Source organism: Ceratotherium simum, chromosome 8, assembly GCF_057802395.1.
Source record: "Ceratotherium simum simum isolate JZ-2026a chromosome 8, ASM5780239v1, whole genome shotgun sequence".
Lineage (NCBI taxonomy): Eukaryota > Metazoa > Chordata > Mammalia > Perissodactyla > Rhinocerotidae > Ceratotherium > Ceratotherium simum.
In genome coordinates this window covers 39,265,428-39,817,163 of record NC_141907.1, presented here as the reverse complement: position 1 = coordinate 39,817,163, position 551,736 = coordinate 39,265,428, and the positions used below count along the sequence as shown (strand labels likewise).

The 551,736-nt window shown below is 38.4% G+C and overlaps 6 protein-coding genes and 1 pseudogene across 10 annotated transcripts; 4 read left to right on the top strand and 3 right to left on the bottom strand.

The window, feature by feature from the left end:
- Positions 1 to 785: 785 nt before the first annotated feature.
- Positions 786 to 59,675, top strand: TXK (TXK tyrosine kinase). Of its 2 annotated transcripts, XM_087434271.1 has the most exons (17): positions 786 to 1,081; positions 15,362 to 15,471; position 16,323; positions 17,010 to 17,064; positions 18,108 to 18,210; positions 18,912 to 19,117; positions 20,891 to 20,956; positions 26,256 to 26,310; positions 33,864 to 33,943; positions 34,896 to 35,023; positions 39,837 to 39,911; positions 42,672 to 42,843; positions 49,106 to 49,322; positions 51,951 to 52,015; positions 54,042 to 54,160; positions 57,803 to 57,960; positions 58,726 to 59,675. In XM_087434271.1, the coding sequence occupies exons 1-17, from the start codon at positions 994 to 996 to the stop codon at positions 58,792 to 58,794; spliced, it is 1,767 nt and encodes a 588-aa protein (XP_087290397.1). In that variant the 5' UTR covers positions 786 to 993; the 3' UTR covers positions 58,795 to 59,675. The 2 variants fall into 2 exon arrangements, with proteins under 2 accessions (XP_087290397.1, XP_014642621.2); XM_014787135.2 differs by lacking the exons at positions 15,362 to 15,471; position 16,323.
- Positions 59,676 to 73,223: 13,548 nt separating this feature from the next.
- On the bottom strand, positions 73,224 to 96,783 carry NIPAL1 (NIPA like domain containing 1). Its single transcript, XM_087434270.1, has 6 exons — positions 96,665 to 96,783; positions 87,187 to 87,453; positions 84,233 to 84,289; positions 81,326 to 81,416; positions 78,764 to 78,924; positions 73,224 to 78,238 (listed from the first exon to the last, which is right to left on the bottom strand). The coding sequence occupies exons 1-6, from the start codon at positions 96,708 to 96,710 to the stop codon at positions 77,631 to 77,633; spliced, it is 1,230 nt and encodes a 409-aa protein (XP_087290396.1). The 5' UTR covers positions 96,711 to 96,783; the 3' UTR covers positions 73,224 to 77,630.
- Positions 96,784 to 124,820: 28,037 nt separating this feature from the next.
- LOC106801160 (glutathione peroxidase 1 pseudogene) lies at positions 124,821 to 125,767 on the bottom strand (annotated as a pseudogene).
- A 36-nt stretch (positions 125,768 to 125,803) lies between these two features.
- On the top strand, positions 125,804 to 139,958 carry CNGA1 (cyclic nucleotide gated channel subunit alpha 1). The gene is made up of 8 exons (XM_004419040.2): positions 125,804 to 125,916; positions 126,675 to 126,791; positions 127,759 to 127,821; positions 133,303 to 133,344; positions 133,435 to 133,545; positions 135,054 to 135,161; positions 137,136 to 137,242; positions 138,544 to 139,958. The coding sequence occupies exons 1-8, from the start codon at positions 125,810 to 125,812 to the stop codon at positions 139,956 to 139,958; spliced, it is 2,070 nt and encodes a 689-aa protein (XP_004419097.1). The 5' UTR covers positions 125,804 to 125,809.
- Positions 139,959 to 156,299: 16,341 nt separating this feature from the next.
- On the top strand, positions 156,300 to 210,037 carry NFXL1 (nuclear transcription factor, X-box binding like 1). Of its 3 annotated transcripts, none has more exons than XM_004419039.2 (23): positions 156,300 to 156,371; positions 156,712 to 156,957; positions 159,402 to 159,575; positions 163,033 to 163,142; positions 165,464 to 165,597; positions 169,052 to 169,230; positions 169,729 to 169,890; positions 169,991 to 170,091; positions 173,805 to 173,919; positions 175,123 to 175,247; positions 175,978 to 176,100; positions 179,890 to 179,980; positions 185,707 to 185,827; positions 186,058 to 186,217; positions 186,952 to 187,043; positions 189,836 to 189,857; positions 190,261 to 190,401; positions 192,478 to 192,644; positions 195,593 to 195,662; positions 202,127 to 202,231; positions 205,297 to 205,383; positions 206,201 to 206,254; positions 208,310 to 210,037. In XM_004419039.2, exons 2-23 carry the CDS (start codon positions 156,714 to 156,716, stop codon positions 208,481 to 208,483), a joined length of 2,751 nt encoding a protein of 916 aa, XP_004419096.1. In that variant the 5' UTR covers positions 156,300 to 156,371; positions 156,712 to 156,713; the 3' UTR covers positions 208,484 to 210,037. The 3 variants fall into 3 exon arrangements, with proteins under 3 accessions (XP_004419096.1, XP_087290395.1, XP_087290394.1); XM_087434269.1 differs by having other exon boundaries at positions 159,399 to 159,575; XM_087434268.1 differs by having other exon boundaries at positions 156,712 to 157,002.
- Positions 210,038 to 217,283: 7,246 nt separating this feature from the next.
- CORIN (corin, serine peptidase) lies at positions 217,284 to 438,273 on the top strand. Its single transcript, XM_004419037.3, has 22 exons — positions 217,284 to 217,638; positions 246,572 to 246,716; positions 260,665 to 260,865; positions 287,211 to 287,418; positions 301,090 to 301,271; positions 358,547 to 358,660; positions 368,558 to 368,665; positions 371,361 to 371,471; positions 373,444 to 373,560; positions 377,095 to 377,202; positions 385,405 to 385,636; positions 389,646 to 389,791; positions 390,562 to 390,669; positions 398,012 to 398,125; positions 399,958 to 400,068; positions 401,406 to 401,535; positions 417,641 to 417,757; positions 420,136 to 420,185; positions 420,341 to 420,515; positions 431,394 to 431,665; positions 433,793 to 433,926; positions 437,922 to 438,273. Exons 1-22 carry the CDS (start codon positions 217,369 to 217,371, stop codon positions 438,102 to 438,104), a joined length of 3,336 nt encoding a protein of 1,111 aa, XP_004419094.2. The 5' UTR covers positions 217,284 to 217,368; the 3' UTR covers positions 438,105 to 438,273.
- A 2,371-nt stretch (positions 438,274 to 440,644) lies between these two features.
- ATP10D (ATPase phospholipid transporting 10D (putative)) lies at positions 440,645 to 549,383 on the bottom strand. Of its 2 annotated transcripts, none has more exons than XM_087434266.1 (23): positions 547,077 to 547,304; positions 519,289 to 519,610; positions 516,878 to 517,072; positions 507,123 to 507,327; positions 505,084 to 505,169; positions 496,203 to 496,309; positions 495,782 to 495,913; positions 495,257 to 495,384; positions 494,884 to 495,136; positions 482,703 to 482,941; positions 475,806 to 475,994; positions 472,774 to 473,383; positions 472,049 to 472,155; positions 469,644 to 469,770; positions 467,866 to 468,050; positions 462,968 to 463,274; positions 460,354 to 460,430; positions 459,248 to 459,373; positions 456,413 to 456,613; positions 451,778 to 451,858; positions 450,221 to 450,325; positions 446,154 to 446,341; positions 440,645 to 442,660 (listed from the first exon to the last, which is right to left on the bottom strand). In XM_087434266.1, exons 1-23 carry the CDS (start codon positions 547,147 to 547,149, stop codon positions 442,330 to 442,332), a joined length of 4,374 nt encoding a protein of 1,457 aa, XP_087290392.1. In that variant the 5' UTR covers positions 547,150 to 547,304; the 3' UTR covers positions 440,645 to 442,329. The 2 variants fall into 2 exon arrangements, with proteins under 2 accessions (XP_087290392.1, XP_014642592.2); XM_014787106.2 differs by lacking the exon at positions 547,077 to 547,304 and adding an exon at positions 549,162 to 549,383 and having other exon boundaries at positions 440,646 to 442,660; positions 519,289 to 519,615.
- Positions 549,384 to 551,736: the final 2,353 nt, after the last annotated feature.

Here is a 551,736-nt window from a genome sequence, read left to right as displayed (position 1 = left end):
AGGCGTTGGTCATACTCGAGCTATACCTTACTTCTCTCCTTCCTTCCTCCCTCACCTTGACTCCTCCTGCCTCCCCGTCCCACCCGATACTTCCCTTTTCACCTTGCTGAGCTGTGTTCTAACTGCCAGATGGCGATGAAGAGAGTGAGGAGAAAGTGTAATCCTCTCACTAACAGTTAGGTAGACTGTCGATGTGGAAAACAAGACAGATAATACTTGGCAACATTTGGAAACATTTTCTTCAAAAATCTTTGAATATTTTACTGAAACTTAAAAAAAAGTTTTTATATAAAAGCATAGCTAAGGCAAAAGGTGAAGTAAAAAGAGAAGAGTCCACCCAGAATGCTTCAAGAGATCATAATCTATAAGGCAGGAAATAGGAAGGGCAATGCAAGTGTGCTGTCTTCATTAGAGTTGTTCTCTTTAGTTTTAGCTAATTTTTGGTTATATTTTCCCATGGGATAAAGTGAAACTCCTAAGTGCATTTTTTATTGTTGATGATGATGTTTTTATATTTCTCGGCCATGCCTCAGTCACGTTTTAGGTGTATTATTGGATTGGCTTTCCCTCCCCGCCAAAAAATAAATCCCTAGTGTCAGTACTGAGTGGGAGGACAGAACATTCTAGACTTGGTTCTCCAAAACCTAGAATCGAATTCTGTTTCTACCACTAACTGCATCTCTTATCCTATCTGTACCTCCATTTCCGTCTCTGTCCAGACAGAGTAGTTTGAATTCATGACTTTTAAGGTCCCTTTTACCAAAATCTGGTGATTTCTTGAAAATGTTGTTTGCTGGAGTCACCCACACAGTTGGGAATGAGGAACTAATAGCAACCACCCTCAGAGATCTGGATGCAGATTATCGAGCTTTCTTATATAGGGCATTGGGTTGTCATTCGCACACCTCTCTGAGGTTTTCAGAACAGGAAAATAGGTGGGGTTAACTTTGCTTGTGAGAAACGTTTTGGGTGAGCTATGATTTCAGTTGAAAGATGTGTTTTTGTGACTGGAGCTCCGCTGAAGAATTGAAGACTGTTTTGTATACTCTCTGCAGAGGTGTAGCCATGATTCTTTCCACCTGTGAGTAAGATGGCTTTGTCATTTCTCTTCAGGGCTTGTTCGGGACATGTTACTTAGTCTTGAACACCATAGGAAGTTTTCTTTATGGCATAGGGCTTGTGAAATTTTGAGGATAATTTCCCCAGATGTTGTGACAGGGTTTTGTTTGTTATTTAGATAACCATTGTGGTGATGTAATTTTAGTAAATGTTCAGCATTGAGAATGCAAACGAAAACAAAACAGAAATAGTGTCCTCAAATCTATATGTGTGAGTAGAAATGCAGTTTGAAAAGTGTTGTTTTTAGAATGATATTTAGTGTAAAGAACTCAGGGCTGGAGGCTAGGAGACCAGGTTCTAGTCCAGATTTGCTGCAGCCTTAGTGGGTCACCTCTGGCAACTTCTTTATATCAGGGCCCCCTCTGTAAAATGGGACTCTCTTTTTGCCCCCCTTCCAACAAGATATCATAAAGAAACAATAGATAAAAATGACAGGTCCTTCATGAACTTAATTTTAGAGTTGCTTTGGAAGACTATTCAGTCCCATGTGCAATTTTTGGAAATACTTATTAATTTAGCTCTATGACTCAAAGGACCTTACCATGCAAGTGATTAAAAAAATGAGAAAAACACTATCTGATTTTAATTCTAGATGATTATAGAACCAAGCTGTAGCAAACTCAGTCATATCAGATTAAAGCAATCAAAAGCCGGCTCACAAAGCTTTTGCATTTCTGACTTTTAAGTGGCAATAGGAAAAACTGATTGCAGTTTTTAAATGTCATCTGTTTAAGCCGAATCACATTTTAGAACCTAATCCTTGTTGGTAGAATTTGTAAAAAAGAAACCAGGCTATTCCAGTTGTACTGACCTGAATATAACTTACGGTCTTGATCCACTCATAGACAAAAACAGGCCAAGTTAACAGAAATACGGGCCAAGCAGAGCCAAGCAGAAAGAGCAGAGCAGCAGCAACCTGTGTCCCCACCTCCCGCAATGGGAGGACAAAGATGAGCAGTGACTTAATAAGAAGCTTTTTATTAAAAGCTGTGTGAGCATCTGTTCTTCATTTCTCCTGAGGTCAGAACGAGAGAAAAGGCTATGAATTATAACAGAAAAGACTCAGTTATATATAAAATAAATAATGGTGAGAGTTGAGACAAGGATTAGGTTGCCCAAGGGATTAAATAAGAGACTACCTATTGGTGGAAATATTTTGAGAATCATTCTGTCTGGCCTGGAAGGGCATTGCTTTGTGAGTGTTTACTGTTGACAGGAGAAAGCCAAGAGAGGTTTCAAGGTGTATTACTGCTAATCAAAAAATGTTTATATGTATTTGCCAGGCCAGAGTCCTTTGCCAAATATATTTGTTGTTTTAAGAGCTGTCATAGAAGTCTGGCCTCCTAGGCTGCTGTAGGGCAGGAGGAGATCATTGTGGAGGGTGAGATATTGATCATACTGAATGGTGGGGAGAGCCTGAGTGAGGAATCAGGGCGTGGCTCCAGTGAGGTTCGGTTTGTGAAACGGAACTGGTATTGCCAGCATTTCTACCAACTAACAGTTCCCCTGAGAACAGACCCAACCCAAGAGAGGTACTTAGAGGACAGGGCCCAGGAAGAAGAGCTGGGGGCTCGAAAACCTCCCCCCTTACCTCCCCTCCACCTCATTTTCACTTAATTTCTCTGCCTTTTTTTTCTTCCCAATTTATAAAGTAGAAGGAAAAAAATAATTTTTATGAGTGGTTCTTAAGTCTTGGTGTGCCTGAAGCATGCCTGGGACACTGTGAAAATGCAGGTTTCTGGACTCATCTCCAGAATTTGATCTGAGAGTGAGGTAAGGACCCCTTGATCACACTGCCTTTCTAGGGCCTCTGTTTTCAAAGCCCTCTCTTACTCCTTATTGGATTCGATTCCCACACGAACCCTACTACGTTGTGTCTTCCATTATTACTCTGAATGTGAAGATAAGGAGGGTAGCTGCACAGGCAGTCTCTGAGATGGCCCCCAATGATGTCCGCCCCCTGGTATTCACACCCTTTTGCAATCCCTCTCCTTGAGTAGGAATTGGACCCAGTAACTCACTTCTCATGAATAGACTATGGTAAGGGTGATGAAGTGTTACCTCTGAGATTAGGTTGTACAAAGACTGTGGCTTCTGTCTTAGTGCTGTTGGGCTCTGTGTCTCTTGGATAACCAGCTGCCATGCCGTGAGCATTCTCAGGCAGCCTATGGAGAATCCCCGTCACAAGGAACCCAGGCACCAAGGCCAGCCGACAGCCGTGTGAGAGAACTTTCAAGTGGATTTTCCAGCTCAGTCCAACTCAGCTTGACTAAAAGTTCATAAGCTTCATGAACTTCTCAACCTCGAGCCAGAGGCACCCAGCTAAGCTGTGCCTGGACTACTGACCCACAGCAACTGTGAGATAATAAATGTTTTAAGCCTCTAAGTTTGGAGATAATTTGTTCCAATAATGGATAACTAATTCAGTGGCAAAAGCAGGGAGAGCCATGGACCAGAAACGAACTTGGCCACACTCACCACCATTTTGCCTCAGGCTGGAGTTGGTTCCCTTTCTCAAAAATAGCCTTAGTGTTAATATGGACACTAGGATGTGTCTTTTCTTTTGTTTCTAAATTATTACGCTTTTATACCCCTGCAACTGCCCAAAGTCTGTAGCAATAATGATAACCATTTGGAACTACTTCTGTGATGCATCCAGGCCTTCTCATGTACCAACCTGCAGATCCCCCTGTTGCTCCTCGGTGGAGCCCACCTGGCCGGCGTCGTCTGTCCACTTCCTGCCCACTGAGAGTCAGGGAGCACAGCTCCTGACACAGTGCCAGCTGTACCAGTGCCTGTGGCTGAGCACTTTGTCACATCACTAGCTGGCCAGATGTCTTGGGTGTAATATCTGTGAGTTCGTCATGAACTTTGAGCTCACAGAGAACAGTCTTCTAGGAAATACTGCTCTGAGACCTGGGGGCGGAGAGGAATTGTGTGCAAGATGACTGACTGCAAAGTCCATCTCACATCAGCTCGTTACTGGGAAGAAATCAAAATTCATGCAGAGAGCAAAGAAGGACATCATTGGGTGCCATCTTAAAGACTGCCCATGGAATGTTTGGTGCCTGGGGGTTTGCCCTGGCCAAAGCTGTGAATAGGAGAGCAATCTTCAGGGACACTCTGCCTTTCAGCACCCATTACTCCCTGAAACACTGTCTCCCCTGGTGCCCAGTGCTCCATCCAGGCTTCTAGAGTCTCCTGGCTCCTTCCCCCCACACAGCACCCCTTTAGGCCCCAGCCAAGCCAAGCGGCATTCTTATCTTCCCACCCAATTTATCAGTTTACTGTCCCATGAGCTAGGTACCTGTTTTCTGTTAGTAACCAATGAATCTCCTTAATGTAGTTATTCCTCTTACTTTAAGGTTTCACAGACAAGGATAATGTCAAAAAATCAGTTTGGGATCTAACATAGGGTTGTTATATTGTCAATACATTCAAAAAGACATAACATCTCTGGTGACTTGCATTTCTTAGAAGAATGGGCATTTTAATATCAAAAGGAACCACAGCAGTGTTCTTTTAGCATTCCTGTTAAAAAGGAGTGTCCTTTTAATATCAAAAGGAGGCACACACACTAAACAAGGATAATTTAACACTCAAATATATAAACAGCAGAAATTCAGAATAAAAGATAGGTTTCTAAATTGAAAAAACATTTCTATGAAAAACTCAGTGTCTTGCTCTCTCTCTCTCTTTCTGTTTCTTTTCCCTTATTGGTATGGGTTCTTGGTTTGGCATCTGGAAAGCCTTTTCTGATGCCTGATCAGAGCTACAAATCCATGCTAAAGAAAAGCTAGCTGTCACTCCCCCTAGATAACATGGATTAAGTCAATTAAAATGTGTCTGGCTTCAAAAGGCCCTTAAGAGGGCCGGCCCCCCGGGGCTTAGCGGTTAAGTGCGGGCGCTCCGCTACTGGCGGCCCGGGGTTCGGATCCCGGCGGCGCACCCACCGGAGAAGCACCACCTCTCCGGCCATGCTGAGGCCGCGTCCCACATACAGCAACTAGAAGGATATGCAATGCAACTATGGCATACAACTATCTACCGGGGCTTAGGGGGAAAAAAAGGAGAAGGATTGGCAATAGATGTTAGCTCAGAGCCCGTCTTCCTCAGCAAAAAGAGGAGGATTAGCATGGATGTTAGCTTAGGGCTGATCTTCCTCACACACACAAAAAAAGCCCTTAAGAAATAGATCTAATGGTGGGATTTATGACAGTAATGAGGAAGTTTGGCTTTTCTGTAAATTTCTGGAAAAAAATAAGGCGTATCTTGTAGTGAACTTAGAGGCTCAGCTCTAATCACCCAGAGCCATTTTTCCAAAGTCCCGGGTTTTCAAGGGTTTCCCACTTTCCCTGCCCTTCAGCTGCAACTGCAGCCGGCACCAGAATTCCTCGTCTTAACACTGCAACCTGGAACGTGTGGGTCGGCGACTGACCCGGTCTTTGGTTCAAGGCAGCTCTTGAAAGAGAGCCAGTTATTCGTGTTTTCAAATCAAAATCACCAGCCATCTGCCAGTTATTATGACCAAATTCAGTAGGAATGAATTTCACTTGAAGCACTGATTCAAAACGAAACTCTGACATCGGAAATGCCAGGGGATGAACGCGGGGTTACGCTGATATAAACCTCAAAACATTAGAAACGGAAGGAACGCCATCAGCTCGGCTTCCCAGACAGCAGCGCCAACAGCTTTTCATCTGACGTTTATTTGCGCTGAAAGCTGGCCTTGGAAGCTGTTCTGAGAAGTGGTGCTTCTCACGTTCTCTCCCTTCCAGTGCCCCCTGGTGGAAACCCGTTCCCAAACACAGCCCGGTTGTAGCCACCCACACACGTCCGGAGGTGGAAGGAAAGCTAAGAGCAGCCTCGCACGGAGGAGAGGAGGGGGAGCAAGCCTTCCCCCAAAAGGAATATGAATACCAAATAAAATGAGAGATTCGACTGCCTCACCCGTGAGAGACCTGCCGCTTCCTAAAGGTCACAGAGATTACGTCGGGATGCGATGCCCTTTTCCTGATTTGCTGGTACATGATATATAATTAGAGATATTTGCTGGGGAATAAGAAGCAGATGGAAAGAACAGCGCAGATGTAAACCTGGGAAAGGAAGCTCTGGCACCTTCCTGCGATAATCCTTAACTCTGAATATATGCCTCTAGCAGGCAAATAGTCATTGCCCATCTCTGGGGCATTTTAGTCTTTCTGGTAAAGGCCCTTGATATGCGTGCATTTCTGCCTAAATTGGGAATTTTCCAAAGGTGCAGAACAGCTTTCTCTCTGCAGATTAATCAGCAAAACAATTCAAAGAATGTTTTCTGTAATCACAGTATGCAAGTGGAAGTGACTCTCCCTTTATTCATTCACCTGGAAGATCTGCGATGCTGTAAATTGAAAATGACCATGAATCTAATAATCATTGATATCTGCTTTGGAATGAATCCATACTTCAGTCTATAAATAAGGATGCCTAGTATTTTGGAAAGTTGTGCCAAACAAGGGAACACCAGGGAGCTGTTCAGCTTTCACAATTTATTTTTCATTCACTCAACGATTATTTATTAGGCAGCAACTGTGCTGGGCAGAAGGGATGGAACCGTAAACAAGGCAGAAGTTGGCCTTCCTGCCCATAGCTGCTCTTGATCTCGAGGGGAGAGAGAACAAAAACTTACTGTAATTAAAGCAGTGGTGGTGTAGGTCTGTATACCTTTATTTGAAGGCAGTTGTCTTTGCTATTGAATCAGGAAAAGTAAGTATTTTTGAAAAGGTTTCCTCCTAAATTCCAGGCTGTGGAAGAGAGCAAAGGTAATCAAGGAAATGTTGTTGGGTTCATAATCCACTCTGCTAGTGTGTAGTCATGTATTGTGAGTTCCATGAACAGGGGAAGACTGTTTCCTAGTCCCCAGATATCATTGTTGCCTGCTTGACTGATATCAGCAATTTCTCTTAGAAAGTTCTACGTATTTAAATTTAAGGTACTATGATGGTTAATTTTACGGTTCAACTTGGCTGGGCTATGATGCCCAGATATTTGGTTAAACATTATCTGGATGATTCTGTGAAGGTGTTTTTGGCATAAGATTAGCATTTAAATTGGTGGACTTTGAGTAAAACACATTAGTTTCCATAGTGTGGGTGGGCCTTATCTGATCAGTTGAAGGCCTTCATAGAACAAAGACTGACCTCCCCTGAGCAAGAAGGAATTCTGCCAGTAGACTGCCTTTGGACTCCAACTCCAGCTCTTGCCTGAGTCTCCAGCCTGCCAGCCCCGCCCCCCCCCGCCCCAGCAAATCTTCGACTCGCCAGTCCCCACAATCGTGTGAGCCAGTTCCTTAAAAATAAATTTCTCTGTTCACCCTAATACAAGTGTCATGCTTACAAACACGAAAATGCCTTTAAGAGAAGCACTGCAATACACGTTTACTATTATATCTGTTTACTGTATCATTTACACCTTACCAGGCATAAGTTTCAGAGCCTCTTCCAAGAGCTGCTTTGATAGTGGAGAAAGAGCCCATTAGAGTCCTGCACAGAGGGAATATTTGCCTTGAGTCAGGGTAGAGAATGGGCTCAGAGCAGAGGAGTTGAGGGCTGAAGGTCAGCTTTGGCTTACTTGGCCTTCCCCTGTTTTGTTCCTGGAGGGAGAACCACATCTGCTTTTATCTGTTTACCTTAAATATATCCTGTGAGTACCCAAGAAATACTTGCTACATGACTTCTAGGGAACTGGGTGAGGGAAAAGTTTGGAAATTAAATGAATAACTGCTATGTTCTAGGCACTTTGCTTCTGCTATCTTATTTAATTTTCTCATCCAAAAGAATGATCTTGTTATTATGCTCATGGACTCTGAGCCAAACTCTCTGGGCTTGAATTCTGGTTCAGTGACTTTTTAGTTCTGTGCCTTTGGACAAATGACTGAACCTCTCTGTTGTTCAGTTTCTTTATCTGTAAAATGGAGATAGTAACAGGGCCCATTTCAATGTGTAGAGAGTAAGTTAGTAGAGTAAGATCACAGTGTAGTGTCTGAGTATGGTGAGGGCTGTGTTGGTAGGAGTGGAGAGCTACTTCTCCTGGAAGATAGGTTTTATTTCGTAAATTTTCCAGGTGAGGCTCCTGAGTAATTGCCCAGAATCACATTGTTGCTACAAGAAAACAGAGACATGATTTGACTTCTGGTTGGTGTGACCCTAAAACCTGCCCAACCCCGTATGCTGTCCTCATACAGAAAAAAACATGTGAACACCAGAGAGGTTCTAACCACTTCATTTATCATCTTGTGGTTGGATGCTTGATTTTGGACAAGGATTTTTTCTTTTAATATATCTGGAACAAAAGGTTAGACTCATGACCCACTACCAGTGCTAGCTAAAGGTCCGGAAGCTCAGTTGTCTTCAACTCTGCTGTTCCACTTAGTCAAAAGGTCGTGGTCAACTTAGCTTTCTCTGCAGCCAGCATTGAGCTGTGAGATATTGTGGTAGAAGGAGTTACTGAAAAGTAGAGCCCAGATGTCACGTGATGGTGTGATACTGGTGAGGCCTTAACAGCGACTTATTGAGTTCTTTCTGTGTGCCAGGCACCGATGCTGGACACTATGGACAAGACAAAAAGTATGAGACGCAGTCCCTAAAACTGAAGAGTTTACAATCTAGCTCACTGGTTCTCAACTAGGGGGTGATTTTACCCCCAGTGAACTTTTGACAATGCCTGAAAACAGTTTGGTGTCACAACTGGGAGGGGAAGGTGAGCGTTAGAAGGCTGAGAGGGGTGTTGCTGCTGGCATCTAGCGCACAGAGGCCAGGGATGCTTCTAAACATCCTACAATACACCGGACAGCCCCCCCACAACAAAGAATTATTCAATCTAAAATGTCACTAGTGATGTGACTGAGAAACCCTGTGACAGCTGAAGCCTACACAAAGAAATGTAAATGACCATCTAAAGTGGTACCTAATCAAGAGCCACAGGGCAGGGCAGATCACACATGCTTTGGGAGCCCAAAAGAAGGTCAGATGGGAGTGGAGTGCAACGGAAGCCCTTTTCAGGCCAGAGACAGAAATGTGTGAGGTGTCTGAGAGTAGACCAAGCGGAAGAAGCTGGTGCGAAATGAACTGGTGAACACTAAGAGTTGGAGGGGGGTTGGCCAGATTGTGGAAGGCCTTGAGATTAAGGGAAGACATAATCTTGATGTCATATGTGCTTGAGTCTTGTTAGATGCTGCAGATGTAGAGCAGTCGGCTGAGATGGACTTTTAGGGAAATGAGTATGTAGAATGGATTGAAGGAGAGAGAGCTCAGAGGCAGGACTCAGAGGCAGGGCTTTTGGCCAGTTCATTCAGTCACTGAACAAACCCTGGCTGCACAGTGGTTAAGAGCAGAGAGTCTGGAGTCAGGATGCCTGGGTTCCAATCCTGGCTCTCTGTCACTAGCGCTTTGACTCTCGGCAGGGAAGATCCTCTCTATGGCTCAGATTCCTCATCTGTAAAGTGGCACCCACTTCACAGGGTCATTATGAGGATTAAATGAATTAATGCAGAAATACAGGTGTGGGCTGATGACGGCTTGGACTAGGTAGGTAGCAGAGGAGATAAGAAGTAAAAAGCCAAACAATTTGAACAGATTAATGGCAGATTGGATATAAAGGATGGGGCTCGGGAAGAATGCAAGATTTCTATGGTAGACTCATACCGAGACATGGGAAAATTGGAAAGGGGAACTGATACAATAGTTTTCTTATTTGGGCTAGTGAGGAAGATGATAATTCTGGCTGAACAAAAGATAAGACAGTGGCTGAATTAAAGAAATAAAAGCTAGGGGCCAGCCCCATGGCCTGGTGGTTGAGTTCGGTGTGCTCCGCTTTGGCGCCCTGGGTTTGTGGTTTTGGATCCTGGGCGCAGACCTACACCACTCATCAGCCATGCTGTGGCAGTGACCCACATACAAAATAGAGGAAGACTGGCACAGATGTTAGCTCAGGGCGACTCTTCCTCACCAAAAAAACAAAAGAAAAAGAAAGAGAAATAAAATCCTTTTGCATCTATCACTAAAAATCATATACATGTAGAAAGTTATCAGTCCTACATTAGGTACCTAACTATCCAACCACAGGCCTACCTGATTTTCTGGGAGATTTCATTTTTTTCATCTATAAATTTTAGTTTTGAAATATTTCGAGAATACGGAAAACTATAGAGAATAATATAACATGCTAGTGATTATTCAAGGAGTAATGTGACCATTAGACATTTCTTGGCCTTGATGATAATAAATGGTTTTAGTTTATATTAAAATGTGAGGCCATAGATGGTCATTGCTCGTGTTGCTGGACCATCTTGCAAAGGTTTCTAGGCTGAGTACACAGTTTACTCTGCTTTGGTGTGTGGCCAAATTGTTCTCCTTCTTCAGTATCTAATAATAATCTCCCTACTACATAAGCATTCAAGGTCCTATTTTCACTTATTTCAAGGACTTTCATGATCTAATCCTACGTCCCCACTCCTATTGTTCACTGCTTCCTATTGTACCTGCTTATTCTGTCCCCAAACACAGTTTTTATTTCCCATTAGGACTGAATCAAGACAGGTGGGCGCTCTGAAAAGGTTATAATTTGATGCTGCTTCAAATCAATTCATTCATATATTCATTCACTCAACAAACATTTGTTGAATATGTATTATGTGTCAAAAACTGTTCTAGCCTCTTGGGATAGAACTGTGAACAAAATAGAGAAAGATCCCTGTTAACATTCTAGTAGGGGAGACGGACAGTAAAAAAAATGATAAACAAATAAATTGCATCGTACATTAGAAGGTGAGAAATGCCATTAAGAAGAAAAGAAAAGAAAAAGTAGAGCAAAGTAAGGAATCCCAAAGTTAGAGGGTGCAGGTGGCCATGATAATTGATGGGGATGCTCTTCATTGAGACGGTGAGATTTGAGCAGACTTGAAGGAGCGGAGCAAGTTAAGGACGTTGATACCTCAGGGAAGAGTTGTCTAGGCAAAGCAAAAGCAAAGAACCTATGGTGAGAGCAGGCCTGGTGTGCTCCAGGAACAGCAGTGAGGGCAGTGTGGCTGGGGTGAAATGAGCAGAAGTGTTGGAAAGAAGATGAGAGGCAACAGGAGGCCAGATCATGGGGGCTTTGTAGGCTATTGTGAGAAATTTGGCTATAATTCTCAGTTAAATGGGGAACCATTGCAGGATTTTGAGACAAGGACTAACATGATCTGACCTAGATTTTAAATTAATCACTCTGGCCACTATGCTGAGAATAAACCATAGTGGGGTAAGGGTAGAAGCAGGAAGAAGTCAGGAGGCTGTTGGTATAATCCAGATGAGATGATGGTGGCTTAGACCATGGCAAAAACAGAAGGGTGGGGAAAAGCAGTAAGATTCTGTGCACATGCGTGTGTGTGTATTTAAGTTGTGCTGAAATGTACATAACATAAAATTGACCACTTTAACCATTTGTAAATGTACAGTCCAGTGGCATTAAGTACATTCACGTGTTGTACAACCATCATTACAATCCATCTCCAGAACTTTCTCACATCCCAAACTGAAACACTTGGATATATTTCTAAGGCAGAGTCAGCATGCTTTCCTAACAGATTTGACTGGGGTGTGAGAGAGAGGAGTCAAAGATGACTCCCAGATTACTGGCCTGAGCAACTGGAAACATGGAATTGCTATTGACAAGATGGAGAAGGATGGGTAGAGCAAGTCTGGGTAGGAAGGAAGAGAAGGAGTTCAGATTTCTTCATGTTAATTTGAGGTGTCCACTAGACATCTAAGTGGAGAATTCAAGAATGCATTTGAGTATGCAAGTCTGCAATTCATTAGAACTGGCCTAGAGGTGTACATTTGGGTGTCATCAGCAGATAGATATTTTCTAAGACACAGAAATGAATAAGATAATCAAGGGAGCGAATGAGACAGAGAAAAGAAGAGAAGAGATCAAAAGCTTTGGAGCAGTCTTACAGTAGAGCCAGTCAAAAAGGTTAGGGAGGTAGAGAAGAGAGCAGCAAAGGTAACTGAGAAGAAGGAAGACCAAGAGACGTGGTGTCGAATGCTGCTGAGAGGTCAAGTAAGAGGAGGACTTGAAATTGACTGTTGGAGATAGTGGTACCTAAGTCACTGGTGACCCTAACAAGAGCAGTTTTGGGAAAGTGGTGGGGACGAAAGCTTGACTGGAATGGGTTAAGAGAAAATGGGAGGGGAAGAACTGGAGGCAGCAGGTAAAGACTACTCATTTCTAGATTTTACTGTAAATGGGGAGCAAAGCTGATGGAAGAAATAAGATCAAGAGTAGTTTGTTTTGTTTTGTTTTTAATGGGTGAAGTAATAGCACATTTTTGTGCTGATGAAAATGATCCAGTAGAGAGGGAAAAAATGGTGATGTAGGAGAAGGAGGGAGTATTTCAAAAATTTTGAATTTGAAAATCTCTCCATGGGGTTCCGGCACAGCATTTTGCCACAATCTTCACCATATTCTGCCCCGCTTCACTCATTTGTGTAACCTACATTTGACTTTGCATCCCCTGGCCTGGAGAGATACAGATCTATATGTGGCTCTAAAACAACACTGGAATAAACTTGGTAAGAATATAAATTAGACCCACTCCTGCCATAGTAGACATAGCCCTCAATGCTAATGTACCCTCTGTCTGGGGAATGTTTTTGGCAATTTGCTCGTGCAGACCCCACGAAATGAAAATTGACAGTCAGAAGCAGCTGAAATCCAAAAACCTAATATTACACAATGTAGTGCAGATTTTTGGGACTCATGATTTATTTTATGTAAGTCTCCAGAAATCAACCTTGAGATGGTCCTTGGAAAATGTGTGGTTTCTGGGTACAGGCAAAAGAAGAGAGAAAATTATTAAATCAGGGGTGAGTGGTGAACCAGCTGTGGGAGCAAAGATGAGTCCTTGCTGGTGCTAGGACTGGAGCTGTATATCCATGGTAGAAATAAGAAGTTTACCACTGGACCACCAATGTGTCTGTAGCCCAAAGACTGAGCAACGGTAATGTCCAAATCAGAAAAAAGCAAGTAACTAGTGCATGAATCTAGGTTTGGAAGGTCAACTTTTGTGAAAGGAAAGGGAACTTACATATATTGATTACTGTGCTGGATAGCTTTACTCCTATCCATGCTATTCTATTCCAGAAGGATGACCTGTAGGGATTAAATGTGGTAGCCCGTCTCCAAGATGCTTTAGTGAGCCCAGCCTCTTGGTATTCATTCTTATCTACCCTGCACTATGTCCTGGAAAAGTAATCTGTAGGGGTTGGTTCAACATACTTCCAAACCTCTGGCTTTTGGTTGGATTACACCCTGGAAGTTGTGGTGAGGTTGCTTTGAGTGGGCTGTGTCCCTCAACAGGAAATCATATCTCCTATCAAAGTAGTCTCTGCTCCACTCAACTCTCTCCTTTTCCTGGTCCTTGTGGACCTAGGGATGGTGACAGTTCCACAACTGTTGGACTCAGGTACCTGCACATCCTTCGTGGTTCCCTTACCCCATCCACACCTTTGTAATTAGTCCCTTTGTAAATAAAACTTTAAAACATTATTCTAATTTAAGTATGTCATGTTTCCTGTTGGAACCCTGACTGATACAGTAATTGGTATCAGAAGTGGCTCTAGGAAACAGAGTCAAAATTAGATCTGGAATTTATTTGGTCATATATTTAAGAGTTCAGGGATAGCCTCATTGCTGGGAGAAATAACTCAATTATTATTTACTCAAATTATCATTGGTGGGAGTCTGGGATGAAGTGCAAAGGTAGGGCAAGATGCTGGCTGTTTGGAGCTTCTGGAAAATCCCAATATGAGAATCACAGCTTAAACCTCCAGGAGTTTGGAGTATTGCCTTGACTCTATGCTCCACTTGACAAGTAGCTCCTGGCTTGCTATTGGTGAAGACTGAATGCTCACCATGGATCATGAAATATTTATGTGATCCAAACTGCCTATCATGAGCTGAGGTATCTGATGCACTGAACCATAAAATTGGGCATGCATAGCAGGAATCCATCATAATATGGAAGTGATAGATATGAAAGTGGGTCCCAGTAGATCCAGAAGGCTCAAGAAAGTTTCATGAGCAGGTGACTTATATTCACACAGTACCTGTTCTTTCTGCTTCTCCTTTAACTCACACCAGAGGCCTCAAGGGGAAGTTTCTCATCAGCTAATGGAGGAGGAAAAAGCTCAGGCCTGATTTTCAGATAGATCTGAACCCTGAGCCCACACCAATGGGAAATAAACAGCCACTGTGCTACAGTCCCTTTCAGAGGTAGCCAGAAAGATAGTGTTAAAATAAAATCCTTCCAGAACTTCAAGAAGGACACCAGTTATTCACTTCATTAGGGAAAGATAGTCTGAGGCATTGATCTACATTGACTCACGGGTCAATGGAAAAAATGTTGGCCTTCTAGTTGGGAACATTGAAAGAACAAGATTGGGAGATTGATGACAAGGCGATCTGGGGGAGAAAAATGTGGTTGAAACTCTTGCAATGGAGATAGAATGGGAAGATATAACTGAGGTCTACAAGATGATCCATTCTGCAGAGTCGGTTAGACTTTTCTTAGTTTCAGTGGTGTTTGCTCACTGGTTCTCTGAATACTCTTACTGTGTGTCCCATAATTCAGAGGCATCTGGCTTGACAGAACAGATGAATGGCTTGCTTAAGACCCAATTACTATGATATCTGGGAGAAAACATCTTACCAAATTGGAGTGGTGTCCCATAGGATGTAATAAATGTCTTAAACCAGCAGCAAATATGGTGGTGTTTCCCCATAGCCAGGAGGCATGAGTCTGGGGACTAAGGAGTGAAGATTGGAGTGGCCCCTCTCATCGTTTCACCTAATAACCCACTGGAATATTGTTGTTCTCTTTCCTTGTGACCTTGGGTTTGGAGATCCTAGTGCCCAAGGGAAGAATACTTTTCTTAGGGAATATTGCAAGTTGAGATAGCCCTCTATACATTTTGGGATTCCTTGTATCACTGAATTGATAGGCACAGAAGTGAGTAAATGTAGGTGGAGTGATTACCTGGAAGGAATTGGGTTGGTGCTTCAACAATGAGGACGAAGAGGGCTTTGAAACTCAGGGAATTCACTAACTTCATTTCTTAATATTCATAATAATCCTGTTCAATGGAAAACTGTAGCAACCGCATAAAGGCAAGACCAACTAAGGACCCAAAACCTACAGGAAGGAACATTTGGGATATTCCACCAGATAAAGTACCTCCTTCAGCCAAAGTGTTGTCAGAGGCAAGGGCAAACATGGACTGGATGGTGACAGAGAGCATATATGATCATCAATTTAAGACTCAGGACGGCTACAGAGTGGGCATTGTAGCACCTAGGTTTTAGATTACTATTCTTTTCTCCTTGTTTCCTTCTCTACCCTACTTAAAGACTCTTGATTGTGGTTAATGTAGTAGGTTTCAGGGGGAAGTATGACCAAATTGCCATCACCTTGTGATAATATGGTAGCTGATGGAACTCTGTTGCATCCCCTGTTCTGGGGGCATGAAGTGGAAGCTGAGGGGTGGACTATAGGAATGTTTTCTGTTTCCATTCCTCTTCTATGTTCCAAGGACTTTAGAGATGATATCTAATTTAATCTTCTCAAGAACAATATCATAATAATAGGTCTTCTTAATTACTCGCTTACTGTTTATCTGGCGTTGTTCTAAGTGCTTTACATAAATCAACTCAATTAACCCTCACAATAGCCTTACATGCTCAGTATCCTATTATTTCCACTTTACAGATGAAGAAACTGAAGCACAGAATAGTTAAGTAACTTGCCCTAAAGTTACAAAGTTAGAGATTAACCTCTGCCCTATGAGGCTTGTCAAAGGGAGTAGGTAAGATTATCTTGTTTTTATAAATAGGGAAACAACGACTTGGAGAAGTAAGGGGATTTATCCCAGATTTTGTCAACCCCACAGCTAGGATTCAAACTCAGGTCTGTGTAACCTCAAAGCGAATGCTCATCTCTAGTGTACTCTGCTGCCTTAATAATACTTCGTTTTGTCAATACTTCATTTTGTCAATATGAGAAAGAGCTGACTGTGAAATGCAGATTCTATGACATAAAACACCCTTCTGATAAATTCAAAATTTATTTATGGTCTTAAAAAAGGCAAATGATCTAACAAATCAAATAAGATTAAGCTTGATAATAAAAGGGTAAGTATGACCTAGATTTACTAGCTACCTAGTTCTTTCTTTAAATATTCAGCTTATATTTGGACTTAATCCATAGAAAAATTGAGAGCCAAAAAATCATATATACATTTATATATAAAATTAAATAAATATATAAAAATATTTTATAAACAAATATATATTAAATTATGTTGCTATGTAATGTATTATATTAAATATAAAATATGTACTTCTATGATTTTATATAAATATATAAAAATATATATATTAAAAAATATTTTTAAAAGAAATGTGATGGATCTAATTCAAAATCCCTGCTGACAGACTTCCTAAGAGAACATTGTTTTTGGAATCGTATTCTTTTGTACATTTTGTTAGCTGACATCAGCCCCGACCAAGGTAAAGTAGAATACAATGGTCACTTATCATTCACAGACAGAGGAAATGCGTAAACCAGACCTGGGGAGAAGAGCCTGAGAAGGGAAACCACATTGGCCAGGGTGCCAGTAACTTATTTTTGCTTTAGTGACATTTTTCATCTTCCACTAGTGAAAGAGGGCAAGGTCAAGACTTTGCATATCCTTTATGATAATTCATAGCACTCCTGCCCTTGAGGATTTCCTCCTTTGGAATAGCACCACCAGTCTCATCTATCCACTATCATGGTCTCCTGGCTTTCTAACAGTTGAGAATGATCTGCTTTTCAGATAATACCATCCAGTCGATTTTCTGTTGCTGCTGTTGCTGTTCTGTGCAGAAGCGGTAAGTCTATTTCTGAGGGCAACTTCTTGGAAATTGATTCATTCAGTTTCTTTATTGTCTATTGAGTCTCCATGTCTCTTTGTATCTGCTGTTCCCTTTGCCTGGGAAACCCTTCTCCCATGGTCTCCCTATTAAATGCCCATTCATTTAAAGGCCTAGGTCAAATATCAGATCTTCCGTGATTCTTCCTCGGTCCTCTTGGCTTTAATTGCTCCTTCCATTGTGTTCCTACAGCATGTGGCTTGATTCTCTCTTTAATATTTATTTCATGTATGCTGTTTATATGTCTGTATTCCACTGTGTAATTTTTATTCTTTAGGGGCAAGAATCCTGTCTTATTTATTTGAATATCTCCCCAAAACTATGTGTGTCTTACACTTTGATGCCCAGAAAATCATTGTATAAGAATAAAATCCAAGGCACCATGATGATTTAAGAGCTAACATTTAAGGGGAGTGTCTTATATGTCAGACTGTGCTAACAGGTTTGCATTTATTAGCTCAAGTAATACTCAAAGCCACCTCTGGTTTTTTACAATACCCATTTTACAGATGAGGAAATTGAGGCTTAGTGAGGTTACATTGTTTACATAAGGCCACATCATGAAATGGTAGAGCTAGGATTCAAACACATGTTTTTAATCACTACACCATGTCTACTTACAACAATCGATACCATCAAATGAAGTAATACATGTAAAATGATAAACACTGTGCCTGAACAGAGTTAAGTTTTTCATTACCTTGATTATAATTTCATGCCATTAATATGCATCAGACTCTGTACTGGGCATGTGACATATGTTTTCTCAATTTCACTTCATAACAACTCTATATGCTCTTAGCATCTCTAGTTTCCAGATTAAAAAAACGAAGTTCTGAGAGGTAGTGACTTGCCCAAAGAAATGGAGTTAGGAAGTCTTCTAAATAAAAAAGCAGTTGGAGAGACCTGGATTTTTCTACTAGTTTTGTCAAAATCTAGTGGATTTGTAGATAACCTGAATACAAATAATCATTTGTAACATGATTGTTTTTCAATGTCAGACAAGTGAGAACACAAATAAGCCTGAGCAAAGATGAAGAACTTTCAGAAAAATGTACTCAACGTCGCAGGCCATGGTTCAGCGAACTGCCAAGTAAGAAGCAAGTGAGTATCATCTTGATGGGGGAGAAAGGGTGGAGGAAGCTTGCATTTTTAGGGTCTGTGTTCCACGAAGTCCTGTTTGCTGCCATGCCCAGAGCCTTGTATCATGCTTGCACATAATAAGTGCCCAATAAACATTTCGTGAATGAATGTTCTAGAAGAAAGCAAAAGAAAACCAGACCCGTTAAAATAGCCGACTCTGCTATGTTTCAGCAGAACTTGACACCAGACAGTGAATAGGAAAAAAATGTATTCTGGCTACTGCCATTTTGAGGCCAGGATTAATTTTCACTTCTGTGTTGGGAGAAACATTGTTCTTAGGAGGTGTGATGAACCCAAACACAAGCTTACAGCACATGAAAGGGAAGGGCTGGTTTTCTTTTTCCAAGAGAGAAAAATCCTTAAAACTAAGTGAAACTGTTGGAGAGGAAATCAAATTTTAAGAACTGTGACATGAAAAAAATCCAATGCAATGCTGGCAAGAGAATTTGTGTTCTTGAAAATTTACAAAATGATGAGTGTATTGCTGGATCTGAAAGTTGTTTTGTAGTTAGTCATTTCCCACGTTTATCCCACCCTGGCTTCTGCTTTGGTGCAACTGGATAGGAGAAGCGAGGCAATAGGCAGATATGCTATATCCCTATTCTTTGTTAGTAGGGATTACTGAAACGATAGTACAGCAACTCATTCCTTGGTTTTCACAGTCCAACAGGGGCCGTGTGCAACCATCAAAACGCAAACCGCTGCCTCCCCTCCCACTCTCTGAGGTTGGTGAAGAGAAGATCCAAGTGAAGGCTCTATATGATTTTCTGCCCAGAGAGCCCTGTGATTTAGCATTAAAGAGAGCGGAGGAATACCTGATATTGGAGAAGTATAATCCTCACTGGTGGAAGGCAAGAGACCGTTTGGGGTAAGACTGGTGACCTGGTCTTTTTCAAATTCCTCCTCTTTTATCCTCTAAAGACATCTGAAGCATAAAGAAGACTGTTTAGTGGCTCATTTTTTCCAGGTTTATTACTCTTCATTCTGCGTGAAATACCACCTGTCCCCACACCTCCCCAGTGGTATGTCTTGGCTATAGTAAATAGTGCTGCAGTGAACACGGGGCTGCATATATCTTTTTGAGTTAGTGTTTTTGTTTTCTTTGGATAAATACCCAGAAGTAGAATTGCTGGATCATATGATAGTTCTATTTTTAATGAGTTTTTTTTTCTTTATTTGTAAAATGGGAATAATAATTCCTACCATATAGGTTCTTATTCTGATTTATACTTTCTTTGGGAATTCGACTTTTTTTTCCTGTTAAACTCTAAGGTAGGAACAGAAATAGTGTCTTACTCATTTTCATATTTCTACAATGACTAGTTTTGGAAGTGAACATTGCAGTCGTTGCTGAATTAAATTGGAAAGAAAATAAGACCCTGGGATGCAAACAGACTTCATGGTGTCAGTTGCAATAGATTGTTCACGCCTGACTGGCGTCCAGGGTAGAGAAGACTTGAAGTAGTATCTGGGCTCCCTGGGAGAGAATGCCAGCATTGATTCCCGAACTTTGTCAAGATTTGGATATCATAAGTACCTAAGTATTAGAAGTGTCTACATTACATACCTCTTTCTTTATATTTTCCTGATGATTTTACTCTCTTACCATTTCTTAGTTTAGACTCGACACGTAATGGAGACTTTTCAGTGGGAAAAGAGGTGTTAGGTTCAGGACTGTGTACTTAGCCACTCGTGCAGGTGGCTCTTAGCATGACTCAGACCTAAAAAAAAAAATGATTAATTTTTAACTTTAAAGGTAATAAGTGAATATAATTTTTTATAATATGCAAGCATGATAAATAATGCCAAAATTCTTGTTTGCCACATCTCCAAACCCAGTCTCTTTCCCAAAAGTAAGCACCATTATTCATTTAGTGAGTACGATTCCAGATCATTTTCAAGGGATTTTTTTGCACATATTAAAATATATGGTATTGTTTGCAGACTTAGTTTACCTAAATCTTACCATACTTTATGCATTGTTCTGCAACTTGCTTGTATTTCTCAATAATATGTGTTGGAGAGCTTTTTCTACCTTCAAATTTTGTTGGTGAAGGTATAGGAAAAGAGAAACCCCTACACTGAGATGGGTGTGTAAATTGGTATATTTTCTTTCAAGGGCAATTTGCCGTATCTACTGAAAGATGCACATATTCGGTGACCCGGCAATTTCCCTGCTTAGTATCTGTCTTAGAGAAATATTCTTACTTGTGCACAAGAAGGCATGTTCAAGTATTTATTTATAGCCTTGCTGTAATAGGGGCCTGGCTAAACCAGAATATTCTGTGGACTACTCTGCAGCAATTAAAAAGAATTAAGTTGCTATGTTTGTAATTACTGTGTTTTTAATCTAGTCACTATGACATCTCCATGATCATTTAAGCCCCTTTTCCTCTTTGCAAAGATTTTGGTGTCATAAAACATCTTAAACTACTCACATTATAAGTCAGAATCTTAGTATTCATCGTACAGAGATTTTAGTTGAATGTCAAAATGAAAAAGCTTTTTCCTTCTTTTAACAATTTCATCAGTAAAATGAATTTGATTTCTCTTGACATTCTTGAGGTTTTAAAAAGGTTGTTGCCATGATAATGCCACAAACGTGCCAAACATTTTGATTTTGCTTTGTCTTCTGTTGCAGGAATGAAGGCTTAATCCCAAGCAACTACGTGACTGAAAACAAACTAACCAACTTAGAAATATATGAGTAAGTGTCCTCCAAAATATTACCTGTAGTTAATCTATGAAAATCAGGTACAGTTTGGCACTTATATGTAGAGATACCAGTTTTGGTCTATAAAAGGAAAAGAAAGTAACACCTTTGGCAGCTCTAGCCTGGGAGATCTTTGATCCTTATAATGATTGATTCAGAAACCTCCTTTTCTTAAACTTATTCTTGTTTTGTTCTGTATGGCCACTTTTTTTGTTTTAACAGTGACAGCATGAAACCAAGCACTCATCTTGTGCTTGTTTTACTGAATGTCCTAAATGGAAAAGTAATTATTTTTAAAATGACAATTTTTCAATGAGTGATAAATTAGACTTAATATATAGACACATTACTATATTTTGGCTCATTTTTTGAAATGTTTTACAAATAGCTGAAGATGAGAAGTAGGCTAATGCCATAATTTGGAAGATCTTTTGGCATAGCTGAAGATGAGAAGTAGGCTAATGCCATAATTTGGAAGATCTTTTGGCATATTCACTAGAGTTCTGCTTAGAAATCTATTTTTGTGACTATTATAGATTTGGAAGATGGAAGAGACCTTAGCAATCACTTTCTTAGCCCCTCGTTCTGCAGATCAGAAACTAAGGTTGAAAGATTGATTTACAGGTAGACAGTGGCAGAGCTGGGAGTAGTCCTAGTCTTTTAGATTTGCAATTTGCGTGCTGGAGTTCCCTCCCGCCTTTAGATACTGGTTTTGCAATTAGCATATGCTTCCAGCAGATGGCGGTAGGTGATGTGAGTTGAGGCGTTAAAACAGGTGCTTCTCTGAGAGCCAGGTTTTAAAAATTCATTTAAAAATTGAATGAAAGCCCTGCCTTGGTCTCAGTACATCTTTCTCCCAAAACAAATCCAATTCTAAAAGCAGTGGTGAATAATGTAGACTCTATTGGAGGGGAGAAGGAGATAGATGACCACAGGACTCATGACATCTACATAACTTGACCAGACTTCTCTGTTTGCTATTTTTGTTCACTCTCCCAAGTCACTCTCCTCAGCTTTCATCACAGGGTCTCTTCTCACTTTTCTCCCCCTTCTCTCAGCTGGTCCTGCCCTCTCTCTTGATCTGAGTCGTTTAGCTCTGCCCCCAAATTCCAGTGTCCGCTCAGTAAAACAAAGCCCCCAGGTGGCTGAACCCACCTTCCTTAGAAAACAGATCCACACCTATCTAAGTGACTCAAGCATGCACCATGGGGGTCCCATCACTATCCCCAGCTGAAGCTGCCCAACACAAACAGATCTCTCTGAAGGCCAAGTCAGGGGAAGTTTTGTTTGGAAATCTCCTGTTAAAAAAATTCGAAAAATAAGACTCTTTTTCCACATTGTATTTTCCGGGAGATTAAAGGAGATCTGTGCAAAGGTACCTAACACAGTGTCTGGTGGCTAGTTTTTTAATTTTATTGCTATTTATTTTTAAAATAGGTTTATTAAAATATAAATATAATAATTATCAATATAAATCACTAAAATTTATCAACCCCTATGTGCCACGTCCTGTTCTAATGACTGTACAGAAATTACTGCCCTAGGTTGAAATACTGTAGTGTGGGCTAAGAAATAGGAGAAATCTGGGTTCAAAGTCTGGCATCACCGCTGACTAGTGCTTTGGCTCTGGGCAAAGTCATCTAATGTCTCTAAACCTCTGAATGATCTGAAAACTGGGGACAGTAATACCTGTCTCATACCGTATGGTGTGAATTCTAGCAATTATTATTATTTCCTTGAACTGTGAAACTAACAGGAAAGACATTTACGCTTTGGTCCACTTTGCTTAGTATTACAGGTATACTACACTCCATACTTACTTCAGCCTCCAGAATCACTTTATTTTTTCAATCTTCATTCATTACACACTTAACGATGTACAGCTATTAGCTGTTCTAGGCTCTGGAGATACAACACGGCACGTACAGAAGTAGTCCCTGTCTTCATGGAGCTTACAGTTTCATGGGGAAATAGATATTACACAGCCCCAAATTCACAAATAAATATATAATTTTAAATTGTGGTGTTATGAAGGAACAGTATGGGACACTAAGAAAAAACAATGGGGAAGAAAACAATGGGGAGGGGGATATAATTTAGATGCGTGCTGGGTTGGGGAAGACCTTTCTGAGGAAGTGACTTGAGGCCTAAAGGTGGTAGGAGGTTGTCAGGGGGCGGATGGGGGAAGGAAGTCTACGTCAGTGTGGGCTTCTGACATCTCATGGGAACCTTTATAAATAGAAATATTTATGGCTACTTTGGTTTTAAATTAATATCCAAATCATCAACACTACAATGTAAAAACCTAGTTTTCAGTAAGCCTTCAACTATAACTTGTAAATCTTCATATACTATTTATAAATCTAAAAAAATAAGAACAATCACCTTAATTCAAGCTCAACGTACTAGGTGTCCTTAAACAATCAGTCCTATTTATAAGCTCAGTTAATTAAATTTCCTGAAACATTTAACTTGCTTTAGCAAACTGAATAAATTCAATTTTCTATTTAAGTATTTCACATCCCTGACAGGGCAAATTTGCAATTTAAAGTAAGTCCTTACAGGACTTTGTAAGTCCTTACAGGATCCTGGAAATCTAATAAATTAAACTTATAAAGGTGGTAAATTAAGTTTTCTTAACCATACAAATATTTAAAAATTAGTCAAGTTTCCTTAAACATCAAATAATAAATTTAAAATTAGTTATAAATTTTAAATCAGGGGCAAAAATCTAATATGCCAGATTCTCATAAAATGATAGATATTTTGAATATCTAACATATTGCTTATCCTGAACTTTACAGAAGTATGAATCTGATTATCTCATTATCTCTACACTGCATGCTTACCATGCAGTGTAGTCACTTACTAAGAAAGTCACTAAGAGAAGCAGATTTATACCTTCTCAGATCTAATAGGCTTTCTAGGTTGAAAACTCAAGACAATATTGTTACTTATTGATCAGAAATCTAACACTGGGTCATGGGACCCAAGGCTTACATATACACAAGATGTTTGTACTAAATCACAGCTGGACATGTTGAACTTTTTTTTAATGTCAGTAGAAGCCCCACCCCAAGTCCTGTGTCCACATCATTCGGTGGTATTATTATTATTATTTTTTAGTGAGGAAGATTAGCCCTGAGCTAACATATATTGCCAATCCTCCTCTTTTTGCTGAGGAAGATTGGCCCTGGGCTAACGTCCATGCCCATCTTCCTCTACTTTTTTATATGTGGGACGCCTGCCACAGCATGGCTTTATAAGCGATGCGTAGGTCTGCGCCCGGAACCTGAACCTGTGAACCCCGGGCCGCCGCAGCAGAGCATGCGAACTTAACCACTACACCACCTGCTGGCCCTCCATTTGGTATTATTTCTATAATCAGTGTTGTCTGGGTATGAGTTACAGCCTTACTTATTTTTTTAAACTCTTCTAACTTTTTATGATCTGATTTAAATAGGTGAAATGCTGAAATACCATGCTCCCAACCTCCCCTAAATTGCATTCATCCAGTCTCTTTCCTGCCTGATGGAATTCTGTATTATTTTAAAGGATCCTAAATTCATCATATCCTTCTATCTGGCTCTTCAGTTACTGCTTTGAAGTCATTCTGATAACACCCACACGTGGAAGGATTTTTAATTTATATTTAAACAAAAATAATATATTTACTTATATTATTTATCACTGTAACAAATAATTACAAAGCAACAAAATTAACACTGATATGATAGCAGATTGAGAAACATTATTCAGAAAAAATACAATTTGTGTTAACTTTTCCTTTTTTGAAATATCATTAATGCAGTCTTGGCTTTTCACAGTTTCGACGTATTTTAGTGAGCTGTTATCATTACTCTCCTTTTAGTACCCACATTTCACAACTTAGCCAGTGGGGGCCCTAAACTGGTTTCCTGTGTCTTTAATTCTACATTTATTTTGAAAGAATTTCTTCTTTCTACAAGAAGTCTCAGACTCATCTTGAAATTCCCTCCCCCAAGATGAATATTCAATAAAAAGTACTGAATAATATTCACAGTTTAGCATCACAGGTACTCTTGTTCCTATTAGTGATAAGTAGTCATTTTACTTTGTCTGGAATCATCTGTACTTTGTCTGGAATCATCTGTAGTCATTCCCTATTCTCTATGTTTCACGTTTTTAACAGTTCATTTTCAATTTGAGGGCATTAGGACTTTTAGTACCTGACCATTCTAATTTAGTGGCAGCTTCCTACTACTGAAGGTTAGGGGAAGTCCACATGATGAGATAGGTTCCATCCTCCAAGTCAGGTATGAGTTTCGTTTAGCCACCATCTGGCCCACCCACTGTGACCCAATACATGGTGGTGTATGCATTCTTCCTTCCACTGTCCACAAAATTAGTGTTTCTTGTAATATTAGATTAACTCCTGTTTAAAATCTTGTTTTGAAATGAAAGCTTTTCCATTTTTCTTTTTCTCTCCTTTGTTCTATCATTTCCTTTCTCTCTCTTGTACAATATTTGCGTACTGACTAGGTACTGTCATACCAAACTGTATGTTTAAATTACAATATTATTTAATTATGTTTACTGTGTGTAGTTCTGATATTCTAAAGTCGTTTAATGCCATGTTTCATGCAGAGGTAACAGCAAGACTGGAGGCAGAAAAGGGCTTGGTGAATTTGAGGAAGGAAAGAATCCCAACGTGGCGGAAGCTCAGTGAGTGAGGAGAGAGTGATGGAGAAAGATGAGGCCGGAGAGGGTGTAGGAGCAGGGTTATATATTGGCTGTTCCATTTACTCTACTAAACTACCAGCTTGACTACAGGTTAATGTACTTTGGAGAATCAAATAAGTTAGAGTGAGTTTTAGTTTTGGAAAGATAACATAGCACATATAAAAGCATGCAAATAGGGGGTTCCCGAGAGGAGAGAAAGAAATGGGTATTTTTTAGTTTGTCTACCAAAGCTCAGGAAAGCGTTTATTGAAGATGATGACTTCTTAACCACACAGTTTTCATGGAAATTTTCAGGAGGTTAAAACATTCAAAATTATATACTAAGTCTGCATCAGAAAGTTGAATTGAGATATGATAGAATAAACTTTATATTGGCTTGCAGCTAATAAAAATCTATAAAACTAAATTAATTGACACGTAATAGTACATTATTGTTTATCAGAATTAAAAAACACTCAATTTTCTAAGATCAGTCTTGGTGTAAGTTCTTAAAAATGAAGTAAATGGAGCAGGATTTTTCTGGAAAAAAATGGAATATAAAATTTAAAAATTATTTTTATTGCTTTCACAGGTGGTACCATAGAAACATTACCAGAAATCAGGCAGAACGTCTTTTGAGACAAGAGGTAATTCAATTTATTCATGAGTACAGCTGTGAATATTTTCAAAATTTCTGAGAGAGGTACATTATAAAGAAAGACTTTACCTAACAAATAAATTTTATTACTTCCTGTTTTTTTTTTTAGTTCTAAAATATTATTACAATTTCACCTCTACTACACATTTTCTGATGTCATAAACTAGATATATTTGTATCAGATCATGTTTTCCATCGACTTTCATCATAATTTCAGAAATGTGTTTCTCCTGAAATGATTTCATCTCCAACATACTAAAACTCCTTCATTCTCTCCAAAGTGCTGCCAGAAGACTCTATATTTGAATTGCCCATCTACCTTTGCATCAGCACCAATCAAATAAACACCGTATCCGCACGAGCTTAGCTTAGGCTCATTAAAAACACAAATATAGAAGATATACAGTGCTGCATTTTCTTTGTTCTTTGGGAACAAAGGGAAGAGTAGGGTAGCCAAAATATCGAGGTCAGATCAAAACTGCTCATTTTGGTGAAAACAAAACAAAACTGCGTATAGTTTAAATTTCCAACTGACGGTAAACATTAACTGTGGGTAAATGTAGAGTCAAAACTAGAAACTAGGTAAGAGGTATATATGTCATTATGTACTGCTGTCGGATGTTGAGGAAATCTAGAAATAAAAGAGTGAGAAAGAATCAGTTCTGTAACTAAAAACTCAATGCCAGTAATGGCTCAGGACACAGGGAAGGTCCAGTTAATAGCTGAGGATAGGCAGGGCATGAGGGATGCAGACCCAGCCTCAGGCGGCGGTGGGGATGGAGGCCGGAGGTCAGGCCTGGCCTCACTGGCTACGAGGAAATGGAGTGTGGTGGCAAATGTGGTATCTGCCCGGTATGGTGACGGCAAATGGCCTCTGTACAGTGGTAGTAGTAGGTCCAGAATGGACACAGATGGTGTCATGACAGGCAGGCAGAACTGGAGAAGAAACGTCCCGGAGAAGGTCCACAGGAAGCAAGTTGGTCACAGGTAACAGCCAGAATCACCGGGCTCTGCAGGCTCAGCACGACAGGTTCTGCATCTGAGAGGAAACCAGAACAGGGCAAGGGTCTGACCTCCCCATGGAGACCAGAGCAGGGAGTTATGTAACAAACCCCACGTACCCACAACCCAGATATCACAAATGGTAACATTTGGCCATAACATTCTGTAGTGAAATAAAACATTACAGATCCAGTTGAAGCCCATCCCCTCATCTTTCTTGTCCTCTCCCACTCCCCAGAGGCAATCACAACAGGAGAAGGGCGTGTTCCTATTTTGTCCCCGTGTTTATATTTTTATTATATACACGTGCATATACAACCTATAGTGTTATTGTATGTATTGTAATGTTTGACATAAGGGAGATCATATGTATATTGATTTTTTAATTAAACATTGTATTTTCGATTTCATTTATATGGGTAGATATAGATTAAACACATTCCTTTAACTGTTGTATAGCATTTATTATATAAGTATACCAAAATGTGTCCATTTCACTGTTGATAAACATTCAAATTGTTTGTACTTTCTTACTATTACAAGCAGTGCTGCGAAGAGCTTCCTTGTACCTGTCATCTCATACACAAGGGCAAGGGTTTCTTTCTGTTAGCCCCAGAAATGGGACGATCTGGTCAGAGGGTATGTGCAGATTTCACATTACTAGATATTTTCAAATCATAATTCAAAGTACTTGTACTAATTTATACTCTTACAGGGAGTGAGAAAACTGGTTCCCCACATTGTTGCCAACAGCCAGTAGTTTCACACTTTTTTTCAATTCATTGAGTGAGAAATTTTATATATATTTTTAAGTGTATTTTTTTGATAAACAGTTCGATTGACTAACTTTTCATATGTCTATTGTCTGGTTGGGCTTCCTCTGCTGTTACATGCCTGTTAATATCCTGTTCTCATTTTTCTGTGGTGTGTTTGCTTTTTTAACTGATTAATATGTGTTTTAAAAATATATTCTGAATACCAGTCTTATGTCAGTTATGTGTTACAACTATATTCTTTTGGTTTCTGGCTTTTAAAAAACTTGATGCTATTTTCTTTTTTATACAGAATTTAAAAAAATGTTAACGTCAAATTTCTCAATATTTTGCTTTATAATCTCTGCTCTTTTTGTTTGTTTACTATAAGAAATTCTTCTCTCTCCTGAAGTAATAAAGGGATTTTATATTTTCCTTTAAATGTTTTATAGATTTGCTTTTCACATTTAGGTCTTTAATCTGGCTGAAGTGTGTGTGATATTTTAAAAATATACATATTTTTCCCATATATCTTAAAATATGTTTTGTAATTTACGTATTTTCAATTTTTATTTTTAAAAGTATGCCTGGGTTAAATCCTACTCAGTCATGAGACTTTAAAATACATATTGCTTGTTTGGGTTTTCTAATATTTTGTTTAGCATTTGTCCTGTTATGTTCAAAGGGAGCCTGGCTTCTAATTTTCTGTTCTCTTTGTCTGATTTTAGCGTAAAGGTTATACTAGCATCATAAAATGAGTTGGGGAGTGGGGCTTTGTCTCTTTTTTTCAATCTCTGGAATAGTTTATATTAGATAGACGTTATTTGCTCTTTGAAGGTTAGATATCTTTCTCTTAAAGTAGTCTGGATATGCAGTTTTTTCAAACAGATAGGTATTTGACTACTGATTTAATTTTCTTTTCTTCTCTGGATGTTTGATAATTTATATTTACCTAGAGAATTGCCTATTTTATATTTATTTTCAAATTTATTGCATAAGTTATTCATAGAAGTACCTTTAATTTTTATTTATTTCATATTTCAATAATCAGTATGGTCACATGGTTCAAAAATCAAAAGGTTTTGAAAAGTTTTCTTTCGGGCCAGCCCCGTGGCTTAGCGGTTAAGTGCGCGCGCTCCGCTGCAGGCGGCCTGGGGTTCAGAACCCTGGGCGCGCACTGATGCACCGCTTTTCCCGCCATGCTGAGGCCGAGTCCCACATACGGCAACTAGAAGGATGTGCAACTATGACATATAACTATCTACTGGGGCTTAGGGGGAAAAAAAAACAGAAGGACTGGCAATAGATGTTAGCTCAGAGCCGGTCTTCCTCAGCAAAAAGAGGAGGATTAGCATGGATGTTAGCTCAGGGCTGATCTTCCTCACAAAAAGAAAAAAATAATAAAAAAATAAAAAATAAATAAATGAAAAGTTTTCTTTCATCCTTGTCCCCAAGCCATCAATTCCCCTCTCCAGAGACAAATTATTATTGTTAGTTCATTTTGCATCTTTTCAGAGATATTTAATACATACACAAGCAGTAAAATATATTTTCTTATGTAATTTTTACACAAATGGTAATATAATATATATATACTCTTCTGTATGTTATTTTTTTCACTTGATATATATTGGGAATCTTTTCACATCAATACACAAAAAGTGTCCTCGTTCATTGTACACCTGCATAGTATTTCTTAGTGAGGATGTATCACAATTTATTTAACTTGCATTATGGACAGTTAAGTGGTATACACTCTTTTGCTATTAAAACAATGCTGCCATAGGTAACCTGCACGCACATCTTTTCCCATTTATGTGAGTATATTTGTAGGATAAATCCCCAAAGGTAGAAATTCTGGGTCAAAGGTAATGTACATTTCTAATTTTGATAGATATTAAAATGCCCTCTATAAGAGTTGTGTCGATTTGTGTACCCACTAGAGATGTAAGAAAGTGCCTAGTTTCCCACAAGTGTTTTAATGAAACATTTGGAAGTTTGCTCTCTGATATTTCAGTGTGGATCTAATTTGCATTTCTCTTGTTCTGGGAATGTTAAGCATCTTTTTATCTATTAAATTTTATATATTTGTATTTCCTTTTCTGTGAGCTGTCTGTTCATATCCTTTGTAAATTTTTCTACTGGGTTTTTGATGCTTTTCTGACAATTTCTAGGACCTATGTAGCTAATTAAGGAAATTAGCCCTTTGTGATATGTGGGAATACTTTTCCCAGTATTTCAATTGTCTTTTTTTTTTTTTTTTTGCTGTGAAAGGTATTTGAATATTATGTAGTTGAATTTTTCTGACAATTTTTTGTGAGGCTTTAGGGTTGTGTCAGGTTAGAATTGCCTTGCTCACTCCAAGGTTATAAAAAATTTTCCTATGTTTCTTGATTGCTTTAGTGGTTTTATTTTTTATGTATACGTGTTTGATCCATTTGTAATTTTTCCTGATGTAAAGAGAGAGGGAATGGATCTGACTTTATCTTTTTCTAGATGGTTACCAAGTGTCCCTCTTTTCTGTATTGATTTGAGATGCCACCTTCATCCTATACACACTTCATATGTTGGACTATATCTGGACTTTCTACTTAGTCTCATTGATCGGCTTGTCTATTCTTGTGCTGCCGTTATACTGTTTTAAATACTGACGCTTTCTCTGGTGTGGCTAGCCCCCCTCATTATTATTCTTTTTCAGAAATATTCTGAATATATAATTTGCCCATATAAACTTCAGAATTACTTGCTGGTTTAAAAAAACTTCCTCTTGGTTGCATTAAATTTACAGATTAATTTAGGGAAAATTGTTCAGGCATTACAAATTAGTGGGGTTTGGGGACCAATTTGTTCTGGAACTCATATATTGATTATTCATATAGAAAAAAATTAAAACTAGATTCCTACATTAAGTGAAAATAAATCTTAGATGGATTAAAGAACTAGTGATAAAAACGGACACTTTTGTATTCTTCAGGAGCATTTTAAAGTTTTTTTCATACAGCTCTCGCACATTTATTTTAAAGTATTTCATCTTTTTGTTGCTATTCTAAATGGGTGTATCTTGTTGTTTTTACTTAGGAAAGCTCTTGATTTCTGTGAATTAATTTTGTAACTGACAACTTTGGTGAATTCAAATATTTTGTAGTAGTTTTTCAGTTGATTCTCTTGGGTTGCAAGTACATAGACTTAGCAGCAGCAAACAGTGATGATTTCAACTCCTCTTTTACGATTTTAATACAGTATTTCTAATTTTTGCCTCTCTATTAACTACATTGGCTATTATCTCAGAACAGTGTAAAATACCTGTGCTGACAGCGGGCATTTCTTATTTTCCGATTTTAGTTGGAATGATTTCCACATAAATCATGATGCTGGACTTGTGACTAAAGTAAATAAGTGCTATTGTGTTAAGGAAGTACACATATATTCCTATTTTATTAAGAATTTCTAAAAGTTGATACTAGAAGTTGAAATTTGTCAAATGCTTTTTCAACATTTATGGAGATGTTCATGGGATTTTTCTCCTCAGATATATTAATGGGATGAATTATATTAATAAAATCCCACATATTGAATTACTCTTGCCTTCCTGTATGCAATCCCTCTTGGTCACGGTGTATTATTCTTTCATGGGGAGACTGGATTCGGTTTGTTAATATTTAGTTAGGGTTTTTGCACTGATATGGGTGAAGACTGGGTAGTAGTTTTTCCTTTTGTGCTCAATCTTTGCTGTATTGTTGGTATTGATGTTAGGGTCACTTTATATAAGATTTAGAAGTTTTTCTTCTTTTCATCTGCTCTGGAATCTTTTGATTAATCTGTCTACCACTTCTTATATTTAAGATTTGATAACAACACAACGTGTACCTGTAGTGCTTTTTAAAGTAGCTAGCTCTTTTAAAATCTTATCCATTTTTCTGTTCAGTAGGTCCAGTAAGATTTCTAGCTCTTCTGGAATCCATTTTGATAAATTTTATGTTTTGCTAGTTAATTACCCATTTCATTGAAGTTTTCAAATTTATTGTATAGAGTCAAGAAGATTCTTTAATTTTTTTTTGGATCCTGTAACTTATTTTTTGATAGATTTTTCTCGTTACTTATTGATTAGGTTAATTAGCAGTTTGTCTATTTTACTGTTTTTCCCTAGACAACCAGATTTTGAATTCAATTACTAGTTGTATTATATTTTGTCTAATCACTAGCTGTATTATATTATATTTTTATTATGTAAATAATAAGTTTTATACAAATATTTATTGTTTTCTGCTTTTGTCTTTATTGATTTCTTTCTTCTGCTTTACCTGGGTTTATTTTATAGTTCTTATCCTAACTTCTTGAGTTGGATACACTTATTTGTATTCCTTTTATTAATTTAAATAATAGACTATGAATTTACTTCTGAGTACTGCTTGAACTATATAGCAAAGGTTCTGATATGTAGTGTTTCCTTATTATTTTCTAGATATTTTTCATTTTTATTTGAATTTCCTTGAGTTTTACAAAAGAGAACTTAAAAGTTTATAAGTGCTAGGGGCTTTTTACTTTGGAGTTTGTTATTAATTTTTAGTTTTATTGCTTTGTGGTCTCAAATGTTTTTTGTACTCTTTCTACTTTGAAGCTTTAGAAGAGATCACTACATATACAACTTTGTTACATGCATATTGTATATACTTATATGCATATGTACTACATACATATATACCATACATACCTCTTTGCTTTTTGCATCTTTGTTTTTTACATCTTGTGTCTCCCATGGTGTGTAATGCAACCCTTGCACACAGTAGGAATTCAATGACAGCCAGATTTTTATCATTTTAAATGGCTATAAGAGATTCTTTGGTTGAAAAACTTGACCAGAAAATGAGGCTTGTCTCTTCGTGAGCATCCAGAAGGAGGAGAAGACTGCTTAATGTGTCATGTTTGCCTTGAGGGTCAGACCATGCTCTTTGGCTTGTGCAGTTCTCAAGCAGCTTATCAGCACTTCCTAAGTGTAAACTTTCATGGGTTTGACAAGATTCTGAGATATTTACACTTGGGCTCTTCACAAGAGTAAGCACACTCAGTAAAGCTGAAACTTTTTACAACATCAAACAAACCAACCAAACAAAACAGTCCAGCGTTCAAGATTATTTGAAAGCAATTCACAGCTTTATTGGAGTTTCTCAAAGAAGGTCAATGGGGATCCAATTCATGACCTAACATCGAACTTATAATACTCTTCCCCTGCCATTTCTCTTTTCCTCTCTCCCATACTCCTACAGCAACTAAAATCGCTCTCCTTGCTTCTCTCTCCAGACTGTCCAAATCTATTTTCTCTCCATCCTTACCACAGACTCTGGTCTCTTTTTCCACTCCCAGCCTTTCCAGATGCATCTCTCCTTGCCTCCCTCACCCGCCATATTGTTTCTTTTACAAAGTACAATTGTGTCAGTCTGTCTCAGAGTTCTTCCTATTCATCGGTTATTTTTATTTATTATCTTGATCAATATAACAAAAAAATAACTAAATGGTGGGGTACAATGTTGTCAAATGCAGAATTTTTCTTAGAAGAATCAGGGGCAAAGTTTTTAAATACTCATACATTACAAATTCTTGTCCCAATTATATTTTGTTTTATAGGTATGACTTCTAAACCTATAAGGGAGATGAGATTGTGTGTACTCGTAAAACCAATCCCATTCTTTTATAGTAAGTCAGTATAGCTTTGGTGTTCGTTACTGAGATGTAGGTTTGTCTTATTTCCTAATAAGGAATGAACTTATACAATGAATCAATTGTTTTGCAGTCTAAAGAAGGTGCATTCATTGTCAGAGATTCAAGACATTTGGGATCCTACACAATTTCTGTGTTTATAAGAGCTAGAAGGTAAGCAATTGTAATTTTGATCACTTTAGAAATAACAATATCTGGGATAGTCTTTTTAATGGAGACACCATCACATAGAAAATGTAAGCAAGAACCTGATGTAAGCGAGGCCAGGTTGCTGGCCTGGAAATTAGGACAACTAATCGATTCAAGTTGTATCCCTAACAAGTTCTGTGTGTGATATTGGATAAATTACTTAAAATGTCTCTCATCTCCTTTCCTCAACCATCAAGTGAGGAGTTAGTTTAGTTGTAGCAGACACTGGTGGTGCTTTCCTCATATCCCTTGGTTTACTCTGGGGTTTAACTGCTGCGGGTTCTCCCGTACTCAGAAAGCTTCCCGTGTCTTTCTGCCTGACGATGTTCTCTGGCTGTGGGAACTCATGGTCCCCATGGGTAGATTGGAAGTGCCTGAGTGTTAGCACCCTAGGAGCAACCCTCTGTCGATGAGGAATGAAGGATAAGACCCCCTCAGCAACTTTGCACTTCAGTGAAACAATTCTGAAGTATGTTCCACAGTCTCTTATAGCTTCCTAGAGGAATTACTCAGTTGCCCATAGCAAATCTGTTCATCAGTACACTTTATATTGGGTTTCCTCCCTTTGTCTCATATCTCCTCATGTCCCTCATGGTGCATTTGTTCATTCATTCAACTGGTATTTGATATTCAACAAATACTTACAAGTGTCCATTATGAGCTCTGCTTTTTTGGACACTAGACTTGTCACCTTAACACCTTTGGCTGAAGTTATGTTTGAATCTAAGGCCCCAGTAAGATAGCTGAGGAATTTTCACCTCTAAACAGGTGAGACACCTGTTTAATCCAATCCACTCTTCAGTGTGTAGTGTTGCTAGGATAGAAGTTTTAGAGGTGGGTCCTGTTGCTTAATGAATTGACTTAGTTCCAAAGTGATCTTTTGCTTGTTTACAAATTCACATTTTATTGGTTGTAGAAGTATGGAGGCTACCATCAAACATTATCAGATTAAAAGGAATGACTCAGGACAGTGGTACGTGGCTGAAAGACACCTCTTTGAATCAATTCCTGATTTGATCTGGTATCACCAGCACAATGCAGCCGGTAAGTCAGGAACTTCAGACAGGCAACGCATCTTTGGTCTCAGACACTGAACAGGAGCAAATATCCCCGTAGAAATGTTTAAGAGCTTGAAATACAACCTGTGCTGGACTACTATGAGCCCCTGGGGGAATCTTCTTACTGCAGCATCATAGAATTTGGAACCCACTATAACATTTCATATTGTTTTGACTTCTTGTCAGGCAGTACTTTTTTAGATTTCTCTGTGTTGTGTTGACAAAAAAATCCCTTTTGGAAAGTGGCCACTTTTCCATTACACTGGTTCTAAATATCAGGAATAAATCCAAGGAAATTTTTATCCTCTTATGGGATGAGTCCACATGGATATTCCAGATGGTCACTGGGAGTTTGGTTAGAGAGCAAGTGGCAATGTGTCTGGGTGGGGCCAGGCAGGACATATTTCTGGCTAGAGATAGAAACATTTCAAATCAGGAGACTAGTTCTGAGTTGTCTCCTTCACACTCCTCTTTCCCCTTCTTTCAAAGAAAAAATTTAAGAAACAGAGTTGTTATGGTGGTGAGGTTACAAAAAAATACTGAGGTAGATCAGGATGTGCTGACGTGAAAAGATGTTAGTGATAAAATTTTCAGTAAAAAAAAAAGTGCAAAACAGTATATTTAGGGTGTAGTCCTACTTTCATAAAAAAATAGACATTCACACATATATGTATGCATAGAAAAACTCTTTTAAGGTTTAGATAATGATTTTTATACTAATAAGATTATAACAGACTACAAACTGCTAATGTTTACCTCTGGGGAATGCAACTGGGGGTAAGGGAAGCTTTTATTTTCTGCTTTATAGATTGCTTTAAGGTTTGATTTTTTTATTGTACATAAATTATTCTTAAAATGTATAAAATACCATACAGACAACTTTTAAAATAAAAAATTGGATCAAACAATAGAAAAATAAATAAAAATAAAAAAAACAATTTAAAAATAAAAAAGTAAAATAAAAAACAAGGGTTGAAAAATGTATAACTATGGCTACTGTTTATTAGAGAGAAAAGAAAGTAGAAAAGATGTACAGCAACAAGTATGAAGGATGATAAGAGGAAAGTCATGGGACCAGAAACAGCTGATATTTATTGCAGACTTAGCACTGGGCCAGACCCTGTTCTGAGTGCTTGTATGCATATTATTTGTTTAATCTTCAGAGCAATCCTATGAGGCAGGTGCTGTTGATATCTCCATCTTACAAATGAGGAAACTGAGGCACGAATTTTGAGGTAACTTGCTCAAGGTCACAAAGTTAATAAATATCTGCACTGAGATTTGAACTCACAGAAATTTTTGAAACCGTTGGAGCCATTGAACTCACTGGATCCAGAGTCTGGATTCAACTACGGCCATCTCCTCCAGAAAGGGGCAAATCATGTCATTGGAGGGTCCAGTTTTAGAAGAGGCTATGAATCGGAACCTTGCCTATCCTGTACATTTTTTGACCTTTGGTCAATTTAGCTCATGACAATCTATCTCCTTAACAGAAGTAAGGATAATGCAAAGAGAGTGACAGACTTCTTTCACTAAATCACTTCAGTCACCAAACCATTGGTAGTAATTCACAGAATAAAAATATTTGACAAATCAAAACTTTGAAGTTAGAGGGAAGTGTTAGGGTCTTAAGGAAATTCTTTTTTATGTTCTTTATTTGGATCATGTATTGTAGAGACCCAACGAGATGGAGGCTCTAACCTCCACTAGGTCTTCAGAGTCGCTGGTAAAATCTTTTCCACTTCTCTGTCCAAACTTTTGCCATTCTCCCCAAGACACTTTTTCCAGTATTATCCACTGCCCTATCAGCAAATTGCCTAGTTGTCTATTCATTAAGAAAACTGAAGCCGCCAGGCATGAACTACCTCGATCTTGTCCTCTTGTTGCCGTGCTCTCATCCTCACCTCATTCCCTCCGGTAATGACAAGGCCAAGCCTGTGCTCCTGTTCCCGCCGCTCCTCTCCCGTTGGGAGCACCCAACATCCACTCTTCCTTTCTCTCCTTTATCTTTTCCATTTCTTCTAACCTCCCTTCAGTCTGTAAACACACTTACGACTTTCTTATTCAAAAAACAAAACAAGAAACCTCCTTTGTCGCTTCTTCCTCTAGATATTGCTCTTTTAAATCACACTTTGGAAAAATGTGTCCACATCCACTGTCTCCATTTGGTCACTTGCCATTTGCTTTTTAAATATCTGCAATCTGGCTTCTGCCTCCATCACCTTGTGATTTACCAATAACCTCTTATTGACCCACGTGGTGGTGCTTTCTAGTTCTCATATTTTCAAGTCCTCTCTGCTACATTTGATAGTGTCACCTTGAAATCCTGCTCCCTAGATGTTTTGACACCACCCTTTCTTGTTCTTCTGTAACTCAGATCATTCCTAATGGGTCTTCCCATTGAGTCCTACTTCTACTCTTCTTTAAACATTAGTGTTCTGCAGGGCTCCATCCCTGATCACTTCTCTTCTCAACCTAGACATTTCCCTTTGCATAATTCTTCTGCCTGATAGACACAGGCACTTACAATCTCACAGGCCCTGAACTTCAGTGATAAAATGAAACGCTTCATCTTATACCACTACTTTCCCTCCAAACTTACTCTTCTTCCTGTTGTCTCTCTCGGATAATGGTATCACCATCTCGCCGATCACAGGGGCTGGAAACATAGGAGTCACAATAGATGCTTCCATTCATCTTAATATCTAACTTCTGATTAATTGTCAAATACAATTAATTTCATATCCTAAGTATGTTTCGTATAGGTCCCTGCCTCTCCCTGTCTACTCATGCTACCCTAATCGTTGCTCACTTGGACAATTGCAGTGGCCTCTTAACTGGTCTTGTTGTCTCTGATGTTGACTTCCCCTCAATCCATCCTTTATGCTAACGCCAAAGTGATCTATCAAAAATGTAAATCTGATCATGCCACTCCTTTGTTTGGGAGCTTTCAATGGCTCCCTTTCACCTGCAGGAAGATGTAATTCTCCCTATCATGGCTTACAAGGCCCATCATAACCAGAATACTACGTACCTCTCAACTGTAATTTCTTGCTCCTCCCTACCTCTTGCTTTTTGCTCAAGTACCACTCCATCCTGCTTCATACGTCTAAGTATCATCTCATGCTGTTACCTCTGCCTAGAATGTCCTTCATAGATTCTCCTCATGGGTTAACTCCATTTGTCAGATTCATCTCAGGTAAATCATTGCCTCCCAGAAGACTTCTTTGAGTCCAACAATGTGTAAGGTGCTCTTCCTCTGTGTCCAGAGCAACTTGCGTATCTTCAGCACAGGACTTATTCTTTTTACATCAGAATTGCCTCTCTCTGCCTGTCTTCCCTCACTGAGATGGAGCCCCTGTGTGCAGAGTCCTCATTTAGTCATCTTTGGATCCTCTGGAGTCTTTGGGATCTACCTGGAAGGGTGTCACGCACACAATAGGCATTTAGTAATGCTTATTTCTGTTCTTATACTGGCCACGCTTGTCTTCTAGCCTTTGCACATGCTGTTCCATCTGCCTGGAATGCTCTTCCTTGTGATCTTTGTAAGATGTCTTCCTGTCAATCATTGTCAGCATAGCTGTCATCTTGTCAGAAAGGCCTTCCCTGAGCACCCACTGTAAAACAGCTATATTTTATCAACTCTGCCTTGCACTCATCATCTTCTGCTTTTCTTGTGTGTGTGTGTGTACTAGTTTATTTTCTCTTCCCCCACTACAATGTAAGCTCCATGAGAGCAGGGGCCATCACTGTCTTTTTCACTGCTGTCTCCCACCATCTAGATAATGCTTGGCACATACCAGGCCCTCAATAAATATTAGTTGAAGAAATAAATAATAAATGTTTGTTGAACTAAACTGAAATTGACTGTGTAGAATAACTACATGTTGACCCAATCAAAAAAAATATCATTTACTGTACCATGCTATTTTTTTTGTTTTAAAAAACCTACTCTCTGGCCGGCCCCGTGGCTTAGCGGTTAAGTGTGTGCTCTCCGCTGCCGGCGGCCCGGGTTCGGATCCCGGGTGCGCACCGAGGCACCACTCCTCCGGCCATGCTGAGGCCGCGTCCCACATACAGCAACTGGAAGGATGTGCAGCTATGGCAGACAACTATGTACTGGGGCTTTGGGGGAAAAATAAATAAATAAAATCTTTAAAAAAAAAAAAAAAAAAAAAAAACCTACTCTCAAAGAAGGGTGAGGAAATGGGTATGCTTAAACACTGTTGGTGGTTGAATGAATTAATGAAAACTTTCTAGACACTCTTTGATCAGGAAATCACATTTTAAGGAATTTATCCTGAGACAATCATTTGAGAGGTGCATACAAATGTATGTTCAAGAACATATAGTATATTTTACAATAGTAAAATCTTGGAAATAACTTTAAGTTCTATTTTTAGTTATTGACATATATCAGTCATGTTGAGTGTAAGAAGCTTATAGCAAAACATTTACATTTCTGTGAAACGTATTGGATGTATATGTGCTTTCAGGTACACATATAGAGATTTTTGCAAAGATGTTCACCAAAATGATAACAATATATCTCTGGATGCTAAGATTTTGTAAGGGACCTTTATTTCATCTTTATATTTTCGTGGATTCTTTAATTTGTGTTCAATGAGCATATATTATTTTATGAAAAATGTTTTCAAGTGGGAAAAATAAGCAAACAGACTATCTGTAGAGTACTTTTTGACTAATTTATTTAAAGAATGGTACTATCTTCTAGTATATTTGGTTTTTTATTTTATATTGTAACTAGGATTGACATGCTGATTTCTCTTTCTCCCTAGGTCTCATGACCCGTCTCCGCTACCCGGTTGGGCTGATGGGCAGTTGTTTGCCGGCCACAGCTGGCTTTAGCTATGGTAAAGTATGCACATGTGCTCAAGTAAAATATATCCAGTCAAGAATCTACCTCAAGTTCCCTCAACGTTCTCTAAATTCTCAGCTCTTTTGTGATGTCTATCTAGATACATTTCTTCTCAAAGTTTAAATCCCTCTTCTGAGATGTTTAAATAAATGCATCTCATAGGGGCAATTTAAACTTCGGGGAAAAATGTTTCACTTTTACTTCAAATTTCATTATCCATTATTAGGAGCCCTGTTGATACATGACAATTCTTTTCATTTCAATGTTTGACTTGTTGCTCTCTTATTACATGGGAGGCTGGGAAATGACTGCTTCCCAAGAGAACCCGCTAAAATGAGCTGCTAAAAGTGTCCTTTTCACTTTTTTCAAATAGAACTTGTACAAAGTTTGATTTGAACTATTTTCTAGCAAATGTAGTATTTGCAAATCTGTGAGAATAAATAAGAGCCAAAGAATCCTGTTTTCTAATTTGCTGACACTTTGTTCCCTTAAATTTCTCTCCTTAGTGAGATTCAGAATATACTTAAAAAAAAAAAGATAACACAATTATATTGTGTAACAGGTAACCAGGACTCAGGGTCTCTATGTTAATTGGGGTGGAAGGGTGATTTCAGGGTGTTATGGGTGCCTGGATTATTCCTCTGCTCCATAAGCACTATATAAATAAAAGTTCTACCATTAGCAATTTATCTAAGTTGAACACAGTCCTCTTTAATTTTTTAAAAATAAACTTTGCAATTTTTTAACATCCAGTGCACAATTCATACATCTATAGCTTGATTAATTTTGCTTAGTTTTGACTCCTTTATATAAATGAAATTGGACACTGTGCATTCTTTTGTGTCTGGCTTCTTTCTCTCTTTATTCCGTGTGTGAATTCACCCATGGTGTTGGGTGCGGTTGGCTCATTTTCATTGTGGTGCATATATTGCATGACTATACCACAATTGATTTACCCATCCTTCTTTAGATGGCCATTTGGCTTGTAAGCAATTTTTGTCTCTTATAAATAATATTGTTACAAACATTCTCGCATGTCTTTTGATGAAGCTCATTACATATTTATGCTCCAATAATGTTGGATATAGACTTAAGAGTAGAATTGCTGGGTCATAGGGTATGCACACACTCAGATTTAGTCAGTTTTCCAAAGAGCTTCTACCAAATTACATTTCAATCAACAGTGTATGGGAGTTCCAACTGCTCCACACCATTGCCCTTGCCAATGTTTGGTTTTGTTTTTGATTTTTTTTTGGTTGTCACTTTAGCCAGTCTGGTGAGTATGTAGTGGTATGTCATTATGGGTTAAATACACATTTCCCAGATGACTAATTATGTTGATCAATTTTTCATAGGTTTAGTGACCATTTGGATATTCCCTTTTGTGAGAGAATACTCTATTCAAATTTTTTTAATCCTTAAAAAATAGGATATCTGTCTTTTTCTTTTATTTATTTTTTATTTTTTGTGAGGAAGACCAGCCCTGAGCTAACATCCGATGCCAATCCTCCTCTTTTTTTGCTAAGGAAGACTGGCCCTGGGCTAACATCTGTGCCCATCTTCCTCCACTCTGTATGGGACACCGCCACAGCATGGCTGGACAAGCAGTACGTCCGTGCGCGCCGGGATCCGAACCGGCAAACCCCGGGCTGCCGCAGCAGAGCACGCGCACTTAGCCGCTTGCGCCACCGAGCCAGGCCCAATAGCTGCCTTTTTCTAATTGACGTATTCATGCTCTGAATAGGAATTCTTTGTTGGTTTTGTGTTTTAGAAATATCTTCTCCCAGTCTGTGGCTTACCTTTTCACTCTCTTAATGGAGTGTACTTGATGAGCAGGATTTTTATGAATTTATGTAATTTATCAATATTTTCCTTTATGGTTATATTCTGTTGAATAAATCTATGCCAATCCCAGGGTCACCAATATATTCTCCATGTTACTTTTAAAACATACCTACTTTTGGGAGAGGGAATACTTGGCAAAGCTGGTACAAGGCGCCATCAGCCCTTACAATTCTTTTAAATGCATTAAATAAAAGTTCCAGCAGAGGGCGGTGTTGCTATATAAAAGGAGATACTAAAAAGTTAGGATCTGATACTTCTCAGAGTTTTCAAGAGAGTTATTTTAAACACAGTTCTTTTTTTCCTGATTTGATTCTATAGAACGAGAAATATACAGTAACACGGATATCACTTCAAACATACAATTAGATATATATGGGTTAGAATCCTGACATTGGATGTATTCATTAGATGAATTGATTAGACATTTCCCTAATAGAAGACCGGGGCAGAAAAGCCCTTTAGGAGTGGGAGTGGGCAGAGGAGCAGTAGAAGGAACTGAAATGGAGGGGGGGAGCCCCAATTTTACTTGCCTCACAAATTTACTCACCAGGACACAAACAGACTGGGAACATAGATATTTTAGGTCCCAGATCTGGTTTTGGTAGGTTTACTTTAGAAAGGCACAGAACTGTGATTCATCCTGAGTCTCTCTAGAAAAAGAAAGCATGTTTTGATATCCATCATTCTTCTCCAAGTAAGTAAATTTGGTATTTTTAAACTTGAATTCTGGAATTACACATAAGCCACAATGAGAGTATTAAAAATGATTACAGGTCCTCTCCACTCATTTATAAAATTTTTAACCTCTGTGTAAAAGAAGAGGATAGGTCTAGATAATTCCTAAATCTTTTCTTGCTCTAAAATTTTAACGATTTTCCCTATTTTTAACGCAGCCGTTTTACTTTTCCAGAAAAGTGGGAGATCGATCCGTCTGAGTTGGATTTTGTAAAGGAGATTGGAAGCGGTCAGTTTGGGGTGGTCCATTTAGGCAAGTGGCGATCACATATCCAGGTAGCTATCAAGGCCATCAATGAAGGCTCCATGTCTGAAGAGGATTTCATCGAAGAGGCTAAAGTGATGATGTAAGTATAAGCGACACCCAGATAAATATTGTACAATATCCTGGTGTCCTGGAAAGATCATGGGTTTTAGAGTTGGTCACACTTGGATTTGTGTCACAACTCTGCCCAAGCTAGTTGTGTGACCTGGGCGAATTATTTGACCTCTGTGTGACCTGTGAGTTATTTCACCTTTCCAAGCCTCAATTTCCTCACCTGAAAAATGGGGATAACAATACCTACCTCACTGGATCAGTGTGTGAATCAAATGAGATAATCTATGAAATTAAAAAGTATTCTTTTCAGCTTAATAATAGGTGCTTAATAAGTGTACTTTTTTTTTCCCGGAAGCAAAAATGTTGATTTTTGTCTAAATAATAATATAAGGATAAAGTATTTGCTTTTGCAGAGTTTAAGAATCCTGAACTTTAACAGGAATGGCTCTTTGCAGACCATTGAATGCTGCTCTTAACTTCTGTGACTTCCCAGATCAGCATTTGACTCAGTTGAACCCATGGCTGGTTTACACCCGGAACCTGGCCTGGACCAGGGCAGGCCAATAATTTGGCACAATTCATATCAACATTCTTTAAGTATTTGTTCAGCATTTACTTAGAGCATCAGCAATGTGGTGAAGAAGGAAGACCCCAGATGGCATTACCTAGATTCTGTTTTATTTTCCAAAGCAATTTAGTTCTGTTCCAAACTTGCAGACCCCAATCAAAAATAAAAAACCCAGGAGTGATTAACTGGACCCATTCTCCTTTGAAGACAGGGCAAAGATGTCTCTTGGGGCTCTTAACCCATACCCCAAGTATCCTATCAAAATGTTCTTTCCATCCATTTACAATAAAATGAATTCTGAGGGAAGTTATGATAAATACAATTTTCCAGTGATATCAGCTTCCCAAAGATATTTTTGTGCCCTTAGGTTGCCCTACTGGCCTTTGCTCCCTGATACTACCTACATCAAACCATGGTTTTCCTATATCTAAAGGACAGATAAAAATTATATTCTTGTGTGTTGGATTAAATAGGCATAATAAGAAAAGAATGAAGAGGAGACATGTGATTCAGGGGAAGTTGAAGTCATATTGGAATCCTTATCAAATAAGGAGGAATTAGAGATGTCTAATGTCATGATGAGGGGATTCCTCAAAGGTTCAAGACTGATTGGGCATTTGGGGTCAGGATCTCTGAGGATATTTTGAGGGCAGTGGAAGATGCATGCAGTGTGGGAAATAGAAATAGTTCCTGATAGTTTACAGAGGCAGGAATGAGGCTAAAGTCTTTATTTTTAAGTAATTTCAGATGTTCTTGGGTTTGAACGTAGTTGATTTTTTCCTGATTTTTTGAAAGTGAGGCAGGAAAAGTTCCATTCTAACCTCCTGTTGCAAATACATTCATCTTTAAACAACTAAGTAGCTGACACACATAGAGCTCTGTTTGCCAAGCCTGTGCAGCTTGGTACACATTACCTCCCTTCCAGTAACTGTGTAGTTTAAATGTTAGCTCCTCCAGGAGATCTTCTGTAACTACCCTGTTTGATTGGCACCTGCATCCCAACTGCTTTCTATGTATCACCTTGTATTAGTTCCATCAGAGCTCTTGTCACTACTTCAAAGCTTCATGTGTGTTTGTTTTCTTTCTCTCCTGCTAGAACATAATAATAGGACATTATTTTCTCTCTTCTACAACCTGGTGAGTACCTAAAACGGTGACTAGCGTGTAGTTGGTGTTCAAAAAATATTTGTGGGTTATTGAATGAGTTAATGAATCCTCACCGCAATTCTATGAGGTAGATTCTATTAAGATCCCAATTTTAGGGCCGGCCCCGTGGCTTAGCGGTTAAGTGCGCACGCTCTGCTGCTGGCAGCCCGGGTTTGGATCCCGGGCGCGCACTGAGGCACCGCTTCTCTGGCCATGCTGAGGCTGCGTCCCACATATAGCAACTAGAAGGATGTGCAGCTATGACATACAACTATCTACTGGGGCTTTGGGGGAAAAATAAATAAAATAAAATTATTAAAAAAAAAGATCCCAATTTTATAGATGAGAAAAAGGAAATTTTGAAAACTTACCTAGTTTGCCTACAGTCCCACAACAAATTGGTAGAGTTTCTAATAGAAATCAGAACTGTGAACTGTCTGGGCAGAAAGCCCATGGTCTTAACTAATCTATTAATTAACACATATTTATTGGGCAACTACTATATGCCAGATCTTATAGTTGTTACCATAACTGTTAACCAAAAATCATTGTCACCCTGTGTAGTTTTTCCAGAGCACTATTAGAGCAACTTCAAATCTCTACTATGCTCTCAATCACTACATTTTGGGATGTAGCCTAAATCGGGGGCTAGTACTCACGGGGTTTCCAGAGCATCTGCTAGAGATTATTTAGAAGAAATGAAAAAAAACAAAACAGCGAGGCCAGCCCCATGGCATAGTGGTTAAAGTGGGTTTGCAGGCCCAGATCCCTGGCACAGACCTACACCACTTGTCAGCGGCCATGCTGTGGCAGCAACCCACATAGAAAATAGAGGAAGATTGGCACAGATGTTAGCTCAGGGCCAATCTTCCTCAGCAAAAAACCCTCCCCCAAAACAAAAGTCTTTTCCCTCTTAGACAACTTCAGCCCATAAAATCCTACTAAACTTTAAAATTTTATCTTTATATTTTAACCTTGGTTTATACTTTTTATAGTATGTTCACATACATGATCTCTTTAATGTTCTTGGAAGGAAGAAGGACAGGTTTTATTATCTCCATTTCACATGTGAAAAACTGAGGCTTAGAAAGCTTAAATGAGTTGCCCTGGGTCATGCAGCTGATAGGAGATAAAACAAAAACTTGCATTCAGCTCTTTTGATTAGAAGTATTACATTTTCTTTAAATTATTACAACACTGCATTGCCTTTAAAGGATCCTTCATTTTTAATTATTGAACTGTGAGTTTGTCCGTGCATGTAGCTTATTAACAGCAGTGCATATATGTAGATATGTAAACTAATTACATTTATAATAATAAAAATATATATGTGTAATTTTCATTTTTCTAAGAACTTTTTCACTTATATCTCATTTCATTTCATTTTATTCATTATTTCTACATCATGTCTTCATGCTAAAATATTTTTGAGTTTGAAAGAAAAGCTTTAACATTATAAATTCATATTACACAAAAATGAATAAAGTAAAAACTGAAAACATGCCTGTCTTGCCTCCACCTCTCTAGGTGTTTTTCTCCAGGGGTAATTAATACGGATAATAAAGGTTTTTAGTTGGAATCCTAGTCCTTATTATTTAAATATGATTTCATTTAAATAATTTTCATTATTTAATATTCTAACAATAAGTGAAATATTATTGAGCCCTCCAAATGTTAAATATGTTTAAAAATCAGAATATTTGGAAAACAGAGAAGGGAAGAAAATTTACCTATTGTCTCTCCTAACACAGCCATTTCCTTTTAGCTTTTATTCGTTCCATCAGATCTTTTACATAATTGTATTGAGCCTTCCTTTCTGCCTGAAATGACAATTTTAAGAAGGTAAATGAATAGAGAGTTACTAAAAGTATAGTAGATCAAGAAAAGGAGAAGGATTCAGAGATAAATTCATGGAATGGGAGGAAAAGAAAAAAGAAAGGAAAATCTACTTTCAGAAGTGCTGAGGGGTAAGTTTTGAGTGGCAGTTCTATTGATTTGAGGATTTAGGAGGAAATGGTCAGAACACCTGAGTACAGTGGGCTGGGAAAGAGAGACTCTGGCTCTAACGCCTGTGTCTTTGTTAAATCAAGCATAAATGCAAATAGCATTGTAAACTCTTGCCAAAATGTCCTTGAGTAATTCTTAAAATAGAAATAATTTATTTCCCAAAGATTTCATTGCATCTCTTATAATTAGCTTTGTTAAGCAAAATATGCTTCCAATGGCATCATTCAGTTTTCTTATATTCATATTCATTTATTCAACACATATCTGTTGCTGTGTGCCAAGCGGTGTTCCAAGTACTGGAAATATGATGATAAATAAGACAGGTAAGCTTCCTACTCTTAAAGAGCTTATATTATGTGTATGTTCTAGTGGAAGGATGGAGAGGGAAACAGACAGCAAACCAACAAATACATAAACAATATAATTTAAAAGAGAGGTGAGGGCTAAGATTACAAAACAGAGTGATGTGATAGACAAGGGTGGGCTGGGGACTCAATTGGATTGGATGATCAAGGAAGACTTGGAGCATTCTAAGCAGATAAATGATCTGCTTTATATTTTAAATAGGTCACGCTGGCTGCTTAGTGGAGAATGATTGCTGGGAATCAAAAGTGGGGGTGGCCAGATAGACGGGAAGCTATTGTGATGGTCCAGGTAGAAGACGATGGTGGGGGGGATGAGGGTGGAGAGAGAAAGAAGAGAATAGTGTCAGGATATGTTTTTGAGACAAAGTCATCAGGACTTGCTGATACGTTAGAAGTGGCAGTTCATGGGAGGAAACTAGGGGAACAGATATGACAAAACAAGGTTTTGGTGTGCACTATTAGGCAGAGGGTGGCACCATTTACTGAGATGCGGGAAGACTGGATGAGGAACAGGTTTGGAGGAAAAATCAAGAATTCTGCTTTGGGCATGTTGAATTTGAGAGGCCTATTAGATAGCCAAGTGTGACCAAGAGATCAGGTAATTATATGAGTCTGGAGTTCAGGAGAGAGGTCAGCATGGTCACTAGAGATGACATTTAAAACCCTAAGACTCAATGGGATCACATAGGGAAAGAGAGTACTTAGAAGAGGAGGAGAGGAGAAGCCTGCAGAGTCTGATAATGTTTAAATAACAAATTTAAATAAATATGACATTTGCCCTATGATGAATCATGTACATTTTCTAGACTGAGAAACAATATGTATTAATAAGTACTAAAGTTACAGCAAACAAAAATATACTTTTTCCGTTTGCATCTTTCTATCCCCTTGAGAAATATTCGTTTTGTTTTTTAGACTGAACCACTCACATAAGGGTTTATTTATTTGTTTTTGTCTTATTTGTAATAAGGGTTTGCTTTGTTTCTGATAAGGGTTGGCCTTATTTCTGATAGATTTTTGCTGGTGATCCTGCTAAGCAAATGCAGTATAATGTTTCAATTCTCAAATGCTTACATGTGGATATCAACTTGGTGGATTTCTCTTGGCAAATTAATATTTTATTTCAAGAATTGCTTTCCTGCCATTATTCTGCACATGTGTAAACTGCATCCTTTAACTGAAGTACACTTTATGAATTAGAAAGGCAAATCAGACTATATATATATATATATATATGTATATATATAAAATATGTATCTACAAATTAAAATCATATGTAGATTCTCTGAATGCCTCTCTTCCTCTATAACTGGAGTGTTTTTGCGTGCTAATTGTATGGTAATGTGTCAATTAATCACTCATACACATTGTTTTAACGTAAATAATTTCCGGGTCGTTGATTTGATTTTATCTTTATGATTGAAGAGGTAACATTTCAAGGTACTTTTGACTAACAAAGAATTGGCTTATTATACATTTTCTAAAATTACAAAGGTTGATTTGAATATTATTTTTCATATTCAAATTGACTAGTTGCCATAAAAGACCTTTAGGGACTGAATGTTATATTCCAGAAGAAACAATAAACTTTTGATAAATTAGAGGACCAAAAAGTTCTGTGTGTATTTTAACAGGCAACATCCAAGGACGTGTGTGTGTGTGTGTGTGTGTGTGTGTGTGATTACTAAATATAGAGCAGAGTTTCATGTTGGTAAATGTTTTTCAGTCTCCAAGTTTATCTAAAAATTTCCTTTTACGTGCCTTTATCCTTTAGAATTTAATTTTCTTTTTTATATGCATCAATCACTCTTTCCTCCCTCCTGTCTGTCTAGAATATTCTGTCTGAGCAGCTGCAGTTAGAAAGGTTGAAACTCAAGGAACAGGACCTCTGCAAGACCTGGGCAAGGAGTAGCAGTAATGAGGAAACAAAAGGCTTACAAAATGGAAAGGAGTAAAAACAGAACACGGGATATGTACTGTTCTGTATCTACAGCTTCTTAGGAAGTACTGCTTAAACTCTTGACCCCATTTTCTCAGCACATAAAGTGGAAAGGGAACTTTTCTACTTTCTCTGTGGTTGGGCTAATTTTTATCATATCTTGATGAGGAAAATTGTATAGAGATGGTAAATGTCACCAGTTGGGTCCAAATACTTTAAAATGCAGAAATGATACTGCTTACTTGTGTATGTTTTTCTTCAACAGGAAATTATCTCATTCAAGGCTAGTTCAGCTTTATGGAGTATGTACACAGCGGAAGCCTCTTTATATTGTGACGGAATTTATGGAAAATGGCTGCCTGCTTAACTATCTCAGAGAGAGAAAAGGACAGCTTAGGAAGGAAATGCTACTGAGTGTGTGCCAGGATATATGTGAAGGAATGGAGTACTTGGAGAGAAACTGCTTTATTCATAGGGATTTAGTAAGTATGGTGCAAATTCACTGATTATTTTATGTGTTCTGCTTATATTCAGAAGAAATGAAAATTTAGAACTTTCCATACTTTGAATAATGCATCCTTTGGCTTAAGTTTTAAACATTTTCCTATTTATGAAATTCGTTGTGAAACGTAACTTCATTTTTAATTGCCCATTGATGCCGTAGCCAAGTAAAGCTGTTACTCTAAATATGCCTTGAACTAATTAACCACCACACTAATCAACCAACTAGAACTAATTTACTTTTCTCCCTCCCTCTCTTCTTTGCTTCCTTCTACCTTTGGTCGTTTCAACCAATAATCAAATATGTATTGAGCGCCTAGTATATGCATTGAGTACCTGGTGTGTGTGTTGAGAGCCTAGTATATGCCGAGCATTCTGCCAGGCATTAGAGGTACAATAGTGAAGAACAAGCGCCAGTGGTTCTTTCCCGGGGGTGAAACTGTCCCATGTGGAGGTGGTTTGGTTGTAAAAGTTTCACAGCAGCATTACTGGCATTATTGAGGAGGACTAGAAATGCTAAATCATTCTGTTCTGTAATGCTCACAACAGTCCGACAAAAAAAAAAAAAAAAGAAGATCGAAGCTTGTCGTGCCCCAAATGCTAACAGCTCTGCTTTCTTGCCTTGCTACCTCCCCTTGAAAAATATTTTCTATTCACTCCATTTTTATTTCTGATATTCACAGTATTCCTTCTATGTCCTTCCACGTCTTATTTCTAAGTCCAAAAATTAACTCCAATGAGATTTGAGAATTCTCTTAGAAGTCCCTGATACTGTCACCTAGAGGTAATCCTGTACTTCCGTCACGCGTGACCAGGGTGACCATATTATTCATCATTCAGTCTCGAACACTTTGGAGAGAGAAAGAAGGAAAATTACATTGACCCCTGGTAATAATTACATCACCACAACATTGCTCGTCCTACACGCGACCTAGAACTCTCACGACATTTGTTATTTATTGCTTCCTATGATAGTTGATTGTTTACATTCTTTACATAAATATTAGATGCTAAACTCCTTGAGATCAAGGCCCAGAGTTCTGAGCTACAGCACAGTGTGATGAGAACACAGGTTACAGAGCAATGGTTCTCAAACTTTGAGTCTGTTCATTAGAATCACCTGGGAGCTTTTAAAACATCGTGATACCCAGACCATACCCCAGACCAATTAAATAAGAATCTCGGGGGGTGGAATCTAGCCATCAGTATTTTTTGAAAATCTTTCTGGTGAGTCCAATGTGCAGCCAACATTGAGAACCACAACTTTAGAGCTAGACTGCCTGGGTTGAAATCTTGCCTCTGTTTCTTACTAATTGTGTGACCTTGGGCAAGATAGTTAACTAGTAAAATAGTATTAATCATAGCACCTCCCATATATAGGCTTGCTGGGAGGATTACATGAATTAATATGTGTAAGCACTTGAAACTGCCTGGCACATACAAGAGCTCAGCAATGCCAACTATTGCTATTACGTAGGCCATTGTTTTGCATCCCTTGTGGCACATTCCCCAGTGTCCAGCACATAGTAGCTACCGAGCAAATTTTCGAATGGATGGATATGGCGTCATTCCCACCTAGCTCACTTTCCTAGGCTTTGTAGGTTTGTCTTTCTTGATAAGGATTAGAATTCAAAACTCAGTTGGGAGACGGTTCTGGTCATTCTGTTTGCTCCAGGTGGCTTCTCACCGTCTCTCCTACCCTTGGTTTCTTTCTTGATCACTTTCACCTGTGTTCTATTTTATCCACCTACATGCCACTTAAAATATATCAGCTAACAATGCGTCTTTTCCTTGGCAAGGGCTTGCCTTGTGGTTTGGCTTCGAGATATTGCTGGCGCTTGTCAACATCTTCCAAACTGGCTCCTCTGGCTTACCACTTCAAGTTTCTTGCTTTTGTTTTTGGACTAACTGAACTACAAATTAGCTGAAAAGAGAAAAATTCTATTGAACCATTGACCTACATGAGGCTAAATAATCAAATCAATGATTTTCTTGACTAAGCTGACTGAAAATGGATTGTTGTGGCATCAAATAGATTGTCCCTGCATTATGTAGTACCATATTTAGTTCACTGTGGAAATTTTAAGAAATGTGAAATTATCATTGTAAATAATTATAGTCAGTGAAATGTATAGTTTTTAAAGTTTTTAAATATAATTTCTTAATTTGTATTAGTAATTATAAATCCCAAAGATATATAATGATTATCCCTTTTTCACACATAGTGGGCTTTTCTCTCTTTTGCTTATGAGGATAAATTTTAAAATACACACTATTTTTTGTGCCAAGAGATATAGTTTATCATCTCTTAGATTGAGTTAATCTTCATATTTATCAAGGATACTCTTTGAGAAAGAATAAAAATTTTAAAAAGGAAAAAGTGTAAAATTTCTTCTCATTTTTTTGTTATTTCTTCGAAGACATTAAAATCCATTATGTAAGGGCAGAGACATTGAATCATATATAGCATCGACAGGCATCACCATAAAATAGCATGGCTGCCCACACACAGAAGTAGTGCAGTGGCCCAAATACACTAAGGAAACAGAGCAGAAACTCTTGAAAGAAAAACTTGTGTTCAAACTTGGGGTCTTTTCTTCTTTCTATAGGCAGCAAGGAACTGTTTGGTCAGTTCTACAAGTGTAGTAAAAATTTCGGACTTTGGAATGACAAGGTACATGATTTTTTTGTTGTTGTTGTCTACTCATAAGAGGGAATCTTACATTTGTCTACTGACAAACTGAAAATGTTAATAGCATTGCTTTTTTTTTTTCCTCTGAGAGAAGTGTTGATGTGGTTATATGGCCCACTTACCCACTTTGAATTTTAGGACATGCGCCCATTTTAGCTGTGAGGTAAACAGATACCGTGGGCTCTTCCTCTGATCTTCTTCCAGGTCATTATTAAGAAAATTGTGGCATATTTTAAAATTAAAAAGAAGTTCTCAGTCTACACATCACATGTGTAAGGTTAAGAAAAAAGCTTTTCTGATACGTTTATTTCTGAAAGAAAAAAGCATCAGTTTATTTGCTCAGCTCTGATTTTTCTATGTCATCATCATGCATTTCTATTATCAAGTGTAGTAGTTGACTGTAAGTCTACAACTCAGGAGCGTGGAAAATCTAACTTTATTTTCTACAACTCAATACAGTTTATATTTGAGGCCCCTTTCCTTCAGGTTGCTAGAAATTTAATCCCAGTGAATCTGGGGTTTCTCTCTGACTCTCTTCAGGGTCAGAATCCAAGTTCTGTGTGTCTCATGGGGCCATGGCCCTGGTAAGGAGATGGCCTATCTGGTCCTTGTTATCCATTGACGCTGGCTTCCTTGCAACCACCATTTTCCTGTTTTGTCCTTGGCTGGCCATCCACACGAGTGGCTGCTGACTCATCCCAAATTTCTGTCTGCAAGATTCCTTTATATCTGACATTCTCTATGATTAGAAAACTACATTGGGCTATATAAGGCCTCACTTACCTAGGCACATCCACAGCTATTTGTTCTCTGGAATCTTTCTGCCTTTCCTGGGGCTTGACCTGGGAAAGAGGGCACAGGTCTGTTTTGCTCTTGTATCCCTCAAACCTATTATGGGAGAGTGGGGTCTGCTTTCCCTGCTCTGTGACCTGGGCAGCCCTTGTGGGGTGCAGGGTACAGGACCCTATCTCAGCCACCCACTAATGTCAAATACTCCTTCCCTTCCCTTCTATTCTCCCCCACCTCCCAGCTCACAGGATCTTCTTCTAGAGGGATGGATGGTGGTGGTGGCAGGGAGATCTCACTCTTATTCATGATCCATTCTCCCAAATATGTTGTTAATAATTCAGTCCTTCTCCTTCTCTGGAAAGCTTTTGGAAACTCAAAAGCTATGAAAAATGGCTCTTTTCCTTTTGTTTTCTATTATTCATTCTTTCCCCTAGTAGGATGACCTCTGGCTCAATAAAGGGCTTAAAGATAGAGTAAGGTAGGGCATGTGAAAAAAAAAAAGCGGTAGTGTGGGGAAGCATTAATCAACAATTCAAAAATACTCTACTGCATCCTCAAGGGGCTACACAGCACAAGTTAGCTATCATCTCTTTTCTGCAGATTCCCATACTTGGATGTTCCTGCATACAATTCTCAAAAAAGAGAGACGGTTTAATTTTTTTTGTTGTTATTTTTTAAAGGAGATGGTAGTTCTTACTGATTTCTTTCCATTTCCATATCCATATCCATATTTCGATTCTAAAGCATTGGAGATTTTTCACTTCAAATATATTATGTTCAAATACTTTCATTTTCCCCTTCTCTGCCTCACAAAAAATATATGCATAAAGAAATAAAATAAGGCATCCAACTTTGAATTTATTTTTTCATTATAATTTATCTTTTATTTCCTTTTTATAACCTTGGTTGTTAGAGCATTCAGCATGCTTCTTTGCAGAATTCAGAATTTATCATAACTAATATAATCAGTAGGGTATGTTTGGGACTGAAGAATTGCTGTGGTTTTCTGAGACCCAAATAAAATAAGCACAATTGAGGGTTGATTTGGGGAGGAAACACTATGAGGGATACTGTCCCACTTTGATAACTAGAAGAGAGGGTATAAGAACCTTTCTGGGGTATAAATACTTTGTTGGGACTCAGAGGTAACTAAAGGGATTTGAAGTAATCAGAACTTGGAGGTAATTAACACAACGTGCTTTGAATCCAATGACTGTAGATATGTTTTGGATGATGAATATATCAGTTCTTCTGGAGCCAAGTTCCCAATCAAGTGGTCCCCTCCTGAAGTTTTTCATTTCAACAAGTACAGCAGCAAATCTGACGTCTGGTCATTTGGTAAGTGAATTTGATGTTCATTTGATGGAACTTGATTTAATGAAACAGGCCATTCTCTTTTAACTTTGAATTCTTAATATGATGTAGCATTGTGTGTGTGTGTGTGTGTGTGTGTGTGTGTGTGAGAGGAAGATTAGCCCTGAGCTAACATCCGATGCCAATCCTCCTCTTTTTTGCTGAGGAAGATTGGCCCTGGGCTAACATCCGTGCCCATCTTCCTCTACTTTATATGGGACGCTGCCACAGCATGGCTTGACAAGCGGTGCATCAGTGCATGACCAGGATCTGAACCTGCAAACCCTGGGCCACTGAAGCGGAGCGCACACACTTAACCACTATGCCACTGGGCCGGCCCCTCTCATGTAGCATTTTTTAAAAGTCTTCTACTGTGCTTCTGTTTTAGGTGTTCTGAACACATCCAGGCTGTCTTTGGCAATGGGTGTCATAAACCTTACCTAACTCTGCCTTTTGGATCTTTTCCTTTCTCATTGAGTACTTGCTATAAAACTGTAACAAAGAGTCTACTGATCTAGAAAACAAACTCAGCCAACTTTTCCATATCACAGAGACTTGCAAGGAAAACTGATCATATGACATCAGTGAATTTTGAGTGTAGTAAGAAAAACTTCATTGTCTAACTACTAAGCAGCACCACCTCATTCACTTCATTACCTTCAAATTTTGTGGAATTTAGGCATAGGCCTCCTTGGCGTCTGCCAATTGATGTTTATATTGGACAATGTTCTTTGAGAAAGGGACACTGTAGACCCATGTCCAATGGAGTTTGTTCTTTGAGTTGATTTTCAAAAAGTGGCAATAAATGTGTGATAATCTATCTATTTTCTTTCACCCAGACCTTTCTGGATGGCTTTTTGGGTGTGGAGAGATAGCTGCAACCTCAGAAGGTTGTGAACTTTGTTGTCCAGATAAGATTAACTTGTATCATTGATCTCATTAGCTCTCCACTGACATGTGGTAGTCTGGGCAGGTGACATTTTAAGCTCTACTGGAGAGCAGTTTAGTTGTGAGACCAATGGATAGCAACACAAGAACCTCATCAAGTCGTTGCAGAAAAATTAGAATTCCTTGAGCTTTACCTGACCACTTGTCTCTCTTCCCCACTAGACAGCGAGCTTCTTGAGCACATGAACTGGTCTCATCTTAAGAATCTTCTGGCTCTAGCATAGGCCCAGCCTCTAATCAATACCTAATACATATTTGTAGAATAAGTGAATAATTAAATAAACTCAAATTGGGAACCTTAAATGAATTTCACTAATCAGTCAACCAATCAATGATTATTGAACACCTACTTGTGTACAGAGCCCCTGCTAGATATTCTGGGGCTCTACTCAGCAGTCTAATCTTTCAGTGGGAGGAGGGGAACACATGCCATCTACTGGCTGGTAAACTCTTGGCCTTAGCAGGCAGCAGAGGCTCACACAATTCTGCCATTTTATTTTTTTAAAATTTTATTGAGGTCATATTGGTTTATAACATTTTATAAATTTCAAGTGTACATCATTATATTTCGATTTCTGTATAGACTGCATCGTGTTCACCACCTAAAGTCTAGTTGCCATCCATCACTGTACACATGTGCCTCTTTGCTCCTTTTGCCCTCTCCTGCCCCCTTTTCCTCTGGTAACCACCAGTTTGTTCTCCATATCTATGTGTTTGTTTGTTTATCTTGCACGTATGAATGAAGTCATATGGTAATAGTCTTTCTTCAGCTAACTTATTTCGCTTAGCATAATACCCTCAAGGTTCATCCATGTTGTTGCAAATGGCAAGATTTCATCTTTTTATGGCTGAGAGGTATTCCATTATATATATATATATATATATGTGTGTGTGTGGTATATTTTATATATATACATATCCACATATATACCACATCTTCTTTATCCATTCATCTGTTGATGGGCATTTAGATTTCTTCCAAGTTTTGGCTATTGTGAATAATGCTGCAATGAGCATGGGGGCACATATATCTTTTTGAATTAGTGTTTTTGTGTTCTTTGGATGAATACCCAGAAGTGGAATAGCTGGATCATATGGTATTTCTATTTTTAATTTTTTGAGGGATCTCTATACTGTTTTCCATAGTGGCTGCACCAATTTACATTCCCACCAGCAGTATAAGAGGGTTCCTTTTTCTCCACATCTTTTCCAATACTTGTTATTTCCTGTCTTTTTGATAATAGCCATTCTAATGGGTGTGAGGTGATATCTCTTTGTAGTTTTGATTTACATTTCCCTAATAATTAGTGATGTTGAACATCTTTTCACGTGCCTGTTGGCTATCTGTATATCTTCTTTGGAAAAATGTCTGTTCATATCTTCTGCCCATTTTTTTTTTCAACTTTTTTTTTTTTTTTTTTTGTGAGGAAGATCAGCCCTGAGCTAACATCCGTGCTAATCCTCCTCTTTTTGCTGAGGAAGACCGGCTCTGAGCTAACATCTATTGCCAATCCTCCTCTCCTTTTTATTTTTCCCCAAAGCCCCAGTAGATAGTTGTATGTCGTAGTTGCACATCCTTCTAGTTGCTGTATGTGGGACGCAGCCTCAGCATGGCCGGAGAAGCGGTGCATGGGTCCGCGCCCAGGATCCGAACCCGGGCCGCCAGCAGCAGAGCACGCGCTCTTAACCGCTGAGCCACGGGGCCGGCCCTTCTGCCCATTTTTTGATCAGGTTGTTTTGTTGTTGTTGAGTTGTATGAGTTCTTTATGTATTTTGGATATTAACACCTCAAATATTTTCTCCCTATTGGTAAGTTGTCTTTTCATTTTGTTGATGGTTTCCTTTGCTGTGCAGAAGCTTTTAAGTCTGATGTAGTCTCATTTGTTTATTTTTTCTTTTGTTTCTCTTGCTTGAGGAGACATGGTGTTCAAAAAGATACTGCAAAGACTGATGTCAAAGAGTGTACTGCCTATGTTTTCTTCTAGGAGTTTTATGGTTTCAGGTCTTACATTCAAGTCTTTAATCCATTTTGAGTTAATTTTTGTGTATGGTGTAAGATAATGGTCTACTTTCATTCTTTTGCATGTGGCTGTCCAGTTTTCCTAACACCGTTTATTGAAGAGACTTTCTCTTCTCCATTGTATATTCTTGGCTTCCTTGTCAAAGATTAGCTGCCCATAGATGTGTGGGTTTACTTCTGGGCTCTCAATTCTGTTCCATTGATCCGTGTGTCTGTTTTTCTGCTGGTACCATGCTGTTTTGATTACTATAGCTTTTTAGTAGAGTTTGAAATCAGGTAGTGTGGTACCTTCAGCTTTGTTCTTTTTTCTCAGTATTGCTTTGGCTCTGTCATTTTCTATGGAATGGCAGAAAGGTTTATTGAGTTCAGGGTGTGGGGACATGAGCATACTTGGAAATGAAAATACTGCCAGCACTTTATTCCAACAGGGAGATAGTCAAGACCAGTGGAAAAGAAAAGGCATTGTTTCACTTGAAATATTTTCAGACTGCAGGCCTGCTCAAAAACTAAGATGCACATGGTCTGAATTGCTCTCATTCTGGATGATTATAACTCAAAGGCTGGAAGAGGAAAATAGTGCCTTGTAGTTTGAAACAGTTCTTTCAGTTCCAAGTAACCATTTCTCTCTAACTTCTTGTTTTTGTGTATTTTATTTGTAGGAGTTTTGATGTGGGAAGTTTTTACAGAAGGAAAAATGCCTTTTGAAAATAAGTCAAATTCGCAAGTTGTGGAAGCCATTTCTAAAGGTTTCAGGCTGTACCGCCCTCACCTGGCGCCAATGTCCATATATGAAGTCATGTACAGCTGCTGGCATGAGGTGAGTGTCCCTTACTTTCCTGCAAAGGTTGGCAGTCCCAGCATCTAAGAACCTACCTGATTATCACAGATCTTACCCCAGGACTCCATCATGGCAGGAAAAGGTGTCTGTTTCTCGGTAATGATCCCTGAGAACCAGAAGAAGTACTATTTCTGTCTGAAACTCTCACTGCAAAGTCATTAATCCATTCTGACAACGGCTTTCATCCGAAGAATTCAGTTCATTTTCCAAGTCTTATCTTTCTGGTTCTTGAAGAAACTCTTAATGTTACAAAAGCCTCAGGTCTAGATACTCTAGATGCCCCCTCTCTCTCAGCTGTTCCTTTACCCCATGCATATCGAGTCATCCAAATAGATCTCTTAGGGCAGTGCTGTCCAATAGAATTTTCTCTGATGATGGAAATGTGCTTTATCTGTGCTGTCCAATTGGGTATCCACACTTAGCCATTGAAGACTTGAAAAATGGCTGGTGTGACAGAGAACTGAATTTAAACATTGCTTTAATTTTAATTAATTTAAATTTAAATAGCTGCATGTGGCTAGCCTCTGCTGCTCTAGCCATTTTAATTTTGCAGTGCTCTCTACTCTTACATTTTCACACTCATGCCTTGCCTAGCTGCCAATCATGTCCTGTGTGTCAGCCAAAATATCTTCCTCTTCTGTTTGTGGAGAACCAGCCTGGATCCAGGTCCCTGCCAGTGAGTCCTGGAGCTGATGTCTGAGTGAGTCTTAAGCTGAGCTGACCACTTCTGTTTCGTTTTTCCAGAAACCCAACGGCCGCCCTACATTTGCTGAGCTGCTGCAGGTTCTCACAGAGATTGCAGAAACCTGGTGACCTGAATGGAATGCCACCCCAGAGGATCATCTTGCAAAACTGTCACAAAAAGAAACCGTGTGACGGGTCCCTGATGGTGACTATCTTCCTTTAGAGTTGCTGACTCTTGGAAACAGTGCAAAGATCACAGGATTTTCAAACTTTTTAAAATTTAAGAATATTTTGACAATTTTTCTACATGTATATTTGAGAAGAACTTCTGAACTCTTAGTTTTCTGTAATATTCTTCATGTCTCATATGTGAAGAAGGAAAAAAGGCTCCATAGCAGTCTTCGTAGTGGCTCTCTTCATGAGAATAGCCCTGAGAGCGCCTGAGGGTACATGACAACCTGATCCTTTACAGGGCTGAGGAAATTTCATTCCTGAAGAGGAGTGGCATTCTTTACTTCAGTGTTCCATGCATAGAAGATGAAAATAAATTCTGCCAACTCATGGAATAAAGGAGCCTCCCCTGCAGAATTTCATGCTTTTGAGCTGTACAGATCTTTACAGAAAATGCACCATAAGAAACCACATGAACGTGAGCATTCTGGAACAGTCTTTTATAGTCTTCCCTATGTTATTTAACAAATTGTTTTTGTACATATCTGATTATTTGGGAGACAGTTTTTTGTATTCCAGTTTTAAACACTGTTTTGGGACATAATCAAGGGTTTTCTTTGAACAGGTCCTGGTGACATTTCTATTTCTAGTGCTATCCATTGTCAGGGACAATTCAGAGCCTGAGTCTCAATTCTGCGATTTCACACTTGGTACACTTGAAATTGGACAATTTAAGAAGCCTCATTTTGTCATAAAAAGTACCTCCTGTAGCTTTCTAGAAGATGACCTGGTCTTTCCAAAAGAACAAGAGGAGGCAAAAACAAGATATCCAAATGTTATTTCAAGCTCCGTTATTTCTGAAGTCCAGGGTTTTGAATTCAAGATGAAATAAGTAGTAATCGTAATTAAATCTTAATTTCTCATGCACCGTTTATAGGCATTATTGGAAATTGATCTTTATCATTCTAAGTGCTTCAGAAGTATCACAGGAAGAAGGGTGCTGCAGAAAGCACCAGCGTCATTACCACGCGGTTTAACAATGAACAGGAGCCTCTTGTCTGCATACTGTCCCATCCTGCATCATGGTTCTGGCGGAACATTTTTTATGATTCTCATTAGATTCTAAGTTGCTGGCTGTCAGTAGTTGTGACTTTTAAGTCATATTTTCCCCACTCTAAGAATGATATCTTTGAATATCAATAGTACTCAATAAATGTGCATTGAAATAAGGAGCATCAGGCACAAGAATTATCAACCTTGATGATTCAAGTGATGGTCTCAGAAATATTTGTATGAGATACTCTGCTGTTTTTGAGACTATGACATCCCTCTTCCTCATGACTCCTGCTACAAGGAGGTGAGACAGAGACTCCTATGACTGAGACCTTAGTTCAAGTAACATGTGTGAAAATCTAGCTCAAGAGGCATGAGACTATTTAACAGCAGAAGCCAAGGGTGGGAAGGTTAACGTTATGACATAGGAAATAAGTAGTACCAACATACACAGTAAGGTGTCTTTCTCGGGGTTTAATAGGCTTGGAAGTCCCCACTCCCCCAAAAAGAAAAAGGACAAAAAAACCAAACACTGAAAAGCTAGGACTGACTGTAGAGCATCTTCCATCACTATTGATGCAATGCAGGGAGACAGAGTACAGAGCAAAGAGTGATACCCAGATATAATTCATTCCTGGGGGTCATATGGCAGCAGCTGGCACTTTTAAGAGCATATATTGGTGGTGGTAGGCAAGCTCTATTCCTTTTGTTTTCACATTTCAGGAAAGTTCGAGATACCAAATTAGGAACAGGAATAACTGGAGCTATCATGTAGGTAACTAAGACTCCAGATAATGTGTGAATTTGAAATGTCTATGGACATTGATTCAGCACTCTCTATCTAGAAAAAGAAAAATTGTTCCAGCCACACAACTTCTCCTGGAAGGGAACTATGTTTTGCAACCAATCTTAGTATTAGTTATTGGTATGAGCTCTCTGTGGTTAGCTTAACTAGTTTGGGGTGCGATAGTACAATAGTTAAACAGCTCTGCCTAAGAAATAAATAGGAAGTTTAGGGGCTGGTTGTGGGTGAGAGCCCTAAAAAGGAGAAGACAGGAGATCAAAGGAGAGAGGGGAAGCTGAGAAAACTGGAAAGAATTTGGAGGCCAAGCAGAAGATATGATCAGTGTAAATAACCTTTTGGCAAGAACAGCCAAAGTAATTTTTTCTTTAGTAAACTTTTTATTGAGGTACAATACATAGTTCCACCATTGAACTGGCAACATGTTTGACTGGCAGTCAGACTCGCAAGACACAACAGCATTTAATTCAGCACTAAGTTTGCTTAGCTTTTCGGAAGAATGTAGGATGGGAAAGAGAGCACGCACAGCAGTGTCAACAGAAGCCCACCAATTCTCCATGTGCATAGATGCTTGGGGCCCTCCTCACCTGCCTGGAGAGCGTGTATGATTGCTGGTGATGAGGCCATGGTGTATGGGGTTCGTGTTGATGCAAAGAAGCGTCTCCCTTGGTTTGCCACCACTCACGTAGACCTACAGTTCACAGGTGTTCCAGCCTACATTCTGTCCCACAGATCGGAGATTTCACAGTGTATGAAACATGTGTCTGGCCCTGATACTCAACATTTCAAATTTATCTTAACTTGGGACATAACCAAGGGACTGGTGCTGGGAGAGAGCAAAGCTAAAATCCTCCCAGGCAGGTCTAGGTCTGAGAGAAAAAGAGTACAGGCCTGCTGTTAACCCTTTACTCACATATTCATAAAGAAAAGTACACAAGTCATGAGTACATAGCCTAATTTTCACGAAGTGAATACATCTGTGTAACTAGCACTCAGATCAAGAAATGGTACATTCCATAATTTCAGAAGCCATTCTCATTCTCTATTCAAGTCATTAACCCGTTAGTAATCAATATCCTGATTTCCAACACCATGGATTAGTATGGGCTATTTTTGAACTTTCTATAAATGGAATCCTATGGTATGTACTTTTTTGTGCCTGGCTTCTTTCACTTGATATGTTTGTTTGATCCATCCATGTTGTATGTAGTTGTATTTCATTCATTCTCATTTCTGTAGTCTTCCACTGTATAATTATACCACAGATTATTTATCTATTCTACTTTCGATGGACATTTGGGTTGTTGCCAATTTTTGGCTATTAGGATCAGTGCTGCTATGAACATTTTTCTACGTGTCTTTTGGTGAAAATATGTATGCATTTCTGTTATGTATATGGGTAGGAGTGGAATTGCAGGGCCAAAAAGTATGTGTACGTTCAGCTTTTGTAAATAGTGCCAGTGTTCCTAAATGGATATAACCAAAGACACAACCAGCAACAGAGTATGAGCATTCCAGTTGCTTCACATCCTCAACAACACTTGGAACTATCTTGGCCTTTACAATGGCCAAAGGTTTTTTATGGGCAAGGATGTCTCATATTCAATTTTAAGTTGTTTGTGGAGCTGTGCTGCAATATAATCTCTGTCCCCCACTCTTTGTTGTCAGCATAGCAGTATACTACATGCACAACCTAAATTAAATAGTATTTGAGAGGATTGAAGTGATTGGGGTGATACAAAAGGAAAATATTAGAGCTGTCATGCAGAGTAGAGAAGGGGAATTTGACAGAAGCAAGAACTTGGAGATATTATGAAAGATGTGGGTTTCCCATCATATGTGGGATGGACACACACACACACACCTCTCCTGTGGGGGGTCTTATTAAATGGAAGGCCATGATTTGAAGAGAAATCTTATAGGTTTGGCTAAACAAGTTTGGGGGTTGGCATTGGAGACAGTGGCACTGCTTGACTTATAGAGAAACCAGAGAAGAGCAGGGGAGGAGAGAAGCAGATAAAAGAGCTGAAAGGAGGACATTGCCTGATGGCAGTAAAAGACTAGAGGGGACAAAAATGTCTATCTTATGTTGTCCAAGATGTGACGACCCCACCCATTACCCCCAGCTATTCAGTAAGGTCAATTGGGCTCATGAATGCTGTGTTTGAGTGGGTTTTATTGTGTGTGGGAAGTGTATGCTGTGTATTTCACATCTGGTTCTACATGGCACAGGGCAGAGACCATGTGAAACACGCAGAAGCCTGGGAGGCAGAAGAAGCCCCAAGCGTATAAGCCCCCTGGGAATTTGTCTAAACCTTGGAGAAAGATTTGGTTATGTATCAGTTGTGTAATTGCTACACTGAGGATGGGGTGAAGGTTGTTCCAGCCAATTTAACTTGATTTTGAGGCTAGAAAGAAGCTCATCCAGCACCTGGATTACAGATACTCAACTTCCCAGCAACCTGGATAACTGGGAGAATCAAGGAGTTCATGTTTGGGTGATAGCTGCATTAGTGGAAAAATCCAAACATAAATGGTATGAGGTGCAGAAGAGAATGTATAACAGAAGGGCATCAGCCAACAATACGACGAAACAAGAAAAGCGTTGATCAGGACCAGGGTGGAGCCATTTGCCTGAGCCACACCTGCACAAGAGTTTCTCCAGTCCTTTTGTGAAGAAGAATTGGACATTAACAAGAGAACTACATAACACAGATACACACTCACACACAGCCAGCGTCAAGTCACTGCCCAACACTCAGTGTAAGAAGTATAACACTATTTTCTGAATCAAATTAAATCTAGTTCTGAGTCTCTCCTTTTCTATCGTTGGTGAGAAATGCCTTTTGTGAGGAGATGCTATGCCTAACTTCCCAAGGAAGTTTAAGAATCCTGGAGACTTATGTGTTACGTGGAAAATAGAGATGAGCGGTGGGTGTGGAGGGAGGGCTGTCCTGGGCCCCATGTGTTCTGTGACTCATTCTCTTTCAGGATGCAGCTGCCCCTGGTCCTCTGCTTCTGTCGGGCATAGAGATTCCCCTCTCAGGAGTCCTTCCTGCTGAAAGCGGGCTCAGCCACAGAAAGCCTGGCCACTGCTCTCCACAAGGCCATTTCCGTTAGTGCTCAGCCTCCCTATGCATCCTGTGGCCGTTTCCCCATCCTCAGCATTGCAGAACTCGGGCCTTGACTTTTAGAGAAAAATTATTTTTACACTTGTTAAAACAGTAAGGAAGACTTTATTCAAGACTATTACAATGGAGGAGAAAGACTGAACTCAACTCCAAAGACAGCTGGGGATACATAGCCATAATAAGGGGGTCAATAGATAGACAGCTACTAAGAGGAGATAGCAGGGGTAGGACTGTGCTTGCTAAAGTGGCCTGACAGGATTCTTGCTGAAGGCAGGCGAAGGATGGGCCCAAGGCTGAGGCCCCATCAAGAACAGGGCTCAGAGGAGCCTGACTCAAGTTTGGTCAAGGAGGGACATATTAGCTGCCAGTCTCAGGGAAGCCAGCTTCTCATCCCCAGATCAGCCCATTTCTATACTTCATCTCTGAGCACCAGCCTACACTCCTCTCTTTTTGTGACATCCAGCATAATTGCCCTCATTGCCATAATTGCCTCAAATGCTATTTATTTTTCCATCTTGGAAATTTGGGTGTCCTAAGGAGCACAGACCTTTAGAATCACAATCCTGCCTCTTTCTCCTGGGATGGGAGTGGGGGAGGAGACACTTTATTATTTCTCAATGAAGTTCCTATAGAAAACCAACAAAAACAAGATCAAAGCACAAAGCCCTTTTCACTGGTTGGTTGCTTTTCTTTTAATAACTCACTGTTTAATAATAATTGTTCCCTTGCCCATCAATCTTGTCCTTCTGCTCTTTCCTTGTGTCTGCCCTGAATTGTGTTTCCTTGGAAGCATCTTCCAAACGCAACAGCACTTAGGGTGAAAGGGTGATATGCTTTTCAGGCTTCCTAACAATTGGTGTGGTTTGGGCAAGGGACAGACTTCCCAACTCCCTTCAGAAAATCTTTTTCATCCTGACTGCAGTTTTTCCAGACCCAAGTGTTCTTCCTCTAGTTTGGGGTTTCCCAGTCTCGGCACTATTGACATTTTGGACCGGATAATTCTTTGTTGTGGAAGGATGTGCTGTGCGTTGTAGAATATTTAACAGCATCCTTGGCTTCTACTCATTAGATGCCAGTAGCACACCCCATCCCCTCTAGTGGTGATAACCAGAAGTGTTTTTAGAACATTGCCAAATGTCCTGTAGGGGGCAAAATTGCCCTTGGTTAAGAACCACTGATCTAGTTACAGAATGTTCTTGACCTGGGATCAAAGAGATCCATTAACTTGAATGGAAAAAAAAAAAATCACAACTTTATTTTTACTAATCTCTAACTAAAATTTAGCATTTCTTGTAATTCTAAATGTAGGCAAAAAAAGTACCTTATATTAGCAGTTCCTTTGACTTTGTCATACGTGAAAAATTGTTATTTTCATATCATGTGGGAGTCGTTTCAGCTTTCTTGAGAATTTGCATTCATCACTACTTCAAAGTCACGAAGCTTTGAGCACTGCCACTAGATGTCATTTAACTCAATAAAAAAGACATATTATTAAGGCACACGTGTTTTTAAAATATTTTGATAACCTTTCTTGCATTATAATTGGTTACCCTATTAATTCTGTGTTTTTTTATTTTATGCATTTAAAAACATTCCAAGAAGGAGTATAAAGGCTTCTCCAGACTTCCAAAGTGATCTGTAGCATAAAAAAATTAAGAACCTCTTTATCAAACAGAGTTTCTGAATCTGGAAGGGTCTCTGCTGGGCCACACATAACCGATCAGTTGCCTTAAAAGAAGCCCCATGAGGATTTAATTTTGGCCAGACCTATGGGCTGATTCCCCACTGTGCATATCTGTCCAGGCCCTTTTCATCTTCAGAGCCATATCCCTCCCTGCCCTCCATATTGTCAGGGATGGTCCTCTGTTCTGGTTTGCATGTCCTCTTTTTCACCTGCCTTGTGCCCCTGTGGTGGGACCCAGGGTGTGATGAGCAGAGCCTCAGTTCCTCCCACGTTTGGCAGCAGAGAGAGGCTGGATACCCATTGGCCCCTCCATCCTCCCTGGAGTCCGACTCCAGATGGGCACTTCAGCCTCTCTTCTCCTCTGGAGCTCCCACACCTGGCTAGTGGGAGGGAGAGAAAGTGGGTGAATCAAACCTCTCTGGAGGCCAGGGTGGCCCATTCTACTTCCAAAACAAGAAGGCAGAAAAAACCCAATTCAGACTGGCATTTTTAACTGTCACCATCGGTAGGAGGGTGCTACTGGCATGTAGTGGGTAGAGACCACTGATGCTGCTAAGCATCCTACAATACACAGTACACCCCCCACAACAAAGAATTATCCAGCCCAAAATGTCAATAGTGCTGAGGCTGAATAGGGACCGTATGACTGTGAAGTCCAGCGGTGCAGAAATTCACCCTGTTATTACAATTCCAGATCCATTTCTTGGTCCTCAGGCTGCCTCCCCTTCCTGCCTTCTTCATCCCCAGATGAAAAGTGGCTGCTGTAGCCACATACCTCACCTTGACTATCCAAAGGGAGAAAACATCTTCATCCCAGCATTTCCATCAGAGTCCTGATATTCTCTCTGACTGGATCAGAGCCACATGCCTCCTTAAATAAATCTCCGCAGCTCGGGGCATGGAAAGCTCTGATTGGCTTCGCCTCGGTCACATATTCCCGCAAGAGTCAGGGATGGAATCCATTTACCTGCAACCACTTGGAAATAGAAAGCTTGAGCTCTGGGGGGTGCCGGGGAGGGGAGAGTACTAGATGCTGGAGTGATAATCAGCAAATGTCCACCGCTCTTCTCTTCCCAATTAGTCTCTTGCTTTCTGGCCATTTAACATGTGGTCCACCATCTTCTCTAGTAACAAATTGGAGCTGATCAGCTATGATCCATATTTTTTAATGCAGATTAGCTCAAAAGTGATTGGTAAATTGGGGGATTTTGTCAATATTAAGTGCCAGTTGTCCAGGTTCAGTTTTCTCCAGCACTTTAGTGTTTTGAAGTGATCTGGGGTAAGCTTTCTCACAATTAGAGAGAGAGCCTTAGCAATATATGAGGATCTTAAGAAAAAACTGAAAAACCTATGTCTTTGTTTTGTGCAGGTCGTGGCAGGTTTGCTGCTGTGTTCAGCTCTCTGGGAAAGCTGCAAGTGCAGGAAAAGAAGCTGCTTGGGTTGGAGCAGCGGGCTCTGTGTCCTTCTGTCGCTTGTACCCATATAGTCACTGACCTCACCTACTACTCTCCCATTTTCCCACACTGCCCCTTGCACATCCCAGGCATCTTTTCATCTCAGGGCCTTTGCACCTGCTGTTCCCTTTACCGGGAGCACTTCTCCTGGATATCTCCATGGCTTGCTTCCTTGTCTCCTCTGGCTTGTTGCTCAAATGTTGCTCCCTCTGTGAGGTTTTCTCTAATCACCCTATTTAAAATTGTAACCTCACCATGGACATTCCTTGTCTCCCTTTTCTGTATAATTTTCCTCTATAGCTCTTAACACTGTATAACAAATCCTATATTTCTACTTATTTATTTGGTCTATTGTCTGTCCCCCTCCCCCCGCAACTGCACCATGTGTGAGGTTAGGTATTTTTGTCTGTTTTGTCCACTGCTGTATCCCCAGGTCCTAGAACAGGGCCTGACAGAGTTAAGGTAAATAAATATTCATGGAATGACCCAGTAAAATAAAAGTAGTGGGATTATCCAGAAGCTTCATCTCCCAGAGATGGGGATCCAGTCTGGAAACAGCTCTCCTCTTGGGATTCTGGGCTAATCCATTGCTTTTCCACATAACAGAGGACCATTTTTCCTTCTGGTTGGAGTTTATAACCTCAGGTAGCCATCAGTCCTTCTTTCTGGTAGAGATCTTATTTTTTCCAGAACAATTTGACTTACACATAATTTTCTGTATCTCCCTTCCCCTATTTACATAGATAGAGAAAAATACATTATGTTAGGGATTAATATTTCAGATTAATAGAAAAATTGAATAAATCTGAATAAATCTACAGAGAAATATAAATCTGTAGAGAGAAACACATTTAATAGAGGAAGTAGATTATCCTTATGTCTACAGCAAGTATGCAGATTTCCTCACACTACTGCCGGATGTGCAGACACCTGTAGCTACTTTATTTTGTCTACAACTATCCTATTTTCCTCATGTGCCCCTACTGGCTGGGTAGTGCTGGGAAAACTATTTAACTTAATCTTCTAACTTTATTCCAGTGCAGTAATGAAAATATTCTCCATAGGTGAAGCGGGTTGTCTCAGATCTTGCCTTTCCCTTCCGTGTTTCTGGCAAGGGAGCATCCGGGTATAGAAGGGAGAGAGGTGGCTTTATTCAGGGGTGATATTCAAAATATTTAACAACTGATTAGGCAGAGGCCCAGACGGATCAGAATGGATGCTGACTGCTGGCAATCCGTCCAGCCCCCCCCATGCAGACTATGACTATCAGCCCTGGCAAGATGACCTCGAGGTGGTGACATGAATGGGAGGGATGTTTGCATTGGAACAGTGTCCCCAGTCACCTTTGGTCTCAACAACATTTCTTATCAGCCTGGTTGCTGCTTGCCCTGCTGGCATTTGCAGATCAGGTGGGTGGCTGTGTGGACTGGTCTCTGCTGACTTAGGGCATATAAGCCCTTCCTGGCTAACTCGGCCTCACCCCAGCTCTTGCTAGCACTGTAAGCCCGTCTTAGGCTCTGCCATGACTTACATTTTCCCCTCGGCCTGGGCTGCTGGTGTAGTAGCAGAGGCTGAGGGTCACCGTGCCCCTGAGTGGCAGCTGCCGTGATAGTGCTTCTGGCTCTCAATTCAGCTGCTTCCTGAGTCCCATCTTGAGCATGCTGGGAAGTTCTGCATTCCGTCCATACCACATGGGAACCGAGAATAGCTCAGAAATTGAGAACTCCGCAACTCAACTCTCCTCTCCCTCCTCCCCCTCCCCGCCCTGCTTAATCACGCAGTGCTGCAGAGTTTATCTTACCATGGCTGCTTTCCAGACGTGGGCAGCGACTGTTTGTGAGGTAACCCCTTCCAGGAGTCTGAAATATGCATCAGAGCAAAAGCCCCCCCTGCCCTTGGCAGTACCCTTTACCCGGCCCTCCTGTCTCAGTGGTACCGTCAACTCTTCTACCACTTTCCCTCTTCCCACAAACCACTAGGTCAGAGGATGTGAGATTTTCACTTCCCCTTCCTGGCATGGTCCTCACACGTTAGAATGACTGGAGAGCTTTTGGGAAATACTGTTGCCCAGGTCCCACCTTTTCACCCCTCTTCCCATTCTGACTTCACTGTTTTGATGGGGACCCAGGCATTGGTGGTTTTAAAACAAAGTACCCCAGGTAATTCTCACCCAGGGTTCAGAGCCACTGTTCCAGGCCAGGGGTTCTCAAACTTCACTGCTTATTAGAATTATCTGGAGAGCTTCTCGAAATCCTGCACCCCAGACCAATTAAATCAGAATCTCTAGGGCAGTATTTTTTAAAGCTCCTTGGGTTATTTCGACGGCAGCCAAATGTGAGAACCACTGTTCTTCGAGCGAGGCCAGTTCTCAAATGTTACTGCACATACAATCTCCTGAGGATTTTGTTAAAATGCAGGTGCTGATTCAGTAGGTCTGAGATGAGACCTCAGATTCTGCATGTCTAACAGCTCCCAGCTGATGTCAAAGATGCAGGTCCTAGGATCATATCCTTCTTCCCAGAGGACATTTGCACCCCTCAGCCCCCGCAGGCTAAGAGGATTCAGAGAAAGGGAAACTGGCTTACGGGTAAGTGAAGGTATTTCAAAGATATTGTACTCATTACGTATGGCCACAGACAACTTCCTTGTTGGTGCTGTGGCTTTGTCTTCCAAAAGTCAGCTACAACCCTTTATTCTTCTTGTTAGGAAAGGTTAAAATACTCAATTTTCTAGGCTCTTTTGAGGTAAGCACACCGCCACGAGAAAGTTACACGTAATGAGATGCATCCAGAAGCACCCAAGGAGAGCTTCCCTTCCCCAGTAAAAAGCCAAGTCTCACCCAAAGGAAAATTTCTTTGCCTCTTTCTGCTTCAAACATGGCTTTGAGACCTTGAGGTATAGTGTCCATCTATAACTCTGAGGACACAGGCATGAAGATGAAGGACCATAGATAGGGTTGCCAGGTAAAATATAGGATGCCCAATTAAATCTGAACTTCAGATAAACAACAAATAAGTTTTTTAGTGTGTCATAGTCACCTCTCTTTTTGTGGTCAGCCCCAGAAATGGGTGGACCCCCATCTCAAATTTGGTTCAGATGTTGAGATTGTTGCTGTCATACGTATACCAAGAGGGTGTGAAAAGTTTATGACTCACGTAATGAGGCTTTCTGGGGACATCAGGGAAGGCTCCCCAGCAGATTCAAAAATAGCTTGAGAGAGCAGGGAGGGGTGACAGCCCTGGGGTTTTGTGGTGATGAGGTGTGGGGCTGAGGTGAAGGGGCTGGGGCTCGTGAGGTTTGAACTTCCTGCTGGTACCGAGGGAGCACCCAGCCTCTCTTATCAGCTGCTCAGGTGTGGGGCAGAAGGGAAAGCAAGGGGTGATGGGGCTTGAAAACTGTCAGCAAACGTCAAAAATGAAGTCAGACTCTTTATTGTAGTAAGTATGTTCCAAAGATTGCATGGGGCATAGTTATATTAAATTAACTTGTTGTTTGTCTGAAATTCAAATTTAACTGGGTGTCTCGTATTTTTGTTGTTTTTATTAAATCTGGCAACCCTATCTATAGAGAAGAAAGAAGCCTGGGTCCCTGCTAGCATGGCTGAGCCACTGTACCAACTCTGAATTGCCCATTTCCAGACTTGCTATATGAGACAAAAGATCCTTTATTTCTTTAAGCCATTTCTTTAAGTCAGATATTCAATTACCTGAAGCCAAGCTCATTCCTAAATGATACATCTCTGCTGACTCTTCTGTTGGCAGCTCTTGTATTATACACTTCTGCTTAGGTGCAGATTATGTACCTTATTTCAAAGATTGTTGAAATCTGTCTGAGAAACTGAGAACAAGCACAACCACAAACTGTGTATATATTTCAGCACTTTTCTTTTAAAACAACTTTGAAACTGGGATGTGACTTTTAATAGGTGGGGTCTTAGAGTAGATCTGTGGTTGTCAACCCTGGCTGCATATTAAGATCATCTGGGGAGCTTTTAACATATATTGTCGCCTGTACCCTGCCCTCAGATATTCTATTTAATTGGTGGGGGTGGGGTGGAGGCATGGTAATTTTTTTTTTTTTTTTTGATGAGGAAGATTATCCCTGAGCTAACATCTGTTGCCGATCCTCCTCTTTTTGCCGAGGAAGATTGGCCCTGGGTTCAAACATTTTAAAAAGGAGCTTGTTGTTTTGTGAAGTCTGATGGTTGATTGGAGAACATGAAAATCAGGTGAGTTTACTTCTGACTTGGACGTAACTCTCATTTTCTTGTCTGCTTGGTAACAAAATTGAACGGGTTTCTGCTTAGCTACATATTTTAGATCTCACGCTTGATGTCTCATTCATGATTATGAAGTCATGCCCTTTCAGGACTGGACCCACAAATGTGTTTGGTGGAAGTGGCTAATCTTCACTCTGTTGGACTGTGAATTATTCTGATGTTATGAAGGTGGATCATGTGCTCACGTTGTGGGGACCTGCTTCATCCAGCCCAGCGACTCCAACTGTGCCGCAAAACAAATAAGGCAACACTGGATCCTGTTGGACCAGTTCCTCCGCACTTTTTATGTTTCCTTTTGCTGCAGGCAATCAGCAGTCACCTCCCCATAAGAAGTGGAATTGCTGTGTGTAACCTGAATTGCACTGAATTCCTTAAGTCTGTCTGATGCTAAACCAGTTTCATTCTCACAGTCAGACGACGTCATGGTGCCACTGACATTGGTCCTTTCTGTCCCATAAACTCAATCCAGCAGCCTCTGTGCTGAGTGTCTCTCTCCGTACTTGCTGAAAAGACTGAATCACCGCATTGCTGAAGTTTACACCTTGTCCTTTTTCCTGTGCATGCAAGATTACTCAGAAGGAATTAAGGTCAAGTAAGGAAATGAGGATAATAAAGCCCAAGTCTACCCATAGGAATTTATTTTGTGTTTCCTCCAAGGCTTGCCCATTATAACCCAATCTTACAGTTGCATGGGTTAAGGAGAAGAGAGATCTCTCTCATTCAAATATATTTTATTTAAAACTCTTCTGGTAATATGAAGAAATTTTGACAGTGCAAATAAAACGGAAGCTAATTGAGAGACAGAGAGGCCCTCTGAGCCGGAGGACTGTTTTGCCTCTTCCTGGTTTATGAAACAACCTGTTTTATTGGGCTTAGACTGTGGAACATCCTTGAGTTTATCTTCTGGACGTTTGTTCAGCACAATTAACTCAAGGAGGAGCCACATATCATTTCCCAGTTTCTGTTCTAGGGGAGATCTAGAGGCTGTCTCCATAGAGACTAAACCATCAGAGCCCTGTATTTGGTTTCTTTGGTCAGTGAGCCCCTATAGAAGCCATTCACAGAGCAGTCCACAAGCTTTTTTGGGGGGCCACGTTGAGTCGCAGGCTGTTTACCGGCTGTCAGGAGTTCCTGGCTGGATCACAGAAGGCAGAAAGCGGCAGGGGGTTCTGGGAACATGGTGCTCAGAGCACGGCTCCTTTATTTCCACTACCAACCCTGTCCATCTGCTTCCCCCCAGTCAAGTAGCGGCTGGGGCCTACACATGGCTGGGCGGGAGGGAGGTTCTCATGGTCTTACGAGTGTCCCAGTGGAGAAAACTGGTGTGATGCCTTGTTGCCTGAGGGCTGGACCAGCTCCTGAGGCTGGGACAACTTGGCCTGCTGAGATTCCCGACCTCCTTCATCCCCAAGTTCTGCATATGAAAACTAAAGTGACTTCTAAGGCAAAGGTTTTCTCCTATACTAATGATGTTTCTAGAGAGTCAGCTTTCCCTCAAGAAGAAAGGTTTTTCATGATTTGTAACTGAAGGGGGAGAGGGTGGCTCAGGTAGTCAACTCTTTCAAAAAGCTTTTTGTTTTGTTTTTTTTGCAACCAATCAAAGCTTTCAGTTGGGAAAAATATGTTGCTTATTGTTATAAATAAAATTTAAGACCCTCTGTGACCTGAGCTTACCTCTTAGAGGCGTCCTGTACACTACAGCCAGGGGTGCTGGAACGTTCGGTCTACACAAACACAGCTTCATGGGGAAAATTGCGGTTTGTTCTAACTCTGCTGGGAGGTGTTGTTTCTGCGCACAGCTGACTCCACCAAGCCCTTCTTAGAAATGCCTACATTCCATGGATTGAGTAGTTTGGGGTGTTGGGGGGCTTGGATTTTGGCCCTCATTCTGGCTGTAAGTAACCCTGTGATTTTGGGAACTGCATAATATTTCTGTTTCTTCATTTGTGTAATGGCGGAAAAGAGGGCGCGTGAGACACAGGTAAGAGAGAGGCCTTTTGTACCCTAGACAATTCATTTCCATAGAAACAACTGAGAGAGTTGTTCTCAAACATGAGCTCAAATCAAAACAGGGAAAACAGATGAAGTCATGGTGATGTGGTCAATACATGAAACGAAGGTCTAGTTCCACAGGGGCTAGAAGGAAATTCACTGAGGGTTTATAAATGCAAATTTTAATGTCATGCAACGCTACCAAATATTTATATAATGCTTTCTCCCTCTCTCTCTGCTTCTTCAATTTGCTGAGAGTTTGTAAATGTAAATTTAATGTAATGCAATGCTACCAAGTATTTTTATAATGCTTTCTTCTCCTTCTGCTTTTAAATATTTGAACAGAGGGGAGATTTCATTATACTGACTTGAACTTCTATCTTGTTCAATAAAATGATTGAAGGATAAGACAGTTTCTCCTACCTTTTGTTCAGGCGCCAAATCAGTTATATAGGAGATGGTTTTGTGGGGAGATTTCTTCTAAAAAATAGATTTCAATTTTAAGAAATATGACAAAGCAAAATGAACCTAAGTGCTGACCTTTTTTAAACCTCAAAACTTTTTTTTTTTTTTTTTTTACTGTGGAAGATTAGCCCTGAGCTAACATCTGTGCCCATCTTCCTCTACTTTATATGTGGGTCACCGCCACAGCGTGGCTGACGAGTGGTATAGGTCTGCACCAGGGATCCGAACCCGAGAACCTAGGCCACCAAAGTGAAATGCACCACTGAACTGAACCACTACACCATGGGGCTGGCCCTCAAAACTTTCTTTTTAATCTCAAAACTAAATGGGGATATTTTTGCCATTACATATACTTAACTTCAATAAACTGAAAATTGAACTCCAACAAGCATAATTAAACCACACTATTTTATTGCAAATGAAAAATATACAGAAACATTAATTTAAAATTTGTAAACTTTCTAAAACAAACAGTATTTATAAACATTTGAAAAATAGAAAATTTCACGACCATAGAGTTTATTCAAAATATTTGAGAACAGTTCACGTATATTCACATAAATTACTTTTCCACAAAGTTTTGTTGGAATGTGAAGATTGCATTTAGTTCAGTTTAACTGGTTTTATTAAGAAAAAGAAAACATTTTTGCCAGAATCATTTTGTGCTGATGCTGAGATAGTATAATGCTGGAATTCATTTTCACTTGGATTATTTAAAATGAGCTAATGGAACACAAATTGAGAAAAGATGAGGAATGTATGAAAAGTGGTGACCAATGGTCCTCACCTATCCAGTAATAACTCCATAGGAATTAACATATTGATTCAAAGAGAACTAAATTTTATTAAATGCCTATTATATATCAGGCATGACACATGGTATTTGATTTAGTACTCTTAAAACATAGGTGTTAATTTAATTTCATGCTGCTAAATCTAAAGGGTTTTACAAGCATTCTGCAATCTGAACTAAAAATAAAAATCATTAACCATTGGCCTAAGAATAAAATTATAAGTCAAAAAAATAAAATGAAGCTATTATGTTTACATAATTAGGAAGAGTTTTCAACTTGGCTGTGTGGGCACAACTTTGTAATCCTTAATGACATATGTGCAGATATTCACATAATAAATCTTAAGAAGATATCTATATGAGACAAGTAAAGTATAAATATTAAAATATATACATATATGAAACTACCAGTTAAGACTAACGTAGTTAATCTGAATATCGGGATCCAGCATTTTATACTTCCTTAAACAGTATCTTCCCATTTGGAAAAATTAATTCTTAGTTTTAGATTTGCAATAACATTTTGGTTTTTCAATGCATATGCCCACCAGGGATTTTCAGAATTTTTCAAATATTTCATTGTTTCTCAACATGTTTCAACTCATTGAATCTTTCTCAGTCCTTCTCTCGGGCATATACGTCAACACTAGTTCATTTTTCAATCCAGGGTACACACTGGTTTTTGGGTTCCAAGAGCCTTCAACCTGGGTGCAATATACCAAGGGCAAAGCTTTGTAACAGGTGACATTTAAGAAATATCTGACACTAAAATTCACCAGTGTGGAGAACAACCACAGCCTCAGGTTGGATGCCATTAATTTCCTCACCAAGATGGTCCAGAGAAACCAACAGAGTTCTCAATAGAAAAAAGAAAAACTTTAAAAGAATTTCTACAATTTTCAAACACTACCTTTTCAGAAAATACTTTTCCTACAAACTTGTGTTCATAGCTTATATATCTGATATACAATTAAAGCGAAATAGCAATCAAAAGAGTAAACACATATTTGACCTGAGGTGTCAACCCATGTATCTTCCATGGATTATCAATTTTCAAAAATTTAGAATGCACTGAATTGCACTTAACACTAAACTATTCTGAAGAAACTATAATGCAGTCACCTCAGGTCGTCACTGTGAACATCAATCATAGTTCAATAGAACTGGAAAGATGCCGAGGTCAGTTTGATAGAATTCTGAATAACAGAATTTACAATTATTATTACCCTGGATAGATTTGAACTAGATTACAAACAAACAAACAAAACTAATAACATTTGATGTTAGAGCAGAAAAATCCACTCACCCTGAAGGGTTTTTGTTGGTTTTTTTTTAAATGACACAACTTTTTGGTTAGGATTTTTGTTTTGTTTTGAGAGACGTAAGATTAGTCTAGAAATAAGGTTAATTTCTTTTCCATTAAATCAATGAGCGATGAGAAATCTGTCCATAAACATTAAAGACCACTAAAAATATTATTCCTGCCATGCCCTTGGAGGGAGACAGAAAAACTTTATGTAAGTTTTAATATGCAAAATGTATTTTCCTGTAGTAGTCCCTGAGGTCTGAATATTTTGTTTTCTAGGAAGTTAACTTCCCTTCCTATTCTCCCAAAACACCTAAAAAAATGTATGGAAAACATGGTCGGGATGAAATTCAACAGAAAAAGACAATCTACCACTTATTGTGGTAGGATGTATACATTTAAAAAAAGGTTAGTAGCTAATTATAATTTCCTTAATAAGGGTGAAAGTGTCAAATTTCAAGAGAACAATTATGATAACTCATTTAGGTTTTTCACAAAGATTTTTCTAGCTGTTTTCAAACAGTCTGTGGAAAACCCACCCTTTGAGGATCAAACATTTCAGAAAAGTTGAAGTGTACAATATAATCCTAAAATAATATAGCAATTACTTTACAAAAGTCTATATGTCAACAACAACAAAAAATGACCTTTGGTATAATAGTGAAAGAAAGGAACAAAAGGAAGATAAATAACTCCAAGAGTGAATTTGCTTGGACTTCTCCAGAAACTCAATTTTGTCTTATGTTGTCCAGGTCTGAGTTAAAAGAACAAGTGAAGACAAGTATTTGTGTTTGTTTTTGTTTTCGTGGAAAGAAAAAAAAAAAAAACGTGTTTCATTTACCTAAAGGATAAAATATTTTTCTCCCTCCTCCATTCTCCCCTTTTTAATTAGTAATAATATTCTATGATATATCAATAAATTAACAATTCATAAGCCTTTCATTGGTATGTGTGTCTTGTGCATTCTAGCTCACCAAGGGACAGATTTCCAAAGCAGGCCTATTTTTCTCTTTAACCCTCTACCCTTTCGCTGTCCGGCTTAGAAAGAAGGAAGTTGTGGGAGGGGAGGAAAAGCAGAAGTGATTCACGTCTCAGTTTTAATAATTTGGAACCACGACTCATCAGAGAATGATGACTGATACGCTGCTTATCAGCACACAGTGAAGTTCATCTAGGAGTTACTGCGAGGCTAAGAACAGCAGCGAAAGAAACTAAGAGCCACCCGGCAGGGCCAAATATATTATGACCAGAAGAAAGAGATGATTCTGAGACTCATCTAACTCTTTGATTTCTTTTATGCATAGGGAATATTTCAAGTTTGCAGAAATGAACAACAGCAGGAGTCTTCTGGGGGAGGATCAAAACCTTGATTTTCAAATTTGACAGCCAAAAATGAAGGCATTTTTATTTGGCCTCACATCTAAATACTAGTTAGAACTTTAAAAATGCCAGCTTTGAGCCAGCCCTGATGGTCTAGTGGTTAAAGTTCGGAGCTCTCACTGCTTCGGCGGCCTGGGTTCGTCTCCTGGTCGTGGAACCACACCACCCGTCTGTCAGTTGCCATGCTGTGGCAGCTGCTCACACAGAAGAACTAGAATGACTTAACAACTAGATATACAACCATGTACTGGGTCTTTGGGGAGGAAAAAAAAAAAGAGGAAGATTGGCAACAGATGTTAGCTCAGGGCGAATCTTTCCCTGAAAAAAAAAAAAACCAAGCAACTGCTTCACACACACAAAAAAGTCAGCTTTCCTAATAGTTCTTCCAAGAATCAGGTATTCCTTCTCCTCTCCAAGTGTTTCAGATTGATTACAGTTCGGGGTTTCTAGATACTTTAATCATTAGTCCTGGTAAACAAGGTAATGTCATCATTGTATTCTGAGGTTGAACATTCTATGTTCTCTAATAAGGCGTATTTGTCTTCACGGCCATTCAGAGAGAAGACTTCTTTCTTAGTGGATGTCAGCTCACTCCAGGTGATGTCAGTGTTTTTAAAAGCATGTAGAAGGAAGATGCCATTGATAATGGTGAAGAACCCACTCAAGGTCCCGATGACATCTCCAGCTTTCATGCCATACCATTCTTGGAATAAGATGGCGGAGCAAGTCACTACCATGGATGTGAAGAACACATAATAAATGGGAGTCACAAGAGACGTATTAAAGGTGTCCAATGCTTTGTTGAGATAGTTAATCTGTGTTGTCACTGAAAGCACAAGTACAGCCAGCAAAACAAAGACCAGGGGATGTTTGTAAACTGGCTTCCATTCCAATAGTTCCTTAATGGCAATTCCCAGGCCCTTGACGGAAGAAACTGAAAATGCTCCAATCAATGAACAGATTGAAATGTAGACCAATATATTGGTCTGTCCTTTCTTGGGAGCCACGATCAAAATCAGCACCAAGGCTATCACAGTTACAATCACAGCAAAGGAAATAAATCCTGTTAGGAGGAGAAAAGAATTAGACTTCAGAAAATGCTTATAGGATCATGCCTTTGTGAAATCCTGTTAGTCATGAGTTTAAGAGCATAGGTGTTTTAGAAAGAGAAGTGAGATTAAATTAAACAACAACAACAATAACATTTTACTGCATGGCTCTTAATATGTTACAACGAACTTTCACAAACATATCATTTGAATCTCACAGATAACACTATAAAGTATGGCAGGTATTGTCTGACTGACTTTTTATTTTCAGAGGGAGAAACTAGCCAAAGTTTGGGTTGCAGTATAAGTCCTTTGCCTCTCCTATCCCCATCTCTTCATTTTATTTTGTAAAGGGGAAGCACAAACCAAAAAACCAAACCACTTTTTCAGAAGACTTATCGTACTCAGTCAAACCTTACTATATCTCACAAACCACGACTAGGCTTGTAGGAAGCCTATTAAATATTATTACAAATATCATTTGATGAGGAGAGAAAGTGGAACAGAATATGAGTGTTTCTTTCCATTGAATCACAGACCTGGGTCTCTCAGTTTCATTTCCATTTCATGCAAAGATGCGACTTCCTCTTCTTTCGGAGCATGGATAACCATCACAGTTGATCCCAATATACTTAATATGCAGCCTATTTTCCCATGAATGTTCAAGTGCTCATTTAAAAAATAGGAAGACAATATTGCACTGTTGGGAGAAGAAAAAAAAAATCACTCTTGTTCAATTACCTTTTGATTCCATAGCAGCTCAGAAGTCACACTGTGGAACGTGCCACTGTATCCCCATTAACTGATTTGAATGTGCTACGTGACACTGAAAAACCTGGTTAATTTTAAAACTCAGAGATGATGGTCAATCAAATTTGCTTCATTGCTTTTATATCTAAAGAGTTATCATAGACATTCTACACCCCTGTAATCTTCCCATGACCTTCCAAGAGGTCCCACTCAATTCTTTTTCGATTTCTCCATCTTTTCCTGTGAAGCCAAACAAAATGGAAGATCTTTTACATCTTACAGGCATGACACGTTAAGAATATGTATGCTCATGAATGCTTCAAGAAAGATACATGCCTAAAGAATTACTCTGCTCAGGGCTGATATTTAGCTAGTACTGTTGGCCCACAGTATCCACGGGTTCCGCAGCTGCGGATTCAACCAAGCGCAGATCACATACTAGGTTTACAATCTGCAGTTGGTTGAATCTGTGGATGCAGAACCCGTGGATACAGAGGGCCTACTAAGGGACTTGAACATCTGCAGATTTTGGTATGCCTGGGTGATTCTGGAAACAATCCGCCATGGATATAGAGGGACGACTATACACACAAGTACAACCATATGGGTTGTCAAAATATTGAAATATTTCCTTACCAGCTGCTACTGCCTTGATACTCTCATCATCTAATGCTCCCATTGCTTTAGTTGCCATGGCCTCAGGAAGTTTCAAATTGGCACCACCATGGACACCAGAATATGTCATCCCGCTGCCCCATCTGTAGGTCTGCTGCAGCTCCTGCACACCAGCCTCCTTCCCCTGAAACCCTGGCACTCCCACCACAGCATTATCAGTACCCATTTGCCCCCACAACTGTGGTCAATTACAAGGTGCTTTCCTAGAGTCCCCCTTGGGTGGCCACTTGTGAGGACTGTAGCCTCAGTGACAAGACCACTACTACTAATAGCTATCATTCATTGCTTTACATATATTTATGTGTATTAACTCATTTAATTCTCACAACAATCCTACAAAGAAGAGGAAAAGAAGGGGGTAGGCCTAGTCATAAGCTTTCCACTAGAGGTTGATGATGAATGAGCTTGATGATGAATGGAGATAAGGGGAAAAGAAAAAGACAACAAACAAAACAGTTGCTTAGCTACAAAATAAAAGACTTCATGGGCTCATTGAACACATTCATCTGGGATCATAAAAAGACCAACTCAGAAAAATTAGATCCACATTCTATGAACAGGAAAATTATTTCTGTTTCCAAGTACTAAAAGAAACTAAGAGGTCTCCAAACACAAGTACCTAGCAGATAGTACAAGACTTTTAGTGAAAGTTGAAATTTAACCCAAACTCTAGGCTTTTTACAGATTATTGACTATAGTCCCTATGCTGTTTATTACATCCCTGTGACTTATTTATTTTACAACTGCAAGTTTGTACCTCTTAATCCCCTTCACCTATTTTACCCAACCCTCCAACCCCCTCCCCTCTGGCAACCACCAGTTTGTTCTCTGTATCTATGAGACTGTTTCTGTTTCGTTTTGTTTGTTTGTTTTGTTTTTTATATTCCACATATAAGTGAAACTCAGATGGTTACTAGACTTATGGTGGTAGCGTATATAAGTGTCAAATCACTATGTTGTACATCTGAAACTAACATAATATTGTATGTCAACTACACTTCAATAAAAAACAAGAAAAACAACAGAAAAAAGCTATGCTTTTTAAAGTCCTCTAATAACTATGGTCATTAACCACGACGACAACAGAAAAGATTAAAAGGGCTTGGCAATTTGTTTATGTGAGAAAAAAAAAATCTGCTAGGCTTTGTTGAATCGTCACAAATATAACATGCCATTACTTTATGTTAGCAGGAAACCAACTCACACTCTCATAGGTTTTCTAAATAAGACAATCTATTGAATTCCTATTTCCACCGATATTTATTGTGTAGTCTTCTCAAATTAGTTTTGAGACTTTTTATTTATTTATTTATTCTTTTGTGAGGAAGATCAGCCCTGAGCTAACATCTGTTGCCAATCCTCCTCTTTTTGCTGAGGAAGACTGGCCCTGGGCTAACATCCATGCCCATCTTCCTCCACTTTATATGGGACACCGCCACAGCATGGCCTGCCAAGTGGTGTGTCGGTGTGCGCCCGGGATCTGAACCGGCGAACCCCGGGCCGCTGCAGCAGAGCACACACACTTAACCGCTTGTGCACTTAACCACTTGCGCCACTGGGCCGGCCCTGAGACTTTTTATTTTGTTTTGAGATATGCTTAGCAATATATTTTTTGACTTAATTTCATCACAGTATTGAAATCCCTAGAGAAGCCAAGCTCCTTACTGCTCACGTACCTTATGAGAACACTCAGAGCGCCCAGTGGGGTGACCAATGTGGCAGGTGCAAAAGCATAAGCTGCAAAATTTGTAGCTTCTCCCACTCCCACTGGAAAGCAACCAGCAGTATTAATATTAAAAAAATGGACTTATTTATCAGACGAGAAAAACAAATGATACATGCAAAGTAGTAGACTTTTATCCCAAAGACACTGATAGATCTAGTGAGAAGGAATGAGTTAACTTTTTTTTTTTTGCAGGGAAGGATTCGCCCTGAGCTAACATCTGTTGCCAATCTTCCTCTTTTTTTTCTTCCTCCCCAAAGCCCCAGTACCCGGTTGTATATCCTAGTTGTAAGTCCTTCTAGCTTTTCTATGTGAGCCGCTGCCACAGCATGGCTACTGACAGACGGGTGGTGTGGTTCTGTGACTGGGAAACGAACCTGGCCACCGAAGTGGCGAGAGCACCTAATTTTAACCACTAGACCATCAGGGCTGGCTACGATTTAACTTATTTTATGGAGGGTGGGAGAGGAGCGGTATTAAGGGATGTAGATAAACTGTAATTACCTGGTGATACAAACTCAACTAATGCAAAAAGTAGTGACAGGTGAATACCCATTTTCAACGACTTTCAATAGAGATTTTAGCTACTTCAGTACCAAAAACATATTTAGTTACTCTGATGAAATCTAGTAGACATAGCTTTGGAGTAAGCAGAGAATTATTCTGTTTAAGAATACCTACTGTTAGGCAAATTAACAAAGAAACAACTTGTGAAGTTAGAATGTTTTGTAGAGATCTAGCATCTAGGCAGCGGATGGCCAGAAATGCCGAGGCCCATGTGGCCAAGCATCGCTGAATTGCCAACGATCTACAAGCATGTAATAGTTATCTTAGTAGCAAGGAGATCCAAGTAGCCGTCTTAAAGTCATAACAATGTGCTGCTGCAATCTTTTTCTTATCTGAGGAACTCTAGACTTCCATGAAATACTGTGATGCAAATAACTTCTAGAGTGAGGGAAAATCCCTCTAAGAGCTGGGCTCTTGTATTGGGGCCAAATTATTCTCACGGGTCACAACGGAATGCTTGCCCACAGAACGTAGTATTTCATGCTGGCAAACTACGCCAAACAAACAGTTATTGTAGAAAGAGCTTCTGGAACAGACAAAAGACACCAGTACACTCTTTCTTTTTCCCTCTGGCTGTTATGTTCTACTTCCCCCCAACCCCAAATCTACAGGAGTACTCAGCTTTAGGAAAACCTCATAAAACAAATTGAAACTTACAGAACAATTAGGAGATTGCTCTCATAAGAAGAGCCATGGCAGTTTTCTTAGAATATTAAGGTTTCCTTAGATAATACTTCATATTATTTATATTTTTATCTTTATTGACATCTTTCCAGGAAAATATTAATTTGATGATTAAAGTACTGTATGTTTGTCAATAGATAAAATCTCTAATGTTGAAGATTTATGCTTTTCTCTCTTCAACACTGGCATAAACTTTGTACATGATGAGAATAACACTGTGTATGTAGCCATATAATATTCTCCCTATATTTTCATTCTATTGTGTAACTGGAGGGTGAGGAGATGCAAGTGAGAGAGAGAGAAAAGGAGAAAGAATCCTCCAAATATCTCTCTGGAATCTTCCCAGAACAGTCCTTGTCAACTTTTATTCAAATGAAGTAAGAAAAGCGATGTGAAAACACGGTAAAAACTGAAAGGGCTATACAAATTTAAATTATTTTTATTTGTCATCCTTTTAGATTCCACCATTTGTTAAAGAAAAGTTATCCAATTCTTTCTTTTCACAGGATCTCACAAATACTGAAATGTACTACTTTATATGGGAAAATAAATGGAAGTTTTAAGGCTTCTGGTTGCAGAAGGAGATGACTAGCTTCATACAGTTTAGGAGGTCCTTTCTTTGGAAGTTTTAGGTTTGGGATTTAATCAAGTTCAGAGAAGTTAGGAGGGAGATAGAAATCTGAAAAAGCGCCTGAGGGAGATAACGCTGCCTTCTATGTGGACATGACATTAGCATTTAAAAAGTGCTTTCCTGTCCTACAGAGTCTCATTTAATCCTCAGGGCAGTCTGCAAGGAAGGAGAGTGCCGACAACCTTCATCTTCTCTCCATTTGTTCAGTGCTAAACAGGCAGAGGGGAGTTTAATTTATCCATGTTTTGGTCCTGGCCAGGAAAGTGAACCCATTCCTTAGAAAACATGCAGCTAAAATAGTCACAAATTCGAATCAGGAGCTGGTAAAATGTGGGAGGAAAGCATTTTCCTCCATTGTTATGGGGAATAAAATATGAGAGGGAAAAGTTTGTGATAAAATATAAGCTTTCAGGAGCCAGCCTGGTGGCGTAGTGGTTAAGTTCACACACTGTGCTTCGGCAGCCTGGGGTTCGCAGGTTCTGATCCCAGGCGTGGACATATGCACGGCTTATCAAGCCATGCTGTGGCAGGCATCCCACGTATAAAGTAGAGGAAGATGGGCATGGATGTTAGCCCAGGGCCAATCTTCCTCAGCAAAAAGAGGAGGATTGCCAACAGATGTTAGCTCAGGGCTAATCTTCCTCACCAAAAAAAAAAAAAATATATATATATATATATACGTGTATATATATATATATATATATATATATACACACGTATATATAAGATTTCAAATGTTAACTTTTTTCCTTGCATTCCAAGACAGAATTCAGAACATAGGGGTGGGGGGAGGGAAGAGTAAAAATCAATTCTAAATACATACGATTTATTTGATATATAAGACAATATATTATACCTGCACAAAAATTTCTAGATTTATATGCCATCCTTACCAGAAAGATAATCAATTTTGAACAATTCCATATAATATATTTATCATTTTATAAGCAAACACTATTCTCAGTATTAAAGACTTACTTGAGAGTAATCCTGCCCACCAGAGCCATTCCTTGAGGTAAGAATGCCCACCTTGTCCTAGGAAAATAATAAAAATAAAAATTGAGTGCTAAAGTAGAGGAGGAAAGTTTGAAGAACTGACTTCTAGGAAAGGTACTGGAATGTGGTTGGAGAGGCAAGAATTAAGGCCAAGTTAGTATATCTAGTCTTTTAGCTTATTTACTTGATCATTTCCAAAGATCTTCTAGCACTTTCTATCATGTCATCTTTGTTTTCTACAGAAAGTAACTTTTTCCATTTGCAGGAAAATTTTATTTAATCATCAGATTTACTATTTTTATGCCATTCAGAGTTGTGAATAGAGTACCATAGGCCCTAAACACTTTTTTTCAGTCACAGTTAATATTCAAGACAGCAAACCAGAAATCATAAATTACATTGGTACCTAACGAGGACCTTAAAGAGAAGAAGATGATTGACATAAGAGCTTTTGAGATTTTGGATAGTCAACCAGAGACTAACGAGCATTCACCAGCTGGACTCTACCTATTCTCTACCTTGGCATCATGAAACCGAATTTGTGTCTGGTCTACTGAAAGGGACAAAAAGCTTTCCTATGGTATTCAAAAACTTATCCTCCCCCTACTGTAATCTGTGACCTTAGTCATTGTTATGTTTGCTATAGAAAATGGAATTTTCTCATCAATTTTAATATACTTAACCTTGGGAATTTGACCTACCTGATTTTGTTATAGTTAAACTAATCAGGATATATTAGCTGTGAAGATTATCTTGCAAGGTAGTTAACTATGTTTATTCAGGATTTTCTCCTTACAAAATTTGCAAATGACTAAATTGGAATCATATTACAATATGATTTCATAATGTCTGTAAAAAACTTAATAATATATCACAAATATTTTCTCATGTCCTTAATTAATGGTTGAATATTCCAAAATCTGGCATATCATTATTTACTTAACCTATATGAGACTATATATATATACTGTTTCTAGTTTTGTTCTCATTATATAAGACCCTTAAATAAATATCCTGGTACATAAATCTAATTGGCATGCTTGTTCACTCCTTAAGAAAAATTCCCAGAAGTAGAATTATTAGGTTTTAACACATTAACATTTTTAAACTTTCCCAAATTGCCCTCAAGAAAGTTTGTACCCATTTATACCACCTCCAGCAATGTTTTGGAGGGCTATTTATTTCCCAAAGTCCCTTACCAACATAAGGCATTATCTTAAAAACAAAAAACACAAAAAGTCTTATTAAAATGGTAGGCAACAACCCAGAAGCACATTGTTATATAGTTGATATCTCTTTGGGTACTAGTGAAATAACATTTACTTATGTATATTTATTTTGTGAGTTTCTTATTTATGTGCTTTGCCTATTTTCCGTTACGGTACTAATCCTTTCCTTATTGACTGTAGTCAATCTTTATATATTGTGAATCTTAACTACCCTTTTTCATATATTTTGAAAAATTTTTCCCCAAATGTCATTTCCTTTTTAGTTTCAGTTAAAGGTCCTTCCCTATAGAATTTTTAATTTTTTTGTCAATCCAGGTAATCTCTTCTTTTATATAGAATAGAGTCTTCCTTTATCTTTATGCTCAAAAAGGCCTTCTTTTAGGTTTTTAAAAAAATTATTTCATTATAAATTTAATTCTGAACTATGTGGAATTAATTTTGCTGAATGGTACAAAGTAGAACTCTTATAGTTTTTCTCCTCTAATTTTTGCCAATTGTCTCAATACTTTTGATTGAATAATTCATCCTTTCTCCAGTGGAATGAAATACCACTTTTAAAAATCATATATTAAATTGTTATATGTACTTAAGTCCTCTTACAAGTTTTCAGTTATCTTTTATTATTTGTCTATTTTTGTTAATGTCAGTACCAAACTGTTTTAATTAATATAGCATTATAGTATGTTTTATTTTCCAACAGTGTAAATCTCTCCTCAATAGTACTCATATTATAAACGTTTGTACAATTCATAGTTGTTTATTTTTCCATATGAGCCTTAGAATACTAGTTAGCTCTTTTATGACATTATTCTTGATGAGAATGAATAGAAAATTCATGGTTAATGAAGGACAGTCAAGCACAACTACCCAGCACATGAAGTGCAACTATAAATAGCAACCTAATTCTACTGCTACCCTTCTATTGATTTGACAAACATTTACTGGGTGTCAAACACTATGCTAGGGAAGGTTCCTGCTCTTATGAACCTACTATCAATAAACAAGCGAACCTGTTGACAATAAGTAAATAAACAATAAATGTAAAATGATGAATTATTCTAGGTACAATGAGGGAAACCATTAGTGCAATGAATAACAGGGGTGGTGGTCAGGGAGACCTCTCCTAAGAGAAACGTCAAGGAAGGTCTTTCTAGGGCGGTGATATTTAAGCTGAAGTCTGAAGGATGAGTCAGCCAAATGAAGTGGAGAGAGAAGAGAGTTCCAGGCAAAGGGAAAAGACCTGGAGGTGGGAAAGAACTTGGTATACTCCAGGTACCAGAGAAAAGTCGATAATTGGGAGGGTAGCAGAAGACGAAGTTGGAGAGGTAGCAGGGGCCATTTTATGCAAGAGGTCAGAGTCTGTGGAAAGATGTTTGGATTTTATTCTGAGTGCAAAGAAAAGCGACTGGTGTGTTTTAAGCAAGGGAGTAGCATGATCTGACTTTGAATACTGAAACTGCAGTCTAAAGCTATGACGGAAGAATCCACACCACTCTAACCCTCTTGAGGCAAGAATTTTAGTCTCACTTTAAAGGAGACATAGCTGGCTCAGTCCTGGAAACTGCTGATAAGAGAATTGCTAAGAAGGAAGATAGAGGCTAAGATAAATAGAGACAGTAAAATATTATTACTATAGCATTATGGTCTTACAATAGGATTAATTCTGCTGTTAAAAACTTGACTTCGTTAGTTGCATCCATTTCTTACCAGCTCTAGTAACGCCCTTGTTGGCCAGTTGCAAGAGGCCCTTCTTTTTCAATATGAAGCTGGAGCCAATAAAAACACTGGAACTGATGGCCAGTACCAGACCTACATAAAGATTGTATTTGTTGTCTACATTTGCAGAAATGCTCAAGTTGGTTATGCTGGAATTCAGGTCCCTGTAGAGGAGAGGAGAAGCCAGCAGCTGTGACACATTTGTGATCTCACACCAAGCCTGGGAGGAGTTCGGACAGACCAGAGACAGCACGTAGCCTGGAAAAAGGAAAGAAAGAAATGTCAACAAACGAAAGGGAGATGCATTAACGTTTACTCCCTTTCTGCAAGAAATAGACAGTTGAGTGGATGGTACTGAAACACTGTTTTTGTGGAAGGAATGGAAGTCCCAGCAGGTGGTCCACAGGCCTGTGGCCAAGTTGAGTTTGGCTCACGCAGGTTCTTAAAAATGTTTTAAAAATTGTTTAGTTGTCATCATTTAAAAGGAGAAATTTCTCATGTAAGTCTGGATTCCTCTTACAAATTGGAAAATCTGGCAATACTTGGTTCTTTGTTCCAGTGAAAGACCATCCTGCTGAAGCAGCGTATAGCTGTTTAGACCTGGCTTCTGCTCAACAACTCAACACAGTTCCCCCACATCCACTTCACTCCTTCATATTATCGGCCTGTCTCCTGGAAAGCAGTGTTTGTGATGTAGGGAAAGGGCACAGCAACTCCACTGGTCTAGAAATTACCACGCTACAGGAAACTGAGCTAACCTATTTGGTGGAGTATGAATTATGCATTTCAGAAAACATATTTAAAAGTGGGTTTAGTTTTCTATACCACTTTCCCTGAAAAGCATGATTTTTCAGGCCTATTAATTCACCTTCTCCTAAATAAAATGCAATCTAATAGAAAAATGAATTAAACATGAGTAGGCATTTTTTAGAATAGGATTCAAATGAGTATGTAAATCCACTGAACCAGACCCATTATTATAAGTACCTTGGAATTCTGAGGCAAAACTAAAGTACAAAATGAAAACATTTTACACTATATAAGAAACTTTGTATAATCTGTTCTCCACTCGAAAAGCTGTCAACAATGTGACGTTGTGACTAGATTTTCTGATCACCTCCTCAATTTTTTTTTTCCTTTTAAAAGGCATATTTTCCCATTATGAATTACCCTAAACAAAAAAGGGCAAAGAAAAATTAATCAAGTACCGTTTCAGAATTCAATGAAAAAAATCAGTTTTACGTCTCAAAAATCTTAAGAAGGTATAACAAAACAAAAACAAAACAAAACAAAACAACAGAAGACAGTTTGACCAAATGATATCTTAGCAACAAAACTTTAATAATTGGATCTATGCCTCCTTGGCAAAACATTATGAGGTCATCTGAATTTTAGCACATACAAACTTAAGAAACAACCATAAAGTTCAGGTCTAGAAAAGGTAAAATATTTGAATTCAAGCTTTTCATGATTATTATTTCATTTATCTCTGCAACTTGAAAATGAACCAGCTTTTCTGAGACAAAACTTCTAAATAGTCCAAGGAGAATTATATTACTTCAGGGAGTTTCTATAACATCAAGGAATTTTCAAACAAGTTAGCCCTTAGCAACCTTGTTCCGGGCACTGTTCATCTCACCTAAACCCCAAGAACGGAAAGTAATTTTTGATAGTAAGAATTTTGGCTACATTAATTCCTGAGAAAACATCTGACTTGACTTTCCAGTGAATTCCATGGCTGCATTAGCATCCCTTACTATGTAGTTAACATAACCATTCCAAAACTTTATCTCTGAAAACAGTGTGGGTAGATCTCATTCCAGTGAAACAATATTCTTTCTAAGCTGTTGATGTAGCAAAATGTTTCCGACATTTTAGGGGGTGTAGAGGCAGAGGGTGATAAGGGAGAGCAAGTAATCTTCGTTGCATTTTGTAAGTTCTCATTGTACGCAGCAGACATTAATGCTGCAAGTTTTAAGGAAGGAAAAATAATAAAATCTTGTCTGGCTACTGACCTTAGAACTTAAATTGTTTTATGGCTTGAGAGCATGCTAAGAAGACAGCCTACAGCAGATGTGACTGACGGAGAGAGTGACGGAGTAAGGAAGTGAATGGTGGGTTGGTGGGTGTGGAGTGGTGCAGAGCAGAAGGGGAGAGATGGGTGAAGCTGGATGTGTGGGCAGGGACTTCGGAGTGTTTCCAAGGAATCAGAGAGATCTCAAAATCAGAGCTGGCTTCTTAAGATTTGAGCAAGCAAAGTAATTATCCAGGGAGTTTAACCCAGACTTTACTCAACATAGAAAGAGAAAATCTATTACATTCAGTATTTTTCATTTTAACAGACACTGGCACAGCCCTCTAAAGTGATTGTACCAATTTATACTCCTGCCAGTAGGAATCATGTACTACTTCTTTTATATTATTTATTTTCCTATATATCGAGTAATTAATACTTAGGAAATATGTGTCAACTTTAAAGAAAAATAATTCAGTACACACCAATGTATCAACCATCCAATTTAAGAAATAAAACATTGCCCCTCAGAGGTAACGACTATCCTGAATTTCTGCTTAACATTCTTTTGCTTTATTATTTCCTCTATATGATTATATCTTCAAATAATAAATTGTTTAGTTTTGCCTCTTTTTGCACATGTCAAAATGTCATCATACAGTACGTATTCTTTGGTGACTTGCTTGTTTTGAGATTTATCAACGTAGATGCATGTGGCTGTAGAGATTTTTTTTGCCCCACTGGTCTATAGAATTCCACTGTATGACTCTCTCACAATTAATTTTTCTATTTTATAGCTGGTGGACATTTGGGTAATTTACAGTGTTTTTGGTCTTACAAATAGCACTGCCAATGTTCTCAGTTATGCTGAACCATATGTAATTGATGATATTTGACAATTTCTGACCCTACAAAATAGCAGTTTCATATGGTTCAACTTAATATGTATCTTTCACAGTTCAGGTGTGAAAGTTTACTTACATACACACCTTAAAAATTTTAAAACAAAGTTAAAATTTCTATTGGATGATATGCCTTTCCCCATCTTAAGCTCTGTTACTAACTATCTATAATCAGGAGCAAGCTGAATAATCACTCTTGGCTTCAGTTTCCTCCTTTCTAAAATGAAGGAGTTTGACTCAATGATTCTGAAGATGCCATCTATAATTTTGTGGTTCCATCATAAGCTATCTTTGTTCCCAGAGTAATTTACTTACAATCCTGGTAGCTCATAAATGTTGCTGAGGGACTGGCTCTAAACTCACAGGCACTTGTAGTTGGAAGACATTTTAAAGAAACTGATGCCAAGATATTAAGTGACTTGCCAAAGTTATGTAACTTCCAAAACCAGAGCCAAGTAGTCCAATTCCCAGGCCATATTCTTTGTATTTCAGAAAAGTTGAAACATAAAGTACAAACAAACCCTGTTGAAAATTATTATTAATGTTTACACAAAGATGAAATGCTTTGAATAATTTTTTCAAGTATGATTTGCCTCCAGAAAATAATAATTTAAATTGTTCAGTTTGTTACATGGAGTAGAATATCTGGTTCCTAAGAAGTCAGTGATTGCATAAAACTACATTTTTAATCACTGCAAGATATTTCCAGTTTGCGGAAATCATTGTCTCACGATCTGCTCTATGTGTTAGTTTGGATTATCATTCAGCAGATATTCTTTCCCTTACCTCTCACGATGTGGACAGAGTATTCTTCCCCTGATGCTGGGCTGGAAGTGAATTGGTGGTCAACGGGACATCAGCAGAGGTGACACGTGGAGAGGCTCCAAATGCACTTATGTGTTTAGGTTTACTCTCTTGCATCTTTGTATTTGTCAGGAATAGAGCTTCCCTGAGGAGCTGCTGCCCTTTCAGTCTGGGCGCCAGAATAAAGACACATGGAGCAGATCTGAGCTCATCCCACAGAAAGGATCCAAACCCAGGTGAACCCATACTACGTCAGTCAATCATCAGCTGAACTACAGACATATAAGCAAGAATATGTGACCGTTGTTTTTAGCCATTGAGTTTTGGATTGTGTGTTATGTGGCAATAGTGGACTGATACACCTGCCTATTCATATTAGCAAAGGAAAGAATGAATGAAGTCTCTTCATGTTCAATTTAATCTCCAAATATCAGCCAGTGTGAACCAGATTATGTCACTCCCCTGATTAATCCACCCCCATGACTTTTCATTGCAATTATGTAAAAAATTATTAAAAAAAAATTTAAACTCCTAATCCTGGACTTTTTTAAAGCTTTACATGTATGAAGCTTGCACACCTCTGACATTAAATTGCATTTCTCTCTCTCTCTCCCTCTCACTCATTCTCTGAAACAACACTAGTCGTCTTTTTACTTATTGAGTCAACAAATATTTTTTGAGTATCTGTTATCTGTCAGGCATTTTCTAGAAGCTGGGGATAGAACGATGAATAAAAGAAAATTCTTGCTCTCTTGTATTCATTGTAATGGGGGGAAATAAACCAGTGAACTAATAACTACATAATATATGGAGTGCTATGGAAAGCAGTAAAACCAGCATAAAGGGATACTTTTTAAAAAAACAGATTAAATGGAAAAACCCTGACGGGGGAATTTGCTTGAGGGGTGCAAGGAACTGCAACCAGTCAGGCTGGCTGGGGTGAGCAAAGGGAGATGGTATGAGATGAGGTCGAAGAGTATCAGGGGGCAAGATCAGGTCAAATGAGCCTTTAGATAAGTAGGTCCAATCTTGCCCTTTCTCCTTTCAAAATTCTACAGCGGCTTCCCTTCTCATTCAGAAAAAATCCGAAATCCCCACTGCAGTCTACAAGGACCTACAGAATCCTGCCTCCAGCTATCTCCCTAACCTCGTTCCCTACTATTGTTTTTTTGTTTGTTTGTTTGTTTCTGTTCCTTTCATAGGCTAAGTTCCTTCTCACCTCAAAGCTTTAAGTAGCCCTTACTTAGTCTGAGTAGTGGCCACCATAGTAGCTCCTTCCAGTCACTGAGCTCTCACTTAAAATGTCACCTCCTTAGAAAGGTCTTATCGGCCTTCCCAATCTAAAGGAACTTCTCAGTCACTTTTCATCATATTGCCCTATTTAATACTGCCAATCAAACAAACTTCCTCTTATAGCTTAATTATGGCTTTATAACAGCATTTATATCCATATAGCTATTTCATTTATTCACTCAATAAAATAGTCGTTGAACACCTACCATGCAAAGCACTATGTTAGGTAGTCATTTGTTCAACACTTAGCAAACTCTTATTGAGCATCACCTGGGTGCCAGGCCCTGTTCTAAAAACTGGCAGGATAGTGACGGACAAGATAGGTAAACAGTTCTCTGTTCTCATGGAGCCAACGATTTTAGTGAGGGAACTAACAAACAAATAGGAATAAGGGGAGCAGAATAGGAATGAAAAATAAAGCAAATTTGGAGCAGAAAAAGAATGAGAAATAATTTTAAACAAATTTTGAAATCAAGTCATAGTAGACATATCTACACATAAACTGTGATAGGGTTGGGTAAGAAGCCCACTATTTCAATTAACCAAAATAAAATTCAAGAGATACTGTCGATTTTTTTTTTTTCGATTTTTGTGTGTGTGTGTGTGTGAGGAAGACTGTCCCAGAGCTAACATCTGTGCCCATCTTTCTCTACTTTGTATATGGGACGCCGCCACAGCATGGCACGATGAGCGATGTGCAGGTTGGCGTCCAGGATCCAATCCCGGGAACCCTAGGCCGCCGAAGTGAAGCACACTGAACTTAATGGCTACGCCGAGGGGCCTGTCCCCTGTTGATTTTTTAAAAAGTTAAAAATCTGTATCTCTAAACACTATCTTCCCACTCTCAATGTGTTTAGAAGCCAAGTACTCTAGGAGGACTGTTAACCATCAGATCTCTCACATAAACCACTGCTGTTTTCACACTTTACAATCTATATATTACTAAGTTACTAAATCATTAAAGATAAAATCCTATTGAAACTAAAAAAACGTTGAAAGAATGAAAATGCAGGAAAGGAACCTAAAGAATAATATGTCAATAAGCATGCATTTATATCAAGGTTTTTAAAAACAATCAAGTACAGTTCATATTAAATATTAGATAAATAATTAATATCATATTGTTTTCTGAACAACCTTTAGTGGAGAATTTTTATTACTTTTAAGTACTTTTGAATTTTGGCACTTAGGAAATCTATAGAAGGTTGGAAAAACAACTTGTGCTTTTAATCTTCTTTTAAAAATCTGGAGGAAATCTTTTTTAGTTCAGCATATAAGCAGCTATATTTTACACAGAACATGCAGCTTGTCCTGATAACAAAAGTTGTTTTCATTTGGTGGAATTTTGAGAAATCTTTATGATATGGATGTTTTTTAAGAGTAAAATCTCAGAATCATTAAAATGTATACCATTGCATCCAAGAAGCCAGAGAATGGGGAATGGGAACCTACAGGAAAAAAAAACAAAGGCCCAAATTGTTTTGTGCTTGGTTTCATCACTAATTATGAAACCTTATTCAATTCTCTGAGCCTTGGTTTCTATATCTGTAAAAAGGAGATAATGACCACCTAATAAAACTCATGGAATTTAATTATGTACTAGGATAAACATACATATTTATGTGAGCCTTTTGAAAATTTTAAGAATATTATATACATGAATATGGGACCTGTCCTAATCATTACAAGAGACAGCCAGCCAGTTCTCAAAGAGTGCAGTTTCTCAATGTCCTCCTCTCAAAACCATGAAGACAGGCTTAAGCAGCTCTAAATACCACCTGTATCATTTTCACTCTGCTAGCTGGCTGCACCCTGGAAAAGTGACCCACACAGTCAAAGAAAACTTTGAAAACCACTGAATCCCTCTCTACCTCCAACTTACTTTCCCTACCGCCAAACCAGGTCAGAACTCTCAAGAAGATGCACCAGAATATACATGTTAGTCCTTACAGCCCAGTCTTTCTGTCGTGTTTCGTTCCTAACCCTCTACAGTCCCCTGGCACATAATTTTCATGCAGTTGGTACTTCAGAGGTGGTGGGTATATTTCTTACATTCTATTTTCATGGTGTCATATTTTCATGTTAAGAAAGCTCTATTGGGTTTTGGACTCAAATTGAGATCTACAGAATATGTGACACAATATTAAAAACTTAAATGAGAAAAAAAAACCCTTCATATGTGTTTAAATTTTTTTGAGATAATTTTGGATTAGAAGCCTTTTGAAGCATCCACGGTTTTAAAAGTAAACCACCAAAGTATGGGGTTAACTTTTTCTTCATGCAAGTCCAATTGGAACGCTCTACCCTCGGGTCTCATGATAGACTCCTTGTCATTTGGGTCCCAGCTCATATGTCACTTTCTCTAAGGGGCCTTCCCTGAGCGCCCAATCTGAACATCCCAGTTCTCTCAATACATTATCCATGCACTCACCACTCTTGTAATGTCCTTGTTTATTCATTTGTTTCTTGCATGTTATCTGCCATCTAGACAGTAAGCTGCATGGGAGCAGGTACCTGGTCCTAGAGTCTAGGACCAGACTGTCTTGCAAATCCCTCTACACCAGCACTAGGCCAGTGCCTGGCACATGGGACTCTTGTTATTTGAATGAATAAATAAATGAAAAATTGAGCCTTTACTCCATGTCAGGCTCTGAACCATGTGCTTCATATGTAATCCCACCTCCATCTATTCCTCACAACTATCAACTGTAGGAATTATTCCCAATTTATAGATGAAGAAAGACTCAAGGAGGCTAAATCATAGCTGAGAAGACTGAATGCCATGAAATCTGATGCCAAAGACTAAGCTATTCCCACCATGACTGATAAAGTGGATTCTGGGGCTGGCCCCTGGCATAGTGGTTAAGTTGGGCATGCTCCACTTCGGCAGTCCACCTGGCTGCCCGGATCCCAGGCACAGACCTACACCGCTCCTCAGCCATGCTGTGGCAGTGACCCACATACAAAAGAGAGGAAGACTGGCACAGAGGTTAGCTCAGGGCGGATCTTCCTCAACAACAACAAAAAGTGGATTCTGATTTCTCTTGTCTTCCCTACCAGTCTCCCACACAATTAATTACCCAATTAGTCACAGGTATTAAGGAGTGAGCTTGAATATTTTTTGTTTGAACTAAATGCAGGAGCAAAGCAGAGAAAATATCCGGAAGTTCAAATAAGCGGTGTAATTCACACATCCCCCTTACTTACAGATCCTTAGGTAAACAAGGGTGGATGGGTTGGTAACAGTCTGACTTCCTGGTTTAGGAATTACTTAGACAAAGGTCTAAGATAGACAACCTGACTAGGAAATAATTCTAGATCCAGCTGCCTTAGTAACCACTTCCAAAATCTCACCTTTTGAATAGTTTGTGAATTATACAAGCTTTTTCTTTCTTCGCGTGTCCTCTTCGCCACCCCCCCCAAAGTTTTGACTAGTTCATTGTCTTTTTTTTTCCTTAACTTTCCACATCAAGGAATAAGCTGGAAGAGCCAGGAGGAGAGAAAACCGGGGAAGTTGCCAGCAATTGGAAAAGTATAGTTCTTGCCACGCCTGTCACCGCTCCCTCCCTCTTTACGTCATTACCAGGTAAATTAGAAATCGACTTTTCCCTTGACACGGTGAAAACCGTCATTTCAATCCTGTCCGCACACCACTCCCGCACCTGCCCCCTGGTCCCTATTTTATCCCGGCTCACAAGCGCCTTTTGTTTTGAGACTGTAGAAACCCTGCCAGTGTTGTAACTTCCTGGCCGCACCCAGCGATTTTACAGGACTTGGGCGGGAACTGAAAATAGCCCAGCAAGTAGTGAGAAACCTACAAATGACTACGCCCAGTTCCCCCTCTCCTCTTCTGGCGCTTGTGACTGCACAGCGCGTCAGACGCGAGGCTAGTGGGGTGGGAGATGTTTTCATCTCCAAGGAAGAGGAGAGACGTGGGCGGCCCAGGGGGGTCCAGCGCGCTACCCCGGGGGCCAGGGCGCCTGACACTCCACGGTGTCTGAGCCTCGCGGAGCCAGAGCACGGCGCACACGAGACTCCCGCCTGGTCCCCGGGCACGCCCTCTGCCCACTGGGTGATGTCGACCGCGGACTCTGGATGTAAGTCTTGAGTCAGAGGAAACGTCTTTCTCAGACGAGACTTGGGACTCTGCCCACAGCACACTGAATTTCCCGGTCACGATACTCAGCACCCTGTAATTTACGTGGGTCTGCCTTCCGGACCCGAGTGGGAGCCATATAGTATGTCTCGTTGGACTCAGGCTTTCCCACAGGGCCTGGCATATTGTAGGCACCAATAAATATTAGTCGACCGGCTGGCTGGCTGACTGAATAAATGCATGAACGAATGCGTTAAGAGTCGGTGTATCACTTACTCTTCTCTACCAGTACCCGGGACCGCCCACCCGGTCTCATCTCCACCCAGATGCCAGGTCCCCCGGCTCCGGGCCGACACTCACCTTCTCGGCAGGGCTCTCCGGGCGGCAGCCTCACCTGGCCCCCCATGGCCCCCAGACGGGGCTTCCCCGGACCAGGCGCTCGCTCCTCACCCGCCTGGGCTTCTCCTCCTCCCCATGGCCCCGCGTTCGGGTGGAGCTGAGGAGTCTCGGACTGGCGCGCGCTGACCCCGCCCCCCAAGGGGGTGGCTGGGTGGGGCCTCCGCGCGAGCCACGCCCCCGAGGTCGGAGATTGGGTGCTGATTCGGAGTGCGCGGCTGGCCGCGGCAGCTGCGGGTCGCTTGTGTGGCTGGCGGGAGCGCCGCCTGCGCCTCCGGAGGGCCGCTGGAGCCGCGCAGCGGAGAAGCGCAGACACAGCCCGCAGGGTGACGGCGTCTCGCGTAGCGTGGAGGCCGCCGAGCCAACTCTCCGGGAATTTAGGGGAGTAAAGACTGTGCTGAGGCCCTGTTATGGCTCCTCCTGGGTCGACATGTTTCTGAATGCCCCTGGATTCAGCCCTGCATCGGGTGTTAGCGGCTTTGTACGGAAGTTGCTGGCTACCGGGATTCTTCTCTGATTACCCTGCTAAAGTTTATTCTGGGGGCTTTAGAACAGGCTTTGCCCGTCTGTGCTATTATCATCTTCTCTCGCGGTGCCCTGGCTTCAAACTCCCGCCCATTCCAACCCCCTTTTTCTAAGTCATGTAGTTATTTGCAATAAACTCTAAAGGAAAGGCAATGCTCAAACCGAAACGACTTATTCCTACAAAATAAAAATAGCTAACATTTATGATATTCTTGCTTTACCGTTATATATGTAGGCACTTTATATTTATTAACTCATTATATAGTTAATACCTGGTTAATAACTATAACTATAGTTATACCTAGTTTACAGATGAGGGATCAGAAGCAGAGTGAGGTTAAGCAACTCAACCAACTAGTCCGTGGAAGGCTTGGTAGCAGGTCATCATGCAACACGAAATGGGTACAATTCCTGCTAAAACCCTCACCACAGGAATGGGGTGCCTTTGTGCTCTGGGATTTCGGCACTGAAGAAAATACACTTGTCTGCTCACCTTACCTTTGCTACGTGGTCATGAACAGTGCTATTAACCTTGTTACATAAGAGTTTCATAGCAGAGACCTCAATCTTGCTTTTCTTGTTCTTGGGCTGGTGAGAGAAGAGTTAAGAGCAATCAGTTAACATCACAATACAAGTCACACACTTCCACATAGGGTTGGCTTAGTGGAGAAGGAATAGCGTGGGGAGGGGAATAGGTGAAAATTGGAAGGGAGGGAGATTTATGCCCAATTTAGATAACAAGCCTTCAAACTTAGATTTCTATTTCAAAGTTTTGTTTGGATGGCAGACTTGAAAATTTTGCCTTTATCGAAGATTGGTGATGATAGTAAATGTTATCTAAAGTATTATTTATTACTTATTTAACTGACACTTATATAGCATTTATGTGGGCAAGCACTATTCTAAGCACTTTATAAATATTTGCTTTTGAAATCCTCATAATAGATAATATAGTTAATCCCCACTTTACAGATGAGGAAATGGAGGCAAGTAGAGATTAAGTAACTTGCCTACGGACACATAGCTAGTAAGTGGTGAAGCTGGGGTGCTAACTAAGGAAGTCTGGCTTCAGAATCTGTGCTCTTAACCCCTTCGCTAATTGGATATTTTAAAAAAACCTAGAGTCAGCCCTGATGGCCTAGCAGTTCAAGTTTCCAGCTCTGCACTTTGGCAGCCTGGGTTTGCTTCCCAGTTGTGGAACCACACCACCCGTCGGTCAGTTGCCATGCCTTGGCAGTGGCTCACATAAAAAAACTAGAAGGACTTACAACAAGGATATACAACTATGCTTGGGGGGCTTTGGGGAGAAATAAAATAAAAAAAACTCTAAAAATGTAACTTTGAGATGATTCTTTATAAAAATCGAGTTCCAGTTTCTTAGTAAGGTCTATTTTAGGTAGGAGGCACTTTGTTGTAATTCGTGTTTTTCAGTTCCAAAAATAAAGAGAAAAACACTCAGAAAAAAATATTTAAACTTAAGATCACTGTTTTCCCAGTTTAAATGTTGCCTAGCAGAACTTCATAGTAATGTATTTTCCTTAACTGCCTATTTCTAGATGACTTTGGATATTATGCAGTGACAGCACCATAGCCTGTCATAAGTGACATTAATTTTGGCGATTTTTATACCAACAAAAAGCATGGTGTTTAACCAAAAGAAGAACACTCAAAAATCTCCAACTAGCCCACTCCACAACTCTGGGAAAATTCCTTCTCTGACTCAAAACTTAGGATGTGATAACAAATAAGATCCTCTAAAATGTCAGCTCCTGTCTTATTGGTCTTTGCGTGAGGTCACCTAGACCCATTAGTGAGGGTCACAATAGGAACAATCAACAGAGCCTTAAGGGCTGGAGACACAAGGCCACAGGTTCTTTGAGCAGCACTGAGTCTGAGAGGGACCCTATTGTGAAGCTTTAATCCCTCAGTTGCTAGATTGTGGTGAGGTCTGAGGTTCCTGGGGCAGAGGATGGGGTGACTAGGCAGGAGGGATGGCAATTGGGGAGGGGGCTTGAGATATTTGCAGAGATGTTATAGTCCTGCCTAGCACTATACAAAGTCTACTGTTGAGAATTCGTGATTCCTTATTTTTTTCTCAATCATTCTAGCTAGGAGGTTATCAATTTTATTAGTTTTTCCAAGAACCAACTCTTACCTTTATTGATTTTCTTTACTGATTTTTAAAATTTCATTGACTTCTGCTACTATTTTTATGATTTCTTTCTTTCTACGTTGAGTTTAATTTGCTTTTTTTCTTCTATTTTCTAAGGTAGAAACATAGATCATTGATTTTAAACCATTATTTCTTCTAATACAAACATTTTTTTTTCAGCTTTTTTTTTTTTTTTTTTTGGTGAGGGAGATCAGCCCTGAGCTAACATCCGTGCTAATCCTCCTCTTTTTGCTGAGGAAGACCGGCTCTGAGCTAAGATCTATTGCCAATCTTCCTCCCTTTTTTTTTTTTTTTTTCCTTCCCCAAAGCCCCAGTAGATAGTTGTATGTCATAGTTGCACATCCTTCTAGTTGCTGTATGTGAGACATGGCCTCAGCATGGCCAGAAAAGTGGTCCGTCGGTGCGTGCCCAGGATCCGAACCTGGGCCGCCAGTAGCGGAACGCGCGCACTTAACCTCTAAGCCATGGGGCTGGCCCTAATACAAACATTTAAAGCTAACATTTGCCTCCAAATACTGCTTTAGCTGCATTCCACAAATTTTGATATGTTGTATTTTTAATTATTATTTAGTTCAAAATATTTTAAAATGTTCCCTGTGATTTCTTCTTTGTCCCATGGGTTATTTAGGAAAGTGTTGCTTGATTTCCAAATATTTGGGGATTTTCCAGATATCTTTCTGTTATTGATTTTAAATTTAATTCTGTTTTGGACACAGAACATATTCTGTATAATAACAGTCCTTTGAATTTTATTGAGATTTGGTTTATGGCCCAGCATATGTACTACCTTGGTGAATGTGATTTGTGCCAGACACTGTGGAAAGAGTTTTATGTAGAGTACCTCTAATTATCATAACCTGATAAAAAGGATTCCTCCCATTATACTGATGGAAAAAACAGAGGCTTAGGGAAGTTAAAACTTAATAAGTTAGATTGATTATTTATTTATTTAGTTAGTTAGTTATTTTGCTGAGGAAGATTTGCCCGGAGCTAACATCTGTTACCAATCTTCCTCTATTTTGTACGTGAACTGCTGTCACAGCATGGCCACTGATAGACCAGTGGTGTAGGTCTGCGCCCGGGAACCAAACTCGGACTGCCAAAGTAGAGCATGCCAAACTTAACCACTAGGCCACTGGGGCTGGCCCAAGTTAGATTTATTTAGATAAAATAAATAAAATATTTTATTTTATTTTATTTTTGATGAAGAGTGGCCCTCAGCTAACATCTGTTGCCAATCTTCTTCTTCTCCTTTTTTTTCTCCCCAAAGCCCCAGTATAGTTGTGTATCATAGTTGTACATCCTTCTAGTTGCTCTATGTGGGACATCCCACAGCATGGCTTGATGAACGGTGCGTAGATCTGCTCCCAGGATCCGAAGCAGGGAACCCTGGACCGCTGAAGTGGAGTGCACGAACTTAACCTCTACACCACTGGGCTGGCCCTATAAATAAAATATTTTAAATTGCATAATCATTTATGAGGGGCCTGGTAATTTCAGTTATCACAGAATGATGGTAACTTGGTAGGTGCACAACTCCCAGGGGTAGGACTGTCACTCTGTAGGATCTAAAATTCTATTTTAGTTGTTCATTCAGTGGTCTGGTTTTACAGATTGGATACTCATGTTCTGTAATTAGTGAATTTTCTCCCTGTAAACAAATCTACCTGAGAAGCTAAATTATAATCAAAGGTGGTTTGATCATTAGCAGAAATCTAGCCGTATATCAAGCACCTCATTTGTGGAAGACAGTTTACCACATTAGATACATCATTTAACTAAGAAATTGAGAAATGATATACCTCACGCTAGGTCACACAGCTAGCAAGTGCAAGAACTGGGATTTGAACCAAAGTGTGTCTAATGTGCAAAGCTGACATTCCTGGCTGTTAAGCTAAACTTCCTGTCATAGTGGGTGATCTTATGGACACTCCCTAGCCCGGGGCCTAGCATGTGATACTATCCAATATTTTTTAACTGAATAAGAATAATAGCATTTTCTCAATCTTACACAATTTACATATTTTGGACTTGGACTTCGACTTCTCAAACAAAGAAGAGCTAATAGGTACTTAATAAGCATATATTAAATGACTATATTGATACATGTTAGCGATTTGGGGGAGGCAAATTGATAGAAATCATAGATCATCTCAGGAAAGAACACACTACATAAAATGACATTTAGTTATTATGGTTATAATAACTAAGGAGGAGACATCATTGACCACTCCGGCTGAAGCTCTTGGTGTGTTGGAAGACAGACTATCAAATATTTAATAATTTAGGACCAAGAGCCAAAATCCCTTGTATCACATAATTTTTGAAGTGAAAATACGAAAGAGTCAATGTCACGCAAATGAGCCTCTATAGTTAGAGGCAGTTTAAATAGGATTATAGAGATTTAAAGGGAGCTGACAAAGCAAGACTGGGAACCAGATTAAAAGTAGCCTACTAAACAGATAATCCGATGTGGCTATGTTCTTTCCACCAGTCAAGGTTACTGCAGGTCCCAGGAAAAGAAATCCATTGATAGATAGACTGGATCAAGCTAATCACACTCTGGAGGGGAAAACAAAACAAGTAAAACCTTTTTAAACTTGGGTAAATCGGAAAAATATCCTAGTATGTATGTTTTGTATATGAAAACACAATTCCTACTTACCTTTAATTTCAGCAGAGATAAATTTCCCCCCAGAAGTCTTCTAGTCTAGTTCCTTCCAAAATCTTAGGGCTTCTTGTACGTGCTTCCTCAGCTCTTGATCACCCTGTGTTGTAAGCATCTCTTCTTTACCTGTCTTCCTCCACTGTACAGTCTCTAAGGAAAGAGCTTGTGTGTGCTCCCAGACCTTAGAGCAGCGCCCAGCACAGTGTAGGTCCTCAGGATTTATATGTTGAATGAATGAACAAACGCTTGAATGAATTCTATGCCTTTATGAAAGATTATTATTTTGCATTTTTAAGTACTCTACACACATAAAACACAGATTTCATTAAAAAAATGGAAATGAATTATTTCATTTGGTCACATTTTGGTAGAATTATATAATAAATTATTTAGAAAGGAGGTATAAATAATGGTTCTGTATATTTACCTAAGTTAGTTATTTAATAAGCACATGTACCTGTCTATCAAAAGTCCTATTGCAACATTTCGAGTACAAGTGAAGCCTAAGCAATATTCTGCAAAGCTCGGTTCGGGTGCCATCCAAGAGCTTAGAGGAAAGGGAGAGGAAGAGAGAGCACATTTATTAAGTGTCCTCTTGTATACCAACAGTGCGTGATATGCTGTAATCTTGCTCCATTTATCCTCACAAAAACCTAATGAGGTAGGTATTATATTTCCATTTTAGAGATAAGGAAATTGAGCCTCAGAAAGGTTAAGCTATTTTCTCAAGACTACACAACTAATACGCATTATCCCAAGAATCGATAATATTCAGTTCATCGTTAATTTTAGTTTTGGAGGGAGAAAGGTGCATGAGGGACGTGTGAGAGCTGGTGAAGGGAGGTGTATTTGAGATTAAACAAATGAGTCATTCCAAAGAGGTAAAGAATTTCTTGTGTGTTTGTGTGTGTGTATGATTCATTGGGGAAGAGCTGTTTTATAACGAGTTCTATGAAATTTCATGATATCATTCAGGAGTTAAACTGGCAGGAGGAAGAAAAGTTTATTAGAATCATTGCTCTGGCTATTTTATTTAATTCATTAAATCAGTTAAGAAAATTTTAAATAACAAGCAAACCACGAGAAAATGAACATTCCATGGCCATTTATGGGAGCAAATTACCAATCTTGTCATCTTGTTTTATTTCTAGGTATACTTTTTTTAGTTACATCTTTTGTGTTGGGGGAAGGACTAGAAAAAGATTGCTCTAACTATACTTAAATATACCCTAATATATCTAAATATACCCTAGCATATTTCCTAACCAGAAGAGGTACTTTCAACTTTTAAAAGAAACCAGGCAAATTTATGACAACAAACTAATTATTGTAAAATAAAGCTTAACTCTTCTATTTGTCTAGAAATTATAATAATCGCCACTTATCAGGAGTTTACTATGCTTTAGGACCTATAATAAATTCTTCATATTACTATATCTCATTTTAATCCTCACAACAAATCTGCAAGATATGATCATGCCCATTCCATGCAAACTGAAGGTTCACGGCAGTGCTCCAAATCCCAGAGCCAGTAAATAGCAGAGCTGAGATTCAAACTCGGTCCTGTGACTCCAAAACCTCTGCATTTAAACCTGGCATGGTGTCACAGCACCACCCCCACCAAAAAGTGGGTGGCAATAGTTGGCATAAGAGAGACAGAGGTAAAATGAACACTGGATTTAAGAACAGAAGGGTCTTCCATATTAGACATCAAGTAGTAATTTTCTGAAAACCCTTAATCCCAACAAGTAGTATCCAGCTGAAAATGTTAAGGAGGTCTGGAGAGGGCCTGAGTATTTTCATGAATGATAGATCCAAATTGGATGATTAAGAAATATTTAAAATATTTCAAGGCGAAAATTTCTTAGATGTGAAAACACAATGACAATAGCATAAAAAGTAGTAAGAGGGGCCAGCCTGGTGGCCTACTGGTTAAGTACGCACGCTCCGCTTCTGGTGGCCCGGGGTTTGCAGGTTCAGATCCCGGGCTCGGACATATGCACCGCACATCAAGCCATGCTGTGGCGGGCGTCCCACATAAAGTAGAGGAAGATGGGCACGGATGTTAGCCCAGGGCCAATCTTCCTCAGCAAAAAAGAGGAGGATTGGCAACAGATGTTAGCTCAGGGCTAATCTTCCTCCCCCCCCCCAAAAAAGTAATAATAGTAACTATCATTTTTGAGCACTTATGTGCAGGTAATGAGCTAAGGGGTTTACAGGTGCATCCAATTTCTAGCTGAGGAAATGGAATTACCTTTGGTGAAAGACAAGTGTTTTCCTACTGTCTTTGTGTCCCTTTGCTGTCGCTGTTAGAGACACATTGCTGACATGGGTGACCTGACCTGATTTTTCCTGCTCCTTTCTTCCAGATAACTAAGGCAGTGTAGAATCAGATAGGCCTGCATAGGGTTGCCAGATAAAAAACAGAACACCCAGTTAAATTTAAATTTCAGATAAACATCAAATAATTTTTTGGTATGCATTTGTCTCGTGCAATATTTGGGGCATACATATACTGTATTTTTATTTGCTAAATCTAGCTAGCCTATCTGGATGTGATTCCCAGCTAACTCTGATACAATAGTAACCATTGTGACGCTGGGCAAATTACCTCATCTCCCAGCCTTCATTTCCTTCTCTCTAAGATGAGGTAGATACAGTACTTACTTCATAGCATTGTTTTAGGATTTAAAACATTTATTTAGTGCTGAGAGCAGTTCAATTCCTTCCCATCTTGAGAATTTCTCTTTGTGTGTCTATTCATTACTTATTTTACTTTATACCTGTGATTTTAGCATTTATTACCATTTCATGCTTTTTGAAACGTTCACAACTAATTTCATAGAGATGGGCTTAAGATATGGCCATGTTATTCAAAGCAAGAGGCTTATTTTCCTAAGTAGATTATGTAACTCTACTTAAAGAGAAGCATGATATAAAGAGACTGACACAATCACATTTGAGCATATATTAAATTATGGTATAAGTGGTTATATTTGTTAGTTTGGGGAAAGTTTGTAACAGGAATGGATTTATAAAAAACATGCATACAAGCATGTTAAAGGGTATGTGTTTAAGTACAAGATCCAACAGAGTAAGTCAAAATAGTATATTTGCAAAATATTGATTGATCAGTGAAAAATGAAAAGAAGTCAATAAATTACAAATGATAGTCATTTATTTATCTTTATAAAGTCCAACAGGTAAACACAGATTTTCTGGAAATTATATTGGCAATACAAATTTAAAGTAATAAAAACGGTAATATGCTTTAATCTAGTAATCTCATTTCTAAGAAAATACTAAATAATCACAGGTGTACAATAACGATTTAAGAATAATAACATTCATCTTGAAATATTTTAGAAGAAAGGAAAAATGTCCAGTGACAGGAAAATCAATAAATGAATTATGGAATAATGGAATATGATAGAATATTATGTAATCTTAAGAAGGATACTTTAGATAGATATACAGTAATATAAAAATAATAATATAATATTAAATAAAATCAGAATGATTTTATTAAAAATACATATACCAAAATGTTAATATTGATTATCCCAGAATGGTAAGAATATGTTTGTTTTGTTTTCTTCCTTTCTGTAATATCCAAATGTTATGAAACATGTTTTATTTTATAATTAAAAATAAAATATTATTTTAAAAATTCTAAATCCCAAAAGCCAGTTTTCCAAAAGTACTCAGTACTCCACTAATTTTCTTTTCCTGTTGTCTTGGGGAGTCTCCTCTTTGAGAGCCTCCTAGCCGAATGGGAGCTGAAGCCATTTAATGGTGGCAATAAATGTTACTGGGTTGTTCAAAGGCTAATTACTTATCAGGACAAATATTGCAAGTAATGAAGAAAGAATGATGCATTTTTGGAGCTGATAGATAGAAAAGAAATACTGTCTCCTAAATGGAGGCAGTATTTCATTCTGATTTTCAGCCATAAGCAAAAGTTTTGTATATTGACGGTCAGTCTTGTGCAGTAGAGTATGTAGACTGCCAAATGATCCATAAAAAATTCTGGGGGAGATTTATTTTTAGGTCATTAGAGTAACATGTAGATACTAACTGGCATATCTTGGTAATTTTTGCACGTCTAGAGTATGAATTATTCTTTCAGGCAAACTCAGCTTCACTCGATTTTATTTCTTGACCAGATATGTTTCAAATATGCAATTCCTCCACAAAACACACAATAAGCAGATCAATGACTAAATAAGTGCACGCTATTTATATTTTAATAGTTTGTAATATGATGGCACTATATTTAAAATTTTCATTATACTTTGTAAAAACCTAGACAATTCTTTCAAGATGTTAACCCTGGGTGAAACTGACAGTCTAATAGTCAAATCATCAGGCAATGTTACCTTTGGTTAACTTGACTCTCAAATTTATTAAGAGGTATAGTTTTGAGAAACTGCATTTTATCCCTAACTCTCATACATATTAATAAGCTTGGGTTCAAGCGAAGGATAATGGTGATTTGGTTGCTGTTATTTTCATCCATATACAAATCCGCAAATCCAATACTGACTCATGAAAATCCTCCTTTGTCAATGCCACGGAACTGTTTCTTTCCCTGGGAATGATTAAGAAAACTAGCCATTTGTGCATGTTTAAAGAAAGGAAAAAGATCAACATATTTATTACTTAAAAAAATTAGGACCTGGATTTGGACAATGTCGAGATTTACACGATATTCCTGTTTGTTTTGGATACACCACTGACTTCCATTTATAGAAGACACAGATATATTAACAGCCAAAGGTAAGAACCCAGTGGTAATTACAATTGTGTTTTCACATCTGCTTACACCTCTGTTTTGATTGATTAAAGCATCAGCATTTGCTCTGTTTTCCATGTTACAATCTTTCTAGTTACAGTTGATGATTGCATATCTATTGACTTCTCTGTATCTTTGACAAATGAATATTCTACTAAAATACAATTTGAGTTAAAAAATAGAAATAAAGTCCTGGAAATATGATTCTGCTGATCTGAATATTACAACATAGTAAATACTACCTGCTTTTTGCCAATTTCAAGTTCATTTTTAGAAGTCAAAAACAATAACTTTGGTAGATGTGTCTTTCCTCAGAGGAAGTATCATATACTAGGCTTTCTTTCTCTTGAAAATATTTAAAGATAGAACACTATCAAATTCATATAAATCTTTTTTTTTAAAGATTTTATTTATTTTATTTTTTCCCCCCCAAAGCTCCAGTGGATAGTTGTTTGTCGTAGCTGCACATCCTTCTAGTTGCTGTATGTGGGACTCGGCCTCAGGATGAACGGAGAAGTGGTGCCTCGATGCGCACCCGGGATCCGAACCCGGGCCGCCAGCATCGCAGCGCGCGCACTTAACCACCAAGCCACAGGGCCGGCCTAAATTCATATAAATCTTAATAAAGAATTAACTCCTGAAAATACCAGCTCTGACTCAATGAGAACTTCTTAAGTGTTAGGTACTTTATAAGCATTATTATAACAACCTGCACACCCCCTCTTAGAGATGAATATGTGGTCTAAAGAGATGAAGTGGCTCACCCAAGGCAACATATTACTATTGTGCGAGGGACCCAGAATTTAAATCACTTTGCCTCTTTTAATTCTCCATAATAGGCATCTGTATTTTAATTTAGATGCTTAAAAGCTGTTATTAATCACTGTCATGTTTTATTTTTATAAATTTAGAAAATACTATTTATTTTTTGTTCTACTAAGATTACAGGACTTTAAATATTTGTGATTTCATTCTATATTAGAAAGTTAGACATTATTAAACAAAGATTTTAAGATGTTTTTATTCATAAGATATGTCTTATAATTAGCTTTTTACATTTTGACCTTTTTGGTTTATATATCACTTAAATCAATTTGTTCTACTATATTCATTCTTTCACTTAGCCAGCATCCATAAACATTGTTCACTCATGTCACTCATGTTAAATCATGTTAGATCAAGCAGGCAAACAAAAGAGTACGGGGGTGGTGAAGCATTAGGATGTAACTGTAGACAAAAGGCCTAGTAGTTATCTATTGCACTTTACATCCCATAGAGAATGCGTCCTCTTTCCTCTACTCTTGGAATATTTATAAATATTGATCACACAAGTAATCTCAATAAGGCAAAAATGTATATAGGCAACATTCTCTGGCCACAGTCAAATAAAGTTAGAAATTAATAAGTAAAATTTAACTTAAGGACCCTATCTCTTAGAAATAAAAAGAAGAGGGAAGGAAAAGAAACGTCAAATAGTTCTTTAATTCAAGATAACAAGAAAATAGTGATTTCAGAGCTTTCTCTTTTTTAGGGCAGCAGTTTTCTAAGCTGTGAAGTTAATATTTGCTAAAAACTAAAAAGTCTGCATAAAGTAGATTATTCTCTACAAAACAAATGTCTAATTTAAATTAAGAAGTAAAAATTAAATTGACTAAAAATTATGGGCAAAATTGGAAAAAGTGTCCAAGAACTATCTCCAAAAAACCCACTATACTCCAAATATTTTTTATTTAGTAATTTATTCATCAGATATTTATTTAATGCCTACTATATGCCAAGCGTTGTTTTAGGCAGAAACTTTGTTTTGTTACCTACCATGTCCCCATCAATAGATCAAAGGAATAAACGCACATAATGCCAGACCTTTTCACGTTGGGCAAGAGTATGTGAGAATTGGGCTGCCATATTTTAACTTTGGCTGTGGCACTAACCAGATTTTCCACTGCTGGCACTTTCCTACATCCCCTAATGGAGAAATAGAAAATACTTTTTCAATTATTAAAATTGTTCTATAGCTTTTATCCAACACAATAAGACAAGAAAAAGAAATAAGATATATATTTTGAAGAGATAAAATTATAATTACCTGTAGATAACATGATTGTCTACCTTGAAAACTTAAATGGATCAATTTAAAAACTATTACAACTAATAAGAAATTCAGCTGGTCAATAAGATGACAGGCTACAAAATAAAGATATAAATTCATAGCTTTCCTATAAACCAGAATAACCAGTTAGACAATATATTAAACAAAGATCTTATTTACAAATGAAAAATTTAAATACATAGAATATATATATATATATATATTTTTTTTTTTGCTGAGGAAGATTCACTCTGAGCTAACATCTGTGCCAGTCTTCCTCTATTTTGTGTGTGCGTCATTGCCACAGCATGGCTGCCAATGAGTGGTGTAGGTCCACACCCAGGAACTGAACCCGGGCTGCCAAAGTGGAGCCAAACTTAACCACTAGGCCACAGGGCCAGCCCCCATAGAATATATTTAATAAGAAATGTGCCTAGCTTATTTAATGAAAATTACAAAGACTTAGTAGTTTTTTAAAAGCCATCAATAAATGAGGAAACGTCTCTTGTCATGTGATTAAAAAATTTTTGATATATTAAGCATGTTGGTTCTCTCAAAATTAATGCATAAATTGAGTAAAATCTCTTTTGAAAGCATATTGCGAGTTTTCTTGGGAACTTGATAAAATTATTCTAAAGGTAATTGGAAATAATAAATACACATATTATCATTTAAATAGTCACTTAAATGCAGTTATTAAAATGAGGATGGAGTGTTGATATTTATTTTTTGATAGTACACACATGTTTGTGTAATAAAATAAATAACAAAATTAAAAAGAAAATTGTTGTGGTTTATTATGAGCCAGGCATTATGTAAGGTGCTGGAGACAAAAATCAGAGCTCATTGGTACTGCCCTCAAGTCTGGTGGGAGAGACACTGACATAAATGAGTCATAATAAAATAATGGGTCCATGCACTGATGACAAGTGCTCCATATTATGTGAGTGCTGAGGGGGAACCCCAGGCACCCACACATCTTAATTCCAGCCATTGGAAATATTTGCTCTTTACCTTTTCCCGTGCTGTTTTCTCTGCCAAGAATGCTCATTTCCTCTACTGTCTAGCAAACTCCTACTCATCCTTCAAAATCCAGTTGCATATCCCCCGCTTTGGAAAGTTTTTTGTGAATCTCCCAACTCTAACAGAAATGGCCTATGAACTCACAAAATTGTCTTATAGGATTTTTTTACTTACATATTTCTCTTCTTAACTTCTCTAGGGGTAGAAGCCTATCTTAACATTCTATCCTCTCTTCTTTCTCCCCTTCACACTTCAGCAAGCTACATATGCTCAGCAAATGTTGAGAATCAAAAATATTAATTAAATACAGATTGGATTATGTAATCTGCAAATTATTTGCAAGTAAAAATATCAATACTCTTAGTGTGATCCTTTGGGGAGAAGGTATAAATTTGTAAGAAAAGCAGGAAAAAAATTGTGCTAAATTTCAAATATTCATCGTGACTGACAAAATCTCTGTAATTAGAGTCCCGGGAACCTAAATGCTGAGTTCTAAGTATTTATTTGCCTTTTTCTGTGTTTATTCACCTTTATTATTACTATGAAAAGTTTGTACTAGCTTTGTCCTAGGGGACATAAAGGGAAAAAGAAAGTTCTATGGCCTTAAGAAGCTTAGAGAATATTTGGAAAGTAGGACATTCATGTGCAAACATAGATGTATGTACCAGAGAGTACATGCTTGGGGACAAAGAGATGATTTAAAATATAGTCAACGCATACAATGGATAGTGGAATCACAATAGGTTTTATGAAAGATGGAAGCCTAAGTTAGACTTTCCCAGAACACCTATCATCAGCATGCATTTCCTGAGAAATTCCATTGTGGAACAGATATGGGGGTGATGTACCCTAACAAAAAAGGCAGGGAAACTGTCAGTTAATCAGAACGTATTAATTTTTATAGTCAATTTTTAGAATTCCGAATACTTTCTAATTCAATAGATAAAGTGAGAAGAATAACACATGAGGGCCTCCAACCATCGTGGAAAGTCTTAATTCTCACCCTTGATTAGTATAACATGTTGATTTTAAAGAAAACTTTCTTTGATGATGTTGGATCTTGTGATGACCCATGGTCTTAATATATATGACTTCATAGTTATAATCAACCCCTTTATATTGATTTAACAAATATTTTCTGACAAATATTCCCAGTTCTAGTCACTGGAATGAAGTAGTGAACAAAACAGAATTCCTGCTCTTCCCATGCTTACATTTTCTGGCATTTAAACCATTGTTATATCCTCTTGTTTTCTTGTAAAATGTTTTGGTTAAAAAAAGTACTGGAAAATATATTTGGTTATTTGGTGATTTTTGTTAATTGGCTTTTGATTAATTAAGATTTTATTTTATGATGGCTGCTTTGTAAATTTTTTGTGGATTGTGAAGGTGATGATAATAGTTATGATAATAATGACCTGCTTGCTGAAGTTGTTTCTTCCCGAGGAAGTATGGTGTTTTCTTCATAAATTGATAACAATTGACTTAACAATCCTGACAGGTCCCTGTGCTTGCTTTGGGCATACATAGCAATGGTGTTTTGTCAGCTCTGTTTTAGTTTTTCATGGGAATTACAGCTTGCTTATGATCCTGTAAAGATAATTATTATTTTTCTTTAATAGTTGCTTTGACAAATTTGACTTCTTGAAGTGGTAGTTCGAGGGGGGAGGGGTTAAAGGGAAATTATTTTAATCATTTTAGCTCTCTTTGTCTCATAAGAAAGTTGATGGTTGTCTGTCTCTCAGAGCTTGGGGATCATATAATAACAGCATCAACTTGCGTTTGTATAACTCTTCACAGCCTTCAATATTGCTTTGTATATTTTTTCATTAGCTCCCCATAGAGAATCATTACAACAGGCAGGGCAGGTATCATCATCTCCATTTTAGAGAAGAGGAAACTGAAGCTCAGAAAGATCTCTGCCGAGGTCTCACTGGCAATTTGGTGAAGAGCGGGGGCTGGAATCCGTCTTGGCCAAGCAGGTGAGGGCTGTTTTCAGGCACTGGCTGCCTCTCTGTTGCAGAGCCGGCAAACCCTGTTCTGGATGGTTATACCACTCCAGGAGCATTATTAAATATTAAGAAACAACCTTAGCTCTGCAACTGAAGCCTGAGACTGGGCAAGGATTGGAAAACATTATTTTAAAGCAAAAGTGCTGTAACAAATTATTTTTGCTACTAAACAAAACCCCATTTAAAAATACTCCATTTTTTCTCATTAAAAAAAATTAGGAGAAAATACAGAAGAACACAAAGAAAAAAGCAAAAATACTGATGATTCCACTACTAAAAACTTAACATGTTTAACATTCAAGTGCTTATCCTTTCTATGCACATATTCATAATTTTTAATAAAATGAGATGATACTATAAATATTGCTTAACTATCTGCTTTTGCCACTTACTACTGTATCAGGAACATTTCTACAAGTTGTTAAATAATGTTCTTTTGAGAAAAAGTATCAAAATTTGTCCTTCTATTACAAACTTAATATGTGCTCAGTGTATAAAATTTAAACAATACAGAGATCTATGCTCCAGAGGTAACTCTTGTTTACAGTTTAGTGCATATGGTTCTGCACTTTTTTTATGAGGCCTTAATTTTACTGGTTTCGTCAGCAGATTTGAGTACCTTCTTTAGAAAACCTTTGCACTAATGGCAAAGAGAGCATCATTTGTTTTAAGAAGGTACATGTTTTACTTATTCATGTCAATATAACAACTAATGTATAAGTAACAAATCCATCATTTATAACAATCTTTTGGGACATTCACACAGAATTTCACTCCAGAAGCGTCAACATATAGGGATCCCTATACATGGTGCATCATCTTTGGCCATCTTCAACTAGTTAAGTGGTGTGGGTACTCTGAGCTGCATGTTATGTAACTGGCCTTGTTCAGAGACGATGCTTTAAAGTCTGTGTACTCTGCCTGCCTTACAAACTGAATTCCTCAACTCAGTTTTCAATTTTACCCAGAAATAGTTCACTGCTTGGGTGACATAATACAGCCTATTATGAATCGCAACATAGTTATGATGATAATTACATAAGATTATAAAAGTTAGATTGCTTTGTAAACCGTATACTGGTAAACAGATATTTGTTGCTATATGATTTAAGGGATTTACAAGTTAGTCAAGTACACAAATGACATTAGTAGACGGCAGAATTTTATGCTTATTTCAGAAAGGTAAAATTAAAGTGCAATGGGTAGTCAGAGGACCAAGGGTGGTAAAATAATGTCTGACACGTAGCAGGCATTTATTAAATGTGTTAAATGTTGAATCGATGAAAGAACACAACTGAAAAAAATGGACCAAGTACGTAAACATCTAATTCACAGGGAAGAAATCCAAATGACTAATAGATACGTGAGAGTTTTTCCAACTTCACTAGTAATTGCAAATAAAAAACCATAGTGCAAATAAATTTCACTCATCAAATTGGGGGAAAACCTTAAGGTTTGAGAATATTATGTGTTGGTTAGGCTGTGGGAAGTGGTATGCTTATATAGGGCTAGCAGAATATAAAATGATATACAATGTAGGGCAGCAGTTTGGCTGGCTCTAATAAACTGAAACTAAAACTAGCAATTCCACTTCTGGATGTATGCATAAGAACCACTCTTGCACATGTGTCTAAGGAGACATGCAAAGGCTTTTATTGCAGCACTGTTTACAATAGCCCAGAACTAGAAAGTACCAATTTTCCATTAATAGAGGAAATGCAAATAGAAAAGAGGAACAAAATATGATATATATATGCCACAATATTAGCAAATAATATTATAAAATTAAATAGCTCTGTGTATATTAGCTTAGACAATCTTCAAAACATAATTGAGTGAAAAAAGCAAGTTGCAGAATTATACATAGAAGAAGATACTGCTTTATATACTTAATAAATATGTCAAAAACTATACATTGGTTATGGATGCTTATGTAGGTATGTAAAAGAATGGAGAACGGCCTGAAAGGATACACACCAAATTTACAGTAGTGCTTGCTTCTGGAGAGGTAGGGAAGGGACAAGACAAGAATGGGACTGGAGGCGGCAGTTTGTTAAAAGGGCTTTAACTTTAGGTACAAAGTTTTGTTTTTTTTCACATGCCCTAAAAGGTGTGGAAGCAAATTTGACAAAAGACAAAAATTAACATTGTCAATTCCTGTTGGTAGAAATATGAATGATATAATTTTTATCTTGTTTTACATTTTTAAATGGGGGTCACTATGCATACCCCCTAAGTAATTAATTTACATGATACAAAATTTAAAAAGTACAAAATATCCCCCCTTCCACTCCTATTGCCCAGTTCCCAACCGTTCCCCTTCTTCAGAGGCAGGTGATCACTGATGCCACTTTCTTGTTGCATCTCTGTCTTTCTCTCTCTCCACACACACACACACACACACACTAATATATGTATCATTTTTTCCCTACACATGGCAGTATACTATATCTTTGAGGACTTCCAATACCCGTTGATTTAACAGTGCCTTGTTATTTTAATGACTACATAGCATTGCATCCTGCAGGACATCTTTTTGGAAGGAACAAAGGGTAGGAAAAAGGGAGAGGGAGGAATGGAAATTGGGCCTCTGTTGCAGAAGAAAGGGTAATAATTCAGTAGACAACACGAAATCTTGAAGGTTCTAGAACTGGAATATGATAGTAGGTGCTCTTTAAGAAGATTAATTTGGGAGTGCTTTACAGGATGAATTGGTGGGAGAGAGAGACTGGGGAGGAGTAAACCAGTTAAAAGACTTAGTCAAAGACGAGAGGTAACAAGCACCGACAAATCCTAGTGATAATTAGAACGGAAAAGTGGAAATGGAGGCAAGAGCAATTGCAAAATAGTATATGTAAAACTTGACAGAGTGACTGGGTGGGAACGAAAGGGTCAAAGATAACTAACTCCAAGTTCTCAGCGAATTTAAATGAATGAAAGAACAGTGATTCTGAGAACAGAAATAAGAAAATCAGAAAGAAGAGCTGGTTTGCTAGGGAAAGAAGTGAAAGTCCATTTTTGGGCACGCTGGACACGGGGCTCTGAACTGAATGCTTCAGAAATTCAATGAAAGTAGCTTGGCTAATAGGAGGCATTCAAAATGCTTGGAATGAATTAATGAATGAAAAGTAGGATAGGAGCTAAAGACGGTGGTCAGGGCTGGATATGTGGAACTGGGAGATCCGTGCATAGAAGTGAAGCTGGAACTTGATGGAAGAAAATGAGTGAAAGCAGGAGCCCCTCTGTTCCTCAGCAGCACAGGATGCTGAAGGCGGGACTATATGACTAATTCTATAAAATATGTGGTACTACTACAGATGGAAGGACACAGTGAACAAAATTGCTGGAGACACAGAGCTCTGACTCTTAAGCACTTCGGCAGTCCAGAATTTATTGTTGATTGAGGAAAAGGTGATAGCCGCATCCATGCCACCTTTCTAGTGGCCACAGGATCATCAAATTCAAATGTCCTTATAGTCCTGACTCGATACACCAGGATTTGATGGATTGGGAGAAAGTCATAAACAGAGGAGGTGGGGAAGGAGACTTGAATAAAGAGTTTGTATTGGTAACAAGGCAAAGATGATTGGGATTTATTCCCTCATCACATTCACCCCCGCTCCCTCTGGCCTTCATTTATTCATTTATGCATTCATTCTTTCCACAAACATCATGGGGTACTTGCTATGTTCTAAGCACAGCTCTAAATGCTAAGGATATACGAGTGAAACACAACACAAACAAAAATGATTCCTTCCCTGAAGGAGCTCCTAGTGAAATTATAGAAACATCCTTTCCGGTATTTTTCCTAAGGACAGTAGTAGATTCAGAATTTCTACATTGTAGGGGCTTAGGAACAGCCATCTAGTGAGAAGTAGGGGCCAGGAACTTAATTTTAAAGCTACATTTATTTACCAAATATACTTTTTTTTAAAAAAAGTGTATTGTTTGGAGGTGGCCAGGGGATCCTAAAGGATATTATTGGAAGCTAAAATCCCCAAGGCCACCACTTTGCTTAGGTCAATGTTTTGAGACATGCTTTGTGAATTTATGTCACTGCATTGTAAATAACTGGCTGAATGCAAAAGGCACGCTGTCCTGGAGAAGGCCACAGTGACAGGAATGAAGCAGGGACAAGTGTCGCTTGGGGCAATTGGTGACTGAGTTCCCATATCATGCCCTTTCTGAGCTGCATGGAAAGGGTTTGAGCTTTGCAGTCTGTTATTGTACACCAGCTCTACAATAAAAGTCATATGACCTTGAGCGAATCATTTAACCTCTCTGAGCTTCCTATCTCCCCGGTAAAATGAAGAGCATAAAGCCATGCCTCAGGTTCTTAGGTGGATTAAATGTGCTAGCCTAACATAAAGCCTGGCCTGTAGCAGACACTCAATAAAGGTTTCTTTCCTTTCTCTCTTTGTCTCTATGCTCTGAGAGTAGAGAGGCTGAAAGAGGTCGACTGATGCAAAGAATGGCAACACAGAGAAGTTCTTTCTCACTTGCCTGTTCTCATACCGCTTAAATCTGTCACACCAAGGTGTGAAGGAGTCATTAACACTTCCTAGAGGCGTTCTCACGGAAGCAATGATAAATGTTTCACTTAAAGTCTGAAGAACTGTTTAGAATTTGGACAGATTCTGTCGATGCACAGACTAGAAGCACCTGGTCTACTTAAAAACAGGCTGACATTTCCCTACCTCCCAATGGCCACTTCTAAACCCTTCACTACACTCTTCTCTTTTTCCACTGAAGCTTGTCTTGGGTGTCTACTGACCTCCTTGTTGCTGTTCCACATTCAACAATAATTTGGCGCCCACAGGGCGCCAAATCTGTACAGGGGTACAGATACCCCTTTCCTACTGAGTCTCACTGTCATTCTGGGCAACCTCCACAGCTGTGAAACACAATGCATCCGAGGCATCTGAGTCCCTAGCTTCGCAGGTTCTTGTCTCCCACAACGCTGGTGACCTCTTCTTCCTCTTCTCCACTGTGGTCACCGGATCCTTGGCTGTCTGAGCTGCTTCACCTCCACGATCGTAACCTTTGGTACGGCGTCTTATTTCCTGACGGCAGCCGCCTCTGCTTCCAGCTCTTAGCTCTTTCCCACTAGACCCGTTCTTCAGCCTTACTGAGACATTTGTCCCCTTGACCCTCAATTTCCTAAGGTAGCCTCCCTTCCCAGCGTCTCCCTCTTCTCCCTTCAGCCTAAGACATGTGATTTGTCGTTTACCTGAGTCTCTCACAACCTCCTTACCTCTGTTGCCCCCTTGTTCCTCCTCCCCAGCTGCTGACCCCAATCTTGGACCATTCCAGATATCTGCTTTTTTGGCTCTTTCCACCTGAACTAACTACTGGGCACGGTGAGAGAAAATCAGAGTACTGTGTGCACTACTGCACCACTTGGGATGCCGGGGATACCCTGTAATGCTTCCACAAATACCTACCCCGCAGCTCCCTCCTGTTGCCTGCAGTGGCTAGTGCATGCCTGTTCCACTCTCCCTAAATTCTCACCCATTTGGAAAACTCGGAGTGTCTCCACTTAGAATCCTCCAGTGACTCCTCATCCTCATCAGGATAACAGAGCATTCAACGCCTCTAGGGAATTAACGCCTCTCTTCCTCTCACGTCTTTTCTTGTCATTTACTCACCTAAACCTATTCTCCATGATTTGATTTGCTACAGTTATCTGAAGGTTCCGGGCTCTCTCACGTGTTTGTCTTTTTGTGCTTGCTACTGCTTCTACCTAGAATCCTGTTTCACATCATAGTATGCTTGGCAGGTGTCTGCTCTTTGTCCAAGATGGCTCTAGCCTTGCCTTTTCAGGAAGTTTTTTTTTTTTTTTTTTTTAAAGATTTTATTTATTCATTTTTTTCCCCCCAAAGCCCCAGCAGATAGTTGTATGTCATAGGTTCACATCCTTCTAGTTGCTGTACGTGGGACTCGGCCTCGCGCTGGACGGAGAAGTGGTGCCTTGGGGCGCGCCCGGGATCCGAACCCGGGCCGCCAGCATCAGAGCGCGCGCACTTAACCGCTAAGCCACAGAGCCGGCCCAGGAAGTTTTATCTCAAGCCCCCTGCAGAGGATTAGGTGCATCTCCTCCTGGATCCCATGGCACCTCTGGCCCTGACCTACCTCTACATGCTGGATATTGGATATTTGACTCTCTGGATCCCTTTCCATCGTGTATTATTTCCTAGGATTGCTATAACAAACTAACCAAAACTTGGTGGCTTAAAACAACAGAAATTTATTGTCTCAGTTCTAGAAGCCGGAAGTACCAAATCAAGGTATAGGTAGGGTCCTGCTCCCTCTGAAGGCACTAGGGAAGAATCTATTTCCCACCTCTTTTCTTGCTTCTGGTAGCCACAGGCATTCCTTGACTTGTAGATGCATCTCTCCAATCTTCCATCTTCACACAGTGTTCTCTCTGTGTATCACCACATAGTCTTCCCTCTGTGTGTGTGTGTCCAAGTTTCCCTTTTTTATAAGGACATCTGTCATACTGGATTAGGGTCCATCCTAAAGACCTCATTTTAAACTGATTACCTCTAGAAAGACCCAGTTTCCAAATAAGGTCACCTTCTATGGTACTGGGGGTTAGGGTTAGGACTTCAAGATATCATTTTTGGAGGGCACAATTCAATCCATAACACACCCCTTGTCCATTCTATATTCTAGAGGAGAGAACTGCCCCTTATGGAAGCATCCACATGCTCTCTGAGGTCATCCAGTGTAGAACTCCAGCAGGAGACTGGGGGGCAGTAGGGAGACATGAGGTCAGTGTAATGAGTGCCCTAGTGGCATCCTTCTGTGGGCTTGTCCTCTGCTGGCTGTGTCCTTCAGTGCTAAGTCACTGCCTCACGGGCAGTTACTCTTCCAGGGCTGGTGACCACTTCCTCTGCTTTTAGTTAGAGCCTAGGGATGGATGGTAACTGACTGGCTGTTACCATCCCCAGGTTACTGAGCTATGCTTTGTGGTTCCCTTACACTAACACTTTTGTAAATAGTCCATGAAAAAACCTCTTATGGAATTACCCCATTTTGAGTGTGCCTTTGTTTTATGTTGTTTAACTCTAAAGATAACCTCCTTCAAAAGTGTTACTTATCTATTAAATATCTTATCTGTTTTATTAACTATAATATGCATTTTTTGAAGGCATATATCATATATTTTTGTTAATCTCTGTATTCATGGCACTTAGCACAGTTCTTGCTGCTAGTAGGTGTTGAATAAATGTTTTTGGTAAGAGGGAAGGGAGAATAAAAGGAAGGACAAAAGGATGGAAGGACTATAGTCACCAAGCAGTTTTCTTGTCTTAATTTAGTTTTCTGACAGCCTCAGACTCTTCCTCCAGACTCTTAAGTCAATTCAGTAGTCGTTTTCTGTGTGCCTGCTTTGTGCAAAACCTTTTCACTATGTGCTGTGGGATGCCGGCTGGTAAGTAAGACTTGGTTCATTCTTCTAGCAATTCTTTTTGTGTGTGTGAGGAAGATTAGCTCTGAGCTCACAACTGTTGCCAATCCTCCTCTTTTTGCTGAGGAAGATTGGCCCTGGGCTAACATCTGTGCCCACCTTCCTCTGTTTTATGTGGGATGGCTTGATAAGTGGTGCGTAGGTCTGCACCTGGGATCCAAATTTGCCAACCCTGGGCTGCCAAATCGGAGCACGTGAACTTAACCACTACACCACCGGGCCAGCCCCGTCTTCTAGCAATTTTTAATCAGTGAATGGACCAGTGTGGCTGGAGTTTAGTAAAGTAGGGGATGTCTCTTGGGGGTGGGGTTGGAAGTAGGGCTTTAGACTAATGGAGGAGGCTTGGAATAGCTTCTGTGGATATAAGAAGAGGGTGAGCAATATTAAGGGCCAAGCTGAGACTCCATAGAAAGAATTTACAATGCATCTAATCCAATTTCTTCTGTACTTGGCTACCAGTTTAATCTTCCTAAAGTATGTTGGGATAATGTTTTTCTCACGCCTTAAAATCTTCAATTCCTATTTCCTGTGGAAGGAAGAGTGAGCACCTATTTTGACAAAATCCTCTTACTTTCCCACACCTATATCCCACAACTTCTCTGTGTCCTCTAGTTAAACCAGATGACTCTCTATTCTCCTGGCAGGCTTCCTCTCTCACCTCCACAACTTTTCTCAGGAATTCCCCTTTACCTAGAAAGAAAGGTCTTTTCCCTAGCCCATTTCCACTTGTTAAACCCTACCCCTGCATTTTCTGTTCGCCGTTAGATCCTTGCCCACTCTTCCCTGCAACCTGTGTTTCCCAGGCTCCAGGGCTTTGCTCTAGGTTCAGCCACTGGGAGGCACTAGTGGAAGATGGAGGGCAGAGGAGTGGTGAAGTCATTTCTCCCACTTATTCTTTGCTTCTGGAGGCATCTCCCACAGTGGTTCCATCTTCCAGCCTGGCAGCCCCGGCTGTAGGCTCTAGTAAGTTTCCTCTGCCCTCTATCTCTCCTCTCTACGGGTGGTGGCAATGCCCTGTTATTGCTCATCCCTGGGTTTTTTCACTTTCGCTGTGTTGGTTTTTCCAGCACCTTTGTTATTAATTCTCTGTATTAAATTGTCTCTATTGAACCATCTGATTTGGCCATTTTTCTGATTGAACCCTGATTATAGACCATGCTTCTATACTGCGCCGTCTTCCTCATGAACCTCTCTTCATTATCTAGCTGAAAAAGAATTTTTTTTCTTTTCTTTTTTAAAACTCCCCTAGAATTGTAAAAATATCTGTTATTCCAGCTATCATATTTTTCTCATAATATAACACCATTACAATGTCCACTAATTTTGAAACAAAGAAAAGATACTCTTGGAAATGGAAGAGGTGATTGACAATTACAAGTCCTTTTTTTAGTTGCCTTTATAAGTCCCAAGCCATTCAGTGTTCAGTGTGGTGCTTTTGTCTTATTCCCCACTACTAGCTGTAAGCTCTTTAGGGCCAGAGTCATATTTGGGCTTCTTTCTCACAGCATCTGGCAGAGAACTTTGTACATGGTATTTTTTTACTGAACTGGACTTAGACATTAATCGCTTGGTATGTATAGCTTTCATTTTCATTTGATTTTCTAATTATTCATTGCAAATATACAGAAATAAAATTAATTTTTTACATTGAATTTTTGTCCTGTGAACTTGCTGAGTTCACTTATTTGTTCTAACATTTTTTTTAATAGATTCTTTAGTGTTGTCTACATATACTATCATGTTATCTGCAAATAAAGATAGTTGTACTTCTTTCCAATATGGATGCCTTTTCTTTCTTTCTTTCTTTTTTTTTTTTGTCTTACTGCAAGGGCTAGGACCTCCAGTATAACATTGAAATGTTGCATGTACTCTAGAATTGCCCTGCCTTGTTCTTATGATGTTAGCTGTAGGTTTTTTGTACATGTTTGTTATCAGGTTGAGGAAGTTCCCTTCTATTCCTCATTCGCTAAGGGTTTTTTTTATTATGAATAGGTGTTGAATTTTGTCAAATGCTTTTTCTACATCTGTTGAAATGATCATATGATTTTTCTCATCTTTTTTTCTATTAATATAGTGAATTTCATTGATTGTTTTTCAATTTAAATCTACATTTCTCGTTATGAAATTGACTATTTTGTTATAATAGCCATTTGTGAGTTTTGTCTTCCAGAATTGATCCTAAAGTTTTCAGATTTGTAGATCTGAAATGTTGGAGAGGTAACAGCAACCTCGAAGCTTTTCCTGAGCATTATTTTATCTCTCCCACTACTGTATTCAGAAAAACAGATATGATTGAGGTAATGCACAAAGGCCAATAGCATAAAGTAATGTTTCTTTAAGTGTGATTCAGGAATCACTTGAAGCAGAATTACTTATAGGGCTTGATAAAATTGTGGATCCATGTGTCCCACATCATACTTCATTCATACTCCGAGTGCAGAGACCTGGAATCTGCATTTTAAACAAGCTTCCCAGGTATCATTCATACTAACTTGAGAGAACCACTGCTACATAGTTAATTATGTTTGTATGTATGGGTTTGTGTGTGTGGGAATGCACAGCATATCCTTTCTGCTATTTGATATGAAAGAGATATTATTATTCTGATTTTACAGATGTGACAACCGAGGTTCAATAAGGTTAAAAAACTCACTTGAGTTCATTCAACTATTAAGTGGTAGAGCCAAGTTTAGAACCCAAGTCAGAGCCTGATGTCAAGCAATAGAATAGGCTGCTTCCTGGGCATTCATAGTTCATGTTCCAAATTAATTTTGCCTGAATTACCCATAAGGTTTTCTCAGTCATTTGCTTTGCTTTATTTTTGTGCAGTTTTTTACATCCTCACTTAAGTGATCGGCTTTGTGATTCAGCTAAAAATGAAAGCTGTAACTTACTTTCTAAAAGCAATTGTTTTTCTTTGATCCATAAATTTCGATTAAAGATTCATGTTTGGAAAAGCCAGCAAAGCAATGAATTCTTTAAAAGAAGAATCTTTTGGTTCTTTTCAGATGTCTTGTTAACAATCCTACGATACCAAAAGAGTTGAAAATTATATGAAAAAAATAAAAAATTACTATTAAAATCTCTCTCTCAAACTACAGACTAATTTCACCTTTTAATACAATGCAAACATTTTTAATGTAAAAATTCAAAATAAAATATTAGCAGATAGGATCCAATAGCATATGAAATGAAAAACTTACCATAATCAAAAAGAGTTTATTCCATAACTATTAATTTACAAATATAGCTCATCATATTAAGAGGAAAAAGTAAAAGGAAAAATGTGATTATTTCTACAAAAGCAAGAAAGCCATTAATCAAAATCAAAATTAATTCCAATTTAAAAAAATTGGTAAAATAGGAATAAATGGAAACTGCCTCAACACGAATCAAGCATCTCCCTCAAACCAACAGTCAACACTATGCTTAAGAGTGAAACTCTAAAAACATTCTCATAAAGCCAAGAACTACACAAGGTATCTGTTAAGACAGTTTTGATATTGGAATAACAACACTGTTACTTATTATGTTCTGGAATTTTTAGTCAAGGTAACTAGACATCAAAGCTAAATACTTCTCAAAAAAGAGGAAAGAAAATAATAATTTTGTGTAAGTAATATTACTGAAAACAAATTATTTAACAGAAAAACTATTAAAAATAATTTTTCTAAAGGCCAGTTAAGGTGGCTGGTCTCAAAATAAAGAAAAGTAATTTTCTGACATAGCAAAAGTAATGAGTTAAAATATATCAGGGGAAAACTACCCTAATGACAATAGAAACAAAAATATAAATCATCTAGGAATTAGTAAAAATGCAAGACCTAAAAGTAAAAACTTTTTCAAAAACATAAAGGAAAATAATTTCCCAACTTATTCTATGATATTAATGCAAACTCTATCAAAATCTCTATGGCTGATAAGGCAAGTTTAGGATGATGACATTTTAAATCAGTAGGGAAAAGATGGACTATTGAGTATTGATTAAGTGCTATTTAGAATATTGGCTAGCCATTCAGAAAATAGAAAGTTAATCCCCACCTCACACCTTACACCAAAATAAATTTGAGGTAGATTAAAATTTAAATGTGAAAAAGAGAACCATAAAAGCAGTGGGGAAAATATGTCCATAAATAATTAGAAAGTCTGGAGTGGAATTTTGAGTATCTTTATTTTTCTATTTATACTTTCTGGTTTTTTCCCTAGAGTGGTTATGTATGAAAAAAGTGAGTGTAATAAAAAAAAGTTTTTTTCCTATGTAGAACACTTAGGCCAATAAGAAATTATAGGTGAAAGGAAGTGACTCTTTTTTTTCTTCAGGTCCAAGCAAAGCCAGGTTTGGCTTGTTCTTAAATATTGGATAATATTTTCTGTACTTATTTAATCTGTTACACAATTTTTTCTATGTTGTGATGGATGAAATAATCATATAGTCTCCCTTTCCTAGTCATAAGGCAAGAAGTCTTTCAGAGAGAGTGTTTATTGATGACAATAGGAAATTGGCATTCTGTAAATATAACCAGAATAGCCACATTCTGATGCTAAAAAGGAGCCAATGAAGCAACTCTCTTCTTAAAAAGCTGTTATTTCTTAGTAGAAATTGCTTTAATTATATTTTAAAATACACGTACACTTTCATTAACAAACATCACAAGAATTCTCTATTTACTATTTGCTAACTACTGGCTGCTAGTTATTTTCCTTAGTTGTTTGAATACTAGAGTGAAATAAAGAGCACTATTTATTGCTATCCTCACTTGGAGATTTAATATTTTACGAAATGTGAGTCATTCATTATTCTACTATAAGGAATGAAATGTATTTTACACGTTTTCCCACACCAAAGGATTTCCTCTTTTTCTTTTTTTGGTTTTTGCTTTTCTATTTTATTAATAACAAAGGCAAGTTTCCCGCAGAAATCCAGAAATGAGTGGTAGAAAAATAACAAAGGAAAAATCCCCAAGCCATGTAATAAAAACCTGGGAGCGCAGGCTAGGTGTGGGTGTTGTGGGGGAGGGGGAGGGATGGATAGATGAGCAGCGATCCGGGGTAAGGTGGAGGTATGGGACGTGTTGAAGTTGTCCAGCATCCTCAGGTCACCCTCTCAGCACGTTGTTCTTCTTTGGGTCGTCACCAGCACGACCATGGCACGGGACCTTCAGTACAAGCGCTGGTAAACCGTGGCACTGCTCTTGGAACCCGTAACCAGATACTGTTTTTGTTTGTTTGTTTGTCTATTTTGCTGACACCCGGCACTTTCTTAGTGAGGAGCCTTGGTCTGGGAGAGGGGAGGTTGGGATGGACACCCAGCGCCCACCTCGGGGGATTTTCCTGGATATCAGGCGTTTCCTCCGTGCAGGTTTAGAGGAAAACACCTCCATGGATGAAATCCCAGAGGGCAGCGCTATGACTGCCAAGCAGCGGGGGTGGAGGGGAGCCCTGGGCACAGCTGGGCCCCTGGGACAGCAGGGCTTTGATGTCGTGCTCGATGTTGAAGGTCAAAAGCGGCGGCTGTACCTGCGCGCAGGCACACGGTCCGGGCCCACTAGGAACTTCTCCAAGTTCCGGGTGACGTCGTTGCGGCACACTGGTGACCAGGTGATGAACCTGGAGTGGGTCATGAGAGCAGCGGCGCCAGCACGGGGCGCTGGCGGAGCCCCCCGCAGGAAGGCGAAGAGCCGGTGCGCCAGCGCGCCATTCGCCTTGAACTTCTCTAAGAGCATGAAGTTGGGCTCGAACCCGCCTCCGGGTCGGACGTCCTTGGGAGAATTTAGGATCTCTCCGTTCTTGGTTCTCCTGATGCCCGAACTGGTTGCACGGGAAGCCGAGCACTATATGGTTCAGAATAATTTAGGGAACTTGCTAAAAATGACTTGCTAAAAATGTGGATCAAGGGCTTCCTTATTCACTCCAAAGCTTGACCCTTTTTTTCTGAATGCCTTAGAAATTCACAGCTGATTACACCCGTTTTAGTATTTTATTTTACCACTTTTTTATTGTTACTTGATTGATTGATGTGTGTGTGAGGTCCCTATAGTTTTGTTCTACACTTACATTACATGAATATTTCAAAGTCAGGGTAAATCCAAAAAAAAAAAAAAAAAAAAAAAGTTCTACACCTCTAGTATATTCTTGAATTTTAAAAAGTATAGAAAAAACTAACTAGTGGTAATTAAGGGCTTAGACCAAGACTGTATTCTATTAAAGAATAATTCCTACATATAACTAGAAATAAAATTGTTAATACAGTCTTAGAAGAATGGTTGAGTGAAACTTTTGATTATATAGGTAAATATATAAAAAATCATCCTACTAATAAGACTTCTTTCTCCCCAGATATTAAACTAACCATGAAGAAAAATATTATCAATACACAGCACTCTTTTGTAAACATTCCCAATGTGATTGTACCAGATATCGAAAAGGAAATAAGAAGGATGGAAAATGGAGCATGCAGGTAAATCCATGCATTTTTTCATCCATTTTTAATACCAGCGACAGTTCTTAAATTTAACTAGGTTTAATTTCTGTTTAACTTTTTATTTATAACCTTGAACTTTGTAATTTATTTAATTTAGTGAATTTGTTTATACTTTGGAACAACATAACTTAATGAAATGAACATAGATATTTATTGTGGTCATTATTTAGAAGCATCTATGCCAAATACTTACTTAGTCACTGGCAAGACCTTTCTTCATGGGACATTTCACATCTTAAAGGGATAACATTGCCATAGATAAATGTGAAAAACATACCGAGTGTGAAATGCTAGCATGTTTTAAAAGTATAATTTAAAGTGGTTACCCTATAAATGAATAGAACATGTATAAATGTGGTTGACTTATTTTTAGTGGAAGGGAATGTTATCACAAGTTAGTTCATACAACTGTATGATATGACCTAAAGCACAAGTAGCATACTTTCTACTTGATAAATATTAACATTAACCAATTCATCAAACAAATGAAATATGAAAGACCTAGAAAGTAGTTTCTTAATTACATGCATTTTACTGAGTTGTGCATATACTCTGTCTAATACTATGTATTTTGTACAGTTCTCATTTCACTCTAATTAAAATTTGTTATATGTGTTAGTTTGAGAGGGAAGGAGAAGAGATGAGGCAATGGTCCCCCTAATGAGAAATGTTCTTCCTCCACAATGGTTTAAAACAATGATCTAATTCATCCCTGCCTCCTGTTGGACCGTAAGCTCCTTTTCTGATGATGATGACAGTGCCTCTATGGTTGAAGAATCAGAGAGTGAAAACCCCCATGCAAGGGATTCCATTAGAAAAAATTCACACAAAAGGGGACAACCATCACAGAGGTGAGCAGTATAATCTATCCCTCCCTATCTGTTTATAAACTATTATTTAGATGAAAGAAAGATATTGTATTCCTCCATTTAGTGGGCTTGGCCAATGCTCCTGCTACCCAGCCACTGTGGAGGATCTCGGGAGTAACTTGCTACTTCTGTTCCTTCTCCTTTTCCTCTCTTGGGAAACTGCCACTGCCTCATGATGATTCATGGCCATGGGGCTCCAACTCATAAACACTCTTGCTGATCATTTTCCTTGAGACCCGCGTCTGTCCCTTAAGAAACCTCATGCCCCAGTCTTCTCTGTTTTCCTCCTTTCTGATCCTTCTTCCAGGGTCCTGAAGCAATTGTATGTGAGAGGGGTTGGCTGTTGTTCTCTAAAATGCTCTGTCCCATCTGACCCTACTTTCAGGGAAGTAGAGCACTGGAGGGTGAGTAGACGAGAAAAGCTCAAAATCCTTAGTAGGAAATAAAGAGTCATGGAAACTTCAAACACACAACCCTGAGGGTGTGGAAGCAGTGTGGTGTTGGTGTGGATCGGGGGTTCCCATCCTATGGGACATGTTTACTTTTTCTCCCTCCTTTTTCTCCTCCTATTTCTCTTCCCACTGACCACCTCCAGCTTTTCCACCATTTTTATTTGTCTTTTATTCTCTTCCTGGCTTCCCTGACAATCTAAGTCTTAGGTCTCTTGCTGAGAGTTAGTGGCATCCAAGTTGGCTCACTCGAGGCCAAGAAGGATGCTAGTTCTTGGTGTGAACATTGATCAGTAGGCATTTTCTAATCACTTTGGTTCATGGCACTGATATTTGTCAACTCATGCTTCATGGAGGCTCTATCTTTTCGAAAGCTGTCTGGGCAATCATTAGTAATGAGTAGAAACTGAAAAGAATTTGTTCTTTAAAACTGTTTGCTTACCACGGACATTATACAGTTGGCGACTATTACGATTTCACTGTACTTTTTCATTTCCCAGGGATCAGTACCTGCCTGGTGCCATTGCGCTTTTCAACATTAACAACAGCAGCAATAAGGACCAGTAAGTACATTTACAATAGAAAATCAAAGCTTTGTTTTTAAAGAAAAGCAGTCAAAAGGTAGGAATATATTTGAATCTGTTAGAGAGCAGATATTTGCTAGATAAATTCTAATACAATGGTACTGATATTCTATTAATTTTTTGTTTGGTTATTTATTTCTGAAAAATGTAGCTACCCATATTAAAAGTAGTATTTATTTATTCACTTATTTGAATACATGTAGAAAAACCATGTCTATGGTGTACATGCAATTGCTCCTCCGTGTGGAAAGGGTGGCTGAGAAACATAAATGAAACATTATTAATCCTTTCCATTCTGAGCCAATGCGTCTTATGTCAAGTTTCCCAGGAGACAGTCTCTGAGATGGAGGTTTGTGTGCAGAGGTTTATTGGGAGTGCTCTCAGGAACAACACCTAGAAGGGAGTTAGGGGAGCAGGACTGGGCAGAGGGGAGAGTTGAACTTCAGAGAATAGAGAGAGTTGATATGTCATGTGATCCCTTGAGGAGCTCTGGAGCAGGGATCGTCCTTCAGAGTTATCCCATAGTTGGGCAATAGGACTGGGCCTGTACCCATGCACGGTCATTGGATAAGGGCTGCACCTAGGGGTGTAACTTTGAACATGGCGGCTTCCTTCAGCCAAGGCCAGCCAAGGGAGAGGGAAACTGTGAGCTGTCAGCAACCAGTGCTCTTGGGAGGTGGGGAATGAGTGCTCAAGTCCTACGCACCACTGCATCGATACAGCACACCTCTTGCACTGCTCAGCTCCACTTTCTTCCTATAGAAAATTCATGCCATTTGGGAATACTCACTCCAAGATTCTTGTTGTTGTTCTTTCCTAGGGAAGCTTATAAGAGGAAGGTTAATTAACAGGATCCTTGATAGCTGCAGCTGGTCTTGAGGCTTCAACTGAAATTCCTTTTCCCGTCCTTTCCTACTCATTCTAGAGTCCTCTCACCCTTGGCCAGCACTTCTGCTGGTCTCGATGACTTACCTGGTGGAATGAATGATACAGAGCCTCATCCCTGAAGGATTTGAGGTTACCATGCCTTTCTCAAGTCATAGCTATGGTACTTATCCATTTATCACTAAAACAGGGCTGGGGGATACCAAAAGACACCACAATGGATCACCTGGGTGCCAGATATATTTTCCTTCCCCTCATTGTGTAACAGCAGCACTATCTACTACTGATGATCAAGGTCAATTACCTTTGCCAATATGGTGACTCCCTTCCCCGCCTATTGGTTTTATGGCATGAGGGGCTCAAAGTGGTTGGGGAGTAGTCATAGCTTAATATTTAATTGGACTCTAACTATGTTCCCTGGCAGAGGCATGACCCTTCTGGAAACCAGGGCTTCTAGATCCACAGAGCCTAAAGTTGCTGGGATGGGAAGCACACATTCCCTATGTGAGTCACTCCTACTTAGACACTCCTTGGCTCCTAACCACTGCATTCTGTATAGGTCTAGAGCACCATATAATGGTCATTGATTTAGCATATATACAGTATCCTGGAGGATAGCACCTCATCTTCCTTGGGTATCAAATCTATCAGCACCTCAGCTGTGCCTTCAAAAGGCCACTCCATAACTCTATCAGATCAGCAGCTTCTGAGTGGTGCAGCATATGATAAGGCCATTGGATCCCACAATCAGTGTCCAATGCCACATCTCCTTTGCTATAAAGTGAGTCCCTTGGTGATGTTGTGGTCCCAAAGTGATGTTATGCAGTTTTCTGTGTTAGTGCATCACACTCTGTAAGCTCCTGGCTAGTGGCACTGGTCAAAGCCCTGTGGCAAAAATAGCAAATTAATACCCACAACATATATTGATTCAAATCAAGATATTTAATGCCCTTTCCATGGTGGAAGGGATCCAATGTAATTAACTTGCCATCAAGTAACTGACTGCTTTCCTCAAGCAATGGTGCTATATTGGAGTTTTAGCATTGGTCTCCATAATTGGCAGGCTGGACATTCAGCAACAGCAGCTAGATCACCCTGATGAATGGGAACTCATGGGTTGGGCCCATACATAGCCTCCATCCCTGCCACCATGGTTGCCCCATTAATATTCACATTGTGCCAGTACTGGGGATGCCAATGACAGAAACTGGCTTCGTCAGCTGGCTGAGTCATTCTGTCTACTTGGTTGTTTTGTGCCTTCTTCATGGTGCATGCTATTTGATGGACATTAACATGGGATACAAAGATTTTCAAATTTTGTGCTCACGCCTGTAAGTCCATTGAGTCTGCCTATACTCCAGAACTATTTTTCCTGATCTTTCAATCTCTTTCCGCAGCCTGGCCAACCAGCCAAGGCATTGGGACTACCCATGAGTCCTTGTATGTTCTTAATTTGGGCTGTTTCTTTTTCCACACAAAGCAGATAACTACGCATTGCTTGAAGCTGTGCCGTTGGGAAAATTAACCTCACCACTGTCTTTGAAGGCGACCCCTAAGTGGGGCTATGGTGTAAACACAGCCCATTTTGGCTTGCATACAGATGCCAAGCAGATCCATCTATAGACCATGCTCCATCAGTTGTTCCTAAAAGACCCACATATGGGCATAGGTGGGAGTTGAGGGATAGGTGCTGATGCAGCAGTGGTAGATGACGTGGAGAGAGAGTGCTGAGCCACCTGCGTGGGCAGCTTACTTATGCCCTCTAGTTCATGCTCAATCCAAGATATAACACTACATCGTATGGTAGATTGCTGTCTAACCTTATGACTTGGTAGTTCTGACAGATTCCAGCTCGTGGTAGGCAGCCATTTTCTGTCCTATGGTTAGATGATCCTCTTTCAGTACCCAATTAACATAATATCATTGATATGGATATGGTGGACCAATGTGAGGAGGAATGTCTAGATGGTCCAGGCCCCTCTAGACTGTGTCATGACGTTGGAGAGTTACTCAGCCCTGGAAAAGACTGTAAATGTGTACTGTTTTCCATGCCATGTGAATACAAATAGTTTCTGATCCTCTTCCCTGACAGTGATGAAAAATGACACATTCAGCATGACTGGCCCAGAACCTTAGGTATATAGTATAGTTCTGGTGAGTGCATCGTTTTCCACATCCGGCACAGCAGCTGCAGTTGGGGCTACTACGTGGTTGATTTTGCAGTGGTCTACTGCCATCCACCAAAATCCTTCTAGTTTTTGTAGGGACCAGACATTGAATTAAATGGGGATATGATGGGGGACCATGACCCTTGTGTGCATTAGGTGTTTAAGGATTGCATTTCCTTTCCTGTCCAGGATGCAATATTATTTTTGGCCAGCAAGTAAGAGGCAGTTTTAGGCATTTCACTTGGTCCTCCCTATTATGATAACTCTTGCTTCACAAGCCAAACAAATAGTGAGGATGAGGGTTCTGCCGATGACTAAATATATACTTTTACTTTGAGGAACTGGAGAAATGACCACAAGGTCTGTAGACCCAGTGGAAGCCCCAAAAGTTGTATATCATACAGGCTATTATTACCAGGCTACCCTTCGCCCCTCACTTTAATAAGGGGGCATGATGATGCTTCAATCCTTGGGTCTCAATATCAACTTGGGTCCTGTACCAAAAAGTCTTTAATGTATCTAGGTATTCTTTTTTCCTCAAGGTACAGTTATCCAAGTAAATGACCATAGGTTTTCTTTGGGGGAAAGACCAGGGAAATTATTACTGAATATACTTATAATGGTGTTGCAGTGTCCTTCTTCACAGGGGCATGGCTTCTCTTCCAGTCAGTGGTCTCATTTCTGAGAACTGGCTCAGGTTTAGAAACTGTTCAAGGGGTTGTGACTTTTTATTGGGTAAGTTGCTCTCAACCTCCTGATCATCCATTCCTGATTTGTTTTGATTGTATGTTAAATAATACCCTAACAAGCCAACTGGATGCCCATCTGTCTAGAAATGCAATATTCTTCTAACCTCTTCCATAGCTCTCTACGGGTTAAGACCCCTACCCTTACTACCATGCTCACCTTACTGCAAATTACAATTACGGGACCCATCTCTCTTCTGATGGGGAAGCATGCCACTGGTCTCTGTTATTTCTAGATCCTGTCATCCCTATTGCTCTCAGGGAATCCAGTTCTGTACCAGCTCTCCCACTATTAGCCCTGGCCTACAGAGGACAGCACCACTTCTCAGTAATGCTGGTGCCCCTGTCACCAGCACATTCCTTATCACTTTTGCATCTTCTGAGCCCTCTTGGGGAACATAATCAGCTGGTGGTCTATCTTCCTTACATAGTATATCCACTTTAGTGTACCACTTCTCTGAGTCTTTTTGATACCTTCCTCCATCATCTGTCATGGCATTTTGTAATTTCTATTTCACTTAGTGTGGGCCATCACCTTTTCTGAGCTTCCATGAACCATCCAAGCAGCGTGTTGGCACCATCTCCCAGGATCTATGCTAGGGTGTTAAATCCTGTATCACAGGAATGTGCTCCCATAGCGATCAATTCTCCCTCATTCAACTTTATGTTCTGTTCCTGTTTGTACATGACAAGTTTAGATGCCAACCCTCACCTCACTGTCAATTTTATCTCCCATTTCTCCTCAGTAACAGCTTTCCACTTCTGCTGGGTCATTCATACCCAGATGAAGTGCATTTGTACATTTGCACCTAAAAATTTCCCTCCCTTTAGCATCCTCCCTCTTCTTCTCAACTTCTCCAATTCTTACCCATACTTTGAGGCCTAGGTTTAGACCTACCTCCCTAACAGCCTTCTCTGACAATCCTAGTGATAGTCAGAGTGATGCCTGTTCTTTCATGTCTGAATAATAAATTTTCCCAAGACATCTGAGCCAACAATGGGAGTCTGCTATGACCTTAGGCCTGTCTGACCCCAGAATCCATTCCTCTGCTGATAGAGAAAGCCAGTCGTAGAAAGAAGCCTCTAATCATATAATCTCCATTCAAGAAGAAATTGTATATCGAAAAAAGGTGATCTCAAATCCAATGAATGATTCTAAGATTGAGGATTTCACTGTGTTACCACAGAGCTTTTTAACTACTCGTAAAATATTGCTTCAGTCAGGATTACTCCTCTAAAGAAAATTGATGGCATTTTCTTGAAATTCTCGAAGCTCTTATTCAAGGATAAATATAAATAATATCAAAGAAGCTTAAATTATAGAAACTAGTTTTTTGTATACATTGAGACTTCAAAGGTGCACTTTTTTGGGGGCTATTGTTTCAAAAATTTACCTCCTTACGTTTACACCTTTATCCACCTCCATTTTCTTCAATTTTCCACATGCATTAATCCAGGAATGTTTGTCTGTTTTATTATCTGGATGCATGTCCATTTTTTGTAGAACTCTCCATTAGGAGATCGGATTTCTGGTTTCTGAGCACGGGGCAAGGTCTTTGAACTCAAGGCTGAGAATTCTTGCTCAACGGAGAGGAAAGTAGATAAGAATGGAAGTCAGAATGTAACTTGGTTATGTGACAGAGATATTGTTTCTTCTTTAGAGAACCAAAAGAAAAAAAGAAAAAGAAAAAAGAAAAGAAGAGGTAAGTTAGACTTTGGCATGAGTGACCCCACATTTTTCTGCTCACAACATTTTTGTATTTTACTACTAACTACATCTCTCACTTTTTCAGCAAGTCAGATGATAAGAATGAAAATAAAAAGGACCCAGAGAAGAAAAAGAAGAAAGAAAAGGACAAAGAGAAGAAAAAGAAAGGGGAGAAAGGCCAAGATAAGAAAGGAGAGTAAGTATTTTTATTGACATTAAAATTAGAAATGAATTTGTGGTAGGTTTTGGATGTAGGGATAATTTCCTGAAACTTTATAGTAAAGAGGCCTCGTGTAAAGACTAAACAAATTGTTATCAAATGTGAATTAAAACTTTTTTCTAATTTTCTTAAAATGAGCAATGGTAGCCTTCTTCTTAGCTTTTTCATGAAGAATTTTCACTTTCACCAAGCACTGGTGAAGATAAACTTACCACTGGGAGATATTTAGGCTCCAAGGAGAATTGGGTTCCTAGGATCTTACTATCAGTTTCTTATTTTTTAATTTTTGTGAGGAAGATTAGCCCTTAGCTAAAATCTGTTGCTAATCCTCCTCTTTTTTGCTGAGGAAGATTGGCCCTGGGCCAACATCCATGCCCATCTTCCTCTACTTTATATGGGACACTGCCACAGCATGGCTTGACAAGCAGTGTGTTGGTCCGTGCCCGGGATCCGAGCCTGCGAACCCTGGGCCGCTGCAGCCAGCGCTCGAACTTAACCACTACGCCAGCTGGCTGGCCCCGTCAGTTTTTTTAATGAAATAAAAATTTAATAACATCATTAACATTTTTGACTAAAAAATACTGTATGACAAATGTTCCAAAGTAAAAAAGTCTCATTCCAAAAAAAAGCCATGCCTAATTTTGAGAACGATGCAAATGCTATCAAAACATCAGTCATTTGATATCCTTTCTAAAACAAACATTTGAGAGTTAGAATTTCACAAGGGTAAGGCTGAATGACATTTGCAAAGCTATCTTTTTACTTTTTATTAAAGGGAAAATTGTTTTCTAAACTTACTTAAAGAAAACTCTTTACCAGACAATGGTTCAATTATTTGTGCCTGTTAGAAAGTTGTTGAAGTTTGTATAAAGGGAGAAGTCTTTAAAAATATAGGCTTGATACCAGAAAAGTTTTAAAAATTTCCATTTGACCATATATTTTCTTCCTCCCTACCTTTGCCCTCTATTGCCTCTCTTAATCCTGCATGCATGCTTAAGAACAAGCACTTTTTATTGGATTGTGCTATATTCTTTCCACACAGATGAGAAAGAAGCCCCAAATTCCCCCTCCCAGTGTAGTTCCTGGTTGCTTTGTTACCTGGTAGGGGAGTGGCAAAGCCACCATTCTCCTACCACCCATAACCTACCTAAGGGGTCTGTGGAATATCTAGAGTTTGGCATAACCTACGCCATGATTCCTTATTTGTAGCTGGAGTGTCCTCAGCATCAGTAAAACAAAGGCTTTAATAAAAGTCTAATGTATGGTTTAGTGTAAGACTAGTAATTTAACTATCTATCCACCCCTCACTAGTTACTTATGACTAGGGCACATGTGCCAAGCTACTCTTCCCACTGTAGAGTGGGCTTCTTCAACTTACTTCTATTTTATTAATTGTGGGTGATGGGCATAACCATATTTGGTATTTAAAATAAAAATATTCTTGATTCTTGATAACCTTCCCCTTTATTTCTCATTGTTGCTAGAGAGAAGAAAGAAGTCATGGTTATTGATCCATCGGGAAACACATATTATAACTGGCTGTTTTGCATCACCTTACCCGTCATGTACAACTGGACTATGGTTATTGCAAGGTGTTTATATATTTTTGTGTATCTTGGCCCACTTCTAGTTTCCAAGTTAACTGATTAACAGTTTGACCTAGACTCTTCAGGACCTCCTTTTTCTACCACAGGTTGTACAGAGAGGCTACATTATTTTCAATGTGTTTTCCTAAGATCAGGAGTAGGTGCTTTGGTTCCCAATATACTTGGAAATCGAGTACTGGGATGAGGAGTGGAGGGATATTTTTAAACTTTTGAGTGCTCCATCATTTAACTAGAACTTTGGGAGAAACTATATTTTCTTTGACCCACAAGAAAAAATGTTGCCAAGAGTAGAAAAAGATCAAGGATCTAGGTTGTTCTAGAGCAAGATGTGTTTCCCAAGTGATTTGTATAGTTCCCTGTCTTTTAGACAGTAGATATCTCAGCCATCCAGGGCCAAGTGCAATTTCCTGAGGCATTTTGGGTACAGATAGTCAATATGAACCTGTTTATCAATGTGTTTCACCCAACGTATTTTGACTTTAGCTTGAGGTCATTTATTCTTAACAAAGCCAACTAGTATAAAGGAAAGAATGTTAGAATTCAGAAGTGTGAGAAAACTAAGTCCAACCACTTAGAAAGATTCAGGAAAGCCAAGGTTGGTTAAATGGACTCTAAGGACCCCTCCTAGCCTTAGCACGTTATACTTCTCATCATGATAACAAAGAGTTTTGTTTTCTTTGGGTAAATACTCAGAAGTGGAATTGCTGGATCGTATGGCAGTTCTCTTTTTAATTTCTTGAGGAAACTTGATACTGTTCTCCATAGTGGCTGTACCAATTTACATTCCCACCAACAGTGTAAAAGAGTTCCCTTTTCTCCACCCTAGCCAACATTTGTTATTTATTGTTTTTCTTGACAATAGCCATTCTGACAGGTATGAGGTGGTATCTCATTGTGGTTTTGATTTGCATTTCCCTGATAATTAGTGATGTTGAGCATCTTTTCATGTGCCTGTTGGCCATCTGTATGTCATTTCTTTGGAAAAATGTCTATTCAAGTCCTCTGCTGTTTTTTAATTGGGTTGTTTGGGGTTTTTTTGGTATTAAGTTGTATAAGTTCTTTTTATTTTGGATATTAACTCCTTATCAGATGTGTGATTTGCAATTATCTTCTCCCATTCAGTAGGTTGCTTTTTCATTTTGTTGATAGTTTCTTTCACTGTGCAAGAGCTTTTTAGTTTGATGTAGTCCCATTTGTTTATTTTTGCTTTTGTTGTCCTTGCCTGAGGAAACTGGTCTAAAAAATATTGCTAAGCCCACTAATTCAAAGAGATATATGCACCCCTATGTTCATTGTAGCATTATTTACAATAGCCAAATTATGGAAGCAACCCAAGTGTCTATCGATAGATGAATGTATAAAGAAGATGTAGTACATGTATACATATATATACAGACACACACACAATGAGATATTACTCAGCCATAAAAAAGAATGAAATCTTGTCATTTGCAACAGCACATATGGACCTAGAGGGTATACTGCTCAGTGAAATAAGTCAGAGAGAGAAAGACAAATACTATACGATTTCACTTACATGAGGAATCTAAAAAACAAAACAAATGAACAAACAAAACTAAACAGAAACAGACTCATAGATATAGAAAACAAACTCATGGATACCAGACAGGAGAGGTATTGGGGGGCCAGTTAAATAGGTGAAGCGGATTAAGGGTACAAACTTCTAGTTATAAAATAAATAAGTCACAGGGATGTAATGTACAGCATAGGCAATATAGTCAATAATATTGTAATAACTTTGTATAGTGACAGATGGTAACTAGACTTATCGTGGTGACCATTTCATAATGTATATAAATGTTGAGTCACTATGATGTATACCTGAAACTAATAGGATATTATATGTCAATCATACCTCAATAAAAAAATTATAGAAAGTGGACTTTTACCTAAATTGGCCCCCACTTTATTTAATTTGTACAAGTTTTTCTTTTACAGAGCATGTTTTGATGAACTTCAGTCTGATTACCTAGAATATTGGCTCATTTTTGATTACTTATCCGATGTTATTTATCTTCTCGATATGTTTGTACGAACAAGGACAGGTAAATATGTTCAGTTTTGGATATTTTGCTGTTTCATGCTTTTATCTCTATAATTTGAAATTTTCTAATTCAAGTATTCTTCAAAATAAACTTGCAAAAATCTGTTTTAGAAGAAAAGGCACGGTTGAAAGCAAGAGTACCATATACTCACCCACAGGCTTAGGCCACTCCAACTGATGCAGAAGGAGGTTACTAGGCAACCTTTTGAATGTGGATTAGTGGCTTTCCTCCATTATCTTGTTCACTGGGTTCATGCCAGGTGAAAAGAATAGAGAGAGCAGAAACAGTCTGCCAGTTCTGTGGGAAAAGGGTAATTGCTACCTAACAGAGATATACCTTGAAGAGGCGTGGGGAAAAATGTCATTGTACTCAGCAGAGCTGTACTAGAAATTTTATAAGAAACAGGAAACATATCGTTAACTCAACTTTGTGGTTCATGGTGAGGCCTTATTGACCAGGGAGCAGGATCTGATAGCATCCTACATGAAGTATTCTTGTCAAGTAGTTATAAGCTCATTGTTTCTACACTGCTCTCCACATGCAAATGTAACCAGTGTACACAGAGTATAGCTTTTAAGAATCATTATGTAAAATAGAAACATTCTCTAAATATCAGTGCGCTGAAGCAATGCTCCAGTTGTTCTGTCCTGTTTGCAGCTCTGGTAGGCAGCATATAGGAGGAGGAACAAATTCTTTCCCTAGTGTAATGTCAGAGTGCTGAAATTCTGGGTTTAATACACAAGGCCTATGGTAGCAGCATAAGAGAAGGGAAGATCCCAGATGTCTAAGGAAGCCTGGGGGGCAAGGAGGAGAGATGAAAATTCAGCCTCAATAGACACTTACGCCTCACACTGAAGGAGCAAGGCAAGAATATGCATAATAGTTAGACAGCAAGGCAGGACCCAAGCTTCAAGGGTGGGGCTGAGATTCTCACAAGAGAGTGGTGTGAGACATTAGGCACAGTGCTAGGGTGTTCAGGAAACTTTCCAAGAACACTGTTCATGAAAGAAATGGTTTTACCTGGATGGCGATGCTGGTTCTAGAGAGATTTGTATATATACATTGTATATATACATTGCATATAATTTCTTACTTATAAAGATTTTTTCTTCCTGCAAAAGAATATCTTCCACAGCCATATGTTGATTGGTGCTCATATCTTTCTACATTGGTAAAAGAATATTTATTGAAAGTGAATTCTTGTTTTGAACTCAACAAAGTTCCTTGAGAGTTACTTTAGAAAAATTCACAATGGCATAAAAAGGAAAAACATTAAATTGACTTTTCTTTTTCTATTTTAGGTTATTTAGAACAAGGACTGCTGGTGAAGGAAGAGCGTAAACTCATAGAGAAATATAAATCAAACTTGCAATTTAAACTTGATGTTCTATCAGTGGTACCAACTGATCTGCTGTATTTTAAGCTGGGGTGGAACTATCCAGAAATTAGATTAAACAGACTGTTAAGGCTGTCTCGTATGTTTGAGTTCTTCCAGAGAACAGAAACAAGGACAAACTACCCAAACATCTTCAGGATTTCTAACCTTGTTATGTACATCATCATCATTATCCACTGGAATGCATGTGTGTACTACTCTATTTCCAAAGCTATTGGATTTGGAAATGACACATGGGTCTATCCTGATGTTAATGATCCTGAATTTGGCCGTTTGGCTAGAAAATATGTGTACAGCCTTTACTGGTCTACACTAACTTTGACCACCATTGGTGAAACACCACCTCCTGTGAGGGATTCTGAGTATGTCTTTGTGGTGGTTGATTTCTTAATCGGAGTATTAATTTTTGCTACCATTGTTGGTAACATAGGTTCTATGATTTCCAACATGAATGCAGCCAGAGCAGAATTTCAAGCAAGAATTGATGCCATCAAGCAATATATGCATTTTCGAAATGTAAGCAAAGATATGGAGAAGAGAGTTATTAAATGGTTTGACTATCTGTGGACCAACAAAAAAACAGTTGATGAGAGAGAAGTCTTGAAGTATCTACCTGATAAACTAAGAGCAGAGATTGCCATCAGTGTTCACTTAGACACATTAAAAAAGGTGCGGATTTTTGCTGACTGTGAAGCTGGTTTGTTGGTGGAGTTGGTCTTGAAATTACAACCCCAAGTCTACAGTCCTGGAGATTACATTTGCAAGAAAGGGGATATTGGACGAGAGATGTACATCATCAAGGAAGGCAAACTCGCTGTGGTGGCAGATGATGGAATCACTCAGTTTGTGGTGTTGAGTGATGGCAGCTACTTTGGTGAGATCAGCATCCTTAACATTAAAGGCAGCAAAGCTGGCAATCGAAGAACGGCCAATATTAAAAGCATTGGCTACTCAGATCTGTTCTGTCTGTCAAAAGATGACCTCATGGAAGCTCTAACTGAGTACCCAGATGCCAAAGGTATGCTAGAAGAGAAAGGGAAGCAAATCTTGATGAAAGATGGTCTACTGGATATAAATATTGCAAACGCTGGAAGTGATCCTAAAGATCTTGAAGAGAAGGTCACTCGAATGGAGGGGTCAGTAGACCTCCTACAAACAAGGTTTGCTCGGATCCTGGCTGAGTATGAGTCAATGCAGCAGAAACTGAAGCAAAGACTAACTAAGGTTGAGACATTTCTGAAACCACTTATTGACACAGAGTTTTCAGCTATTGAAGTATCTGGAGTTGAAAGTGGGCCCACAGACTCTACACAGGACTGAAAAGCTGGATGAGGACCCACCTCATGATCCTTTTGGTGATGTGATTAGGGCAACTGTAAGTTGGAAGAAGAGGCAGATTCTGCGGGGGAATTTTTCCATGAGGAAAATGTGCTTTGGTGCAGGGCAAAAGGCCCACACGCTCACTTCTGAGCTACTATGATTAAAGAATCATTGTATCTTAGGATTTTCCACGATGGATAATGTGCAAAGACATACATTAACTTGTCAGTATGTATATCCTCTGATTTTTTCACATATGCTCCCTTCATGGAATAATGTTTATAAAAGTGAACAAGGATTCCTCACTTTCAGGCCACTTACATTGTTGAGGAGTAACTGGGAATTACAATGTACATCATGTGCAGGATACTATTTTAAAAGAATTAGAGTGCAATAAAGTAAAATAAATTCTAAAACTATAGCGTATACTATTTATTTGATAATTTAGTAGGGATTTAAGATCTTGTAGAGCTTCAGGGTCTTTTTAAGGACTAATCATTGTACTCTAGGACTTAGGAAAAGTGGTTGTAAGAAACGTCTTACTGATAAAAGCATGACAAATCAGACTTCACAACTGTATGCATATATGTTATATATGAAATATATAACATTGAAAAACGTATGTTGTAGGAATTTTTTATGATAAAATTTTTAAATTCTCTGATTATTAAGGCCTGACAGCAGTGGCTACTATCTTCCTTCTCTGACTGGCCAGCAATACAGAAAAGGGATAAAGGTAATAACATTGCTGGGTGATTAACAAAGAAAATTGTTGTAATGTTAAAAAAGACTAGAAGGTTCTATGGACCCGCAGGAGCATCACTTGGGACCTTCTTAGAAATTCAGAATCCCGAGCTCTACCTACGGTTTCTGAATCTCCATTTTAGCAAGACCCCTGGATGATTCATACCCATAGTAAAGCTTGAGAAGCACCTATCTAGAGAATCAGAAAGGAGTTAATGGGAGCATAGTTCTAGAAAAGAGAACTATATGACAGGAACGTGGTTGTGGAAGACATTGCTAATCAATCACACTACTTTCCACTGCTGAACCCAGATGTGGTTCAAAAAATTCTTCTAAACACAGATCACTGGAATTGATATAAGATTTATATCCCTGCCTATAATAACATGACGTAACATAGCTTCTTGTCAATTTGACATTTCAGGTATTTGTACAGACCTCAATCAGTGTATGCCAATTTATTCTACTCTACCAATAGAAGATCTTTTGAACTATACATTATGTCTTTGCAATCCTATGCTTCCCTTCTACGTTTTGCCTATCTTTAATATCAGCTGGTAAGTATTTCTTCACTATAGAGGAAGTGTCTAGTCCTGGAATGGGTGGGTAGTAAGTTACATGTAACGTGGTTTCTGCCTGAGACAAGTGCTCTTTTTCCTCTCTTTTCTTTCTTATTCTTCTTATTCCTTCTCCTTCATCTGCATTTTATTCTTTTTCTTTGTGCTCTTTCTTGCCTGTTATAAAAACGTCTAAGACACTGTGAAGAGGCTTGCTGGCTACTCCTATCAGGCAGATTTGGTAAGATAGGAATGAGTGAGGGTTACACAGTTGGCTCGGGGCTGGCTCTCAAGGAGAAGCAGCCCCAGTCACAGCATCTGGGGGGTGGGTACTTTGATGATCTGGGCTAGACACATATCCAAGCGTTCTGATTTGATGACCTCTGACCCAACACTCTATGAGACTTGCTGATGCTTACATTGGACAGTGGCAGATTCTTGGTTCAAAGACTTGGGGTAAGGAGGGTTTAGCCAATTCCTCTCTCATGACTTGTCCAGGTAGAGACTCTGACAGGTGGCCGTGAGGGCTCCAGTTTAGACACCTGGAGCGCAGTGCAGAGGTTCACAACTGGTTCCAGCTTCATCAGGGGATTTTTTTTAAAAAGACAGGAAACATGTGGCTTTAGGGAGACTCATGGTAAGAGTGCTGACCTGGGTACACGTGGATGCCAAAGCAGGAGCTCACCTTTTAGCAATCCAGACACCAGCCATATTCCAGGCTGATTCCAGACTCCAGGTGGCTGTCTGGAACTAACATCTTAACACATTAAGACTAGGACAGGCTTGGCATAGGACGAGGGAAGGCTGGCTGAAGTTTAAAGATCTTTAATAATTGCGTCTGAAAGAAGACTGGAGAGAGAATTCTGGGACTCATAAATGGCAGATCAGTGAGGAAGCAGAAACCCCATCACTTAGTCTTGCCAGTATGTCTTATAAGTGTATATCCTTCCCCCCAACTCTATTGTAATGTAATGTTCTCATAGGAAGAGATCACTGCAAATTTTTGCATATATATTTTTAAAAACCCAACTTTTCCGATTAGAAATATGATGTGATTAAGCTTCTTACCATTAGGTGGCAATGTGGGTTTACAATTATAGCCTTCAAAGCCTGAAGCTGTAAATTTTTCTCCACAGAAGTTACAGGTAGTAAAATCAGAGCTCTTTGGCAATAACGGATAATTTTTTTTTAACATAGATATTTCCAGAAGATTTTAGTATAGCAAAATATAAACCAATATAAAATGAAAACATGATCAAATAAAATTTCAAATGCAAATTTAATGGATAAAGTAACAAGATAAATTGAAGCAGTTCAATATTTCTTAATTTCACCAAGGCAATAATGATAATTATATTACAAGAAGCTCTTTACCAATTTGTCAGACATATATTAGAGGTAAGCAAAAGAGGGGAAAAAGGAGAAAGCAGCATTTATATTGAAATTCAGTTTATATTTTTATTAAAAAATCCATTGCTTTAAAAGTTTGAAGACTACTGATCTGTTTTAACAGTGTTGGAAGTATGCTTGTCTAGGACACTGTCAATTTAGGTACTATTTTTCCTTGTGGTTACTGAAATTGTATTATCGGGTGTCCTTGTTTATAGACTATTTAGAATATAAAATATCGAACAACAGGCTTATAAGAAGAAGAAATAATTTGATATTCACTGGACTAATTTATCTCTAGGTGAAGGGGGAAAGTGGGAAATTCAAACAAAGAGAATAAGAGAATATAGAAAATGCACAGACACTCTGGAGATCACCTAGCTCACCCCTCCTCATTTTACAAATACAGAAATGATGATTAGATAACCCTAAAGTTGTTGAGGATACAGAGTATTGGAACTTTGAGTGAGAGTGGGAAATTTTACCATATGTTGGAGAATAATATGCTAATATCTGCTAGAGCCCAACGTTAGGCTGACCTAAACTCAGCAATTTCATTCTTAAATATTAGCACTAGAGAAAATCGGCTGCATATGCACAAGGAGACATGTTGCCCAATGTTTATAATAGCAAAAAATTGGAAAATGCTTAAATGTTCATCAAAAAGAGCCTAGATATATAAACTGGGATATATTCATACAATGCAATACTATAAAACCTTTGAATAGTAAGAGACAACACCTAATGCTTAGTTTCTGTGAGGCAGTGTCCTAAGTATTTTCCAGATGTCAATACATTTAATCCTCATGACAATTTATAAGGTAGGTTCCATTATGTTCCCTGTTAACAGATGAGGAAACGGAGGCACAAAGAGTTTAAATAATTTGCCCAAGGCCTACAGGAAGAAAGTGAAACAACCACTATTTGAACCCAGACAGTGTGGCCCCAGGGTGCCTGCTCCTAACCCTTCCATTTGTGCTGACTCTCGTATATACATATAAGATCATCCATACAAAATTTACAAACATACAACCCGATACTAGATTGTGTTGATGGCTCTGTACCTATGATGTAACGGTTTAATAACAGGCATGAGAATGACACACCGCAGAAATCAGAATAGTGGTTACTTCTGTGGGGAGAAGAATGGGAGAGAGTGGGATGGCAGGGAGGGTGAGAGATTCATAAGACTTCAACTAACTGTGCTGTTTTATATCTTTTAAAACAATCTGAAGCAAATAAGTCCAAATGTTAAGATTTGACAAACCTAGGTACAAATATGCATATATGTTCTTTCTATGATTTTTGTTATATTTGAACTAGTTCAAAAGAAGAAAAAAAAAAGAGGAGTGGAGGAATTAAGTCTAAATTCACATAGCTAGTTTAATGGCAAAGCCTACACTTTTGACCCTTGGTTCAGTGTTTACATCACTATGTGGTTGTACTTGACTGCTTTCTACACAGACCAAGTTCAGTGCTTTATTGGGTTCTGCTTGGTGATAACATGCCTGTTATCTGTATGTTTCCACTTTAAGCCAGTCAGAGTGCATATTGAGTAAATTCGAGACAATACCTTCTAGAATTACATCTCACGTCTGGCTCTTGGTTTCCTGACGAATTAGAGATGAAAGAATGCATTTTTCACCAATGCATTCCTTTGGGATTCTGAAAATAGCAACTTACCACAAAATTACTCACTAGGCTGACAATGTTGGCCTTTAAAAAGAGTTGATATTGGATTTCTTGTCAGATTGCCAATTTCTCCTTTTCGGGTAGGTTCATTTTTGTTTTATCTGGGCTGAGATTCAGCCATTTGGATTTGGTCCAAGAAGCTACTTGAATTAGTTCTTCAGAGAGCAGGGAACCTGTTTCCTGGGTTTGTCACAAAGATTTGTGATGCTGAGGGGCATAGGTATCCTGGTAGAACCAAAGTCCATGGTGTTCCATGATACCCTCCAGTGGCCTCATTGCTCTCAGCAGAAAGAGTAACAGATGAGCCATCTGGGCACTTGAGGGATGAACATTTGCCTACCATTATCAGGAGGGCTCTAGGATAGCAATGTAATTTTTTTTCTACTCATTTTTGAATGTAATAAGTCACTCTTCTTAGTTCCTTAATTGCAAAGGTACTGACAATTAATAAATCTACATTACAAGTATTTCCATTGCTCCATTCAGATATAATTTCAAAATGCCCAAAGAGCACAAAATATATAAAATTACCAAAGAAGCGTACCACAATTAGGTAATGTGACATTTGCTTTGATTATATACCTTTTATTTTTATGTCTAAAATAACTGGGCATTTGAAACTCATTGATTAAAGAGAGACAAGACTCTGGTGATAGAAAAACGAGAGTTGTTTTCTTTTGTTGAAGTGAAATAATGGATTTTTTTTTTCCCTTTTTAGAAATTATTTATTTAGATGTTGGTACTAAATTCCTTAATATAGACTTCTTGATTTACCACCACTGACCTAGTCTCATTTCTGTCTTTTACCTTGAGAGGGGGCCTGCTCCCCTGGCCTCCATGCCAAACCAGAAAGCTTTTGCTTAAAGGCAGCTCAGAGAGGGTGGTCAAAGATAAATCACAAAACATATAAAAGTACATAATATAGATTAACCATATTTCAAACACTTATCTACAATCAAATATAGTATGCTACGAATATTGGCAATGTGGATTGAGCATTTGCTCCCTGAGCCCAGTTAAGATAGCTCTCTTCAAATTATATGATTCTCTCAAACAGGAAGCCATTAAGTAAATAATCTATTTGAGCTGTAAATAGATTGGTGGACAAAAGGAAATCAGTAAATATCACTTATTTAAACTTTCAAAAAGTTATAACAATGATCATGATTATTTAAATTGTATATGAGATTTAGAACAGATATTATACAATAAATTATAAGGATAAATAGGTTCTCAATGTATTGATCCTGATGGGACTGGTCATACTTAACATGTTTAAACACGATCATAAAACCAATGGATGAGCTTCAGCATAGATAAGTTCCACTGGAGTACATTGGGGGTAAAATAACTCAAATTATAATTTTAAGATGATTTGATCTAAGCAATCAAATGCAGTGAAGGCCTAGATAAGGAGCTTGTAATGTTTTATAGCTTGTAATGTTCCCAGTGAGGAATTACGAAAAGATCACAAAAATGCCCGATTTCATTAGGAAGTTTTAAGAAGAAACATTTTCTTGCCTTTGTAGAAAATCATGAGGCATCCGAACTTGGAAACTTGTATGCACTTCTGTTTAGTGAACCCTGAATATATTTCATTAGAGGTGGATGAGGTTTCAAGAATGACTACAAGGGTGACATGGGAATAAATGGTGGTGGGAAAAAATGGTGGTGGGGGAGGAAGCATGGGACTCTCTAGTCCAGAGAGACAAAGCTGAGAGAATTTCTTAATGCTTAAAAAAACAAACAAACAACAACAAAGAAAGAAACCTAGATGATTGTTAAGAGAATGGAAAGACTTAACATTGACTAATTCATCACGATGTTTGATACTCCATCTATAAAATTCCCTGGGAAGCTGAAAATTCCCAGACGCATCTTTAATGACTAAGAGAAAAGGAACATCTAATCTCACTGTAGAAAGAGACCTCAAGGCTCATCTAGTCTTAAGGCTGAATGTGAGATAAACAGAGTGATCCAGTAGCCCCTGATTTTGCTTTACTGTTTGGACTTTCCTGAGTGTTTGCTGCACTTCTAAGACACACAACAGACAACATGGTACAGAAACTCCAGGAAGGCTGTTCTCACTGGGAACAAATGATTCTTAAAAGTGAATATTCAGCAAAGTTTTGAAGAAAAGAAAAAATATTATTCTGGGCAGAGAGGACAGGTGCAATGAAGTAACTGTTTCTAGGGCAGTCTGTTCCAACTTCCTTGATTACGACCCATAATAAATGACCCATATAAAATGCATTTTGTGTGACCCAGAAAACATACAGCTGTAACAAACCTTTCAGAAAAGACTACTTTCCCTTGTAACATGTAATGCACTCAGGAGCTTTCTCTTTTATCTATTCTATTTTAGTTCTTTCGAAAAAATACTTGTTGCAAACTACTAAATTGATTTCATTGTTAATTAATGGGTCACTACTGGCAATTTGCAAAAAAAAAAAGCTCTTTTCCAGAGAATGGTAAGTAGAATTGCCTAGAAGAGGAAAGAATTCACTTTAGCCTAGGCAGAGTTAAGGAAAATCATATAACGGGAGAGGGGAGGGGAAAATACACAATAGTGGAGGTTCTGGAAGGTTCTTCATAGAAAACATTAAGACAATAACTCCTCACAGTGCCGTCGTAGGAATGAAACATAGTTTATTTAGAGTGGTTGGTTGCCTGTTATTTCTTGAGACCATAATGTACTAATGAATTATCCTGCTCCCAGCTGGTTCTTTTCTTTTTTTAGTGATATCTGAAGGTCAATCCCACTTGCAGGGGCTTAGAGAATTTTCTTGCACCACATTCAGGGAAATAGCGAGTCTTTTACTAGATTGCAGATGAATGGCAAGCATGTTCTTACAAGGTGCATTGAGTTTACTCAGAACTAGGATTTCTCAGATTTTCTTTCTGAGAAGAGGAAAACTTTTCAATTGTGAAAATGAATGCACCTAATAATTTTAGGAGCATTAGACACTGTTTGTGGGCACTATCAGTCCATATTAGGAACTAACATGTTTCTAGTGTCATGGTTTTGATGCAAACCCTGGAAAAATAAACACAATAGAATATCCAATAATAACCCTGGAAAGGATCTTTAGCTGTCAGGTTAACCACTGGTGAGCTCACCTTATTAATACCTGACAAAATGATATCTAACTGATTTCAAAGACCTCAAAGAATTGAAAATTTATCACCTCTTTTAGCTGGTGATTCTATTCTCTGACAACCATCTCATTTCCTTTGGAATGTTTTTTAAAAATTATTTTAATGACGTTTGATTACAGGTCTATATTATAAAATTTATTGAAATTGAATTATCAACTTTCTTTCCTCCATAAAACTGGATTATTTGTATATTGTATTTGTTTAGCAGTAGGTTCAGCTGCAAACAGAAGATAATAGTGGCTTAGCAGAATTCAGGAACTGTGGTTTAAACATGATAGATCCAGATTTACTTCTCATGCTGACGTCCAGATGTAGGCAGACCAGGACTGCCATGACATTTGGTTCAAAGAAGTCCTCAGGGGTACAAGCTCCTTCTATCTGGATGCTTCAACAAGTCTGGCCTCCATTCCCTAGGCCTCCTCTCCCAAGACCACCTCACGGTCTGAGATGGCTAATCCAGCTTCTGCCAACCCATTTACACCTTAGGCATTGGGAAAGAGGAAGAGAGGAAGAAGGGGATTCTGTCTCCCATCAGAAGTCACACAACCCGCTTCCACTTCCATCTCATTCAGAAAAACTTAGTCATGTGGCTACACTCAGCAGCAAAAGAGGCTGGGACAATATAATGTTTATTGTGGGATATATACTACTGTATATGAGATATACATAATATCCATAATATTATAAGAATATATATATTATATCCCATATATATGTAACATATAATAATATTAATATAAATAATATGTAATTATATATATTATAATATAATATTAAAGTCTAGCAGAAATATCTGCCTTCTTTTTCTAGAAATGGAACCCCTGGATTTATATACATATCCCATATATGGGATACATGCCCAGATAAACCCAGGGGTTCTATTACTAAAGGAAGAAGACAGATACTTCTGCTAGACTTTAACTCTAGGCTGAGAGAAGGAAAAAATCTGTTGGTTCCCTGAGCACTCCGGGGCAGCACCCCAAGGATGTAGCAGTCCCTCAGAGGAAACAGCCAAGTAGAACAATGGGAAGGCTGGATCCCAGACCTGGAGTTCCCAGTCTCCAAAAGAGTCTCATGCCCCAAACAGTGCACTGGCACTATGTTAGACCTTGCCACTACAGCATCAGGGATGAGGGCAAGCCTGAGGAATGTCTGAGATAAGTCTATCACAATGGACCAACACTACAAGTTCCTGTCTAAGAAACCACATCTTCTACTTGTGCACAGGTCCCTAGACCCTCTCTTGTACTCAAGAACTTTGCTTTTCCAATGATCTCCCTCTTCCCTTGCCCCCCACGGTGCATTATCACTTTCCCCCTCTCTATGGAATTGTCCCCAACAGCATGCGATGGCTCAGATCTTAAAAGAACACTTACCTGATGCTTGCCCCTGTATCTGCTTACTGCTAACGCCTCATTCTTCTGCTCTTCCTTACTGTAAAACTCTCTCATAGAATTTGTCCTTACAGAGTCCCTCTCGTCCTGTTCTTTCTTGAATCTGATACAATTAAGTATTGCTACTATCACTTCACTGAAACCTTTTGTCAAGGGCACCAATGACCCCTACATTGCCAAATCTCATGGTCAGTCCTCAGTTCAAGACTTACTAGACCTCTCAGTAGCGTTTGATAGAGAGGATCACTTCTTCTTTCTTGAAACACTTTCTTCACTTGCCTTTCAGGACACTTGGTTTTCAGTCACTTTTCTGACTGAACTTCCATCTCCCTTGGTTCCCCTCCTCATCAAATCTTTAAATGTCTGAAGTGTCCTGTGGCCACAATATTCAATATTCACTCCCTAAGTGAGCTCGTATATCTTGTGGCACTTTATAACATCTATATGCTGAAGACTCTCAAATTTACACTTCAGCCTCTCCTCTGAACTCCAGACTTGCATATCCAACTAGACACTTGATATCTCCTTTGGTGAGTGTGATATAATAAGAAATATATATTTTGGTCTTTGTCTCTGGCTCCTGGCCCTAGCCCCTACAACCCTTGTGATTTCCTAAGTGATAAGAGGTATAGGAGCATCTTTTGCTATATTTGATTTTTGTCCCTCACTCGAGAAACAGCTCCAGAGTGATAAAGTGAAAGGAACATCTTTTGTTATTCATAACAAGCCCCTTTCAGCCACACCTGAGTTTATGTTAATGAGGTGACTTTTGGAAAGCCCCCAAGGATGGGGAGCTGGATGCCAGGGCAATCAACCAGGTGATTAGAAAATTGGAACTTTCAGCCCCACCCCCTGACCTTCAGGGAGGGGAGAGTGGCTGAGATTGAATCAATATCTAGTGTCCAATGATTTAATCAATCTGGCCTAAGTATGCAGCCTCAATAAAAAACCCTAACCCAAGGGGTTCAAAGAGCTTCTGGGTTGATGAAGACATGGAGGTGCTGGGTGGATTGTGCTCCCAGAGGAGGCATGGAAGCTCTGTGGCTTTCCCACATACCTTGTCCTATATATCTCCTCCATTAGGCTGTTCCTGAGTTGTATCATTTTTGATAAATTGGTAATAGCAACTGTGTTAGAAAAACCTATAGTCCAGTCAGTCTTCCTGTTGTGTGTCCCCTTTACAACTCACACAGAATACTTCACTTCTGACACTTCCAGTCACCAAATGTGTGGACACTTTTCCCCCACACTAAGCAATTCTCCATGACACCAGCTAGGTGTCCTACAATTTAACTCAATTCTGACACTATCTACCTGGAAATAGTTTCAGATCCCACAGGCTAAGGGCTGAGTCCCACAAGACTGCTCCCATCCCATTTCACATGCCAATGGCAAGTAGCAGGTCCCCAGGTTACCTACAACTTCTATTCGACTTGGCTACAAATCAGAGGTTCCCATGATCCCCTCCACTGGTTTGATTAATTTGTTAGAGCGGCTTACAGAACTCAGAGAAACACTTACTTATGTTTACCGGTTTATTAAAGGATATGATAAAGGATACAGAAGAATATCCAGATGAAGAAATACATAGGACAAGTTCTGGGAGCGTCCTGAGCACAGGAGCTTCTGTCCCTGTGGAGTTGGGGTGTGTCATCCTCCCAGTTACGTGGATGTACTTACCAACTTGAAAGCTCTCTGAACCTCCTACTTTTGGAATTTTTATGGAGGCTTCATCATTTAGGCATGATCAATTATTAACTCCATTTCCAGGCCCTTCCCCTTTCTAGGAGGGTGGGGCCGAAAATTCCAAGCGTCTAATCATGGCTTGGTCTTTCCAGTGACCAGCCTCCATCCAGGAGCCACACAGGAGCCCACGCAGAGTCGCCTCATTAGAACAAAAGATGCTTCTAGTGCTCTCATCACTTAGGAATTTAAAGGGCCTTCAGGAGCTCTGTGCCAGGAACAGGGGGCAGAAACCAATATATGTATTTTCTGTTATCTCACAGTACCGAAACTGTGTCCCTGGGTTCTGCGAGCCATTCTAGCAAATTATTGAACATAAGGAGGGGGTCATGAGGACCTCTGATTTATAGCTAGTCAGTCAGAAGTACAAGTGACAACATGGGACTCATGACTGGCATCTGAAGTGTGTCGGGGGAGGCAGTCTTGTGGACTGAGCCTTGACCTGTGGGGTTTGCCCTCTCCAGCAGTTGGTGTCAGAATTGAGTTAAATGTAGGACACCCAGTTGGTGTCTGCTGAGAACTGGAGAATAGTTTGGTGTGGAAAACCCACACACCTGGTGTCAGAAGTGTTGCCCGAGGAGAGAAACAAGAGAGTTTACCTTTAGTGAGGACTTGATGTATTCTTAAGCAGAACTCATGATTTTCTTCTCAAACCTGTTTCTTCCCCAGCATTCCCTATCTCAGAAAATGGCACTGCCATTGACTCAGTTTCCCAGTTATCTTTTCTTGACTGAATCTCATACCGCTTATTTAATCTGTCAGTGAGTGTTGCCAGCTCAACCTTCAAAATATATCCTGAATCTGACCGTACTCACCACTTCCACTGCTTGTCTAAACCACCATCTTTCACCTGATTGCTACAGTAGCTGCTTAACCAGTCTCCAATTCCACTCTGGTTACCCCCTCCCCAACAGTCCATTTCCATAGAGATGCCACTGTGATCTTTTAGAGACAAAATCAGATCCTGTCACTTCCTGGCCTCAGCTTGCTTACAGTTAAATCCCAAATCCTCTCCATAGCCCTACATTAAATGGCCTCGACTACCTCTCTGATTTGGTTTCCTGCCACTCTTCTCCCTGTTCATTCTCTCTCAGTTCTATTGACCTCCTTCTGTTCCTTGAACATGTATGCTCCCTTTTCTGGGTCCTTATAGTTTCTGTTTTCTCTTCCTGGGAAATTCTTTCCCTAGTATCCAATGGATGTTGTCCCTGCTCAAGGTCTCTGCTCAAATGTCATTTTATGGCAGTGTCTTTCCACACCACTCAATCTATACTGAAACCCTCTTCACCTTGTCTCCCTGCACAGATCACTACTTGACATTCTATTTTTATTTGTTTACTTATTTGTTATTTGTCTTCTCCACTAAAATGTTTGTTCCATCCTCATGGACTTTAATCACTTTACATGTACATTATTTTAATTATTGCTCTATTTCCAATGCCTAGAAAGTGCCTCGGACATAATAGAGACATAACTATAAATATTTGCTGAATGAATGCAGGAATTTTCCAACCAATCCTGGGAAGATAAAATTCAGAGTTCAAATTAAGTTAATTGAAAGACCATGATTATTGAAATGTGATTATTTGCACATCTGAGTTTGTAAACTGAGAGTCATACGGACTACAGTTTAATTCTAGATAGCTAATCTCCCACAATGCCCTTCCCAGCTCAAATTTTATTATTATTTTTACATTAGTTTTCCTGAAAAATTTTGATTTATGATGTCGCCTCCCTTCTCTTGCACCTCATAGTGACTACTTATTGTCAACATTGAAACCAAAATTTTCTACTTCTATTTTGAATGTACTCTCCAACCTTATTTATCCCGTTTTCCTTGGGACTCAACAGAATTTTCTCCTTTCTCGTTCAAACATGTACCATGTTTATTTTCACATCTAAACCTTGGCTCATGCCGCCCCTACCACTTGGAATGCCTCCTTCCATCCCATTCAAATCTTACCCCACCCTTAAAAATTTTCTCAATTCTCAGCATCTTCATAAGCCTCTTCATCCCTATCCTGGTACTTTACTTACAGTGAACCCTTCCCATCTCTGAGTACGAATGTCTGGTGTCCGACAGTGTTGGATATCTGCTAGACTCAATTACGGATTGATGGATGGATTATTTAACAGAATACTTGAAAACAGTTTACATTAAATATGAATAAATGTTTGGTTGATTTTGTCTCTGTTATGAAGGTTTTCCTGAAAAAAGTAAAATGATAGCCAAGTTAAAAAAATTATTTTTTTCACTTTCATGAAATTTGCATCATACGATACTATTTTTATCATTCAATTCTGAATATCACTAAGTAAAACAAAAAAGGAATCAGTCCCCTAAAGTTATATGCATTTTAACCTGGCTGGGAAAATCAATCTGGTTATTTAATTTTTCTAGTTCTCTTCTGCCCCACATGTGGCAGAACATCTTTTTTTTTTACCTATTTTGGCTGGTATATTTTGCACTTTATGTTGTATCCTTTATTTCCTTCTTAACAATTTTTCCTTTTTTTTTTTTTTTGTTGCAGTCAGTTTGAGTGGGTCATATCCAGTATGTCAAGTAAAACTGATATAAAATGTTTACAGCACCTATTTCAGTCTGTCCCCAATCAGGAATAGAAAGCATGCAATGGGTTTAGCTTAATATGAAGAATTATTAAGCTCTGATAAAAGAATGACTATAAGGAAACGGTATATGCTATTCTAGAGCTGAGGCAGAGTACTCAAGAAAGGACAAACTTGGAAGGGTCCCCCTCCCCAAGGCTCGGGTTCAGATCTTTTTGGAGACGGTGTAGTTCAGCTCACTGGATAGAGAGAAGCTTGCTGGTTTGTGCAGAAAGAATGGGGCAGAGGCACAGGTGCGCTGTGCCTCGGTCTGCAGTGAGAGGGGTGGCAGGCGCAGAGTATGCAGGAGTCAGCTGCAAAGTTGGTGGCGTCTCAGAGCGCCGGTGTGAGCAGGCGGCCTTGGGGTCAGTCTGCATGTTGAGAAGACCGCTGGGAAGGTTAACGCCAGCCAAGGCGGACGCTGCAACATTGCTGACCCCACTGTGTAGCAGCGGCAGCTTCCCCAACACGGTTCCCTCTTGCAATGTCTCTCTAGCGCCCTCTGCTGAGAAACCTTCACATCGTGCTCTCTGTGGATGCTTAAAGTTCTGTCCATTACCACAGAGTGTGTATTGAAGGGTGAATTGGAGCTGAGAGGCAATAAATTGATAACTGGCATAGTGTTGACCTAAGTATAGATGTATTTGTCAAGGATAAATGTATTTGGGGAGTTATGTATGGATACTCTAGCAAAAAGAATCCATATCAGGATGATATGTCAGTAATGAACAAATACCATTAAATCACATTTTTCAAGTGGCTGGACAATAGGGGTATTTAGATATCTTACTTTTTCCTATATTTTATTTTAGAATTCTTTTCAAAATCTAGGTATATCATTCATATAGTAAATTTCACAAATCATAAATGTGTAATTTTTTGAGTTTCTACATATGTACACACAAGGGAAACTACTACCCAGATCAAGATAAGATTTTTCCACCACTCAGGAGGATACCGCATCTCTCTTCCCAGTTAAAATTCTCCCACCCCCACCAGAGGTAAGCACTAATCTGGCTTCTGTTACTTTTTACTTCATGAAATTGGAACCACAAGTAAGTACTCTGTTGTGTCTGGCTTCTTTTGTTTAACATGATATCTTTGAGATTCCCCCATCTTGCTATTTGGATCAGTATATATATATATATATATTTTTTTTTCCCATGGCATTCCATCATATGAATACACCACAATTTACTTTTCTAGTCTTCTCTTGATAGACATTAGGGTTGTTTCTAGTTTTTGGCTATAGTGAACAAAGCTGCTATAAACGTGAGTTTTTGTGGATCTATGCACTCATTTCTTTTAGGTATATATCTACCCAGAAGTGGAATTGCTTGGTCATAATGCTTTAGTGGTAGGTCATGTTTAGCTTTAGTAGATACTGCCAAATATTTTTCGAAAGTGTTTGAACCGATTTCCACTCCCACCAGTGAGTATGGGGCTTCCAATTGCTCCACGTGGTAGCCAACACTTGGCATTGTTGGTCTTTTGTTTTCAGCTATTCTTGTGGGAACTATTTTTAAGAATTAAAATTAATTAGAACTGCACAATTATATTTCTCAATCTTTATAATCTTTAATTATATCTCTATCTTTATATATTTCTCATGTTCCCTTTTGATAAACACAAAGCACTCTTGTATTCCCCAAATGTTATCTGAAATTTCAAAGTAAAAATAACAGAAACGGTAACTTGTGAAAACATGTTCTCAATTTACATACTTCTGCATTATGAGATGTGCTAGTTCTCCATTACAAAACTTGACTATGATACTATAATAAATGTTTGCTCATTCAGAGAGCACATAAGATTCTTTCTGATTCCAAAGTAATTATTATGATTATCAATTTTCATTGTATAATATGACAAGGGAAAATTCTGATTATGTGAGCCTTTTCCCTGATTAGATCCTTTAAAAGTAACTGGGACTTCTAGGTAAACATTAAATACATTTACACAGTAATCATACAGCATGGTGTTTAAGCATAGAGGCCAGGAGTCACACTACTCAGTTGCAATCCTGGCTCTGCTAAGATGTTGAATAAAAAAATTTTCTGTCTCTGTTTCCTTATTTTAAAAATGCAATCAATGATAAAACAATACCCAGCTATATGACCAAGGACAAGTTACTTACTCTCTCGGTGCCTCAGTGTTCTCAGCTGTAAAATGGGAATATGGTTGTTGCAGCAGATTAGTTAATACATACATGTAAAACACTTTGAATACTGCCTAACACTTAATAAATACTACCTAAATATTAGGTATTTATTATTAATGTAGAGGAATAATGAAGTTGAAGGTTGTATAAGCATTGTGTAGTCCCAAACAGCAATTAATATATTTTTCAATCCTTGACAGACCCGTAAATCTTCGAATATTATCTCTCTCTTATTAGAAAACTCAGCGCAGTCAGAAGATTTGGGTCCTGGCTCTCAACTACTTTCCTTAATAAAATCTACTTTACGGAGCTGTCGTGAAGGTAAAAATCGGCCAACTTCAGAAAAAGCATATGGTAAACTTTAAAGGACTATAATAATAGGCGTTAGATTTATCTTCCACATCGCTTTAGCAATTCAGAAAGGGCGCTTTCTCCACTCGACTCACTTTTCCGCAATAGTACCCCAGCTTTCCCTCCCTCTTCCCCGTCCCCGAAGTGTTTTCATTTTCCCATCAGTGAGAACCCTCCTGCCACCTGAAAGCCCGAAGGCGAGGCTAAAGATGGCAGGCAGTCAATTATGGCCATTCAGACGGAAGCCTGATACCCAGCTGGGTTTAGCGTAGTCGCGAGATAGCAGCAACATCCTCTGGCGTCAAGGACACCTCAGGGCCGGCCCACACACCGTCCCCTTGCGCCCTCTTTGGGCGCTGACCTCGCCCGAGCCCCAGAGCACGCCGGGAATTGTAGTTTCCGAAGGCCCGGCCCAGTCAGCGCACGCGCTCAGAGCCCCTCCCGCCCTCGCCCCCAGTGCTCCCGGATAAGGAAGCGGCCAGTGATGCCACGCGTTCTGCGGGCGGTGGGCGGGGGTTTCTGGGAGTTGTAGTCTCTAGGGGCCAGCGCCGTCGATAAGGAGACGTAGCTTTCCTTAGGGTTCGCTACTGCAGTTGGTTCCCGGCGGGAGCCGCCGGTCAGTCTGTAGCTCTTCTCTCACCGCGGTCTCCATGAGGCTGCGTAGGCGCTTTCCTTCTCCCCGGCTCTCCCTCTCCGGCGCTGGATGCTTCTTGCCCCGCAGTCCATTTCTCTGCCCAGTCTTCTCCCTCTCTGGTCCATCTCCAAAGCCCGGACTTACCGGGGACTCGCCCTTCGGGACAGATAGGGCCGCGACCTTCTCAAACCCTGTCCCCGCCCTGCGGAAACCTTCTTCATTCGGTCCCTCACACCGGCTTCACCCACTGCCCCTTCCCCTCCACCCCCGGCAGCGCTGCGCTTACGCTCCATCCACTCTTTTTTTTTTTTTTTCTCTGCAGGGATGGAAGCCTCCTGGCGCCAGGTGGCCGGTGGCCGAGGCCGAGCCCGAGGACGGGCCACTGCGGCCCCCTCCTCAGGAAATGGAGTCCATCTCCGCGGCGCCGGAGGAGGGCGAGAGAAGGGGTTGGGGGGCGCTGCTGGTCCTGGCCCCAGCCCCGGAGGAGCGGCGACCGCCGCGGCTGCAGGTGGCTCAGCCCGGCGCAGCCCCGCGGGACCTGAAGCGCCGCAGACTTCCGTAGCCAGCGGTGAGAATGGCTCCCGTCCTGGATCTCACCTGGATGCCTACCAAGGCACGCACTAATCAGAACTGCCTGCGCCCTTGCTCTCCTTCACTTCTTTTCTTCTCCTTCGAGAGTTTATTATTGGCCCCACTTCTCAAACCTCTCAAGCAGCTACACTTTTTAGCGTTCTAGGCAGAGTCCCATCACACCTCTTTCATCTTAATTTTAATTGATATTAATCTTTGTTACTTCTCTGTCCAGTATTCTTCCCTTCACTCTTTTTGCCTACTGAATCCCTAGACCAAAAGTTGCAGATTGTGGCCCGGGGGTCTGATTTAGCCTATAATTTAGTTTGAGTAACACAGTGCTTTAAATCTGGATTGGTCGCCAGCAGTTTTTTTCTTTCTTTTTTCTTTTTAAAATGTCATAAAAATCTGGTTAACAATTTTTCTTGTAAAATAAGATCTTGTGGCTTTAGTACTTTTGTGCATGGCAACAGTCAGCCCGACTGAGTCGCAGAAATACCGTTTATATTGGCGTTAGGCACTCCATCTCATTCTCTTTCTGCTTCTGGGGCTAGTTGTCATTTTCCATCTTACCTGGTTGCCTTAGTGTAGTAACTTTAATTGTCTATGTAAGTAATTGTAAGTAATTGTCTTTGCACTTGAGTTTGTGGTGTGGTTCCTGTTCACAAATTTCATATCTTTTCCTGGATGTATCTGGTGTCACCTCCTCTGGCATGTCAGTATCCTTCATTCAATATCCTTCATCCAAGGCTGTGTTGTAGTGGAGCCTGAGAACACACAGACAATTCTCAGTTGTCTGTACTAACTGAGGAGTGCATGGGGCCAAGGGAATAAATCATTTTATTTTTGTGTTTGGAATGTACTTTTCAGAATATATTTTTTAGGGGAAGGAGCAAATTGAGCTTCTGAGTGTTTTCCCTCCTAAGCTAATTTTAAAGTTAGGTGGTATTCTCTTAGCTTGCAGTTACTGAGTTTATGTTATGGTGGTGGTAAGGTGTGCAAGTTGGAGACCGGTGAACAGTTTTGGTAAACTTTCTTAGATTTTGTAGATAGTAGAAAAGCAAGCATTCTTCACCTAGATAATTGAGACTTGATTGTAAGAGGTAATATATGGGAAAGTTGCTTTGTCAGCTTTCCTTGAGATGATCTTATGTGGATACATTGACCAGGTTATGAATGTTTTTATTATATCTGTCTAATTCAGCCATTTAAAAATTCTATCCTTGAGTGTTAATTTTCCATAATTAATGACATTTATTGTCTCTCATATTGTACATCAAGTTTTGAGTCACAGATCTTATAGCCATTGCTTTGCTGCTAATACTCAAAGATTTCTATGTAGGCACTGTACATTTTCCTCCAGTTTTACTTGAAATGCTGCATAATCCCCAACCAAACTGACTGCAACAAGAAAAGGAAAACGTATCATGAGGGAAATAAAAAGAAAAACATCATTAAGTACAAATGCACTACGTAAAATAAGAAAGTTTATCTTGGTAATGGGTCATCAGTTTCAAGCATAAAGTGAATTTTAAATTAGTAAATTTAAAATTTTCTCGATATGGGCACTAATGAATTCAGGGAGTTTATTAACACCTACTTAGTGCTTGAAGAAAATCCCCATGGTCCTTGCTCTTGAGGAGTTTGAAGTCTCATTGGGAATGTGCTATGAAGTAATCTAATTCTTTTTCCATTGTTGTTTAACCGAGTCACAAAATGAGAAATACAGACGGTGCTAAAGAGCATAGTGGAAGAACTGTCCAAAGCTTATTTAACATTTCTTTTTAGAATGAATTTGTTGTGAGAAGCACATTTTCCATGTGAGCAACATTTTGTGTGGATTAATGTTAAATTTATGTTTTGTGACCACATTTTAATAAAGGCAAAAAGTCCTTGAGCTTTCTGAGAAGCAGATTATAAACATAGTGGGTATACATGAATATTGTTTATGCAAAATCTTTGGTGGGCCAAGCCAGGCTGGGCTGTAGTGTGGAGGAAGGTGCTTTGAAAAAGCACTGGCCTCCACTGATTCTGATGTGTTCTCACTGGGCATGTTTCTCCCCTCTTAAAAAGCACTGTGTACTATTTATTGCTGAATGTTCCATTGTAATATTTATTAATGTCCTTATTTTGAGGTTGATCACTAGTTTTCTGATACTTTTATCATACCTTCATAATTTTTTTTATTGATTTGTTAGTCACTCTAGAACAATTTGCTGCATTTGGCAAGATATTTAACAAAAGTGAAAGATTTTATTGTATTCTTTTTACTTGTGTGACAAGAAACTTGAAAATATATTTTTTCATGAATGATGGTAAAATAGAATACTCCAAAGGTGACTTTTAAACCTGTATTTTAAAATGATATATTAGTACATCATGCTTTGCTTTTTGAGAGATTGTTCTGCAGAAATGAAGCTCATTTTTTTCTCTTTTAAGCAGAGCTCATGTCTCAAAGGAAATTTGAGGAAATCAAGAAGGCTAATCAAGCTGCAGCCAAAAAACTTGTTGAAGAACACTTTAGCTCTTCCTCTGAAGAAGAAGGAGATGAAGATTTTGAAGGAAAACGGGGGAAAATAGTTGCTAATACATTTATAACTTACACTACTCAGACAGGTACTGTACGGTCTTTTAAATTTTAACTTTTTTGACATCAATGAAAATATATTCCTGACTTTTTAAAAACACTTTCACTCTATATGGAATAGTTTTTGCATCTTAAAAATGAGCTTTTTTGTGTTATAGAGTTGAAGTTTTGTACATTTTACTGCTAGAGTTATATGTTGTATAACGTTAATCTTTCTATAAAGCAAATAGAATAACAATGTCTCTTACAGCCTTAGAAGTTCCCCTGTGCGTTTACTTGGCATTTCATTAGAATGCTGGGAGGGAGATGCCAAAACTCCCTGTGAGATGAGTGGGGTCAAGTTGTTCTGGTTATGATTTGATTGGACTTGAGGACTTGGAATCCTTCTTTAAATCTATTCTTCATTTTTCTCTCTTTTTCATCATGGAAAATGTGTCTTGAAGTCAATTTCATTTTTTGGCTTTATTCCTTTACTTTATATCTTATTCACAGCTTCTGATTTTCATTCGTTCTTTTTAAATGAAGTCTCCTCAGGTTTGACATGTAAAATCGTATTATATGTTGTATTTATCTGGTTTACTCTTAAAGTCACATTTTTTTACGAGAGAGAGGGCCAAAGTGATGCTGCTGTGAAGGATTTGGTACTAAGTGTGAAAATAGATTATTTGAAATGTAGATGCTTTTACAGTTTCCACATTTTATACTTAAAGTCATTATTGGAAACATGCTTGCATGTATTATCAACATTAGTTAGTTGCCTGAGCATATTAATGGCATCATGAGGATAGATACACATCGTCAAGTGAGTTTCCAAGGAATTTACCATATCTGCTAAGGAATAAAGATGAGGAAGCTTGACTAAAAAGTCTGACTCAGCCAGGTAAAAATTGATAAAGAATAACCTTAGGGTTAGGACATTTCTTGCTTCTAGAGGACTTCATAAAAGTAACCTTATGAAATTTCCTGCTTCAAGAGGACCTCACTTAAATCATTCTAGATAGAGACAGGTTTTATTTTTAAATAGGAAATTCAGTGATGTAACTCAGTATTTCTTCCTATTGTTTAGAAAACATTAATCATTTGTAAGTTTTATTAATTTTTAATCTGGCTTTCATCTTAAAGTGTCAAGGCAATTTTTCATATGCTGTTTTTTGTTAAATCCATAAATATTTTGATTCTAGTTCCTTTGCATTCTGCACTTAGCCCATACCAAAGTAAGGAAATCTGGTCACCTGATTTAAGAAAGTAAATGCCAGAGTAACAAGGTGGTTCCCATTTCACATTAGTGAGTTGAACACCAGAACTTTACCAAAGCAGTTCATTTCTTTAATCTGAGCACAGCGTTTGCACTTTTGTGAGCCTTCTTTCAGGTTTCAGACTTGCATAGTCAACTTCCTGATGGATGTCTCTATCTTGCTGGCCCACGGACACTTCAAACATATGTTGAAAGATAACTTATTTCTTCTCTTATTTTCTTTATCTCACTTAGTAGCACCACAATTTTCCCAGTCACCCACCCAAGCCAGAAATCTGGGAGCAGGGATGGCACATAGATGGCATGAATGTGTTTCATTCACCACCTCTCCTCCCTCTGCCCATGGCAGCCATCTCATCAAACGGCACTCTTTCCTTCTGAATCTTGACGTGAGCATGAACTCTTAAAAGCAACACAATATAATTGTCACCATGCCTGCTGAGTTTTACTTCTTAAATTTCTTAAACCTCCCCCCCTTCTCCCCACATACTGTCATTGCCTTAATTCAAGCTCCAATAGCTGTTTAATATGCGGATAACTCCACATAATAACTCTATGAGGTAGGTATTATTATTACTATTTTAAAGATGTGGAAGCTGAGACAGACACTTAGGTAACTTGCTCAAGGTCGCTTTTTGCTTTATCTGCTGTAACTGCCTCTTAGTGCTTCCAGTCTTGGCCTCCTCGTACTCATTTTTCTTCAGTTGCCAGAGTGATCTTTTTAAAATGCATGACTTCAAATGCCATGTTATCTACCATGACATCTTGCATCTTATTGCTGCAGCCAAACTTTAATACAATTTTCAAAGAAGTCTTACATGAATTTTGTAAATATAAAGTTAGACTTTATTTTTTTAAAGCCTAGTCCATCTTGTTCTCAAATTCTGTTTTACGTTAGCTGTTAAATTAGATGAAATTTAAAATGTTATGTATTTGTTAAAGCTAGCTATCCTGAAAAGCGAAGTGAGCATACAGAACATGATTATTGTCTGTCTTTAAGGATACTCTTTAAACTTCGATATTTATTTAAAATAAAGTAATCGTCTTTAATAATTTTATAATATTTTATAGTTTGGGGAGCGATTTTATATATATTTGTATCTTAAATTACATATATGTTTATATTATGGTAGGGCAAGTTTTTTTTAAGTGCTGTTTTTACATAGGTGATTTTAGAAAGTAAAGAATTATCCAAGTGTCCTATTTAATTTTTCTTTTTGGTAACTTGAAGTTTGGTTTGAACCATTTTATTGCCATGGTAAGTTCTGTATGTATGATAGTGTATGCTCTTAATCTACTTTTCTTGGAGACTCAGTCAGCCTTTGTTGAACAATCTTTATTGTACTAAAAGCATGTAGGTTTATTTCTCCTGTGCTAAAGTGTCTCAGATTACTGTCCTTTTGGTGTCATGTGTGCTTTTGGGTAGTTTTTCTGCCTTTCATTTTGCTGTTAGCTGTTATTTCTTGGACCTTCCTTTAGTAACCTCTTGCTGTGCATAGCATAGTGGATAAGAGGGCTCACTTGGGAGTCATACTGAAGTTACTTAATTGTTCTGTGCCTTCGTTTTCTCATCTGTAAAATGCAGATAAAAATAGCTCATTTAATCCTACTGAAATACTAATAGTACAGTGCCTAGCAATAAATGCTCAGTTATTGCTTAGAAAAAATACAGTCTAGTGATTTTTGCTAAGAAGTTCATTCTACCTTTTTAAGAGAAATAGTGAACATAACTTAATGAAACAAGGTTATTATACTGTAATGACCTCAAGATCTTTTCATTCAACAAGCTTTTATTAAGAATGTGCTGTGTGTGAAACGCACACACACAAACATGTGTTTACATTTAGGCTAAAGGTCTCTGCTGAGCTTTGCCTTTCAGTTCCTTTCACTTTGCTTTTTGCCGAGCGTGCTGTGTTTACTTGGCATCTTGCTGCTCTTGCCTATGGCTCTGCCCCCGCCACATTGGTTGAAGACTGTAACAGCAGTAACATTGCTGTAATAGCATTATGCTCTGAGCGAGGGCCGGGGTGCTGTTTTTGAATCAAGTACCTAAGATTAGTGCATTGACTTTGTGACCTCTTAGCAGCTCACTGGTTGCTTTTTTTTTAAACTTCTCATTTTTAAGCTATGTTTTGAGCAATTGATATTGCTAGATAATGTGGGGCTATTAGTGAGTTTGTGTTATTTTCAGATGTTGGTTAACATGAAGTTTTCAATTTTTAAATTTCAAGATGGAGATATAAGTGAATTAGAGCGAACAAAGCAGTATGTAAATGAAGCTTTTCAAGCGGGAGCTATGACATGCTTAATTTGTATTGCTTCGGTGAAGAGAAACCAAGCAGTAAGTTTTTTCCCTTATCTATATTAATGTATCTCCCCAAAATATCTTACATTGCATTTACAATATTTAACCATTTATTATTATTTTGCTTGCTTTTGTTTAGAAATGCTTCATTTGAGAATTTTTTTAATGAATTGATCATTATTTTGTAAATCTTTAATTAAAAAAAAAATTACCTCAAAATGAGCGTTCAATATTTTTAACACTATTAATATAACTGAAGCAAATATCTTCAGTTTTAATGCACATGTCAATTTGATAAAGCATTTTTAGCATCTGTACTTTAGAGATTCCCACAAATGCTGAAATGTTAAAATGCACTATATTTCATTACTTTCGGCAGGTTTAAAAAAGATTGATATGGTCCCTGTCTTCAAGGACATAGAACCTAGCAGTGACACTTAGTGGTTTATTAGTGAGCCTCTCTTGTGTTGAAGACACCGTAGAAAGTGGCTAGGGTCATTGAGGAGAGGTGGATTCAGATATAACTCATGTACTTAGAGGCACTATGGCCTAATGGTGACGTTATCTATGTGTAAGTTTAAAAGTGCATTAATGACGCAATTAAGGAGAAGTGATGGCTGAATATGATAGACTCAACATTTAGACCTCAGATTAATCCACTGCTATTATAGCAGCATTAGAGCAAATTAAGCCTGACCTGTTGCTGGAGGCAAAAATGATAAAACTGAGGCTGTCCTACTTTGGCACATTGTGAGAAGGCAAGATTCTTTGGAAAAGATGATAATGCTGGGAAAAGTAGATGGCAGCAGGAAAAGAGGAAGACCAAATATGAGATGGATTGACTCCATAAAGGAAGCCATAGGCATGAGTCTGCAGAAGCTGCGTAGGGTTGTTGAGGACAGGACACCACTCATTCGCAGGGTCACCAGGAGTTGGAGCCGAGTTGACGGCACATGACAACATTATGGCAGCATTGCTTAGAAAAAGAAAATCAGGCCAGATGAGAGGATTCAGTCACGTAGAGTGAATCAGAAATTTAACGTACTTTGGATAGGACAGTATAGCTGATGCAGGTGCCTTGGGTGCCCAGAGTCACATCTGGTTGGCTTACTCTGATTTCAACTCCACTGGATGAATAGTCTCTCTGTATGTGGTTACAGTGCCACCTTAAACCTGAAACACTTGCTGTGTGTGTGGATTTTTTTTTTTGAATCTCAATGCTTTCTCCTTGGGAACTGACTCACCAGTACACAGGTGTAGTGCAGAAGCTCAGGGGAGTTAATTTTAACGCCCCTTGGGGCAACATTCCATCACATGGAATTGGTGGATGAGTGCCCCAGCCTCCTCTCTGTTAGGGGTTGGGGCTGGAGTAGTCCAAGGCATGAACACACATGGTTCTTCAGAGGGTCTCTAGCAGGATTGAACTTTGGCCCTTAGTGGTAATCAGCTCAACAATATACCATTTATTGGCATTTCCTCTTCCCCATCTTGACCCCTTGTTCCTGCATCCCGTTTCTAATTTCAGATACTACTTTGGGGGGAACTCAAACTAAGAAGTTGGCTTCTTTTTTTTTTAATGCTGTTGCCAGCTTATGCAATGTGCTACATGTCTGATTTTGTTAAACAGTTGCAAAATGTTAGAATGAAAGGAGAACTGATTTTTGTTAAGTTATATCAAAGTGTCAGCAGGTTTCAAAAATTAATTTACTATTATTCCTTAAGTTTTTAAATTATATATATATTCTCAAGTTTTTTGCTCGCCTAATTTTTAGAATTTACCTTTATTAAGTTCTAGACTAATAGATTTTATATAATAAAAGAGGTAAATAGGGATCTATGTATGTATTTATGTTTCAGGATTTCTTTGTAGTGTTATTTATTATTGGAAATAACCTAAATGTCCAAGAAGACATTGGTTAAAAAAATTATGATATATAAGTCTATAGGATATAGTATATAGCTATAAATATCATGTCGTGAACATATTTGATAAGGATAACTGCTTATACTATGTTAAAAGAAAAGACTATAAAGTTACATAGTATGTACAGTATGACCTCATTTTTTAAAAAGTATGAAATATATACAAAAAAAGTTGGAGACCATCCAGAGTGTAGAAGTAGTTATTTCTAGCTAAATGCATCTCGGTGATTAATAATATTTTTCTTCCAAGTGTTCCACACTTAAATAAATTTTTATAAAGAACATTTCTTCTGTTATACTGGAAGGAAAGATTTTTTTTCTTTAATCTTTAGGTAGCTCTTCAAAATAATTTAGTGTGATGCTCGTTTTAAAGTATTGTGGAATTATCAAATAAAATCATTGCATACATATTAATTTCTGATACTTTGTCCTAGGTTTGGAGCTGTTCAGGATGTTTCTGCATATTTCACATGCCCTGTATCCAGAAGTGGGCTAAAGACAGCCAGTTTCTGGTATCTTCTCCTTTGACAGATGATGATTTTGGAAAGAGAGATTATCCCTGGCCTTGGTAACTCTTTCTAATTTAGTTGGAATATTAAGTTGTAAAATAAATGAAAATTATAGCTCATAATTTGCTTTATTGGCAGTTTCAAGATCCATGTTTAGCCTTCAATTAGTCACTTGGTTTGTGAAGATATGGGACTTTGTTAATGGCTTTTTACCTCCTCAATTTGTATAACTACTTGTTCCTTTCAATAACTAATAAATCATTCAGACTTTTTTTCCTCTCCAAAACAACTCCTTAATTAAGCTTTTTAAAAGAACTTTCATTTCTTTAAAATTCTGCAGGACTAGACTCCATAATTCTGGTACTTCTCTTCTTGAGTTCCTATTACTATATATTAATTAGTATCACATTGCACAAGACTGTTATCTACCGTATTTTGATCATAGGCTTGCCAATTTTATCCTTGAAATCTCTCAAAACTGCGGGGGTATATTATCCAGTCTCATCAATTTTTCTATATTTATTTTATTAGTTTGGTGTATTATTGATGAATATTTGATTGTGAACTTCTGTTATATTTGCAGAAAGAGTTGGGGAATAGAAAAGTTATATCTCTGCCAAATAAACATAATAAAAAATTTATCTATACTGACAGCCCAGAAGGTAGATTTACTGTCAGAGTATTAAAGTATAAATTTCAGGGGCTCTTTGTTCACATAAATATCCACTTTTGTAACTAATTTTGTATTTGTAATTTTGTGTTCTTTTTCTTAACAGAGGCCCTCAAATTGTATAAGATTTAGGTCTCAGAAAACCTGGATCCATATCAGACCTCCCCTTATTACCATAAATATTGATATATTTGTAAGATTGTGGTAGTGTAGTTTTTAAAAAATATTTTAAACCTACTAGTTACTTTGTAAAAATAATTCTCAGCCATCTGTGGGAGATTTTATTCCCATGTTACCAACGGGGATAAAGAAGTTAATTGAAGCAAGATGATGTGTTCAGGCTTCTCTTAGCCTTAAGGGGTGAAGCCAGGATTTGAAACCTAGGACTTCTGACTTCTAAATTCAGTGCTTTTTCTATTCTTCTGAGTTCTCTTATAATATTACTTTTAGAGATATTGTTTGTTTTCTCTTCATTGAATATTAGCTTCTCTGAAACAGTTTAAAATTTCAAAGTCTATATTTGTTTTTCTACTGTACATTATTTATTTGTGGGAGGATTTTAGTGTTTAATAGGTACAGAATTAAACTAGATAATCTGGCTTAATTTTAGAGATTTAAACCTATGTGTACTTTTTCTCACCCTTGCTCTTCTCACTTCTAATTTAAGTGGTCATTTTGCCATAGGGGTGGAAAGTACCAGTTAAGAGAGGAATGAGCTACTACTCTTCACTTAAATCTAGAAGGAACAAAAAATTGAATCAGCTGTGTAGGAGCCTTTGCTTTCCATATTTCACATTTTTTTTTTTTTTTGTGAGGAAGATCAGCCCTGAGCTAACATCCATGCTAATCCTCCTCTTTTTGCTGAGGAAGACTGGCTCTGAGCTAACATCTATTGCCAACCCTCCTCCTTTTTTTGCCCCAAAGCCCCAGTAGATAGTTGTATGTCATAGTTGCACATCCTTCTAGTTGCTGTATGTGGGACGCGGCCTCAGCATGGCCGGAGAAGTGGTGCATCGGTGCGCGCCTGGGATCGGAACCCGGGCCGCCCCGTAGTGGAGTGCGCATACTTAACCGCTAAGCCACAGGGCCGGCCCCATATTTCATATTTTTTAAGAAAGAAAATAAATGGCTATTCCAGATTTGGTTTAATCCTTGTCAAAATGGAGCTAGAACTTGATAAAAATGTTAATAGTTTTAGATTAGTTGTTTTGTGGAATTCAAACATTTAAAATATGTTTCTACTAAGATATTACTTGTTTATAAACAAGGTACGATATAATTACATTGCATTGTTGGCATGCCATTATTTTAAATAAAGCTCCTGCATTTGCACATATTGCCTCACCTCCCCCAGTCTCCTGGAACGATTCAGTCTCAGTGTTGATGGGCAGTTTTAAGGTGTGGTGGGTTGCGTTTTAGCCATCCATATCTAAGGTTATTTGAAGTACACATCCCCCTCCACACTAGCTTAGAGGAATGGTATACATTTTTCCTTTAGTAAAGGAAAATTTTAACTCTTCCAACAAAATTCCAATTATTTATTCCAGATGAGACATGGTGTTTCATTTTTCATTTTTAATTACAAGAACAGCTGTCTTTTGGTTATTCTGAATATTTATGTGGCAATTATTTGGAAACAGAACATGTTCTCAGGACGATGAAAATATATATGATACAAAAGAAATTTAAGTGATGATGTAAAACTATACTCATTTGTCTAGGAGATAGTAAGAGTTAGAGCATCTTTTGAGAATGAAGTGATCTGTGATTTACAAGTGAATTTGATAGAGCTGAAGGTTAACACTTCTAGTACCAGAACTACTTTATTTTTATTTTTTTTTGTGAGGAGATCAGCCCTGTGCTAACATCTGCCAATCCTCCTCTTTTTTTGCTGAGGAAGACTGGCCCTGGCCTAACATCCGTGCCCATCTTCCTCCACTTTATATGGGACGCCGCCACAGCGTGGCTTGCCAAGCAGTGCGTCGGTGTGTGCCTGGGATCTGAACTGGCGGACCCCGGGCCTCTGCAGCGGAGTGCACGCGCTTAACTGCTTGCACCGCTGGGCTGGCCACTGGAACTGCTTTATTTTAATCTTGGCTGGGTAAAAATCTTTCTGCTTTAGCAGAGAATATAAAATAGCATTTGAACTTTTCTTTGACTTAGGCCCATTTGAAATGTCTCTGTTTTGTATTAGATGTTGAGAAATATTAAATTCTTTGTTTACTTTCAAGTATTTTTCCCCTTAATTCTAGATTTTAGTTGTTTCTTGCTGCCTGTTATCTACCTATAACCTGATTTGTCTCTTCTATTTGCTGTTGCTAATACATTTTACTTATTTGTAAACCACCCAACCAAACTTTTAAAACATTGAGCGTTATAAAAATTGGAATGAATATCTCAAGAATGAAGTTCAAGGGGTTAGTAAAAAGCTAATATTTCTTTCTTTCTGTAGTTAGATATGTGCTGTTTAATAACATGTGCAACTAGCAGCATGTGGTTATTTAAATTTTTAAAAATTATGAAATAAAAAATTTGATTCTTTCCTCGGTTGTATGTATTAGCCACATTTCAAGTGCTTGCTAGCCATATGTGGCTAGTGGCTACTGTATTGGACATGGCAGGTATAGAACAGTTCCATCATCACAGGAAATTATATTGGACAGAGCTGTCCTAGATAGTTGAAACTGATTTTAGTAATCTTGTTTCTTACTAATATAAAGATGGAGCAGGGAGTGCATTAGCATAAAACTAATTAAGTATACTCTATTACTGAATATATTTATATTCCTGTCTCTCATTTTAAAAATGAAATTAACTCCACTAATTTCATTCTTTTTTTGTAGTCCAAAATGTAGGTTTGAATACAAAAGATCTGACACACCTAGTAGGTACTACTGCTATTGTGGAAAAATAGAAGATCCACCTTTAGATCCGTGGCTTGTGCCTCATTCATGCGGCCAAGTGTGTGAGAGAGAATTTAAACCTCCTTGTGGCCATAAGTGTTTACTCCTCTGTCATCCAGGTGAGTTATATATTACATTTCTAATTGTTTGTGGGTGGTTCTTTCTTCTTATGTTGAGGAAAAAAAGATTGTGAAAGTTGAATTCAGAACTTAATTTAACATAAGAAAACATTGGAAGGGAATGCCTTTTATTTATTTATTTAATTATTTTGTGAGGAAGATCAGCCCTGAGCTAACATCTGCCAATCCTCCTCTTTTTGCTGGGGAGAACTGGCCCTGGGCTAACGTCCGTGCCCATCTTCCTCCACTTTATATGGGACGCCGCCACAGCATGGCTTGACAAGTGGTGCGACGGGTGCACCCGGGATCCAAACCAGCGAACCCTGGGCCGCCGCAGTGGAGTGCTCGCACTTAACTGCTTGCGCCACCGGGCCGGCCCCAAGGGAATGCCTTTTAAACTATCAGTAAGGAAAGCTTTAGAGATTACTGATAGGTGTAGGAATTGAAAGTTTTAACTTTTGACTTCTGTTTTTTTTTTTTCCTTTCATTGGATTCTAGGTCCCTGCCCTCCTTGTCCAAAGATGGTCACAACTACTTGTTACTGTAAGAAAGCAAAACCTATCCCTCGTAGGTGCAGTGCCAAGGAGTGGTCCTGTCAGCTGCCATGTGGGCGGAAGTTGCTTTGTGGACAGCATAAGTGTGAAAATCCTTGTCATGCAGGTAAAAGGTCATACTTGTTAGGCGTCCTGACTTTCAGCAAAAGTCAAAGCAGTCTCTCTTGCTTTTATGTTTCTGTGCTAATTTATCATTGTGATTTTAGGAAGTTGTCCACCCTGTCCAAGAGTTAGTAGACAAAAATGTGTCTGTGGCAAACAAGTAGCTGAAAGAAGCTGTGCAAGTCCACTGTGGCACTGTGATCAGGTAAGTGTGGATGCATTTTGAGGGGTAGGTATTAAAGAATACAGAAAGTCTAAACAATTAGAAATGCTAATTAGATTTAAATAGATAAAGGAGAGGAAAAATAGCTACTCAGATGAATTATGTTCACAATTTAGGAAACTATTTTCCAGTTTAATATTATTTTAATTACTGGGGGGAAATTTCTTCTTCAAATTAACAGCTATTTGTTGAAGTTTGGATTCAGTACATATGTACTCTTTTTCTTGCTAGCTCTCCCTCTCTCTTTTTCCCCTCTCTTCAGCTAACATCTCTCCCCTCTTCTTGAGTTAATCCAATTAAGGAAGTAGGATTGATGCTGTGGTTTGCTTGTCCTAGAATTGGCATGGTTTTAGTACCATTTGGAAGTCTTTAGTGGATGGCCGTATGAAGCTGTATGTACTTTTTTTCCTTTATTTTATATATACACACACGCGCGCACACACACACACACATACATATATATATAATATATATAACTTTTAAATTTTTATGTATATTTATATAATATATATGTGTAATTTTTTGATTAAAATTTTTATATTATTTTTTAACCGTGTAAGTGTCAGATGTACAGCTTTATAATTTGACACCTGTATACACTACAGAGTGATCACCATCACAAGTCTAGTCACCATCCATCACCATAGGGTTGACCCCCTTCACCCATTCGCCCACCCTGCAACCTCTTTCCCCTTTGCTAACCAACAGTCGGTTCTCTGTACAGAGAGTTTATGTTATTTTTTATAAAATAAAACAAGTTTCTTTTTGGTTTATTTTGTTTGTTTTGTTTTCTTAGATTCCACATATGAGTGAAATTATACAGTATTTGATTTTCTCCGTCTGACTTATTTCACTTAGCGTAATACTCTTAAGGTCCATCCATATCGCAAATGGCAAGATTTCATTCTTTTTTATGGCTGAGTAGTAGTCCTGTGTGTGTGTGTGTGTGTGTGTGTGTGTATATGTATGTGTATATCACATCTTCTTTTTATTCATCCATCTTTGGACACTTAGGTCATTTCCATATGTTGGGTATTGTAAATAATGCTGCGGTGAACATAGATGTGCATGTATCTTTTCGAATTAGTGTTTTCTTGTTCTTTGGATAAATACCCAGAAGTGGAATTGCTAAGTCGTATTTTTAATTTCTTGAGGGTTCTCCATACTGTTTTCCATAGTGGCTACACCAATTTACATTCCCACCAGCAGTGCTCAAACGTTCCCTTTTCTCTACACCCTTGCCAACACTTGTTATCTCTTGTCTTTTTGATAATAGCCTTGCTGAGGAGTGTGAGGTGATGTCTCATTGTGGTTTTGATTTGCATTTCTCTGATGATGAGTGATGTTGAGCATCTTCTCATGTGCCTGTTTGCCATCTGTATATCTACTTTGGAAAAATGCCTATTCAGGTCCTCTGCCCATTTTTTAATCAGGTTGTTTTTTTGATATTGAGTTGTATGAGTTCTTTCTATATTTTGGATATTAACCCCTTTTATATGATTTGCAAGTATCTTCTCCCAATTAGTAGGTTGTCTTTTTGTTTTGTTGATAATTTCCTTTGCTGTGCAGAGCTTTTTAGCTGGATGTAGTCCCATTCATTTATTTTTGCTTTTGTTGCCCTTACTTGAGGAGACAGATCCAAAAAAAAATGTTGCTTAGACCAATGTCAAAGAGCTTATTGCCTCTGTTTTCTAATAGGGGTTTTATGGTTTCAGGTCTTACGTTCAAGTCTTTAATCCATTTTGAGTTTATTTTTATATATGGTATAAGATAGTGTTCTAGTTTCATTCTTTGCATGTGGCTATCCACTTTTCCCAACACCATTTATTGAAGAGACTGTCTTTTCCCTATCGTATATTCTTGTCTTCTTTGTTGTAGATTAATTGACCGTATATAAGCATGGGTTTATTTCTGGGCTCTCTATTCTGTTCCATTGATCTATCTGTCTGTTTGTGCCAGTACCATACTGTTTTGATTGTTACAGCTTTGTAGTATAGTTTGAAACCAGGGAGCATTATTCCTCCAGCTTTGTTCTTTTTTGCTAAGATTGTTTTGTCTATTCTGGGTCTTTTGTGGTTCTATACAAATTTTAGGATTGTTTGTTTTAGTTTTGTAAAAAATGCCATTGGTATTTTCCTAGGGATTGCATTGAATCTGTAGTTTGCTTTGGGTAGTATGGACATTTTAACAATATTAATTCTTCCAATTCATGAGCATAGTGTATCTTTCTATTTATTTGTGTTGCCTTCAGTTTCTTTCATGAATGTCACTGTTTTCAGAGTACGGTCTTTCATCTCCTTGGTTAAATTTATTGCTAGATATTTTATTCTTTTTGTGCAATTGTAAATGGGATTGTTTTCTTAATTCCGTAAATTAAGAAATGCAAATTTTAGGATTGCAACAGAAATGCAACAGATTTCTGTATATTAATTTTGTATCCTGCAACTTTACTGAATTCATTTAGTAGTTCTACTAGCTTTTTTGGTGGATTCTTTATATGTAGTATCATGTCATCTGCAAATAGTGACAGTTTTACTTCTTCCTTTCCAGTTTGGTTGCCTTTTCTTTTTCTTGCCTAATTGCTGTGGCTAGGACTTCCAGTACTTATTGAATAAAAGTGTTGAGAGTGTACATCCGTGTCTTGTTCCTGATCTTAGAGGAAAAGCTTTCAGCTTTTCACTGTTGAATATAATGTTAGCTGTGGGTTTGTCATATATGGCCTTCATTATGTTGAGGTGCATTCCTTCTGTGCCCACTTTGTTGAGAGTTTTTATCATAAATGGATGTTGAATTTTGTCAGCTGCTTGTTCTGCATCTTTTGAGATGATCATATGATTTTTCTCCTTCATTTTATTAATATGGTGTATCATGTTGATTGATCTGTGACTATTGAACCATCCCTGCATCCCTGGAGTAAATCCCACTTAATCATGGTATATAATCTTTTTAATGTATTGTTGAATTCAGTTTGCTCATATATTTTTTTTTTTGGTGAGGAAGATGAGCCCTGAGCTAACATCCTGTTGTCAAGCCTCTTCTTTTTTTTGCTGAGGAAGATTGGCCCTGGGCTAACATCCGTGACCATCTTCCTCCACTTTATATGTGGGACGCCTGCCACAGCATGGCTTGATACGCAGTGCGTGGGTCCGTGCCCAGGGTCTGAACCTGTGAACCCTGGTCCCCAGAAGTGGAGCACGTGACGTTAATCACTACGCCACTGGGCCGGCGCCCCGGTTTGCTAATGTTTTGTTGAGGATTTTTGCATCTATGTTCATCAAGGCTATTGGCCTTTAGTTTTCTTTTTTTGTGGTCTCCTGTTCAGATTTTGGTATCGGGGTAATTCTGGCTTCATAAAATGTGTTTGGAAGCTTTTCCTCCTCTTTAGTTTTTTGAAAGAGGTTGCGAAGGAAAGGTATTAAATCTATTGTGAATGTTTTATAGAATTTCCTTTATTGTATTTTTAAAATATACTCTGATGCATAGGAAATGTGTGTTATGTGTGTGCATATGTATATATGTGTGTGTATATATATATACACGTATATATATGATACCTATGTAAGATGTAAAGCATAATAATATGAGGAACATAAAGAAGTTGCTTATTTGTGATTGAAAAATGGATTATGTCATGTACAAAGTCTTCTTTCTTAACTTTTAAGTCCTTCAGTAGTGCTTGTTGCATTTAATTTTAGGTATGTGGAAAAACACTGCCATGTGGTAATCATACGTGTGAGCGAGTTTGCCATGTTGGTGTTTGTGGAGAATGTCCTCGATCTGGGAAAAGGTTCTGTCCGTGTCAGAAGTCAAGTAAGACTTTTTTTTAAACCTTTAATGGGATATGATTATTTATCATGCTAACTAGAGCACTTTGCTAATTAAATTAGATTCTCTGGGAGTTCATAATGTAATTTCAATAATAATACAAATTTGATATTAGATTTCTGTACATTTGGATGAGAGGACAATACAGCACAGTGGATTAAGAACTCAGACTTTGGAGTCAGAGATATCTGGGTTCAAATCCCACCTCCATGAGCTACAGTTTTCTCAAGTTAAATGGGGACACTAATAGTACCTTATTTATAAGAAAGTTGTGAGAAATAAATGATAAAATACATATAAAGTATTTAGTGTAGTGCCTAGCACATAAAGGAAGCCTAAGAAGCATAAGCTATTGTCATTATTATGTATTAGGTTATGGGTGCATTGAATTTTGGCTGCTTTGAGATGAAGGCATAGAGGGGATGTAGTTTGAGTCTACTTCCTTGACTCTGCACCAATACCAGAACACATATTTATAAGATTAGTGCCAACACTTGTCATAACATGTTTATGTTGAAGATCAGTTCATAATGTTTTTAAATCTACATCTTTTTTTTTTTTTATCCTGTGAGGTTAAGAGCAAATTTTTAAAAATAATTTTATATATTGTAGAATTCTTTATGGAGGTTTACGTGGTCTCACTCATTTCTTTAGATAGGTATTTCTGAAGTGGTTAGTGCATAAAAATGTGCTTCTTGAGGATGGTAACTTGTTATGTGTCAACTTCTTTTTTTTTTTTTTGTGAGGAAGATTAGCTCTGAGCTAACATCTGTTGCCAATCCTCCTCTTTTTGCTGAGGAAGATTGGCCCTGAGCTAAAGTCTGTGTCCATCTTCCTCTATTTTATATGTAGGACACCTGCCACAGCATGGCTTGATAAGCGGTGCACAGGTCCATGCCCCAGATTTGAACCCGCGAACCCCAGGCTGCTGAAGCGGAGCACACGAGCTTAACCACCACGCCACTGGGCTGACCCCCTCAAATTCTTTTCAAAAGCATAAACTTTACAAATATTAGGGATTATTTTCATTAAAGTTAATTTTTTCTAATAATTATATAGACAATTATTGCAAAAATTCATAGTGTGAAAGGGCTGTCATTCTTTAGGGAGCCAAAACAACATGGCATATTGTTAGTGCTTTATTATAATGTATCTTATTATTAACATTGACCTTTTGTCTGCTTTTAGAGTTTTCTTTGCCTTGTACAGAAGATGTACCAACTTGTGGAGACAGTTGTGACAAAGTACTTGAATGTGGAATCCATAGATGTTCACAGCGTTGTCACCGAGGTCCTTGCGAAACATGTAGACAAGTTAGTCATCTCCTGTAATAAATACTTTTAAGAGCTACCTATCATAATGTGTCAAATGGGATTGTTCTGTAATTGTTTTCCTTTACTTAGTTTCATAAACATGTATGTCATGATATGTATGTGTTTAGTGACCTGATATTTACGGTGAAGAAGGAGGAGGGTATGCCAGCAATCAAATCTAAAAATTACCTTTTGTTTGTTTTTGCTTAGTAAAAGTTTGGACGTTGTCATTTTTATAGTCTGGTGTGGGATTGTTTGTTCCCAGAAGACATTCAAAGCAGTGACGAATTAGACCTAGTGATGATGGAAAGAAATGAAAGGCTAGAATTAATTGAGGCTTTAAAGTTACATATGTCATTTTGGTTTTGACCATGCTATAGATAATCCAGTTTTCTTGTTTCACTGAGACAGGATGTGCAGATGTTATAGTGTAATTAGATGTAAGTGATTTTATTTCTTTATATTTAAAGATTTAATGTATGGTATTCTTTTACTACTTAATATCAAATTTTTACTCAATTTAATAATAGGAATTCTATGAAGTCTTTTTTGGAACAAAGATACAAAGAAATATCTTAGGAAATTCAGCTTTGTATTTGGTAAAGTCTTTCATTCAAAAGACTTTTAAAACTTTTCTCCTTCATTTTTTAGCATATATTATAGAGATTGCAGTGTGGAAAAAATCATGTCAACAAAGTCAGTTTTAATAGCATTTATTTGATTCTTCCAGGAAGTAGAAAAGCATTGTCGCTGTGGAAAGCATACAAAACGAATGCCATGTCATAAACCTTATCTCTGTGAAACTAAGTGTGTTAAGATGCGGGACTGTCAGAAGCATCAGTGTAGGAGGAAGGTATGTGTAATAAGCTTGGGAAACTGATTTAAAAATTCTCTCGAATTCTTTTGGGGGCCCGTGATAAGTGCCGTCTTGACTTGTTCCTCAAATGTTCAGGCATATTCTTTGCTTTCCATATGAAATATTAATAAATATTCTAGATTAATTAATTCTGCTTGTTGGTATTAGTGGAAAATCTTACCAAGGTTTTTAAATGTCAAGGGTCTCTTTTTGTCCTGCGCATATTCCTTTCAACTTGGTTCTTGGACTATTTCTGTTCCCTGACTTTAAATTTTAGCCCATTTTTTTTTTTTTTTTGGTGAGGAAGATTGTCCCTGAGCTAGCATCTGTGCAAATCTTCCTCTATTTTGTATATGGGATGCCGCCACAGCATGGCTGATGAGTGGTCTGTAGGTCTGCACCCAGGATCCGAACCCATGAACCCTGGGCCACCGAAGCAGAGGGCTCGAACTTAACCACTATGCCACCAGGCTGCTCCTCTGTTCCTTGACTTTAAAGCATCGTAGCAGTGTTAGAGTGATAGTTCATTTGGTGGTAGAGGCTTAACTTCTATTGTTCAAATCTTATTTATAGACACTTGGTTCAGTATTAGGTCAATTGGAGTATTTTATTGTGTCTGTAGATTTGCAGTTTTTTTGAGTGCCTTTTATCTTTATGAATTATCCCTCTATCTCTGGTAAGATTTTTTATTCTTAAATCTAAGGAAATATAGTGATTTTAGCTTTGTTTTCTTGAGTGTTAACATGATTTATCTTTTTCCATTCTTTTGCTTTTAACTTATTTATATCTTTATATTTAAAGTGGATTAAAAAATAAATAAATGAAGTGGATTTTTTGTAGACAGCATTTAGATGTTATTTTATCCAAGTTGACAGTCTTTGTTGTTTAATTTGGGTGTAGATCATTTACATTTAATGTGATCTTTAATATGGTTGGATTTAAATCTGTCATTTTGCTATTTATTTTCTATGTGCCCATCTGTTCTTTGTTCCTTTTCCTAATTTTGTGTCTTCTCTTTGAAGTATGGCTTTTCAGTGATTCCATTTTAACTCCTTTATTTGATTCTCACACATTTTATACCCATGTATTTTATAAACCCCGAATACATTGTTTTTATTTTTGTTTAGTCAGGTACCTTTTAAGGAGTTTGAAAAAATAAGAAAAAGTAGTTTTTTATAATTAGCATCAAGCTCATTATTTTTGGTGCTTTTCATCCTTTTATATATATTCAGGTTTCAATCTGGTTTCATTCTCTTTCTGTTGGAAGGACTTCCTTTAACATTTCTTGTAGTGCTGGTCATGAATTCTTTCAACTTTTGTAAACTCTCTTCAGCCTTTGTTTGTGACAAATATTTTTACTGTAGAATTCTAGTTTGATAGTATATTCCCCATACTTTAAAGATATTGCCCTTTTAAAAGATATTATCTTTTAGCTTGCGTTGTTTCCAACAAAGAGTGTGCTGTGATTGTTATCTTTGTTCCTCTGTATGTAATGTATCTTTTTTCTTTGGCTATTTTTGAAGATTTTTCTCTTTATCACTAGTTTTTATCAATTTAATTGTAGTGTTCCTTGGTAGAGCTTTCTTCATGTTTCTTTAGCTCAGTGTTTGTTGAGCTTCTTGGACCTATTTATAGTTTTCAACAAATTTGTAAAATTTTCCATCTTTACTTCTTCAAATATTTTCCCCTACCCATTGCCTTCTGAGATTCCAGTGATGTGCATGTTGTGCTGCTTGACGTCCTACAGCTCACTGCCGCTCTGTTTACTACTTACTCCTTTTAAGTTCCGCCTTTTATTTTAGCTTATATAGCCTTGTCTTACTAATTTTCTTCTGCATTGTGTAATCTGTTGTTTTCGCATCCTATACTTTCTCGTCTCAGACATTATATTTTTTCATTTCTGAGAGCTGGGTTTGGGTCTTTTTTTTATATCTTCCATGTCTGTCCTTAACACGCTCATGCTTTCCTCTAGCTTCTTGAATATATGAATGGGCTATACTTATAATGCCTATTTTAATGTCCTTGTCTACTAATTCTGTCATCTGTCATTTCTGGGTCTAATTCTGTTGATCATTTTTCTTTTCCTTTTGGGTTATATTTTCCTGCTTTTTTGCTTGCTGGGTAATTTTTGGCTGGTTTCCAGACGTTGTGAACTTTACATTTTTTGGTGCTGGGTTTTTTTGTATTCCTTTAAATATTTTTAAGCTTTGTTTTGGGTCAAAGTTAAGTTACTTTGGTCCTTTTGCGGCTTAATTTTGTTAGGTGTTGCCAGATTGCCCTTTTTTCTAGGGCTAATTTGGCCCCGCTACTGAGGCAATAACTCTTCTAAGTACTCTACTTGATTCCTGTGTATTAGGAGATTCTCCCACTCTGGACCTAGGGAACACAAACTATTTCCAGGCTTGAATAATCTCTGAAAATTGTTCTGCCTTCCCCTTCCAGTGATTCTTTCTCAGGTTTTGGGTAGTTTCCTCTCACACAGGTACAGACCAGTACTCAGCCAAAGACTCAAGGGGTCCTTTCTGGAGTTCTCCGGAGTTTTCTCTGTACTGCTACCACTTCTCCACAAATTCTAGCCACACTGGCCTCTCTGAACTATGAATTTTATCTACTCAACTTGGTGAGACCACTGGACTCTGCTTGTGACTTCCTTGTGCTGCAGCCTGGAAACCTCCAGGTCTAAGCTGATGCTATCATAGGACTCACCTTGTTTGTTTCTCTTCCCTTAGGGGTTGTTGTCTTGTGCTGCCTAATTGTCTAATGTCTGAAAACTGTTGTTTTGTATGTTTTGCCTGATTTCCTAGCTGTGTAAGGCATGAAAGTAAATCTGGTCATTGTTACTCCATCATGGTCATAAATATCTAAAGGCTTATTAAAGTCATAGATCACATAACCTTTTCCCCCACTGGCATTGGCAAAGTGACAGGCACATAATCTCATTTGGTAAATGTTTGTCTAATTGAATGAACTGTTTTGACTTCATATTGTTTTCCAATAATGAGTATTTTATTTTGAGCTATTTTTCTATACTGAAACTTGTTCTTAAGTAGGTTACAACCCTAAGTTTCTTTAAAACAATTGTAGCCTGTATTTCCTTTCCAAAGTTTGGATATATGAGAAGTCACGGAAGGAGTTAGAGTGGCAAGATGGACTTGAAGTAGTTGCCTTGTGTTCATGAATGAAAACTGGGACAGGTCATAGACAGCTATATTTCTCACAGGCGGATTGGAAATTAGGGAAGGGACTAAATAAAGCAAGCTAGAAGCAAATAGCCTATCTTTGCTTCTCTCCTTTAGTTAGTCTCTGATTCCATGGTTTGAAATAACTGCAAAACTAATCTATACATTGAACTAGTTTTATTTTAATTAAATTTTTGAAATAGCCAGGCTAATTGCTATTACTATACTAATTACTAATTGCTATTACTATACTAATTACTATAGGGTTTAACCAGATCCATTCCTTTGGTTAATGTTGTCAATCTCTGCATAGATAAGTAGAAGTGAAATTATCTTATGAGAACGTTTTGAAGCATAGGACAATTAACTGAAGGACAAGAAAATTTAGCTTGATTTCATTAAATTAGGTTATTATCTTTTTAAACTAATAGGTTCTTAATACAGTATATCTACTTACGAGAAGAATGTTGATACTCTTAAATACATTATTCTTATATTGAAAAGAAGTGTCTTTTGCTTTCTGTTAGTTCTGTGAATAACTAGTAATAGCATTCATATTATACATGGTTTCAAATGACCTGTTTTTTATATATTGCTTTCTCTTCAGTGTTGCCCTGGAAACTGTCCACCTTGTGATCAAAACTGTGGACGGACTTTAGGATGTAGAAACCATAAGTGTCCATCTGTCTGCCACAGAGGTAAAATTAAACAATAGCTGTAATTTTATGTTTGTGTTTACATAGTACTTTATAGTTTATGGAGAGCTTTCACGTTATCTTACTTGGTTCTCTTAACAACTGTGAGAAGGTAGGGCAGTCGCCAAGATCCCCATTTTGTGGACAAAGAGATTGAAGCTAAAGAGGGTTCAGTAACATACTCAGGAAATATCTAGTAAAACCATATAGGCAAGATTTGAACCCAGGTCTTCTAAACATAAAAGTTTTGTTCTTTCTATAACACTGTGTTGTTTCCTTACTTCCTCCTAGCATTCTCCACAGTTTTTTAATTGATTAATGTGTTCTTAGATTTTTCAGTTTTATTTTGAATTTTAGATATTTATATGGAATTAAATCTAGTAAGGGATTGGATATATCCTAAGCCACTGGTTCTCAAACTTTTTAGTTTCAAGACCCCTTAACACTCTTTTGGGACCCAAAGAGCTTTTGTTAATGTGGGTTTTATCTATTGATATTTATTGTATTTGAAATTGAAATAAAATGTAATAATATTTATTATTTTGTTTAAAAATAGCCATAATGAACCCGTTACATCTTAATTCAATAACATTTTTTATGAAAAAGAACTATATTTTGCGAAAAACAATTTAGTGGGAAGAATGGTATTGTTTTACATTTTTGCAAATGTCTTTAATGTCTAGCTTAATAGAATATAGCTGGGTTCACATCTGTTGAATGCATTCAATCTGTTGTGATGTCACGTGTCACATACCTTTTGGAAAACTGTACATGTGAGACCTTGCAGACCCTCTGAAAGGGTCTCAGGGGTGCCTAAGTTAGTATACATTGAAAACTGAGTTAACGTTACCCATTTGGAGTGTGTTGATATGAAATGGAATCTACTGAACGATAGTATAGGGTAGTGGGAAGAGCATGGACTTAGTGTAACAGGTCCTGGTGCAAGTCTAGACTCTACATCTTAGTAGCTTTATGACCTGGGGCAAACTACTGTACTGTTTTCCTGTCTTCCTTGGGGATTAGGTGGATGCTAGATATCTCAGTTAATCTCTTAATCCTCTCAGAAATCTTGTAAGGTGTATGACATTACTGTTGGCCCAAGGTCATAGAATTAATTACAGGGTCAGGATTTGAACCCAGACTTTAGTGATATTTCTGTTATACAAAATTGCCTCCCCATTAGGAAAAGTGGCAGATTCTGTTAACCCCATAGACATTTTCCTGTGGATGTTCTCTGATTTGTCAGTGTCAATGTGAAGTTTATAACTACTTTTTCAGTTCTTACCATCATTAAAAGGATTTTATTTCCTTTTATAGTCGTATTACATCATTGACCAATTAAATTTAGATTTCATTAACATTCTAAAGTTAGTCATTAATTTATTCAATAAGTATTTTTGAGTGTCTGCTGAGTGCCAGGCACTGGGATTACATGAGTGAACAATAATTCACAAAGTGCCTGCTCTTATGGAACTTGTTTTTTTACTCCCCCTCAGTTAGAATACAAATAAATAATCAAATTAATATAGAATATCAGATATTGACAAGTATCTGAAAGACAAGTATAGAAAGAAAATTAGAGTAAAATTAAAATTGTGCTAGTGGGGATGATATATACTATTTTATATAGTGTGATCAGAGGAGGACTCTGAAAGGATGACATTTTGAGAGGAGTCCTGAAAGAAGTAAGGGATTAGGCCTTGTGGAAATGGGGGCGGAGTAGTGTTCCAGGCAAGAAAGCAGTGATTGCAAAGGCCCTGAGACAGCATTTGATGGAACTGAAGGAGGACCAAAGTAGGTGCTCAAGGGGACAAATGGTAGGAGATGAGGTCAAAGAGATGTGGGATAAAGGGTTGCTGGGAAACGGAGAATATGTATAAGGCCTTGTAGACCATTGTTAAAACACTGGCCTTTACTTTAAGGAGAAAACCTGGCTGGTTATGTGACCGTTAAAATAATTGAATGAGTAGTTTAGAATTTTCTCACTACAAAAACACCAGGCCCAGTTGATTTTTACGCATGATTTTTAACAAATAAACATTTAAGGTATGTATAAGTTCAATCTATTCATAAACTGTTTTAGAGTATGTGTAAAAAAGGAATGTACTCCAACTTATTATACCATCTGACAAAGAAAGTAAGAGAAAATTACAAGCCAGTCTAACTCATGAACATGTTTGTAAAATATTAAAATTTTAGCTACTCAAATCCAGCTATTCAATACTACAGTTCAGCTATCCAAAACCTTAATCTATCATAACCAAGTTTGGTTTATTCCAGTAGTGTATGGTTGGTTTAATATTAGTATATCTAATAATGTGATTCACCATATTAATAGATTAAAAGACAAACGAGATCATCTTAGTAAATGTTTAAAAGATAGTTGATAAAATTCAGCATCCATATATGATAAAAAATTAATGAGAAATAGAAGGGAGCATCCTTAACCTGATACAGAGTATCTGTAAAAAGGCTAGGGCAAGCATCATACTTAGTGGAGAAGTGTTGAAAGCATATCCCCCTCTTGGATTGTTTTGAAGCAAATCCCATAAATACTTCAGTATTCATCTCTAAAAGATGGATTCTTAACCTAAAAGTAGTTAATATATTTCTTAATATGGGCAAATATCTGGTGTTCGAGTTTCTTTTTGCCTCACAAATATCTGAATTTTTTTTGCTTTGGTTTGTATGACTCAAAAACCTAATAAGATTGACGTTTTGTAATTGATTGATGTCTCTAAAGTCTATTAATCTGTAATTTTCCTCCTCCATCTCCCTTTTTTGTTTCCTTGTCGCTTATTTGTTTATAAACAAAATAGGATGCTTTATTTAGTTTTACAGAGTCTAGATTTTGCAGATTGTATCTCTGTGGTATTATTTGAAATTTTCCTCTATATTTCCTATAAATTGTTGGTGGAATCTAGAGGTTTGATCAGATTCAGGTTCAATTTTTTTTTGGCAGAGTGTTTATGTTTTAAAAAAGAAGCTTATGGGGCCGGCCCCGGGGCGTAGCGGTTAAGTGCCAGTGCACGGCTGCTGGCGGCCTGGGTTTGGATCCCTGGTTTGAACTGATGAACCGCTTGTCAGGCCATGCTGTGGCGGCATCCTACATAACGTGGAGGAAGATCGGCATGGATGTTAGCTCAGGGCCGGTCTTCCTCAGCAAAAAAGAGGAGGATTGGCATGGGTGTTAGCTCAGGGCTGATCTTCTTCACACAAAAAAAAGAAGCTTATTAGCCCCTAACAAAATTTACCTTCATGGAAAATATGTGGAAAATACTGTTGTGCAACTGTCACCATTTGTTTAATCCACAGTTATGTAAGATATATATAATCTTTATTTCATACCATTTTACATCATTCTAGACACCTTCATAATCAAAGTTACACTGTAACCACAGTACAAACATGCCAGACTTAACACTAGGCCACAGGGCCAGCCCGGAGATTTAATTTTTAAGAAAGGAAAAGTGGTGCTGTAGTTTAGAGTGGCAGAAAGATCATGTTTGATAAGTTCCTCTTTGAATTGCTAAAGATGCCTGAAGATTATTGTTAAGTCTGGAAATTAATATAAAATGGTGAATGAGAACAGATTTAAATGTCACTATTCACTTTTTAAAAATGTGACATCTAGGGGCCGGCCCTGTGGCCTAGCGGTTAAGTGCGTGAGCTCCGCTTTGGCAGCCCAGGGTTCCCAGGTCCGGATCCCAGGTGGCGGCCGATGCACTGCTTGTCAAGCCATGCTGTGGCGGCGTCCCATATAAAGTGGAGGAAGATGGGCACAGATGTTAGCCCAGGGCCAATCTTCCTCAGCAATAAGGGGAGGATTGGCAACGGATGTTAGCGCAGGGCTGATCTTCCTCATAAGAAAAAATAAATAAATAAACATGTGACATCTAATCCTTCTTTTGGAGTGATCAAAATAAAATTTGATCATGTGGGTCAGGATAACTTGGCTTGCACTACCATCAAGACAATACTTCACTCGACTATACTTATCAAAACACTGAAGTATAAATTTAGTAATTTGTACAATACATGTATGTTTTTTCCCTATGGTGCTTTTTACTCTCATTTTCTTTTTGTATGTTCATTATTTGAATCGAAGTTCTTAACTTCTGTTTGTTTTAGGGAACTATTTTGAACTTTTAGAGGCTTTAACCAGGCTATTTTTCATCATTAATCTGTTTCTTATCAGGTTAACTGCTATTCATTATCTTGCTTGGTCCTGACACCTAGGTAGCAGTCTCTTAAGGTATTCACTCCTTAGTTGAAGACTCTTATTCCTTTCTTACTATTTCATTTCTAATGGGGTACCTTACTTACTGGGAAAACTCGAGTGGGAAGAAAGCCCTTAAGATGATGTCAGGGGCCGCCTGGTGGTGCAGTGGTTAAGTGTGCGCGCGCTGCTTTGGCGACCCGGGGTTCGCACGTTCAGATCCCAGGCACTCACCAACGAACCGCTTGTCAAGCCATGCTGTGGTGGCGTCCCATATAAAGTAGAGGAACATGGGCACAGATGTTAGTCCAGGGCCAATCTTCCTCAGCAAAAAGAGGAGGATTGGTATCGGATGTTAGCTCAGGGCTGGTCTTCCTCACAAAAAATAAAAATAAAAGAAAAAGATGATGTCAGAGCCTTGAGGAGAACTTTATAGCTCGTTCAAAAAGGTTTCTTTCATTTTTTTGTTTGCTTCTACCAACCCATAACAAAAGAAAGTAAAAGCTGAAACCCAAGTAACTTTTCCTTTTGAAATGTTTAGAAGTATTTTGGAATTATAGGCTAAAGTGAGGGTTTAGAATTTAGTCTTTCACAAAGCGTGAGTATTGGAAAGTTGACTGTACTTGTTCATAACCTGATGAGAGAAGTTACTCTTATTGGGGAATTTATCTAAAAACAATGTACTCGAATAGAAGTATTTATGAAAATAAGCCAAAAAGATTATTGTTAACATTAGGTTTTCCAAAGACTTATATCCATTTTGCTTGTGTAGTTTTGAATGAGTAATGTGGTAAATTCGTTATTTAGAACAAAACTTTTGGCAAATTTTAAACAAAATTATAAAACTTTTTGTTGAAGTACCAGTATAGATGTAGAAAAGTATACAAATCATAATAAGTGTACAGCTTGATAAAGCTTTACAAACTGAATATAACCATGTAACCAGAATTCAGGTTGTTAAACAGAACATTACCAGCATTTCCAAAAACCCTCCTTGTATCCTTCGTAACCATCATCCTGATTTGAACGTTATAGATTAGTTTTTCCTGCTTACTTTATGTAAATGGAATTGTATACTACATACTCGTTGTGTCTGGCTTCTTTTGCTCAATGTTTTGTGTGTGAGGTTCATTCACATATTGTGGTTTCTTCATTCTGGTAGAGTATGCCATTGTGCAGATATACTAAACTTATTATTTATTTTTTTTTGTGAGGAAGATCAGCCCTGAGCTAGCATCCATGCCAGTCCTCCTCTTTTTGCTGAGGAAGACTGGCCCTGAGCTAGCATCCGTGCCGATCTTCCTCCGCTTTATGTGGGACGCCACCACAGCATGGCCCGACAAGCGGTGCCTCGGTGCGTGCCCAGCATCCAAACCCGGGCCGCCAGCAGCAGAGCGCTCGCACTTAACCGCTACACCACGGGGCCAGCCCTAAACTTATTGATTCTGCTCTTGATGGACATTTGGGTAGTTAAGGAAATTTATTTTTAAGTTTCAGACCTTTTTTTCAGGTAGTTGCTATCCTTGCCCAGAAACTGTAGATGTGAAATGCAACTGCGGTAATACAAAGGTGATGGTACCCTGTGGCCGAGAACGCACCACAAGACCACCCAAGTGCAAAGAGCAATGCAGGTTGGTACGAAGCTCTGCACAAACTTACCTCTGGTGTCTTACAAATTTAAGTTCATATTGATTTTCAATATTGTTAGTATTTTCAATTTTGCTTTAATGTTTTAAAATATTAATATTCACAGTAAGCTCATTCTGTATGGAATGAGAAGATATATAAATAGATAATTGCACTTTAGATATAATTGTTCAATGATCAAAAGTAATTTAAAAAATTGTACTTTATGATTTAGTCGACCACCAACTTGCCATCATACAAGTCAAGAAAAACATCGCTGTCACTTTGGCTCTTGTCCTCCATGTCATCAGCCTTGCCAAAAAGTTTTGGAGAAATGTGGTCACTTGTGTCCTGCTCCATGTCATGATCAAGCATTAATAAAGCAAACTGGCAGGGTAAGGGAACAATATTATTAAGAGATAGTGCATTGCTGTGGGTCATATTTTCTTAATTTTACTTAGTCATTCAACAAGCAGTGATTAAGTTTTTTTTGGGTATTAAGCACTATGATCGGAGCTGGGGTACAAGGTAAATAAGACTTGGTCTTTTGTCTTAAGAAGCTCACAATATAGAAGAAGAGAGGAACCAATAAACAAATGTGTGCAAATACAGTGTGATAGTCATGTTATAGTCATGATACAGATGAATTTGGCAGTCTTCCTTCATATATTGTGGTTTAGGTTTGTAGATCTCTCCTGGTTTCCTCAAAGATTCGTTCATGTATTCAGTGAATATTTATTGAGCCCCTACTGTGTATTCAGCCTTCTCCTAGGTGCTGGGGATACAACAGTGAACAAAATAATGGAGATTACATGCTGCTGGTGGAAGCTGGAGTTTACATCTCTGTTTCTCATTCTCCTTTTGGCTTATGAGAAGTGAAAGAGGCTACTCTGCCTTTTTCTGTTTAAAAGCTGGAGTCTGCCTCAATTTTTAATATCAAATGGGTGTGGAGGGGAACAATCTGATAGAATACAGGTGGAATAAAATATTTCAATAAGCACAATTCATTGATAATTTGAAAAAATTTCAACCTGCTTGACCAGAGGATACATGGAACTGTTTTCTTAGGTTCTTATAATTGCCATATGATTTAATCCGTCTGACTTAAAATTCTGTATTTTACTTGTAGCACCAGCCTGCAGGCCCTTGGGAACAGCCTTCTGAGCCAGCGTTTATTCAGGCTGCATTACCTTGTCCTCCATGCCAAGTTCCTATTCCTACGTAAGTATTAGAATTTTAACTTGTAAAAAAAAATCTTTTGACATAGTTCAAAGTGTATCTTAAATCACTTTCTCCCTTTTTCCTTTGTTCAGTTCATCATTATTTCAAGCCTACTTGTATACTAGTTTCTCTGTCTTCAGCCTCCTCCTTTTTCAAATGTATTTTACATACTGTTGATCTGCCATCCCTGTCAAAATCACAGCTGACGTTTTTGCAGAAATTGAAAAGTTGACTGTAAAGTTCATATGGAAATATGAGGGACCCGGAATAGCTAAAATAGTCTTGAAAGGGAAGAACGAAGTTAGAGGACTCACATTTCCCGATTTTAAAATTTACTACAAAACTACAGTAATCAAGAATGTGTGGTATTGGCATAAGGATAGACATATTGATCAATGGAATAGAATTGAGAGTCCAGAAAAAAACCCATACGTTTATGGTCAATTGATTTTTGACAAGAGTGTCAAGACAATTCAATGGAGGAAAGAATGTTTTTGTTTTTCAACAAATGGTGCTGGGACAACTGGATATTAACATGGAAAAAAATGAATTTGGACCCCTACCTCATAATATATATAAATATTAACTCAAAATGGGTTGAAGACCTAAAAGTAAGCTAAAACTGTTAAACTCTTAGAAGAAAACATAGATGTAAATCTTTGTGCCCTGGGATTAGGCAGTGGTTTGTTAGAGATGACACCTAAAGCATAAGTAACAAAAGAAAATAAATTGAACTTTATGAAAATTAAGTCAGAGGACTCTATGAAGAAATTGTGCTTCAAGAACACTATCAAAAATTTGAGAAGGCAACCCACAGAATGGGAGAAAATGTTTGTAATTTGTGTGTCTTATAAGAGTGTATTATCCCAAATATATAAATAATTCTTAAACTCAGAAACAAAAAGGCAAATAATCTAAGTAAAAAATGGACAAAGGCTTTGGATAAACATTTCTCCAAAGATCTACAAACGGCTGGTAAACACATGTGAAAAGATGCTCAATATTGTTAGTTATAAGGGAAATGCAAATCAAAACCACAATGAGATACCATTTTATTCCATTTAGGAAGGCTAAAATTAAAAAGACATATAAGTGTTGGTGAAGATATGGAGAACTTGGAACCATTATACATCGCTGTTGGGACTATAAAATGGTATAGCTACTTTGGAAAACAGTTTGGCAGTCCCGCAAGAAACTAAACAGAGTTACCTTATGACCCAGCAATTTCACTCTTAGCTGTATACCCAAGAGAATTGAAAATACGTGTTCACAGAACACTTGTACATGAGTGTTCATAGCAGCGTTATTAATAGCCAAAAAGTGGAAACAACCCAATTGTTCCTCAACTAAGGTATACATTTAAAAAAATAGTATATTCATACAATGGAATATTAATTAACAATAAAAATGAATGAAGTACTGAAACATGCTACAACATGGACGAACCTTGAAAACATGCTAAATGAAAGAAGTCAGTCACAAAAGGCCCCATGTTGTATAATTTCATTTATATGAAATGTCCAAAATAGTCAAAACTATAGATAGGCAAAGCAGATTAGTGGTTGCCAGGGACTGGAGGAGGGAGAAATGGCAAGTTACTGCTATCTGTCAACTGATGAATGGATAAACAAAATGTGGGTTAGTTGTACTATGGAATATTATTCAGCCGTGTAAGTGTGTGACTTCCTGATACATGCTGTAACGTGGATGAACCTTGAAGACCGTATGCTAAGTGAAAGAAGCCGGTCACAAAAGACCACATAATGTTTGATTCCGTTTATATGAAATGTCCAAAATTGACAAATCCATAGAGACAGAAAGTAGATTAGTGGTTGCCCAAGGGCCGGGAGTCAAGGACCATGCGTGAGTGATTTCTGATAGTTACAGGGTTTCTCTTTGCAGTTATGAAAATATTCTGGAATTAGTAGTGATGGTTGCATAACCTTGTGAATATATTAAAAACCACTGAATTGTACTCTCTAAAAGTATAAATTTTATGATGTATGATCCATTTCAAGTTAACTATTGTGTGAGGTCTGTCTGCATTTTTTTTCTGTGCGGATGTTCCTGTGTTCTAGCACCAACTACTTTTTGAAAAGACTATCCTTTCCCCATTCAATTGCATTTCTCCTTCATGTGGGTCTATTTCTGGGCTCTTTATTTCTGTTCCATTGACCTATTTTCACCAATACCATCACCATCTTGATCACAGTGGCTTTATAGTAAGTCTTGAAGTTGGGTAGTGTCAGTCCTCTGACTTCATTCTTCTTCAGTACTGGGTTGAGAGTTTTTTGTCTTTCCATATAGACCTTAGGATCAATTTGTTGATATCCACAAAATAACTTGCTGAGATTTTGATCAGAACTGTATAGACTCTAGATCAAGTTGGGAAGAAGCGACATCTTAACAATATTGCAATTTCCTATCGGCAAACATGGAATATCTCCATTTATTTAGATCTGCTTTAATGTCTTTTATCAGTGTTTTATTAGTTTTCCTCATATAGATCTTGTATATATTTTCTTAGATTTATACGTATTTCATTTTTTTGTGCTAATATAAGTGGTGGTATGTTTTTAGTTTCAAATTCCAGTTCATTGCTGGTATATAGGAAAGCAGTTGGCTTTTGTATATTATGTGTGTATCCTGCAGCCTTTCTGTAATCACTTATTTTCATATGTATTTATTTTTTATTCTTAATAAAACAAACAACTAGAGTTAGCCTCTTTGCTTTAGGTATTATTTTTGAAGAATTTATAATATTTTCATTTTATTTTATTTTTTTCTTGCAGGGAATGTCTTGGGAAGCATGAGGTGAGTTATAGGCACAAGTTTTAAGTAAAGCTTGTAATCTCTACCTCTTCTCTATTAGGATTGTTAGAAATAAAGTCAAAGTTTTGTTATTTTAGTGTTATAAAGGCAAGAGTTTGTCTACTAATGTTATATATAGTGCTTTAATTTGAGAATTAGTCAGTGTATATTTGCATTCACTACAGAATCATTATATTGAATTCCCTTTTAGGAATAGAATGTTTTGCTTGTTGGCATTCATTTTTTGGGTTTTTTGATAGATTACTTTGGTTTTGATAATAACTATTATTAGTGAAAATGTATTAGACCTTTGTGAAAGTTGTTCTCAAAACGAAGTCATTTTGGAAACATGGGTCCAGAACGTCTTGTGTGTGTGTGTGTTGTACTGATTTTGCTTTTTTTTAAGGTGAGTCCACTACCATGCCATGCTGTAGGACCCTACTCTTGTAAGCGAGTTTGTGGACGAACCCTAGATTGTCAGAATCATACATGTATGAAAGAATGCCACAAAGTAACTGAAATTGATGCCTGCACTGGCAAAAACAAGGTAGTGTCCTTAGGTTGAATGTATATATGCTTATAGTGTGCTTGAAACGTTTTGTTCAACAATTATGCCATAAATATTTTTCCATTTTGTTATAACGTCTTCTTTTTTCTTTCTTGCCTCATCCCTTCTCCTTCCTTGGCTTTCCTAAGAGAACTAACTTTAACAGCTTGGAGTATATGGCTTTATATCTTTGTGCTAGCACATAATAATATGCCTTTTAATGTGTTACTCTTTACATATTGTACCTGTGTTGTTACCAAACCAAAGGTAGGTCTGCCTCCTGGCAGAGTTAAAATCAGACTCTCAACCAGAAGTAGTTGTCACACAAAGTAGAACTTATTTGCAGTAAATAGGAGGCCACGCAGAATCATTTCCAAAGTCGTGGCTGTCGCTGAACAAAGGGAAGCAGGGCCCTTTTATTTCGGATGGGGAATGAATATTCAAAAGGGAGAGGTGAGTATTCGCTTGCGCATGCTCAGTTGGAAAACATGCTTCCACATACACTGCAGGTTATGGTAATAAGGCCTAAGCTCCTCCCAGAGAGGAGATCTTAGCCTTAAAAATGAGGCAAAAGTCATAGGCATCACTCTTGTGGTGGAGCTTGGTCTGGTTCAGGGTGGTTGGTGATTGCATCTCTTAAACAGTTAAGTGCTTCCAAACCCACTCTTGAGTTCCTTGGGGCAATTAGTCGGTGACAGTGTTACTACATAGGATTTGATTTTATGATAAAAATACAGAAATTATGTATCTTTGTTGATAGTAGGTAGCAATATCACCTCCACTTCTGTCCATTCATATCTGTCTAGAACCTAGTCTGGAGCATTTGCTCTCAGCTATTTTTTAAACTTGACACGTATGATAGACGATGTTCACAATTTTAATAAATTCCTAATCTTTTATTGGAAGTAAGGTAAATAGCATCACAGATGTGGGGTGTGTGTGTGTATGTGTGAAATTCCGTAAAAGCATTTTACAAGCATATGAGAAATCAGCCATTCAAAGATCTCTAAAATTGCCATTTTACAAGGTAAAGCAAATGTGGCTAATCAAGTTTTAAATAATATTAAATTCTATTTTTAAAATAATGTTTTTCCTAGGCTTCCATTCTATAGGCAATTATTATAATATTAGCAAGTGTGCTTAATGAAGAATTGTTTATTTTATAAACAATATCCTGCAATAAAAACTTAACCTTCTTTAGTAGATAGATACTAATTTAAATTATTAAAGCAGAGAGGTGCCTTATTAAGTTACATTGAGGTTCATTTATTTGTAAATGTAATTTAATTTTGGTTCATTGAAGTGCATTAAAAAATGAGTTAAACTGCTGGTTATTCTCCTTTTTCCCTCTGTATGTGTTTCTCTTGGGCAAGATGAGATTAATATCTTCAGAACATTTAATACTTGGGGAATTTTTATTTATGTGTTAACTGTGTTGATTTCTTTGGTTTCATGATGGTACTTATTGGATGGAAATGAATTGATAATGTTTACTGTTTTTTTCCTGCCACTGACTATTCTTCAGGAAGTAATTTACATTTTTAGTAGGGATACTTCATATAATCAAGTCCATTTTAAAGGTGAGGCAGTTTGATTTAATGAAGTTTTTAGACAAAATCTTTGTGAATAAGGGTCATATTGGTTATCTTGCTGTTTTTCATTTTGAATTTGTTTTTTCTGAGGATGAGTTGCCCTAAGCTAACATCTGTTGCCAGTCTTCCTCTTTTTTAGCTTTGAGGAAGATTAGCCCTGAGCTAACATCTGGGCCAATCTTCCTCTATTTTGTATGTGGGGCACAGCCACAGCATGGCTGACAAGTGGTGTGGGTCCATGCCCGGGATGTGAACCTGTGAACCCGGGCCGCTAAAGCAGAGCGTGCCAAACTTAACCACTATACCACAGGGCTGGCCCCCTGAATATTTTTAAAGTGAGTGAAAGCATGCACCGTTTTATTAACTGTATTTCTAAGAACTGCAGAATACTTTCTTTTAATGGGATATATAAATTTTATAACTTTAACATAGAGAAATGTTAGACTTCTGTACTTACGTGATTTATTTCCTTGCTATTTATCAGGCTGGCCCAGAATGCCTTCATTGTGAAGAAGGGTGCTCTAAATCACGGCCACCAGGGTGTCCTCATCCATGTGTTTTGCCATGTCACCCTGGAGAATGTCCTCCTTGTGTTCAGATGCTTAGAATAAAATGTCACTGTAAGATCACAAGCCTGTATGTGGAATGTAGGTAAGTGGACTAAGAAATATTCTTATTTTACTAAAATAATTTTAATTGGTATATTTTTATAATTCAGGACCCTTTATAGTTACTTTAAGAAATGATTTTCAATAGTGGTCTTTAGACTCTGGAGGCCCAGATTTTCCGGTAGAGACCTGGAAGGAAGAAATACAGAATACTTCACCTTCTAGATATTTCACCTTGATTTCAACCAGGGCATTTCTGCTTTTTTCCATTTGGGGATTCTGTATAAGATTTTGTTAGGAAAAAAGTCATATCACTGCTTTTAAAAAAATAGGAGAAACACTCCTACAACAGATTGTTCAGATAACAGTGTCAAACTAGAATTTTGTTGGATTGAAAATTGGCTTGCACATAGTTACTTAGGCATAATTTTTAAATTATGGATTTAAAAGGTAGGGTTTTGTTTATTGCAAATGTTGCTGTTACGGCATTTATCATACTAGGGTATGACCTCTATATTTTCCTTACTTAAAAAAATGCAAATTTTTGCTTGTGGATTATGTGGAGGGAAAAAAATTTCCATTTTTTTTTCTATTTAATCATTATCTAACATAATTTACCTAACTTGTTCATCTCCATTTCATGCAAGTCTGTAAAGTGGACTTTTTGTAAGGATATTTTACTCAAGTTAAATTAGGGAATATGACTTTATTTCTGATTTTTTAAGCATAAATACTTCTTGAAAAATGTTTGTTAATATTATCTTAAATTTGTTTTTGCCACTTATACTCTAGACTCATGCTTTGTTTAATTGAAAAAGTCAAATTTCATTCTTTTTAAATATTAAAATTACTTTGTTGAAATTTTAAAAATAAAATGTTAAAATTATAATAGCTTAGAAGTTTTGTACGGAGAGTTAAGAGCGCAATTTTGCTTCATTAATGGGGGATACTGACAAAAAGAGGTTGTTTTGTTTGGTCTTACAGGGTCCTAAATATCCCCCTCTCACTTCTTTGTCCCTTCTTCATGTTGTCTGCAAAGGCTGCCTTTCTCTTTTCACCTTCTTCTTCCCAGAGTGTTGCCTTTCCCAGACTGGCAGTCTCTGCCCTTTAGCTAGTGCTCTGATCTACTAAAACCTTTTCAGGTTTTAGTATTCCCACTTAGGGTGGGCTTTCTTTTTCTGATTTTAGCTCAGTCCAAAAGTTTTTCCAAAACTTCACTAGCTCTCTGAAAATACTTACTGTGGGAGCTTGAGAAATAGCTCTGCTGGGAATTGATATTTATTTTTCTACTTAAGGGTAATTTGAACTTTGTAGAAATTTGTATCTTCTAATTATGCTGAGGTCACAGGATTTGAGTGGTTTTATTTGTTATTAATGAGCTGAAGGGGTTTTTGCGGGGATGTGTGGATACATTTGGATTGAGTGGCTTGCATTACCTCACCTGTCCAGAGTTCCTTTTTCCTTTTCTTGAATACATATTTAAAGTGTATGTTTTTATACAGAATTCTTCAGCCTCAGTATTTGTTCTGATAATTTCATTTGCTTTAATTCAGTAAATTATTTCATAAGTCATCTTTTCCTTTTAGTCCTTTTCTGCTTCATGTAAATTTGTGTTATAGAAATTAGATATAAAAGATACAGGCGTTGAAAAGTAGTATTCCTAATTATAGAGTAACAGGAACAAAATGATAGTAACTTTTAATCTTAAGTTCAACTTGTAGGAATGAAAATACACAACTTTTAGTACAGCCAGCATAAAGAAATTTCTGATTGTTAAGTGAAATTTTGCCGAGAAAATTGTGTGTTATCTTAGAGTACATTTATAGCTAATTTGATACAAATACTTAAGATGATAGTTTTGATGTTAGTGTGGCTAAACTTATGGTATATTTTGGCAATTATGTCTTGTGAAGGGAAATAGAAAAAGCAGGAAAAGAAACTAGAAAGGAAAGAGAAGAAAGGTAACGGGGAAGAGGAGTGGGAGATCCTGTGATAGGGGTTTTTAGATTGTCACTAGTTGCTGACTCATGCACTGTCTGTGGTGGGTCTGATCAACTACCTATTGGAAAGTAGTTTTATTCCTTGGTGTTTGTGACTTTTTCTGAATTACCTACTAGGTCAGAGATAAAAGCGCAGACTGATCTTAAATGATCTAATCTAAAATGAATGAATTTCTAACATTAACAGATAGCTTATCCAAAAACAACTGAAAAAGGCTTTTCTAATAAGCTTACTTCATTTCCCACTGAATACCCTAAATTCTTCAATTTGAAGTAATATCTTAAACCACTAGTTTTTAATCTTTTATGTAGAGGCTTTAAGAAGAATTATGATTATGAATAATGATTAATCTATAGGGAAAGATAGACAGGAACTATTAAAGAGAGGCCAGGCACAGACGAGATTTCGTGTATGTTTCGTACTTCTTGCATGCCCTTTGTACTTCTAAATGCCCTTTGGGCATTTATTTTGTTGGTAATTGATAAAGGGCTGGATGGCTTGATTTATCAGAACAGTTAAGTAATTTGAAGATAATTGTCACAGAGACACAATTAAAATATTTCTCCGGCCGGCCCCATGGCTTAGCGGTTAAGTGTGCATGCTCCGCTACTGGCAGCCTGGGTTCAGATCCCGGGCGCGCACCAACGCACCACTTCTCCGGCCATGCTGAGGCCGCGTCCCACATACAGCAACTAGAAGGATGTGCAACTATGACATACAACTATCTTCTGGGGCTTTGGGGAAAAAAAAGGAGGAGGATTGGCAATAGATGTTAGCTCAGAGCCGGTCTTCCTCAGCAAAAAGAGGAGGATTAGCATGGATGTTAGGTCAGGGCTGATCTTCCTCACCAAAAAAAAAAAAATTTCTCAAGAAAAAGTGAAATATGATAATTTTATGGATATGTTTGAGATTGTGAAATATTTTTGGAAAGTTATGCCATAAAATGCACTTTGGTTTGAATGTCATCAAAACTTCCTCTCCTATTTTTAGAAGAATAACCACAGCTGATGAGAATGAAAAGAACCTTCTCGGTTGTTGCAAAAATCAATGCCCTAAAGAGGTAAGCTTTAATAGAATCTTTTAAGTTGTATTTCTTGGGCATTGTTTCTCTTGGATTTTCTCTTTTCTTGTTTGGTCTTCCTATTTCAGGTCTTTCACTGGAAATGTGGGTCCAGAAAGAAAAATGTGATTGATAGCTGTAAAAATGTAATACATATAATTAGGGTAGATGACATCTCTTTATGAAATTTGGGGATATTAAGGCTAGGAATGACCGTTAGAAGATTTTTTTTGTCGAGTTTTAAAGCTAGCTTGTATACTTTATACAGTAAAGTATTGGCCTAATGCTTACCCACCCAAAATGTGAATCAGATTTAAAATATAGATAGAACAAGAACTCTAGTGGGTCATGGGCAGTTAGACAGTAAATCCGTAGTAGGTTATTAAAAAAACAAATGTGTCTGTGTGTGTGAACTTTAAAGTTCGTTATTTTGAATTAATTAGTATAAAGCATTCATATAATATAAAGTTTTGTTTTTAAAGATTCTAATGTTTGTGTATGCATTGTATTCAAACTAAAATTATCAAAAGTGGTTTCAAAAAATTGTTCAGAGTAGAAAGGTAAAAACTCACTAGTGATTTATCATGACAATATTTTGAGAAACCGAAGTTGTTCATCTGTATTTGGCCAGTCTAAAAGTGGGGGTACTCCTTCTTTTGCTGTTGGTAAGGTGGTAACAATGGTTTGATTTGGGTGGACATTTATAAAGGAATCCTTTTGATTTATAGATGTACTAATAGTACCTCTTTTCTTTTAATTCTTGGCCTTTATTCAGTTATCTAAGTGTTTCTTATCCTATTTAGAGTCGGGAAGAGATGACAACAGTCTTAAATATAGTAGTCAGTCTCTTTGGTTAAATAAAAACAGAAATCAATGCGTGATATGCCTTTTTGTGAATAATACACATTTCCTTTTAGCTAAAACTTTGGACACTTTTGATGGATTTCTTTTTAAGAACTGTTGGAATGAGAACCTGGGAATTTCAAATTTTATGTAAGATTATAAAAAGGAGACCATTTCAATCAATAAATGATTATTTTAGTAATCCTGTCTTTGTTAATATAAGTAAAACTAGGGGCATGGGATATTTCAAATTTAATTTTCTGAGTTCTTCAAATCCTGAGTTTTCCCTTGTTAAAATAAATTTTTTTCTGTCCAAATTCGGATCGGAGTAATAAGTAGTTGAGAATGTTTTATTTTTAATCTGACACAGTAACTTGGTGTGATGTTGTAGTTAGAAATAAGATAATTTAATTCAAGGATTGCTAATTTGCAATTTAGCGTTGCCTTGGCTGTGATTCAGTTGTGATGCTGTTATGACGTTTGGTGGGACTAGATGAGTGGGCTCTGTTTATTTAAAAATTTATCTATGCTAGTGATTTTGGATTCTAGGCCATTCTGGAACCCCTGGTATTGCTAGAGTCTTCTTGCACTTTCTTGAAAAATATGTCTGTAGGCTGGGAACAATCCAAATGGCTGTTATAGTTTGGAACAACCTAGGAATGGACAGGGGAATTTCATTGTATCTAATAGAACTCATCCTAGTTTATGGCCCCTTGACGTTGGTAAGGCTACAGCAGTCTTCTCAAACTCTAGTGCGCGTCAGAATTACTTCAAGGGCTTGTTAAAACATTAATGGGCCCTACCCTAGAGTTTCTGATTTTGTGGGCTTAGAGTGTGGCCCAAGAATTGCATTTCTAATAAGCTCTTCTGTAATGGTGATACTGTTAGTCTGGGACCACACTTTGAGAACCACTAGTCTACAGAATCAAGTCATACTTAGGATCAGCCAAGAAATATGTCACTGTAATCTGCAGTAGATATCTTGTACTCCGAATTAAGGTGTGGGATTCTGATAAATTCTAATGTACTGATAAATTAGTGTTTACCTTCTCGTCCCCTCCCCATACTGTGGATTTCTTGTGGGCAGGGACTGTGTCATGTTTATCTTTATATCCAGTCCCTGGTTCCCTGGTGTACATATTAGGCAATTGGTAGTGTTCATGGAACATGAATGAGAGTGAACTGTGGGAATAGCATAGATATATCATTCCAGCTCCACTAGTCTGATACACAGTCTGTGTGTCTTCTGGACTCTTTAATTAGGTTTGAATTTAACTAAAAGAAAATATCAAGATACCATTAAGAACTCCAACTTTAAAGTGTGCTTCACATATACATTTCTACTTTTAAAATTTTTTCCTGAATTTAGTTTTATCATTCCCATGCAAGCTTTTCTACTTTTTATTGGGCAAATTATTTAACCTCTCTGTAATTCAAATTGTTTGTATATGAAATGGAGGCAATAATAATACCCACTACAGAGTGTTGTCTGAGTCTTAAATGAGTTAATAACATGTAAAGTTCTTAGTATATGCTAAGTGCTATATATGTATAGCTATGGTTTATGATGGTATGGATATTTATCCACACAATATTGTTTTGCAAGCTTTCTTTAATTATTTTTAAAGAGAGCTTTTTAAATTATTGGAATTAAAATAGTTATCGGTAAGCCATTTGATATGACTTACCAAAGTGCTAGCAGAATGATGTTAAGGGCTGAGCAGGGTAGAAGAAAACAATCTCACTTTGAGTAGAAAGGGTAGAGCCACTCTTCTTTAAATGAACATCAGGGTCAGATGTTTTAGAAAAACCTCTGCTTTTGCTATGAAATCTATAATGAAAATACAGTTGTTATATATTATGCATTTTAATCAGTTTTCTTTGTGACTGTTTTTCTGCTCTTTTAGGATATAACCTGGCTTTTGATGTAACACATACTTGTACATCTAATAGGGAAATGGTCGTGTGATTTGATTTTTTTAAACAATGAAATATCACATACTGAAAAGAACATAACACATATGTACAGTTTAACAAATAGTTAAAAAGTGAACACCGTTTAACTCCTCCCAGGTCAAAAAATAAAGCATTGCTGCATTTCTAAAGCCTACTAAAGTCCCTGTCTGACTACATTTCCCTCCCTTTATCCTGTATGTTACCACCGTCTGCCTTTTACAGTAATTATTTCCTTGGTTTTATTATAGTTTTTACTACCTATATGTGTATCTGGAAACAATATTGATTGTTTGCCTAATTTTATATTAAGAGTTCAAAAGTATGAACTTTTGTGACTTGCTTAGTTTTCTGTATATTTGTTTGTCATTTTTATTCCATATGGCTGTAGTCCATTTATTCCATCATATACTGTTGTTTCTTTTACTGTGGGTAGACATTTGTTTGTTTCCAATTTGAGTTGCTATCAAAAATACTGCTGTAAACATTCTTATTTGTGCCTCCTGGTATATGTGTACACAGATTTCTCTAGGCATATAGTAGTGCAATTGCTTGGTCGTAGGTAATGTATAATTTCAACTTTAATAAATAATGTCATATTGATTTCTAAAATGGTTATACCAGTTTATAATCAGTAAATTTTCTAATTTACCATCAATATTTTAAAGTTCCTGTTGTTTCACATCCTTGCCAACATTTGGTATTGTCAAAATTTTTTATTTTTCCCTATCTTATGGCATCTTGTGATTTTAATTTACATTTTCCTGATTACTAGTGAGTTTGAATACTTTTTCAGAACTAATGATGTTACTTTTGCTTTTGGGACATATGTTGGATGCCCGTGCTGTATACTTCTGGATGAATTTCAGTTCTACTTTCAAGCTACAGAAGTCAGTTTTGGCTAACTTATTGCAAAACAAAGACATATTTGGAGGATATTGGAGGACAGTTCACAGATTCTAAAGGAAATGCCATACAGCCAAACTTCTGTCAGGGCAGGATCTGGGCAGCCCCAGGGGGCTTGGCAGCGGGAGCTCAGGGGGCTCTGTAGTGAGATGACTCTGTTCAGACCACCACCTCTCCCTTTCTAGTTTTCGGATTATCAGGAGAGAAAAATCTGATTGGCCCACCTGGGCCCAGGGTCTCCCTTGGCACAGGCAGTAACAGACATGGAACTGGAACAGGTAGCATAGCCGTGGCCATGGCTCCTGAGGGAATTGTGGTGAACCAGGCAGCCATCCCAGTTTGTGTCTTCTACAACTTCTACCAGCACTGTATGTGAAAGGCAAGGAGATTCATGGAATTATAGTTAGATACGGTGACAGGATCAAATGAAGGATTTAGAGAAAAGAGATACATTTTAAAGGCAGAAGACCCAGCCAGAGAAAAGGGAGACTTGTAAGATGTTGGTGAGGGGCCGGCCCCGTGGCTTAGCGGTTAAGTGCCCACGTTCTGCTACTGGCGGCCCGGGTTCGGATCCCGGGCGTGCACTGAGGCACCGCTTCTCCGGCCATGCTGAGGCCGCGTCCCACATGCAGCAACTATAAGGATGTGCAACTGTGACATACAACTATCTACTGGGGCTTTGGGGGAAAAAAATAAGGAGGAGGATTGGCAATAGATGTTAGTTCAGAGCTGGTCTTCCTCAGCAAAAAGAGGAGGATTAGCATGGATGTTAGCTCAGGGCTGATCTTCCTCACAGAAATAAATAAATAAATAAATAAGATGTTGGTGAAATTGTGAAGCATGAGCATGAGGTCTTTTAAGAGGCAGAAAGATATAACATCTAGACCAGTGTTTTTTTTTTTTTATGTCATAATAGTTTATAACATTGTGAAATTTCAGTTGTATGTTATTATTTGTCAGTCATCACAAAAATGCACCCCTTCACCCCTTGTGCCCACACGCCAACCCCCTTCCTCCTGGTAACCATCAGACTGTTCTCTCTGTCCGTGTGTTCGTTTATCTTCCACATGTGAGTGAAATCATATGGTGTTTGTCTTTCTCTGTCTGGCTTATGTCACTTAACATAATACTCTCCAGTAGACCAATGGTTTTTAACATTTTGTCAACCCCCAACACATTGAAGAGATAGTACATTGATTAGTAAGAGGCCACACTATAACCATGATTCTGTGTAATTTCAAAAACATCTGCCTTTATTGATTCTGATGTGCTTCCCTGTTCGCTTTCCCCTTTAGCATCATTAATTCAAAGCTAAAGTAGAGTGGTTAGTTACTTTTAGAGAATATGGCTGATGTAATTGCCTCACAGATTAAGGAAAGAATGAGAGGCTATGGAGACATATTTTGAGGGGAAGAGAGGATGGTGGTGAGCTAATTCCAAATGCTTGTCTCCTTTATGAAGTCAGGCTAGAGGCACTGGCCGGAATGAAGGTGAGAGTGAACTTAAGTAATAACAGAGGCTTGAAACAACCACTGCTAGACAAGTATTTATAATGAATACATATTGAGCTTGTGAAGCATTGTTCAGGGCCTAGTATTAGCTTTAGGGAAGAACAGAACTGAAGTGGTCCAGGAATGCCTAATGTGAAACACGTTCTAGCACCACTCTGCCCTCTGATAGGATTAGTGAAAATGCACAATGTGAGTGATCCAAATTTAGTTTGGTGTGAATGTCTCAGCTAAAAATTAAAGAGCAAGAAACTTAGTTGCACATCAGAGAGAGACTCAAGACAATGGAAAAGGATTCTGAATTTTTTAAATTGAATGGAGTTAATAGTTTGAAGGATCATTCTGGTGAATCATAAAGATCAGAATTTGGAGAATTCGAATGTTTATTGAGGTGTCCACTATTTGTAAGTTATCTTTGTTAGTGATTATGAGAGAGACAAAGAAATGTAAGACCATTGCCCTCAACTAACTTATAATGACTTTTATTATAACAGTTAACTATATCGAGTACATTTAATCCTTACAACAGCTTTGTACAATTAGAGTACAAGTAATTTGTACAAGAGTACAATTACTCTTCCCAGTTTTCTATATGAAGCACAGAAAAATGAGGTAACTTGCCCAAGGTCCCATAGTTAGTAAACAGGGCATCTGTGATTCAGGCAATCTGACTTTGGAACTTAACCACTGACCAGTGATGTCTTATTTACATTCTGGTTGGAGAGACAGAAATATATGAAGTGCCTAAAAAATTTTTTTTAAGTTAAAGACAGTACAAGCAATTCACAGCAGTTTAGAAATAGATTCATAATTACTATTATTTATTCAAATGTAGGCAAACTCATATGCTTTTATGGTGATTTAAGCCATGTCTTGAAGTTTGGATAAGATTTGAATAGAAAGAAGCAAGGAATGTGTCATCTGAAAGCTTGACTGGGATAAGAAGATAGTAAATAATTAAAGACAAGCAGAACATACTCATGGCAATTACTGAGTTGGTTTGGCCACCTATATAATAATGTTTTAATATATAGTGGCAAGGATAAATGTTTTAGAGTTTCCATTATTGCTCTATAATTTCTGTATAATTAAGGTCATTTATATCTAAGAAAAAAGTTGAAAATTAGCCAGTTATCCAGGATTGATTGACCCTATTATGATGGACTTTTTCTTAAAATAGTTGCTGGGGGGGAGGGGAGGTGGAGTATGACTAAAATATAAATATATAATTGCTTTTTTTTGGTTTTATTTTAGCTTCCTTGTGGTCATAGATGCAAAGAGATGTGCCATCCTGGTGAATGTCCCTTTAATTGCAACCAGAAGGTAAAACTTAGATGTCCTTGTAAAAGAATAAAAAAGGTAAATATTTTAACTTATTAAAAATACTTTTCCATGTAAATTTTTTTTTGGTCTGTATTTTGACAGTTCTTTGGCTTTATTTTTTTCCTTTTAATTTTAAGGTATTATTTCTTAGAATCTTTTTATCCCGTCTGAGAATCTTTTTAGCCCATCTATTTCTGTAAATGCTTATTTTAAAAATCAGCTTTGGCAATTTAGTTTTCTGCAATTTAATAGTAAAAGATTATTTTATGTTGGAACTAAGTTCAGTGCCCTTTTTTGGATAGAATCAATACGCTCTAGATTTGAGGCCTTTGTACAAGGAACACAATGTGAGTAATAAAATGAGTTTCATGGTTTAAGAAATGGTCTGAAATTAACCTTTGTTGCTCTTATGAAATTGTTTTTTGCCATCAGTATTATGTTTTGAAAATGTTGCCTTGAAAATTCCTCACATGCACAGCCTTTATAAAATTATAAAATAACATTCAGACTTGGAGAGAACTCAGTTTAAGATAAAATAGCTGTAAAGGAGGAATAAAAGGGCAAAAACTAACCATTGGAAAGCTCAATGGAAACAAACTGCATACCATTCGGCAAAACTTATGAAGGAAGAGTCTTACTGAATTCTCAAATGTCAGTGGCTAAACGGTCTTTTTCCAGTTTTCCTTTTCCTTGATTTCCCTGTTGACACTGTTGACTCCTTTGAAGCTTTCTTCTTTCTTGACCTCTGATTTTCCCTATCTCAGAGTTGTAACTCCATTTTTTTCCTCCTATTCTTATGGTTATTCCCTAAAGCTAGTCTCTTTTCTTCTCTTTAAATTCACTCTTTTATTTATCCATTCAACAAATATTTATTGAGAATCTTTGCTTTTATTGAGGATCTTTTCATTTATTTCACAGCTCCTACTGTCATTACCTAGGGTAGATAACTTCTGAATTTAAATTTGTAGGCTTGACCTCTTCTGGAGTTGAATCCCTAAGTTTTAGGTATTTAAATTGGACCACCTTTACATGAAAAGCAATACTTAGTCAAGCTACTTTTAATCTGAGATGTCTCTTAAGTTTTCTCTTAAATCTCATGTTATTGTCCAAGTGCAGTTTGCCACTCATTAGAACTTTGGCAACAGCTCATTCTTGGATTTTAACAACAGCTTGATAAAAGATTTCCTTGCCTCTAATCATAATACTTCACTATATCTGAGTTCTTCAATAGTTCTTCATCATTCATGGGAAGACAATATGCATTTTCTAAGAAACGTGTATGTATATATAGACTTGGCATACGAGGGAATCTATGACATTACTTTTGCCTGCTCGTTCAATTTCGTCTTTGAGTAGTCATCTCTGTGAATCTGTTACTTAAGGGTCCTAGCAGATATGTTATACTCTCCTTTAATCTGTGGCAATATAAATATTCCTTCTTCTATGCAAAATACAATGTTTTTTTTCCTTTACTGCTCTGCTTACTAGAATCCTGCTAATACTCAGTGTAAGCGTTTTCTTGTTTGGGAAGGTTGTCCTTTCCCTGACTCTCTTGGAAAGACTTAGGTGCTCCTTCCTCTTGGCTTTCTTTGTATTAGGCTTATGACTAAGAGCTTTGTGATTCTAGGGACATCTGTAACCTTGTTTCCTCATCTACAGAATAGAGTTTATACATAGATTTATTGAAGGGAATAAAAGAGGTAATGCTTATATAGCATTTAGCACAATGACTGCTATATTCAATAAATAGTAGCTACTATTATTATTATTAGTTTAGCACTTACCATATTATTATACTCTTTTCCTTATTGTGTCCCCTGTTTCTAACACAGTGCTTGGCATGTAATAGGCACTCTGTAAGTGCCTTTTGAATGAGAAAAGGTATGATTCTTCTTCCAGGCTGATAGACTTAATGTCTGCAAGCACACAATATTTATTTTTGCCTCTAATATGTGTTCATGTTATTTTTCCTTTTTCTGGACTATCCCTGGGGGACAAGACATGTGTTTATCACCAACCTCAGCCAAAAATGAAGACTAAAGGGGAGGAAAATCCCTTTAAGTAATAAAATTCCACACTATAAAGGGCTTTCAGTAAAGTACGGTATATATGTACTTTACTCATAGGCTTTGATGATCTCATTTCTTAACTCTGGTAGACTTGAACTAAAAAACTAGAATCTGAGGCTGTGGTAAGAAAGGAGAAATTAATACAAATAGATAGTACACTTAGAGCAAAAGTGACATCTGGCAGCAAGAAATAGGGAATGAATAAAATGTCAGTAAAAGATCTACAAAATCAGTCTGTTTAAAATAAGGACCACTCATTATAGCATGGTACACAAATTGATCATAGTATTGATGTCATCATCAAGAAAAGAGTAGATCAGTTTTTTATTATTTTATTAGGAGGCAGTGAAGTGCAAATAGAAGCTTTGGAATGATTTTCATCTAAACTTTTTAAAAAAAGGTTTACTATTTGCGAGAAAAATTTGTCGCTCTCCCGAAAACTGTGTAGAACTGCACTGCCTGATTTGGTAGCCGCTAGCCACATATGGCTATTTAAGTTTGAATTTTAATGAATTAACATTAAATAATATTAAACATTCATTTCCTCGATTTCACTAGCCACAGTTTTGAGTGCTCAGTAGCCATATGTGGTTAGTGCTACTCTATCGAGTAGTGCGGATTGAGAACATTCCTGTTATCTCAGAAAGCTGCCTTGGATGGCACTGCTCTCGAACATTTTATTCCCTGGAAGTTTTAGAAGAATAACAAGAAACAAAAAGAAAAATAAAGAATAAAAATAAAATTGAAGCTAAGTTGATAGTGGCACTTAGTAAATAATTATTAAATGGATGATTTTAATTTTATGGTATTTGCTTTTTTGCAATTATGAGAAAATAAAGTAGTAATTACTCTTTGAACCAAGACATTTAATACTTGTAACCATATCATCCTTAAATATTAATGAACATGACTGTTAAATAATATGCATAACCTTAAGCTGTTAGAGAAGTTTTGCTTTTTTATTGCATACAGTTAAGACTGATGGAAAAAAAATCTTTAAAATCTGAAATTTAAAAAAAATTTTATTTGTAGGAATTGCAGTGCAACAAAGTACGTGAAAATCAGATTTCAATAGAATGTGACATAACATGCAGAGAAATGAAGCGGAAAGCATCTGAGGTAATGTTGTGTTAAATATTTTTAATGTACTAATGGCCTTTCCCTGTTTATTTTGTGCGTTTCTTTATGTGCTTATTACAAACAAATCAAAATGTCATCTTTTTTGCTTTTGAAATAAAAGCTGAGTTTTATAGGCCTATTTTGAATCCTTAGGGTGCTTTTTATTGTCTAGTGTACTAGATTTTCCATCCTCTGTACCAGTTAATGTATGTGCTATGGGACATAGTCGTTCATCTTAATGTTAGTATAAGCTTCTCGAAAATGAGGTTAAAATAATACAAAATAAAGTTTTGGGATTGTTTGCCGTTTGGGCTACCATCTGGTGTCACTATTTCCCTCCATTAACCCAGACAATGAATAAACTCTTGATTCTGTTTGTAACTAAGGATTCCCTTCCAGATAGGGCATTTGAGGCAAATGGTCAATTTCACCTCTAGACAAAGAGTGGTATTTAATAACTGATTATAGATTCTGAGTATGGCAGCTCAAGAGAAAAAAATCTAGTTTTAAAAGTATTTCAGTTTATACTGTTTTAACTCTTTGCATTGTGATCTAATATCTGTTTTAGTTGTTAAGCTGAAATGTTTACATAACACTCCACCTCCCCTCATCCCCTAATCTGTTAGTATGTTGGGAATACTTTTCAGTATAACATTTACATTTTTAAAAATATTTTCCAATATAAAGCTCCCAAAAGTTGTTTTGGGTTGGTGGAGCCTTGGTGGGAAGAGTTAATATAAAGTTATATAGAATGTTAAAATTCTATATAAAATTTGATGATTACAATGTTAATTTACTTTCAAATGTCTATAAACAGATAAAAGAAGCAGAAGCCAAAGCTGTTCTTGAAGAGGAAAAACGAAGACAACAGGTAACTGAACAAAATACCCAGATTTACGTCTCTTTGCATCGTTGTTAGTTTTTATGTAACCACAAGGTATATTCCAAGTACACACTAGGAGCTAATCATTTCTATTCTGAGCAGAAAATAATATAGTTCTCACAGAACAAAAATTAGCCACTCACTTACTTCAATCCAGTTATACTGAACCTCTGAAGAAGCATGAGACCTCATATATTCCCAGATATTTTGTATAGTCCCAATTTACTTCCTTGCCAATTTGATCCATTCTCCAGCCATAAAAGTTTTATCTCTTCTTTTGGTTGGCAGTGGATGAGAGTTGGGGTGCGGTGGCCTCCATTTTAAGGCGTCTCCTGGAGCCCATGTCTTCACTCATCTAAAACTATATGAGTTCTATTTTACTAAGTTACAGGTTATCTGTAACAAATAAGTGCTGTTTACTAACCAATATATTTGCTGTAATAATACATGCCCGTGTGTCCCCATTAGATTCTTAAATGCAGGATTATGATCTCTTCTTTGTTATTATCTAAATAACAAGTATATTCCTGATACCTCGCCTGTTTGCTCAAATACTGTATTGATCATATACTCCAAAGAGTGGCTTAACTTTCTGATAGTGACATGTAATTATTTATCAATTTGCATTTTGAAATGCTTTATACTTATCAAGCAGAGTATGTTATATGCTAAACTTCTGCCTTTATGAGTGAGGACATTGAAACTTGCATAACTTGAGGGAGGACATTAGAAACAATTCATGTAGCAAATAAAGGTGGCCAAAATGACCTCTGATGGTTTATGGTTTATAAAGTTGATTTGCCTAATATCCCAAAATAAGTTATCAGAGGTAATACAGTAAAACATGGGTTGTCCGAAATCCTGGGGGAATAAATTATAAAGAGTAGTTTAGGGTCCCTCCCCTTCTTATAAACCATTATGGATGTAAATCTTAAATGTATTCCCTATTTACTGACCTTTTAAACAGAGTATATAGAACATAATTTAAGCTACACTTGATGACCGTGGGTCATCATTAAAGCATCAGTTATTTTACTGTGTCAGTAGTTCTCAAGTTTGGTTGCTTTTACTATATTTTGACCTTTTTCTGTATATCAACAACCACTTGACGATATTCTGACATTTTGGTTCATTGAAAAATGCCACTTTGTGTTACACACACACTAAGTATCTGATTAGGTCATCTTCAAATGTGGTTTATGGCCAAAGTAATGGATATTTTAACTGAAGTTTATATTTCTTTCTATTAAATAAACATTTACAGAATCTTGCGTGGATATTACATATATATTTTAGTTAATAACTATCACATTTTAGTTAATAGCAGTGCACTATAGTATATCATGTTACATTATCATGTATTAAAGTTTAATAAGTAAGTTCTTAGCGGAATAAAAATCCACATTTTATAATGAGTGTCATTCACTTATCCTTTTTTAGAACCAGTTTTTATATAATTCTGCTTTCTAAAATAGTCATTTTGATTTAAAGCATGAAGAATTTTTCCCCTGAAGAATTTTTACTCTATGTTAATGTATTTCGTAAAGAGAAAAATCAGTTTCTGGTGACTTTTTTCTCTTTACTCACTTGAATTTCTTCCATACAAGCCATTAACGTTTATTACCAGCATTGTAAAAAACTAGACTTATAGGTGTCTTCTCGTTGGGCATCTCTTAGTACGTGCTGGAGATTGTGTATTGTAGAGCCCCAGTAAATTAAGGGTGTGGAAGTATAAAACTAATGTCTTTATTTTAGGGCACCTTTCTATATTTCGTATCAAAGTCAGGCCTACAGACTGCAATACTCTTCTATTACTCCCCAGTTCCCTTTCTTATCTAAACTCTGAATCTGTTGAATATAATCAGTAGTGGAGAGAAGGTTTGTAAAAAAAATCAAGTCAACATATTTATTATGTACCATTACATAATAGTAATGTACCATTACTATTAAAACATTTTCCAAATTGATTTATTTTCATCTAAGTGGAAAATTTCAAATCAATATAGATATTGAATTTAATAAAATGATACTGTTTTGATTTAGGCTGAACTGGAAGCTTTTGAAAACAGACTGAAGGGTCGTCGGAAGAAGAACAGGAAAAGAGATGAAGTGGCAGTTGAGCTAACACTATGGCAAAAATATAAATACTATCTCCTTCCAATGTGTGCAATTGCAGTTTTAGTGTTTGCGTGGTACATAACCTATGATGTGGATTAAAACGTTTTGATCTGTTAATATACCTCAGATTGGATTTAGATAAGTTGTTAAATTTGGAATATTAGAAAGTGTATATTGTAGAACATGATATATATTCACATTCATCTCCGTATTGTCTTCCAGCTGTTATTAGAAGGATAGAATGTTAAGCTTTATCTTATTGAGCATACTAGAAGTGGCAATATAACATTGTTTAAGAGTAAAAGCATGACTGAAATTGTAAAGTATTTCATAAGGCATAGTTAGTGGCACAGTAACATGTTAGTGGTTCATTGTGCTGTCTTGTATTAACATAGTTGTTTCATTTACTATTTCAAACCCACATTTTTTTTTGCAAAATTAAGATGAAACTGAGCCATATGTGCAGTGAGAGGAATATTTCACAATGTTTTGGTTACTTATTAAAAGGTACTTTTCTTGATTATGTAACTTTCTACTTTTTTAAAAAAATGATTCTCTAAAAGACCTCTTAAATTGTAACATGAAGCTATATAATTAGATTCTGGAAATCAGTTTATTAGTGAGGAATTTATATCAGTTATTGAAATAAATTTTTATGTAGTGTGTTCCTCAGAGGAAAATATAATTGTTTTCAAAAAATGTCAGGCTAGATTCCTCACATGTGGCTATTTCTTGTGTAAGAAGCTCTTAACTGAAGTTGGCATGTTTTGTCAAACTTATATGTGTCTTTTCAAAGTAATAATAAAAGAAAAACTAATATTTATGAGCACTGTGTGCTGAGCACAGGGCTTAGGAGCTTTACTTTATTCTCATGTCTTGTTACCGTGATCATCCTATCAGTGGATTTCGGCTGGAAATAATCAGTTCTTATGAAAACAAACTGATAGAGAAATATCAGTAAGTCAAACTTGTTTGAATTGTAAGTTATTTTAAGTGGTTTTGCTATTTAATTTTTGTATGATTAATGTTTTCATTAAAATTTTTCATACCAAATTTGTAATCTAGAATATTTACTATTATCTAAAATATTCAGGAGCCTATAATTTTAGGCTAGGCATTAGTGTACAAAACTCTAAAACTTGGTGCAAAACATAGTAATTGATAAGTCTAAAAAGTGGTAGAAGTATCTTTTAAACAAGTACAAAGAAGGATTTTTAAATTTTGCTAAATTTAACCTATGTTTTTAATGTCAGGCTCATTAATCAAGTATTAGCTGGTGTCTAAAATTAAAGGGCAGTCATTCCTTTCTTTATGAACATTGTCTTTTATTTTAGATTTTTTTTTAACTTTTCCCAATGGTAGAGTTACTGTGTTGGTGCTTCAGAAGCTCTAAATTAGAGCTGCTACAGTCAAGTCATTACCTTACTCTGCTCTAAAATGAAGATTGAAGAATATAATGACTAGGTGTCTACCTGGGAAGCTGTTCTCATGTATTTCAGAATGTTGGCCTGTTAAACAAACCTGAAGCCTAATTCATGTCTGTTTGTTGGGCTTCTGTCCTTGCTAAGTTTTCTCTCTGATTTGTGGGAAAAAATTTAGTGAGTGCAGGAAGAAGATTGAATGAATATAAATTAAACTGTTTGCTGTTTTTTATTTGCTTGGCTAGTTGCTCAGAGCTTAATTAATTTAACCAAAGTCACACAACCGTTCATTCATTTATTCAATCAACAGATGTGTTTCCTCTGTGACAGATACTTTGTACATACTAGAGATAATGGTGATCTTTCTCTCTCGGGGAGCTGCTAAGGAGTGGATAGAGCAGGCAGGAAATAGACACACAAAAAATGAGCATGATTTCTTGTGTAATAAGGAGTGTTAAAAAATAAGAGAGATGCGAGCTAGCCCTGATGGTCTAGTGGTTAAAGTTCGGTGCTCTCACTGCTTCGGCAGCTGGGGTTTGTTTCCTGGTCACAGAACCGTGCTACTCGTCTGTCAGTTGCCATGCTGTGGCAGCAGCTCACATAGAAGAACTAGAAGGACTTACGACTAGAATGTGCAACCATGCACTGGGGCTTTGGGGAGGAAAAAAAAATAAGAGAAATGGTACAGAGAGTGATGAAAGTGAGGGTGAAAGGGCACTATCTACTTTATTATTTTTTTTAAAGAAAGTCATTTTTTTTTTTTTAATTTTTTATTTATTTATTTTTTTCCCCCAAAGCCCCAGTAGATAGCCGTACATCAAGCTGCACTCCTTCCAGCCGCTGCACGTGGGTCGCGGCCCCAGCACGGCTGGAGAAACGGTGCGTCGGTGCACTCCCGGGATCCGAACCCAGGTTGCCAGCGGTGGAGCGCACGCACCCAACCGCCAAGCCACGGGGCCGGCCCAACTATCTACTTTAGATTGGGAAAGTCCCTCTGATATTTGAGCTGTGACCTGCATGGCCTTCATTTGAAGATCTGAGGGAAAAGTCTATGAGGGAGAGAAAGCAGCAAGTACCAAGTCCCTAAATTGGAGAGAAGCTTGGCCTGCCTCAGGAATAGAAAGAAGGGCTGGCGTGGCTGGAGCTTAATGAATGAGAGGGAGAGAGAGTCTCGGGCCAGTTCATACAGTGCTTGATAGACCACGGTAAGAAATTGGGCGGGCCGGCCCCGTGGCTTAGCGGTTAAGTGTGCGTGCTCCGCTACTGGCGGCCTGGCTTTGGATCCCAGGCGCGCACTGACTCACCGCTTCTCCGGCCATGCTGAGGTCGCGTCCCACATACAGCAACTAGAAGGATGTGCAACTATGACATACAACTATCTACTGGGGCTTTGGGGAAAAAAAAAAGGAAGGGGATTGGCAATAGATGTTAGCTCAGAGCCCGTCTTCCTCAGCAAAAAGAGGAGGATTAGCACGGATGTTAGCTCAGGGCTGATCTTCCTCACAAAAAAAAAAAAAAAGAAAAGAAATTGGGGTGTTATTCTAGTTGCAGTGGGCAGCATTGGAAGGTTTTATGGGCAGAGTGGTTATTTTTGTTTTTTAAAGATTGCTGGCTGCTGTGTGGAGAAAAGACTAAGGAAGCAAGGGTAAATGCAGGGAGGGAGATGAGTTGGGAGGCAGCCTAGGCTGGAGGTGCTGATGGTGCTCAGATTCAAACAGCCATGTGTGCCTCCAGTTCCCAGGGTCCCCATTGCCCTGAATGAGTGGCGTGAGGAGGCTGCAGAAACCGCTGCATGATGAGCGGAAGGGGAATGAATGAAACAAGATAGAGGAAACAAATTCTTTAAGGTCAAAGTGAAGTTAAATTTGGTCTAAATACTTAACAGTGATTTATTCTGAGGGAAATAAAGCAGTACATGTTGTCCTTTTTGCTACAATCTGAGCCAATTAGAGAAGGAATGGAAAAAGTTATAAATAGCCACTAAGAATGGCATAGATAAAATTGTGAATGTGATGGCCTTATTTTCTGATTTACTTTGTGTCATTATAAAAGCTGATTAGCTTACTATTTGAAATTTGTGGAATATTTATATTGAAATATTTAAAGTTTTTCAGTTTAGACACTTTTAGGGATTGACCAATACCTAGTGTTTGTATTTCAGTTAATTTCACCATTCAAGTCTGAATTAAAATAATCTCAAATAAGTTGGTATGATCTTTGCTGAAATTGCCAAAGGAACTTTATTGAAGCAAAACATTGAAAACATTTGCTTTTTGCAAAGAAGTCTGATGCTTGAAGTTCGTGCCCATGAATGTTAAAAATTTTAAACACAAATAAGTATGTGTGATAGTGTTTAAAGATGACCTGTAAGAATTTTTTGGCTCTTCATGTTATTTCAGATGACCCAAGTGACTCCTCCACTTGTTACGTTTGCCCCTCCTTGGGTGTTGGGAAGTGAGACAGATGTTTAAGCTCTGGAGCTCGAGTTGACATAAGGTAGCTATGACTCTTCTCTGGTCTGTGGAAGTTGCCCTCTTTATTGAAGGGCAATGATTGGACCAGTCTAAGCCTTGAGCCTTAGGTCTACCCATGAGGTTGGTGAGCTTCATAGAGGGAGGAAGAAGCAGAGTACTGGTTACTGTCTCCTAGAAGAGATATAAATTTGGGAGGGGTGGGAGAAGCTGGGAACTCCCCTGTTCTCCAGAAACTCTTAAGGGACAATAGAGACCAGGTGTCCATCTGGGAAACCATTTTCATATATTTCAGAATCTTGATCTCTTGAGCAAGTTGAAGTCTGTTGTTTACTGAGCTTCTGTTCTTGCTGTTTTCTTTCCAATTAATGTGGGGGAACATATTTAAATAGTGCTGTGAAGAATTACCCATGTACAGCCTGAAATTCCACAAACCAGAGATATTTGAGTTACACCACCTCTAGAGAGATTCCCTAACCACTCTCATCGCCCTCATCTCCGAGTCCTCTATCTTCTTACAATACTTTTTCCTCAGAGCACTAAACAGTACTGTCATTGTATTATGTATTTGTTTATTGTCTATCTCCTTCATTAGAGTGTAAGCTCCATGAGGGCAAGGGTGCAGTTTTGTTTACTGCTGTACCTCCAGAGTGGGGAACCGTGCCTAGCCACAGAGTAGATGCTGGTAGTAGTTTCCTGCTATAACAAATTACCACAAACAGAGTAGTTTGAAACAACAGAAATTTATTCTCTCACAGTTCAGGAGGCTGGAAGTCCAAAATCAAAGTGTCAGCAGGGTTGGTTCCTTCAGGCAACTCTGAGGGAGAAACCGTTCCATGCCTCTCTGCTAGCTTCTGCTTGTGGGGGTCAGTCTTCGGCGTTTCTTGGCTTATAGACGCATCATTCCAATCTCGCCTCCATTTTCACGTGGCCTTCTTCTCCATGTCTCTGTGTGTCCCTTTCTGTCTCTTATGAGGACACTGTATTGAGGGCCCACCCTTTCCAGTATAATCTCATTTTAACTAATTACATCTGCAAAGACTCTATTTCTAAATAAAGAAGTTTACATTCTTAGGTTCAGGGTGGACATTAATTTTGGGGAGGAACACTATTCAACTCACCACAATGCTCAATAAATATTTGGTGGATGAATTCACAGTGTCATTCTGGGCTGTAAACTCCTTGGGCGTTTTTCGTTACTGTGTTAATAATTGTGCTACAGAAGTGGGGGTTAAGAGGTCAGTCTAGTTCTAGATTGCTTGGGCTCCAATTCTGGTTCTGCCATTTTATTGGTTGTCAGATTTTGGGCAATTATTTGATTTCTGTAAGCCTCAGTTGCTTCCTCTTCTGTAAAATTGTAGCAAGGAGAAATAATAGTAAGTTCCCAATAGCTGTTAGCTATTATTATGTGTCTGCAACTGTTTTAAAGCACTTTACATATTTGTTTAATTGCCATAACAGCCCATGAGGTGGGTCTATTATTATTCTCATTGTACAACAAAGGAACTGGGTTTGTATCAAAAATTAAAAACTGAGAAAATGTATGTGTCACTTTGTGAAGTGCCTGGTACATAGTGCTTAGAAATTCTTAGCTAAAATAATACAGATAAATGTGACTTAGTCTCATAACTTTAAGACTTTTCTTACAAATTGATTCATGAATCAGAAAAAAAAAATTGTTATGAACTGATGCACCGCAGTTTTTGCTCACGTGGTCGTTGTCACTGAGGGGGCACTGTCCCTGGGAAGACTAGGCAAGATGCTGGCCAAAGGTGGGGCATTTGGGCAACAAAATTGCTGTATGGGGCCTTGGTGGGCACGGAAACTAGCACTAGGTGTGTAAGAGTGCTAGAAATAAAATTTCTTTGAAACTTTTTATGGGCCAGTTCTTACTACCTTCTTCCCAATGACTGCTCTGGTGTATTAGAGTAGGGGATTGATGTCCCGGAAATATTATATACAGCAAATAGAATGTCTATATGGGCTACTTTCATCATATATAGAATGTTTCAGTGGGCTGGAATATATTACTGCAGATATGGGTATGTTGTTTTCCCCTTTTAGTTTAAATAAACTCTCCCCTCCCTGTAATAGACAAATGTCCAGTTTGCCTGTTTCTTGCTATATTCTTTAATATTTTTTTTATCTTAAAGGCTTTGCATCTTTAGATCTCAGCTAAAAATAGCACTAACTCCCTAAAACCAGTCCCACATTATTTTCAAGTATTTTTCTATAGTTTACATATTGGCGTGTTTGATGTGTTTATTCCACTAGACTGAAAGTTCTGTGAGGGCAGGAACTCTATTTTGTTCATCTGGCAGCTAGCAAGTCCTAAATGAGTATTAGTTGAATGAACAGCTAAATAGATAAGCCGTGGGGTAGCATGTTAGCCACTGCTTGCCTGTTATCATCCTGGGATGCCAGCTGCTTCTCTAAGATAGCTCTTTCTTGTTGTAGTACTAAGCACTAAATTGGTCTGTAATATGATCTGTGACCAAAGTTTGATCTGTAAAATCACCCTTTCCAGAGGTATATTCACTACCTTTCAGTTAATTTTTCCATAAATCTCTTTAAGGTTTGTGTTTTTTTCTTTTAAATCATCTAAATAGTTGGATATATGCTTGAAATGCTAGTCAATAAAAATTTCAAAAGGCTAGAAATGTTTCTTTTTGTAAAATTAAAGTATTTTAAGAAACTATATGATGGTTGTCACTTTAAAATAAGTTGAAAAGCAAATGTGGCAAGTTTTTTTAAAGGAACAATTCAAATAGGTCATAGAAGATTATTGTGAGCCCTCTGCATATTTAAATTAGTTCAAATATGTTATGAGACTTCTAACATTTTTATGATTTTTTACGATATAAAAGTTTGTTACAAAGAATGTAAAAATAGCTGTTTACCCTCATGCAAAGAATACCTCAAGTATTCACTCTGATGCCATTGGTAACTAGACTAGTTGGGTTTTCTTGCTCAAACGAAGTTTAAGGAATGCTTATTTTACACCATCAATGCAATCAGCTTTAGTTCTCAGAAGAACACAGCATAGAAGCAGAAGAGAAAGGGAGACATCTACCCTGGCTATCTCAAATTCAGATTTAACTACTTTAATTTCACAGTTCCTATAGCACCTCCACCAGAGGGCAGAAAATGGAAGAGAACTGAGGTGAAATGAAAATTAATACTTGGCTTCAGAATGCCTGTAGAAACCTTGAGGATTGAATCCAACCCTCATTTTATAAACTGAGTTAACTGTGGCCCAGAAAGACTACTTATTTGCTCAAGGTAGAGCTGGCGGTGGAATCCCGTATGCTCTTGATTCTCAGGCTGGTGTCCCTGTGGTGCTGACCTGTGATGAGGCAGGATCTTAGTAAGAACACAGTCCTGAAACTACACTGCTTCTGGAGAATCCCAGCTCAGCACTTGCTAGCTGTGTAAATTTAGGCTGCTTACTTTGACGTGATAAATCTTTCTCATTTCTAAAATAATAATAGTACCTACCTGGTAAAGTGGTTGCTAGAACTGAAACTCTATGCACATAAAGTGTTTAGTACAAAGCCTGCCACATATTAACAGCTTAGTTTTTGTGAGTTATGATAAACTTTTCAGATATTGGATTCCAAATCTGATGCCTGGAACACTGATGGAATCAATGTTCCAACCATTGTACTATACATGTGCAATATTTTCTACTTCCTCATCTCATTTCAGAAACAAAATAGCGATTTTTCCCCCAGATTTTGCAAATTATATTTTCACCCCAGCTATAATATTCAAGGAATGGGTGTCTGATACATGTTTGGTTGATTATGCATGGCCTCCTAGAATAATGGAAATGGATTTATTCAATAACCTCATTAGTAATTCTTGAAATTTCCATTAGATCTTGAATGAAGTTGGATGAAAAAACATTTCTGAGAAAAGTGCAATGTAGTCTTTTTTATTTCTGCGAAACATTTGACAACCGTCTTGGGCTTCAGGGTAAAGTAGTCTTTACCGTTGTAAAGACTTGCGGTGCCCTCCTGAGGAACAGCGGCTGCTAGTGAGTGACAGACAGACAGAGTTGTGGCCCTACCGTTCAGCCCTAGGATGCCCGCCGCAGGAAATCGCCAATTAAGTTTATGGAAGCCGATGGGGGTTCTCCCGCGACCCTGCAGCCTCAGCAAAGTCTCGGGCAGTCTTGAAAAAGCAGTTTCTTCACTAAACATATACAGAAGACAAGTTTCCCTTTGCCTAATGCAAATAATGCTCGCCCTCGAAACGTTAAATATTTTTTGAAATAAAAAAATTGACCATTAATTGCCAGTGCCTGCAGTTATTTTGATTTTTACTTGGCTACGTTCTGGCTAAAAGAAAATGGTCTGAGATGTGACAAGGAGATTTTGGAGAGCCGAGAATTAATTCCTTTGCTCCCAATTACTCTCCCCCAGCCCACACTTGCAGGTCTCCTCCTCTTCGCGCTGCCGTCGCGCGGTGTAAGTGTGAGGGGAAAACCAACCAGCAGTCAGCTTGGCTTCCCGTCTGCCCTTGAAGAATAACTTCTTTAAATGCAAAGAGGTGGGGTTGCGCAGGATCTGTCATTAAAGGTTCTTATGGGTGGGACCCAGAGACCGGAGTGAAAGGAGGGAGTGGTCCGCGGGGGGGATCTGTCGAGCAAACAAAATGTGGGGCCCCTGTCTTTGAGGTTCAACTTCCCTCTTCCTGAGTGAGGAGCAAAGGCATCCGTAGTGCCTCTCCCAGGGGCACACAGAGCAGAGAAAAGCGACCAACATAAGAGTGGACAGAGGGAAAAAGCGAGACATGTCCTGCACGAAACAGTCCCCCGCCCTCGCTCCGGAAGAGCGCTACCGCCCAGCCGGCGCCCCGGAGCGGGTAAGATCCACTAAACGCGCTCTGCCGGCAAACAGGTAGAATGACCTCTCGGTCGGGATGAATTCAGGGTCAACACTTCCCGCCCCCGCCCCCTCTTCCCCTCGGGTGCCACCTTCTTTCCCTGCCGTCGGTGAGCTTCGGCTTCCCCAGCCCCGCGCTCAGCGCCCTGCGACGAGTCCCCGGGCGCCACGAGTCGCCCAAGGTCCGGAACCTTCCCAGGGTCATGGGCAGGGTTTCCTTCAGCATTCGAGTCGGGTCGATCTGGAGACCCCTCTCTTCTTGCCAGGGACGATGCCACGTCTCCTGCAGACTCTCTCCTCCGCTGGGCGCCCTCCACGCATCAAGTGGACTCGGTGGCTCGCGGGCGCTTGGGGAGGCTGCAGGAGGGGCCGTCGGAACCAGCCCCTCGGGGATCCACCGCTTCCTCTCTGCGCCAGCGTCGCCGACGCCCGGCATCGGGAAGGACTGCGCAGCAGCCTTGCCTGCTCCAGATGTAAGCCTCCTTTCCCAAGTGCGCGCGCCTGGGTCTCCGTCCCGCTTAGAGCCAGAACTCGCGCTCGGTTCCCCCGCGACCAGCTGGTGCCCAGAGATCACTGGACCATTCTGAGTATTGGCATCCCGGAACCGGTCCTACTTGCGGGGTGCTGGGAATTCCTGCGTCCCCTGCGGGCCAACTTTGTCTCCGGCGCATACCCGCCTAAGCGCACCGGCCGCCGGCCGCCGGCCGCCGGAGGGCGCAGGTTCTAGGCTGCTCCGGGTTTGGCGGGCTCCGATCCTGTCCTGGCAAGGGACAGCGTTGCCCCTCGTTCGGGAGAGGAACGGTAGGGAAGAGCATCACGGACGGATTGCTAGATCCCCAGGAACCCGAGTCTAGTCTGCGGCTGCCCTTCGGTGTCAGGAGAGTCCCGGGATCCACTGGCTGCTGCGGCGGTCCCGGCTGCGCGGAGTCGGGGACCAGTGACCGCTCTCTGCGGGCAGGGACTGGGGGCTGCGCGGGTGCGAGCAAGGTAGTGTTGTGTCGGATCCTGCTGGGAATCTTCCCAGCTCTGGTGGCGGGCGCCCCACTCCTGGTGCCACGCGCTCGGGGCCGGTGGATGGCGGTGTAGGCGCTTTTTGCGCAGCTCCTCATTCCCGGGACCGAGCCCCGGGCGCTCCGAGCTGCGAGCTCGTCAGGGAAGCGGCCGGGCTGGGCATTCCCAGGCAAGCTGTTCCAGCAGTTCATAAAGTGGAGCCTTCCTCCTGCGGGAAACTTCTGAGAACAATGCACTACAAAGACTACAGCGACTTCTATATGCACATTTGTAGTTTGCAGTCTTTTTTTTTTTTTTGGTAAAGTAATTAACTGACGGAAGGAAAATTCTGCAAAGGAATGCCCAGCTGCTACCAGAAAGGGAGCTCAGTCAGGACTTACTGGTGATCACCATCGAAAGACACACCTTATAGCTGAAAGTGTCGAAATTAAAGATCCTGCAAAACATTAATTTTTGGCATAACCCAGAGAGAATGAGAAGAAACAATGCAATTTTAAATGTTGTAAAATCCATTTTTGTCACAGTCACAACATTCAGCAGCTTGTTTATATTATTTGGTGCTAATAGTTTTGCTGTGTGAAATTACACTAAAAAAAAATCAGTCCCCAAAGCCAGGCTCCTGGGGATTGAGAGGTTAGACCAGATGTCTGCATAGACATGTGGAAGTGCTGGCCTGAGCAGTCAGGTTTTCCATGGAATCCTTTCCAGGACACCAAGAGTTGCACTAGGATGAACTATTTTTAGAGTTATTTAGGTGTGGAATCACATAAACCTCAAAACCTCAAAATGCTGTAAAGCTTTATTTAGGGGAAAGGGGCTCTTCCCAGAAGGTTCCTTGCAGGATAAGATTACAGTACAATGATGAAAGACTCTGTTGACCTTCCAGGAGGTTAAAGAGACAAATAAGAATTGCTTTATTAATTTCATCAAGTATATTTCCAGGCATAGTGAAACTTTTTAAAAAGATGCAAAATTAATCCCATCAGAAACCTTCCTCATAATGCTGCAGAAATCTTAATAGCCATAGCACAGAAGGTGTCAGTGCCTCTACCACAAACCAGCTGTGGCTTTGTTTTGGGAGAGTCACATTTCCCACCATAGCTTCATCTGGATTTCAGCACTTGCTGCTCTACTGCCTCACAAGCCCCTCAGTTGCTCTTCTCCATTGGGGGCACACAGGAGGTTGGGGGAGAAGCTGAGCCCCCCAGTTTCTCCAGAGTTAGCACCATCACTCTCTGAAACCTGTATTTGCAAATCCCCATACTGTTAATGAGATACCCTATTGATCATTTTTCCTCTTTCCCTTACCTCCTGTTTTCCTTGATGAAAAGACCTGTGGCCTTAGGGTTTCTGAGTGTCTCTACTGCTGGGGGAGTGGGAGCTCCCTTAGGACCAGGAAAGCTGTGAAATAGAACTTTTGCTGAATGTGTCCAAGGGAGAAAGGTTTATTTAATGTGCCATTCTGGCCTTATTAGGTTAGTCATCAAGTACGCATTCACGCATCCTGTTTGCTCCAACACTGTTTTTGACATTCCACTTTGCGTGACCAAGTGGAAAATGGGACTGGTTGGCTAAAAGATACTGACCTGTATAGAATACTAGATCCACACTAAGCACTCAAGTAACCCCTAGACTTACCTGTTGCGCAAAATCTACTCACATACACACGTGTACACACACACACTTTTGTGTTTTAGAATGTTCAGAAAGGGTGGGAATGAAAGAAATCCCAAGAGTGAAAGGTGCCATAGATGGCATGCCTTGCTGGGTACAGTATGGATTTTGGTGTCAAAGCTAAATTCAAATCTCTGATTCTACCCCTTAAAAGCTGCAAGGCCCTGGGCAAGTCAAATAATCTTGTTAACCTTGATTTCCTCATCCAGCAAATGGGGATGATACTACTGACCATCTATAAGGACACTGAGAGGATTAAGGAAATAAATATGTCCTAGAAATCCAATACAGTATAGTTTTGCATGCTATGAAGTTTCCCTAATCTGGTTTTACTTATGGAACTGGCCCCATCTCAGACTCAGTGGGTCTCTCAGGCCTTTCTCCATAGCCAGCCTACTGCAGTTCTAGAGCTTTGCTCTCCAAAAGAGTAGCTGCTGGCCACCCCTGGTTATTTAATTGATGTGGTCATTTGAATTAATCCAAATTAAATCAAATTAAAAATTAAGTTCTTCAGTCTCACTAGCCGTGTTTCAAGTGCTCAATAATCACATGTGACCAGTGATTTACATATTAGACTGTGTAGTTAGAACATCTCCTTCATTGTGGAAGATTCTCTTAGACAGTTCTAGAGCTTTCATTTGCTTGAGTGATAATTTAATGAGACTCTTGGATGACAAAAGTTCTCCTGTCCAGACCTTTCTTTGCTTTTTTTTCTCAAGGAGTGGTTTTATATAGCTGAATCACTTCTGTTTTGTTGAGGTCTTTTACACTGTTGGGGATGGCTGGGTTCATTTATAAATCAGCCAGGAAGTGTGTATTAGTCACAAAATCCTTGGGAATTCTCCTCTCAGCCTTGATGATTTTTGCTAATGTATTGTTCTTTTCCCTTCACAATGAGCTTTATGATGGATGGTTTTCCTGGTTTTAGAGCAGAAACTGATATAACAGAAACTCTGATATAATAATAGCTCTTGTCTCCCCCATATACCCTTATGTGTGTACCATTTTTCACAAGAATGATAAACTAGAATACTGGGTTCAATGATCAGATCAAAATCCACCGAGAGTGTTCAATTTATTCAGATTTGAAACTATTACTCCACCTTACCCTGTAGGACCCCTTACTGTATCCTTTGACAGACTATTTTACTTCTTTATTTTGATTATTTTCTGTCTCCTCCTACTCTAAAATATAAGCTCCATGGAGGCAGAGAGTTTTCTATGTTTTTGTTCATTGCTAGAAGACTGTCTGGTACATAGTGGTTACTTATTAATTATTTGCTAATGAATAACTATACAGGGGATATATTTGGAGCTAGTTATGATAGATAGATACTATATTAGTGTCCTAGGGCTGCTGTAACAAATTACCACAAATTAAAACTGAAATTTATTTGCTCAGAGTTCTAGAGGCTACAAGTCCAAAATCAAGATGTTGGCAGGGCCATGTCCCTTGAAGGCTCTAGGGAAGAAGCCTTCCTCCCCTCTTCCTAGCTGCTGGTGGCTGCCGGTAGTCTTTGGCATTTCTTGGGTTATAGCTGCTTCACTGCAATCTCTGCCTCCATAGTCGTATGTCCTTCTTCCCTGTGTCTCTGTGTCCTCTCCTCTTATTTTAAGGATACCAGTCATATCGGATTTGGGGCTCACCCTAACCCAGTATGACCTCATCCTAACTAATTACAAAGGTAAAGACCCTATTTTCTTTGGGATAATAGACAGGTAATCCTTTCGCTGCCTTGATTCTTTAACCCCTAGGAGTTTATTCTGTTTCTGGGACTTTGCTAAATCTGCTTTAGAGCAAGTATAGTCCATAGTGTTTATTATTCTTACAGACAGACAATCATGCAGGCTGGGAGATTATGTGCGCTTTCCACGTGGGTGTGGAGTATGTGGGATGGCTCACCTTTGGATTGCTGAATCAGCTGCGCTTTCCTGAGCCTGTCACTGTCACCAGCCCTGTCTCCAGTCTCTACTTCTTTCTCTTTGCTGAAAGAGTCACTGCTGTCCTAGAGCGCTGGCTTGTCTGTCTACCTCCTCCCTGAGCATTCTGCAGCAGTGTTTGCTCAGCTCGGAGCTCTGCTGAAGGGTGCCAGTGAATTATGTTTTCCTCTCAGCCTGCTGGTAGTTGCCCCCGTCGGCTCACCTTACAGCAGCTGTTTGAATATTCTCCCACAGTACATTTCTACATGTCCAAACCATCAGAGCTGGTGGCGACAAGCACAGTGTCAGTGCTTGATAGGGCTAATTGGGGATCCACGGTGGTCCTGTAGGTGATCCATCTTGCCATTCAATATAGTGCTGAAACTCTGTAAGCAGCTCAAGAGGACATCTGTGGAGAAGGGCCAGTCAGCCAACAGGCTGGCTTGGGAGGAGGGCAGAAAATATAGGGGTCAGCTGCAAAGACCACTTTGGTGCCACTATTCTGTGCTTAGCCCAGGGTCCCTTTGAGCCTTTAGGTTGACAGCATTTGAAGAGTCCTTTTTTTTCCAGCACTTGGGAGAGTTTTAAAGAACAGTCCTTATGCAGCTATGGAAGTAAATGATGTCACTCTCTACAAAGCCACAAAGGTCATTCTGCTAAAGTGTCACAGCAGCATATTAAAGGTAGATAGCACCACGAAATCTTAATCCGAGGCTCCACAAACCCCATGATTAGTGAAAAATGTCTATGAATAGTTCAACGTGAATTTTTCTGGCTAAGGTACCATAACAACCCGAGATTTGAGAGCCATGTGTTAGACCTAAATAACTTCAACTCAAGAGAATTCAACCACACAGCCTGGACAAAAAGAGGAATAGAGTCATCCATTTATTCAACAAACCTTGATGTGCTAGGCATAGTACTAGGTACTTGGGATATGCCAGTGAACAAAACAGATAAAGATCCATGGATGTGTGAAGCTTAGCATCTAACTAAGCAATAAACATGAAATCAGGAGTCAGGGAAGAGAGGGAACTGTTTAAATAGTGTGAGTCACTTTGCCTGTCATTCTACTCAGTGTCCGGGAGTGAGATCACCAGAGAAGAGAAGGGAATCGGCTGTTAGTTTCAGAGCCCCGGTGCATTTTATTTGTATTCATCTTGCAGTCCTACGTGTGATCCTGTGTTTAAAGATCTGTGCCTTTTTGTCCTCTAACCTCAAGCCAATTAATTAATCTGGTACTCAACTGGTGAGCCTGTTCCATCGCTGGAAAAACTGACCATGTGGGATGTATTGACAGAAGTTGTATTGGTCTCCATTGTGGCACTTTCCTGAGGATTTTCAAGGATTATTTTGACTGTATCTGATTTTCCCCTTTGTGCAAGCAAGATGCCTCTCCTCTGTAGTGTGGTTTGCAAATCAAAGCTACATTATTTTACTTACTATTTCTCTGTGATCCTTTAGAACAATTTTGTCCCAGTTGAACAAAACCAGAAATGGGAGTTCTAGTCTTTATCTGATACTAAGTTGCTACAAGACTTTCCAGAAGTCAGTTAACCTTTTGGATCCTGGTTTCCCCAAGTGTGAAATGAGGTAGTTGGACCAGACACTCTCCAGGGGCCTCTCTAGATCTAAAAGCTGAAATTTTAATGTGGCAGAGAAAACGCACAGCACATTGTACTCTTACTTTTTCTCTCCCTCCTCCCTTTCTGACAGTTGAGAAGTGCTGCGTGGGTAAGGGGCAGCCTAGCTGACAAAGTCTGCTTCCCTCTTGGTGGATCTTTGCTAATTCTTCTTACAGTGACTTTCTGCCCAAGTGCAAAATTGCCTGTTTGACCCCAGGAAGACTGATCAGAGGAAATCTGATCTCCAGAGCCCAGGTTTGTCTGGAGGTATCTTCTCTGGTTTTGGTCAGAACTGAGCACTTCACCTAGGCGTGCAGCTTGTGGGTGGTGGAGAGAGCCAGTCATTGGTATTGGGGATCTTCCACCAGATGCCCCAGGATCAAGTTGGGAGCCAGGTACACCTCTCTGTGTAGCTGAGGAGGAGTTTGACAGAGTAGAAAAATCCTCTTCCTTAAATAGCTAGGTAGGACATACACCCCTCTGCATTCACAGTTAGGAAATAAAAAATAATAAAAATGTGTTCAGAGTAGTGAAGGGACAGAATTTTCAGGTAAAGAGGGATAATTTTGGGATCTCTGAAATTAGGAAAGTTTGGATATCAAATAATTCAGGAAGTAGAGTGAGCCTGATGAAATCATTAAATCCAAGCCAGGAAATAAGCTCAAGGCAGCCCTGGGCGCTGAGGCCTACAGACTTGGCTGGGGTTCTTGCTCATCATGTATTAGCTGGGTGCCCTCCAGCAGGTAAATTTCCCTTAGACTCAGTTTCCTTCTCCGAAAAATGGGAATAACATCTCTCTTAGTGTTGTGACTGAAGATTCAGTGAAATAAGGCTTTATAAAAGTGTTTTGTAAGAAGACAAGTTGCTAGATAAACGTGTTTTTTTTTTGGTTTCTGAAATCTAGTGGAGAATTTAGTTGTGCTTGTCTCTATCTAACATCCTTCTTGATTTGAAATCTCAATTCTGTGTAGTCAGTTGTTCTCCCTAGAGAAGGTTGAAAGAAGAAATATTGGTTTCAAAGTCTAAGCTTTCTTATAAGCACGAGTAAGACAAAAATAAAACAATTGAAATTTAACATCACCCTCCTTCCTTTGTGGTCCATAGCAGCAATGCCCAATAGAAATATAATGTTGGCCACATGTGTCATTTAAAATTGTCTGGTAGCTACGTTTGAAAAAGCAAAAAGAAACGGATTAATTTTAATAATATATTTTCTGTAATTCACTATATCCAAGATTTTATAATTTTAACATGGAGTCAATATAAAAATTATTAATGAAATATATTACCTTTTTTTTTCATGCTAAATCTTCAAATTTCAATACTCTTACAGTACATCTCAATTCAATGGGTCGCATTTCAAGTGCTCAATAACCACATGTGGCTCGTGTCTACCTTATTGAATAGTACAGGGCCATATGGAGTGTGGTAGGTTGAATAATGGCTCCCCAAATATATCCATGTCCTAGTCCCTGGGACATGTGAATGCCACCTTATATGGCAAAAGGATCTTTGCAGATGTGATTAGTTAGGATTTTGAGATGGGGAGATTATCCTGGATTATCTGGGAGGACCTGATGTAATCACAATGTCCTTTTAAGAGGGGGGCAGGAGGGTCAGAGTCAGAGGAGAAGGCAATGAGATGATGGATGTAGAGATTGCAAAGATGTGCTTTCAAGATGCAGGAAGGTCCACCAGCCAAGAAATACAGACAGGCAGCCACTAAAAGCTGAAAAAGTCCAGGAAACAGATCCTCCCCTCAGAGCCTTCAGAAGGAAGCTGCCCTGATGACATCTTGACTTTAGCCCAGTGAAACTGATATCAGACTTCTGACCTCCAGAATTATAAGAGAATAAATTTGTGTTGTGTTAAGCCACTGTGGTAATATGTTACAGCAACCATAGGAAAATAATTCATTACAAATATTCTAATATTAACATCATTTCCAATACTGTTTCCAGAGGTTATTCTCCTGGCTACATCATTGTAGACAATTACCACTGGCTTCACTGCAGCTTGGCCTGGGGTACTCAAGTTCAGTCATTGCTAGGTTGGTGTGCGTTACTGCCGTCCTCGCTGAGCACTGGGATCTACTTCCCACTCAGACTCGATTGGAGCCTTTGATAGCAAAACTCAGCTGGTGTCTTATCACTGCCCTTGAGGATGAATGGGGGAGAAAGTTTTTTCACATTAGGGTACAGTGCACAGAAGAAAAAAGTGGTTTAGAAAAAATTACTGACTCTACTACCTGCTCAATGTTTTTGTAAATCTAAAAATGTGCTAAAAAATGTTTATTAATTTAAAAAATGGTACTCCATGTGGGTATGGTAATGATAAAGTTTTATTCTGATACCTTTAGCTATGAATGTTAGCGAATGTGTGATGAGGCCAGTAATTCTCAAAGTTCCCTGTGCGTGAGAAGCACCTGGAGGGCCTGACATTACAGACAACTGGGTCCCACTGCCAGTCTCTAACTTCGTAGGTCTGGGGTGGGGCCCAAGGATTTGCATTTCTAACAAGTTCCAGGTGATGCAGGTGCAGCAGGCAGGCAGGTAGGCAGGTAGGTACTGGGAGAGCCCCTCTGAATACCTGGCCTGCAGGAGGGACTCCCAGGCCTCACCTCCACAGGCGGGGTGCAGCACTATTGCTGGGAAGACCCCCAGGCTGGCGTTCCCTCCCCCACCAGGGCACACACAGAATCCTCTTCCAACAATAAGCTCAGCGGTCGTGGCTGAGGAACTTCAGAGTCCCCGCTCCTCTTGCTTGGCTCTGTTTTGTGTCTCCCACCCTGAGATCTAAAGTAGATGACAATCCTGAGATCCCCAGTCTCAGCTAAAAATACCTCATTTGCCACAGGCCAGCTGAGTTCTCAGATTTCCCAGCTGGAGTGAATCCCCCGGACCCTGGGCTGCCCCAGTGGAAAGTCTATAAGCAGAAAATGCCGGGCTAAAAATAGCCCTGGGGAGGCCCCTCAAAGCTCTCAGACCCAGCTGCCCACTTGGGTTGACCAGTTCCGGGTGTGGGGGTGGAGGTGGGAGGGTGAAGCCAAGAATGGCTGAAGGACTGCCTGGCTGTGTCCAGTTGCATTGTGTAGAAGAGTTAGTTCAGAGACTAGCTCCTTCTCTCCCCCTGGTCTTTGTGGTTTTTTAATGTAAATTCTAGACTTGGTAACGGTAGCCCTGAAGTCTATAGTGACTTTTATTCTGCTTTCTTCTGCATAACAATAAAGCTGAGCTTCCCAATCATTCTGAACTTAAAACAGGGGTGAGCCTTTCCACAGGTGTCCTTGGTGAGGAATGAAGTGGCCGGCTGGAAGGACCTACAAGCACTGTCTTGTATGTGCCGTGGTCTGGGGTCTGGGTCAGCTTGTGACAACTTCAGCTTGCCTACTGGACTCTCCTGATGGCACCAACAGTTTTGTTTGTGTGGTTTTAACTTTACCTCTATCAGCTGAATGTCAATAAGAAGAACAGACACACTCTCTGGATAAGAAATGTATGTTCCTAACTAACAATACCCTCCAATCATTTTGTGTCAGAAACTCTTAAAAGCAGGCAACTCTCCCCTCCTTCCTTGAAGAGAGCTTTCCCAACGGGTGAGAAATACCTTCTTCTCTCCAGAAAAAACCATTTATTGTCTCTAATGGAAGTAAACAAAACCCATGGGATAAATACTTTAATTTTTAAAATTAAAATTAAAAACAATTATTATTTTTTTAATTTTTAAAAGTGGGCTTTTCTTTTAAAAAGTCTGTTGATTCTCCACTCACATTTCTTAAAGCCAAAGGAAAAATATAACAAATTATCCAACTTGGCCTTTCCCCCTTTAATAAAGAGTTAAACGCTTTGCAGTGACGTCTGGAAATAGGCCAACTCCGATAGGAAGTAATGAACGCAGCGCTTCTGTGATGGTCCTGCTGCTGTAGCATAAAACATTCAACACGACACACGCGCTCACAACCTACTGACTTAAAAGTAGCGGAGAGGGCTGAAGGATCCAGATCTTCTCGTTTTATTCCTCTTTTATATGTGTTATAAGCGAAAAAAGGAATAACACTGATTGCTTTCTATAGACTTCAAATCTTTGTTCGGATTTCCCATTTCTTGCCTCTTGGTGAACTGGGTCCTGAATTCGTTTGGTGGGCGGAGAAGGCAGGCTCCCAGGTGCCCGGAGGGGCAGCGCAGTGGCCTGGAGCTTGCAGGGTGAGGTCAGCATCCCCGTGGAGGGGTGGCCGGCAGGGTGTGTGGGAGCCAAAGTAGGGTAAGGAGGGTGTTTGTGGGGTCGGCCTAGGGTGCGGGATCAAAGCCTGAGCAGGAGGAGGAAAGTGTCCGCGTGGGCGAGCCTCGCCGGGATGTAGGAGCTCGAACAGGGTGAGCGCGGCTCCTGTGCGGGAGATGGGGCTGGGACAATGGGAGAGTCCTTACAGGCTGGGGGACTGATCAAACTAAAACTAAGAACAAGCCAGGTTCTTGCTGTTGGCATAAGGAGTTAAAGATATAGAAAGGTGGAAAACTGTATCTAGAACCCTGTGATATGGGATTTGAATTGGAGATAAGGTTGTAAATGTATGTTTTCAACGTATTGAGATAGATATAGAAATAAATATAGATGTAAAAGTGCATAGGCATGTGTAGACACACGTTAAGTGCACACACTATATAAATACATTTCCCCTCTAGCTCTGTCTGCTGAGCGAGACTGGGAACAGCCATAACCTAAGAGCAGTGAATACCAAGGGACATCCACATCTTTGTTTTTAAATAGCCTTTTCTACCAAAAGTAACCGGGAGAAGTGGCTGATTCCAAGGATCAAGCAAGGAAAGTACAAGATAAGTCCAAAACATCTTATTCCGGAAAGCTAGGAAATACTCAAAGAATGATGGGTGCATGTTAAAAGGACACAGAAAGCAGCTTGAATGGGCTCCCACAGGCCAAGTGGAGGGCAGTTTGAGCATAAAAATAAATAATGATAGTAACAGATTATAAGCCATTGAGTAAAATAGGAAATCGAGTCCATGCTTATGTCAATAAACAAAAGAATAAACTGAAAGTTTGAAGGGATGGGATATTTACATAATTTCAATACCTCACCACAAAATACTAATGGATTATACAGGTATAGGGGGAGGAGAAGAGTAATAGTACAGTAGGGAGGGTGGGCAGAAACTGTTTTTATCATGTAATTGATGTGATTATTATCAGTAAAGACACAAATTGATAGGATGCAATGAGAAGAATGTAGTATAACTTTTGTGATATTTCTGCTAAAGATGTCTGAATTTAATCTTAAACCACGACTAAGGAACATTCTACAAAATAACTGGCCTGTAATTTACAAAAGTGTGGAAGTCATGGAAGTCAAAGGAAGACTGAAGGAGACTAAAAAGACATGAAATTAAGTGTAAGATGTGATTCTAAATTAGACCTTTTTGTGTAACGGATATTATTGGGACAATTGGCAAAACTTTAGTGGGGTCTGAGAATTAGACAGTAGCGGTGTATCAATGTAATTTTCTGGTTCTGATGGCTGTATTGTGGTTATGTAGAAGAATGTCCTTGTTTGTAGGAAATACCCACTAACATATTCCAGAGTGATAGGGCATTTGATTAGCAACTTAGTATCAAATGGTTCAGAAAAAAAGTTCTTTTTATTGTACTTCCAACTTTTCTATAAATATGTGGTTGTTTCAAATTTTTTAAAAAAGCAAAAAAAAAGCAAATAAATTTTGTTTTATAATTTCAGGAGTTTTTTTACTTTATGTTTGTATCTACACTAAGACAAACTTTATTTGTAATCATGGCAACTTTTTTTTTTTGAAAGCAGTAAATAATTTAGTAGACTGTTAACGTATAATTTAATCTTATATTTCCAAAAGGAGAATTTTTTTCTAACTTCTTCAACTGAAAACAGGATTACTAATAGTCACTAATTCACAGTCATAGTTCTTAATTGCATTTTTTTGGAAAGGATAAAAATCAATACATCAAGCTAGGCAATTATTAAACATTTAAAGACATCTTTTCCATTAGTTTAGTCTGTCTTAATATGGATCCAGAAGTTTGCCTTTTCATAAGCAAATTAGATACATACATAATATTGTTCATATTTTAAAATGTTTATCATTTATAAGTTTGGTTTTGTTTCAAAGTGCAGACAACGTTAGCACTGGAAAGAAACTCAAGAGAATTGACAGTTGTTGTTCTTTGTGAAATACCATATTATGATATTTAAAATGTTTTATTACCTAGGAATACTAACTGTGGAAAGATGTCAAAACAAACAAAAAAAATATGATGGATGGACCAATGAGATCTATACTCTCAAATACCTTCTTTTCTTTTTATCATCAACTTCTTATAATTTTTGGAAATATAATGTAATTCTTAATACTTTGGGGTCTCTGATCATAGATATTAAACATTCAGCATAGTTTATACTGTAAATATGTATTAACATATTAAAAACATTTGAAACCATCAGTGGAAAGAAGCTGAGAAGATAAATTGTTTAATTATGGCCGAAATCATAATTGAAGTAGTTCAATTTTGAGTGCTCATAGGAAAATATTCGTTAATATTCCTTATCACTGAAGTGTTTTCAATAATGGAATGCTCCCTGTTGTAGTTAAGTTGAACACGTTAGGCTTTAATAAAAAAGGTGGAAGTCAGTTTTATATGTTCATTTTTCACATTACTACAAATTATTTACCTGGTATTTACTCTTTATAGCACTTATCGAAATTATGGTTAAATGAATATTTATATAACTGTTTACTCTCTCTTCTGACAGATTATATGTCCCATAAATATTATTTTCAATAGCTGCTTGGCATAGATGTCAATCTTGAAAGCGTTGTTTCCTAATTGTTCTTGCAATGAACTGTCTATCTGCAGCTTTAAGAAGCCAGCTGTCAGTATTTTCTCCCATCCTTTCTTCCTTGGGGGCAGCCAATTCATTTGTTCTTTGAGATCTTGCCCCTCCTCCTCTGTCTGATTTCTTTGGCTTTCAACCATACGTTATTAGCTAGTAACCACCAAACACTGTCCCCTTCCCCTTTCTAAAAGCCTCTTTAGGAGTATTAGACCTGGTGTAACTCTTTGCCCTTCTCTGTCTGTCTATCTAGACCTTCAGAGTTACATTTTCTCCTTCCTGTCTGCTTAGCCTATCAGCTCAAAGCTCAGCCTTTCTCTTAAGGAAATCTATCTTTTCCTCCAGCTTCGTCAGTTTGTTGTTTTGAAAATAAGACTGAAGTATGTTTTTAGAACCATTCCACATCTCCTTTGACTTCCTGAGTTAAACTGATTCTGTCAAGACAGAAAGTTCAATGCACAGGCCTTTTGAATTGCCTTTTTAGACTCGTATTTGCAAAAATTTTATTGAGTTGTGTTCCTGTTTCACTTCAAGAAGATGGACTACCCTATGACACAGCTGTCCGTTCTTTTTTTGTTTTGAAACAAAATCTGCTGCCTTTCTCTGACTTAATCCATGAATTAGGTTTCTAAAATCTAAAGTCATGGTCAGAGGTTATTTAATTAACAAATCCAGAGTGAATTAGGACCATGTGATGGAGGATGGCTAAAACTTGTCAACAAGCCCCATGTATCTGAGGTCTTGGTTTCTTTCTGTGGTCCTGAATGCAATTAAAACAACATAATAAGGAATATTACTTGGAATGGACTCTCTTCAATACCCATTCTAAAACTGGCACAAATAATCAACGCTAGAAGTTCACGTCTACTCCTGGAGAGCTAAAGGATCTCAGCTGTTTTGTAGTTTCCAGGCAGCATTTTGTTCTGCTCACCTCCAGGACCTACAAAGGTTTGATCCTACCTCAGCCTTATCTGAATCACTGGACCAAGCTACACATGTGTCCACAGAGATTGTCCACAGTCTAAATGGACCACGTATGGTAAAGGTCCACCAAAGCTGAAAGCTCATGCCCTGCCTGCCCAAGAAATAATCACTCCATGTATATTTTTCTCCCCAGATACCTCTCCTTACTCTTCCTCAGGATTCCTGGTTCAATGCAGTAGGTGTTAGCTTTTGAAGGACCTAATAAATTATGCCTCTCCTCTTTGATTGATGTTGACATTAAAATTCTGTGTTCTTTTATGTACCATGTAGGCCGATGGTCACAATGAAAAGACATAATGTTTGATCTCAAAAACGGCACCATCTCTCTGTGGAGAAAAGACGTAAACTCTCACTGTTTACTTAAAGACCTAATGAACGTTAATACCTATAGATGGTGGGAACTGTGCCTTACATCCAGAGCACAGAGCTGACCATGCAGTATGTGTTCAGTAGTTGCTTGCTGGACAGCCTGAGTGCTTCTCAACCAGGAATGGTAGTACCCTGGGGGACATTTGAAAATAATGGATGACTTGTTGTGGGTCACAATGCCTAGCAGAGTGAGTGTTAACTGCTGGCATTTATTAGGTGATGGCCAGGGATGCCACGTATCCTGAAATATGTGAGAGTCCCATGGGTGAAAAACTGTCCTGCTCAAAATGTCAGTTATGTTGCTTCCCCTTGGCCTCCATCCTCCTTCAACCAACACACACATATGCTTTGAGACCCATGGGAATGAATGCTCAAGAAATACTATTGTTTTATCTTATTGCAAAAGTAAAAATTTATATTTCTTTTAAAACATAACAATGTGGACTGACTGTGCCTCGTTTGATCTGCCCCTGTGGTTGACTTGTTGTAGTCCTTTCTACATATCTGCATTACTGTCCGCTCACAGGGTATTGAAGTCACCATGAAGTTGTGTATCTCCTGGTAGGTAGACAGTCAACTCCCAGAGGGCAGGGACTGTCTTTCTCATCTTTATGTTCTTATAGCCCAGCTGTGCACAGTATAGGTGCTAAATAAGTATGAGTGGAATAAACCAAATTAGGGAGATTTTAACTTGTAGCGTATACATGTTTTGTAATGAAAACCTCAACACAGAGCTTCTCTGTATTTTCCAACTAGAATATTCATGAAATATAGCAAAACATAACCATGAATGTTAAGCTTGGAATTCATCCTTTTGCTCCAGATATTCAGAAAGAAGTTGCTGGTTCATCTAACACATAAAATCCTTCCTTGTCCTTCTTTTACTGCAGGATTCCTTTCAGCAGGTAAGTTCAGTAGGTTAACTGCTTTCAACATCTGTTTATGTTTTACTTTGCATTGAAATGCCTGAAATGGATTGTTGCAGAGCATAAAATCCATTTTGTCTTGTATGCATTCCCTGATTATTTTCAGCTGTAGAAAGTCAATATTTTAGTTCTCTACTCACTTTGCCAATCTGTTTCAATTTCTGAAAGTCACAACATTTCCATTGTTATAGGATCAATGAGTCAATTAGGTCTCTAAGATTTGCACAAATTCAACAGCTTCCTCAGTGCTACATGAAAAATTGGTTTGGCTTCATTTGGCAATATGTAGGCTCCTCTGGATTTTGCCATGGCTTCCTTAGAAATGTGGTAACTTATAATCAGGATGTGAAATTTAAAACAGTTTTATGAATAAATGTCAGGTGTTTAATTTCCTGAGGGATGGATAACCCAACCCTCCTTTTTTTCCCCTGTAGCCTCCATTGTTTCCAAAAAACATACTGAAAAAATGACCTTTAAGACTCCTCAATCTATGCAGAAGGAGTTCTGCTCTGATGTTGTATCTGCTTTAAAAGGAATCTTTTATTACCTTAAGATTTGTATCTGCTATAAAATGATAACATTGACATGTTTGAGATTGGGGGCAAAGTGATCTTGAAACAGAACACAGGGTGCTATTTATCTATCTTGTCTAGATAGGGAGTTGCCTGCTGTTTCTTTCAAAGATCTTCTCCCATAACTGTCACAGAAATATGACCTTCCCACCTTGCTCTGAAGAAAATGGAGTTTCCTTAAAAGTTTCTCCTATTGCCTCTGAAGACATCTCACTTGAATAAAGATTGTAACTTTCCTCCAGGGAGACCAAATTGAGCAAACTCCACATTATGTGTTCAAGAGAGAAATCAGGACTCTTACAACTTTCTGAACTTGAAAGAAACATTTTTATTACTATTATTATGTTTTTAATTTTCTTTTGCTTTACCAATTTAATTTTATTTTTGAAATATTTGTGGTTGGAGCAAGACATTCATTTTCTATGCCTTATTTGCAGATATGGAAATATGGTTAGGACAGGGTGATGATTTTTATAAGGTCACCTAGATTGTCAGTGGTGGAGACAATATTGTACAAGTTGCCTCTGAAACACTCCAATCTTCTCTCTCATATTTCAGACTTCAGCTAAAGAATGCGACCCTCAAAATGAAACACTGAAGTGATACGCTGCCTGGTTATTGGATTATTATTATCTAGTCTCCTCGACAGGAAAAATATTTTGTCGGTATTTCGTCTCCATACTGAACATCCATTCTGGGATGTGTGAATGTGAAACTTTGGGGAGGACTATCTGGTGCTGTTGTTGTTATGTTAATTTTCAAAGGAGAAAATGTGGGCAAGGTTGGCTTGCAGAACCAAGTGTTCCACTGTGAATTGAGTAATTTCATTTTGAGAGAGTGCATGAGTTATTTGAACTTTGTATGCTTCAATTAAATGCCAGAACATGGGATGAAAAGACTTACTGAAAACCAGATGCTTGTTTTTCATGCCTCTTGGGACATTAAAAACAAACATCACAACAAAAGACATTTGTGTTTGGCATAAATTCACTGATGGATGGTTTTGGAGGCATTTTGCTTATTGGTAGAATGGGAGCTAATATTATGGAGAATTGACAGATGCCTGGTTTGAGAAGTGTCTAAATCATTGATCTCTTATTCCGTAAATCTACTTTTAATTCATGTAGGGAATGCTTTCACAGTTCATTGAGAACAGAGAAGAAAGCATCTAGCAGTGGCAGATTATCTTCTTAAATAAGGGGGTTACAATAGGCTTGTTTTTGCTCAGTGGACAGAGTGTGGAGGCGAGTTGGAGAAGCTCGATCTTAATATGGAAAAAACAATTCAGATCACATTTTGGAGTGATGGTTGTGCAGGACAACGTTCCAAGCCGAATATCTAGCTGCAAGTGAAGTCTTACTGTCTGCATTTTTTAGGAGTGTGAGTATATGAACATGTGACAGCATAATATCCCCACAGAGTTTAGAGGGAGCTTTTGTGTCCTGTTCAGGCCACACCAGTTGGAATGACCTTATCATCCTTGCAGGCTGTTCTCTGCTCCGCTGAAACAGCAAAGTGTAAATGCATTTGCAGTTCATCACCTTCCTACCTAGAGAAGTAAGGTGCTAAATTAGTCTCAAACCAGTACATAGTGTTGATTTTGTATGGATTTTTTTTTAATTGCTTTTAACATTGTAATAAAATCTTTTGTGGTAGGACAGATGGTCATTGAATTCTGCCATAATTTTGCATACAATCCCATCCACTAACTTGCGCGCTCTCATTTTGGTTTAAGGAAATTTTGATATTTTGACTTGGTCATAACATAAACTTCAAAACAATACATAGAATTTTATTAAAGCCACCAGATTGACATATGAATTAGGACAACCTTTGGGGAGTAATATTTGTGCACCTAAAATTCACAGATTGTGTTGACTAACTATCCTGTATTAACTAGGTTTACATAATTTTATAACTGTATTTGAGAATATAATCATTTCAATATTTCAGAAAATCCGTAGAATAGTGTCACGTTATGAAGGTAGAATTAACCTTCATATTTCAAAATATTCTGTTAATCAGAAACAGTCTATATACTATTTCCAGTTTGCCCTGATCTTTGGTTGTAATTTAAACAAATCCTATTTGATATAAAAATATCCACATATTTCTGTGTCTGATGCTGTGCCTTAAAAGTAGCAAGCTGATGTTAATCTCTTTGTAGACAGTATGTTTAGGTGAATATTATTACTTCCAGAGCTATTGTAGGCCAAGGATGGCGTATGTTTACAAAAGTTTGGAAAGGTCAGGGAATAGGGTTTTTTGTTATTGTTGTTAGTTAGGTTTTTAATGTACTAAATGTGACTTGCATCTTCTTTCTATTTCAATCCTTACTACTGAAAATGACATTTCTTACACTAAGAGTACTAAGCAGAATGACATCCACATCTTTGAATAGTGATAAGCAGAGCCAATACTTGCGTGCCATTCTCAGGGCAGAATATTCTAAGCTATAGAAATTGTAGAAGATTCCACATTTTCCAGGATTCCACGTCCTTCTCTAGTAATTTTTTATAAATTTAATTCTTGATAATTTGCTTATTTTCTTATGATTTTCCATTTCTCTAAAAGATAGAGAATAGAAAACTTCTGTAATTAAAGATTCCAGGTAATTAAGTTTTTATTAGATAATTAGATTTAGGTTTTTAAGATAATTTTGAAATGTGAGCTCTAGAAAAAAATTCAAAAATACCAGAAACAGGCCATTTCTAAAATGTATGTCATTGTCCAGCTGCAGCAAGGTGGTAATCTTCCATTATGCCATGTCTCACCTGGGAGGAGCTACAGAAGCATGGAGACTCAGGAAAAAGGCTATTTCCTGCCCCCAAAAGGGCAGCTCTACTGAGGAGTGGATGGTTTTGAAACTCTTACGTTGGGGGCTATGAGATCTGGTCCTTCACAGGTTTTGGGGCATCCGGGGTCAGCTTTGCATGACTCAGTGGGGACTTTCAAGTTTTTCTATCGTTGTAGGGATGGAGCGGGAGAGTGGATAGTCTGTTCCAGGAAGCTCTGAAAGCTATGGTTTAGAATTAAGGCCAAATTAAAAACCATGGGATCTCTAGTCACCTACTGGGTTTCAGAAAAGGGAATTGAGTGACTGAGTGTCACTTTAGATTCTGTCTTTTTCGTTGATTATCTTGAGTTATTCTTATAAAGTTACTCACAAAGAGCCTCAAATTCCTTATCTGTAAGCGGGTATGGTAAGAGTTGTTTTGAGGATTAAGAGCATTTCTCTATGCAAATTCACAGAAGTGCCTGGCCCTCGGGAAGTGCTCAACAGGTTTCTTGCTGTATTGTTATCATTACAATTATTATTATGACTGTAGGAATTATTCACACTAGAGCAGCATTCAATTCTTTGTGTTTCTAAGACTCTTCTGACAAGTGAACTATTAGAAGAGATTATTGATTCATTAGTTTAATATTTTTATAGAGTGCCTACTACAGGTGAGGCCCTTTTTAAGTGCTGGGGCTACAATGGTGAGCAAAGCCTATCGTGGTCCCTGACCTCATGGAGCCTAGAGTGTAGCAGGAATAACCAACATAATCTGATAATTACACAAATACATGAAAATTGTCCCTGGGATAAAGGGCAGAAAGACCAGAACTAGTCATGGGTCATGAATTGATGTATAAAGGGCGAATCCTGAGTGACGTGGGCAGGTTGAGAGTTGGAGGGAGGCCATTCCAGGCAGAGAGTGCTTATGAGGAGCTGGGAAGAGCCAGGTGGCAGGAACATGGGGGGAAGTGGTGGGGAGCAGGAGTAGTGTGCAGTGAGCCTGGTATAGGCGGGACAGATCTAGAAGGGTCTCCAGATCCTGCTACTCTAAGTGTGGCCCTCAGACCACCAGCATCAGCATCATGTGGGAGCTGGTAAGGAATTCAGAATCTCAGGCCCCACCCCAGACCTATTGGATCAGACTCTCCCACATGATTCACATGCACATTGAAGTTTGAGAAGCATTGTCTTCTATACCATGTTAAGGAAGTTGTGTCTTTGTCTCTCAAGTCTCTGGAGGGTTTTTTTTTTTATAATTTTATTTATTTATTTATAGTTGTATGTCATAGCTACACATCCTTCTAGTTGCTGTACATGGGACGCAGCCTCAGCATGGCCGGAGAAGCAGTGCGTTGGTGCGCGCCCGGGATCCGAACCCGGGCCGCCAGCAGCAGAGCACGCGCACTTAACCGCCAAGCCACGGGGGCCGGCCCTCTGGAGGGTTTTAAGCAGGGAGGTGACACATCCAAATGAGCATTTTGAAAAGATCACTTTTCCAAGAGATTGGAAGAGGACAGGTGAGGATATGGGGAAACCAGGTAGGAGATTGCTGAAGTAGGTGGAGAATGTGGGGTCTCTGAGGGGACTGTGAGATGACCTAGTCCAGTGATTGCCTGTATTTCAACCAACCTTGCTTTTTATTGTTTTCTCCCTATTAATCCCTGTTTGAAAACATTTTGGCTGTCACACTGTATTTAGTAATTTGTAATTGAAAATTGCCAGGTTGTAATTTTTTCTTCCAGATTTATCCTGATTGAAGACATATAAAAGGCACCGAGGTTCTGGTTAGCAGGAGATAATCCACTGTGGCTGCACTAAATTGCTGTTAATTCTGGTCAAAAATAAACAAACTTGACAGTTACATTACTTAGCATGAAAAGCCTAGATGTATGGTGTTTAAAGAGAACTTTTAATGGTTTTTTTCCTCCCTTCTATCAAAAGTAAGTATATCAAAACCCCAAAACTTTCTTGGGAAATTTTGCTGGCCTTTAATTGTGAGTCATTTATTTACTTGAGAGAATATATATTTATCTTGATCCTACTATATACTAGACACTTATTAGTTGCCTAAAGAATGAAAATAATGTTCTGGTCGCATGGTATAACTATTTGTTAAATGAATTAAACACAGATCTTTACCTCCTGAGATTACAGTTTAGTAATTTTAGTATGTCTATCCATGACCATGAGCCAAAGTAGAAAGTGATAAGTGCCATAGTTCAGTTAAAATTGCTTCAGCTGCAGGTGATAGAATATTCAGATTGACATGTAAATGTAGTCTGAAAGTAAGCAGTTCAGGGCTGATAGGGCAGCTTCACAGATCCATCAGGGATCCAGGGTCCCTCTTTCTTGCTACTCATCCATCCTCTGCATACAGCTTCCATCTTTGAGTCTAAGACGGTTGCTGGAGCTCCAGCTGTTACATCCATAGTCCAGCCAGCAGGAAAAAGGGGAGGACAATACCCCTCTCTTGGAGAACACTTCCTGGAAGTCACCTTTACCACTTTCAATTTCATCCCATGGTCAAGAATTCAGTCACATGGTCTCACACAGCTGCAAGAGAGGCTGAGAAATGTCGTCTTTATTCTAATTGACGTTAAACTTTGGCCCAACTGAAATTTAGGGCTCTGTTTCTAAGATCAAAGGCAAGAATAGATGCTGGGGCCCAATAGTCTCTGCAACGTACTAGAAATTCGGATGAGGCAGAGAGAGATCACTTCTGTCTGGGTTATCAGAGAAAGCTTTCTGAATGAGGTGAAATATGAGGTACTTCTTTAAGGATTTGGACTTATGCAGATGGATGTGGGAGAAATAAATAGTCTAGAACCATGATTTCCAAACTGTGTGCTGAGGTACCCCAAGACACTGCAGTCACTCCCAGAGACTCTTCTGGTTCTTTATAATTTTTGAGGGAAATCCTGTGATACTTGACATTAGTTTGTTACCAAGTGAAATACTAGCTTGAGGTAGTTCACAGTTTCAAGGTTAGATTGTGCTATATTCCTTTTGATGTCATCCTTTCTTCGTAAAGCTGAGTTCTTGGTGGGTGCTGTGTGAGAAGCTGTACCATGCAAAAATCCATGTGGAAGAGGCAATGAGTAGTGGTGTTTCCAATTTGATTCCAAGATCTGAGATGGTGTGCACTGCCCAGCGGAGGCACACATCTCATTCATGAGCAATTGCGGTTATTTAAGAAAGACATGAAAATACTTTTTTTATTTTAATTTATGTGTAGTATTTTTTCACATGGCTACTAAGTTTTTAGGATATAAATGCTTATAAAATTGTTGGACCAAGCTACTTAATAAATGGAACTGTTAGGCATTTCTTTTGGCCTAGGATCACTGAAAAAATTACCTGGACACGGATGGTGCCGTGAACCAAGAATGTCTGAGAATCTCTGATTTATGGGGTTAAGAGAGGTACAGGCCACTTCTTTTCATGTTCTTAACGTAGGTGGTGTTTAAAATATTTTGTCTGTAATAAAATCCATGACAATTTATTTTTTGAAACACAAAATTTCTGACTTCAAAGCTTGTAATAGGAAATGTGAGTATGGAATTGTACTAACAGTCCTAGTAAAAACTGATTTTATCAATTTTAGTATATTTTCCCTGAAAGGGAAATATTTTTACTTTTTTTACAAAATACATTTTCTTCTCCAAGTATTTTTGGATGATTCAGGCATAGACTCTGTAAGGTATATATCATTAAAAAAAAAGAAGCAGTTATTTGCATAATTATGTACAGAACAATTTTTGTTTAGGTGACTTAACTAATTCGTTTATTCAACAATATTAATCCATTCCTGACTGTGTTCAGGTTCTGTTCTAGATGCTGGGCACACACTGATAAGAAAAGGGTAATATTTGCATATATAGAGAGAGATACAACTGAATTAGTATTATTTATGCTATGATATGTTTTTACAGAAGCAGAGATAAATTTGTACTTTCTAGCTCTATAATCCTATAAATATTTTTTGGTTCTTATAGTTTATAATGCATGTTGTAGTACTATTTCAGTTTGAATATTTCTGAAACTTGTGCTTTTCTTTCTTCTTCTAATATAACACATATAGTCTTGATAGATTTTTTTTTCTATTTTGAAGATTATTTTTATCTTTGAACCTTTTGTGGAGTAACCATGTATTACAGCAACAATTAGGCAGTTTGTCTACCAGTTTGCAACTTGTACAATTATATTAGGTTTCACTAAGGGCCTTTTTAATGAAGAGATAAAAATGTGATTTTCTGGGGCCGGCCTGGTGGCATAGTGGTTAAGTTCGTGTGCTCTGCTTTGGCGGTCCAGGGTTCGCAGGTTCGGATCCCAGGCACGGACCTAGGCACCAATTATCAAGCCATACTGTGAAAGTGTCCCACATAAAATGGAGGAAGATGGGCACAGATGTTAGCTCAGAGCCAATCTTCCTCAGCAAAAAGAGGAAGATTGGCAACAGATGTTAGCTCAGGGCCAGTCTTCCTCACCAAAAACAATAAAAGTGATTTACTTAAAAGAATTTATATTTTAATTGGTTATCATATTAAATATATAGATTTTAAAAGACCTGTATGTGCAGATATACATTGCTACTCTATATCAGGAGTTGGCAAACTTTTTCTGTAAAGGGCCAGACAGTGAATATTTTAGGCCTTGTGGGCCATAGACTTGTGGGTTGCAACTCTGTTGCAACTACTCAGTGCTGTGGTAGCAGGAAGGCAGCTATGGACAAAACATAAATGAATGAGCATAGCTGTCTGCCAATAAAACTTTATGTACAAAAACAGGCAGTGGGCTTGGTTTGGCCCATAGGTTATAGTTTGCTGACCCCTGCTCTATATATTTAAAATGTAAGATTTATCATGCGGAAGAGTCCAACTGATTAAAAAATAGTTCTTACATAACCCAACATAAGAGTGAGGAATAAGTGTGGAAAGTTCCCAGCTACTTATCCCCACTCTGAATGAGGGGAGTTGTGAGGTGGGTAAGGCTGTTATCCCTAAGAAGGCACTTGGTTCCTTCTGGGCTGAACTTCTGCTTTGTTGTGACCTGGTTGTTAGCAGGTGTTTCCATCTCTAAGAGTTCTCTGGGTGAACCTGCCTAGAGAGGCAACTAGTATCCTCAGTCAGATATTTCTGTTTGTTGGCTGTTTGGTAAGTCCTGGCCCTGGCCTCAGGAGTGCATCTTCCATCTGAGGGATCGATGGGCAAGTGTCTCCTTGTTCTCGAGCAGTTTCTGCCATTTGCAGCTGTGGAAATATTCCCAAGAACGTACCATGTGTTGATAAAGTCAAATGCTGCAGGAAGGTAGAACAGGATAAAGACTGACGTACCTGAAATATCAGCTCTGGTCTCCTTGACCTTTGAAATCTCAATAAAATGGACTTGAAACCCCGTACACCCCTGTGGAAATCCAAAATCCTCCCCGAATCTCTGCCAATCCACTGGGTACATAGTTCTCATGATCAGATCTGGATCCAGACTCTGAATCTTCTGAATTAGTTCAGTTTGGGGAGCATTTTCTATGTTGCCTTTTCTCATCATCCAGTGATACGCAACCTCTTTCTCTCTCTGGCAACAGTGTGGAGAACAAATTAGGGAGTGCAGGAATGGATATAGCTAAACCAGACAGGAGGAGGCATTTGCGGTATTCCGGGTGAGACATGATGGTAGTTTTCACTAGAATGTAGGATCTATGAGGCTGGAGATCTTTGCTTTGCACAGTGATATATCCTAAGTGCCCAAACAGTGCCTGGCACATGATACGTGCTCAGTTACCTTTTCCTGAGATAGAGAACATGGAAGAATACCAGATATGAGGATGAAGATTATTTATTCTGTTTCAGACATGTTGGGTTTGAAGGTTTTTTGCAACATCACTGAGGAGATGTCAAGTGGCCAGTTAAGTACAAAGATCTGGAGCTCAGAGGAAAGATCTATGCTTGCCATTTAAAGATGTAAGTTACAGACGTAGGGCTGGCCCTCATGCTATTTGTGTGTGTGACATTGCCTGGAGAGAGTGAATGTGAGAAAAGAGCTTACAGAAAGAGAAGGAATGACCAGATAGGTAGGAGAAAGAGAAGTCAAAGGAAGAAAGTGCTTGAAGAAGTTGGGAATGGCTAACTGAGAGTTTGATCTCTCAAATGATTCTGAGATGTCATTACAATGATGACTGAAAAATGTCACTTGGATATAGCAACATGCAGGTCATTGGTGACCATTGCACAAGGTCTTTTGGTGCAGTGACAGATATGGGTGCCAAATTGTAGTGGCATCAAGAGTAAGCAGTAAGTGCGGAAATCTGGATAATCAATATTAACAACTCTTTGAGCATTTTGGATGAGAAAGAAACAGAGAAAGAGGAGAGCAGCTGAAGTGGGATATAGGCTTGCGGATGGATAAAAAAATAACTGAGAGAGACCTAAACTGGTAAAAAGCTGATGGCAATGATACAGCAGATACAGAGAGACAGAGGGACAGGGAGAGCGAGAAGGAGAGATCGATAGATATTGGATTTATGAATAAATGGAAAAGTAAGATGTAAAATTGCTGAGAAGAGAGAAGGAGATGGAGTCTAACAAAAGTGGGAGGATTAGTCTTTAATAAGAGGAGTCTTAAATAGCTTCTCTATCGTAACAGGAGAGAGGGGCGTGTAAATGAGCAGGTGTGTAGGTTTAGATTTAGGTAGGTGAGGCAATTCCCATTTGATAGCTTTTATTCTCTCTGTAAGGTGAGAATTAGGGTGGGCCCTCTTCTGAGAGTGAGGGTGGAAGAGTAGGAGGAGGTAGTTTGAGGAGAATGGAGAAGGCTTTAAATCAGCAATCAAGTAGTCCTCTTGGGTAACTTTTACAGCCGTATTCAACTGTGCAGCTGTAGATATAGAAGGAGAAGATTGTTGGATTCATCTGGTGGTTGATTTTTACAGGATGGGTGAGAAGAAAATCCAGAGGGGTAAGGGGGTTCAGGGCTAGCAAGAATATCATTGAAATAATGGTCCAGAGATTCTAAAGAAGGTATGTAGGGAAATGAAAAAAGGAGAGAGCTGACAGACTGGGAGAAGATAGAGGGATCAATGGACAGTAGGTCCCAAAAGAGTCAGAGAATGGCTGTTGTGAAAATAGTTGAATCAGCAAGCTGGGAGGCAAAAATGGAGTTAAGAATGTAGAAGAGAGTGATAGGAAGGCCTCCCAATGGAACCAAATTGACTCAAGAAAATATCCTAGTTAGGTAGATTGTCCATACCTGTTATATAAACCAGCATGACAGCTTTCAAAATACATGTAGTTCTTAAGATACAAGAAGTGAGTTTTCACCAACAGGATTAATAAAATATAAGAACTACATATATGAAATATGTGCAGATCAATCAGATGCATCCTTCCCTACTCACACCATGGAATGCTGTGCCTGTGCTTGGCTTACAGTTTCAAGCATGTGGAGGGTAGATTCTGGAAAAGGGTGCCATCTGGAGAGAAGGTTGTTGAATCCATTGAAATGAAGCTTAGGAATTGTCCTACCAGTTTATCTTGCCTGGCATTATTCACTCAACAGTAAAGTCTGCGAGTTGCGTTACATTCAGAGGACCCTCAAAGGGCCTTTGAATAATGCAGCATTTGCAGCAATAGTCCTAGTGGACATGAGTGCAAGAGGAAAGTTATGCACTTGAGGAGCATGCTGAAATGGCTTCTAAGTTTTTCTTAGTGCTGAATTTCTTCTAAGTATTTCTTTCTCTTCACCTCATGATAAAGCAAACAATTTCCTAGTCACTGGAGAAAAGATTTGCACTAAACATGAATATAGTTTCCAGAGGTCAAGTACTTGCTGATATATACTTATATGAGATATTAAAATGAGCCTCTAGCACTTTCTCCACTGACTCTCCATTTGTGAATACTCAGTGGGATGTATTTGGCCACAGGATTCCAGATAGCACTGAGGCCACTGTGAATTTGCCACTCAAGAAGATTATCCCTATAGTGCTCCTATGACCACCTTAACAGAAAAACCTTTTCCACTGCTGTAGAAGCCGAAGAATGTTCATAACTTCTTACCTCTGTGGATGTATTTTACCACTCTTTTTAACCAAAACAGGGCTTCTCAGGGGTACTTTTCTCAAAATAATGTCTAGTTTAAGTGCTGCTTCTCTACAATGTCTTACCTGATGATCCAGCAAGAAATCAGATTCTTACCTTCTGAATTCCCATGGCACCTTAGCTATAAGTTTCATGGTGCTTATCATTTGCTTCCTTGAAATGTAGTTATTTTATTTAAGTACATATCTCTCCTACAAGACTGTGAGCTTTTGAGGGATAGTTGGTCTGAAATCATTGTTGTATCCATCACTATGCTTATCATAATTAGTAGGTGTTCAATAACTGGTTGTTGAGTAAATGAAATAAATAAGTCAATTCTATTACTGTCTCTATTGGGCTGCAGTCCCACACTTGCTTTTTATAGGTAAATGTTATCTCCAAGCCTGAAAGGGTACCATCCACCCAATGCTGGTGTTGTAATCAGTGTGCTATTGCAGATCTTATATTATATTGTGTCAGTGTGTGGTTTGCAAACTTGGGAGCTTCCCAGGTGAAATCTGAAACTGGCTCCTGTACACGGAGGGAAAGCCGATACTGAAGAAAGAGGCAGACTACTCCACATTGGTAGGTGGCACGTTTAATAAGCAAGAGAACTTATGTATGAGTCTTGTCTTGTGTGGCTGCAAGAGGAGTAGATTTCCACACCCGCCTGCCAGAATCTTAAAAGTTTGTACAGAGGCCTTAACTAGATTCAGTCATGTGTAGCGTCCAGATGGTCTCAACAACACATTGCTCTCTCAAGGCTGCGTCCTTGAAAATGGCTCCAGCTGTGGGAATGGTGGACAGAATGTACATTCCAAGGACAGGGGGGGAGGTGAGGAGCCTCTGAATGCTCAGGTCCAGCTTGTGAGTCAACTGGTGGTCATGTCCTTTCAATGACCTCCTCCAACATGGTGCCATGTCTTCTTGCAGATCAAATTGTAAATTAACTCTGAATGATCTCACGTTGGCTGGTAGATTAAACCAGGTGCAGAGGAAATGGGTCAGTAAAGACAACCTAGGAAATCAAGCCGTTCTCAAGCTAACATCATATGTTCTTTCAAATAATGTCTCTCATGGAGAATTCTTAAAATTACAGAGGGTGTCATCACATCACAGTGTGTGTAGTGAACACTGCTTGCAATATGTGTTAGTGAACAAGAATTGATTCTGATGTAGGAGGAATAAAGCAGAAATGGAGAATCACATATGCTTTGCAATTCAGAAGAACCTATCAGAGTTGCCTTTTTATCCATGGGAAATTATCAGGTACTGGTTATGTACTGGAAACGATCAAGTATGGGAACTTTCTCTTAGAACAACTTCTTGATTAGGATAAGGCTCTATCTCAAAGGTCATTTATTTTTCAAAATTAGATATTTTTTATAGGGGGAGAACCAACAAGACCTGGTCGTGCATGGCATGGAGGGAGGATGGAGAAGTGAGGGGTCTCGGGGTTATTGGAAGAGTGGAGTTTCTGTTAGCACAAATATGGAAGTTAGGAGAAGAACTAGTTTGAAGGTAAGGATAGAGAAGGAGATAGTTTGGTTTTGGACATGTTGAGAAGAGATGCTGCTAAGTACTAGGCATTGGAAATATATGATATAACTTAGAAGGAAGTTCAGGACTCAGAGAGATGGAGGAGATAGTTACACAGAGGTTATAGTTTAAGCTCTGAAACTATCGGAGGAGAAAATGCAAGGAGAGTCAGAAGTCCAGAGAGAATCATGAGAAACACCTTCAGTAGTGGGATCAGAAGAGCTGCTCCTACTGAGTGACTCAAATCACTTTTAATTCCATCTTACACTCCTGTTGAAAAAGTCACTGCCCTAAGCTAGCCATTTGTAATAAAAGAATTTCCAGACATCATTTCTGGAAGGAGATTGAACTAAGCAAAATTTAAAGTATTGGAAGACAAGAACTTTACCTGAAATGTCACTATTGCACCTCATCATCCACTCACAAATGGATGGGCTGCAGGGGCAGTGTGGATGGCGGAGGATGTCCTGAGAGATTGTCAGTGTTTAACTGGCCACAGGACAGGCTCTTCTGCATTGTTCAACTTGTCACTAAATACATGGTCAGTCATATTTAACTTTGATGAATTATTAATGGATGAAAACTTATTTTATCCAGATTCGTAGAGATTTGGGTTAGGACTAATGAGACAAACAACAGTGACGTCTGGATAATGTCTTGTCTACACCTACTCACCAATATTTTATCACAGTATTAGGCAGTCTTTGCTTATACCTCTTGGCCAAGGTGATTCTTGCCGTGGTAATTCATAGCCCTTTGGAATAATACCAAATTGACAAAAATGTTTAAAGGATCAAGATGAAATATCATTAAAAGTTCATGTACTCCTGAAAAACATTTCAGAAAGAGGTGATTTGCTCTGCCTTGAATGTCGTTGTAGTCATTTGTTCATTTATTAGTGTGATTTAGTGACTAACCTCATTTCATCCCCTAAAGTACACACAGTAAAATCTCTCAGAATGCTGCTGCTCTGATTGGAGAGCGGTACTCTAAAATTTCATGCCATGTATTGAATTGCTTTGTAATATTAAAACCAGGTTTTATTTTCCTCTTTTACTTTAGGTCTTGAGAGCTGATGACGATAACATGGGTGATGGCTGCTCTCAGAAGCTGGCGGCTGCTAGTATTCTCCGTTTCCTGTTGCTGGTCCTGATTCCGTGTATCTGTGCTCTTATTGTCCTGCTGGTGATTCTGCTTTCCTTTGTTGGTGAGTGATGCCATTAACAGAAAAATGAAGTCAAAATTAAAATTAGCATGATTTATAAGAGTGATGTCTACTTGGTACTTACTTATCCTAAAGTGTCAACTCAGTGAAAGGATTATCTGTTGATTATCTTATGCAAATCTGTAGTTTCAGCCATTGTAATCACTCGGCTAGTTATTATTATTAATATTAATTAATAAATTAATCCAAAGCTTTTAAGGAGTGATTACTAGGTACCAAGCACTTTGAAAGTCCCTGAGAACTCGAGGATGGTTAAATTAGTCCTTCTTTCTTAGGAACTCACAGATGAGAGGAAGAGATGATTATTATGCAAAACATGTTGATGATAGAGGTGTATACAAGGTGCTTTGGGGAAGTCAAAGAAAGCATCACAGAGCATTAACATTTTGACCTTTGGAATAGTTAATAGAAATTCTGGTTAGAAGGCAGTAGTACATGGGTCTGGCAGAGAAAATAGCAAATGCCAAAATGTAACTCCATGAAAGGTGGACACAGACTTAGGAAATTGGGTGAAATTTTGGCAGTTGTAGGAAATGCAGCTAGACTTGATACCGGCTCAAGACAAGGTTGACATAAGGGAAGCCATATTGTAGAAAAGAAAAACTCTATTGTAACTTTGAATGACCTCTGACAAACTAACCCAGCTGGATCTGCACCCTCCAGGAGATCAAACTGCTCTGTAGATTTTACGACCACTGCTTGTGCATGTACCTCCCAGCTGCGGTAAGATGATAACTTTGTTTTTTTGAGTTCCTTAGGAATGTGAGGACCCTCAAACAGAGAATCTATGCTGATAGCCATCATCAGTGAAAACTGAAAGATCTGGTGTGGCACTCCCAGTCTGTACCACCAGAAGGTCAACATTCCTAACCCCCTCCCCAATAACACAATGGCCTATATAACTGCTGGTTATAAAGGTTCTTTTGGACATGAGTCGGCCATCTTCCCTCTTGCTAGCAAGCTGTAATAAAAAGTCCATTTTCTCCTACCACCTTGCCTCTTGACTATTGGCATGTCTTGCGGCGAGCAGAAGGCCCCACGTTGGGCGGTAACAGACTGATGAAGTCCAAATGACACAGAATCTTGCATGTCTTCCTAAGGGATTTGTGCTTTAGCACCTAGGTCATTGGTTTTCAAACTCTAGTCTATGGAACCAAGGTTCTGAGGAGGAGACTCAAGGATCGCACAAATATATGCTTTTACTTTCTAATTTAAAAATTAGATCTTAAACACACTCTAAATATTACATACCAATTTTTAAGCAAGTGGAGACCAGCAACCAAGTAATTTGTGCTGACAGATTAATTCACTTGTATTTGGATCTTGCTCTCTCTTTTAAATCAACAATATCCTAAGTTTAAAAGGTGAGCTGTTGGGGAAATAAAAACAAACCTCAAAGCATTACCATTGGTAGCTACCGATTGCTATGTATCAGGATTTTTTTGAAATTGCACAATCAAATAAAATAGAGAAATAAATATCAAGATGATGCTGATCTAATTGCATTACCAATGATTTTGATTTTTTTTCACCAAAACTACTTTATTTTCTCATTGATTGGTTTTTAAGTTATACATTTACAACTTATAAAGTAAATTAATTCCAATAAAATATAGCTCATATCTATTTGTGATATTAGGATCTTATATGATATTTATTTGAAAATAATATTTATCTGCTACAAAAATGCTTGAAAACCACTGCTATGGGTGGTGGTTTACCACTGGAGGATCGTTCTAAGTGGGGAGAAACCCGATCATATTTCCGTTTGCAAAAGGCAATAGACCTGGATACACTACAGAAGACTGGAGGCAGAAAGAAATGAAAGCAGGGAGACCAATTTGGGACTCTGGCTCTGGTCTAAGTAAAAGATGATAGGGGCTTGAATTAAGGTATTTGGTGCATTAAAATCAACAGAAATCAAGCTGATTGGATTTTGGTGTGAGAGAGAAGGAGGTGTCAGTGTTGATTCCCAGAATTCTGGTGTGGGCAACCAGATTGATTTTGGTGCCATCTGTTAATGTAGGAAGTAAATGTCGAGGAGTAGGTTGCAGGTAGAAGGAGGGTGGGGCCAGGTTTGGTTTGGACACATTAACTTCGAGATAATTGTGGGACAACCAAATACAGTGGAGTTATAGTGTAAGTGCATTTATCTTGGGCAAATTCAACAGTGCAGGCTGGGCCCGGACGTGGTGGAATGTGGGAACTCTGACGTGTTGCCTTCGTATGGGAATTTCAAGGGAAATTGTGCCTATATATGATTTTTGGCTTGTGTGTTGGCTTTAGAATTTAACTCCCACCCTACTGTAACTGGGCTGAAGCTAGAAGTATCCAGAAAGTATGCTGAGAAGGGAGTCCTGACTATAGTTATGAAGCTGGGAGTCTCAGTGGTAGTTGAAGCAGCAGGAGTGGATCAACTGTGAAGAGAAAGTGTATCGATTAAAAGCTGAGGGCAAAGCCCTGGAAGATGCTGGTATTTAAGGGGATGACAAAGAAAGAGGAGGAAGCAAGACATACAGGTAGAACGGTCAGAGAAGAAGGAAAGGAACTCGGAAACGCTGGGTTTCACGGAAGCCGAGGGAGGAGAGACATGTTAGAGGTCAGAGGGTGACAAGTAAGAGGAGGACAGAAAAAGTTCTCAGCCCAGGAAGACTGCAGGTTTTCCATTGGGGTTTTAGTCACCCTGCCGCACGTGGTGCCAACTGTGGCGTGCTCCCAGGCGAACGCGGGACAAAACCCTGAAACTCGTTTCTGCCGCTGTCTTCTTCCAAGACTCAGTCAGCTCCCCTTCCACAGTTGGCCTGTTTTTTTCCTCTCCAGTGCCTTCAGGTAGTCGCTTTTTTGTGTTTTCTCCAGAGTTTGTAGTTGTCATCTCTGGGAGCGTCTGTCTGGTAGAAGCTCCCTCAGTCATACCACTGTCACTTTTAAGTCTAATTCTCATAGTACTGTGTTGAATGGCTCACACACATTGCAGAATATTCCCTGTCATTCTCCGGGTAGAATGCTAATATAAGTTTAAAACATACTTCTAAGTACCTCAGTGCTTAGAGGCTTCTGAGCAGAGGAGGGATGCCATTAAAACAGTGCTTTAAGTGGGTTATTTTTATTTATTTATTTATTAAAGTTTTAATTTTTTTACAGCTTTATTGAAATATAATTCACATACTATCCAATTCACCCATTTAAAGTGTATAATTCCATAATTTTTAGTATATTCACAGATAAGTGCCACCATCACCACAGTCAATTTTGGAACATTTTCATCACTTCAAGAAGAAACTGTTTCCTTTCGGTATCTGTCACCGCCCTATCTTTCTATCTCCTCCCTGCCCCAGCCCTAAGCAATCACTAATCTACTTTCTGTCTCTAGAGATAGCCCTATTCTGGACATTTCATATGACCATATGTGGTTTTTGTGACTTCTTTCAAAAACATAATATTTTCAAGGTTCATCCATGTTGTGGTATGTATCAGTACTTCCTTCCTTCTTATGGCCAAACAATATTCCATGGTATGGATTTACTGTATTTTGTTTATCAGTTTATCAATTGATGGACATTTTAGTTGTTTCCATCTTTTGGCTATTACGAATAATATTGCTCTGAACATTCATGTACAAGTTTTTGTGTAGACATACGTTTTCATTTCTCTTGGGTTTATACCTAGGAGTAGGATTTTTTTTATTGTTTATGTTTGGGATTAGGAAGTGTACCAATTTGTAACCACTTCTAAGTGCTATTTTTGGCTTACATGTAGGTAACCTTTAGAAAGTGGAGGTTTCCCAGACATTTTCTTTAAAAACATTTCATAAGTTTTGCACCAGATGATTTGATACAGATATATTAAGTAACATCTGCCCAAATAAACATTTCCTATTTTATAATTGAAATGTTTGTTGTTATAATGAGCAATAAAACCATTTTATGCCTTTGTTTAAAAAAACTCATTAAAGTCGGCCTTTAAAAATGTCCTGTTTGGTTTGAGTTTATAACTCCATGCTCTTTCAAAGTTTTATAGTTATTTCTGGGTCCATAAGTGTTGCTAAGGGATGCTGGAATGCCAATTGTATATAAATAACAGGAGCTCTATCTTCAAAAGAACAAGAGATAATAGTGAGAGGATTACTGATCGGGAAAAGATAATAAAAGCCTTATGCTAACAGACACAGATGCACTATGTGTCTCTCATTTTGTCTGTTTGGGCTTCTCTCGTGTGTAAAGTCAAGATGGTAAAAAGATTTCTGAAGATAAGAGAGTTGGACTTTCTGAATAATTATTTCAGCAGCAGACCATAGAAGAGAGCAGTAACAAATTATTTTTCTTCTCGATCCCCTAAACTGAAGCTGGAGGTGTAAAGGTTTAGTTTAGTTTAGTTTAGTTTAGTATTTCTAAAATCAGCTGATAGTCTGAGTTGTCTTTATGAGTCCAAAGATTTGGACTCTAAAATAAAGATTCAGGGGCCGGCCCGGTGGCCCAAGCGGTTAAGTGTGTGCGCTCCGCTGCGGCGGCCCCGGGGTTCACCGGTTCGGATCCCGGGCGTGCACCGGCACACCACTTGGCAAGCCATGCTGTGGCGGCGTCCCATATAAAGTGGAGGAAGATGGGCACAGATGTTAGCCCAGGCCCAGTCTTCCTCAGCAAAAACGAGGAGGATTGGCGTTGAATGTTAGCTCAGGGCTGGTCCTCCTCACAAAAAAAATAAAACAAAATAAAGATTCAGGTTTTTGAAAAAAATTGAAAGGAAAATTGAGGAGTAAGAAAGGTACAATATTATACCTAAGTTTTTATTTCTTCAGTTATAATCTAATACTGAAGGGCCATGTGACATAGAAGAAAGAATTTGTAACTTGACACTGAGAGGTGTGAGTTTAGCGTATGACTCCTCCGTTTTCTGGACATGTGACTTTTGGTCAGATGCTTTACCATCTCTGCGAGATGGGGAAATATAATTTTACTCATTTCACAGAACTGTTACAGAAGTCAAATGAAATAATATTTGTGAAAGTATTTGTATAAATGACAAAGTTCGTTATGAAAGTAAAGAATTGGTTTTTGCTTATGAATATTATCAGATAATTATTTTAATAAATAGTTTTATTATACACAAAAATCAACTAAAATGTGTTTATCTCATTTTAACTCAATCCATAAGAACTAAAATCTTTGTACTATGATCCACTGTCATAGTAATCCCATAACACATAACCACATAACCGTACAACGGAGCCATTGCCACAGGATATTTTAATTGCCAGTAAGGTAGCTAGAAAGGAATAAAGTTGAACGACTATTGGATTTGCAATGTGATGGCAAGTGTCACGTGACTTTTATGCTTAGGCCTGAGAGTTACTTTCAGAGGCTAATTCATTTCTTATAAGAACTAAACTGGCAGCAGGTTGTACTGCGATCACTTGACTAGAAAAGTCAGCTTATGCGACAGAGTACTTAATCAGAGATTGAACTGATACCTGCCTTCGCTTACGTGTAAGTATATCAATAATATATAAACATATATATGCAACATTTAACATAAAATTATTTTCATATGTAGAGAAACATTTAACAGAAATAGAATTATAGATTGATATAATTCAATACTGTTCATACCTTTAATAAACATATATTAAGTGCCTGTTACGTGCAAGGCAGTGTGCTACAGGCATTGGGCACAGCCTTGAATAAAATCTACCCTCATGGACTCCATAGTTCAGTGAGTGAGGAAGGCGTTAAAAAATAATCACACAATTAATTAATTACAACAGAGGTAACTCCCATGTGGGAAGAGGCAGTTGCTATGAGAGCTTAAGACAGGGGACCAAACCTGGTCTGAGTTGAGGGAAGCCTTCCCTGACAGAGTGGCACTTGAAATGTGAACTCCACAATGAGGATGTTGGAATAAGGGAGTGACGTGATTGATCTGGTTGAGGCTTTGGTTTATTTATTTCTTGAGGTAACATTGGTTTATAACATTATATAATTTCAGAGATACATCATTGTATTTCGACTTCTGTGAAGACTATGTCGTGTTCACCACAAGTCTAGTTGCTGTCCGTTATGGTACACGTGTGCCCTTTTACCCCTTTCACTCTCCCTGTACCCGTCTTCCCCTCTGGTAGCCACCAATCTATTCTCTGTATCTGTGTGTTTGTTTGTTGTTGTTGTTTTATCTTCCACATATGAGTGAAGTCATGCAGCATTTGGGCTTCTCCATCTGACTTTTTCGCTTACCATAATACCCTCAAGGTCCATTCATGTTGCAAATGGCAAGATTTCATCTCTTTTTGTAGCTGGGTAGTATTCCACTGCGGTCGACGGCTATAAAAGGTGCCTTTGGCAGCTGTGTGGAGAGAGGGTTGAAGTGGGTAGAGTATGTGGCAACGAGAAAAAATGGGAGGTTATTGCAAGAGTCCTACAAATGTGGTGCTTTGGGGTATGGTCTGCACTAATTTTTGCAAACTGTTGTTCATCTTGATTTAATTTTACCAAAGTTATGGTCCAAAAAATCTCATTAGATTGTTCTTTACTTTTTCTTTCCCAGGCTGTTGAAGACTTGGTTTAAAGGCTCTTCCACTCATCCACATCTAAAATAAATTTTCTTTGTTTTAGCCGTAAGCTTATGACAAATAGCCTAAGGTGATCTTCCTAACTTTCTTAAATGATGAAAAGTCTGTGTGTGGCCAGTTAATTTTTTATTTTTGTCATGCAATGAAGAAGAAAGAAAAATTATACTGGTGGAGAGTATAGGAAATATGGTAAACTATCCATTTTTCTTGAACTCAAGAGAAATATTCCTCTATAAAATGACTTTCCTTTTCAAAAATGCTAGATGAGCTTGAGATCATTGAACTTAAATATAGTTTTTCTTGGGGCTGGCCTGGACGTAGTGGTTAAGTTTGCGTGCTGCACTTCAGGTGGCCTAGGGTTTGCAGGTTCGGACCCCAGGCATGGACCTATTCACCACTCTTCAAGCCATGCTGTGGTGGCATCCCATACACACAAAAAAAATGGAGGGAGATGGGCACGGATGTTAGCTCAGGGCCAATCTTCCTCAGCAAAAAAAAAAAAAATTATATATATAGTTTTTCTCTTAGCAAATTTCTTAGCAGTTTGTGGATTTTACAAAAATTTGGAATTATGAGAATCTTAACTTCCTAACTTATAATGTTGTATTTTGAATATCATTTTAAAATGGAAAACCTCTCAGATCCTTATTTCCTTACACCAAAAATTTAAGATTCTCTATGATCTTTTATGACCTGACTCTACATTACTTCTTTAAATCTGTAAATTCCTTTAGTAACTTCTGCCCTCTGGTGCAGATTCATCAACAGAGAGTTCTCAAACTTGAGAATAGTTTTTCTTTAACTACTCAGGCCTGAGGTATTACTTAATGTCTAAAGCTTTTTGAAATGGTAGTCTAAAGTCTTGAACTCCAAGTGTGGTCCGGGGACTAGCAGCATCAGCGTCTCTTGGGTGTTTGTGTGAAATGCAGAATCTGCAATCTCAGGCCCCGCTCCAGACCTGCTGAATTTGCATTCTAACAAGATCCTCAGATGATTTCTATGCTTCATCCAGCCCTCAACTCACTGCGTTCTGATCTTCCCCTCTTTCTCTTCTTTTCATGCTACTAAATCTGTTCTTACCAAGTCCACCAATGTCTTTTTATCCAATGTGCAGCATTTGAAGCCAAGGTGTGTTTGAACAACACTTTAAAATGAAGAACCAATGCTTTCTCTCTGTTTGTTTACACCAGTTCAGAAGGAGCATGTTCATTGTTAGTTGGTGCCATTCAGATGTGACACCCAGAAATGATCTTGCTCCGTCTTGAGTACTCTTATCTTCTCAAAATGCTTTTCTGCTTTGCCTGCACGTTATCACTTCTGATTTTCCTTTTATTTCGGGCTGCTCTTTTTCCATCTTCTTAAGCTCATCGTTCTTTACTTATCCATTAAACGTTAGGGTGTCTATCCTAAGTTCTCTTCTCACTTTACATCCATTCCTCTCTTGGCAACATCATCCACTCCCATGACTTCCTTCATTATTCATACATTCGACAAATATTTATTGAGTCCTACACTGGTGCCAAGCATTCTGCTCGGTACTTGAGATGAAGACATAATATACTTTCCTACCCTCAAGAAGGCAGACAAGGGGCCGGCCCCGTGGCTTAGCGGTTAGGTGTGTGCGCTCCGCTACTGGCGGCCCGGGTTCGGATCCCGGGCGCGCACCGACGCACCGCTTCTCCAGCCATGCTGAGGCCGCGTCCCACATACAGCAACTAGAAGGATGTGCAACTATGACATGCAGCTATCTACTGGGGCTTTGGGGAAAAAAAAGGAGGAGGATTGGCAATAAATGTTAGCTCAGAGCCGATCTTCCTCAGCAAAAAGAGGAGGATTAGCACGGATGTTAGCTCAGGGCTGGTCTTCCTTACAAAAAAAAACAAAAAAAGAAGGCAGACAAGAAAACAGACAATTCCGCTTGTGTGCATGTGTGATCAAAGCAGTGTGTGCTCTGGGAGCACAAAGAAGACACAAATTTGTCAGGGAGTCTGGCAATGCATTCTGGAAGAAATGTTTAGATTGCTCTAGATTTAGACTTTTTTCTGTTTTAATGTTTTATAGGCGTTTTATAGTCAATGTATTTTTAACAATAACAATAAAAGTAATTTCCCGCAGATTCTGTTTTTCATTCTCTATTTTCTATTGTATCAGTCATGATAGTCTATGCTATCCTCTGTAACAAAAATAATCCCTAAATACTAGTGGTTTAAAAAAAGCAAAGGTCAGGGGCCGGCCCCGTGGCTTAGTGGTTAAGTGCACGTGCTCCACTACTGGCGGCCCAGGTTCGGATCCCGGATGTGCACCAACGCACTGCTTGTCCGGCCATGCTGAGGCGGCGTCCCACATACAGCAACTAGAAGGATGTGCAGCTGTGACATACAACTATCTACTGGGGCTTTGGGGAGAAAAAGGGAAAAAAAAAAAGGTGGAGGATTGGCAATAGCTGTTAGCTCAGGGCTGGTCTTCCTCAGCAAAAAGAGGAGGATTGGCAATCTTGTTAGCTCAGGGCTGATCTTCCTCAAAAAAAAACAAAGGTCAATTTCTCACTCATGCTACATGTCCTTTGCAAAATGTCAGGGGGCTATGCTCATTGATGTCATTCGGGGACTAAATTGATGGACCAGCCATCATCTTGAACCTTTGTGGCTATTGTGCCAGAGAGAAAGAGAAAGAGCACTGGAGGCTCTTTTTTTAAAAGTATATAATACAGTATTATGAACTATAGTCACCATGCTGTACATTAGATCCCCAGAACTTATGCGTCTTATAACTGGAAATTTGTACCCATTCACCAACATCAAAGATGTCAAGAGACAGAGAATGAGGCCAGAGAATGTAACCCAAGTGTGTGTCCTAGTAGAATGAGAAAGAATTGAAAATATATGATGAATAGCATGGCCTACACCCCTATCTCAGTTGGGAGTACCTTCATGTACCCAGGAATTTGAACCAGAAACCTTGAAGGACCTCTGACTCTTTCCCTTATGTTCTCACAATTTGCCCCTGAAAGCTCTCTCCAAACCTTCCCTTTGTCCTCACCGCTTTTGCCTTGGGTCAGGCCTTACTCTTTTCTCACTTGGACTATTGCAATAGCCTTTTAACCATCCTCTAGACTTCACGCCTTTCAAGCATCACCCTGCCGCCAGAGTGATCGTTCTAACGTTCCACCCTATTTAAGGTCCTTCTAAAGTGTTCCTTCACAAGATCAGTTCCAAATCTTTAACAGGAAATGTCCTTCACAGTCTGGCTTCTACTCCCTCTCTAGCCCTTTCTCTTGCCAGTCTCCTGTGGGTTCGTCATGTTTAATTACTTGATGCTAGGCTTTTGCATATCTTCCACCCTTTGCTTTGTCTAGAAAGTTCTCCATTCCCTTTTACTATACCTCCATCTTCCTCACAAATGCTTTGCTCAAACCTAGAAAAATCCCTAATCATCTTTCAAGATTCACATTGAGGATCATTTTCCCCTAAGAAGCCTTTCCTGACTTTCTCAAACGGAAGACAGCTATTTCTCTACTTTTTGTCACCAGATCGTCCTATGCATATCATTCTCAAAGCACTTGTAGCATGGTTTGTATCTTTAGACTACATGCCTGTCTCCCTCAACTAATCTATAAACATCTTGATGACAAGAACTGCTTACTAAATTTTGTGTTCTCAGCAGAGAGTAAATACAAAGTTTCTGGCACATAGAAAATGCAAAGTAAATGTATTACCACGTGGCTGGAGATATAAAGGCAAGGAATTAATTTTAAACTCACATCCTAGGAAGATAATTTTTTTTACATGCATATGATGGTTGATTTTTTTTTTTTTAACCTGTATACCTTGTCCAAAGTGAGAAGTGTGTGTGGGTGTTTGTGTATGTGTCATGTCCCAACTCAATTCTTGGGTAACTTAAATAACTCTTGTAAGCTTCAGTTTCCTTCTCTCTGAAACTCCATAAAGAAGAATTAATTATAGCACCTGTTTCATAGGATTGTTGGAAGGCTAACTCAATAGATGCTTGCAGTGAGGATACTTAGCAAGGTGCCTGTATTAGTTTCTTATTGCTGCTGTAACAAATGATCACAAACTTGGTAGCTTAAAACAACACAAATATGTTACCTTAGAGTTATGGAGGTTTGAAGTCCAAAATAGGTCTCACTGGGTAAAATTAAGATGTAGACAGAACTGTATTCCTTCTGGAGGCTCTAGGGGACAATCTGTTTTCTGTCTTTTCCAGCTTCTAGAGGCTTCCCACATTCCTTGGCTTGTGGCCTCTTTCCATCTTCAAAATGAGCCCATTGTGTCTTTCTCACACTGCATGGCTCTTATACACACTCTCTTACCTCCTTCTTCTGCTTATATGTACCCTGTTGCTACCTTGGGCTCACCTGAATAATCCAAGATAATTTCCCCATATCAAATTCCTTAATTTATTCACATCTACAGCATCCTTTTTGCCAGGTAAGGTAGGTAAGGTAACATATTCACAGGTTCTGGGACTTAGGATGTGAACGTATCTGGGGTAACATTATTTTGCCTACTGCAGTGCTCAGTCCACTCATTGTAAGTGATCAGTAAAGCCTGGCTATTATTATTGGAATTATAGACTATTTCTTAAACATTGTCAAATAAAACTGTGTTACAGAGCTGAGACACTTTTGAGCCATACAACCTTGATACAATGTGGCCTTCTATTAATAACTTAGCATGAAAGAGCCACAGTTCTTTTACTCTAAAAGAGGATTAAGTGACTCACTTTTGAAAATTTCCTTAGCCATTTTGTTAGGCTGAGTTGCACTTATAGTAAAAGGAAATTGGTATTTATTTGAAACTACCTTAGTAGCCCTAAGAAAGACAATTTGTTGCTATCGTTGTGTAGTAATGACTGACACTGAGAATTTACTGTGTGCCAGGAACTGTTCCAAGTGTTTATATAGGTATTGACTAATTTGATCCTAATGGCCCCCCCCATGAGGGAAGTACTTTTATTTTCCTTATTTTATGGCAGTTGAGAGTTCGCCCAAAGTTTCAGGGCTCGTAAGTGCTAAAGATGGGATTTAAACTCAGGTGGTCAGGCTGTAGAACCTGCACTTTTAACCACAGCACTAAAGAAAGAGGAACGTGGAAAAGGATGGGGCAACACTGGAAGAATGAACACTCTACTTTGGGCTAATAACTCTCAGCATTTTTATAGCTGGTCATGGTGTAGCTGGAGAGTATTTAGTCTTACTGAGTTCTAATTTTTGTGCTTTTTAAAAAATGCGCAATAGATGACCAACTGAGTGGAGAGTTGGTTGGTTTCTAGAAATGCTTGAAAACAAATTGTCTAGTGAGTTCAGGTTTCTAAAGACAAGTCCTTTAGGTTTGTTCTCTCTCCCTCGGTCTGTCTATCTCTCTCAAAAATACATTTTAGGGCCATTAGCTACAGCAACTATTGTATATCATGTATTATCTTTCTCTTTATTCTGCTAGCTTGCTTTGATATGTAGAGTTTAAGAGCAGAAAGCTGCCTTTTTTTAGGAAATTGTTATCCAAGTTAGTGTCTCCTAAGAAAGTCGGTGTTTCAAAGGACTTCTTAGAGTACACAGATGTTGTCAACACTTTCACCACTGTGCTTAGGTGAAAAAAATAAAGGAAAGACTGTTAATAATGCTAATCATTACAAACAAAATGTTAAGAACAACTCTTGGAATATTTCATATGATAAGGATCTCCTTTTCAGTGAATTACTCAGGGATACAACCTTGAGGAATTGGCATTTCCTAAAAGTCTGTTGACAGAGCCAGATGCTGACTCACAGGGTGAACATGATAAATAAATCAACTTTATGGGCCTTATATATTTCTTACAGCTACATTAGTGGAAATAACATGTTATGTGAAAAAATCTCTTTATGCCAAAATAAATAAAGGAGAGAATAACTAACAAATGGATGAAAATAAAATTGTATCTAATTGATTAGACTATATCTAATTGATATTACTGAACTTTTCTGTATGAAGGAAGTATGCATTATATAGTAACCAAGCCTATCACATACATTTATTTTGATCTAGGATAAATTCTAAATCATTTTGAAAATCAAAAACAATTAAATGAAGTCTTTTATTTCACCTACTGCATTTGATATTTTCTCATAATTGCACAGACAGTTTGGAGAGTGTGTTACCTGTACCACATGGTCATGATTTAGTTTTTTCACTCCCATGTTTTATTTAGAATCCTTTGGCAGATGAAACTGTTGACCTTAGTTGGCTAGAAAACAGCTGCTTTTCTATTTTGATTTGTAGTTAATATTTTCCAAGTGTTGAGCACATGTAGAGAAATTTTTTCCATAGGCTGATATTAAACATTTTATTTATATTTCTTTTATTTTTAATGGCCCATGGTTTGGAAAAGTGAGAACCAGTTAGAGCATTCACTGTAAATGTTTTTAGAAAAAAAAAATCTCCCTTGGGTATTTCTATAATGGATTAATATCACATTCATTTATTTTAGTGGCGTACTCAACCACAGTGCTGTATTCCGGAAACAGTCTGTTGTCTATTTTGACTGAGTTAAAAATACACAATCTCTTTCAAAGTTTTTAAAAGTTTTTGCCTAAAGCCAAAGCTAGGTGATTCCCAATAATCTTATGTTTGACTATTTTGTCAATGAATGAATACCTTGCAAGTGACCAGTTGATAACCTTAGTTTAATGACTATTTCTTATTTCTTATAATTATATTTTATAGCTTCTGGTCAAACATGAAGATAATTTAGTTTCTTCTTTTAGTTTTGCTGGAATTAGAGTTCTGCTTTATTTTGGTTTCTAGGAAATAAGTCTTGGAAAATATATGAGCCCTATTATTTTTATTTATCTGTTATGTGTAGTTCACTGAAATTTAGTAGAAAATGTGGAGAAATATAAAACTGAAGCTAAGCAGGCACTATTACGTCCTTTGGTGGCAGAGAGAGATATATGGAGAGCATATGTCCTGGGTACTGAGTAGCATTCAATGATGGGTAAAATTGAGAAACAGAAAGCATGAAGGAAACACTATAAGATTCACCAGACTTTATTTATTTGTGATGAGTCTCAGGTGAAGTGGAATTGCCCTAAATTCTTTGGACACCCAGAACCTGGACGGGAGACTCAGTTTCTAAACTTTAAGCTCTTAAGAAAGCAATAGTTTCTTTGCAGGGTTATGTGATTTGCGATAGAGGCAAAACTCTACTGGTTGTCCACATGAAGTGGGTCATTGTGCTCGCCATCATCTTTTTCTTCGTGTTTGCCTGGATAGAAGGAGACTTGGCAAAGTAGCTCTAGAGTTTTCTTAACATGTTTTTTCAAATAAATACTTCTAGTAATGTTTTAAAATATCTTTTTTTTTTCTTTCAGGAACATTAAAAAAGGCCTATTTTAAATCAAATGGAAGTGATCTTTTGGTCATTGATGGTGAAGTCCAAGTGTCTGATGTTCTTCTTACAAACACAATTTATAATGAGAGCACTGTGACATCTGCTGCACATTTCAACCAACACATTCCAGCCTCGACCACGGTTGCTTCTCTGCCAGGGGACCAAAACCACAGGAATACAAGTAAGTCCAAAGGTGCTGAACGTGAGTGCCCTCTGATGTCTGTGGAACCCACAGATAGATTTTTATGTGTGGCCACTGATGCTCTTAATTCACAATCACTTACTGGTCACACAGGTGAAGCTCCACTCCATTATCTGACCAGCCTAGCTGAGTGCCCTATTCCTACACGCGAGATGCCATTAGCTCAGCTGTCCAGATAGGGACACGAGTAAGTAACGAAAACGTGTCCATATCGTTTAACATTTCTGAGGCATAAAAATTTATGCTGCTTGCCCCAATATAACAGTATTGATTTTGGGGTGGTTCACCTCTGAAAGTTCATGCTTCTGTTTTAAAGTTTTAAGTTACTTATTTTGAGATGGTTAAACTAATAAGTAAGTTACTTATTCTGTTATTGGTACCTCGTGGGAGGGCTCCTAATTCTGCAATACAATGCCAAGTCATTTAACAGGAGCTGTCCTCCCATTTGCTTTGGAGGTGTCCATGTGTTCTTTTGCCCTTAATTCCCTCTTCTCCCTCTTTTATTGGCTATGCAATTTATTTTACTTGTTGGTGGCTGACAAATGATCCTACCTCAAGGAAAATGGTATGTGTGAAACTTCTGCTTGAGGACAAATGGAACAATTTGTCAGTTATTCCAGAAAAAGAGCTGGGAGAGAGAAAGAAGACAGAAAATGTGGAGATGGGGTCGGTTAGATGGTGGCAGACAACATGCTCTGGAATGTGACTGTATCCTTCCATGCTCCTCAGATTTTTCAGTCAAGTTACTAAACTTCCAGAATGATGGTGGGAGTGGATTTGTGTGGAAAGTGCCAAAGAGCTTCAGCTCTGATCCAGTTAGCACTGACGAAACATAATCAGAGCAGTCGCTGTGAGAACTTTCTCTGCAGTTGTCTTAATTCTTATTTTCTACTTCCTAACAGAACGTTGTGTAGACTGAAAATTATACAAAACCCATCCATCTATGATCATTTTCCTGTTTGTTCCTCCTTCTTTCATGAAAACCCACAAAGGGAATCACATCTTAGGTCTAAGACAGAGTATTTATTTTCATTCTGGGCCAGGAAGGGAAGGATTAAGCTGATTCTTAGCTATCACGGTATATATTTGCCAGTGTCTGAAGAAAGGCAGGATTATTCTATTTCTCTAGCCCCAAAGAGACAGATTGTTTGCATTCCATTGTTGCACACAGTACCTATAGGTATTAACAGTTTCTCAATGCTTGTTGTTCACCAGTGATTCATATGGATTCATGTTCGTTACCTGACGGTAATACTGCAAACCGGAATTATGCCAAGTAAAATTTATTTTCCTCATGAGTTTAATTTTGAGGTTTTTAATATTTTGGTCATGTCTTAAGCACTTCATTATTCTTAAGGACAATGTTTTTCATCAGAAGTACAGAAGTAATTTAAGCAAACATTCAGTCCAGTTAATGTGGTTGCCATTACAGCAATTGTTATTTTCTTTTACTAAGTGGATTTGTCTCTGTTTTGCAAGTTTCGTCATCTAAGATTCAAGTAGAGGTGACAAATACATACCCCAAAGAGTAAAGAAACATATGGTACTTGTTGCTAAGTTTAGAAGTTTGATGGAAGTCTATTTGACTCATTTTCTCTTCCTATAGCTGGAACATTGCTTGAAAATATGAACGTAATTTGACGTGGAAAGGAAATCCAGGTGAAATTAGAGTGATTAAATGAAGAAAAGTCAACACCTTTGAATATGTCTTTGTTCTTAATGTACTTGACAGTTAGCATTGAGTTTTACCATCTGACCACATAGACTCTCAGTAGACTGTCTATATTAACTAACATTATTCATTGAAGAGATTTGATAGTCGTCCATACATTTCAGTAATATTGCTGGCCCGGGATTATAGAGCTTTTGATAGTTTTCAGGGCATGTTTGAATATTTTCTCCATGGTCCTTATAATTAACTAAGGAGGTATGCAGGACAGGTAACATACACCACTTTTCAAGGTATGAAATTGAGGCTTAGAGAAATTAAGTTGACATACCCAATATCACTTGTCTAGAAATCGGTAGACATGGAAGTAGGATTCAGATGCTCTTTCAAGTATTTCACGCATCCTCATTTAATTTTACAGCTTTCTTTGCAGTAGCAGGAGCATTACTGAGCAGATTAGGGAGAGTAGTCTGTTTTGTTTACTGCTGTATAGCCAGTGCTCAATAAAATATTTGTTGAGTGAATAAATAAATGAACTACAGTCATTTCAAAAATTTAGTATCTCATCACTTTTGGTTGGTGATGCCTAATCACACTTCTGCACTTGATATTTATTTAACCAATTTTACTTAAAGTATCATTTAATGCCTTATGTCTGTCCTAACACCTAGCAGAGAATTGGCTTTTATCCCCTTTTTTATTATTCTCTAACTAAAATGTCATTTTAAATTCCTGGCACCTACAAAAGCTATTTAAGTCCACTTCGGTCCAAAAATACAGTGGCCAGACATTCTATCCTATCCGAATATCCTGGGTAGGAAACCAAGGGGAGAACTCCTGGCAAAAGGTACCAGGAAATAGCCTTTCCTTAAGACCTTTCCTCCTGGGGGGCCTTCATATCATGCCGAAGCATAGAATACTGCAGTGAGTAAAGTTTTAACTAGAATTTCCTCATATTACACTGTGGGGCAGAGCTGGGCTTTGTAAGTGTGAAGCAAGTTTTATGTGACATCTGTTACCTCTGGAGTTTCATTAGTTGCATTTTGAAAACCAGTGGTAATGTGGAAAGGTCCATAGTTAGCTTTCATGCTTATTTCAGCAAGGGATTTTTCTAGGTTGCAGTCTGTATTTGGGTTTTTATTTTCACTTTTTCTCCTTATGTATTTCATAAATATTTAAACGTAAATTGAATTTTAAGGGAAGGGAAAAACTCTTTGACCAACCAAGAGATTTTGGGTTAAAAATAATATGGCACACAATAAAATAACCTAGAAACTCTATGAGGAATTAAAGTGACAAGAGAGTGGATTAATGTGCTGAAATCTTTAAATGTTCTGTTCTCTCGTTATACTTTTTGGTAACCAGCTCCTAAATCTTCTATATCAGATGAAAATGCTTCATACTTCTCATTCACTTAAAAAAAACCCTACTTTTTGAGATATAATCCACATCCTATGAAATTCACCCTCTAGTATGTACAATTCAGTATTTTTAATATCTATTACAGAGTTGTGGAACCATTACCATTAATTTCAGAACATTTTCATCACTGCAAAAAGAAATACTGTATCCATTATTCCTCATTTCCCCTTTCCCTCAGTCTGTGTCCAAAACTAATGTACTTTCTGTCTCTATGGATTTGCCTATTTTGAACATTTCATATAAAGGGCACCATACAATACATTTGTGGCTTTTATGACTGACTTCTCATATCTTTGTTGGATATGGGCACAGCCCTGGCCATCTAGATCCCAGGGAATATGTCAGAGTCTTTCAAAGGCTACCTTGGACATCTCATTCCCCAGTTTTTCCTTATACGTGTTTTGGTCAGCATCTTATTTACAACAGGAATCCTTGCCTCAGGTAGCTGTGATGCTAAAAAATAGCCACAGATTGTTTTTGACAAGTGCCCTGGGAATAGAACTGTTTGCATAGAGAAAGTTCTGAGTCAAATCGAATAAAGACAAGCCCTGAGAATAGATCCCTTCCAGGGGGCTTCCAGATGGATTGAATGGTGACAATTCTCTGGCGGTGGCTTTTTTGGGAGCTTCAAACCCATTCTTCCCCCACCATTGTCTCCTACATTTCTGGCTTTCATAGTTGCTGTGGTTGCAAGGCCATGATCTTCAAGGCTATCACAGAACTAGGGAGAGGGTGATAGGAATAGGGCAAGTTAAAATGCTACAAAGGCATAGTTCTTATGGTGATTCAGCCACTTTCCTAATGCTCTTCTAATTGATGCAGGCCTTTGGCTAAATTCTGAAGTTCTGAAAAATTTGATTTTGATAATTTTTCCAGTGTTTTTACTGCTTTCATGGAGGAACAGATTTTTGGAGGATCTTACTGTGCCATTTGGAAGTGCTTCCTACCTCGGAATCACTTTTACTTTCCTTATCTACTCTAATGCTTCTTTTTCTTTTCTTCCAACATTGGGAGTTGATTTTTCTTCTTTTTATAATACATAAATATGATCATATTATATATATTATTTTTAAATGGAAGTCTTTCTTTTCTTTTTTTTTTGCATAAATCACTTTATTCCTTCTCCTTCCTTTTGCATCATATTACCCTATTCCTGCCCACAGTTAACCCATGTTAAAAACCTAATGTGTATGATTTTATAGTTTCCTTCATGCCATACAATCATATCTAAATATATATACACATCCGTGCATACAGAATGACATACGAATAGAGGTATTTTGTCATTGTTTGTTTATCAAAAAATAGGATCGCCTTTATTACAAATATTTTTCTACATAATATTTTTGTCATTCAAGAATTCTTCATGTAAATATCTCTAATTCATTGTTACAATGACTGAATAGTATTCCATGTTGTCATTATACTGCCATTTATTTCAGCCATTCTCCTAATAAGGGTCATTCACCTTATATTTAAGTTTTTTTCCTCAGTGAACTACACAGAATCTCTCTTCTGAAGATAAAAATGACTTGGATCTTTTTAAAATCATTTAAAATGATTTGGATCAACAGTTATGACAGTGAAGCTGTCTAAATAGCAGTGATTTATAAGCACCGATAACTCTGTAACAAAGTGCCCTAAACTCATACTCAAAATTTGCTGAGCGTAGAAAACTTATGCACCAATCCAAAACCCTAAGGTTCTTCTTTCTTCCTAGCTTTGTGTTTTTAACATGGTATTTCTATTAGTTTGAAAGTGAGCTCTGCAAGAATATGAAGCTAAGAGGATCAGAGCAAGTCTTGTAGTTTTACCTGGATTACTGTTCATTAGGCAACTATCCAAGAGGGGATTTTGGGAGAGGGAGTCTAATCAGACATCTGAAATCAGGTAAAATCTCTTCTCCATTTGTCTTGACATTTTTTAATCCTGTTAAGAATGGAACCCTGGATATCTTCATTATATTCTTCAAAAGTCATTTCTACTGCCCTCAGAGTCATGGTCTCACCTCTGTAGATTATTGACTGTAGATTGTTATGTGCTTCAGTATGGGAGTCTGTCCTTATATGTGTAAAGGTGGATGGGTAAATGGCTCAGATGTGCCTGAGAATTGTATTCTTATCATTCCTCTGTTATGTTGTTAGACAGTATTTCTCCATCTGCAGTCTGAGGGACCTCAGATGTATTCTGGGGGAATCCAAGAATTCTCTATAAGAAATTATTAAGTGTATGCTTTCATTTCAATGGTAATAAAAAATAATTAATGTAAGCCTACTATTGATAACCTGGATAATCATCTTACAACAAGTACTGATTTGGAATTTTGGTGCCTGTATTTGAGTTTCTCTTTATGATTATGTTGCTGCTAAGCTATACTGCTTAGACTGTTAAACAATGATTAAAGAATACAATTTAGGTGATACAAACAAACTTTATGTAACACTTCATGAAGTGGATAGTCTCCTTTTGAAGAACTGCAAAATGGGGTGGAAGGCAGGAAGCTTTTATGGCATAAAGAATAAAGAACAAGGAAGAGAAAGATAGAAAATATATGATTTGGGATGAGAAGGAAGAAGGAAATAAGTATAGAGCCCAGAGTTGGCTTGACATTTGGGGACTGGCTGACTGGATATACATACTTCATTTCTGGTTAAGCGGAGCATTCACAGGGACGTGCACATCGTCTAAGTTTCAATTGGCTGACGTGACACCTCAGGAAGGAGTGGCTCCATCTTGGGCCTAGAGAGTTATTTCAACAGACATTTTCCAGCCATCAAGAAAGGAACAGAGGCTGACTTGATAGGTATTCTTCTCGATTACAGAACAAAGTATGTACTGGCACGTTGTACAAAGGATGCCTTTGTGGCAGTTCAAATAGAGAAAAATGGTGAATGACACACCCAGCTGGGATACTTGGTAATGTAAGCTTCCCAGATGCAGAAGAACTTCTACCTCATGGTGTTTTAGCAGAACAATGCTAACATTAATACATTAATATAATTAATTTAAATTTTATTAATTTTGTAGTTTTGTTTGTATTTAATTTATACATGTTAATTTTATAGTCGTGTTAAACCTATGGGCATAAAGGTGTTTATATCTAATTTTATGTATGCCTGCATAACTTTCTTCCTGTGAAAAAGCCTGTATAGTTCTTCAGCTTGTGAAATACTGCTTTAGGGGTCCTGAGTTCTAGCTGTTTGTGTCATATCCCCAGAAAATGCAGCAATGCATTTTCTATACAGAGCTCCTTAACTTTTTTGTGGCAAGGATTCCTTTGGCATTCTGGTGAAGCCTATAGGTGCCTTCTCAGAATAATGTTTTGGTGCTTAAAATAAATTAATCGGAATCACAAAGGAAAGCAATTATATTAAAATTCAGTTATCAAAATATTAGAAATATAAATTCATAATGTAGTAATATATGTGCTTATTTATTAAAACATTAAATAATGATATCTAGCAGTAGGTCAATAACTATAATTTTATAACAGGGATGAGCATAAATAATATTTTGAAATGTCTGCAGTAACTCTATGTTGGTATGAGAACAGCTGTGATTTCTAATTTGTTTTTCTGCATTTGGTGCCTACATTGATAATTTAATTATGATAAATTTCAATTGGAGGTTAATGGAAATATTGATGCTATTTTTCTCTCATTCAAGTTCATAGACAGCCTAAATTCTGTGTATGGGCTCAGGGGTCTTTGGATTATGATTAAGGACACCTACTCTAGAGGAAAAGAATACTTTGGGAGGAGAGTCTGAGGACTGCCTAAGCCTCATTAGGAATTTGCTACTCCAAAATTTACTGTAGTCGTGACCCTGGACACCATCCCTATGTACTCTGCTGGACACCAGAGTTAGACCCTAATGTTCAAGTCCAGTTGGTTGCCTTCTCCTATATATTACATCACATTTTCAGGCTTAAAGAACAGTTATGAGATTCAGACGTGGGCTTCTGGCTAACATGAACATCTAAGCAAGAACAAGAGAAGCATTTAAATAATTGTTGCATGCCTGTCTGGTTACCGTGGTGGCATTCTAGTAAAGACCTGCACAGTTTTTGTAAGAGAGAGAAAGGAAACTCAAATGTAGGAATGGACTCTCTTTCTCTTTTTCCCCAACTCTCCTTTCCTTCCTCTTCATTCCATCTTTAGATGACTCGGTCCCTGGGATGTATTGGGTTCCTCTCAGAGAGAGCAAACCCAACCATTTGCAGAGCTGGGCTTTTGAAAGGGGTAATGGAACAGTGCCTGTTTCACCTTCATGACTACAGTCCCATTCCCCTCTTCTTAAAGATTTCTGGCTAAGACTTCCTGACCCTCTCTCTGAAATGAATCCCGCCACAGCCCACAGGTGACATGCGCCCCCAAAGGTAATGTGCCCATAATAAATTAATATAGTAAATGAGAGTCAGAGTTAAATAATCATGTCAACAAGGCTCATGGCTCAAAACTTTCCTCTCCAGATTCATTATCAAAATTCCCTCTTCAGGAAGAACAGCCCAATACTCTTGAGCCACATAGAGGAAAAAACAGTAGCATGCTGATAACAGCATTGCAAAAACAGTGCCGATCAAATTCAAGGACAAAAACGATCTTTTAAAAGACAAAGTCTCAGATAAAAGTAAAAACAAAAACTGTGTAATTTACTTTACTCTCTAGTTTTGAAAGAAAATTGGCACCGTGTGTACTCTTTTGCCTCAATCATTCAATTTACTGACTGTCTCAGGTTTTTGGTTGTACAATTTTGTGTTGAGAGCAAAAATCCCAGCAGTGGGATCTGTTTGCTGTTACTTGTGCCTTTGGAGAATATGCCTTTTCACTTACTTGTAGTTGAAATGAGTATGCTAATGAGTTTTGCAAGCCAAAAGCTTTACATCATTTCACATTTAATGCAAACCATTCCTTGTCTTTTAGTGTTAATGTATTTTATTTTTCTATTTTGCTGCTCTGCATCATTAACCTAATATTCACATGTGGTGTTTGAATTGATAAGACTTGCAGTACTTGTTTATAATTATATTAATCAGTGTAAGTTCATTCTGATGAATGAATTCATCATTCTGATGCCTACGTACTCTTCCAAGCTTTATGAGACATCTCAATTTCTGAGAGTCTAGGTTACTATTCTGGGAAGTGCCATTAGTTCATCAGCAGCTATTTATTGGGTGCCAAGCTCTGGGGTTTGGCTATGAACAATATAAAGATGAGTCAGATAGAAATCCTGTCCCCAAGTAGCCAATTGTCTAGTAACTTCTTTAAGACATGAACATATTATTTATAGCTTAAGAAATTCTATGAGAGGGCCAGAGATCAACGAAAACATGATTCATTTCAATTCTTCTTATTTCTTTAAAAGACAAGGTTGCTAATTCATATCATTTTTATGCTATAACAAATATATCATTTTTCTAAACATTATAAAGTTTTATTTACAATTATAAAAGTTAATTTTAGTTTAAAGGTCTGTCCTGGAGTTTCCTTTTTTTCTTTTTTTTTTTAGTGAGGAAGATTGGCCCTGAGCTAACGTCTATTGCCAATCTTCCTCTTTTTGCTTGAGGAAGATTGTCGCTGAGCTAACATCTGTGCCCATCTTCTTCTATTTTGTATGTGGGATGCTGCCACAGCATGGCTTGAAGAGCAGTGTGTAGGTCTGCACCAAGGATCTGAACCCGGGAACCTTGGGCCACCAAAGTGCAATGTGTGAACTTAACCACTACGCCATCAGGCCAGCCCCTAATGTTTCCATTTTTAATCAGATAATACTCTTTCATTCTTAAATTTAAGAAGTTATTTACAACATAATTGTCTTAGATAAATTGAACAGAACCTTTGGTTTGCAATTTTATCTTTAGAATATTGGAAGGCCAATTTTGGTTTTATAGGTATTAATAAGAATTTTATCACTTCAAGAAGTGGGAGGTCTAGAATTCTACAATTCCCTCCTTGGAATTACTTTTGAATTCTTCCATTGTTCATTAAGTAATTAAGCTCAGAGAGTTTGTTTCTGCTTTGGTTATATGTTTGCAAATGTGCACTGGACAAAGGCCTTTAGGATATGCATTTCAGGAGATTGATTTGTGACAACCTGATGGCTGTTAAGCTACAGTGACTATGTTATCATATTATGTGTCCTTTAAAGTCAACAAAAAAATTTAAAAATAAATAATATGGGAGGGTTTCCCTGTGGAAGAAATGAAGACTTAAAATCAAAAATCTTTGCTTGTTCTAGAGTTTGGGGATTGGCTAAGTGGCCACATTATAGCCAATCATGAGAGACAGTGAAGAGATAATGTGTGGGGACACACCAAGTACTGTCACTGTTCCAGTAGGCACCTGTCACCTTTTCCTTCTTTCCTGTTTCTCCCTTTTGGAATGGGAATGTCTATCCTATACCTGCCTCACTATTGTATTTTGGAATCACATATCTTGTCTAGTCCACAGGTTCACAGCTGGAGAGTAATTTTGTCTCAGGATGAATCATACTTTGAGTCTCACCCATATCTGATTTAGATGATATTTATTTATTTTTTAAATCTTTTTTTTTTTTTCCCCAGAGCCCCAGTAGATAGTTGCATGTCATAGTTGCACATCCTTCTAGTTGCTGTATGTGGGACGCTGCCTCAGCATGGCCAGACAAGCAGTGTGTCGGTGTGCACCCGGGATCTGAACCTGGGGCCGCCAGTAGCGGAGCATGCACGCTTAACTGCTAAGCCATGGGGCCGGCCCTGATTTAGATGATATTTAGATGAGGCTTTGGACTTTAGACTTGAGAGTTAATGCTGGAATGACTTAAGACTTTTGGGGTGTTGGGATAAAATGAATGTATTCTGCATGTGAGAAGGACATGAATTTTGAGGGCAAGGGATGGAATGTTAAGAACTGAATGTTTGTGTCCCTCCAAAAATTCATGATAAAGGTCTAGCCTTCAGTGTGATGGTATTTGCAGATGGGACCTTTGGAAGGTAATTAGGGTTAGATGAGGTGATGGGTGGGACCTTCATGATAGGATTAGTGCCCTTAAAAGAAGAGACATCAGAAAGCCTGCTTTCTCTCCCTATGCTGGCACAAAAAAGAAGTCATGTGAGCACACAGTGAGAAGAAGGCTGTCTGCAACCCAAAGAAGAGCTTTTACCAGAAACCAACCATACTGTCACCCTGATCTCAGACTTCCAGCCTCCAGAACTGTGAGAAAATAAATTTCTGTTGTTTAAGCCACCCAGTCTATGGTATTTTGTTATGGCAGTCCAAGCAGACTAATACAAATCTCATTTATAAGTGCAAAACTATTAAATATCAGCAACCAAATCTAGTAACGCTTAAAAATATACTGCATCTTAATGAAATAGGCCTTATCGTGGAAATGCAAGGATGGCTTAACATTAGACAATTTATTCACATATCTCCTCATTTAATTAATAAAGTAGATCTCTCTCTTACTGATCATCTCAATTGTTGAAAAAAAAGCATTGATAAAATCTGACACATTTAAAAAGGAAGAGAACTTTTTAGTTTGATAAAGAATGTTTATCAAAGACCTAGATACTTTGATGTTATTTGCAATTACAAAAGAATCGAAACACCCTAAATGTCCATTAGGAGGGGACTATTAAAAAAATATGATATAGCCAAGCAATAGTGAAAGATATATCTGGAAAAATCAATGAGGGAGGTCTCTAGATATCTCTAGACTAAATAGTGAATTAATAAATCAAGGTGCAAAATAGTGTATAAAATATACAACCTTTAGTGTGGGAAATAAATATATATATTTTATATTTGCTTGTGTTTATTTGTATTAAATATGGTGGTCTAGTGGTTAAGATCATTGCTTTCACCACTGCGGCCTGGGTTTGTCTCCCAGTCAGGGAACCACACCACCCCTCTGTTGGTTGTCATACTGTGACGGTTGCATGTGGCTGTGCTGCTGAAAGCTATATCATTGGTATTTCAAATACCACTAAGATCACCCCTGGTGGACAGGTTTCAGCGGAGCTTCCAGTCTAAGACAGATTAGGAAGAAGGACCTGGCCACCCACTTGCAAAAAAATTGGCCATGAAAACCCTGTGAATAGCAGCAGAGCATTGTCTGATGTAGCGCTGGAAGGTGAGAGGACGGTGCAAAAAGACCAGGCAGGGTTCTGCTCTGCTGCATGGTACACAGGGTCTCTAGGAGTCAGAATCGACTTGATGGCACTAACGACAAATATTCAATATAGAGATATTTATAAATAAAATATTTATATATTATATATGTTCATTTGTCTTTATTTATGTTAAAAAATAAACAGTGGAAAGACACACCAAAAACTAATAAAAATGGTTTTTCTATTGGGGAAAGAAGGACAGAATAGAGGTTAACAGGGATGCAAATAGAACATCTCTAAATGTACCTTTCATGTAGTTTTGATTTGAAATCAGGTAAATCACTTACACAATAAACAATTATGCCAGAGAAAAAAATGGAAAACAAAGCAAAAAATTATCCTAACTGTATATCCTGTTAGCAACTTGACCATCCAAAATAAAAGAATTATCTGAACTGAACTTAGAACAGAATATTCTGATTGCACATCCCAGTGGAATATACTCTAAGCACTAAAAAAATTGCAAAGAAAGTTTAAACTTCATTAAGTAGTCTTTTTCCAGCTTTATTGAGGAAAAATTGCCAATTTAATTTAATTGTATATATTTAAAGTGTACAACATGGTGATTTGATATATGTATACACTGTGAAATGATTAGCAAGGTCAAGATAATTAACACATCCATCACCTCACATAGTTAACTCTTTTTGTGTGTGTGTGACGAGAACACTCAAGATTTACTCTCAGCAAATTTCAAGTATACACTACTATATTAACTCCATGCTGTAGTCTCCATGCTGTACATTAGATCCTGAGAACTCATCCATCCGTGACCAAAAGTTTGTATCCTTTGACCTACATCTCCCTATTTCCCCCCAGCCCTTGGCAATCACCATTCTATTCTCTGTTTCTATAAAATTGGCTTTGTTGTTTTCAAGATTCTCCATACAAGTGATACCATACAATGTTTGTTTTTCTCTGACTTATTTCATTTAGCATAATGCCATCTAGGTTCATCCATGTTGCTGCAAATGGCAGGATTTCCTTCTTTTTTGTGGCTGAATAATACCGCATTTCTTTATCCATTCATTCATTGAAGGACACTTAGGTTGTTTCTATGTCTTGGCTATTGTGAATAATTCTGCAGTGACCATGAGGGTGCAGATATCTCTTTGTGGTACTGATTTTGCTGCCTTTGGATGTATACCCAGAAGTGGAATTGCTGGATCATATGGTAGCTCTGTTTTTAGTTTTTTGAGGAACCTCCATACTGTTTTCCATAATGGCTATACCGATTTATATTCCCAGCAACAGTGTACAAGGGTTCCCTTTTCTCCACATCCTCACCAACATTTATCTCTTGTCTTTTTAATAATAGCCTTTCTGACAGGTATGAGGTGGTACTTCATTGTGATTTTGATTTGTATTTCCATGATGATTAGTGATGTTGAACACCTTTTCAGGTGTCTGTTGACCATTTGTCTGTTTCTTTTGGAAAAATGTCTATTTAGATCCTTTGCCCATTTTTAAATTGGATTATTTTTTTTTTGCTATTGAGTTGTGTAAGTCCCTTATATATTTTGAATATTAACCCCTTGTTAGATATATGGTTTGCAAATATTTTCTCCCATTCTGTAGGTTGCCTTTTTAAGCTTTTTAGTTTGATGTAGTCCCACCTGTTTATTTAGCTTTTTTTGCCTGTACTTTTGGCCTCTTACCCAAAAAATCATTGCCAAGACCAATGTCAAGGAGCTTTTTCTCTATGTTTTCTTCTAGGAGTTTTATGGTTTCAGGTCTTACATTTAAGACAGCATGGATGGACATTGAGGATATTATGCAAAGTGAAATAAGTGAGAGGGAGAAGGTCAAATACCGTATGATTTCCTTCATTAAGTAGTAGATAATAACAACAATAAACAAACACATAGAGACAGAGATTGGATTGGTGGTTACCAGAGGGGAAGGGGAGAGGGAGGAGGGCGAAAGGGATAATTTGGCACATGTGTGTGTTGATGGGTTGTAATTAGTATTTGGGTGGTGAACATGATGTAATCTATGCAGAAATAGAAGTATAATGATGTACACTTGAAATTTATACAATGTTATAAACCAATATTACTGCAATAAACAAAAAATTAAAAAAAAAATCCTTAATCCATTTTGAGTTTCATTAAGTAACCTTATTATATTGGGGTTGTTATTTTGAAACCATTTTTGCATATTTAGGAAAAAGCAAATAAGTATTTATATTCATGTTGTCAGGAACCTACATTTCCAACACAAGAGAAAAGAGGTACACATATAAAAATAAATTAATTAAAACCCTGTAATCTTAATTTTGAATTGGAAATATCAGTGTAAACTCAGCATTTTTTCCTCCTTTAAAAATACATACTAGTTGTCTCTGTTCACCAAAAAAGTGTGGAAGAAGTGGCAACTCAGGAGCAATGAACACATCTGGCGCCCAGCTCCTGCTAAGTTCTTGAAGAATTCTTCTATTAAGCTTATTAACTTAAACAGTTTATATTTGATTTCCATCATTCTGACGTCATAATTAAATATGGTTGCCCCTCTCATATGCTGACTCATTTATTCCTTCATTTCAGGAAAAATTTTTCTTGATAACATCTTTCAAGACTTTTCCACTTTGGGGTTCTTGGATTCAGAAGCACATATTTTGTTGATTTTTTATATTTCTTATATGTGAATCTTCTTAAATGTACTCATAATGGTTATCCTAAGCCTCTTTGATTTTTAATTTATTATTCTAAATATTTTTGGTGTTTTAAATTAATATTTTAGTGTCATAGTCTCAATTTTCTTTTATTCTAATGTTTTTTTTTCTTTTGTCTTCTAACTCTTGTTTTGTTAAACTCATTTTTTTTCTTATAATATAGCATTTATAAAGGTTTTGTTTTTTCTGTTCCTAGGTTATGTTTTCTTTCTCATGAGTTTTTAATCAGTCTTTTGTTCTTCTTCCCCATCTTGCTCTTAATCCATCATATGATGGATAAAATGTGCAACGATTAAAAATAATGTTGTGGAAGAATACATAGTGATATGTGGAAATATTAGTGAGTGAATAAGCAGGCTACTAAGTAATATGTACATTGAATATGTACAATGCCTTGTAATGCATGTGCTATTCATATTATGAATGTTATGTGTATTCATATTATGTTAAGTAATATACAATGTATCATTTGAAAGGAAAAAAAGACTAGTGAAATAATAAATCAGATTTATTGTGTGCCAAATATTGTGCTATGTACCTTCATGAAAACCCTATTAAGTAGATATTATTGATATCTCCATGTTACAGTAAGAAAAATGATGTTCAGAGAGTTTAAGTATCGTCTGTAAAGTTAGCGAGTAAGGAAGCTGGAAGCTGTGTCTAGGTCATTTGACTTCAGTAATGATATATATCCAAATGCTTACAGTGATCATCTCTGAGTCATAGTACTATAGGTGACTTTTTATATTTTTCTTTGTATATCTTGTATTTCCCGCATCTTTCATCTTTCATAAGCACTTTGTATGGCTTAGTAATAAAATAACTATTAAAAATTCTAAACAATAGAATGTACAGATTTAATAATGATATCACCTTTGTAATTGTTTAAAAAAAATTTTCCACTTCTGCTTACCTCATTTCACTGCTAAATTACATATGCAATTTTGCACATTTTATGATAGTAGGGATTTAATTAAAATTTACATAGGATATGGAAATACAGACAATAAATATATAAAGTTCTGAAGTTAGAATAATTCAATAGTATGGTTTAATTTAACATATATCATTTTCTCCCTTAGTTTCTTTCTGCACCCAAGGTGTAGAGTTTCCTTTTTTTTCCAAACTTCAAAATTTGAGGGATACTTTTATTTCTCCCTATGTTTTTGAGCAAGCAAGGTAGTAAGCCTTAGGTTTATACAGGAATAAATAAGTAGCTAGCGCAACTCAACTTCCAAAATTCTGAGGGAATTTAAAGAAACCTTTAAAGCAAGATGGCTCTTGCACTCTTTTTCAATATTATGAAAGATTTCAAGTATACATAAGATAATAATCACCATTACTTCTTGCAACCTGTTTCTTCCTTGTGGGTTAAATTCTTTCCTTAATTAAATATACTCCCTGGGAGTTCTTTCAGTGGAACCCATTTCAATTTTTGTTTTTCTAAAAATATCTTTATTTCACCCTCAATATGGCATGATTGTTTAGCTAGGTATAGAATCCTAGGTTGACAGTTTTTTCTCTTATCAATTTAAAAATTATATTTCACATTTTTCTGGACTCTTGTGATGCTATATCAGAAACTTTAATGCCAATTTAATTTTTTTTCCCTTGTAGGCAACTGGCATTTTGTCTTTGGATGTTTTTTTTTTTTTTGCCTTTGCTGGTTTCACTGTAATGAATATAATATGGATTTCTTTTTATATCTCTTGTCTAGAAGATGTGCTTCTTGAATCTGAGGGTTCTGGTCTTTCTTCAGTTTGGGAAAGTTCTCGGCTATTAACCCTGTGAATATACCCTTGCTCCTGATGTTTCTATTCTCTCTTCCTGGGCTCTAATTACTCTTAGGTTGGATATTCTAATCCATCCTCTATAAACCTCTGTGCTGAATTCTGGTGTGTTTTCTCAGATTTGTCTTTTAATTCCCTAGATCTCTTTTCAGCAGGTTATAATCATCTATTTTAATCTATTTGCTGAATTTTAAATTTCAATGCTGATATATATTTTTCATTTCTAGAGATTCTATTTGGTTTCTTTTCGAGTCTTCCAGTTCTTCATTTATAGTGTGTCATTCTTTTCAAAAGGTTTCAATTACTACATTTTTTCTTTAGTTGTTTCATTCATAATTGTTTAATAGCCTCTATCAGATTGTCAATTGTCTGAAGTTCTCAGACTTCTAATACTGCCGCTGGTTCTGACTAATGACTTATTATTCTTTCTCCTAGTGGATTGGTTTCCTGTTTATTTTATGACTTTGGATTATAAACTCCATTGTATTCAAGGCATGTCACTCTAGGACAATTTTGTGTTTGATTTGACTAGGCATTCTAAGGGATCCCAGTCCCAGGACCAATTTTTATGTTAATTTTTGGCTTGGGGTGGGGGTTCCTGGATCACATGCATAGTTGTAAATTCAAGCCCTTGGGAGGCCAGTGCTGTAGTAAGAAGTGCCCAAAGAAAGCTTTTTGTTTCAAACTAGAGTCTAGGCAGAGTCAGGCAAGCTTCCTCACCATATGCCTGTGCTAGTTGGGTCCCTGCTTTTTGTGGGGGGTCTCAGTGCCTCTTTGTACTTCCTGTGGCTTTAAGGCCTCATCTCTTTATTGAGACTAACTTCCTCCAAGAGAGGGCCATTGCAATATCAGCTCACAGGATGTTCACCCATGTGATGTTCATTCCTGTGATGTCATCTCAGGTACTCCTCGCTCTTGTTTTCAGATTGCTGCTGCTTTTCTGGAATCTTGAGATTTCCTTTTCTTTATGGAGAGTTCAGCTATTTATGTAAAAGAAGTTTGTTTTATTTTACAAAATATTTCTGGATGTTTATAATGGGTGGGCTTTCAGGTAATTTAGTCCACAGTATTTCAGAATCTTTTCTTTTAAAAAGTCTTTTTACATAGAAATTTTTAACCACACACAAAAATAGAGAGAGTAGTACAATGAATGCCATGTGCCCTCACCCAGCTTGTCAACATTTTATCAATTTTCTCAGGATCTTTTCTAAAGCGTTTTTTTTTCTAGTGCCTCTTGTAGTAGAGTTTAAACTTGCTCCCATAACTGAGAGTTGGGCTATTCTCTGTATTGTTTGCATCAGGGAATTTTGATATTAGCTAGTTTTTAATTAAAATATCCTACATCATAGTTTTCAGAAATCACCTGGAGAAAGCAAAGGCTTTGTAGAGAAATAGGTTAAACCTATATTAAATATTTAATTCATCATTATTAAGATTCATATTCCAAAATTTTCCAATTATAGGAAAAGTTACAATGTCCCTAGAAACAAAACTGATTCGACACTCCCCTCTTGGATTTTTTGTGTTGGGTATTCCCGTGTGTTCCATTGTGCTTTTCAGATCTTCACCTCTCTAGGTTAGCATCATACTGCCCTGTTTGAATCTGGGCAGTCTCACTAATTTTGACTCTGCTTTTTTGCTATTCCAACTCTATACATTCATTTCTACGTTTCAACTTCCCGTGTTTCTCTTTTTTGGCTTTATTGTCCCAGGCTTCCATAACATCTCCTGGGCAACAGATCCATCATCTCCATCCTAACATGAGAAAGGCAGGGAGTGGAAAGGTTTCAGAATTTATGTTTTTCAAGGCCAAGTTTCACACAGAGCCCTATTTTTGCATCTGAGAAGTGAACTGACATTATCTACAATAGGTTGGTAACAAGTTGGACAAAAGTATGCCAAGATTTCCTGTTTATATCTTCCTGATAAAGCAGAAATGCTTTTCTTAATGTCCAACAAATGTCTTCAGTTACAATTCGGCCAAATTCCTCTAATCTGTCCTTAGTAGAAATGTAGTATGGCCGTTAACATTTTCTTGAGAAACTCCCTGTGTATTAAAGGCTCAAGCTGACTGGTTCAGGGTGGATTGGCCTTACTATGGACACTCTCATTTAGAAGCAGGTGTCAGGCAGCAAGCATTTCAGCACTATAGTTGGAACACTGGCATTAGACCATGTTTTCTCTCCTGACTAAACTTAGGAGAGAAGTGGCTGCTTACAAGGGCAGGTCAGGGGCTCCTCATCAGTCCCGATTGTGAGCAGTTTTCCTGGAGAAATGTGTGACTCTCCAAGCTGGAGTTGAAATGCAGTGTGCAGATACATCTCGTTTCCCAGGAAGAGGTGCTGCTTTTATGTAATGTTTGAATGGTCAGACAAAGCCGGGGTTTCCTATGTGTTTGCTTATCTCTGCCCCTGAAACCTTAAAGTCACGTAAAAAAGACAGAAGGCCTCTGATTGAATTGGAGGCCCCACCAGCTCTTAAACTCATCATCCTTAGTTCTTAGCTAATGTTATAGGGAAATCCTGCTGCTCAGTTATCCTTATGCAGAGAGTTATAGAGGTTCCTGGAGAGAGGACTCCTTCTCTAATCATTGGCCAGCTTCATAAGCATGCCAACCTGTGTAGTGGCACAGAGCTTTGAGCGTAGAAGGACTCTACCCTTTGTTTAATGCTCTGCTGTCACCTTGTTGAAGTTATTAATAATAATATAAATAAAGATAAATATTATGAATAATACAAATAAATAAATAATATAAAAATTATTTTTGAAGCAGGACCCTCAAATTTACATTTTAGCCTGGGTGCCCCAAATTATGTAGCACGTTCTGCTCCTGGGTTTTACTGTGATTGGACCAACTTCAGTCTCTGTCTGCCCTTGAGCTAAGCACAGTGCCAGGCAATGCCATGAGCTGATTGTCCTCGTCCAGTCAGGACCCACACCTGGAGCTGGGGGTAGGGAAAGGCCTCCCAAACCTCATGGCTGCTCTTCAGTTAGGGATGGGGGAGAGTTGATGCTGAGGATACAACCAACAAGAATTATTCCACCCCCTCTCCTTTGTTTTTGTTGAGTGGTTGCTCATGTTTTATTTTACTTTCCAATCTTACATTGCCTTGTAATAAGATAAAAGGCATTTTTATTAAAAAGACGTAGTATTCATGTGCATTCCAAAAACTTATGCTGGAAATTTGTTTTAAATATTTCCTTTTGAGTATGTAGAACATGCCCTCCCTTACAGTCTTATTCCCTATAATATCTTCCTTTGTAAATTCAGAGAGTAAAAAGGTAAATATCAGCTCAGCTTGAGGCTGACTTGTTACAGATTTTAAATTTAGAGAATTCTGAGTTAGGGAAGGTTATCTGAAGGAGCATTTTACAAATACGTTAGGAAGCACAATACCTAGCTGGTATAATCCAGACCTTAGTATGCAGGTCTGCTCTGTCATTTATTCCTCCAGTATTTATTCTTCCAGTACTTAAATCTTGACTATTATTAAACCTCAAATGAGATTCCCAATAAAACTACACAGAGCTGGAAAGTCCACTGAAATCTCATTGCCTTTGTGAGCGGCGAAGTTTAAAACTCACCGCAAGTGAGATATTGATTTTACAATAAACCCTACCCTCGATGAACATGATGTGCCGTAAGTAATTTCTTAAGCTCTCATCATTATACAATTTAATTTTACAATTGTTGGCATGAAAAAACAAATAATTTTCCTGTGTATTAAAGTACATTTTGGCTAAATAAATAAAATGTGGTCTAATTTCAATTTCTTATTTTTTAATTCCGTAGCACCAAACCCAGTGCCTTTATTTAATAGGGACTTAATCAATATTTTCTCAATGAATAATGTTTTTAAACACTTAGTGAGTGTATTTTTTAAAAAAATAACAGCCAGCACTGTTTTATTTTGCATGTAAGCAAAACTAATTAATAAAACTTTGAATTTTGATCCTACATATATATTAGTAATTATTCCCTCTAGAAATGGATTCATCATGGAATTCAGAGGAAAAAGGCAGAATGAAGCTGACTGTCTCTGCCTTTGTTTTCTTACCTACACAACACGGATACAGGTATCTCTCCTGTCTAGTTCGCAGAGTTTTTGAGAGTCACAAATGAGATAATAATAGTAGCAAAAACTTTTATAGGTTATTGTATGTGCTAACCATAGGCATTGTGTAAACATCATTTAATGCTCACAAGAACCCCATAACACAGATATTATTATCCTCATTTTACAGATGATGAAACTGATAAACGGAAGTTCAGTAACTTGGCACAGGCCACATAAATACAGAATAGTAAAGGCAGGATTTGACTCAGACTGTGGAACCATCATACTATGTATGGGAAAGGTTTTATACAAACTTGAAAGCACCATATAAATTTGAATTATTGTTATTATTCGATCATTCATAATTCTAGAATAGATGATTATATGGGGACAAGATGTAGTTCTTCTAAAATTAATGAAAAATGACAGTTGAAGATGTGACAGCTGAAATGCTACATCTTAGTACTATGGAATGTGAATACTTAATTTACAATAAAATAATTACCCTTCACTGTGTTAGAGTGTTGCCATAGTAGATATTTTTTGAATGAATGAGTTGCATGAGGTTATGAATCTGTAGCTGCTATTTAAACATCTTAGAACCAAGTAGTATGGATATGTGTGTGTGAATAAGGATAGGAGAGAATGACCTAGTTATATATTCACGTGTGGGACGTGAAAGCTTGAAGCTTGGCAAGAGACTTCACCAAGAGACTTGAAGTTTCTTTAAAAACGTTAAGTCTGCAACATATGTGATTATATAGAAAATATTAAACTCCAAACCTCATGCTTCTCCTTGTAAGAGTGGCTAGCTCTTACTTAACTCTGAGAATTTACCCAGCATAGCACTAGGGAATAAGTATGCATTTTTTGCATAAATTAGCAAGACATTGGTTCACATTGACTATATCTGTAAAGACTTTTTACAAACGTCGCAATTGACTCCTTAAGAAAATGTGTCTTACTTTTGTCTCTTTAATTTTCTTTTATGAGAAATAAAATAGTTAAGTTCAATGTTTGCCTTCAAAGATGTTTACAGAGTTAGTTAAGAAGCCAGGATCTTCACAGAGAGGCTCTTTCTTTAGCTTTTCTGTTCCTTCTTATCTAATAGTAACCCTCTTATGGATCTTCCTAAGTACACGATATCCTTTCAAATTGGTTTGTTCCAGAAATCATTCTGGCAAAATGTTGCTTTTCATATGAGTTATCTAGAATAGATAATGACCTTCATTATTCCACTCTGCTGATGTAGTGCTGACCTGGGTTGACTTTGTGGTACAGCCAGGAATAGACACTAAGCATTCCCAATCCACTTGGTCCTTCCATGAGGAAGGGTAAACTATTTTTAATAGAAGATTCATTGTTTTCTTTGGGAAGGTTTAGTTTTTACCAATCTTGGAGAAGCAGCTCATTGCTAGTATCCGAAGAGATTCATCAAATCATTACAATGAACGAAGTAAATTTACAGTGTGTTAAGTGGTATAGTATCTTTGACAGAACAATACAGTGGAAGAGAATAGGCTATGGGATCAGAAAGACCTAGTTTCAATTTCAGCTCTACAGTTTAGCATCGTATAACCTTGAATACTCTCACACCCTCATTGAATCTGTCTCATCATCTGCAAAATGGGAACAAAAACAGCTTTTTCTAGGATTGTGGGAGGGTTAAATAAAATGCTGTATAAAAAGTACCTACCAAACATCCAGTCTAGAAGGTACTCAAGGATCTTTTATCTTCTCCCATATCTTTGAATTGTTTTATTTTACTATAAAACAACAAGGGGAAGTGAAATTTAAAATATCTTTCATATTAAGAGACAACTTGAATAGATACTAATGGTTTATTTAGGCTTTTACCACCAAGTAAACTTATCTCCTTCTATCCTCTCTGAATTGTATATTTTTCTTGCTGAAAAGTACCAATGCTGTTGAAACATCAGTTGATCATCAGCAGTATGAAGGCATTGTCTTAAGTTCTTTACCTCCATTGAAAAATTTGATCCTCACAACCCTATGATTAACATTATTTCAACTTTACACGTTAGGAGATTTTAAGAGGTTATGTAATTTCACCAAGGTCACACAGCCTTGTGGGGCTGGAGTTTGGACCCAGGCTCAGTGTAGCCTCCTGGCTTCTGTTGCTCAGTCTTGGAGTCTGGAGCTTTTACTTTGTTAGTTTACGGTGTTTGCTTCTACTCTTGTCAGCTACGCCTATCACTTTTACCTCCACTCTCCTCAGAGCTCTTTGCAGAGTTCTAGCGTACAGGTGCTCGTCTATTCCTTTTTCTCCAGCCTTTATAACTTGTAAGCACTTCCTCCCTACAATGGTGACATCTCATGCTAAGAGCAATTGAACATGCTTAAAGATGACAGAAAGTATATCTTTCAGAGTATAGGGGGAGCAGCTCCTCTTTTTTTGACTTTCAACTCTGCACTGTATTCCAGAGAGGAGTCCAAGATAGCAATCAATCTGATGCAGGGAACAGGATGGGATGACTCCCTATGCCGTGGTAAATTCTAGGAAACAGATTGTTAAAAACTATAGTAGCAATGTTAACCATCAACATTAGTGCCCTTGGGTCTCAGATGTACTGGCTTTTTCATATAAAGTTCTATCTTGTTCAGTAAGAAACCTTGTAGTGTGAAGACTTGGTTCCATTTAATCTCCTCATTCACTCAGTGAGTAACTATTGGGTGTCTACTATTTGGTATCCCAGTGGTTTCTAGTGAAGAGAAAAAGTCTCTACTCTGATGTGGGAGAATATTGGGAATAACTAAATAAATAAACAAGATCTTATTCAGTAGTCCTAAAGCTGTAATGAAAATAAAACAGGATGATGTTAAGAGATGCAGGAGTGCTTTGGATAGGATGCTTGTGGGAACTTTTGCTGTCCGCTGAGAAGCTAGTTCTCTGAAGAAGGCCTCTGCTGTGGCCCTCTACCCTTGCAGAACAGTTTAGCTGCTATGATTGATATAGTGAAGAGAAGGGAGTTGCTTCCCTTTGATGTTTTTATTTGATGGCTGTGAATCCTCAGTAAATATAAAATGATGACAACTTAAGCATTATAATAGGAACAATGAAGACAGGATGCAACAAATAAAATGCTTGAGCATGAATATGAATTATTGAAAAATCAAAAGACTGGGTCAAATTGCTTCTTGGCATCTGACTTATATAGTATTTATGCTGCTTGAATATTTAGTTCTGGTATATTTCTTAGAGGAGGAATTCACTTTCAAAACTAATAGTCCTTAGTCCAGTGCTAATAAGAATAGATTTATTGTGATGATAGTCTCTCCTTAAGGAGGCATATTTGCTTCTTTGGTTCTTGTTGAACGTTAGGATGGTGACTACATTATCAATACCAGACACTATTTATTTGTTTAGGTGTTTATTTGTTTGTTTTCTGTCACCCTACATTAAATTCTTGCTCTTTTGAATTCCTTTAGTGTTTGCTGTGCTAGTGACAGCTGTGGTGTAGTGGAAAGAATGTTGTCCTAAGAGGTGGAGGACCTGTGTATCAGTCCCCCTTCTGTTATTGACTGTGTATCCTTCTGCAAATCATTTTTTGTCTGTCTACCCACCTACCTATTTGTCTGTCCATCCGTCCATCCGTCCATCCATCCATCCATACATCCATTCATTCATCATCTTTCTACCTATCTACCTACTTATGAGAGCCTTAGTTTTTTCATTTACAATGAGAGAATATGTGTTGTATTATTAGATTATATTTTATAATACGAAAGTGGGGTGAATGAGCCTTTTGGTCATCTCATCGTTTCAAATACAGTTTTTCATCAAGTGTATAAACCCCAAAGCTGATGACCCCTAAAGAAAATAATGCAGTGTAAAACGAATTTTAACATGTGATCAGTGGACATGAGTATATTATCTATGAATGTAAATACAGACTTCATGATGTATCATTCTATGCTTTTTAGCCTCTTCCGTTCATGGGCTATTAGTAATTATCTTCTTTAAGAACTGTTTTTAACATAATAACCCCCTTTACGTTAGTCTAAGGTGGCTCCAAATGGGAGTTACTCAGAAAACAGGTTTGAAGATCTGGAATTTTCACATAATAGCTGTGCACTCCTGGGAAGCTGTCTTAGCCTTTCTTTAATTGAGTTTCCTCATGTATAATATAGATATGATATCGCTTTACTGAGTTGTGAAAATGAGACAATTGTGAATGAGGGAATCGGAGTACCTGTCTTGGTGCTCAGCACAAGGTTGGTTTTCAATAAATGTTTTTTTGACACTGAATTTTCCACAAATGATTTCATATTTTTGATGGAGAAAAATTTACTCTCAGCTCTTATGAGCACACATCTCTGCTTATAACACAATACATACAACTGTGTCATTTTGAAATCTACCGTCTGTATGTTCTCCCTGCCTATAATGCTCTCCCACACTGGAAAGTATTTTAACTTCCCTCACTAAATGACTTGAGTGTTATATTCATGAAACTTGCCCAGAACTCCCCACCTTAGTACTCATGTGAAACTGAATTCATGTATATACGTGTCTATTTGTGTTCTATCTGAATATTTTAATTTTGATTTTCGTCTCTCTAATTCCTTTCTTTCCCATTTTGTATTTTGAGTTTGGGGAGGTCCAAAAAAAGTGTTGTGCCTTTAAATTTTTTGCCATGTCTGTTCTAGGGTCTAGAGTACAGACAAATTCCACATGTCATTGGTTGCCTTTGAAAGTGGAAATTATGTTTTGATCATGCCACACTGAGCTCAGCACATTTTGAGTGATCAATAACTATTATCTAACAATGGAGAATTGTATCTTTTCATGAAGTGTGAGACTCTTTGAGCTAATAGCTACAATCTGGTCATTTGGGGGAAAGACTTCCTACAGGATTTGGGCAGTTTTCAGAGAAGTTTAAAAGAAAAGTGAGATTAAGAAGTATACCTAGGAGTAGACTAGAGAAGACAGTAAGAGGATGAGAAGTAAAGACTCTGAGGCGATCTATCTGAATGAATGAAGCAGAAAAGGGAGTTGGGAACCCTTCTGTGACAGGGTGTATTATTCTATATTACAGATCAAAGAGTTAGTTTGGCCGTGTTATCAGACATATAGCGTTATTTATTTATTTATGTTTTTGGTGAGGAGGACTAGCCCTGAGCTAACATCCAATGCCAATTCTCATCTTTTTTTGCTGAGGAAGACTGGCCCTGGGCTAACATCCATGCCCATCTTCCTCTACTTTATATGGGACGCCACCACAGCATGGCTTAACAAGCGGTGTGTCGGTGCGCGCCTGGGATCCGAACCTACGAACCCCGAGCCACTGCAATGGAGCGCGCGCACTTAACCACTGTGCCACTGGGCCAGCCCCTCATATAGCCTTATTTTTTAACATTATTTTTATTAAAATGGAGTTAGCCTTAGATTTGGAGAGGTTTTTCTCTTCATTTCTTTGACTGAGAATTATATAGTGATGAGAAGAAATATTTCCATTCTTATTGAATCTCTTTCCATGCTTACTTACTCCCCCTAATATAATTAGAATTAATACTTCCACTGCATTTCCAAAGCCTGAAGATTCTGCTTTTAAATACTAGCTTGCTTAAACAATAACCAAAATTTTAATTATCTCCTTTTTTATAAAAGTAATTAATCTTTATATAAACCAATAAGAGAATACAGAATAAAAAAGAAAAATATAACAGTGTCCTAAAACTCCATCATGTGGACCTATATTAATATTTTGATTTATATCAGACCAACCATGCAAATTTATGGAATGAAGGAGAAGGAAAGGCTGTGGATGAGATAGTGCCCAGGAGAAGAGCCAGCTATGAAAGAAAACGAAATCAGAGGCTCTGAGCTGACCCCGAGCTGTTGACATAGACATATATACCTTGTATAATCGTATATTTTTAAAAACAGAATCATGGTATACAAATTATTTTGACTTTCTATTTTTATGTATTATATTGTAAGCATCATTCTATATGATTAAATAGTCTTCTAAAGCATCTTTCTTATAGATAATTTAAGTATTCTGTTGTTCGTTCCACAATATTTTAAACTAATTCTCTTTGTCGAGTGTTTAGGTGATTTCTATCTTTTAAAAATTATAAACTTATGTGGACATGAAGATCTCATTAGATAAATCCATATTCACAATCATGATTATTTCCTTAGGATAAATTTTTAGAAATGATATTACAGTGTCAAAGGATATGCATCTTTAAAAGATTTTTTTGATACATATTGCCCTGCCCAGCTGTGATCCAAAAGAGTGGTTGCCAGTTTATATGCCCTCTGGCTAGGTGTGAGAGTGTATTTTTCCACACAATTACCCAGGACACAGATGCTATCCCTCTGTGAATATCAGTAGCTTGATTTCATTATCATACACATACACATGCACTCTTACATGTCTGTATATACATGTCTGGTTGTATATCTATAATCATTCTTACTTACAGAATATACTTTATGTTATGAACATGTTAACTTACTATATCAAATGAGTTTGTAAACATAATTCTGATATGTCTGCTCCTAAATGTAATTGTCTTGACTTCCTAGGTGCCTGCATGAACATCACCCACAGCCAATGCCAGATGCTGCCCTACCACACCACGCTAACACCTCTCTTCTCAATTATCAAAAACATGGAAATGGAGAAGTTCCTCAAGTTCTTCACGTATCTCCATCGCCTCAGTTGCTATCAACATATCATGCTTTTTGGCTGTAGCCTTGCCTTCCCTGAGTGCATCGGTGATGGTGATGACAGGTATTTTGGAACCAAAATCATTCAGTGATAAGGGTCAGTTGTAGCAGAAGTGTCTGTGAGGCACAAAATCACCCCAAGCTATCACCTTTTGTTTTCGTTGTTGTTAAAGGAGAAAAAACTCCACACCGGTCATAGCCCGTTGTAATTCTTTTAAACTAGGAATTTTTTGAAAGCCTGGAATAATTTTATTTATGGGAAGAAATTATTCAGGGTGTTAGATTGAGTCAGTCAGCTGGGATCCTCGACAGCTGATTCGGTGAGGCTCTGGCAGAAGACAGAGAGCACACTCAAAGGGGTGGCTGAAAAGAGTTTATTGAAGAGAAGATTTATGGAGCTGTGGACAGGATTAAGAGAACAAATGAGTGATGGAAGGCACCAGGGTCTCACGATAGGGGGATGCAGTTCCACCACCCAAGACTTGAAGGGGGAAAAGGGCAGGCAGCACCTGGAGAGAGTTGTAGCTGTGGGCGAGCGGTCTCCCAACAGGCCAAGTACTGTGAGTCCACAGAGGAACACAGCCACTGCCGGCCCTTCAGTCCTGCAGGGAGAGAGAAGAAGGAACAAATACCCTGACCTCACTCTCCTCCTGCTCTCCCATTTGCCAGGGCCTTCCACCAACTGAACTCACCCACAACCATTGGGCAAGGGCATGCAATCAATGTGAGCTCAATAGATGAGGTCCAAAATCTCATCTAAATATCATCAGTTCAAAAGTCCCAAATTTCATCATCTAAATCAGGTGCGGGTGAGATGCTGGGTGGTTCTTATGGTCAATACTGGAACCCAGAGCAGGGTGAAGAGGGTGAAGGGTAGATGCAGAGGGACAAACAGAAACTGTCCAGCACAATATCAAATAGGATTAGAAAAAAAATTTTATTAAGAATAAATCAATGAAAAGTATGTCATGGAATATTTGAAATGCCAGGAATACATTTTTTAAAAAATTTCAAAGCATGTGTTAAATACATAACTGCATATGACATCAATTATTTTCTGAATTAAAATGTTAGGAATTTTTCTGAATTATAATGTTAGAATGAATTGCATTTTCAAGTGCAAATAGGTTCCATGTTATTTGTATTAATTTAATTAGTGTGTAAAATATGTTTTGAATAGAGCAAAGGCATTTATTATTTTAACTGGAAAAAGCCTGCATTGCCATAGAACAAAAACTAGGTAGAATAGAAACAGTAGATTCTGAATTGTAGATGTAAGTAAAGAACTATTAGCAGACACAGCATTCAGGAAAATGCTTTGTCAGAAAGAATCATTTACATAGGGTGCTTTCGTGGTAAAAGAAGTGAGAAATTCTGTTAGATCTTTCCCATGAGCTAAACTATGGGATGGTAGTGAAGAGGCTCTTTATGTTCCTAAGATGGTGGCAGTATAACAGAGTGGTTGTATTAGTTTCCTAGGGCTGCTGTAACAAATTATTACAAGCTGGGGTCTTAAACAGTAAAAATTTATTTTCTCACAGTTCTAGAGGCTAGAAGTCCAAAATCTGGCAGGGTTGTGCTCTCTCCGGGGATTCTAGGAGGAGAACTCATTTCCTTCCTTTGCCAGCTTCTGGTGGTTTCAAGCAATCCTTGACTTGTATCCACATCTCCCCAGTCTCTGTCTCCATCTTCACATTGCCTTCTCCTCTGTGTGTCTGTGTCGTCTCTTCTGTCTCTTATGAGGACACTAGTCATTGGATTAGGGCCCATGCAGATAACCCAAGATGATCCCATCATCTCAAGGTCTTTAACTTAATTATATCTGCAAAGATCTTTTTTCCAAATAAGGTAAGATCCACAGGTTCTAGAGGTTAGGACATGGACATATCTTTTTGGGGGCCACCATTCAACACACTACAGTGGCTGAGAAAGCAGGCCTCTCATGGGTAAAATGGAGATAATAGTTGTATTTACAAAGTTCACGTGAGGATTAAATGACAGAGAGAGATTGGAACAGTGCCTGGCTTTTACGAAGAGCTCAATAAATGTCAACCAATAGTGGATTGAAAAGGAGAGGTAGTACTAATGAAACTGAGAGCACAAAAAAGTATTTCTAACATATACTAAATACTGAAGGATTGCCAAAAAAATGTAAAATACTATATAGATTAAAAGAAAATTAGGGAGAATACTCAAGGCAGCTGAAATTGTATTCTACTTCCATTTCTCCTTAATTTCAAACAATTTCACTTACATCTCTTTGCTTTGATTTCCCTGGGGACTCATGTGTGTGCATAAATAAGACAATGAAAGAAAGTGCATTCAGCTTCCAGGAGACTCTTGATTCATTTTGATCATTCTTCTTATTATAATTCAATCTCTAATGTCAGTTAAATCAGTTGTAAAATTCTAGTTAAGCTGCTCCTAGTCTTTGGGGCACTGCACTTTTAGGTAAAATTTGTTTTTCTCCTGACCTGGTTCATCCTGAGAAATGCTCTCATATGAGAGTTTTCAATTTTCTGTTATAATGGATAATAATTTATAGTCAGTTTTCAGATATCCTTTGGAGACTTACTCTGTTTTTTATTATTACATTCATTATCATCTTTAATTGTATAATTACCCTTTCAGACCAATGCTTCCTGCTGTCATTATTACAGGCATGGGGGCTGCAAGCTAAATTTAATAAGCAAAATAAGTCCAGAAGGGGAAAACGTATTACAGAAGATAATTCTAAAGTCAAACATATTTTTCTTAGATTTCACTGTTTTGGATTATCCATTATACCAATTTTCTCTACTATTCAAATAATAAAGAATTACTTACGTTCCATCATACAGAAAACTGCTACTTAGCAACATTTAAAATTTAATTTAAAAAGATCTAGTGGGATGTATAAGTGGTATAGTTTTTAACTTGATTCCTTTGAGACCTCAGATACTCATTAACTTTATTATGTAACAATGGACTGTAACAGTTTCTACTTTAGACTAGGATTGCTTTTATTTGTTTATTTCTTTTATAATTTTATTTATTTATTTTTTTCCCCCAAAGCCCCAGTAGAGAGTTGTATGTCATAGCTGCACATCCTTCTAGTTGCTGTATGTGGGACACGGCCTCAGCATGGCCGGAGAAGTGGTGCGTCGGTGCGCGCCTGGGATCCGAACCCGGGCCGCCAGCGGCGGAGCACGAGCACTTAACCACTAAGCCACGGGGCCGGCCCAGACTAGGATTGCTTTTAATAAATGTGTGTCATGTACTATAACACAGGCTAATTGAAGTGGATTATAATTTATATAGATTCAGTAAAATATATCTCAAAATATAGAAATTGAGCTGATAAACCATTTGGGTAGCCCTAAAATATGGGGGTTAGAAGGAATAGCTTAAAAATATCAGCAAGGGGGCTGGCCTGGTGGTGTCGTGGTTAAGTTCATGCACTCTGCTTCACTGGCCTGGGATTCGAAGGTTTGGATCCCAGGCATGGACCTGTGCACGGCTTGTCAAGCCATGCTGTGGCAGGCGTCCCGCATGTAAAGTGGAGGAAGATGGGCATGGATGTTAGCTCAGGGCCAGTCTTCCTCAGCAAAAAGAGGAGGATTGGCAACGGATGCTAGCTCAGGGCTAATCTTCCTCACCAAAAGGTAAATCAATCAATCAGTCAATCAATCAGCAAGTAGCTAGAGAGAAATTCACAGTTCCCGGGCCTGAGAATAACAGATGTTTCTGGATGACTTTAGATACACAAGGTACAGTTAAGGTCTCTGTGTTTGGAAGAGGAAGTGGGCATGGCAGCCACATGCTTTATGTGTGGGATGCCACCACACCATGGTAGGAAAGAGAACTTCTGACTCTGGATATTAAGATCTGCCCCGCTGTCACCCTGCTTCTCACACTTAATCTTGTCAATTTTGCTTCTAAAATGTTGATAATAAATCAAGATTGAAATTCTGCTATGTTGCTATCTTCCATTTGCCTTATTTTCACCTTTTAAGGTTTTGCTAAAATCTGGTGTAGGTACATGAAAGTTCTAGGCATATTTTTGTTTCATTGACTTGAGAGGAAGAGAAAAATATTAAAAGAAATGAGATATTTAAAATTTCCTTTTTGGAAGGCACTATTTGTTCATTTCTTATAAATATCCTGGACATCCTTTTAGAAGCGGCAGAGTTCCCTGGAAAAATGAGCCTGTACCCCACTTTCCATTATTTAAAGTTAAAATAAAAGTTTCCTTTATTTCAAATGCACAAACGATGTGGTTTTCCTGTTCCAACTCCATCATAGTACTAAAGAAGTCTAAGATGGCCCCTAGATGAGCAATCAAGATGGGTACCAAAGTAGTTATTGAAATGATTTTTTTTTTAAGTATTTGGTATATCAGAATTATAAAGCCTTTCTCCAACCGTCTAATTCATACTCACAATTTCTACGCCACACATCATTATATTGCCACACAATTTTTGAGTTGAACTTTACTGATAATGTTTTATTTAAAAAAAAGTAACAAATTCGTCTGCTTATAATGTAATTTTAGAAGGCTTACTGTGTTCTTAAATATGTTATTTTGTAAGACAGCATGTGTCATTCTCCTATGTAAATGTAACCTTGAAATCCTCTTAAAGGCCAATTGGAAACTATGACTTCATTTAAAACAATCTTTTGAGAAATTCATTAATTATAGAAAGTCAGCAGAAGCTGATTTTATTTATTTTTCATAAATGGACAATAATTACATACTACTAATTTTACTAAAGTTTTTATCTATGTCCCAAGAGCTCTATTGTGTTACATTTGGGCATGAATGGAAACATTACAGAATTAAAACATTTTTATAATTATAATTTTTAAAAATTTATATAGGTCAGCAGTCAAAGAAAAAAGATAAGCTTTGTTGCTATTACGAACTAAATATTCTGAAAGTCGTTTGCCCCTTGCTCCCCTGATTTTGTCTGCTAACTTGGAAGCATTATCTGCGGACTTAGAAACAGCAGTCTTTTTAGCCACACCAGTGCTGGCTACCTGGCTGTCTAGGTGGTCAATTGTATGACAGTGCCCTTTTCAACCTCAGGCAACATGAGTGGTCTAGTCTGCTTTTTGGTATTATACATCAAATGTCAAATGTTAAGTAAGTTCCATTTTATGAGTCAAAATGGCTCAAAGTGTGGGTAATATATAGTCAGATAACTCAGATTAGTTTTATTTTACAAAGATGTAGAGCTAGAGAATCAGGCCAAGACAGCTCAGATCTTTCTGAAAATGCCTTGTCATGTCGCTGAGAGTGTCTCGAGCACACATATTTCATCAAGATCAGTGGAGTAGTTTGTTTACTTTTCTCCTCAATAATTCATTGGTATTATGTAGACGTGGCAAGAATTTAGATTTAATACGTGTGATTCAATTCGTCCCAAGATCCATGTTTAAGGCATCATTTCACGATCTGCAAAAATCAAAGCAGCTGCAAAAATAATTTAACAATTGCAAGTTTCTTTCGTGATTTGTTAATCCTCTATCCCAAGGGCCCTGGTAAGTGTGCCAAGTACTAATGAGAATCAGGATCGTGATGGGTAGAAGGGTATGGAATTTATATTCTCTTTCCGGGGTGGTTGTGTGGTTTTACATTATTCACACCCGTCTTAATTCAAGCTGTGTTTATCTGTTGGTATTACCACAAGTTTCTATTTTAAGAGTGACACCCTACTATTGACATATAAGCGAAACACTTAATCTGTAGGGTTTTCATCCATAACAATTTTACTGATATTTTCTCTTACATGGGAATTATTTCAACAATTGAACAGCATGTGTAGAGTTTGCAGACCAGAGTGGGAGGGGATGATGTGAGCAGGGATGGTGTGAGCTCTTGTACAACCCATTAAGTTGGGAGTTAGGTAGCAATGTTTCTACTCCCAACTTTGCTACTGACAGTTTTATTCCAAGCAGGCCACCGAATCATCCTCTGCACGTGATTCATTTATTTCTCCAACAAATATTCATGGAGTGCCAACTGTATACAGTAGGGATACAGCAGCAAACAAAATAGACAAGAATCCTTAACCTTGGGGAGCTTATATTATGTTGGAGGGAGATAGACAATAAGCAAAGAAATAGATAATAAATAAATAAATAATAGTATATCAGATAGTGATAAGTGCAATGGAAAAAGTCCAGCAAGGAAGTGGAGAGCTTTGGGAGAATGGGGGTGTGATGGTAAGAGGTGCAATTTTAAGCAGAGTGTTGTTCAGGAAAACCTCACTGAGAAGGTTACATTTGATCCATGAGGATATGGGAATCCAGGAGGTGAGGGAGACCCACACATCCTGAGCATCCTGTGGTAACTGATGTAAGTGGGAAAGAGGGCATGATGGAATCAGTCCCACAAGCAGACACTGTTGGCAAGGATGTGAGTGTTAGGGGTTAGACATAAAGGAGGGGTGGGCAGTCTTGCTAGGCCCATGTAAAGCTTGGGAGCTCCCTCTCAGTTTCTGGCATCAGTTCATTCAACAAGGATGTTAGGAAAGTTATTAATTTATTTATTCCTTTAGCAAACACTTATTGGCACCTACAGTGTGCCAGGTGTGTAGTTCGATGCTGGAGATGCAGAGATTAGTAACACATAGTTCTGCCTTCAAAAGATTCAGCATAATAGGAGACCAGACATGAAAACAATTAAATTGCTGTGCACTGTGATCACTTTACAAGGTGTGGGGGAAACAGAAGGAGGAGAAACTCTTTCCATCTGGCATTATTAGAGAAGACTACTCCCAGGGAGGAGGGAACAGCTGAATTGGGTTTTGGAGGATGAATAGAAGTTTGCCATGTGGACAAAGAAAGCATTTCAGATAGAGTAACAGTCTAGACCTATCATGTATTAGGGGAACTACAACTAGTTTAATTTTATTAGGACAAAAAATGAGGAGAGAACAAAAGGATTTGAGGGAGTTTTAGGAAGTAAAATTGGCAGTACTTAGTGATTAATTGCATATGAATAGTGAGGTTGAGGGTGAGGCAAAGGTTTCTGGCCGTGGGGACTTGGGGATGGTATTACAACCAAGAAAATCATGCATATCAAAGGAGGAGTGGTGGAGGTGGTGGAGGTGGGAGATAATGAGTTAATATTGACATAATGTCTTCAATCTGGTTCAAGAAGTGCATGGCAATCGTTTTTCTTTCAGTAGAGATAAAAACAGTTTTCCTTCAGTAGGAGATGAGATGATTTATACTTTCACCCAGTGGTATGTTGATAAACTGGCTCCCTGAAAAACAAAACAAAACTATCATTTGTTGCATTTGCTGATTTCTGTGGTATAAACACTCCTACCAGATTTCAAACTAATAATAGCTTAACAATCTACTTGCACACCACTGCGTTTCATCCCTTGACAAGTATTTGTTGAGCTCCCTCTAGGTGCAAGGCATGCAGCAGTGTGCTGGCTATTTCTCCTTTACTTCTCCATATCCACTTTCTGTCCCCCTCCATCCTACTCTTCCTCACAGGTGGGTTTCAACAAAGGCTACTTTCTAGCTTCCTGTGGGGCTCAGCCAATGGGAGCCACCAACAGGACATCAGAGTGTGGGAGGAAAGTCAGGCTGGGTAGTGATCTCCTAGTTTGCTCTCTGCATCCCGCTATGAGAGGCTATGGCTCCTATCAGGCAGCCTTCTCCATATGGCTCTCTCCAAGTTCCAATAACTGCTCCTTCTCTTTGTCCCTTAAGTCTGGGATGCTAACAGCTGCCTGTCCCAGCATACTGCACTACCCTTTGTTGGTTTTTCTAAACCTGCCAGCACCTTTGTAAGTGGCCCTTTCATTAAATGCTCTGTAGTGACCCTCTTTTAGCGGATCATTTCTTTCCTGCTGGAACCATGGCTACCACAAATGAAAAATAAGACAGACATAGTCCTGGTTTTTAAAGAGTTTCAGGCCAATGTAACCATAAAAAAAAAAAAAAAAAAAACCCTGACTTCTCTCATTATTTCTCTTCTGATGTGAGACAATGATACATATAAACATTCACTTGCACAGTGTTCCTTCCCCATGTCTAGTGGAGCTGGGAACCACGGAAACCTCTTTCCTACCTCTCTCATGCCCCATCTAAGCCATACCTCTTACGAGGTCTCTTGAGTCCACCAGAATGTGCTGACATAGGGAGCTGATGCTATTGGCCCATCATAGAGAAAACAAGCCATCTGTTGTTTTTTGTATTTTCCAGCAGTGGGGATGAATTCATGCTCATGTGTCATTTATGGATTTATCCTCCTGTATTATCTGTGGCTCATCTTTGTGAAAAGGGGCCAGCCAGGAGAGACATTTTGGAGCGTTGGGCTGGAGTCATAGTATCTGGTATGAGATCTCCTTTTTAGGTTTCAATTTCCTCACAATGTAAAAGGAGGAAATAGGAGCAAATTATCTTGCAAGGCCCTTTCAGTGTTAACATTCTCTTCCTGACCAAGGTCTGCAGCTCTAGGAGCTACCTGTGATTACGACTTTGTGACCATTCTTCACTGAACAGCTCAGCCTAACAAAGTCAAATTTAGGAATATGTTTTTAAAATAATGATTGTGTGAGTCTCATCAGCGAATAGTACATCTAACTCAGTAGCATGCCTCTTACCAAGCAACATATCAAAGAAAAGTGTTTTAGTTACCTATTGCTGCATAACAAATTACCATAAATTTAGCAGCTTAAAACTACACGCATCTATCATCTCACAGTTTCTGTGGATCTGGAATCTGGGCATGATTTACCTGGGTTCTCTACTTCAGGATCTGTTATATGAGTACACTCAAGGTGTTGGCCAGGGCTGGAGTCTTATCTGAAGGGTTTGACTGGGAGAGGATCCACTTCCAAGCTCATGTGATTATTGGAAGAATTTCAGTTCCTCAAGGGCTATTGGACTCAAGGCCTCAGTTCCTAGCTAGCTGTGGGCCAGAGGCCACCCTCAAGTCCTTGCTATGTGGGCCTCTCCTATATGGCAACTTGCTTTGTCAAAGCCAGTAAAGGAGAGAGTCTGCTAGTAAGACAGAAGTCACAACCTTATGACCCCTAATGATGGCAGTGACATCCTATTACTTTCTATCTGTTGGAAGCAAGTCACTAGGCCAGCCCACATTCAAGGAGGGGGGCTTACACAGGGCATGAATATCAGGAGGTGGGGATCATTGGGGACCATCTTAGCATCTGCCTGCCATAAACACTTTTTCTTTTTCTTATGGAAGAAGAATTTAAACTCTGAGCTCTCCTGATATAATTAAAGGTTAGTTTATTTGCCAAAAATAAAAAGTGACAACTAAATGTAATGTGGGATTCTGAATGGAGATCTTGGTAATATTTGAGTAGAATCCTTACTTTAAAGATATTATGCCAATATTAATTTCCTGATTCTCATAATTATACTGTAGTTATGTAAGCTACTTGCCTTGGGGGATCCTGGATGAAGGATATATGGAAACTTTCTGTACTGTTTTTATAACTTTTCTGTAAGTCTAAAAGTAGTTCAAAGTAAAAAATTAGAAAAAAGTGATTTGTAAAATTTAAAATTCCATTATCTAGATAAGCCTCCTTGTGGCTGGAGCTTATTCAATAATTTTAACTTTATGTATTTATCAGATAAATGCAGATAAAATCTGTAAGTTTGGGGGGAGGATGGGGAGATGTTGATCAAAGTGTACATTAAAGAAAAAATCTATAATTTTTTTGTAAATGAAAAAATTTTTGTCAAAAATTGTATAGGTAAAATCTGTAATTTTTTTGTAGATAAATCATTTTAGGACATCCTTCCTGGTGAAAACACCATAAAAATCTCACTGTCACTATATAGTAGAATTATTTATATATTTGTTGGTATGTATTTGTCTCAAGAAATAATTACAGAGGTGATGTAAGAGTTTTCTGCTTAAACTTTAGTTGAAATGGGTTAGGGAGTTTTGTACAACACCAAATGCACTTCACACCAATTTAAAATAATCACCATTTCTAAAATAGTATTCTGATAGCCAAATCTGACTCCTCCCCTGTGCTGAGCACTGTTTTCAGATGTCAACCGGCTTGTTGCTTGGATATATTGCATTCCAAAAGAGTGTGGTCTGTCTCACCATGCTGTTCCATGTGATGAAAAGCAAAATACTTCAACCCCTCATAGGCAGTTGAATTTCATGGGAAGCAAGAACAAATGGCTCCTCATTTTACTCGCTGTTTGGAAGGGCTGCTAGTTACTAATACTCTATCACTATTTCACGTGTCCTTGTCCAGTAATTTAAAGCTTATGGGTCTTGGTTGGTTACACCTCTTAAGAGAGCTATTTGGAAACACTCTAGACATTTTTCTTAGGCCCTATTTTTAGAATGGAGGACCTAATGGTATTTTAATGTCTCTATATATTCCCAGAACAAATCTCGAGAAAAAATGTCTGTTACTTTTTGAAATGTTGCAAAGCTGGTGGGATTATCACTGCTCCTCTGAGAAGCATTGTGTTAAAGAATGAATTTTCATTTACAGAATGTTAGTGGTACAAGGGCCATGAAAAATCAGCTTTTCCAGACCCCTCACTTTTCAAATGAGGAAACTGAGTCTTGGTGTGAGTGAACTGTTGGCCCAAGATCAGACAGTGAGGAGTGGGCACGTGAAAGTTTTAGGGTGATAAATTTAACACTTTCCTGCAGAAAATGACCACGGTAAGAGTCAATGGCAATGTCAGCTTCTGAGTTAAAGATTGCCTTTAGAACTTGAAAACAGTCTGCTGGGCACTTAAGTGAACTTTCATTGCTCTTACCAGAGAAGATTCTGAGAGAAGATGTGGGGTAATCCAAAAATATGTGGGTTCAGAAGTGAGGACAGGTCCAGGAACCACTTGGGCGAGTCGGGCCCCAAGTGTTAGTCAGTTTTGCAGTGATCCTCCCCACCCCACAATGTTGGATGAATTTTTTTCCCTGTAAATGGCGCCTGGAATCCCATCCATTAGAGATTTCTTTGCTCCAGCAAGCAATCTTCTTTTAACAAGGCAAAAAATCTCTGGGAGGGTTAAGTGTCCAAGTATTATTATGTATTACTCTGTTTTATTTTCATTTCTTTTCTTCTTTGAAAGCCTAATTGTGATCAGCTCACTTGGAGAATGTAGTTTTGATTGTAGGAAGGGAAGAAAATACTCACGAGCAAGTAATGCTCTGGTGGAGGTGGCCATTTATGTAGGTGGGGTGCCGGAGTAGGGGTGTCAGGATGATATCAGGACAGGGAGACCCAGGTCGGGAACTAAGGCAAAGGAAGAATGCCGAAGCCAAGCCTAGCTTAATAAGCTTGTAAATATCTGATATATTGACTGTGGGCCATCTCACACCTGGGAAAGAAAGAAATGCATTTACCCTTCCCTAGCGTTCTTTAGCTCCTTTGGCAAATTCTGATTCGTTGCAGGTTAACTAGGCGTTTCTAGAATAAAAGAAGAACCTAACCACTGTGTATATGGTTGGTTGACTGGGAAAGTGCTTATTAAGTTTGGAGCTAACCTTCAATTGTGCTTTTGAAGCATACATTCCTGAAGTAAGGACTCGCATGTAATAGAGTAGTTAATAGAATCAGTCCTTGGATCAACCTGCCTGGGTTCAAATCCTGGCTCTGACACTCACTACCTCAGTGACCTTGGACAAGTCTCTTACTTTGCCTTCTTCAGTTTCCTTATTTATGTATTAAGGGTGATAGTAATAGTACCTATCACTTAGGGCTGTGATGAGAAATAAATGTTAATGCTCATGAAGCACTTAGAAAGCACTTAGAGCCTAACAAAGTGTAAGCAAGTGCGTAGGAATTCTATGTTTTCCACATTCTTCAACTGTGTTCCCCAGTTATATTTGAGAAAATATAGTCTCTAACTTCTCTGGAATAAGATTTAGAAAAGGAAATCTTTTGTTTTTTTTTGGTGAGGAAGATCAGCCCTGAGCTAACATCCATGCCAATCTTCCTCTTTTTGCTGAGGAAGACTGGCCCCGGGCTAACATCTGTGCCCATCTTCCTCCGCTTTATATGGGACACCTGCCACAGCATGGCCTGACCAGCAGTGCATCGGTGCGCACCCCAGGATCCGAACCCGGGCCTCCAGCAGCACAGCGTGCGCACTTAACCGCTATGCCACAGGGCCGGGCCCAGGAAATCTTTTTAAAATGTTATTTAAGGGATACTTTCTTAGTCCTGTAAATATCTAATATATTTCCTGAATGGCAGTCAGGTGTCTTCTGTACACCGAGATACTTGCGGGGACCAATTCATATTTTATATCCTAAAGCTAATTTTTCAAATGCAAAACCTCTCTTTCCACATCTTCACTAACAAACTTAGTCATATATTAAGATAGGTAGGTGATTATGTGAATATTAGGATTCTAAAAGATATTCAGTTTTACGGCAGTTTCTGAGAGGAAAGTCAAAAGCATTTGTATCTGGATGTGGTTGTTGAGTACTCCTTTTCCATATTTTTATATATAACAGTATCTCTCTCCCAAGATTCTTTTACAGACTCTATCGGTTCTATTTTAACTCAGTGGCTGGTGCATCCCATTGTGTTTCTGTTATCTGTAAAAGTATGAGGGGGAATTCTAAATGTGTTTATTTGATCAAGGAGTTTCTAAAGTCCACTTATTAGGTCCTTATAAGAGAAAAGACAATATGGCAGAGCATGGACTCAAAGTTAAAACATCTGGATTGCCACTTCTGCTATTAGAAAGCTGTGTGACCTCGAGTCCATCCTAGAATCTCCCTTGGCCTGTCTCAAATGAAGGATTTGAATGAGATGTTGTTTCAGGTTTCTTACACATCCAAATATCGTATGCTTCTGTGATATCATAGTAACCCTACATTTGTGAAGCATGTGCTTTGCTTTGACTGACATGTATATTTTCTTTCCCAGTTTCCTTAAAAACCATTTGAAATGCCTTTGCCAAATCACCAGCCAGGGTGACAGATACAGTCTATAGCTCCAAAATAGAAAAAGCGCCTGGGTCTGCAAGGGAACAAGTTCATGGTCTTGGCATTGTAGCATCTTGGTCCCCAGACACAGAGCTGTGGATCCAGGAGTATTTGATTACACGTCAGATGAATAAAGACAAGCTCTAGGGGCGTCATTACTTTACTATGAATGGACAGTTGTTTTACTTTTCTATTTTGCAGAAGATGAAATAGAAATTTGAGAAGATAATTGTTTATAAACTGTAGATAAATAAATTGTTTACAACTGTAGATAAATGAGTTGCCACTTATCTGTATGTTTCTTTTCCAATGGCAGTGGAGGCTAAGGAACGGCTTTCTCTCTGTCTGCGTCTTAGAGATGCTTTGAATTTCTCAAAGGGAAGATAAAGAAATGACGTTAACCTGTTTTGTGACCTACTTCTGCCTTTCTAATGTGGGGGCTTTCATTTCCATGTTAATTTACTTCTTTTGATATGAAGTAGAGCTACTTTTTGGTTGACAGGTTTACTTTGGCACAGGAAATCTAAAAAAATCATTTGGGATAAATGCTTCTACAAGAAATACTTAGATGATATAGTATGGAACTAGCTTATTCCCTCTAGAATCATGATAATAGGGTGCCTGAAATCCTTGTTATAGGACTGAATGTAGAAATTTAAGTTGTTGACTATAGTAAATATCAATTAAGATAACATTGCAGCACTGGTGGCCAACTTTTCTTTGATTTCATTGTTATTTCAAGAAGTAGTCTGTAAAAACATTAATTTTCACCTTTCTCTTTCCTTCTAGTCATGGACTCCTGCCCTGTAGGTCCTTCTGTGAGGCTGCAAAAGAGGGCTGTGAATTGGTCCTAGGGATGGTGAACGCCTCTTGGCCCGATTTCCTCAAATGCTCCCAGTTTAGAAACCAAACTGAAAACAGCAACGTCAGCAGGATTTGCTTCTCCCCACAGCAGGAAAAAGGAAAGCAATGTAGGTGTCTGTGTTTCATTTCATGTTTTGAAGTGTTTACTGAAGTATACCATTCATGCAAGGATGTATATGAATAATGAGTACAGTTCAAGAAATTTTAACAGTGACCAGACCCATGTAACTAGCACCCCAATGAAGAAATAGAATATTAATAGCATCCCAGAAATGCTCTCAAGCCCCCTCCTGGTCATATAGTAATCCAGACATAATTTCATGCTCCCAAAAGAACCTCTCTCCTGACTTCTATCACCTTAGAGAGTTTTGCCTACTTCTGAACTTCGTATCAATAGAATTGTATGGAACGCACTCATTTTGTATCTAGCTTCATTTGCTCAACATTATGTTTGAGAGATTCGTTATGTTTTCATCTTGTCGTGATTCATTCATTCTCTTTGTTGTATAGTATTCTAATATATGATTATTCCACGATATATTTTTTATTCTATTGTTGACGGATATTTGTGTTGTTTCCAGCTATTATGAATAGTGATGCTATGACTATCTTGTACATGTCTTTGACTGAACATGGTTATGTATTTATTCAGCAAAAAAATTTTTTAAAGTGGTTGTACCAGTTTATACTACTGTGTGAAAGTTATAGTTGCTCCAAACCCTCCCCAACACTTGGTATTGTCAGTCTTTTTCATGTTAGCAATTATAGTGATAGTATTATGGTATCTCTTTGTGTTTTTAAGTTGCATTTTTCTGATGAATTTGAATTTTCAAATTTTTTTTTTTATCTGAACATCCCTTTTTGTGAAGTATCTGTCCAAGTAGTTTGCCCTTTTTTTTTGATTGGGTAGTCTGTCTTGTTGTCCTCAATTTGTAGTTCTTTATGCATTCTGGATATAAGTCATTTGTTTGATATATGTATCGTGAAGATCTCCCACTCTGTGGCTTGCCTTTCTGCCCTTTTATTAGTGTCTGTTTGGAACAGAAGGTCTTAATTTAATGGGTCCATATTATCAGTTTCTTTTGTGATTCGTTTTTGATGTCTTGTTTAAGACATCTTTGCCTACCCCAAAACATAGACGTTTTTCTACTGTGTTTTCTTCTTGGGGCTTTATTGTTTTAGCATTCACATTTACATCTACCATAATTCTGAAATTATTTTTCATGTATGATGAGAGCTAGGGAGTAAGTTTTTTGTGTGTATATATTCAGCTGACCCACTGCCCTTTATTTATTTAGAGAAGTACCCTTCCCCTCTGCACTGTAATGTCACCTTTGTTATCAATCAAGTGATACATGTATGCTTATTTCTGGACTGTCTCTTTGGTATAAAATTAAGCTAATACCACACTGTCTGGATTACTATAATTTTATAATAATTCTTTTTATTGAATACTGTAAGTCCTCCAGCTTTCTTAAAGATTGTTTGGCTATTTTTGGCCTTTTACATTTTAAGTAAATTTTCCATTGCAATTTCCACAAATGCTGTGTTTGTTTTTGCTTTTTTTGATTGAGATTGCCTTAAATCCATAGATCAAATTGGGGAGAATTGCTTTACAATGTTGAGTCTTCCAACCCATGAAAATTATATGCTATGGTAATCTTTAATTAGGTATTTTAAATGAGTTATTCTTTAATTTCTCTCAATAATGTTTTGTAGTTTTAACCAAAACTTGAGATCTTGCACATCAACCCTTAGATTTATTCATGGGTATCTGGTATTTTTTATATTATCACAAATGGTAACTTTAAGATTTCTTTTCTGTTTGTTTGTATATAAACAAATCACATTGATTTTTATGGTTTTCTGTATATTCATTTGGATTTTCTAAGGAGGTATCATTTCGTCTACAAATAACGACAGTTTATTTTCTCCTTTTAACTTATTATGCCTTCTCTTTCTTCTTTGCCTTAGAGAAAGTTTCCAACATTTCACCTTTAAATATGATGTTTGCTGAAGGGCTTCCATGGATACCCTGTTTCAGATTAAGAAAGTCCTTTCTATCTCGGGTTTGATGAGAGGTTTTTTTTTTTTAATCATGAATGAATTTTGAGTTTTTTCAAAGGTGTTTTCTACATCTATTGAGATGATATGATTTTCTCCATATTATGCTAAAATACTAGCTTTAGTGAGATATAATTCACATTCCATAAAATTCACCCTTTTAAAATGTGTAATTAACTGGTTTTTAGTATACTTACAGAGTTGCACAACTATCACCACCATCTAATTCCAGAACATTTTCATCACCCTAAAAAGAAACCTCATATACATTAGTAGTCATTTGCCATTTCTGCCTCTTCCAGTCCATGGCAACCACTGATCTGCTTTCTGTTTCTGTGGATTTGACTATTTTGGACATTTCAAACATTGGGACCTTTTGTGACTTGCTTCTTTCATTTAGCGTAATGTTTTAAGGTTCATCCATGTTGTAGCATGTATCAGTACTTCATTCATTTTTATTGTCAATTAATATTCCATTGTATGAATATACTATTTTTTAAACTCCATACATTAGTTGAGGAACATTGCATTGTTTCCACTTGTTTATTACGAATAATGCTGCTATGAGCATTCATGGACAAGTTTTTGTGTGAACATAAGTTTTCAATTCTCTTAGGTATACTTTTTGGAGCAGAATTGCTGTGACTAGTAAAAACTCTACATTTAACATTTTGAGGAAATGCCAGTCCGCCAGCAATGCAGGAGGGTACCAATTTCTCTGCATCCTCACCAGCACTTGTTATTATCCTTTTTGATTATTTCATCCTAGTGGGTATGAAGTGTTATCTCATTGCGGTTTTGTTTTGCATTTTGCTAATGACTAATTACGTTGATAATTCAATATGTCATGAGCTTGTTAGACATTTGTGTGTCTTCTTTTTATGAATTTCTGTTTAAATACCTTGTCCATTTTAAAATTAGGTTATTTGTCTTTTAATTGTTAATTGTAAGAGTTCTTCGTCTATTCTGGCTATAAGTTCCTTATCGGTTATATGATGTGCAAATATTTTCTTATATTCTGTGGGGTGTCTTTTCACTTTCTTGTTGTGTCCTTTAAAGCACAAAAGGTTTTAACTTTGAGGAAGTCCAATTTATTTATCTTTTCTTTTGTCACTTCTGCCTTTAGTGACATGTCTAAAATATCATTGCCTAATCCAAGGTCACTAATGTTTACTCCTATATTTTCTTCTAAGAGTGTTATGGTTTTAGCTCTTGTCTTTAGGTCATTGACCCATTTTGAATTAATTTTCTTATGTGGTATGAGGTAGGGATCTAACTTCATCCAGTTATTCCAGCACCAACTGTTGAAGAGACGATTCTTTTCCCATTGAATGGACTTGGTACCCTTGTCAAAAATCAGTTGGCGAGAGATGTATGGGTTTATTTCTGAACTCTCGATTCTTTTCCATTGATCTATATGTTTATTCTTATGTGTATACTCACAGTCTTGCTTATTATTATAGCTTTGCAGTAAAATGATTACTAGAGGCAAAGAAGGACATTTTATAATGATAAAAGTGTCAATCCATCAGGAAGATATAACCCCAGGAATACATTAAGCAAAAACTAATAGAATTGAAAGGAGAAATAGACAATTCAGCAACGATACTCCACTTTCAATAGTGGAGAGAACAACTACTGGAAGATCAATGAGGAAAGAGAAGACTTGAAAAACAGTATAAACCAACTTGACTTGACAGACATCTGTAGAAAACTCCACCCAACAACAACAGAATATGTGTAAACATATATGCACCTAAAAATTTCCAGTTTTAGACTTTCAACCTATTTGTGTCTCTGAATATAAATTGAGTCTCTTATAGGCAACGTCTAGTTGAATCATGTTTTTGTCCACTAGGCAAATCTCTGCCTTTTGATTGTAGCGCCTAATTCATTTACATTTAATGTAATTACTGATAAGTTAGAATCTATATCTTCTATTTGCTGTTTGTTTTCTATATGTCTTCATTCCTTTATCCTCCATTACTTCCCTTCTATTAGATATTTTTCTAGTATACCATTTTAAGTTTTTGTTGTTTCTTTGATTATTATTTTTGACTTATTCCTTTTTTTTTTTTAATTTTTTGTTTATTGCAGTAACATTGGTTTATAACATTGTAAAAATTTCAGGTGTACATCATTGTACTTCTATTTCTGCATAGATTACATCATGTTCACCACCAAAATACTAATTACAACCCATCACCACACACATGTACCGAATTATCCCTTTCACCCTCCTCCCTCCCCACTTCCCCTCTGGTAACCACCAATCCAATCTCTGTCCCTATGTGTTTGTTTATTGTTGTTATTATCTACTACTTAATGAAGGAAATCATACGGTATTTGACCTTCTCCCTCTGACTTATTTCACTTTGCATAATACCCTCAATGTCCATCCATGTTGTCACAAATGGCTGGATTTCATCATTTCTTACGGCTGAGTAGTATTCCATTGTGTATATATACCACATCTTCTTTATCCATTCGTCCCTTGATGGGCACTTAGGTTGCTTCCAAGTCTTGGCTATTGTGAATAATGCTGCAATGAACACAGGGGTGCATGTACCTTTGCAAATTGGTGTTTTCAAGTTCTTTGGATAAATACCCAACAGTGGAATAGCTGGATCATATGGTAGTTCTATCCTTGATTTTTTGAGGAATCTCCATACTGTTTTCCATAGTGGTTGCACCAGTTTGCACTCCCACCAGCAGTGTATGAGAGTTCCCTTCTCTCCACATCCTCTCCAACACATGTTGTTTCCTGTCTTGTTAATTATAGCCATTCTGACGGGCGTGAGGTGATATCTCATTGTAGTTTTGATTTGCATTTCCCTGATAGTTAGTGATTTTGAACATCTTTTCATGTGTCTGTTGGCCATCTGTATATCTTCTTTGGAGAAATGTCTGTTCAGGTCTTTTGCCCATTTTTTAATTGGGTGGGTAGTTTTTTTGTTGTTGAGATGCATGAGTTCTTTATATATTTTGGAGATTAAGCCCTTATCAGAAGTATGGTTTGCAAATATCTTCTCTCAATTGTTAGGTTGTCTTTTCGTTTTGTTGATGGTTTCCTTTGCTGTGCAGAAGATTTTTAGTTTGATGTAGTCCCATTTGTTTATTTTTTCTATTGTTTCTCTTGCCCGGTCAGACATGATGTTTGAAAATATGTTGCTAAGACCGATGTCGAAGAGCATACTGCCTATGTTTTCTTCTAGAAGTTTCACAGTTTCAGGTCTTACATTCAAGTCTTTAATCCATTTGGAGTTAATTTTTGTGTATGGTGTAAGGTAAGGGTCTACTTTCATTTTTTTGCATATGGCTATCCAGTTTTCCCAACACCATTTGTTGAAGAGACTTTCTTTTCTCCATTGTATGTTCTTGGCTCCTTTGTCAAAGATTAGCTGTCCATAGATGTGTGGGTTTATTTCTGGGCTTTTGATTCTATTCCATTGATCTGTGTGTCTGTTTTTGTGCCAGTACCATGCTGTTTTGGTTACTATAGCTTTGTAGTATATTTTGAAATCAGGGAGTGTGATACCTCCAGCTTTGTTCTTTTTTCTCAGGATTCCTTTAGCTATTCGGGGTCTTTTGTTGTTCCATATAAATTTTAGGATTCTTTGTTCTATTTCTGTGAAAAATGTTGTTGGAACTTTGATAGGGATGGCATTGAATCTATAGATGGCTTTAGGAAGTATGGACATCTTAACTATGTTAATTCTTCCAATCCAAGAGCACGGAATATCTTTCCATTTCCTTGTGTCTTCTTCAATTTCTTTCGGGAAATGTTTTATAGTTTTTGGTGTACAGATCTTTCACCTCTTTGGTTAAGTTTATTCCTAGGTATTTTATTCTTTTTGTTGCAATTGTAAATGGGATGGTGTTCTTAATTTCTCTTTCTGCTACTTCATTGTTAGTGTACAAAAATGCAACTGATTTTTGTATGTTGATTTTGTATCCTGCAACTTTACCATATTCGTTTATTACTTCTAAAAGTTTTCTGGTGGATTCTTTAGGGTTTTCTATATATAAAATCATGTCATCTGCAAATAGTGAGAGTTTCACTTCTTCCTTTCCAATTTGGATCCCTTTTATTTCTTTCTCTTGCCTGATTGCTCTGGCTAGGACTTCCAGTACTATGTTAAATAAGAGTGGTGACAGTGGGCATCCTTGTCTGGTTCCTGTTCTTAGAGGGATGGCTTTCAGTTTTTCACCATTGAGGATGATATTAGCTGTGGGTTTCTCATATATGGTCTTTATTATGTTGAGGTACTTTCCTTCTATACCCATTTTATTCAGAGTTTTTATCATAAATGGGTGCTGTATCTTGTCAAATGCTTTCTCTGCATCTATTGAGATGATCATGTGATTTTTATTCTTCATTTTATTAGTGTGGTGTATTACGTTGATTGATTTGCGAATGTTGAACCATCCCTGCATCCCTGGAATAAATCCCACTTGATCATGGTGTATAATCTTTTTAACGTATTGTTGTATGCGATTTGCTAGTATTTTGTTGAGGATTTTTGCATCGATGTTCATCAGTGATATTGGCCTGTAATTTTCTTTTTTTGTGTTGTCCTTGTCTGGTTTTGGTATCAGGGTAATGTCAGCTTTGTAGAATGAGTTAGGGAGCTTCCCTCCCTCCTCAATTTTTTGGAAGAGTTTGAGAAGGATAGGTATTAAGTCTTCTTTGAATGTTTGGTAGAATTCACCAGGGAAGCCGTCTGGTCCTGGACGTTTATTTTTGGGGAGGTTTGTGATTACTGTTTCGATCTCCTTACTGGTGATTGGTCTATTCAAATTCTCTACTTCTTCTTGATCCAGTTTTGGAAGGTTGTATGATTCTAAGAATTTATCCATTTCTTCCAGATTGTCGAATTGGTTGGCATATAGCTTTTCATAGTATTCTCTTATGATCTTTTGTATTTCTGAGGTGTCTGTTGTAACCTCTCCTCTTTCATTTCTGATTTTACTTATTTGTGCCTTCTCTTTTTTTCTTGGTGAGTCTAGCTAAAGATTTGTCAATTTTGTTGACCTTTTCAAAGAACCAGCTCTTGGTTTTATTAATTTTTTCTATTGTTTTTTTGGTCTCTATTTCATTTATTTCTGCTCTGATTTTTATTATTTCCCTTCTTCTATTGATTTTGGGCTTGGTTTGTTCTTCTTTTTCCAGTTCCTTTAGGTGCATTGTTAGATTGTTTATTTGAGATTTTTCTTGTTTGTTGAGATAGGCCTGTATCGCTATAAACTTCCCTCTTAGAACCGCTTTTGCTGTATCCCATAAATTCTGGCATGTCGTATTTTCATTTTCATTTGTCTCCAGGTATTTTTTGATTTCTTCTTTGATTTCTTCGTTAACTCAGTCGTTGTTCAGTAGCATTTTGTTTAATCTCCACATATTTGTGGCTTTTCTGATTTTCTTCCTATAGTTGATTTCTAGTTTCATAATGTTGTGGTCAGAAAAGATGCTTGGTATTATTTCAATCTTCTTAAATTTATGGAGACTTGTTTTGTGGCCTAATATGTGATCAATCCGGGAGAATGTTCCATGTGCATTTGAAAAGAACGTGTATTCTTTGGTTTTTGGATGGAATGCTCTGTATATATCTACTAGGTCCATCTGTTCTAGTGTGTCGTTTAAGGCCAATGTTTCCTTATTGATCTTCTGTTTGGATGATCTATCCGTTGGTGTAAGTGGAGTGTTAAAGTCCCCTACTATTATTGTGTTACTGTCTATTTCTGTTTTTATGTCTGTTAATAATTGCTTTATATATTTAGGTGCACCTACATTGGGTGCGTAGATATTTGCAAGTGTTATATCCTCTTGTTGGATTGTTCCCTTGATCATTATGTAATGCCCTTGTCTCTTTTTACAGTTTTTGTTTTAAAGTCTATTTTGTCTGATATGAGTACTGCTACCCCAGCTTTCTTTTCATTGCCATTTGCGTGGAGTATCTTTTTCCATCCCTTCACTTTCAGTTTGTGAGTGTCTTTAGGTCTGAAGTGTGTCTCTTGTATGCAGCATATATATGGGTCTTGTTTTGTTATCCAGTCAGCCACCCTGTGCCTTTTCATTGGAGCATTTAGTCCATTGACGTTTAAAGTAGCTATTGATAAGTATGTACTTACTGCCATTTTTTAACTTGTTTTTTTTTTCCTCAGTATTTTAGTAGTCCTTCTCTGTTCCTTTCTTCTTCTATACAGAATTGATGGTCACTTTAGTTTGACCTCTGTCTGAAAGCTGTACTCTTTAACTCCCCTCCTCTCTCCTTATATGTTTTTGATATCAATCATATCTAACCTCTTTTTTGTGCATTTGTATCCATTACGTTCTAATCATGGAAATAGATAATTTTTCCTATTTGTGGTCTTCTCTTCTCCCCTTCAATCAGTCCCTTTAACATTTCTTGTAGCACTGGTTTCTTGGTGACAAACTCCTTTAATTTTTGCTTATCTGGGAAAATTTTGATCTCTCCTTCCATTTTGAATGATAACCTTGCTGGGTAGAGTATTCTTGGCTGTAAGTTTTTTCCTTTTAGCACTTTAAATATATCGTGCCATTCTCTTCTAGCCTGTAAGGTTTCTGCTGAGAAGTCAGCTGATAGCCTTATGGGGTTTCCTTTGTATGTAACTTGACCTTCTCTTGCGGCTTTTAGGATTCTCTCTTTATCTTTAATTCTGGACATTTTGATTATGATGTGTCTTGGTGTGGGCCTCTTTGGGTTTACCTTGTTTGGGGCTCTCTGTGCTTCCTGTACCTGGATGTCTGTTTCCTTCCTTAGGTTAGGGAAGTTTTCATCTATTATTTCTTGAAATAGATTCTCTGCCCCCTTGTCTCGCTCTTCTCCTTCCGGGACACCTATAACATGGATGTTAGTGCGCTTGATGTTGTCCCAGAGGTCCCTTAGACTGTCCTCACTCTTTTTAATTCTTTTCTCTTTTACCTGTTCACCTTGGGTAATTTCTTCTAGTCTTTCGTCCAGCTCACAGATCCGTTCTTCTGTACCCTCTACTCTGCTTTTGAGTCCCTCTAATGAATTTTTCATTTCCGGTATTGTATTCTTCATTTCTGATTGGTTCTTTTTTATATCTTCCATTTCTTTGTTGACATTCTCACTGAGTTCATCTATTCTTCTCCCCAGATCAGTGAGCATCCTTAACACTCTTAGTTTGAACTGTCTGTCGGGTAGGTTGCTCATTTCTGTTTCACTTAGTTCCTTTTCTGGGGTTTTGTCCTGTTCCCTTACTTGGAATGTATTCCTTTGCCTCCTCATTTTGCCTCTTTCCCTGTGCTTGTGTCTACGTATTAGGTAGGTCAGCTACGTCTCCTGCTTTTGGATAGGTGACCTTATGTAAGTGATGCCTTAGGAGGCTTCCAGTGTGCTTCCCTCAGTTCTCAATGTTCCAGGGGTGACCCCTATGTGGGCTACGTGTGTCCTTCTGTTGTGGCCTGTTTGCTCTCTCTGTAGGTGCCCAGGGAGGCCGAGTTATGCTCCTGGCCAGCTGTTGTAATGCTCAGCTGCTTGTAGTTGTTGTGGGCCCTTCAGTCTCTTTATCAGGTGTGGGAAGCCCCAGCACAGTTGGCTACAAGTTCTAATACCACATTTGTGTTGCAGTATTTCTTTTAAGTGAGTAGGCCCCCACCGTGGCAGGTTGTTAGGCTCAGGGCCTTACAATTGCTGTAAGCCTCTAGCCTATTAGGTCTCTTGTCAGCTCTCTGAGGATTGCAGCTGGGTGGGGCTGGCCTCAGGCACAGGAGAACCCAATTGTTTCAGGCTTTGGAAGGTGGGGCAAACCTCCTATGTGGGTCTTTGAGAAGCACAAGTCTTCTGCAGCTGACAAGCCCTGCCGCCCACAGGTCCACACACACAGTCAACACAGTCCTGCCCTGTGTGAGCGCCCCGACCTCCCCAAGCGGACCCAGTCTCTCCACGGCGGGAGCCCCACACACTCCGCCACCACCCCACACTCTCCACCCGCTCCTTGTGCACACCCTGCCCCGCTAAAGTCGGCTCAGTTGCCAGGCTGCAGAGAATCCAGTCACCAATCTATGCAGGCCCACAAGTTGCCTGAGGGTTTGTTGTTGGGTGGGGCCCGTCTCTAGGGTGGGCTGCCTGCCCTGGCTGAGCTGGATTAAATCGGTGCTCTAGCGGGTGGGGCAGACCCTGGGCTAGCAGGCCTCAGGGAGAACTCCAATGGTGTCTGTGTCAGCACCCCCACACCTGGCCACAACAATGGCCGCCGCCAATGTCCCAGTCCCTGGAGAGGTCTCACCCCTCACCGAGATGCACTCAGGGCCTATTAGGTGAGTCTCTTTTCACCACAGCACAGTGCACCTTTCTTTCTGGTGATTTTAGGATGCTTTCTGAAACGGGTGAGTTTGCGCACGGGCCCTTTAAGAGCTGGTTTTAGTTTCTTTGTGAACCGGGTTTTCTGGGGGTGCTCCCCAATGCTTTAGCAGCAGGCAAAGTCACATATTATGCTGCTGGTCTCGATTGTGCTGGGTCCACAAAATGCCCACAGCGGGGGCGCTCCCCGGCTCAGGGCCCCGTGCCTCCAGGGAGGCTGCGTACCTGTGAGCTGCTCCTGGAGGCCGTGATGCTGGCGGCTTGTGAAGGCAGCGTTTTTCCTCTTCAGAAGGGAGTCTCTGCCTCTTCCACCTCAGTTAGGATTGTCCATTGTTGCAGCAGTTCCTCTTATCCAGTTTTCAGTTCTGTCTCAGGGGTAATTTTTCCACGAGTAGTTGTAAATTGGCTGTGTCCACGGGAGGAGGTGAGTTCCGAGTCTGCTTACGCCGCCATCTTGACTCCCCAGCCTATTTTTGACTTATTCTTATTGGTTGCTCTGGGACTTACAATTAACACCTTAAGTTATAACAATCTAGTTTAGATTAATATCAATTTAATTTCAACAGTACACAAACTTTGCTTCTGTATAGCTTTATTTCGTATTCCCTTCTTTGTGCCATTATTGTCATACAAATTCTATCTTTATACATTATAAAGTCATCAGCACAGTTTTATAATTACTGATTTATGCAGTTGTCTTTTAAGTCAGGTAGAATAAGAAAAGATTTACAAGCAAAAATACATTCATACTGTCTTTTTTTATCATATTTACTGTATTTACCTAGTTAATTACCTCTACTGGTGTTTTTTATTTCTTCATGTGGATTTGAGTTACAGTCTACTGTCCTTTTGTTTCATTCTGAAGGACTCCCTCTAGTATTTCTCATAGGGTGGTTCCGCTAGTGGCAAATTCTCTCAACTTTGGTTTATCCGGAAATGTCTTAATTTATCCTTTATTTTGGAAGGATAGTTTTTCTGAATATAGAATTCTTGGTTGACAGTCTTGTTTTCATTGCTTTAAACATGTAATCCTGCTTCCTTCTGGACTCATGCTTTCTGATGAGAAATCAACTCTTCATCTTATTGAGGATCCATTTTACCTGATGAGTTGCTTGTCTCAGTGTTTTTGAGATTCTCTCTCTTTGGCTTTTGATAGTTTGATTATGATGTGTCTACCTGTGGATCCTTTTGAGTTTATTCCATTTGAGTTTATTGTGCTTCTTGGATATTAGATTAATGTGTTCCATTAAATTTCAGAAGTTTTCAGCCACTATGTCTTCAGATATTCTTTCTGACCCATTCTTTCTCTCCTCTTTTTGTGGAATTCCCATTATGTTTATGTTGGTACATCTGATGGTTTCCTCCAAGTCTTCAAGGACTAGTTAATTTTTCTTCATTTTTTTTCTTTCTGTTCCTTAGATTGGATAATTTCAATTCATTTTCAATTTATTTATTTATAAATTTCAAATTCAATTTATTTATCTTTAAGTTTGCTGATTCTTTCTTCTGCCTACTTAAATCTGCTGTTGAGCCTCTCTAGGGAAATTTTCATTTCACTTATTGGATTTTTCATCTGCAGAATCTTTATTTAGTTCTTTTAAAATAGCAATTTATATCTCTTTATTAATACTCTCTATTTGTTGAGACATTGTTGTTATACTTCTCTTTAGTTCTTTAGAGATGGGTTTCTTTAATGCTTTGAGCAAATTTAAAATAGCTGATTTAAATTCTTCATCTAGTAAATCCAGTGTCTGAGCCTCCTCAAGGACAGTTTCTGTTAACTGCTTTTTTCATTATAAATGGGTCATCCTTTCCTGTCTCTTTGCATGCTTATAATTTTTTGTTGAAAATTGGACATTTTAAATAATATAATTTACAGCTCTGCAAATCAAATTCTCTTCCTCCCCAGGACGTGTTGTTGTTGCTGTTGTTCCTATTTTTTTTTTTTTTTTAGTGATTTCCCTAAGCTAATTATGTGAAGTTTGTATTCTTTGTCACGTCTGGCCACTGAAGTTTTGCTGAGATAGCAGCTTTGTGGTCAGCTAATGATTGTCCAGAGATTTCCTTAAATGCCTTGAACCAATAAGTCTCTCACTCTTTTCTAAGGGGTTGTGTGTGTCTGTTGTGGGAAGACTTCAGTACTCTGGCAGTTTACAACTCTGCCTTAGCCTTCAATTCCTGCTTGTGCAGAGCCTCAATGTCAGCCAGAGGTGAGAGATTAAGGCTCTCTCAGCTCTTTCTCAGGTATGTGCACCACCCTGCACATTTACGAGGCCTTCTAGATTCCTGGAATATATTAGAGCTTTTCAAATCCCCCTACCATGTCTCATTCCCCAACCTTCTCTTTTAATTTTTTTTTTGGCTTCTTGCTTGCCCCAAATGTTATCCCCACCTCAGACAGTTGCAGTGTTAAACAAGTGTCACTAATTTTTTTTTTTTTTTGACAAACTCCCGTGGGAAAAAGCTCTTTATACTTAGTGAGCTCTGATTCAGGTAAAATAAAGACACTTGCTCTGAGTGGGGGTTTTCAGGGAGCTGACAGACAGGCCAAATAATGACAATTCTCTGATGATGGGGCCTTTTGGAGAGCTCCAAACGTGTTCTGCCTCTTCTAGTGGCTACTTAACTGCTGTTTTTTTGAGCTACTGTAAATGGGAGGTTGTTCATTTTTAGACTATGCCAGAGCTGGTGAAAGGGTATGGGAATAGGGCAAGTTAAGATGCCATAAAGTTTAATATTCTTACCAGGCTTCAGCCATTTTTCTTGAATACATTCTTCTTGTATTACTGTAAGCCTTTGGTTAATTTCTAGAGTTCTGAAAAAGTTGATTTTGCCAACTTGTTTTTTTTTTTTTTTTTTGGTAAGGAAGATTGGCCCTGAGCTAACATCTGTGCCCATCTTCCTCTAATTTGTATGTGGGATGCCACCACAGCATGGCCTGATGAGCGGTGCATCAGTCCGCGCCCAGGATTCGAACCTGTGAACCCCGGGCCACCAAAGCGGAGCATGTGAACTTAACCACTACACCACCAGGCCAGCCCCTGATTCTGCCAACTTTTGCCAGTGTTCTCATTGCATTTATGGAGACAAGGATTTTTGGAAGTTCTTACTAGCCACTTCAGAAGTGCTTCCCCTACAGTGACTGCTTTTTGAAATTTGAACTACTCTTGTTTTTGTGGAATAATCCCCACTTGGTTATAATGTTTTTTAATTTATCCTTTTAATTTAATTCAATTTAGCCTTTTAATTTATCTTTGGATTTTATTTGCCAATGTTTTGTTTGGGATATTTCCATGAATGTTCATGAGAAAAAAAATTGACCTGTGATTTCCCTTTGTTGTTATATCCTTGTCTAGTTTTTGCATTATGGTTCTGATAACTCCAGAAAAAGAGTTGGGAAGAGTTTGTGTAAGATTGGTATTATTTCTGCCTTTAATGGTTAAAAGAATTTACCAATGAAGCTGCCTTAGCCTTAATATTTCTTAGTGGGAAATTTTAAATTACAGATACAATATCTTTAATGGAAAAAGGGCCATTTAGAATTTTTGTTTCTTCTAGGTTTTTTTTTTTTGCTAAGTTGTATATTTCATGAAATTTGCTTACTGTATTTAAATTTTCAAACGTCCTTGCATATATGTATTCATAATGTTCTCTATTCTCTTTTTAATATTAGTAGGATGTATGGTGATGTACACTTTTTCATTTTGATATTGGTAATATATGCCTTCCTTGATAAGTCTTACTAGAGGTCTATCAATTTTATCGGTATTTCAATGAAATATTTTTTGGTTTTGTTGATTATTTTCTATTGCATGTTTGCTCTCCATTTGCTTAATTTATACTTGTATCTTTGTTATTTCCTTCTTTCGAATTGTTTGGGGTTTAATTTTCCAAGAGTTCAAAATTTAGGGGGGCTTCCAGATGTCCCCACCCAAGTGTCAGCATTTCTTTTTTCTTTCCCCAACTAGGGCTTTACCTTGGCATCAAAGACTTGCCTTGATTAGGTGTTTATCATTCTCCGGAGCTTGGCCACTCTGGCTATTAATTCCTGGGCCTGGTTTCCAGACTCTCCTGCTGCAGTATCTGAGAGCCTCTTTCTAAGCTACTAGAGAGGTTTGCTTTCACACGAGTTACAATTGCCTTCAGCTTTGAGTTATCTTTTTCTAGGGCATTGATGCTTAGCAGTAAGCCGTCCAATCCACTGTCCTTATTGTTACTTTTCCTTTGTACTTCTCCAACACTTGATAAGTTACCCCTTTCAGTGCATTCCTTTCTATAGATGTACCACTCCAATTCACCTCTTATGAGGGTTTTAACAATTGGACTGCCCCATTATGCCGGGGAATATCTATCTCCACCTGGCATGAATGATGGCAACTTCACCACTGTCCCAGCAGTGAGTGATCCAGATCAATAACCCCATCATATCACCTGCTTTCTTGGCCCACTCCTGCAACTGTCACAAGTTAGGTTTTCTGGAAGCAGTCACTGAGATGGAGTTTGTTGTACAGGGTATTTATTAGGCATCAGCGTTCGTGTAAAGGAGAGGAAAACAGGATTGGGCAGGGAAGTTGAAATGCGAGCCAGGCCCATCAAAGCCTCTGCCAAATGCATGGGGAGCTCTGGAGCATCTATGGTCTGAGAGAGTTGTTCCATGTTGAGCCAAAGTAGCTGAGTCTTTACATCCCCACCTCAATCAGCCATTGAATGTGGTCCTTCCTGGGAAGGGTGTGCCCTTGCGTGAGGCACCTCTCTGCAGCTGAGGCAAAACCTGAAGGAGCTAAAAGCTGTTGGTTGATGGCTGGGCCAATAAATCCTCTCCTGAAGGGTAGGCACATAGAGTGGGAACAGATCGCCTTAATTCAATCAGAGACTGAGCTGATTTTGCTCATTTTGGATAAGGCTCCATCTACCTCTGGTTTGTTTCCAGTCTGAGGGTGCTTGTCTCCAGTGGGCCTAACTGAGAAACTGAGGTGTTTACTGCTATCTCTCCCTCCTGGGGCAGTCCTAAATTCTAATTTTTTTTTCTTGGAACAACAAGATGGCCTGAATTTCCACTTTACTTTGCAGAGGTTTTCTGCTTAGCTCTTTAGCCTTGCCTCTTGCTCTTTGTGGCAAATGCCTTATGGGAAAATCCTTCCAAGTGATAGGCCCACTTGTCTGTGTCTCTTTTCTCACTGCATACTTGGCCCCTTAGTACCTGACTCCTTTGGCAGCACCAAAACTCTAATTTTTGTCTTTCTGCCCCAGTGGATTGCCAAAGCTCTACTGGCTTCTCTCCCTCTTTGCAGTGGCCGCGTGTCTAGATTCTCAGTTTCTAGCACTATGCCAAGAATTGGCAAGTTCCACAAGGGAAAAAGCATCCACAGAATGTAGACTGTTTGTTCTGCAATTATCTTCTCTCTGGGATCTTAGCCACTGCACCTCCTAATAGTCTCATCAGCTATCAAATGCATTTAAACAGATGTTTCTTGTGTTTTACTTGATGAGAGCATCGACCTGCCACAAGTTACTACATCATAGCCAAAAATAGAAGTTTGTTTATTTCTTTCTAACACACTGTTTAGTAGAGGTCTCCTGCTAGATTAGGATTCCCTCCAAAGGATGATGTATAGCCATAAGCCGACAGAAGGAGGAATGAGTGTATCTGGAAGAGAAGTCCCTCAACGCTTTTCTTTCTCAGCTACAATTGCCCCTGTTTTGATAAGAATGCTTTATTAGTAGTTATTTGGAAAATGTCACCTGTTAATACAAAACTTAAGAATCCACAGAGAAAATCTGAAAATCAAAACCTCATCAGTGTTCTTTAACACTCATGGTCAAAAAGCATCAGTTCTTGAAAATCAAAACATCAGTATTCTTTAGTAGCTCATGCTGAAATGCCACTTAGTATAGGTTATCCACGTATCGGAAGAGATAACAAATCTTCTGATCTTGGAAAAGATTGATGATCTTGGAAAAGTTCTTGGAAGATTGATGAAACATTTATATTTAAAAACTTATGTTTAAAGAGAACGAAAATTTCCTAAGTACACTCATCTGAGATCCTCTGCTTGCCATAGTCTTTTTAGAGTTCTTAGCTGTAATATTTTTCCATGTAGAATTTATTCTCTAAAATTAGTCTGATGATTGGTGTATGATGCAATATTTTCCCAGAATTTAAAATAATTTTTCTGTCTCATGCTTGATGGATAAACAGGATACTAGTCATCATAGATATGTTCATAGTTCGTGTGCTAGAGAGAAATCTACTGCTAGCTACGATCTTTGTGTGTGTGTAAGAATATAATTTCTAGTGTACACACACATAGTTACTAAAAATGTGTTTATGTACTAAGAATATATTGTATGCCAACTAGAAAAGTACTACTATATAATACAGTCTTAATCATAAAAGGATTTATGCTGTAGGGCCACTTATAAATACAACCAATGAAGTTCTTTTCTCATTTATTCAGTAAATATTAATGAGTACCTACTCTGTTCTGAGCATCATCCCAGGTAATCTGAAAGAATAAAAGTAATTTCAGTGATTATAATATGAGTTTATATCCATCTAGTGTGGTGGTTCTCAACCAGGGATGATTTTGCAACCGCCACCTGGGAACATTTGGCTATGTCTGTAGACATTTTGGTTGTCACAACTCTGGGGACAGAAGGAGTTACTGCTGGCATCTAGTGGGTAGAGACCCATTATGCTGCTAAACATGCTACAATGCACAGGACAGCCTCCCACAGCAAAATACTATGTGGCCCAAAATGTCAATTATACTGCTTTTGAGAAACCCTGGTCTAGGACTTTATGTTTTGCAAATTACTTTATAATAATAATAATAGCAATAACAATGCTTAACATGCTTCTCACCTTTAAGGAGTGTTAAACCTAATCTGGTATACCCATATGTGAGAAACAATGTAAAAAGAACATTAGTAACTACATCTCAACACACTGTCACACAGAAACTATGAAGGGGCACAGGTTAAATGTCACTGGAGTAGAGTGGAGTCAATACATAAAGGAATTCTGAATATTTGAAAAGGGGAAATGTCCCACTTGGCAAGGAGGAAGAGAGAAGATTCTGGTGCAGGCATTCAGCGTTGTGGACTTGTGTCGGCAGTCAGGTTCCTACTTAGCCTATGAAATGAATGATGATCAAAAGTTGACTCCCATCTTAGTCTTCTCCTTCCCACTTGTGGAATCATTTGCCCTGAGAAAATGGTAATTCCCGCCTTTACATTATGGACCCCATTCTCCTTTCAAAGTGCTTTCACAGCTGTTAGCTCATTTGCTTCCAGAGTAGATCTCTGAGGTATTATCATCATTTTATTAATTAGGAAACTGAGGATAAGGGATGTCATTCCAAGGTTATTGTAAATCCAGCCTCCCAGGCTCTCTCTTCTGTCCAGTCGTTCACCATCCTGGGATGATCCTGGGATTTGATTATTAATCCTTAAACGCTACCCTCTGTTACAGCCCCCTTCTCACAAGAGCTTTTAAAATGTCTTTTCAGACTGAACAGAGCCAAAACCCACAACTTGTAACAGCTGTTTTTCCCAATGCACAGCCCTGTAAATTCAATGCATCTTCTCTTAGCATCCTTTAAGTCAGCTATAACTCCGAAAATATTTTTTTCTCGTATAGAAGGACACACAATTGTCTTATCCTTTCTATCTTCTGTTGATGCTAGATCCTGTAAAGTGAGTAATGTGCTACAGTGATAATGCTGTGGGAACTGTTCTTTAAAGGTTTTAAAATAAACATTTGTATGTGTTTCTATAGTTGCGTTGTGAGAACTCAGGGGGCTAAAGGTCAAAACCCATCAATCATTCTGAGCTTTCTGACTAATCCTTTACTCTACCTTGTCTGTAATCGTATATGGAAAGTAGTTTTTAAAGGGTATTTCTGTGAGTCTAAAGAGATCTCCCCTGCCAGGAAAGAGCTTCAGCTATTTATTTTCCTCTTCCTTTTCCTAGTCTCTTATTTGCTTTTCTAGCTCTGCTTGCTGATGGTAACCATTTCAGTGAATTAGCAGCAAAATTGTAGTTTGGGGATCTTAGTAAAACACAAACTCTGAATTTCTCCTATTGTGTGTGGGTTCATCTGGGAGAAGTAATGCAGTATTATTTCTTTAAAGTACTTAGTATCAGTGTTTTGCTAGAGATAGATGATTATAGACAGCATCATGGAGTTACTAAAAACTAACCATGTGCTTTTCATTACAATGAATAGTCAAACAAAATGAGGTTTCCCTAGAACTTCAAATTTTCCTACACTTATAATTTTAAATTATTTAAAAACTTAAATGTAAAAACATTTTCTTTCTTCCATACATAGATGCTTCTTTTAAGGGCACCAAACTTAGATCTGAAGACTTATATTCAAGCCCTGACTGTTTTCTTAATAACTGTGTGGTTTTGAGCAAGTTTCTTACACTCTTGTAACCTTTATTTCCTCAACTTTACAACAGGAATAATAATACCTGAGTGGTAGAACTGTTTTACAGGCTAAATGAGATAATGTATTTGAAAGAATTTTGGAAGCCATAATGCACTATGCAAATGTAAAAGCTTCAATTCAACAGCATTTAGAAGCCTGCTATGTCCCAGGCAGTTTACCAGGAAATAAAAAGGAAAGATGACATGCATACTTTTAAAGAGCTTATAGGCCAGTGGAGAGATAGTCATCTAAGCACAGAGGCAGAGCCTGAGACAAGGATTTGAGCGCAAATGGTGTGTTTGGGAAAGTCATTGGACAGTGGGGGAGTGGAGAGGTGAGTCAGAGAAGAGAAGATGGCCACTCAAGGTAAATTATTAATCCAGATACCATAGTGGGCAACTGCAGCTTAAACTCATGGGAAAATCTGGGAAACAGTGCACAACATATGGCTCAGAATTACCCCACTAGAGGGATGAGGTAGCTGGGGTATGCACTTCCTTCAGCCTTTGAAACTGATAGTATCCGCTACAAGCTGTAAGTTCAATGTCCTATAAGAGCAGGGACATGGGATTGTGGAGGAGGACGTATAAACCTTGGCTGTGCCCTGCAATGTCTCTGTTGATTTCTCCTTCATCTGTAGCACTCTGCCTTTGTTTTCTAGACCACTGCTCCATTTTGGTCTGCTTCCCATCACTCTGGCCACACTCCAGTCTCTTTCCTTTTCCTCTGCTGACCCCTTAAATGTTGGTATTCTGCAGTATTCTAGCCTCAACTCTCTTTCCTCAATATTCTGTACATTTTCTCTGGGAATTCTCATACTTGCTTCTGGCCACATAAGTACTGATGACTCTTAAATCTGTATGTGATCCAAAATTTTATTCCGCTTCCCCAAGCTTCAGACTCATATTCCAATATCCTTGCTTCTACCTTTCAAGCAAAGCTACTTTTTCCCAGGTCTTCAAGGATTTTCATCCATGTTGCTAAATCCCCCGGGAAGCTCTCAGTTCTCCTCTGACTTGACCTCCTGCAACATTTGCCCCATTTAATCACTCCCTCTTTCCTGATAAACTCCCTTCCTTTGGCTTCCAGGTAGGTTTTCCTCCTACTTGGCCTCTTATTTTCAGCCTCTTTTGATGTTTTCTCCTCATTTCTCTCACCTCTAACCATTGAGTACCCCAGGGCTTAGTCTTTGGGTCTCTCTTCCTGGTGATCTAATCCGGGCTCGTGACTTTAAATATCACCATGCACTGACAACTACCAATGTGGGTCTCAAGCCTGCACTCCTCTGAACTCTGGACCTGCATGCATATTTATGCTTGTGGTACACACACACACACACACACACACTGCCTTCTGTTATTTCTACTTGAGTGCCTAAAAGGCACATCCAACATAATATGTACTCAGCTGATCTGATATTTCCCCGTACCTGCTCCTCTCCCAGCTTTCCCCATCTTAGTAAATAACTTCATTCTTCCAGTTGCTCCAGCCAAAAACCTTAGGTCATCCTTGACTCTTTTCTTTCTCTCCCACACCATGTCTGACCTGTCAACAAATCCTATTGGCTGTACTGTCAAAATATACACATAATCCAATGAGTGCTCACCACCTCCACAACCACTACCTGGTCGTAGTCACCTCAACTCATGCCTGGATTATCCCTCCAACTCCTTATTAGCTTTCTTGCTGCCTCCTTATGTCCCTACAAGCTATTCTCCACACAGCAGCAAAATATTCTTTTTTGCTACTCAAGTCCTATTGATCTTTTAAGTGTTCACATCTCTCCTATCCAAGTTTTCTAAAGGCTTCCCATCTCACTCAATATAAAAGCCACCATCCTTATAACCTTCAGGGCCCTCCACCAGTAATGTTGCATTGCACAGCTCCAGGGGAGCACCAGTCACACAGAACTCAATGTAAGTAGTGCCACCTGGAGTTGTGCAACATAGACATCCTGCCCTACATTATCTGGCCCCCATTACCTCTCTGACTTCTCTCTTAACAATGTCTTTTTTGCTCTCTAGGTTCCAGCTACTCTTTTCTGTCTGTCTGCAATGCTCTTCCCCCAGATATCCCCTCTCAGGTCTTTTAAGCACCTGTATGTAGGGCTGTAACATAGGGCATGTTAGAAAGAATGGCCAAAGGTAAGGTAAGGAAGAGAAGCTATACAAGTAACAGCTATCATTGTTGTTGTTTTTGGGTGGTGATAGAGCTAAGGACAGGGGAGAATTTCATTTTGCTGTGAATTGAAACTTGAAGTGTTTAAAAATCATTTAAAGTCCCTAACAACTTCTTTCAATCTGTGAACCAGGAGAAATGCACATCTTGTGGATTTCCGCTGTTTTTGTGTGAGAACCACAGTCTTGTTTTTTTTTTTTTTTTTGGTGAGGAAGATCAGCCCTGAGCTAACATCCATGACAGTCCTCCTCTTTTTGCTGAGGAAGACCGGCCCTGAGCTAACATCTATTGCCAATCCTCCTCCTTTTTTTCCCTTTTTCTCTCCAAGGCCCCAGTAGATAGTTGTATGTCATAGTTGCACATCCTTCTAGTTGCTGTATGTGGGACACGGCCTCAGCATGGCTGGAGAAGGGGCGCGTCGGTGCGTGCCTGGGATCCAAACCCTGGCCGCCAGCAGCTGAGCGTGCGCACTTAACCGCTAAGCCATGGGGCCGGCCCCAACCGCAGTCTTGCTTTGACTTCGCTCTGCCTCACACCCAGCATAAAGAAGCAAAGCCAAATGAAATAGATTTCTTCTTGAGTCTAATACCATCCGTTCTCTTTGGGGTCAGTAATTCTTGTTTATAGATCATTTAAGGTTAGGTCTCTATTCACTGCCAAATATTGCTTTGCTTGAGGTGGCACAGTGATTCCTAAAACAGAAATAATAGAGGTTTCCTTTTCTCATCTGCATTCATTCTTATTCTCTTTACAAGTTAGCTGTATGGCTTTGAGGTTGATAACTCAGAAGTCCAAGATTGTAGGTTGATCCCTGTGCTTCTCACAGAGTATTATTTTGTTCAAGGTCTGAAGATCAAGGGTATCCACATTTTGTTCAATATTATGCCTCAAAATCAGAAATCCACATTTGCGGTTTTACAGAGTACAATAAAATACAGGAATTTTTAGCATCAACAGTCTGATTTTTTCAATACATATAATCATAAGTACCTAGCTCTAAGCCTATTTTGGTCACTAATCAATTTGATTACTCTAACAAGGATGCTAACCATTCACACCCTGAACAAAACATCATCAAAACATCATCTATTTTAATTCTAACTCCAGCTTTGTAGGCCCTCATAGTGGTCAATTTAATTATAGCAGATACATTTTTACGGAATGATATAGTTGAAACAAATTGCTATTTTTTCCCCCACATAATAGAAGTATTAGCTTAGGTCTAAGTTTCATATTCGTCTCCAAAAATTCCTGAGATAGAATACTATCTATGTCTTTTCGGTGGACATAGTTTTTTAAGCTTAATCAGTTCTCCTTGAAACTGAGCTAAAATGATGGGGCAATTGCCTAATAATTGGAGTCTGAACTCTAAACTCTGGGCCACCCCCTGAAACTAATGTGTGATTCAGAATATCACATCAAAATCTGTGAATCTCTTCTGAAATTGCGACTTCGTTATGCCAAATAGCATTGCAATCTTCATAACTTCGACTCCATTGAGCTCAGCAATTGGGAAGTAATTGCAGGCTCCATTTTCATCTGCTCAATCCATATGTTTATTTTGTGTCTGAACTCCTGCACACATTTAAACAAAATGAGCTAAATTCTTACTGAGGAGGCAGTGTAACATAGTGTTTTAGAGCTGTGGTCTTCTAAATATTTTTGCTTGTGTATCTGTAAAAGGATTTTGAAAAATTATGCATCCCTTCCACAATTTTGTTAATATCTAAAAAATTTTTAATTATGGATGTAAATAATGGCAAAGAATACAATTTAAAGGATATTATAATTGACATTTTAAAAGGAAACTGTTATATTATTCTTTTAAATGTGTCCAATGGAATTTAAATACCATAGTGACTTGGCACTCACCAACCGTTCAAAAATTAGAACTCTTCTTTTAACATTCAGCAAATTTTACGTAGTTCCTCTTTCTCCTTGAACTCATATTTCTATTCCCCTTCTCCTACAGAATTTCATTCTGGTGTAGTCTCCTTTTTTTTTCCCCTCCCCAAAGCCCCAGTGCATGGTTGTATATCCTAGTTGTGAGTCCTTCTAGTTCTTCTCTGTGAGCTGCCACCACAGCATGGCTACTGACAGACGAGTGGTGTGGTTCTGTGACTGGGAAGTGAACCTGGGCCGCCTTCCTGGGCTGCCGAAGCAGTGAGTGCTGAACTTTAATCACTAGTCCATCAGGGCTGGCTCATGGCATGTCTCTTTTTAAAATGCTGAAATATTTTTTATTTTTTTTGCTGAGGAAGATTAGCCCTGGGTTAACATCTGTTGCCAATCTTCCTCGTTTTTCGCTTGAGGAAGATTAGCCCTGAGCTAATACCTGTGCCAGTATTCCTCTACTTTATATGTGGGTTGCCACTGCAGTGTGGCTGACGGGTGGTGCAGGTCTGCGCCCAGGCTCCGAGCCTGTGAATCCGGGCTGCTGAAGTGGAACATGCTGAACTTAACCACTATGCCAGGCTGGCCCTGATTATAATTATTTTAATCCCCCTATCATACATGTCTAGAACAAAACTATGTATAAAAGTGAAAATTATTACTTTAAAAAATTTTCCTTCACCGTGAGACTCTGTGTCCACAATTTTTTTGATTAACTTGTCATAATAATTGTGATTTAAATCTATTATAAGTGTTTATAAATAATTACTAAACTTAAATGTGACATTTGTTGGAAATTCATCCCTTGATGTATTAGATGGGATGGCTTTTTTCTCTTAAAACTGGTTTGTGTAGAATGTAACAGGGTTTGGCATCAATTCCATTCCTATTTTTTGTCTTCCAGATTGTAGTGCTTTGAAAACTTATTCACATAATCAAGTACACAGGAATAAAAGGAGTTTTATTATAATAATGGCATTCAATTATTTGAAGAACTTTCCAGTTTAATATCAAAAGTCACATAGTAATAATCTATCACTAAAATTATTTTTAATGATTAGATGACAACTTGATTAGTCTCCTTCCATTTTTGAAAGCACAGAATTGGAAAGCACCTTAGTTGCACATGAATTTGTTATCCAGTCTTTAGAGTCTTCACAGCCTCAACTTCACCAGGATTTATCAAATGTCTATTTATTACTCCTTCACTTAGAGCCACTTTGTTTAACCCTGTATACTCAGAAAGAGTTGGGAAAACTGAAATATTGCTGATTTCAATTAATCTTTGCACATACTATATTTTTGATAAAAAGCTTTTCATATTATTGTGTGCTTTAAATATATGTATCAAAACTTTGGAGCTGTTAATTTGATTCATTCAATTTATATAGAATTTACCTAATTGGTAAAGCTAGTCTTCAATGTCAAACTAATTTGCCAAATTAGAGTGACATTCTGACAGAAATAGGCTGACTTTATTTTTCAGTTTGTATTAGTGTGTAATATGTGTTCCCATGTTATGAATCTTACTTTTATTTTTTTACCTCTTAATTTATATGAGAAAATTCACTTTTTTCTTGTGTGCTGTTCTATGAGTTTTAACATATGCATAGATTTGTGTAACCACCAACGCAGTCAGGATACAGACCAGTTCTGTCACCCACAATATGTCCTCATGTTGTCCTTTGTGGTCAAACCCACATTCCCACTCCAAACCCCTGGAAACCACTGATCTGCTCTCCAGACCTACAGTCACGCTTTTCCGGAATGCCATATAAATAGAATCATGTTGTGTTTTGAGACTGGTTTCTTTCATTTAGCATGATACCTTTAAGATTCATCCGTGTTGTTACACATATCAGTGTCTTTTCCTTTTTGCTGTTTAGCAGTATTCCATTGTATGGATGTATCCCAATTTGTTTGTTCATTCACTTATTGAAGAACGTTGTTTTTTTTTTTTTTTAATTTATACCCTGACCCCAGGCTCAGGCCAGCATTTCACAAACCAAGGTGGCCTCACCCTGAGCAGCCCCTGGGACCCCATGCCCCGAGGCTGGCCCAGTCCTCCCAGCTGCTGCTGCTCCTGGCCAAGGCTGAAGGATATTTTTTGTTAGTTATGAAAATTACTGCTAAACATTCGCTTAAAGTTTTTGTAAGCAAACTTTTCTAGGATAAATACCTAGATTGGTAAGCGTATGCTTTATTTTATAAGAAACTGCCAAACTGTTTCCCAGAATAGCTGTATTACTTTACTTTCCCATCAACAATGTGTGTGAGTTCCAGCTGCTCCACAATCTCACTAGTTCTTGGTATTGTCAGGTTGATTTTTATTGCTGTTTTTGTGTTAGCCGTTCTAATAGACGTGTGGCGGCATCTCATCGTGGTTTTGACTTGCATTTCTCTAATGACTGGTGATGAGCATCTTTTAATGTGCTTATTTGCCATTGGTAGATCTTCTTTAGTGAAGTGTCTGTTCATATCTATTGCTCATTTTTTTCTTAGATTTCATTTCTTGTTGTTGAGTTTTGAGAGTTCTTGTTATATTCTGGGAGGAAGTCCTTTTTTGAATATGTGATACGGAAATATTTTCTCCAAGTGTGTGATTTGTTTTTTCATTCTCTTCACATTGTCTTTCACTGAGCAAATGTTTTTAATTTTGATGAAGTCCTATTTATCAATTTTTTCTTGTATGGAACATGATTTTGTGTCATAAAAGAACTTTTTGCCATACCTATTTGCGCAAAGATTTTCACCTATAATTTCTCCCAAGACTTTTATAGTTTTCATTTTATTATGATCTATGGTGAGTTAATTTTTGCATAAGGTGTGAGGTCTAGGTCAAGTGGCATTTTTTTCTTTTTGCAAGTGGATGCACAGTTATTTTAGGACCATTTGTTGAAAAGACTATCCTTTCCTCATTAAATTGCTTTTGCACTTTTGTCAAAAATTTATTGACCATATTCAGGTGGGTCTATTTCCGACTCTTTATTCTGTTCCATTTATTTATGTGTCTATCCCTTAAATAAAATTATGCTGTCTTGATTATTGTAACTTTATATTAGGTCTTAACATCCAGTTGTGTGAGTTTTTCAACTGTGTTTTTGCTCAAAATTTATTTTTCAGTTCTAATACTTTGCCTTTCTATGTAAATTTTAGAATCAGCTTGTCACAAAATCCTGCAGAGATTTTGATTGGAATTGTGTTAAAGCTATAGATTAATTTAGAGAGATGTCAATTTGATGTCTTAACCATATTGAATCTTTCAAATCATGAACCTGGTTTCTCTCTCCATTTATTAAGTCTTCCTTGATTCTCTTAATCAACATTTTCATTACATAGATCTTGCACATATTTTATTAGATACTTTTAGAGCTATTGTTAAAGATACTGTTTTTAGAATATTGATTTCCTATTGTTCATTGCTTGTTATGGTAAACAAAATTCTAAGATGGTCCCCAAGATTCCAGGTACTCACACTGTATAATCTCCCTACCTTTGAAAGTGGGTATGAACTGTGAATATGAGGGGATAGTCACTCCTGTGATAGGTTATGTTATATCACACAGTTGACTTTAAGAAAGGTTGAGTATCCTTGGTAGGGCTGACCTAATCAAGCGAGACCTTAGACTAATTCTCTCTTCCAGGTTTCCTGACAGTTTTTATCATGAAAGATATCGAATGTTATCAAATACTTTTTCTGCATCTATTGTCTTGATCATATGGTTTTGCTTTTTGGTTTGTTAAGCTGGGGCTTACATTTATTACTTTTTTAATGTTGAACTAGGCTTGCATTCCCAGGATAAACTCCACTTTGCTGATTATTTTGTGTGTAGGTATGATTTTCTTTGAGTTTATCCTATTTGAGTTTTGTTGAGCTTCTAAAGTCTGAATTTATATCTTTCACCAGGTTTAGGAAGTTTTAGTCATTAATTTTTTGAATTTTTTTTCTATACAAATATTTCTCCTTTCCTTCTTGGATTTTAATGACATGAGTGTCAGACCTTTTAATAGTATTCAAGAGGTCCCTGAAGTTATGTTCATTTTTTTCAATCGTTTTTTCTCTGTTCAGGTTGTATAATTTCTATTAATCTATATTCAGGTTCACTGACATTCCATTGTCATCTCCATTCTGCCATTCTGTGGCTTTTAAAAAAAATTAGTTATTTTATTTTTCAGTTCTAAAATTTCCATTTGGTTGATTCTGATAACTGCTAATTCTCTACTGAGCACTTCTAGCCTTCCATTCATTTCAAACTTGTTGACCCTTACTTCATGGAGCCTGGGTATAATAGCCGCTTTAAAGGCTTTGTCAAATAATTCCAACACCCAAGTCGTGTCAGCGATGGTGTCTATTGATTATCTTTTTACTTGGGGGTTGCTGAGAATGTCCCACTTCTTTGTATGTCAACTCATTATGGATTATATCCTGGGCATTTTGAATATATTAAGAGATTCTGGGCCCTGGGGAATTTAGAATTCTCCAAATTATCTGGAGAATGTTGATTTTTGGGTGTGTGTGCGGGTTTTGTTGCTGTTTTTTGTTTTAGTAAATTGACCCAGTTAGGTCACAAGTCCAATTATACCTTCTATGGGCTTTGGTTCCAATGTCAGTTTAGTTTTCAAAGCCTTTGAAGTGCTATTTGGATCCTCCACATGTGTGCCTCCCAGGGACCAGTTTGGTACCTGGGCCATGGACCTCATTGTAGTTTACTTCTCAAAGCCTTTGGTATTCTATTTCAAATCATTTTCATGCATGCTTTCCTGGGGGATAAGCCCAGGACTTCATACACAGCTCTACAGGATCTTCTCCTCAAGCTCCCTTCTCTCTGTGATCTCTGTGAAACTCTCTGACTCCCAGGAACCCTTCCTCCTGGTCTTTTGTCCAAAAAGCTGTGGTTTCTACATCCTTTCACTGTCATATCCGCCTCTGGGGCAAATAGGCAAGCTAGGCTGTTGCTGCTCCCACTGTTGCCTGAGAGCAGCTTCAGGACTGGGACCTCTCTCCAGGCGAGGGGCAATAGAGAAAACAACCTGGAGGAATTCCCTACTCTATTGGTTTTGCAGGGCCACTCCCTCTCATTCCTCTGAGCAAGGAGAGTGGTTCTCTTGGCCATGCCTGCTGCACAGTTCCATGATTTTGCTGCCTTGATTCTATGTGGGGAAGTAGGGGTAGAAAAAGAAAAACACTAGAAAACGAACTTCCTTATTAGACTTTTTCTTTTTTAGATTGAGGTATAATTGACATATAACATTGTATTAGTTTCAGATGTACAACGTAATGATTTGATATTTGTATTAGCCTTTTTTAAGCCTTGATTTCCCTTCCCAATCCGCCTGCTATTCTTTACTGATACTGCAGATAGTTGCTTTGTGTGTTCTGTTCATGTATTTTAGTTATAATCAGAGAGGGGAGTATGAAGTGAAATATTCCTACTCCTTCTTAACTGGAACTGGAAGCTTGGAATATCACTTTTTACTTCTAATTATAATATACATACTTAGGTAGACAGACAGAAAAACTCAATGCCTTGACACGAATTTGTTGCCTAAATGAACATGCCCTCTCCTTCAGTATTTCTTATCTGTGCTCTTTTAACTTTGCCCTTGGAGGGGTTTCCCTTAAGAATAATATATTCCCCCACACTTGGGGGATGAGGATGCAAGATAGCTAAATGGAAGAGATTTTGAATTGTCTACATGCTTGGGACTCCAGATGTTTCACGCCCCAGGATTATGCACCGTAGCAGGTATGAGGCATGGAATGGATAAGAGGCATGACTTTCTTTAGTGCATTGAAGAAAGGGACATTGTGAAAGGTGACGGGGAAAGGGAAACTGATGAGTCCACCCTTGCTTGTGGCCTCAAGTAGGGAAATTATAGAAAAGAGGGAATTTAAGGATGTGGAAATTGATTCCCTTGAAAACTATCTCTGTCTGTTTGTACCCTCGGAAAGTCTTTGCATCCCTCTAGGGAAACACACGCTACACTTCGAAGATGGTTGCTGAGAATCAAACAGACCTGGCTGTTCTCCTGGTTCTGCTTCTTTAGTGATAGTCTAAATTGAAAACAGGCACATATAATATAAAAAGGAATCACAAGTGACAGAATGCGTATGCACATACACAAGTGATTGCATTAATATATGAGATAAATACTAAGAATAGAAAAGTGCTGAGTAATTGTGAAGATGGGATAGCTAAACGTTAAAGGCTGGTGGGACTATTCTGTGGAAATGGTATTTTGATTAGAGATTTGTAGAAAGAAAGATCGATTACTTTTAAGTTAAGCTTCTCTCTAGTGAATAGGCAGTTGTACAATTTAAAAAGAAAAAAACCCAGAAGAAACAGTGGCCAGACTTTCCAATCCAAATAATAGTGTTTTAATATTAGTGTTTAATGATGATATTGTTACAATAATAATAATAATCATATATAACACTTCCTGAGCATTATTATATATTAGGTACCATCCTAAGAGTTTTAGAGACGTTATCTTGTTTACTCTTCACAGCAGCACTGTGAGGATTATGGTTATTCTCCCATTATGAACTACATGTTTCTGTCCCCCCAAGATCCATATGTTGAAACTCTAACTCCCAGTGGAATAGTATTGGGTAGTGGAGACTTTGGGAGGTAATTAGGTTTAGATGAAATCGTGAGAGTGGATCCCAGTGATGGGATCAGTGTCCTTATAAGAAAAGACACTAGAGCTTGTCTTCCCTTTGTGGCACGCACCAAGGAAGGCCATGTGAGGACATGACCAAGAAGAGGGTCTTCACCAGAACCTGACATGCTGGCACCCTGATCCCAGACTTCCAGTCTCCAGAACTGTGAGAAATAAACATTTCTTGTTTAAGCCACCCTGTTTACGGCATTGTTGCAGCAGCCCAAACTGACTGAGACCCTTCCCATTTTGTAGATGAGAGAATGGATGCTTAGAGAGGCAAAGTAATTTACTCGCAATTATAGAGGTAGGACTGGGCAGAGCTGTGGTTTGAACCCATTTAAGTCTGGGCCTGTTAGAGTTCACAGACCCAGAACATCACTGTTGCAAAACATAGTGCACACATTTTAAAAGGAGAAAAGAGGATTTCTGTGTACATTTAACTTAATAGCATTCAAAAGTAGCACAAAATGGTGGTTCTGTGTGCAAAGACTACTTATTTAACATCATTCCTAGCAAGCATTTAATTAGAATAGATTAAAGATTAGACTTATAGCGTTAGGCCCACAAAAGAAGAGAAGGGTTTATTTTATACAAAAAGTACGTGTTGTGTAGGGACATTTCTGTGTGTATGTATATAGCACATGATGATATACACAAAACAAATACCATTCATTAACCTTATAATTTGTGGTCAGATAAACAATGGTTACCTGCACGTTTCCCAGTCAGCTTCTTTCTCCTTTCTTCTTCATGGGAATATTCCTATTTCTCATTTCATAGTTGGCAGTTTGAATAAATCTCAACACAGGACAAAAAAGTGGCTATTAGTTTAGAAGTGCTGATATTGATCTGGTAAGAAGTTTGGAGTTCTGCTCTCAGTCTCCTCAGACAAGATGTCAGAAATATATGGCTTAATTTAGGCTAAGACTTTGTACTGAAAATGAGTCAGCCTTCTGGCAGTCTTCTAATTGAAGAAAACATGTAATGCTCAGATCTGCCTGGTATAGAATAGTAGTGATAAAAATAAAGGAGCCTTGAAATATTTTTATATCATAAAGTCTCTTATTTTGCAAGTCAATTACAGATGCAGACATGAATGTCCTGACCTTTTACATATTTATTGCTGTTATTTGTAGCACATTTTTGCTATTTTTATGAAGCAAAGCAATGCAAGTTGATTGACTGGAGACTTGATACAAAGCAAAATGTAAGGCCACATATTTCCTAGTAAGGAAGCAACATCTATCGTTTAGAACCCTGTTCTGCTAAAATCAATTCACATGGAAATGATAGAAGGATTTAAATGAAATGTGAGGTTGATCACTCAAAAATCTTGGGGAACATTTGACAAGTTACTTCTGTCCACTAAATAGCATATAGAGGGTCTGAGAGAGTTAATGTTTTCTGAAATGTCCTGATACACCCAGCCAGCAGCCCCACAGGATCTGCCTTTTTACTCCATAGGATTTTATGAAATATTGTTCTTCAGGGTTGTTAAGCTGTTGCCGGTTTTCTCAATTTGGATTTCAGAAGACTCCCTGCTATGTATAACTTTTGAATAGAGGATTTTTACAGATTTTTATAGGATAAAATCGGAAGACTGGAAAACTTCTTGCTTCACTGTGAAACTGAACAGCCAGAGGATTAACATTGAACATTATAACAAAACAAATAGTATCTTGTTGTTCTGATAGAAAACAAACTGTTTCATATGATTTAACAGCCTTGTTTAGAAGAATAAATTACTAGAAAGATTTAAGTAAAAGAGAATTATTTTTATATTCTTCTTGTTTTCTGAGAACTCAGATTAAAGAAATGCCTTCACCGTTTCATTCAGCAGCTGTGGAGCAGCAACTATGTGCCACTCATGCATACAGCAAGTATGTATGGAGTGCCTACTATGTGCTGAGATTGTTTCAGGCACTGGGGACTCAGGAGCAAACCGGACAAAGTCTCCGTTCCCAAAGACTCAGACACGGGAGAATTTGGTGATCCATTGGGGAGAGGAAAAGGTAGAAGGAATGATGGAAATCAGGTGTTTGGTTGGCAAGACATAGAAGATGATGGTCTCACCACTTACCAAGGTAGAGACCACAGGGAAGAGAATAGTTTTGGAGAAAGAACCGTTTGGACACATGAATTCCCTGGTTATATCGGTTGGGTAGAGGTACCTGAAATTCAACAGAGAAGTTTGAGCTGAGGAGACAAGAGCTTGGGAGTCATTAGTGTATATATTGGGCTGAAATAAATAGAGTGGATGAGCTTACAGAGGATGAATGTGAAGTGCAAAGAAAGGAGACAAGAGGAAAGAGGACAAAACTTCAGGACATTTAAAGGGCAGGTTGCAAAAGCAGTTTTCATAACATCTGTCCTCCTCTGAGACCCACAGGAGTGGCGAGAAATGGCTCAGCCGACTCGCCTTTAACTATAACACAGACTAAAGAATACTAAATCTTCTACTGAGTACTTCTTCATCTCTCATGTTTTTCCCCTCTTGTTTATGAAACAGGCCGGCACCGTACCACTCTCAGGAGAAATGAAAGGGAGTCGCAAGGGACTCAGGAAAATTGTTTGAAAAAAATGTGATTCATTGTATTCTATAGGAAGATAGAAAATGCGTGTAAATAAACATTGTTTGGTTTAAAGATTAGACTTTATTGATTTATAGCTCAAGTTAAGCTACAGTGACAACTGTCCTCTGGGTCTTATAGTAACAATAATAACAATAAAAACAATAATAGCTGATTTTTATTGCATGCAAGCTGGGTGCCAATAACAGTATTAAGTGCTTTATAGCTCTGCCTCAACACAACCTAATGGGTGTATACTATTACCCTTATTTTACAGATAAGGAAACTGAGGCTCATCGATTTAGGATATTTCCTGACAAAATAATCTTGATAGTATATTTTTGAATGAGAGAATGAATGAAGGTGCTTGCAGCAATGAAGAAAATACCTTGAGGGGCACTAAATTAATCCAACCTTTTGCATTGCAACTGGGAGTCTCATTGGGATTAGTATTGTGAGCAACAAAATAAGCAAGCTAATAGTAATATTTATTGCAGACAGGTGAATGGACTTTCAGAAACTCAGTCTAATGAGACAGTGATTCGTGTCACTAATGTTGTGTGTCCATTTTGGCATTTGGCATCCAGTCTGATGCCTAAAGGCAGTTCTATCTGGCAGGCCTAATTCTGGTCTGTTTTTATTTCTTCTTGGGATACTGTGCTCATTTGCTACCCAGTATCTCTTCCCGGATCCTGTCTGTTCCTCCTTCTCAGCTTGTTGCCAGTTTGTCACTTTCATGGTGTGATATGGGGCTGTCTGTGTCTTTGTTCATCTCATATCTAGTGCCTAACCTTCTCAACTTCTTCCGGTCCTGGCATGGTCCCTGAAGCGATATTAACTGAAATGCCTACAACCAGCAGTCATTAAATGTAGTAGTCTCTCTCTCTTTTTTTCTCTATATTTAAATGTGTTGCAGATACTTTATTTTTTATTCTGTGCTATGCCTCATATAGGTCTAATAGATTGAAATTGAATGACTAAAATACTCAAGAAATTTTTTACTGGGGTCTTGGTCCCATCTTTTAATCTCTTTTGTACAGCGCAAATGTCATTAGATTTAAAAATAAAAATAAGCAAACGAAAACAATTGGTCATTTAGGTTTAATCACATTTTTAAGTGGAGAAGTAGGTAGTTGAACGTGGTCTGAACCAGAGTTGTATGCGTGAGAGATGGTATGGGTGAAGGATTGGGGCAGTGAATGAAAGGACTAAATGAAGGATTTCTTGGCTGGAAGAATAGAGACTGGTTAGAGAGGAAATGAAAGCTGGGAAAACTGGAGGGGGCCTTTGAAGCTAAGAACCAGGAGTCTGCATTTGATATGGAGAACAATGGTGAGGCCATTGGCGGGGAGGGATGACCTGGTCAAAGCTGTGGGTGAGGAAAAACATTTTTTGCCAGCTGATAAAATTGAATATATACCGGTTTTGCATGCCTGAGTTGTCTGTTAGATCCATTGTTGTTGCTGTGAAAAACCCTGAAGGACATTACAATGGAAAATAAATGAGAAAAATCCATGGTTCTGAGATTTCTGAGTTTCGACACAAAACATTACTTTCCTTTAAGCAAATTAAACACAACTTCTCTTGTTCAAGGTGCAGGCATCTTTTTGGTCTTGGCGACTTACTTTTTAAAAATATGCTTTCATTCTGATTTTCATAGTATTATTTTTATAGGAATTTTGTTTACAACATCAGTTACAACTAATAGGTATTTTTTTCTTTTCCATTATAATGAATATATTCTCTCTATATATTTTCCAATACATTATTCTTTCAGTTAACATTTTATTTTTAACAAGTGTGAAAGTGGCTTCATTTTCATTTACTTTTTATTAATATTTGTAAAGCATCAACATTTTTGTGTGATAATTGAAGCCTTCTCTTTTTAAATTGATGCACAGAAATAAATTGCCTGTTATCTATACTGAAAAACTGAAGGTTTTCTCATAGCTGTATTTAGTTATAAATTATAACTACATTGTAAGTGAGCATATGCAAATATAAAAAGTACTATTTATATATATATGTGTAAAACACTATTCTGTGTGATTTGACATTAATGTTGGACTGTGATCCTTTATATAATAAGTTAAAATTTTTCTTTGCTATGGAAAGAAAAAGGTATAGGAAATGACAATGGATGATGATACTCCCGGAACAGCTCTAACTGTGTTTCTGACAAAGAGCAAAGGTGTTTAATGCTTTTGGGCTAACACCATCATGTTGACTCAGAGACCTTTGAGTTGCAGAAGTCGTATGCATAAAATTTTCCAGTTATAACTCAATCTCTTGTTCACTGATATGGTTTCATTTTATGCCTCTGTTCTTCCAAAATCATGCAGTGAAACCCAAGTTTAGGTCTGTGAAAGCCCAAGGATAAATCAAATGTTGGAAGATCATAGTCGTTTGCACTAAGCACTGAATACTCTGAATGAGTCATTGTATAAACTGAACAGATGTTGGGAGCAAGTTGGCGCAATGTAATGAACCTCGTTCTCATCATTTATCTTTGGGTTACTCCTTAATGCCTCCCAGCGTAGATATGCTTTTTAAAGAACCAATTTACTACTAGGGAGCAACATAAACATTAGGGAAAATAGAGTGCTACATTTAGTTCAATTGAGTATGTCAAGTGACAATTTGAATGGCTCCCTGAAAATTCAGATGTTGAAAGTCTTCTACTTCTCTCCTTGCTCTTCGGGGAGGATACCTCATGCCAAACAGATGCAAAGCTTAGACTTCTCTCTCAAAGGCTCCCTAGAGGAAGCTTGAACAATATTCCTTGGCAAAGCCATTCCAATCTGTCCTCCTTCTTAGGAATAGGAAATGTGTCCCTGCCTCATACTGCAGCTTAGGCATTTCTTTGGATTAGTCCTGAGTGGAGAAGAAAAGGCATTTGGGCACTTTCCACCATGAGATCTCTCTTTGTGTGTCTGAAGAATATTATGAAGATTTGGATCATGGAACCAGTATCATAAGGAGGTCCTGACACAAGGCCAGATACACTTTTGGTGTGTTCTTCCTTCTGGTAGATTATTCCTGGTTCCATGGTCATAATCTTTGTTTCTGATATTAAGGATGTTACGTTGGTGAGATGGTGATGCTTTTTCAGCTTCTGGTAATCAGTAGATTTTGATGGCAATATTTACTTAATTCTTTAGGTTAGAGAGTCCTTAGTCTTTTGTGTTTTAGTTATTTTAACTGAAATAAATTATATTGTTTAATGTTTACTACTATTGTAGTTCTCTTCACTGTTCTTATTTAGCCAAGATAATTTAGAATTCCAATTCTTTGAGAATTGTCTTGCTTTCTTAGAGCTTCTTTCTTACATTATCCCAATTACAACTCAATAATATGATCTTGAGACCAGGATTGGTCCTTACCAAACATCATTTAAAAATATTAGTCACAATATCAACATTTAAAACATATATATATACATATAAAATCACTCTCCTGAGTTCTCTTTTTGTCATCCAGTTTTTTACTGTATTGACAATTGATTTAAAATTATACTCATCATTTCCCTTTAGCTAAAGAGTCTGTCAACTTGTTCTAGATTGGAGTCAGCAAACTATAGCCTGTGAGCCAAACACAGCTTGCAAGCTGTTTTATAGATAAAGTTTTATTGAAACTCTGCTACGCCCATTCATTTATGTATTGTCTATGGCTGCTTTTCCTCTGCAACATCATAGTTGAACAGCTGCAACAGAGACTGGATGCATTCCGAACTGAAAAAATTTACCACCTGGCCCGTTATAGAAAAAGGTTGCCAACCTCTCTTCCTCTGTTCTAGATTAATTCATATTTGCTTAAGAGCATTGGATTAGACATTAAGAAACCTGGGTTCCAGTCCTGCCTCTCTGTTCTAATTAGCTTTGTGACCGTGACCAAGTCATGTTGACTCTCTAGCCTTGGTGTCCTCGAGTATAGGCTGGGGAGGCAGGACTGTGTGATTGCCAGTCTCTTCCAGCTTTAAAATTTCAGAAATGTAATTAATTCTATTTTACCTAAAATAATTCAAAGTTGATTTTTTCTTACAGATTAAATATGGGGTTTGTAGTAATCCCTTTTGAGTATATTAGATACACATCCAAATTTCCACTAAATATTCAGTGACATAAAACTAATAATATAGTTTGCCTATATGAGCTCTATGTGTGCCAAGTACGGAGGCAGGTACTTTACCTTATCTCTTTAATCTTCAAAATACCTCTGCATAGTGGGTGTGAGTGCTCACACAGCTGGTAAGAGGCAGAGCTGGGACTTGAACTCAGGTCTAAGGGTAAAGCTCCATGCTCTTTCCACTGTAGCAACATTGTCTCTTTCCACGTGCCACCTCTATTTTAATTCAATTGAATATATGTGGTAGCACTTCACTTATCCAGAGGTTGCCACCTAAATTATTCAGAACACAACCAATGATTAAAAAGTAAAATACCAAAAAAGATTAACAAATAGATGTTCACTTCTGCCATTAAAAATATTTCCTGAGTTCCTCTTTCATAGTCTGTTCACTTTTACTTTTGAAACAAATCTGAAAACTTGCTTCTTTTTGGTTTCCCAGATCTCTATAATTAATAGCAAACAAATTGGAAATGGAGATGGAGAGAACTCCTGGTGCGGGTATCTCCACATCTGTAGAGATGTTGACGGCTGAGACTGCATATAACGAGGAAGAACAATATATTCTAAATGGCAAGAACCTAAAGCAGGCAGCAGCCTTAAGCAGCTTAGCATGGGGACAAATTCACCCCAGCCACCTCCCAGCAGCACTGGGAAATTTCTGCTGCTCATCCTAAAGACCCCGGAGCAGCAAGGAAATGTTAAAAATTGGCACATTCAATTTAAGAAGAGGAGAATGAGTGTTCTGTTTCACAGAACTTTAATAAAATTATGAAAGCTATTAGGAATCTTAAACAAATATACTTCAGTTATTTGAATATTTTGCCATGTGGAATATTTCCTTCCTCAAAAATGCTGAACAAAGGAAATACTGGCGAGGCCAGATTATTTAAGAAAGCTTTCTTCAGATTTTCACCTATTTCCTCTCACTTTTCTGTTTTCTGTTATTATCTTATTCATTGTTCACTCTCTGAAAACAGTGCTCTAGACATAGCTAAGTAATTAAAAGTCTGCCTTCTCGGTTTCATCTATTACCAGATTTTCTCCACACCTAATTAAGTCTTAAGATTTTCCTTTATCTCTTTTTATTCCCTATAGCTTTAAAGAAATTTTATTGTTTTCCTTTTATTCTTTTTTGTTTTCAAAGTAGAACCTCATTTTCTCCCTCAGTTTTTAAAACCATCTTGCTCTGATCCATTGTGTATTATTGATCGTCAAGTTAATCTTATGGAAGGTAAACATATTTCTTCTATTGCCAGGCTCTTGGCGGGGTCAGTGGGGAGCGGTGTGTGGGGGGGGTATGGAGGAAGTGGGGGTGGGAGAGGGAAGCGGATTGGTGGCTCTTCCTTTTCTGTTTCTCTCATGTCCCCAATTCTTGGCTTCTTCTTTCTGAGGCACAGGCATTTCCTTCCGTGTTGATTCTCTAATGGAACACTTCTAATTGACTACTTTGAGGAATCTTTTAACACCTCACACATTTTTTGAGGTAATATTTTATGCAATTTATTTTCGGAAATATGTGCTAGAGCTACTTGTGGAAGCTAAGAGATTTAGGAACATCTAACTAATTTATCCCTCATACCTCTCTGTATGGGGGTCAGGGGATGGAGGGTTGTTGCCCACTGATACCCCAAGCCTGTTGCAGTATAATTCCTTAAAATAAATGCCTTTGCTTTGCTGCCTATATTATATGTCAATTTAATAACGTCAATAATAATAAAGAAGATTAAATTTATTGAAAGGTGAGTTGATGTCAGATACTGTGCTAATGATTTGCATGTATCATCTCAGTTAATCTTTACTACAGTTCTATAAGGTAGGTACAGTGTTAGACGCTGCCTTTAGCCAATAAATGGGCTGTATTTCAAAGATATATTTGCAAATTAGTTATTTCAAACATGAAAGGTATTTTCTCATAGAAGAATGCCGTGGGTACGTTTCTAGGCTGGGCTAGATTACCGAAGCCTACTAGACTCATAGCCGACGTGTGTGAATGAATGTCTCTGTGGGAAGGTACATCACGAGTCCTCATTGGGATGTTATGGACCCACTTTCTTCCTGGGGTCCTAACTTTCATATCAAGGACTTGACTTTATTCTCAGATCTGCATTAGGAACAGATGGACAATGGGAATGAAACCTCCCCAGATTCAAATCATCTGTATTAGTTATAGAAAACCAACCTGCTGTAACAAAAGAGATCCTGAAATACAGTGGCTTAAAGAAAATTACATTTTATTTCTGTTAAACCGTAGATCCAAGATGAATTTTCCAGTTTGCCAGGTCGGCCTTGTCCTATGAAATCATCCAGAGATTTGGGTTCCATCCATTTTTTGCTTCACTAATCCCTAGACCATGGTCCTTATCTGAGCGATTGAAGCTGGCTGAGCCCTGTATCTGTGCTCCAGCTTGTTGGAGGGCAAAGAGAGGAAGTACATGCGGCGAGTCCCTTTTAAGCAGGCAAAGTAGAAGAAGAATAATCTGCTTATGTTATATTGTGGAGAACTTAGTAACATGGCCACATCTAGCCACAGAGGAGCTGGGAAATGTAGTCATTAGCTGGGCAACCATGGGTGCACCTTAAACTCCATTCCTATGAAAGAGGTGGGGAGTGCATTAGGGTGAACAACAGCAGTCCCTGCCATATCACAGTGGTGGATCCCATGTCTAGACAGTGACTCCAACAGGATGGAATTTGGTGGGTGTGGCAGAAGGGATGTCAGTGGAGGTTGGATACAGTGACCCAGGAGTTAGGTTTTGAGAGGCAATGGGGCGCTGGGACCCCTGCCATTGTAAATTCTCAGGACTTGTCACAGGCTTTCATCTCCGTCTCACCCTCCTTGCCTTTCTTTTTCCTGTGGAGGGCTGAGGGCAGGGCTGGCTTCGTGGGTGGGTGACCTGTGCAGTGGCACAGCGCCTTGTGCTTGGAAGTTCCAGGCTTAGTTTAATGCTGTCACCATCTTGAAGTTCTTAATAACTTGATCTTTAAACTTGTGGTTTGTAAGTGAGGTTTGATGGGACAAGGGAGCATGTGTGTGAGCAGCAGAGATATGCTAGGCGGTGGCGTGTGCGTACAAGGGCACGTGCCAACCAGCGCAACTGGGTGGTGTGGGTGCTGAGCAACCCAAAGCACATGCAAGTACCTCAGGACTGTCTGGGATTCCACAGATCCCTAAGGCGGGCAGGCTTGGGCCCAGATAGGTGGCCACAATGGCACCACAACCACAGAAGCAACAGCAGAAGCAGCATGGATGGCCACGGTGGCCTTGGCCCTGGGGTGGAGGAGGGGCTCCACATGGGGACCTGTGGGAGGCTGGCTTGGCCATTGTCCCTGGAGCCCATCCCTGTGGCATCTGCACAAATATTAACTCTCCAGCCTGAACCTTGGAGCTGCTGGCACTCCGGCAGCAGACTGTGTTAGTAAATTATTACACAACAAACGCGTACACGTGAACATCGCAATAAAGTATTTATCAAGGAGTTACTAGAATTCCTCAAAGATTTTAGAATCTTTGGTTTTGAATACTGAAACATTGCAAGATGACTATCCACAGGCTTAGAAATAGAAATTACGTTTAACGAGTGTCAATGGAAAAGAAGGCTACTTTCATGTGATCTTCGGATGAACCATTTATTCACGAGGAGATAATATAAAATGAAAATTTTCCTTAAAATTGACAATACAGCTATAGAATGTATAAACAGGCATTCTGAATTGTATACAAATTTTGAAGCCATTTTTTATTTCTTGTATGATCTCCACAATTGACAGGAAATATCAGAAGAAACATTAAAATGCCATTGTGTAAACTTACATTTAAAATTAAATTCAGACTTACACAAAACTAATTCATGTGAAGAGTTAAACCTTTTTTATCAAATTTGCTCCATGAGGATCATCGGTTCTAGATATACTAAAATTTGTGTTCTGAAAAAATTTATTAGACATTTATCCCAATGTTGTCACAACCTATGAAATACTCTTAACAGCTCCAGTAAAAGTTGCATCAGGAGAGGGACTGGCCCGGGCGTAGTGGTTAAGTTCGTGTGCTCCACTTTGGCAGCCCGAGATTTGCAGGCCCGGATCCCGGGCACAGACCTAAGCACCACTTATCAAGCCATGCTGTGGTGGCATCCCACATATAAAGTAAGGAAGATGGGCACGGATGTTAGCCCAGGGCCAATCTTCCTCAGCAAAAAGAGGAAGATTGGCAACAGATGTTAGCTCAGGGCTAATCTTCCTCACGGAAAAAAAAAAAGTTGCATCAGAAGAAATGTCCTTGTCAAAATTAAAAATTAACAAAAATTGTTTGCAATCTTGCATTTTTATAGAGCTTCTGATGCCATTTTCAATTATACAGATTGAAAATAATGTTGCTAAAAGTCTACATTTTGATGACTTAGTAAATGAATTTGCAGAAAAGTGAGCCAGAAAAATCTTATGGTCAATCAAGATGTCACATTAATAATGTATTATTTATTGTATCATATTAAATTTTGACGCAAAATATTATTTGTTGTGCAATTTGTAAGTTTATGTTGTTCCTCATGTGTCCCTGTTACTGCTATTATGTTTTATAGGTAATAAAATATTTTCAAAGGAAAGAATGTTGATATTTTAGTATCTTTAAATCACTTTTTTTTTTTTTGGCTGAGGAAGATTTGCCCTGAGCTAGCGTCTGTGCCAATATTCCTCTATTTTGTACATGAGCCACCACCACAGCATGGCCACTGGCAGACAAGTGGTGTAGGTCCACGCCCGGGAACCGAACCTGGGCTGCGAAAGTGGAGCATGCCGAACTTAACCACTAGGCCACTGGGGCTGGCCCCAGCACTTTTTTTCTTACAAGAGGCCCCACATCTTCCTACTCCATTGGGTCCACAAATTATGTAGCTCGTCCTGGCTGAGGGCCTAGCCTATCTGCTCAGCTTTCGGCAACTACCTCTTTGCTGCCTTTTGTATGCTTGCTACAGAATACCATGAAGTCCGATGGCTTCTTCTTTGCCCTCCATCATATAGCTTTTTCGAGGTTTTTAAGGGATTTTGGTTACTAATGATAAATGAGAAAGAGAGGGAAGCCAAGGCCAAGCTCCTCCTCAGGCCACTGTCCTCTTCTGTTTCTTTGCTCAGCTCTTGCCTTCTGGGAAAGTTGAAAGCACAGGTAGCTGATAGCTAAAAAACACAGGCAGCTCTTGGTTGCACAAGGTCTGATATCAGATTCATTTACATTTTAGAGCATCATTCCTGAGCCTTTTGAACCCTCATTACAGGAGTAGAATAGAACAGCAATCTTCCCCCAGTGATCTTGCATGGCCTAGATGCCTGCCCCACTGGGCTCCTCCTGCAGTAGAATTGAGTGAATCAGGCTGAAACCAAGGCTTGTGACTAGAGTTTCCAAACCATGGCATGTCTAACACAAGGAGTGGGAAGAGGGAAGAAGAGGGCAGTCAGCAGGTGGGAGAGAAGGCACACCTGTTTTAGCCAGTCATTTGCAGGTGACCATTTATATGTAAGAGTCACACAAAAAATGAGTAAAAAACATCCAGGCATCTGTGGTAGGCAGGATAATGGCCTCCCCAAAGATGTCGATATCCTAATCCCTGGAACTTGTGAATATAGTAGGTTACATGGCAATGGGGAATTAAAGTTGAAGATGGAAATAAGGATGCTACTCATATGACCCTAAAATAGAGAGATTCTCCTGGATTATCTAGGTGGCCCCAGTGTAATCACAAGAGTCCTTAACAGTGGAAGAGGGAGGCAGAAGAGGAGAGTCAGAGATGTGATGACAGACACAAGATCGGAGAGATGCTATGTTGCTGGCTTTGAACGTGAAGGAAGGGAGCCACGAGCCAAGGAATGAGGTCAGCCACTAGAAGCTGGAAAAGGCAAGGAAACAGATTCTCCCCTAGACCCTCCCAAAAGGAATGCAGCCTTGCCGGCCCCTTGATTTTACCCCAGTGAGACCCATGTCAGACTTCTGACCTGCAGAGCTGTGAGAGAATAAATTCCTGTTGTTTTAAGCCACCCAGTTGAGTGATAATTTTTTCCAACAGCAATAGGAAACTAATACAGCACGCTTCAGTGTTTATATTAAAAGCATGGACTCTGGGGTTAAACTGCTTGGGTTTTAGTTAAGTAGCTCTGCTAACTAACTTAGCTCTGTTAACTGGGGAAAGTTACTAACTTTTCCAAGGCTTGGTTTCATCCTCTGATAAATGAGGTTGTCACCTCATAGCTGTGTTCTAAAGAAAAACAAAGGTAAAGCCTTTAAGACAATGCCTGCTAAACAGAAAGTATTAGCTTAAACAAAGTTGTGGATGTCTGATCCTGGGGTGGAATTTTTAGCAAGGCAAAGGACTTCCCTCCTGTCTTATTCCCTTGAAGTTCACGGCCCCCCACTTCTTTGGCCCCTGCTGACCCCAGGTTGACCCTTGGTCCCCTAGAGCCTTTACCCAGGTATGTTCCTGGGTTCGGGGGCATTCTTTACATTCCACCCTTTCCCATTTTTTCAAACTAATTTTCTGATACCTTTTAAAAAAGTAAATAAAATCGATATATATATAAATGCTATCTCCCAAGGTATTAATCGCTGATAATGGCTTTATCTCTCATGGTCTCTGTAAGGCCTTATGGTTTCAGCCCTGTGCCTTCTGCAGGCAGTCCCCAGAATTCTTTGTTGGTTGAATAAATAAGGAGTCCCCAGGAACTGCCTTTTAATTGAGGACTTTTGGCTTAAGTTAAATGAGTAAAATCCAAACAGGAATTTCAGCTGGGAAACATTTTAGGCAGAGAGACCTCGCTGGAGCCATTTGAATCAAGCCAAATTTTATAAAGTATTTGGCCCCCTTTTCTGTCTACTTGTAAATGACCCTGGAATGGCTGTCACAGAATTTTCTTAGAATAGTTGCTGAGAAAAATTGGCAGTTTTCTGTAGAGTTCTTAGAGCAGAGAAGTTTGGAGCTTATGATACTAACATTTGAGAAGAACTTTTCTACAGCTGTGAAGAGTTTCATTTCAATCTAAGTGCTGTGGTGAGACATTCTAACAGGCATTTGTAATGATATTATCTTGTAATGAGATCACCTGCGGAAAAATCCATTTCGAGTCCACAAAAATCACATATGTACAAATTACAATTCTAAAAATGCATAAAAAGCCACTTGAAATAAAACCAGCTGAGTAAAAACTGGATTTCTAAAATTATTGGTTGTTATGAGAATGGAAATAGTCAATTCTGAAATAATAGATGCACAAAGTCTGTATTAGTGTTCTGTAATGCACCAGTCTATGTGCTGTATTTAAAATGCAAAATGATTTTTAAAAGAAATGTGATTTAACATAAATACTGAAAACATATAAAATACAATTGTTTTCAAATACTGGCACCCACCTGGACACTTCCCACAAGCATATTATGGTCTCCATGCTTCGGTTTATGATGTGGTCTCCCTCTGGTGGTTGGTTTGTGTTAAGAAAGGTACTGGCTGAAAAGTAGTCACCAAATGTCTTCCTTAAGGCATTTTGCTGAAACTTGAATCTGGAAAGCATCTTGAGAAGTCTTTTATTCTATTCCATTAAATACAGATCAGGCTATGTATCTTATATTTTAACTGTTTCAGCACTATGGGAAGCTTTCTTATTTTAACAAAAATCAATTAGTCAGTCAATCTGTAGCCTTCCCCTAGGGCCATGTCAAAATCAGTATTGACTATTAGGAAACGTGACCTGGTTTCTGTATCTCTTTGGCCTATTTTTGGTGTATTTTGGCCAGAATATGTCTCTTAATTTTCGCCGAAGTATTTTCCATCTGCTCTAGGAATGTTCTGTGTTGAATGCAAAGTTTGTTTAGCTCACCCTATATGCCCACCACTCTTCTAGGTCCTATGACATAGCAGGAAACAAAAGAGACAAAAATCACTGCCCTCACAGAGTGTCTGTTCTATGACACATATAGATGTGGTTTATAAAGACATAAACCATAAAGACTGACATATTTGATGTCACATATATGTGAAACTTTTGGATAGCTAAAGAGACTCTGAATTTAAAAGAGCTCCGATAAACCAATAAGGAAGAAAATCAATAGAAAAATGTGCAAAAGATATGAGGAGGCATGAATTGTGGTGGACTTTTCAGTTCTCTGTGATAATAATTGGCAGAAGTGGGATTTTGTGATTGAAAATTTACCCAGTTATAGATATAAGCAAAGGATGCCCTTTGAAAAAGAGAAGTCTACCAGCTGGAATGCTCTGTGAGTCTCGGAAACCCCTTACATGGTGAGGGTCTCAGGCTGAGCTCCTCCCTGTAGCTCCTCACAGAGTCCATGTGCTGAGTATGGCTGCCATCTTGTGATTCCACTTGGAAACTGCACATTCCTTACCTTTTTAGAAGAGGGAGAAAATGGACCTTTTCCCAAGGATATCACTCCCAACCCATTCACCATTGACTGACCCTCACGTCATAAAATTTCCCAGGGTTAATTTAGGCGCATTAGGTTGATCAGTAGAGTATTTTTAGACGAGGCTACATCACTGCTCCAATTGCAGTAATGAGAGTTTGTAGTGATAGGCACATGGTTTTTGATTTTTCATTATCTGCAACAATGTCTTTCCTGCTTTCAGGGATAAAGTGCACCATTCACTACTTGACTCAGGGCTGCTCTTAATGCCAGATTAGTTGTTATACATTTCTAGTCCGTTTTTGTCTGTCCTGAAACTTCAGCCTCTCCAGAAACTTCACCTCTTCCTGCCTTGGCTCATTCTGTCCCCCTGACTGGATCACTACAGTATATCTTGTTCACAGGGAACATTATTCTTGTTTAGCAGTACAAAGGAACATGTGAATCTGGTGAAGATTTTGGAAAAAATTTTAGCAGGTTTGTTTTCCCCTCCCTCTGAGCCCCTGGGTGCTGTGTACCCAACCTTCTAAAGTCTCAGCAAGTTGGCAGCTATGACTCTGGAATGCAAGTTAATTAAATTGTGCTTATATTTAGTTTTGGGCAAGGTTGATTTTTTCCATGTTAGGTTTAGTCTGTGTGGCTTTGTTATACACAATCCTGGTAACTATGGATACTCGGAGAGATTTTATGTAGCTGTGCTGTGAAAGGCATGCAGTAGTAGAAAAGTGGAGGAAGCATGGGAGAGGGAATTCAGGGACCCCTGTGTTCCAGCAGTATGTAAATCATTTAACGGGACAAACGATTTAACAGTAAAAGTCAACATTCCTGGAGCAATTGACTTCCCTTTCTGTCTATGAGCCAAAGAAAAGTTAGGAATTCTATCCCTGGATGTTGTTATATTGGTTCCTGTGGGTGTTGATCTCTTCAGAACCATGTTCTTTTCCAGTTATCTTGGTCGTTACAATGAATCCAGATGCACTCACCTTCCATGTCTAAGTAGGCAGTGCTGTGTCCACAAGGTTGGAGAATGAGATCCTCTAGTTATTTACAGATTAACCCTTTAAAGACAATGCATTTTTTGACACTTTGTGATGGCCATCTTGCAGAAGTGAATTACATACTTCCCAGCCTTAGGAAACAGCATACTGGGCTTTACCCAATATAAAATGCCAGACACTTTATATCTGTTACTGGTTAATGTACTCAAAGACAATCCAAAGCAGGTGGAATTCAGATAAGGAAACTGAAGCTCTGAAAGTTTAGACAACTTGCTCAAAGCAGCACAGACAGCTTAATTTAAATCCAAGTATGTACTTTTTTTTTTTTTTTGGCAAATCTACTTTTATTTTTGTATCTCAGGGTCACTATTGTGAATAATTACTTTTCTTGTCTGTAGATCCAGTCAATATCAGTATGGATATTAGGGTGAATCTTTTTTTTTCTTTTTCTTGAGGAAGATTGGCCTGGGCTAACATCTGTTGCCAGTCTTCCTCTTTTTGCTGAGGAAGATTGGCCCTGAGCTACCATCCATGACCATCCTCCTCTATTTTTTTTTGTGGGATGCCTACCACAGCATGGCTTGATGAGCGGTGCATAGGTCTCCCCCTGGGATCCGAACCTGTGAACCCCAGGCTGCTGAAGGGGAGCATGCAAACTTAACCACTATGCCACCAGGCAGGCTCAGGGTGAATCTTTATGAACTGATTTCCTCACCATTAACTTCTTCTTCTTCTTCTGTTTTTTTTTTTTTTGGTGAGGAAGATTAGCCCTGAGCTAACATCTTTTGCCAATCCTCCTCTTTTTGCTGAGGAAGATTGGCCCTGGGCTAACATCCATGCCCATCTTCCTCTACTTTATATGTGGGAGAGCACGCAAACTTAACCACTATGCCACCGGGCCAGCCTCATTAACTTCTTTTTTAAAATCATAATAGCATTTAGAATTGAAGTGACCTCATTATTTTGAGGCGGTTTAAGCTTGAAGGGTCGGATAGCCAGAAGTATCTAGGTTTTCCCAACCCTGCCTTGACCCAGCCAGTGGAATGCGTGCTTTCCCCATGGGCCCACTGTGTGGGGGCAAGTGAGTGGGGTTTGTTGCCAACAGTTAAGAGGATGGAGATTAGAGAGGGTCCTGGGCAGAGCTCTAACCTAGGCCTTCAGAATCTTGGCATCCAGCTACTAGCTATCTGATCTGGAAGATAGGTGAGAGCCTACAGTATCCTGAAGATCAGTGAATTTTTAGGAATGATAATGCTTTGGAATTCTCTAAGTTAGAGTAATTAACAACAGAGTGTAGGTGGGAAAGTGATGTAGTATAGTCTTCCTGGAACTGGAAGCGGAATTTTAGACATTAGGATAGAACTGTAATCTGTTCCTGAAGATATGTTTTTGAAATTCTTTTCACAGTAAATTCTAAATATATATGTATATTCTATTTCTGAGTCTCAGGCCACCCAGTGTTATGAAGTCATAGACCATTTATTCTAGCTTTTAGATTGTCAGTACAAAACATGGACGAAAATAAAAGAAACTGGGATTAGAATTAAATTTGCTTGTGAGTTGGAAATGAAATCTGCCAACTATAAACTTGTAAAATGAAATCAGTCCAATCTGTATAGCACAACAAATAAGAAAAATAATAGGGGATAGCTCTTCAAACTGATTATTTTTCTTTGTTCATCTTTCTCCTAAGCCTTTGCATAGATGTGACTGAGTTACACATTTAATAAAGGTCTGGAAAAATGTTAATATGTATCACTTTTCAGATATCACCATATGCAGTCCAGAGACTATTTTCTTTGCAAATCCTACATATCTCCTTTACTTCTCTTAGATTTATATGCACAGATCTAACTCTTTTATAGAAGACATCCTACATTTGTTTGAAATTTGTCAAAGATAGTGTATATATTGTTCCATCATTATCTTTTTACGATTCATAGTGAATAATTGCAAAATATCTTTTGAGACAGCCTTGTGTTTGGAGAAAATCTCAAAATATTTTAAAGTACCATTAAATGATAATTACTTATTTAGAAAATAAAGTGTTTATTTCATAAAGCAAATTCAGAAAGTAGCAGCCCCCAAAAAACTCAAATGTTTGAGGAATTATCTGTGAATTTAGAAATCTCTCCCTGCCTTGTTGGGAGGGGAGACTATAAAGATGCAGTTTCTAGATTGTCCATGTTCTTTAGAAACTTGAATTTATGTTATTGTACTTATTTGCAGGAAATGATAAATAACGGAGTCCTGGTATATATCTTATTTTCCAATGATTTTTGACAAAATTGCTTCAGAGTCCTATTTGGCAGTTTTAGACACTAAAACTTGAGTTAATAAACTAGTATATCTTTTTAATTAGACAATTCCTGTTTGGGAGCTGCTTTTCCCTCTCTTCCATCCTTCCTTTTTTCCTCCCCCTCCCCGCCTCCTCCCTTCCTTCCTCGTGCTCCCGGGATCCGAGGGCCGCCAGCAGAGGAGCGCGTGCACTTAACCACTACGCCACGGGGCCGGCCCCTAAAGATTCTTTTTTTAAAAGAAGTTTCTTTAGACTTCTGCTTGGCAGTCTCTGATCATAAGCTTTACTTCCTGCTTTTTACTCTATTCTTTCTTTACTATCTCGTCTGTCTAATAATTAGATTTAAAATCTACTGAGCATAGTTTTGTGTAACTGTACTTGATACTGTGATTTTTCTTGAGATGTTGAATGATGACATGGAACTGCTTTCTAAACTCTGTTTGCATTCTCTCTCCTATCAGAGTGCCACCAGTTACAGATCTATTTTTGTTTCCTGCTAATGATTTTTAGGTAATTTCACAATGACTGATTTTTCTATAGAATGATGGATGGTCCATCATGCTGTTGGACAGGCAATAAGTATACTTAGCTCTTTTTTTCAGGAATGTAAGCTGAAGGCCAGATGGTAAAGTTTCTGTTGAATCAAAGCATAGCTTTGTTTCAGAGGGAAAAAAATGAGTCAAGGAGTAACTTAGTCTTGACGACATTTAATTGTGGGAGTTGTTTTGGACTTTCTTTGAATGTTGCTTTGACAGAGATGGTTTCTCACTAATTAAAACATGTTGTATAATAGGCACTAGGGGACTTGGGACTAAAGAGTTGGACTATAGTGAGGGGATGGTTTTACCTTGTCTCTGCAGCAAGGTGGTCACCACAGATCGTAAAAGAGGAAGTCACTGTGGCACTTCTAGTTTTAGAATATCTAAGTTAAGGGCCCTTTAAGTATTTATTCAACAGGCATTTACTGACCACTTACCATATACTAAGTTGGAACAAACATGTGTGAGTTAAAAGATGCTAATAAAGTCCTTTGTTCTCTGGGTAATGAATGAAAAATCTGTGTAATAGAGCAATCTACTAAGAAAACAAAAAGGGTGTGTGTTATCATCTGTGCATTCGCAGAAAAGGGAGACCAGCATTGAGGAGAGAAATTCTGAGCCGAGATGGTGTGGGATCACCCAGAGAGGAGTGGTATGGGGGAAATGTTTGGAGGGTAGGAGTGACACAGAAGGTGTAGGAGACATCCCCTGAGGCTTGGAAGGGGACTGGGTTTTGACATGTCCCTCATGTAGCAGGTATTAGTGCTCACTTGCTTGGGGGGAGAGGCAGGATCTCAGGGGGAAATGGCCGCATGGGGCAGCCAGGAAAGCTGACGCTGGGGACCACGGCCCTGTCCCCTGGCACGGCACAGACATCATGGAGCTGTCTGTCTAGCATAAACCCTAAGGGCTTAGAACCATGAGCCCCTCAGCGATTCTCTGAGGAATTGAAAGCTAGAGCCCCTTCCTCGGTTCTTCTCTTGGAGCCTTGTACAACCCTAAGGAGGGAGAGGCCCTTGCAAAACATTTCTTATCACCATTTTGAGAGGGGAAGTGTGAATTAATTTGATTTAGACAAATAAAATGATGTGGCATTTCTTGCATCATAGCGTGACAGAGTTAGATCCATGCCCACCACACCTTCAAGCAGGGACATTCTGAGCTCACTTGTGGTTCCAGGTCTCACTTCTCACTCTTCTCACGTTTCATACCTTTCCTGAACACCCTTCCTCCACTCTGCTCACCTCAAAAGTTACTCATCCTGTGTCCCATTCTTTTAAGTCTAAATATAATGAAAAGCTAAGCAGTCTATAATTAAATTCAGAACTAAGTATTCCTAGCTAAAAAAATAAATTAAAATGTAAGCTCTATCAGACTTTAACTGAATACTTAAAATCTTAAGGTTGAAGAGGTTTTAAAATTTGTTTTTGGCAACAAAAACTCATTTTCAAAGGAAATTTTACATGGACTCAAATGTATAAAGCAGACACAGTAGAGCTCTCGGGTTGAAGTGGAATAGGGGACTGAAGACACCCTGTGACCCATGATGTGGCCCCCAGGTCCTTTCCTTGCTATCCTAGAGTGCTTATGAAAGCCATCATTTTAACCCAAGGAATGGGTAATGTGGATGTAGGTGTTGAAAGAATGTTAGACACATCATCACAGGCTAGTGGGGAAGATTATTTTATATAGAAGGGTCTTGTATACTCATTGTCCTGACATATGAGCAAATGCTGCTCAGAAGCCAGACTTGTCTACAGATTTGAGTGGGTATCCCACTATAACACAGAGGGATTTTAATATTTCATCATCAGTTATTCCCCTAGCAATTAAAGGATAAAATTGTAAGATATTTGTTGCCTAAACACGTAGGACCAAGAAACAGGAATGATCACGTAGTCCTGCTAGGCACCTTATATTCTCAGTTTTCATTTACTCATTCAACAAATAGTTAGTTCTATTCTAGACTTGGGACACAGCAGTGAGAAAAAGTGATAAAGAACCTTCTCTCAAGGAGCTGACATTCTAGAAGGGAGAGAGAGACAATAAGCAAACAAATAAATATCTTCTACTAATATAAATTATGTGAGTCATGAAGAAACAGAGTTTTGTGCAGACTGCAGTTCTGATGGTCTTGAGCATCAGTGCTACTAGAAGTGAGTAGCTTGGTGTCTCATTTTTAATATATGTCTAGTAGATGTTGAAGAAGATGCAGAAGAGAATAAGAAAGATTTCTCACCTTGGAAGAAGGACACTTCTGAGGAAGCCACATTTTAGTGATGGGATTAGAAAGACAGACAAATAAAAGACTGGCTTCATTTTTAGACTGTAAATATACTCTTGATGTCGATGATCCTCCCTCCCCAAGCTCCTGTATCTTCAAGAGTGATCATTGTTTATTTGACCCGAGCCAACTTGCAGGCAGAACTTAGTACCACACTATGCTCTCCACAAAGAACATACTGTACTCACACAAAAGCATTAAAAAACGCTTACTTTTTTTTTTACCCCACTTCCCTTGTAATCTACTACCCCATTTATTTGTTCTCTTCAGCAGCAACAGAGTTGTCCTTCCTCTCTGAGCTACTTTTTCTCCTCTCATTCTCTCTTAAACGTACTCCGGTCAGACTTTTGTCCTCACCACTCCACTGAAACTGCTCTCATAGGGTCCCCACTGACCTCCATAATGCCAAATCTGATTGTCACTTCTCAGTTTCATCCTGCTTGACCTGTCAGCGGCATTTCGCACAGCTGATCATTTCCTCCTCTTTGACACACACACCTGGCTTCCAGAACACCATGCTCATCACCTGTTTTCCTCCTACCACACTGGCCACGCCTTCTCAGTCTCTTTGTAGGCTTCTCCTCTTCTTTATAGCTATTAAATATGGGGTTTAATGGCTAAGCCCTCATTCGTCGTTTCTTCACTACCTCACTAATTCTCACTCTTCACTATCTTCACTAACCATTCCCTTAATGATCTCATCCAGACACACTGGCTTTAAATCAATTTGCCGATGACTCAGACATTTATATTTGTAGTCCTGTTCTCTTTCCTGGACTTTGAACTTATGTATCCAATTGTCTACTCAGCATCTCCACTTGGGTGTCTACTGTATATGTCAGACTCAATATGTCCAAATTGTGACTCCTGATTTTTTCCCCACCATCTTGCTCCTCTCTCCAGGAGCCTTCCCCATCTCAGTAGATGGCAGTTCCAGTCTTCCGTCTGGCTGAAAACATGAGGTTATTATTGGCTCTTCTCTTTGCCTCACAACTTTCACCTAACGGACCAGGAAACCTTCCTGGGTCTACTTCAAAATACATCCAGCATCCAATCGTATCTCAGCACCTCCACTGCTACCCGCTCCAAGCCACCATCATCTCTTTCTGGATTACTTCAATAGCCTCTTAACTGTTATCCCCACTGTTTTCCTTGCCCTTCTGGAGTATTTTCAACACAACAGGCAGAGATCTTTGAAAATATAAATCAAATCATGCCACTCTTTACTCAAACCTTGTAATGAGTCGTCTTTTTTGTGTAAGTTAGAAAGTCCTTACAAAGTCCTACATGGTTGGGCCTTCTCTTCCACTCTGCCTCATCTTCTGCTACTCTCTCCCTCACTCGCTCTACTGTGGCCACACAGTCTCCTTGCTGTTCCTGTCACCCACCAGGTGTGCTCCTGCCTGAGGGTCTTTGGACTGGCACTTCCTTCTGCTGAAATCTTCCCCTGAGATTTGGTTAACTCCCTCACGTCCTTCAAGTTGTTGCTCAATTGTCAACTTTCAGTGAGGCCTGCCCCAGCACTCTAATTTTGGCACCTGTCCTACCCCACCCCCACATCTCCTAGCTCTCTTAATCTGTTCTACTTTTTTTATTTTCACTGCATTTATTACCTGCTGACCTAATATATAGCAATTTTCTTATTTATTATGTTTATTGGTATTGTTTGTCTTCCTAGAATATAATCTCCACAAAGCAAGATCTATTCTGTATTCAATGATGTATTGCGAGCTCCTAGAAGAGTGCCAAATTGGCTAAAGAAATGAGTGAAAAAATTAGAGTGCAACATAAGCTTTGCCGATTCCATATGGCAGATGGAGGAAGTGATTACACCTCCCATTCCTCAGAAAACAACTTGAAATGTCCTACTAGATATTTCTATTTTCCAAAGAGTCTTCTCTATACTGTGCACCTCAAGAGAGACTCAACTGACTTTTTTTTATTTACCTTTCTCACAAGAAAGAGCCCAGCAGCACTGGCTCCTTTCTCTCCTCATGGGGATCCTCACTCCTTTCATATACAGAGCTTTCTGATACTCATACTTACCTACTCCAAATATCTTCATGTTCAACAAAAGGAAGAGCCTTCCAGTCAATATGTCCTAGAAGGCTGGTTAGAGAGCAAGTTTGGATACTTGAGCATACCCTTGGATTGTCTCTCTCCTCTCTCACCTCTTACCTTTCACCTCAATCTTTTTTATCAACTATTATGCCAAAAGATGCAATGATCTCCCCAAGAGGAATTCTTGTATTAGCTGCTAAGAGATTACACTCATTCTTTTTCATCTAGTCAAATAACTTTGTAAGAGGTAAGCGCAATAGTGGTTTACAGTAACTTAATTTCAAGCAGCATGTGGGATGAAGGGCTGACAGGCTCTTAGTACAGGCTCTGGTGACTACCCGCTATGCCAGGTCAGCTTTCTCCTCAGAGGTAGAGTTGAACCTGAGCTTCAGGCTTTAAACAAGGGCTCAAAGGCAGGATGAATGAGGACACTATAGAGTCAGAGACTGGTGAGGAATTTCTGAAAAAGACTCTAAAAGTTAGCAACCAGAGTAATGAGAGCATTTGCCAGTATAAAGGCTGCCCATGATACATAGGCAGAGAGAACCAGGAGGGCTGGAAGCCGTTGCAGAAAATCTAAAGGTCATTTTAGGCTGTGATGTTATTTCAGCAGTCTGTTATCAGAGACAAGAATTCTGAAGAGAGCTGATCATCTTCATGAGTATATACTCTTCAGAATCCATGGAATTCTGGAGTCCAGGTGGTGCATAATTGTCCCCATCATTTGAACATGTAAACTAGTGTCTTAGGCACTATACGTTTATATACTGCTATCATTGCATGAATATTGATTGTCACATGTGTAAATGGAAGTCAACTTTGGTGATAAAGCATCTTTAGTTGGTAAAAGAATCTTTATCAGATGAAGATTAGTAGAATATATGCTACATGAAGGTGGGGAATTATTTTTATTTTCTTCACTGCTGTATTCCCAGGTGCTAGAATAATGCCTAGCACATAGTAGATATTCAGTAAATATTTGTTCAGTTAATGAATGAATCTTCCATCGATCAATCTGCCATTGATTTAAAGTCCAAAATATACCTGTAAGAATTATAGGTGATGTTAGTGGAAATGGTGTCAAGATCGTATAGCATGACAACACCTCAGGGAATCTCCCTTTGTCATCTTAAGGACTAAATCTAAAGGTAGCTGGAAGATGATTGTTATAAGACCGTGAAATTTATTGTTGAAAAAAAATCACTGCAGAAACTTAAGAGCTCTCTCAGGGGGTTCCCAAAATACCCAGAGCTGACATGGAATGTCATCTCATCTGGTCCAATTCACCTGAGGGACAGACATTTATCTTTTGTTTAGAGAGAAAAATAAAGACAAGCTTGAACTTCTGCTTGAACCTGGTGCCCTTGAAGTGACCACATATCAAGTCACTACACAACTACTCCTGTATTAGAAACAGGGATTGGGTGTGGTGTGGAAGACTGAGCCTGAAGGCCTATCCTCATCATCCTGGGGTGTTTTTCACTTTGGGCAATTGCTGTTTTAACCACATGATGCTCCAGTTCCTCATTTGTAAACTATCACTTACCCCAAGGAAGTTGTGCTAGAATGCCTACCTGTCTACTTTATGGGGCTGCTTGGAAATCCCACATAAGATGTGTTTGAAGTACTTTGCTAGTTGAGCAGTTTTACACAAATAAAAGTGGAAATTCTGAATGTAGTTTAAGGAGAAATCAAACAGAGAATATACAAAAGTTATTCTAATTTTACAAAAATATATAGATTAGTGAAATTATGAATTTCTAAAAAAAAAAGAATAAGAATAAAGACACAAATGTACAATGTCCTAAAATCAAAGGCAGCCACACTTCCCCTGAGGAACCACACGAAAGAAGTCAGTTTCTGCTGAATCAGCCAAGACATGACATATCGATAATCAAAACAATGCGAGCAATGCCATGTTTTAAATTTGATCCAGATTTAATATAAACATACCCAAGAACAGCTTTACTGGAGTAAAATATATAGGGTCTTAAAGATGAAAACGAGATGTTAGGAGCTATTTACTGTTGAGCTTTCAGCTACATCTCCTGAGGAATCATCAGAGCCATAAGGTGGGGAATGTAATAACTCTTCTGAGGCATTGCAGCTGCTGAAATGCAGACAGATGGAATTTCTGCACTCTCCAGTATAATACAGAAACAATCTCACAGTAGGATAAACACCTATTCCTTGAAAATTTTCTCTTAGCCCTTGAGAGAGGATATTGTATAGACTGGCCGGTAAAACCTTAGTGTTTCGGATTTTCATTTTATATCTGGTTTCCTGTGTACCCTTTAGGAGTCTGTCTCTGTAGCTATAGGAGTGCAGTCCTGTGCTGAATCCTCTAAGACTATACAAAATATAAACATGGCTAATATTTTGGCAAGTTGAAGTCCACAGATGTCATTTGTATTGATACTGAAATCATGGTACCCCAGACTTCGTTGTTGGGAACAAACAAAATGGAAAACCAGACTTTTGTTGTTGATACTGTGAAGATGACATGTGGCGTGGTATCATAAGAAACTTACCAAATCAACTAGTACTTAATGTTCAGCAAATCAAAACTCTGATTTCCTTGAGAGCATTGGAAAATAATTCATTAATTGCATTTTTATCTTTACTTTGTGGCAATATATTGTGCTCCATTGAGATTGAGGTGACTTTTTCCCATCAAATGTTGATTAAGAACTTCCTGAGTGCCAGCCACTCTGCTGGGGCCAGACGCAGGCTGCAATTTTCAATATTTCAATCTCTGAGTTAAAATGTTCCGTATTTGCTGGTTCACTTTAGTTAGTCAACAAGGTTCATCTCATCAGGAAATACATAGTTTAGGGAATGGTGACAGTGAATAGGCAGCTGACTACACAACTGATCACATCAGCTTTTGTGGAGAGAGAGACAGAAGAGACAGAGAAGTTTTCAAAGGTTGTATTTTTCTATTGTTACTCTGAATCGGTAACTCATGAAAAAAGTTAGCTTTTTTTCTGATTAAAGAAAAGTAAGACATGATCATTATAAGAACATTTGTGAAATACAATGAGGTAAATAAAAATTAGTTTTAATCCTAATACCAGGGATAATCACATAATCACAGTAACTTTTGATATACTTCTTTCTAGGCCAAGTTATATTATGCTTTTTTAGAACCAAATGGTGTTTTTCCCCTTAAATTATCTTGAACTTTGTCCCCAGACATCCAGTATTTTCTACAATGTACTTTTTGATGGCTATAACAGTATTCCTTATTATTGAGGTTCCAAAATTTATTTAACCAGTCCCCTACTATTGCTGTTATTTCACAGTTTCCTCATTATCAACCATGGTGGCATGAATATCCTTAAAAATAAAAACTTGCACTTATTTATAAAGATTTCCTTTGTATGAAGTTCAAGAAATAAGATTGCTGTGTCAAAGGTGATTCACATTTAAAAGGCATTTGATGCACATTACCAAATATTTAAGTGTATTTTAACATTCATTTTGTTGAACTGATTTACCGTTTTATTAATGGTTTCCCTTAAAAAAAATTTCTAGCTTTTATCTTACATTTATTGTCTCCTGTAATTTTGAAACAATTGAATATCTATTGAATTTTGAGAAGAAAAAGAGCCCTATAGTACTAAAAGCAAAAAATACCAAAATGCAACCGTGTTAAGGAAAAGACAAGAATGAAAATATTATTAGCTAATGTTATTTCACATTTCTTCTGCCAAAATAGACTCTGGCATTTTTAACTGGCATTTTTATTAAGACAAGTAAAATACATTTCAAATATAGGGCATGGGGTCTCCATGCCTGTTTGAGGCACACGTCAATTTATTCTTTTTGTGTGTGTGTGAGGAAGATCAGCCCTGAGCTAACATCCAATGCCAATCCTCCTCTTTTTGCTGGGGAAGATTGGCCCTGGGCTAACATCCGTGCCCATCTTCCTCTACTTTATATGGGACGCCGCCACAGCATGGCTTGATGAGCAGTGCATTGGTGCGCGCCCGGGATCCGAACCTGTGAACCCTGGGACGCACAAGCAGAGCGCCCACACTTAACTGCTCTGCCACGGGGCCAGGCCCATTAGTTTATTCTTTTTGCTGTAACTTTCTCTGTGCAACATTGAGTAGCATTTTAGAAGGAGAGTTTGTTTTTTTATGTTTGTTCAACTAATAGCACTTCGCTTTGAAATAATTTTCAGTTGTTAATAAAAATACTCTCATTTGGTATTTTCCTCCCAGAAGTTGTGCCAAACTACTCTCTTGTGTTCTGAACATGGATGCCTCTCACTCTGCAAGCCCATTGGTGAATTTTCTTTCCTTTTCTCGAGCAAACACTCTTTGCGTTATTCTTGCACAATTGATGTTCTAGAAGATCAAAGACAAACCCGTGACAACAAAACTAAGGGAATTTGGAAACAAATCTGCTGAATAGCAAAGGAAGATTTGTTTTTTTCTGTTCTTTATTTGTCTTTCCTAATTTTAAAAGAAAATTTTTTCTTCTGACATTGTTTTTCTCCCCTTTTTTTTAGTGCTCTGTGGAGAGAGCGAGAGCTTTCCATGTGCCAACGGAATCTGCGTCCCCAGGAAACTGCAGTGTAACGGCTACAATGACTGTGATGACTGGAGTGATGAGGCTCATTGCAGTACGTGACAGGCTGTTTGGGGGTTGTCTGGGTGGACAGGGTTCTATTCAGGGGCCTAGAAACCAAAGCTATTCCATCGTCCAGTCTTGACAACCACCCGCGTTTGCGCAGACTACTGTCAGTCTGCCTTTCTAAAGTGAGCAATCGTGTTTATCTTCCCGCCGTGTGACCGCAGTGTTTGCACACCTTTCAAAGGCGCGATTTCATTAGGAACCCAACAGCTAGATGCAGCATTGGAACAGATCAGGAACTGAAGCGGTTTTGCAAAAAGTGTCTTAAAATTGGGAGAAGCTTTTCATTTATTTTGCTTGGATGTGGATTTTCGTTTTTGTTTTTAAAGCTTATGAGTAGAAAGATCAACTTTTTTAAAAAGGACATTTTTAACAGGAAAATCTTTCCCCCTCATGATTCTTCACATTCATGACACAGCGGATGCAAAGCCTCCTGTTTGTTTATGCTTCCCCTAAACCCGGAGATAGTCGATGGCATTAACGGAGATAGTTGATGGCATTAACTGTTTTAAATTCTTGGATCCTTAGATTCAGCCTTAAAAATCCTCAGTTTACTTATCATTGATTTGATTAGTTGTTTTGACTGAATGGGGTCGAAGGTTTGTCCAATACTGTATTAGTCCACTTTAGGCTGCCATACAAAATACTGCAGACTGCATGGTGTAAACAGCAGAAATCTATTTTCTCGTAGTTCTGAAGGCTGGAAAGTTCAAGATCAAGGTCCGACAGGGTTCAATTTCTGGTGAGAGTTCTCTTCCGGGCTTGTAGGCAGCTGACACCTCCCTGTATGCTCACTTGACCTCTTTGGAGGGAGAGATGAAAGAGGGAGACAGGGCGAGGGGAAGGAGGGCTGGGGGAAGGGGGAGGGGAAGGAGGGCAGGATCCCAGCCCTATTGGGTTAGGGACCCACGCTTCTGAATCATTTAATCTCTATCACCTCCTCACAGGCCGTATCTCCAAATACCGTCCAATGTTGGGGGTTAGGGCTTCAACATTTGAATTTTGGGAGGGCACAAATATTCAGTCTATAATAAATATATATTCAGATTTAAAGTTGTTCTGCACTTACGCAACAGATTAAAAAAAAGGAGAAAGCCTCAAGAATACATTGCAGGATCTGCTTCCAGAGCAGAACCATGTGCAATTGTGTTCTAATTGCTGTTTAATGGTTATACAACCAAAAATAGTTACTATGGGAAAAGCAGCGTTTTACACCGTGCAGGAGTTGCTAACGCTTTGTAAGAGCTCGGGATGCTGACCTCAATTGAGAGCTTCCTCTGGTCTGTTTGCCAGGTGGACCCACTCGTCTTCCTCCTGAAGGTCAGGATGCTTATTTGTTATAACATTTGAAAGGCAGTATATTATGATAATATTTCAGGTCAATGTTTCCCAAACTGGTGTGCAGTACCCGAGTCTTGAAAAATGCTTGAGAAAAAAAATAAGTTTGAGAAATCCTCTCTATGCTTCCGTGGATTAGACGCAAAAAATGGTCTCTGCTAAGCACTTGTCTGCTTTTATAAGACATGGGACTAATTAGGTAGTTTATTGACTTGTTCATTTATTTTTTAGTCATCTTCAAAGGGAGGAAGGGAAAGGGTTTGTTATTTGTGAGTTCCTTAATCAACTGTGCTAGAAGCATGTACCTACATGATCTGATTTAATTATCAGCAAAGCAGGTGTTGTCCACTTTTGTAAAGATGCAGAGCCAAGGCTTGGGGCCGTGAATGAATTTGCCAGTGGTTCCAAGTTCTAGATTTCAGTCTTGAATGATGCCAAATCTAATGCTATTTTCCCTAAACTGTGCTGCCTTTGACTTGCCCTTGTCCATAAAAGTTCAGATTTGGTGAACGATTACGTTCTGATCACTTGTGTGACAGGAAAATATTTGACTATTTTGGTTGCCCTATTACCCTTTGGGAGGTAATTGACTATTACCATGGCACTCCAGGGATCTTGGACAGCTGACTGACTTTCTCCCCTAAGTAATTTTAGCGTATTTATCAGTTCCTTCCTAAGTATTTGTTGAATGAACAGATTTCCAACCACCTGGAACATTTTTAATGGTGGAGTGAAAAGATTTTTGAAAATTAGGAAAAGTTTTCTTTTAAAAACATCCAGCTCTGTGATTCAGCAGGCTACTCCTCTAATCCTCAATTCCTCTGTCATCAAGGCTGGCTGTACATTAGCATCTCCAGGAGGCCCCACCTGCGGGGATTCATGTTCAGTTGTTCAGGAGGTGGGGCCCAGACAGCAGCACTTTAGCAAAGCTCCCCAGGTGACTCTAATGTGCAGCCAGATTTGAAACCACTGGACTAGAAGGTGTCTGGTGTCTCCTTCGCTGCTAACATTCTATAATCTTTTGATTCTAAAGAAGCTCTAGAACAGTGCCTGGTACATAGCAGTCGTTAGCTAATAGATAAGTAAAGAAAACCCCAAGGACAGTAGCTACCACAAAGTTCGTACACTTTATGCCACCTAAAACCACAGTCAGACCTTTGGAAATAATTTGCTCTGAGTTTTGGGTAAAATTGGTTGACTTATTTTTGAGGACTGTGGTTAACTAATTATACTGAGTGCAGTATAGTGTAGTGACTAATAATAAAAGTTCTTGAGTCAGGCTGCCTGGGTTCCTATCTCTTTACCATTTCCTGCCTCTGTGAACTTGGGCAAGTTACTCAATCTCTCTGTGCCTCAGTTTCCTTGTCAGTAAAATGGAAGCAATAATGGTAACTATAGCTAGAATTGTGCAGAATGAATCACTGGATATAAAGCACGTAGACCAGTGTCTGGCATGCAGTAACTCTTGCAGAGTGTTAGAATTTATTATGCGGTTGTGGTTGTTGTTACTGTTGTTATCTTATTCTCCACTCCTCACACCCTCTCTACGCCCCTCCCCGAGTACCTCTCACCTCCAGAGTGCAGAGGATGACCGCTGGACATCATGGAGACAGCTGATAAGTGTCAGGTGATATGTTGTAGAGGAGACAGAAACACTCAAATATACATAACAGTTTTAAAAGCAGACCACATGTAGCTATTTTAGAAAGGAGGCAACTCAAACAGCACAAAATAAAAATTGGTGTTTCTGAGTCATCAAAAATGACTGTATTTTCTATATTCTCTTTACTAAGACAGAGACGCAAGTAAATACTGGAAAGATTTCCATCCAAATAATAAAAATAAAAATATTTCATTCTACACTTACGGAAGAAGCTTCAGATATCTGGAAAATTTTCTTGTTTAGTGGCAATCTGATTATACTGAATCAATCAAACTGCTGAATATTCTTGAATTCCTGCTATGTGTGAAGCATGTTCTAGGTACCTATAAATATAAAGACTAAGACATGGTTTCTTTCCTCATGAGGCTTTTAGTCTAATTAGAGACATATCATATAAACATAGAGATCATTAAATATGGTGTTGTAGAACAATATAATAGAAGAAATATCACAAAGCAAAAGAAGATTGGTATAAACAAAATGATAGGGATGGAAAGTTCTATGAGTGAGGAAGAGAGCAGGGTCCTTAGCTGCTGGATTAGTGTGGAAAGAATGGATGGAAAAGATGGGATTAAAGCTAGGCCTTGGACAACCAAAATACTAATTACAACCCATCACCACACACATGTACCAAATTCTCCCTTTCACCCTCCCCCCTCCCCCTTTCCCCTCTGGTAACCACCAATCCAATCTCTGTCCCTATGTGTTTGTTTATTGTTGTTATTATCTACTACTTAATGAAGGAAATCATACGGTATTTGACCTTCTCCCTCTGACTTATTTCACTTTGCATTATACCCTCAATGTCCATCCATGTTGTCACAAATGGCTGGATTTCATCGTTTCTTATGGCTGAGTAGTATTCCATTGTGTATATATACGACGTATATATACGACAGCTTCTTCATCCATTCGTCCCTTGATGGGCACTTAGGTTACTGCAACAAACAAAAAATTAAAAAAAAAAAAAAAAAAAAAGCTAGGCCTTGGACTGAGGTGATGTTTGGATACTCTAGAACAGTGGTTCTCAATTGGGGGCAATTTTGTCTCCTAGGGGTCGTTTTGCACTGTATGGAGACATATTTGATTGTCACAACTGCAGAGGTTGGAGGGGGTGCTACTAGTATTTAGCGGGTAGAGGCCAGGGATGCTGCTAAACATCCTACAATGCAAAGGACAGCCCCCCACAACAAACGATTACACAGTCCAAAATGTCTATATTACCGCAGTTGAGAAATCCTCCTATAGAGCTAGAAGTCAATAGTCAAAAGAACCCAGGAGGTCAAGAAGTCTGGCTTCATCTCACAGCTCTGCTATTAATGAGCTGGGCAGCTATGGGAAAACCATTTAACCTCTCTGGTCATCTCAAAATGAGGGCGTTTATGGGTGGAAATTGAGCATCCATACTTGAATCTTGGGTTGAGGCTATGCAATTATGTTTAGAGATTCATAGAGACTGAGCAAATTGAATGAAGTTCTTGATGAGAAGGTTTCTGTTCTTCAGTTTTATCCTTTAATTTAATGATAATTTTGAGGGACAAAAGCTAATAATGTGAGATGCCAAACTGAAATAAATGTTAACATGCAAGAACTTCAGAGGTAACGTTTTGTATCAAGCTTTCATTAAGAAAAAAAGATCTGTATCTACAAAAATATCTACCTTAGGTTATGCAAAATTATGCTTGTATTGAGCAAGATAATTGCAGCAAGCAGCTTCTGAGGATTGTGTTTTGTTGGCCCCAAATTGTGCTGACATCTCTTTTCAGTTCAAATAAACATTTATTCCAATAAAAGGAGGCACTGTGATCTTTGCTATTTGCTGTATATTTCTGGCTGTGCAGTGCTTCTGGTTAAGGTTTTGTATGTTTACTCATCACACAGACCTCAGGGAAGTAACAAGTTGTTTTCCAAATGCAGCTAATTTTGTATCTGACCTCTGAAAATGGCTTCTAAACAAGTAACTCGTAACAGTGGAAGGTGAATCTGCACCTCAGATTTAAAAAATCTGAGGATTTTAAAAAATTTCTTGAGGCATCTCCATTTATGAAACAATTTAATAAATGACAGCGTTAATTTTAAAAATATCTCCAATGAGGTGTTTTAGGGTGAATTACCAGAGATCCCAGAATGGGCCTCACAGAGAGGACACACGAATCTTTGGAAATTTTTGGTGTGTTCTCAGGTTAATCAGATTCTGAAAGGAGTATTGACTCCCCAGTCCTACCATCAAAAAAAGTGAAGTGTTGGGCCGGCCCCGTGGCTTAGCAGTTAAGTACGTGCGCTCCGCTGCTGGCGGCCCAGGTTCAGATCCCGGGCCTGCACCGATGCACTGCTTCTCCGGCCCGTGCTGAGGCCACGTCCCACATACAGCAACTAGAAGGATGTGCAACTATGACATAAAACTATCTACTGGGGCTTTGGCGGGGGGTGGGGGGTGGAAAGGAGGGGGATTGGCAATAGATGTTAGCTCAGAGCCAGTCTTCCTCAGCAAAAAAAAAGAGGAGGATTAGCATGGATGTTAGCTCAGGGCTGATCTTCCTCACACACACACACGCACACACGCACACACACACACATACACAAAAAGTGAAGTGTATTGCTTAAAAAAGAATTAACTCATAAGGTTTAAATCTGTCACCTCTATTCTGCCCCCCTCTTCAGGGAATGCAAGTGCTTTTGCACTGATGGTGAAGTTGGGGACCCTGCTTATTGCTGATTCTAGCATACTGATTCAAAACTTCCCACAAGAGTAATTTAGATTAAAACAAAACAAAACAAAAATCAAAAAGCCCTTTTAAAACTTCCCAAGGAAATGTACGTATGTATCTTGATGCGCAAATTCCCCAACTCTGCTCAGTGGGCAGGAGAACTGAAGTCATAACCTTTCTTGCCTCAGCGAGCTTGTGTGTGTTAGTCCCAGTCAGCAGTGGGGTGCAGGGTGGGGAGTTAGCGCCCTCTGCTGAATGGGAGGAAATAGCACTGTCAAGGTGAACACTGGGACCTCTTTTTAATTCTTATATTTTTTCCATTATGATAGTCGTCCTCGTCTGAAAATTATTCAGCCTGGGGGGGGGAATAAAAAGTTCTTACAAAGTGCTGTATGTGTATAAGAGTGAGCATATGTGTATGCACGTGTGTGTTTGTGTGTGTACACATATACATCCTCTTAATGAAGGCACTGAACAGATGATCTCTTAGGCCCATTCCATTTCTAAAATAATGTGATTCTAAAAGTATTTAAGTAGCTTCTTTTTAGAAGAATGCTTTTCGAAATAGAAATTTATGATTCATGTAAATAACAAGCATAATATTTTGTTGTGGCTAACAGTTTAATCAACGCCCAAGACTGAAACCGAGGATGAAGGAGTTCAAGTTTCCCTGGATTAGGATGACACTGTGCCTGTACCCACAAAGTTAACGTGGGAAACAAAGTAGCCAAAGTTTCTGAGCTTGTCTTGCAGAACAGCAGGAGGACCGCTGATCAGAGAGTAGCTTGCTGACAGCCCTCCGCCTGACTAAACATCACGCAGGAGCACTGAGAAGCTGAAATGAACGATTGTAAGCTTCACACATCGTAGACTAAAGATCCACCGCATGCAACACATAGAACACCCCCTGAATTTGCACATGCAACCCATGAAGAAATATAAGACAGTCACCCCTGTGCAAAGGACTCTTAAAACTTCAGCCCCCGAGGCCACATGATCCTCCTCCCCATCTTATTCTCACAGTATGCTTTGGAAAAATGGTTAGAACTGCATGTAGGCAAGCCAATCAGTAACTGGTAGAAAGAATAACTTGTTAGCAGAAAATTCGTGTCCTCTGCCCAAACTGTTCCTTCTGTCCCAGATAAGGAAGTAACTGAGGTTTTCTTAGATTCCTCAGGAATGGCACATTCAGCAGATCTGCTACAGAGAGGCACCCAACCTTCCACAGTCATCCATCACCTGACATTTCTGAGCCCCCTCCCCAACTCCGTTTACCTTATATAAGTCATTTCCAAATCAGTTCCCCCTTAAAATGGGTTTTTTGGTGACGTTAGTCCGCCATCTTCTGATTTGCTATCTTATCACTTATTAAAATTCTTTCTCTACCATCACTTGCTTGGCCTTTTATCTTGCAGTGAGCAGATCAAACCCTTGCTCTGTAACAAGACTTTTGATAATGAATTCTCATCGAGTTTGAGATATTTATAGTAAAGAGGTACCCATCACCAGTTGTATGAGATGCAGACTTCTGCTTGAGGAGGAACAATCAGCTGGAATACAGGAAACTGGACTATTGACCATTAGATTCTTGGTCTTCATCAGACAACTAGGCTGATCCCCAAAGGTGCCCCCAGTTCTCACCTCTTTCCTTTGTTCTTGCTAGTCCCTCTACTTGAAACATGCTGATGTTTTCATTCCATCCCTCTACTGAAATTCTACCCATCTTCCATGATCCCTCCCCAGCCTTAAGAATCTATTTTTGAACTTAATTCACTTTAAATAAGGGAAAAGATAACACTTTTAAGAAATCTAGTTTCTGTTAAATGCAAGGTTCTTTACATATATTAATTTTAAACATTTTTACAGCTTTATTGTGGTAAATTTACATACAGTAAAATTAACCCATTGATTTTTAGTAAGTTTATAGAGTTGTGCAACCATTACCACCATCCACTTCTAGAACTTTTTCATCTCCCCCCAGATTTCCCTCCCATCTATTTGCAGTCAGTCCCCACTCCTACCTCTTCAGCCACAGATAACCACTGCTCTGATTTCTGTCTCTGTAAATTTGCTTTTTCCGGGAATTTCATAAACAGGTCACACAATATGTGGTCTTTGTATCTGGTTTCTTTCACTTAGCATAATGTTTTTAAGGTTTGTCTATGCTATCACATGTATCAGTTGTTTGATACTTTTAATTGCTGAATAGTATTCCTTTCTATAAGTATACTACATTTTGCTTACCTATTCACCAGTAGTTGAGCATTTGGATTGTTTCTAGTCTTTGGCTATTATGAATAAAGCTGCTATGAATATTCACATACAAGTCTTTGTGTGGATATATGTTTCATTTCTCCTGGGTAGATTTCTAAGAGTGGAATTCATGAATCATATGATAAGGTTATAGTTAAATTTATAAGAAGCTGCCAGACTGCTTTCCAAAGTAGCACTATTATTTTACATGCCCACCAACTATGTTTGAGAGTTTCAGTTTCTCAAAATCCTTGTGAATACTTGGTATTCTCTATCTTTTTTTTTTTTTTTAAAGATTTTATTTATTTATTTTTTCCGCCCAAAGCCCCAGTAGATAGTTGTGTGTCACAGCTGCACATCCTTCTAGTTGCTGTATGTGGGACGCGGCCTCAGCATGGCCGGAGAAGCGGCGCGTCGGTGCGCGCCCGGGATCTGAACCCGGGTCGCCAGCAGTGGAGCGCGCTCACTTAACCACCAAGCCACGGGGCCGGCCCTCTATCTTTTTGATTATAGCCATTTTAGGGTTATAGCTTATTATGGTTTTAATTTGCATTTCCTTAACGACTAATTGTATTGAACACCTTTTCATGAGCTTATTAGCCATTTGTATGTCTTTCATGAAGACTTTCTAGTCAAGTCTTTTGCCTATTTGTAGTTGGGTTGTTTGCCTTGTTGACTGTAAGAGATCTATATATATTTTGGATTAAGTCCTTTATCAGATACATGATTTGCAAATATTTTTTCTAGCATGTGGCTTGTCTTTTCATTTTCTTAATAGTATCTTTTGAAGCACAAATATTTTTAATTTTAATTAAATCCACTTATTAATTTTTTTTTAATCTTTAATTAAATCCATTTCTTATGCTTTCATTGTTATATCCAAGAATTCTTTGTCTCCCAAGGTCACAAAGATTTTTTCCCTATGTTTTCTTCCAGAAGCTGCATAGTTTTAGCCCTTATATTGAAGTCTATGATCCATTTTGAGGTCATTTCTGTGCATGGTTTGAGGTAATGGTCAGGGTTCAATTTTGCACATTTGAAATCCAATTGTCCCAACACCATTTGTTGAAGAGTATTCTTTTCCCGTTGAATTGTCTTGGCATCTTACACATTTTATTTTATTAATCTCTTCTCCAAAACTCTGTTAAGTAATTAATCTTATCCCAATTTCATAAATCAGTTCACAGACTCATAGATTTTAACTAATATACTCAAATTCCCACAGCTAGTAGATGGCAGAACGAGGATGTGTTCTGGCTTACCCAAGTACAAGACCTATCTCCTTATTAAAATTTCCTTCAGTGTTGTTTATTCCAACATTAAACTATAATGTTCCCAAGGTTACATATCACTTATTCTTATCTTGCCACCATAATCTAGGACAGTACTGCTTATTTGAGGGTCATGTTATTTAAGCAATGTTTGTGTGAAAGTCACAACGCTCTAATTGAAATGACTTTCTCTCTCCATTATGTTTATGCTTACCATTGACAAAACTAGGCTTTAATTTTAAAGGAAACACTTTTAGGAAATAACTGCTCACCCTCTATCAAAGCTATTCATTCTGTACGGTCGTGAACTTTATTAGGAACTATGGTGAGTTGACATTATCTTTTCTCATATTTGACTGTAAAGGAGTTTTCAGGGGACGTAAAGTGGAACTCAGATAAGGACTCTCAAAAAGTGATGAAAGCATTGGCTTGGGAGCCAGAGGGTCTTAGTCCTGGTTCTGCAGTAACTTGTTATGTGACCTTGAGCAAGTCTCTGGATGTTTCTGCACCACCGTCTCCTCACCCATAAAACAGTAGGTGTGGACCAGGTTATCATTACAGCTTTCCTCCCATGATATTGTTTTGTTAAATAAAGTACAACTATAACATCCTATTCTGTTCTGTGACACATCCGTGGCTTCTCTTATTTGCAGATTGCAGTGAGGATCTCTTTCATTGTCACACGGGCAAGTGCCTTAATTATAGCCTTGTGTGTGATGGGTATGATGACTGTGGGGACCTGAGTGACGAGCAAAACTGTGGTAAGTAGCATCATCTCACTAAAAGTTTTCATTTAAAATTAAAGCAATTACAGCAAAGAACTTGTAGCTCATTGTTTGTTAATGCATTTGGCAGGTTAAATTACAAAATCGTTGGTTTCTTAAGTTTTAGAAAGAGGAGGTTTTTTTCACTTACTAGTTTTGGTCATGTCTTATGTGTAAATGTAATATTTCTTACATAAAGTCACACTAAGGAAATGCTAAAGAATAGAGTGGAAAGGTGGGTAAAGGTTGTTAATATGTTAATATTTTTTCTCTTTGAAAGTGTTCTATTTCTTCTCTGGTTAGAGCCTGTGGCTCATGCAAAAGTTGGGCAAAACTTTGCAGACAGATATATTTTCTGGGCCTGACCCCTTATTATATATATGTGACAAAAACCCCCTCCTTTATTTGATTGCCAGGCTCTACAGGGATGACTTCTGTGCTAGGAACACCTAGGATTAGGACAGCACATTTGTTTTATGTACAAAAGCTGATCTTTTTTTTTCTTTCTTGATGAGGAAGATTGGCCCTGAGCTAACATCTGTACCAATCTTGTTCTACTTTTATGTGGAATACCTACCACAGCATGGCTTGATAAGTGGTGCGTAGGTCTGCACCCAGGATCCAAACCTGCGAACCCCGGGCCACCGAAGTGTAGCGTGCGAACTTAACCACTATGCCACTGGCTGGCCCCTGAACTTATCTTTTAAAGAATGAACCTACCTACTAGTTGCCAGTTTGTACCTGTAAACAACACCTTCCCAATTCCCCACCCCCCAGCCCCTGGTAACCACGATTCTACTCTTTTTTTCAAATTCAGCTTTTTTAGATTCCACATATAAGTGATATCACACAGTAATTGTTTTTCTCTTTCTGACTTATCTCACTTGGCATAAACTTACACATGCTATATGTCAGTTATATCTCAAAAAAAAAAATAAAAAAAGAAAGAACCTACCTTTTAAAGAGCTGTATTCAATTCTGATGTCATGTCATGAATTAAAACTAGCAAAATTCCTCTTCTTATTTACTTTTTTGACTTCGTGATTAACTGTAGAATTTTTGGGTAGTGTATTATTGGGTAATACAGAACTTTGCAAGCTGAGATGAGGAGGGACACCAGGCAAACGATATGAAATAATATTCAGCATTAGAGAATGTCAAAAGGAGCGCTGGGAAAGGATCAAAGTATGATCAGAGGAATCTCTTAGAGTGGCGAGTGTCAGAAATGGCCCTGTGCTGGGAAATAAGTAGTTTCTAGAAGCACCTGTCTAGCTGTCCCTCACTGCATCCATAAAAATGTTGGAAAATGTATATATGTACAAACCATCCTCGAGTCACTAGATAGATATGGTTATCTTCTGGGGCTGATAAGTCTTGGGACAAAGAATGAGAGACAATGGTAATTGTATACATCATAGAATTTATACTTGGAAGAGGCCTTAGAGATCATCTAATCCAACCCTCCTTTTACCGATGAAATAACTGGAGAAAAGAGAGGGGAAGTGGGGGGTGGTGGCTAGAGTGTGGCTTGCTAGTTGGATAGGTTGATGGAGAAGACCAGGGTATAGTTAGCGTGTGAAAAAGAATGGTCTTACCATGCAACGTAATTCCTTTGAAGATAGTAGGATCATGAAGTTTGTGCTCTTGGGGTGACTTTGTTCTTATCTAATAGTAATAATTACAACTTTCCCTTAGACTAGTCTCTGCCCCAGCTGCCCGTCTTTGGCACGCTGAGCATGCGGTGGCTCTTTTGGTTCCTGCCCAGGCACATCACCTATTGTGTCTTTATTTTTTCCTCTGTACTTCATCTTCCATATACTTCACTTTATTGCTCCAATATACCCTTTAAGATCCATGGTCCCTCCATGAGTCTGTCAATGACAGTGGCACTGTTAATGGAAACTCATGATAGTTCCTCATTATTGAATCTGTTATTCATGAATCCACAGACATCTTTTAAAGGGTTGTTTGTATTAAGGTTATTCCATGTCTCATGGCAAAGAATCCTATACATTCTGCCCTCTGTGAGAAGAAACATCGTTTAGTTCTCTTTTTTCCCAAGGAAAGTATAGTTTGGGACAGAAGTTAAATCCAGGCTAAAAAGAATCATGAAAAAAATAAATATTTTTCACTTCTTACCCAGCAGTTCTTTAAAATATGAGTTATAGATTAAGAAATTTCGATAGAAAACCTAAGCTTAGCATCAGGAAAGATGACAGGAGGAGATACTTGCCTTCCCAATTTCCCATAGGGAGGTAAGTTACAATTCTTATAAACACCAAAGAGTTGTCACAAATACATCAAATCAGCTATCTACACTGTGAAACCCAAATCACAGTTCTTTTTAGTGGAGCCAGTGTAAAAATTACAAATTTTTCATAAGGAAAGAAAATGACTAAACAAAACAAAAAACAACAAAAAGAATAAACTGTGCGTCCTGAGAAAGCTGACAGTCGTTACTCATCTGAAAAGCAGACAGGTCTGCTTTTGAGACACCTCATAGTGATGGTGGCTGGTGAGCCCCACTTGGGTGGGAGGTGACAATCTATTTGTGCCAGACTCATCATAGCAAAGTTACTAAAAGTATCGGAACAATAGGAATAGAATCTTTTCAGCTGGAACCATGAGCCATACAGTTCTAGGTGTTGGTCATGCTGGTTCTCTACATCCTCACGAGTTTTGTTTTCTCCAGATTGCAGTCCCACCAAGGAGCATCGCTGTGGAGATGGGCGCTGCATCGCAATAGAATGGGTGTGTGATGGCGACCATGACTGTGTGGATAAGTCTGACGAGGTCAATTGCTGTGAGTGCCCTGAGGATTTTCATTTTGTTTACTTTTCTATTTCTACGTATTTAGAGAAGATTCTTATATTTTGATTCTAGCCTATAAAGATAATAATTGAGTGAAGTAATGACAATAACAATGTAGTGTATCCAACTTCCACATCTCTCTCACCCAAACTCCAAGCTTAACTGGGCTGATCTGGCTAAGTGAGTGTCTGTTTTCTCTCTCATTGATCCTTGCATCTTCTTTCTGCATCCATGACTTTGTCAGAGGGGATATTCTTCCTAGAGGCTGGGGGACTTTTCTTCTGCATATATGAGTAGTTGAATTCCCCTCCAGGAGCCTCCAAACATGTTCTCAGGCACCCTTTGTGGGAAAACATGGAGAGAATTGCCAGAGTGAAGAGAGCCTTCAATGTTCACAGACTTACACAGCGTGTGTGATAATAGTCATAACTTCACAGCCTATTGTGTGTCTGGGTGAGCGAACAGTCTTTAGGTAGCTGTTACGTCACCTAGCTAATGAAATCAAGTATGGCAATTAACTCTTTTTACCCCCTAGAAACTACAGTATATTCAGTAGACAATAATAAAATAATTGAGTAGAAGCAGCTAAGTGTTATTAAAAGAAAGTAACATTGACTTGAAAGAGTTAATATGATCCATTTTATGCATGTTTAAACTAATTAAACTTTTTATTCCACCTTTTACTGTCCAATAAAAGTAGAAAAAGTTAATAATTTGCCTATCATTTGAGGCAAAAATAGAAATGTGAGTTGCATGTTTTTTATTTTGATTTGACAAGTCATATAAATTAATGAATAAATACAATACCCAGCTTCCCCTTCTCCTGAATTGAATTTGAACTGGAATATCACCTGAGTCCTTGCTTAGCGGACACAGTGGAACAGAGTGGACAGTATCTTGACGGATCCTGGGAAAGCAAGAACATGGTGCTCAAGTGTAACAATTCTGGTATTGACCCTTGATTCAAGATTAGGGAGGGTTTTTTTTGTTTTTTTTTTTGCTGAGGAAGATTTGCCCTGAGCTAACATCTGTTGCCAATTTTCCTCTATTTTATATGTGGGCTGCCACAGCATGGCTACCAACAAATGGTGTAGGTCTGTGCCAGGAACAGAACTTGGGCTGCTGAAGTGGAATGCACTGAACTTTAACCACTAGGCCACGAGGCCAGCCCCCAAGATTAGGGAGTTTTAATACTAGACAGTAACTCAATGAAGGCTGAGGTCAATGATATGCGGGTTTCTGATGTCCTAAAGACAGTAGGGATAGAATTTAGACAAACTTCAGGAACTAGAAAGTTAATGGCCATTAGATCATTCCTTTCAAATGTCAGACGTCATAAGCAAGTTTCGAAATAAAGTGTTTATTGTGTGTTAGGTACTATGCAAGTTCTTTCACATACCATTTCACTGGCCCATTAGGTCAGGTTGTAGAGAATGAGACGTTGGGGCATGGAGTCAGGGAAGCCTGCCTGCACGTTCTGGCCCTACCTTGTCACAGCCGTGTGTCTTTGAGACAGGCACTAAACTCTTTAAGCTTCGATTTCCTTATTCTAAACAAAGTTGATAATATCTACTTTGCAAGTTTGTTTCGAAAATCTGAGATTAGATACATAACGCTCCTAACAGTTATTGCCATATAGTAAGGCTTTAATAAATTGTGGCTTTTATGTTAGTAGTATTACTACCACCATCATTAATACTACTTCCCATCATGCAGTTATGAATAAAAATTCAGTTTTCAGTAAGTGCTATTTAATAAGGCATGAGAAATTCTAGAAAGAAAACTTTCCATTTCAAAGATACTAGGAATTAAAAAAATTGATTCATTCATTCATTTGCAAAACATTCTGCTATTCAGAACACTTCATTTCTTGGCGATGCCAGATAAACGGGAATCATTTGTATGATCTGCAGACTAAAAGAAGTACTAACAAATAAAGTGACTATTATTTTGGCTTTTCCTAGCCTGTCACAGCCAGGGTCTGGTGGAGTGCAGAAATGGACAGTGCATCCCCAGCACGTTCCAGTGCGATGGAGACGAGGACTGTAAGGACGGCAGTGATGAGGAGAACTGCGGTGACAGTGAGTGTGCACTACAGCCCCGGAACATTCCTTGTTGGTGGACCTTTCCTTGAGAACAAAGCAAAACGTTGGAAGTTACCTCACGCTTAAATAGGATTCCCACATAAATAATTCCAGATTGCCTAACACAGTGGTCCCCACAGCACTGGTCAGCCAGAAAACACTTTCTTGTGGTAAATATAATTCTCAACCAACTTACACTGAAAATCATTCCTAAGGATGAAGAGTAGAGGTTAAACACTTAAATGGCGTGGATGGATTCAGTTAACTTTTTATGGGGAAAGGCAACACCATGATAGAGAGAAAAGTTTAGTATATGGTATCCCATTAAATTAGATTCGATTCCAATTAGAAGGAATTGGCTTCTGAAATTAAATATAACAGCTTCTTACAACAACCAAGTTCAGAGAAGCAGTTTAATGCCTCACATTATGAAGCAATAGACTTAAATATACTTTAAAAGGCATCTGATATCATCTGTGAGACTCGAAAAAGCAAATCAAATAAGCTGGTTTTTAAAATGTGTCTATTTCTGTCAGAAAAGAAAGTTCCACACTGATTGTTTTAAGCCCCAGTTTGTGTAGAAGCAGCTGTCAGTACAGGGCTGGTAAGAATATCCCTTGACTTAAAAATCGCTGCATTTGTTAGTGAGTGATCTCGCCACATTGTTAAGAATGTGGTTGTTGCAGCCCTGCTGCCTGGGTTCAAGCCCAGCTCTGCTACCCACTATCTGGTTGACTTTAGGCCGGTAACCTAACCCTGTTATATCTCAGTTCCTGTGTCTGTAAACTTGGAATAATGACAACTACTTCACAGAGTTGGCACATGGTGAGCACTCAACAAATGTTAGCTATTATTACATGGTCATTACGTTAAAGCATGTTTTGGACTGTGTATATCACAAATCAGCTAATGAGATTGGTCACCTGTAGCTAAATTAGTTTTGTCATAATGAATATGCTCATTAGAATAGCTTTGATGGAACAAGCACTCCACATCTAAAGGAAGAGCCTTTTTTTAATTTGGTGAGGAAGATTAGCCCTGAGCTAACATCCATTGCCAATCCTCCTCTTTTTGCTGAGGAAGATTGGCCCTGGGCTAACATCCGTGTCCATCTTCCTCTACTTTATATGCAGGACGCCTGCCACAGCATGGCTTGATAAGCGGTGTGTAGGTCCACACCGGGATTCGAACCTGTGAACCCTGGGCCGCCAAAGCGGAGTGTGCAAACTTAACCACTACACCACAGGGCTGGCCCCTAAGGGGAGAGCCTTTTAATCACAGATTTATTACATACAAAATTAGATAAGGAGTGCTTCATTTTACCAATTTTAAAATTCAGAAGGAAATCCTTTTCTAGCCACAAGTTGCTGTGTGTATATCAGCCAAGCACCTCCCTTAGGATCAAATTGTTCTTTCCTTCTACATAATTCAACTCTGAAATGATTTTGGATTCTAGGCAATGGCAGGATTTGTAGATTATTTCCTCACATGTGGTGAGAGGTAAGAAAGTCATATGATAAAGTGGATGGAACAGTAAAATTTTAGCCTCTTTTTTTACATTATTTTCTTTAATGCATTCAACTTAATAAATGTATATTGTGATGCTAAAACATGGTCAACCACTGGAAATTTAGTGGCAAGCGCAACACCTCACAGAGCTTGCAGGCTCTGGGGGAGACAGGCATCATACAAATCATTTTGCAAGTCAGTGCCTAACCATGGGGTGACATAAGCCATGAGGGAAAACTTAGGGTGCTAGGCGGCCATATATGGGATGCGTGCCCTGGTAAAGAGCCTCAGGGAAGCTTCCCCAAGGGAGAGATATTGGAGCTAAGATCTGAAGGATGAGTGGAGTTAACGAAGGAGAATGGGACTGGAGAAAGCATTTCAGACACAGGGAACTGCTTGGCCAAAGGGCCCCAGGAAGGAAGGAGCAAGGCATGTTTGTGGTCCTGGGAGAAGGCCCTTGTGATTAGAGAGCTGAGAGTGAAGGGGAGTGTGCCACTTAGAATATTGTCAACAGCGGTCACGGGCTGGTTCTACCCGACAAGGCTGGGGAGGGAAGCAGGGACCACTTCTCCCCGGGTTTTGGGCCCTAGTGAAGATTCAGGCCTTCACAACCCTCAGGCTCTGCTCTCAGCCTTCCTCTCTAGTCTCCCTTAAACTCCAACCTGTGCACTTTCCCACTGCAGGCCTTTGCACATTCTGCTGTCTGCTTGGGAAACCCATCCTTCCTTCTTAGCCCAACTTACCCCATCTGACTTTGGGAAGCTGTCCCGCACCGCCCTGATTTGCTTCTACTGCTCCTTACATGTACCTTCAGTGGAGAAAGGCTCACACAGTGTTGTACGGTTCTGTTCATGACCATATTCCCAATTGGAGTATAAACTATTGTGCTCTTTTATCTTTCAATGCTTACGGCCTAGCTTGTCATATAAGCTTGTCATGTAGCAGACACTTAGTATCATGCATTATAATGGATGCATGTTGTTTTAATAAAATTTCTTTAAGAGACTAAACTCATGGAAATTAGCCTGGCTTACCTTGCAAAAACAGTTTGACACTGATGACATAAAAAAAAAAAGAGTCACCTCTCTTTTCTTCAAGGCTATGATATATACTGTTGTGTATTAATGGTACTGGAAAGGAGAAAGAGTCCAGTATAATAAACATTGTCTTAGAATGATAGATAAGGATATTTATATGTATATGTGTTCCATTATTTATACTTAAAAATGCCTTGCAAGATTTTCTAGATCCAGGTGATGTGTCTGAAAATAATTGACTATAATGGGGGATGGGCAGTAATTTATTACCTTATCCATCCGATCTACAAATAACCAGGAAATCAATGGAAAAAGCAGTTTCCTCTCTACATACCTTAAGGAAAAGCCATTAGGCTGACGTTACTGTTGTCATTCATTTGGAAACAAGAAACCCAATTCTCAGGTCATGACAGCTAGGCTAATGATACTTTCCAAGGACATACAGAAACTATGAATCACAGCTGCACAAGACTCATACCATGATGAAGTATCCTTATTGTATTGGTGTTGATGCCCTATTTATTATTCGGGAAAGCATTTTCCTTAGAGAGAAGACTAGAATTGGGAGCAAATGAGTCTTTAAAATAACATAATTTAAGATTCAAAATTTCAATATCTTTATATTGGCCTCTCCCTCAAATCAATTGAATTTTATTTTGTAATCAAGTATATGCACCCGCGTAAATATAAAGCACTATCTTTTTTTCCATTAAAAGCAACAACAACCTGTTTTGGGGAGGATAGGCTGCCTCTTGTTTCTTCATTCCTACAGAATCATTTTGGAATAACTGTGTTGTATTTAGTTGCCAGGAGAATTAATCCAGAAAGTACCTATTCAACATGTGTTTAATATTTTTGGAGAAACTGGAAGGAAATTACAGTTGTGTCATTCCTTGGCTCCGCCAGACGTTCTTGATCCTTTAGATCCTCGTGTAAGGAATTTACAGATGATGCAAGTGAATGTGCCTTTCCCCACCCCCCGTAGGTCAGACTCCATGTCAAGAAGGCGACCAAAGATGCCTCTACAATTCCTGCCTTGATTCATGTGGTGGTAGCTCTCTCTGTGACCTGAACAACAGTCTGAATAACTGTAGTAAGTACAGCAGCTGACAAATGCAATCACCGTGGCAGGATATGCATTCTGCTTTTCTCTTTTGCATTGACATTAAAATACTGAAGTCTGGAATCCCTTCAAAAATATATATATCTGTTGTCTTTTTCTTTTTTGAAGGTTGCATGTGGTAGCAGAAAAGAAACAAAATGGTCTTAATTAACTTAAATCAGAAACAAATGTGTCGTTGTGAATGGGCCATAAATCCACATTGCTTAATGTCGTTACCATTACTTTCAACTCAACATCAGCTCCTATATATTATTTTCTTGGCTCCATCTGCAAGCAGATGCTATCTTTCTTCCTTTGTAAAACACAGCTTCAAAAATGGAAACTTTATCTAAGAAGCAAAGATGAAGTTCATCTCAATAGCCACGTACAACTTTGGCGGTCTCTTCTTTTAGTAAAACTTATTCTCACCTTTCCAGGAACTTTGCTGACCTATAATGATCTTGCAGCCATTACGTTAATTTGTTCCGGTGACAACGTACCAGCTCCAAATGGTGTAAACAGGTGGCTCTTTCTAAATTGGCTTCAGGGGGAAGAATTCTTAGTTCCCCTAAGATAAAATGGGCAGGAGCAGTGGACGACTGTGTAGACTCTCATAAGAAATTTAAAACGAATCAGAATCCCCGTCAAAGACTCTGATTTCTAGTAATGATTCCTTACTCCTGGGCTCTGCTTTCATATTCTATTCACTCTTTTGCTTTTTATAATGAGTTTTCAGCCTCACCTTCAACTTGACATTTAGTAGCAGATCTGTCAGCATTCAGTTGGCAAGAAGATATGACTTCTTCACACGTGTCCTCGCGGCTGAAGGCCAATGGAAGCTGGGAGATTGAAAGGCTGAAGGGTTTGGGTCCTGGACTTGCTGCTGTTTTTGGGTCCTAGTTTTACTCAGTGACCCTTCTGGGTCAATGTAGAGCTTAAAGAGGGTGCCCCTGAAACCATTAGGGAGTCTCAAGGGGTGAAAACAGTGGACTGGATAGGAGTGCAAAGGAGACAGCCAATTAAAAACCCAGACTGACAGGCATTTTTGTTTATTTTCATGAGCGCTTAATAAGTATTTGGCTGAAAGCACAATACCCAGCCCTCCTCTGTTTCCCATATGAGAGAACAGTTCAGATAGATATTAGTCTGACCACTAACACACACTGCCATTTTACTCACTCTAAACCGATTTAAATATACGTGTATGTGTGTGTATATCTGTATGTATATACGTGTGTATGCATATGTATATGTGTGTATGTATATATATGTGTGTGTCTGTGTGTATGGATATGGATATGGATATGGATATGGATATGGATATGTTCTGGGTCCATTGTTTCACTTTGCTTATCTCCCAGTCTGCCCTGGAACTTTATCAGAATTATTTTTTTACTTCACTTTGAAATTGGGATGAAGAATTTTGAACAGTGGCGGTGTTCTCTCAGACATGTGTTTATTATTAAAGTTTTGAGGGTTGTCTGACATGGAAGGGCATTTACTGTTAGACTCAAAAAAGTTAAAAGAGCAACGTTAGCCTGTGTCCAATCTGAGTGGGGAGTAACTGGGTGTATGTTATTCGATTTTCTCTATGCTAGAAATATTTCAAAATTAAGAATTTAAAAATATGTTATCACTTTTCAAAAAAAGAAGTTGTAGGAAGGGCACTAGATAACTCTGGCTCATACATTCAACCAGTATTTATAGTGTGCCTGCGATGTTCCAGGCACTGGAATGGGCACTGGGCACTTTAATGGCAAAGAAGGGAGAGATGATTTCAGCCTTTCTGGAGATAACTTTTCTACATGGGGGAATATACTGCCATCTTCCCACTCACATATACTACTTTGGTTTTCTCTTTGTGTTCTTCAAATACACTCAAACAGAGTCCCTAGCATCTCACTATCTTATCTCCTCATTCACCATAGATGTTCTTGCCAGATTCTCTCCATATATATTCAGCAAACATTTGAACATTCCCCTCTTCTGAGTACCAAGCCCTGGGCTAGTCATTGGTCCCGCATTCCTTCTGTGTCATTAAAAACAGTGTATATGCCTCACTTCCAGTTGAGAGTAAAAATGTTATTCCTTATTTTTCAGAGAGCTTCAGAATGGTATGTGTATGCTTGGTTCTCTGTAAAGGTGGAAAAGTAGCATCTCCTCTCAGAAAACTCCTTATGCACTTGAAAATGTGATTCAGTATTTGAAGATGTTTACCACTATCAGAGACTTTTATTACTTAGAGTCTGAGGCACAACTGAACAACAGTTTCTTTCTCTAGCTTCCTGCCAATGGAGAATATGAGTTTGGAGAATGTGGATATTCTGTCTGGTGGAGTCAGCCTCTCACTGGAGTTGCTGGGAGTCTAGTCCTTGAAGACACTGGTTCTTGCCATCCCATAAAATATTATGTAACTTTCTGATGGTCCTTGAAGATACACTGGGTGGGACCCAGGCATCAGTGTTTTAAAAATTCCCCAGGTGACCCCAATGTGCAGCCAAGGTTGAGAATTATTGCTTTAGTGGTCTGTTCATGACTAGGCTGCAGGGGAAGTGACATCCCTGAAATTGGATGTGAAAAAATTTTCATAGTTTTCAAATTTTTCAATGGAGAAGGTCCGTGGCTTATCTCAGATTTCCAGAAATGCCTACAATTAAAAAAAAAAAAAAAGCCTAAATCCCACATCTCTGATGATATTGTGTGCTGATAGGCTTGAAGTATTATCACAATATCACCATATCCACTCATAGCCCAGAATCTTTAAGATCTTTGCATTGTTCTGGGAAGCAAAGTACAGACATATCCTTGCCTTAGGGGGTAGGAGCAGGAATAGTATTTCCCTTCACTCTGGTGTGGAGGGACTAATCCATCGCTTCTGCCTTGTAGTGTGCAATCAAGACTGGGGGGAGCCTGGCAGAAGAGCAGCTGCTGGGCATGTGTCTCTCCTCGCCTCTCTGTGCCCATGACTGCCATGGCTGCATGAAGCCAAGTGTGACTGTCATGTCCAGGGACTTTTCAAGTTTTCCACAGAGTTCTATAGACCTTTAGTTCTATGGGTGTACTCATGCATTTTTTTCTTCAACACCGAGGAAGAAATAAACAGCTTTGTTCTTTGAATAATTTCCCATGGTCTATCAATTTCCTGCCTTCTCTTTGTAGTCTCTAGTTGGAAGGAACAAATAGTATAGGGGTGTGGTTAAAACAAAGCCAAACACCATAATGTTTAAGGACTTCAGTCTTTGGGAGCAAATAGTAGATGAGAGGAATAATCTCTCTGTAAAAGCATTCCCAACTAGTAAGTGAAAAATAAATGACTGAATTAGAATACTACCATTCGGTAACACAGTGAATTAATGGGTCAAGGCATTGAGCATCTACAGCTGCCAACATCACAAAAAGAGAGAAATCAGACATGATGTGCCTTCTTTTTTTTTTTTTTTTTTTTTTTTTTTTAATTTTTTGTTTATTGCAGTAACATTGGTTTATAACATTGTAAAAATTTCAGGTGTACATCATTGTACTTCTATTTCTGCATAGATTACATCATGTTCACCACCAAAATACTAATTACAACCCATCACCACACACATGTACCCAATTATCCCTTACACCCTCCTCCCTCCCCCCTTCCCCTCTGGTAACCACCAATCCAATCTCTGTCCCTATGTGTTTGTTTATTGTTGTTATTATCTACTACTTAATGAAGGAAATCATACGGTATTTGACCTTCTCCCTCTGACTTATTTCACTTTGCATCATGCCCTCAATGTCCATCCATGTTGTCACAAATGGGTGGGTTTCATCAAGTTTCTTATGGCTGAGTAGTATTCCATTGTGTATATATACCACAGCTTTTTATCCATTCGTCCCTTGATGGGCACTTTAGGTTGCTTCCAAGTCTTGGCTATCGTGAATAAGGCTGCAATGAACACAGGGTGCATGTACCTTTGCAAATTGGTGTTTTCAAGTTCTTTGGATAAATACCCAACAGTGGAATAGCTGGATCATATGGTAGTTCTATCGTTGATTTTTGAGGAATCTCCATACTGTTTTCCATAGTGGCTGCACCAGTTTGCACTCCCACCAGCAGTGTATGAGTGTTCCCTTCTCTCTACAACCTCTCCAACACATGTTGTTTCCTGTCTTGTTAATTATAGCCATTCTGACGGGCGTGAGGTGATATCTCATTGTAGTTTTGATTTGCATTTCCCTGATAGTTAGTGATTTTGAACATCTTTTCATGTGTCTGTTGGCCATCTGTATATCTTCTTTGGAGAAATGTCTGTTCAGGTCTTTTGCCCATTTTTAATTGGGTTGTTAGTTTTTGTGTTGTTGAGATGCATGAGTTCTTTATATATTTTGGAGATTAAGCCCTTATCAGATGTATGGTTTGCAAATATCTTCTCCCAATTGTTAGGTTGTCTTTTCGTTTTGTTGATGGTTTCCTTTGCTGTGCAGAAGCTTTTTAGTTTGATGTAGTCCCATTTGTTTATTTTTCTATTGTTTCTCTTGCCCGGTCAGATGTGGTGTTTGAAAAGATGTTGCTAAGACTGATGTCGAAGAGCGTACTGCCTATGTTTTCTTCTAGAAGTTTCACAGTTTCAGGTCTTACATTCAAGTCTTTAATCCATTTGGAGTTAATTTTTGTGTATGGTGTAAGGTAAGGGTCTACTTTCATTTTTTTGCATATGGCTATCCAGTTTTCCCAACACCATTTGTTGAAGAGACTTTCTTTTCCCCATTGTATGTTCTTGGCTCCTTTGTCAAAGATTAGCTGTCCATAGATGTATGGGTTTATTTCTGGGCTTTCGATTCTATTCCATTGATCTGTGTGTCTGTTTTTGTGCCAGTACCATGCTGTTTTGGTTACTATAGCTTTGTAGTATATTTTGAAATCAGGGAGTGTGATACCTCCAGCTTTGTTCTTTTTTCTCAGGATTCCTTTAGCTATTCGGGGTCTTTTGTTGTTCCATATAAATTTTAGGATTCTTTGTTCTATTTCTGTGAAAAATGTTCTTGGAACTTTGATAGGGATTGCATTGAATCTATAGATGGCTTTAGGAAGTATGGACATCTTAACTATGTTAATTCTTCCAATCCAAGAGCACGGAATATCTTTCCATTTCTTTGTGTCTTCTTCAATTTCTTTCAGAAATGTTTTATAGTTTTCGGTGTAATGATGTGCCTTCTGATGAAAGAACACCACAGCACTTATAGTCTTCCCAAAGAGATGAAACCTAATCAACTCTCCAGATACAGCTCCCAGTGCTCCAGATATAGAGAGGACAGGGGAACATATTTACCCTTACCGGGAGTGTTCTATCAGCAAAATCCAAACTATGGTATACTCTACAGGTCAAATCCCTGGGTTCTTCAACAGATAAACTTTAAGGAAAAATAAAGAGATGGAGGGGGAACCCAAATATTATAAGAGTCTGAAAAGATAAAACAATTTTTTTTTGGTGAGGAAGATTGTCCCTGAGCTAACATCTGTGCCAGTCTTCCTCCACTTCGTGTGTGGGACGCTGCCACAGCATGGTTTGATGAACAGTGTGTGGGTCTGTGCCCGGGATCCGAACCCACAAACCCCGGGCCACCAAAACAGAGTGTGTGAACTCAACTGCCATGCCACCGGGTTGGCCCCTAAAACAAATTTAAAAAACGGACAAACCTAAACTGTAGTATCTAGGGTGCAGTGCACACTTAGGTAATAAAACTAAGACAGGAGTATATGGAGGGGCATCTGGGATGTCTGGCAAAGTTCAATTTCTTGACCTAGTTGGTAGTTACAAGGGTGTTCACCTTGTAATAACTCATCTAACTATTCAAAATAATAATGATAAAGAGAGATATAGAGTTTGAGGCAACGATGAATCTTGGAATATTATTATATATGCTGATGGATGTTGAAAAGTGACTTTTCTCATGTAAATGACCATTATTTAAAACATAATTTCTGGTAGCTTCAGAGTATTGATTGCATCATGACAAGGATGTAACATCGTTTAGTTAATTCCATCTTTAGGCTGAATTTAACAAATCTTCTTTCAGACTTTGAAAGGTGGGATATCATTGAGACACCATCAGGATCATTTTTTCAACAGATATTTATTAAACCTCATCTAGTTCAGGACATCATGCTAGACATTGCGTCAAAATTGTATTGAAAACAATCCTGGGTATTTAAACATCCTCACATATTTGTGACGCGATCGCCCTCTAGTGGCTCTCATAAATCAGGCTAGCGAGTGAGCCTAATGATGAAGATAAAAAAGCTTATTGATATCATAAATCATAGAATTTGAGGCTGACAGATATCTTGAGAGTTTATCTTGCTTAGCACTCTGTGAAGAATGCCTTATGAAGGAAGAAAGCACAAGATTCAATCAAGCTTACCACATTCAATAAAGATCTTTGGAATAATATATGATCATAACTTAATCCTTTCATCTCTCTTAGCTCTGAAACACCTAAAGCCTGTATCTTATCGCAAATTGAAAGTGATAGGTTCTCCAGGTATCAAAAGATAGGACTGTTATCCATGTGATATGTCTATTCATCAACTAAATGAAATACACCGATAAAAAGTTAAAACTTGATCTGGTGGTAGAGGAAGAGAGAGAAAGGAAAGTCATATTCAAGGAAAAAAAGACTGCATCCAAATCTCTGTGAATGATCCCATTTTTGTAAATTATATTAAAGAAGTTGGGAAAAATATAGAGTTAGAGCTGTATCTACTGACTTGACAAGACACTCGCTTGATTACCTCTCTCACCTCTGGGAATGTGGCACATCTACTGCAGACAGAGAGGGAACAGGGGGTCTTTCTACTGCATTCCCCCGAACCTGCCTGAACCTCTTTTATCCTTGGAAGTCTTCCTGAGACACTCTTGCTCCACCGTGTCCCTCTGGGCTCCTAGCATTCGTTCGATACAACTATTCTAGCCTGTTCATGTTATACTCCAACTGCCAGCATGTGTCTTTCTTCCTGGGAGGATTGTGGAGTGCCTCAATGGCAGGGACTCTCTTTTGTTATTTTTACATTTTAAGTGCCTAGGATAGTTCCTGACACTTATCCCCCCCTCCTTTCCTTCCGTCATTCTGGCACTGTGCTAGGTGCAGACTTTGAGATAAAGAAATAAAGTCTCATTTCTCGAAATTCTTTGAATTGTGTGGGGGCGGCAACTAAGTAAAGAATACAACAGAGAGCAGTGTGTGCGGCAGGAACACGCCTAAGAAGCTCTGGCGCTCAGCAGAAACTCGTACTGGGACTGGGAAGCGGAGAGGAGTTGGCCAGGAAGCCTTCCTGGAAGAGGTGTTTATGTTGAGTCCTGCAGGCCAAGGAGGAGTTAGCTTGGTGAGGAGGATGGGAAAGGATCATTCTAGGCAGTGGGTGCTATATACGTACCTGGCAGCTAGAAGCATGACTGCATTTGAGGGGTGATTACAAGTATATCAAGAAAAGAAGGGGATAAGAGAGGAGCTAACGGGGCTCATGAAGGCATGCAATTCTTAAAACGTCTGGTGTTGCCAAGGAAATATTGCTGACGCGATAGTCATAGATGATGATGCCGGAAAGTTAGGCCGTGGTTGGAGTGTAAAATAGCCTTGGATGCCAAGCTAACGAGTTAGGATTTTATCTCATTGGCAATGGATATCTAACCAATTTCAGCCTCCCCTGCCCTGAAATCTTGTAGCTTTATATTTAAATCTATTAATCAACAATAAAACATAGAAAAAAGTCATCTAATTGCCTATTTAGCCAAATTCATTTTTTTTAATGGCTGTGAAGATGATGGGGGATATACTAGTTTAGAAGTAATGAATAAATCAGAAGAAGAAGACAAATTAAAGCGAGTAGAAGGAATCATAAAAGAGAGTCACTTTCAGACAAGTTGAACTGAGGGAAAAAATGAGAACGACGTTCTAAAACATGCGTGCTGGGCACTATGCTAGCAGCTACATATACAGAAATGAATCTTGGTTTGGCACTTCGTTAACCAAATTATTTATCTTTCGATAGCAATGTTATATACCACTTGCATTCTAGTCTTCACTACTTTAAAGAAAGAAGGTACGATAGACTTCAATTTCGTAAGTTTTTAAGAAATTGTTTCACATGTGAAATTAATATATATATGTGTATATATATATACACATATATATATATCCATATGTGTGTTTTCTTGTTAGGTCAATGTGAACCAATTACGTTGGAACTCTGCATGAATTTGCCCTACAACCATACAACTTATCCAAATTACCTTGGCCACAGGACTCAAAAGGAAGCATCCATCAGCTGGGAGTCCTCTCTTTTCCCTGCGCTTGTACAAACCAATTGTTACAAATACCTCATGTTCTTTGCTTGCACCATTCTGGTACCAAAGTGTGACATGAAGACAAACCAACGTATCCCCCCTTGCAGGTAATACAAGGGGTCTCCCTCAAGCATCCTCATTTTCCCCCAGGGAGAACCATGGGAATGAAAACTTAGTTTGAGCTTAGACTAAGTGCGTATTTTGCCAAGGAGCTCTGTTTTTAACAAATTATGTATTTAAAAGGGAAAGAAGTGGGAATTCTAAAATGAATACTTGAGTACGATTTCATTACTCAACTACCAAACAAGGGAGGTATGAACTGCCTTTGATAATAGTTCGTGGACTTTAATCAAAGCAAATCACGTGTGTATCATTTTGGCTGGTCAAAAAGTGTTTTTAGAAATGTCAGTTAGCAGAAGAAGGGGTATATCTGCCTCTTTCTCTGGCAACATTGATGTGTTTAAAATGCTGCCTTCTGATAACACTCAAAAGTTAGGTACATTACGCAAGGAATAGCCTGAAGGAAACATAACACAACCGCACAGGCTGGGCAGGAGATGGACATCACTGACGTTTTTCTACCTGCTTGAATGAAATACAGTAGTCCTCCCTTATCTGTGTTTTGCTTTCTGCGGTTTCAGTTACCTGAGGTCAACCAAGGTCTGAAAATATTAAATGGAAGATTCCAGAAATAAACAATTCATAAGTTTTAAATTGTGCTCTGTTCTGAGTAGTGTGGTGAAATCTCTCACTATCCTGCTCCGTTCCACCCTGACATTAATCATCCCTTTGTCCAGTGTATCTGCGTTGTATACGCTACGTTACCCACTGGTTAGTTATTTAGCAGCTCTCTCAGTTATCAGATCGACTGTCCCAGTATCGCAGTGCTTGTATTCAATTATTTATTTTGAATATTTTAGTTAATAATGGCCCCAAAGCACAAGAGTAGTGATGCTAGCAATTCAGATATGCCGAAGAGAAGTTGTTGTAGTTAATCTCTTACTGTGCCTAATTTATAAATTAAACTTTATCATAGGTATGGATGTATAGGAAAATGCATAGTATGAACGTATAGGGGTGGGTACCATCCGTGGTGGCTTCAGGCATCCACTGGAGGTCTTGGAACGTATCCCTGAGGATAAGGTGGGAGAACTGTAAGGGACAGCATTTCCAGAGTGTGGCTTGGACTAGGATATGAGTGATGTCCTCCAGGTTAAGAGAGCTACTTGGGAGTCCACTGTCTGATTCAAGCCTGGCTCTTCTCTAGCTGCTGTGTAGCCTGAGACAGATGCCTCAGTCTCTCCCAGCCTCAGTTCCTTGACCTGTAAAATCAGGCTAGTGATGATTGTTGAGTTGGGTTGTTGTGAGATTAAATGGATGTGCATAGATGTAAGGTGCTTCCAATCAGTTGTAAACCTTGAATAAACAGTAGCTCTGATGACAGGATGGGAACACAACTACATTATGGCAGTTTTGCCCTTCTTCTATGCCACGTGTTAGGGGTTGTAGTCAGAGAATATGCACATACAAGAGGCTGTCACAGAGGTGGGTTGCTGCCATCTCTGGGGCGGATGTTTTCCATCAAGGGGTGACTATACAGATGTGCTTGTCTAAATGTGAGTGGTATCTACGGAAACCATATGTTGGGATCAGAAGTTACTTAGAGCTTTAAGAAAAAGCAATACTATCAATATGGTGGACAGATGGGAAAACAATAAATTTTATACTGAATATCAAATGGATGACAAGGTAGGGGCAGCATAGAGTTGGGACAGGAAACGATAAAATTTCAAAATGACTTGGGGAACCGGACCAATTAAACAAATAGAGACAGTAAAGCTTATTGTTGGCTTGTGCAACATAATTCTGAAAATTTCTGTTAAATGACTTTTAAAGTATCGCTGATAAAATACCTACCAATTTTATGTTACAAGTTATTTCTAAATCTTATTCCACTTTTTCTAAGCAAGATCAATGATAGTGAATAATTACTTGTAATAGTACTTAAATTCTTGTATTTGACTTTCTTTTCATATGTATAAAAAGTTTCTTGATGTAGTATTCTCTGGAACAAATTTATATCCACATATAATTTATAATTTCATGGCTTAATTTTCATACTAAAATACCTAAGATGAGATTTATCCTGAACTGTTATTCAATCAGCATTTTGGTGAACTTCTTTTAGAAATTAAGTTCTGTTTCTCAGGTTTACACTTAACATTTTTCATTCTCAGTGGCTATCAAAATAAATTTTACATTTTGATATTTGTCTATAAGAAAATTTTTTTTATATTGTGACGAGAATAATATACTAATACGTTCATGAAGCAAATACATACTTGCTTTTGCCAAGCCTATTTATTGATCTTAATTTAGTTTTTAAGTTACGAGTCTGAAAAATTTAACATTATTGAGTCCTTACAATGTGCTCAATACGTTAGGGTAGTTCTGCCATCTCATCCTCAAAATAACCTTTTGAGCGAGGCCCCTGCCATCAGGGCAGCTGTCTATGGCTGAGCACCATACGGATTGCGAGAAGAGTGCCCCCTGGAGTTGTAGTGCCACATATTGTATTATTTCCATTTTATAGAAAAAATAGGATGTGGTCAAGTCAGGCACTGTACAGTCTTCCATATAAATTAGATATCATATGGTTAATTTAAAATAGCAGCATCAGTTGAATTATATAAATTTTTAACAAATCTACAAAAAAAATATTTAGTCCAACAGAGAGTTATTGAACACTATTGAACTTCTCATTTTGACAAAACTAGTATGGGAACATCATGACTTCGTCTTTGTCCCAAATTCCTAGGCTAAAGCAGCATTGAGTTATGCTCTGCCTTGTCCAGTCTTAAATGTAGACAGAGCTTTCTCTGAAACGTCCCCACTCAATTGCTAACCATTCCCTACCTTGTTGAAATTAACTTATAGTTTAAAGTTTGAAACTTTTGAGAAATAAGAATGTATTTGAAAGGAAATAAGAAATTTGCCTAGGAATTTACTTTGGTTATGTCTGCCTTTTTTTTTTTTTAACCATGTAATTAATTTCTTGGTAATACATTGAGGCAAAAGCATGTTTTTTTTCCATAGGAAGTAAAGAAACCTTCTCTGAGACATGCTGATACCTCGGTTTAAAAATATTTTGGGTACAAATGGGATAACGCACATGAAAGCACCCAGCACAATGCTTAGGTTATCTTTTCTTTAAACAACAACAACAGCAACAATAAATTTCATTATAACTAACTTGAGATCAACGTAAATGGGTTTGGGGGAAGTACCAAGCGTTTCAACAATATTGGATCTAAGCTGAAGTAATGGAGGCAATGCCCTAGGCAAGCCAGGTTGGCACATGCAGTGGCTCACATGGCTTGTCACTGGAGGGAGTGACCTCTGAGAATGAGAGTGTTGTACAGATTCCGTGACTTTTGGTGGCAGACTATCCAAAGTGATATTGGGGCCTTCCCTGCTTGGAACAAAAACACTGGAGAATGTATCTGCCTGAAAGACAGAAGAGAGAATGAGAAAGGCAAACTGGAGAAGGGAATCTTCTTAAAGATGTTGTTTAAGGTACAAACTTGCAACTAGTAGACAAATAGTTCCTGGAGATGCAATGCACAGTATAGTGAATATAGACCTATTGTATTATAATCATCAAACTTGCTAAGAGTCTAGATCTTAATTATTCCAACCACAAAAAAGAAATGATAGTCATGTGACATGATAGAGATGCTAACTATCACTACAATGGCAGTCATATTACAACATATAAATGTATCAAATCAATATGTTTTACACCTTAAGTTTACATCATACATGTCAAATATATTTCAATGAAAAACAAAACAAATCTCTGTTTCTATTTCTGAAACGAAGTTTCTTTTGGTGCAAGTATGCTGCTGGAATGTTGCCTTTGTAGAGATATTACTCATTTGGGTTTCCCAAGTACCTATTATGTATATGTGCATCTATATATATTGGTACACACTTACGCTACATACACATACAGACCTAAACCCACACAGAATTAAAACTCTACATAGATTCTTAACACACATCTCAGATGTAGCTATTTGTGCTTCTAATGTTTTGTCTTTCTTGCTCTTTTAGAGCCCTATGTGAGCACTCCAAAGAACACTGTGAGTCTGTTCTTGGGATCGTGGGCCTACAGTGGCCTGAAGACACAGATTGCAATCAATTTCCAGAGGAAAATTCAGTTAATCACACCTGCCTAATGCCTGATGAAGATGTGGAAGGTTGCTTTCTAAATTGATTACAGTGGGGTGTCTAACATGATGAATCTAACAGCCACCTTTTGAAGTTTCTCTGTTGTTGTTTTTTCTATTTAGTTGCCAATCAGGCTGCATAGGTGAGTGGGTCTATAAACTTGATTACATTGGAGAATTTGGTGCTCATCTGTTATACTTTGTCTTCATTTTAAAAATAAATGACAGGGATGAATTTAATATTCCAGGTATTTATTTTAACCACAATTAATTCACAGAATCCATTATGTATGGATGCTGCTTTTATACTAGAGGTTCTGAAGGTAATGGGCGACATCAAGCCTTGGTTTCTTCAAGTGCAAAATGTTCAGAGACCTTGGCAATGTAAGATCATCGGGTAGAGAAATGGAATTGTGGACCTGCCCACCAGGTGGAAAGATTAGGACAGGAAACAATTTGCCACATTAAAGGCAGCTGGGTAGTTAGAAGCATTGACTCCACAGGACATTCAGGCTCTGGCAACTGTTTGGGTGTCCATTGGGAAAGATAGTTAATTGCTGGAAAGCATAAAGACACTCAACAGCTGATCTGGAGAGATGATGCCAAGGATGAAGGAGAAAAACGCTGATAAGCAGACAGAAGAAAGCCAAGTTAACTTTGGCTGTTTCAGCTTTGCTGAATGGAAGACCATTCTTATCTTCAGTAACAGCTTCTCCACAGCATCCCACATATAAACAAATTAGCTGATGGTTCTGGGTCTTCTGTCTCTTGACAGTAATATGGCCCATTGTTTTTCACAGAATGCTCACCTAGTCACTTCAAGTGTGGCTCAGGACGGTGTGTTCTGGCTTCCAGAAGATGTGATGGCCAGGCTGACTGTGATGATGACAGTGATGAAGAAAACTGTGGTATGTATGTGAGATGGCATTTTTCTTGAATGTACAGTAATAACGGGTTAAGATAAGGGACTGTGTTAAAAAGTGTCAACTGATAGTCATGAGTAGTGACAGGATTGAATGCTAAGACATTTACTTCGTAAATGATCAAATGGCAGGGTATGAATTGATAAGTGTTTTTCCTATTAATTCTATTGATTTTCCCATCATTACACCTCTATTTATAACCTTGATGACATATGCGCAAACCTTTAGTAAAAGGAGAAGCACTTCATAAATGTAAGGAATTATTTTATTATTAGGGATTATAAAGCAGTTGTCATCTATTTTAAAGTCAGAACAATAGTGTCTTTGCATATCATTTCCATGTTGTTAAATAGGCATCTAGATACACAAAGACAGAGTTCAGCCTCCAACGTTCAAATTTAATTGGGATTTATTTTCATGCCTTCTCTGATTTTGTCTCTGTCGGCAAGGGATAAAACTCTTCCTGACGTTTCTGCCTTTGAGCTCCAAAATCACCAATGGAAAGGCCAGAAATGCCAGGGGTCATTTAGGTGGAGTTAATTCCCATTTTATTTCCCTGCAAACCTTTGTACTCGTAACCTCAGAATGTGTCAGAGAATAGAAAACGGGCAATGCTCTTTACTAAGCAATATTCTGGAGTAAAGCAAAATGATTGAAGGGCTATCCAAAGAATAGTTTGGTTTTGATTATTTAGCTTGCTCTGCTTAGAAAAAAATTTGACGCTTTTTGTCATTGAAAGCACATACGGCAATACATCTTTTGAAATCATTTTATTCTTTTGGCCTTTGAAGTATGAAATATTGCCTTGCTCCCCAAAATGAATTTTCCATAGTAGACTTTGCCCTTCTGGTCTAGACAAAATGTCACAAGCAATCAACTAAAATCCTATCAGCTACTATAAATATGGACAAGTACATCTTCTAGAAAACTAGAGCTGTCAGAATGATGCTACAGTGACCAGGGGTGATTTTGTTAGGGAGGAACATACAGTGTTTTGAGAAGCTACTGTTGTTTCCTTGTTTATGGTCTTTATGTAAAGAAATAAATCAAAACTCATTGAATATCCCTTATGTAAGTGATTTATTGAGAATCTATTGGATTTGTTCATGAAACTATGACTTTGATGGGTTATGGTATTCTGAGATGCAATTTAAAATAGATATTTTACATAGTTGAAAGAGGTTGCATGATACTCTATTGGGGTGACTAGACCTAAATTTGCAGTAGGGGACTAAATATTTAAGAAATGTAAAAGCTTAGTTTCAAAAAGAGACTTATCAAGACTAAATGGTCTGAGTTCAAGAATATATTCTGCAAAAAAGAAATTCAAACCACTACCGGGTTTAAATGACCCTAAAATGTCAGGTTTCTAGTTAAATAAATTTTCTTCAATACTTCAATCACACAATTAAAGGCACAATGGAATAATAGAATACATTGTCTAATCCTCATCAAACACAAAATATTGATGGCACTACTCAGAGCTCTAGTTAAGGAAAGTTAAAAGTGAGTAAGAAATTAATACATTTGGAGTTACATTAACTGCTCCAATAGTAGTAAGTTATGAGAATACTCCTATTAAGTTTTCCAAAGAGACTGATAATAGAAATTTTAAGGACATTCCCCTTTGGGACGTATGCACATGTTTGAATGGGCATGTCTGATGCTCTGGGAGGACATGCCACTTAAAATCAAATAAAAAGGTCATGTTGAGAAGGGCCCAACAGAGGGCTATTGGGAGATCATCCAGTTCTGATTTTGCCTACTTGTTCAGTTTGTCTCTGTTTCCATGGGCGTGCATGGGCCCACCATCTGGTAATGCAACACCGGCTCCAGCGAAGCTGGGTTTCTCCCCAAGCTTCATGTCTTCCTGATTTATTCTGTCCATTGTGGAGTTGAAGGCACTTAAATGCTTGGGCTTAACTGAATAATGTGGCAATTAACTATTCACTCTCACACATCTGCAGCTCCCTCAGAACTTCTAATAACATTATTGGGTTTTCCCCTCAAAACCATACTTATTTAATTTAGTTATAATACAATTGATGTGTTGGAAATTTGCTTTGTATTTCTTTCGCACATCTGCAGCAGGAAAACATGGTAGCCAAAGCACACCATTTATAAATACACTGTTAAAATAGGTCAATTAGAATTTAGCAATGAGCAATGCTGTTCTGAAGTGTCTCCTGTACTTGTGGTAAATTTTTGTTGTTGAAGTTGTTTTGACTGTGTACCTGCAAATGTAAACAGTAGTTGAAAACATTGTCAATATTAAAAATGTTTTCAGCAAGTGTTTGGAAGAATTATGCGAATCTGAACACATCATTCCAGAATTGCTTCATGGGATGGAAGCCTAAAAGACGGGAGTCATTTGTAGAGTCAGCACTGTCAGTACAGAAGCACTTCATTGTCTTAAAGGATGGTGGGTTGTCATTAATTTAACATGTAGTATTTAGATGGAGCTATCTGTAAAACTAGCAACTTGATGAAACGAGTTTATATTCAATCTAACGTTTTCCAAGCATTGGTATCTAAGCAATGGAGAAAAAGTCAAAGATCTGGGCAAAGAAATGAACAAAAATAACATAAAAGAAAGGAAAGCTAAGGAAAATAACAACAGGATTATATGTGTGAGCTTTGGCATCACGCTATAGATCTGAGTTTGTGAGACCGAGGTAAGCTTTGCTAAGCCTGTGTCCACAATTTGAATGAGCTACCAGCAGGAGCAAGGTGGTACCTGGGCTGTGATGTGAGCAGCAAGTCTTCTCCATGGGGCAGTTAAATGAGAATAAAGCTACAAGTTTCTTTGTATCTACTGTAGAAATAAAACCCTTTATTACATGAATACAGCATCACAATTACTAATTGACCACTATTCTACATAAAAAGGTATACACCATATGGAAAAAGATTGACAACAACACAAATGTCTGACTGTCATTAAGTGCCTTTCTGTTTGTCTTCAAATGATTGAAAATCATTTCATCATCTATCTTTGATCTCCTCTTGGCCTCAAATAAAATAAAATCTTTAAATATAACCTGAACTTTTTCTCAGCATCAAAACCCCTTCAGGCTTTTGTTCAAAGCCTCTGACTGATATTTGTGAGTTTTAGAGCTTGATTTCACAAGTTTTCCAAAGACTATCCGTTTGGACTTTTTCATAGTATTTGTATAACTTCTCACAGAGAAGGGCTTAACTGGCATTTTTAGCACTTCAAATAGCCAGTCTCCATGCTTTTATGTCTCTCTGCTTGTGAAAGAGACTGACTCTGCTCTGTGACTAGCAGAAGACTGAGTGGGAGGCATTGTGTCCATATCATGTCACACACCCACAAATGTGCCTTCAGGATGAATCTTCAGGATGGATCTCTGATCACGAAGTAGGGTTTCATTTTTCCATGTGAAGGGAGAGGCATTTTTCTTCCCGTTAGATATTTTGCCACTTGGTTAACTGCTTTGCTATCTTATATGGCGTCTTCAGCAGGCAGCCTGGAATAGCAGAGAGTGCTCTGTGTAGACTTAGACTTGGATTTAAATCTTGGCTCAGCACTTAGAGGCTGTGTGACTTTTGGTCAGTCACTTAACTTCTCTGGACCTCAATTTCCTCACTTGCAAAATGTAAAGAACACACACTTTATCCTCTACAGCTTGGAATGTTTATAACATGCCTTATTCAGTCTTCAGAAGGCAATAACCAAGAACCCACTTGCCACGATGCTAGGAAATCCAGGAGGTGACTCCTGTCAAAGATCACCCCAGGGATCTCCCTTGGGGGAAGAAATCCTATCTGACTCGGTCTTGTCTCTGACAAACCAAGGTCTTATTTATAGCAGAGAAGAGCAGGCTGGCATGTCGTGTCCAAAGCATGGTCTGGGCAGAGTACCTGGTTCACACAGCAAACACGGGAAGGAGGGTGACGCCTCATCCGGAGGTAGTGCTTGTTTTGGGGTGGATGTCCCCATCTCCAGGATTACAGTCACCAAGGGGGCCCCCAGCCTGTAGGTTAGAGCTCTTTCTGTGTCCTCATCCTGCCTCTTCACAGGGTACTAGGCCAGCACATGTTGAAGAGGATGACATGAGGATGGTACCCTAAAACGGGGCATTGACTTAGGAATTGGGATGACTGCTGAGACTTTCTAGTTGAAGATGCGAGCCCTACGACCTGTTCTGGAGTTGCTGCGCCTAACAGTCAGGCCTGGAGTCCAGTGGGGAGGCAGGTCCTCTGTTTGGGCTGCCACCACAGGTGCTGGGGCAGAGACCTCTGTGGCTGTTCTTAGAGACTGGGGCTCCATCGCCCGGAGTCACATGCTCTGGGGGGGCCTTCACATCTGCTAGGCCTCAGCCTCACTGCTACAGCTGCTGTGATCCGCTCCAAGGTCGCATCCACAGCCACTTCCTGGGACAGATGCTGGCCCATGGTGGCTAGATCCAGACCATTCCAGATTCTGCCAGCTCCAGGACCCAGAATCACCTTGCTCCCTTCCCCATGTGACCAGCTCCTCCTTGAAGATATTTTTATTTCATGTAGCTCAAATAAGCAGATCTAGTGAGCAGAGCTACTTACCCTATATTTGCATAACTGAGAGATTCTTATAGTACAAGAAGCATCTGCTTTAGGGTGGTTTGCTCTCTTTACCTATAATGTCAACTTTTTGGTAGAGAAAAAAGGTGCTCCAGTTAGGGTGAGACCTGCCGTCACAGAGTTTTTGTGAAAATGAGAGAGAGAGAAAGTGAAGAACCTGGCAGAATGCTTAGCATAATTAGGGTGGCAAACCATCCCTGTTTGCCCGGGACTGAGGGGTAGTCTTAGAACGAGGGACTTTTAGTGCTCAAACCTGGAAAGTCCCAGGCAAACTGGCACAAGTTGGTCACTTCAGCAACACACCCTGGCCTCCGTGAGTGGGCTTTGTCATTATCTTCGTGCTGGGGTGGTTGTTATTCTGACATCAACAATTATTTGGTTTCATAACCTACAGCTGCATTAAACATCCCATCCCATCCATACCTGCTTTTAATTTTTAATGAAGTGATACCCTTTTCCTTTTAAAGCATAAACTTAAAACATAATTATACCAAAAATGTCATTCAGAGAGTGGTTTCTTCACAAAATAATGATACTATCTTCCATGTGACTGTCTTGACCTTTTCATCCTCCTTCATTTATGCTCACCATAACTCCACAAAGGAGGTATGAGGCCACACAAACTTTTATTAGAAAATAGAAGATACAGAAGAGCAAATTAATGCATGTAGAGTACTCACTTAATCTTTATAGCAACCCTATATAGCAGGCATTGTCATTATTATTTTAGAGATATGGAAACTAAAGGTCAGAGAAGTTAAGTAACTTATATTCGGTCACACAGCTAGTGAGATTTGGAGCTATGATTTAAATCCAGTGTCTGACGCTAAAGCTGTGCTTCCCTCGCTCTTACCCCTCCTGCACACTGTGCGTTCTCATTTTACAGAGCACTGCAACTAAAGACTCACACCTGGAGCCCAACTCCATCTTTCTCTGTAAGGCTAGATTTGGAGCAATTTATTTGTTTTCTCTAAATCTCAGTTTCCTCACTTATAAGAAGTGATCTTAATACTGACTTGAAGAATTAAAACTTGTATCTTGAATGTGGATTTGTAGTGGATAGTAAATGTTATCTCTTATTATTACCATTGCTATTTGTGAGGCTGCAGGCCTTATGTCCCAGAAGATCTACGTTTGTAGTCTTCCATCAGCTCATTCCAAATGTCCAAGTTCTTCTTGGTACTCTTAGGGAGGGTACCTTGTGAACAGTCGGAAAGACTCGCGCTGTTTTCTCTCATCCTCTACCGCAAGAGGTGTGGTTTGGAGCTGGGTAGGCATTGTGGGATGTCTGACCTCTGTCTTCATCTTCCTTGCTCTCTGGTAGAATGAGCCCACCGTGCCATTTGGCAGGAGCTGGGCTGTGGAGGGCAGACTTCGGGCTCCTTCTCAAATCTCCAGGGACCCAAGGGACTATCATTGTCAGAAAATCCCAGATAATGTCTGTATCCTCTGCTAGCTGAAAGCTCCAAATTATATCCCCATGAGTTCCTAGAGCAGATGTCCTTGGGCCTAAGACCATTCCAGCTATATGGCTCTCACTATTTATTGCCTATATCTTTGAATGGTGAAACAACGTAAATCTAATTTTAGCTCACAGTAAAAAGGTCTCTTCTGATGACTTATTTTGATAACTGTTTTCAATGAGAATTTTGAAAAAAAGCAGATTTTTTCTTTTAATGGGTTCCAAGAAACCTGAGTCAATCATCTACAAAATTCTATTTGTACTAGGTCAGATGAGAAATAGCATTTTTTCAGAAACTCCTTATTTGATGACTGCTTTGCATTTCACTCACCTTAAACTAAATTATCTTTTTCTTGGGACCAAGAAACTTTTTGTTTCTCACACAAATAAAGTTCCATTTAAAATACAGACATGTTGAGGGCCTGCTGTGGGCTAGCTGATGTTCTAGGCAGGGGGGTGAAGAGCACCCAAAGATGGATGCTGTATGGTCTCTTCCTTCACGCACCTCACAGCCTGGTGAGGGCCACGGAGCCAAGTGGAGTAACGAGAACACATTAGACTCTTGGCCTGTTTTAGTAGATGTAGGAAATGCACTGCATTTGAATCAAATAGGATTTATTAAGTTCATCACGTTCTTGCTATTTCATTGGCAAATTCAAGTTAAGTTCAAGTTCAAGCTTATAGTCTTGATCTTGTGCAAATTACGTTTGTTTCTCATATTAATTGATAAAGTTTCTACCCTTAGATCTCTGACTATACTACTAACGTAATGGTTTTCATACCTGGCTCTTAAACTAGTTTTGTAGGTATTTGACATAGAAAGAGCCTCTTTTGCTAAACACACAGATGGCCTCTCCATTTGTTGACTGAAATTACATTTTGAGATAATATGCATTTAGATCACTAAGTTTTGGCATATTTGCCTAAAAGCATAACTCATCATTTTATAGAGGACTCTTATGTGTTGGCAAATTGACTCAGAAAGCAAAAGGAATAGCTAAAGATGAACATTAATGTGTAATTGCTTTTGCATTTTTTCCCATTTCCCATATGTCACTTTTGACCTTCTCTTAGGAGAGCTGTACTATTTATATTGCAGTATGGAGATTACGGAGTACTTCTACTTTCTAAATTACATTTTCCATGGGATACAGGAGTCAAAACTCTTTAAGAAAACAGAAATCATGCCTTTATGTTGTAATTTTTCTTCATTGCTTGATCAAATTCATCGTTATTTTCACCTCCACATCTCTTGCAAATAACCTTTTCTTCTGTTTCCAGGCTGTGAAGAGAGAGATCTTTGGGAATGTCCATCCGATAAACAATGTTTGAAGCCCACAGTCATCTGTGATGGGTTCCCAGACTGCCCTGAAAACATGGATGAAAAAAACTGCTGTAAGTGATGGCATGAATTGGTTAACAGAACATTTTTATTTTAAACACTAATTACTTCTCATTTTGAATGTAAGCCAGAAATTTGGAAATATGTATCAAAAGCTTTTCATATGTTCAGACCTTTTGACCAAAACCCCACTTGTAAAGATATACGGCAGGAAGACAATCAAACGTGTGTTAAAATATGTATCCAATGATATTATTCTAGCATTATTTATTATATGGAAAAAATTAAAACACCCCAAATATCCCAAAATAGGGGGCATTAAATACAACCACAAAATGAAATAATATGTAAACATTAAAAATCAAATTAGAAGACTAATTACTCCTGGGTTCATTACATATCATTAGGTGAATAAAACAAAATATAAAGTATTAGAGGTACTATTGTCCTGAGGTTTGAAAGTACATATACTTACATATAGACAAAAATCAGAAGGCCATAATAAAAAGTTTACAATTATAATCCCTGGATGGTGGGATTAGTAAGTTTTTGTGCTTTTCTATCTTTTCTACGTTTTCTAAATGAATGGCCAGTAGTTTTAGAATCAGAAAAAAATATATATCTCCTAAAATGTTTTACGTACTAGTAACAGAAAGCCCGACTCAAACTGACTTAAAACAATGAAGACATTTATTATCTTTTATTATTGTCTATATCACATATGACTTAACATAGAAAAAGTCAATGTAGGTTGGATCTTGAGGCTGGATGTGGGAGTTGAGTACTTTTTCTGTGATTCTTTAGTTTGGCTTGACCTCTGGCTGGCTCCCCTCAGGGTCAAAAGATGGTTGCCAAGAGCACTGGGCTGCCATGCTTTTTTTTCCTTGATCATATCTAGTTGGAAGGAGCAAGAACCTCGCCATCATCTCTGGAACATCACTCAGGGATTCATTGAGATGGTCCAACTTTGAGAAGGGTCCCAGCTAGAATTCAAGAGCCTTTGTGTAAATTAGAAAAGACAAGACCTAAACAGCTGAATCGCAAAAAGAAGCGCCCCATAGGGACAACCAGTTAGAAAAAGATGCTGTTTCCTCCAGACCGCCCCTGTCCCAGGCAGGGGCACATGGCCTGGCCAGCAGGGTTTGGGCAGGAACTATTTTGCAAAGCACAACCCACAAAACCACACACCAAGACCCTGATCTTGGATTGTGTGTTTACTCCTGGACTAATAATTATATTCAGAAAAAAATAATTATAGTCAGAAAAATGCCATGTTCCACTTGAACTAATCAGGATCTTTCTCTGGAGCTGGAGTGAGGGGCCTGAACAAAATCAGGTTCCCTTAAAAAAGGAGGAAGAAAGGAAATGGGTGCTAGGCAGGCAATCGAGGAGTTTCACTATAATTTTAAAAAACCCAGCAGGGAGTTAGTATACGACTCAGAGAATCATTTCATAGTAGAGATTTAAAAAAACCCAATGTATTATCCATAACTGTGGACAGAGCTTGTTTTCATCCTGTGGTGACTTCAGTCTGCTCCTCCCCAGTGCTCTGCACATGCCACTTCAGATTTTAACCCTGTTCTCTAATCTTTGGGATTTCTGTCGCTCTGGGTACCACTTTCTAAATCTTGCTGTTAGAACTAGAGAATCTAATCACTTGGAGATAGTAATTCTGTTTCAGTGCTACTATTTGTATGTATCAACATCTAGGAAATGAGATTTTATCAATTCTGTTATTCTGGCTTGACACCTGTTTGGAGGCCTTGGTGACCACATCTTTTCTTCCTTCCATGCTCCTGCCAGCAAATGATAATGCGCATGTTAGTGATAATCACATTCTCTTCTAAAACGTTTCTGTCTTCTTGCTTATTGTTCCCTGTGCCAGCGTTTTGCCGAGATGATGAACTAGAATGCGCAAACCACGAGTGTGTGTCGCGGGACCGGTGGTGTGATGGTGAAGCCGACTGCTTAGACAGTTCAGACGAATGGGACTGTGGTAAGCTGCTTGTTCCTGCCATCTGCTGTGCACTCTAATGCCTGCCAGCCATCTAAGTGAAATGAAGCCTAAATGGCTTCAAGGATTTTACTAACCAAGTTCATCTGTTTTGCTTTACTATTATAACTGCTGACAGTGGTGATTCATATATATTATTTCCAACTCACAAAAAACTTCCCCCAAGTTACTTTTTTATTTGAAATATCTATATTATATGTAAAAACTTTTGGCTTCAAATTGTTAGAACCATATAACTGTTAGAATAAAATTTTTAAACTCTTTTATCATCCAGCTTCAACAATTATCAATAGTCTGTCATTCTTGTATTGGTGACACCTCCTGGAATAGGATGTCAAAGTGGCCCTTCCATCTTCCCTATACTCTTGCTCCAGATGGGACTTTTAACTCTCTACTCCTTTACGTGAATAGGACTTAAAGGCATCTCCCACCAGTACCACCAATGTTGCAGTTTGTAATCTTGAGTTAGATTAATTCTATCATCCCATCCTCATCACTCCTTCCATTCACTTGGCTCTTATTCCAGTCCTTTGCATCATCTGGCCAAATTATGATCATCATGTTGTGTTGTGATTAATTGTGCAGTGGTTCACAAATGATCTGTGATTTATTAAGTACAGAGGATGCTATTTTATAAAATAGGAATTAGTGCACATACCAAATTAATCCAAAATTAACATCACTCTCACACACTTGCATGCTCATATGCTCTCTTCAAAGGAAATGATATGAATGAAGTTACAACCAGCTCCTTATAATTATGCAAATCATTGGGTAAACTCAGAGGAATGGGCCCTACCTCTGGCCATCTCTAACTCACAAAAAGTTAAGAACTGTCTGTCTCTTTCACTAGAATTGTGGTTCTTTGAGAGCAGAGAACATTTCTAATTCATTTTTTTAGTCGTCCATCACACTGAGAGCAGTTGTTTGCACAGGGTAGATACTTACCAAATGGTTCTTAACTAAAATAAATAAAAATGAAGATATGTAAGTGAAGCAAAGTTATGTAAAGTTATCATCTGTTTTCATGAGAAGGAATTATTTTTGCTGAGGAAGATTCACCCTGAGCTAACATCTGTTGCCAATCTTCCTCTTTTTGCTTGAGGAAGATTGTCCCTGAGCTAATATCTGTGCCACTTTTCCTCTATATTGTATGTGGGTCACTGCCACAGCACGGCTGATGAGTGGTGCAGGTCCACACCCAGAAACTGATCGTGGGCTGCCAAGGTGGAGCACGCCAAACTTAACCACTAGGCAACTGGGCCAGTCCTGAGAAGAAATGTTTTTAATTATGGTTTCCCCCTCTTTTTTTTTCTCAGTGACCCTCTCTAAAAACGTGAACTCCTCTTCATTCCTGACCGCGCACAGATCTGCTACAGAACGCCACGTGTGTGCTGATGGCTGGCAGGAGACATTGAGTCAGCTGGCCTGCAAGCAGATGGGTTTAGGGTAAGGTCAGTAGTTTGTAGCACTGATGAATTTCTCAGAGGGCTTCGTGGAACTTGGCAATAATATCTTCCTTACGCATGCAGAGTGAGTTAGTCCTCTCAAGCAGAGCCCTCCAAAGCATGGGAAATGAATCAGGTGAGAGGACTGCCTTTAATTACGGGCACCTGCTCTGAAGAGCATGGGTTGAAAACCTACTTTGATGAAGTCTCTAAAAGTAAATGAAGTAATTGTATTTTAAGTACTTCTGAAATGAAATGCTTTCATTATTTGTAAAAGCATTAAGATGGTTTCCTCCGAGGAACCTGGTTGGGAAAATCTCACAATTTTCCCCCAAGAGGTTATTAAAAATTCCTTTTAAGCAACACACATTTTTTAATAAGTTGAGAAATAGAACTTGAAGTTGCTGGTATTTCGATTTACCTTAAGTAATGCAGGAAATGTAAAACAGGAAATAGTTCGCCGTTTTTGCTCCTTAGTAGAACGAAAAGGCACTTATTCTGGCTTTGATACAAATACACTGACATTGATACTTGAATACTTGCTCTTTTGTGGGGTTTTCTTTTTCAGTTCTATCAGGGATGGAAAGCAATAATTGAAGAAACTTAGAATATATATGAGTGTGTGTGTGTATATACACACACATATGTATTTTTTACCGCTGAGGTATGTGAGATTTGGGGGGAATGTAGAGATGGGAGAAATAAAAGATAAAAGAATTTTAAAATTCTAGAATAACAAATTGAGTGAATGGCATTTCCCAGGATTCCACTGAGCAAACTTAAAACAATTTTACAGTAATAAGCCATCCAATTGTGCGATAGCAACTAGCAGCACATTTTTGTTATCCTGGTTTGAAGAATTATGTAAATCCCTGCATCTTCAGCCCATTTTTCCCAGGTAAACACACCCATATTTGGAAAATTGAGTAACTGATGCTAATCTGTAATAAAAGAACTTTAAACTTTGCCAGAGTGGAAAAATTATATTTGCCAAGATCTATCAAATTATACTTCATTTTCACAACTTCCTTATTGTGTCTAAATGAAATGGGATATGACTGTGATCAGAGATAAATGAAAAGCCTTTTGAATGAGCTTTATTTTCCTCTCACCAAGATACAAGGTTATTTCTTAATATGAAAACTTGATTACATGACAGATAACTCCACTGAGAGTTCTGAGGGAAAGTCGGAGCTACAAAGATTTTACAACCAGAAAAATTCGTTTGGCAAGCCACTCTATTCTATTGCAAATAAAAGGGATCTTGCTTTAAATATTCTACTTTATATTTCTTCAAATTTTTTGCATATTGGATTTTAAATTTTTTATTGTGGTAAAATACATACAACATAAAATTTACCATTTTAACCATTTTAAAGTGTACAGTTCAGTGGCATTTAGTATATTCACAGTGTTGTGCAACCATTAACATTATCTGGCTTCTTTCACTTAGTATAATGTTTTTATGCATCCAGGTATCAGTACTTCATTCCTGTTTGTGGTGCAATAATATTCCTTTGCATGGATATACCACATTTTAAAAATCTATTCATCCATTGTTAGACATTTCAGTGATTTTCTCCTTTGGCTATTGTGTGCATATTGGATTTTTGAAAAAATTTCTTTACTCCATTTTTTCCATTTCCTTATCATAGTGGGAAAATGCCAGTTTAGATGTTTTTGGATATTTAAAATCTAAATTTATATTTATATTTTTTTAAAGATAACTTTATTTTATGGAAGGGCTAGAAAAATCTGAGAGAGCAGTATGTGTGGAAAACCATAACCATTATTTGACTGAGTTAATGGGTAAGTAGTGGTAAGTCTTCCAAGGAAATGAGTAGGGAAGATAATCTTAGTATTTTTGTACTTTTTTATTGCCTTCAAGTTTACTCTTCAGTTTACATGGGTGCCTCATGAATTGACAGAAATCTAGAGAGCCAGGCTGGGCAGGAATGAAGATAATGGGCAAGATGAGGACAAATTCCTGCCCTGGGATTGGGCTGCTTGGGAAGCTGCTCTGTTATCCGGTTCCTGGAGAACAGCTGCTGTGCTGCACATCCACACTTCTGCCGCTGCTGCCTCAAACTCTAAGTGACCTTACACCCTTGAGTCATTTCTTCCAGATTCAAAGTCCCTAACAGGAGGGTCCGTCTGGCCACAACTGGCCATTGACCTACTCTCCAGCCGCCAGAGGGAAGGGAAAGGGAATAGCTGTCCTTATTTAGCTTCTGGAGTGAAGTGTCCATTACACTGGCCTGCTTTCATACCTTCAAACATATTGTGCATCAGACACTTGAAGTTTAAAAACAATCCCAACTAGTTCTATTCAGTGTCTCCCTCCCATTGTTTTTTGAGTATCTGCTAATGGGCCTTGTACTTGAGTAGGCATTGTGTGGTGGATGTAAAGGTGAATAACATCACCAAAGAGCTTATACTGTAGTGGAGAAGACATGTGAGTAAACAACCAAGAACACAAAGTTAGAAAAAAATTCCAGACTTTCTGCCATCTGAGAGCGGTTCCTTTATAGCATAGCACATGGCATGCCTATTAAAATTGTATAAGAAAAATATTCAACTCTAATATTATCTTGATACTATAATATAAATTCATTAAATCATTCATTTCTTCATTCCCTAAACATTTATAGAGAAAAACATTGTAGTATAGTGTCCAAAGCTAACACAGTCTAACTCCAAATAGGTTGCTCATCTACTTGAGGGAGTACATTTTGGAGCTAGTTCATCAAAAATGCAGGACTACACCAACCTACGTTTTGCAGAGATTCTACTGAAATGCTTTCATGATACAGACAGTTGATTAAAAACACCTGCACTTCGAGCTTTTCAGACCCAAATTACGCCATCCATGTCTAATAGCACAAACGCTAGGCTCTCAACTAAATGCTTGTCCAAATGAGAAGATTCAGAGTTCTTTGCTGAATCTGAAAAACTTTTTACCCCATCTGCATGAATCTCTAGAGTTTACCCCAGCTTGGAAATATGATGACTATTTGATTAGACAAGGGTATAAATCAAACCCCTAAATTCTCATGACAGTATATTGACTTTGCTACCTGCGCATCCAGTATCAAAAACATATGGACATTTATTTAATCAGAATTTAGACTGCCCTCTAATACTTGCCAAATGCTCAGTTGAGATATCTGGTATTTGAGGAAGTTGGTCTAAGGGAATGTGACTCTTTGTGTCTCTTGGCTTCGCAAGCTTTATCTCTATATAAAGTTAGATCATCTGGAAATAGGCTGTACTATTTTGGCAAAAATTCCTTTATGGAATTAGTTGCAATTTGATTTTATGCCTTAATCTTTTAGAGTTGGTCAGTAGAAGAAAAATTCTTCTGAAGAATGTTTCTGTGTCTTGGGCAAAACCACAAAGACAGAGTCTATTATATTACCTAAGAGTCCCTGATATAAGGATTTACGTTGTAATTTTCTCCTAAAGTGTACTCCCAGGAAAAAGTTTCTAACTTCAGATTTCATTTGTCGTGTAAGAACTATTTGATCCAAGATGGTTTCCTTGTTGATTGACTTCCATGAAGCACGAAGACAGGTTCAGTCTTCTGTAGTAGTAAATCTAGTCCAGATTGCTACTCTTATATATGGAAACCATGGAAAAGAAGCTCAAAACCTTGAAGTAATTTTTAAAAATTACAATATAATTCATATACCATAAAACTCACTCTTTAAAAGTGTACAAATCAGTTGGTTTTAGTATATTCACAAAGTTGTGCAATCATCACCACTGTCTGATTCCAGAAAATTTTCATCGCTTGGAAAAGAAACTCCATGCTCATTAGCAGTCACTCCCCATTTCTCCTTCCCCAAACCCATGACAAACACTAATTTGCTTTCTGTGTCTATGGATTTGTCATTCTGCACATTTCACATAAATAGAATCATACAATGTGTGCCTTTTTTGTCTGGCTTCTTTCACTTAGCATAATATTTTCAGGGTTCATCCATGTTGTAGTATGTATCAGTACTTTATTCCTGTTTATGGCTGAATAATATTTCATTGTGTAGATATAACCACATTTTGATTATCCGTTAATCAATTGATGGACTTTTGGGTTGTTTCCATTTTTTGGCTCTTATGAAAATGCTGCTATGAACATTCATATACAAGTTTTTATGTGAACATATGTTTTCAATTCTCTCTGGTGTATACTTAGGACTAGAATGACTGGGTCAAATGGTAACTCTATGTTTAATTTTTTGAAGAACTGCCAAATTGTTTTCCAAAAGGGCTACACCATTTTATACTCCCACCAGCAATGCATGAGAATTCCAATTTCTCCATATTCTCACCAACATTTGGTATTGTTCATTTTTTTGATTGTAGCCATTATCTGCCTAAAAGGGATCACTCTGGTTGTTATATTGAGAATAGGCTGTAGGAGGGCAAGGACAGAAGCAGGAAGACTACTCAAAGGCCATCAAAGTAATGCAAGTGAGAGATTTTGGTGACTCAGATCACTAAGGTAGCAGAGGACATGGTGATAAATGGTATGATTCTGAGTATATTTTAAAAGTAGAGCCAACAGGACTTCCTGACAGATTTGATGTTGATTGGGGGTTGAGAAGAGTTAACAAAGAGAAGAGTCAAGAATGACTTAAAGGTTTTTGGTGGGAACAACTGGAAAGATGGGATTACGATAAACTGTGATGGGTAAGGCTGTAGATAGACCGAATTGGGGAGAAAGATCGGTTCTGTTTTGGACATATTAAGTTTGGGATGTCTGTTAGACATCTAAATGGAGATGTTTATAAGGCTCAAGTATGGTGTTTATTAGAGAGGTCTGGGCTGGATAAATATATTTGGGAATCACCTGAATACAGATAACATATAGATTTATGGGACTGGGTGGCATAACCAAAAAAGTGAGTATAGATAGAGAAGATAATGTAGGACTGAGCACTAACATTAAGAGGATGGGAGAAGAGAAGTAGAAAGTCAATGGAGATGAAAAATAACAACCAGTGGGATGGGAGTATATGATATCTTGGAAACCAAGTGAAGAAAATGTCTCAAGGAAGAGGTGATGGTCAGTTATATCAAATGCTGCTGAGAAGTCAAATAAAATGTGGACTGAAAACCGACTATTGGTTTCAGCAATGTGTATGTCATTGACATGAGCAGTTTCAGTGGAGTGAGGGGGCAAAAGCCTAAGAGATGGTGGGAAAAGAGAAATAAAAGGTAGTAAGTATAGAACTTTTTTGAGGAATTTTGCTGCAAAGAGGAGCAAAGAAATATGGGCAGGGGCTGGTCGGGGTAATAGGGTTAGAAGATGTTTGGTGCCTTCATGTCCCTAGAAGTTCTCACTATCGCATGGCTGAATTCCCAAAAGAGCCCTACCTGCCATAGTACGAACATCATGTTCAATTGCTATAGACTTAATGTTTATGTCCCCCCTCCAAAGTTGTATGGTAAATCCTAACCCCCAATGTGATGGTGTTTGGAGGTGGGGCCTTTGAGAGGTGATTAGGTCATGAGAGTAGAGCCCTCATGACCTCTTTTATAAGGGATTAGTGCCCTTATAAAAGAGACCCCAGAGAGCTCCCTCACCCCTTCTGCCATGTGATGACACAGCAAGAAGATGGCCACCTATGACTGAGGATCTTGGCCTTCAACAGACACCAAATCTGCCAGTGCCTTGATCTTGGACTTCCCAGCCTCCGGAACTGTGGGAAATAAATTCTATTGTTTATAAGCCATACAGTCTATGGTAATTTGTTACAGAAGCCTGAATAGACTAAGACAGAAATAAATCACTTTCTGTCAAAAGTCTTCTTTCATTGCATGTATTTTTTTTAACCAAATAAGTTTGAACTATTTTCCCCAATTGGTGGGCTCACCATAAACCAGTTCATCTTTATTCAACTTCATAGCCCTTTATATGTTCCTTCTCTTTCCAGACTGGCTTGTTTTTTATCTGTGTTCTGTGGGCACGTACCTTCCTGTTTCTGCCTCTGTGTCCATATATGCATAATTTTCTACACTTCCTATCTACATCCTTCCGGGCCTCACTCAAGCCTCATGACTTCTATGGAGCCTTTCTCATCTCCTTGATCTTTTTACCCCCTGTACTGGCTGTGGTACTTAAAAATAGGTACTACACAATTTCCCTCTTAGTTCTACAGTTCCATGTGTCATTTGTTTTTTTTTTTTTGATTCTTCATCTTATTTCTCAGAATAGGTTATACAAAATACTAATGGCTAACCTTAGTTGTGTGCCAGGCTGTTCTGAGTACTTGATATGTATTATCTCAATTTATCCACATTACAATCCAGTAAGATAAGTAGTGTTGTTATTTCTACTTTAAGTATGAGAAAACAGAGGCTTACAGAGATCAAAGAACTTTGCTAGGTCACAGAAAAATACAGAGCCAGGATGCAAGTTCAAGCAAGGACAAGGGGCCTCTTGGGTACTAGGAGTAGGTCCCTTATGGCACCCATTTATTCAATAAACATGACCTGATTGATGTGGCCAACAAGCTTCTTAAACATAAATCCTTTTTACTGTTGCTTTACATGGGAATTTTGTGGCAAGTCTTAATACCACCTTGTGATCTTATCACTGTAGGATTTTTAAGTAGATAGCAGCGAGGAGGTGGGGGAAATTCACCATGCAGGACCACAATCCAAGTGTTTTCAATTTTTGAAAAGTCACTTATAGTAATAAGTAGATGCTTGGCATATTCTAAGTAGAAGTCAGCTGAAGCAGATCCATGAAGTGTTATTTTCTTTCACATAGCAGCTTCGTAGCTTTTCTGGCAGACATGTAGCTTGGGCATGAGGAATTAACTTCTTGCCCATTTCCAAGAAGCTGCTGGTTAAATTACTGTCTGGATGAGAAGAAAATCATAGAGTCCAATGTGTGGGTATAGTGTTTCCTGCAACATGCTATTCTGGGGGTGAAGGAGAAGAATCATTTTCCTGAAAAAGTGCTACATCCTAAAGGAAGAGGAAATGTTTTTTTAAGTTCTTCCATGAGACCATAAGGTATGAGGCCTTAATAAACAAAGCAAGGTAAGTCTACCAGTTGTCTCAAGACCATTTTCATATGATCACTAACAGCAAGCTCTGCCAAGAATTTGGATATTTGTTAGCAAACTGAATCTCAAACTGTATCAGTTGAGTTAATGAATGATTTATGAAATTAAATGGAAACTTCTCAGTGGTGCAGAGAAATTCACCATTATTAATTGGAATGGAACTATGCAGGAGTTTTTGAATTAATTTGAATTCTGATTAAACTTGAATTAATTTGATTTTTTTTTACTCTCTTACATTCCATTTTGTGGTTAAAAAAATTCATCATTAAAAAATGGATTCACATTCTGATTTATAAAATCAAAGATGGTTTCCATGGGTTCTTCAAAATTACGCACTGTCAACACCCAGCTTTTAGCCAAAAATATTGGGGCTAATTGTGAGCAAGAAGATTCTGGGATGAGAAGAATCAATCTCCATAAAGTCTCTGGGGGCATAAGATTCCCCAGTCATCGTAATGAACATAGCATTGCCATTGGACGTAAATGTGAATGGCTCCTGGGTAAATAAGAACATGATTTACAACTTGAGCCATCCGTCAGGAATTGACCAAGGAGGCTGTGTTATTTCTGTTAGAAGTTCTTATATGGCAGCTTCCTCCTTTTGGAACCACACCAGGAGACTCCTGGTGATGACTTAACTTCTGATCTAGTATCTTCTTCATGTTTTTTTGAAACCCACTGGAATTTGGCTTGCTTTTACCTCCAAGACAGGACTGATAGACAGCAGTCATATTATCTACATGCCAAATCCACTGGTCTTTTCTCATTATTTATATAAATAGCTTGGACTCAAAATCCAATTTCTTACTCTGACCTCTAAGACACTGCATAATCTGGCCAGCTTCTGTCTCTGACCCAATAACCTAGCACTCTCCACTTGTCCACTAAACTCTAGACACATTGACCTTATTACTGATGTTCAAACACTACAAGCTTATTCCCACCTCAGGAGCTTTGTCTTCACTGGTCCTTTTGCTTGGAATGTTGGCCTCTAGACTTTTACAAGATGTCTCTATCTCATCATTCATGTTTCAGCTCAAATATCAACTACTTAGAAAGGCCTTCCTTGACAACCCTAGTGGAAGCAGCTTTGACCCTCACCAAGTCACTCTCTATTTGCTTACTTTGTCTTCTTCAAAGTAACGATCAGTATCAGCAATTATTTTTTCACGTTTTTGTAATTTGTTCCTCTCACTAAAATAATGGCTCTTTGAGGGAGGGACTCTATCTGATACAACACCCATGTGTTATCTCCATTTCCATTCCACCTTATTAACCCCTAATTGTCAGTTTTAATCCTTGTCCATCTGACTGTGTCATTTGTTTAAATTCTGCCAGAGTAATGTTCCTTCTGAGATCCAACTCACTTTACAGCAATATCAGCTTGAACACTCGCTGATTGACCCATTGTGTTATTCATAAACATAAGCCAAGTCTAATTTCTACCCAGTCTTTTACCCTTCCTACATCTTCCAAAAACTAACAAAGGAACATGTAGAATCTTGACTCTGAGGCACAATTATCTTTTGAACTAAAAAATCCCAATTAAAATCACCTGTACCAGACATTTATTGTGCTGCTTCCCTGCATTCCTCCCTTCCTTTGGGACTTGCATCCCTTCCATTTGGGCACTTGCTTCACTTCCCATTCTGTCCTTGGGGTCCAAATGGGAGCTTCCGTCTTTGTACATGACCCACTCTTCTTGGCCCCAGTGGGGGGGTAGTATAGGTACCAAGCTGGACCCGTTAAAGAACCTCACTTCCAGGCCACATTGATTGGACTTGAGATACTTAAAATTCTTCAACAAGATTTGTTTTAAGCGGACCTGGGAAAGAAGACTTCTTTCCTTTTTGGTCACAAAGATGAATGGGTTTGAGTTTAGGGCTGCAGGAGCCTGTCCTTTGGCTTTTGGAAAAGTCACTGGAGACAATAAAACCACTCTCCCATCTCCTCCCCCACCTTCCCACAGAAGGAAGTGGAGATAATAGATGGCAAGTCCTGAGGGTCCTTAGTTCCTGGCACCAGCCGTCCTGAAGACCATCAATATCCCTTTAGTGATTGATTCCATTTCTACTTTTTGATATTCCAGTGCTATTTTTGGTACTAACATGCTGACATTTTTGTTAGTGTAATACTGTTAACTGAAATTTTTTTAAATCTCCGAAGTTTGGATAATTCTATCTTTTAATATACCCAGAGAGTCATATTCTGCCTTAAAAATTTGAATTGAATAAAGGTGCATTTTCTATACTCCTATAATCCTCAAGAAGAGAAAGAAAAGGCCAATTGACAAAGCAAAGCTTCTGTTAGAAAAATAAATTCTACTGTGGTTTCGCAGTCTTTCTGAATTAGTGGAATAAAAAAAGTCATATAGTAATTGAAACTGGTAATCTCTAGTGTTACACTGATGAACTGAAATAAGGTAAAGACAAATAGGAAACACTTTCTTTGAAACTAAACTCAAGTTGCTGTCTATAAAATGTTGAGTGTCTCTTTCTTAAAAATAAAAAAATAATTGTTCCAAAAAATTTCCTCCAAGTTATGAAAAAAGAGATTGGATTTTTTGAAGATAAAATAACCAAAAGGATATAGTTGGACTAGTGTAGGTTCTGAAAGAGGTGGATCTTTCGCTCAAAACTATACTTACAACTCGGCACCATTTACTCAGCTTGTTTTATGAGATTGAATTTTGTAAATGATCAAATGATATTTTAATTTAAAATTTTTGATTGATTAATTTTTTCCACTTTTAATAAAATGTTTATTTTAAATAATACTTTATTTTTATTAATTTTATTTTCTAATTTATATTTGAATGATAATGTTTGTTCAATAGTTATATTTTATAAATTTATATTTTCATTCATGTTATACTTTTAATTTTATATTGGAGATGAATTAAATATTTAGTTTCACTGATTTTTTTATTTTATGAAGTGTTAGCACTATGCAATTTAATTTTATAATCCATAACTTCCTCCTCTTCTTGCTTTGAGATAGTTTTTGTCACTTGTACCTACGGATCATTGCCTAATACGGTTATTATTCTCTCCTTCTGAGGTAAACGAATAAAATTATATATTTTCAGTTAAGATTGCAATAAAAATATATTTTTAAATACTGAGTTCACTGGAAAAATAAACTCAGACTTTATGCTTTCCTTTAAACATTTCTATTGATGGGAGTTTTGCTGAATGAAGCATAAGCTGAACTATCTAACCAGATGAACGATTCTATTGTAGGGTTCATTCGTGTTTTGTCTGAAACCTATTATGCCTTTCTGTCAAAATTTCCAGGTCGCTCTTCTACTTGAGAAAATAATTTAACTAGCTTTTAATATTAACATGTCTACTCTATAGGAACCAAACAGAGATAATAATATGACAAGATTCAAGAAAAGATTTTTAAAATCAGATACTAAATGTCTAGTGGAAATATTCCAAGTTCTGAACAGGATACTTAGAATTGCAAATAATGTATCTTGTCCACTACACAAGGCATTTGTATTTCAAAACTAATTGTCGGGCCGGCCCCGTGGCTTAGCGGTTAAGTGTGCGCGCTCCGCTACTGGCGGCCCGGGTTCGGATCCCGGGCGCACACCGATCCACCACTGCTCTGGCCATGTTGAGGCCATGTCCCACATACAGCAACTAGAAAGATGTGCAGCTATGACATCCAACTATCTACTGGGGCTTTGGGGAAAAAAAAGGAGAAGGATTGGCAATAGGTGTTAGCTCAGAGCCGGTCTTCCTCAGCAAAAAGAGGAGGATTAGCATGGATGTTAGCTCAGGGCTGATCTTCCTCACACACACACAAAAAAGTTATTTAAGACTAATTGTCAATACTGAGGTTGAATACTCAAATTATTTTTCCCCAGTAATAGATACAATAGAACAAGCCTTGTCCTTCTGCTGAAATGTGTAATGTGTCTAGGTAATTCCCACACTGCTCTCTTGCTGTCAAAACTAAAGAAGCCCTTGGCTTTTGGGAATTTGTGCTGACCTTTATTTTTTAAGTCAGCAGCCCAACATAATTATAACACAAGCATGCGATGCCTTATTACTAAACACCAAGTGACTTGATGAGAGTGGGACAAGGATAGGCCAAATTGTCTAGAGATCCGATTGTTCCCCTAAGCCTTGAAATACATAATTCCTTTCAGAATGTCAAGATGTTTCAGAATTCTGGTTAAATTCTGTCTTCTCATTTTAGTGTGCATGAGTGTGGGGAGTTATACATTTTTTATATGTGTCTTAGAGCCACACAATTCAAGAAGCAAATTTGAGTGAAATCCTTTCGCTTCTCTGTGCAGTACTGCCTTAGACCCAGAGCAGAGGGGCCTTGCCATGGGCCCCAGGATTTAGAGCAGTGGTTCTCAACCAGGGGTGACTTTGTCCCTAGGGGGTATTTGGAAATGTCTGTAGACATTTTTGATTGTCAATACAGGAGTGGTGGGGCGTTACTAGCATCTAGTGGGTAGAAGCCAGGGATAATGCAAAACATCCTATAATGCACAGGACAGCCCCACATAGCAAATAATTATCTGGTATAAAATGTCAATAGTGCCAAGGGTGAGAAACCCTGATTTAGAGGGACCACTCTGGCCCCACGGGTCAAGGAGTCTGTCAGCCAAGGAGTTATGCTCACCTGGACCCTGGTCTCTATTCTAGAGCAATGTTTTCAAAGTGTGGTCCCAGACCAGCAACATTAGCATCACTTGGGATCTTGCTAGAAAGGCAACTTATTGGGCCCCATCTCGGACTTACTGTATCAGGGAATCTGGAGATGGGGCCAACAGTCTTTGTTGTAATACATCCTCCAGGTGATTCTGATGAATGCTGAAGTTTGAAAACCAGTGTTCTAGGAAGTCCAAGAATCCTGTTTTTGAACCTAAAAGATATGTTTGTCAAGATAGAAAGATAGAATCCATTTCCTTTAACAGCTTGTTAACCTGACTTTTAACATGTAAATGCGTGGACATATGACACGTGGGCCTCCACTTGGCCTCTTGCTCTAGGCCCCACGAATGTTTGGGATGGGTCTATATCTGTGTCTCAGTTTTCTCAGGCTTTCAAATGAAGGCACTGGATTAGATCATTGCTTCAATTTCCTTCTTTGTATATGGTTTCATGGCTGCTATAGAGGCATTTGAGTTTGGCTGCATTCCCTGCATAGACTCCCTTAGGATACAGTGACTGATGCTTAATCACTGGCAAAACGTTGTTTGCTCTTTGGCTCTCTACCCAACAGGATTTGTTTAATTTGTCTCTTGATATAATATGGAAAAAGATGTTGTCAAGTGCATTACCAATTGTCAAACAAAATTTGGGCAGCTATTAAGTTCCAGATACTTTTTAATAGTATGATTTACATCATATACATAGTTATAAAAATTAAATAGTACAGACACACATATTCTTGATGAGTTTGTAAATTGGCATTACTCTTTGAAGGGGAAACTCATGCTACTACTCAAAAATTTAAATTTTGATTTGATAATTTTATTTTTAGAAATTTATTTTACTTGTGCAGGTAGGCAAAGGTGAACAGCTAAGGGTGTTAACTGGTGCTTTTTTGTTATAGCCAAAAATTGGATACAACCTACATGTGCATCAATAGTGGACTGGTTAAGTAAACGTATGCACATCCATATAATGGAACACTATGCAGCTGTGAAAAGAACATGGTGTGCGCTGTTAATGAAGAAGGGCCAATTAAGTGTTCAACGTGTTAGGAGTGGTACTTTGGCATCAGACCATAGAGATTCAAGTGCCAGCTCTGTGTGACCATAGGCAAATTACTTATTCTCTCTTTGCCTCAAATTTTAGTCTCCAAAATGGAGAATAATAATAAAGCATACTTTGCAAAGTTGTTGAGATGTTTAAATAAAATAGAAAGAGTTAGTCTTTTAGTGCTTGGGATATAGAAAATAGTTAACAAATGTTAACTATTGTTGTGGAAAGACTTCCAAGATAAATCATTAAATGAAAATATCATCAACACCACACAGAACAATGTGTATAGACTGAAAAAAGAGGGGTATTTATACATGGATTATAGAAAAAGCTTGGCAAAGATACTCAAATGCTCTAAATTAGGGTTTATGCCATTTGTTTTGAAATCAAATGATTAAACTCAAATGGTTGTTTCTATACATCTGGGATGGGAAGAATATTTTTTCATTGTATAATTTTTGTTATTTTTTCCATGTATAAGTATTACTTTTGTAATTTTTTTTTGTGAGGAAGATCAGCCCTGAGCTAACATCCGTGCCAATCCCCCTCTTTTTTTTGCTGAGGAAGACTGGCCCTGGGCTAATATCTGTGCCCATCTTCCTCTACTTTATATGGGATGCTGCCACAGCATGGCCTGACAAGCGGTGCATCAGTGCGTGCCCGGGATCTGAACCCGGGCCACCAGCAGCGGAGCGCATGCACTTAACTGCTACGCCATGGGGCTGGCCCCTACTTTTACAATTTTAAAAATTATTTAAAGAAAAGATAAGAAAACTTGAGATCACACAGATGCTCAGGTTCTGTATAATGGCAGAAATAGAACCACATGGAGTCACTGATATTTTTATAAAGGACCATAGGGTGACGCTTCTAGTGCTGAAGGATTTGTTTTTGTGCATGAGAAGCATGCTAGTGTTTAAGAATTTCACAGAAAACTAATTTTTGTAGTGATGCTCCCCTCTTCTTGATGATGAATTTCTTAGATTTTCCACTTGATGTAACAGAGATTCAGGCTAGATTGCCTTTCTTGTTGGAGGCTAATGAATGAAATCCAGAAATGTCCCATGTGCTATGCTCAGTGGAGCCCTTCCTGGAGGTAATTGAAGGGCCCTTGTTGGTTGAAAGATTGCAGTGTCCTTTGCAATGATCTTTCTATCCAGCATCAGTACAAATCCTACGCTGAAGTGTCCTCCTCATGCAAGTCCCCTGTTGCCCTATGAATATCTGCCTAAAGAATGATTTCATTAAACAAGAAATCTGAAGCTGATCTTCCTTTGGCTTTTTGCCGGTAAAATGCCTGGATTTAGGAGACCACAGGCGATTCTATTGCAGCAAGTAATTTTCAAGACGCAGGTATCAAGAGAAACACCACGAGTGATATGTGTGGCTGCTGACTTTTATACTTTCCATCCCGCTGTGCCTCCACATACAGCACTTGTGGGATTGATAGAAAAGCCAGACTATCATTTTGGTCGAGGAAAAGAAAAATTCTCATTTTGCAGTAGGTTTTGTCAAGTCTTCAGTAATCTAACAGGTCATTCAAGTTTCTAAATAAATTTAAATCTTTTGCAACTCTTCTTAAAGTGCAGTCAGGGTTTATGCCATTTGTTTTAAGATCAAAGGATTAGAATTCACTCATTATTAAGGACTCTGTTTTATTTTTAATCTTTGGCTGTTATTCTATCAAGTGTTCTCTTTAGAGGGTTTTTCTCTTTTTAAAGATTTTATTTATTTATTTTTCCCCCAAAGCCCCAGTACATAGTTGTCTGTCATAGCTGCACATCCTTCTAGCTGCTCCATGCGGGACGCGGCCTCAGCATGGCCGGAGGAGCGGTGCCTCAGTGCGCACCCGGGATCCGAACCCGGGCCGCCGGCAGCGGAGCGCACGCACTCAACCGCTAAGCCACGGGGCCGGCCCTCTCTTTTTAAAAGCAACAGGATTGGGGGAGGTTTTTGTTTCTTTTATTCTCTGTTATGTGATTACAGTAGATTTTAAATAATTAATAATCAGGTAAAATGATCATTTTTCTTTCAATGCCACTGAATCTAACTTTTCTTCCCTTCCTGTGCCCCCCACTTTTTTGCAAAAAAAAAAATGGCATCCCGTTATTGAAAAAGAAAGTCACTAAGCATGCAGACTTGATGCTACCACAACTTCAAGATTTCCAGGTTCATTGGAACTTTCACTGCTGCTTGCCATTCTTCTAAGTTGTCTTTGATGTGTTTCTCCAAACACTTCCACCAGGGAACAATTCCATATAACGTCACTTCCCTTGCCGTCATGCACCCCTGCCACTCCCCAGCTTTCATCAGAGGAGCTCACCTCCTACTTTTAAAGAAAAGAGGAGACTATCTGTCTCTTGATGAATTCTTTCCCCCCTCCAACTCCAACAAAGTGTCTGCTTCCTTTTCTCCTACTTCCTTCCAGTTTCAGAAAAAGTTCTCCTTCCTCCTATCTAAAACTAATTCCTCTACCTCTTCTACCCATGATAGCATCAGGTGACAAAAATCCAAAAGATTTTATTCGAACATAGATTGTCTAAATAAACCAACTTATTTCATGAAGAATAGGATATTTTACATAAAAATCAAAATACTTTTGAAATCTAAGGTTTTAAATCTTGGATACAGTGTAACCATATTCATTTGAACAATTAAATGAGACATACACAGGAAATATTGGTGAAGGTTGAGTGAGAATATAGGTAAAGAGCAAAATAATGTTGTCTAACTCCCATCTCTATTTTCCAGAGTCCTTAATTTTTAGTGCATAAAGATTTTGCAGGTTGTTGAAAAAATTCCACTTTCAGTTTTATACTGTCTACACAGACACTAAATGGCCATTGATTCTCGTTATTGTTGACTTTATTTTAAGGTATTGCTATATTGCAGGATTACAGTGGTCAAGAAAAGAGGAAGAAAAACCCAAGCTAGATAAATTTTATTTTACTTTTGATCCGTGCTAAAGTTGCTCTTGTTTTTTAGATACTGGAAATTTTACATCATATACGTTAGAATTCTAGCACCATATGAAGTTCAAATATGTGTCAGCAGAGAGAATGACTAAAACAGCTGTAAAAATTTGGATCTTTATTGCTTCAGGATACTTTTAGTAACTTTCCCTCTTCCTGACCACATTCCATGCCAAATTTCTGATACAAATCCCCCTCTTGACATATCAACTTATGATGTAATGTTTCTTTTTGAAAGAGAGTGAGTGCTAAATAATGATATCGCCTGGTCGAAGGTCATTGTACTTTGAATGTTTATCTGGTATTTGCCCTTCTGTCAGAGAGCCATCTGTGACCAAATTGATAGAGGAGCAGGAGCAAGACCAGCAGTGGCTGACGTTACACTCCAACTGGGAGAGTCTCAATGGGACCACTTTGCACGAACTACTGGTCAAAGGGTAAGACACCCTTCGCGGGAGCTGTGTAGGGGAGATTATGGAGCAAAGTTTATCATCAGGGCCCTTCTGTTTCTAATTTAAAATAAACCAAATTTGTCACATCAATAAAGAGCTTCCATAGAATGGCTATTGGCCTTTATGTTTAACATTGTTTACTTTTATTTCTTCTTTCTAGACAGATTTGTTTTTTTCTCTTGGCTAATTATGTTTTCTTCAATGATGATTACAGAAATTATCATAGTGAAGGAGGAGGAACTGGGTTCTAATCTTGGAGTTTTTTCATATCCTATTTGAAATAAATTCTCATGTCTGCACTTGCTGCAGATGCTACGTGGAGCTAGTTAACACAGGGAATTGAAGTAATGGCGACTGATAAAACTTGAGAGTCTGAGAAAAAAATGGACACAAAATGAAATTATAATCAAGTCGTCTTGAAAGTACACTTCTGAAAATTTCCCCTAAAGAATCACAGCATCTTAAACAGGGCTGCCTCCTTTGTCTAAGGGTAGGGGTGCAGGAGAAAGATAAATTGAGGGAATTATTAACCCTTACTTAGTGCTTATTACGTTATAGGGACACAGCTATAGAATATTTAAATAACTTGCTCAAAACTCATAGCCCACAGATGGTAAGTGATAGCCTTTCAACTGAAACCAAGTTTATCTGACTCCAAAGCTTTTAATAAGTGCTAGAGAAAGCACCTCTTAAGAATTCCCAAGAAGAAAACTAAAGGTGGGCTATTTCCCTGTGGAATGTCTTGACATTTTCCCCATAGACCAAACTCTACAGCCAAATTTCTGAAAATTTGTCAACTGAAGTACTTCCTCCAAAACAATGACCTGAACCTTTCAACAGAGTGATTTGTTTCCCCAAACTGGGAATGCCAGAAAAGCCCTTTCAGGTCAAATAAATAAATTAAATAACTCATTCTAAATTGGGCATTGGTAGAACTGGTTCTAGTCCTGGCTTACTAACTAGATATGTGATCTTATATAACCAGAATTTCCTGTGAGATAAAGAGCTGGGACAGATGTTCTTTGGTGTCTTTTCCCGTTCCTGCAAGCTATGATTTTGGGATCTAACAAATAACTAATTATTGAGTCTCTCTTCTATGCCAGGTTCAGTGCTAATCTCTGAGGGGCTGTAGAAGCGAATGAGGGGACAAGGGCCCTGGTCTCAAGGAACATATTTGTATAGACAGAGAGACCATAAGCTAGTAAACAAAATGAATTTCAGACATTTGGAAGTGCTACAAAGAAATCAAGGATAAAGAAGTAGTGTAAGGAGGAGATATGACTTCAGGTTGTGGGAAGGCAAAAAGCAAACTTTTTTCTGTTTTGTACAATTTATTGTATACAAATAATTAAACATATCCCCATGCAATTTTAGCAAGAAATAAAAATACAGTAAATATTCAAAAAGGAATGTGGAAATGACATATCATATTTAGGGATGGATTTTTTTTTTTTTCTTTAGAGATCTAGCTTTCTAAGCACACGACAATATTTTTGACAGTCTCAAAGTGTTTTTTGTCTTTTAAATTTATACTATAAATAAATGCTTCATGGTTGGAAGACAAATTTGCAAGTAAAACTTAATGTATCCTAAACTGAATTCTCTTGTACAGCCACATTGATAGATGATTAAACATGGCCCGAGTTCTTACCTTCAAAGGTTAACTCAGATTTTCAGAAATTTCTGCCTTTGTGAACCCACGCTTCCTGTAAGTTCTACCTACTAGTTCTGATCCTGCCATCTAGAGTTTCATGGAATAAATTTAACGCCCCCCGTCAGCTAATCATAGATCCACCGTTTAACATCAAAAGTCTTGGCAAGATTCTTTTCCAGTCTAAATATTCAGTTCCTTTATCTGTTCTCTGACTTTTTGAAGTAATATTTTATTTCTCTCAAACTATTTCTCAACTTCTTTTGGACATACATGCTGTCTCCATAAGCATAACAATCTGACATGCTCCCTCCTCACCACAGATTCTAAGAAGCAACCCAGTTCCCTCCCCTTTCCTCTCTCTACCTTGAGAGTCATGATTTGAACCAATATTCTGGGTAGTACCACCAGCCAAGATGATGTGGGAAACTTTGATAACAGTAGTTTCTCTTCCCACAGATGTGAAATTATGTTATATTGATAGTAAATAAACTAAAAAAAAAAGTACACATCCTTCGTATCCCCCCACCCCTGAGGTGATATCTGACCACAGCTCTGCCTTGACAATTCCTGCACTCAGTATAATCATTGCTCAACGAATACAGCCTCTGGTAACAGTTGAATCTATGTATTGCTTTTCACTGGTAAAGTGTTTGAAGTGAACGATAAATATGTAGCTTAATGTTATGCCATTTTATGTTTCCAAATCTAGGCAGTCTTGTCACAGCAGAAGTAAGATTTCTCTTCTGTGTACTAAACAAGGTGAGAGAATGAGAGGTGGAGCAATGGGGTACAAACTTCGTGTAACCAGATTGGCTCAGGGGGAAAATAATCACTGTACATGACAGCAAAGATCCAAGCATCCAGCTGGGGGATTTGGAGGTAAGTCATACACTGTCTCTCCTGCTCCTTGGCAGATTGTGGGCGCCGCCCTGCTGCCCGAATGAACAAGAGGATCCTCGGGGGTCGGACGAGTCGCCCTGGAAGGTGGCCATGGCAGTGTTCCCTGCAGAGTGAGCCTAGTGGACACATTTGTGGCTGTGTCCTCATTGCCAAGAAATGGGTTCTGACGGTCGCCCACTGCTTCGAGGGGTAAGCTGCACCTTTTCCTTTTTGCTTTGCCTGAATCCGATCATTTTGTCACTTGGGCATTCTTAGTGGCATATGTAATTCTGTGATGCCATTTCATTCCAAAAGCCACAGTTGATCTACTTCCTGGGCCTTTATCTGCTTAGATTTTTCTACCCTCAGTGTTGTCATCCTGTATATGTGCTGCTCATTTATTGACAATGGATGTATATTGCTTATGATTTACATCCTAAAGTGGGAAGAAGAGGAAGAAATTTATAAGAGTGACCCTGCAGCCAGCATTAGTCTCTTCTCTAGCCCTCTTTAAATACATCAAATACATCTGAAGTCAAACAGAGGGGATTGACTTGGATGCTGCAGTGAGGTTAGGATACTGGCGGAACTAGTGAGGCGTTTGGGAAGCAGCGTTAAAGATACAGTATGTGCATTAGTCAGGGTTCTCCATAGAAACAGGCCAATGAGACAGAGAGAGGGGGAGAGAGAGAAAGAAATTTATTTTAAGAAATCGGCTCACAAGATGGTGGAGGCTTGGCGAGTCCAAATCTGATTGGCAAGCTGGAGACTCAGGAGAGAGTTGCAGTTCAATCCAAATGCAGTCAGCTAGTAGGATTTCTTTTTGCTCAGAGGAGGTCAGTCTTTGTTCTATTAAGGTCTCCAATTTATTGGATGAGGAAAACCACATTATCGAGAGTAATCTGCTTTACTCAAAGTCCCCCCAATTTAAATGTTAAACCAAATGGTTGACCAAATATTTGAGCACCGTGGCCCAGCCACATTGGCACATAAAATTAACCATCACAATATGCCTAAAGAGGGGCTGGCCCGGTGGCACAAGCGGTTAAGTGCGTGCGCTCCTCTTCAGCGGCCCCGGGTTCGCAGGTTTGGATCCCGGGCGCGCACTGATGCGCTGCTTGGCAAGCCATGCTGTGGCGGCGTCCCATATGAAGTGGAGGAAGATGGGCATGGATGTTAGCTCAAGGCCAATCTTCCTCAGCAAAAAAAAGAGGTGGATTGGCATTGGATGTTAGCTCAGGGCTGATCATCCTCACACACACACAAAAAATATGCCTAAAGGGAGCAGAAAAATAAGATGAAGGGGAAACCTACTTCAAATTGACAAACATCACGGCAGAAGGTGCTCATCTATTCCAGCTATCTGTTGTTGTGTAGTTTAGGACCAAAAAAAATAAAAAAAGAAAAGAAAACAAACAAACCAAACAGTTACAACAGCAAACAAAAAAACTTAAACATTAATTATGTTCATAGAAGATTCTGGGAGTCAGACATCTGGACAGACGTAGCTGGTGCAGTTTGTCTCTGTTGGGCCATGTCTGGGGCCTCCGCTGGAAGATTCTAAGGCTAGGGGCTGGAACCACCTGAAGTCTGGCAGTCAATGCTGCTTATGGGCTGGGGCCTTTGTTCCTCTGCATATGGGACTCACAGCATGGTGACTGGCATCCTCCAGAGTGAGCTTCCCAAAAAGGGAGCCAGGAGGAAGGTGTGTCACCTTTTTGACCTTGCCTCCCAAGACACACCATATTGCTTCTGCTGTGTGATTGGTCAGAGCCCTCATAAGCCCCACCCGGATCCAAAGAGAAGAAACAAAAGAAATCTCCTCTCAGTGAGAGGCATGTCAAAGGATTTGAGGACATGTTTTAAAAACCACTATACCACCCATTTTATTCAATTTATTTTTAATAATTTTACTTTATCTCAAAGTAATATTAAATAATAGCAAAAATTTAAAACAACGTCAGTCACAGTTCTATCACCTAATTAAATTATTTGCATTGACTAGGTTGATTTCCAGAAAAAAATGCAATTTTATTTTTTTTTGCCTATTATTATTTTTTTAGCTTTACTACTTACTGTGTCAGCATGGGTCAATTCGTTAGCTTCTCTGGGCCACGGTTTCCTCATCTGTGAAAGGAGGGAACTAACAATCCCTACCTCGCAGGGTTGGTGCGGTCATAAAGTGAGATAGTCTGTGGAAAGCCTTGAGAACCACACCCGACATCAATCAGTAAGACCTCGATAAAGGTCAACGTTTCTTTTTAAAAATTATTACTAAAAACATGCATTCTACCTTTTCCCTTAGCATTATGGCAGGAGTATTTTTGCATTTTGCTAGTACTATTTTTATCTCCTCCCACACTCTCTCCTTTACTTTCTCATCGTCCTCATGGTAACCCCTGTTACAGCCTAGTGGAATATTCCTCCACAGCTATAAACACATGCAGTTTTCAGAGGGTGTCATTGTTTACTTGTACAATTTGGAATCACACTCTATACTTTTGTTTGTAAGTTATTTGATTGCTCTCTTTGGGGAAATAAAATATAAAAAAATCAAACCAGTACCTCCTCTTGAGAACCTTTAATGTGTAAGACCCAAAATGATTGTAAGAGTCTGCGTAGTATGTCATAAAATATACTGCAATGTTATTGCTTCAGAAGGCACTAGATGTGTCCAGATGTCTTTTCCAGTTCTGATTTATAACTGTGTGATAAGCAGAAGATTATACTAGCAAGAGTACATTCATCAAAAGATGATTACCTAAATGAATCCAACAGTTCCTTGAGGGAACAACACCCTTTACATGCTGGTTAATCCAGGTTCATATACCGCATTTCCATATGTGGTATCCAAGTTTCCTCATTCACTGACAGATCTGTGAAGGCAGGAGAAACCCTGCAAAAGAGAAGAAATATGTGCTTATAATTAAGGAAATGGCTACGATATCAAAGGCCGTGGTGCAGTTTCATGGAACACTAAACTTAACAGAACTGTCAAGAGGGCCTGGCCTATCCATAAGAAGCTAGCAATTGCCTGACTTCAAACAAGCCTTCGCTTGAATGTGTGCTAATAACTTTGATTCTGTTTTGCAATCTCTCCAGTGGCCCAGCAAGCTTTTGAGAACTTCTAATTGTAAGCCTTACTCTGCTGGAGCCGTCAATTGCTACAGTTGATGAAATTGACTTCATCTCCTGATCCCATACTTTGGCAAGGCCCACTGTGCCCCATCTGTAGGTCTTCTCAAGCCTGTCTCTTTTAATTATATGCATGGAAAAAAGACAAGTATGTTTTGCCCTTCCACGGAGAGGTATTTAAAAATCCCAAATGAAAATTAAAAACAGGAGATGCTAAGCTGATCAGATTGAGTCCCATATGCACTAATAACAATTCAACTTCAACAGTTCTAAGGAATAAAGACTTTGACTTTCAGGGGTAATTTAACAAGCAATTTTCCTGCCTTCTTCTGCCTCTGAAAGACTTAAGGATGAACTTCCTAGGCTGGCACACAACTAGCCATTGTCAAAAGCGTCTTATTCCTCTACAGGAAACCTGCATGAAAAACTATCATCTCGCTATATGACCACAACCGTTAACCCTGCCAGGTTACTTGCATATTGATGTCTAAAACACCAGCTCTTCACTCCGGCAAGACTGGTAGTTGCTTGTCTGCACTTCTCCCCGTGTTATCTCAGCCCATCAGTCTCCCCCTCATCCCCTTTCTTTCCCCAGCTAACCTAGTACCCTGGGCTTATCACTTCAGTCCTCTAGCCTTCTTTCTGTTCCTGAAATCCTCCAAGCTTATTCTAACCTCAGGACCTTTGAACTTGCTGCTTCTGCAGTTTGGAACACTCTCATAGAGTCACAAAACTACCTCCTTTCCATCATTCAAGTCTCACTTTAAGTGTCATTTTGTCAAAGGCCTTCCCTAACTATCCTAGCTAAAACGACCCCCCATCAGTCATTTCTCTATCACATTACTCTGGTTTTTCACTTCTAAGTGCCCAAGATAATCTTATTTGTTTATATGTTTCTTAGCCCAGTAGAATGAAAACTCTAAGAGTGCATGAACTCTGTCTGTCTTCCTCACCCTTGTGTTTTTATTTCTTTCAGCTATTTGTTAACTGACTAACCAACCCCTTCTTGATTTTTCTTTTTTTTTTTTTGAGGAAGATTGGCCTTGAGCTAACATCTGTTGCCAATCTTCCTCTTTTTCTTTTTTCTCCCCAAAGCCCCAGTACATAGTTGCATATCCTAGTTGTAGGTCCTTCTAGTTTCTCTATGTAGAATGACGCCTTAGCATGGCTTGATGAGTGGTGAGTTGGTCCACTGCACCCAAGATCCGAACTGGTGAACCCTGGGCCGCTAAAGCAGAATGCAGAAACCTAACCACTACACCACCGGGCCAGACCCTTGATGTTTCTTAGTAATCACATCTGTAATTCTTCTAGTAGTTAGGACTACAATTTGTCTGGAACTAGAAATGTCAGCTCATCTACAGAAGGTCAGTGATCTCTCACTGACTCGTCCCATATTCTAGACCACACGTCAGTTCAAAATTTCAGTGTATTAAGCACCTGTCTGTTTCATCACATGGAAGCTGACCCTTCTGGATATTGTCTGCAGATCATTCTCTTTGGAGAAATTGAAAGTAGAGGAAACTGCAAACAGTTCTGCTTTGTCTTAGTTATTTACTAATTTTATTTGCCACAGATAGAAATTTTCCTCTTCTTACACATTATTTTGCTGAGAAGCTATTTTTATGTTTCCTTTTTAAACAAACACCTGATCACTCTATGACTAAGACTTTCTGACAATTACTACAGTTTCCTGCCATTCTTTTGTGATAGACTTTCCAGTTTTGAAGCTCTGGGATCCTTATGTAGTCACATTTACTTTTTAGCTGATTCTTCATTTTCTTTCTGTGGTCATGTGTGATGGTACCATCAGAATTTGGCACTTAAACTCCTCCATCTATGTCTACCTACACTTACTTTAAGAGTCTCTGGACACATTATCACATCTGTCTTTTTTTGCTGAGGAAGATTGGCCCTGAGCTAACATCTATGCCAGTCTTCCTCTACTTCATATGTGGGACACTGCCACAGCTGGGCTTGGTGAGCGATGTGTAGGTCCGTGCCCGGGATCCAAACTCGCGAACCCCAGGCTGCTGAAGTGGAATGTACGAACCTAACCACTATGCCACTGGGCCAGCCCCATATCTGTCTTTTTTCAAAACATTCTCAAATCTGATTCTTGAAGGTCTAGGATATGTATCTGACTATCCCCTTCTCTTGCTTTTTTGGACCCTGGGATAACAGAATTGTTCCCTTTCTGTAATTTCACCACTGACGGCTAGCTCCCCACCACATCTGGGAGATATGATCATGAAAGAGAAGATATCATCCTGCTCTCTGCCCTCCTATCACTCACCAGTGAGTCTCCACCCATCCTGCGTGCTTTCCCTCCTGTGGCCGGCACCTAATTCCTATGTTGATGCCTGGGGACCCTTCTCTTTGTTTCAGAGAAATTTAGTGGAAAAAGTGTGGTCTAGGGCTTAAAAGACCAGCATTCTGGTCTATTACCATCACTTACTGTCTCTGTGACTTTGGACAAGTCATTCATCTGCTTCAAGTCACTGCTTTTTCTTTAAAATGGAATAAGAATTCCTATGTACGTCCCACAGTTGGTGAGAAGATCATTTGAAATAATGTGTATACCAATAGTTGGAAAACTGTAAAGTAGAGATCTTATACCCATGAAGAATCCAGGCTGCTAATCTATTTCCTTGTTGTATTCCTTTCTTAACTTTTAGCCAGCACTTAAAACTGTAGATATTTTACATAAAATCCAGAACTCTGGCTTCCCTTGAACAATCGGAAAGTCAAGCCACCCTGGGCATTCCAACATGACAGCAATCAGCAGGAGCTGAGAGGCGGATGGCCTTCCAGATGGGCAAGGCTTGTGGTCTGACACACTCTCCTTATTGACTTACATCCAACCCCTTCTTCATTTACTTTGTGGCCATTCTGTTATAAAGTCTATTCATAATGTGTGTTACAGAGAATTTTTTAGAAATACCAAGGGCAGAGCACAATACTAAAAGTAAGATGTTTGTAAGATTTCTGAACAGTAATGATGCCATCGAGTGATATTTCTTTACTTAGTGCAAATTTAGTAACCTTCATACAACCTCCAAATCACCACTTGGCAATGCTGTTTTTGGAGTAAGACTTAGAAAATAGGGTGATTTATATCACAGATGTTAATTATAAATATTAATCTTTTTTCCTTAAAAAAGAGATATTTAATATATTTAACATTAAATTTATTAAAGAAAAATCAGAAAGAGTGAAAGAAGGGAAAACTTTGTGCTCTTAACAAAAGATGAAGATAGAAGATCTCTAAACTTGGCTAACTGAATTAAGTGAAATGTGGCATTTTCGTGTTTGAGAGTTGAGTATGGCAAGTTGCAAGCCAAAGTGACTGGTTATTGTGTCCAGAGACGTTGTGCCTGCAATTCTGTATAAATTCCCCTGCAGGCCATAATTCATCTGAGATATACAAGTAGCTGGGTTTTCTCTCTAGAGCTGATAATTGAGGAATTGTGAGTTGAAATCACAGTATCTTAATGTTATCCATAATGCATATTCATTATTAAAACAGTAGTATAGGCATGAAGCAAATTGGACCCTAAATGTGAATTTCAGGTAATGAAACATCATCTAGAGCAAGAGTGAAAGGAGGAAAAGGTCTCTTAACATCTTCCTTAGCTATTTTCATTGTGATGGGTGGATTTTCACCCACCTTCACCTTGGCTTCCTCACTCTCAGAGCATGAGGGATCTTTACACAAACTTTTTTAAGGATGTACCAGTCTCCTTGCTGCTGCTCTGGGGTCCGACAGCTCGGTGAGAAAAAGTCTCCTTTATGCCGAAGATTTTCAGCGGCTATACTTTAGGCTTTCTTTCTTTGTAGCCCAATTTAACTCTTTTCACTAAATGGCCACATAAACATAGCTTGTTCCTATGTATTTCTCCACTGGGTATTTTTTTTTTTTTGTGAGGAAGATCAGCCCTGAGCTAACATCCGATGCCGATCCTCCTCTTTTTTTGCTGAGGAAGACTGGCCCTGGGCTCACATCCGTGCCCATCTTCCTCCACTTTATATGGGACGCAGCCTCAGCATGGCCTGACAAGCAGCACATCAGGTGCGCGCCCGGGATCCGAACCTGTGAACCCCAGGCCGCTGAAGCAGAGCACGCGCATTTAACCGCTTGCGCCACTGGGCTGGCCCCTCCACTGGGTAGTTTTGAACCAAAACTAGACTCGTGGCATTCATATAGCCCTAAGTTCTCTTTTTTTCTTTTTGCTTCCACCCAGACAGGCATGTCTCTGCCATTATTCCTGACTCTTTCTTTCCAGCACATGCTTAATATACCAATATCCCATTTATACAAAGCTCCCTCACTTCAAGTACCCCTTTCAAACAACAGGTTTTTTTTTTCTGATTTTTGCCAGACTTGGAAAAAAAAAGAATATTAAAGGAGACTTTATTTTTCCCATCATACTCATAATAAAAAGAAAAAATAACAATAACCTCACTGAATACAAAAAGTATAAGAATTTCCTGTGTACTCTTTTTTGTTGTTGTTTTTGGTGAATATTAATGGCATAAGGACAGTAGTTTATGAAGCAAGAGACTACTGGATACAAGTTGATAACATTTAACGGTTTTATTGACACATTTTTTACTGTTAGAATTAGGTTAACCCCTAATATAGTAACTGAGTCTGGAATTTTTATGTTATTTCACCTTGTTGCAAATAATTTGCAGTGTTCAACTGTTTGAAATACTGCTTGTGATTTAAGCAAATGGATGAGTAGTTCTTATAGCCAAAATTTAGTAGCTTTGATTCAAGGGCAAGAAGCTATTAAAGAGGCAGAAATTTGAAATAAATTATTGCTTGATTTCAGATATCTTAAATAATAGAATCTCAAGTGAATATTGAATTTCTCAAATGGTTGTGCACTTACTCCTCTAGACTCAAAAATGGAAGGAACAAGGGGAGGAGGAAAGGAAGGAAAGAAGGAAGGGGAGAGGGAGGGAAGGAGGGAGGAAGGAGGGAAAAGAGAGAGAGATGGAAGGAAAGAAAGAAGGCAGGAAGGAAAGGAGGGAGAAAAGAAAGAAAGAGAGAGGCAGAGGAAGGGAGGAAGGAAGGAAGGGAGAGAAAGAGAGGGAAGGAGGGAAAGAAAGCAAGAGAGGGAGGTAGGAAGAAAGAGAGGAAGGAAGGAAGAAAGAAACAACATGTTCTTTGAGTGATGAATTTATTTAATGAAAAATAATTCTTCTGTAACTTTATCTTGTAATGCTCATGAGATAGCACTTCCTGCATTTTATCATAATTGTTTCTTTAGTTGTCCGTCTTCACTCAATTCTAAAGTTTGTGCAGGTAGGGATCATGTCTTTCTTGCTTATTATTGTAATCCCTAGCACAATGTTTGGCATGGAGGAATTGCTATAAATCTATATCTATATCTACATCTATATTGAAAGAATGACATCAATTCCTGTTCTGATAGCTCTAAAATTATTTTTCTTTATAATGGAAAAAGGATAGAAGGCATGGGCTGTGTAGAGGAGTCTTTTAATAGAGTCTAGTCCAAGAATTCAGCAATACCACAAACAGGTTGACTGCTGGCCTTGGCCACTTTCTTCCTAACCCTACTGAAATCTCAGCGTTTTGAATCTTTGCCATGCATGAGAAGACGGTGAAAAAGGCATGCCAAGGAAAGAAGGAATGTGGGTGAGTTTTTGTCTGAGATTTCCTAACGAACTCTTAAAAATACTGATTCCCAGGCCCCAGCCCAAAAACTTTCAATTGGTATGGGGTGATGCCCAGAAAAATCAATATTTAAAAGCTCCCCAGATGATTTAGTGTTCAGCCTGGGTTGAAAAACAACTGGGTTGATTTGATCAGCTGGATCAAATCAACTTATTTTAGTTAGGCAAGCTCCCAAGTGGTGGCATGGCTGGTTTATGTCACCACAGTATAAGGGAGTGTCCACACTGAAAGCTCCACCCTCCAACACTGTGGTCCACTAAATGCCCACGTCTTTGATCCTGGCCTACTCTGTAGGAGGAGGGGCTGCAAATGGAGGAGGAGGTAGAGGGATTGATGAAGAATAGACCTTGCTTAGGTGGTTGGATTTGGTCACTAATAAATGTTTTGAAATGCCATTCATTGAACCATCAATAAACAAATACTTGTTGAGAACCCACTGCATGCCAGGTACTGGGCTCTGTGAGTACAGCAGTGAACAAGACCAGCCAAGTGCCTGCCCTCACAGAACTTACATTCTGGGGACAAGGTAGAGAATAGACAAATAAGTGTGTCAATGTTATTGCTATCAGTGAGGCTATGAAAGGAAAATTAGAGCAGAGTCAAGAGTAGAGAGTGATGGTGTAGAATAAAGGCTAAACCATGTGAGAGCTGAGGGAACAGCAAGGGAAGAGCCTCTGAGTTGGGGAAGTCCTCAGCATATCCAAAAATAGAAAGAAAGTCCTTGCTGTTGGAATGGAGCAGATCGTGTAAGGCCTCCGAGGCCATAAATAGAAGTCTACAATTTGTAATATAATTCAAGTCTTTGGAGAATTATAAGCATTATAATTATATAGACTTGATCTAATTTTATTTTTAAAAAGATCACTCTACTGCTGAGGAAAATGGGTTATAGGGGCTAAGAGTAGAAGAAGGGCCAGCATTTGGGAGGCCATTGATTAGTCCAAGTAGATGAGAGTAGCTTAGATTAGGATCGTAGTGGTGCAGGAGGGAGAAACAACAGGATTCAGGGTATATTTGAAAGTGGAGTGGTGAAGACTTGCTGATGCATTCAATGTTGGGTATAAGAGAAAGAGAAGATTCAACTGTGTAACTGGTGGTTATACATATTAAATAACTGTAAAATGAATTCTGAAGGCTTAGAACATGGTCAGTACATGGTAAGCACTCAATAAATCTTAGCTATTATCAAACGTCCAAGCAAGTGTGTTGAATAGATAATTGGGCATTCAAGCCTGCAGCTCAGGGGAGAGGATGGAGCTGGAGATAAATGTTTGGGAGTCAGTAGGGTGTGGGTGTTATTTAAAACCATTGGACTAGTGGAAATCATCGTGGGGGTGAGTATGGAATGAGAAGGTTGAAGGTAGAGCCCTGGGCCCCTTCAACATAGACATTGAGAGCAGAGGAGGACCCAACAGAGAAGACTGAGAGGGAGGGGCCCATGAGATTGGAGGAATGCTGGAGCATGGAGAGTCCTGAAAGCCAAGGGAGGAAAGTGTTTTAAGGTGGGAATTGACTACAATATTGTTGACAAGTGTTCAAAGCAATGAAGTCTGTGACTGATCATTGGAAATTGTGGGTGACCTTTTTATGTTTTCTTTGAGGAAGATTAGCCCTGAGCTAACATCAGTTGCCAATCCTCCTCTTTTTGCTGAGGAAGACTGGCCCTGGGCTAACATCCGTGCCCATCTTCCTCTACCTTATACGGGATGCCGCCACAGCATGGCTTGATAAGCAGTGCGTAGGTCCATGCCCAGAATCCGAACCTGCCAACCCGGGGCTGCCAAAGCGGAGCATGCGAACTTAACTGCTATGCGACTGGGCCGGCCCCTGTGGGTGAGCTTTTTAAGCCCTTGGCTTGAAATTTTCAGAAGGCTTTCCTGAAAACATGACATTTCTTTGAGGCACTTGCTCTTTCTTGGAGGAATCTCTTAGCCTTGGCTTTTTATTCTCCTTCTTCTTTTTTTCCCACTCAATGAAGCAAGTAACTACTGTGCCTGCCTTTCCAACTGAACAGTTTTATTTTCCAGAATAGCCCCTTTCAAGAGGTATGAGCTTTGCTTTCCACAACAATACCTATTTATGAATTGCTCGGGCCATTATGTAAATGGTTCTTATTTGAACACATCAGGAGGTGGGCTTGGAAAGAGCCATTATTTACATAAATAAAATATTTTAAAAATCACATGTAAATTTTAAAAGATAAATCTGAGTTTAAGATGCCAGTAGCTCTTGAATTGTTATTTTAGAAGAGAGAATGCTGATGTTTGGAAAGTGGTGTTTGGCATCAACAATCTAGACCATCCGTCGACGTTCATGCAGACGCGCCTCGTGAAGACCATCATCCTGCACCCTCGCTATAGTCGAGCAGTGGTGGACTATGACATCAGCATAGTGGAGCTGAGTGAGGACATCAATGAAACGAGCTACGTCCGGCCGGTCTGCTTACCCAACACAGGGCAGTTGCTAGAACCTGATACGTACTGCTACATCACAGGCTGGGGGCACATGGGCAACAAAAGTAAGCAGGATCCTCAGGAGCTCTTGCCTTTCAGCCTGTAACTGAAAGCACTGTGTTACCTCCTAGCCTTTGGTGATAATTTTCCATTTTGAGTATAGCCACAAGTGGTAAATGCTAGGATACGTGTCACACTCTCCCTTCCATGCAAACTGTAGATGTCAGTACTTCCTCATGGCACTTAAACCTGCCAAGCTCAGATGCAACCTCAAAAACCCTTCTCCACACCTCAGAATCTTTCTCCAAGGAGCCAATACCAATGTTTTGTGGCTGCCATGCAAGATGAGACCTGTCAGTCCTCTCTGATGACTGCTCTGGACTGTTTCAGTGATTTGCACTACCTACAGGCAAAGTCACTCGCAGCCTCCATCTAGCGGTGAGGCAGTTCCACTCCCGCAGTCAAGCTGCAAGGTCACGTTTCCAATTCTGTTATGATTTGGTCTTGTCGACATCTGTAACACAACTGTTAAGTCCTTCTAGAGAAAAAGCTGATTTGCTATTTGCCTATTTAAATTGTTAAAATAATTTGGATCCCTAGATGATTTAAACACATAAAGCCTACAGAAATTTAAAAATTTCTATCCCTTACTCCAAGCCCCATTAATGGACTCTCTCATTTTGCTTGACCTATTGAAAGTTTAGAATAAGAATTTAATCAATGAGACATTTTCTTTAACGGTAAGTGCTGGCCGCTCCTACTATATCAAGTGTAGTGCCACCGCTCTTGGGCATGGTGATGTATATTGGTGTCATATTATCCACTGCCAATTTGAAGGACAATTTTTTTCCTTGAAATTTATTCAGATACACTTTGAGCTAAATTGAGTTTCTTTTCTATGTGATCAACTGAGGACAGAAAGAAAAAGTCAAGAGACAGAATTTAAGTCTATGACTTCTGAAAAGCTCACATGTAAAAACTTTGAAGACAGCGTCACACATATGATGTCACCATTCCTGCACATCTTGGTTTTGGAAAGCTATAAATAATATTGAGATATAAGAGCAGAATATACTTTACATTGCCTCTATTTGTATTGTTTCCACAATATCCACACTAAAATCAGAGTAATTGTGTAACATATCACACATACCACATACGTAGGTAGCATGAAGAGCGAGCATCTGCATTCAGTGAGAAAGATCTGATTGACTCTGTCTGCACTATTTTCTAACTTACTGTAAAATGGAAAAAATAATAGCAACTGTCTAACTCACAGATTATTGTAAAGATTAAAGACAATAGGCCCAGAGAATGCTGAGTGCAGGTGCCTGGCCTACTACTAGTACCCCATAAATGTTAGCGATGGTTCTTATTATTATTCTTTTGATGACTTGGGAAACTTTCATTGTCTGCATCTCATTGATTTTTTCCTTACATGATTCTTTCTTTTTGTAAGGTACCCTGTACATATACACTGCTTCCCCATCACTATCTAAAAGGAGAACAGTGTGTATAATTTTGTAGAATGGCGAAACAGTAAAAGATTCACGCTTCAAGAAATCTGTTGTTATTCTGTGGGAACTTGCAAGCAGATGGAACTCACATATTCTCTCTACTGATGCTAAGGGATAGCTTTGTCCTTTTCAGCATCTCTCTGTCATATCCTCTAGGATTAAAGGTTCTTACCTCAAATAATGGCTGCTGTAGCACATGGTGAGACATATTCTTTAACCCGAGGATAGGGCAATCCTTCCCGTTAGAATGAACAGGTTTTCTCTACCTGAGCAGAGTGGGACTGACACGAGCTGACACTGAGCTGGCAGCCTCCTCTCTGGGGCAGAGCTCTAGTTTGATTATTTTCCTTTTCATTATTGTAGTGGCTGTTGTTTTTGTGGCAGCATATCACAAGAGGGGAAAGCACGAGCCAAGTTACCTAAGTTACTTAAGGAGACTGTGCCTCAATTTTCTCATTAATAAAATAAAGGGGTTTGACTAGATGATTGCTGTCAATAGTTCTAACTGGAAAATTCTGATTCCAAATGAACCTTATCTTTGAAATGACATTTTTAGTAAAGAATATGGTTCTCTTGGTGTGAAAATGTAATCATTTCATATATGGCTAGCCTCCTTTTTGAGTCATTTTTACCCCCATGTATTCTTTTATTCCTTCTTCTTTCTAAAAAATCCAGTGCCTTTTAAGCTGCAGGAGGGAGAAGTCCGCATTATTCCTCTGGAGCAGTGTCGGTCCTACTTTGACATGAAGACCATCACCACCCGGATGATATGTGCAGGCTATGAGTCTGGCACAGTCGACTCGTGCATGGTAGGTTGCTTTCTGGTTACCCAGGAGATTCCATTCAGCGATAAGTTCAATGGGTCCATATAAACTTATTATTATTCGCGTGTGGCCCTTTGGGAACATTTTTTGAAAATTGTTTGTTACCAAATGTTTAATTGTTCAGTATGCTTTCCTTCATCCAGGATCCCAGCGATCCCGCTCACTTCCTCCATGCCCTTCACTCAGGTTGCCTTCTGCTTTCCGTCTACTGCATGGGAACAGCACCCTGCGTCAGCAACGTAGGGAAAGCAATGGTTCCAGTCCATCTCTGGACCACTTTAGCAGCTAGGACAAAGAAGGCTCTAAGAGGAGCTGGTGGTAACAGTGGCTCCAACTGGGCTACCCCAAGGAGCAGAGGGACACCAAAGGACATTGTTAGCCATCAGGGTGATGCATTAAAGCACACAAACACCCCAACATCCAGGGTATGTGACAGAACCACCTCTGTCTCAGGAGTTGATCACACTGGCATGGCCTGGGCCTGCACTTGATGGCCAGCATGCCCTGAGCTGTCACTGAACGTGACCTTTAGACACTCAGGCTTCTTGGTCACTAAATTCTGTAGAGCCTGCTAGCTTAGCAATGCAGGGAAGCATTTGTATTTTTACTTTATAAACACTCATTGACTATCATACTGGACTGGCTCCCAGGGAAGGATAAAACGGTGCAAGAGCTCAAAGCAGCTTATAACAGAGTGGGGACAGCAGGTATTATGCTGCACTGCTGACGGCACCTTTGTTATTTCACTGCTTTGGAGGAGATCAAATTGCCCCCTACGTTTTAGAATTGAAGAGGAGATGTGACAATGCTATTAGCACTAACCTAACGTCATAAAATGACATTTTTGATGGTCCATTTCAGAATGGGCAAATCAGGGGACTGGACGTGGCCCAGGGGTGATTCCTTAGACAGTTGTCATGGGAAAGACGGGAGCAGATGGCTCCTTGGGAGTTTCACTAACACGACTTTCCCTTCTGCCTCCTGCCCCCTACTCATCCAGCTGAAGTGGGCAGTGGTAGAGGAATCCCTGCCTTCCATGAAAGAGCCCCAGGTTTGATTTCCTAGGCCAAAAAAACCAAAAATAAAGTATTTGGGGAGGCAGCATGGTGTAGGGTTTGGGACACAGCATTGCAGCCTGAAAGATCTGGGTTGGCTCCATCGCTGCCAGTAATTACAATGTGACCTGGAGAGGTTATCTAACCTCTCTAGAAAGTTTTCTCATGAGTAAAGTGGGGCTGATTCTGTCTAGTTTGCAGGATTTTTTGAGGATTAACTGAGTTAATGTACATGAAAGCCCATATCTTTCACATATCTGTGTGTGATGCCTAGCACATATGCTCAGTGACTAGTAACTATATGAAGCTTAACATCTATCTGTTGATAATTATTGTGGTCCAGGATCTCTTTCAAATGCTTTCTAGTAATTCATTTAATCCTTACAATCACCACTTGTGACAGTTATCATTGTTTTTCCTATTTTACAGATCAAGAAAACAAGGACCAGAGAGGTTAAATAATTTGCCCCATATCACCCAGCGTGAAGCTGGTAGTCAGAATACGAACACAGGCAGTCTGGCTTCAGGGCCCAAGTGCTTGGCTGCTACGCTACCCTAGTAGCAATGATTAATGTGAATACATTTCTCCCTGTCCCCAATATGATTTGGAGGTCTACCCAGAACTACTGCCTCTTCATCTCTTGGCAATCGCTAAAGGAGGGGAAGAGAGGTGATTCTTTGAAAGAGTTGAAGGCCCAGGCACAGGTGCAAGCATGTTCATATCATGATGTCTAATAGAAACCGAGTCACGCCATCTTCTATAGTAGTGGGAATTCAGCACTGTGGGTACCTTAAATGCATATCAGATGTTCTCTAACACAACCCAGGTAGAAAACAAAACTCCAAACAAGCAAACAAAAGCTACTTTTTATTAGGTCTAGAGCAAGATTATTCACCAGAACCTCCCTTATCTTCCTTAATTGCATCAACAGGACACATTGGAAGCTAGGGGTCCCTCTGCTAAGATCAGAAATCCTGGGGATCAATACTGAAGCCAAACACAAGCTTTGGCCAAAAGCCCAATATTACACAGAGGAAAAGAGGATGAAAAAGACCAGCAAATTGTGCCTTTAGCTGGATTCTCCTTCATTTTGAATTGCTGCTTCTTCACCTTGTTTTCTACCTAACAAATGTCCACCTGCCATCACTAAGCCTAGTGCAAACCCACATCTTAGGAAGGCAGGTTTTCCCCCCTTCAGCTGGGAGTTATTGCTCATTCCTTTGAAGACTCCGTCATCTAGAGCCGTTAGAATTTTCTTTCATGTAAAGGCGTTCTTGTTACCCCAGCAGACTTTTGGCTCCTCAGGGACAGAATATAGTGCCGTCTTCCTCTGTGTAGATGCCAGCACAGAATCTTGTGAAAAGTAGATGCTGAGTAATGATTTGGCTAAATTTCTGATCTGGAAGTCTAGAATTGACCTGTAAAATGTCCCATTTTAATCACTCTCTGGCATAATAACTAGTTCAACCTAAATAACGCAGTATCCTAGTATTTCTTTTATGTAAGAGGTGATGAAAAAAATTTTGTGGAATATGTCGAATAAAAATGTTTTCAGTAAATTTTGCCTGAAAAAATTCAATTAGGCTTTCAGGCAGAACAGTTTATTCTGCCGCTTGCAAGCTCTATGCTTATTATTTAGGCTTATGGCATTGGTAAGTTATGAATGTAAAGATCACCACTTCCACAAAAGCGTACAGCACAATCCAAAATTCAATTTTGCTTTAATAGCAATAGTATTCACTCACATTTTTAAGAAGCAAGGTAGCCTAGTAGTTATATAGGTGGAACCATGTTGCCAGACTGCCTGGGTTTAAATTCTAGCTCTGCTAATGAACAAGTTATAAACCTGTGCTTCAGTTTCATTATCTCCAAAATGGATAGAATAATAGTAATAATAAAATATTATCAGCTTATAGGGATTTCATGAGAATTAAAGGAGCTAATACAGGGAAAGCATTTAGAAGAGCATCAATAAACATGATTACTGTTATTCTCCAACATTACCAAGTAGGAAGACCATATACTTCCAGGTTTTAAATTCTTGCAGGACAGATAGTATTTGTAAATTTACACCATGAGTTCACATACTTACTTCCTTATTTTTTAGGGTATCAATCTTTCTTTTTTGAGGCAGTGCAGAATACACCTCTCTAACCTAATCTTTTTAGACAGCAAATATTAATGTCTGTAGAGCCTAATGTCTTACTCTATGTGGGTGAAAGAACTGAGTAAAACAATTGCGACACCTAAACTTAAATATCAAGAATGAAAATCTCTATGTATATGAAATAAAATATAGGTTATAAATAAATGAAATACCTCACTGTAAATAATTCTTATGTGGCATTTTCCATTCAAGTATGCTAATTGAAAAAGTCCTAATAACTATTAAGAAATGGCAGCAAGTGTCCCCTGAGTGTGTTTTACTTAAAGCGTCATTCACATAGCAAGAATCTTGAAAGTAGAGAGTTATTTTAGAATCTTTTCTAGTACTGTCTTGAGGGAAAAACAAATCTTTGAATGTTCCATTTTGGGTACTTTCTACATTTATAAAATGCATCAAAGTTAAAGAATGAGATTAGTTATAAGAGAATTAGTTCTGATACACTAATTTTTTTAAAATTTTATGACATATTTTGATAAGTGCAGGAAATGGTTGGAAATGTCTTCTGATTTCATGGAAAGAATATAGTTCTCTCCTAAGCTACCTCTATCCTTTTAAAGATCAGAGTTTAAAATGTTCATTTGAAAGTTCCATTTACATAGTGAGAAACATGCTCTTTCCACAGGTTGACAGTGAAAGCTTTGTTGAAATTTTTCAAGAAATTGGTTAAGCTGGGTTTGGCTTTATTGTACCTTCGGGATAACATGGACATTAGGGCTCTGAAATACCAGTGACTAACGTCCACTGTTATTCATTACAGGGTGACAGCGGTGGGCCTCTTGTTTGTGAGCGGCCTGGAGGACAGTGGACATTATTTGGTTTAACTTCATGGGGCTCTGTCTGCTTTTCCAAAGTCCTGGGGCCTGGAGTTTATAGCAATGTGTCATATTTCGCCGAATGGATTGAAAGACAAATATACATCCACACTTTTCTCCTAAACTAATTCCAAAGATGATCAGAGACTTTTGCCAGCGACACTCAAAGAAAATGGCCTTCTTGACTGTGGAGAGCTCCTGCAGAGAGCTGCACAGAAGCACTTTTCATGGACAGGGATGCTCAAAGTGCACTGCAAATTTTCATGTTTGTTTGGTCTAATTTTATTCAGCTTTTTTTTCAACTTTATTTTTCTCTTCTTTCAAATTCAATGAAAGTCTTTTTAAAAACAAAGCAAAGCAGATTTTTTCTTTCGTTAGGCCTAACCTTGACTGTAGCACGAAATTATCAATTCTGGAGAGAGAATAATGCAGGCATTAGGGTAACAGGTTATAGAAAATTCCCTTTATCCAATCACAAGAAGGACATTGAGATCCAGGCTGACTAATCTTTGCCAGCTTTTGTTTCTCAAGCACAATAGCATAGTGGCAAATTTCAATATTAACATTGGAGACTTGCTTTTGATTTATTAAAAGCCAAGATAATTTACATGCTTAAATTATTTACTATGACTCTTCTAAAGTTTGCATAATTCCGAGAACTTATGAAAGACAGTCAGAGGTAAAAGACAAGTAGCCTCCATTTAGGTGCCGGAAATAGCAAGACATATCGAATGCAAAGCTCTTTAGACATCAACATTAGCACTTGACATTATAGGACTGCCCATTCTGAATTTCAATCAAGGATGTAATTTTATAGAAAAGTCTCCAAAGCACTTAGCTGGGGTTTGTTAAGTGTATATCAGTTGACTGAGATTTCAACAAGCAGGGAAACATTTACGGGAAATATTTTGTTCTGCCAATGTGACAATGAAGTTGAGATTAAACTTCGCCAAAGGAGAACTTGCTTTAGACTGGAGAGATGCAATTTTTTAAAAAGAACATTAAATTACACCTGATTCCCAATTCAATATTTTCCAGTTTTCCTGTGTTTGTCTATACCAATAAAGTCACAGAAATATGTCTCAAAGCACAGTAAAATTTTGCATGGAGTAAAACATTTTGTAGTTTTCTGTGGAAGATATTTAATATCTGATGTTGCCATTTCTTCTCATCGATAATTAAAACAAAACTTTAAAGATGCTTTTAAGCACTAGGCCACTTTACGCACATCAATTTCTGAAGTAATTAGTGGTTAAAGTATTTTTCCCCACTAAAAAGCTTCAAAACACAAATCTTCACAAGTACCTTAGTCAGGCATCCATTTTGCAACATCCAAATGCCTTTTGAACAAATAGGATTCTCTATTAACCTCTACCAGCAACCTAGACTGCCTCAGCATTCCACAAAGAGACTACCTGCAATTTTATACATGTATTTTTGTACTCTTTTCTATGCGTACACATATTTGAAATTCAAAAAGTTGTCTTGACACTTTCCATGTTATTCATCTCCTGTTCTGTAGTTTGTATAAACCTACTGAGAATGTGAAATCCAGCAAGTGAATTATGGTCACCATTGTATGAATGTTTAAGAACGTATGTCAGTTTTGTCATAGTTGTGGGTACATACTTACTGTAACAACTTTTAGCCTTGCTCAACTTATATTCAGTAAAATGTACATATTGCACTTATTTTAAATAACCCTCAATACAAATAAAATGGTATAATCTTTTTTTTTTATGGATATGCAACATGGATAGCAAGTCCCAGAAAACTGTGTCTCCTACTATAACAGTTGGCACCAGACTTCCCACCAATCAAAATTACCTGTCTTATATCTCACTCTCACAGGAACAGGCTCTTTTATTTTAGAGGACAGATGGCTCTATGATTATTCTGAAATGAGAAGATGCTAATAGTCTCAAATCACCTATTGAATGTCCAAGGAAAACTTTAGCCCTGGTAAGAATGCATGGATCTTTAATGTCTAGAGTACATTTTGGGAACCTGATCCAATTTTTTCATAAATCTTTTGGGGTAAAATTATATCCCAAAATGTATATTATTAATCAATTTTTCTTGGCTACTTGGAGTAATGATATAATGCTCGGTCCCCCAAAATTCAGTGAAATATGCTGAATATCAAAATGCAATAGATCACATCAGCTTGGGTAACTGTGTAAAAGAGTTATTCACTTGTAAATGAGACCCTTAAAGGCTCAATACAGATTCCAAATCTCTTTTGCCTGAGGGCCAGATGTGTTTCAGAATCTCAAATTTTTCAAAATTATAAAAACAAAATACAATTTAGCACTCAGTAATAAAATACATTAATATTTTTGTAGCAAAATATATGCACAGTTACACTAAATAAGTAGACTTACATCTGTTTAGGACATTGAATTTGTGCCTAATTTATGAAAAAATTTTCAGTTTCAGAGCTCTTGCAATTTTGGAAATTGTGGATAAGCGATTGTGGATCCATACATGAACCCTCAAGACTTTCCTGTGCTCACATGTACAGATACTTCACATCTTGGAAGTTGACCTCTTTTTTTAGTCTTTTTGGCTCATTCTTTTTATCCTTAGATTCTAATCTTTTATTTACAAGTGAATATATCTCTAAATTTTTATTTATCAGAAAATGATGATCTCAGGGAATGAATGCCAGCTGCTATGAGGATAACAGATGATAAGACATCACTGATTTTTCCATATAAGAAAAGGCCAAAACAATATTCTGGTAAAAGGTGGGCTTTGGGATTCTCCTTCTAAGTTCTGGTACCAATTACTGTTGGATTCGGTGAGTATCTACTGGAGTGATGACAATTTTTGGTACACGTTATTTATTAAACAGTTTATTTAAAAAAATCATAAGAAAACAGAAAGCAACCTCCATTAGCCATGTGGGATTTTTGAAAGTTCTAGAAATGTCTATATAAAAGACTATTTGCAATAATATCAGAAGGCTACAAAAAGTGTCAGACCAGGACAGTAGGCAGCAGGTAGAAGAATACGCCCTGAGAAGAATCGTTTAATAGTCATTAAGAAGATCTTGATATACACATGAAACACTAGCATGGAGATTTCATGAAGGAAATTCTGGGTGATTGGTGGGTGACAATTTTCAGATGAACAGATATAGAATTTTAAAAAAGAACCCAACAAGAATACATGATCTTATAATAACACCTGGTCTTACTTCCTTACTTGGTATAAAGTAGTTTCTTTGTTCCAACTAAAGCCAGCATACATGATTTGCAACAGCAGTTAAACTGCTATAGACATTCCTGTCCTAAAATGTATTAAAAAACAAATTTTTTTAAGAACCTCCTGAGAACCACCTGTATTAGTCTCAATTTATAATATCTCATTTTTAGAGGTTACAACTCCAGAAAAGTTGTAGAGTATTGTAAAGACTGTGAACCCTCAGATGGTCTCTTGAAGATTGTTTTGAAATTGATTGTCTCATTTTTCATTGTCAGTTTTAGAATACAGGAAATTGCCAAATGGGCTATAGGCTCAGCTGATTCTGTCTGCCTCACCAGTGGCCTCTGTTTCCCAAATGACAACATCTGCACAGAGGCAGCCCTCATAAAAGGTCTCCTGTTGACTAGAAGCTGAGAGAGGAACATGTTCCTATGGAACCCTGGCACCCTCCTGCCCCATCGCAATGGAGGCTCCACCTCAGGAGAACACTGAAATGAGCAGAGAGTTATGCCTAACATCTTCAGTTAGAAGACCAAAAGCATCTTCCCATAGGAAATAAAAATCTACTAATAATCACTATATTTTAAATAGTACAATTATTACCCTATTTTAGGTACACTGTTGTTTAAAAGGCTCTTAGGAATTTTTTCTCTGGAAATTAACCATTTATAACATTTTTTCTTGTGGAATTCTCCTGAGTTCTAACTAATCAGTCTAAAAACTACTTTTTTTTCTTAGTTAAAAAAACATTCAGATTGAAGTCTGCTCATTTAAAGCATTTCCCTGGAATTTGAGATCTCCCAGTAAAATAAATACATCTCGAATCCCCTTGAAAATGTTCGTATTTCTAAGACAATTAAAATGCTTTTACAAAATCCAAAAAGTTTCATAAAAGCATTTGATTCTGAATTAAATATTTCACTTCCCCAAACTCTGTCCAGGTCAAACTCTGTCTTCTTTTGCAAATGTATCTACAAACATACAATAAAGGTCATCACATCGGCTTTTCCAAGCCAAGTAAAATGTTCAAAAGTCCCTTAAGGAAATATCCCAGTCATTCTTGCTTGGTAGAGATGCCTCTTCAAAGTCCCTCTTCCAAACTTGAAGAAATACTTGTAACTCCAAGGAGGATATCCTACTTTTTTAACCCTTTGCAGGTCCAGCTATCCCTGAGGGCTTCATGTCAGAGTAGTCTGAGTCTAAAGCAGTTTCATGTACAGATAAGTTTTCTTGCTCAACAGCACAAGAAGTTGCTGACATCATTGCAAAGACATCAGAAGAGCCAGACGTGGGTCTTCTCTCTGACTTGGTAGCTGAGTGGTCAACATACTTAAATGTCACTTGACCCATCTTTCCAGTCCCTCTCCACTTCTTGAGAGCTTCAATCCTTTCCTCTGGAGTTAGTCTGTCGAAGTGCTTAGCCCTCAGAATTGGAGATGGAAACAGGGATCCCTGAAGCACTCGGTATATAAACCTAGGTTACAAAAAGCATCAGAATTACATTGACCTCAAATGCATCATGGGACACAAACAATACTCACCGATTAGAAAAAGTAAAAGGGTCTGGTGGCCACTTGCCTCCTTGAGGTAAAGAGAGAGAATAAGTGAACTACAAAATGGAGATAACAATATTAAATAAATATCTATAAAGCGCTTAGAAAATAGTGAGTGCTCTGTAAGTGCTTGTTAAATAAATAAAAATTAAATAAAATCTGTAAAAGTAGAGATACCAATAGTGCTACCTCATAGGCTTAATGTAGGGTTAAATGAGATAATACATAGAAAGCAGGCAGAGTGTTGGTACACAGTAAGTGTTCAAAAAAATGCTAGCTATTAGTTTCCTATGGCTTCTGTAACAAATTATCACAAACTTGTCCCTTTCAATCCAAGCTGGCAGTGTTTATGCTGCTATAAGATTCTCAAACACCTTGTGGGTCTCCAGTGTATGTCACGGGGATTTACGAGATTAGATAAGAGGGTCCTCCACAGATCTTTCCTGTATAATCCCATCTCCTTTCCTGGTAGCTGCTGAGAGAGTTGAGGGGCCCACGAATCACACATCTAATCTCTTCAGCACTAGCAAAATGTTGTCCAGCCTCACTTTTGGCCTTCTCTCTAGAGCATACACCCAACAGTCAATCTCCTAATTTTTGCAACTTTTGAAATCTAGATAGGCAGAGAATTTCCTAAATCTAGTTCCTTTGGGCTTAATAGTTCTTTCAGTCTCTTTTTCTCTCACATTTTATTATAAGCAGCAAGAAGACCAGATCTTCAACACTTTGCTTGGAAATCTTCTCAGCTAAATATCCAAGTTCATCGTGTACAAATTCTGCTTTCCACCTAACAGCTGAACACAATTCAGCTAAGTCTTCTGCCACTATATTGACAAGATCCTCTTTCCTCAAATTTCCAATAACATGTTCCTAATTTCCTTCCGAGTCCTCACCAGCAATGCCTTTAACATTCTTATCTCTAACAATATTCTGTTTATAATGATATATGTATTTTCTAAAATGATATGGCTTTTTCTACCCTTGCTTCTCACTTTCTTCTGAATCTTCACCAGCAGGAACTTTAATGTCCATATTTTTACCTACATCTGTTTAAGGAAGCCTAGTATTTTTCTATTATTTGCCTCAAAATCCTTCCAGCTTCTGTCTATTATCCAATTTCAAAGCCACTTCCACATTTTTAGGTATTTGTTACAGCAGGACCCACCTTCCTGGTATCAAAGTATATTTGTTTCTATGGCTGCTGTAACAAATTACCACAAACTTGGTGGCTTAGAACAACAAAAATTTATTCTGTCACAGTTCTATCAGTTTCACTCAGCCAAGACCAAGGTGTTGGAGAGGCCATGCCTCTCCAAGGGGGAGAATCCATTCCTTGCCTCTTCCAGCTTCCAGTAGCTGCCAGCATTCCTTGGCTCGTGGCCACAGAATCTCTGCTGCCATGGTCAAATTGCTTTCTCCTCTTCTGTCTGTGTCAAATCTCCCTCTCCCTCCCTCTTATAAGGATAATTGTGATTGCATTTAAGGTCCACCCAGATAATCCAGGATAATCTCCCCAACTCAAGATCCTTAATTTAATCACATCTGCAAAGTCCTTCTTTACCACATAAAGTAACATTCACAGGTTTCAGGGATCAGGACATGGATATCTTCTAGGGGGTCATTTTTCAGCCCACCAAAACAATATTAGATACAATTGTACTGTTAATGCTCTTGAAGGAATTTTTTTTTTTTTTTATGTTTTAATGGTTTCTAACATTGTGAAATTTTGGGTTGTACATTTTTGTTTGTCCATCACCATATATATGACTCCTTTCACCCCTTGTGCCCACCCCCCACCCCCCACCCCCACTGCCCCTGGTAACTACAGTCCAGTTTTCTCTGTCCATGTGTTGGTTTATATTCCACATATGAGTGAGATCATACAGTGTTTGTCTTTCTCTTTCTGGCTTATTTCACTTAACATAATACGCTCCAGGCCCATCCATGATGTTGAAAATGGGACGATTTTGTCTTTTTTTATGGCTGAGTAGTATTCCATTGTATATATATACTACATTTTCTTAATCCAATCATCTGTCGAGGGACACTTAGGTTGCTTCCACTCTTGAAGAAATTTTTTAAGGCTACAACCTTAAAGTAACTGTTTCACAAGTTCATCTTGTCTGTATTTAATCTGAAAACTGGTAATCAACAGTGAGCACTACAGAAGCATCTCGGTTTAACAGTGATATTGTTAAGTATGCAACTATAACCACCACAGAATGACTTGGGTGAGCTGAGTTTTTCTTATGCATTTCTAGAAGGGATGTCCATCACCAACAAAGGGTTTGTCCCCACTGTGCCTTATTATGGTATTTCAGATCGGGGTTGGCAAACTTCTTTTTAACAGGCCAGATAGTAATATTTCAGGCTTTGCAAACTAGGCAGTCTCTGTTGGAACTATTCAACTCTGCTGCTGTAGTGCAAAAGCAGCCATAGACAATACATAAATGAATGAGTATGGCTATGTTCCAATAAAACTTTACAAAAACAAGCAGGCTAGATTTGGACTGTGAGCCACAGTTTGTTAACTCTGTTAGAGAATAATATGAAATTACCATTTTGACTCTCATATCATGTTTAAAAAGGTAGAACAACTATTTGCTATAATGTTTTCAGCAAAACAGACAGATCTTATAAAACTATAAAGAGGAAGCGCTCTAACAGAGTTCAGAGAATCTACAGATTAAAAATCCATGCATACTTAGCCATTTCCATCCCATACAATATTAGAAATCAAGTTAAACTAAAATGGGAAGGATAATTTAAGTCAGATAAGGGAAGGAAGTTGTCAAGTTTTCAGCATTTACAGATTGTAGTGGAGACCGCTACTTGTCTCTCAGTACCCATTCTCTCCTTCTTCCTTTTAGAAATCCCCAGATTTTAGCCACTCAGAGTCTACATACCTAGGTTCTGGTTAATGGGATATGAGCTATGATGTGTGCAACTTCTGGGTCATGCCATTATCAAAAAAAAAAAAAAAAAGAGGAAAGCTGCTTGCCCTCCATTTTCTGTTTCTCCCTCCTGTGAGAAGGATATGCTGTGGATATGCTGATGATGAGTCATCTTCAATCATGCAGATGAGGGCAACGCCCTTGGGAGATGGCAGAACAAAAAGAGGGAGGGAAAGATCTAGGTCCTTGGATAACTTTGTGAGGCAAAGCTGCCCTATCCTTGTGGACTGTCAACCAGATTAGAATTTTCCATGAGAGAGAAATAAGTCTTCAGTTTGCTTAAGCCAAGCAAATTAAGACCAAGTTTTTAATGAGGACACAGACCAATTTTTTAATGAGGACACAAACTGACTTCTCCACTACTAAACAGCGTGGTCTGCCATCCATTCTTAGTGGCTGCTTGAAGAATTCTAAGCCTATGATTTCACTTACTCTCTTGATGATAAAACAAATACCATACCTGGGCAGAAGAGCAACATAGGTTGTGAGGACACAAACTAAGTAGAATACTGGATCCAGTATGTGCTCCTGCATAATCCAGTAGGGGTTGGATGGTGGATTGCAAGTTACACACATGGCTCCAAAAGCCAAGGCAAAGAAGAAATAAGACAAGATGCTACCAATGATGACCAGCACGTGGATCCAGGTCTGCAAGACAAGAAGAGCAGGGAATATGAACACTCTTTCTCTCTGATAGGGTTTTCCAGCCTGGCAAAAGCACTCTGTTGAAGAGACAACATGTCTAAGCAGTGGATGAATGGTATAACAAACCTTAGTGAACAAAACACAAAATACTGATGAGATCAGACAAGAGCATCTTTTGTGACTAGCTCATATCACTGTTTAAATTCTGTAAAACTAAGTCAAATGCCAAAAGGTAATTCTGATGACTAGTTTATTTTGTGTGGTCCATGTACCATGAGGTGTTTGGATTCCCTCCTTAATTTTTTTTCATATAGTCACTCATTGGTCTGTTTCTTCATTAAGGCAATACCTTAACCCAGTGATCCTGAAACTTTATCCATCCACATAGGTGGTGGACATTGCTGTTGCTCACCAATATTCTCATTCTCTTCCCCTAATACAGAGGATTTCACTTTAGTATCCTCTTGAAATTAAGCATGGCCACATTGCTTTAACCAATGAAATGTAAATGGAAGGGATATGCAGAACTTGCAGGTTAGCAGCATGGAAGACCTGGTGTTCAATTTTCCATGCTGTGTCCTTTCCTTCCATGCTGACCAAGAAGTTCCCCTTGGGGACAATTCCAGATGGCACAGCTACAAAACACAGCCTGGGTTGCTGAGCCACCCCTCAGAGGACAACTCTCTAAAGCTGTCTGGAACCTTAGCTAACTTTATATGAGCAAGAAATAAATCTCTGTGCAACACACCATAACCTAGTCACCTTCACATCCATAATAGCTTGCAATATTATTTTTCTTAATATTTTTCTTTAAACTGACTCACAATTTAATTAACTTTATTTTGGGGAAAAAAAAAACAGATTACTACCTTAAATGTAACTTCAGCATTACCCATCATAGTAGTGCTGAGTCTGGGATCTAATCTGTCTTTGTTACAAAGAGAAATCAGCACGAGTTATTGTGATAAAACATCCCCAGACAGACCTCCTCTTTGACATAATCCTGAGTATGAAAAGAGAATCACCTTCACGTTGTGTAGCATCCAGTGTTCTTTAGTGCAGCGTACGGTGCCACCTAAAGTCACAGTGTATATACCATGGTGGAACCTGTTATGCTTTGTGGGGAAGTGCTGCCTTTATTAGTCTTTTTTACTTTCTAGAGCTATACTTTTCAAACAAGATCCAATTTTCTCCTTTTTCCTCTTAAACTTGCGAAGTATTTCCCCATGATAGGTATCTTCACAAAAGTCACAAAGACTGCTCATTTTTTGTAAAACGTACAAACTACTCAGAAAATGTTAGTTAAATCCTTAAGATCATCATGCCTCTAAAACAATGATTTCTTGATTTTTTTCTTTCTTTCTCCAATGTCCTTCCTTTCCATTGAGCCCTATTGCCCCAAGTTTTTTCTCTTAAGATGTGCTTTTGGCAAGCGAGATAGCGACTTGATGGAGTTGACACATTTAAGTGAATTGATACAAGGAAGTTCAAGTCAACTGGACACTGGGCAAAAAACAACAGGGAGGTGGGAGGTGGCAATGAGATGGTGAGCAAGAGCGTGAAGGGAAACTGATTCACATTCTCAGAATGGCTGACTCTTATCGCCAAGGGACCTTCAGAGGCTGTGAGCTCTAGCAGGAGAAACAGTTCTTTAATGATGCGTCCTTTATCCAGTCACTGTTTTTCCTGGCACTTAGCTCTCACTCCCCTTTTTCTCCATGAGGACACTCAGCATTATGCACAGTCTTGGCAAAATATTCCTCCTCTAGCCAAAACCTATGACGAGCTTAGAAAACAGAATTCTGTCACCAGGGACTAAGCTTGGAGCACAATGAGGCAAGAAAAGAAAATGATGGGAGCCAACTGAAAGCAGAGCACCATCCTGACAGGCCTGTCCGTTAGTATCTGTTCCCTGAATCTCTGGGGCCACACTCTGCTTCCTCGAGATGTCTTTGTTTTGTTTTGTTTTACTATGGTTCTTTAATATGTTTTTAATGATTTTTCTATTTGCTCAGGTTAGCCAGAACAGATTGCTGTTGCTTATAACCAGTGAACTCAGCCTGGCACACTTTATGCATTAGGTCCTTTAGAACACTAACAAATGTCAGAACTCATGACACTTCCTTAGGCAGTAACTAAAAGTACCTAGTACTAGCCTTAGTAACCAAAAGTACCTCCACAACTGCTTAAAATGAAATTAAATAGATATTAAAACAACTCCAAATATTTTAGTTCTAGAATTCCCTTTACTTTACCCATCTGGTATTTGCAGATATTAACTTTTTACTATACCTTAGGCTTATAAAGATTGGTTATAGCAGGTTATAAGCAAAGTGAGTGATGTCAAAATATTCAGCCCTACTTTAGAAATTATTATAAATAATTTTATAATATAACCTCATATAATATATTGTAAACTATAATCTCATTCAGCTATTTCCTGTTTGAAAGGCATTCACTTTCAGGATGGTAAATATACCCCAAACACTGATTAGTCATTTAATCATTCATTTATCCATTCAAATATTTTTTGAGCACATACTGTGTGCTAGTCTTGTCCTAGATACTGGTATACAGTGGGAAACAAAGTATACATGAACCTTGCCCTCAAAGAGGTTATAGCCTAATGAGAAAGATAAACATGAATCAGAGAATCACAAAATTAAATGAACATTATAAAATTATTACTAGAGCTATGAATAAAAACAAGAATATGGTATGAGAAAATGGATGGTTAGGGAGCAGCTCTTAGGGGAAGCAGCATTTTTGTGGAGACCTAAAATAACATTTGAGCTTGGTGAAGTGCAGGGATCCAACAGGGAATAGGAATAGTCTCATCCACAGATGTGGTAAATGCTAGGGCCCTGCAGTGGTAATGAGCTCAATGTATGTGAGAAACTGAAAGAGGGACAGTGTGGTTCCCACCCATGAAGAAGTGGAATGAGGTTGGAGAGAGAAGTAGAGGCATCGTCCCATGAGGCATTTAGGTCGTCTTAGGGCTTTTAGATATTATTCCAAGTACAATGGGAAACCACTGAAGGGTTTCACCCAAGGGAGAGCAAACAGATATGATTTGTGTTTCAAAAGGATGAATCTGGTTGTTATATGGAGAAAGGTTGGAGGAGCCAAGAGGAGAGGTGGGAAGACTCAAGAGGCTGTAGCAATAGTCCAGGAAGAGAGGATAGTGGCTTCGACCACACCAGAGACAATGACAATGGAAATGAGTGAGCAGCATTAAATAATCACAGAGGTGGTTTATTCTCCAGATATGGGTGGGATGCTCTGTGTCTGCGAAGAAGGGAGGATGACAATAAAGCTCTCATATGAACCCTACACATTAGCTTTGATGTAGAGAGATACATTGCAATCATTTAGATGAAAAGAAAACTTTATCAAGTCAGCAACTAAGTTAAAAAAACACATGGATTTAAGTGAAAGGTAGATATTCTGGAGAGAGAAAAAGATATTTTTTTGTATTCTAAGAAAGGCATAAAATCATCACTTACTAAAGTCAGTGTACTAAGATTATGGCATAACATCTCTTTTTATTTTAGTTAAAAGGCATCAGCTTGGTCTTGAAGAATGCTGGCCATAGACAGGTAATTGTTTCTCCAGCCTGACTCACACCTCCATGAACCATCCACCATGGATACCACCAAGGTGACCAGGCAGGTGTTTTCCACTTTCCCTGGCTGCAAATCAACCTCAAAATAATGGCATTCAATGATCAGTAGCCATGAATCACCCTTCTTACATGGTGTCATTACGTTTCTCATTACCACTTGTCTTCTAGGCATGAAGGGCTTAGCAGGGTTACTGCTAATAGAAGACATTTCCCCAAGCAAAGTTTCAGGCTACTTCAGAGGCAGGAAAACCACTCACCAGACTCTTGCTTTCAATTATCAGATGGAGGAGAATGATGAACAGAGCAGCCGTGTTCAGGGGGTTTCCAAATGTAAAGATGTCAATGTCTGAGCCCTTGTAGGTCTACAAAGAGAGGATAACGGTAGGTGATTTTAGAGAGTTGAGCACACTCACTTTATTCTACGGCTCAAATGAGGATTGAGTTCCTTCTACAATGGTCATAATAACTGGTCATTTAGGATAAACTTGAACGTTTTCAGAAGAGAGAGACTGACTTTCTTCCAGACAGGCATCTAATCTTGGAACTTATCAGTTGAAATTCCTCTTTATTCTGAATCATAATTTATCTTCCTGGAACCTTTTACTCATACTTCCGGCTCATTAAGTCATAGAGAAATATCAAATATGTTCCTGTTAATGGAGCTGCAAACCTTTGAAGAAGCTTTAACGCTATCCCGAGTTTATATCTCTAAGTAAATATGCCCTCCTATCCTATGTATATGTCTTCAAGTTCCTCAAATGACACAATTTTCTGATCTTTCACGATTCTAGCCATTCTCTTCTGAATACACTTCAGATAGTCTTATGTATATTCCTCTTGAAATGCAGTCTATCCATAATATCATAGCTGGGCTAATTCAAGGCATTTTATCTGAATAAAGAAGAAAAATTCTTAACTTGGAGATTTTCATCTCTTTCATTTTTTTTTTTTGCTGAGGAAGACTTGCCCTGAGCTAACATCTGTTGCCAATCCTCCTCTTTTTGCTTGAGGAAGATTCACCCTGAGCTAACATCTGTGCCAATCTCCCTCTTTTTTGTATGTGGGTTACTGCCACAGCATGGCCACTGACAAGTAGTGTAGGTCTGCACCTGGGAACTGAAGCTGGGCCGCCAAAGTGGAGTGCACCAAACTTAACCAGTAGGTCACAGAGCTGGTCCTATCTTTTTTAATTTTAATACTATACTTTTATTAATATTATCTGAGATAAAACTAGTGTTTTCTTCCAGGGAGGGTTGTGTGCGGATGGGCAACTATATTATGCTTGTTTGTGCTTGGTGTTGGCCTAAATTTTTAAATTAATTTTTAGATAATCTTTGCCCAGTCACATGTCCTTTTTTTTTTTTTTTTTTTTACCTGTAAAACAGGTTTGTTAGTTTTGGGGAGACTCCTTATAAGAGCTTAAATTTAGTAGTCTGAATGTCATCCTGGTAGAAGTAGCCCAGCACTCACTAATAACAATCTTCATATTCTGACTTTGCCTTTCTGATTTTGACTCATCTAATTATATGGCCAGGCTTTCAATTTTATTCATGTCATTGATGAAAATTATAAAGCAGTACAAGGCTAAAAAGAGACTCAAGAAGAGTCAACTAGATACTTCTTTCCAAATTTAATCCATTCCCTAACATATTTGGAAGGGGGGGTTATAATAATTTAGGCAGTTAATTAATCAACTTGATTATATGAGAAATCTACTCTAATATACACATTCTATATGCTGATACAAGCAACAAAGTACAAGGAAGCATCACTGATTCATTAATAACAAATACTTTGAGTGAACAAGGACTCACGCAGTAAGGCACAAAGAAGCAGACCAGACTTTGATAAAAGGCATCCAACACGGTGATCCAGAAGGTGAGGGGTAAGTATGCCTGAAAATGAAACAGGGAGTAAGACTTATAAGGGTCAAAGAAATGTCAAGGAACAACACAAGCCAGGACTTAGTTTGCTTCTCTGAGAGAAAACTCTATTCCTTCACTCTCACTTACAAAACAGGTGAGATTTGTAAATCGTGGTGGAAGAACAAGGGGTGAAAGTTGAATGAGATGCTGTCACAGGTGAAAAAAAATCCCTGAAGGAACTCGCCTTCAACTCATGGTGCTTTAATCACTGGATCAATCTTAAATCTGACATAGGGATAGTAGTACTAACTTGCCATTTCCTATTAATTAGAAAAGTACTGTTTCAAAAACTTCTCCAAATCCGCCCACTTCTGTCTCCATTGCTCCCTTCATTCCAGTTCACCATCAACTCTCTCTATGAATGACTGGACAGCCACCTAACTGGCCTCTTTGCTTCCTCTCCTACCTCTAATCCAGTCTTCCCACAGCAGCCAGATGGTCTTTAAAAAACTGTAAATCAGGTCATGCCATCTCCCAAATTAATTAAATTGACCTCCTCCAATGACTTCCCAGTGCATTTCCAATACAACCTAAGTTCCTTCCTAGGGCCTATAAGGTCCTGCATGGTCTGCCCACTGGACCCCCCGCTCTCCAGGGTCACCCCCTACCATTCTGACCCTCATTCACCATGCTCCTGCCACAGGGACCTTTGTTCTATTCCTCAAACATGCCAAATCCATTCTTTCCTCAGGGCTTTACTTGCACTATTCTCTCCGCCAGGAATTCTTTGCCCTGGACCTCCCACATGGCCAGTTCCTCATTACTTAAATCCTAGCTTCATATCACTTCCTCACAGAGGCACCCCCAGACCAGAATAAAAGTTATGCCCACCAGATCACTTACTACCATGGCATCTTTAGAAGTCTCTCATCATGATCAGAAATAATCTGATTTGTTTCTCTAATTTCTAGTTCTCTCAACAGAATGCAAGCCTCATAGAGTGGGACTTTGATTCTTCTATTCAGGTGGTTAAAACAGTGCCTGGTACATAGCAGGTACTCAACAAATATTTGTTGGATTAATAAACTATTCTTATATAACTTTTCATGTGCTAAACTGCTTCCTACCAAAAACTTGTAGAAAAAAAGAGAAAGATCAAGTAGAGACACTAGTCAAGTGATTGAAAACAGGTTTTCAAACAAGAGCCAACTCCGATTGAATGGTAATTTGTGTTCAGAAGGATTCTGAGGCTGCGTTCAGATCCAGCAGGAAAGACAGAGGGCTATAGTTTATTAGTGATGTTTGCCATGGACAAAAATAGTAACATATATGTCAGATCCCTGAGCTAGTCTTCTCTTTTCTGAACATGTTCTTAGTCTTATTTCCTTCTAAATGGAAAGAGAGACAGAAATTTCCCTGAAAACTGTCTCCTAAAGAACAAAGTTTTATAAATATACAAATTCTCCATATACATTCTTCCCATTCTTTGAAAGACTTCACTTGTAATTTCTACATCTATCCCTTTTTTATCTCTTTGTCCTCTGGAAAATCAAAGCAATAAAGAGTCCTTGTTTCCAGTCTACTTTTCCCTATATCTTCTTTTACTATTTCCTCATTGGAAATGATGGAATATTCTACCTGCCTTTCTTCATCCAAGTGTACATAAAAATCTAGGCAGAAGCACAATCAAATGGTGGAAGAGGATGTGACAGTCAAAGGGGCAACCAAAATGCCACTGGACAAGAAAGAACAATTTGGAGATAAGTTGAAATCTAACTTCATGCTTCTGGGGGAATAGAGGTTGCTCAGAAGATCTGGAGCAAAAAGGTAAAAAGTACAGTTTCTCCACAGTCATGTGAGTAAGGGGAAGTAGAGAAGGGTCAAGGACCAGAGAAATGAGAAGCTAAAGGTATTAACTCATGACGTCTCCTGGAAACTGAAAGGGAAAATTTGGACATGGAGTCAAAGCCAGAAAGTACTGTGTGGGTGATGAGAGATGGGTAATAGACGATTGCTTCTTGGAAGGGAAGCATCTGACTGCAGTCTTCCAGACCCATCTCCTTTCAAGGAGGGAGCTTCTATAACCCTGGAGAATATATATCATGACACTGAAAACAGGAAATGGCCCAAGCATAAAATAGAATTTGCTTGGAGGCCAAGTTCAAAGAAAGGACAACTCTTCTGGAAGGTAAAGTCAATGAAATCAATTACCCTTTATCAATAGCCACACATGCTGGGAATCCGCCTGCTATTACCATGTATTGTAAAATTGGCCAGCTCAATAGAACAATGTGTGCAGAGGACTGATAGCAGGGTTCAACAACAGGAAACAACGACCTCAACTCTTCCAAGGGTGAGGACCAATGACAATCTTCAGTCTGTACAAACAGGCTTTTAAAATACCAGCTATAAAAAACTTTGAAGGTCCCCCTTCACTCCTCTTTCCCCAATGGACTTGAAATTTAACTTAGGCCCGGGGTGCAGGACAACCCTCATTAATATCAACCATACATTCCTGCATCCTGGCCTTGAACTTTAAGTCAGATTGGACTCCTTTAGGAAAACCCCATGTAGTTCCTTGATCTGAATGGATTGGATGATATTAAAGGATTTTAAGGATTTCTTCTTCCTTGAAAGCTGAATGTGTGACATCCCCTCTGTGATGGCTGCTCCAGGTAGCCTAAGGACATTAAATTACTCTCCAGTCTGGAAAGGCAGCTCAAGTCAGAATAAAGTTAGACTGATGAAAATAAACATATCATTTTAAATCCAGGACTTACTCAAATTTATGGTTATTTGGGGGAGGGGCAGGTAAAAATAACAATATTGAGAGCTTAATAATGCTGGAACTTTTACACATATTATCTTACTGAAACCTCACACCATCTCCACAAAGTAAAGAAACGGAAGTACAAGCAAGTTAAATAACGTATCAAGGTCACACACCACAGAACCAGAATTTAAACTCAGGCTAACATAACCCATTATTTCCAATATGTGCTAATCCGGGTCAGTGACTTTAGAACAGTGAGTGAAGCCCAACATATAGATTTCTTATGGTGGGTCTCATTTTTGTCTGTCCAGTCCTTCTATAGGAAACCCTTCTTCCCAGTCTGTTCGTGTGGTTCAGCTCTGTCTTCAGGAATGATATATGTCCCAGGCCTGGTCAATGAGGAAATGATCTTCCTCACCATAGTGATAAACACAGGGAAAGGCATGAGACTCAAGCTAGGCCAATGAGTCATAACGGGGACATTTACAGTTGCTTTAAGAACAACAGCGTTCTGTCACCATTACTCTTGGATTTTGTAGCTATGTGAGCCAATAAATTTCCTTTTTTAATTAAGCCAATTTGAGCTGGTTTTCTGTCACTTGCAACTGAAAGAGTCCTGACTAAGAGAGCCCTCTTCTCAAGACTAGAATATCTGACTAGACTGACCCCTCAACTTTGCCCACTGATAGGTGTCCATAGGCTCCAGGTCCACCTCAGTTCCTGTGACCCTAACAACGTACTTGTGAGAGCGCTTTGGATTTCTTGCCATGAAATACCAAGTGGTGGGGGGGAGCCGAGGGTTAAAGATAGCACCAATGTTCTTCCTGCAGCATAGCATAATGGTATACAGCGTGGGCTCAGTTCAACTGTACCACCCACAAGCCCTGTGACACAGGCAGATCATGTACCTCCCTGTGCCCTACTTTCCTCATCCACGAAGTGTGGATAATGATAGCACCTACCTTGCAGGGTCATTTTGAGGATTAGATTTAGTATGTTACGTACTTAGAACAGTACCTGGCATACAGCAGGCATTACATAAATGTTCATAAGTGCTATATTAACATTGGTTATTATTAATTTTGTGAAAGATGAATTAGAAAGAAAAGAGTTTTGAGAGAGCTAGCCCAATTAATCAGCTACTACAATACTGTAGGCAGGAGACAATGAGGGTAGTGACAGAAGGGTGGAAAGGCGGTGATTGATATGAGCAATATATCAGAAGTAGCTTGATAGGACTAAGATCAACTAAGTGGAGGCAGGGCATGGTTTTAGGGAGAGGGGGCCATTAAGATCACTCCACTGCTTTGAATGGCAGTAGAACCTGAAGAACTTAACTTTAGCTTTGGAATCAGACTGAGAAGGGTTCACATTCTGGCTCTGCCATTTTTAGCTGTGAGATTTTTAGAAAAATTACTTAATCTCTTTGATTTTCAGATTTTTCACCTCAGAATGGGAAGAATACTATGTTCTCTCTCAGTGTTTTTGTGAGGATAAATGAGACAGGGAATGGTTAGTAGTTCGCACAATAGATGGCACAGTGGGGTTTGGTAAATGCTAGATATTATTACTTATAAGGTGTAAACACTGGATTTCTTTTTATAAGTACCTAAGGCTTTCATGGTTTTACCCGTGTTCATCTCAGAAACAAGTAACTTAATATCTGCCATGTTAGTAGAGATCTTTTGAAACAACCACACAATTCAAACAGTTTTAAATAGTTCTCACAATATTTGAGCTGTCTGCTTGGAAATTCTGTGGCTTTGACAATGGGGGTGTACTGGTCTAAGCACTCTTGCTTTAGCACCTACCTCTGATTTCTGACCACTCTTGTAAAGTTCAGGCAGTTGCATGAGGGTCTCTGCAGACACATCTTTCTCCAAAATACCATAAATAACAGGAGGGGCAGATGTGAAAAGGAGGTTGAAGAAGATCAAAACCCAATAGTCAGTCATGGATGTTCCTGAAAACCCACAAAAGAACTGGTACCAGAAAAGGAGGTTCACATAGGCCTAGGACACAAAGAGGAACATGGGCATCTTAGAAACAGCACTGCGTGCTATACGCTGCCATTTTGAGCCGTGTGAGCTCAGCCTCTAGCTCAGTGCAGTTTCCTCACTTACAGAATGGAAGGGCACAACTCACCTTGCAGTTTCTTTTTGGTAAACGTTTTATTAAATCAAAATGCACACATACACACACACCCCACTTACTATGTGGTGCTGGCACTCTTCTAAGAGCTTTACAAATAATTCATTTAATCTTTGTAACAACTTGGGAATTACTGTTGTTTCCATTTTACAGATGAGGAAACTGAGGCACAGAAAAGCTAAGGAACTTGCCCAAAGTTATCTGGCTAATAAGTGCCAGAGCCAGTATTCAAATTGAGATATTTTAGCTCTAGATGATGAGAGCTTAGCCCAGTGTCTAGTACGTAGCAGGTACACAAGTGTTAATTCTCTTGCTTTCAGGGTTCACGATTACTTTTTAGCAGTGAAATGGGATGGTGCCAGCAGGGTGGCCAACCATCCCTGTTTGCTTGGGACTGAGGAGTTTTCCAGGACATGGGACTCTCACTGTTAAAACTGGGACAGTCACAGGCAAACCAAGATAGTTGGTTACCCTAGAGACTAGGAACATATATCCTACATTGTTTCCTCCAGCATTTTGGCTCCAAGGAAGTCTACAATAGCAAAAGCTCTGTGCCCTCAAGCAAGGCAGGCCACAGGAAAGGACACTGGACTTAGATTTAGGAGGTCTTATTTCAAGGCCTGGGGACATTTCCTATTAATTGTTTCACTTTAGGCCATTTTCCTAACCTCTCTAAATTTTGATTTCCTCATCTGAAAAATGAGAATTATACCATCTCAGGGCTTAGTATCAAGATCAAGTTAGAAAGTGTTCATGACCTCTAAAGTGGCTTCCAAATATTAAGATATGGTTATCATTGGCATTGTAGATACACTAGAACACCTAGGACAGGGACCACAATCCCTAGAATAGAGTGTCTTAGTTTAGGGTCCATGGACATGCGTTATGCCCAGCTCCTGAAAATGTATCAATATGGGGTACACGTGGTTTGGGGCACTGTTTTGGGGAGTGAATCCACAGTCCTCATCAGTATCTCAAAAGTTGTCCAAGACCCAAGAACCATAGTCTCAGAAAGATAACCTACTCCAATGGCTTCTGATACTGGCCCTTTTCTCCACAGTTATAGAGCAGTCATTGTTTGGCTAGGTAAGTAAGAGGTAGAAATTAAGTCTGGAGGATACCAGTATGAATGGCCACCCTAGGGTTACAGAGCAGAGAGACCACAGGGTGCTTGCTCCCTGGTGATGTACCCACTACTAATAAACACTCTCTCTCTCTCCAAGAGCATGTGGCATCTCTTTCTAATATTAGTGTTTCTTAACCCTTGGGTTTAATCTGGGGTTCAAAGGAGTAGGGAGGAGAGTGGGCCGCACTGCAATAGAAGAGAAGGTAGAAAAATGCAAAGGTATTAAAAAAAAAATAACTTGGGAGAAGGGCTCCTCTCTAAAAGTCATTGACCCCTAAGTCTTGGAATGTAAATCACAGCTCTCCCCCAAATCACACACTCAGGCAGAGAAGTTACACATTTCAAATATTTTCATAAAGTATCAAAATTTTGTTAAACTTTGACTAAATGTGCTAATTCTAATTAGTAAAGTACTGAGAGCTTCCTAAAAAGTTCATTGTTCTACAGGAAAAAAAAATGCTCTTGCTGACAGATAGACACGCACATCTAAATTACACATTTGGGATATCCTAAAAATGATCCATTAAAGTTATTTTTTCCCTAAAGATGGCATTTCAATAGAGTGATGTAAACTTATGTTTCCTACTAACATGCTACACATAGACTTTAAAGACTAAGAATAAATTTGGTCTTAAAATCATGACCTATTCACATAATCAGCCCACCTATAAGGGACTCGAGTGGAACAATCTAAGCCCAGCATGATCTTGTAAAAGAGGAAACTGCAATTTAAATGGACTGCCAAAGATTAGAAGGCAGGACTTCTAATCATATTTTTCCCTTTTAGGAATTATATAACGAAAATAAAATTCCTTGACCATCAAATAACGCCCAAGCACAAACACATTTTATATTTTTTGCTAGAGAATTCTTGCATCTGTGAGTGCCAGCCAGCTACAGGCTAAGGCATTATAATGGATTTTCATCTGTATCTGTGTCTTCAATATACCACAGGGGATGTCAATTTGGGAACAGCAGATATTTTTTGATATCTCCCGTAAAATGGAAGCAAACCTTTTCATTCTCTATTGACAGATAGCTTTACACATTTCATAATTCTGCCTGTCACAACCTTTTTATAGAAGGTCAAAAACTGGATTTTAAATGAACCAGATAGGACTTAACTGAATTTAAATACATAGGGAATAGAAAATGCCAGCCGATGGACAAGCCTAGCAATTTACTGTCAGCAGCGGAAACACAGCACATTCCCAGATTATTTCTGGACAGGTGGCAGGAATGCTCCTGGCTGCTCCCAAAACATCAATAAGCAAAGTAGCTTGGTGTAGAGCACTTTGTCTTCATCCCTCATGCTAGCAAAAGTGGCAGGTGAGAAGGGGGAAAGGACAAATTCTCTGGACTGACATACCACATTCTTGTAGAAAAAATAGAGAATCATGTTGGAAAGTCGTGTATAACACCAGTGCCCGTGGACCAGAAGGAGCTTGCTGAGATGTTTAAACTGAGAAACGGCAAAGTCACTGGCCATCACAGCCTGCAGAGGCAATGCGGAGAGAGTGCCACTGAGCAATCAAACATGTTAGAACAGACACAGCATGGGCAGCCTGACCATCAGCAAACTCTGATTAGTCAAATACGTGGTTTAAACCTTATATGTAGACCAAAAAAAACCCAAAACAAACAAAAACTCATGAATACATGAGCTTAACAGGTTGCCTGGAGTTACTACTTAGCTTTCCAATATGGTCGCATGAAACAAGACTTCTCTTTGGTTACTACTCATGATGTAATTTCAGCAAATGCACTTTCCCTACAAGCAGCTCCCTGAGAAAGAACTCTGTGCATTACAATGTGCATTTGCTTCTCCTCAATGAGGAGAATATTAAAGTGTATTGCAGTTATGCCTTTATAGGACTTTGTATAACGTGTCAGGCAAAGACGTATTTGAATTCCTCATCTTCTGTGGAGATTTCCTAATTTACAATTCTCAGGAAACCCTAAGCCTCATATCCCACCTTCCTCTGAGAGCATTTGCTCCATACACGAAAAGCAGTCTTTTTGACAAGCTTCTATGTGAATTTTGTGCCTAAAATACTATCCCCCCCCACACACACATATGCAAATAGGACACTACCACCTCCCCCATTCTCATTCTCTCAGATCTTCTCCCTCCCTCTTCCAGATATTTAGGTTCTTTATTCAAATCCTTAGTAGCTTTAGTCAGTATCAGAAGCTACATAGTTATTGCAGGGCTAAAAATATATATTCTTATGATCTAGATAAGCTCTATTTTTTAAACTGAACAAGTGAACCACACAGTTAAAATTACCCAGGAAAATACCATAATCCTCACCCAGTAAATAATCAATGAATGAATGGATAAACTTCCTGTCTCCCACTCCTGAGCTAACTACAGGCAGCCTCACTCCACCACAGAAGATTTTATCATGGAGGCTGTTGCCTTTGAGTGGGCAGGTCAAGTTTATGGTACTTGGGTGCACAACATTCACTCACCTGCATGCCTTCTTGACCTGAGATCCCTATCCCAATGTCGGCCACTTGTATCATGCTAACATCATTGGCACCGTCACCTTCACGAGGCAGAAGAAAAGGTGAGAAACATATGAGGAGTAAAGAAAGATATAAAATTTGCAAATCAATAGTGGCCACTCAAGTGAACAAATCCTTCAAAGTTTATCCCATGTCTCCAAGATACCTGGAAGCTAGTTAAGCAGAAATTAAATGTGTCATCCCACTACCATCAGGAAGAATTCCAGACTCAAGACTGCCTTGAAATGCTTCAGGCTAAGCCACCTACCTGGACTGATCTCCCCTTTGTCCATGTCACTTACTCTACTTTCAATTTTCCATATATACCCTGATCCTCCCAGCCACTGCACAGCACATGCTGTTTCTTTATCCTTATAACACTGTCTTCCTTACCCTGACATCACCTTGCTGGATTTCAATTGCTCATGCTCTCGGCTTAGATGTCATTTCCTCCTTCTCATATTCCTTTTCATATTCCCTTAGATCAGATGACCCTTCCAGCATGACCCTGTGTATTTCTGTCACATATGTCACATGGTATTAAGGTTGCATACAGATTTCCTGGCCTCCCCAACATATTGGAAGCTTCTTATAGAGGAAGAATTACATTCCTGTTGGTAATGAACATTTGTTCCTCCCAACTGCCCACCAACCATTCACTTGTTTTCTGATAACCGTATCCCGATTTTCCTTGGGAACTCTGAGTCCACGTGGTTTGTTAGGACGAACTCAAACCCCCAGATTTAGGATGGGCAACTGACCCAGGCCTGGACAATTAGCAACTTCTGTTTCCTGGCCTCAGTGATTTGTTCAGAGATGAGCAGGACTCAGCTTAAGTGACATCACTGAAAAGTCTGGAGGTTCCAGCCTCGGGAACATCTGGATCCAGGGGCTTGAACAATTCACGCATTTATATGCTCATTCAATAAGATAATTGAAGAAAATTCCACCTAATCCTGATGCTTTACTCCAGCAAGTTAAAAAGAGGTTCACCCTTTTCACTCAGGTTGCTAACAGGAAAAGATGTAACCCTGGGAATTGTCAGTGGCTATATCAGCACCCTGAGGGGAGGGCGACTAAAAACAATCCAGGGTAAAACAGACTGAAAGAGGTGGCTGAGTCCTCATCTCGTTAATCTCTCAACACTGGAGTGTCTCAGAGCTCAATATCTTACTGCTTCCCTTCTCCATTTATACTCATATTTTTGTGATCTCATCTAATATCATGGCTTTAACTATTACCACGAGACTTATGATTTCCACATTTATATCTCTAGCTGGTTCCTCATTGCTAAATTCCAGCCTTTATATCCAACTGCCTACCCGACATCACTGCTTAGACATCTAATGGACTTTTCAAACTCCGGATTCCCTTGACCCCATCTCAGTAAATGGCAGCTCTGCCCTTTCTGTTCTTAGAGACAAAACCTTGGCATCCCCCTTGACTTCTTCTATCATATAATATATCTAATCCAACAACAAATGTCACCAGCTCTTTTTCAAACCATGTCCATTATCTGACCATGTCCCACCACCTTTTCTGCTTCCATCTGCTCCCATCTGGGAGCAGATCATCTTGCCTGAATTATTTCAATATCCTCTCAACTGGTCTCCTTGCTTACGTCCTTGCACCCCAACAGTTACTCTCAACACAGCAGCCAATGTGATCCTTTTAAACCTAAGGCAAATCATGTGCCTGCTCTGCTTAAAATCCTCCAAAGGCTCCCTATCTCTTCAGATAAAATGCAAAATTTTATAATGGCCTCCAAGATCCTACATTATTTGGCCACTTGCCACCACTCTGCCCTTTATTGACTTGCAGAAAACTCTTCTCTTTGTTTAATCTACTTTGGCCTCAGACACATTAATCATGGACCATGGCCTTCACTTTGTCTTCTCCACCAGGAATGCTCTCTCCCCAGATGTCCCATGGATCCCTTACCATTTCCTTCAAGCCTCTGCCTTCTCTCAAGGCTCTATGACCCCCTGGCTCTGCTTTATTTCTTCAATAGAATTTGTCACCATCTGATATTTTACACTTATGCGTTTTTGGTTTTGTTTTGTTTTTTTACCGTTATGTCCTCCTACTAGACGTAAGCTCCTTAAGAAAAGGCAATTTGTTTTATATACTCTTGTATCTCCATTGCCTAGAAAGATGCCTGGTACATAGAAGGCATTCAATAAATATTTGTTGAATGAATAAATAAATGAATTGTTCATGTCCCTGAATTTAATTTTCCTGAAGGTAGAACCCCTGGGTTTTTCAGTTCTATGATTCAGTACAATACCCTACTTACCCAGTTGATTTGGGGCTCTGACATGTAACCCAAAGAGTCCTGACTATATTGTTTTCCATGTCACATCCCTACCACCTGGTTCACAGCAGGTGGTCAAACAGGTGATGGAAAGGGGGAAGGAGTGAAAGGGACATGCAGAGAAAGATAGGAGGAAAATGGGAGGGAAAGTAGGGGAGGAAAAAGACAGACAGAGGGTAAACAGAAGGAAGGACAGATAGAAGCATCAACCTCTGCTGTGGCATGAATGTGAGAAGCTCAGGGCTGGGTCTCATCCCCACTCACCGATGGCCAGAGTCATCACCCGGAGATGGTTGCGTACCAATTTCACCACCTCGCTTTTCTGCAGCGGCGTGGCTCGGCAGCAGATCACAGCTTGACACCAAGCAGTGAGCTGCAGGAACTGCTTCTGCAGACTCTCCTGCAGGGCAAAGTCCAGGGTCTTCCCAGTGATAATGAGTCCAGCCCGCAGCCCGGAGTCTTGTGGGGTAGGAGGCTGGTATAAATTCTCAGTTAATGACACTTGCCCTGTAGAGGCTGGGTTCTTCTGAAGTTCTTTCAAAATTGTGCCCATCAACATCTCACAGGCATCCTTGAAATAAGAAGCAAAGACAGTTAGCCTTGGGGTTCCCTTGGTGGCCACACCCATCAAAATTTGTCATTGTCATTCTTTAGCAATTGCTGCATCAAGGCAACTTCAGGTAGTGAATAATCAGTTACCTTCAAAGACCTCACAGCTCTTATACAGAGACTTCTGTGTGTATGTGGGGATGGGTTAAAAGGATGGGGGACATCTTGCCCCCAATTCTACAGCTAAGAAACAGCCGTAGAATTTCTTTATGTGTGCAATTTATCTTCTCAAACAGTGACTCTCAAGACCCCTTTGGTCTTATTCTGCCTTTTACTAGCTGATGCTTAACTTTAGGCAAATTATATAACCTCTCTGAGCCTTGATTTTCTCATCTGAAAAATGCAAATATTATCTACATCATAATATCATTGTGAGGAATAAGTGAAATAATACATGCAAAGCTCCTAGTGTAAAGCACGACACATAGCAGAATTTAAAACAGTAATTATTGTTTTTATCTTCTTTTTGATTCAACACATTCATTCATTCACCAAGTATTTATTGAGAAACTACTATATATTAGAAAACATTCTAGGCGCTGGGGATATGTCAATGAACACAAAAATGCCTGCCTTCGTGGAGTATACATATATTCTGGTCAGGATGTTCTTAGTGGTGCTTATCACATTTGTTTGGCGTATATCTCTCTACTCTCTTCACCTCACACTAGTTAGGAAGTTCTTTAAAGGCAGATATCACTTTTAATTTACTTTTGAATCTTTCATAATGCCTAAAAGAGGGTCACATCAGGCACTCAATAAGTACTCACTGAATGAATTTTACCCAAGAAGACTAACAATAAACTTATCCAGAAATTATTGTGTCAAATGACCACTAAGCACAGAGCCAAACGAAATCCAGGAGCAGTGCACTTAAGTTTATTCATAGAAGAGCCCCTCACTCAGAGCCCATTTACTCTTATTTCAAATGCTGTTTTATCAAGGATTTCTCAACTCACAACAAAATAAGATGGATAGGGAAGAAGTAGATACGGATATGTAGGCATGACACAACAAAGCCTTAATAACCTATAAACTATAAATAAGAGATTCAACTTTAAAATGGAGCTACTTGGCAACCTTTATCTTAGGAACAAACATGATCCCACATATCTCAAAAGCCCCCAAGGAAAAGTGTACAGAGATGAATCAAATTATAGGTTCAATATACAACAGTAAAAAATTATTTTTAAAAACTTTCCGGAGTTTGGTTAAATTAAAATGGTACAGTTAGAAGGTAACATACCCTGCAGTCACTGAAAATCAAGATGTCTATTAAGATAAGACAATGTTTAAGATATTGTTAAGTGAAAAAGTATAGCTATAGTATTTACTACAAATCCAGCCTTTGTAGCATTTATATGTCATAGAGCTAAGAATACAGTCTGAGCGGATGCCCTCCAAAATATGAATGTAAATTATCTGTGGTTTTGTGATTACAGATTGATTATAGATGTTTTTATCCTCTTATTTGAATATGTATTGTTTATTTTTATGAATTAACTATTTTTTCGTTATAGAAATATATATATGCACACACACACACACACACATAATCAATCTTCATTATTCACGGATTCCATATCTATGAATTCACCTACTTGCTAAAATTTATCTGTAATCCTACAATCAATGCTCGCGATGCTTTCATGGTCATTTGCGGACATGTACAGAGTGACAAGATAAATTTGAGTCATGCAACTCGCCCCTTCTCAACTGAAGCTGAACAAGGTGATGCTCTGTCTTCTTATGTCAGCTCCCATACTGCAAACAAGTGTCCTTTTCACTGTCTGTGGTGCCACATTTTTTGCATTTTTCTGCTTCTTGTTGACAATTTCACTGTTTAAAATGGTCCTGAGTAACTGATGTGCTGTTTAGTGTTCCTATGCATGAGAAGGCTGTGATGTGCCTTACAGAGAAAATGTGTGTGTTAGATAAGCTTCGTTCAGACACAAGTTATAGTGCTGTAGGCTGTGAGCTCAATGTCAATGAGTCAACAGTATATATTAAATAAGGTGTCTTTAAACAGAAATACACATGAAACAAGGTTGTATACTGATGGATTGACAAAAACGTTGTGACCAGAGCTTCACGGGAACCCAATCCTTTATATCCCCTCGGAGCAATGGTCAACATTCACTAATTCATGTTTGCAGCAACTTTATAGAACTTAACTCTATGAATAACAAGAATCAACTGTATACATATATAGACAGACAGATAGATATTATATAACACGTAATATAATGTAGAAAGTATACTGAAAATAGGAGTCCAAAAATTTCAAGTTTATTTCATGCTTGACAAGTAATCAGCTGTGGGCATTTAGAAAAATCACAACCTTTTGGAGTTTCAGGCTATAAAATGGGGAGAGATCATGTATGAAAAAGCCTTTTAGGGCCAGCCCCAGTGACCTAGTGGTTAAGTTCGGTACGCTCTGCTTCAGCAGCCTGGGTTTGGTTCCTGGACGCGGGTCTGTCAGTGGCCATGCTGTGCAGCAGTTCATGTACAAAAAGAGGAAGATTGGCAGCGGATGTTAGCTCAGGCAGATCTTCCTCATCAAAAAAAAAAGTCTTTTATAGATTCTTATAAACATTATGAAAATAAAAAGTTACTAGTGCAAGAGAAAATTTTAAATGAAATTATTAAAATAAAACAAAAAATTAAATGAGGAATCCTGAAAGGACTTTACATCACAGTGCAGTAAATAATTCAGGATATGATTATATTAAAACAAATAATCAAAACTTTTATGAGCATGGAAACTATGTAAGGTTTGCAAGTGCTACATTTATTATAATCTAATTTGAAAACTGGAATAAGATTAGGAACAAAAGTTGATGGAAATCGGTAAAGTTGAGGTACTGCACCATAGTAATGACCAGACATTCCATCTGCTGCCAGGTGGCCCGCTTAGAATGTTACAGGAGCAGTTCCTTCACTAAATGACAAATTGGGTTCCATGATCTTCAATACCTTTCTTAACTCTTAGCTTCTCCTGAGGGGTGGGGAGTGGGAAAAAGAAGAACTACCAGTGACTGAGCCCCCATTATGTGCCCAGCATTGTATATGCACGGGCTTGAGTCGTCATAAAACTAAATTAAATTATGTTCATTTTGTTCTGTTTAGTTATCTGGAAAATTCACACAGGTGGAATAGCTACTGATAGCAAAACCAAAAATAAACAAATAAAAATCTTTCACACTTAGAATAGCCCAAAGTGGATACGCAGTCAAGACTTCTTGAATTGGTAGTTTTAAATGCCTTTAACATAAATTGTATATTTCCAAAAGAATTTCACAATTCTAATGATTTTACTGTTCAAAAAAATCTCAAAGTCAAAATCAAACACCAAGAATTGATGACTTTTCCTTTTTAATATTCACTGAACCCATTTCGTCTGGCAGGTACCACAGTAAACAATTTATATTTTCTCATTTAATGCCTACAAAAACCCTATGAAATAGGCATTACTTTCACATTACATGTAAGGAAAAAGGGACTCAGGAGAGTAATTCACATATCTAGTCACTGGCAGTCTAAGCCTTGGGCCACATCATTTTTAGTGACTAAAATGACTAAGCATTTTCTCATGCTCAGCCCCTAGCTAGTTCTGGGAACTGGTTGGTGGTTGTGGTTATAGGTCCCTGGGCCACTGCCAGCTGCTAAGGAGAACCCATTCTGTGTTGAATAAAGAAAACTTCCTCAAAACGTACTATCTATTGGGTATTGATTGAGCTTGACCATAAAAACATGGCTAACCAAACACGGTAGCCTGTGACCAAGGCCCAAGATGTCATTCAGATGAAAAGCTCCAGAGGATTTCTGAGAGGCAGTTTGCTGGGAAGGAATGGATGTCACCGACTAGGTTTGACTACAGAGGAAGAAGGAAGGAAGGTTTTCCCAGCTAATTAAACATTAGGCACAAATCTTGGAGAGTATCACTATACAGGGAATCTTCTGAAAAAAATAAAATGCCTGTCTAACTGATTAGAATGTTTGCATTAAAGAGTAGTGGGGGAACTGGAAAAAATAGGCTGGGTCCAAACCTCTTAAATTCTTTCTCCTTAAAAAAAAAAAAATCTTTTTTCCCTTCCCTTAGATAGGTCAAACATTTTATATTCTCAGGAGCATTATCTAAGAATTACCACTAGAGGGCATGATTATCCCAAGAGCCTGAATTAATTTATTCACCTGATTCCAATAGAAATCATCACTTCCCCTCAACTTGAAAACGGGAACTTGATATATTTTGTCATTATGGGCTGAATTTTGTCAAATTGCTGATAATCCAATGTATAGGGGAAAAAAGCAAAAACAAAATAAAAAGGACACTTTCTTTTAATGCCTGTATTCAGCAATGATTCCCCTGAATCACGATGCTTTTTTCCAGGCCTTTAGAAGAACTATGGTGTCCTCCCTAGCACAAGCTAGGTTGCTGAACGGAAGAAATCATTATCAAGGAGCTTTTCTTTCTCCTTACGTACATCAAATCACAAACGTCCCACTGGCTTTGAAAAAACAAAAAGAGAGGTTTGATCCATTATACCTACTTTACTTTGGGTACTGAGGATAAAGAGCTTGTCATCTGGCTCCAGCAGTTTGCACGCATAAGCTATGTTGACAGCTGTCTCCTGCTTGTCCCCCGTCAGCATCCAGATCTTGATGCCGGCTTTGTGAAGGGCTTCTATAGACTCGGGGACTCCCTCCTGCAGACGGTCTTCAATGCCAGTAGCACCTAAAAAATAACCAAAGTACAACAGGGCTTATAAGGAACCAAAGCCAGCTGAAGCCCACCTAGGCTACAACTGGCCCATATCTGTTAGCAAACCCAATCCTGAACTACACCAACCGCTCCAGCAGCTTTCAGGGATCCAGAAGAAGTGTGAAGACCCAGGCCAAAATCATATACAAAGTAAAATTTTGGGAGGGAAGCTTTAGGAATCCATGAATTTATCAAACTTATTTGTTCTCCTTTCAGCTAGCTTTCTTATCTTTAAATTGAGGGGGTTTGATTCAGTTACTTATATAACCTTGCTCTATGGTTTTATAATTTTATGACGCTCCCAAGAGCAAGGGCAGGCTTTTAAAGAATGCCCTTGGCTAGTAAGATGTACTATCTATTTGCAATACTCTTTCATAAGTCCATAATTCTCTTTTCTGAAACAATTGGGGCCGGAAGTTTTGGAATTTAAAAGTTTTTTATATTTTAAAAAGGTAACATGGGGCATATATCATATTTTGTAATCTGGTAATCAAACATATTAATATTTCCACAGCAGAACCTACAAATGTTCACACTAATTAAGATAATAAAGACTTATAAATTAGTTTTATCAAATCAGGCCTGATTTTGCTGCCAAGTGAGTTTTGGCTAAACCCACATTTTTTATTTTGGAATTGCAGATGAGGAAATGTGGATCTATACTACTCACACTGTAGGCATCATTACTCCATTGGCTAGATACTAAATTAGATCATTGCTTTTCTTTGAACCAGAGGAATGGAGCTCAGAGGCTGGGCTCTTGGTGTGTTAGCGCCTATATTAGAATCTAGATCTCCAGACTCTAGGGCAGTGGTTGTCAACCTTGGCTGCCTCTTAGAATTACTGGGGGAGCTTTTAAAATTTCAAATGCCCAGGCCACAGATCAGACCAATTGAATCAGAATCCCTGGGAATCAGATGCAGGCATCCGTATTTTTTAAAGTGCTCCAGATGACTTCAAGATGCAGCTCAATCTTAGACAAGTGGTGTGAGTTGTTCAACCTTTAACTGAAATCAGGAAGTAAGAGAAGAGACGGAAATAAATATCATTAGTCCACTTGCAGGCAAAGGATAAAGAACATGGGCCCTGAAGCCAGGCAGACCTGAGTTTCTTCTTAGCTCTGTTAGTTACTAGCACATGACTTAGAACAAGTCATTGAACTGCTTGGTGCCCCAAGTTTCCTCTAAATAAGATGGAGATTTGTTGTGTGGATTCAAAAAGACAACACAGATTAAGTACCTTATCCAATGCCTGGCAAGAAACTATAGCTTTCTTCTCTTGAACCAGTATATTTACTTGGTTTTGTACTCTGCGTTAAGTGTTGGGTTTTTAAATGATCTTCTTAAGGATGACCACCCTGATCCCACCATAAATGAAGTCTAGTTCACTACAGTGGAAAACAGAATAGAAAGGATTGGAAGCTGGGTAGAGGTGAGCCTGGACAAGGTGGGAAGGACCACATATTATCTATTAGATCAAAGTGAAAAAAGGCACTAGTGAATAACTTAGAGACATCCAGCATTTTTCAAAATTCTCCATTCAGACAATACAACACAGTCTACCTACCAAGTAAAGTTAGTTTGTTCTCCAACCTCATGGCAGATTCAAGTAGCAATTCTTCCCTGTTGTCAATGCTGGTTTCAGCTAAAAAATGATTCCTCAGCCACTCTGCATATTCAGTGTCACTCATGACCTATGGGGGGAAAAAAGAGCTATGAAGCAGGCTATATGATCTTGCAGGATCCTGCCAGGACTCACCCCTGGCAAAATACCAAGTCAACAACTTGTTTTAGGTATTCCTCTGTCTGGGCACACTCATGCCAGGTCCATCTCCTCATGCTACCTGGTCACAAGCTTCCCGAACTCTGTGATCAGACTAGTGTAACACTGGTGATGAATGGATCCCATAGCTCAGTGTCTCTGGGAAATTCTAAGCACCATATAAGATGAAAGTGGGTTAATCTACTTAATTAAACGAGGGAGTATGCAGTTAAGAGAAGTCTCCACTTGGTAGTTAAATCCAGAGTGATCCTAATGGTGCAGTTGAGAAAGTGGTGTCAGAACTGTTCAGTTTGAGGTATTATGTAGCCAGCAGCACCTCTGACATCTTTTGATGGTTGGTTTATGGGGTTAGTTATTTGTAAAGGTAAAAAGAGAGAGGGGGCCAGGTGAGTGAAGCAAGAAAGTCTTGCTCCAAACAAAAATTAAGTGGAATTCCTGGAGATGGAACCAATGGTACATTTTCCTTTGCCTTCAGGTTGCCATAGAAAGAAATTCACATTTCAGTTCTTATAAAGGAGTGTGGAGTAGAGGAGGGGAGGCTATTTCTTTCTCCATCGACTCATGCTTCCCCACAAGGTAATTTGATTTGGGAGAATCTGTCATCCATTGGCCTACATTTATATCAGGGGCATTGGCCTACATTTCTACACTGAAAAGGCAGAGGGTCTGTTTTGATTTTGAACTCTCCATTCTTCTTACAACTTTGTGTGGAGCAGGCTTTTGATTCTCCATGCACTGGTTGACTAAATGCCTTGGAATCTACAACGGATTCCATTTTCTCTAAGGCAGCTCCCAAGAACTAGAATTTGGGTAAGAAATGACAGGTCCCTACTTTAGTCTTAGGTGCTAGCTACAGTCTCCAATTCAGGTTTCCCAGGAGCCCTGTGGTTTGGGAATTACTGGACAGCCATTAATGCACTGATACTTTGCTCTCATATATCTTCCTGTCTTCTCTACCAGCTAGAGCCTAGAATGAAGGAGGGAAAATTGACACTCTGGCTTCTAACACAGCAAAAATTAACTGCAGCACCAGAGCCAGGGAGGGAAAAGAAGACAGAGGGGGTGGGGGTAGACATGGAGAAGTGGGAGAGAGGTGGTAAGAGTAGCTTCCTTGGTTCTTCTCCAGTATTCCCCCTGTGTGGGCTGGCTGCTCTTTGCTTCTTGTCCTTCAGTGTTCATCAAAGTCTCTGTTACACAACTAACTCCCCTCCCTCCCCCAGAAGCACATCCTTCTGTTGCACTAGCCCTTGCTAGTGGTGGTGGACTCTCTCTCTCCACCCTAAACAGACCTTCTCCCTCTTCTCCTGCTGTCTGCTCTACTCTGAACTACAATGGGCTAGTTGAGCTTGCACTGAAGGAAGAAACACACTGTCCAGGTACGCACCTGGGGATGTGATTGTGGCCACGGTTGTAGGGATGGGGCTGGGGAAGTCTTGGCTTTTCAATGAGGGAGGGCACTGTAGGGGTCTGAGGTCTTGCGTAGCCTCACTGCAGCTGTGCAGCTTGACTTAGTCAATACCTAAGCCGCACCCCATTGGCTAAATGGCCCAAAAATTTGACCAATTCACTGTTAAAGGGCTCCATCTCTGTTTCTTCCATGACCTTCAGGGGTGCTTCTGGTCATAGCATCCTTCAAATCATTTCTTTGAGCTCTGTCTTCTTTCTTATTACTTAAATTTTTACTTAGAAAGGATACACTATATCCCAGGATTATTCTCAACAGAGAATAATCAACACTGAAACAACATTTAGTAAATTTACTTACATGTACAGATAAAAACTTATGAGCATGTAAGGAAAAAATAAGGTGGGTCCCTGGCCTCATTCTATCCAAAGCACATTTAATGTTGGAAGATAGAGGAGTGATGTTTACGACGTATTTGGGGAAGAAAGTAGGATCTAGGAATTTTTGTTCCCAGCCAAACTGCAGTTTATATACAAAGGCACTCAGATATATTAAAACACATGAGGACTCAGAGAAGATAACTCTTAGGCACTCTTCTGGCAAAATACCCTGAGAACAAACTCCAAGCAACTAACATACACGGACTAGAGAAGCCGTGAAAAGAAAGCCAGTGATCCAAGGACTTTGCCCAATGCCTGGACCAGGGCTTGATACTTGCTAGTTTTCTTAAGCGATGGCTAAACAAGAGAAAGATAGAGAAGAAGGGTGTACTGAGTAGCCCCACCTTCTTGGCTACACACAATGTGCGCAGGCCTCGTTTGGCGTAGTCATCCAAGTGTTTCTGGGTTTTCTCCCTTATTATCATCTGTTGTTTCTCCAGACTTGCTCCATCTGAAATAATTAACAAAACACACATATTCCCACAAGTCTGCCCAATTACAGACATATTTTTAAAAACAATGATAGCTTAACCCACAAGAAACAAAAGGCCTTGTAGTTTTGAATCCCAAATGTGCATTTATAAAAGGGACCCTCAGAATAAATCTTTCCCTCGTTCCTTTCTCCCTGGGGAGAGGAAAGTACCAAGAACCTAATACAAACATCATTCCTACACCATCAATAACAACAGTAACAATAACGTTAATAATGCTAGCAGCCATTCACTGAGCACCTTACCATTTGCTAGGCACTTGGCAGTGGCTCTCCATATACTGCATATAATATGACATTAAACCTCTCAGGAACCTATAAAGGAGGTACTATTATGCCCATTTATTGAAGACTGGGCACTGAATAGCTAGGTAACTTTATCAAGACACACCTAATGCTAGAGGCCAGATGTGAACCCACTTATGTGCTTTCCTAGCAAACCCTAGGCAGCTTTCCCCACTTCATCAAGTGTGATCGATCCCCACATATCTGCTTGTTTGCCTTTATAAAACATTGAGAGCGGCTTTTTAATCTCCGAGCCCTTCATGTCACTACCCTCTCAGTTCTGTATGAACCCACCTGGGGAAGCCACGGAGAGCAATTCCATGATTACAGAATCAGCACCCTTTGTATACACCACAACTTGGTTGGAAAGAGGATGTCGGACCACCACAGACATTCTTTTTCTTACTGAGTCAAAGGGCAGGATGTGTAGGAGTTGAAATGTTAATGGTCCCAAAGCAGCAAAGTCCACCATGACCTGCTCGGGGGTCCGGGACTGTAAAGTGCATTGGTAAGCCCTGGCAGCATACACTAAGGCTGCTTCATCTGGGCTCTCGGCCTCATAACACAGCTTGGAGGCCAAGGGCTGTCCAGGGAGGGATTCCACCTTGCCATTTGTGATGCCTGCATCACTGTCTTGTTTCTCTATTTTTGTAGGGCAAGCTGCATTCTCAGAGCCCTGGGGGCTCTCGCTCATCTGGGAGACCTCTTCCTCCACAGGTGAAGCCAGCTTCATTCGACTAAAGAGAGAGAGTCTGTTCACAAAGGCGTTTGGGACCCCAGAAGATGGCTCTTTCCCACTGGCAAGAGATGGTGAACTCGATCTTCGGACAGACAATCTCTGGAAGAGGTTTTTAATCTCTTCCAAAGACTTAATGGGCATTCCACTCAGTGAAGAGAGTCTGATCTAGGAAAGATAATTTGGGAAGGTCTCAATAATACAGTCAAAAGCAGTTTATAACTTCGAAGTCAAACTGGGAAAAAATTAGATACGAAAAGAGCTACCATTCCCTTAAACAGCTAGCAGTCTGCTTCATACCTATAACCACCACAGAAAACATTAATAATGATGAAAAAGATGTGCTAATGTTGATGCCATTATAAATTTCTATAACCATTCAGGAAGGAATTTGGCAACTGATAGCAAAAGACATAAAATGCTAATATTACTAGCAGTGGACTTACAGCAACTTTTTCCTAATAAAATAACTTAAAATATAGACAATCCCTAATCTTTTTTGTGTACATGCTAGCAATAACAATTTAAAAATTAAAAGCAAACTAAGTCTTCAATAATAGCAAAATAGAAATATCTTCTTGAAACATTATACAGAATTTAAAACAAAGTTTCTAAAGACTATGTAGCAAAATTGGAAAAATTATAAAAATAATATGAATAACATAAGAACAAATGAGTAATAATGCACATATTAAAAACACTGGAAGAAAGTAAATCAAAAGATTAACAAAATCTTTTTCCTTTTATTTTCCAGTTTCTAGACAAGGTTGTTACTATGACTTTTTTTCTTTTTTTAAAAAGGCCAATAAACAAAGTAGCTTATGGAAAAAGAGTTATCAGTATTATAATGTGAATTTTAATTTCTATTTTTTTTTTTTTTTTTTTGTGAGGAAGACTAGCCCTGAGCTAACATCCATGCCAATCCCCCCCTTTTTGCTGAGGAAGACTGGCCCTGGGCTAACATCCGTGCCCATCTTCCTCCACTCTATATGGGACGCCGCCACAGCATGGCTTGCCAAGCGGTGCATCTGTGCGCGCTGGGGATCCGAGCCTGCGAACCCCAGGCCGCTGAAGGGGAGTGCGTGCACTTAACTGCTGTGCCGCCGGGCCGGCCCCTTTAATTTCTATTTTTATAAAACATTTTCTTGTTTGTAGCCTGATTTCTTCTAGTTCTTAATTTTTATCAGTGATTAAATTTAGAATTGAATACTAATCATGAAGACTAATTGGATCCTAAAATTTTCTCATTCAGAAATGCCCAAGGAATTAAAAAGTTTTCTCCTAAAAATTATTAATTCTATGATAGTTTGAGACAATCATGCTGGTCGATTTTCAAACTTACTAGCAACTCAGAAATGAAAAATAAAACTCAATCGCAGATGAGGGTTCTGTATTCCATGTGAATTCTGATTAGCTCCTATTCATTGCCTTTCTATCATTACTTTGAAATATCACGAAGCTTAGGCTTTTATATGCCTACAGAGATTTTCTTTCAGGCCATAAATTATACTCTCTGAGGATAAGGTAACAATATTTCTTAAACAGAAAACACCAAAAGATGCCTACTTTGGAAACAGATGTATATGAAGAAGTGTTATATCGGGAGACAATAGAATATTCAGTGATTTATTCTCTAACTACATAATCACTTTCAAAGAGGAACTTTTTAGTCGAAATCTTATAAAAATACAGTTTCTGAGGAAATGAAAGCTTAATTGGAAGTAAATTATTTTATGTTAAAGTTCACCACCTCTGAAGTTGCCAAAAGAAAATGATCTGATGGAAATTAAAATTTAATTGGGTTGTGCTGCAAATTGAATTTTAAGTGGATGTGTGCAAAAGGGGAGCTAGTTATACACAAGGAAGCCAGCACAGCAAATGGTGAATCACCAGTCTCTAAAACAAGCTTTTCTTTCTGATTGAAAATGAATTTTCCATGAATTCTAAGTTACAAATTAGACTTGAAAAATCCAGCTTTTGTGGGAACTACAGAACCTCGGTATAGTATAGATGTATTGGATTTTAGATTGATTGAGTTAAAACTAACCCAACTGGTAAGTGAAAAAGGTATATTATCATTAAACATGATAAGGAATCCAATACTTTATATTTTGCTTGATGTAGTGTATATGATGTTGGAGGTCTCAGTAGTCTCAAAGAAAGCTTCAATTTGGTAAGGAAACTAAAGCAAAATGAACAGAGCCACATTCCGTAAGAACTGCTCTCATGAGCTATCCTTCTAGAGGCAAAAGAGCATAGTAGCACTGAGCTATACTTCCTGGGTTCAAATCCCACCTCCCCCACAGATCCATCCTGTGACCCTGGACCAGTTACTTACTTTCAACTGTGAAATAGGGAATAGTAGAGTAATAGTACCTAACTCATGGGGTTGTTGAGAGGATTAAACACGTTAATACCAATAAATCACTTAGAACCTTGTAAGTGCAGAGCACAAATTAAGCTCTGTATAGATGTTAAGCTGCTATTATCAGCTGATTAATTATTATTCGTATAACAAGACCAGTACAAGTACATTTAAACCCAAAGTTCTCTTCTGGAAGGTGACCCTTGTTTGCATTAGAGATTTTACCTTTTGTCGTGGTTGGTTAGGAGCAGAAACCACTACTGTGTTGCAAATTGCCAATGCAATAAAGAAGTCGATGATGTACAAAGTCTCCAGGGGTGGATTTGGGATGGTCTCATCTAGTGGGGTAAATAGCTGAGGTGTAATCTGACTAAACTTGTCCAAAAGTCTCGTGTCTGGTACCACATCTGTTTCCTGAAGATCCAATAAGACAAAGTGTTGTTACAATAAGTATCCAAAAATGAGTTTTAAATCTACATGAGAAGTAGCTTTTATAACCAGAATTTATGAAGCATGAGACAGTAAACTTTATTCTTCTAAAAAAGATTTAATGTATATGGTATCATGGGAAGTGAGAATAGGGAAATAAAAGACAAAAAATAAATAAATGGAAAATCCAGAATGCACAATATTAACGGAGACTACCTTGGCTATTAACGTGAACTAAACAGGAAATAAGAACAACGTGTTTCACCAAAATCTAGTTGAATGAGTGTTTTATTTTGAAATACACAGTGCCAGAGCTATACTTTATTATGTCCAGGATTCTACCTTGGGTGTAAATTCATCCAACAGCAACTGATGAGTATCAACTCTTTTTAAAGTGAGGACGTTATTCATACTATATTATTTTAACAAAATATTCTATGGCTGAAGTCACTATTATTGTAATAAACCAACCCTCCAAAATAAAAATTACTATGAGCTGGCTAACAGACTAAATCAGCATTTCCTAAGCTTCCTCCAAGAGATTTCTGATCATCAAATACATTTGGCAACTATGCCCTGTGCCCTCCTCTTAAAGATTCCTTGTACAAACTGGTTCTAAGAAGTTCTGTTATTAAAAAAGAAAATACTCCATTTTGTTTAACACAGTGCTTCTCACACTTATTTAAGATACTAGTTTTAACAAAAGAATGCTGTAGTAGAAATCTGTTTATAATCCAGTAACATATAGTCAATTGCTTTACAAATTTTTCAGATGAGTCAAAAGAGGGACTACCTGCTCCGAATCAAGTTTTCATAAAAGTACCATTGTATTCTAGAGGAGTCCTGGATGCAGTTGGCTGGCTACGCATACTGGCTGCAGGAAAGCCAGGAGAGGTGATTTAGGGAAAAGAGTAAAATATGAAGATGTGTGATATTAGACTCAGAAAAGCGTGGCTTATAATTTATGATTAGGAGTTTGGTGACAATTAGCATAGGCTTAATAAGAAAAGAGCACAGGCTGAAAATCATTTGGGTTTGGGTTTGGGTTCAGGTTCAGGTTCTAGACCCATTGAATACAAGATAGTGGCCTCAGGCAGCTTACTTAACCCTCTGAACTTCATTTTCCTCTTCTGAATAATGGTAAAAATAATACCTACCTCACAAGGTGATTGTATAAAGTAAATGAGATAATGAGAGATATGAGACCAGTACAACAGGAACCCAAATAATTTAATGTTCCTTTTCCTTCTTGAACGATACATTCACCTTCAGGCAGGTTCGGGTTATCAGGCTCACAATGGGTTTTAAGGGTTCAAATTACCTGCTGTCACAAAGCATTCTTATATTTCTATCTAAATAAACATCAATATCCACTGTCTTGTGATACCTGACTGAGCAATATTTGAATCCCAGTGCAGTCTGATGGAGTTCATAGGCACTCTTACTCTGATGGCTGTTCATTAATGAGTGTACCACATTTCCTCATGAGTCTCACAGATATGGTAACACTGAGCCAGTGCCTGTGCTAGGCCCTCAGCTACTCAAGAGAACAAACCTTTCCTCAAGGATCTCCTTGCCAAAGTCAGTAGAACAGAGGGGTAAAGACTGAGAGACTTCTTTCTCACTCAATGCTTAGTCAACCAAGGGATGCTTGGGTAACTTGTGGCATGGTAATCGTCAAGGCCTATGATTGATTACACTGTCATCTAGTGCTTGTGTGATTCCATGGCTTGGAGTAATATTTCCAGAGGCATCTTTCTCAGAATGTTAATATGTACTAGGCAAAAAAACAAAGAGTTCCATACTGAAATAAGTTTAAGAGGTGTTTAAATTAAATAGGTTTCTTTATTGCAGCACTTCTCAGAGAGTTTAATGAGTACTGAGAATCTCCAAGAAGAGGTTAGTATGCACAAGATTCCCAAATTTTATTTTTTAGAGACATTTGTTCTATGGAACATGTTTGGGATTGAGTTAGAGGCCTTAGAAGCTAATAGTGATTTCATTGTACCCATAATCTCCACATTGACTAATAACTGGTTTCAGAACATAAGGACTCTACTGCATTCTGGAGTCAATCTAAGACTAATAAAAGGTTTATAACTTCCACCTGTGTGATAAATGCTATTGACATAAGTCAATCCAATATGTCACTCAGGGAATTTGGTAACTGCATGACCGAGAACCCGTACCATCACCATGAGAATAAAAGAGATACTAGAGCTGGCCAAAGTCGAAGCTCTGGTCAGCAAAACTGTGTTTATAAAAAGTACTGTCAAAATAAACAAGAGAAAAATCCAGAAACTCATGGCCATACAAGACGCTAAAAGCATCATAAAACAATATATAAAAGAAGAGCCCAGAAGATTTAAGAAAAGATCCATATCAAAATGAAGCTGCAGGCATAGAGCATTCTTCTCCTTTAGTTGGTCTCTGTAAAATAAAATTAATCCCTAATGACTAAGATATTTAGTAGCTTAATTGAGGAGAAAGTATAGAATTATCACATGCAATTCTTACGTGTATGACTGTATCCATAGGCATTTTTCCTAAGATCCAAATCTTTCTCATTGAGACCCGTATTACAAAATTGACCAGTGCCTACTCCTCCCCTAGTTCCACCTGTACCCAAAGTTTTCATTTCATTTCCCACTGCCACCCCACTCTCGTTGTAGGGTGGCACACTCCACCTTTACAACTTTGGCTTAAGTATGGACACAAATGCCTTCCTCTGGCTCCCTCAGATTCCTAAACACTACAGATCTGAAGGGAAAAGACAAAGGCCAATAACCATGCACTGACGATTCCTCCTCCACACCACCTTCTCCCACCGTCTTGTGGTTCTGAGCCTTTGCATGCCCCACACTCTGTCTGCCCCAAATGCTTTCCCTTCCTTCCTATGCTGTAGTCCCTACTCATTAGTTTAATACTAACTCAAACTTTACCTCTTTTGTGCAGCCTTTCTTGATCCCTCCTTTCCACTTTAGAGTTGATCACTCCTTTGTGCCCTCACTATACTTTGGATTAACTACTATTACTGCATCTTTAATACAGGACTATATTCATTTATTTATATGTCTGCCTCCTCTATCTAGAACAAAACTGAAGGATGGGGGCACATCTTTTTCATTTCATATCTCAGTGTCTAATATTATGTCTTTGTCTTCCATTAATCCATTAATTAACTCATTCATCTCATAAACATTTATTGTTGATCTATGGCACCAGGCACCTCTCAAGAAAAGAGGGGTGCACAGGACAGGCAGGATCCTGGTTTGCATGGAACTCACATTCTAGTTGAAGGAGACAGCAGAACCAAAACACTAACCTATAAACAAATAAGTAATATGCTTCTAGACTGAGACAAAGAGAGATTCAGGGGGTGGTTGGAGTAGCTTGGAAAGTACTTTGGATTGGGTGGCAGGGAAGGTCTACTGAGGAGGTGACATCTGAGCTGAGACCTCAATGACAGGAAGGAGACTGCCAAACAAAGATCTAAGAGAATAGCGATCCAGGTAGAATGAAGAGCATGCTTGTCGAATGAAAACCTCTAGAGGATTAAAGAAGCATAGAAACGTTGGGTTACAAAGTAAAAGTTTCTATTTCTAAAATAGATAGTAAGAACCCAAGACTCACAGGCCTCAATGACATTCTAATTCCCAAAGGCTGGCATATCTTTGCCAGCACCCTGTCTAGAATCAGTACTCTCTGGCTCTCAAGTTGCCCACCCACGAAAGATGCTATCTCACAATATTCCACTTGTAGACATCACAGCTCTCAGTGCGTTCTCAAGCTGATGTTCTCAATCTGGGCTTCACAGATGGGCTTTTGGAATCATACACAAAATTTTTAGATGCTAATTTTTCAGGTCAAAGTGAGATAGGTAGCTAGGTAGACATGAGCGGAGGATCATAGTTGGAGACCTTGCTGCATCAGTGAAGCTTCTTGCTGGCATCCTACAAGATGCAGATAAAGGGGAAGTGAGACCCACCTGGCGCCACCACAGGAGTCTGAGGCCATCATCCATGACAATAAAAATAACGAGTATACGAACAACATGTACAAAGCCTTCTGCTACACACCTCTAGAGGACATTGACCTTTCCTTAATTTACATACAAATTCATTTATGCATTAGCCCCCCTTCCACAGGGGATGACTGTCATGCCAGTTCTGGATATTCCCCTAGAAAGTCAAGAACTCCCCCTCCCAACGTGTGGGTGGAGGAAAGACCATTACTGGCAGATATCCAGATAATGCTAATTCCCTTCTAAACAGCCCAAATAAAAATGAAACTAACCCAAGACAGGGGGCAGACGCATTCTCTGGCACTGCCTGCTCCTCACTTGGAGTGTATCTGACCTTTCCTCTAATAAACCTTTGCCTGCTTGCTGTTGCCGTTGTGTCGGTGTCTGAATTCCTCTCTTACGCTGACCGAGAACCTGGGTGATCGGACTCTCTGGTTACAAAATGATCTATAGCTCTCTTAAATTAATCTTTGTCTCCAAAAAGGATAAAATCAACTTGTCTAGAGCAAGAGTGAGAGATGATCTCATATTTTAAGGAAGACCTCTTTCTCCTCTACATAAAGGTGTGGTATTGAAAACACAAAACAACAACCCCGGAGCATCTATATAATCAAAATGACATGTGGCATTGGAATATAGGGCAAATGAAAACAAAATGGACTGAATGGGAAGACTAAGCCTGTTAAGCAGCTTCATTTAACAGCCTTCGAAAAAACTTTATTGTGAAAGGACATGCGAGACACCGTGCTAGACGTTGAGGATTCAAGATGAGTAAGTCTTTGCTCTCTGGAGCTAATGGTGTATGTCAGAGGCAGAAATAAGACAATGTAATAAGGACAAAGGGAGGGAGGGAATGTGTACAACACAGAGCTCAGAAGCTGAGAGAAGAGAGAGTCTGAGAAATCTTCAGAAGAGAGGATATTTAAGGTAGTTTTTAAAGAAATAAATATTTCATCAGATTTGGCAGATAGGGGTAGGTTGTGAGGGAAGAATAAACTTTAGACAGGGGAAATGGTATAGACAAAAGCACAAAGACTTTAAACCAAGAAATAATCATTTGTTCCAAGAAGAGAGTGAGGCTGGATCAGGAAATCGAGAGGGAGGGTATGGCACAGTCCCAGCTGGTTGCCAATACCCTCCTACTTCCAAGTAAACATGAGTCAACATGTGGTTAACTTCAGTGGGTGGAAAATGTAAATGATCAGTAGAGGGATAGGTAAAAAGATAAGAGAGAAGAAAATATATATCTATTTCTGATATAGTCTTAAAGTGAGTATAGAGCATAGGTTGTGTTCATTCTTTCCCTATTTTTTTTCAGAAGTTGGAGAAAAATGAAGTCTAGACATTTGGAACAGCCTGACATAAAGCAGAGATACAATATGACAGGTTTTATATCCTTAGTGCCCCAGAAATGAACTAAATGAGTTGCACTGAAATGTTTACCCTCGCTGCAATTTTTGTTGGTAACTTTGAAAAGAGCCAGGAGATTCCCCTCAAGTCCTTTCCAGGACGAATGAGACCACTGGGGTCTACACAGATCATGTCTCTACTATGAAAATCACAGTAAATTCAATGTAGAAACACAAAGGTTCCCCAAAGCTGATCCATTCTTATTATGTCATCTATTATAGAGATAACCAACCAGTTACCAGACTCATGGCTGGGGAATCCTCATCTTGGTAAAACACAAGAGTTAATGAAATGTGGAAGGCAAAAAAGGCAGTTGAGGTGCTGGCCCCATGGCGTAGCGGTTAAGTGTGCACGCTCTGCTGCTGGCGGCCCAGGTTTGGATCCCGGGCACTCACCGATGCACCGCTTGTCAGGCCATACTGTGGCGGCGTCCCACATAAATTGGAGGAAGATGGGCACGGATGTTAGCTCAGGGCCAGTCTTCCTCAGCAAAAAGAGGAGGATTGGCATGGATGTTAGCTCAGGGCTGATCTTCCTCACAAAAAAAAAAAAAAAGGCAGTTGAAATTTTACAGAAGTAATTTTAAGAACGGCAAAACTTTTGATTTCTAATTCTTTCATACATATATCTTTCCTCTTTCCTATCTTCCACATGGTCTTCTATATTTTTCTGCAGTAAAAAGGGTTTGTCAATAGATGTGACTAGACAGTTCCCAAAACTTCCCCCTCAGACTCAAGTATACATCCTGTTGAGCTGTGAAATGGAAATATTAGAAAATGCCATTCTGAGGACTAGGAATGGGGAAGAAGACATAGGTTTGGTGAGATTTGGGGAAAGACTACAGAAAGATAAAAAGGCCTTGGAGGGTACCAAAAGGCCCTTCAATTTCCCTATGATTTAGACATACTTACTTACCTGTCTATGAGATAACTGGTAAGCTTTGCTGGTTCTGAGAGTGAGCCATGATCCTTAAACCAAGGCAGCCTTCTTCAGGCTCACACATGATCTGCCCTGATTGGAAATATGTTTTTTCAGAAATGATATACTATCTCTCAACACTGAATTATCCCCCAAATTAGGAAGTTGTGATATTGTTTGTTTATACTTCTAATAATGTGTGGCAATCACAATGAATTGCAATTATGTAGTCTCTTCTCAGGTAGAAAAGACAACGGTGTTTGGCTCTGTCATAATTACCAGGATGTTTTTTCATTATTCATTATGGATGTGCAAGATTCAAGTCATGCATTCACACTTACAATGGGGCTACTGAAAGCAGCCTGTCTGGAGTGAGGCACTTCACTGGCTCCTTCTCCACTTCCTAGAGCAAAACAGCTCTCAGCAAGATGATTCGAGGATTTACTTTCCAAAGGCCCATTATGAACCGTTCTGCAGCTGGGGGCCCTCAGTTTCGCCACATTGCTGAGGGAGCCGCTGAGAGTGTCTGCAAAATCTTCATCTTCAGAGACAGCTTCCTGATAGGACTCCAACCTCTTGGCTGAGGGATAAAAATCACACTGGGTCATTACCTGGGAAGAACCACTTGCAAGGTGAATATGTCAGACATTTACTTAAACTACTATTTCACACCATCTCCTCCCTTTTCAAACGTGGCCTCCAAACTCCCCTCCCCCAATACACTTAGTTAATGAACTCACCTCATTGAGAAAAGTAGAAGCAATCAGATAGGGACTCCCTTCTTTCCCACCATCAAATCTACCAACCTATCTGCATTTGTATCCAAACTCTGTCTTCCCTCCTACTACTATGACAAAGTTTCAAATGCCAAACCCTTCACTTGTGATCTGCATCCCACTTGTTTGGCCTTCTCAAGGACTTCACCCTTACAGTTCTCCCCTCTTTCACTTATACCAACCTCTCCTCAACTAATCTCATGGCTTTCTGTCCCTGTCTCTCCACTGACACTGCTCTTGTCAAGGTCGCCAGTGAGCTCCACGTTACCAGATCCAATGACCGCATCTGTCTGTATCTTATTTGAACTCTTAGCAATGTGTAACAGAGGTGACCATTCTGTCTTTGAACTCAACTTCAGAGTTGACCAAACAGCTATGTGGTTTCTGTGACACCACGGGTACCTGTTTTTCCTCCTACTTCAATGGCTGTTCCTTCTTAATTTCTCCTGCTGTCTTCGCTTCTCCTCAGCTCTCCAATACTGAGTTGCTGCAGGAGCTCCTTCCATTCTCCACCTATATACTCTTCCTTGGTGATCTCATCTGGTCCCATCTTTGAAATATAATCTCTGTGCACATGAACTCTAAACCTATACCTTCACTTCCAACTTCTGATTAGAATCCAGAATCATATATCCAACTCTCCACTTGATACTTCTAGTTGGATGTCTAGGAGGCTCTTCAAGCAGATATCTGCATGGCTCACTCCCTTACCTCCTTCAAGTCTCTTATCATGACCGCTTGTCAGTGAAGACTTCAGATCTAGCCACATTATTTATTATAAATCCTATCCCAGCACTTACTACCATTTACATACTATGTATCTTATTTGTTTTTATTTTTTGAATCATCCAGTAGAATATAAACTCCAAAAGGGCAGAGAATTTTGTCTGTTTTGTTAATTTGATATTCCCAGAGCCCAAAGCAGCGGTTTATAGAGACTCAATAAATATTTGTTGAATAAATAAATAATAGATATCTTAAATTTGACATGGTCAAAATAGAATTCTCCTTCTCTTCCCCTTCAAACTTACCCTTTCTTTGGTCTTCCCCATCTTTGTAAATGGCACCTAACTATCTATCTAGTCCAAAATCTAGGATTCTCCTTGATTCTTCTCTTCTTCCCCAGCACCCATATTGAAAGCATCACCAACAGCTGTCCATTATTCATCCAAAATATATTGCAAACATCTCGACTTTTCTCCATTACCTTAGTGTAAGCCACCATCATCTCTCAACTGGACCAGTGCAATAGCCTCATAACTGGTCTCCTTGCCCCTCTGCAATCCATTCCTCAAACAGTAGCTAGAGTGATCTTCCTAAAAGATAAAGCAGATCAGATCACTCCCTGCACAAAACTCTCCAGTGGCTTCAAAATTCATTTAGAATAAAAATCTGAACTCCTTATCTTAGCTTACATAACTCAAAATGATCTGACATCTGCTGACCTCTCTAAATTTCTTGCCCCTCCTTCTTCCACACTTCCACTAAAATCCAACTTCATTGGCCTTCTTTCTTTACTTCGAAAATTACAAAGCTCATTTCAGCCTGAGGGCTTCTATATCAGCTGCTCCCTCTAATTGCAAGGTTTTTGCCCCTGAACTTCAAGCTTATGTTATTCAGATCTAGGCTCTAATGTCTCCCTTAGAGAGACCTAGCTCGACTATCCAATCCAAAGCTGCCTTCCAATCATTCTATATCATATCACCCCATTTTAATTCTCTGCAAAGCACTTTTCATTATTTAATATTTTTCTTGATTTAAAAATTAATTTATCTGTGACTATTTTCTCCAACAGAAGTGAGAGCAGAAGCCTTGTCTGTCGTGTTTATCATTATGTCCAGTGTCTAGAGCATAGAGTAGACAACCAATAACTATGTGCTTGTTAGATTGCTAGTTGTCAGTATTCAGGCAAAGTCTAACTACTGAATAAAGTATGGCTTTTGGCAAGTTAACTTATAAAATAAAGACTATTTACATATCCTATTTATTTTAATAGTTTCTGACTGTATTTTTTAAGGACAAGGAGAGGCTAAGAGGCAATGTGGTGATCCTGAGTTCTAGAACCAACACTTCCAAAGACTAAGTGGCTTTCAACAAATCACTTGCTCTTTCTGGGCCTCTGTTTTCTTATTGGCAGAATGAACAATTTGGATTCAATGACGTCAAGATCCTTGCAGTTCTGCAGTTCTGCAAGTTTCATTTATTCTCCGCCTAAATAATACAGAATGTTTCCCTGTATGACCTTTCAGCTTCAAAAACACATCCACTTATTGCATCCCAAACATTTTGAAGTTCTCCACTCTCAACTGTGCCTTTGCTCAGAATATCCATTCTTTTCCTTTCTACTTCCCTAAGTCTTGAACATTTTAAAAAGCTTGGTGCAAATGCCAGTTCCTCAATGATGACCTCTGAAACTGTACTAGTTCTCATTCTCTGGGCCTTTATCGCTTCCACATACCGAATGTTACTACAGGCCAGGAATTTGTCTCATTTAATCACTAAACCAACCCTCTGAGGTAGACACTATTAATACCTCCATGTTAGAAATAAAGAAATCAAAACTAAGTAATTTTCCCCATCTCACAAAAATGATACACATTGGTCTTATATCCAGTTCTATAAACTCCACAGGCAGTGCTCTGAGCTCTCATGCTATATTGTTTCTACATATCGCCAGATATAACATGTATTATTCCTTATCATTTTACATGGTCAATATCCCCTGCTTGATTTCAATGAGTCCATGTTTTGTAGTTTAAATAAATATTAATTAAATGAATAAGTGAATGTATGAATAGACATATGAATGAAATATCCCTAGCATCAACGGAAAGTTATGGGACAAGGATTTAACATTTATGGAGTACTTTCTTTTCATCAAGCACCTGGCTAGGTCCATAGACATCTGTGTCTAAATCTACATATTCCTTTTTCATCTTAAAAATAATGCTATCAGGTAGGAACTATCACTGCTCCACTCTGCAACCAAGGAGACTAAGATCCAGAGAGATTGAGTACTTTCGTCACCGTTAAACAGTTAGTTGGAGGTAGAGTTGGTATTTGAATTTAGGTCTTTCTGACTCCCAAGCCAATATACGTATCCACAGGACATTATATCTCGTTAGCAGTTACGTGTATAGAATAGATTGCCTCAGTGATTCTCACTAAGAGGTGAATTCGTCGCCCAGTGAACATTTGGCAATGCCTGTATACACTTTTGGTTGTTACAACTGGGGGAGGAGTGCTACTGGTGTTCAGTGTTCAGTGGGCAGAGGGCAAAATATCTTAAAAAGCATGTGACAGCTCCCACAACAAAGAGTAATCCAACCCCAAATATCAACAGTGTTGAGGTTAGTGAATCCTTGAGCAGCTGAAAACATTTATTGATGATGTGATACCATTTTTAAAATAAATAGAGTACTATAAAACATACTTAAACATGAAGGCTATACTTGAGGACTTTCTCCTCATTAGGGAAATCAGTCATCACGCAACTGTGTAATTAGTATAATGCCAGAAAGCTCAGCTATGACTGTAGGACAAACTTGCTCAGTAAGTAGAACTGCAACAGTGGAATCAAGGCGACATGGAGTCACCTTTAATCATTGTGTGGAAAGCTATGAGAAGTAAACAGACTAGTCAAGTTACAATGTGATTCAGAAAACAAAGCTACTGAAGCAATACTTCTACACTCAGTGAGAAGTTTTCAAAAATTGGGTATGAGAAGCAAAAGCTTATTACCATACTGATAAACAAAATCTATCCAAACAATCATGAAGACTTCTCATATGTCTCTGAATGTAGGTTCTAATTAGTTCCACGAATGCCTCAAAGTGGGGCAGGAATTCTTGCCTTCTGACACGTAAGAGAAAACATACAAAGTCTGTAACCTTTCCTTTGTTTCAAGGCAGCTACTGGGTTAGGTACTAGGTTAACTACTTTATTTCTCTTTCTTATTGAATCCCGATGCTGTCTTCTCTTTCTATTCCCCTCTTCAAATATCCAGTAACCTGTTCATGGCCTATTACTTACATTTATTTGATATCTGTAAGAAGTGAGCATGAGACTATGGAACAAAAAGTTTATCACAGTTTTCAAAGTACTCTCCAAAGGGCCAAAAACAAGAGTGAACAGCACAGCACACTCAGATGAACTTCTTCCAACCATATCATCCACGCACTCTCCATCCAACATTTTGCTATGGAGTAATCCCCTATTTCCAACATTCCACTTTCACCTGCTTATAAACAGCACACTCAGCTGAGCTTCTTCCAACTGTATCATCCACATATCCTTGATACATAAACCTTTTGTTCCAAACTAATTCCCCACACATTTCCAGTATTCCAAGAATTTCTTGTCCAATATCCTTCAAGGCCCCAAACCTTGATTAGTGCAAAATCTACCTCCAAAACTGACTGCCTGAAAATCCAAACAATATGGAACAAGAACACCAACTTTAATCTCATGACACTTAACAAGGTATTTTTATGTTTCCATGACTGTCTCCCACATTGGTCCATGCTCCTTTCACAACAATAATTACAACAATAATAGCATCTAATACTTATAAAGAACTTATTCTGTGCCATGTTCTGAGTGTCTTTTCATGAATTATCTTCTCTTACCCTCTTAACACTCAATGAATTAGACACTATTATTGGTCCTTTTTATTGAGGCCCAGAGAACTTAGGTAACTTGCCCAGGATCACACAGCTTATAGGCTGTGAAGATGGGAATCAGTCTCAGGAGGCCTGATTCCAAAATCCTTGTTCTTGGAAACTACTAAATGCTGCCACCATGTACATCAGATTCACAAACTGTGCATCATAAAGGCACTCTCCAGACAAAACCAAATCGAGGGACATTCTACAAAATCCCTTCAGAACTCTTAAGGTCATCTAAAGAAGGAAAGTCCGAGAAACTGTCAAGTCTAGAGGAGCCTAAATGATGACAAATGTTATGTGGTCTCCTAGGTGGGATCCCGGGACAGAAAAAGGACAGTAGGTTAAAACTAAGGAAACCCGAATAAAGTATGGATTTCGGTTAATAATGATGTATCAATATTGGTTCATTACTTATGACAAATGTATCATAAAATTAATGTAAGATGTTAACAACAACGGAAACTGGGTAGGGAGACACTACGGAACCCTCAATAATATCTTTGTAACTTTTCTGTAAATCTATTTTTTGTAAAACTATTTTCTGTAAAACTTTCTAAGCTAAAAAGCTTATTATTAAAAAAGGCATTCTCGGGGCCGGCCCAGTCGTGTAGCAGTTGAGTTCACGGGCTCTGCTTCGGCAGCCTGGGGTTCACAGGTTCAGATCCTGGGCACGGATCTATGCACCACTTATCAAGCCATGCTGTGGTCGTGTGCCACATACAAAATAGAGGAATATTGGCACAGATGTTAGCTCAGAGACAATCTTCCTCACCAAAAAAAAAAAAAAAAAAAAGAAAAGAAGAGGCATTCTCTTTTAGTAATATTTTAAAAGAGTGTTTTTAAAATTTTTTAATATGCATATAGATCACTTAGGGATATTTAATAATATAATATCTTATAATAATAATATCTTTATTATTATTATTATTTTTATCTGTGTGTTTTTTTTATTGTTGTTATTATCTACTACTTAGTGAAGGAAATCATATGGTATTTGACCTTCTCCCTCTGACTTATTTCACTTTGCATAATACCCTCAATGTCCATCCATGTTGTCACAAATGGCTGGATTTCATCGTTTCTTATGGCTGAGTAGTATTCCATTGTGTATATATACCAAATCTTCTTTATCCATTCGTCCCCTGATGGGCACTTAGGTTGCTTCCAAGTCTTGGCTATTGTGAATAACGCTGCAGTGAACACAGAGGTGCATGTATCTTTACGCATTGGTGTTTTCAAGTTCTTTGCATAAATACCCAGCAGTGGAATAGCTGGATCATATGGTAGTCTTATCCTTGATATTTTGAGGAATCTCCATACTGTTTCCATAGTGGCTGCACCAGTTTGCACTCCCACCAGCAGTGTATGAGAGTTCCCTTCTCTCCACAACCTCTCCAACACATGTTGTTTCCTGTCTTGTTAATTATAGCCATTCTGATGGGTGTGAAGTGATATCTCATTGTAGTTTTGATTTGCATTTCCCTGATAGTTAATGATTTTGAACATCTTTTCATGTGTCTGTTGGCCATCTGCATATCTTCTTTGGAGAAATGTCTGTTCAGGTCTTTTGCCCATTTTTTAATTGGGTTGGTAGTTTTTTTGTTGTTGAGATGCATGAGTTCTTTATATATTTTGGAGATTAACCCCTTATCAGAAGTATGGCTTGCAAATATCCTCTCCCAATTGTTAGGTTGTCTTTTCATTTTGTTGATGGTTTCCTTTGCTGTGCAGAAGCTTTTTAGTTTGATGTAGTCCCATTTGTTTATTTTTTCTATTGTTTCTCTTGCCCGGTCAGACATGATGCTTGAAAATATGTTGCTAAGACTGATGTCAAAGAGCGTACTGCCTATGTTTTCTTCTAGAAGTTTCATAGTTTCAGGTCTTACATTCAAGTCTTTAATCCATTTGGAGTTAATTTTTGTGTATGGTGTAAGGTAAGAGTCTACTTTCATTATTTTGCATGTGGCTGTCCAGTTTTCCCAACACCATTTGTTGAAGAGACTTTCTTTTCTCCATTGTATGTTCTTGGCTCCTTTGTCAAAGATTAGCTGTCCATGGATGTGTGGGTTTATTTCTGGGCTTTCGATTCTATTCCATTGATCTGTGTGTCCGTTTTTGTGCCAGTACCATGCTGTTTTGGTTACTATAGCTTTGTAGTATATTTTGAAATCAGGGAGTGTAATACTTCCAGCTTTGTTCTTTTTTCTCAGGATTCCTTTACCTATTCGGGGTCTTTTGTTGTTCCATATAAATTTCAGGATTCTTTGTTCTATTTCTGTGAAAAATGTTGTTGGAACTTTGATAGGGATTGCATTGAATCTATAGATTGCTTTAGGAAGTATGGACATCTTAACTATGTTAATTCTTCCAATCCAAGAGCACGGAATATCTTTCCATTTCTTTGTGTCTTCTTCAATTTCTTTCAGCAATGTTTTATAGTTTTCCGTGTACAGATCTTTCACTTCTTTGGTTAAGTTTATTGCTAGGTATTTTATTCTTTTTGTTGCAATTGTAAATGGGATTGTATTCTTAATTTCTCTTTCTGCTACTTCGTTGTTAGTGTATAGAAATGCACCTGATTTTTGTATGTTGATTTTGTATCCTGCAACTTTACCATATTCGTTTATTACTTCTAAAAGTTTTGTGGTGGATTCTTTAGGGTTTTCTATATATAAAATCATGTCATCTGCAAATAGTGACAGTTTCACTTCTTCCTTTCCAATTTGGATCCCTTTTATTTCTTTTTCTTGCCTGATTGCTCTGGCTATGACTTCCAGTACTATGTTAAATAGGAGTGGTGACAGTGGGCATCCTTGTCTGGTTCCTGTTCTTAGAGGGATAGATTTCAGTTTTTCACCATTGAGGATGATATTAGCTGTGGGTTTGTCATATATGGCCTTTATTATGTTGAGGTACTTTCCTTCTATATCCATTTTATTCAGAGTTTTTATCATAAATGGATGCTGTATCTTGTCAAATGCTTTCTCTGCATCTATTGAGATGATCATGTGATTTTTATTCTTCATTTTATTAATGTGGTGTATTACGTTGATTGATTTGCGAATGTTGAAGCATCCCTGCATACCTGGAATAATATCTTTATTATTAAATAAAGATTTTAATTGAAGCTTTAAAGAGAGGCCTGAGATTCTGTATTTCTGAAACTATAAGCCCAGGTGCTGCTGAGGCTCCTTGTCCATGGACCAAATTTCTAAGTTGAAAGGTTTTAAAACAAAATAGTGCCATCCGATGTGTTTAGTTCAATTTTCATATGTGTAAGGGGTTATTTCCTAGCAGCAATATTCTTTATAAAAACATCTCCTAGGCAATGCTTTTGCTAGAAAACCCTGAAGGATTACTAGTTTTTATTTCAGGGAAAATAATATGTCTCAGAGCTTAGTTCTGGGGAGAACTAGCCCCTACTGTTACCCTCTTCAGCATTCAGAGTGTGTGTGCATGTGGTGTGCCTGTGTGTGTGTACATGTGCCTGTTTTTAAACCATTCCAGAAAAGAGACCAGGAGCTCTAGATGCATCCATGGTAGAGGAGTGTTCACAGGCAAAGTCAGCACCTTCTAGAAGTAGTGCAACACTCCATGGTTCACAGACAGGTATCTTATCTGTTACAGTTCAGTCAGGGTAGCACTTGATTTTCAGTCACTTGATATCTTCTCTACATGAGGGCCCAGAGAAGAGAAGTACTCACTGGGCAGGAGCGTGTATGCTCAGGGATGGGGGTGGGAGAGGGCTGGTATTAACTCTCTTAAACGCTACAAATACAAAAATTTTAAATGCTACAAATACAAAAATAATGCAGTGCTTTCCACTGTATATTTTGTGAAACATTACCGCTATAAGACACTCTTGAAAACAGAGATCTATAGTCAAATACTTTTGGAAAACATTAATCTCACAAATGGGTGTGGAGGTTTAGCTACAGTGATGTTCACTGCAGCACTGTTTACCACAGCAAATGACTGTTGACAACCTAAACCAAGGGTGGATTAGTTACATAAATTTTGGCAATTATTACAGTGCAATACAATGTAACCACTAGAAGAACAAGGAGAGAATGGAAAGATGGTCAAGAGGAAGCCTTAAGAAAAACGGTTATAAAAGGAAAAGCACACTGTGATGCCATTTTTGTTTAAAAAACACTTATATTAATGTGTACAGGAAAAAAGACTCAAAAGAAATGCACAAAAATGCTAAAAGTGGTCTTCCCTGATGGGGGCTATTGATGGCTTTTACAGTTCCCTCTTTTGGCTTACTTGAAATTTTCTACAATATTGCTCTTGTAATAAAAATACAATAAAGAAGATGAAACAATGCAGAGTATCATTACATCCAATATGACTTAGCTATCTTCTACACTGGTACAGTGGTATGCGATACTCGACATTTTTTTTTTTTTTTTGTGAGGAAGATCAGCCCTGAGCTAACATCTGATGCCAATCCTCCTCTTTTTTCTGAGGAAGCTTGGCCCTGAGCTAACATCTGTGCCCATCTTCCTCCACTTTATATGGGACGCCGCCACAGCATGGCTTGCCAAGCAGTGCGTGGTTGCGCGCACGGGATCCGAACCGGGGAACCCCGGGCCACCGCAGCGGAGTGCACACACTTAACTGCTTGTGCCACCGGGCTGGCCCTGATACTCAACATTTTATCCCTCACACTCACAGGTAACAAATGCTGGCTTAAAAACCTATGTACTTAGGAGAAAATATAGTATAATATATTCTTTAAAATTTGGGGCAGGATGGGATGTCTAAGTTTAACGTTATTGTAGAAATCATAATATTCATACTCATTAATATTCATAATAATTGACAAGATTTATTTAATGAGAAGATAAAACTTTTGACAAGAAGAGGCACCCTAAGCAAAGTTAAGAGACTGGTAGGCAGAATTCTAAGATGGCCCCCAAGATCCTTCCCGCCCGGTGCACACACCTTGTGAGTACGAAGGGATTCCACTTCTGTCATTAAATTATGTTATGTGGCAAAGGTGGAGGGATTTTGCAGATATGATCATGTCCCTAATCAGTTGAATTTGAGTTAAATTAAAAGAAGACTATCCTAGGCAGATCTGATTTCATCAGGGAAGCCCTTTAAAAGAGGGGTCAGGACTTCCCTAAAGACAACAAGAATCAAAGCTAGAGATTCTGCTGCTGCTGTCCTTGAAGAAGCAAACTGCCATAGTGTGGTGGGCCACCTCTAGGAGTTCAGAGTGGCCCCAGGCTGAGAGCCAGCAAGAAAGCAGGAGCTCAGCCCTATAAATTCAGACTCAGAATTCTGCCAAAAACCAGCAAGCTAATAAGAGGCTCCTGAGCCTCAGATAAGATCACAGTCCCAGCTGCCACTAGATTTCAGCCTGTTGATTTCAGCAGGAAACAGCTCTCCTGCACCCAGACTCCTCACCCACTGAAGCCATGAGATGGCCAATTTATGTTGCTTCAAGCCACTAAATTTGTGGTAATTTGTTATGCAGCAAAAGAAAACTAATACAGTGATACATCATAAACCAGGAAGATATTTGCCACAGATAGAAGAAAAGGATAATATCAGAGTTGATATTCAAATTATTTAAGCACTGGTTCAACCCAAGTGTACAAATGAAAATGGACACTGACCACAGACAACCTAGACTGGGGCATACGATCTAGACAGTAGCTCTGCCTTAATAAATAAAACCCCCCTACAGATTACTAAGAATAAAAAAATCTCATTGGTAAAATAGGAAAAGGAAATGATCACTTTACCAAGGAAATTCAAATGGCCAATAAATATATAAAAAGTTACACATCTCATTACTAATCAGAGACAAATTAAGACAATGAAGTGCTGCTGTGTCTTCAAAAAAACAAAGATTAAAAAGAATAATGTTATCCCATTATGGCTGAGCATGAAAAACAGATATTATTTTTCCAGGTTGTGGGAATGTAAATTAGCACAACATTTTAGAGGTAAATTTTGTAGAATCTATAAAATTTTGTATGTGCATACCTCTGGATCCAGTAATACCACTTCTAGAAATGTATCTTATAAAAATAATTGCACAAATATATATGTATAAAAATGCATATTGCATGATCAATTTTCTTTTATTTTATATATCATAATTTTTAATCTTGCTATCTCCTCACCTTAAACTCTAAACTACATGAGATCAGGGACTCATGCCACATATTAGGAGCTCACAAAATATTTGTTGAATGAATAAGTGACATTAATTGCAAGTACTGTGATAACAGCAAACTAAGCTTGACCACATACAATGCAATACTATGCACCTAATGTTAAGTTATCAACTGACTTGGGAAAAAGTCCACGAGATATTGTTGAATAAAAGAAGCAAATTTCAAAACAATAACATAACATATTATAAAAGGGAAAATGTGTAAATATATATGAGGAACACAGAAGAATATGCACAAAGAAATATGCATAAAGAAATGGATGGTTATATGTACACCAATATTAGTGGTGGTTAACCTCCAGAGAGTAGAGCATTTAATTCGTTCTAGACATTTCTCAGAATTATTTTCACAGGATTACATTACTTGCATAAATAACAGAATTAATAAAGTTCAACTCTTTAAAGAAAACTTGCGATTTATATATTTACTTCCTTAGCCTTAGAAGTTCAGTTCATCTTACCTATTCTTAAACCAAGTGTTCTTACCAAGAATCAGTGGATACCTATGGGCTGAATGATGGGGTTAGAGGGAGGCTATAGTCCCTTTGGAATTATTTTCAAAATATTATTTAGGGAGATGGTCCATAGTTTCATTAGATTCTCAAAAGTATCTATAGTGCAATATCATTGTCACCATACCCAATGCCCAGCCTTCTATGATTACTGGTAATTGACTTTCCTTTTAAAGAAACCATGGTAGTAGACTCCTTCACTTTGACCTACTAACTTCTGAAGGGACAACAATGAAGCTTAATGCCCATTTGGATGAATTAAGTACTTAAATGCTTAAATACAGCACTTCTATGACAGAATTATCATATCTTTAAGTGGGTGCAAAAAAGACAAATCTTAGGGTTAGTTTTTGTAGAGACTCAACACTCACCATTTTCTTCATGGCAGTAATCGAAGCCAGCTATACTACATCTTCGAAAAACCATCTTATTCTCAGTGAGGGTTCCTGTCTTATCAGAAAAGAGGTACTGAATCTGTCCAAGATCCTCGGTGATGTTCAGGGCTCGGCACTGAACAGTCGAATCCATTTTCTCATTGTAGAAATCCACATCACTTTGAATAAAATATATTTGTCCAAGCTTCACAATTTCGATGGAAACATAAAGAGAAATGGGAATCAAGACCTAAGAAGAGCCAAACAATTTAAAAAATGTTAAAGGGGGGAAAGAAAAGATGAGAAACTGAATATAGGTGGATAAGTAACAAAGATCTTAAAATTCTTTGATGATCTCAATAGAAATTACCTGTAACAAAATGATCATGGTCCAAAACATATAGAATCCTGCCAACACTGGTGATAGGACATGTCCATCAGGCTCAGGGATATTAAAAAAGAGTATGTTTTTGTATCTACTCAACCAGACTCCATGACCTTTCAAAAAACACACAGACATCAAAAGGATGATACATATATATTATGCAAATATAAAACCCTATTCCTAAAGAAAGAGGGATGAGAGTATTTATTTTGGTTGAACACCAACTGCTTCTGGAAACAAATTCAAATGCAAAAGGCTATATATTCTTCTCTCTCTGTCTCGCTCTCTTTAAGTCTCTTCCCAGGTCTTTTTAGTACTACGGCCACATGTAACTGGATATAATCAATATGAATACTTTTCAGGTCAGAGAATGAGAAAGAGACAGATGCGAGGAAAAAAATTATTGGCAAAGAAAACGTCCCTTACAGAATTCGAACGTTCATAAAATAAAATACTTTTAAATGAATATCTTGCTGAAAAGATGCTAGAGAAGAATCAAATTTTACCTACCCAATGCACCAGTTAAACACATTATAACCAACAGTAGGACACACCAGAGGACATCTGTATTTGCTCTTCTTTCTAATTTGCTGCGCTTATACCTTGGACCACTGTTATTCAGCATTGCTTTGGTTTCATGGCCTACACAGGTAGCACAATATGTCAGAAAACGTGCAAATTAAAGCCAGGTAGCAAATATCATATTTTAAAACCTCTTTTAAATTACAATGTAATAAAAAGTAGTTACATAATATATTTTGTTAATTTAATTTGCTTTTGTGATCCATTTAGAAAAACAGAGACCAATGATTTTTTTGAGACAAAGTTTCCTTTCCTTTTTTGTAGACTTTGCATTTTGAGTAAATGAAAAATGTTAACCTGTAGAAAAGCACAGAGGAGACAATGGTGAAAAATCAGAAGTGTAACCAACCTGCATAAACCACAATGCCCACAACGGCCTCTGTGTTTCTGATGGTGCATCCTCTAAGTAATAAATTTTCTTTACTGAGACCTACACGTTCTTTGTTGGAATGTTCTCTGTAAGAAAGACAGCATATGGATTCATTTTTAGAGAGCAAAACTGGGGATATAAAAATAAAAATCATGGTGGAAGTTAGGCAGTTCACAGGAAAGATTTTAAATCTTTGGGCCATTTGCTTTTTTTATTTCAGAGTTATCTGCTTTGCTAGGAAAAAGATGCAACAAGTTTCTAACTACCATTGTTTCTATTATTCATTGTCAGCTTCTAGTACTACAAAAACTCAAAAATATTCCAAATAAGGAACCTTCTTCTCTAATACAAACTGTATTTCGGGGTAACTTAACAGCTGATGAGGGAAAAGTTCTTGATAGAATTAGAAAATTACCATTTTCAACCTGGATGAAATCAAGGATCATTCTAGGCAATGATAATCAGTGGCTGCTAAAATCAGTAGGCGAAAGGCTGTTGGGGAACTTTATAATGAAAGGATAAGGCTGACAACACCAATCTTAACAGAACTACCAAGGGGACAAGGGGACATCACAGGCCTCCAGATGTTAGGGGATTGAAAGTGCACATCTCCATGGAAACCTAATCAAGCCTCTAAATGGCAAATCAACCTGGGGTCTGTGGCTTCAGGGGATCTGTGAAGTCTTTGAAATTGTATGCAATATTTCCTGCCTGTGTGTGTATGTATGCACATATATATATATATATATATATATATATATATATATATATATGTTTGTCATTCTCTAGGGAAAGAAACCATTTCTTTCATCAGATTCTGAAAGTGCCCCCTGACAGTTTACAGGAAATAAGAGGGCCAGAAAAACACATTAACCACCACCACCAGGATGCAGTCAGCCAAATCTAAAACGTAGTAAACTCTGCAGGCAAAGGGGCCTGGTTTATTCAACAAATGAATGGCATGGAGGCAAATGGAGAGGAGGAGGACTCAACATAGGAAGGATGCAATCAGGTCAATCTAGAATGTGGTAAATTCTACAAGCTAAATGACCCAATTTCTTGGGAGGGGATATTTAGAGATATGTCAACCAAATGCAATATGTAGACCTTGTTTTGATCCTGGTTAGAGTACATTGACTATAAAAAGTCTTTTTTAAGATAATTGGAGAAATCTGAACAAAGACTAGGTATACCTTAGATGATACCAAGAAATTGTTCCTAATTTAATTAGATGTGATAATTATGTTATGGCTATGGCTTTTTAAAAAGTCCTTTTCTGCTATATATTCATAGTGAGGTATTTACAGTGAAATGATGTGATATAGCGGTGGGGAAAGAACTGGGAGGATAACTGAAATAAAGGTGGCAAAATTACGAAACAGTTAAAACTGGGTGAAGGCCCATGAGTGTTCATTATACTTTTCTTTCTACTCTTGCATGTTTGAAATCTTCTATAATAAACAGTTTAAAAATGACCAAAGTAATTACTTGATTTAATTACTATTGTGGCAAAAATACAGAGCAAAATCATTGGGAAATTTTTTTAAATAAGCAAAAAGTAATATATTTCACATATTTTTAAAATGCCTCCTTAATTTCAGCATTAAAATTAGATTGTTTTCTAATCCCTGACTTCACAACATACCACAAAGCAAAGTAATCAAAACAGCACGGTACTGGTACAAAAACAGACACGCAGATCAATGGAACAGAATTGAAAGCCCAGAAATAAAACCACACATATACGGACAGTTAATTTTCAACAAAGGAGCTAAGAACATCTAATGGAGAAAGGAAAGTCTCTTCAATAAATGGTATTGGGAAAACTGGACAGCCACACGTAAAAGCATGAAAGTGGACCATCTGCTATAGCCATTCACAAAAATTAACCTCAAAATGGATCAAAGACCTGAAGGTGAGACCTGAAACTATAAAACTCATAGAAGAAAATATAGGCAACACACTATTTAACATTGGTCATAAAGGAATCTTTTCAGATGACATGCCTACCCAGACTAGGGAAACTAAAGAAAAAATAAGCAAGTGGGACTTTATCAGATTAAAGAGCTTCTACAAGACAAACGAAACCAGGATCAAAATGAATAGACAACCCACCATCTGGGAGAAAATATTTGCAAAACATATATCTGACAAGGGGTTAATCTCCATAATATATAAAGAACTCACACAACTGAACAACAAGAAAACAAAGAACCCGATCAAAAAACGAGCAGGGGAAATGAACAGACACTTCTCCAAAGAAGATATACAGATGGTCAACAGGCACATGAAAAGATGTTCAACATCACTAATCATCAGGGAAATGCAAATCAAAACAACACTAAGATTATCACCTCACGCCCGTTAGAATGGCTATAATCACCAAGACAAAAAACAACATATGTTGGAGAGGATGTGGAGAAACAGGAACCCTCATACACAGCTGGTGGGAATGCAAACTGGTGCAGCCTCTATGGAAAACAGTACGGAGATTCCTCAAGAATTAAAAATAGAAATACCCTATGATCCAGCTATCCCATTACTGGGAATCTATCCAACGAACCTGAAATCAACAATCCAAAGAGGCTTATGCACCCCTATGTTCATTGCAGCATTATTCACTATAGCCAAGAAGTGGAAGCAACCTAAGTGTCCCTCGACTGACGAGTGGATCAAGAAGATGTGGTATATATATACAATGGAATACTACTCAGCCATAAAAAAAGACAAAACCGTCCCATTTGCAACAATGGAGGGTATTATGTTAAGTGAACTAAGCCAGAAAGAGAAAGACAAACACTATATGATCTCACTCATATGTGGAACGTAAACCAACACATGGACAGAGAAAACTGTATTGTGGTTACCAGGGGCAATGAGGGTAGGGAGTGGGCACAAGGGGTGAAGGGAGACATATATATGGTGATGGACAAACAAAAATGTACAACCCAAAATTTCACAATGTTATAAACTATTAAAACATCAATAAAAAAATTAGATTGTTTTCTAAGCAATATACTTCAGTCTCTAAGTTGTTTCTTCTTTCTTACATATAGGAAAATTATTATTATATCTGCTATCCTTGCTACCTGGAATTCCAAGGAAAAAAATTAAAAACTCCTCAAAGAAAATTTCAAACCACAAAGGAGGAGGAAAATAGACAGATTTGTCATTTCACTCCAACAATTGGTAAAGCACTTTTTCCTAAGAGGTGTATGTTTACATTCTTTCATATACATGGGTTTATGTACAAAGAGAAAACCACAGAATCATAGTCAGAACCAGTGGTGTCCTTGGGTTTAATCTGATTCTACTTTCTGGTTTTACAGATGAAGGAATTAAGTCCTGACTTTACATTTCCATGTAGCATTCCCAGGCAAACACCACACAATCTTCACCAAAATAGCATTTGTTATCCCTAGAACTGTTATAGGAATGGATTTAACCTATAAAAACACCCTTTCCAAAGTTCTTTAGTAAGTATTAAGATTTCTTCCCCTGGGATCCTTGTTTCTCACCATTACATCACTCTAGGTTACCATCATTAGATCAAATCCCTGCTTCTCTCTTGATTGCACCTGCCCCAAATGCTAAACATGCCCTGCACTTGACGGGTCTATGATGTTTGGCACTTATGGCGTAGGACCTCTGGATTCCATATGAAGCACTGACTGTCCACATAGAGCGCTCATCCATTCAAGACCTATGTAACATCTACCACGTGCCCAGCACTCCCACCCAGATGCCGGGAATAGAAAAACAAACATACAGTCTTGGCTCCTGTGGTCTAAGAGGGGGTGACTGATATAGAAACACGTTAAGTGTAATAAAAACACTATAGATATTATGATAGCAATCTGATATTCAGCATACAATGTGGCCACAAATAGGGAGGAAGTCTGTTCCACCTAAGAGTAAGATCAGGGAAGGCATCATACAGAGAGTAAGCTTGAGCATCTCAATTTTTATTGATTTTAGAAAACAGGCCACAAAGCAAGAAAAGGATAAGGAGATAGTTTAGTGGATAAAAATAGTTCCACCGAAAATCACTATCTACATGGGTTCTCTGATCAAATGCTTTCCTGCAAACTGCTGAAGCCAGCTCTCAATACAGGCATTAACAGGGCAGACCCAGGGAAATCCAATCACCGAGTAAGATGGAATCTGACGGAGGGGAGACGAGGCAGAGAGCACCTTTTAGTTGTGGATTCCAAGAGGAAGGCCACTTCAGCGGTCAGACCATGTTAATCAGAAAGTAAGCAGCACATGTGGAAGTAGACATCAGAGGAGCCCATCACCAATGGAGGAACCACAGGGCAGATAAACATGGTGTCCAGGAATCCAGAGGCAAGTGCTAGTTCGGAGAGCCTGGAAGCCAGCAGGGCCTTAGGACTAGGTAAGGGCTCTGGAGCAAGACTCAGTACCCAGACAGCAAATGATGCTCAAAAATGTCTGTTAAGAAAGAATCATGTCCAAAGTGTACAAAGAGAGAGGCTGACAAAGGTAGATCAGGACTCCAGTCTCAGGAATTTGGTTAATTTCACACCAGAGTTAAAGGGTTTGAGGTAGCAGGAGATGGAGTCTCTGATACCAGACAAGCTGTCAGAATTGGGACACGGGGTCAGAATTAGTGTGGCAATAATGCTTTTATAAATTTTTTAAAAATCTACTAAATGAACGCTCTGTGTCAGATTCTGTGCACAGTCCTAAGCTTCAGACCACACAGCGCTAGCGTAGAGCTCCCTCCTGCTCTCTCCTGCCTACAAACAAGCTTCACCCCGCTAGAGGCAAGTCTGGGCTTGCCGGGGGAGCCAGCATTCCCAGTTGTGGGGAGAGGCAGGCTGTATAGGCTGGACCCTAAGACAGATCTGACCTCAGGTCAAAAAATAGCAACCCCTGAATCTGACATTTATAAGAGAAAATTTTATGAACAGTCAGCAGCTGGAGGAAATAATCCTGGAAAAGGACTCATCATAAGAAATGGTTTATGAGCATGTTTCTGATGGGAGAGTGGCATCTGCCTAATGACTCTTCACGAAGATCATCTAAAATTTAACCATGGAAAGATTTCTCTAATAGTAACCCCAACAACATGAAGATAAATATTTCATCTTAAGCAAAACACACAAGATCCTTCATGATGTGGCCTCCTTATGGTCTACTTTATTGCTCACCTACACTCCAGACATACTCCACAATGCACCGGGATCTCAGGCTCTAGGCCATTGCCTGTGTTGTTCTCTCAACCTGGAATGTCAGCCATTTATTGCACTTAGTTGTCTGCCTGGCATCTTCTTATTCTTGAAGATTTAATTCCAGCATTATCTCTTTACCTGGACCAAGCCTTTTCCCTCTTCCCATTGCATAGCTCCTATCCCTGCCCTACCACCTGTTGGTATCAGGCGCTACTTAAAGATGCTGCCACTATCTTCTATACTTCCTTCCATGATAACTCTTGCTTTTTCTAAAATTTTAAACAACTTTATTGAGGAATAACTAACAAGAATCAACTGCATATATTTAAAGTGTAAAATCTGATGTTTTGACATGTTTCCCCTATGAAACTGTCATCACAATCAGGACAGTGAACATATCCATCACCCCCAAATGTTTCCCCATGCCTTTTTGTAATCCATCCTTCCCACTCTCCCCATCCCAGGTACCCACTAATCTGCTTTCCACCACTATAAATTAGCTTTCATTTTCAAGAGATTATATAAATCAAATCATTTGGTATATATTCTCTTTTGCCTGGCTTCTTTCACTCAACATGATTATTTTGAGATGCATCCATGTTGCTGCACGTATCACTAGTGAATTCCTTTTTGCTGCTGAGCAGTATTGCGTTGTATGGATATACAATTTGTTTATCCATTCACCTGTCTATGGGCATTTGGGTTGTTTCAAGTGTTTGGTTATTACAAATAAAGCTGCTATGAACATTTGTATACAAGTCCTTGCATGGATATAAGCTTTCATTTCTCTTGGGTAAACACTTAGGAGTGCAATAGCTGGATCATATGGCAGGGGTACATTTAGTTTTTAAGAGAAGCTTCCAAACTGTTTTCCAAAGTGGTTATACCATTTTATATTCCCGTAAGCAGCATATGAGTGTTCCACTTCCTCTACATCCTCAACATTTGGTATAGTTGTCGCTCTTTGGTTTTATCTGGCATCTTTTCACAGTTATTTGTCATCCATGTATCTTCTTTGGTGAATTGTCTGTTCAAATTTTTTTGACCATTTTAAAAGTTGTATTGTTTGTTTTCTTATTACTGAGTTTTGAGATGTCTTTATATATTCTGAACACAAGTCCTGTATCAGAAACATGCATTGCAAATATTTTCTTCCAGTCTGTGATTTATCTTTTCATTCACTTAACAGAGTCATTTGAAGAGAAAAAGGTTTTAATTTTAATGAAGTTTCTGTATTTATTTTTTTGGCCTTTTATGGATTGTGCTTTTGGTATTGTATCTAAGAAATCTTTGCCTAACCCAAGTTATCAAAGATTTCCCCTATGTTTTCTTCTAGGAGTTTTATAATTTTAGGTTTACATTTAAGTAGAGGATCCATTTTTTTTTTTTTTTTGGTGAGGAAGATTCGCCCTGAGCTAACATATATATATTGCCAATCCTCCTCTTTTTGCTGAGGAAGATTGGCCCTGAGCTAACATTCATGCCCATCTTCCTCTACTTTATACGGAACACCACCACAGCATGGCTTGACAAGCGGTGCGTTGGTCTGCGCCCAGGATCCGATCCCATGAACCCCAGGCCACCAAAGCGGAGCACATGATCTTAACCACTACGCCACTGGGCTGGCCCCAGGATCCATTTTTAATTTTTTTAAATGGTGAGAGGATGGATTGAGGTTCATTTTTTGGAATATAGATATTCAATTGTCACAGTATCATTTATTGAAAAGACTAAGCTTTCCTCACTAAACTGCCTTTTTATCTTTTTCAAAAACCAGTTGTCCATAAATGTGTGGGTCAATTTCTGGACTCTATAATCTTTTCCATTGATTTATTGGTCTATTTTTATGCCAAAACAACACTGAATTGATTATTGTACCTTTATAAGTCTTGAAATCAGGTGGTGATAGCACTCCAACTCTGTTCTTCTTTTTCAAAGTTGTTTTAGTTAATATAGGCCCTTTATATCTCCAAATACATTTTTAGACTAAATTTGTCAATTTCTAAAAAAAAAAAAAAAATCTTGCTGGGATTTTGATTGGGATTACACAATCTATAGATCAATATGGAGGAAAAAATGACATCATTAACAATATTGAGTCTTTCAACTCCTGAACAACATATATCTCTCCATTTATTTAGGTCTTTAATTTCTCTCAGCGGTGTTCAGTGGTTTTCAGTGTCCAGGTCTTTCACATCTTTTGTCAGATTTGTCCTTAAGTATTTCATTTCTTCTATTGTAAGATGCTATTGTAAGTTTTATTTTTAAAAATTTCAATATCTGATTGCTCATTGCTAGTATGTAGAAATACAATTGATTTTTTGTATATTAATATTGTTTCCTACAACACTGCTAAGCTCACTTACTAATTCTAGTAGCTTTTTTGTAGATTTCATCAGATTTCTACAAAGAACATCACACCATCTATGAATAAAAGATAGTCTTACTTCTTTCTTTCTTATTTGATGGCTTTTATTTCCTTTTCTTGCCTGACTGTGCTAGCTAGACCCTCCAGTACAATCAAAGTGTGAGAGCAAATATTCATGTCTTGTTCTTGATCTTAGGAAAAAAATATTTAGTCTTTCACCATTAAGTATAATGCTAGCTATAAGTTCTTCATAAATCCCCTTTATCAGGTTGAGAAAGTTCCCTTCTATTTCCAGTTTGCAAGAACCAAAGTTAGATTTTGTCATATGTTTTTTCTACATCTATGTGATGATCACCGGGTTTTTCTTTTTTAATTTCTTAATTATGGTTTGTTAATATGGTGAATTACACTGTTTGATTTTTGAACGTTAAACCAACCCTGCATTTTTGGGATAGGTCCCACTAGGTCATAATGTATTATCCTTTTTATATATTGTTGGATTTGATTTGTTATAATTTTGTGTAGCATTTTTACATCTATGTTCATGAGGGATATTGATCTTTCCTTAAATGTCTTTATATGCCTTTGGTATCAGGGTAATGGTATCAGGATAATTCTGGTCTCAAAAAATGAGGTGGGAACTTTTCTCTAGAATTTTCTCACAGGATCACCACTACGAAGTAGATCTAATTGTCTCCTCTTAAAAATCAGGAAACTAAGGATAAAAAAGAGTAAATAACTTGGCTCAAGGCATAAAGCACTTGAGTGGCAGAATCCATGCCTGAAATCAGGTTAAGACTCCAAATTCTAGCTGCCCTTGCAAAAGGGATGCCACAAGAAGCCTCCAGAATGAACACTGCCATGGCTTCCCATGCTTTTTCTTAGACATGTTTCAAAATCATTGGCTAGCTTTTGCTAACCAGAATTGCCCACCTGCTACTCTAATTCTGAAGAAAGACAGTATCCTATCATGTCAAGCTGCCAGTTCTGTTCATACACCTCCTTCGAAACAACACATCTTGGGCTTAATATGGAGCTCGTGTAAAACATTCTTATGCTACTGAAAGAGATTCTAGGATTACTTTAAAAACAAAGTTACTTTGTTGCTGTCGTTTTTAAAAAATACATAGGTAAATATTTACCAAATTATTAAAATAAGCCAAATTTATAGGTGGCTAAACATATGGCCTTTAGTGATTTAACTTGAGTATACATACACAAAAACTCTATTGAGTTAAGTAAAATTGCAACTCATAATTCCACTCATGCCCACAAAGGTAAGTCACGTATAACTCACAGGAAGCCTCGGAATCTGTTGAGGTCATTGTTTGGACTTTCACATTCTATTCTACTGGAGAATTTCTCAGGATCAACTTCAGAGTCCTAAAAATATTTTTTTTAAAAAAAATCACAAAACAAGAATTCAAGTTTAAACCCTTGATATTTAAGTGTTTATCCTTTCACCAATTCTTAAGATAAAACTAAGGCATTCTTGCCACAAAATTTATATCAGAAATTGCCCAAATGAAGAAAAGTATGATGAGAATGTCTGAATCATATACTGGAATTCGTGTAGAACTCTGTAGAAGAGAGCATCTACTCATACAGTAAACACTATTATCTAGAAGAGGCTGAAAATACTTTTGTTGCTGTTCTTAACCATATAGTTAGTTTCTGAGATTAAATGTATATGTGAACGCTCTGAACACATGCATTTAATCCCAGCAAATTTTATTAAAAAATCAAAAAATAAGCTGGATATCAGTATCTTACAAAATTAGATAATTTTAGAATGCTTTATGAAACCAATGAGTATTTGCTGGGTGCCTATAAAAGCAAAGTGCCTTTATAGAACATACACATGGATTCTATAAGGCATGAACTTACTAAGCATAAGCCATATGAACCTTTATCTCATTTCCTTTTTTTAATTAGCTTTTTGGCTAGTAAGAGAAATGCTATTGATCTATATATCGCCTATATATTAAAATGTATATCATAACAAAGACATGGAAAATGTGAGTTATATGATCAATTATTAATTTTTGAGTTCCTTTGATGTGCTAGAATCTATATTATGCATTTTAAATACATTAACTAATTTCTTCTTTACAGCCCTATAAGGTGGGTACTATAATTAGGTCTAATTAACAGATAAAGAAAGAGACACACAAATAGGATCAGTAATTTGCTAAAGGTCTCACAACAAGAAGGTGTTTAAAAACAGGATTACAATCCAATTCATAGGATGCCAGAGCACTCACCCTTAACTGAACTCAAAGTGTGCTGATCAATCAACTGGCATCACCCTCAAAGTAGGTATCTAGCAGTGTGTAATAGAATTCCAAGTTGTAGAAGATTTTGCCAATGTCTTAGATACAGGAATGCTTACAAAGTGACAATGACAAGCTGAGAGACTTATCAATCAGAGGATCTAAATGAAATCCACAGATAGAAAGATGGGCCCAATGTGACATCAGGTGATGAAATTTACTAAAGATAAGAATCATTATGTGACTAAAACATTTTTTAGTTTACAAGTATGAGATGAAGGAAACCTGACCTAATAGTAGTTCAGTTAAAAAAAGACCATTAAATTTTAAAATACTTCATCTCAAGTGCTTCCAGACAACGGGAAGGGAAATTGATATTTAGGTATTACGCATGATGTTTTTACATATATTACTTCATTTGTGTCTCACAGCAATGCTATGAGGGAGACATCATCATTTCCATTTTAGATAAAGAAACTGAGGAATAAAGTGTTTAAGTGACTTGCCCCAAGTCACACAGTAATTAAATGGAAGAGCTGGAATTCACTCAAACTCATGTTAAAATAACTTTAAAGTTCTTGTTTCCCTCACCAAAGCACAGGGAAGGGTCTAGAAGAGGCATGAGAAGCTACAAGCCTCAAAAGGCCTGGGTATATAAGTAATTATAGATTGTAGGAACAATGACCAATTTATGTCTCTAGCTTCAACAAAACATAACAAAGAAAATCTAAGCTTAAGAAAGATAAATTAGGAGGTGATTATTTCTCTGGCAAAATAATTTTACAAACTGCAAAATAATTGTTAGTTTCCTTTAATTCAGTTCCAAAAAATATATGATTGCCAGACCGAAAAGTCTGACCTCCAAAATCATTATATCCTATTATCTATAAAACATAGCACACCTCCACCGATATCTGAAAATGGATTAAGCCTTCTGGAATTCTATTTTGTAATGGTAAAAATGAATTTAAAAATCTCTTTATCTGTATATGTGAAAATGAGCTCAGTCATCTTGTGAAAAAAACATTGTGCATAAGGAGCCAACAGAGATCACGTTATTTACCTGCTCTGCATATCCCCGAACCACCTGCCTCTGCTTTAAATTGCCCTCTCCGTCAAGACTGGAAGTCTCGATGTGACAGATTCCATCTGGATCAGTGGAAAAGAGTAAGACCATATCTGCAGGAGTGACCTCATTACAGGAGAGGCGGATAAAGTCCCCAACAGCAACATCTTTCCAGCATCGGTGGACATATTTTTTCTCTTTCCTAAAATTGAAAAAAAAAAGTTTAAAGAGAATATCAAACCAAAAACAGTTTTTTTTTTTTACAATAGCTTTTTTTTTTTTTTAAGTTTTAGTGTATAATTTAAAGCATGTTTAAAGTATTAGGGTGAGTTTTAATCCATTAAATGCTAAAAGGGAAGCCAGAGAATTGGTAAAACCTAAATTCCACAACTTGTTTCACCTAAAAATTGGTTACTAAGCTGCTAAAACATATTTTTCAGCTCTTTTCCTGTGAGATTTTAAACCATTAAGCTGTTTGAGTATAATTCTGGGATAAAATTAAAATTAACATTTGATGAGTTGATTCATATATGAAGCCATTCCTGCGTTCTGCCTGCAGTCAGGTACCAAGGATCTGGAAGTGCACAAGACACCTCGTCTGCTCTCAGAGAGCTTCTCAACTAGCAGATAGGATGGATAATTAAACACAAAAGAAATGAAATAAGATGTCCAGACACAACATTTAAAAAATCAATATACCACCATATTAACACCTCTAATTATCATTTAATAGAAATCCTGGTTAAATCAGTCCTAAGTCTGCTGCAGCTGATTCCTAGAAAAGAGAATGGAAAATTTTATCTCCTTTCAAAAGTATAGTTTTCCCACTCTATGTATTTAATTCTTTTTAAAGGAAAGGCACGTCATTTGAGGTTGATTTAAATATTTTGCTTTATGTTCAAGTTTTTGCCAAACTTCTCATACCTTTTTGCGTCAACAGCACGAATTATGTTCCATAAAGCATTTTCCTTAGAGTAGAATGAGGACATTTGTATCATAGAACATAGTATCAGCTAGTTAAGCAGCGTTTCACATACCACGCTGCCAACAAATGTTAGGAATTTCTGTCTCATTTCCCTATCGCCTCCAAAATATCCATAAAGAACTAGTATTTGTCATAAAAATACATTCATTTTAAAAGCAAAGATTTATTTTCTATTACATATATGAGGCTAAATATTTCAATTCCTTGTCAACAAAGCCTAATAGACAGTTATATTCTAAGTTATGTGACCTATATATTAAAAATTAATGTATCAGATTAAATAGAAATGCCACCTTAGGCCAATACTTATATATAACTTCTGCTATACAGAATTATATCTACCTGAGAAGTATATTTTCAGGACGTATTCTTCCAAAATACCTAATGCTCCAGGTTGAATCCAACTAAAGAAAATCCTTGGTTACCTAAAGAGTTTGTTAGTTCGTAGAAAAAGGTAAATCAATGGTTTATTTTGTCTTTGCCAATCTTTCCCTAGCATTTGTGCACACTGGTTCACTCTTCCACGGAGGGAAGTAACAGAGAGAAGATCAAAAAGGTAGTCAGGGGCCATATTTTGAAGGTTCAGTCCTACTGCAGTACCTAGGAGTAGGGATTTCATTCCACAGGAAATGAGGAGTCACTAAAGGTTCATAAGAAGAAGGATGTGATCCTATTTCTATTTGCTAACTCCTGTAACAGAGTAATGGATGGACTTTTGGGTGGCAGACTAGTTAGGAGTGGGAATGGCCAAGAAACTAAAGGAAAGTTATTGAAATAATTCGGGGGAGGGATGAAGACAGTCAGAATGAAGGCAGTAGTGACAGGGATGGATAAAGGAGATTAAATCAAGACATATTTGGGTACTAGAGACAACCAAGTTTTACGACTTCCTACATGTAAAGGAGTTATCAAGGATGACACTAGGGTTTCTAACTTGTACAAGGGGATGATGGATGGTCCTTTTACCACGTCTCAGATTTTAGAAGCAACTGATTGCATCAGAGGAAATAATAAATACAGCTTGGAAAGTTTTCATTTGAAGCAGGATACGCAATTGAAGATGTGCAGTAATTTAAGGGTTCTGATCTGAAGCTCATGAGTAGAGATGTAAATTTGGAAGTCCTAGGTAGATAGAGGGCAGCTGACACCAGATAAGGATATGCGACTCCTTAGGGAAAGAGACTTCAAGGTGGTGATAGGGAAGTGGAAGAAAACCCAAGAGAAAATGATGTCAGAGAAATCAAGGGAGGAGGAAATTTCAAAAAGGGACAAATCATAGTAAAAAAAAAAAAAAGCCACAAAGGGGGTCATGCCTATGGTATTTGGTTATTAGGATGTCTGCTACCAAGCTGATAGCATAAAATTGTTGATGTGGAGAGTGAAGAAGTGAGACCGCCAGTGAATCAGGGAATGACTGGAAGTTGAAGAAGTAGAATACTTCATGAAGTTTATCTCTGAAAGAAATAAAGGGTCGGGGCCATCCTGGTGGCTTAGCAGTTAAGTGTACGCGCTCCACTACTGGCGGCCCGGGTTCGGATCCCAGGCGCCCACTGACGCACCGCTTGTCCGGCCATGCTGAGGCAGTGTCCCCCATACATCAACTAGAAGGATGTGCAACTGTGACATAACAACTATCTACTGGGGCTACGGGGAGAAGAAAAGGGAAAAAAGGAGGATGAATGGCAATAGATGTTAGCTCAGGGCCGGTCTTCCTCAGCAAAAAGAGGATTAGCACGAATGTTAGCTCAGGGCTGATCTTCCTCACAAAAATAAAAGAAATAAAAGGCAAAAGTAAGTCAAGAGAAGTGCAAGGGAAAGGGAAAAGTGCAAGGGAAAGTAAGTCAAAGGACAGGAGGATGAGAGAATCAGGCATATACACAGGATGCAGGGAAAAAGCCCATCGAGAAGGCAAGGTAGAAGACAGAGGACAGAGTGAGGGATGTTGGTGGAGTCTACGGAGAAACAACAAGGAATGGGATTATGAATACAGATGAGAGAATTACTATCACAAGCAACGGAGTTACTTCTTCATGTAAGGTCGGAAGAAAGTAGGTGAAGATGTGGATGATGTAAGAAGGAACTTGAGGTACATAATTCATGCCTAATGACCTCTACTTTTTCTACGAAGAAAGCTATAAGGAAATTTGCTGAGAATTTGTGAAGGTAAGGAGAGAAGACAGACTTGAATATTAGAGTTAAGGATTTTATTTTTCTTACAAACAGAAGTAGGATTCCTCTAAGGGACAAAGTTTATTTATTGTATATTGGAACAAAATTCAAATGAAGCCAATTTTACAATTGCATTTACTTGATTCTTCCCCATTTGGAGTACATACCAGGATTTTAAAAAAATAGCTCATTTCCCCAATATTTAGCTAGTTTAGGTCAGTAAACATATACTGATGTTACTTTATGCCAGTTACCATGTTAGGTGCTAAGAACACAAAAATGATTAAGATATGGTCACCACCCTTCAGAAGTTATGGTTGAAATTTGAAAAAGAGACACAAACAGTAACTTTGTAAGAGAGAAGCATGCACAGGCTATTATGGGAGCAAACAGTTGTGACATTTAGTCCTGGAGCAGGTGAGTCCTGAAGGATGATCAAGAGTGAGTCAGGTGAAGAAAGGTGGGACAGTACATCAGTCAGAGAGTGATGCTGAGAGTGGAGGCACAAAGACAGGGGCCATGAGAGAGCATGGTGTGAGAAAGCAACTACAAGCTAAGTGACAATGCTCACTGTCACATTTAATTAGCTTTGAAAATTTATCATTGTGGTAGATTCAAAATGAGGCTATATTTCCTCCCCTGATACAGAATTAAAACTAGTAAGAAGACTTTCTTCTTCTCCCACAGCCTAAATGTAGAACTAGAATTTCTTAATTTACTTGGTTGTCTGTGCTTCTGTATTACTCTCACTGATCAGGATACAGCTCTCACAATCTCTCCTTCAGGCAAACTTCTGGACCCATTTTGCTTTTTAAGAGTTCAATATCAAACGGTTCTGTTACATAAGCATTGGGAAAAGTTGGAAAGAATGCACACGGCTATTAACAGTGAGTCCACTGGGGTGGGAGTTGGAAAGAAGGAGGGAGGGATAAGAATGAAGCATGGAGAACGTGGACTTCTATTTATTTTAACAAATTTAAAGAGAGAAAGAATGAGGGGGCCGGCCCCGTGGTGTAGCTGTTAAGTGCACGTGCTCTGCTGCTGGCAGCCCGGGTTCGGATCCCGACCGCGCACTGAGGCACCGCTTGGCAGGCCACGCTGTGGCGGTGTCCCATATAAAGTGGAGGAAGATGGGCACGAATGTTAGCCCAGGGCCAGTCTTCCTCAGCAAAAAGAGGAGGATTGGCATAGATGTTAGCTCAGGACTGATCTTCCTCACAAAAAAAAAAAAAAGAGAGAGAGTGAGATTATGAATGAATTTTTCTTTTTGATGTTTTTTAGTATTTTTCGAATAAAATACTAAAAATAATTTATAATAAGCAAATAATGAATAATCACTGGACACAACAGCAGCTAAGATTTATCAAACGCTTTATATTTATTGATTCATTTAGTTTTCATATCAATGTCACATGGTTGATAATATGAATGCACTATGGCCCCCCTTTTACTAATGAGAAAAAACTAGCTTTGACAAATTAAGTAACTTGCTCAAGGTCACACAGCTCTAAAACGGTCCTGGGATTTGAAACAAGGCAGGTAGCTCTAGAGTCCACCTCTCAAGTACTGGACATCACTCCAAGCTGTCGTCACTTACTGATGACCACCAAATAATACATGGTATAATTGTGTATTAGAAGGTGAATTTCTATTAGAAATTCTACTAGTGTATTAGAAGAACCACTATTTTGGAAAATGTCACATGTAAGGTTAATAAATCTTAGAAGGCCACTGATACTTAACCTCTTCGAGAATCATGAAATTCCATGGATTTATGAGATAATCCTAAAATATTAACATTAGCTAGTATTTTGAAACTTCTAACATCAACAACATGGTTATTTTTAAAGATCAGAAAAGTTCCTTGAGGGCAGATATTGTATCTATTTTTTGTTTAAACCTCTAAACTTCTCAATGCCTACAACACAATAGGCACTCAAATTTGTTGAAGGATTAATAGTTTTGTTTTCAAGACATTTCTATTATCCTTGAAACAAACCTTAAAACCTTACAAACCGCTGCGATTTTAAATGCAACCTTAAGAAAATCAAGTTTTCTATAATAGTTCATTCTAACTTAACTGGGGTGTAATAAGGTTTAAATGTCTAATTTCTATATTAGCGTTTGTTATTTCCCCGATGATACTTTCCCAAAGAAAATTAAGCACTTTGTGAAAGACCACATATTACAAATAAGAACTAAATTATCTGCATAGAAATGTTAATATGCTTCTTCCAAAAGCTTGCAGAATTTAACGGCCCCATACTTTCATTTTAATTTTGCTGAAAAATAATTTGTTCTCTAAAAGTGGTTTCTTTATATTTTATAGGAAATTAAGTTATATTTAAATCAACAAAGCATGGTCTTATAGCTTACCTTTATTTCTTTATATCCTCATAATTTGTTTCAAGAACAATTGGCGGGGGGTGGGGAATATAAGCATTTATTCTTCTACAACCCCAAACAAAAGCAAATTACATAGAATATAGATAAAAACACAAGGAATTATCCGATTCTATTATGAAATGCAATCATCAAGTGGTATCTTGGAATAGACCTTAAACAATTGAATAGAATATTGCATCTCATCTTTAAATTTATATGCAAATCATCTAAAAGAGATCTGCACTATGTTTAAAAGGACACCCGAGAAAAAAAATTATATGTACCAGGTCTCCCATTAGGCAATTTTAATATTTACAAAATCATACAGGGTTTTAAGGAGTTCTCAAATATTGATTAAATGACTTGATAATGTGACAATCATAAACTCTAGCTAGTAGTTATTAACCTGCAATAATCATAATAACAAACCTTTACTTAGCACTTAGAAGGGGCTAGGTACTATGCTTACTGTTTTATTACTATTACATTCTAATGAAGGGAACTAGGGTTTAACTAGCTTACATAATTTGCCCAAGGCTACACAGCTACTAAGTGAGAGAATCAGGATTAGAACTTTTCAGAACATAGAAAAGCAAACAAACACACATTATCAACTCTAAACTAGCAGTAAAAATCAGCAATTATTTATATACAAGAATTTCTATATAAAATTACATGTAAGAAGCATTTTTTCCATTTGCTAAATTTGGTATTGGCTGGGTAATCTCAAAACTGGTCAAAATTTGGACTTTGTTCATCATATAACCATTATAAAATACTATTTCCTGCAGCTATTTTTTTTGAGAGCAGAGACTGTGTCAACATTTCACATCTCTATCCCTGGCATATAATAAACACATGTCATCAAAGGATAAATAGCACTGTTTCAGTAAACTGCTCTATGCCTTTAAAATAAAAATCATGGGCTTTTACTATTATTTTCATTTTTCTCTATGATACATCAGTTTTTCTGGTTCCCTTTAGATTAGATACAAGTAAAAAAATTAACTAATTTTTCCTAAGTATAGTTCTTACCATCTTACAAAGGAGGAAAAAAATTATTTTCTTTGTAAATCTTTAAAACAAATGTTGAGAAAGCCACTGAGGAATTCTAATAATGAACAAAATTCAAAACCCTGCAAGTTTCAGCTTAAATATCACTTCTTCAGAGAAGCCTTTGCTAACCATTTCCTCTATGGCTCACGTAAAATTGAAAACAATTACATTATCAGGACAAGCCTTTGAGTTCTTTTTCTCCCAAAACAAAACAGAAATTACATCATCTAGTTGAACTCTTGGTCAGTCAAAAGAGCCTTAAGTTTGTTCATAATATACTTCTGTTTATTATAAAACTAGACTTTTGAACTTAGATATCTTTTATTTTGACTTGGTAACTAGAATAGAACAGAATCTCTAGTCTGACAAATTCAGAATTACTGAATTATAAATTTAGAGACTACACAAGAGCACTAAAGTCAACTCAAGAAATGTACCGAATGCTCTGGATCTCAGAAGAAAGAGTGACAGCATCTGTCCAAGGGCACCTGTGAAATCTTCTCAAAGGCCAAAATAGGTGTCTACCTTTGGGCTCAAAGCTCAGTCTTGTAGCCCCTCACGTTTTCTCCTTTGGGGATTTATGTCCAACTCCTAACTTCAGAATCACCTCTATGGACTGATGACTTTGAAATGTCTCCCTGTAGCTTTCCCTTCCTTCCAGACCTTCTGTACTATGTTCCTACTTGCCCACTGGGCATTTCAACTTGGATGTCTGTCTTGCCATCATTTCCGATTCATCCTACCTGAGGTGAATTTAATGCTCCCTATTTCTATCAGTGAGACTTTTATCCTCCAAAGCTCAAAAATCACAGAAGTTCACCAAAGTCAATTGGGTTCTTCCTCACAATATCCCTTCCAGCAAGCCCTTCCTGCACTTTGCACCTACTCCCAGTAGTGCCCTGGGTTGATTAGTAGAGGCAAATCTACTCTATTAGTAGAAGCTTTTCCCAGGACTTGAGAAGACCAGCTTTCCTAAAGCACAGCTTTCACCACCTTACTTCTCTGCTCAAAAGATGGATTCTCTACCACTAAGGAAAATATCTATGATGGTTAATTTTACACGTCAACTTCACTGGGCTATGGGATGCCCAGATATCTGGCTAACCACTATTTCTGGGTGTGTCTGTGAGAGTATTTCTGGAAGGAATTAGTATTTGAATTGCTGAAATAAGGCAGATGGCCCTCTCCAGTGTGGGTAGGTAGGCATCATCCAATCCGTTGAGGGCCTGCATAGAACAAAATGGCAGAAGAAGGTTCAATTTACTCTCTGCCTGCCTGACTGAGCTGCGACATGGATCTTCTGACCTCAGCACTCCTGGTTCTCAGACCTTTAGACTTGGACTGGAATCCACACCATCGGCTCTCCAGCTCTCGGGCCTTTAAACTACACTGCTGGCCTTCCTGGGACTCCAGCTTGCAGATGGTGGGACTTCTTAGCCTCCGTAATCAGGTGAGCCAGTTCCTTATAATAAATCTCATTCCTATTGGTTTTATTTCTCTGGAGAACCCTGACAAATACAATGTCCAAGCAGTAGCCTGGTGATGAAGTCCCTCCACAGTAGGCCTCAAACTCCCTCTCTAATTTTTATTTCTCATTACTGCCCCTTTACTTGGTTACTCCCCTCAGGCCAAGTTAATATACTTATTAGCCCCAAAACACTCCATAACCTTCCTACCTCTGAAATGAAAAAAAGTGACACCATAAACTTGCTGGAAAAGCAATTAACATATTATATTCAGAATTTCCAAATCACTTCTAATCATAACTCTTTAAAAAGTAGATACATTTCTCATGAAAGGGAACTCCACAGAATTAATATTACAAACTTTGTAATTCATTTTCATATAAGCCATACAAATAAGAACTTAAATATATTTCTCCTCTTTAATTTAGTAATTCCATTTCTAATTATAATGGTGAAATAATCATAGATCTTCATAACTTTTGTATAAGAATACTCACTGAAGCATAAATTCTCAAAAGTATATAAATATGGGAAATATTTAAGTAAATTATCTTAGAGTCATATGACAGATAATGCAGCTATTAAAAATACTTTCTTGAAAGATAAAGATATGGGAAATGTTTATGGTGTAATATTAGGCTAAAAGAATTAGAATAAAAACAATACATGTAGTACAATCTCAATTTTGTAAAACACACAATGTGCACAGGACTTGAAGAAATATACCACAGTGTTATAAATAGTTGTCTCTGGACACTAGCATAGTAGGTATAATTTGTAAATGTAGACATATAATATATAGCACAGTTCAAAAATCACATTACTGGACCTTATTCTTGGATACATAGTCTTTCTATTTCATAAATATTGGAAATACAAGTCTCCAACAGAGCAAATATACTTCCGAAAAGACCTCTTATTACAAATGTCCTCTGTTGTTGCTGCAACGGGAAAGGTTTTATAGGCTCTAGTTTTGTGCACAAAAAAGGATACTCTTCTCCCTTTTTCAGAATCCCTTTCCTCTATAGGTAGCTCGTCTTCTCTTTCTCATACCCCATCTTATTTTTCATATCCATTCATATTTTTCAAATCCCAGTCTCTTCTTTTTTTTTTTATTTTTGTGAGGAAGATCAGCCCTGAGCTAACATCTGACACCAATCCTCCTCTTTTTTCGCTAAGGAAGATTGGCCCTGAGCTAACATCCGTGCCCATCTTCCTTCACTTTATATGAGACGCCGCCACAGCATGGCCTGACAAATGGTGCGTCGGTGCTCGCCTGGGCTCCAAACCTGTGAACCCCGGGCCGCCAAAGCGGAGCTTGGGCACTTAACCGCTTGCGCCACCAGGCGGCCCCTCCCAGTCTCTTCTTAATCCTAAACTGTAACATCTAGGATTAAAAACGATCTGCTTGCTTTCCTTCTTATGATTTGAAGTGTAATTCTTTCAATTCCACTTATACATAAGTTATAGAAGTTTTTGCTTTATCAACTCCTGGGTTGACAAGGGCTTATACACTTTTGTTTTCCTATGACACCTGAATTAAATTCATTGTAGGAATTTAATAAATATTAGTTGAAAATACCACCACCACAAAAGGATCCTGGTCACACCTAGGGAGTTAAAAATGTAACACGGTGCATGCTTCTAAATGATACGTATGTATTCCTTAGCACAGCTCCTGTTATACTTACCCACTGTAAACTTTAGTTACTAAATTGTTGATCTGTTTGTCAATTTTGTATTTTCGGTAATCTTCCAAGCCATCTTTAATTGCGATAATTGTAAGGACCACCACCAGAGGCAGCATGGTAATTTCCTTTTGGAAAGCCTCTACCAAAGGCACCCAGTTCAGGACAACTAGAAACAGGAAATATAAATTGGCGGCTCTGCAACCCAAACACACATAAGGAGGTGTTAACAAATCATGCAAAACCCTGAAGCAAAAGAGGCAAAATACCATAGGGCGTTTTCCTATAAGTTTCTATAGTTGATTTGAGATGCTACAGAATAGAGAGAACCAGCAAACACTAACAAATCTGGATGAATGATTTATTACCCCCATAGACATCTGACTCGTGGCACACTTTAATAAATGAGAGGTATTATTTATTGAATACATAATAGTAAATACTGGAGTGTGACAGTCTTTAGTTGTGTAACACATGATATAAAGCATAATAGACAATACTTTTTTCTTTCTAAAAGTTCAAAAAATTTAGAGGAAATCCAGTGTTAATGCATCATAAAAAATCAATTTTTAAAAACCTTCACTCTCTAGCCTTCAGAAGTTAATTTGTATGTCCACTCATAGATTCAAACAAGGCTCAAAAGAAGTAGAAAAGCTTGAGGGTTTTTGTCCCCTTAAAACCAACCCGTCTGTTTCTTCTTTTATCTTATTCAGAACCACTTTTTCAGGGACTTCCTCCAATCCTCTATATTATTTATTCCAATACTCCTCCACTGGCCCCTAAGGTAAATTCAAATGACCCTTTTCCTTAAGAGAAACAAACAAAATCTCAATCTTGTACAGCCCCTTGAATTTTTATCACATATTTTTCCTGTTAACCATCAAACTTCTCAAAATAATCTACACATACATCTTCTTCCTCACCTTCAACTCCTTTTACTCTGAAATCTTTTTATTAACCTTTTTGCTACTTCTGTGGCTTCAACTATTTCCAGGTGGACTGTATCCAAATCTATAATGCTGGCCCTGAACTCGGCTCAAGTTTCAGATTCTAATTCCTTCAAGTGCAGTAGATTGCAAACTCCATCAAAGAAACACTCATAGCATTTAAAGCCATTAACTCAACAAATTCACATCTGTACTTTAAAAATAGCCACTGTTCAATAAATGCATACAGAATGTATATAGAATGAATAATTAGAATAAATATATGTGGCATGAATAATGCCACATAATAACAATATGTGGCACGAATGTTGAGAATCTCTATACTCACATTAGCATCTCAATTTCAACCTTTACAAAAACAAAATAATTTTCCAGCCAAGCTTCTTTTTATTCCTGTCTTTACTTTTTCTCTTTATCTTTCTGGTCATAGCAACTCAATATGTTCACATCATCTTTTACTCCTTTCACTTAATTCCCCACATTTAATCCATAATATCTATAATCGGTTATCCTTCTTTTCATTCCCACCTTGTTCTAGGTTCAGATCTCCATTACAGCTCACTAGGATATATACATCTTCCTAAATGTTCTCTCTATCTTCGGTTTGTCTTTAATTGTGTTAGAGAAGACTACTTTCCAGGCCTCAAGCAAATATTCTGTGCCACTGCCATTCTGCCTTGACTCATACTCCCGCCTCCATCGCAGATGTGCTTTGCTGACACCTCTGCTTTGAAAATCTCACCCATCCTCCATAACTAAGTTCAAATGCCACTTCCACTTCTCTTGCTCCAGCTAATAGTATATTTCTCTTTTTTGAGGCCTCCATCCTACTTTGTAGCACATTATAAAACTCATCACATTCACTATGTCTTTTTATTGTTTGTACACATATATTGTTTCCTTTGCTAAACAGCAAACTCCATAAAGAAAGGAGGAACATTTATACTTGCATTTCCTTCAGTGCCTAAACTCAAAGAACTTCAATAAAAACATATTAAACTAATTATGTTGTTGTTTCACCTAATAATATCTTACATCTGCATTTGCTTCAGAGCTCTATTTTTCCCATATTATCAAGTAAGAAAAAGCTAAAGTTAAAATGCAGTGTGGTTTAATGGAAAGAACCCGAAAGCAAGAGCGAGAAGCACTCAAGGCTATAGTCTGCTGCTTATCACTAGCATGCCATTGGCTAAACCACAGTGCAAAAAATAGTTTCCTAATCTATAATATAAGGATAACAATATCTTCTCCGGTCAAGAGAAAGCATCTTACCAAGTATAAAGTGCTATGTGAATGTAAGGGGTAAGGAGTCATCATTCCACCAAAGACTGTACCAGAATCGCCAAAGATGATGTCACAAGTCTTAGGCTTAGGTAACATACAATGTTATAAAACTGAAAAATTTTATATATCAACTAGAATGACAAAGAAAATTCTAAGATTTTAAAAAAAAAAATAAAAAAGCACCTGTGAAATTGTTCAAACAAATTTCTTGGCACAAAATTCAGAAGTGTGTACTTTGTTGTTCGTATTCGGTTATTCACGTAGGTTCCAGAGAACTTTTCATACTCGTCCTTGAAGGGCCGGAGGTGGGGAACAACCACCCGGTGCTTTCCCGCCACTTTGGGGGTCTGAGAGGACTTGCCCCCACAGGCAAGCAGAGAGGAATAGTTGTATGGTCTCTCATCGTCGTCCCTGTTGGTACCACGGGTCAGTCGCTGCCAGTGATATCTGGCCCATTGAAGAGGCTCAGTCATGTCCAAAACGCGGAGAGATCCAGGTTGTGTAGGTGATCTGGCAAAACAAACAAACAAAAAACCACTAAAACACTCTCCATAAACTGCCGGAAAGTCTTAAAGCATAGTAAGGATAGCAAAATTGTAAATTTTTTTCTATATCAAATAAATAGATGACCCAATGGTTTAAGGTATAAATAGGAAAGTAAAACTAGTCTTTGGAACTTCACTTTAACCAAATCTTTATTAAATAACACATACACCTTCTGTCTCATGGGCTGATCATCTGATCCTCTAAGGAACAAGAGACAGCACCTAAAAGGACACTCCATAACTTGAAGCAAATAATTTGGGCTTAATGTGTACAAGTCTCTTAATTTATCTAGTCATCAACTTGCTCATCTTTGGAATGGGAATGCCACATATGTCAGGAAATTGTTGTGAGGATTAAATGAACACGTAAATCACCCAACATAAAGCCTGATATAGAGTAAGCAGTCAACGAAACTCATTCTGTGCAGATTACAAAAATGGCCACAAATTCTTGCCATCTCTATATGCACATCCCTTCACCCATCAAGTGGTAGTCTTTCTCTACCCATTGAATCTCGGCTTGGCCATGTGCCTTGCTTTGGCTAATGAAACACTAGTAAACATGACACAAGCAGAGGCTTGAAAAGCGCTGGCTCATGAGACTCCCTCTCTCCCACTGCTCTTGAGAACACTGTGGCCACTACCATGTGCCTGAGCCCAGGTTAGTTTACCCGATGATGGGTACACATGACCCATTTACCACCACTGTTCCTGTCAATATAGTCATGCGCTGCATAACGATGTTTCAGTCATGACAGACTGCGTATATGACACTGGTCCCATAAGATTAGTACCATATAGCCTAAGTGTATAGCAGGCTACACCATCTAGATTTGTATAAGTACACTATATGATGTTCGCACAATGATGAAATCATTGTGCATTTCTCAGAATGTATCCTTGTCATTAAGCAAGGCATGATTGTATGTGGGTGAAGCCACTGCCTGCCAACTGATGACTAACACATGAGTGTGCCCAGATGATACGATCTAGAACAGTGATGAGCTGTTGCAACTGAGCTCAGCCCAAATTGCCAACCTGCCAAATTGTGAGTCGATAAAAGGTACATCACCAAGTTTTCGGGTGGTTTGTTATAAAACAAAATCTAAGTCTTATACAATCTTTACCTTATTTCCAAGTTTTCCTTATTTTCCAAGAAATTCAGCCCTGCCTAGAATGTGAGCTCATTAATTAAAAGAAAAGAAAAAAGAAGCTAACATTTATTAAGAGCACACTGTTTTGCAAGCATTTTGCAAAGCACTTTACATGCATTATCTTATTTAATATTTACATCAATCTTATGATGCAGGTATTATTTCTATTTTACAAAAGAGGAAACAGACTTAAAGAAGTAAAGTAACTTGCTGAAATCCCTACGGTTAGTAAGTAGTTAAGGCTGATTCAAACCAACTCTTTCTAACTCAACAGTTTCTGCTTTTAACTGTTAATTTTTCTTTGTATCCAGAGTAGCTGGCACTTAGTAGATGCCCAATAAAAGTTCACCCAGTAGGTAATGAGCATGTTAGCAAATATGTGGAGGGCAAGGTCTGGGGGCCTTGGTTTCTATCTTTGCTTTATCAATGCCATTTGCATTTACTTATCATCTTAGATTGAAGTTCACCTCTGGAAATTCGTATTTAGTAAATCTGTGGGTGTGTGCTGATAATATGAATTGTTAACAGAACTCCCCAGATGAATCTGATTCAGGTGGCCGATGACCTCATCTGGAGAAAAGCTAGGTTATGTGCTAGAAACTACCTGAGGCTAGGAATATAGAGATGATGAAGACTTAGATCCCCTTCTCCAGGAGCTCAGGGTCTAGGTGAGGTGATAGGCATGGAAATACATAAATGCAATCCCAAGTGCAAAATAATGATCAAGGCACTGAGGTAGTTTGGGCAAATTATTTAAACTTGCTTTTTTCCTAAGCTTCATTCTAAGTTTATAACATGTCTGTTGATTCTTGTCTTGCAAGTGTTACACTAATCAGAAATTAATAGTTTCTCCCTGAGGACATTAAAATTGTATCCAGCTTTCATGGAGCTGAAATCATAAATCATTACCTAGTAGTATTGGAAGATCTGATCCAACATTTTCTAGTAATTCTAGTGAATCAATATTTTTAATAATCCATTCTTGTTAACCCACTTGTTTACTATATACATCGGTCCTTAAGCAATCCAAGAGACTACGGTTATGCAGCATCACTTTATCACGGCATTTACAGAAAATAAGTTGAATCACAAATAGTAGTCTTCTAAAACTCCATCAGATCCTTAAAAATTATATGATCTAAAGCAAAATAATAAAAACAAGTATATAAGAATAGAAAGTCACTTTTAATGGGAAGAATACAATAGCCTCCAAGTGTATATATTTGTGCCTGGATATTGGACCTATAATATATAGCCTCTATTATCAGTGAAAGAAAATATTCATAAAGTCAGTCTTATCAGTTTTATACTAGTAATGAAAACAAGAAAAAAAGTTCTATCCCTATCAGGTCTCTGCCTTTGGAGTCTGTTCTCTGAGAGCTAACTGAATGAACATCGACTGGCCATAAGAATTCTCACTATCTTTTCAATATAATTTTTTAAAAGTCTACCTCTGAAGTAATTTGAAAAGCCAGGTTGCCATGTCAGTATAGAAAAATAGCTTCTTAACCTATAACTAGTAATGACAGCTTGAGTTATTAAAGTAGTTCAGAACATATCTAGAAATCTCCCCCAGAACAAAGATGTAAGATAGTGCTTTATCAATGAATCAATAGGTAATTTAAAATACTTAACATAAGCACTAAATGCTTTTCATGCATCTCACCCCATGCACATCAGGTGACCATTATAACAAACCTCATATTTTTTAGAAGGTTGAGATCGGTACAATTTTATCTTATTTCTGAAAACTGTAAAAGAGAAATTTTCATTTGTAATTAAATTCTTATTAACACATAGGAGTGTGTATCCCTCTGGTGTTCACAATCTCATACAACAATCTAGATTCTACTTAGATTTTTAAATTTCAGAATACAACTTCTTGATAATGCAAACTTAGAAATAAGGAAATATGACATGTAGGAGGTGTTAACTTCTGGTAATTCGTGGTGTATCTAACTAATAACCTCACACTAGCAAAAATACTTACTGGTTCACAAAAACAATCAGCTCTTCATTCCACGGACCTACTCAAGAACCTTATCTTTTCCCAGTCACTCAGTTCTGAAGAGACAAATCTATGATTGGAAGACATTTTATTGCCAAAATATTTCTAGGTTCACCTTCCTCTGTGCCTTTTCAATGTCCTAAAACTTACATTAGGGGCTCTTTTTACTCACATGTTGCCTTCCCGCTTCCGCCTTTTCATTCTCAAGGAATTTTAGTGACGATAGATTTGGGGGCGATAGATTCAATGCCCTTCTTAGCATTCTCCCTTAGTCATCAAGTCTCTGTCCTACTCTCCAAGGCCAGGTGGCTTATCATCTTGTAATGACACTCCCTCCCTTCAGGACACCACTCTGTCCCAAAAAGTGATTATTGGATCAAAAGACTGATCTACACCAGACAGAGAAGTTGTTACTGTTTTCAAGAGATTGAAGGAAAAAGACCAGGTGTGGAGGTAATTAACGTGTGGCAAAAAATCCTTTCAAATTTCCAGCTTAGAATTTAAACCATCTTATATTGAGCAGGAATGACTGAGGATCTACTCAGTCACTCCAGCTCAGTGCTTTCAAAATTTGTTACCCGCCAGGCCAGTGAGAAATACATTCTATGATGCAGCCTGGAACATAGACACACACATACATATATAGCTGAAACAGAAGTCCAACAAAACAATTCTTACCCTTACTACTTGCAATGCAAACATTTTCTATTCTACTCTATTCTCTCTCTTTCTCATTTTCATACTGGTCAAGATGCACTGAATTGGTTTCAAGGTCCACTAATATGTTGCTACACACTTGGGAAAGACATTGATTACATGTGGTCCCACAACGGGTGAAAGCATACCTGGAGGTGGACAGAGCCACCTTCTGCTCCTTTTATTGTAGAAAGACACTGAAAGACAGCAGGTGACCTAGAAGGTTCAGGAGAGGGCAACACTTTTTACACCACAGTCAGAAGCAAGTAGTAGCCTTTTAATCTTTCTCCATCAATCCCGGCAAAATTAAAAGTACATTAATACTTAGAGAAGGCTCTATTAATAATGTCACATAAACATTCAGAAAAATTTCTTTAAAATATGAAAGGAAAGAAAATCAGAGTAAGTCACAACTCATCAAGAATCAGCAAGAATCATGATATTTTAAAGCTTAGATTTTAGAGATTATTTAATCTAGAGGTCACAAACCCGTAGCCTAGCCCTTAAGCAAAATTCTACCCAATGATGTATTTTGTACCACGGTGTTGGCAAACATATTGTTTTAATTTTTTTGAATATAGGACCAATATTTTAAAATAGAAATAAGTTCACATAAAGTATTGATAATTAGCTTCTCTTAAAAAGAAAAAAAAACAACAACACTGGGCACATATTTTCGCATGGTAACAAATTTCAGAAGCTTTTTCACTGTCCCCCTGGCCCTAACCCTGCATTTTCCAGTTCATGTATTTTAATTGAGTGATTGAGCACTCTGCTCACCACTTTTTGACATATCAAATAAATTCCTCCTGCTCTATAGACCCAGGCTTGAATATCAGTTGCATCATTTATTGGCTATGTGACCTACGTAATTAACCTCTGGGCCTCAGCTTGCTAATGAATAAAATGAGGCACCATTACAAGTCATGCGGCACACCGTAGATGAACAATGTTCATTAAATTCCCCACTCTCCTGTTTGGCTGTTTCTCAGGTCATAAATAAGTCAAGGCTGGAAAACCTATAAATTGGGCTGAGGTCCAAACTTTCAAAATATTGCTTTCAAATTAAATAAAGTTGTCCAATTCTAAGTAAACGCTCAGTTCACTGTATCTGTTGATATCGGAGAAGTAACGAGCATCAAGTAGGATACAAAACAGAAAACCAATCACAAAAGACAGACATGACATAAAATGACCTTCACACCACCTGATCTCATCCTCAACCATTGTCTCCAAAGTTCACTCCAACTATATTCATGAACAAACCGTATTCCACTTGTTTGGTGTTTCCCTGTTAATCACAGTTCCCTAGGCCCCTCCCCTGGAGATTCTGATTCAGAGGATCTAGAATTGGGCCCCTAAATGCAGAATTTAATTAGTCCCCAGGTGATTTATCCGAGAGTTTGCGAAGTATAGCCTATACCATGCACCTTTGCAAATGCCGCCCTCTCTTTCTGGAAGGTTGGTCAATCATATTTACCCACTCACTCCACCAGCCCCTATTCATCCTCTAGATTGATTCAGCTTGACCTTGGAGTGGGCGTGATTGAGACAGACCCACACAGGAGACACAGTAAGGCATTCCCTGCTCCGCTCCCATTACAATCCTGAGCACGGCGCAGTCACTGCACTCGCTGTAGTGTGCTGCAGGTGCTTCATTCTTCAAAGCCAGGGAACGTGTCTAATTCCTTCCCAGATTGCACAGAGTCTGAGGCTTGGTCAAAGTTAGATGATCAACAAATGGCTGTTAATCATTGAATTTTATAGAAAAGAGATAGTATGGGAAAAGGAAACAAAAACACCCCATTTTCTCTTTCATGGCTCAGCCTGGCTTTCCTTCCATTAGAAGCAGGAGTAAAAGATCTAAATTTGAGAAACCAGAAGTAGTCACTTTCAACTTGTGATTGCATCATTCTACCTTTATTGAAAGAAGGAATCTCCTTCTCCAGGCTTGAAAGACTCTTTCAGAAAATCATTCTGTTTTCCTTCCAACTCTACAATGCTATTTATATATAAAATTTAAAATAATCGAATATGATCATCTAAAACAAGATTATTTCTAATTATAGTATTTTTTTCTAGAAGACATTAAAAACTAAAATCCTTCAATAACAGAATTTACCTAAAACAACATATCTTACTATGCTCCTTCTTGTACACAAATGTACTTGAAAGCAGACAGTTCTCAAAAACCCTGTTTCCCTTAATGAATGCTTAATGAAAAGTTCATAGCAGGGTAGATTACCAAAGGTAAATACAGGGTAATGAATTCCCTTGGGCCCAGTTAGCATTTAAAAATTTCTGAGGTCATCACCAGCCAAGAAACAACTTGAAATATACACATGAGTTCACTTATCTAAAAGAGAAAAACATTCTTATGTATACATTCTTATGTACATATACATATGTATATGTATCATCTCAAGATGCTCTATGTTTGTGGCTGTCAAACTCCAGCATGCATCAAAATGTCCTCAACCACATCCCCTGAGTTTCTGATTCATCAGACCTGGGGTAGGGCTCAAGAATCTGTATGTCTAACAAGTTTCCAGGAAATGCTGATGCTGCTGGTCCTGGGACCACACTTTGAGAACCACTACTCTATACTAAGTAACTTTATTTCAAAATGTAAAGTTGAAATTAAGAGTGAACAGTTTATTAGATATCTCTCCTGTTTTTGGGAGGCCCATCTCCTTTAAGTGTATAGACCAAGGCTATGTACCAATGACTTGACAGCCAATACAAGCGGACCTCTCCTCTAAGGCCAGAATTAACTAAAATACTAAAAGTCTAGTTTACACAAAAATCCCCAGAGGCTGGTGATAAGATCTTGAGGATAGATTCTTTCTGTAGATTTAATACAGTTATAATCAGTTTCAACCAACATTTCCAAAAGCTCAGCTAGGGAGAACACTGGATCCTGGCCTTGACAGACTTGTACCTTCTTCTCAACCAAGATGAGAAAACACTAACAAAATATCAAAGTTCTTACATGCTCCAAACCTTGGAAGAAAGTTATCTATCAGGGTCAATAAAAAATACAGAGATATTTTATAGCTATAGGTTTCTGAGAATAAGATAGGAACTGTTTCACAGTAGACTCAAGATATGAAAGTCTCCTTGACCTATGTGTCACAGATGGCCCTCCCAGAAGAACAGTGAGCCCTGATAAAACGAGGGCTTGTTCCAGCCTGGGTCATCTCTGACCTACTTGTCCAATTCTTTCTGTAAGAGACTCATTACCTCAAGGAGACCGATTCCTTATCTGACACATAATAACGATGGCAGTAAGATCATCTGATCTCTTTGCTGGTTTCTTTGTTGCATCAGGTGCCATGGCAACATGTTGGTATGGCTTCCTTAGTGACTATTATCCTGCTATCTATAAAAGGAGAAAGTGTTTTTCTTCACCCCACATAATCTTGGGAAAAGAAGATAAATATGAACAGTTATAGATGTATCTAATATGGGCTTCGGTGCTGACAAGGATCATTTTATCTAGTGGGAAAACTGTGATCTTGAATAATAGAGTCACATAATCCTCAGCAATCTCCACTGGGTGGGAGGAATCAGATTTGCCAAATAAAGTCATCTTGGAATTCTGTGTGATATTTAATATTTTCTGTTATTTGAACTAAAATCCCCAGTAGAAGTACATATTCTATATTTTAGATATATACAAGAGGCCAGGTGAGGGTAATACATCACCAAAAACATTGATCTAAAGTAATTACTTTTGATAATCGGTGATTCTTTTCATGGGAGGGAGTGCTACATAGGTATATAAAAAAACTAAGTCATAGTATCTTTCACTTTTACCACCAACAAAGAAATCTTTGTGATAGTTTTGTCATTTTCAGGACCCCAAACAGGAAAAGGTCAACTCTACTCTAGCACACAGCCCTTATGCATCCTTAGAAAAGAGTGCTTAAACCAAACTCACTCAGTCTCAATTCACTCAACAAACACGACTGAAAACCAGCCACTATGGTCGATGCTGGGAAGACAAACAAAAGATACTGTTCTACTTTACAGAGACAGCTTCCAACTCAGACTGAGGGAAGGAACCCTCCACAGCAATGAGTGACATGTTTTATATCATTGCTGATGAAGAGTCAAATTAGAATTTTCAAATACATGTTTGTTTTGAAAGAAAACAGAGGTATAAAATAAGACCATGCTATTTAGATGCATTGTTTTATACTAAGAAAAGTTAAATATTCTTAGCATTTCCAAACATACATTAAATATAAAGAGGTTCTTCAATTCTCTTGCGAGAATAAAGCATACATGTATACATATACACGTGTGTGTCTGTATGTATATGTATATGTGTGTATGTATGTATAAACATAAATTATAAATATATAATCTCCACTCAGACACTGAAAGCTTTATTACCTCTCTTCTTTAATATATCTCAGCTTTTTCTTGAAAGGATCACACATCCAAAAGAATTACCTTTTTCCTGATGCTTAGGCTCAAAACTGGTTTAAGCCCGCAAAAAGGTAGGGAAAATGTTGCCATTCTATGCATGTCTCTCTGGTATTGGGAACTAAAAAAATCTCACCCATACTCATGGTGAGTTCCCAATACGTCTTAGTCTATTCTTAAAGCTGAAAAAACATAAGCATATATCAAAATGTTGATAGAAATCTTTAACACTATATTTTGTCATTGGTAATCCTAGATACTTCTAAAATATATGTTATTGAAATGACAGAATAACATATTTTTGAGGTTTGGTTATTCAACTCAAATATTACTAATTCAACAAACCTAAGCTCATAACGATATATATCATTTGTAAAGACATGCCAAGTTCTGTGCTGGGGATAAATATACATTAATTTTAATCCTTACAACAAAGGACATATTGTTATCCCTACTTAAGGATGAAAAAACTGAGTCTAAGTGATTGAGAAACTCACCAAGCAACCCAGCTTGGTAAGTGGTTACCCAAGCCTAATCTAAATATCTCAGATGAATGAGAGCCTCTGCAGCTATGAGAAGGCTCTGATACATGTTAGGAACACTTGAGCAACAAGTTGGCAGAAGGCACATAGCCTCGGGCAGCTGATCAAAGAATGTGAGGGTTGGGAGAAAGAATAGAAGACGACTAGTATAAAAAATTTGAACTTAAGCCATTTAGGGAAAAAAAATACTAAAGGCATACCTCATTTGAAAAACTAAAGTTAACAAATAAATTTAAATATTTGTATTTATTTAATTTAAAAACATTCATTAGATGTATTCAATAGAAAGCTCTTTACATATATTTGAAATATGATTCAATATATAAAAATAAAATTTACTTTTAAATAAACAATTCACTTTTAACCTAACTTCACTATCATCTGACTCCACAAAGACCTATGAGCAACTGAAGTCCCATCTTTCACCGCCCTTCCTTCTTGCATGGCCTCACTTCCCTGTTTACTCAGTTGAAATATTATGATCAACACTTATCACTTCCTTGCATATTCTCTCTACCCCTTAGCTCCTCTCTCACTTCCTTCTTGGCAAAACTGACCGTAGTCATGTTCATATCAGTTATATCTAAATCCCTATATACTCTGTTCCAACACCTACAGGTTGAAAGTGTTTGGAGAGAAACATATAACGTCCCTGATTAGTGTCACATTAAATTACTGACCATGAACCACAAGTTAGCCATACATGCCTACTTCAATCACACAGCATTTCTAGCCTCTTCACTTTCCCACTTTCATAGACGACTGTTTCATAACTTCTCCTCTAACTTTCCATATCTCCCTCTCAACTTTCTTCCTGCTGATGACCTTGTTTCTATTTTACTGAGAAAACCAAGACCATCTAAAGACAACTTTTACAGGTTCCCTCCATGTAACTACCCTCCAGCTCAGACTTCTTCCCAAAATTCCAGACTCATACATCTGACTGCCACCTAGGCAGCCCATCTCCACACGCTAACATGTGTAAAACTGAGCTCTGGATACACCCCCCTAAACCTGCTTCTCCTACAGATTAGCCCTACCAGTTGATAGCAGCTCCAACCTTCTAGATCCTTAGCCCAAAAGCCTTTGAGTCATCCTGAGGTCTTCTCTTTCCCTCAAAACCCACATATAGTCAGTCACCAAATTCTGTTGGTTTTACTTTTAAAATATATCCAGAATCCTACCACTAGCTATCACCTCCATCACTATCACCCTAGTCAAATACTATTACCTAGTCCTATTAAAACCTAAGTTAGATCCTGACATTTCCACAATTTAAAACTCTCTAAAGGCTCTCATCTTAATTATAGTTACAGCCACCAGTGTCACAAGTATCTGCCTCCCAACGTCCTTTCCAGGCTATTACTCCATCCCCTACACAGCCTCATCTCAGCAATCCCTATTCTCCTCCCCTCTTCTTTTTCATAGAACTCCTAAGTCACTTTCTAACAACATACAATTATTTTTGTATTTTGGATCTTGCTGTCTCCCCCCTCCATCAGAGGAGGAATTTCTATTTTTTGTTCACTGATACAGCCTAGGCCTAAAACAGTATCAGGCACAGAGTAGACTTCCAATACATATTTGTGTAATGAACATAAGAATGAATGAATAAAATAACACCTCTCTTGTATGCAATAAAAACCAGAATACCTGTAACAATCTTATATACACCAGCTCTAGAAGTGATATAAGCTCAGTTATTTCATGATATGTCATTAAAGCTTTTATTATGCATGCTAAAGTTATTATAGCTCATATTAAGATCTACAGCATGTACTAACAAGACTCTGCAACGAGAAGCCATAAAAAAGGGAAATAAAACAAGTAAAATCTATTTTTAAAAATAGCTGAGATCTTTGAATTTCATTGTTCTAAAACTCTTAGGGAGGAAGCTTTGAGTGACCTATTTTTTCAGACAAACCTTTGATACTTTCAAAGTATCAAAACAATTTCATCTGGAATGGAAATCATTATAAATGTATTCTCAGCTTTCCTATATTTTACACAGCATTTTAAATAAATTTTCTTGTCTGAGACTTCAGCACCAATGCTCTGAGCACCCATTCTTGCAAAGTGCTCTTTAGAGTGATGCCTTCAGGGTGTTCAGAAATATATCCATAGATTGTCATCTAGTAGTTGAAGACCTCCTTGTTTTGGATGCTCATGTCTGATTTTATGGGTTTGTTTCTCCCTTGGCTGCCCAAATATCTGCCTTTACCAAGATTTAACTCTTACTACCAAATACCTTAGAATAGTTAATAAACATAAATAAGTTGAATTAACGACCTTGATGGTCTTCAGGGAGCAGAATACAGAGACTCAACAAAACTTATTTTGTGAAACCTATTTTCACTATTGAGGGATCTCATTTCCTTGTATCTGTTTAATAAATAGGCTACTGTGTGCCAGCCAGGTACTTTTCCAGGCACTGCAATCAAAATGATGAAAAGTCCTATGTAAAGAAGCATACAGTCCAGTAGAGAGATCAGGCATTAACTTCATGAGATTCCCTCATTACCTGAAATACTTCAGAGATTAATCCCCAAGAGACAAAACTTGACATGTTTATGGCCAAGGTTCATAGCAAAACACACTAAGAACATTAAAACACTAACCAATAGATACATAAGCAAATTCTGAAATGAAGCTAGCCCCCAGATAAGTGCTCATTTTGAAAACTAGAGCCAAAGTATCTTTTAAACTGGCAGAAGAACACAAATTTCCTGGTGTGCTATCTTTACTCCTTCACATGAAGGAGGACAAATTCTAGCTCTATGTGATAAGCTCTGTGTCTGTGTGTAAAACATGGTAAATACACTGGACTGTGATTCTATGGAGATGCTTTAAAAGATTATTAGGAAGATAAAGAAAGGGGAATGAGCTGTAATCATTTGTTTAGTATCTGCCTCCCCTACAAGACCATCTTGTTCATTGTTTTAACCAGTAACTAGACAATGCCTGGCACACGGCAAGTACTCAATGAATATTTTTAAATAAATTAACTAATGTTCAATCAGGTTCATGAGGGTATACTACGCATCCTGGGAATGAGTACTCTCTGAACAAGAAAAATCTCAAGAGGATAAAGGCCAAGCAATAAATATGTGCAACAAGTATAGTTGAATGACAGAGTGGGGTCCTTTACTGGGATTCTACTTGGTCAGTTCCATCTTGACCTTTGAAATCCAAGATAGCCTAAAGCCACCTACCTTTGCCAGAGATAACAATTATATCTGTCCTCAGACTGTTGATGACTTAGGTTGTATTAAATCAGTGGTCCTCATCTGGGGGCAATTTTGCCCCGCAGGGGACATTTTGAATATCTGGAGACATTTCTGATTGTTACAACTGGGGGGGATTAGTGCTAATGGATAGCTGCCATGAATGCTGTTATAATGAAAAGGACAGCCCCTACAACAAACCATAATCTGGCCCCAAATGCCAATAATGCTACCGCTGAAAACGCTGTTCTAGAGCAAGCCATCACATTTGTTCACAAGAGAGGTCAATAGCAGAGTAGAGAGAGGAGATTTTCAGTCAGTCATGGGTTCAAATCCTGGCTCTAACCACTCAGCCCCAATGCGACTTTGCATAATCCTCAGTTTCCCCATCAGGAAAATAAGACCTACTCTTTAGGTTTGTTGTGAGGAGTTAATGAGAATATACGTAAGGTACTTGATATATAATAGATCAATAAACGGCAGCTATTCTTACTAGTATGAGAGCACTCATTAATCATATGATGTCAACATTTCCGCCAAGTAGAAAAAGCATTTTAAAGATGATAAGGCTTAGAAACTTAAACTTAAAATTCAGAAATTTTAAAGCTGGAAAAAATCTTAAATATCAAACTAAATACTTTATTTTATACACAAGAAAATTGAGGTTCAGAGACGTTGACTTGCCCAATATTACATATCAAGTTAGTGGCAGCTCACATAAAATAATCCAGCTGTTCTCTTGACTACCATTTTAATACTCATACATATATAGGAATTATTAATTCCTAAACTGTAGCATTATTTATGAATGTGTCATAAATTATTTAAGACAATTTGAATACAAGATTTTATACCCGCTAAAATTTTATATGAGAGTATGCTCAGACTACAAAATAACTAAGATTTGTTCAGATATATATCCATCTTAAAATTTTCATGGCTAATTTGTAGGATCTGCCCTATTGTTTCAATATCATCCTAACAAGTCCTATTATCACTCACAATGGCCTGCTTTTTACATTGATACTTTACAAAAGCAATATTAGAAATTATTCATTTCAGTTTTAAATATACTTGGGAAAAGAGCATAAACAAACATACAGAAGCTGACAAACTGCAAATAAATTGGAAAAAAATATTTTCAATTTCACTAGTAACCTCAGAAATGCAATTAAAGCACAGTTGGTATTTTTTGCCTTGAATGTAGCAAAGAGTTTCCTTATTCATAATGCTCAATGAAGGCAAGCTTTCATATACTGCTAGGAGAGATAGCCTGCTTTTACTTTTCTGGAATCAAAAGATAATATGTCTTAAAAATGTTCATCCTCTTTAGCCCTAAGTAGAAGATGACCAATTCAGCATCGGAAAGGGCACTAACCCAAATGTCCAGAAAAAGGGAAATTGTTAAATTGTGGTATATCTAAATGAAAATATAATCCAGCTATTCAAAACAATAGCTCAACTTAGTAAAATGAATATTTATGAGCAAGAAAATGCTGAAAGTTTATAAGATTTTAAACCATGATTTAGACCTGTATACAAATATGATCTCAACTAGAATATACATATATAAACTATTTATATATATATAAATTTGAAATAAAATATTTCTTAAAATATTAACACTGGTTATTTTGAGGTGGTATATTAATAGATAATTTTTATTTTTAAGTATCTTTTGTAACTGTTCATTTTTTACCATGAATATATATACTTACTTTATAATTAGAAAACTTCATTTCAATCAAAAACTATTCCAAACTCTAATCTCACAAAACCTATTCAACTTGATTTAATCACAAAGCCCATGCTTATGGTGGAGAAAAGCATACACAGAAGTTAATGCATTGCTTCTACATTTAAGATGCAGGGAAAAGATGCAATCTTTTAAGTTTTTGTTCTGTTTTAAGAACAACCTTATAAAATGCAAGACAAGCATGCTGCCTCAACACTGAAAGAGAATATTCACATCCAAGTAAGTCCACAAGCAACATGTGTGTATATTAACAATAACACTCAATATTATATCAGAGAAAACAAGAAAAACATAATTTAGTATATAAGCTTCATCATAAAGGCAAATATGTGTGTCCCTGCCAAGAAGTCCTGAATGTAATTAAAAATATTACAAAGCCAACTAAAGCATTCAGGTCTCTTTTGGACAAAAAACAATTGTTAAAAATATCTCATAGATACAGCTAGTTAAATTTTAAGAGAGAGCTTACTAAAACGCCCAGACAGTTTTGGGAGACTGTCTTCTTTGTAAAAATTAGGTGTGAAATAGAATTTATATGCTATAATGCAAAATAAAGTTCAGATAATTGTTGCAGTAAAAAATTTTATACTTATGAAAGGCATACACACATAGATATTAAAGTAATCTCAAAATCTCAAAAACAAGTCTGTATATATTTCAAATATCACTTTCATTGCACATTATATTAGAAAATTAAAGTCAGTGGTTGAAAAAAACACTTGTAGTCAGAAGGTTCTCAATTCTTACTCAAGACCTATTTCAAGATTCTTTCTGCTGATTCCTAACATCTTCATAACATGACCAATCTACAATATTCTGAAACGACCATGTTTAATATCATGTGGGTCTGGTAGGATAAAAAGAGCTGGAAAACAAAATTTCCAGCAATAAATAAAAGACTTAATCTGACGATTAAATCCAAAGTATATTAAAAGAATATAGCCTATGTCATATACAGATGCACTAAGAAAATACTTCTACGCTGGGACTCTAAGTTTACATAGAATTAATTAATTACAACTTTAATGATCACAGTAGGAATCTATATCATTCCCCCCCTCTACAAAGACACTCAGGACCTCTGATAAGAAAACATGATTCCCTAGACCCAAACTCTCTACTAAGAGTCATAAAGATCCATATTTGCTTCCTTTAATCATCCTCCAAGAATATGTCCCCCCTTTTTCACTTATGAAACACTTACAAAAATGTTCAGTTTAATTATGTTTTGAAAGGGAATCTGTTGCCAGGAAGTAAATCACATAAAACCAGGGAACACAAATCTTTAAGTATTAAACATTGTCTTTTTGGACTGTTTTGCAAATTTCTTGGTCTTAAATTAATGGCTTTGGAGCCAGCTCAGCAATAACACAGAGGAATTTGAAATGGCATACAGGAAAGTTAATGGAATTGTTTTTCCTGGAGGCCTTTTTTTTTTTTTTTTCTGGTAAGGAAGATTGGCTCTGAGCTAACATCTGTTGCCAATCTTCCTCTTTTATTTTGGTGAGGAAGATTGGCTCCGAGCTAACATCTGTGCCCATCTTCCTCTATTTTGTGTGTGGACACCGCCACAGCATGGCTTGATGAGTGGTGTGTTGGTCTGCGCCTGGGATTCGAAACTGTGAACCCCAGGCTGCTAAAGCAGAGCTCACAAACTTAACCACTATGCCACCAGGCTGGCCCCCTGGAGGCCTTTTAAAGTAGACCAGGCACCTGCCTGCCAAAACCCAATAAATAGGACCTGCTCACTGTGGATCTTACCCTAAGCCGGAGTTAACTACCACATTCAGAATCACCTGGAGATCTTGAGAAAAGACAGATTCCACCCCCTATACACACACACACACACACATACACAGTCACCTCAGTTTCTGATTCAATAGGTCTGCAGTGGGGCCTGAGAATTTGCATTTCTAACAAGTTCAAGTGATTCTGATGCTCCTGGTCTGGGAACTAGCCTTTGAAACCGTTGACCTACACAACTCAAATCTGTTCTGCAAAGGCTTATTTTTAATTTCTAAATATATTTTCTCCATGAATTTTCATTAAATATTATTTTTATGCAACTATCATGTCTAACCCAATGGTGTATATATTGCTGTTTAAATATATTAGTGAAACTACTTTTTTATACATAAGAAATAGGGCAATTATTTTCAAGATCAGTAACCACAGAAACTTTAAAAATGCAAAAGAAAATAATGAGCTTAAAAGATGATAAGAGAAAAAGATAATAAAAAGAGAAGTAGAGTTATTTTTAGCGAAACTGGAAAGAATTTAGCTGCTGAAAGATGCTATATACTTATAAAACTAAAGGTTAAATCAATAGACTATATCAAAGGTTTTCTAAAGGTCTCTTGCAGATTATTAACCTGAGCTATAAATACGAATCAAATAAACACAAAGACTAAAATTTTAAATCATATTTTTTTCCTTTAAAGTATATGGCATTACTGGATATATGATGAAGACAGACTGGCATTACTTTAGTTGAACTATGAAAAGGACACTACAGTATAATGGATGAAAGGCTTAATTCATTTCTAAAAGCTATTTAAAAATTCACTTCTGGAAGCATTTGAGTGACTTAAAATATGTTATACAGTCAGCTGTCCACATCCAAGGGTTCCACATCCGCAGAGTCAACCAACTGCGGATCAAAAGGCCTACGATGGCTGCATCTGTACTGACCATGTACACACGTTTTTTTCCTTATCATTATTCCCTAAACAATACAGTATAACAACTTTTTACATAGCATTCACGTTGTATCAGGTATTATAAATAATCTAGAGATGATTTAAAATATATGGGAGGGAGGAACGTCATCATCATGGTGGCGTGAGAGGATCCCTTTGTCTCTCTCCTTCAATCTACAGTGAGTAAAATATTCATAACCCAACAAGGCTATATTGCCCAACACACCGGACACCAGAGATACACACATCAGTACATATGAAGATTGGAACATACAGAGGAGGCTAAATGGGGCAGAGGCAGTGCCCAGGACGCTGGACCCCCAGCCATGGTGGCTGAGCCAGCCACCTCCAGCCCCGGAGAACCTGGTGGGCAGCAGCAGGACCCCCAGCCATAGTGGCTGAGCCAGCCACCTCCAGTCCTGGAGAACCTGGTGGGCAGCACATGCAACTCTAACTCTGGCCAACCAAATGTGGTGGCACCTGCAGCCATGGGGAGCAAAGCAGCAGCAGAGGCAGAGCCCTGTGATCCAGGGACCCCACCCATGGCTCAGAGCCTAGTAGCAGCAACAGAGACATGTACAGGGCACCAACATCCCAATGGCAGTGGTGCCTGCAACCACAAGATAATAGCAACAGCAGAGGCAGTGTCCTGAGAACCTAGCTCCCTCTCCACCCTCACCCTCCCCCCCACCATGGCAGAGCTTCCAACCCAGGTGATCTCAAATGCAGTGGAGGTGTCAGCCACCCCTGTAACCCTGGTGGCAAAGCCAGTAACTGCGGTGACACTGGCAACAGCAAAGCATCAATGACCTCCAGTGGCACAGGAAGCAACAAAGACAAGAGTACTGGCGACAGCCCAAACAGAGGCAGTGAAGGATGGAAGGTGCAGATCCTCAAATATTAGTCAGAGGCAGCTTAGGTAAGAGAAACCAAAAACTAGCTCCAGCAATACCTACTGAAAAACAAAAGAAAAGGCAACCAATTTCCAAGGTATTGAAAAGTTTAAATCAAAACAAAGCTATACCTAAATAAGAAAAGTGTTTGCTATGACAAATGCAATGGCAGAGGAATATCTCAGCAGGCATCACAAAGAGCCACAGTAACATGACATCAAAAAAAGAAAATAAAAATATTCCAGAAACCTAACACAAAGTCATGGGAGATTGTGATTTAACTGATAAAGAATTCAAGATAACTGTCGTAAAGAAACTCAATGAGCTACAAGAAAATTCAGAAAGGTAGTTCAATGAGCTCAGGAATGAAATTAATGAACAGAAGGAATACTTTACCAAAGAGATTGAAACTCTAAAAAAGAAAGTCTGGATCTGAAGAACTTAATAAGAAGAAGAATGCATTAGAAAGCACTGGGAATAAAGTGGATCATATGTAAGAGAGAATTAGCGAGCTTGAAGATAGAAACCTAGAAGTTATGCAAGTAGAAGAAAAGAAAGAACTAAGACTTTTAAAAAAACATAGAAATTCTATGAGAATTATCCAACTCTATTAGAAAGATCAACATAAGGATAATGTGTATCCCAGAAGGAGAAGAGAGAGAGAAGGGAGCAGAGAGATTATTCAAAGAAATAATAGCTGAGAACTGCTCAAACCTTGGGAAAGAACTAGATATAAAAATCCATGAAGCTAATAGAATATCCAATTATCTCAATGCAAAAAGACCTCCAAGACACATGATAACAACACTGTCAAAAGTCAATGACAAAGAAAGAATATTAAAGGAAGCCAGGGGGAAAAACCCAATGACCTACAAGGGAATCCCCACTAGGCTATCAGCAGATTTCTCAGCAGAAACTCTACAGGCCAAGAGACAGTGGAATGATATAATCAAAATATTGAAAGATAAAAACCATCAGCCAAGAATACTCTATTCAGCAAAGATATCTTTCAGATATGAAGGAGAAATAAAGGCTTTCCTAGACAAAGAAAAGCCGAGTGAGTTCATCGCCACTAGATCTTCCTTACAAGAAATGTTGAAAAAAGCCCTCCTATCTGAAACAAAAAGGGAAAAGTGTACAAAGTTTTGACTAAGGTGATAAATAGAATCAGAAAACTGTAACTCTATATTGGAATAGGTTAGTAAACACTTAATTATAACACAAAGGTTAAAGGGAAAGGAAACATTAAAAATTGCTATAATCACTTCAATTTGGTAATGAACTCACAATACAAAAGGGATAATTTGTGACAACAAAAACATAGAAGGGGAAGAAGAAAAATACAGAACTCGCGTAGGCAAATGAAGAGAAGATGCTATCAGCAGAAAAAGGACTATCTTATCTATGAGACCTTTTATACAAACCTCATGGTAACTACAAAACAAAAATTCAGAGCAGAGCCATGAAACATAAAAAAAGAGGAAACCGAGAAACACATTACAGAAAACCACACAACTGAAATGGCAGAAAAAAACACAAGGAAAAAGAAACAAAGGAAGTATACGGTAATGAGAAAGCAAAAGATAAAATGGCAGTATTAAGTCTTCATATATCAATAACCACCCTAAGTGTAAATAGATTGAATTCACCAATGAAAAGACACAGAGTGGCTAGATGGATTAAAAATTGAAACCCAAAAATATGCTGCTTCCAGGAGACCCATCTCAGCTCTGAAGACAAACATAGGCTCAGAGTGAAGGAATGGAAGATGATACTCCAAGCAAATGGCAACCAAAAGAAAGTGAGTGTAGCCGTACTTATATCAGACAAAGCAGACTTCAAGATAAAAAAGATAATGAGAGACAAAGAAGGGCAGTATATAATGATAAAAGGGACATTCCACCAAGAGGACATAACACTTATAAATATATATGCACCTAACACAGGAGCACCAAAGTATATAAACCAACTATTAACAGACCTAAAGGGACAAACTGACAGCAACACAATAACAGAAGAGGACCTCAACACTGCACATACATCAATGGATAGATCATCCAGACAGAAAGTCAACAAGGAAATAGTGGCCTTAAGTGAAACACTGGACCAGATGGACTTAATAGATGTATAAAGAACATTTCATCCAAAAACAGCAGAATAACATTCTTCTCAAGTGCACATGGAACATTCTCAAAGACAGACCATATGTTGGGAAATAAGGAAAGCCTCAATAAATTTAAGAAGATCGAAATCATATTAAGCATCTTTTCTGACAACAATGCCATAAAACTAGAAATCAACTACAAGAGAAAAGCTGGGAAAGTCACAAATATGTGGAGACTAAACAACGTGCTACTGAACAAGCACTGGATCAATGAAGAGATCAAAGGAGAAATAAGAAAATACCTGGGGACAAACGAAAATGAAAACACAATGTACCAACTCTTATGGGATGCAGCAAAAGTGGTACTAAGAGGGAAATTCACAGCAATACAGGCCTACCTTAACAAACAAGAAAAATCTCAAATAAACAATCTAACATTATACCTAAAAGAACTAGAAAAAGGAGAAAAAATTAAGCCCAAAGTCAGTAGAAGGAAGAAAATAATAAAAATCAGATTGGAAATAAATGAAATAGAGACTGAAAAGACAATAGAAAAGATCAATGAAACTATCTTTCAAAAGATAAACAAAATTGAGAACATTTAGCTAGACTTACTAATAAAAAAGAGAAGGCTCAAATAAATAAAATCAGAAATGAAAGGGGAGAAATTACAACGGATACCACAGAAATACAAAGCATTATAAGAAAACACTATGAAAAGCTATGCACCAACAAATTGGATGACCTAGAAGAAATGGATAAATTCTTAGAATCATACAACCTTCCAAAACTGAATCAAGAAGAAACAGAAAATCTGAATAGACCAGTCACTAGTAAGAAGATCGAAGCAGCAATCAAAAACCTCCAACAAACAAAAGTCCAGAACTAGACGGCTTCATTGGCGAATTTTACCAAATTTTTTACCAAACATTGAAAGAAGATTTAATACCTATCCTTCTCACACTCTTCCAAAAAAATTGAAGAGGATAGGATGCTTCCTAACTCATTTTATGAGGGACAAGATTACCCCAATACCAAAACCAGACAAGGACACCACATAAAAAAGAAATTAAAGGCCAATAATGCTGATGAACATAAATGCAAAAATCCTCAATGAAATACTAGCAACTCAAAGACAACAATATATTAAAAGGATCATACATCATGATCAAGTGGGATATATTCCAGGGATGCAGGGATGATTCATCCGCAAATCCATCAATGTGATATGCCACATTAACAAGAATAAATATCACATGATCATCTCAGTAGATGCAGAGAAAGCATTTGACAAGATACAGCATCCATTTATGATAAAAATTCTCAATAAAATGGGTACAGAAGGAAACTACCTCAACATAATAAAGGCCATATATGACAAACCCACAGCTAACATCATACTCAATGGTGAAAAACTGAAAGCCATCCCTCTAAGAACAGGACTAAGACAAGGATGCCCACTGTCACCACTCTTCTTCAACATAGTACTGGAAGTCCTAGCCAGAGCAATTAGGCAAGAAAAAGAAATAAAACGGATCCAAATTGGAAAGGAAGAAGTAAAACTGTCACTGTATGCAGATGACATGATTTTATATATAAAAAACCCTAAAGAATCCACCAAAAAACTATTAGAAATAATTGATGAATACAGTAAAGTTGCAGGGTACAAAATCAACATACAAAAATCAGTTGTTTCCATACACTAACAACGAGGTAGGAAAAAGAGAAATCAAGAATACAATCCCAGTTAGAATCACAACAAAAATAAAACATCTAGGAATAAATTTAACCAAGGAGGTGAAAGACTTGTACACTGAAAACTAAGAGACACTGTTGAAAGAAATTAAAGAAGACATAAAGAAATGGAAAGATATTCTGTGCTCATGGATGGGGGGAATTAACATAGTTAAAATGTCTATATTACCTAAAGCGATCCACAGATTCAATGCAATCCCTATGAAAATTCCAACAACATTTTTTCATGGAAATAGAACAAAGAATCCTAAAACTTATATGGAACAACAAAAGACCGCAAATAGCCAAAGCAATCCTGAGAAAAAAAGAACCAAATTGGAGGTATCACACTCCCTGATTTCAAAGTAGACTACAAAGCTATAGTAATCAAAACAGCATGGTACTGGCAGAAAAACAGACACATAGATCAATGGAACAGAATCGAAAGCCCAGAAATACACCCACACATCTATGGACAGCTAATTTTCGACAAAGGAGACAAGAACATACAATGGATAAAGTCTCTTCAATAAATGGTTTTGGGAAAACTGGACAACCACATGCAAAAGAACAAAAGTGAACCCTTATCTTACACCATATACAAAAATTAACTCAAAATGGATTAAAGACTTGAATGTAAGACCTGAAATCATAAAACTCCTAGAACATCGGCAGCATGCTCTTTGACACTGGTCTTAAAAATATCTTTTTGGGGGGCCAGCCGGTGGCGCAAGTGGTTAAGTGCACACGCTCTGCTGCGGCGGCCCAGGGTTTGCCGGTTTGGATCCCTGGCATGCACCGACGCACCGCTTGTCAAGCCATGCTGTGGCGGCATCCCGTATAAAGCAGAGGAAGATGGGCATGGATGTTAGCCAGGGCCACTCTTCCTCAGCAAAAAAAGACGAGGATTGGCAGATGTTAGCTCAGGGCCGATCTTCCTCACAAAAAAAAAAAAATCTTTTTGGATATATCTCCTTAGGCAAAGGAAACAAAAATAAACAAATGGGACTACATCAAACTAAAACGCTTCTGTACAGCAAAGGAAACCATCAACAAAACGAGAAGACAATCTATTGACTGGGAGAAGATATTTGCAAATCATATATCCGATAAGGGGTTAATATCTAAAATATATAAAGAACTCATACAACTTGACAGCAAAAAAACAAACAACCTGATTAAAAAAATGGGCAGAGAATCTGAAGAGACATTTTTCCAAAGAAGATATTCAGATATCCAAATGGCAGATGAAAGATGTTCAACATCACTAATTATTAGGGAAATGCAAATCAAAACTCCAATGAGATATCTCCTCATGCCAGTCAGAATGGCCATTATTAAAAAGACAAAAAATAACACCTGTTGGACAGGGTGTGGAGAAAAGGGAGCCCTCGGACACTGCTAGTAGGAATGTAAAGTGATGCAGCTACTATGGAAGACAGTATGGAGATGCCTCAAAAATTAAAAATAGAGATACCATATGATCCAGCTATTCCATTTCTGGATATTTATCCAAAGAACACAAAAACACTAATTCAAAAAGATATATGCACCTCTATGTTCATTGCAGCATTATTCACAATAGCCAAGACTTGGAAACAACTTAAATGAATGTGTAAAGAAGGTGTGGTATGTATATATACACAATGGAATACTACTCAGCCATAAAAAAGATAAAACCTTGCCAATTGCCACAGCATGGATGGACCTTGAGGGTATTATGCTAAGTGAAATAAGTCAGATGGAGAAAGACAAATACCATATGATTTAACCCATATAAAGAAGATTAAAAACAACAACAACAAACAAACAAACACACACAGATATAGAGAACAGATTGGTGGTTACCAGACAGGAAGGGGGTGGGGGGAGAACAAAAGGGGTAAAGGGGAACATTTGTAAGGTGATGGATGAAAACTAGACTTTTGGTGGGGAATATGATGTAGTCTATACAGAAGTCGAAATATAATTATGTACACTTGAAATTTATATAATGTTATAAACCAATGTTACCTCAATATAAATAAATAAATAAATAAATAAATAAATAAAGTATCCTGGAACCAATCCCCTGTAGATACCAGGGGACAACTGTAAATATTCCATAGAGAAGTATTATTTTAAATAGCTAATAATTACATCAGCATAAAATTTAATCTAATGAAAGCTCAGATTACAAATGTCAATTACTTAAATTGTCTTAATTTACAGGCCTTGGGACCCTTTAAATATATATGTTAAGTATTACTAAGTACAGTAAATACATACCAATAAGGAACAGATGAAAGCTGTAAAAAGCTTTCATTAATTACTCAATGCTACCCACCCTCCAAAACACATCCATTTTGAATAAGTGATAATATGATCAGCTGTTTCAAAACAGCAACAAATACATCTGCATTAACACAAGCTCTAATGAGTTCAAGTGATAATGATGCTCGGTTGGATTCACAGACTGCCACTTATCACAAGCTCTTAGCCTCTGTGAGCCTCAGTTTCCACATCTGTAAAATGGAATTAACATCATCTACCTCACCCAGTTTTATAAGGAGGTTTATTGAATAACACACTGTGCCTATCACACTGAAAGTGCTCAATAACTTCATTCTTTCAACTAATGTTTGTTGAGCCCCTATCATATGCCAGGCATTGTTATAGACAACAGAGATGAATCAGAGAACAAAAGACAAAAATCTCTGCTTTCTAGGAGCTTACCTGCTAGGGTTCATTTGTTTTACCTTGTCTTAGGCACAGTGCTGGGTACCTTGAGAATGAATAAAAGTGCCCAGAAGAGGTCAAAATACTCAATTCAACAAAAAATATATCACTAGGGTAATCATGCAGTATATAAATGTAGGGAAATAGCAAGTCCTATGAGAAGGCATGACGTGAGGTTGGAAGACGGAAAGGGAGAAGAGGGTAGGCTTCTCGGAGGAGAGAGCATTTTAAATGAGCCTTGGGAAATGTCTAGAATCTGACAGGAGAGATCTGTATACTTTAGAAAAGGAAATATTATGAATAAAGGTGAGAAGGCTGGAAAACCCTGTGTCCATTTCAGTAACACTGAGTAGTTCAACATGGCTGGAGTTGCAAATACAAATTAAGGAGTAATGGAAAATTAAGATGGAAATCTATGTTAGGACCACATAAGTCCTTACTAAGATCAAGAATTTATACTTAGCTTGAAGGAAATGGGAAATCATTGAAGATATTTGAGAGGGTGTGATATGATATGGACATTTAAAAGATTTCTTTGCAAGAAGTATGCAAGACACATCGGAATGGGGGAGAAAAGGCAAGGAGACTAGACTGGAAACACTGAGTCATGTGCTTCAGAAAACAGTTTACCAATAATCTAACAAGGAGCAGGAAAATTAGGGATTTCTGAAGGCACCTCTGAGTGCACCTCTGTGACAATAGCAACACCAATGGCTGGCAAGGGCTGCAGTGCAACAAGTTGACGTGAGCCACACTCATATCCCCCACTTGGCTCCATCCCTCCTGTCCTCCGCCTGCTGCCAACACTGCATCTTTAATACTACCTTCTTCACCCACACATTCCTATCATCACCCCAGCCATCCTGACCATGACTCAAATCAGGCAGGCAAAAAATATGTGACAAATTGGGCACTGAGGACCACCACATCTCCTCTTTTGCACTAGCCTGGCTCAAATGAAATGTGACCATTTGCGAGAGGAAAGCCAGTTTAGGACTCAGAGTAAGAATTACTTTTCAAAATTCCCTTGCACCATCAAAAGAACTGCACCTTTCTCTCAGTCCTTGGTTTAGGAATCTTAAAAATACAATAATGTTTCAGATTCAGGCATTTTTCTAACCTGGCAAGGTAGAAATGTTAATTTGTTGGCCAAACAACAGAAGTGAGTAGAAAGAATCTTTGTGATAAAAATATCTGAGAACACCTTTCTAGGAAAGAAGTTATTGAAGAAGAAAGGATATTATAATGAAAAATTTTTAACTATAACCTTCAATATGTTATTATAGTCTACAAAGGGAACGAGAATGTTTAAAAAGAGTACTAAGTAATTATGAGTACTATACATTGAAGAAAAAGACTTCACAATATTTTTGGATAATTTAAAACTGGTTTTCACCTTCCTTCTCATAATCAAGACATGATTTTTTCAAATTACCTATCTTATATAAAGAGTTGAAATTTTCTAAGTTCATTTTGCTAACAGAAATATAGTTGTACTCATCTTCTTCATTCAGAAAGGCCTTAAATGGAATAAGTAGATTTTAGAAAAATAAATTAAGGAGTATTTAATTAAGGCCTATCAACGTGAGACCCTAGCAGATGTGATCCACAGGAAATGAAGACGGAATAAAGCTCAAATCAGTCCAACACTGCTTATTGTTTCAGAAAACAGCTGGGGTAGAAGAGTGAATGTGACTAGAGTAAGTTTTATCTTGTGATTTCTCTTATAATCCAAATGTTCTCACCAACAAAAATAATTCAGAAACAATGACACCTAACACGGAATTACAGAACGAAACTGTGGAGGCTGTGAAAGGGATAAAGATAATATCATCTATGTGCTTTTTATTCTAGGACAAATTGCTTTACTGGGATAGTGACTTTTTTCTCTGATAACTAAAATATATTCACTGTAGAAATTTTAGAAACTACAGATTAATTCCATGAAAAAAATTAGAAATCATCTATAATCCCACCACTCAAACATAAGTACTATTAACATTTGGTTTATTCTCCACCAATAAATAGTTTCTGTGTATAGACTGGATTTTTTTTCAAAAGTAGGATATTTTGTAACTTACTTTTTTCATTCCTCATATCAAAAACATTTTTCCATATCATTAGTCTTCCTAACAGTCTCACACATTTTGATTTGCTTTCCATGTTTGTTAGGTGATGTGTGAAAATATGGTAACTTATTGCTATGCTGAGTATCCTCCGATTATTGGGAGGTTAACATCCCTCTCCCCCCAACTTTAGAAAAGTCCATTTTTTTTTTCTTTTGTGAATTGCCCATTTATGTCCATTTTTCATTGGGGATCATTTTTATAGGGGTGTTCATCCATCTCGCATTGATTTTATGATATCTTTTGAAAAGGGCATATTGGCATATAAAATATAGAGCTTGGAGGTTGTCTTTTCATTCTGGTTATGCTATTCCTTGGTGATATTTTCCAAAATAGTATTTTTGTGATTATAACAATAATAGTTGCTGTAGAAGATTTGGGGATATCAGGAAAAATATAAAGAAATAAAAAGCTATACTACCACCTAGAAATCGAATTTTTTTTCAGATATGATATGTCAGTGGATATATCCATTGATAGAAACAGGAACTTGTATACCGAACAAGAAGTGCAACAGGCTTGTTCCATGTTGTTCAAGGTTTCTTACTTTAGAATGATGCCTGATATATCCTAAGAGTTTAAGAAATACTTATTGAGTAAATGATATTTTATATGTATTTATATCAAAATTATATTTTACACATTAAAGATAATATAGTATTAAATCTTGCCTTTTTCACTCAATACATTACAAGGATCTTTCTAAGTTAGGAAATTTTTTCAAAAATATTTTAGAAACTGAATGTTATCAACATTGATATATAGTACATTAATTTACTTAAATATTTTGCTATTGGGGGCTTTATTTTGTTTCTAATTTTTTCCATATTACAGATAACACTGTAATGAACATATTTATAAATCTTCATAGGGAATTCAGATGATTTCTTTAGAATACATTTCTAGACCCAGGATTACTGAGTCAAAGGCTATGAACATTTACATGTTTTAATACATATTCCCATATTATTACTTCAAATAGTTGTATGAATACACCCTTCATTGAGCAGCATAAAAGAAGATTCCATTAAGGCCACAACTCTCTTACAAAACTAGTACCACTATTACTTCTTACTTTAATAGTGATACTAGTTTCGTGAAAAGTATTTTTTCTATAGCTAAGATGATTTCTGAAATGAAATAAATCCATCTAAGACAACAGGAAGGGAATAATGTTTTCAAGAGAATACATTCACAACAAACCTCTTCTAAGCAAGGAGAGCAGCTCAGTGCTGTAACTATTGATCAGGAATGGTGATAGCATCCAGCACACACCTAAGGGTTCCAAGAGTTGATAGATTCTCCTGCTGTCAAGCACTGACAAGCTATTAAATTTATCTTCACCACTGCACTGGATTTTGAGAATCCCCAAGTGATCCCGCTTGTAGCATTTTCTTTGATTTTCCTTCATTAGAAAGACTACTTCCAACTAGATCAGACAATAAGTAAGACACGGAATGAAGGCTTGAATATGCGGACATTTTTTACCACTTAATTCTTAAAATTGATTCTAAGAAGTACATTTGTCTAGGAGATGAGTCATCTCTGTTCTATTATAAATTATAATCAAATTCTGAGAATTTCCTTCATTTGTATATGTGAAAGAATTTCAATCTAACATGAAAAAAGAGGATATGAAATGGAAAATCTCACGCATGTGCCCTCAGCAAAACAAAACTTAAGGACTGAGAGACTAATTTCCCATAAATGCCTGATTTACAGAAATCTGATAATATTAGAATTTTCTTAAATGATAGCAAGTTAGTTAGGGGTTGCTTCATATCAGCCTTGGGAAGTTTTGCTTATGGACCAGAGGCATGAACAAGAAATGACACAGGTCAGCTTGGTCTGGAAAAATAAGCGTAATCGAGCTTTCTTTGTATGACTGGATTGGTTTGTCTGCTAGAGGAATTTTCAAAGCTGGTCTCCATTTGTTTTTTATTTTAATGCACTTTAACCAAACTCATTCCTCTTTACATTCTCTGCCAATAAATACAGCCCACCCCAAACCCTCAACAGACTCATCTGTAGCTTGCTAAAATTTGTGGGTCCCGAATTACAATTCCTCTGCTATTCCCAAATAAACTCATCTTTTTGACATTTTTGAGCTTGCTTCTGTTTACCTCTTTATTTAGATCAACACTGACACCAAGTAAATGATATCCTATTCAATTTCCATTTAATCACTAAGTAATTGAGAAAGTATTCTGTTCTTGCCATGCAAAGGTCAAACATTCCTGACATCCTGTGTTAGACTTCTTAGATACTCCATATAAAACTTAACAAACGTTAAATTAGAAGTTACAATGTTATTTTTTAAATTCCCTAAAATTTTTAATGTTTTTTCAACATATATAGTATGATCTCATTTTGATAAAAAACTATCTCAATGTAGGTATGTAATATGTATTTATAATGAGAACAGAAAAGAGTCCAGAAGCAGCAGACATTACCTTTTGGAGTAGATTGAAGTGGGGGCTCATACCAGGGCACAGAATGAGTTTACTCTGTCACCTTGATCATGTGCTACATATTTGCCCCTAACAAACCAACAAAGCTTTTTTATGATGGTACTCTTCACAGAAATATGACCTAGCCCAAATTAAAAATAATTATCTCCTCTGGAGTTACTTTCTGATACAGTAACATTTATTGGTGGATAAGGAGCCCCTATTCTTGTGGGTCCATCTTTTAAGGATGATTAAAGAAGAAACTTTGGTCTTATTTAGATAACATTCTAAATACTTGAGTTAACATGCACTTATGATTAAGAGTAGTTTAAATACAGGCTTTCTAAAAGCACAGGGTGCTCGACTCTCCAAGCTGGAGGGTTTCACTAACCAACCAGATGTCTCTCTGCTGTACATAGTAAAGTATAACTACATGTTATAATGAAAGATGAAGGATGCCGCAAGCAACAATTAAGTTCGGCCAAGGTAATGTTTGCCAGGAAGAACGGGGGCTTTTCTGTACCGCTCCTTTAAAAACTATTTCTGAGCAAGCTCCAATACACACACCGTTTTTCTTCCTAAGGACTTAATCCCTATCCTCTTCATTACTTTTGAGACAGACCTTTAAACTGCTGATTTCACAATACGAGAAAGGGGTGTGTGTGTGTGTGTGTGTATGTGTGTGCGCGCGTGCGGGCGCGCGCATAATTTACCTTTTCACAAAACTCAGCATTAAGAATAGATAAAATAATCTCTCTTTTCAAATCAAGTGAAAATGGCGTGTTTCTCCTTTTTTTTAAGTTCAACAACAGTCCTGAACTCTAGTTTTAAGGTACTTCATCAAATCTGAACACAATTATTGGGGGAGGGGGAGAGGAAGAGAGAGACAGAAGAAATAGAGACAGAGGAAAAGAGCGGGTAGTGAAACAGAAGACAGGGAGACAGTCAAAGGGGTTCGCTCGTTCACCCTTACCAATTCCTCCCTCGGCACACATCACAGCATGACGATCGCGAGTCCCAAGGTGCAAGAGAAGAACCAAGCACAGATCCGACGAGTGGAGGCGGCTTGCGCTTCTACGCCAGCCATTTGCCTTTACGAGGGGGGAAATCACTTCTCAGGCAGCTCCCAAACTCAGCTGCCAGAGCCCGAGCCAGAGCTGGGGCAGAGCCGGCTACCTCCTCCTCCTTCCTCTCCTCCGCCTGCTCCCTCGCCTCCTCCTTCTCCTCCCCCTCCTCTCTCCTCCCGGCCCAAGCTTCCGCGAACAGCCAATCGCCGGCAGCCCCGCCTCCTGTGACGTCGGGGGCGGGGGCGGGCCTGGCAGCTGGGGGCTTCCCAGCTCCAGCTGTTGGACAGAGATGCCTGTCTGCCCGGCGCAGACGCCCCGGTGTCCCGGAGCGTTTGCAGTCCCACCTCTGCCTTCACGTTACAGTACAGATTGCCTGCTGTTGCGAGAATGAATTTGGTTCATTCTCGTTTTGCTAAAATTCTGTTTAACAGTTCACCCATTTACCTAGACTTGAAATATTCGACAATTATTTTTTGCAGGGAAAAGGGATCAAATCTAAACATTTAATGTTATTATTTTATGACTAGAAAAGAAACTGAAGAAAAAGACCACAAATCTGATTTTTTCTTTTTTCTCACTCCTTGATCCTCTATTCCCTCCCTCGCTCAGTATAATGTGGCTTTGTCCATACACCTGTTAGATTAAAATGCAGCTTTTAAAAAATGTTTTACTCCTAAATAAATTCCAACAACCCATCTGCTCTCTCCAAACTGCTGACCAACTAAGTACTTTGAGAAAGGGGAAGGGCATTTGGAGAAAGCAGAACCAACGGGGGCAATAATTCAGATCAAAACCTACTAACCACTGGCTGCCAATTGTTTTATCCTACTGAAACAAAAGTAAAAGAAGAGGCCAAAAACTTCCACAACTCTCCTGTTTTGTACCGCTATCTTCCATTTTCTCTGATGTTTCCCAAATGTGTAGCGAGAGTGAAGAAAACTAAATGATCATACAAATGTTTCACTAATAGTGAAGAACTCACCAAGACAGACACGTGGAGCTGCTCCGGAGACTTGCAAACTCGCCCAGACCAGGCTGGAGAGGCCAAACAAGTTCCCGCACCCACGGAAAAGGTGCCTCTCCCAGACAGAGAGAAACAAGTTCTGGGTGTGGCTTCCTGCGAAGGCTGATTTGGGAAACCTTCTTCTGCTGGCAAGGGCAAATCCCCAGAGTTTAGTCGACTCTGGGAATAAACTCAGCCTAGCAGAACAGACTGTCATTTACATGGCCTCTGAAATTCCTGGCCCTAGTAGCACTTTTTGCAGTCATGTGACTGTCCCTAACATAATTTAAGATGAAACAAATTTCCCACCTGACATCTAACCTTCTTGAGAAGACTTAAATTTTAAGATGGGCCTCCCAGAGTTTCCCCAATCAGCACTGATGCTGTAATCTCTCATCCTTCATGGGAGGATGCATACCAGGACAATTCAGGCAGGGAGCTGGTATTTGTGGCCTGTTTGGATTGCTTAAATCAGTGGTTCTAACTAGCTACCCATCAGTCAACTGGGGAGGTTGATGCCAAGGCCCCAGCCAAGCCAATTAAACTGGAATCTCTGGAGGTGGGGCTCTGGCAATTTCTTTCTTTCTTTTTTTTTTCTGAAGCTTCCCAAGTGATTCTAATCTGTAGCAAGAGTTGAGAATCACTGGCTAAGATTTAAATTATTGCCTTAAAAGAAAATCTACATTATATTTAGGTTAAAAAAATTCAGTAGCAGAATAATATGAAATATTTGGTAATACAACTTATCTTTGTATATGTTCTTTATATATTTGTATATTTAATATAAATGTAGAAAATATGTGGTAAGATACATAACAATGTTGTTTACTCAGAGGGGAAGGATGGAAGAGTGAGGGGTCACTACTAGTTCTCTATTTGTGTCTGTATCATTTGACTGAATGAAAGGAGTGTGTGTCCTATTTATGACTTAAATAGTATAATCAAGTTTTAAAAATTAATACTTATGAATGTCATTGCAAATAACCACTATTAAAGTGGGATTCAGTTTGTTTGTTTTTGCAAATATTCCTCTAATATCTAACTTTTCTCCTAAGGGTTATTTCCATTTTTTAAGAAATAAAAAGAAAAGAAAACATAAAATCTTTGATTTAACACATTAGCTATTGAAATGTAAGTATTAATCCATACAGTCTTTGCCAAACTTAAAATCTATTTACTTTCTTGTAATTTCAGAAATATATTCAATTTTTACCTATCTTCTCATGAAGTTTTTTAAAAACTAATATTCAAAGTACATAATATAAATGAAAGGAAATTTCATCTTTTCCAACTAGAAAATTATTTGTAATTAGTATCTCAATACCTATAGCTTCATAATTAATTGCCAGTAGGAAATATATGGCATAGTAATCAAATGCCTAGATTTGACCTGGCTTTAAATCTTAGCTCTGCAAATTTTTAGATATGTGATCTTGGGTACGACCTCTAAGCCCCATAGGTAAAATGAATCCGATAAT

What these genes read in the sequence shown, in the direction of transcription:
- TXK (XM_087434271.1), top strand. Translation starts at nt 994, where the DNA reads ATGTGTTTTTGTGACTGGAGCTCCGCTGAAGAATTGAAGACTGTTTTG. An exon ending in GAAGAGGCTAAAGTGATGAT is followed by an intron (nt 42,844 to 49,105) that starts GTAAGTATAAGC and finishes TTTCTTCAACAG; the next exon opens with GAAATTATCTCATTCAAGGC. An exon ending in GCTTTATTCATAGGGATTTA is followed by an intron (nt 49,323 to 51,950) that starts GTAAGTATGGTG and finishes TTCTTTCTATAG; the next exon opens with GCAGCAAGGAACTGTTTGGT.
- NIPAL1 (XM_087434270.1), bottom strand. Translation starts at nt 96,710, where the DNA reads ATGGGGGGCCAGGTGAGGCTGCCGCCCGGAGAGCCCTGCCGAGAAG. An exon ending in GTGGGCAGGATTACTCTCAA is followed by an intron (nt 81,417 to 84,232) that starts GTAAGTCTTTAA and finishes GTTGCTTTCCAG; the next exon opens with TGGGAGTGGGAGAAGCTACA. An exon ending in AATGAAACTGAGAGACCCAG is followed by an intron (nt 78,239 to 78,763) that starts GTCTGTGATTCA and finishes TCCTCCTAACAG; the next exon opens with GATTTATTTCCTTTGCTGTG.
- CNGA1 (XM_004419040.2), top strand. Translation starts at nt 125,810, where the DNA reads ATGAAGAAAAATATTATCAATACACAGCACTCTTTTGTAAACATTCCC. An exon ending in AAGAAAAAAGAAAAGAAGAG is followed by an intron (nt 133,345 to 133,434) that starts GTAAGTTAGACT and finishes TCACTTTTTCAG; the next exon opens with CAAGTCAGATGATAAGAATG. An exon ending in TGGACTATGGTTATTGCAAG is followed by an intron (nt 135,162 to 137,135) that starts GTGTTTATATAT and finishes TTTCTTTTACAG; the next exon opens with AGCATGTTTTGATGAACTTC.
- NFXL1 (XM_087434268.1), top strand. Translation starts at nt 156,714, where the DNA reads ATGGAAGCCTCCTGGCGCCAGGTGGCCGGTGGCCGAGGCCGAGCCCGA. An exon ending in AAGTGCAAAGAGCAATGCAG is followed by an intron (nt 185,828 to 186,057) that starts GTTGGTACGAAG and finishes TTTATGATTTAG; the next exon opens with TCGACCACCAACTTGCCATC. An exon ending in TGCCAAGTTCCTATTCCTAC is followed by an intron (nt 187,044 to 189,835) that starts GTAAGTATTAGA and finishes TTTTTCTTGCAG; the next exon opens with GGAATGTCTTGGGAAGCATG.
- CORIN (XM_004419037.3), top strand. Translation starts at nt 217,369, where the DNA reads ATGGGCAGGGTTTCCTTCAGCATTCGAGTCGGGTCGATCTGGAGACCC. An exon ending in GATTCTGCTTTCCTTTGTTG is followed by an intron (nt 246,717 to 260,664) that starts GTGAGTGATGCC and finishes TTTTTCTTTCAG; the next exon opens with GAACATTAAAAAAGGCCTAT. An exon ending in CCAAAACCACAGGAATACAA is followed by an intron (nt 260,866 to 287,210) that starts GTAAGTCCAAAG and finishes TTGACTTCCTAG; the next exon opens with GTGCCTGCATGAACATCACC.
- ATP10D (XM_087434266.1), bottom strand. Translation starts at nt 547,149, where the DNA reads ATGAAGGAAAATCAAAGAAAATGCTACAAGCGGGATCACTTGGGGATT. An exon ending in TCCTCAGTACCCAAAGTAAA is followed by an intron (nt 463,275 to 467,865) that starts GTAGGTATAATG and finishes TCTTATTTCAAG; the next exon opens with GATGCCTGTGAGATGTTGAT. An exon ending in TATGTTGCTCTTCTGCCCAG is followed by an intron (nt 442,661 to 446,153) that starts GTATGGTATTTG and finishes TTTGTAACCTAG; the next exon opens with GTTTATATACCGAGTGCTTC.